Below are 532,553 nucleotides of genomic sequence, written 5' to 3' on the forward strand. Positions count from 1 at the left end.
CGTTTGTGAGGCATGCATCTCCCCTGGGAGAAGCCTGGGACGGCCGCACTCTGCTGCCACCAAGCCTGCCCCTCCCTTGGGGGCTCTCACCCTGAGCATCGGGGGCTCGGGCCAGAGTGGGCCTCGTTTGGCCTGAATGTCGGTTCCCTCCCTTTTACGGGGGCACGGCATGCAGCTCACGAGGGTGAGTGAGAAAGCCGTGTGTGAGAAGTGAGCACGGCTGCTGCCTGTGTAGACACCGGCGACAGGCACCTTCCAGCCTCCCCCCAGGCGTGGCCAAGGAGGGGGCATGGCAGGTGAGCGAAGGCTGAGGAGGGGCGCTCTACACCCCGGGCCCCCTCTCTGTAGGGTTGCATCTCTCCATGTCACGCTGGCTCCTGGGACCCAGCGCTCTCCTTCTGGGGCCTCCTCCCTTCATCCCAGCGGGGAGAACAGCAGCTCATTCCTGCCCTTCACCTGGGGCCTTTCGCTGGGCCCACCTCTTCACAAAACCCCTGTTATTAAACCCTCCTTGGACACCCTCATCTGAGTGACCTGTCCTTTTCCCTCCGGGACCCTGCCCGATGCTCCCTTCTCCCAGACACACCGGGACCCATACTGGATGTGATTAAATTGCACGATTTCTCGGCGTTAAGTGACATCTCTTTGGTTGACTGTGCCTTTGCCTGCCTGCTGCCGTGGCTGAGAATCCTTTCTTACATCTGCGCATTTCGTTGGCCCATTTCTTCCATTCCTGAGTCCTTGTGTCTTCATACTGATCTGTGGGTTCTCGCTACATATTCAGGAGATGAATCCTGAATCTCTTCTATGGGTGGCAAATATTTCCTCCCCGCTGGTGTCTGTCTTCATCTCTCTTTATGGTCCATCACCATGCTGAGGCTGATGGTTTTCGAAGGTAGATCTGTCAGACTTTTTCTTTAGGGCTTCTGGGAGGCTGATAAAAGTACACGATATTTGCCCTACTACTGGTGCAACTTTGACTTTGATGCTTAGTTTTTAGCCCATTTAGGAATTTTGCAAATGTGAGCCAGAGGTTTGCTTACTTTTATTTCCATTTTGTTTTGACACATGAATAGCCAGGTGTCACCTGTTCCCTATCGAAGGGAAAATCACATCCATCGTAAATCTCATTCCATACACGCAAGGGTCTGTTTCTGGACCCTTTGCTGTCCTGCTTGCCTCTCCCTTCCCCAGCATGTGACAGATACAACTTTTACGGCTCTGTGGAACCACTGTTACCGAGAAGGGCAAAATGCCTGTCAATGTTCCTTTATCTTGCTGCCAAAATTTTCTTAAGTTTTTTTCTCTTCTGAATTATGTGTATTATCAGCTTGTGAGGTTGGGAATCCTTGGGAGGCTTTAATTAAGATAGAACTGAATTACAGATTAATTTGAAGAAACTCAACATCTGGAGAGTAGTGCAGAGTGGTAGAACCCCTAGGACCAGGCAGCCTGGGCTCAAATCCCAGTTCTGTCACTCCCCAGCTGTGTTCCCTTGGATAAGTTGCTTGACTTCTCTGTGCCTCAGCTTCTTCTTGTGTAAAATGGGGTAATAATCACACCAATATTGCTGGAAGCATTAGTGTAAAAAATAAAAGAGTGAAGATATGTAAAGCACGTATGAAATCAGACATCATCTGTTTTAAGAAAAATCATTATTGAATTTATTACTAGGAAGGAAAAAGCTGCCAGTTAAGCTGTGATATGCCCTTAATTGTAAAGTATATGTCAGTTTCAGAGATGTTCAAATGTGGAGAATATACTTATTACAATCAGTACAGGAGAACATTGTCTTTACAATGTTACAATGTCTTCCCATCAAGGAGCCTGGTTCTTATCCTTAAATATTTACTGAGATTTTCATTTTCTATCCTTCAATAAAAAAAAATTTTTAAGTGCTTTTATTTTTTTTAATTTATTTTAAAATTAATTAATTAATTTTTTGGCTGCGTTGGGTCTTCGTTGCTGTGCGTGGGCTTTCTCTAGTTGCGTCAAGCCGGGGCTACTCTCTGTTGCGGTGAGCGGGCTTCTCCTTGTGGTGGCTTCCCTTGTTGCGGAGCACGGGCTCTAGGCGCGCAGGCTTCAGTAGTTGTGGCTCGCGGGCTCTAGAGCGCAGGCTCAATAGTTGTGGCGCACGGGCTTAGTTGCTCCACGGCACATAGGATCTTCCCGGACCAGGGCTCGAACTGGTGTCCCCTGCATTGGCAGGCGGATTCTTAAACACTGCACCACCAGCGAAGTCCCTCCTTCAGTAAAATTTTATAGTATTCTTCATATGAGTTCTTTAGGGTCTTCAATAATTTTTAGGAGGGTGAAGGGGTCCAGAAGCCCAAAAGTTTGAGAACCATGGCTCTGCATTAACAGAAAGGCAGGGAGACCTTAGGATCATCTTAACAGATGTGGACAGGGCAGCTAATTACAGTCAGCGTCTATTGCTGTTTGAAAAGAGAAACTTGCTCACCTAGGAAAGGGTATCTGACGACAATCGATGGCAGGCATCCTGCACTTGGGGAAACATGGAAAGTGCTCGCGGGAACAAGCTGACCTGTGCACCCTGGCACGCCAGGGTCTCCGCCGCCAGGGAGGCCTGGTGAGCCTGCATGACAGAAACGGAAATAAAAGACACAAATATTGAACCGCCAGAAGCTGAGCTGTGACTACTCACTGACACTGGAAAATTCCACTTGACAAATCCAAGTGAACCCAATGGAGATTTATTAGGACAATTACCAGTTCAGCAAGTCGGCCAGGTACAAAATAAACGCTTTTAAAAAATCAATGTTTTTGTACCCATTACCATAACCCAAGTAGAGATGTGATGAAAAACTGATTCAATTTGAGGAGAGGGACAAAGGGAGCGTAATTGAACATGTGTTACGTATTTATTTTGTAAAACTAAAGCAAACGTGGCATAATAAGCGTATAGAAGATCTGAGTGGAGAGCACGTGAATATCTGTGACACCACTCTCTTTATTTTTCTTATATTGGAAATATTTTAGAACACAGAGATGACAATGGATCCCATTCCTGACAACCACAAAATTACCCGGACTTCACCGTATGCTGACTTTTATCTTCCCAACCTTTCTTCTGTCCCCCGTCCTCCTCTTGCTTGGGTTAAGATTTTCGTTTTGTCAGAATACACCCTTGAGTAATTCTGTCAGAAAGGAGGGTGGTGGCCAAATGTATGAGTCCTTGCATGCTTGAATGTTTCAATTTTGCCCCGAAAGCAGAATGCTGGATTTGGAATGGTGGACTTAATAACATCTCTCAGAATTTTATTTATTTATTTTTAAAAAATTTTTATTTATTTATTTATTTATTTATTTATTTATTTTTATGGCTGTGTTGGGTCTTCGTTTCCGTGCGAGGGCTTTCTCCAGGTGCGGCGAGCGGGGACCACTCTTCATCGCGGTGCGCGGGCCCCTCACTGTCGCGGCCTCTCTTGTTGCGGAGCACAGGCTCCAGACGCGCAGGCTCAGCAGTTGTGGCTCACGGGCCCAGTTGCTCCGCGGCGTGTGGGATCTTCCCAGACGAGGGCTCGAACCCGTGTCCCCCGCATTGGCAGGCGGATTCTCAACCACTGTGCCACCGGGGAAGCCCCCATCTCTTAGAATTTTGGAGGAGAGATCTGGGTCCCCTGTCATTTTGTGTCGCTCTTAGGAAAACTGGCATTGCTCTAGCAAGCGCCTCCACAGGCAAGCTTTCTCTCCCTCTCTTGCTCTTTTTCTCAAGTTTGCTCTCAAGTGGACGTGTTCACTCTCTCTCGCTTTCTCTGCGAGCATCTTCACTCTGTTCCTGGGGCTCTTTCTGGCCGCCCCAGGTCTGCCGGCCTGTGTTCATTGGCTCCGAGTCTGAAGATGGATGTCTTTCCGTAGCTCTGGGTCATGTGGCTGTTTTCTTTCTTCTGTCCTTGCTGCTCCACTTTGGGATGTCCCTTAGCTGGCTGCGGGGCATCTGGAGCTGTCCCCCAAGTCCCCACTTTTCCCTCCTGTTTTCCATCCCTTTGCCCTTTAAGATGAATTCCTCCAGCGGTGCCTGGCCTGGTCTTCCAGCTCACCAACCTACTCCTCACATGTTTCCTTTCTGCTCTCAGCCCGTCTAGTCTAAATTTCCAAGATCTCTAATTAGTTCTTTTATATCAAAGCCCATTCTTGCTTCAGGACTACGATAACCCCTCTTATCTCTCTAAAGATAGTAATTGTACTTATTTTAAAATCTCTCTGCTTACTCAATCAATGCCGCTTCCCTGGGGGTTGGGGTTTCTGTTTCTGAGCTGAAGCCTCCGTGATGGGGTAGCTTTTCCTCACACGCTTGGTCTGCTGGGCAGTATGCCTATTTTTGCATTTGATCTGTCTGCCGCTGCTGTGTCTGTTTCTGAGCCTCTGACGGAAGATGGGGTGGTACGAGCATCCGGGCAAGGTGGGTGGGGAATTGCTCCCTTGGACTTGGGGGGGGGGGCCCTGTGTTTCATCAGGGACAGTAGTTCCCTGATCAATGTCCTGCAGTGGTGACCGCTCTCTGCTTTAATCTGGGGACTCAGCGGCTCTCTGCTGCTTACCACGTGTGGGAGGAGCGACTGGTCACGGGGCTGGTCCGTGGGCAGCAGCTCAAGGAAGCACGCTGACCATCCTCCCACCCCACCACACGCCTTGTCTCCGTGGCTCTGAATCTGGGACTCAAGCCTCTCTAGCCGTCCTCTCAGAGCACCTGTTGGGAATGTGGTTTCCTCTAATTTTGTCTCTTTGCATCTTTCTGTGATTCCTACAGAATCCTGATCCCCTGAAAAGACTCCAGTTTTTAAAACGCCAATTCTGTTATGAATTTTTTTCTTTTAAAAACACCCTTCTGACACTTGGTAGGATTTGGGGGGTGGGGAGTATGCATCGCCTCCCATTTGACTGAAGCCTCGGAATGTTATTCAACACACCTGAAGAGCGTGTTTTGCCCTGGATACCCCATGGCCCCCCTCCAGGGCGGGTGAGGCATCAGCAGATCCTGGGTACCAAGTACCGGCGGGTGAGGCATCAGCAGATCCTGGGTACCAAGTACCGGCGGGTGAGGCATCAGCAGATCCTGGGTACCAAGTACCGGCCCCCAAGATGCAGCACCATCCCTGCGTTTTGGATGATGGAGACTAAAGTCTGGGTCTGCTTGACGTTGTGAGACCACACGACAGAAAATAATCCAACTGCTGAAACCACAAAAGTTATTGGTAACTTCCAGGGCCTTCCTCTGAGCTGGGGGTGATGACCTCTACATCCCCAAGGAGACACCAGCTTACGTGGCGCTCCCCTTTGTCCCTCAAAGTGCTGTCCTGAAGCTTCTGTTTGCTCAAACGTAAGAAAGGCGGCTGATGTTTTGGTTTTAAAGGACACCCCTCTGGGCTGAGACGGTGTCGGTGGCAACAGAGGATCTCAGCCGGGGGGCGGTAACATCTACCAGACTAGCCAAGGAGATGCCACACGATGGGTTCCTCGACAGGCCCCTGGAATGTACCTGGGACCCTCAGCAGCGACCACACAGTGACCTCCGTGCTCCCACCGTGCAGGGGACTGTCAAATGCAGACCTGTTGTCCAGGGCTGGTAACGCCCAGCCCAGCCCCAGCCCTACTGAGACCTCTTGTCACTCCAGATACTGACCAAGCATCCCCCGGAAAGATGTCCCCGTCCGCACCTGCACCGGCTCACGCCACCTCCTCACCTACGTGTAGCGTCTTCTCTGTCCCGACGTTTAATTCGCCTCGTCCCCCGCCCGCTGTTGGGCAAGTCTCTGCATAACTTGATCAGTGGAGAGACAATTGGATCAGGGTGTGCAGACCGCTGCCCCCCTCTTATCTCGTGAATGTCAGAGGCCCCCCGGGCACCGGGACCTGCTCCTTCCAAAGTCTCATCTTTGAAAGGCAGATGGCGAGCCTCAGGCTTTATTGAATTTGCGTTTATGTATGTGATGCATTTGACTGTAGCCGGAGGGCGGCTGCCCGGCCCAATAGCGAATTTGGCCCGTCAACAAGGTTAAAACCTACTTACCTGTAAGAAACTATTTGTTCCAGGGAGGGGGTATTGCCTTTGGTGGTTGGCTACCGGCCAGTGGCTGACAGTCTTCCTTGAGGAGAGCCTTTTGGACCTCGGGAGTGACTTCCATGAGGAAGCCCAGCTGCCTTTAGCCCCACCGTTCCAGTTCTGGGGGCTGATCCTAAGGAATCACAAGCACGAGAGCCCGAGGATGGATGTGCGTGATCGTCGATTGCACCGCTGCCACTACCGGTTTAAATGAAAAAGCAAACAGCCCACGTATTTACCAGCAGGGAGTGGGTTCAGTAAGTTAGCACATAGTCACACAAGGGAATATTGAGAAAGGAGAGAGGCTGCGTGCCCAGCACCCTCGGGAACGGACGCTCCTGCTCTGTGCAGTCTGTGCCCCAAGCGGGTGGAAGCTCCACTGAGCCTGGCCGGCGCCGCCCTGCAGCATCTCTCAGATCTGACCTCCAGATCTGCCCTGCCCCAAGGTGGGCGGGGCCCTCTGACCTTCGGGCCGGAGTCACCTTTACTTGGCTGTGGCTTAAGGAGGGGCGGCAAGTCAGAGGGTCCTGGACCGGGTGGCACCAGCTGACCCACGGTCCTGGGCGGCAGCTGGCAGGGACCGTGGGTGTCACGGGGGGTATAGCAGCCCCGAGCTTCAGGACCACGGGACGGTGTGGTCCTTGACCTCTGAACGGGGTGTAGGGGGGCTGGTCATCCGAGGAGCGGCGTGGCCAGGCAGCTGAGTTGACCACTGCCTGCTGGGTCCCTTGTCAAGGCCATCGTGCGGGCGGGCAGGGCCTGCGTGGAGCTGCCCGGAGGATCAGGAAGGCCCGCCCTCTCCTCCAGCCTCCGTGAACGCCTCCAGCCCGACCGCCACTGCCTGTGGCCTTGCCTGTATCTGCGTGTCTCTAGTCTGGGGTCCTCACCTGTGACGTGGTGGCGCTCAGGGCTCTGAATGCTCGAGAACGCCCCGCACATGCAGCCTCACATCAGAGCCGGGCGGGGGCTGGGCTCAAGCACGGGGCATCTCGAAGCATCAGGGCCCAGACCCCAGCAGCGTGACGGCTGTCACCTACCTGGACTGGCCAACTCTGGGCCAACAGCAGGTGGACTGACTTCCGGGTGACGCGGTGGCTGTCCTCCGAGGTGACTGGGCTTGTGGACGTGAACTAGAGGTGGGCACAGGCCTACGGAGGCGAGAGGGGCAGCCTCGTGAGGAGGCCAGAAGCAGCAGTCCCCCCGCCAAGGTCACAGCCAAGTGTCAGCACCGGTCCCTGGGCGCTCACCCCGCTGGGCACTGTTCCCATTCTACAGATGAGGAAAGTGAGGTTCAGGGCACACAGCTCCATCCGGACCACACAGCAGTCAAGCTCGGGGCTCAGGCCCCTCTGGGGTGGGGAGTGGTCTGGGTGCCGCCTGAGGACCGGCCACCTTTCTCGCAGTGGCCCCTTCGGAAAAGCTAAAGACACAAAAATTGGGCACCCGCACCTGCCCCCAGGGTCCCCACACTCAGGAAAGAGGGCTGTGTCCTCACCCTTCTGGAGGATGCAGAGAGCGGAACCTGAGGATGTGCTCCTGGTAAGATTCCTCAGGGCCCTGAGGCCTCACCCCAGGTGTGCGTTGTCACCTCCAGACACACTGGTTAGGGGTGTGTGTGTGTGTGTGTGTGAATGTATGAGTGGCTGGGGTGCAAGCCTTGGATCCGAGGATGGGCAGACTGAGGCCCCAGGAGGAGTCAGGAGACCTCACTGCTCTGGCCCAGGGAGCTCGGGGGCCAGTGGGGGGGCTCTGGCCCAGCAGCCAGGGAGGGAGTGGGCGGAGGGAGGAGCTGAGATGGCCCGGGGCGTTCTGGGCTCCTGCATGCCCCCAGCCCTCAGGCTGTGGCCACCCCACTTGGTGCCCCTGGCCCTGGGCATCTCAAGTCTCGGATGTGCCGTCCTAATCTCAGGGCCATCAGCTTTAATGGGCAGACACGGGAGAACATACCGGGGCGGCGGAGGGATTGGCGGGGAGGGCGTGCTTCTTATACCTTCACATCACAACCAACCATGCTCAGGACAAGGGACGGAGACGTGCCCCCCGGGCATGGGGGTGGGGGGGTCTCCGTCTCCGGCAGCCCCCAGCAGCCCTTCTCAGCCCGGCTTTTGCCCGGCTGTCAGCTAGATTGCTGGATTTTTTTGGGGGGTGGGCACTGCCTGCAGCCACCCTGGGGTCACTGGGGAGCAGCCCGGCCTGGCCTGTCTGGGTCAGGTCCCCAACTGGCTTCAGTCTGGTTGTTGTGGAGCCAGCCGGAGCGGCCTCGCGTGGCAGAGGCGATGGGGGATTACAGCGTGAAGGATGACAGTGTCAGAGAGATGCGGGAAAGCGAAGGGCTTATTAAAACGCTGAAATTGGTTCCAAGTGAGGTCAGCCGTCGAAGCGCCTTGGAGGAGAGGCAGGCGCTGAGCAGTGAACAATGTTTATTTCCTGGCAGGGTGGCAGCGACGCCCCGGGTGCCACTCCCCCCACCCCCGCTTGTGGAGGGCACAATGCGCCCAAACACCAGAGCAGAGCCGGGCGGGGGGTTGGAAGCAGGGGGACAGCACGCCCACCCCCGCCCTGAGAGCACCTGGGGTGGGCAGGTGTCTCACTGACGTGGGCTGGGGCAGGACCGCTGAGTACTGTGTCCTTATTCCAGGTCGGACTGCCTGTTTTTTAAAATCCATTAATTCAAGGAACGGCACATTGTGGCAGAGGCCACCTGATTGGACAAGCTCCCTCCCACCCCCGGCTGAGCCCAGAGCCTCCACGGTTTTTCTCCCTGCTTGAATTTCTCCTCCGAGCCTCCCTTCCTTCTGACTCCAGTGGAACTTCCCTGACCTTGGCTGTCTCCGGGTACAGCCCCGCTGGCTAAGAGTGCACTTTGGGGTCCTTGATCTGGGTGCCAGGCCGGCCCTGTCCCCGACGGCACAATGCTTTCCCTCTCTGAAACTTCATCTCGTGTCTGAGGACAGTCACAGACCGGGCACCCAAGGCCGGTGGGGCTGAAATGAAACAAGTAGGTGAAGGAATGGCCGTGGACACGATTTCTATCTCCTGTTAATTACTAGCACTTGGTAATTTTCATTTCTGAAGTCAGCTGAATCTGTTTTGTCAAAAGCAGGAGGAAGGCCCGCGTTCCAGCCCAGTTCTGAGCTGGAGAAAGAGAATGTCTTTTGAATCCTGTTAAAAATAAACATGTGTTCATAGCGCGCTGCTAAGAGCCACGCAGACCTTTTCTCCTCGGCTCTCGGAGCAACTGTTGATCTCACCTGCATCCAGAGAGGAATGGGGCCCGAGGTCCCCCCTGGGGCTGCTGACTCCAATCCTGGGCCCTTGTTCCCAGGCCTCACACCTCTCAATCCCCAGCTCCCTGGGGTTGAAGGGAAGCGGAGGGATAAACTACTGGTGTCGTCCAGCTCCTCCGTCTCCAGATGGGCTGGGGATCTGGTGGGAAAATGCTTCTGTGCGGAGGCCCAGCCGGGACTCAGCAGGGGTGGAGCGGGGTTCAGACCCAGAGCTCCGACCCTTTGGTGGTGCAGGATGAGTCCTTGGGGTCCCACTGCCCCGGGAGAGAGCCGGTGCTCGTCTGTCTGTCTTCTAGCCGGAGCCGCGTGGATGACCAGGAGGCTCACCCAGAGCCAGGCCTGCCGTGGAGCCCCGTCACCCTAGCTTTGCACCTGCTGGCTTTGTTCCCGTGCCCGCCGGGAACACGGTGCCCGCCCGAGCCGCCTGTCTCACCCCCTCCCCGTGGCTGCTCCCTGATCTTGGCGGGGGGTGGTGAAGGTCCAGAGTATCATGTGATCTCAAATGCTACACTCCTGCTTAGGCACCACAGATGAGGAAGTTTGGGCAACATTTTAAAGAATGAGGCGGTGCCCTGGGGGGCGAGGCCTTCAGAGCCTGGTCTGGGGTCTCCCCTGGCCCGTGCCCGCCTGTCTTCTGTGCAAGGCAGCATTACCTAAAGGCCTCTGGGATTGATCCTGTAGCCTGACACCCCTGGTGCCCCCCCCCCCCAGCCATGGGAACACCGTCCTGCCAGGCTCTACCTGAGTCCCTGCCCGGGCTCCAGGAAGCGCACCTGCCACCCCAGGCCGAGGGACATCCCTGGGCTCTGTGTTGTCACTTGTGCCGAGGGTCTGCAGCTTCCGCAGCCCCAGAGGGCCTGCTCTGGTGGCCCATTATCCTTCCACATCTTTCCCCAGGCCCAGGACGGGGGCGTGTGGTGGCATCCTGCACTCATTCGTGTATTCATTCGCTCGTTGGCTGATTCACTCACTCAGCCCTTTATTTTGCTCCAGCTCTGTGCTGCCCTGGGGAACAGGCCCCAGCGGTGGGTGGGCAGGCAGTCCCTGCCCCATGGAGAACAGCTATTGTGGTGTCAGCTCCATGAGTGACGTGCCCTGTAACACCTCCACCCTGTGTGCAGTCAAGGGGGGTCTCCCGCAGCCTTCTGCAGCATCTTTCCTTCTTCGGCCCTGTTTGCAGGGCAGCCCGGCCTCTGGGCAGCAGAGACAAGCACCCACCAGGACCAGGGGAGGGGAACCGGCTCCAGATTTCATACTCGTGCAGAGACACAGTCATTCCTTCCTAAGGAACAGAGTTCAGAGCAAAAACAGAGCCTGCTGCTGCAAGCTCTGGGCCAGCCTTTGTCACTATTTGAGGATTTGTGGGTATTTGAAGACGATATTGTGGATCCTGAGGATATTGGTGAAGTTCTTGGTTTCTCCAGAGAGAAGAGGAATTGGAGGAGGAAGAAAGAAGGGAGTCAGATTCCTGGAAGGAGGAAGCCAAGTTCAGAGCAGAAGGCAATCAGGGACAACTTCCTGGAGGTGGCAGCACAAGTCAAGTCCACTCTGCACAGAGAAGGACAGGAGCGAGCTGGGATGCAGAGAGGCTGACACATGAGGCTTGCGGAGCTGCGAGTCCCAAAGGGCCTGTGCCAAGGCTCTGTGTTGTGTGCGGGAGAAACCATGCAATTGGCTGGCTGCCCCGGGAGGGTTCAAATTCAGTTGGGGTCCACTCCAGGCTAAAGGACATTGTGGGTTTTGGAGCTTTGGAGACAGGGAAGCAGGCCTGTCACTCACACCCCTTTCTGCAAAGTTTGTTTCCCCCAAGAATTGTGCCCTGCCATCTACCCCTCGGCGAGGCATCGATCAAGAAGTCTGCTCCCCAGCAATGTACCCTGCTGTCTGGGGCCCCCAGAAATCCACCTGCAGACTGCCCCCACCCCCAGCAGTACACCCACTCCTTCTGGAGCAGCTGTGGCACCAGCTGGAGCAAGCCTGTGGGGAAATCGAGAGAAGACGAAAGTGGGAACAGCAGGCCATGGAGAGCGTGTTTAAACACAGGGACTATTTGGGGATCGTCTTTTATTTTTAGTTTGAAATCGGTCCACCCTCCAGTATTATATTATAGAAGCAGCTCCCTGGGCCTGCAGCAGTGAGGTCTCATGACTCGCTGGTCACCTTGGAAATAACCCCTCGGAGCCTCAGTCTGCCCGTCCACGGGCGGAGCAGCATGGGCCCAATCCATCAGCTCTGCGGGGACAGGCCCAGGCAGCCAGCCAGCCTGGTGGTCAGCGCAGTGCCTGGCTGGAGGACGCCTGCAGGGACGAGCCCTTTCCGGACACCTCTCAGAGACTATTCAAGGGGCATGAAACCAGCCTGTCTGCTTCAATTCCCACTGATGATGTCCATGTGTCATTAGTGCCAATTAGGAGAAGCGAGGGCAGCAAAGCGTTTGGCCTGGGGCCCGGCCCGGTGGGAGGGTCACTGGGACAATTGAATTCCCCACCAGACAAATGTGATTACCGGCGGAGCCCGGGCCCACCCCCTGCGGGGCCGAGACATAAATGGCCAGGTGGGGCGGCCAAGCTCACCCAGCCATGCGGGTCCCCAGCCCCAGTGTGCGCGAGGCGGCCTCCATGTACGGCACAGCGGTGGCCGTCTTCCTGGTCATCCTGGTGGCCGCCCTGCAGGGCTCGGCTCCCCCCGAGAGCCCCTTCCCCTACCGCATCCCCCTGGACCCTGAGGGGATCCTGGAGCTGTCGTGGAACGTCAGCTACGTGCAGGAGACTGTCCACTTCCAGCTCCTGGTGCGGGAGCTCAAGGCCGGCGTCCTGTTCGGCATGTCGGACCGTGGCGAGTTGGAGAACGCCGACCTGGTCGTGCTCTGGACCGACGGGGACAGTGCCTACTTTGGGGTGAGTCTTCCCTCCGCAGTGCTCCTGAACTTGCCTTTTCCTCTACACTCACCGTGCTTAACCTGGCAAAGGAAGTCTCCCTCCTGCCTCTCTGGTCACGTTTACTCTGAGCACCCCTTGTGTCCCAAGCTTGGGCATCTCGGGGCTGCTGATGTGAGGACAAAATGGGAAACAGATGACTTCCATGGTCCTTGACTGCACACCCCAAATGACAGAGCTCAGCGTGCCCAAGGAGCACAGCCGCACACAAAGGACACACTCGCCACATAAACACACGCCCTCCACTGCCCCCGCCCTCGGGAGGGCGGCCCCCACGTACCCACCCGCACAAAGAGCGCCCAGAGGTCACATGCGGCCAAGCACGGTGGCTGGCCTGCCCGCCCAGTGCCACGGGCGCGGTGCTTGCACACGTGGGTGACCTGAGCGGGTGCAGGCTCCCCGGCCCCCAACCCAGGCGTGCAACGAACCGCCCGTGGAGCTAAGCCGGGACGCTGAGGGCGTGCGCTTCACTCCACGCCTCAAATTCACCCCCATTCTTGCCAGCAAGGGCGAAGGAGGGGGGGAGGTTTCCCTTCAAAGGAGAGAGGTTTTGGGGGCCCTCGACAAGCTGAAGGGAGGCCCTCTGGGTTGGGGGAGCCTAGCCGTCTCGCCCGGAGCCACCACCCTACATTCTTCCAGCCTGACCTCTCTGGGGACCAAACCCAACTCTCTCATGGAAACAGACGCAGGAGGGTTAAAATAGTTTTTAAGTCAGGAGGCACTTTATCTGTGAGCAGAGTGGCTCTTGCTTCAGTTAAGTGTGGGAATCCAGCAGGAGCACCGAGCCAGGGTCAGGATAGGCCCCCGGGCCTCGCTTTCCTCATCTGCAGAGTGGGTACGATAACCCCTCTCCACCTTCTTGGGATGTGTAAGTTCACACGAGCTGGTCTTTCTGGAACCCGGTGGTGCTCTGTCCAACCCCTGCCACAACTCTGCAGGCAGGAAGGAGCTCTGCCCACTTCCCAGGGGAGGGTGGGTGAGCCCGACCGCCAGCCGGACGGGGCGGGGCCGCCTGGGCCCCGGGCTGTCCCACCTCTCCTACACCAGGATGCTCAGTGGCTACGGGTCACGGCCAAGAAAGACCTGGGCAGCGCGGTTCTGAGCCGGTCCCAGAGGAGCCGCCACGCCCGGGAGCAGCTTACCCGGCTGCCAAGAGAGCTGGGGTGACTTGGTCCTCCAGCACAGGCAGGATTAATTTGCACAACAAATTCCTATGCAAACAAATGTCAGACTTGTTTTTCCTCCTTTAGCAATATGTTCAACAATTACATTCTAGATTTCCAGCCGAGGGATCACAAGCTGACTTTCTGCTTCCGTTTACAATGAGTCCTTCTGCAGATCGGCAGTGGGCCCCAGCACGAGCTTCACTGTGGTGTTTTTCTCTAGGGAAAATTTGGCAAAATCTTTTGCAGGTTTCTTTTTTGCTCAAGGAAATGAGGAAAACATGCTTTAGCCCTGAATGCAGGGTTTAAGAAAACCCTAAGGCCAAGGACTGGTGGTCCCGTGTTGTTCCTGAACTGGAATAGCGGCCTGCCTGTCGGGGGCAGGGTTTCCCTCACAGCCTCCTTGCCGGGTGGACGTCTTTCCGTGCCCTGGCCTGGAGCCCGGGGTGGCCGAGCCTTAGAGCCGGGTCCCAGGGAAACAGATTGGGGGAGAGGAGGGCAGGGTCTGGCCAGAACCACCACCCTCGGACATCCTGGGGAAATGCAGTGGGTCCGTTTCCTCCTGGGCCTCGGTTTACCCTCTCCGGGCAAGGCTAAGGCTAGGGCGAGGTGGGCAAGACGCTGGGGGTGCAGCGTTTCAGGCGGGCTCACTCTCAGGGGTGTGCAAGTGCGGGGTGGGCCCCCCAAACCCTCTCCGAGGCTCCGTGTGCTGTTAGGGTCCCTCCCTCCACAGACCAAAGGCGATTCTTCGTCTAAGGCTCCACATTCCCAATCATGGCACCTTCTTCGTGATACAGGTTCCTGGGTCCCACCCAGAGGTCTGGGAACCTGCACGGCTAACCAGCCCCAGTGAGTCCTGGCTGGCGTTTGAGGCCGTGTGTCAAGGGCACAGAGGAAGAGAGTGGGGTTGGAGGTCAACTCCACTGTCTCAGGCAGACACCGAGTGTGGGTGTGACGCCCACCCGGGGCAGAACCCCAGGAGCCCCAGGGCGAGGTGTGCCTGAACTCTGGCCCCACGGCTCGGCCCCTTTTGCTCTTGCCTCCGTAGGACGCCTGGAGTGACCAGAAGGGGCAGATCCACCTGGATGCCCAGCAGGATTACCAGCTGCTGCGGGCACAGAGGACCCGGGAAGGCCTATCCCTGCTGTTCAAGAGGCCCTTTGGCACCTGTGACCCCAAGGATTACCTCATCGAGGTGGGTGGCAGCCCGCTTGCCCAGTAGACCGTGGGCTGCGTGGAGCCCTCTCGCATCCCAGGGCAGTATCCCCGGGCCAGCCATGCACAGAGAGCGTGGATTCCAGAGGCGGCTGGGTGGGGACAAGGCAGGTCGGGAGAAACCAGCTCTGCCATCGGCGTCTGATCCGGCGAATAAGCAGCTCTTGGTTGACACATAGCTGACATGTTTCTAGATGTTGGTCTCGCCCCGAAGCTTTCAGACAGGGACCTGAGTGATCTCACGCCTGACTAGCTCTCTCCTCCTGGTCCAGCATCTTCAGTAGAATTCTGGAAAGAGCCCAGGAGACTTGGTTTCCCAGACTGGCTCTGTGGCCAATGGGCTGTGAGGCTCAGGGCGGGTCCCCATCCCCTCTGGGCCTCAGTTTACCTGTCTGTAAAAGGAGAAAAGGGAATTAGATGATCTGTAAGGCTCGACCTGCTCTGTCTAGGAATTCATAGCCGCAACAGATCTAAAAATCCTTAGGCTTCTCACGTTGCTCCAAGACCCTTAGGGAAAAACAAACCAGTTATCTCCTGAAGACAAACTCCTTTCCACTTGCCAATGCACCTTGACACCCAAAGTCTGTGTTATCTTTACGGCGTGTCAGTGACATGGGCTGGCCCAGTGCTACACGAGGAAACTGAGGCCAGACAGGGGAGGACTTGCCCAGGGACACACGGCACAGAGGGGACAGAGCTGGAGCCAGAAGAAGTGTCCTTCCAGAAGGAGGTCTGAGTCCTCCCCCTCCTGGCTCACCTTCCCCATGGACAAGGGCAAGGGCAGGCAGAGGACCCTCTCCCAGAACTTTGCACGGCGTCTGGTGCCAACGTGTGCTCAGCTCAGAGCCTCCAGCCTGGGTGTGGGGAAGCCTTCTGCCTGGACCTCTGAGACACCTGTGCAGAGAACAGCCCTGTCCCCAGTGACCCTGGGGGTGGTGGAGGGAACACACGTCCCAGGTGAGCCAGCCGGCCTGGGTCACAGCGACCCAGCAATGGTTAGTTGAACGGATGCTAAGCAAATGTAGATAGAAAGCATTTAGGAAGACAACACGTATTAATGGCTGGTGCAAACCGTGGGCTCTGGGGGTGGTCGGCCTTGGATTTAATCCCAGCCAGGTCCACGCAGAGCCTCAAAGCTCCCCTCCTTCAGAGAGGTGAGAACCGGGCATGTCACCGGCCAGGCAAGGGTGGGTAGGGACCTGGCGTCTCCCCGGTTACCAGGAGCCCAGCTCTGGGGGTGTGAGTGGGCGAGCGCGGGGCCCTGTCTCGCCTGCAGGACGGCACCGTCCACTTGGTGTACGGGATCCTGGAGGAGCCGTTCCAGTCACTGGAGGCCATCAACGTCTCCAGCCTGCAGACGGGGCTGCAGAGGGTGCAGCTGCTGAAGCCCAACATCTCCATCCCGGCCCTGCCCTCGGACATGCGCACCATGGAGATCCGCGCCCCAGACGTCCTGGTCCCCGGCCAGGAAACCACGTACTGGTGCTACATCACTGAGCTCCCGGACGGCTTCTCTCGGCACCACATCGTCATGGTACGTGGGCCCAGTCCTCGTCCCAGCTCTGCCTCCCCCCTGGGGCCTCAGAGGTGTCCGGCCCTGGGGAGCTGTCCACGGTCCTGCTTGGACCAGTGACCTCTGTGGCATGGACCCCAGGCAGGGTCTGAACTTTCTGCAGCCACAAGTGTGCTCTGACCCCCCCGTCACCCTGCTCACTCCCCACCCTCCCAGGGCTGCTGCTGCACCCCAGTTTCCCAGCCTGGATCAAAGGCAACTGATGTCTTGATTTTTGCATCTTCTCCTGGGACTGGAACGGCTGTCTAGCTATTTATCTGTCCGTCAGGACACCGTCCTCCTTCATGAAATAACAACTCAACTCAGAGCTCAATTGCTCTAAACACCTTCCTGGAGATATAACAGTAACGACAGTAGCTGTTGAATGTCCCCTCTTTGCCTGGCCCTAGGGAAAGGGGAGGTGGTTTACCCCCTCCATCACCACAGTACTACACACATAGTGCTAGATATTATCACTCTTATTTCCATTCGCGGACGTACAGCCCAGAGAGGTGGTGTGAGTTCCCAAAGTCACACAGCAGGAAGTGGTGGGCCTGACTCACGGCTGCACCTGCCCCCCAGGCTCAGCCTTGCCTTGGGCAGTCTCCGTGTGTCTGTGCAGCCACTGCCACGTTCACACGAGGACTGCTGCCTTCCTGTCCGCCAACCCCCTCATCGGGAAATGACTTGCCTGGGTCCCCTTCCCTTTGCTCCTGAGCTTACCGTGAGCTTCTGGCAGATTCTGCCTGGTTCCGGGGTGGTGGCTCCACCCCCAAAACCCTGAGTCCCAGAAGCACCCCTGGAAATCACCTGGCTCAACCCTCCCATTTTACAGAGGGGCAAGCAGAGGCCCACGGAAGGGAGCTGCTGGGTCAGAGCCCCACCAGTGGGGGTGAGCAGGTGGGTGGGCGGGGTCTGCTGCCCCAGGCTCAGGGGGTGCTCCACTCCCACAGTACGAGCCCATCGTCACCGAGGGCAACGAGGCCCTGGTGCACCACATGGAGGTCTTCCAGTGCGCAGCCGAGTTCGAGAGCTTCCCCCACTTCAGCGGGCCCTGCGACTCCAAGATGAAGCCGGAGCGGCTCAACTACTGTCGCCACGTGCTGGCTGCCTGGGCCCTGGGCGCCAAGGTGCGTGCCCTTCCCAGCATCTCCCCAGGGGGCCCCCACTTATGCATGAGAGCCTCCAAGAAGGAGGGAGCCTGTGAGGCCCCCAGGGCAACCCAGGCCCCGAATAACCCCGTCTCCCCACCACCTGTACATTGTTGGAGTCCCATGGCTCTTTTGAGCCACGAACGCCTTCTCCAGCCTCCGTTACTTTCCTGTAAAAATGCAAGAGCCCCATGACCTAACATTCCTCGTGGACATTGCTCTCATTTCCCCGATCAAGTTCCGCTGGACTTGGAGGGGTCTGTGCACAGTGTGGTCCCGGGGCTGGCCTCCCTGGGCTGCGTCCAGGGTCTTCCAGCAGCTTCCTCCACCAGCTCAGAGGAGGGGCTTGGGCGGTGGGCTCGCCTGGGGGCATGAGCTCTCCCCGCTCCGTGACCCCGAGTCTAATAGGAACGTTGCATGGGCTGGTAATGACCTGCCCGTCAGGGGGAGAGTCCTAATCCGGCTGCCCCACCAACACCCCTCTCTGCAGCTCAGGCCCCGGCACATGGGTGGGTATGCCCTGACCGCCCCAGGACCCCTCTCTTGACACCCCAGTCTGTCTGCCCGGCATGACCCCACCCTCCCTGCTCCCTGCAGGCCTTTTACTACCCAGAGGAAGCCGGCCTTGCTTTCGGGGGCCCTGGGTCCTCCAGATTTCTCCGCCTGGAAGTTCACTACCACAACCCGCTGATGATAAAAGGTAGGGAGCTCCGAGGTGTGCTTCCAGCCTTACCGTCCTCCCCTCGGGAACACTGGGCACGGCCATACCCAGTTAGGAAGATAGCCGGGCTGGCGGGGCTTAGCACCGCATCCGTCTCCCCCCAGGTCTAGCCTCCTTGTCACGTGGCCCGCCGCGGCCTGCGTCCCTCTTGTGTCTCTTGTTCACTGCCCGTCTCCCGGGCCTGCAGGGGGCTCCCCAGGCAGAGTCTCATCGGCTGGCTCATCCGCACAGTGGGGGCCCAGCACCTTCACCCCTCCCGCTTCATAAGCACCAGCTGCCATCAACACGACGCTGTCCCAGGTACCACCTGGGAAAGGCAGGTAGAGGTTTCTTGTGTGCCTATTTTGCAGAAGAGCAAATTAAGGCCAGTGGTAAAGGGATGCCTCCAGGGCCATGAAGCGAGTAGGAATTTAGAGCCAGGAGGTCTGGTCTGACCCGTCTCCGTGGCCTCGGTGGTGCAGCCGTGCTATGGCCGAGCCCACACTTGAACCTGGCAAGCTTGGTCTGATTCTGAAGCTGTAAGGAATCATTTAGATGTCGGGTCCATCTGAGTAAACACAGCTCACCCCTCCTCCCACACCCTTTCCTCATTGGCACCCGGCAGAGCAGAGGGCTAGCATCAGGGTGTGCCAACCAACGGGGTCACAGACAATGGAGGGAGGTCACAGGCTGGAGTGGTCCCATGTGCCGTCTCCCCTGAAAATCTAACTTCTGTGAGGCTGCTCAGACCAGGAGATGCCCCCCCATCCCTGACCTCCCCTCCACAAAAGGGTGACTCTCCAGCACCCATGAGAGGTGGCTCTGCCGTCCGCAGAGCAGGCTGGGCCAGGACAGGGCACCTGGCAGGATGGCAGGATGCAGGCCACTCCAGAGCCAACATGATCCCTGCCTAGAACCCAGCCTCCAATGGTTTGACCATTGGGAGGCACGGCCCCAGGACTCTCCTCAGGGCACGGGGAGTGCCTGGCTCACTGGGGGGCGTTTCTGGCTATGAACTTCCCTCCTGCTTCTCAAAACCTGTCACAACAGAGCAAATGCATGCCTGGAGTGTGAATGCGTCAATGGGATTTTATTTTCATGTGTTCTGTGTCAGGGTGGCAAACAGGTTCTGCTCACCGGGCTCCCCTGACTGACCCTCAGCTGCAGCTCCAGCTCCCTGCTGGAAAGGCAGCTGAAGGCCGTGCTGGGATTGATTAGCGATGTCTGCCCTGGGCGCTGGAGGGATGGCTCTTGTTTGTTTCCTGCTGTTGAATTTATACTAGGTAAACAGAAATCCACAAGACCCCCTTGTGTGAGATGCAGGATCATGTCTCATTCCCCAATTTACCACACCAGACCTTAGGTCCAGAAAGGTGCAAAGGCTTTTTAGGAGGGAGACACAAGCGAAGTGCAAGAAAGTATGAAAGGAAGAGCCCACACAGCCTGGGCGGCATCATGGCGGCTTGTGACCTGGGCCTCGGAGGACCAGGAGCATTTTCACAGGGGAAGCTGACAGGTGCTTCATTCCAGATGGAGGGATAGACTGTGCTGTTCACAGACATGGAGGTGGGAAAGGGAGACAGGCGGTCCAGCCTGGCTGCAATGTAGGGGATGGGAAAGCGAGGTGGGGGCAGGGACTGCTGGATCATGCTGTGCCTGAAGGTGGAGCAACCAGGGTCAGTCTTTAGGATGATGATGCCAGTTGATACTGTATCAGAAACTGAAAACATTTTCCTCTCTCTGTTTCACCAGTATCTTCTGCCATATACTGCCACATAGCCCTCTTCCTCTCACTCACTCTCTGTTTTTTTAAATGACATTTTTCATTTGTGTCAGTGAGGGGCAGAAATAGTCTGAGAGATTAGACATCAGCTCCAGGCCAGGTCCCAGCCTGTGTCTCCCTAGCTGCGTGACCCTGGGTGGGTGACCCCTACCCCTGTCCGTGCTTCCTGACCTCCCTCAGCTGTCCTGAGGCTGGGAAAGCTCATGCATGTAACGCTCCCAACTGGATGTGGGCACCGGGGTGTGCTCAACCAATAGCTGCCAGCGACTTCTTCCTGGCTACATAACTAATACTTTCTGCCACCACTGGAATTATCTACAGCGCACACAGAGAGGAGCATAAGTCAGCTTGGGCCTTTAGCATGATACGGGATTTATTGCTCATTTAAAACCTGAAAGCAAATGGATTTTTGAAAACTCCTTAAGCATCAGGGAAGTCTGTCTCTTCCAGATTATCTGCTTGTATTTATGGATCTTTTGCCAAATATAAGGATGCTCCTGTCACTTTGCAAATCTGGAGATGGGTCTCTTTTCTATAAATATCAAAATTCAACAATTATTTCACTATTTAATCCCCATCTGAATTTTAACCAATTGCATCTCCCTTTTTATTATTATCCTCTGATGTAATCAGCCCAGAGATACAGAGGCTGAGCTTGGACATTGCCGGAGGAGAACAGGGCAGGGAGGGAGGGAGGCAGAGGCAAGACGGTGTGTTCTCAGCTCCACCTCAGAGCAGCTGAGCAGGGAGACAGCCCTGCCCCCAGAGGTGCCCTGGGCTGGGGTCCCAGCTTGGCCACTTCCCAGCCCTGCGATCTTGAGCAGGGTCTTCAGCTCAGGCTCTGAGCCGCAGTTTCCCCGTTTGTAATTGCGAGAGGATGATTCTTCAGTTACACGGGCTCCCCCGCCCAGCTCCCAGCACTCCTGCCCATTCCGAGGGGGTGGGCCATGTCCAGCCCCTACTCCTCCCCCATGGGACCAGCCCCGAAATGCTCAGGGCCTCGCTGACCGATTCCGGGCAAGGAAGGGGATACTCGAGACCTGTGGGTGCCGGCATCCCCAGACCTCCGTCCGTCAGCTTCGTATGACCACTGGGAGGCTGCCCAGGGAGACTTGTACTCTACAATTTGTCGACTACAAGAAGACCTGGCAGGTGTGGCTGGAACATGATGGGCAGAGCACCAAATTCTTCTTTGGAAGAGGTCCTTGACTTCAAGCCCAGAGAGGGACAGCAACTTGCCTGAGAACACACAGCACACTGTTGAGCAGATGGGACCCAGGACGATGTGTGAGCCGGGGGACTACACCCTTAGTGCTGACCCCACTCCAGGGGTCCACGCTCCTGCTCAGGTTTCTCCTAAGATGTCCTCCCAGCATACGCAGCCCCTGGGTCAACCCTGCAGGACAGGAATCAAAGGAGGAAGGAGGGAGAGAGGCCACAAGAAGGATGTGCCTTAAACGCTTCTTGCTGACTTCACCACGCAGACTCACGCTTACCTGCCCAACGGGGCCGAGGCTCCTCTGTGAGAGCGGCCATGCCCTGCTCTCTGCCCAAACCTCACCGACAGGTCGTCCTGCTGGCCAGTTCCAGCTCAGAGCCCTTTGAACCAGCAGGAAGAACATCAAAGCACTTCCCAAGCCCTCTGAGGTGTTGGCGAGCTTCCTAAACCCACTGCAGGCATCTCACCCGACCCGGTTCAACAGCACGGCGTTCGGTTTCCTTTTGTTGCCTTAATCAAGTCTTTCCAAAGCATTCACCTCGTTTTCACAGAAACAATGGCTCTTTGGCTCTTGCTTTGCACGTGGGAATTGCACGGGTGAATTGGTCCTTGTGGTAACCATGGCGTCCGCCTGGGGTAAACAGGTGTGGGAACAAAGGCAGGTGGGAGCAGGTGTGGGTGACTGGCGCCTCCTGGTTGAGGGTGGCTAGGGGTGGTCCGTGTGCCAGGCGGGGGTCGGGGCGAGGGGCTCCGCTCACCTCCGTCCCTCCTCCTCCCAGGCCGGCGCGACTCCTCGGGCATCCGCCTGTACTACACGGCCACGCTGCGGCGCTTCGATGCGGGCATCATGGAGCTGGGCCTGGTGTACACGCCTGTGATGGCCATCCCCCCGCGGGAGACGGCCTTCGTCCTCACCGGCTACTGCACGGACAAGTGCACCCAGATGGTGAGTGGGCCGGACATGGGGCTGGGCCTGGCACCGCCCTGCTTCCCCTGCTGAGGCCCCGAGGGTGGGGGCCGAGGTCGGTGGCTTGTGGCTGTGCTCTCCCCACCCTGCAGCTCCACCAGCCCCCTGCCCCTCACCTCCTCTGGATGCCAAGGAGTCTTCCCACCGGCCGGCAGGCGTCTGCACCTCCCTCTCCAGTAATAACTGGCTCCCATTTAGTCCACACCTGAGCCAGTGTTCAAAATACGTGCTCATCCTATGAATGAGATAGACACGCATTCACCATGAGAAATGCAGGCAGTGCAGCTAACACCACTTGGTCCCAGCAACCTCTCCTCCTCCCCGAGATAGCCAGTTGCTGGATCTCTTGTGCCCCTCCGGACTTCTTCCCTACCTGTTTCTACAAGCCCTTACATGCGGCGTGTTTAAAAACAAACTGAATAGTGAACGTTTGTCCGTGACTTGCCCTTTAACCGACGCACAGCACGGATTCAGTGGGGACTTCACTGGCGCTGGACCAGGTGAGGCCAGCGAAGTGCCTGGGGCGCGGCACACAAGGGAACGCTGGTCCCCAGGGCCACCGTGCGAGGGCATGTGTGGCACAGGTAACGCTTAGACTCGGGAGCAGACGGGGGGACCGAGCTTCGGGAGGAGCGGAAGTGAGTCCCCCAGTTCTGGGCCCTCGGTTCTCCCCGGCCTCCCCCAGCCCCGGCCTGTGCTGAACTGTCCCCTTGTCACCAGTATCCAGGCTGCTGTCAACTTTCCACTGACAGGAAGAAGCCCGCAGGGAAATTCTGTGCCCACGGGAAATGTGTATCAGGTGTATTCTAGAGGTGGAATTGCCACGCACAGGGATGTGAGCTTTAATTTGAATAAATCTGCCAAAACGCCCCCCAGAAAGCCCATTCTGGGGCTTCTTCCCCCGACAGTACCAGAGGGTGCCTGGTGCCCCAGACTTACTGACCCACCATATTATCAATGCTTAAAATATTTTCTCAATCACTTGGGAGAAAAACATCACTGTTGTTCAATTGGAATTTCCCCATTTGTGGAAGTTGAGGATGTTTGCACCTGTTTCTTGGCCATTTGCCCTTCCTTTCTGCGAATATCTGTTCATAACGTTATCCAGAGTTTCTAGTGGGTTGTCTGTCTTACTATTGGTAGAAACCAGTAGTAAAAGAAACCAAAAGTTCTTTTCATATGGTGGGTGTTATGGCATGGTCTGTTGGGAATGCTGCAAACACTCTCTCCCATGTGGTACCTTTGCTTCTCACGATGACCTGCAAGGTGAGTATTAGCGTCCCCACTTCACAGATGAGGAGACTGAGGCTTGCCGGGGCCACAGTGCCTCCAGTTGCAAAGTGAGGAGTCAAACATGGGTCTCTCTGACTTCACACAGCAGCCTGCTTTGTGATGCGGTTTATATGCGGATTTGTCTTCCCAGTGAGTTGATTCCCTGGGATTTGTTCTTCCCGGGAGCTCCCTGAGCCTCCAAGTCTTAGGCAAGCAAAGTGCCCTCGAGCTGAAGGGACAGAGCTGTCAGACTGCACTGGCCTCATCTGCATCCACGGTGGGTCAGCTCTTATCTGAGACCAGGGGTGATAAATCATAACCACACCAGCATCTGACACTTTCCCGTGTCCCCAGAACGTGGTGACACCTTGCCGTGTGAAAGTCTCTGTGGCCTGAGCCTGGAGCTGGGGCTGCAGACTCACCGGCAAAGAGGGGCCCCAGGCCCAGTGACTGACCTTTGCCAGGGGTACACGGGTCACATTGACCCGCTGACCTTGAGAATGCCTCTCACCAGCCTGGGAACGCAGACCTGCCTTCTCTCACCAGAGTCTCTAAATACTTTCCAGCACAAAATAAAAATAACTCAGTTTTCTTGTTCCCCTTTAAATGGTACATTCTTCGTGAAAATCGCATTTCTGTGGACTCTCGTGGAAGGGCCTCCGGCAGAGTGAGGGTCTCATCTCCGTTAGCAGACCTCCGAGGGGCGTAATTTCTGCAGTCAGAAGTCTGGCTTGGTCTAGGTATCCTCACTGACGACAAGCCAAGAAGAAGTACAGTTTTTTGGACCATAGGCCCCAGGACAGCAATCCCCCTGCACCTGTCACACACCCACGACTCTGGGCCAGTGGTCAGCCTCTGGGGACCAGACAGGAGAAACCCAGGCCCCCATTGGTCAGCAGGGGCTCCCAGGCCTGGCCCCAGTTGTCACAAATGTGGCCACAAGGTTTCCCAGTCCTCAAATCATTGTGAGGGGGCCAGAAGGTATCCATAATGACGAGGGCAGGGGACGGTAGCTGGAGGAGAACAAGATAGAAGCACAAATGTGAAATCGGGTGACCTGCAGAAGTGCAGCAGCCTGGGGTCACTCAGTGACGGGGCGAGGGCACCAGGACCTCCCTGAGCAGCCGATGGGGTGGACGAACACGGCGGTGTGTGGTCAGGGAGATGACCGCGTCGAGGAGAAAAAGCTTGACGTGTGTAATCCGTTTTCGGAAACGTTCTGTCTAAATCAAGTGAACGTTAACGCAGGGGAAACATCTGGAAAATTGCCGTCTGCCCTGGTGGTGATGTGAGGGCTGGCCTGTTTCCTCCGTGCTGCCTGCCTGCAGCTTCAGTGGTCAGCACCACGGCTGTAGTACCAGGTGATGGTGAGAGCACGGAACAGCTGCCTGGCCGCCATGCGGATGAAGGGAGGTCACGCCGAGGGCAGCTGGGGACCTGCCAGTGCTGGAGGCCGGCAGAGGCTGGGCACGACGGCCCGGCACTGCTGTCCCACGTCGTCCGCCAGACGTGAGGACCCTCGAGTCTGTGGAATAAAGGCAGAATGAACCGACCAGCCTTCGGGGGCTCAGGAGAGGACCCAAAGGGAAGCCGTCGGCAGCCGGACGAGCCTCACGCTTCTCTCCAGTTGCAGCGCGTGGGCTTAGTTGCTCCGTGGCATGTGGGATCTTAGTCCCCCAACCAGAGATCAAACCTGCGTCCCCTGCCTTGGAAGGCGGATTCTGAACGACTGGACCAGCAGGGACGTCCCTCTACTGAGTTTTCTGATGGGAGGTTTCACCGATCCGGGAGAAGGAAGGGCCTGGGTGATGCAAACGGTCCAGGGAAGTAAACTCACATGGCCGTTCCGTGGCCCTGGGGGTGCGGACAACCACGTGGCCAGGCCCTGACCCACCCCCCCCCCATCCCCGCAGGCTCTGCCTCCTTCCGGAATCCACATCTTCGCCTCTCAACTCCACACGCACCTGACGGGCAGGAAGGTGGTCACGGTGCTGGCCCGGGACGGCCGCGAGAAGGAGGTTGTGAACAGGGACGACCACTACAGCCCTCACTTCCAGGTAGGGACCGCCACCCCGCACCCCTTCCCCGCCCCGCCCTGCCCTGCTGGCCCGCGCAGGGCATGGCTGTGGGCTGTCCGACCCTCTCTCTCCCGACGGCCATAGAAACGCCCCCATTCCGGGGCTCCCTCTCCTGGGCCAGGCCCAGATACCCGAGGAGCGCACACAGAGCCAGCCGGTTCCTCTTGCGGATTTCATCTGGGGGGGGACTCTGGTGGGGGATTCTGGCGTGTGGCCGACTGCGGGATCTGGGGGACCCTGGCAGCTTGATGGTAACATCCATCTTAGATGACCACCTTCTTGTCCTAATCTGTTCCTGGCCAGAGGCCAAACTTAGCCAGTCCTGGCTTCCCACAGAGGGGTCGGGGGGGCTGTGTCTGCAGTACTCTGAAGTCTCCCCCTCCCCCCTGCTCTGCCCCTCCCCCCTCTCTGCCCCTCCCCTCCCCCCCACTCTGCCCACCCCAGGAGATCCGCATGTTGAAGAAGGTCGTGTCCGTCCACCCGGTGAGTGCCCGGTTAGGGACGGGGGGCCAGGAAGCAATGGGGGAGGGCAGAGGCCGTGGAAGGCCTTCCGGAGCCAGGTCCATGCAGGGCAGGGGCTGGGGCTGCCCCACCGTGAGACTCGCCGGGACCGCACGGAGGGGCCGCAGAGGGGCCGGGACCAGACAGCACTTGGGGTGACAGGCGTCCTCCCGCCTGATCAGCTGACCGCAGACCCGAGAGCTTTAGGGAGAGATGAGGGCATGGGGGTCACTGTGGGTCCATCCAGCCCCAGGCAACCACCGGCCGGCTCTGGCCCATGTAGGAAGGGGCCACAGAGGCCGACGAGTAATCACCCCCTGGGGACACTCAGAGAGTGACCCTCATGTGTGGGGACCCAGGGCCCACTGCCGGGTTGCTCAGTAGTGGATTGACTACCGCGGTCAGGCGCCAGGTGGGACGGGCCCAGTGCACCTGGTACCCGACGCGGGCAGGTGCTGATGGGCGTCTGTCGGCTTGGTTCTCCAGGGAGACGTGCTCATTACTTCCTGCACATACAACACAGGAGACAGAAAGCTGGCCACCGTGGTAAGTCACCTGACTTCTTGCCACCTGCTGCAGAGCATGTGGACAAGCCTTATCTCCTCTAGACCAGAGGCTGCCCCTCCCTCATTCATTCAATCAACCAGTGGCTCTCAGGGTGTGGTCCCCGGACCAGCAACGTCAGCATCCCCTGGGACCTTGATGGTAAACTCATCGGTTCCTCCCCAGACCTGTCGAGCTGGAGCCGGAATTTGGGTGGTGACACCGGGCGACCTGTGGTTTAACAAGCTCTCTGGGTTATTTTGATGGCTGCCCTAGGTAGAGCGCCACGGCAATAAATATCAACACTAGAGCTGGTGCTGGGGAGTGGCCACAGGCGTGAGGTTGCTCCCTGCCCACAAGGAGACAGGCCTGCCACACCTGCCACCAGCGACAAGCAGAGTTGGGATAAAACTAAAGACGCGCTGGAGGTGTTGGGAGCAGGGCCAAGAGAGGCGATTGTCAGACAGAGACCAAGGAGGGGGAGAGGCGGGGAGGGCCAGGCAGAGGGGAGGCGGGCAGGCAGGCAGAGGACAAAGGTCATTCTCCCACCTTTGGTAACAAACCTGCAGCTGCTTTTCTAACAAACTGTTAATCAGCAAAAATAAAGGGGCTACAGGAACATTCATTGTTATGCTGTCCCCTTTTGGGCTTCATGCTAAGACAATCCTGTGTAAGTGTACAGTTGACTCTGTTCCGGAGGGCTGGGACGCGGGTTCAGGGCAGCCCAGGAGGAGGATCTGTCCAGGGGGCGACTGTCCTCAAGGCTAGGTGTGCGGGCAGCGCCAACAGATAGGTGGTCACGTGACGAATCGAACAGCTGGGGCACCTCTGAGAACAAAGGGCGACCCTGTTAACAACTATGCCGGGTCAACAGGCACAGACCAAGACCGCCCGAGCGCGCTGACCACTTGCTGACGGCGTCTCTGACTGTCTCGTTAGTCAGCGTAGGTCCCAGGAATCGTCCCGGGAATCACGAGGTTCCCAGCGGACCAGACCTGGGGTTGCATCCCAGCCTGCGCTGCCCCCTCCCCTACCCAGGAGCTCTGGTCTGCACCCGGCACTGCTCTGTCTTTTCATTCAGCTGACGTTTATTGAACGTCTACTCTCTGTCCCATTTCATTTCCTTTAAAACAGCTTTATTGAGCTATAATTCACATACTGTATAATTCACCCACTTCAAGTGTGCAATTCAATGACATTTAGAATATTCGCTACGTGCAACCGTCACCGCAGTCAATTTTAGAACATTTCCTGCCCCCAAAAGAAACCCCAAATCCTTCAGCCCCATCCCCTCAGCCCCAAGCAATACCGATCTACTTTCTGTCTCTATGGATTTACCAATTCTGGACTTTCAGATCAACGGAATGATATAATCTGTGCCCTTTTGTGATGGGCTTTTTTCACTCAGCATCATGTTTTCAAGGTTCATCCAAGCTGTAGTGTGAATCGGTGCCTCATTCCTCTTTCTGGCTGAATAAGACTCCATAGTGTGGATGGACCACAGTTGTTTGCCATTCACGCGTGGATGGACACCGGGGTGTTTCCACCTCTTATTTAGGGTTCACACCAGTCTCCAAGGTAGGAATCCTTGTCTCTGTTTTCATGGGTGAGAAACTGAGGCTGAGAGAGGGAAGACACTTGCTGAAAGTCACACACCACACCTGACAACTAGGGCTGAACAGGCATTTAGCCCCGGGCTGTGTGCCTGCAAATTTCCTGCCACGTGACCCCTCCCTCCGTCTGGATTTAAGGTGACAACTGCTCTGGGTCTATGGTCACAAACTTGGTGGGGTGGGGGGGCAGGAGAGCTTTGCAGGCACGCAGCCCTGCCCTAAACCCCAGCACCTTCTTTATGAGACTGCAAGGGGGGGCTCAGTACATAACAACAGCCGCTAACGTGGAGCGCCTCCTCCTAACCCTAACCCTTCTCCACGCGGAGGACTTGCTATAATGACTCAGCCTGTCTGTGCGTAGGAACGCTTGAAGCTTGGCCAGGACCCTCTGAGGCAGCTGTCCCAGGAAACAGTGAGATGGAACAGCTGGGGGCACCCAGCTGGCAGGGAGCAGGGCTGGTCCAGGCGCCAACCCTGCACGTGCTGCCTCTCGGTAGGGAGCAGTTTATGAGATGAACAACGCCCCAGGCAGGCCCGCAGCATCTCCTACTCTGTGGGCGAGGCCACTGGGGCTGAGGGTGGGAGATGATGTCAGGCACCTGCCTGGCATCCAGCCAGTGAACAGTGAAGGGGAGCCCCCCAGGCCAAGCCCTGCTCCGTGCTGCTTCTGCGAGGGCCATGCTCCCTGCCCCACCCGACCTCATCCAGGAGAAATGGTGTCACGTCCAGGGATGTTCTGGCCACGTGAGCGCTCCTGACAGCTTCAGGCCACCGCCCCACACCCTCCTCGGGGAGGTGGCCACGTCACCAGGCGGGATGACAGCGGAGGGCAGCAGGGCCTTCCCACACTCTGACAGCCTGAAATGTGATTTCCATCCCAGGGTGGAGACAAAGGGAGGGCTTCCTGAGCAGAGCCCACAGAGGGTCGGGACTCTCTCTTTTGATGTCTTAGACCATCAGTAGGAGGTACAGGAATCTGTGGAATTCCAGGAGGGAGGTTATCTCCGTGATCTGAGGCCAGGACAGGACGGGTGACGAAAGCTCTGGTTGCCGGGGGCCTTGGGAAATGGGGGGTCAGAACCAGGGAACAATACAGGTGAAAACCCTCCCCAGAGGTGCCACTCAGGAGCCGGGCAGCTGCTCCTGGGGAATTTCCTTTTTAAACAGTCATCCTTGAGCAGAGCTGCCCGGGCTCCTTATCCACTGCCTGGCGTGAGCCCTCAGCTGGGTTTTTTACAGCACTTTTGTTCTGCCATAAAGAAGCGGATGCCTTTCTCCCCTCAAACTTTCCCACCAGCCAGATAAAACCCCCCAGGCCCACTCCATTGTTCACAAAGAGCTGGGAACCTGGGCAAGGCAAAGGTGGGCCGGGGCCATGCACCCAAACCTGCCCCTGCCCTGCTGGGGTCTGAGCCGCTGCAAGCGGACCTCTGCTCCCTCCAGCCTGGCCCCTCTGCTGCCAGGTTCCTCCTCTTCCTGGGTCTGGGCTCCATGTTCAGCGGCTCTGAGAGCAGGGACCTGGCCAGGGGCTTAAAGCTGGTGGCACTCTGCTCCCTCCCAGGATGACAAAGCCACAGGTTTCCCTGGGTGGCTTGTGACAGCCTCTAGTCACCGGCTCCTCTTCTGGAGCCCCTGCTCCTCCCAGAGCTGAGTTCTGGAAATGACGGGTGGCCATGCGGGGTCTGCTGTGAGGGGAGGCCTCCCCTGCTGTCCCCAGTCCCCAGGCTCACACCGCAGACTGAGGGGACAGCTCCCCGGCCAAGGTCAGGAGCCTGCGTCCACTCAGGCCTTGCCCTTTACCCTCCCTGGGACTCAGTTTCTGCATCCATAAAATGGGTACACTAATACCCCTCTCTGCTGCCTCCATTGTAGTTTGATTCCTAACAACACTGACCACCACCCGAGACGAACGTACTGGCTGACTTGTTTGCTGTTGGTCTCTCCTGCAAAGGCTGGGAATTCCAAGAGGGCAGGGACTTTGCTCACTCAGAACACGATCTGGTACCGCATGATGAGGGAACGAATGAACGCATGAATGCAGTGAATATACGCGATGTTGAGCGGCAGCATCCAGGAGTAAAGCACCAGTGCTGACGGGCCATCTTCTCTGTCCCGCAGGGGGGCTTTGGGATCCTGGAGGAGATGTGCGTCAACTATGTGCACTATTACCCCCTGACGCAGCTGGAGCTCTGCAAGAGTGCCGTGGACCCTGGCTTCCTGCAGAAGTATTTCCACCTTGTGAACAGGTGATGGCTCCAGGGGAGCATGTCTGCTGTGCCTTCCATCCCTGGGCATGGCAGGGGAACCCCAAGCCAGAACCCCCCAGGCCCTGTTAGGCAGCTGGGCGAAAGTGAGGAATCCGGGAGCAGGGGGAGCACAAATGTGGCAACCATGTCTCCATTCCCCCTTGAGGTGTCTGTGGCAGGCGTCACTAATCGATCCCCACACTTGTTTCCTATTGAGTCTGGACTTGGCCTGAGAAGCCCCCTCCACCCAGCCCTGGAGCAGCCATTCCCAACTGATCCAAGCTGGCAGAAGAGATGAACCTATTAGCCATCGCCAGCAGGGAGTCAGGGCCAAGGCAGTATGTTAGGAGGCTGGTGGCCTGAGGGCTACTCTGGGGACCCCACCCATCTACAGGGAGGCGTCACTTGCCCTGCTGGGCTCCCCTCCCCTCTGCCATACCCCACTCTGGGCTGTTTCTTCCCCCCACAAGGTTCAACAGCGAGGAAGTCTGCACCTGCCCTCAAGCCTCTGTCCCTGAGCAGTTTGCCTCTGTGCCCTGGAACTCCTTCAACCGCCAAGTGCTCAAGGCTCTGTACAGCTTTGCCCCCATCTCCATGCACTGCAACAAGTCCTCGGCTGTCCGCTTCCAGGTATGCCTGCCGTGTGTGTGTGTGTGTGTGTGTGTGTGTGTGTGTGTGTGTGTGTGTGCGCGCGCGCGCACGCGCGCTAGGGGCACGCCAGCCGCCACCCTTGGAAACGCCGTCGCCCCTTCCCAACCCCCAGCAGCAAGTTCTGCGGCTGCCCACCCCTTTGTGCCCCAGGCCCCTCAGAGGACCCCGGCCTGGGTGACAGGGCTCCACCCCAAGGAGCTGGCAAGACGCACTCACACAAAACAGTTGAGTAATCTGGTGGTGACAGACGGGCCCAGACAGACAGCTGACGGTCTGCAGAGGGAGAAACTGACAGCCACCCCAGAAGGGCGCTACCCACTCTCTGATGCCGTCACATCACGGGACTAATCTTGGTGGTATGAGCAGGCCGCCAGCAAACTCCCCCAGAGCCTAAAAATAAAGTGCTTAGGGAGGGGCAGGTGAGAAACCAAACAGTCTGAAACCGCAGGCTGGTTTCTCTCCTTATCTGAGACCCACTGGGATTCAAAGGCATCACATTTATTCCCCGGGCCAGCCGCCTGTCTGAGGCCAGGGCTGGTGCTAAGTTAGGCGTGGAAGGCTCTGCAGCCTGCAGATCTGGAAGGCAGGTTTTCTGGAGGCATTTGGGAGCTGGATTAATTGCTAAATCAAACATTCCCAGCACCAAGGGCGGGGCTCACAATGGCGCGTCAGAGAGTCGTTCGGGGCAGACGTCTGATGCGGTTAAAATGTGCCCTTTGATGCAGCCTTGTCATGGCGGGGGGCGGGGGGGGGGGATCGCTAAAAAATCAGCCTGTGCCCAGGGCTTCTGATTGCTTCTCTGAATGAAGTGAGGGGCGGCCAAGGAGGCAGATGGGGGACTAGGATGACTTCCAGGTGAGGACCCGCAAGTAGCAACGGGGGGTTGGTTTGGGACAAGGTGAGTTTAAGGGCAAGAGATCATTGGGAAAAGTGCCTGGGGAGGTGGCCTCCGCTTCACCCCTCCAGCCTCAGTTTACCTCCTGGTCCCTTTCTTGCAGGGTGAGTGGAATCTGCAGCCCCTTCCCGAGATCATCTCCAAGCTGGAAGAGCCCACCCGTCACTGCCCAGCCAGCCAGGGTCAGAGCCCCGCCGGCCCCACCATGGTCAGCATCGGCGGGGGCAAAGGTTGAGCGGGTGTGGTCTCCTCGCTCCCCCCTCCACGCCGTCCCCGTGGGCTCACGCCAGCCCTGCGCACCCCCCCTACTCTACGAAGACCCCCATGGAGCAGCTCTGTGTGCCCAGGATGAGGGCCTGGACCAAGCCACTGCTTGAGACTAGGGTCCATTCCAGCATTCTCCCCCGGGGGAGCCCCTGCATGGCTGAGAGGGTCCCGTGACAGCTCCCTGTTGACCCACCGAGGACTGCGTGGACCGAGACCCTTGCGCACCCTTTTGACGCAGCGTAAGGATAACCTCCCTCGGAGGTCTGGAGTCCAGTGCCCCGAAAGCCCTGCCATCTCGCTGGGAGGGGTCAGCCTCCTGGGACACGAGCCACGCCTGGCCGCATCACCCGAGCTGGCCCCGCATCCCCAGCCCCGGCTGATGGCCATCTGTGTGGGCACGTGGCGGGTGAGAGTGCTGCTTCAACGTGTCCCTGCAGACTGGCTCACGTGTCGCAGTGGGCGTCTTCCCGGCCGACAGAGGCAGGACAAGCCATTTAGCTAGTCAGAGACTTGCCTGGGGAAAGTGTTCCACTGCAGGGTAAAGAGATATTTTCCCCCACCTAGAGGGAAACCCTAACAGCAACGCTCACCACCACCAAAAGATGCGACAGCAAAGATCCAGGCGAGGAGCTGGGCGCCGGCCCCTTGGGAAACGGAACTACTAGCCCGGGTCGCTTCTCTCTGCGGTGGGACAGGTGGGATGGAGCAAGCGGGCCCTGGAATCAGACCTGTGTTAGAAGTCCAGCCCCACCTCCCTGACCCTCGGTCTCCTCATCTGTAAGACGGGGCCAGTGCCGTGCGGGTTACTGAGACAATAAAACTCACGCGCAGGGCGGCACCCAGCGACGGCTAATACAGGGTGGTGCTGCCTGGCCAGGCACCCTGTCCCGGGCGGAGCAGGACATGCCTCGCGCCTCCTGGGTCAGTCTTCACGTTCCTCCCTCTTAGCTGCCTCTGTTGAAGGCCAAGTTCAGCTCTTGGGTGGTTTCTGCCAGGAGTGACAGATTCAACTCTGTCCAGCCAGTTCAGCAAAACGCTGTACAGCCTCTAGGGGAGAGAGAGGGTGATGGATGGGCCTCCGAGTCCCCCCCCCCCTCAGCCCCGCCTTACACCCCAACAGCCGTCCGCTAAGCGCTGCCTCTCCTCCTGCCAGCCACTTCATTAAAGACGGGACGAACGGGCCCAGGCACCCTGCACTGCATCATATAAATCATGGCTTCCTGAGCCATAAGTCACAGGTCGTGATGGCTGTGAAACGCCAGGCCTGACAGAGGCTGCAGGGCGGCCAGCCCTCTGTCATCTTTAGAGCCCCAGACGACAGCGGGGAGAGAGGCCCCTCCCCTCAGGGCACAGCCCTTGGGAGGGCAGCTGGAGCTCGCCCAGCCTCTGGCCCTGGTCTTCTGGCCCAAAAAGACCCCTTCCCTCTGATCATGCCCACCTGCCAGCCCAGACAGGGGTCCCAGTCAGCCCAGAGCTGTGGGAGAGGGTTCGAGGTTGACCCCCGGGCCTCACACCCACCGAGCCCCTCCTGGCCGCCATTGCTCTGTTCCCCAAACACACGGGACGCACTTGGGGCACCCCAGGCTCACCAAGGAGGGAGCTGAGGTTCACAGAGGAGAAGCCCCTCCTCACCCGGGGCCCCTGGAGGATTAGTGGAGATCAGGAATCACACCCAGTTCCAGAACCTTCCGCCACCCACCCTGACACCCTCTCCCCTTCACTCACTGTCGCTCTCAGGCTGCTCACTCTTTTCCTCGTGGGCAGCCTGCGGTTCTCCCCTTATCCCGCCCAGATTATCGCACCCATGTCACTGATAAGAGTACGTACCCTGGTTCTGTGCTAACCCTCCCACGAACCCACGACGGACTGTTTCTGCTCCCACGGACAGATGGGGAAACTCCGAGATCTAAAGCTAGGTTCTGAGGTCACCCAGAGAGAGCACAGGGCCAGCAAGTGACCCCGGGCCCGTGTGACTGCAAAGCCTGGGCTCGCAACCTCCATTTCCTTGCTTAGGACCCAGGCACTGTCCCTGGGCCTCGTGGGGACTAAGCAAGGACAGCTGGGGGAAATGTTTACTACCTGAAAATAGCCGGTCAGCGCGAGGCACTACCTTGGCCAGGTCCCTCTGGGCGCTGCCCAGGATCGCCCATCTTCTGAAGGACTGGGGCAGTGGAAGGAGGGCGGTGAGGGTCCAGCAGCCTGGGTTCCCATTCCTCCCTCTGCTGTGTGGCCCTGGCCAATTTACTTTCCTTCTCTGGGCCTCCATCTTCCCGTCTGCCCATGGAGAAGGTTCCCCAGCCTCCTGGGGGCAAGAGCTGCTCGGTTGACATGCCCAGAGTCCCAGGCTGAGGTGTGCCCATGCATGCTCAGTGTTGAGAGGGCCTGGGGATGGGTGGTGGGGGCCGTTCCCAGGCTGCAGGCTCCAACGGGAGCAGGTGTGCCTGCCTGAGCCGGTCCCAGGATGCTCGTCCGGTGGCCATTAGGCTCATGTGGCTGTTTAAGCTTAATTTTAAATGAATTAAAATGATATAAGATAAAACATTTGGGTTCTCAGTCACACCGGCCACATTTCAAACACTCAATAGCCACGTGTGGCCATGGCTACTGTATGCGCAGCCCAGGTATAGAGCATTTCCATCAACGTGGAAAGTTCCACTGGGCTGCGCTGCACCACGGCCGGGTCCCAGACAGCACCAGCTTAGCTGAGCTGCCTGGGGTGGGAGCCACGTGCATCCTCACATCCCAGCCTCCCTCTTGACGGGCCCAGTGGCCCGGCTCTGGACAGAGCAGCTGGACCACCGCAGGGGTGCAGGAATTGTCCACGGAGGCGTTTTGGGCAGGACCAGTCTCCCAGGCTAAGGATGGTCCCTCCTGCTTCGGAAGGTCCAGCCCCTTAGCCCCAGTGCAAAGCATCAGCAGCTTCCTCCATTATGACCACTGACAGGCCTCCAAAAGCCCAGTGGGGACAGGCTCAGGACGGAGATGCTTCGATTCCCCCAACCGTCAAAGGCTCTCTCAGTCCCCGGCCCCCGGCCACCCATCCTGTGGTGCAGATGGAGAAACAGAGCCCAGGGGCTGCTGGGGGCTCCTACTGTTCTCTGCTCCATTGCAGCGAAAAACAAAGCTTCTCATTATTGCAAAGAACCCCCGTTTCGTCCCCGTCTGACCCTTCCAAAATGCCCTGAAAACCACGCAGGGTCTCCCGGGGACACGCACGGCTCTATTTTCTCCCGTCTGTCTAGCCCCCCCCACCCTCACCCACCCTCAAGCATGCACTCCACATTTCCCTGCATTTTCAACAGGTTCTTGGATGGAAGGCAGCCCACTGTGTCCCATGAATCCCCGGCCAGAAACTTCTGTGTTTGTGGCAGATTCCTAATAAGGACTTGGGGAACCTTCAGCGGAAGATTCTAGACTAGATCCCAGGAAGCCCTCCCCCTGTGCTGACATCACGGCCCAGGAGGCCTTTGCCTCTGTGTGGGGACCCTCGCCCTCTGTCCCCTCCCCGGTCAGAAACCAAAGCTTTGCCCTGGGCTTGCATCCTGTCCCTTCCTCCTCTGGAGGTGAGAGGAGGGGGAGAGGGAGGGCAGGAGGGGGGAGGCGAGAGGAGACAGTTATTTAGGGCCCACGGAGGCAGTTGCTAGGAGATGCCTGGAGAGCTCACGGGGGACGGGAGGAGCGGCCCAGGCGGAGCCCCGTGTGGGCAGCCAAGGGGAAGTCACCCCCAGGCCCGGCCTGGCCCATGGACCCCTAGGTCCAGCGTTTCGGGGGTTAGCGTGTTTGCAGCGGTGGCCTCGGGCGATGAGCCTTTAAACTGGGGAGACTGAAGAATAAAGCTGAGAGGGAACGAAGGCAGAACCAGAACCGGCTCATGCGGGGGGTGACCTGAGGCCTTCCAGCACTGCCACGGGCCCCTGAGCCCCTGGAGTGGCTGTCAGGTGAGGAACATCGGCAGGCCGCCTGAAAGGCCGCCTGGCACCCCTGGCGACTGCACCCAGCCCCGTGGCCATGCTCGGCGAGGCCCCTCCCGGCCACAGCGTCCACGCCTCTCCAAGGCCCACTGGCTGCCCCATTGTCTCCCGCTCGTGTAGTGGGGCAAGGACCTTGGGAGGAGTGAGGGTCTTGCCAGGGTCCCAGGGATTCCGCCTGGTGGACCCTCTTCAAGCTCACTCTGCGTGACCCTGAGCCAGATGGCTCAGTGCCTTCCTCTCCAGCAGTGACCTGGGCAGGTCGTTCTGGCCGCCCAAGGGAAGTGCTTTGTCCCACGGGGTGGGGATGAGCTGGGCGCTTGGTCCATCCAGGCCAGATGGTGCTTCTGTCGGGCAGGGAGGGTCCCCGGCAGGCAGAAGCTCCACTAGCGTGTCCTCAAGTGGCGGCAGAGCGAGGGAGCCCAGGGGCTGTGCCCCCACTGCCCCCTTGCAGGTGGGGTGGCTGAAGCCCAGATGGGTGAACACTCCCCAGGCCACGTGGCAGGCCAGGCTCACCCCAGGACCTCAGCACGTGACGGGCTTGTCGTCCACAATCACTCAAATCTATCCCCAGCTCCTCTCCTTTGCCGAATGCTTTTGTTGCCCCTCTTACCAGCTATTCTGGAGGGAGGTGGGCCCCATGCCAGCTCCGTGTATATGAGGTGCCTGGGAATCGAGCGGGCTGCGAGTTGCCTGGGGATTCCACTGCCAGGGCCCTTGGTCCTCACTGAGGAGAGGGGCAACTCGTTCCCGCCAGCCACACAGAGACCAGAGGTGGGGTGCCAGCGGCTCTGATGCAAATGCCCTTGCTGGGTGCAGGGGTCTGGGCCCCCTGTGGTCCCTAACCACCTGCCAGGCTGACAGACAGGAGCTAGTGAGAGAGTCGGGGCCTTCACAGTCCTGGGCCCCTGCAGGAGGCTCAGAGCTCCCGGGACGGCTGGAGCCGCACGCAGGTTGAGTCTGAGGGCACGGGGACTGGGGGCGGGGGCACCCTTCTCCTGTGTCTTGATATGCAGCCAAGCTCAGTACTCAGAGCCACAGTGAGGACCACAGTGCTCGTTCTGTCCAGAAAAGCCTCCAAAATAGATGCAACAGGGTGTGTCCGGAATGGGATTAGGAAGGACGGGCTGAGGTCACTGGCTCGGAGGGGAGGGTGGTGTGTTCTAGCCCTAAGCGACCAGGCAGCCTGCTGAGGGCCAGGCCGTGGCCTAGACCTTCCCGAGCTGCGGGATCAAGCAGGTGAGCTGGGGGACGGCCCATGACAGCCTCTCTCATGTCGGTGACCCAGTGCCCTTTCCAGAGGGCCCAGAGCTATTTCTCCACAGCAGAGGAACAAACACAAACAGGGAGGGTGAGAGTGAACGTTTGTGTTTCTGGGTTCAGCCCCTGAGGAAGGAGTCGGGCTGGAACCTGGGCCTGACCTCCCTCGTCCCAAGCCTCCCCCCAGGGACGGCTGTGGAATGAACACGTGCACACGCCCCGTCCAGAGGTTCATGGCCAAACCACAGGGCCCGGGGAAGCAGCCCAGGCCATCTGGGAAGCCAGCTAGCCTCCTCTCCTCCGCTGGCCCTACGGGGTCCACTCGGGGTTCCCCAGGCCCGTCTGTGAGCGGGGGGTGGGGGGGTGCTGCAGGCGTTCCTTTGCCAGAGGCTTGGGAAAGACAGAGGTCCCCACCCCCCAGCTTGCGGTCTGGCGAGGGGGCCAAATGATCTCTACAAAGGTCATCCGAAACCCAAACGTCTTCCCATGGCCTTGACTTTATTAGCCTGACCTGTTCCGGCCCCGTCCGCAGTGGGGCTGTGTGGTGTGTGCGCCTCTGAGAGCAGCCTGGGCCCTGCAGGGACTGCCTGCTCCTCAGTCACCGCGTGGCTTCCTGCCTGTGTCGGCGGCAGCCTTGTCCTCCGTGTCCCCTGAGCGTCTGCCACCCCTGCTCCCCACGGGGCCGGGCTCGCCGGGGCACAGCCACGTGGTGCAGCTTTGTGGGAGCTGCCTGGGTCCTGGGCTGGCCCCCATCCCGGCAGGGAGGCAGGGCTCCTCCTGATGCACGGAGGACAGTTCTGGAAGCCCCACGAAGGGAGCGGGGGACTCACCCCCTTTCAAGGGCCTGTGCGAGGCCCATCCCCAGGGGGCCGGAAGAGTGGGAGACCAGGACCAGAGCTCAGTCCTAATCAAAGAGTAAGGACAGAGGCCACCCAGGCAGGAGGATTCTGCCAGGTTCTCACCCAGAAGCATGCCTTCCTCTCCAGACCTAGAGAGCGAGGGGCTCTCGGGGAAACCAAGGCAGGAGAGGGAGCTTCTGCACAGGTGAGGGAGGGCGCTGATCTGATATCCTCCCACCCCTGCTTCTGGCACTGATTTCAGGGCTGGAAACTCTCAGGAGGTTTTCCCGTGTGAAGAACTGAGAGGTCAAGGCAGGAAGAGCTTGCTTTCTGGATCCACCCCCCAACCCTTCCTGCGATCTGGGAAACAGACCATTCTGCTAACCTTGACCTCAGGGACCGTGCCAGTCTGGCACGCGTGCTCTCTGCCTTCCCTACTGCGCCTGAGGCAGACAGTACTAATCAATCCCCACACTGTCCCCAGTTCCAGACACACCTTACAACTCTCCAAGGCTGCTCTGGGCGGCCTGCCAGTCAGGGATGGGAACCCAGGGTAAAGCTCTCTGCCTCCCTGCTTTGACACGGGCCTTATCGAGTGTTGCCTAAGCGCCTTCTCAGAAGCTCTCAAGGGCTACAGGCATGGTCCCTGAGCCTAAGGGGTTATGGGTGGCTTTTTTAGGGTGTGGGTGGACTCGAGACCACCCTTTGGTCAGTGACCACAGAAGGGGCCTTCTGGGTCCTCTTTCCACCCTCTCAGTTTGCATCTGTTTGGGGGGGATGGTTCGGAGGCCTCGACTGAGGGCAGGGGGAGCCCAAATTCTGGCCAGGGCCAGCGTCCTGGGGCCCAGGGTGGTAGGGGCCCCTGGGAGTGGACGGTGTGGGACGGGACGGCAGGTCGCTGGCCTCCGGATCGGCTGAGGCCCTGCGCCGGCCCCTCAGTAGATCCCCTTCATCCTCTTGTTGTCGGGATCGAAGGGAGACTTGAGGTAAGCCTGGGCTGGGTAGGTCACCCCCATCCTCTCCAGGGCGTACTCTCCACTCTTCACGAAGTCCAGCGAGACCTACTAGCAGAAGAGGAGGGGCCTTGGTCACTGGTTACCCAGTGGGTTCCGGGGTCACGCTACCTGCCTCTTGGGATGGGGCCAGCCGTCTCGGCCTCACGCCCCTCCTGCGGGCAAACACATCGCTGTGCGGAGGGTCTTCCCTGAGCCGAGGAGCTGCCCTGAGCAGGTAGATTCCGGGTCCCTGTGCCCCCGAGTTGGACTTGAGCACCTGGGGTCCAGCAGAGCCGAGGTCTGGCAGTCAGTGAGATTTCTCCCACAGGGTAGCACCCCTCCACCCTGGAACTGCAGGTCCCTGGGAACCGGAGCACGGCCTGGACACGCAGGGCAGTGGCGGGCAGAGGCGGAGTGGGCTGGCCCAGCGCGGGACCCTGTTCTCCTGGTGCAGAGAATACACCCAGGGCCGGGCCTCACGGAGGGGTTCTGCTCGGGTTGTTAAATGACCTCTCTCGGCAGCTCAGGGTTGGATGGAAAAAATACCCCAAACAGACGAGCCTTTTTACGTGGCTGCAGTGTTGGAACGAAGCGGCTTCTAGACCAGGCTTCTGAGCCGTGGTGGGCACTGGCCGGGCTCAAAGCTCCACGCTGCCCCCACTGGGCCCAGAGGCAGGTGGCAGAGACCCCTGGTGCCTTCAGACGTCTGAAGGACTGGCTTGCCCAGAGCTAGGGCGTAGTCCTTACTAATAAACCCCCCGGAGGCCACCAATTCTGCCCCCACATCCAGAGCCTTTCCTTTCAAGGGCAGTTTTCCTATTTTACGAAGGAGTCTTGGTTATCCCGCTGCTGTGCTGGTAAATGTTTAACAACCAGCTCTCAAGGGAGGGGAAGGGGTTGGGGGGTGGGGGAGGCCTGATTGTGGCATTTGCCCATTTCCATGGTATAAACACACTGGACATCCCTGATGGCGGGGTTGGGAAGAGGTGGACACAGTCGGCTCTTACAAGCCAGCCTGAGCCGGCCCTGGCCCTGCACTGGTCAAACCCGGGTACCCTGGGCCACCTGTCTGGGTAGTGTATAAGTGTTCCTTCCTCGGTCACATTAATTAGAAACCCAACCTGACCAAACAGAAGAAGCAAGAATTATTGTTCTTTGAAAGAAGAGGTGACTAGGCCTGCACCCACCCCTACCCTTGCATGGGGCAAATAGACACAGAGCTTCAGCTGGGACCCAGGGCTCCATAGCTGGGGTGTCAGAGAGTCCTTTGTCACCGCAAATCGTCATCACCAGCCCTGGCAACCCCTTCCTCACAACTGTGCTTATTAAGGCTCCACTCAGAGCAGAGATCTATAGACAGCCCTGTGAGGCAGGTGGGAATAATCCGTCCCCATTTTACAGATGAGGAAACCGAGGCTCAGAGGGACGCCCTTGTCCAAGGTCGCCAGGCCAGTGCAGGGCAGAGCGCCAAAGCTACTGAGACCGAGCCTGTGTCCTGAGCCTCCCAGCCCACTGCGGATGCAGCCTTCTCAGACAGCGCCGCAGCCTGGCCCCTTCCCCCTTGGGTCTGCCATCAGGCTTGGCCCGCCCCTGCACCTCTGCCAGGGCTGGTCTGACTCACTCCTCCTGCCCCCTCCATGCTGCTGCTTCCAAGTGCCTCCCCCAGCCTGGAGCCTCAGTGGGGGGAGGTGGGGGGCTGCAGCCCAGAGACTGTCGGGGCAGGGGAGGCCGCAAGGCCCAGCTGGCTGGGCATCCCTGCCCCCACGTCAGAGCCTCTTGGGGCCTCTTTCTCCACCGTCAGGGGGCCGGCGCACGACTCCAGGGAAGCAAGCAGGTGAAGCCATAAAGGTGCCACGGATGCCAATGAGCTCCCCCCACCACTCGCGTCACACCACCCAGCCAGCCCGGCATGAGCTTCACACCCCTCCCAGCGCTCAGACCCCTGGAGGCCCTCTAAGGGCGCTCGCTCTGCCCTCACTCCCCTGCCAGTATGGACGGCGGCATCCGTGCTCGGTGGGGGATTATTTGGGTTTACAAATGATTGTGTGGGCAAAATGTTTAGATTTTCTCCACCCAGAACAAGCTGCCCCTTCTGTCTCATTGCCAAGTTTCCCAAATGTGCCTGCGCGCGTGTGTCTGTGTGCACGTGTGCCAGTACGTGTGCGCACATGCGGGTATACGCGTGTGTACGCGGATGTGTGCACACAACCGTTTGCACGCACACGGGGTCTCCAGCTCCAGGGAGCAGAGGGGGTTAGCCCTGCCCAGAGCCTCTTCCTGACCAGGAGAAGCTTGGCGCTTCCAAAATCAGATTCTTTCGGAGAGAAAATATGGAAAGAGCTCCGACTCTGCCCAGGGACACAGCCCCATCAGTCAGTCACCTCACTGTGCTCTGGTCCCCGCACGTCCAGCACACTCGGGGTGGGGGGCAGGGGTGCTGGTGCGGAGCCTGAGAGGACCCGGGGCTCCCGGTGGCAGTGCTGGGGAGTGGGACTCACCGGCCCGCCGCTGGGGTCCCGGATGTAGCCGTAGGCCAGGGTCTTGTCGATGGTGAACCCAAAGTCGGCCCTCCGGACGTGGCCCACCACCTGGCCGTTTCTCCAGATGGCCTCCAGGCCGAACATGGGCACTTTCCTGGAAGAAGCAATAGACGGCTGGGACCCCAGAGCCCCCGGAGGGGAAACTCCTGCGCTTTGCCTGGTCGAGGAGAGAGGGGCCGCGCCCACCAGACCACGGGCTCCACGCCGCAGGGCTGGTCTGCTGTGAGCCCCCGTGCCCAGCGCCTGGCCCCCGGGGATGCCACAGCACAGGCTCCGAGCAAATAAGTGAATGAACAGAAAACACCAGAACCAGGATCTGACTTTCGTGTCTCTAGGGACAGGCCCCACAGATTTGGAAGAGGCCCATCTTGAGATTTCTTTTCCATTTGACTTCTGATCAGTTTAAAACCGTCATACGACTTATTTCACTCGGACGGGTCTCCTTTTTCTACAGTGTGCTGCATCAATTATTAAAAGTGCTTTTTTGTATCACACATAAGGTACAATGCTCACTGTAAACGTTTTGAAAATTCAAAATAGAAAAGAAAGAGAAGATTAAACTACAGTCACAGAAACGCCAGCACCGGATCGTCTGGTGCAGATCTTGGCAGACGTGCCCCTCCTGTGCACGCGCCCGCGAGGACTGTGTGGGGCCCCGGGGAGGCAGCGAGCGCCGTGTGGCCCCGTGGGTCCCCGGGGCGGGTGCTGAGGGCCATGCCCGGCGGCGAGAGGGGCACAGCTGGGCCTGGTTACGGTAACTGGAACTGGGTGAACCCTACACTGAGGAAAAGAGCCTGGACAGGGTCCAGGGTGCCGTCCAGTTCAGAGACCAGGAGGAAAAGGTCTGCACGCCACGGGTCCAGCGGGTGAGGGTGGGACGGAAGGAGGCCTTTGTAAGCACGTGCTTGTCTCCTTTGGTCTCACCCAGTCCTACTGGGGCGCCACGTCCATGGCCTCAGAGAGGCCACCTGCCTCGCCCAGGGCCCCAGAGCAAAAGCCGCGGGAGTTCTCCGTGACTCCCCAGCCGGCGCCCGGGCCGGGTCTCTCCTCAGGCCTGGGACCAGCCAGGCCACGGCGCTGGATTCTGCCGCCCGGCAGGGAACCCCCGAGTGGGGCGAGCCGGGCCGTGGCCGGTGCTGTCTGAAGTTGCGGGCGCTTCCTGGAGGGCCAGGCGGCAGAAGGCCTCGGAGGACCCCTGCTCTGTCTGCACCCCAAACCAGAGCTGAGCTGCTCCCTGGGAGATGGACAAGGAATCAGGCGGAGAGGCGGCCTGATGGGAACCCAGGGAGAAGCCGTAGGACGATAACAACCCCAGCTCCGCTCTCTCTCCGCCCCCTTCCCCTGGGCACTCTCAACACCTGCTTTGAAGGTTCCAAATCTGGGAGAAGTGGCACCCTTGACGGCTGGCTGTCAGCTCCAAATCAACGAAGCCCAGAGACGCCCGCCGCCCTGGAGACGGTTGCTACTCAGACTCCGTGTCACACCATCTATGTCTTCCAGTGCCAGAACCCGGGACCCAGGGACAATGTGGGCTCAGCTCCGAGCACGTAAGGGCGACACGCTCAAGAGCCGCCCCGGGGGAGGTGGGGGAGAAGGGATCAGGCCCCTCCACAGGGCTCTCCTTCCACCTCTGCCACGTGCCCGGGCGAGAGCCACTCTGTCCCTTGGCCCCCATGGTCTCCATCTGTAAGTGGGGCTGGTGGCCCCAGCCTGGCCCTTCCCTCCACGGTCCCCCCTCCCGGGCTGTGGGGAGGCTCTAATGAGGACACAGTGGGACGTGGCAGCACGGTGACGGGCAGCCAGCTCGAGGCCCTCGGTCTGGAGCCTCCCACAGAGCTGGCTTGGGTTGGCAAGGCCTTTCACTCTTAAAATCTGTGTTTGAGGGAATTCCCTGGTGGTCCAGTGGTAAGGACTCTGCGTGTTCACTGCTGAGAGCGTGGGTTCAATCCCTGGTTGGGGAACTAAGGCACTGCCAGCCGCATGGCGTGGCCAAAATAAAATAAAATCTGCGTCTGATGAGCGCTGCCCTCTTTACTCCCTGCTGACCAGCACCGGTCCTGGGCCTGGTTTGCACCCTGCCCGGCCCTGGCGGGATCTGAGTTTGCAGCGTTGGCTTCGGAGTCAGGCCTGGCATGGACCCAGCCTCCTCACCTGTAACGGGGCTGCGGTGGGAGTTCTGGGAGAGGGTGCCTGGCCCGTGGGGAGCGTCCCACCAGGCGGCTCGGGAGGAGGAACCCAGAAGCCTGCTTGTCTGCGGCAGTCACTTCCGGCAGCCCTGGCCCCAAGGGTACTCACTCGTCCACGGTGAAGCCCACCAGGCGCCGGCAGAGGCCCTTGGGCTGCTGCTTCTCCAGGGCCTCGCGCCCCAGGAAGGGGATGGCGGACTTGAGCTTGCAGGTGAAGGCCAAACCCGCCTCCAGGGGGCTGTCGTCAGGCCGCAGGTCGGCGTGCCAGTGCCGGTAGCCTGGGTAGGGAGACGACGGGGTCAGCGCCAGCAGAGGCAGACACACGCCCTTCGCAAGATGCACGTGGGCGCCTGCCCCAGCCTGCATGCCCACCCTAGAAACTCCGTGACCTGGGCTTCCTGGGGCGGAGGGCATCCTCGATCGTAGGAGGTCCCCTGGACGAGCCCCCCTCAGCACTGCAGCACCTGTGCCGTCAGGCTGGGGGCCCTGGGGAGGGGGCTGTGAAGGGGCAGCACTGAGGGCCCCTTCCCGCTCCGATGTTCTCCAGCTCTCTCCGGGAAACTTGGCGCTACATCCAAATCCAGGTCCGGCCCCCGCCCGCCCTTACCTGGGAGAGCACCCTTCCCCCCAAGAGTGCTGGTGTCAGAGATGCCAGCACCGTCCCCGGGCCTGCATGGAGGACCCGGCTTGTGGGGGGTTTGGGGAGACGGCAGAGGTTGGGGGAAGGGGGAGCATAGTGGAGCTGGAAGGAGCACGGGGCCAGAGGTGGGGGTAACAGCCTCTCTGCCTCCAGTGAACGTGGCTCAGGCAGCCCACCGTGGTGTCCAGACCCTGCACACACCTTTCTCGATGCTCAGGGAGTCGATGGCCCGGTACCCGGCATTGACGAGGCCGTGCTTGGCCCCTGCTGCCATCACAGCCTGGTACACGGGCAGGCAGGACGGCCTCGGGATGTGCAGCTCCCAGCCCAGCTCCCCAACGAAGGACAGCCTCATGGCCCGGACCTGGGGGACAAGTCACAGCTCAGACGTGGGCCGGGGTCAGACGACTGAGGTCAAGGTCCAGCCACCACTTACTGGGGGACACTTCCTACCGTCACCATTACTAGCCGGCCCTGGGCCCAGGCCACTGGCCTCTGGCCCCAAGAAATGGGGTGTCCTGAGGAGAGTCCTCAGGAGCACTCTGGAAATCTTTTTTTTTTTTAATAAGTTTATTGATTGATTGATTGATTTTTGGCTGCGTTGGGTCTTCGTTACTGCGCACGGGCTTACTCTTGTTGTGGCGAGTGGAGGCTACTCTTCATTGCGTTGCGTGGGCTTCTCATTGCGGGGGCTTCTCTTGTTGCGGAGCACGGGCTCTAGGCGCACGGGCTCAGTAGTTGTGGCTCGCGGGCTCTAGAGCACAGGCTCAGTAGCTGAGGCGCATGGGCTTAGTTGCTCTGTGGCATGTGGGATCTTCCCACACCAGGGCTCGAACCCATGTCCCCTGCATTGACAGGCAGATTCTTAACCACTGCGCCACCAGGGAAGTCCCTGGAAATCTTTAAAAGGAAGGGGTGTCGTCGTTGGGGGTGGGAGAAAGTGGACATGTGGTTCCCAGGCCACAGCTCTTCTCCTAAGTGACTGTAGGAGTGCCCTTGGGCCTCTGTAACCAATGACTACAAACCTGGGGGCTTAAAACCACAGAAGTGTGCTCTCTCCCAGTTCTGGAGGCCCGAAGTCCAAAAGCAAGGTGTGGGCAGGGCCACGCTCCCTCTGGAGGCCCCAGGGGAGGGTCCCTCCTGCCTCTTCCGGCTCCTGGAGGCCCCAGGCGCTCCTGGCTGTGTCGTCCCGACCTCTGGCTCAGTCTCCTCTGTGTCTGTGTCTCCTCGTCTCCATCAGGACACTTGCCGTTGGGATGAGCCCCACCCTAAGCCAGGATGGTCTCATCCTGAGATCCTTTGCCTTAATCACAACTGCAGAGACCCTACTTCCAAGGTCCCACTCCCAGGTCCGGGGTGGGGACATGGACGTCTCTTTTGGGGGCCACCATTCAATCACTGCAGTGACTTGGGCAAGCCTCTTGGCCTCCCTTTGTCCTCGATTTCCTTGTCTGTAAGTGGAGTCAGGGGCCTGGCTTTGTCTGTCTTAGGAAGCTCTGGTGTGGGTACATGAAGAAGAATGGTGAGTCAGCCGTACGGCTCGTGAGTTGGCGGTGGACGCACTTGGCGGGAGGCGTCGAGAGGGGAACAGCCGGGCGTCGGGCGAGTATTCTGATCGCCCTCTGGTCTGGTGGGCCTCAGTCAAGTGCTGGGATCTGAAGACAGACACAGGCTCTGCCCCCCAGGCCTCGAGTCTTAGAAGGACTTAGCCAGAAGCCCAAGACAGCTTTTCGGCTACCAGGCCCTGGGTGGGCACATGCCGGGGAGGAAGGACCCTGATGGGAGGGACGGACCAGGCTGGAATCTTGAGCAGAGTTTGCTATCTCGGATGGGCCTGCCAGGCAAGTGGAAGCTGGAGCAGATTTGGGAGGGCGGGAACAGGAGAGAAAGGCCGGCTGGTGGGGCTGGAAGGGCCTTGTCATCCGGCTGCGGACATTTGACCGTGAAAGTCGAGGGTTGTGTCCCACAGGCCAGGAAAGGGACCATGGGCCCCCAAACCCCACGGACGTGACAGTGCTGTTTATGGAGTGTCCACGGGCAAAGCTCTTCATGTACGTTGCTTCATCAGACGCTTCTCACCCCACGCGGTGATGGGGATCGCTGTAAAAGATGTCCAGGGGATGATGCAGAAACAGGGGTTTCCTGCCTGGCCCGAGCACACACAGCGCTGACATGGGGACAGCTGGTCTCTGGGCACTTGTGTCCCTCACCACTGTGTACCGGGCCAGCAGCCACATGGAGGCCACAACCAGGATGGGGGGGATGCCTGGCCAGGTAGCCTGACTTTTCCTGCACAGCTGGTTTGGTGGCACGTCACTTACACACCCAGCACCTGGCGGTGGCTTCCGGCCTTCGGGCAAATCCTTGAACCCTCAGCGTCCCCATGTGCAAGGCCCAAGCATGGGACTGTCCAGCTCACAAAAGGGCCAGGGAGGGTGCAGCAAGTCACAGAGCTCACGGAGACGGAGGACCTGATCCCATTACTGCTCTGAGCCCAAAGGGCTGCCCAGTGCAGCTCCTGCCAGGATAATATCTGAGCAGAAGGAGAGCGGGGGCCACTCTGCCGACCACGGAACCAGCGCCTTATAAATCTGACACTTCAATCACACTGCCGCCGAGGGGCTGGATTCAGGAAGCTTTTGAAACAGCACAAATTTGCTCTGAGTTGCCATTTGCCCGGGGCCTCTCAAAAAACTCAGAATTGACACAGAAAATGTACTGTTGACATTTCCCTGCTCCCCTGCCTTGTCAACGGGCTTCTAATTTTAGACAGCCCACGGAGGAGCTCAGGGCTCAAAGCCAATCTCATTTTGAACAGGAAAAAATCATTTTTAAAGCTCACCCATTCACGGCCCCAGGATCGCCGGTCTTATCAGACATACAGCCCCCCAGTTAAGTCAGGCTCTTGAATGAATTCACGGGTGGGATGGAGCTACCCCCAGCCCCCTCCCCAGCTCCCAGGAGCCCGGCGAGGCCAGGAGGCTGGCTGGTCTCCATCATACCCCAGCACGCAGACGGGCTGAATTAATACTTCCTGAGTGAAGGGGGAAAACAGGTGCAGATGGACAGACCTCTGCTTTCTGGCAAAGTGAGGGGAAGGGTTTGGGGATTCCTAGGTGACTTTCTAAGTTGCCAGCATCATTGGTTCTTGAGACATCTCGTGTTTTTTTCTCCACTGAAACAAGTGGAGTTGGGGGAGGTCTCATTTCTTCTGAGACAGGACATGTACGGAAGGGAAAGGCTGAAAATGAGGACATCTGGAACATGGGCTCAGGGTCAGCCAGACCCACAGGCTGGCCTCTCCCAGCCTCAGTGTCCCCATCTGATAAATGGGGTGAGCATCAAGTTCATGGGAAGCTGGTGCCTGGCTGACTGTTGATCTGACAGTCAACGTGGGCTTGGATGGACTTTAGAAAGCAAGCCCCAAGCTGAGGCAAACTCCCCTTCAAAACAACCCCACACTGCTCTGGGAACCATGGGCAGTGGATGGGGCCACAGAATTGTGGAAGGTCATCAGGAAGGGCCTTAAACCAGGTTTTTGTTTAAACCCTTTTCAGACCCCAACGACTCCCCCGATACTGTTAGAACCAACAAACCAAGTCAGCAAGGTTGCAGGATATAAAATCAACATGCAGAACCGGCTGCATTTCTATACCCTAACAATGGGCAATCTGAGCAAGGAATTAGAAAAATATGTTTACAATCACATCAAAAAAACTAAAATCCCCAGGAAGAAACCTAACCACGGTGGTGAAAGACTTACACACTGAGAACTATAAAATACTGCCTAAAGAAAGTTCTTTCATTACACAAATAAGTGGAAAGACATCTCGTGTCCTCAAGATATCAATGCTACCCAAACGATCTACAGATTCAATACAATCTCTATCAAAATCCCAGTGGCATTTTTTTGCAGAAATAGAAAAATTCACCCTAACAGTCATATGGGTGACCTCGAATAGTCAAACAATCTTGGAAAAGAACAAGGCTGAAGGACTCACTTCCTGGTTTCAAAAGTTATTACAAAGCTACCACATCAAAACAGCGTGGTACGGCATAGATCAGACAAACAAATCAACGGAATAGAAAAGAGAGCCCAGAAATAAACCCTCATGTAAATGCCCAGTGACCTTCAACAAGGGATCCAAGACTGTTCCGTGGGGAAAGGACAGTCTCTTCAACAAATAGTGATGGAAAAACTGAACCTTATCTTACACCATATATAAACAATAACTCAAACTGGATTAAAGATCTAAATGTGAGACCTCAGACTGTAAAACCCCTAGAAGAAAACATAGAGGAAAACTTTGTGACACTGGACTTGGCAGTGATTTCTCGAATATGACACCAAAAGCACAGGCAACAAAAAGCAAAAATAATTAAGTGGGACTCCAGCAAATGTAAAAATTTCTGTGCATCAAAGGACACAACCAACAGTGAGAAGGCAACCTACAGAATGGGAGAAAACATTTACAAATCATGTATCCGATAAAGGGTTAATATCCAGACTATATAAAGAACTCCTACAACTCAACAAAAACAAAACAACCTGATTAAGAAATGCATTAAGAACTTGAATAGACATTTCACCAAAGATGATATACAAATGGCCAACAAGCATATGAAAAGATGGGCAATATCACTAAACATTAGAGAAATGAAAACCACAATGAAATATGATCTCAAACCCATTAGCATGGCTCCTACTTAAAAGAAAACACAGAAAATAATCAGTGTTGGCGAGAATGTGAAGGAATTGGAACACTTGGGCACAGTTGGGGGGAATGTAAAATGGTGAAACTGTTAGGAAAAACAGTATGGTGATTCCTCAAAAAATTAAAAATAGAACTACCATATGTCCAGCCATCCCACTTCTGGGTACATATGCAAAAGAACTGAAGGGTAGAGAAGGAGCTGGTCTGGTCATGTGCGTCCCGGGCCACAAGCATCCTGTTATCGGCAGACAAACTTAGCTCTGGAAATAAACGCTGGAACAGGACCTTGTGTAAGGCCCTGCTGGGAGCAATGCCCTTTTCTGCTTGGCCCAGCTGGGGTGACCACCCAGGAATCAACAGGGCTTGGCCAGTGCCCATCTTTGCAGTGGCCAGTGTGCTTCTGGCCGGCTGGCCCACAGAGGAAGAAATTGCTTCTAAAGCCAGCAAGAGCCACCTGCCAGCTGGGCCCCCTGGGAGGCTCAGACTCCTGGGCTGTGGAACGGAGACCCTAGAGGACCCCTGAGTGAGAAGAGACCCTGCTGGGGTGGGGAGGCAGACCCGCCAAGCCCCAAACACCTGGGTGAACGTCATTACTTCTATGCAGTGCTTCTCCATTCCAAATTGGCTCAAGGACCCTCTCCTTTTGGAAGGTTCTGGGTTTCAGACCCCTCCACCAGGACATGTGGGGCCCTGTAGAAAGTTCTGCGGGGTGCTACGGGTCCCCAAGGGTGAGAGGATTCTCCCCTCTGCCCATCGCCTGTTTCATTCAGGCCACTAGGGTGGCAACTGAGATGGTCAGCAGGGCGTGGTGTGGGAGAGTTTTCCCATCCTGAGGCCGAGAAGTGTCCCCATCAGCCTGGGCTGCGGCAGGCTTAAGGCTTATCTGCCCCGTAAGGACAAGGTTGGAATCCGGAACACGAGTCACGAGGTACCTCTGAGCCCGAACCCGGGGCTCTGCACTCAGTGCGTGGTCAGTAATGTCTGTGGTCCCACACGGGGTCACCTGCCCCAAACACAGATGGCAAGCCCAGCAAGATGAAGCTTCTAGCTACCCATTCCACGAACACCTGAGCTCACACATCCCGTGGGGCCCTGGCACGGCCCCAGGCTCTGGACCCTCCATAGTGCTCAGGATGCTGCCTGGTCCTCCCGGCACTCACACCTGACGCAGGGCAGGTGAGGGCCAGCCACCCACCAGAGTGGGCACCACAGTGGCTGAGAGCGTGGGCTTGGGTGCCACATACCTACTAGGTTTAAATATGAGTCACAAATGCTGCATCCCTGGCGACTGACATCCCTCTGAGTCTGCTTCTGCAAATCCTGGCTGATAATAGAGCCCGTAGGGCCCATGGGAGCAGTCAACAAAACTGTCACTATTGGGGCTTCCCTGGTGGCGCAGTGGTTGAGAGTCTGCCTGCCAATGCAGGGGACACGGGTTCGAGCCCTGGTCTGGGAGGATCCCACATGCCACAGAGCGGCTGGGCCCGTGAGCCACAACTACTGAGCCTGCGCATCTGGAGCCTGTGCTCCGCAACGGGAGAGGCCGCGACAGTGAGAGGCCCACGCACCGCGATGAAGAGTGGCCCCCACTCGCCGCAACTAGAGAAAGCCCTCGCACAGAAACGAAGACCCAACACAGCCAAAAATAAATAAATAAATAATTTTTTAAAAAAAATCAGTTGACTTCTTAAAAAACAAAAAACAAAAAACTGTCACTATAGAGCCCCAGGCAGGAGGCTGGCTACTCGGAGAGATGGGTGCCGCTGGCATGCCCATTTTACAGATAAGGAAACTGGGGCTCAGGGAGGTCAAGCCACTTGCCCAAGGCCCAGTGATGTCCTAGAAAATGTTCAACAATCAACTCTTGCGGGGCAGGGGGTTGTTCTGTAGCATTTACCACTTTCTGTGGTATAGATACTCCTACTACAGCTGATTTCAAGCTACCAATGGTTTAACCACCCCTTGCTAATTTTCCTACAGATTTAACCCTCAGCTCTCACGAGCTGGTATGAGCACTTCCCAAGACGCTTGGAGGGCTCACAGCTAGTAAGTCAGAGCAAGGAGTCAACACCATGAGATCCTCCCTCCCTGCCCTAGACTGAATCACTGGAATATTTCTGGGGGGAGGGAATATGTTCAGGTTTCAGTAAAATGGATTTGGGGGCTTGGTTCCACGTTTGGTGCATCAGTGAACTTCCTGCCAACTCTCCGTGGGGAGGACTGAAATCAGGGTAGTGCTAGGTGCCCACCCCAGCTTGGATCAAAGGTCACATGAGTGCCCCAGGCAGGAGAGCCCATGTCACTCCTGTGGGATGTTTGGCCACGGGCAACATCAGAACAAGCCTGGAGTAGCCCCTCTGGGCAGACACCGCAGGAAGGCTTGAGCAGATGTGCCCACAGACACGGGCCCAAGCGCTCTCAAATCACATTAGCTCGTGGTGATTTTACCTGTTTCTGGGGAGTTTGGGTGTGTACCAGCACCCCCGACTCACCAGGCACATCGTCCAAACTCAGTCACCCCTTAAGTAAGTGAGGATCTCGGGGGCTCCCGAGGCAGGGTATCGGCAGGGATCAGAGTATGTGCAGCCCCTGCAGGGGCCTGGAGCCCTGAATCCACAGGAGAGGGAAGAAGCCAGTTGGCAGTAGGTTTAAAGGATCTTCATTTTTCAAATCCTCTGGACATCCCAAGACACCCTTGATTCCAAAAACATCCTGCCGTGGGGGTGTGCAATCTCTCCTAGGAGTCTGGTCCAGAGGGCTAGTTTACGGTGGTGCTGCTAGTTCTGGTGAAGGTGGTCTGGTGACGGTGGAGGTGAAGGTAGTGGTGGTAGTAAAGATGGTGGTGATGGTGGTGGTTGGTGAGGATGATGTTCGTGGTAGCAAGGTTGATGGCAGTGATGGTGGCGGTGATGGTGGTGGTGATGGCGATGGTGGTGGTGGTGATGGTGGTGGTGACGGTGGTGATGGCGATGGTGGTGGTGGTGATGGTGGTGGTGGTGATGGCGATGGTGGTGGTGGTGATGGTGGTGGTGGTGATGGTGATAATGGTGGTGGTGATGGTGGTGGTGGTGATGGTGGTGGCGATGGTGGTGGTGGTGACGGTGATGGGGGGGATGGTGATTGGAAACCAATTTTCAAAGATTCAGAATAAATAAAAGGTGTGATGCTCAAACCACACTTCACAAACTTGGCCGTCTCAGAGGATCAAAAAAAGAGCTGCAGAGTCCAAGCAGGTGGTAAACACTACGGACCACCCCCAGAAAGACCCCATCTGCACCTACAGACAACGGCAGGGGCTGCACGATCAGAACATCCTTACAGAGAAAGGACGGGGTTCTGCCCTGGAGGAGCTTCTAGAATCTCTGAAGCACACTCCCGGGAGCCCCTCTAAGCCACCCAACCTCATTCCAGCCACACCTTGTCCTTACACTTTCATGGCAAGAAGCTGTCACTGCCCCCCCACGGGACACCCCTGAATAGTGGCCTCGGCCACCATGTCTCTCAGCTACACACCACCCCCGGCTCTCTAGGACAGAGGTGAATTTGCACAAGTTGTGCAAAGCGACTTTTTAGGCGACGGCTAAAACCCAGTTGGCAAACACAGGCCCCGTGAAGGTATGGGCATCCCGCCTCTGTCTGTACAACGCGTGGGGGTGGGAGAGTGTTCCATCCCAGACTAATTGAATCTGAACGGTGCCACAGCAAGGACACACACAGTCAGGGAAAGAAATTCAATTTCCTTTTGACCTGCAATTAATTTTCAGAAAAAAGTCGCTTTATCACCTTGCCTAAAGATGAGCTTCTAGCCCAGCACCTGCTGCTTTCCAGAAGGGGCCCCCGTCCTTGGCTGAGTCAGGGAGACACCGCGTCTCCCCTGGGAAGCAGGCCAGGAGCAGGCTTTCACTGGGAACCTCGCTGGCCTTGAGGACATCCGGTCAGCTGGCTGCCAAGGGGACAACTCCCGCCCCCTGTTCTTCCTCTAGGAATGCAAGGATCTTGCAAGCCTGGGGCTGGTCCAGGCATCGCAGAATTACTGCAGAGCAACGGCCCTGCTCCGCTGAGGATACTGCTCGGCTGGTGGCACCGCTCCGCCACGGTCGCCCACCCACGCGTTTGCCGTGAGTGTGGGTCGCTGTGGGCAGCGGCGGGGTCCTGCTCACCCACCCTCGGGCAGGATCTGTGGTTCTGGGCTCTGACCTTCATCATTCCGCGTATCCCTCGTGACCCGGAGGCCTTGCCGATGACTCAGACACACATATCCCTCTCCTGCATCTGGTTGGCTGGCATCCAATTATCTCCCATAAAGGCTTGGCCCCGAGCTCCGGGCCCAGCATCGCAACGTTGATGGAACTGGTGTCAACACATGCTGACATTATTTAGGAGAATACGAAACTCCCCCTGGATCCGGAGAGCATGCAGGATATCTGGACAGACTTACAGGACGGCCCAGAAACGATTTTGGTCATTGTCTAAACTTTGTGCTACAGATGGGGAAACTGAGACCCAGAGAGGTGGTCCCACAGAGGCCGGGGCAGGACCAGAAGCCAGGCCTGCCGGCCCCCAGCTCTGCTGGGCGCTGAGGTGACGGTGCTTCCGGACCCCCGGATCCTGGGCTGACCCGGTTCCCACCTCCCCGCCTGCCTGTGAGGCCACCTCGGGTGGGGGCCAGGGCAGTGGCCAGCCCCAGCTCCCGTGGCCCAAGTCCTGCTGGCAGCTGACTTCCCCATCCCTCTCGCTGGCCAGTGGATGGGAAGGCCTTTGTGCCCCTGGCTTGGACCATCCGGGAACTTGTGGCTTGGGTCACTGCGAGGTCAGCAAAAACCGTTAACATTGACACAAAGGAGCCAGAGCCTAGCCCTTGGGGCCCTCGGGAGAAGGCGCGGTCGTCAAGGCAGGACTGGATTCCTCCTGCAAACGTCTTCCTGGGACCCTCTTCACTCCCATGTCAGCTGCTGAGCAGTGGCGGCTTTTCTCACCACCCAGGCCCTCGCTCCAACGCAGGTTGGGCTAGGGCTGCAGTGTCCTTCCCGTCCCCCAGCCTCGGCTAGGCTGTGGGCCTGCGGAGGGCCAGGCCCGTGTCTTCCATCCCAGAGCCCTGATCTGGCAGGCTCCTGGCCAACACGTCCAGAATGAATTCTAGGGAGCGTGTTGGGGAGCTCAGCATTGGGATAGAACCTTCCGTTTAGAAGGGATGCTAGAACTCAGCTGGGCATCCAAACTGGCCGAATATGAGCCCACGGGCCAAATCCCTCAGGTAGCGACCGGCCTTGGAAAGCTCTGTGCTTCTCCCCGACCCTGCCCCAAAGGCCTAGGAGACAGAAAATACCAAATGACTGCTGAACGGCCAGGAAGGCTGGGACCATGTCCCTGGCACGCCTCTGTCTCTGGGTTCTGGTTCTGAGGAACGTGTCATAGGTCAATAATCAGAGTCATAGAAGGCCCACCATCGAGGGAAGCCCATCACAGGGCTATTCCAAGGAGAAAAAACAGCCCAAGCAAACGTCCTGCTTACGGAGAGGGTGACACGACGTTCATAGTGGTTCTCAGACAGTATTTCAAGGAACAGGAAAACTCTCACAACAACTTAGTAAGAGAATAAAGCCGAATGTGCAAGCTATGTATATAGGATGATCTTGCTTCTGCTTTAAAATTTACAGGCAGAGATCAGGGAAAGAAGATGGAAGGAAATACACTGTCAACCTTGGCTTTCTCTCTGGTGGAATTAGAGGGGTTTTTGTTTGTTCTAATTTTACTAGTATTCCCTATTTATAGTGAAACAACCCATCAACCCTTCAGCCAGACTCTGTGGCAGGTGAGAAAGGGAAGTCTCAGAGAGGTCAAGGGTCACGCCCAAAGGGGTCATGTCAGTGGTGAGGTCTGCACACTGTGTACTGTGGTTGGAAACAGAGAAACGAGCAATAAGGTGCTTTTGACTAAACCAGTAAGCCAGTTCCAGAGGAGGCGGTGGAGAGAAGCAGCCTGTGTATGTCCTGCACCCCATGTCTCCCACCCCGTGGCCCCCGACCTGTGCCTGTTACCCCACGCAGGAGTTCATCCTGGAGTCTGGCCTCTGCTTCCACTGGCCAGAGCCCTGGCCCAGCCGGGCTCCTGGAGGCCAAGGTGCAGCCAGACGGCCGGGGGCCAGGCCTGGGGCGGCAGCCAGGGCCGGGAAGGGCCAGCCCCCATTGCAGCCCATTGTCCAAGACTAAGGCCCAGGTGCCTCGCTGGAGCGACCCTTGGCTGGCAGGGGAAGCGTTCGCACCTGGTCTTCTCCCGCACAAACCTCGGAGCCACACGCAGGCTGAGCCAACGCCAAGCTCCCAGCTCCCCCTCCCACTTCCCAAGTCAGAACCCCGCCCCAGACGGGGCTGGGCGCTGCACGGACCCCACGGGGACCGAGGGGGCCAGAGCTGCAGCCGGGACAGGCCAGATGCCACTGTGGCCTGGGGTGGAGCTGTGCCATTCTCTCAAAACGCACGCCCTCTCTGGTCCCGGCAGGCAGCTTTGTACCAAGCAGGCAGGAAGCAAGCTAGACAGAGACATCCCCAGTTTCCTGCCCCCCAGCACAGCCTCCAGAGAGGGAAGGCAGACCAGAGCTGGGCCAGCGCTCCTCGGCTCTGCAGAGCTGCTTTTATCTGGTTTCTCCTGGCAGCCTCCTTTCTGATGTCATTGCAACATTGTTTACTTGCTAACGGGACCCAGATTCCTCCGACCTCCAGTCCCTCTGCAGGCCAGGACCACGAACATCCCTTAGCACTTTCCCCCCAGAACCCCCCAGATGAACATGAAGGAAGTAGAAGAGGGGGAAGTGCCCCCGAATCCGGCTGTCTGTCCACCCACCCCCTCCTTAAGGCCACCTCCGTGTTACTGACACATATTCATGCGCTTTTTATGTTTCATTAGCTGGGGGGCCCTGGGCAGTCCATCCAATTTCTCTGAGCTCAATTCAGGGAAACATCCGTCCTGGGGGTAACATTTCCTACATCGGGAGCTGCCGTAGGACCTCGTTCAACGCACCTGGCTGTGACTGCACACCTGCCTACAGGGCAATCGCAGAGCGGCACCTCTCCCCTGCCCCACCCCCCTTCCCCTGTCATGGCAGTTCTGCCTCTGGGGACATGTGGTCACGTCTGGACACAGTTTTGGTTGTCACGTCTGGGGGTGCTCCTGGCGTCAAGTGGGTGAAGGCCAGGAACTCTGCTCCACACACTGCAATGTGCCCAGGATGCGCCCCCTGCCCCGCCAGAGTATCTGTTCCAAAATGTCATCGATCGTGCTGAGGCTGAGAAGCCCATGCTAGAACCTTCCACGCTGTCGTGAGTATTAAGTGGGACAGTACTCGTGAGTCACGTGCTTTGAATAGTGCCTGGTGCCTTGGGAGCCCTCGGCTGACAGCGGCCGAGGTTACTTTGACCGCCTGCTCCTTACCTTGCCCTCGGGAAGTCAGGGTGGAGATCATGATGTTCATTTTCCAGAAAGGACACCACGGCCCAGGAGTAGGGCCTGACCAGAGCTGGACCCGGGACCCCGGCCCCAGGGTCTCCGAGGACATTGAGTCCGCTGCAGCCCTGATACTGTCCACAGCGTCAGAAGCTTCCGGTCCTGGGACCCGACCTTCTGCAGCTGGGGGACGGGCAGGGGGTGCTCCCCGGGGCCTGGCGGTGCACGCCGAGAGCCCCTACCCTCTCCCGCAACGCGGCGGGCTGGGAAAGGGGGAACGCTCCAGAGGACCGGCCGCCTCCTCAGGACATGCAGACCTCTGGAGCAGCGTAATTGCTTGGCTGTCCCCAGCGCTGTCATCTCCAAGGAGACGCAGGAGATGCCCTGATCTGGGAGGGCGTGCCCTTGCCTCTGAGGAGGGGACACTGGGGGCGGCTTCACAGGTGGCAAGTCCTTGGCAGAAGCCTGGGACTGCGCCCCTCAGCATGCGCCAGACACTGGGTGGGGCACAGGTGATACCCGACTTTGACCCCCGTTCCTCGTCTGAGGCCCTAACAGCCTGTGGGCAGGACATGTGGTCCCCACTTCACAGTAGGGAACCAGGGTCCAGGGAGGTTCCACAGACGTGCCCAAGGGCACACGATCCCCAAGCCCCAGGTCTGTTCCCTTGCAGCTGCTGCCCCCTACGGCCCAGGGGACAGCGGCCAGGTGGTACCTACCAGGTGCCCGGCGGCTCTCACCAGCTTGTGAGTGAAGAGCGGGAAGGCCTCATTGCTCAGGTCCGCATCGAGCACGTCCTGGAGAATGGCCCGGCTGCGAGCGAGAACAAGGGCGGTCGGTCAGTCGGTCAACAAACACCTGCCCAGCCCTCCTGGGTGCGTGGCCCGGGCTGGAGAGCCTCTGGGGACACAGCAGTGAGCAGGACGAGGCCATGTCCTCACGGGGCAGACCGCCAACAAACATGCTATCAATAAAACACACCAAGAGGGAGACGCACCCAAAATCCAGTCAGATAAGAAAGGCACCTTCGGGCTTCCCTGGTGGCGCAGTGGTTGAGAATCTGCCTGCTAATGCAGGGGACACGGGTTCGAGCCCTGGTCTGGGAGGATCCCACATGCCGCGGAGCGGCTGGGCCCGTGAGCCACAGCTACTGAGGCTGCGCGTCTGGAGCCTGTGCTCCGCAACAAGAGAGGCCGCGACGGTGAGAGGCCCGCGCACCGCCATGAAGAGTGGCCCCCGCTCGCCGCAACTAGAGAGAGCCCTCGCACAGAAACGAAGACCCAACACAGCCAAAAAATAAATTAAAAAAAAAAAAAAAAAGAAAAGAAAAGCACCTTCATCAGGAACAGTGACAGGAACAGCCAAGCCTGGGGCAGAGACAGGACTCAGAGATGAGCGCTCACAAGCTCTCCTTTCTCAGATGGGGGAACCAAGGCCTGGGGCAGTTATCTAACCAGCTAACGCCCCTCATGCCACAGGCCCCCGAGGGCAGGGGCCGCCCTCCTCACCTCCCCTGCCCTGCCGGGCCCGGCAGTCTGGCTCTCATGCTGGATGGGTTACCTGAGACCTCTCGGTGTCCATGGAAACCTTCACTTCCTGGGCGCCGTGCCCCTTGCCTCCCTCCAGGACTTAGTTGACTCTTGCTTCCCGGCACGTTTCCACCGGGTGCCCCTGCCCCTGTTTAAACTTTGTTATCCTTCAGGTCTTGGTGCATCTGTCACCTCCTACAAGAACCCCTCCCTGATTCCCTGAGTCTGGGTCAGGTTCCTGCGCCCCCACCCCACACTGCCCCCGGTCTGAGCTCACAGCCCTGATACGTCTCCGGCCAGGGTGCCTCTCACACTGGTTGTATTGATACTTGCCCCCACTGAACGAGGAGCTCCGTGACAACAGGGCCCCTATGCCTGGCACATAGAGGGCAACCGGTAAATAGGACTGATTGAAAATGGGCTGGCTTTGCACTGCAGGGCCAGCTCCCCATTGGCAGGAGACAGCCCCACCATTTCTGCCTCGCAGGGGTCCCAGCCAGTGCCCAGAAACGCTTCTGACACTAATCCCCAGCCCCACGGTGCCGGAAGCTGCTCGCCCACGCCGGCCCGAGGTGCCCAGTGTGCTGCAGTGTGTCAAGATCCTTATGTAACACCCCGGCACCCACGTGGTGCCAGCCCCCGGAGAACCCACACCCAGTCCTTAAGAAGCCCGTCCTCTCTGCGGCCCTGGGCGGATGGGGCCAGGGCTGCTCCCTGGTCTTCCCAGCAGGGGAAGGAGGAAGGAGGCTGGAGCTGCCACCCGGGGCCAGCGTGACCTTAGCAGTGTCAGGGGTACCCCAGCTTGGGCACCAAGCTGGGCAGGCAGGTCTGCCAAGCACGGGCCGGGGTGCAGGAGGCTGTCCCTCTGCCAGGGGGCAGCAGGTGGCCCTGGAGGGCACTGGCTCCGGTCAGAGACCAGGTTCAGGTCCTGCTTCCTTCGCTCACTCCCACCCCAACCTCGCCTCGGTCCCCTCGTCCGCTCCATGAGGACAGCGATGCCACCTCACGGGGCCCTTGTTGGGGGGGGGGTGCATCCGCCAGAAAGCACAAGCCAAGCGCCGTGGCATAAACAACTACAGCGGCGATCACTGTACCCCGCCGTGTCTCCCCAGTCACGTGTGGCCTCTTGAGCTTAAGTTAATTAAGGTAAAAAATTCTGTCTCACTGCCACATTTCAAGGCCTCGATGGCCACATACAGCTTAGTGGCTCCTGTACTGGATCCACCAATTATGGAATGTTTCCAGAAAGTTCTATCGGTCAGCAGGTCATACAGCATCTCCCATGGCGCCACGCCGAATGCTTTCCACGTAACAACTCAGAAAGTTTAGCCCTTATCAGCGGTGCTGGTAACATTATTATTCATACAAGAAACTTTGGGTTATTTCTGAAAGAGCGAGGACAATTTGGAGGAGAAAGTTAAGAAGTTACCAGGAGGAGGAGAGCTTGTCTTCCTGCCCTGGCAGCCGTCACTTGCCACCCTCCTTGAGCAGCTTCTAATGAGGCTGGAAGAGGCTGGCCTGTCCCCCCGGGGCCACACCTTGATCTGTCTGTCTGGTACCCCCACCCTCCCCTGCCCACTCACCCCCACCACCAAACCAAAAATAGCCCACTCCCCGTTCAAGGTCGCAGTGGCAACGAGCTGAGGCTTCCGAGGATGGCCTTGAGCTCAGAAGGCCAGGACGCCCACCCCCATTCAGCCCAGAGGTGCGGAGGTCGGGCTCACCTGGGGAGAGGAACCCCACGCACTGGACCCATTGACCACCTGGGCACAGCTCATCACTCCCTGCTCAGAATCCCTGCTTCACCTGGCCCCTGAGGCTCCTCACACCTGCCGGCCTCCTACCCCCTGGCCCAGAATCGGAGACCCCGTTAAAGCCCTTCTTCTGCTCAGTTCCCTCTCCTGGAGGAGCAGCCTCTGCACCTGCAGGCTCTCACCTCCATTGCCCTCTGAGCACGTCTCCTATGGCCCTGGCCTCACTGCTTTGCCTCCTGCCACAGGGCCTTTGCACCTGCTGCCTCCTCTGCCTGAAACACTGTCCCTTCAGAGAGCTCCAAGCCTTGACCCCTCATTTCCCGCAGTGTCCCCTCCAAGGGCCCCCTGATAAACATTGGTTTTCATGAGAAGCCTGAAGTCCAACACTTGATGGTTAAGGTACACAACCAGCCGTGATTCAGAGAGCACGTACCATGTGTCTGCCGTGTGCCTCTGTGCGAGATGGTGCACACGCAGAGCCAGCTGCAACCCCGCCCAGGAGGGGAGGTTCGCCAGTCCAGGACCCAGCTGGGGTGCTGCAGGCTCGGTCAGCTCCAAAGAACCAGGGGAAATGGGCCCTGTGGCGGGGTCTGAGTGCACTGGCTGGGGATCCTGGCATGACCCTGGGCTGACAGGGATGTCCCATGGACACGGCCGTGCTTCGTCTAAGCGTCAGCTTTGGGATAACCTGGCTGGAGGTGCCCCGTCCTCTCTTCTTCACCAGTAAGAATAAAAATACTTCTAACCACCTCAAAGGCTATGATCAGGATTGGAGGGGATGTTGGCACATCCCAGGCACCTGATTGGTCGATGTTAACACGCTGTGCTTCCCCTCTTATCCCCATCCCCCAGTCCCCTCTCCGAAGCCCAGCCAGAGGGATCTTTCCAACGTGCACAGCTGCTCAGGTGCCCCTTTGCCTAAGACCGTCCTGTGGCTCCACGCACAAGCTAGAATCCGAGGGCTTTCCAGGAGCTGATTCCTCATGGGTGGGAACACAGCTCAGTAAACGCTCATAGAATGAATTAAGGAGTAAATGATCATCTGCAGACCTAGTCATTGGAGGTGTTTAGGGAGGAACAGGCGACCTCTTGGTGTAGAGCATTATTCTGAGCCCAGGTAGCACGTGGAACCCCAGTCTGGCCCTGCCCACTTAGAGATGGCGTACATGATTCTTAGTCCGTATCAGCTGTCCAGAGACACCCTCGCTGGCCCTTCCGTGACCACTGAATCCTCACATACTGATTCACAGTAAGGTTCAGTCTGAGTCTTTTATTAGGGGCTCTTCTGTATTCTAGTGCTTCGAAAAGCATCCTTCTCACGCGGCCTCTCTGAGGTCGCTGGCACGTTGAGCTTACTGACCACAGTGTCCCATTCTGAAGCAGTAAGTGGTTCTGCCCCGGGCCCCAGATAGAGGGACGAGGGCCCAGGTCCCAGGTGTACCCAGGTGCACCCAGGTGCGTGGCTCCCCGTCCTCTCCTCACCTGGCTGGGCCCTGGACGCTGACCAGGCCCAGGTCCCAGGTGTACCCAGGTGCACCCAGGTGCGTGGCTCCCCGTCCCCTCCTCACCTGGCTGGGCCCTGGACGCTGACCAGGCCCAGGCCCCAGGTGTACCCAGGTGCACCCAGGTGCGTGGCTCCCCGTCCCCTCCTCACCTGGCTGGGCCCTGGACGCTGACCAGGCCCAGGCCCCAGGTGCACCCAGGTGCACCCAGGTGCGTGGCTCCCCGTCCCCTCCTCACCTGGCTGGGCCCTGGACGCTGACCAGGCCCAGGTCCTCGGAGCTGTCGACGAGCTGGCACCGGAACTTCCCGTCCTGCAGCACCGTGGTGATGTGGGACCAGTTGTGCTGGGCCACAGCCCCGCCCACGGCCAGGTAGTAGCCGTCCCCTGGAGGAGGAGCACGGGACTCAGCGCAGGACTGCGGGACGGCGGAGACGGGGCAGAGGGGGCGGCCCGAGGCCTCCGTGGAGAAAACAAACGCTCTTTCCTTGAAAGTGAACGACCAAGGCCCAAGCGATGGGGACACTCCCGAGGGACCCTGGGTTCTCGTCACCCGCAGGACGAAATGTGGGGAGGAGCGGGCTGGGTGCGGGACCCCCTGAGGGCTGCACGTGCCAAGGGAGCATTTTCTGGGAGAGTCTGAGGCTTTCTCCCACTTCTCAAGGGGTCTGTGATCCAAGAAAGCGTAAGAGCTCCCAACGCCACCACGCCGTGGGGAGATTGTGCGCCCCACCTCAGCCACCAGCGCTGGGTGAGCTTGGACAAGTGTCTTTCCTTCTCTGAGCCTCAACGACCTCACCAGCTCCCGTTTCTCTTCATATTCCCATGCCCCCCCCCACCCACCCCCGGTCTCTAGGATCCCTGCCATGGCCATATGGGGGCTGGTGCTGAGCCGGGGCTTTACAGGCAATACACCGTTGATCCTTCCCAGGAGACTGACACTCGTCACCACCCTCGGGTTTCAGAAGAGGAGACTGAGGTTCAGAGCGGTCACACGGTGTGAGAAGATTGGCCTCTGTCCAGCTCTGAGTCCACGGCCTGTGGAGCATTCACTGGGCCACACTGCCACCCGGGTACTGCTGAGTGGAGGGGAGCCCACCTTGGCCCAGCGTCCTGGGAGAGCCACTGCCCCGGGGGGCTGTGACCTCAGACAGCTGTGTGGCCCTGGACCCCTCATGCAGCCTGCCTGAGCCTCCAAAATCTCATCTGCAATTTGGGGTGAATGCACCTCATCCGCAGGGACGCTGTGAGATTCAGCCACTGTGTGTGCCCTGGGCGGGCAGGCTCTCACTGACTACTCCCCCCGTGACCTGGTGGAGGTGGCAGGCCTGGAAGCGGCTTCGTTCCTCTCCATTTTCTATGCGCCTTTCTCCCCATCCGGTTCCCTCCCTTCCTTCCTTCCTTCCAGCAGGGCTCCCCCATCTCAGAGTGATGGTACCCAGTGAATCCCTGACTTCCAGCCTCAGTTTCTGCATCTGTACAATGGGAGTGAAGCCAGAACCCCCCCCCCCCCCCCCGCCTCACAAGGCTGCTGGGGGGATTGAAGGAGCTATGGCGGCACCAGGAGCCCAGCTTGGGGCTGAGGAACCAGGAACCGGGAAGGTTACTCGCTGGGACACTCACCTCCCTCCCCGGGGGTCCGGTCCCGCCCAAGGGCTGCTCCTCTCAGCTTTCAGCGCCATTCACTCTGGGCCCCGCCGGGGGCAGGCCTGGCACCAGCCCCCAGCCCACTCTGCGCAGAGTTGGCGTTCCCCGTGGGAGGGGGGCAGCAGCTCTCGGGGAGGCTCCGGAGTCTGGAGAATCCTGCCTAGACGCCCTTCCGCACACTGGCCCCCACTCCCCGAGGCTTCCACAGCAGTGGAACTGCATGTCATTGTGATCATAGGTGCGGCCACCCACTATAATTGAAAAAGAGACACGCCCCACTTTGCTTCTCCAGCATGGGAGCGTGAAGTTTGTAGCAGAGCCCGGACGGGGACAGGGGACGGGGCGGGGGGGGGGGGGGGGCTTGGGGTCTCTGCTCCCTCCCCAGAAGCACTCGCTGGCTGGGCTCTGATGGAAGGTCCTGGAGCTGGGACCGGCCAGGCCACCCCACCTGGAAGCTTGAAGCTGGGAACCCTTCGCCCCCTCCAAGGCGGGGTTCCGCCAGCAGCAGCCGGGGGAAGAGCAGAAGAGCCCCTGGCTTTGCCATCAGCCCCCCAAGTGGAGACCCCAGCCAGAGCCCCGGTCGTCCTCCCGCCCCGTCCAGGTGACCTCTGGAACATCCCTGACCTCGTCACCCCACGTTCTGTGTGCCCGTCTGCGCCCTCAGTCCTGCCTGTCTATCCAGACCCAACTCAAAGGCCAAACAAACGAGCTGACCCCCGAAAGGATCCCCTGCTACCTGGGCTGGGGGCTCCTGGGACGCTGGACTGAGAACACCTCTAAGGATAGATCTCCAGCAGCATCCTCTACCCCGGCGCCCGCAACACGCTCCGTGGCCCCCGCGTGGCCCCGCCCGTCTACAGCCATCCCGAGGCCCCTCCCAGGGGGACATGAGCGTTAACTGAAGCCACCTGGTTCCAGACAGACGGCAGCTGCTGGGCCTGGCCTCCTCTGGGCAGCTGTCTCTCATGAAAAACATCCCGAAGTGCCAGGTCCTGAGGCCAGCGGTCAGCCCAGGTCCAGGTCCAGCCCACAGGGCGGGCATGGCAGGGGGCCCGTCAGAGGGCAGGCTCCAGGGCTCTGGCTCGGGCCGGGAGCTGCGGACTTTATTTTGTACTTTTCAGTACTGTCCAAATGTTTCCTACAGGTATGTATTCCTTTTGTGAGATAAAATACTGTTCAAAATCACATTTAAGATGAACAGCTGCTTTATACACAGCCTTGATCACGTGTGAAACGCACATCCTCTTGTCTTAATGGTGGTCTGACCTAACAGGTATAAACACGCGTACTGAATGGACATACATGTTCATAGCAGGAAGAGTACCGCTTTTTTAAGGCTGAAAATACAAGGTCCGTGTGTCGGTTTTCTGTGCTTAGCGGTGAAGCCGGGACCTTTAGCGCGCTCCACAGACCACTGCGGCTTCTTTGTCATCCCTGGCAGGTCCAGAACCCACCAAGTGCAAACCTCCCCACCAGGCGGCCGTTTAACTCGAGGCAGACGCCCCCAGAGTCCAGGAGAAACATCTCTGGGGTCCATTAGCACCTCCCCTTCCCCTCCTCTCAGAGCCCGCTCTTCCCGCCCGGGCAGGCGAGCGCTCCTCCAGGGCCAGGAATCCACCAGAATCATCGGGAAGGGCGCAAGAAGCTGCCCCGTTGGGCCGTGGCGGCTCAGCTTACAGAGCCCTGGTGGCAACTCCCCCTTGTGATGGGGACTAGTTTCCGGGTGAGGAAAGAAGCTCAGGGAGGCGGCTCCCCAGCCCTCCTGGCACCTCCAGACTCTCGCTCAACTCCCTGCAGCAGCTCAGGGAGCTGGGCCATTTGTCTCCACTTCACAGATGGGGAAACTGAGGCTCAGAGAGGTGGGCCCCGAGCCAGGCGGTGGCAGAGCCAGGATTTCAGGGACCTGCACACTCACTGGGGTCCCTCTGTTCTGTCTCCCCAGCTAGACTCGCTGTCTAAGGGTGGCAGCTGTGGCTGGGCCAGGCCTCCCCTCTCCTGGGGGGTGAAGGCCAAACAAAGTTTCCAGCGGCCCTTGTCAAAATGCCCCTCTCCGCCCAGCTCCTCACAGGCAACTCACGCGTTCTTCCCTCCACGCCCTTCTAGCAGGTGGCTCCTATCCATCCTTCGAGGCTCAGGCCAGACGTCACCTCCCCCAGGAAACCTTGCTCATCCTGGCTCACCTGCTTCCCACGGCCTCCCATAATCCTCGCTCTTTCCCACCCCCTCACAATCCCACCCAGTGTTCTATCGGGCTTTTCCTGCACCTCCCTCTCCCAGTGCCCAGGCCGGACCTCGCCCCCCTCTCCCGTGACTGAGCCCCACGCAACTGAATGGCCAGCAGCACTGAGCCAGGCCCGGAGCTGGGGTCGCCAGGTTTCCTGAACGGGCTGACAGTGACCCTTCCCCCGACGGTACAGTGCAGCCGCACGGAGAGCAGCACAGTTGGATCCTTTCTCCCCTGCAAATCCAGTGTCCCAGAGGTGGCAAGGGGGCCCCTTCTTGGAGAAAGGGGATGCTTCCCACGCTCTGTGAAGCTTAGCCAGAGCTATTCTTCCCTGACAGAGACAGGCTGCAGCACTAGAGATTCGACGGCTCCCATGCGAACCAAGGGGTGGGTCGGGGAGTTGAAGTGATGGGGGCAGATCTGGCTCAGCACAGTCAGACCTGTGCAAACAAGGAATATGAGTGATGAGCTCCCCGTCACAAGAGGCATGCAAGCAGAAGCAGAGGGCCTGCAGAGGGCAGTGTGGGTGTCAGCTTGGGCACAGAGCTGGATATCTTCTAAGGACCTGCCCCAGTCTGAGACTGGGAGTTACATGGGAACCGAGAGAGCCAATTCAGCATAGATGCCGGTGTCAGAAAGGAGCTAACTTCTCCACGAGGGAGGCATGGCCTTATCCTCGGCTCACCCTGTTCCGGGCAGGTGAGCTGAGCACGCGCGCGCTGTGGCCACTCCGAAACCCCGCGGGACGGGCAGGTTCAAAGGCATGATCACTGAGCGCTGGAAGCCCAGCATCGCTGCCTGAACAAAGGCTGCGTTCAGCCTGAAGCGAGGCCTCTGATCTCCCAGGCCCTGACCGCGGCGGGCACACACGTGGTTCCAGAGCAGCCTCGGCCGCCCTTCCCAGTCCATCCTGCGTGGGCGGCCACCTCACCCAGCGGGGCTGCGTTCAGGGCACTGCTGGATCCTCGAGGCATCTCTTACCTTCAAAGGCAGGGGCCAGCGGGGAGGTCTGGGGGCTGGGAGCAAGGCGGCTGACGGTCAGGTCGCTCTCGGTGCCCCCGCGGTGGTTCAGCATGCAGGTGTACACCGTGGAGCCTGCGGAAAGGACGAAGACCCCGGAATGTGGGAGCCACTTAGCAGGGCGGCCCCTCAGCTCAGGGTAACCCTTGGCCGGACGCCCTAGGGGGGCAACCTTGAAAGGCCCCTCATCTCAGTGACGCCACCACGACTGAATGACCCAGAGAGGGATGGGCAGGTCACCCAGCCTTGCCATCCCCAGAGGAGGAAGGATCAGGAGGGAGGCTTCTTTCTTCTAGAAATGCCTCGAAGGTGACTCCTCCCAATCCATCCCTCCCACCCACCCCAGCCCCACGCTGGGACGTCTTTAAGGGCAGGATTTATATCTCATTCACTGGGTGCTCCGAGCACCATGCCTGGCACAGCAGAAGCTCCTTGAATGTCTGATGAATAAATGAATATGCGAAAGGAAGTTGATGGATGGATGGATGAGAGAATGCGGAGGTGGGGAGAGGGTGGGGGGAAAGGATGGAGGGAAGGAGGGGATGGGTGGGTGGGTGGAAGGGTGTTGGCGCGATGAATGGGATGAGGGGAGGGAATTAAGGGGAGGTGAGTAGCAGGTACATGTGAGGGGGTGGGCAGGTGGGTTGGCTGGATAAATGGTGTAATGGGTTGAACTGTGTCCCCCAGAATGGTATGTTGAAGTCCTAACCCTCAGTCCCTGTGAATGGACCTTATTTGGAAATAGGGTCTTTGCAGATGGGATCATGCTAGGATGATCAGAGGTCCTCAGAGTGGGCCCTAACCCAACATGACTGGTGTCCTTAAAAGAAGAAGAAAACGCAGGGAGAATGCCGTGTGACTCAGAGGCAGAGATTGGAGCAACGTGGTTGAAAGCCATGGATTGTTGGCCACGGCCAAAAGCCAGGAGGGGCAAGGAGGGATTCTACGTTCTTGGGATCACGGCCCTGATTTTGAACTTCCAGCCCCAGACGAGTAAGACAACACATTTAGGTTGTTTAAAGCCACTCAGTTTGTGGTACTTTGTTACAGCAGCTCTAGGGAACTAATACCGATGGGGCTGGGTGAGTTTGGGGTTGGGTGGATGGGTGGGCAAGATGGTAGAGGGATGCGTGATAAAAAAGGAGAGGAATATCCCAAATATTGCATGGGACATACTTACACTAAGAAATTATTCATTCTTTATTTAGAATTCAAATGTAACTGAACACCCTGTGTTTTTGTTTAATTCTAGAAACCCTATCTGGGGAGAGCATTCTTAGGGGGGAAGTGGACAGGTTCCCCAGCCCCAGGAGACTGTTCTGAGGACTTGCTGCCTGGAATCCTGTCTGGAAAAAAGTAAAAGCGGGGGCGGGGGTGGGGGTGGGGGGGAGGATGGAGGAGGAGACAGAGGGTAGAGGGAGGGAGGAAGCTGGAGGGGGCCTAGGGCCTGGGGCTCAGCGAGGAGGGCAGAGGGGTCTGGACGCGGGGACCCAGGGCCAGGCCCAGGGGCGGAGCCACGAGCCAGATGAGCCCAGAGAGGACAGGGTCAGCTGGCTGTCTCGTCTCAGTGCCCGGGGCTGCACTGAAGTGGGAAAGCGTGGCCCACCTGGGCTCCGTACCTGGGGGCCGGCTGACATCCGCCGAGAAGAGCCAGTCGGCAGCCTTCCTCGCGTCCAGGCCCACCAGGTAGAACTTCCCGAAGTAGGACATGTCAAACACAGCAGCGGCCCCTCTGCAGGCCAGACACTCCTTCTTGATCTGAAAAATTCCAGAGGTGGGGTGCTGTGTGGGCTCTGGGACCTGCCTCTTCCCCAGGACCCTGGGGCATTGGGCCTTTGGCTGCCCTCCTGCTCCGAGAGCCCCTCCTGCCTTCTTCCCCTCCAGCTAGGAACACATGGTGACCATCCTTTTCAAGCACAGGGGACACTCTCCAGGGTAGACCAGAAGCCATAAAACAAGACAATAAATTCAAACGGGTTAAAATCATACAAAACACGTTCTTTGACCACAGTGGAATCAAATTAGAAATCAGTAGCGGAAGAAAAATTGGGAAATTCACAAATAAGTGAAATTAGACAACGCAGTCCTAAATAACCAACGGATCAAAGAAAAAGGGAATTAGAAAACACTTGGAGATGAATGAACATGAAAACACAACATATGCAGACTGATGGTATGAAGCTAGTGCTGTGCTCACGGAAGTTTTACACCTGGAGATGCTCTCCAGTCAGTAACCTAACTCTCCACTTTGAGAAACTAGAAAAGGAGAGCAAATTAAACCCAAAGCAGGCAGAAGGCAAGGCAGGCAGAAGGAAAGAAATAATAAAGATTAGAAAGGAAATAAATGAAATCTTGAAAAATAGAGAAAATCAGCAAAATTGAAAATTGTTTCTTTGAAAAGATCAACAAAATTGGCAAATCACTAACTAGACTGACCAAGAAAAAACAGAGAAGACTCGAAGTACTGAAATCAGGACTGAAAGAGGGGTATCACTAACCAATTTATAGAAAAGGATTATAAGGAATACTATGAGCAGCTGTCCACCAACAAATTAGACGTGAAATGGAAATTCCTAGAAAGACACAAATTACTGAAACCGACAGAAGGGGAAATAGTCTGAATCGATCTATAATAAAAAAGAGACTTAATTAGTCATTTAAAACTCCCCACAGGACATATGGACACCAAGGGGGGAAAACTGCGGTGAGGTGGGGATGGTGGTGTGCTGAATTGGGCGATTGGGATTGACATGTATACACTGATGTGTATAAAATTGATGCCTAATAAGAACCTGCAGTATAAAAAAACAAACAAAACAACTAATACTAAACTTTCATTGGGTTATTTGTATGGAAATATGTTAATATAAATGTTTCAGACATTACATGAAATTTCTAAAAATCTTGTATTTGTATGGAAATATGTATGGAAATATGTTAATATAAATGTTTCAGACATTACATGAAATTTCTAAAAATCTTATATGTTCTGGTATAATGTTATAAGTAATAATCCTAGTTATTACTTTAAAATATATATCTCAGAAATAACTAATTTTCTTGTCAACTGCATTATTATGAACTTTCATCAAATCTTTAACCGTGGTCATTTTTAAGTCTTTTGTCATTTACAGACAGTTCTGGGTGTACTCTGATGATTTTGCAAATATGTTCCTATAAAAGGGTTTCATCTTCAAGAAATTCATGGGAAAGACTCTGACAAGTACAGGTTTCTGATAACTGACTGTACTGCTGAACTGAATGAATAAGCATTTTCAGAACTCTAATGAAAAACTGATGAACTCATAAAAGTGCTAACAAAAGATCAAGATGAAAAAAAAAATTAATTACATGGGACTGAGTGAACTGATGAGGATGAGTATAATTTTTGTGACTTTCTGTCTGAATTTAAAAAAAAAAAAAATCCCACAAGGACTCAGAGGCAAAGAATATACAAATCAAATTTCACTGCAAAGTAAAGGAGCTGTTACAGTGGAGGATTACTGGACTGAATGTCAATATTATGACATAGTATGAGTGTGTTTCATGTTTGGTAATTGCAATCATTGTTGCTTTTGTTGTGGTCATCCATGTAAGAAAAAACAAAAAAACAAAAAAACCAAAAACTCCCCACAAAGAAAAGCCCAGGTCCAGATGGCTTCACTAGTGTATTTTACCAAGCATTCAAAAAAGAATTAATACCAATTCTTCACAAACTCTTCCCATGAGGCCGGCATTACCCCTGATGCCAAAACCAAAGACCTCATAAGAAAACTACAGACCAATATCCTTCATTAATACAGATACAAAAACCTCAACAAAATACTAGCAAGCTAAATCCAACAACATATAAAAAGGATTACACACCACGATCAAGTGGGATTATCCCAGGAATGGGAGGCTGGTTTACCATCCCAAAATCAATTGATGTAATGTACCATATTAACGGGATAAAGAACAAAAACGAAATGATCATCTCAATAGATGCAGAAAGAGTATTTGACAAAATCCAACACTTGTTCATGATAAAAACTCCAAGTAAACTAGGACGAAAAGGGAAATTCCTCAACCTGATAAAGGGCATGAACAAAATCCCACAGCTGCCATACTTAACGGTGAGAGACTAAATGTCCCATGCTAAGATCAGCAACAAGATGGGGCTATCCACTCTGCTACTTCTACTCAACATTGTACTGGAGGTCCAGGCCAGAGCAATTAGGCAAGAAAAAATAAAAGGCATCCAGACTGGAAAAGGAGAAGTAAAATTATCTCTATTTGCAGATGACGTGATCTTACATACAGAAAATCCTAAGGAACCCACTGAAAAACTATTACAACTAATAAAATAGTTCAAGAAGGTTGCAGGATATAGGGTCAATATACAACAAACAAAAAATTTTTGTATTTCTATACACTAGCCATGAACAATCGATGAAATTAAGAAAATAATTCCATTTACATCATCAAAAAGAATTTTTAAATGCTTACACGTAAATTTAACAAAAGAAGCGCAAACTTGTACTCTAAAAACTAGAAAATACCTTTGAAAGAAATTAAAGACCTAAATAAATGGAAAGACCTCTCATGTTTACGAAATGAAGACTCACTATTGCTAAGATGACTGTACCCCCCAAATTCGATCTACCGATTAGACAGAGTCTACCGAAATCTCAGCTGGTTTCTTGGCGGAAGTTGACAAACTGATTCTAAAATTCATACAGAAATGCAAGGCACCCAGAATATTCAAAACAATCTTGAAAAAGAAGAACAAAGCTAGAGGATTCTCACTTCCTGATTTCGAAACTTACTACAAAGCTAATGTACTCAAGACAGCGTGGTATAGCATAAGGATAGAAATATAGATCAATGGAATAGAATTGAGAGTCCAGAAATAAACCCTGACGTTTATGGTCAGTTGATTTTTCACAAGGATGCCAAGGCAATTCTATGGGGAAAAGAATAATCTTCAACAAATGGTGCTGGAACACCTGAATAGACACCTGCAAAAGCACGAAGTTGGACCCCTTCCTCACGTCACACACAAAGCTTCATCAGAATGAACCACAGACCTAAGTACAAGACCTAAAACTATACCATTCTGAGAAGAAAACAGAAGAGTAACTCATTGTGACCTGGGTTAGGAAACGCCTTCTTAAATATGACACTAAAAACACAAGGGACAAAAGAAAAAATACATAAGCTGTACTTCATCAAAATTAAGAACTTTTGTGCTGCCAACGATATCATTTAAAAAGTGAAAAGACAACCCACAGAAGGGGAGAAAATGTTTACAAATCATAAATCTGATAAGGGACTTGTATCCAGAACGTACGGAGAATTCTTATAACTCAATAAAAAGACAAATAACTCATTTTTAAAATGAGCAAAATATCTGGATAGACATTTCTCCAAAGAAGATAAACAAATGGCTAAATAAGCACATGAAAAGATGTTCAGCGCCATTAGTCATTAGGGAAATGCAACTCAGATCTTTGAGATACCACTTCACACCCACCCGGATGGCTAGAGTCAAAAAGAGAACTACACGTGCTCACGAGGATGGAGAAATAAGAACCTCGTCCGCCGCGGGTGGAGGTGTGAAATGGTGCAGCCACTTTGGAAAAGCCTTTGCAGATCTTCAAAACATGAAACGTGGAGCTACCACATGGCCCAGCAATCCCACTCCTAGATATTTACCCTTGAGAAATGAAAACATCTGTCTAAAAACTTGCACACACATTTTCAGAGCAGCATTATTCATAATAGCCCAAAAGTCTAACAACGCAAATGTCCATCAACAGATGAATGGATAAATAAAAAGGAGTGTATGCACGTAATGGAATATTGTTCAGAATAAGAAGTAATGAAGTACTGACGACTTCCTAAAACATGGATGGTCCTCGAAAACATTATGCTAAGTGAAAGAAGCCAGTCACAAAAGACCACCATTGTACGAGTCCATTACGTGAAATGTCCAGATGAGGTAAAGCTACACAGACAGAAAGTAGATTAGTGGCTGCCGGAAGGCGGGGATGCGGTGAGAAAATGGGCCAATGGGTATAGGGTTTCCTTGGTGGGGAGATAAAAAGGTTCTAAAATTAGATTGCAGTGATGGTTGCAGAACCCTCTGAATATACTAAAAGCATTGTACACTTTAAGTGGTTGGGTGGTATGGTATGTGAATATATCTCAATAAAGCTGTTTTTTTTAAAACAAAAAAACCAAAAAAAAAAAAACAAGTCAACATCTCTCATTATTTCCCTCCATACAGTATGCAAACGCTTGGCTCCACTCTCAAGATTTTCTGCTATCCATCTGTTTTTTCTGCTTGGTCTTCCCTTGCAATGTCACTCCATCTTTGCCCTAGACCCCTCACCCCATCGCTGAGCAGATGGGCCAATCCCATTGCTCTTACTGGAAAAAGAAAAAAATTATAACAGTAAAGCTGCCACTTAGGGAGCATTTACGGTGTGTGAGGAGCCCACGCCATCTCCTCCCGCCCCGTGGTACAGACACCACCGCCCGGGAGCAACTATGATTAGCAGCCTCATAGCCAGGTGCCCTCTGAGGCCCAGGGGCAGTACGTGGTCCACTCAAGTTTACACAGGTGGAAATGATGAGCTATTCATCACCTGGGTCTGTCTCGTAGTGCCCCGACCCCGAGAAGCCACTGTGCGCATCTTTCCCCGCTCTGCGTTCAGTGATGCCGCGTGGGTGGGTGGGAGGGAGGGAGCCGATGGTGAGGGTATTTATACAGGGGGAACTGGCCAGCGCCGGGGATCAGGCGTCCCCCCGGGACAGCTGGTTGTTACACGGCACCCCATGGGGTCTGCGCAGCTCCTGAGCCCCAGAGGCTGCTCCTCTCCCCTCTCCAGACACCACTACTCTTTATGGAGCTCCCTTCACCCATCAGCCATGTGGTACCCTCGCTTACACTGCTGGGGCTGCAGATCAAACCCCGAAACAGCTTCCTGGGCTGACTCTCGTCTAGCCAGGCTGGGGAAGTTGCCAAGGCTGAGAACAAGTGCATGTTTCATGCTTTGGGACTGTCGAGGTGCCTTTGCGCGGGTGGGATGCAGCCACGAAGCCAAGTTGGCACCCCCTCCCAGCGCCCACATCCTCAAGGGCCTGAACATCCTGCAGGCCTTGGAAGCCGTGGTGCGGAGGTGCCAGACGGATCCCCGTTTGCTCCCCGGAGAGGCAGCCCCCAGGGACTCCTGGGCTTTCAGACGCACATGCCTCCCTTTCCATTTCAGAAGCCCCCTCCTCCAATGCCTTTACTAGAGCAAACTTTGGAGGAAAGCGTGCTTCCTTCCCTCGTGCTTCCTTCCCTTCAGGACCGGGTGCAGAACTGGTACACCATAAAAATGCGGGCCTGTTCAAAATGTATTAAGAGTTTCCAGGCAGCAACAGCAGAGCTTTGCTTCTAAGCAGGGGTCCTACGCCCAGGAAGCTTCCCAGGCCACCCATCCCTGGGGACCCCCAGGCTGAGGCCTTGGCCCACCCTCACACAGATACTGAAGGGACTTTGCTCCCTCCCCGGTCGGCCACGTGCATAGGGAGGGACACGTTCTCCTCGGTAACAAAACAGCTGGGCGGCTCAGAGGGGAAGCTGGCGTAGTCTTTTCTGCAGAAGCTGCCTGTGAGAACTTCCCTGTGTGATGCAGACTCAGAGGCACTCACCTCAACCCCAACAGAAATAGGGAGCCGGGCACGGGAGGAAGGGGCCAGGAGCTGCCAGGAGGCACCTGAGTGGCCTCACCTGCCCACTTCTGGAGCAAGAGGGGCGGCGAGCAGGCCCCAGACCACGGGCCCTCCCCCAGCTCGGGTCTCCTCTGCTCGTCCCCTGGGGGGCCCGTCTTGGACCTACTTGTGCTGCATCTGCTCTGCCCTGGACCCGGGAAGGAGGGGCTCGCCACCCACAAAGTCACACCCAGGCCTCGGAGCGGCTCCAAGAGGCTCAGAGGGGTGAAGCCCTGGCCCGAGGCCACACAGCCAGACCCAGGCCTGGCTCCAGCCCCACCCCTTGAGCAGGCCTCACCGCTGGCAAAGTCTTGGTACAGACGGAGGGAGGGGAAGGCAGAGGAGAACATCACCGATTCCTCCACGAAACTGAGGCAGCCGAAAACGGGGGTGGGGATAGCAGGGAGATGGCAGAGTGGGCCAGCCGCGGGGACGCCCGCCTTTCTGTCCCATCAGGGATGGGGCGTCCTACCACGTCGTGGTGGGGCGGGAAGTCGAAGGTGTACTCGTGGCCCAGCAGCCTGCCGTAGACGTAGTCCTCGTGTGCCCGCTGTCTGTAGGCCCCGTAGTAGTCGTAAGGGAGCACCTGGGGCAGAAGAGGGGTCGTCACCGGTCCCGCCCCCTCCTCCCCCCTCCACACACAGCGTGGCCCGGTGCCCGCGGCCTGGCCAGCCCTGAGCCGGGTCCTGCGGAAACAGAGGTCCACAGGACAGAGCTGGTCCTGCCCTCTCCGAGCCCCGCTCTCCAGGGGCAACGCGCTGTGGACGAGGCCGGGGTGGAGGCGGGGCTCAGGCATGCCCTCCACGTTGCACAGGTGACACCATAATCTCCACGGCGGTGGGGAGCGCTGGGGCCCCGGAGGGTGGAGAAGGAATGGGGTGTGCTCGGGTAGGGAGGGATGGCGAGAGAGGGTGCTGAACGGGAAACAGAGGCTGGTTGACCGGGACCTCAGGGGCCACGCCAGGGCTTCCGACTCAACACCAAGGCGCTGGGATAAGGCCCAGGGATCAGCTTGCGGAGGGAGAGGGAGGGGGAGTCGGGGGTGGGGTGGCTGCAGCGGGGGCTCCAGATGCTGTTGCCATGGTGATCCGGGACCAGGTCCTGCTCGGGGCCAAGCCCTGCGCAAAGGGCCTCGCGCTTCCGGGAAGGGAGATCCTCTCTACAGATGAGGAAACCGAGGTGCAGAGAGATTGAAACTTGCCTCAGGTCACAGGAGAGTCCTGACCGCCCGGCATGAGCCCAGGTGGTGGGCCCCACAGGCTGGCCCTTCAGCCTCCACTTGCCTTGGCTTCTCCTGCACTCGGTCAGCTGCTCTCAGAGAGGCCCAGAACCCAACACCCCACACCTGGTCTAGTTCCTGCTGATGGAGGCCCTCCTCCTTCTCCCCCTCCTCCTCCCCCACCCCTCCTAACTCTGCTGTCACTCCTGGAAAGGCGTGAACAACCCGCCAATTCTCGCCTACCAGCACGGCCAGCCCTGCCCAGTCTCTTGTCACTGGTGAGAGCCAAGTGTGAGATTCTGACTGAGTCAGGCCTCTTTGCTCCCCCAGACACACCCCCTACCCCATTCCACTCCAGCTCAACCTCTGGTGTCCAGGGAGGGGCCTTTACAGGCATCTCTGTAGGAAGTCATCTCCCTGGCCCGCCAGGTGGCTCCCTCTGGCCCCTGAGTCCCCTGCAGGAACATTCCAGCCCGCCGTAGCCTGGCCAGGGGTCAGGGATTTGGGGACGTCTCGTCACCCAGTGCCCTGGACTCCCAGGATGGCTCCCGCGTGGGGATTGCACAGCCTGCCCATCTCGGGACCAGGGGTATGTTCCCGATTCCTGCTCTGGTCTCATCGCCTTGCCCACGGATTCCGGGGGAGAGGGGCTTCCAGGGCAGACCAGGCTGGCTGCAGTGGGCTCTGCAGAGACCTGCTCAAGGAGGGGTCTACCTAGGCCCCTCCTCTCTGCTGACCCCAGAGAAGCAGAGGCAGAAGCCATCAGGAGCTCTGGCCTCCATCCACCTCACCTAACATGCCCTGGAACTTGCCTTGGGACATAGTTGCTATGGAGATGGGAGATGGGTCACACTGGAAGGGGACTGGTGAAACATAGCAACGGGAAAGGGGTTTTAATTTGTACAAATCTGGATCAAATACTATCCCCCCCGGTTGTATGAAAGCATCCCCTCAGCATCACATCACCTAACACACAGAATGCATAATTTTGTGCTAAATCCTCCCACTGACATTAACAGTTGCAGTTGCCAAAAATATATGAACAGAATTACGAGAAGATACTCTAATTCCTCCCGTAAACCTGGGGAGCCTTGGCCGCAGCCTCTTTTCTGTGGAACGCCAGCTCTCCTGGCCCCTGGCCCATTTGGGCCGTGGAAGGCCGGGCACCGTGGGCGGCGAGTGATCTCTGTGGGGACACCCCACGATCTCAGGCGGACCGGCCGGGGCTCAGCTTCTCCGAAGGCCAGGTGACTCACCCGCCCCACGGCACTAATGACAGGGAGACACACGGCCACCTCAGGTGGGGAGGACATGGGGGGGACAGTGGGCAGGGGTCGAGCGCAGGCCGGGCCGGGGACATGGCTGCTGGGTGCCGGCGGGCCTACTCACCGGAGCCGCGCCGTCGGGGCTGAACCATCCCGGCCGCTCCCAGCCGTGCCGCTCCTGGAACACACAGCCTCGTGCGAGGAGTTCCTGGTTGTGGAGGGAGAAGAGGCCCACTCAGGCCTGGCCGGACGCGCAGAGCAGGGCAGGGAGGGGAGAATCCACCACCCGGTACCGCAGGAGGCAGCGGGCAAAGAGATCCTGGCACTCGGAAGCAGGACCCAAGCCCAGGCTCTGACTCCAACTCTGCGGCCCTCCCAGCACCCACACTGCCCGCCCCAAGAATCCCCCGTCTGTAGAATTACCTTCTCTTATGGACCGAATTGCACCCCCAAATTCCTATGCTGAAGCCCTAACCCCCAGTGTGACTGTATTTGGAGATGGGGCCTGTGAGGAAGGAATTAGGGTGAAATGAGGTCCTAAGGGTGGGGCCTGAAGCCTTATTAGGTGAGGAGGAACCACCAGGGCTGTCCCTCTGCCAGGAGCAGACACAGTGGGAAGGCGGCCGTCCCGAAGCCAGGAGCGAAGAGGGCCCTCTCCAGGAACCGGTCAGCGGGCACCTTGATCCTGACCGCCCAGCCTCCAGAACTGTGAGAGATGAATTTGAGCCCCCCAGCCTGTGGTGTCTGTTATGGCAGCCTGAGCAGTCTGGGACACCCAGTGACCCAGCGATGCCACAGCTAAGTGTACACCCAGGAGAAATGACACCAGGGACGCAAACAAGCCTATGCACACATGCGTTCACAACCACCCAGAGGTGGGGACAGCCCAGATGCCCATCAACTGACGAATGGATGACCAGTGTGGTCCATCCATACGATGGGATGTTATTCAGCCTTAAAAAGGAAGAACATTCTGACACCTGTTACATCACAGATGAACCTCAGAAACAAGCTAAGGAAAAGAAGCCCAGGAACCAAGGGCCACATAGTGTACGACTCCATTTATGTGAAATGACCAGAACAGGCAAATCCACAGAGACAGAAGGCATAGATCAGTAGTTTTTCTAGGCTGGGGGAAGGGGGACATGGGGAGTTATTGCTTAATGGGTACGAGGTTTCCTCTTGCAGTGACAAAAACGTTCTGGAACTGGATAGTGGTGATGGTTGCACAGCTCCGTGAACGTACTTAATCCCCCTGAGTTGTATATTTTAGAATGGTTAAAATGGCAAGTTGTATGTTATGTGTACTTTACCACAATAAAAAATTATAGCAGACACAATAAAGTAATATGGTGGCAGATTTCTTTGAAAATAAATTTAGCCTGGGGGGAAGAAAAGAATCTCCGCTCTCAGCTTTGGAAGGGCCCTGTGCCTGGGGCCAACCCCGTCCAGCGCCCAGGAGGAGTGGGCTTCGGAAGCTGAGTCTGGCCAGGCATTGAAGTGCCAGGACCGATGGGCGCCAGAGGCCAAGACGGCCTGTGTCTCTCCCTCCCCGTGGGCCACCGACCTCGAGAGGGAGGGCACTCCAGGTCACATGCTAACTGGTGACCCCCGGATGCGTCCTCCCTGGACGTCCAAGGGGGTGGCAACCAAGGACACAAAACCCACTCCCCTCCAGTGAGCGTGGAGACACCTCCACCAGGGACGCATCACCCTTCCTGGGAGGGAAAGTGGAGAGCAGGCCTCCTCTATTTAACAAAACACACGTCAGCTGTCAACGGCTGGGAAGTGTCACCGGGAGGGTGCTGACGAGGGAGTGGAGGTGTGGGTGAATGCAGATTCCTCCCCGGGGGCAGGGCTGCTGCACCCGCCAAGCCCCCGCCGGGCAGAACTGTGCACACGTGAGCAACGTGTCTGAGCCCATCTTCCACCCGAGAGTCATCGAGACAGCCCTGCGCTCCTTGGGAGGCTGCTGAGCTGCGGGGACGGTGCGGGCCCGGGGACAGGCTGGGGGAAGCCGAGCCCACGTGGGGCCCAAGATTCCCAGCTGGCCCTCTAGGCCAGGCTGGAGGACAGGGCAGCCCGGGATCCAAGGATGTCTCTGTCCTGGGGAGGTGCCATGGACGCCAGCTCCCTCTGGGGTCCAGGCGCTGGAGTCCCAGATGAAGGAGTCTCCTCCTTCTGCTTAAATGCTACCTGCTCGCTGCGCCTGCCCACCTGCCTCCCGCCCCAACCGTCCAGTCAACAAACATTCCCTGAGCACCTACCCAGAGTCAGGCTCTGCACTCAGAGTGACTGGGGCCCAGCCCCCATTGCCAGGGTCCTCGTAGACAGGTAAGAGAAGCATGCAGCCCAAGATGGGGGCAAGGAAGGGGGGATGGAGATGGACTGGGGGTTGGGGGGCGGGTAATGGGAGCACAGGGAAGGCACCTGGGTTGTCAGGGGCCTGGGAGAGTGCCCAGGGGCAGGCCCCAGGAAAGGGCACCTGACGGTGGGTTTCATCATCATACAAGTAGAAGCTTGCCAGGGAGGAAAGACATCCCAAGCAGGCCCCACAAGCAGGAGCACGTCTTCTTAGCACGCCGCTGCCCGGCTCCGCCCTCCTGATGGGCGACTGCACACACCTGCCGGTGCACCTGGCCCTCACGACCCCCCACTGTGCTCCAAGCAGTGCCCGGGAGCGAAGGAGCCAACACCTGCCTTGCAGCTGGTGGTGGGGGGGGGTTGCATGCACTCTGTCACCCCACACCCAGGGCTCCCCGAGAGCGCCGGCAGCCGGCACAGAGCAGGCACCGCGGGGGGCGTGGCACCTCGTGCAGGGGGTCTGTCCTCATGTTGCGTCCAGCCAGGGGCTCGTCGTGGGGGAAGACGACCGAGTAATTCTTGGAGTAGGACTCGTGGCTGCGCTCTCGAATCCAGCGGCTGTGGTCCGTGAGCGAGTGATGGAAGCGCCTGTCGTGGATGGAGTGGCCCGTCACTGCCTTGGGGACCCTCGTCCCCTCCATGGGAGTCCTCCCTGTGGCTCAGGCATCAGGGGGGCTCCAGGCTCTCCGTTCTCCCACCGAGGGGCCTCGGGCAGCCCCCAAATCTTGGGGAGCTCAGCCTCCTCGCCTGCAACCCCCTACAGCTGTCGGGCGCAGGGAGTGGACACCGCAGGCTCAGGGCCTCAGGCTGGGGACGTGCTTGGGGGTGAGCCATCGCCCCCGACCTGGGCCCCGGGCTGAACAGGCCCCGATGATCTCGTGAAAGCTAACGTGAGGGATCTTCGGGGTTTAGGGTCAGCAGATGTGATGGAGCGCCCCTTTCTCCTCGGTGCCCCTCAGCGGAGGCAAGGGGTGAAGGTGACAGCCTCTCACGTCAGACCCCCAAGAGGCACAGAGGAGCGGAAGAAATCCCAGCTGTGTCTGGGGGCCCCGCTCCCAGGGATGGTGTCGTCATGATCCCTGCAGGTTTGTCCCCTGGCAGCTGGGGGGACACCAGGTGCAGCCCCTCCACCCCCTGGTGGTGTCCGACTCCGCCCGCGGGTCCCACGCGATTTCCTGCTGAGCTAAGAGGGCCCTCCCCCAGCCTTCGCGAAGGGAGAACAGCCAGGGCCACCCAACAGCCCTTCCGTCTGGTCCCCAGGCTGGGCACAGCTGCTGGGCTGCGTTACACGCTGCGCCCGGCAGCCCCTCCCGGGAACAGCCCACCTCTCAGGCGCCCAGCTCACTGTGGCCCCCGCCTGCCCACTCCTTCACTCCCCACCTGTTGGCATCTCACGTGTCCTCTGGGGCCCACCTCCCCCCGGCTGTGTCCCCATCAGTGCTGCTGCCCTCAGGGGCCTGGCCTGAGCCTCGTCAGGGCTGGTCAGCGTGGTGCTCTGATCTGGGCAGGGGCTGGTGCTGCAGATGTGGGAATTATCATGACAGGTATTATTCGTAGTGATTGCTGTCGTGTAAGGAGCGCTTTTCCAGGGCAGGCCCAGGGCTGAGGGCCACCTGCAAGAACCCCTCATGCAGTCCTCAGAGCGGCCTCAGGTGTGGGGCTCCTGGTTTGACTCATTCCACGCGACAGGAACCTGCTGCACCAAGCCAGGAGCTTCCAGAAAGAAGGGGGGCCGTGGAGCACCGCCAGGGGCCTGGGGAGGGGTCCCAGCGGCGGCACGTGGGGCTGCAGGAGCAGGCTGGCGAGGGGCCGAGCCGGGGCGGGAGGAGGCCAGGAGACTCGCCCACCTTGGCACCAGGAGCCCAGTGGCTCCTGGGCTGGGACGTGGTCACCCTCCCAGCCTCGCTGAGAGTGGGGCTCCTGGAGGGCTCTCAAGGGGGGGAGGTGGAGCCTCAGTTGTCCTCTCAGACCCCCTGGGTGGCAGGGACCAGGGAGGGGGATGGGCCTGAGGCAGGGCTGGGTGATCCCTGCACAGACACATCCCACCCCTCTAGACAGGCCCCCACCAGCCCCTCTGCTCGCTCCTGGGCACACCTGTGGGTGTCAGGGGCGGGGGCACTCAGCTCAGCCCAAGCACGACAGGGGTCAGCAGAGGAAAGACCACTCCCCGTGGCCCACAAGGACCCGGCTGCCGTTTTCCACCTGCACGCAAGCGGGCAGAGGGGCCTGCAGCCGGGGTCCGGCGTCCAGCCGCCCTCCTGACGTGACAAAGAGCGACTTCTCCTTCCCTGGTTGCCAGGACCCCAAGAGCTTTCTTTAAAAACAACGGCCCGTGCTCTGGGGCCCACCTATGCCAGGCCCTGCGGGAGGCGACGCATCCGTACCGTGAGCCTCAAATGCCCTCCACTGAGAGGGTGGGTCATTGTTCCCATTTCACAGATGGGGAAACCGAGGTCGGAGAGGAAGAAGAACCGGCTAATAGGTGGGGGGCCGGGACAGCTGAGAACCTGTTTGGGTGTCCAAAGGGGCTGCCACCGCCACCATCCATGAGGCAGCTGCTGTGGCCTGGAGGGCACCTGGTGCCAGGCCAGCCCCGGGAGCCTCACATGCAGGCCAGGGTCCAGACACGCCCTGGACCCGGCCCTGGGCCCTGACCGCCTCCTCAGGCACCTCCGTCCCCGAGCCCGTCCTCCACGTGTAAGACGAGGAGGTGACATGGGTCAGAGTTCTGCTCCAACCTTCTGAGTGTCTAAGCAGGGGGACAAGGCTGGCACTCCCTCGTCCGGGTTTTTTGGTGACTCCCTGACGCAGTGCCCTCATTTCCTGGCTCTGCCTCTCTCGTGGGGCCTGGGTCTCCATGCCCCGCTCAGGCCAGGGAAGCAGAACTTCCCATCAGTGCTGAGAGGCCCCGGGTGCCAGTGCCACAGCTGGTCCGGTGGTGGCAGCCATCCAGTATGTGAGTGGGGATGGGGGGGGACGGGTGCTGGGTGGACACGGACGCCCCACGTCAGTGACCGCTCAGGCCCGATGCCATGAGCCGGTCATCTCCTGGGTGCATTGCCTGGGCCAGAAAAGCGGGCGGCCCAGATCACAGCCCCGACCCCTACCCACTGGGCCCCAGCACTCAGGGGTTCCCTCCCTGGGCCCTCTGCCTTCCAACCTGTGATGCAAGGCCCCAGCCGGCCGGGACAGAGGCAGGAGCTCTGCCTTCCACCCACAAACCCGCCCACAAGACGCTCCCTCTAATGTCACAGCTTGTGAGAAGAGGCGGCTGAGGAGGGAGGCTCAGACCCATGCGAGGGGCCTCCACCAGCCCCAGGGGTGAGAGGCCACTCGGCGAGGCCGAGGATGCGCCCTGGTCCGTCCGATTCCAGTGCTGAGGCCTCACCCCCCGAGGGAAGCCTGACGGCAGACAGCCCTGCAGGGCTGGAGCTGGGTCCCTGCCCACTCTGGCTTGCACGCAGGGTGACTTCAGACAAGATGCCTCTTGTGACGGCGCCTCTGTTTTGCTGTTTGTAGCAGGAGGGGCTTGGACTGGCCCATCCCTGAGGCCCCGTGCAGCTTTATCATTTCTGGAACATTCCTCTCTTGGGAGAGCACGTGGGCACAGACCCAGACAGACTCCAAGGTGGTGCCAGAGCGGACCACGCTGTGCCAGGCGCCGTGGAGGGGGCGGCAGTGGGGGGGGGATCTCAGGGTATGTCTGTCTGTCTCTGTGGGGGCCAGACTTCCCCCCCAGTTGGACGCAAGGTCCCCAGCGGGCCAGGCAGGGACGAGGTGAGCAGAGGAGCTGGGGCGTGCTGAGCTGAGCCAGCACCACCTCCAGCCCTGCCACCTCCAGCCCTGCCGGGCAGCTGGGGTCTCCCCAGTCACAGCTGAGCGGGCCGAACACCCACAGAGGCCCCTCCAAGCCGCTGCCTCGACTGCCACCTGCAGGGCTCGGGCCGCGGAACTGCCACCTGGGGGCCAGACCCCAGCCCCACCAATTCCCACCCTCCAGACCCTGCCTGGGGGCACCCGCATCCCTGTCCCGACTCATAGAGGTCGGTGGGCAACCAGGACGCCTCCCAACTCTGATATCAGTGCCCCCTGGGCTCAGCTCAGCTTTGTTTAGTGTTTCCGTGTGCAGACCTGATGCCGAGCGTTTTACCTACACAAACGAGCTCACTGCTCCCAGCGACATTTACAGCATGTACATCACACCCCGGGTTCCAGAGAGGAAAGTGCTCGGCACAGGGTCTGACTGATTCCAGACACCCTGTGAGTGAAGGATGGATGCAGCTGACATCTCGCTCAGGGCTGCCTGTCTCCCAGATACGCACACGGCCTAATAATGACCACCAATTCAGCCCCATTTCCTGGGAAGCCTGTGCAGTCCCTCCTGCTCCCCGGGCCTCAGTCTCCCCATCTGCCAAGTGGGATGATGAGATCCCACTGCTGATCCCAGAGCTGTCAGGCGGGTCAGGCAGGACACTGGGACAAGAGGTCCTGGAAACTGTGGAGGGCCGTTGATCTGCCAAACCCAGGCACCCCGCAGCACCGCCCCCCACTGGCAGGCTTCTTCCCTTTCTTCCCTTACTGCCACCTCTTCCAAGAAGCCCTCTGGATTTCAGGGACGGCTCCTTTCTAAATAGCCCTGGATATTTACCCCACCCCACCCCATCCTAGGGCAGCCACCTCCTGCCCACGGGTCCCAGTGGGCACTTGCCTGATGTCGTAGCTGTGCATGTCCTTCTCCGGGCGCCCGTGGATGATCCAGTGGGCCAGCTCCTGCCCACAGCCACCTCCCAGCATCATTCCTGGCAGGAGCAGAGCCGCAGGTCTGCAATCCACCCCAGGGCCCTGCACCTCAGTTCCGTTCCCCTCCCACCTCTATGGGCAGCGTCAGCCCCTAAGCCCTGGATCTCACACCCGGGGTGCCACACACCTCCTAACGGGACCTCACCCCCTCCCGGCAGGCTTGTCCCATCTCCACCCCTGTCAGGGCTGCAGTGCTCCTAGGCCCAGCGCCCCACCCCAGGGGGGGCTCTGAGAACTGAAGGAGAGGCCCAGTTGGCTTTCTTCCCTCGCAGGGATGCCAGGGAGTCGGGACGCACTGCTGCCCACGCTTACCTGCACTGTTGAAGCCGCAGCCCAGGAAGAACCCACGGAGCTCGGGTGCCTCCCCCATCAGGGGCTTGTGGTCTGGTGTGAATGACTCTGAAAGGGAGGGGTAGGCCTGAAGCTCCCTCCCGGCCACATGCTCCTGGGTGGGGTCTCCCAAGAGGGGCAGTTATTGAGGTGGGGGTGTGTAGGGGCCTCCTTCATCCAGACCCTCCCTATCCTCAAGACCCAGCTCAACGCTGCTTCCTCCAGGAAGCCTCCCTGATTGCTCCTGCCACATTCCCCTGAGTTCCTCAGCATTTACGACCTGAACTGGGTTCTGCCTTGGGGGGGGGGGGTCCTGGTGTGTCTCGTGACTATCACCATTCTCCTGCTGGTGAGGGGCCGCTCCCTGAGCCCCCATCACTGCACGTGGCTCCTGGTCACTGTACCATCTTCCTGCTGTGTCACTGCAGGGCACTCTTGCCCACTGGACCACGAGTACCTTGAGGGCAGGGGCTGGGCTTTGCTCACTGTGTGCGGTGTCTCGAGGCCTAGCACAGGGCCCAGCAAACAGTAGGTGCTTGATAAATGTTCACCGAGTGAATGAAGGATCCTAAGTTCTTTGGGAGAGGAGACCAAGTCTCTCGCTTCTGTCTGCTGCCAGCGTGCCAAGGGCAGAGGCCAGGACTGGGGGGAGAGGGATCCTCGGGCATAATGATAAAGAGCTGGACTTGGCAGCCACAGTCCTGGGTTCAAACCCTGCTCTACCCCTTCCCAGCTGTGTGACCTTGGCTCAGAGGAGCCTTGATCTCCTCATCTGTAAAATCCGGGTCAGGGTATTTACTTCACAGGGCTGTGAGTTAGTCGGTCTGCAAATATTTGCAGCCCACCTGTCTGTGCCCAGAACTCGGCCATGGGAGGCGGCGCCGAACAAAACAAGCCCCACCCCTCGGGGAGCCGACGGGAGAGTGAGAGGGACAGAGAGCAAATGGGTAAATAAGGGAAAAAGAGAATGCCTGGGAAGAAAACACAGTGGGACACTGGGTCTGGAGTGACCGGAGGGCTGGCTGCTCCTAACCACCCGCCTGGCGCCATCATAACCCCGGGTCACAGAGGAGGCAGGGAACTGGGGCCGCCGGTCAGGACTGCCTGGCTCCCAGCCGGGCTCTCAGCCTCTGTGTGCACTGGTCACAAGCGCTGTCCTTCTCCGTGCTGGTGACCGGCGACCCCGGTCTCCGATCTTCAGCATCTGAGCTGAAGGAGGCCACCAGCCCTGGGGAGCCGGGGAGGCTTCCAAACAGCCACAGGGGAGGGTGGGAGAGGCAGGGCGGAGAGGAGGGCAGGGCCCACGGTGAGGCCTTGGAGGCCACGGCAACCCTGGTGAGCCTCGGGGGGAGGCGTCAGGAGGGGCGAGAGCCCCGTGAGGAAGCGTCAGGGGCTTCCCTGGGGCCTGTGTGGAGGTCGGGCTGCAAGGGGCAAGCCGGGGGCGGGGGGACCCGGGGCGCATGGGGCAGCTCCCGGGACAGCGATGGGGAGGCTGCAGTTACGTTCGGGGATAACCCGGTGAGCACTTCGGGAGTGCTGTAAATGTTTCCACAACGTTCTGAACAGCCTCACAGAAAGCCAGCAGGAGGGAAGTTTGGGGGTCAAGGTCGCCTGGATGTTTAACAAATGACTCGAGAGGATGCAGGATGCATGGAACAGGGGCCCCCACCTTGGCTCTGACCTCCCGACCTTGGAACGAGAGGTCTCCCCGCCCCCAGCTTCCCCGAAGTCAAGGGGGCCTGGGACTTCCCTGCTCTGCTCCGGAGGCCGGGGGCCGTTGACCGGCAGGTCCTCCCTGGTGAGGAGAAGTGCTGATGTCCCCACGGAGCCTCCCTCGCAGCCGGGAAACCAGACTCCACATGCATCTCCCCCCGTGTAGGGCTTCCTGGGGGCCATGACCCCCAGTCCAATTAAAGCGAGAATGCTCCCCGGGTTACTCGTGCCCCTGGGATTGCTTCGGGCCTGGGTTTCTCACTGCCAGCCCCACGCAGCCCCGGGAAGCTGCCGGGGCAGTGAGCCCTCGGCCCTCGCCCCGCACCCTGTGCCCCAAGACCCTGTGGTTGGCCGGGGGACCCCAGCTGCCTCTCCCCAGAAAGCTGTCCTCTCACCAAAGGCTCTTTCATGAGCTGAACAGATTAAAGCAGTCGGGGCTGGCGGCTGTGTAGACACCGTGTGCGCCAGAACCAAGAGGGCTGGACTCCCCAGCAGTCCGCAGGCTGGGCGTCGGGACCCCTCCCCTCCCATGGCCTGGCCTGCCCCTCACTCCCTGCTCGGCCTGTAGGAATGGCTTTGCCGGCTGGCCTGTGGCATCCTTTTGCTGGCCTGGGCCTTGCCCTGCAACCTAATGTGTGGCTTCCTCGCCTCACTCCGCCTGTCACCCATTTCACAGATGCGGACACCGAGGCTCAAGGAACTCAGAGCCTCAGACACAAAGTTTCCTCTTTGGGCAGCTGTATCTTTCGGAACTCTCTCCACCCCTAGGTAGGCACATCCTACCCGTTTCTTGCCTTTCTTGAGGATTAAAGCGACCCCATCCGTGCAGGGAGGCGGGGGGATGCCCATGGGATTCTGCTGGAACCAGCATGGGCTGGCGTGTCTCGCCCGCCCGGAACCCTGGCTCCGCAGCCCCCCACGGCACCCTCTGGGTGGCCCACCCTGCGCCCACCACCCCTGTACCTCCCGCCCTCAGCCCCGCAGCTGAAACGTCTGGGCCCCAGGGCCAGCTTGGGCCCCTCTACACCCAGAGGCCACCGTCTGCCAGGACCCCAGGCCAGCAGCCTCACCCCTGCACCCCAGTGCCGTCACACGGGAACGTACTGCCCCCCTGCCCCGAGCGCACCCCCCTTGGGTTCCCGCTTCGGGAGCTCCGCCCAGCCTCCCACACAGGCTCCCCCGCTGCGCTCCCCACGCGCCCGGGCACGAGGCAGGCGCTCAGCAGTCAGAAGGAGCTGAGCGGGCGCTGTGCGAGCTCCTTCACACAACGTCCCCGCTTACGTTGCCCCGGGCTTGAATCTTATTCTAGAACCTTCTCCATCTGCACACAGCCTTTGAGACACTCACTCAGCGTGCCTGGGCCTCCCCCACCCTGGGGTCCCTGAGCTCCCTGGGCAACCCCAGGACGGCCCTCTCTCAGGCTCCGTCATCGGGCGTTCACCTCTCCCTGCTGAGATGTGAGTGACCCGTGCTGGGACAAGTCACATCAGTTTGACGGTCCAAAGTCTAGCCTGGCCGGCAGGCCCTGAAAAATAAACTAGTGGCCTTGGCCAAACGCGTCAGTGCTGGGGGTCCGAGTCCGCCCCATCTGGTGCTCGATCCCCGTGGGCACCGGCCGGCCGGGCAGGGTCAGGGGCTGCACCATGCGTACCCAAGGGGGGCATCGGAAGCTGAGCCACTGTGTTCTCCCCCTTTCCCTCCAGCCTCCTGCAGCTCAGCTCTCCCAGGGGCCCGAGGGGAGGCACCGGGTTGGGCCTTTCCATGCTGTGTGGGCGTGCGGCCCCGCTGGCCTGGCTGCCGAGGGCAGAGGGCAAAAAGGGCAAACGGCATCAGGAAGGAGCTTGGCCCGCCTCTCCTTGCTCAGCCTCACCAGGCGCTGGGAGGTGGCTCATCCCATCTTACAGATGAAAACACCAAGTTCCAGGGGCAAGTCAAGCAGGGATTGAGCCCAGTGGGACCTCAGGAGGGACTCACGCGGGGGTGGGCGGGAGGAAGCCCGGCCGCGTGCCCGTGGGCGAACTTCTGCCCTCACCGAGCACATGTCTTTTGCCTGCAGAGGGGAGCAAACGCAGCGCCCGAGGCCCAGGACGGAGGGACGGCCGGCGCGGGCCGGCCTCGGGGGCAGCCCACTCACCTGGGCCGCAGACTGTGGACTTAATCCCCGTTTTCTCCAGCACGGGGACCCGGTTGACGGCGCCTTCAATGTGCTGGGCGAACACTTCCCAGTCCAGGTCGAAGAGGCCAAAGGCAAACTTGTCCGACACCTGGGGAGGTGGGCTGGTCCCCTCAGTGTGTCTCCCCTCCCCTAACCCCTCCCCGGGCCCGTCTGCTCCCCCTTCCCGCCCCGACCCAGGCCCACCTGCTCTGCCCTTGACTGTTGCCCTGGCCTCTGCCCGGTCGGCCAGCTTCCTGCCCTCCTTCACCCCATTCACCTACGTCAGATTGGCCCTACATGAGCGGACCCTGCCCACGTCTACCACCAACCCACAGCCATGCTGACTTTCCTTCGTTTCTTCGGGAAAAGCAAGCCTGGTCTGACCTCAGGGCCTTCACCTCCCCCTGGGGCAGCCCCTCCCCCGCCTTCTCTCTGCGGGGCTCTCTGCCCGATGCCAGCTCCTCAGGGAGCCCTGCCCGACCACAGACCGAAGGACATCCTTCCACGCCAGTCTCGCTAGGCTTGTCCTTAACCTGCTAACTTCACTCAGGGCACAGAACACCATCCCAAATTGCATTACTTCTTTGCTTATTTACAGTGTGTCTCCCCACCAGAATAGAAGCCTCTGGGGACAGGGACTCTTATCTTGGTCTCCTTCTTTCTCCCCAAAGTTAAACAGTATCTGGCTGAAAGGAGTCATGTTGTTGTTCAATTTGTAGACTAAATGCATGAGTATGGGAGCTGGGGTGGTCCGTACGTGCTCTAGGGGGCTGGGGGGGGCGCTGTGCTGAGGGGGCCACTGGCCCTGCATGAACCCCAGGAGCTGCCAGGAGAGCGGCCCAGGCCGGAGGGAGATACAGCTGCAACCACGGGGGGTGGGGGAGGGCATGGGATTGTTTGCTGATGGACAGAGGGCTTCAGTGCTTTCATAATCTTCTAAAGTCATTATTTCACACTTTGCAGCCTCTGACTACTGATGTTTTGAGGCAAGCCCTCCACCTGCCCCGAGTCTGGATCTGCCTGCGTGCCAGGTTCTTCGGGGGCTGGAAAAAATGGGTTTGACCTTGTGGGATGGGGGACCTGCCGCTTCTCAGGTACGCCCCCAGGGTCGGGGGCGCTCCGGGGGGACGGTCTCCGGAAGAAGCCTCCTCCACGCTGAGACGCAGCCCCAACCCCTCCCTCGAGCCCTGGCGTCTCACCTCCTCCCAGAAGGTGGGGTTGGTCTCATAGCCGCCCACGGACAAGGCGTCCCCTTGGAGGCGGAGGTAGATGGAGGCGTCGTGGTCGCGGACGTTGGGCATGTTCTGCAAGGTGGAGCACGGAGGCCTCGGGGTCAGGGTCACAGACCCAAGCTGGGCCCACGGTGCCACCTCCCCATCGTAGGACCCTGAGGACAGGGTGGACCTGGGGCCTCGGGTCACACAGTGGACAAACCACTCCATTGAAACTGCAGGGGACGGTGAAACTGCAGGGGACGGTGAAACTGCAGGGGGCGGTGGGCTGAGTGCGTATGTGTGCATGCACGCATGTGTATGAGTGTGCACGTGTGTGTCAGTGAGTGTGAGAGAGAGTAAGTGTGTGTACGTGAACAGGACGTTGGACTAGGCTCTCTTCAAAGCAATTGGACCCAGATCCCTTCCATCCCCGCCGCGTGCAGCCCAGGGCCTGGCCCTACCCTGCAGGGGCCCTGAGGTCTGTCTCTGGAGAAATGGGTCCCCAGGGGCTCCAGGCTCCGGGGAGGTGAGGAGTGGGCTGCCATCCCCCCTCGACAACAGATTGGAGAGTCTTCTGTGGAGACACTGAGTGGTCTGGGCAAGACTCCGGACGCTGACATGGAGGTCCCTCACCAAAGAGAAGGGCATTCGACAGAAAGACTGGATAAGGCCAAGGACATCTTCCAGATATTAGGCTAAAACAGATTAAGGCATGGAAATCAGGAAAGGGAAAAAAATAAGAAAATTAGAAAGTCAATCCTGAAGGTCTGATGTCCACCTTACAGGGGTTCCAGGAAGAGAAAACCGAGAAAACGGAGTAGAAGGAAAGTCAAAGCAAAAATCCAAGATGATTTCTCCAACTGAAAATCGTGACTCTCAGTATTGAAGGGCCCACAGGTGCCCACCAAGCCCTGTGACTGGACCAGGCCTGCACCAAGGCCACATCAGGATGGAACATCAGGTGAACAGGTGGGTCCTAAACAAAGAAACAGCATTCCTGGAGGCTGACGACCTGGAGCAAAGTCCTCAAAATTCTGAAAGACGATTTTAAATACAGAATTCTTGACCCAGTCAATTCATCAACCGACTGTAAGAAAGAATAAAGATTTTCTTCAGACATTCATGTACACAGAGACATTACTTTCCAGGTACCCTTCTCAGTAAGTGGTCAGAGACCATGCCATGGATCCAGAGAGCAGCAGATCCAAGCAGAAGATGGGTGAGGAGGGTCCCAGGGTAACAGCCAATCAGAGGCTGCTGGAGAAGATCAGAAGGCAGCGGGAGGAGTCCTTCAGGGGAGGGGAATGGGACTTACAGACTTTATGTGATTCCTCTGCCATGTATGAGTATGCAGAAAATAGTACTGATAGGTGTTTGACAGATCTGTTGAGATGTTTGGGGGGAAAATTGTGACAGTTATGAATATAAATGCAAATATCCTTGACAAAATACTAGGAAACTGAATCCAGCAACATAGAAAAAGGATTATATACCATGACCAAATGGGATTTATCCCGGGAATGCAAGGTTGGTTTAACATCCGAAAATCTGTGTAATATACCATTATCAGTAAAGGACAAAAACCACAAATTATTTCAATAGATGCAAAAGAAGCATTTGACAGATAAAACACTTTCATGATAAAAACACCCAGTGTCTAGGAATAGAAGGGAACTTCCTGATAAAGCGTATCTGAGAAACACCCACAGCAAATGCATACTTATTAGCAGTTTCTCCTCTAAGACCAGGCCAAGAGAAGGACGTCCACTGTCACCACTGCCATTCAACATTGTACAGGAGGTCCTGGCCGGGGCAGGAATCAGGCAAGAAAGAGTAATTAAAGGCATCCAGAGGGAAAAAAAGTGAAACTATCTCTATGTGCAGATGACATGATCTTACATATAGAAAATCCTAAGGAACACACTAAAAGCTATTATAACTTATAAAATAGTTCAACAAGGTTGCAGGATACAAGGTTGTATATTGATACAACAAACAGACAAAAACCACTGTATTTCTATATACCAGCAGTGAACAATCAAAAATGAAATTAGGAAAATAATTCCATTTATGATATCATCAAAAATAACAAAATGCTTACAAATAAATTTAACAAAAGAAGTGCGAAACTTGTACTCTAAAAACTAGAAAATGTCTTTGAAAGAAATTAAAGAAGATGTAAATAATGGAAAGACCTCTCAAGTTTACAAAATGAAGACTTACTATTGCTAAGATGACTGTACCCCCCAAACTGATCTACAGATTCAACACAGCTCCCACCAAAATCTCAGCTGGCTGCTTGGCAGAAGTTGACAAGCTGATCCTAAAATTCCTATGGAAGTGCAAGGGATCCAGAATATTCAAAGCAATCTTAAAAGAGAAGAACAAACACGGAGGACTTACACTTCTGATTTCAAAACTTACTACAAGGTTAATATAATCAAGACAGAGGGGTACAAACATAAGGATAGACATATATAGATCAACGGAGTAGAATTGAGAGTCCAGAAATAAACCCTCACACTTATGGTCAATTGATTTTCCACACGGATGCCAAGGCAATTCAATGCGGAAAAGGAAAATCTTCAGCAAATGGTGCCCGAACACCTGAATAGCCGCCTGCAAAAGCACAAAGGTGGACGCCTTCCTCACGCCACACACAAAATTTAATTCCAGATGTATTGTAGACCTAATTATAAGAGCTAAGACTATAAAATTCTTAGAAGAAAATATGGGAATGAATCTCTGTGGCCTAGGTTAGGAAATGCCTTCTTAAATATGATACCACAAGCACAAGGGACAAAAGAAAAAAATTACATAGGTTCTACTTCATCAAAATTAAGAACTTTTGTGCTGCCAACAATACCAAGAAGAGAGTGAAAAGACAGCCCACAGAATGGGAGAAAATATTTGCAAATCGTAAATCTGATGAGGGACTTGTATCCAGAATGTATGAACTCTTACAGTTCAATAGAACGACAATCCAATTAAAAATGAGCAAAGTATCTGAATAGAGGTTTCGCCAAAGAAGATATACATATGGCTAACAGGCACATGAAAAGACACTCAACATCATCAGTCATTAGGGAAATGCAACTCAAGCCACAAGATACCACTTCACACCCACTACGATGGCTAGAATCAAAAAGATAGACAATAACAAATATTGCTGAGAATGTGGAGAAGTCAGAACCTTCATACACCGTTGATGAGAATGTAAAACAGTGCAGCTTCCTTGGAAAACAGTGTGACAGTTCCTCAAAAAGTTAAACATAGAGTTACTCTATGACTCAGCAATTCCACTTCCACCCAAGAGAAAGGGAAACCTGTGTCCACACAAAAACTTGTACATGAATGTTCATAGCAGCATTATTCACAATAGCCAAAACGTGAAAACAACCCATCAACAGATGAACAGATAGATAAACTGTGGTTTACAAGAGTATATTATTCAGCCCTAAAAAGGGATGAAATTCTGCTACATGTACCACATGGACGAACCTTGACAAGGTCATGCCGAGCGAAAGAAGCCAGGCATAAAGGCCACAAATGGTATGATTCCATTTCATTCAAAGTCCAAAATAGGAAAATCCAGAGAGACAGAAATTAGATTAGTGACTATCTAAGTTGAGGGTGGGGTGGGAAATGGGGACTGATAATGTGTATGGGGTTTTAAGGACTAAGATAATGTTAGATAGATAGATAAATGACAGCTAGATGATAGATAGAGATAGATAGAGATAATAGATGATAGATGATGATAGATAGATAGATAGATAGATAGATAGGGATAAAGAATTAGTCACAGCTACATAGGAAACTGAACAACCAGAAAAAAACTATTAATAACTCCAGGAAACACGAAAAGTTGGACACTATTTGCTCAGGAGTTAACAATGTTCTCATTGTCATTATATTGCAAATACTGACTACTGATTTAACCAATAAATGAACGGATAAACAAATCCAAAGCATTTTAGAAAGTGAGCGGGAGTGGGAAGAGGCCCACCTCCACGGGGGTCCTCAGCACCGGGGGAACTGCTTCCTCTCAACCCTGCTCTCCGCTGCCCCTGCCCTGGAGATGGACACATCTGATGTGACCCCTCCACCCCACCTTCGAGGACACGCAGAGACCGAAAGGGATAACCTGGCAGATGCCCCTCCCTGCTCCTCCAGTCTCCTAGTCGCCCGGCTCCTCTGCAGAGCTGGACTAAGAATGTCTGCACTGATTGCCAGAAGGCACATGGGAAGTTCTCAGTAACCGAGCACTTCAGGAATAGTAATAGTGATATCATTACCACTGTTGTCACTACTACTCTAAAAACGAAACCAACAGAATGCCAGAGCTCCATAGAGCAGGACAGCGGGGACACCTGGTGGCCAGGGAAGCCCCTGGCTTTCGTCCAGCAGGATCAGTGTCCCCATCTCCCTGCCTTGCAAGGCCCCAGCTGCCTCAGAGTGGCCAGCAAAGGCTCAGCTCAGCCCCAAGGCATCCGCAGGGTACCCTCACTGCTTCCTCCCTCCGGAAGCCCAACTTACAGGTGTAATGCCAATTCCACTGGTGCCTCTGCCTCCTAATCTCAGCGCGTTCCTTCCATCTGCTTCTCCTGGCCCCACCCCCATCCAAATCCTGTCAGCTGCTTCCTCCAGGAAGCCCGCCCAATGGCTCCAGCCTTCCCTGCTCTCTTCCTCTGAAGCAGCAGGAGCTTGTTTTCTGACCCACCATGGCATCAGACCACGTGGGAGGTCAGGGCCAGAGGCCTGCTCTTCTCCCAGATTCAGGCTGCCCAGGTGTGGCCTCAGGAGGGGCTGGCCTCCCAGACTCCCCACATGGAGGGGAGCATGGGGAACTTGGCCCCCAGCCCCAAATCTCCTCGTTTCTCCTACAAAAGTCTCAGAGTTTCTGGGGCTGGTGGCCCTTTCCTGGAGCGCAGCCTGGGGTTCCCAGAACACACAGGTTGCTGGGTGGGGGCAGTGTTTGTGAGTAACATGAATAACCCCAGCTTGGCTCTGACCTTAATATTCAGGGTGCGGGTCCCTGGGCCCACTCTGCCCTGCTTCTCCCTGAAAGCTGCCTCAAAGCTAGGCACCATGTGCATCAGGGCATGGAGAGACTGAGGCCCCAGTCTTGGGCTCTGTGGATGCCCCGTGACCCTCCTCCTCCCTCTGTAGGACACAGCCCTGCTCTGCCCCCAGCCTGTCCCCAGCTTTAGCCCAGCCCCCGAGAGCCCACTGCGGCCTGAGGGCGACCCCTGGCGGCCACGGGGGATATTTCCCACAGAACCGGGGCCAGGGACTCTTCCCACCAACAGCTGCAGTGATTCCTCTTTCCCCAGAGCCCCACCCCGAGTGCACACAGCAGCCCTCGGGAGGAGCGCGCTGGATTGTATTAAACTCTTCCACGAACGGGGGAACCTTGTGTGTGTGTTGGGGGGGGGGTGGCAAGAGCGGTGGAGACCCCGGCCCCGCGCCAGCTCCCCCCACCCCTCCACCGCTGGGTCCACCCAGCGGCCAGCCTGGTGACCAGAGGGAAGCCAGCCTTGTCCAGGGAAGGGACGGGGCTCCCAGGACCCTCTTTGCTGGAGCCTGACCCTAAACAAGGTCAGTCTGCTCTCTCACACTCTCCCCACACCCACACCCTCAGGCCTGCTTCTCTGAACTGCCTGCAGTTCCCCGGCTGCCATGCTCTGGGTCCTCCCCTTCTCCCACTCGTTCTTTCTCTGCCACCCTTCAGATGCCTCAGAAGACCCTTCAGACATGGTCTCCGCCAGGGCACCTCCCTGGTCCATAGGCTGGAAGTCCCTGTAGCCCCTGTGCTTGCCCCCTGGGAGCCCCTGTCAGCCTGTTTTAAAATAAATAATATCTTGACTTGTGTGTACCCTTCCCCCAGCTCACCCGGGCAAGAACTAGGTTCTTACCTCTGTTATAGTACCGGTTTCTAGATGAGGGCTTGGAGCACAGAGCTCATCCAGCCAATGTTTGATGCAGAGAGGGGTGGGGAGGGAGGGTTAGATGGATTAATAAACGGGTGGATGATGGAGGAATGGGTGAAGGGAGAGATGAATGGGTAGAGGGGGTGATGGCTGGATGGATACATGAGAGAAAGGATGGACAGACGAATGGATGGATAAATAGATGAATCAATGGATGGGTGAAGGGCTATAGGGAGGGAGGGATCGAAGGAGGGATGAACGGATGGAGGGATGGCAAGAGGAACAGAGGGAAGGAAATGAGTGGAGGGATAATGGATGGAGGGAGGGAGGGAGAGAAGGCTGGAGGGAAAGAGGAGTGGTCAATGGCAAGGTGACAGGAAGCTACCAGCCACCAGCACAGGAGAGGGGAGATAGAAAGGGAGGAGAAGAGAGAGGGCAGGGGGCGCACAGCTCCCCTCCCCCCGCCCCGCCTCCTCTGGCAGAGGTGTCTCCAGGGCTCCCTGGGAGGTTCTGAGGGCCGGGGATCAATGTCCTCTGAGACTGGCACCCAGGGCACATTTGGGAGCATGCGAGCATTCACAGGTTCCCAGAAACACCTGGGGCACAGAACATGGCAAAAGCCAGACTGGCCGCACCACGCAGGACGGGCTTGGGCATCAATGAGAAGCCATGCTCCGAAGGCAAAGGGGGTCAGGACCCTAGGGTTATGCCTGTGCTACTTCATTTCATTCTCAGGCCACCCAAACCCTCCAGTCATGAGGAGTCCCATTTCACAGATGAGGCCAACTGACGCCCAGGGCGATGAAGGAACCTACAAGTGTTGGGCTTCACAGCCAGGTCCGTGCACCACCCACATGGTGCCCGGGGCCCTCTGCTCACCTGGATCCCTTCAATGCGCTCGGTGACGACGTAGGCATGGTGCATGGCCACCAGTGGGACCTTGACGCCAGCCATCCGGCCCACGGCGCCTGCCCACACTCCTGCAGGCAGAGCAGACAGCTCAGCTCTGCTGGCACCTGGTGGGGGCCAGCCAGCTGGGCGCCTCTGCAGGCCTGTCTGCCATGGCAGTGACTCCCCAGGTCACGCCTGGGCCCCCACCCCTAAGAAAGGCCAGGTTTAGGCAGCAGCCAGGGTGGCCACTTGGGAGCCCAGAAGAAACGTGTTCCCACCTGCACAATTGACCACGCAGGGCGTCTGGATGGAGCCGTGCTCTGTCTCCACAGCCTCGACCCGCCGCACCCCAAAATCATCCGTCCGCACACGGATGCCGGTCACCGGGCAGTTCTCGATGACCTGGGAGGGACAGGAGCTGCTTCCAAAGCCACGTGGGCGCTCTGAGCACTGACCACCTACCCTCTCACTACCGCCAGCCCAGACGGGACCCGGGACACCTGCTTCTACTCAGGCAGGCTTCATGTGACCCCACTGGGGAAATGGGGTGACCACAGGGTGGAAACTAACTCCACGTGTTCCTTGACTTGGAGAACTTGTCCCCCCAGACAGAGGCTTTCTTTGAAAAAAAAAAAAAAGAAAAGGAGGGCTCATTTGACTGACAGATGCTTGCGGTAAAAAGGTCACATACAGTGCACTTTGGCTCCATTTTGTTTACATATACATCTTCATAGAAAATTACTTGCAGTAAAACTACAATGTCAACACTGGTTACCTCTGGGTGATCCTCATTTCTTCTTTCTTGCTTATTTGTCTTTTCTAATCTTTCTTACAACTATGTGTGTATTTGAGACAAAAGAAGATAAAAATTACAAGAAGAGATTTGGGGCAGGTTCACTCTTCCAGCAGGGCCAGACCTCGGGGAAGGGAGGAGAGCTGACATGGGGGACAAACTTGAGGCCGGCCGGCCTCTGCAGGATCGGATTAGAGGCTCAGGTCCTATGTGGAGCAGAGAGAACGGCACATGTTCTCTTGCCTTCTGGTCTCGGGGTTCTTAGGCAGGAAGGGTGGGCTGGGAGCAGGGGACCCAGGGCCGGAAGGCCACTGTACCTGCGCTCCCCGGGCAGTGGCGGCCCTGGTGAGGGTGGTACAGGTGCCGGCGGGGTCCATGGTACCGTCATGTGGCACGTACAGGGTCCCGTAGAGGTCATCCACATTCATCAGCGGATACAGTGCCTTGGTCTCTGCCGGGCTCAGCACGTGGGACTCCACGCCATAGGCCTTGCCCAACTGGGGGACCCAGAGGAAAGTAACTGAGCCCTCGGGGAGCAGACCCCCTTGGCCACTCTCCTCCCTGTCTGGGTCTCCAAGGGTCAGTTCGGACCCCGTGTCCCCCAGGAACCCTAAGCCGGCCACCGTGCCCCAGCGGCCCCCGTCCCTCAGGCCAGCTCCGAGGAAGAGTAAGGAGCCCGGGTAGTGCTCGGAAGCAGGCTCTGGGGCCCTCCCGCCTCCCCCATCCAGCTCTAACATGAGCCATGTGACCTGGGGCAAGTTGCTAATGTCACCTGGGGGAATGGGGGTGATAATGGTTTATGGTTGACGCCTTTAAAGAGCTTAGACCAGTCCCTGGCACATAAGGATTTACTACATAACATAAATAAAAATAATCCCCATAGGTCTGATATTTTCAGCTTCAACCAGGTTTGATGGTCAGACCAGCTCGCCAGACGAGAGACCCCTGCGGTCCTCTGTCCCAGGCCCCGGACTGTGACAGACCACACCCCTGACGCATTTGATTGGCCCAAGGGCAGCCAATCAAATGCCCCCAGGCATCCATCCATCAGGACAGGCTCCGCCCACTAGAGATGAGCTGAGCCAATCAGGTTCTCTCTCTGAGCGGCGTGAATGAAAAGCGGCAGAGACCTCACTCAGAGCTTGAGCTGAAAGGTTGCCTGGGCACCTTTGGCGCCTCCATCCCAGCTGATGAGTGAGCAAGGCGGGGTGGGAAGAGGTGGGGGGAGTAGGCAGAATGAGGCCACCTCCTAACCCCAGAGACCCAGCCCGTTCTAATGAAGCCAGGTGCCGCTGCTTCCGCCTGGGCACCCAGAGGAACTCGGCATCCCTGTGACAATGTACCTCTGCTACCCACACAGCCCGCTCTGCTCGCTGGGCCCTGAGCCACTCTTCAGTTGGTGCTCAGTAAGGAATGAACTGCTGGAGGAGCCAGTCACAGCCACGCCCTGGAATTTGGGGTCCGGGCCTGGCTGCTCTGGGTGAGGAATCAACTCTCCACCCCAGTAGAGGGCCTTCCACAGCGGAAGGCTTTCGCTGCCGTCTCGCCCACAGTGGCGTTCCCTCAGCCCCGTCAGCGGTGCCGGGAGAAGGGTGGTCCTTCCTCCTGGGTAGTGCAGTTTCTCATCATTCATCCTGACTCCTGTGAGCACCGTGCATGCTGATAACTCCCGTTTATCGGGCCTCTCCTGCCTTGAGGCTCGGCAAACGGTGCTGCGCAACACGGTCCCATTTTAAAGGTGAGAATGCCGAGGCTCAGAGGCAACGCCGCTTGGCCCAGGTGGCCCGGCCAGCAAGGGCAGCACCAGGGCTTGAACCCAGATCTGTCGGGGCTCCTTCCCTGTGCTACGCTGCCCCACCCACCACCGGCAGGGGGTCACACACCAACACGAGCCACTCGCCGGGGCGGGAGTGCGCCCAGGACATGAGTCCCCGCCCCGGCAGGGGTGCACCCACCGACATGAGCCTCTTGTACTCATCCAGACGCTGCCGGTTGGACGCGATGAACAGGCCCCCGTTCTGGATCCAGCCCGTGTGCAGCCCCGTCTCCTCCCCCAGGTCGCGGCTCACCACGCGCCTCGTGTGGGCCAGAAGCTCCACCTCCACGTCGCTGGGCCGCAGCTGCCACAGCAGGCCTGGCGGGGGAGGGGCGGGGCGCCGTCAGCAGGCCCGGGCTCCTGAAGATCAGGCAGTGGGCGGGGAGCGTCTCCGCAGGCCATGGAGAGCCCCGAGAGGCAGATGAGCAGGAAGTGACGGGGTCAGAGGTGAGTTTCAGGACATCGCCCTTGGGCAGCTCAGAGCGTGACAATACCCAAGGCTCCCATTTATGGAGCACCTACTGTGTACTGAGCCTATCACTGGGTGACAGAGCAGTCCTGGGAGGCAGGCATGGCTATTTTATAGTGAAATTAAGGTGGCACCAAACGGTTCTGTGCCCAGGATCACAGGACGGGCGATGATGGGGCCGGGACCCCAACCCAGGACTGACTGAAGTCCACAGGCAGCCTCTTCACCAACAAAGCTGCTCCCTTCCGAGCAGAGTTTGGGGAGCGGGAGGCCAGGGGAGAGGTAGCAGTGGGGGAGAGGCTGTGTGGGCCCAGCCGAGACAGGACAGTGGGGAGGCAGGGGCAGTGGCGTGCGGGGCCGGCTGTGTCAGCTCTCGAGACACACGATGCCTGAACCTCTTCCCAGCTCCACGTCCAGCGACATCACGCTCACATTGGCCAAAGTGGGAGTGTTTTCCCCAACAGAACCTGGCTAACTTAACACAGGGTTAAGGCAGAAGGTTGGCTGCCCTGGGGACATGCACACAGTAGGTGCTTTTACTCTATGCCCACTGGTTAGTTGGCTGAGAATCATGGTGCCCGTGGAGGACACCGCTCTGCGTCACCCCTGATGGTCCCTTCCCCATCCATCCTCTACACCCCGTGGGCGGCCCTCATCCCGGATGGCTCCGTCCGGGGAAAGGGCTTCTGCTCTTTGAGTAGACAGCTGCCTGGGCTCCCAGCTCTGGTCTCGGCTCTGCCCTCCAGGATCCCACAGTCAGTGTCTGCTCCCTCCTCCCCTCCACAGCTCTCCAGAGACTCAGGGGGCACGCAGGGTCACCCTCAGAAGGACCCCGCATCTTTTCCCCGGGTCCTCCCCCTCCAGCTCAGCTGCCTCTAACAGGCCTCCGGGTGCCAACCCAGAGTTGGCCCCTGGCTGAGTCCAGTCCCTCCCGCACCCGCTTGCACCCAGGCCCCTACCCGCCGTGTGCCAGGTGGTCCCGGAGGTCAGCCGCTCCCGCTCCAGTAGCACTGCCCCGCTCATGCCCAGCTTGGCCAGGTGGTAGAGGGTCTGGCAGCCCAAGCTGCCCCCGCCGATGACCACCACGTTGGCCGTGCTGGGCAGGGGCCGGCTTGGGCCCTGGGCGCCTGCCCAGGGGTCCCGTGCCTCTTTCAGGGTCTGCTGGTAGGGCACACTCTTCTCAGGGGGGGGCCCGGCCCCGCTGGTCAGGAGTCGCAGCCCCAGGCCCTGGGCAGGGCTCCGGCGAGGACGGGTGGCGGCCACACGCAGGGCTTGGCTCAGCAAGGCCATGGGGACTCGGCTTGAGCACCGCAGGGCGCTGGGGAGAGAGTCGGGGCTGCCTGGGGCACAGAGGGCTCTGTGCAAGTGGGACCCAGGGCCCCCGCGCTGTCACCCTCCGGCCGTCCTCCTGCCACCCACCCACGTCACGTGTGCACCCATGCATTTGTCCACGTGTACTGAGGGCCTCGTACGCTTCAGGCTCTGGCTGGGCCCAGGGGAGACCACGGTGGGGGCAAAAGGGGGGCAGTTTGCGTGGTGGGGCAGGGCTGCAGGGCCACAGGGCGGGTGGTGGGGAGCCCTGGGGCAGGGACACCCAACCCTCCAGGCTGTACCCAACACGCCCTCCGGGGGAACTCCCGTCTCAACCCCAGACAGAAGTTATTTCTGCCACGTTGGCTCCACAGCCCTTTGGGACCCAAGGCAGATGGTGAGCAAGGCAGCGGGGTCCAGGCGCCCTGCTCCCTCGGGCCGTCTCGAATCCGGGTAGGGACTCGGAGGATGGGTAACCGGCCTCCCTCCTCCTCGGTGACCTCCCAGTAGCCTGCAGGGCTCACCTTGCATCCCTCCCCAGTCAGAAGAGCCCCATAATTATAAGAAGAAAACTGTGACGGGGACCCACCTTCTAAGGAGACAGGATGCAGAAGAGGTGTCTCCCTGGAGGGGAGGAACACAGAGAGGAAAGGACGCCTCAGAGAGGCTCCTGGGCCCACTTGTGGGATCAGCAGGAAAAGTAAGAGGGGTTTGGCTGTGGTCGAGGTACTGAGGTGGGTCCCGCACCTACGTTAATAGCCGTGATTGATATCAATTAGCCAGTTAATTAAGACCACTTCCATTTCCAAGCGTGTGCCACATGGCAAGCCGGGAACACGCGTTCTCTCTGCTCGGAAGTCAAGACGACAGTTGTCCCCATTTCACGGAGGGGGGGAGACAGAGGCCCAAGGAGGCCCGCCAAGGTGACCAAGGTCACAGGGCCGCCGTGTGGCCAAGCCTGCTGGCTGTCCCGCCCCCTCCCAAACTCCCAGTCCGCAGACATCTCGGGGCCTGGTCTGGGGTGGAGAGGCTGGGGGGGGCCCACCGCCACACCTTTTCCCGCCCTCACCGGTGAGCACTGCCCACCACACCCCCTCCGCTCCCCCGCAGGCACCCGGGCTCTCAGGTCGGTCAGGGCTGCCCCACCCTCACCACAGAGACCCCCCCCAGGGGGTAGGGGCAGAGGAGGGAGCAGGCAGGGGTGATTTGAGGGGCTTCGGGGTGGGGGGTTGGAGGCTGGGGCCGGGCACCCCAGTCCCTCCGTCAGCTCTGCCCCGCTTCAGGCACCCTGGGCACGGGGAGGTGCAGCCCGGCTTGTGTCTGCACTTACCTTTCGTCCTTGGATTTCCTTAACCTTCCAGGAGCCCCCAACAGTGAGGACCTACTGTTGGAAACTCAGCGTCACGTGGTTGCCCGGGGAGCCTTTCCAAGGCCGGGCATCTGCCCGCCCCCTGCCCCCCCCTCCCGGCCTCTGACCCAGACTCCTTCCCTCCCCCTGCGCCAACGCGGGGCTGCCACTTGCTGCTTCCCGACCCGTGGCCAGTCCCGTTCTCCCACCCAGGCTGGGGGTAGGGGGGGCACGGCCCCAGCAGGGGCAGCCCAGTGCCCTCCCGCCAGGGCAGCTGCTTCCACATTGATCTGCTCTTCTGCCCCCTCCAACTCTCTCCCACCCAAGTCCACAGCCTGGCCATTCATTGCCAGGGTTCGGGGTCAGACAGACCGGGTTGGCCTCGTGCTGTTAAGCGGGGCAGCCCAGAGAAGCCCTCCCTGCAGGCGGTAGGATGACGGGGGCGGGGGGGATGGAGGGAAGGTCCAGGCACAGGCTTCAGCAGGAGAAGGAGGGCTGGGAGGGTGCCCAGGCCCCCTGCCCTCCCACAGAGTGTCCCGTGGTCGTGCCCAGCCAGCTCTGGGCCTGTCCCCACCCCGCCGGCCCAGGGAAGGGCCTGGGCCCTGCCCTCCCGAGGGCTGTACCTCCGGCCGGCCACTGCCCCTTGGCCCCGAGTGGCCGGCCAGTGCCAGGCCCAATGGCTGCAGCAGTGCCGTCACCTCCTTCCTTCCCAGCAACAGCCAAGTAGGAACCCTGCCCCCGCTGCTGGCCCCGCCCCTGGAAGCGCCGCCAGCCCCCATCCCACCCCCACCCTTGGCTGGGGCAGGATGCACCGCCCACCGCCAGGCTTCTAGGAGGCGGGCCGGGCACAGCCAAGCGGGCAGTTCTGAGGGCAGCAGCGCCGGGGCAGGTGACCTCTCCTCCTCCTCCCTAAAACAGGGGTCACAGGGTTCTGCAGGTGAACCCGTGCACCCCTGCCTGCCTGTGCCTGCCATGCTCTCCGTGCCAGAAAGGAGCTTAGCACGGCCAGGTGGGCAGAAAGTGCTGGGTCAGCAGCAGCGTGGTGCCAGGGCTGGGGCTCCTTGGCGGGGTGATCCAGGGCCTTAGCACAGAGCTGCCTGTCTAGCCTCAGCTGCTCACCCCCAGGGAAGGGGCGCTCACTGCCCTCGGAGGCAGGTCAGGAACTCTGCGTTGCCCACACCACCAGCACTGGACAGCGCTCCTGACCTGTCTGCCCTCCAGAGCTCCCAGATCCCTCTGTCTCTGGGGGAGACCTCCGTGAGCCTCTGGCTTTTCCACTTCACAGCGACCAGCTTCCCAAGGCAGGGATGCCTGCCTCCATTTGACTGTTGGGGGCACCAGGGCCCAGAGAGGGGAGCCAGCTTGCCTCGGGTCACACAGCAAGCTAGTGGGGGAGCCAGACCAAGCCTGCAGTCAGACAGACGGGGTGGGGCCTCGAGCTAGGTCTAGGGCGTCTGGTTTGTGCTCAGGCAGAAGAAGATGCCCAGAGGAGACGTCCAGAGGAAATCTGGAACGAGTAAGTACGTCCACCTCTGAATGTGCAAAGAATCAGAATAGGTGCTGATATAAAATAGGACCTCTTCCTCCCACTGGGTCAAAGAAAGTATTTAAATTTCTGTCAGTGAACAAAATAGTAATGTCAGCTGCTAATACAGGGAGTGATATAGGCACGATACTGCTGTGATTAATACAGGCAAACAGATATGTGTGTTCTTATTCCTACTGAGCTGTCCAACTGTCTTGCTGCCAATTTGTCTGCCCTCTACATTTACTGAGCTCTCCAACTGTCTTGCTGCCAATTTGTCTGCCCTCTACATTTACTGAGCACCTACTGTATGCAAAGAACTGCAGGGAGACCCAGAGGCAACTATGACCCATTCCCTGCCCTTGAGGGCCTCAGGGTCCAGGAAGAAGATGGAGGCAGCGAGGGGCGAGGTGGCCACGAGGCTGGCTGTGTTGGGGGGTGGTCCTGAACAAGCTGTCCTTCTTTCCAGCAGAAACCCAGGAGGCCATCTCGGAGGAGGTGGCTGGGGCTCTGGCCTATGTGCTGTCGCCATTGTCAGTCCCCATCATGGGGACAGAGACTGTCACTCACCCCCCTTGGCCCCTCTGGAGGAAGGCTGGCTCCACCAGCACAAGGCTTCCCGGGGCAGTGCTGGGGTCCAGGGCAGGGAGGACAGTAGCCCGGTCACTCAGCAGATGGCAGGCTTGGCCTTGCAGCCTGAGGCAGGGCTGCCCTCCCTGGATGGGGTGAAGGACAGGTCAGAGAGGGCTAGGAAGGAGCATGACCGTGTCCTCCTCAGACCCGTAGACACGGGGTGCCCAGGCCAGGGACACAGTAGTCACTGCAGCCCCAGGACAGCAGCCGAGGCAGCTCAGACCTCTCTTTGCCCTCTGCTCAAAGACAAGCAGCTGTTGCAAAACTGTCCCAAGCAAGCGGGCAGCACTGTCCCCCTGGACTTTGGACGAGGGGTGGTGGCTGGAGGGCTGGGCTCGCCTGTGGGTCAGCGTTGTAGGATTTGTCATCGATTGGGTGCTGCTTGGGTCTCGAAGAGGGCCACAGATCAGGAGGTGGGCAGGCTCCAGCTAGGGACCCTGGGCCAGGGTCCTGCTGCCAGGCTGCCGTGCCATCTGGGCTGGTCTCCCCTCCACGAGCCTCTTTCCCCATCTGGGAAGCAGGGGCTGTAACCCCCGCACTGTCAGTTTCAGGGAATTTTTGTAAGTTTCTCTGCATGTTATGACCGGCCCTGAGACACCACCTTCTGGCCCAGGCTGGCCCTCCACACCCACCTGCTGGCCGGGCTCCCAGGGCAGAGGGAGGCGTCTGCAGGCCGCCCTCTGACTGGGCAGACGTCCAGGGTGGAGCAGGGGGCCTGGCCAGGGGAGGAGTTTCCTCCTCGGAGCTCTGCGTGTGGCCCTGCAGAGGAGGGACATTCAGTAACCAGCCAACAATACCTGGCCACATCTGACCCAGCCACACCTGGTACCGGCCCCATTTGCCCCTGAGCCTTGCCAGCAGGGCACACCTATGGGGGGGGAGGGGAGGGGCAGCAGTGTGCTGAGTGCTTCACGTGTGTCATCTCAAGGGAGGGAGGAACACTGCTGCCCATTGTAGAGATGAGAAAACCAAGACAGAACACAGCTAATGGGCACCAGACCCGGGCAATTCATGGACCAGGGAAGTTTCCAGAACAACTGTTGAGGGCTGCGTTTGCACTGCCAAGATTTTATTTTTCCAATAAGAACCTTAAAAAAAAAAAATGACATCAACTCCCTGCCCATGCCTTCATGAAGACAATGTTTTATTATCTGGGGGTAAGGGGTGGTCCTTCCAGAAAGGCAGGTGGGTGCCCCTCCCCCTAGACGCACACGCCGAGGGCAGGTGAGGACGGCTGGGGGCTGCAGCCACCTGGGCCCTACCTCCACACACACACAGTGGGCGCGGGCAGCTGCGTGCCAGGGCCTTGAGGCTCCCACTTCACTCCGTCATTTCTTTCCAACGTTATTTGTGATGGAAACAAACGCAGGGAGGGAACTGGTCACTCCGGCCGCTGGGCCCGTGTGGGCGGGGCCAGCACCAAGATCCAGAAAGCAGAGGAGAATGGGCCTTCCCCGGAAACATCGCCCCCTGGTGGCCACATGTGAGTATGACACCCCCGGGAACGCTGGACCCAGAGACTGGGGATGCAGCCCCCTGGATAGGGGCTGTCCCCAAAAGGGGACCTACAGACGGGCAGGGAGGTGGATCCCCACTGGGAGTGACAGCCTGGGCTCTGTCTGGCTGTCCCGCTGTCCTCCACAAGGAACACTCCCCTGGCAGGGAGCTTCCTTACTGAATACTGCCGGCCATCTCTGAGTGCTGTGTGAGTGTCCCCCTCTGCGGCTGGGATGTGTCCACTTCTCCCCATAATTGTGTGTTTTTATTTTATGTATCTTGAGGCTATGCTGTGAAGTGTATTAACCTCCAGGACTGTCATAGCTAATCGTTGTTAGTGAGCCTCCTTATCCAGTGGGGTGCCGCTAAACGTTTAACATTTGGCTCCCCGGGTGCGGAGCGCTGGCTGACGTCTGCCGTGTGCATGCCCCCACCAGGGCCGATTTCTTTCAACCTGCCGACGAGAAGGACGCCACCGAACAGAGACTTGGAAAGAGGCTACACCCTCAGCTCCCATGAGCTGGCACCAGCCGGTTCCAGTGCGCCCACATAGATTTTAGGTGCGTGTGTGGGTTTTCTTTTTCTAGGGAGAGTAAAAGAGCAAAACTAAATTGTTAAGGAAAATCAATTCATCAACTTGCGACTAAGGAACAGGAGTCCGAGTTAACCCACAAACCTTGTAAAACCTTCTCAGGAAAGCTCCCCACTGCCACCCCCCCCTAGAGCAGGGGGAACCAGCCGCCCTAAGACAGCCATCTGAGCCAGAGCTGTAATTTTAAAACCCTGTAATCGGTGCACATTTAATACATTTGTAATTTTCTACTTGGAAAAATTATTTTTTTTTAAACAAATGGAGGCCACACACTTTATGTCTGAATATTTTATTTAATTTTGGCTGTGCCGCACAGCATGAGGGATCTTAGTTCCCCAACCAGGGATCAAACTCGTGCCCCCTGCAGCGGAAGCGCAGAGTCCTAACCACTGGACCGCCAGGGAATTCCAAAATTACATTTTAAATAGATAACATGAAAATGCTTAACGGAGACATAAAACTTTTGTTCAAGGAATCAATGTTTTGTTCCAGCCTGAAAGGACTATGTGTGAAAAGAACACAGCCCTTTGCTTTTGTAATGCAAGCTATCAAGGTCACAAATTTTGGTTCAAGTTCAGCTTTAGTATTAGTCGACAAGTTTTGTTACGGAGTTTTGTTTTTTTGTTTTTGTTTTTTTTTGGCTGTGTTGGGTCTTCGTTGCTGCGCGCAGGCTTTCTCTAGTTGTGGCCAGCGGGGGCTACTCTTCGTTGCAGTGCGTGAGCTTCTCATTGCGGTGGCTTCTCTTGTTGCAGAACATGGGCTCTAGGCGCGCGGGCTTCAGTAGTTGTGGCATGTGGGCTTCAGTAGTTGTGGCTCAGATTAGACTCAGTCAGAGAAAGAGTAGCCCTTCCTGCACCCCAGGATCTTCAGGGCAGGGCAGTAGGCATTCCCAGACAACTCCCATAAGCACCGGAACTCAAGTAGTTTGCTCGTACTTCTCCCTCTGACAAGGCCATTTTCTCCTGCTCCTACTATAAGAAGGTAGTCTTAGGGTAGGGGTGACGGTGTCATCCTCGGGAATGCAAACACACTGTGTGTCCGCCAGCAGCACTGGCTTCTAGGCTCGCCTTGCAAATGTCTCCCAACAGCTTCTTCCTTGACCCACACCATGTCACGCCGTGGTGTCCAGTCTGAGCCCAGCTGCCCGATGGTCCCAAAGTTTGATTACAGGTCTAGAAGTTTCGTTTGATTGTCTAACTGGCTTGGTTATTTTTCATGGTTCCTTGGTCATCACACACATTTCCGATCCCTTTTAGACTGTTTTTAAGCATAATTATTTTGCAGTCTGCTTGTGGATCCGATTCAGTGGCCTGTGGTTTTTGCTACCCATTTCCTTGTGTGACCTATGCTTTTGGACAGTGAGTGTGTATTTCTTGGAACTTTCCCTCAGGGACTATTTGAGGCTGAAATTGAAAGCGAATTCTTCCAGAGATGATTGATTTGTATTTCCTTTTTTCGGGCACTCAGGAGCATCAACAACCTGTGATCCTACTTTACACTCTCAGCTCCTGGTTTTTCAGACCCGCAGGAAGTGCAAATTCAGGCAGCAACCTTCTTAGGTGCCAAATTAGAGTTACACATGGTATGTGTTTCCTAGGGCTGATGTAACAAAGTACCACAAACAACAGCGATTTATTCTCACAGTTCTGGAGGCCAGCAGTCCAAGATCAAGGTGTCAGCAGGGCTGGCTGCTTCTAAGGGCTCTAAAGGAGGACCTGCTTCCATTTCACAGCCTGTTCTCCCTGTGTGCACGTCTGTCTCTGTGTCCAAATTTCCCCTTTTTATAAGGATACCAGTCATATTGGATCAGGGCCCACCCTCATGATCTCATCTCAACATGACTACACCTGCAAAGACCCTATTTCCAAATCCAGTCACATTCACAGGTACTGGGACTTCATCATATCTTTTTGGGAGGGATACAGTTGGATCCATAACACGTCCTCAGGGAAGTTTTTGCTTTTCCCTCCACCCATTGTCAAGGTCCAAGAAAAAGAATTTTCTCTGCCGTCCCGTGATGGCTGTGGCGGCTGCAGAAGTGATGTGGTCCTTGTCATCTTGACATTTAGAGTGAGGTCCACTGGGGTCCCAGCTTTAAGAAAGAGCTCACCTATTAGATTTGGTACTTTGGTGGGGGGCGGCTGGGCTTTGTCCCCTCTCCTCCACACCCAGCCGGGCTCCACGAACTGGTACTCAAGCTCACTAGGTTGGGCAAATGCCCATAAGGAGGGAGCCAGCTGACCTCTCTGGACTCCTGCCTACACTCACCTGTTGGCTTCTGAGTGTTTCTTCTTCGTTACCAGCTCACTGATGAAATCAGAAACATTTTCCCACCGCGTTTGTTGTGCTTACCGGGGAGACTGGTCAGAGTATCCAACGTACCGTTGTAGGCCGAATAATGGCCCCCCAGAGAGGTCCACATCCTAATGTCCGGCACCTGTGACCACGTTACCTCTCATGGCAAAAGAGACTTTGCAGATGTAATGACAGTGAAGGACCTTGAGATGGATTATGTGGGTGGGACCCATCTGATCACGTGTCCTTAGAAGTGGAGAACCTTTCCCAGCTGTGGTCAGAGGGAGACAGAGAGACGTGACCACAGAAGGGTCGGATATACAACCCTGCTGGCTTTGAAGATGGAAGAAGGGGTTATGGCCCAGGGAATGCAGACGGCTTCTAGAAGCCGGAAAGGCCAGGGACAGATTCTCCCCTAAAGCCTCCAGAAAGGAACACCCCCGTGCAGCACCTTGATTTCAGCCCAGGGGGACCTGTGTGGGGCTTCTATAACCCACAGAACCGTAAGACAACAGCGTGTGCTGGTAATTTGTCATGGCAGCAGCAGAAAACCAATACCCCTACACACCGCCGGAAACAGACACCAAGCCTCTTCTTTTCAGGCAGTATCCATCACCTCTACCATGAGCCATGATGAAATTGGACTATTTTCTCTTCCCTACCCTTCCTCTCTCATCTCCATCCAACTTTAGTTCATTATCTTTTCTTTCTTAGTGTTTATCTTTATGCTGTTAAGTATACTTACACCTCTATTAGTTTCCAGGTTTCAAGACCAGGTCTTGACTTCTACCTGGAAAAGATGAGAAAACCAGTGCACCTATGCTGCCGCTCACCTCCTGTCTTTTTCTCTTCCCGGCGCTTTCCTGAAATCGTTTTGAGATTCGTTCTCTCTTGGGACAGGGTTTAGAATCGTTATACTAGGTTCTGAAACCAAATCTTCACCTTGTCTGAGATGTGCTCCTGCAGATAGCGGTTCAACATCCCCCCGATCCTGTGGCGCAGCTCTCCCACTCCTCCGGCTCCAGGGTGGCCCCCCGTCATTTCTGTAAGCAGCGCTCCCACGCAGAACAATCCCTGAGATGCTGAGGGTTGGAAGTGGCCTACTTGCTGCCTTACGTTTAGACTTTGTGAGCACGAAGCCTTGGGCACACTGACGGGCTGAGGTCTAGGGCAAGCCCAAGCTGTTCTCCCGGTTAAGGCACTTGATCTTTTGCTTGCTGCCCAGTGGATTTTATTTTCTCTTTGAAGCCCAGGGTTAACCATTCTGTGTTAATTCATTCTTTTATTTCTGGAAAGTTTAAAAAAAAAACACATTGAAGTATTTGTCCTGGTCCGTGATCTTGTTTGTTTGGATCCACGTGAGTTAGAGTTCCCTGGCCTGCGAGGACCTGTGGCTGAGGCCACGCGTGTGAGGATCCCAGGTCCCAACCCCAGGTGGCCCGAGAGCCTGGAAGCCGCCCTGGCGTTGGCTCCCAGCAGCCGCTCTGCTCCAGGGCTCTCCTCTCTGGGATGCGCCCCTTCTCTCAGGCTCAGCCCTGCATTCTGTGTCTTCTAGGGTGTTCCTGTCAGTAGTGGTGGAGTGGCGGGTAGAGGGGTCCACGTCCCCTCCGGAAACGGGTTGTTTCCTTCTTTCACCCAGGGAGTTTCTCAAACTCTGGACACAAGAGGCCTCCACGGTGGCCCTGCCCAAGGGGAGTCTGCGGTTGTCAGAATCAAGGGGCAGGACACTCAGTGCCCCCAAGAGCCCGCAGGCAGCCAGCCTCAGTGACCGGGAGCGCACGGCTCCCATCTGCTTCCCAGCGTCGGGGGTAACCTCGGGCAGGCAGGCCTGTCCCTGCTGGGCCTCCACCCCATCCACACGCAGGCCCGGGGCTTCCCACCCTTTTCCCATCTGGACCCCGCAGCGGGTGCTGCTGGTGCCCTCCCCAAGGGCCCCCAGCCCCCATGTTCACCCGCAGCTGCCCCTCAGACCGCCACGGCTCTCTGCTCCCCGGCCTGGAGCTTTCTCCAGGGCCGTCCAAGCTCAGGGCAGCTGAGTGCCGGCCCAGAGGCTGATCAGTGAGGGTCTGGGCCTTTCCATCCCCTACGTGTGGACACGAGAACTCAGAACTAGAGGCTGGTTCTCAGGGAGGCGGTGTGGGAACACCTGGCCTCTCGGGGGACTCAGGCCTGAGGGATTCTCAGAGAGGGGGCGGTCCCCCATCTGGTTCTCGGGGCACCAGCTTAAGCCAGGCCCTGAGGCTCTGGGTCCTGGAGACCAGGGCTGCGGGCAACCTCTAACACTCTCCAGCTGTGTCACCTCAAACATCTGCAGTCGCCTCCTCGGTCTGTAACAAAAACTGACATCTGCTGAGCACCAGGTGTGCGCCAGGCTCCGAGTCTCACTTGACCCTCACCCCGCCAAGGTGGGTCCTGTCGGGTCCCATCTCTGCAGTAACAAGACCCAGCGTTCTCCAGGCTGTGCACCCAGCCCAGGTCCCGCATCTGCAGCCCCCAGTGTGGCCAGGAGTGGCCACATGCCCAAGCCCTGTGTAAGGAGAGTAAGGGGAAGTGCTATGTCAGCTTCTGCATCTGCCCACAGCCTCGATGGCAGCAGCTCTAGCAGCCACCTTGGACCACGAGGTGACTATGAGGAGGGAAGTGCATGCTGAAGATGAGGGGAGTCTGGGGGGGGATGGGGGCCCCAAGCCACCCTGGGCCACCGCCTCTGCACTGCTTCCCCGTAAGGGAGAAATAAGTCTCGACCGTACTATTCTGATCTTCTCTACCACAGGCCACAGAGTCACCCTCTGGAGAGATTATTTTTATCTCCAACACGTATATATAAAGAAACATGCTCAGGAGGTGAAGGACATGCCCAAGTGGCAGGGCTGGGGTTTGAATCCCATCCAAACAGAAGACAGTGACACCCGCCTCTGAGAACTGCTGGAGGGGTCACAGGACGCTGCATAGGAAGCCCGTGACCTGGGCCAGCCTGGAGATGCCTGGTCGGTGGCCTGGCATCATTGTCGCTCCAGACCCCCAGCGCATGCCTGAGGCCGAGCCACTGCAAGGCCCATGTCTGACCCAGGCCACCGCCCCCTGGGCCGACAGTATCCGGACGGGGCAGACCCTTCTGGACACACAGGAATCCAGCCGGTCCCTCCTCCCCAGCATGAAAGGCCAGCCACTCCTGCAGAAAAGAACTCGGGTTTATTTGTGGTAGAAACCGTGGTCTGAAGAAAACCTATTGGCAAATGTACAGTTTGCGTTCTGTTTGGGGTCACTACCAGCTGCGGGACCCCCCAGATCCCTGACCCGCATGCGTCGGGCTCCTAAGTGTTCACAGCTAATCTCAGGCCCCAGGTCCGAAGCCCCGCCAGAGGGCGTCCCATCTCCTGCTGCAACCACCCGCATCCCAGCCTGTGCCCGGCCCTCCTCCCCTCCTGCTTCCTGCAGTGCAAAAACTAACCCAACCAAGACAAGCTTCCTAACACACAAAAACAAAGCAGAACAGTCACAAGAACCAGGGTTCTAAATTAGGTTTTCTCAGTGTCCTCCGTTATCACGACGCCTTGTTTCATGATGACCTCAAATATACATTATTTTCTTGCTATTATAAAATATCTTCCTTATTATCCACAGATATATAATAGGAGTTTTGGAGGAAATAACTACCAACTTTTTTTTCCCTTAAAAAGCAAACAAGCCAAACCAAAACCAAAACGAAACAAAACAAAACCCTAACAACATCAAAAACAGAAACCAAAACTTTTCTGACAACCGTAAACACGAACGGGGCTGGCGGGCTGGTTTTCTCCCCTCCCATCTCGGGCTCACAGCTGGGCCGGCTGCGCCGAGGTCACGTGCAAAGTGCTGGGTGCACCCTGACCAGGATTTGGGTCTGCTCTCTCCGTGGAAAATTCTTCCTTCCCCCGCTTTGCCCACCACCCCCAAATACAATCCTGTGACCCTCATTTCCCAAGCCTTTGCTGGCTGCCTTGTCTCTCCTGCCTGCACACGCCCTCGCAGACCCCTCCCCATCTCCTCCCCACGCCAGAATGCTGCTGTGTTGAGCTGAGCCTGGAGATCACGAGGCTGACCTCAGAGGAACCCCAGGGTGCAGCGTGGCCACCAGCGCCCACCCCGGCAGGGGCCAGCCTTGGCAATGCCCGACCTTGTGCAGCTGACCGAAGGGAAAGGGGGACCCACGAGGCCCAGGCTGCACCTGTAGCTTTGGCACGGAACTCGGAGGGGACAGCGTCGCTGGGTCTCATGCGACATCCGGGCAGAGAGAGGAGGGTCCGGCCAAGCCAGCCAGCGGTCAAGGGCCAGGAGGAGTGAGGAGGGCGAGTTCGGGGGCGGAGCTACCCCAAGAGCACTTATTTCGGGCTGGCCGCAGGCCCTGTTTCATGGGCTGCAAGAGCCCTTGGAAGGAAGACTTGCCAAGGGCTAGAACCGACATCTGTGCAAAGGCTGGGAAGACCCTCAGGGACCCCCTGGCGGGACACGGGACACCCAGAGGGCCCGCCTGCTTGGGAGCGGTGGCGGGGGGCCTCCTTCTGGAGAAGAGTGTGAGCAGCAGGGACCAAGCAAGCGGAAAACCGCGTTTGCTTCCCGCCCATGTCAGGGCTGACAAACGATGCATCCACCTGGCAGCAGGACAGGACAGACACACACCAAGGACTCAGGGCAAAGGACAGTACCACTGACTGGGGAGCAGGGGCGGCAGCTTCAAGGTTCCCAAGGCTCCCTCCCGAGAGAGCGGCCACCCTGGGGTCTCTGCACACCCCTGGCGCAGAGGGACAGGAGGGGGCCGAGGGGCCGCACGGGCCCTGGCGATGCTCTCTCCCTCTGTCCCCAAGCACAGCAGCCTGGCTCTGGTCCCTTCCGCCTCCCCCTGGGAACAGCAGGACGCAGCAGGGCTGAGGGTCCAGAGGCTGAGCAGGAGGGACCAAGGGGAAGGTCCCCAGCCCTCCCTGGGACAGCATATGCCATTCAAACCTAAGCTCCTGAAGGCCATCTCGACAGGACAAGGGCGAGGTGAGCTCTGGCCTCAGCTGTCACCCAGAGCCTGGCTCGGGACGCCACAGGCGCTCCCTCTCCTCAGCACTCTGGTGGTGGCAGCCAAGCAGGGCTGGCCCAGATTTCCTGTATGTACAAGTGGCGTACCCAGGACAGGCCACCAAGGGCAGGCTGACGGTGGGACGGATCACATGTAGGATTCTGAAAACCCTCCCCATCCCCATGGGCTGTTGAAGACTGGAAGGTTGGCGGGCATTTCCCCTCTGAGTCTCAGAGCTGGAGACAGACTTCAGCACTGGAGCGACTCTTCCAAGAAAATCCGCGAGTCCTGTCCGCATTCTCGCTGTCACTGGATGCCCTCTTCTTCTACGTACGTTGAAGGAAACCAGCCAATCTGAGAAAGATGGCAGACTCACGTTAAGTGTGTGTGAAGGGTGAGGGCAAGTGGAGGTTCGTGGAGGTGGGCGATTCTTTAAAAGGCTGGCGTTCTAAGGCAGGCCCACCTCCGAGAGAGGCCCTGGAGAAGAGGCAGAGAGCCTAGTGGAGCCGAGGCCCAGGAGTAGGGGTGACCCTGAAATGCACCGGCCCAGAGCAGTTCAAGACGACCTGCCCACCAGCTAACTGCCAGCCAGAAAAAAATTAAATCCTCTCTGGAGGAAAATAACATCATCCAGAGCCTCTGTGGTGTTTTATACGCAAGCTCAGCATTTAATCAGGAACAAGTGACAGAAAACGAAGAGAAAATGCAGACAGCAGAAACCAGTCTACAGGTCATCCAGATATTGGGGTCATCCATCAGGAAACGTAAGTAACTCTAACCTGTCTGTTTCAGAAAACTGATGAAAAAGCAGAAAATTTTCCCAGAGAACTGAAATCAGAAATCAAATAGAAATCCTAGAACTGAAAAATATAATGACTGAAGTTAAGAGCAGATTAGACAAAGCAGAAAAGAAGACTAATAAACTGGAAGATAAGTCAATAAAGAGTAATGAGATGGAAAACCAGAGAAAATGGATGAAACACACATAAAACGGTAAAAATAGTATGTGGGCCATGGTGAACAAGATCTACCATCCATGTGAACAGATCCCCAGGAGAAAAGAGAGAAAATGGAGCAGATACACTATCTGAAGAAATTTCCAAAACTGATGTAGGACATCAAACCACACATTCAAAAAAATCTCTGCAAATCTCAAACAGAATGAATACAGAGAAAACCATACATAGGCACAGTATAGTAAAACTGATGAAAAACAAAGACTTTTTTCACATGGAGCCCAGTGGGGAGTAGTGCAGACACTTCCTCCAAAGGAATCACCCACCATAAGAATGCTGATGGACTTTTCTACAGAAATGATGGAAGCCTGGTGACAATAGAATGACATCCTCGAAGTGCTGAAATAAAAGATCTGCCAGCCTAGAATTCTAAACCCAGTAAAAAATACCCTTCAAAAATGAACTCAATAAAATGGCTCATAAAAAGGAAGCAGGTCTCATTGGAGAGATGACTGATTGCTGGGGGAGAATGACCAAGCAGAGAAGAGAAAGCTTTTCCTTACAGTAGAATGCCCACTAATAAGTGTATAAAAAAAGATAGAAAATCACTATTCTCCACCATGATAGAAATAACTGAATAGGCAAAATTCATCAATGAATGATAAAACTAGTAGGTGAAAGTTTGATGAGGAACAGCCTGTTTATCTGATTTCAAAGTATTACCGTGCACATTACTTATTAACTACAGTAAATTCAGAGTGGAGAAACTTGGCAGACACCACCTTAACCAAGTGATCAAAGTTAATGTCACAGTAATGGGGCAAACTGACATCATAAACTTCTTGAAAGGACTCTACAGCACTGAAAAAGAGAAAACATCCCCATTGTGGTGTTCCCACCAAAAAATACAACCTCAGTCTAATCATGAAGAAATACCAAAGAAACCTAAATTGAGGGATAGTCTACAAAAATAACTGGCCCATACTCTCCACATTGTCAAAGTCATGTAAGACAGAGAAAAGCTGAAGAACTGTCCCAGATTAAAGAGAGTTGAGGGTCATGGCAAGTAAATGCAATTCATGATCTAGGACCAGGGGAAAATAACTAGAGAAAACACTATTGGGACAGTTGTGAAATCTGAATATGGACTGGGGAGTAGATAATTGTATCAAAGGGAGATGTCCTCGATCTTAAGAAACACACACTACAGTTCTTTAAGGGTAAAGCGCTATGATTTCTGCAATTGATTTCCAAATGGTTTAGAGAAAAATAAATGTACACACACCCACACTTACACAGAGAGAGAGAGAGAGAGAGAGAGAGAGAATGCAAATGAGAAACCAAATGAACAAACCATTCTCAATTGGTAAATTTGGGCATATGGGAGTTTTTGTAGGACTGCAACTTTTCTTTAAATTTGAAATTATATCAAAATAAATTACAAACATTTTATAATGAAAACATTTAAAAAAGAAAGTGAAAGAAAGATGTGTTCAGATCCAACAAAAACTAAGAATCTGTAAGTAGCAGACTTGCACTAAAAATCATACTAAGAGGGAACTTCAAGCACCAGGAATGTGGTTTTGATTGTATGTATAACAATGCAGGAAGAAATGAGGAACCCTGGGAAAGGTAAAGAGGTAAATCTATGGGCTTCCCTGGTGGCGCAGTGGTTGAGAATCTGCCTGCCAACGCAGGGGACACAGGTTCGAGCCCTGGTCTGGGAAGATCCCACATGCCGCGGAGCAACTAGGCCCGTGTGCCACAATTGCTGAGCCTGTGCGTCTGAAGCCTGTGCTCCGCAACAAGAGAGGCCGCGACAGTGAGAGGCCCGCGCACCGCGATGAAGAGTGGCCCCCACTTGCCGCAACTAGAGAAAGCCCTAGCACAGAAACGAAGACCCGACAGAGCCATAAATAAATAAATAAATAAAATTTAAAAAAAAAAATCTAAATGAAAATTAACTGCTTAAAACAAAAATAATGTCTTATGGGGTTAAAAAATGTCAAATTAAGAAACATGACAACACTTGCCCAAAAGTTGGAAGGAAAATGAATATAGTCAAAGGGCGTCAGGTCCTTGCATTGTCTGGTAGGTAGTGAAAGTACTAATTTAAGGTGGTCTGTCAGAAATCAAAGTGCACATTGAACCTCTAAGGTAACCACTTAAGTAACAGGAAAAGAATGTGTAACTAACAAACTAAGCAAGGCGGGTGAGAAGTGGAATAGAAAAATTGATTAATCCAAAAGTCGGAAAGAAAGGACAACAAAGAAGGAATAGATGTGAAAAATAGAAAATAAACAGATGATGCATTTAAACCTAAATATCTCAGTAATTACATTAAATGTAAATGGACTACCTATACTAATCAAAAGGTCAAGACTGTCAGATCAGACTGGCTTGTAAAAGTCCATTTATAATAAGATTTTATCATCTAACTGTCTTAAATATAAGAATACAGCAAAGCTGAAAGTAATACAAGAAAGAAGAAAGTATGCCACGCAAAACCCTAATCCCCTCAAAAAGCTGGTGTCTCTGAAACAGCAGGTAAAGCAGACTTCGCAGCAAGAAGAACTGCGACATTTCATAATAGTGTTAAAGTATCAATAACAGGAATATCTAGCAACACTCTAAACCAGTGGTTCTAAAACTGAACTCTGCATCGAAATCACCTGGGAAACTGGCTGACTTCATGACTGGGGTGAGGGCCCAGCTCCAGGTGCCTCTTGGCACTTTTGAGAGCTAGCAGTCCCAGCCCTCTAGGTTGACTGCCTAGGACTCAGTGGCCTCACACTTCTGAAGGGCTGTCAGATGGGAAAAGGATCAGACCCAAGGGCCTCCAAGGTGGAGGCAGACCAGTTCCTTCCACCTGGCAATGGAATGGTAAGTGATGGGAGCCAAGTCTGTGGGCAGCTGCAGCCCCTGCAAAAACTGGACGTTTCCTAATCGGTGCCTTGTGGAGCCCAGGCACCCTGCCGGGTGACTGCCAATGGAACTGGTCAAAGCCAGGGAGTCCAGACAGGGTACCAGGATAAGGAGCCGTGGGGTTTCAGAATCGCAGGCTGGCTGGGGACACTGTGTGTCCCTTCCCATCTCACCAAGGTGTAAATGGGGTCTTATGGAATGGCAGCAGCCCAGTGAAGACATCCGGCCCTACTCTCAGTCCTGCAGCCTCCCGGCCTGCAAAGAGGGTTGCACACGTGCAAGGGACTTAAAGACTGCACCCAACATCTGTCCCCTGCCGTTTCCACAACAGACTGTAGAATAGGACCAAGCACAGATACAGGGTCAGACAGGCTGGGGTCCAGATTTGAGCCAGGAAGTCGCTTCCTCACTGTGACCCTGGCTCACGGAGCCTGGGGACACCCAACCTCCTGGGTGCAGTCAGAGGGCACAGAGTCGGGGCAAGGTGGTGCTGCGGTGGCAGCCTGCCAGAGCCCCACCTTCCCGAGCACCGCAGGGAGGGGGAGACCCCGTGGGGCCCAGGAGCCGGGGCCGGTCCCACTCACCCGGCCGTTGGTCTCGCCCTTCCACCAGCCCTGGTCCCCACCGATGCGGCTGTAGATCTTCACCACGTCGCCTTCTCGCAGCGAGAGCTCCCGCAGGTCCCGGGCAGCGAAGTTGTACCTGGCCACGGCCGTGCCGATGACGCGGGGCGTGAACACTGCTGGGGGGAGACGGGCGGCGTCACACAGCTGCCGGGCGGGGCGGCCAGGGCTGAGGGTCCTTCGGGCCGAGCTGGGTCTCTCCCTCGGGGCCCAGCCCTGTGCCCACAGAGGAGCCCATCGAGCGGAAAGGCTCTGGCGGGACAGACCAGGCTCCGATCCCAGGGCCCCTCGCTCCTCTGTGGGCGCCCCAACCTGGGGGCACGTGGCCCATCCGAGCTCCACCGTGATGAAGTCACAGCTTCACCGCCCCACTGGGGGCCGTCACGGGCGGCGAGCGTGCTCGTGGGGATACGAGCAGATGTCGGCGCTCTGTCACAGCTCCCTCGGGGCCTCCCCTCGTGTGCCCAGGGCCTAGGCATCATCACATGGCCAGTGGACAGCTGAGTGACCGCTGCCCAGCTCCCAGCCTTCACTCTGGCAAAGTGCCTGGAATTGGACCCCAGGGCACTGGTGCCCGACTTCCCTCGTGTCCCCAACTTCAGAGCCCACACCAAACTGGAAAGCCAGTTGGACCAGCTTGGCCCGGGACCCAGGAGTCCTGATGGACAGATGACAATGGCCCGTGATGGGAGGGGCAACACATGCAGCTGCTGGGGAGGGCTCTGACTCTGGCAGTAGAGGGCCGTGCGGTCAAGGCCAGTCGAGACCTGTCCCCCTGCACCCCAAGCCCCACAAGTCCTCCTTGCTGTCGCCGAGTGGGGCCCGCCCCGGGGCTGCTCCCACCTTCACCCCAAGGAGGTCGCCCGGCTGTTTGCTGCTGCCAGACGCAAAGCTCCCGGGGAGCAACGGGGGACAGTGGCTGATGAGCTGGAGAGGGGTCATGGGGGTGAGCATGGCAGGGGTGAGGGCAGCGCCAGGCCGGACCGTGTCTGCAGGAGCTGCAGCAGGCACCACCCCCCCGTCCCCCAGCCCCCCGCCGCTCCCCTCCGCACACCCCCGCCCCGCCCCGCCCCGCCCAGGCTGCGGGCAGCTGCGGACACTTTCAGGCCGGGGCCGTGGCCCGCCAGGCAGCTGGCGGCAGGCCGGGCCCCCCACGCCCCGAGCAGCAGCGGTACCTGACCAGAAGGGCGCGGAGGAGCCCTGAGGACTGAGAAAAGAAAAGCTGTAGGAAGCGCAGGAAGCTGCAAAGAGGCGAGAGAGACTGTGAAAGGGGGGCCGGGGAGCATCCACACGCTGTCACAGGCGCGGTCACAGGCGGCGGGGATGGCGGCCCAGGCCCCGCCCAGGGCACCAGGAGGGCAGCGGGACGGCGCGGGCCTCGGGACCCACCCAGGCACGGGTGCAGCTGCCCTCGCTCCACCTCCTGCACCTGTTTCCTGGGCCACCTCCTCCCAGTGGGCGGGCTCGCGCGAGGATACAGGAAACTATTCGCGCAGAGCCCAGCCCCTCGCCCGGCACACAGTAGGTGCTCACTAAAGGCCCGTCGTTCCTCTCCTGGCCTGCTCTGCCCAGGTGGGACCCGAGGTCCTGCAGGCCCCTGCAGCTGGAGGAAGTGGGGTGGCTCCGAGACAGAGCGCTGGGCCGGATGCCAAACACTCTGGGCCCACCCTGCCCCTCCCCCCAGCTGGCCCCCATCTGCGCTATGGAGTCCCATCTGCAAACAGAGGTACTGGCTCTGGCTCCCTCGCAGCTGGGGTCCCTGGGCGGGGGGGGCGGGGGGGGGTGCTGGGGCACAGGGACGTATCTGAGGACAGAAGGGACCTGCCCCGTTCCCTCCCCACTCTGACCTCCAGGCAGAGGTACCAAAACTCGGAGCAGCAATTCAGAGCTGGCACTCCCCACCTGTCACATGGGGCCGCCCTGGCACCCTGGCTCAGGAGGGTGCTGGTGAAGGGCTTGGGGGCCTGGGCCACTGCTCCCCGGGGTGGGAATAGGGAAGGGGCTCCTGGCCGAGGTCAGTGCAGCCCACCGGAAGCCTTCCGCGCACGGGCGTTACCTGGGGACCGGCTGGAGGCCCTAGAGGCCACGCGTTCCCGTGACTTGTAGGGGTACTTGAGCGTGGTGTCCAGCTGCTTGAAGCTCTCCTTGAGCGAGTGGCACTGGTAGTACTCTACCAACTCCTGCAAGACGCACACACTCACTGCTACCTCCGCCTCCAGGCAGTCTTCCCAGGCACCCTGCCCTCCCTCTCCCATCTCCCCAGGTTCTCACAGGGGACTCATCTCCTTGACCCCCGAAAACTACCCCTCCTCCTCGCTGCCCCTCCTAGCACCCAAACTGGGGGCAGGGTGGCCAGTATCACAAACTTTTGATCCTGCAATTTCTCTCCCAAAAGTTTCTAAGGGAAGAGTCAGGGAAGAAGGCCGGGATTGATGGACACAAGTGCTCCCTGAAACACTCTTCGTAATGGAGAAAAACTCGAAACGCCCACACGTCCAACACCAGGGAAGTGCCTCGAGAAATCCCAGCATGTCCACGTGACCGAATGCCACGCGGCTACAGTGGGGCAGGTGGTCCCCCCTGGTAAGCATTCACTGTGTTGAGAGGTAAACTAAGAGTTGGGTCCAGTGTGGCCAGGGGCTTTGTTTGAAAAAGGAACCTATAAACCACACCTAGGCTCTACTGAGAGGCGGTGGGGACTCACCCTGAGACAAGAACATCAGGTTTGGGGGCAGACTGTGGATACTCTGCTTTACTGGGTGTGTTTCTGCGGCCGCATGGGCAGTCTAAGAGCTCAAATGCTCCAGTTAGATGTTCTCCATGCACGGAACACGTGTAATTTAGCAAAGAAACACCAGGTCCAACTTTAAAATCATTTTAAGAAGGACTATGCCTTTTGTGGTTTTCTGGCTGGGCTGGGACAGCTGGGGGTGGGGGCGTTGGAAGCGAATGGGCTGCGTGATGCTGGTGGCCTTACTGTCCACCACGGGGTTTGGGGGACAGAAGTCCTGACTCGGGGGGCTGCGACGAGGCCCTACCTGTCCCAAGGTGCCCTACAATCCAGTTTCCCTGGATCTTTCCCACACTGGGAAGACTCTCCTCCCCGGGGAGAGGGGGACCCGTGCTGGGCTCTCCCCCTCTGCAAGCCCGGCCTGCAGGAGTGGGTGCAGCGGGCCGCTCCTCCTCGGTGTGGCTGCGGTGGGAGACCTGGGCCCTCCTCCTCCCACCCTCGGGGATGGGCCGGCGGGAGCTGCGGGATCACATACCAAGAGGCTTTCAAATTTCTTGGCTTCTGTGATGTGCACCCAGCTGTCCTTCTCCACCACCTTAATGTGCTTCACCTCGTCATTGAATCTGGGCAAAGCACACGGGAGCGCCGGTCACTACGCAAGCCACGCGGCCCCTGGCCCCCCAGGGGTCCAGGCTTATTGTATGTTTGCTGAGCAAAGACCCTGGCCCTCGGCCCGCACCTCCTGCTCCTATGGCTGCAACCTCTCCCCCCGCCCCAGCCGGGGCCTGTCTCCTACTGCTTGTCCATCCATCCATCAGGCCACCCGTCTGAAGCCCCGGGTCAGCCAAGGCCTCAGGCCCCGAAGCTCCTCTCCACTCCTCCAACCGGTGCCACTGTGATGTCCTGTCCCGGATTCCGCTTGTTCTCTGCACTGGGGACGTCCCCCTCCCCATTTCCCCATCACCTGGTGAGGGCTTCACAGCGTGGTTTGTAAGGCAGAGGTCTGACCTTGGCCTGTGAGGCCCGGAGGGAGCAGGCCTCACCCCAGCTGTGACACCATCTCCTACGACTCTCCTCCTCTGCACCCTCACCCCAGCTGGCCGGAGGAGCTCTTCCCCAGACACGCCAAGCACAAGCCTGCCATGCCCTGGCACTGGCTGTCCCCTCGGCCCAGAATGCTCCCCCTCCCGCCACCCTCACGACCCTGCCTTGTGTCCCAGGTCTCAGTTCAAATGTGGCCTCATTGGAGAGCGCGTACCCCTTGCCTCCGAATCACAAAGCCACACAAAGACGTCACAAGTAAAGAAAACGACACGCCGATATCCCCTATGACGACAGAGGCACAAATCCTCAACATGCGCTCTCCACGTGCACATCTATACACACCAACACATCAAAAGGACTTTACACCACGGTCAGATGGGACATGCCAGGAATGCAAGGTTGGTTTAACATCCTGAAACCAGTTAATGGAATAAACAGTTGTTAAATAAGCAAACGCCCAGCTGGCCAGCCTCCTCTCCCGTGGGGCCTTGGAGACACCCACCACTCTGTTTCTCCTGGATTCAGAGTGAGCTTAGCGTGCTCAGCCCCACCCCAGCTCCTTGGACGAGACCTGTCTGAGCCCCACTCCAGAATCCTGCAGGCCAGGCACCCAGAAGGTGTTCCATGAAGTCCCATCAGGCGAGAGACGCCTCTGCCACTTCACTGCTTGGTGCTGCCCCAGTCTCTGCCACAGACCTGCCAGCACGCCTCACGCGCCACTGATCTCCCAGGGCCCTACCGAGACTCTCACCGCGGGAGGCCCCATCTGCACTGGGTCACACACCTTACGATGCTCCCACCACCCACGGCAGGTACCGCTGATCTCTGCTTGAGAGCAAGTCCTGTGTACCAGGTGACCCAGGTTGTGTCCAGTTGACATTCACTAGACATCTGCCACTTTCAAGGCTGCAGGTGTTCTTTGGTTTTTGTATTTTAGAAAAGCCAGCGCATTTGTTTCAGGCCCAAACATTAGTGGGGCCTCTTGGAAAGCCCGTGGGGACCGTGGCAGTTTGTCCACCTAGGTGGGGGTCTCGTCCTCAGTTCTGGCTCCTCCTAGTTGCCCAGATCCTGACCCCTCCACCACTTCCACCCCAGGGGTCCTGCAACAGCCATTCTGTACAGTGGGACCCTGCCCTGGATGACCAGGAGATGACCAACTGCAGGCCTCCCAGTAATGGAAGAGGGGGATGGGGGTACGTTCACGCACGTGCACACGTGCAGGCATGCTGGCCGGCGGCACGTGCTCAGGCCAGGACCGGCACCCTGCTGCTGGGGCGCTCATGCCCTCGGCCCCCACTGGGCACAGATGCAGAGGAAGCTGATGCAGGGGGCGGGAGAACGAAAGCGGAGATGGAAAGATGGGAGTGGGCTGTGTGCTCAGGACCTGGGTGCGGCCCCACTGAGCCCGGCTCCCGTCTGCCCCTAACGGCCAGAGGCGCTCCTGCATCCTACCAAGAGGGCCTCTCTGCTCCCTCGCATTGGCTTCTGTGACTCGATACCAGAAGCACCCAAGCGGTGACTCTGTGGCCGTCCGGTGGCCCGGTCACTGGGCCTGCCCCCCCCCCCCCCCCAGCAGACCCGAGGGGGCCTTCCCTGGACACAGGCCACCCTGCTTGGGGCTCTTGACCCCATCAAGGTCACGGCAAACCAGAACTCTCTATTCACCGGCCTGAGACTCCTGTCCAGTGTGTGTCCTATGCCGATGGTGACCAACGACCAATCAGATTCTGTCTCTTGAGGAGGAGACAGAAGACCCACAAGGGGGCAGAGTCTGAGAAGGAGGACCCCAGCCCGAAGGCCACGGGCTGAAGCCCTGAGTCGGCAGCAGCGTGACTGCCCGTGTTCTCCAAGGCCACCTGTGGGGCCGCTGGAAGCCCCTGACCTCTCACCATAGGCCTGTCCCCGTCCCTGAGCTCCTCTGGTCCCCACCACCTGAAAAACGCCAGACCAAGCCCACGGGGCGGCTTCGGGCAGGGCTGACGGCAGGCCGGGATCACTCACGATTGTCCCGGGCCAGGTGCACTGTGCAGACCCGCTGACGCCCTTTCATCTCAAAAGTGCCCTGGCGTGGGCAACGCATCCCAAGGCCACACCCAACAAGCCCAGAATCCGGAGGGGATGTGGGCTCCTTGGTTCAGAACGGCATGGGGGGAGGGGTCTCTCTGAGCCCCAGCCTCCACGTACTTGATGCTTATGGCAAAGCGCTCGGCCTCGGCCGGCCGCTCCCTGATTAGGTAGGTCCCGCTGGCGTGGGATTTGAGCAGGTTGTCGGTCTGCTGCCTTTCCATGTTGCCGGCAAACCTGGAGCAGAGGGGGAAACGGGGGGCTGTTCAGTGACACGGCTCTAATCTGCTGAAGAGCCTATTGGGACGCGAGGCCACGCCCCCAGGAGGAGGGCCGAGCGGTGGGCGGGGTCTGGAGGAGACGCCCGGGGCGGGGCATCCGCGTGCCGGCTCACAGCCCGCACAGGGAAGGTGGCTGGGGGAGAGATAAGGACCCCAAACAGGCCCCAGACAGTCCACCGCGGCCTCCACCCTCCAGACCTTGGGCCTGCAAGAGGCGTTCAGGGTAACAGACATTAGATCAAATTTCCTTTCCAAGTTGTCACTGTTTAACAAGCAGTAATAAACACAAACTGCTCATGTGGGGTTTTGTTTTGTGTCCTAACGTATTGGAGACCATCAGCATCTCCCTGGGTGGGTTTCTGACACACTGACAGAAAGCTTTTCTCGCCAGCTCTATGGAAATGAAGCCCACCCCGACCCCCAGCCTCAAGAACAAAGCCTGACCCCATTTGCACCTCCCTGTTGGGCTGAATTGGGACTTCTGTAAACAGATTCGTTAGAAAATTAAACTTCTGTGCGTTACTCCATCAAGTGAAAATCACAGCTTAAGTCCCCCACCCTCCACATTAGACCCAAATGCAGGGTGAACAGCATACTGGAACAGACCCAGGGGTCTCAGAGACCCGGATGGGGCGGTGCCGGGGAGGCCAGGGACACCGAGGGTGCAGGCACATCACACCACTGGGCACAGGGGTCCCGGGGTGGCTTCAGGGATCAACCCCAAACCGAAAACCACAAGGGCAGACTCTCCCGGGGTCGAGCGGCCCACTGCTCTGGGGCTGCCACAGGGCGAGCTTCTGCAGGGCCATGGTCGCCGAGGGCAGTCATTCTTCCAGGCAGCCGGTGAGCCAGCCAGCAGAGTGATAAAAGCTGGACCCGAGGCCGACCTGCATCTGAGACTCATACCTACCACGTCACCTCCACGTTTTATTCATCAAACAGCTCCACTGCTCTCATCAAGCCCGTATGAGCAAATACAATTGTAATTTTGGCCTTAAATATACCTCCTTTTATATACTGATATTTTAGACAAGGCTCAAGTAAGATCACATTTTAAAAAGGGCTTCGTTCTCCCAAATGTTAGAACCTGATGATCTGTTTACAGACGGGGAAACAGCGGCCTCGGGGTAGAGAAGACTCCCCCGGGCTCCCAGCGATTCAGAGCTGAGGAGGGGAGAAGGGGGCCGCGTGCAGCCGGGCTCAGCCGCCCTGGAGACACGAGAGGCAGCCTGGGGCCCCCGCCGATCCACTCACCAGGGGTATGCGGTGTAGTCCATATCCCGGGACGGTGGCCGGCTGACGGGCGGCTGGCAGGAGAGAACATTCGGGTTGGTGTGTCCCCAGGGACTGTCCACAGAGCGGGGCCCAGCGACGTCCTATCATCAATGACCCCGGGGGCCCAGCACTGGCTACCAGGACGTCTGTGGACTTAGACCCAGAGCCACTGGCCTGGGAGGTCCCTGAGGGGAGCAGCCAGGACTCACCATCTCTGAGTAGATGCTCAGTGGGTTTGATCGAATGAATGATTGACTGATTGACCGAATGAATGAATAGATAGCATCCAACTAACAGTGCAGAGTAAGGAGGAAGAGAGCAACCTGAAGGCGGCTGCAACTTCTCAGCAGTGGACAGGAGCACACCCTATACCTCGCGCGCTCTGCAGCGGACGGGCCGCAGCCCCAGGGACAGGCATTGGGCCGGCAGCAGTGCGGTCTGCAGGTGGAGAGCCGCGTCCGCAGCAAACCTTGCGGCTCTCCAGACCCCACGCTGTGCCCTCGCTGGCCTGGCCTCCCCACACTGGGCCCCACAGGCTGGGTAGAGCCTCCCAGACTACCTGCCCCCTCCCCACCCCATTCACCATGCAGATGGGGAAACTGAGGGCCAGGGCTGGGAAGGGACCCCCCACCCCCGCCCACCCCACAGGCCACCACCCAGTGAGTTAGTGACATTTTCTTCCTCTGTTGTCTGGTCCCTTTGACCTGCCAGCAAAGCCTGTCCCAAAATGCTTTCTCCTTCAACTGGGCAATGGCCTGCACAGAAGCAGCAGCCTGGGCAGTGGGGCCAGAGGCCAGGCAGGGCCCGGTAGGTGGACCAGGGCTCCCAGGGGGTCGGGCACCTGCCTCCTGCTCCTTCGGGAGAAGTTTCACTCTCTCACTTTTAGCTTTTTCTGGCGGGGGGCGGGGTGTGGGTGATGCAAGTGATGGCTGACAGCTCGATGCCTTTTGTAACAAGAGCAGAATTTGCTCCACAGTACTCAGATAAAAGAAATGCCGTATTGCCTCTTCTGTAAATATCATAACATCTAGCTCTGAGTCCTTATGTTCGAGGGAGAAGACTTAAAAATTCCCTCCAGTGTGCAGAAAGGCAGCTGGTCTTTGGTCCATTACACCTGCTGCAGAGATGCCCATTTTAGTGTTTTTTAAACAGCCAAGTCCTCCCAAGAGGAGGGATCCCCTGCCCCTTGGCCCTCCATCCCAGCTCCGGGGCCAGCTCGCAACGGCCTGAACTAGTCCAGGGCGCCCGGAGTGAGGAGACAGCTCTCAGCACCCACGGCACCCTGGCCACCATGTTCCAGAAGCTTCCATGGGAAGTACTCACCCTTCCATCCACTGGACAGGGCTTCACAGACGAGCTAGGGAAGTAACCTGACTTCCTGGTTTGCACCAACCGACCCTGGGAGAGGACAGATGGTCAGGGCCGGCGGGGCCTGGCCTGGCCAGCGGTGGGGGGAGGGGGGATTGCAGTGCGCACTCAGCTCGTCCTGAGGAGGACGAGGGAGTCCCTGAGAAGCCCATCACAGCATCACCTTCCCGCTGTAACCTCAGCTGACCTCATCACCGTTTGGGGCAGGAAGGTGAGGGGCGCCCCCACTTCACAGATGAGGATACTGAGGCCCAGAGAAGTTACACGGCTTGCTCGGCGCTGGGACTAGAGCCCCCTCTCCTGGCCGCTGTTTCCTCTTATCCACACCGGCCCTTCCCAAACCGTGAGGGGCGTGCGGACCTGGGGGTCTTGATAAAACACAGCACAGCATGGGAGGGCCTGGGGGCGACTGTTCACTCTCTCCGTTTCCCTCTGCCTGGAAGACCCTCCCGAGGTCTTCCCGGCAGCTCCTCCTCAGCCCCCACTTTCACATCAGCAAAGTGTCTCTGCAAGGCCACCCAAGCCTGATGGCCCTGGTGACAGCCAGGGAGGGGAACTGGGTGGCCGGGGTCAGCGCAGGGCAGACTCTGTACCGCAGACACCTTCTCAGCTCCTGAATCTCCAGTTACATGAGGCCGAGTCGAGTGCGATAAGTTCATAAGTACGTACGTACTGACAAGGACCGCCACACAACGACGACGACGGCAGTAACAGGACTTGGACGCTGACGAACACACGCACTAGCATCAGCTCTAAGCAGGTCGCCCTGGTCACCCAGCCTGGGCAAGTGCCCCGGTATCCTGTGGTGCCATGTGGACCCCGTGGGCTGGGGGGCTTGGGAGATCTCATAGCAGCACCGACGGCTCCCCTTTCTCAGGCCTCATCACCAGAACAGCAGGTTTCGTGGCTCAGAACCGTAAACCATCACATGGACCTGTGTCCGTGTCTGGGCCTCCTGGGGCAGGGCGGCGGGCGGGTCCCGGTCATGCTGTCCCCCCCAGTGCTGAGCAAGGTGGTGCTGGCCTGGACCGGGGCAGGTGGGGAGCAGGGTGGGCGCGGCACGGCCTGGGCGGCGCCTGGGGGACGTGCGTGTGCAGGACGCAACCCAGGCAGGAGGCAGACAGGGAAAGGGCTTGGACGCCAGGAGGAGGACCTCTTCCGTGAGGGGATGCGGCACTCCCTACCACCTCAAGGCAAACACCCCAAGACCCAGGCCCCGCTAACAGCCCGCTTCTCTCCACCCCGATGGTCTCGCACCCCAATACCCACCCCTGCCTGGAAATGCAGGACTCTCTGCTTCTACCCTGGGGAGTGGGGAGGGGGTAGCCGGGGGCCGAGACCCTCCCAGGTCCAGGACCCACCTCCCACCACTGAGCCTCAGGGTCGCCTCTCAGTAGCTCAATCACATCGCCCGTCTGGAAGGTCAGCACCGGCTTCCCGGGGGAAGCAGGGTTGCCATGGTAATGCTGCACGGCCACCATCTTGGGACCTGCGAAGGACAGGGCAGGAGAGGGCGTGGCTCGGTGGCTTCGTCCTGGTGGCAGCCCACCCCCAAGTTGACCTTGACCTCCCCGGCCTTCTCAGACCTCTCAGGGCTCTTGGAAGTGGGCCATGGGCCTGTATCGCCCCTCCCTAAATTCTTCCCGGAAGGCTCCCACATCCTGTTGTTAAATATCGTAAGTAAACTCTTTATGAGATTGACAGATTCAGGGTGTCACTGCAGTAATAGCAACTTATTCTTGAAGAGCACTTCGTGTGCTGTCATCCAAACACCTTTCGAACCTGTGACTGAGAGTCAGCGGCATGGAGCAGGAGACGGGGTCTCCATCCTGTTAGAGGCGGGGGCCGGGTCAGCGACCTGCCAAGGCCACACGGCTACGCCGGGGCAGCCCTGGGCTGACGGGGGGGCCCGCCTGAGCCCCCCCGAAACTTGCAGGCCCCTCCTAGACCGTGCCCTGCTCTGACCGGCCCAGCCCTGCATGGGCCGCGTCTGCCAGGCCTGGTTCCTGCAGCTGGTGCCCCAGAGGCAGCAGCATGGTTTTGTTTTCATGATTAGGTTGGACTCTGTCCCCAGCTCGGGCTGCCTCATACCTGTTGCTTTCAGTTCTCCTGCTACCCAACGCAGAGCAAGGGGGACATGGGGGGACGGAGAAAATGGTAAAGTGACAGCAGCAGTGTCCCAAAGTCTGCTCTGCTCGGGGTCTCCGGGCTGCAGCTCAGGGCTTCTACCGGGCTGAAGGGACCCTGGCTCTCTGCAGGCTGGGCCCTGTCCCCATGCCTGGCGCTGCGACATCCAAAACTAAGGAAGCTCCCAGGGGAAGTGGCCGTGGAGGTGGGAGGGAGATGGGGCCGGAGGGCAGCACACACCCTGGGAGCCTGGAGCCGAGAACACTAGGCAAAGGCGGCAGTCACCGCGGCCAGGCCCAGGCTCGGCTCTGACCGCTGACAAGGACGATAACCAGAGAAGACCCAAGTCCCACAGACTCACCTGGCCCCGCTCCAGAGGTGTCCTGTGAGAGCAAGGACAGAGGATAGTGAGGAGGGAAGGCTGCCCAAGCATCCCACACCCCCTGCCCCCCACACCCAGAGAGAAGGGTCTAGGCAGGAAGCGGGGAGGAGGCCAGGGACACGTCCTGAATGCCCACAGACGTTTGTGATGGTGACAACCTATTTCCCTGTGTGACACGATTCTTACTTACACCCTCCACCTTTGTACCCCTCCGCAGCCCTGGGACATCTGTTCTCTTCCCCTCCCATCCCTTAGCATTAACTCCCACCTCCTCCAGGAAGCCTGCCCTGACCACCCCAGCCCAGGGCTTCCCTGCTCAAAGCTTGGGGTTTGTCGTCTCTGTCTGGGACGTGTCCTGCTGCATATACTAAATGTTCTGTCTTCCCTCCTCTCTGAGGGCATCTCTGTAGCCCACGCAGGGCCCAGTAAGAGCCCGTTACGTGCTGGTTAATTTGACTGGACCCCACGGCTGGGGAGAGACACGACGTCCACACCCCATAAGTGAATTCAGTGACTCCGTCCCCAAGTCAGCTAAAGAGAGGGTTCTACGTCCATCAGGATGGGTGGCAGGTGGGCAGACGCCTGTCACAGAGCTGGGCACCCACAGCCGCCAGCAAGCCACTGGGCAGGTGGAACGGGTGGGCAGCCGGGCAGGGGGACAGCTATCAGGGCCCAGGAGGCCATGCACAGGGACCCATTTCTACTGACGGCCACAAAGGAAAACAAAGGCCCCTCGTGACCAACAGGGGCTCTGCAAGCCGGCCTGGCCCCAGAGGCGTGAGGGCTGGAACGGTTGGGTCTTTCTGGCTCCAGGCACAGGGCGGCGTAGGGTGCAGGGCAGTGGGAAGGGAATGGTTTGGCGGACTCACCAGGTCCGCAGGAGAACCTGAAAAGGAAGCACATCGGGGTCAGAGCCGCTGGGCATGCCTGAGTGTGTGAGCGAGGTGAGCTTCAAGGCCCTTCCTTTCAGACATGGATTATAGACACGCGTGCTTGGTGACCGCAAAAATCTCTCAATTACTTCTGATGGCAACTTCTGAGCTCTGGTTTTAGGGGGCCCATGGGAGAGCACACACTGGGTATCAGACCCAATGGCAAACAGGTTTTCCTGCATGAGCCGACTCTGCTCCAACGGCAGCAACTGCCTGATCACTGGGCGGAACCTGGGCTCAAAGGGAAGATTTCCACAATTGATTAGTGATGCCTGCCGTGGGCAAGTAACAGAGGACGTGGTAGGCGTGCTACTCTATTTGTCAGCACCTCGGACATGGGGCACCTCAGCTCATCAGATGGAAGGCAAACATTCTAAAGATTCTTTCCGCCTGCCCTGGGGTGACCCAAGGGGAGGACACAGCTCCAGGCCGGGCCCCAGCCATCTGACAAGCTGAGCTGCCACTCCACCACCAGACAGAACAAGCACCACAAGGGCTAACGTGTGGCTGATGTGACTTCAACACCATCTAACACGCACAGTCGCAACCTGCTTTGGGCAGACATAGGATCCGACAGACCCTGCAGAACAGAGGTTACAGGCGTCAGGCATCGGGCACGTGCCCTTGGGGGAACCACACGCTCCTTAAAATAAAACCAGGTGCCCACCACGGGCTCTTAGTGACACGGGGAGGATGCTGATGACTTCAGCTTTCGAAAGATATGCAATTGCCTAACTGGTAAAGCCTCAACTATACATATCATGAAAAACACAGAAACCTAAAAAGAGGTGGGGGACGGGGGGCAGGGGCATTGCAAAAAAGGGAGAAGGCAGGTGATGGCTAACGGCAGTTGTTTTTGCCTGGTGTGACCGTGATTGCTTTCATCTCCCTTACTTTTCGCTATATCTTCTATGGGAAATGGGTATTTAATAATCAAAGGGAAAAGGAAACAGAAAGATTATTTAAAAATAAGAAAACTTGACAGGAAATAAGCCAGAATATCACCTTTGGTTATTTCTTAATACGTTCATAAGTGATAATTGTTTTCTTCTTTATTTCATTTCTCCTCTTTTTTTTCCTCTAAGTTTTTGATAAAGAAGTATGTTACTTTTAAGATCAGGAAGAAAATGTCAAAAGAAATGAACTGTCCGGTCGCTTGACGTAAAGGACACATGGCCACAAGAGGGCGGTAGCCATGGGCAAAGCTGAAAAGCCGTGTTGGGGCCAGTGGAGGCCGGCAGCTTCCCCTAGCCCGGAGGAGACTGGCAGGGTTGCTGGACTTCCGCCGGGCCGGAGTGGGCTGCATCGGGCGGGGCTTGGTGGGGACGAGGGGGTCTGGGCTGACCTGTCGGACCCTCCTCCCAGATCAGGGTACTGGGCCAGCAGTCACAGTAAATGAGTAATTAACAAACTCTCCTACTCCGGGCGGTGGTGTCTCGGGTCATAAGCAGGCCCGGCATGTTTCCCTGTCTACCTGGAGCGTGGTTACCCCCCCTCTGGGCACAGCTCCCCTGAGTGTGGATGTCAGCATAACAGCCCCATTTCACGGGGACGTGGGAGCATCTGGGCCCCCTGAAGCCGGGCGAGCAGTGTGGTGCTGGGCGGGTGCCCCGTGCCCGGATCCAGTGCTCAGCCAGCCCCTGACCGTGGCGGCTTTGAAACCTTTCAGAACCATCTCAGGCTTTCTGGCTGCCCGTCCAGCTGCTCTAGGCTGGGCCCTCCCCCAACTGATCCCCCAAACCAAGTCGACTGACAGGAGCCTCAGGCTTTCCCCATCTGAGGCGAAGAGAAGCACAGTAGGTGCCGTGCACGCATGTGAACCATCTACAGACAGGGCTGTGGCTAAAGAGGGCCGGGCCTCTCCGGGGCGGGGGAACCCAGGGGCGAGGTGCCTCTCTGTGATCGGAAACCTCCACGCAACTGCCGGGAATGTTCTGTGCCCTCTGCGGGGTGGAGATTCTAGAGGCTGCTTACAGCTGCAATGCGGCAGGGGGTGGCCAAGAGGCCGAGAAACGCCAGCCGGTAGGCAGTTAGGAGGAGGGCTTTGCCATGGAATCCCCGCTCCCGCTCCCGCTCCGGCTGGGCCTTTTGACACAGTGTGACCCGGGGCCGGCGTCCTCCCCTCTCTGAGCCTCAGTTTCCTCATCTGGTCCCTGCCCCATGCGGTCACCATGGCAGGAAAGGAGAATGTGGGAACACCGCCAGAGCCGGCAGCCCCCAGGGCTCGTGCCCCACGGGCAGGGCGGGATGGGTACTCACTGATCTTGCAGGGAGGGGTCACCTCCAGGCACTCCTTGTGCGCCCCGACGCCACACTTGGTGCACAGGTAACCTTGGTAGAACGTGCCTCTGCGCCAGCGTGGGAGGGGGAAGGGGCAGGAGGTGAGGTGGACCACCAGACCCACCTTGACTTCTGCCCCGCCCCGAGCACCACCCCTCAAAGCCCTGGGACCCAGGACCCCCGCCCTGATGCGTAGCCTGGTGCTGGCCCTCCCCTTGGACGGTCCTCGGCCTGGCTCTGCCATCCCCACAGGGGGCCCTGGGCACCCACGGGGAGAGTCACCTCCCCTCCCAGCTAGATCCCAAACGTCCGAGGGCCGGCTGCCTCCCACACGATGGGATGTCTCCCCGGGTCCCTGGGGCCCAGCACAGCGCTGGCCTAGGGGTGCTCGGCGGCGATGGGGGCACAGGAGAGAGGCAGCAGCAGGCCCCCTCGGGGGCCGGGACAGGGCCCTCACCTGAGGAACATCCTACAGGCTTTGCAGTTGGTGGTCTTATCAAACGTGTACATCTGGAAGCTGTGGTGGTTGGCGTTGGCTTTGTCTGGCTTGATGTTTGACCTGAAGGGAGGGAAAGCGGGCTGCGAGGGAAAGCAGGCTCCAGGTTCCCTGAGCCCCCCCGAAACGGGGGCCGCCAAACCAGCCGGCCTCCGGAACGCGGCCGGGAGTCAGGAAGCCAGGACTCAGAGCCAGGATCTGCCCCGACACCCGGACAGACCCGAGGGGCCCTGACACCCCGGGGAGGATGAAGGGTCCGAGTGGGAGCTTTCGAGAACCTTCTGGGGTGATGGTTAAAGGCTGTATCCGGACAGGGCTTGGGTGTGGGCCGGTGCAACCGTTTGTCGTGACTCAGCAAACCGCACCCAGGATGTCACTGTGTGCGAGCCTGAGATATAAAAATCTAAACAAATCGTGACTTCATGATGGGCACCCTCACTTGCACTGATGTCTGCAATTCACTACAACACGTCCACTAGCAGACGGCACCAGGGCTGGGGGGACGGCACGTGACAGAGAATAGCACAAGACGTGAACGGAGGAGGCCGGGCATTTACCATGACGTTCTTTCAACTTGGATTAATACTTGAAAATTTTCATGAGAATGGTGGGGAGAAAATTACAACCCCTAGAAAACCTTGGGGCCCACCGCCCGGCCGCCATCTATTCTGTTGTGTCCCACGCGGGACCCCGTTGGATCCTCCCAATAAACCCAGAACCTGGGCCCTCCTTTCATGTGCATCTCACCAGGAGGAAGAGGCCAGGGAGGTGAGTGCACCTGCCCGGAGGCACCCAGGACCCTGCCACCCTGGCCTGAAGGTCTGATGTGGCCAGGGACCCCCGTGATCACCTTTCTCTGTTGGGCTAATTGGGGCTCCTCCTAGATTTCATGGAAAAACAGCTCGGGGGCTTTTCCCCAAAGGTGACAATCCACCGGCCTGTAAGGGCCCAGGGATCTGGGTCACCATGAGTCCATCTGGCACCATGGCCATTCCTGGCCACTCGCTGCCCTGCTGGTCAGGTGTGGGAGGCTCGGCCCCAGGGGGAGGGCCCTCTGGCCACTGTAGATTAAAGAGCAAGGCTGCCACCCGGGGGGAGGGGGCTGGCATCCCGGGGGGGCGGGGTTCCCCGGGCAAAATCCACGTGCCACGTGGCATCCCACCCCCACGCCGCTGCCATGGCAGACTCACATGGCCATCTCAAACTGTTCCATCCACTTCCTCTTCATGTCTTCCGTCTTGCAGAAAAACTGGAAGCCCTGCTTGCCTTGAAGGTGAATTAGATAGAAGCCGTAGGACCACTGTGGGAGGAGACGGGGGACATGCTTGCAACGGGCATGGCTAGGTGCACACAGGTACACGGGCACATGTACACACACACTCGTGCCTGGGCCTGTACGTGCACACATGTGTGTATGTGTATGCAGCCTCTAACGAGACGTCCTGGGACCCATCTCCGACCCCCTCCAAGGTGCACCCTCAACTGAGGTCTCTGCTGGTTTAGCCCAGGCCACCTCTAATGACCCGTGTTGAGGCGCTCACCTGGGGCCCCTCCAGGACGCCAGCCCACCCACTTTCACTTCCTAAATGTGTTGCCAAAAAAGCTCACTGGTCTGAATTAGAACAACAGAAAAAAAACAAAAAAGGCAGAGGAGGCCACGGGCCTGGGGAGCTGCAGCAAAGCCAGCCCAGCCTTCCCACCCCTCAGCCACCACCAGGCCTGGCCATCGCTCGGGGCTTCTAAAGGGGCCCGGGAAGAAGAGTCCGGGAAGTCTGAGCCCATCTGTGTTAGGAAAGATGGAGGGAAAAAGGAAAAGAGGGAAGGAGGGAGGGAAAGAAGAAAGAGAGGACAAAGGGCGGCAGAGAGAGAACAGGCAAAACCCCAGTGGCTCTGAAACCACCCAGGTCCTTAACCTCCAGGGATTGGGAGTGGGTGGGGCAGGCGGGAGCGGGGGGTTTCACTTGACACCCTTTGCAGCCGGCAAATCTGTTATCACAAATACATGTCTCCTCCTAATCCAGACACTGAGGGGAGGAAGGAGGAGAACGCCAGGAACCCAGCCCGGCTCAGGCCCACCCGGGTCCCCAGACCCCACTCCCAGCTCAGGGAGGAAGTGCCGGCATCGGGCCCGGAGGTGAGGAAGGCGGTGAGCACGTGAGCGTCAGGGGCTTACCATTTTCCCGTGAGACTAGGAAGCGCGAGGAGAGGAAAGGAAAAGGGGAGACGAGATCATCAAGAGGCCTGGCCCAGCCCCGCGGTGGGTGCCGCAACCCAGGACACTGCCCACTGCCACGTGCCCCAGGGTGGGACCACCATGGCAAGGGCCTTCCTCCCAGAGGGGCAGGTGCCGGGGCGGAACTTGGGGGGCTTCGTCTTCAGCCCTGAGCCTGGGAGGTGGCCTCAGGTCACTGCCTCTGGGACCCCAGTGGCCTGTTTTGGACATCAGGGCTAGGTAGGTCACCCCCAATAGCTCTTCCAGGTGGTAGGTACCTGCATGCTACCTGTAAGCTCGGGAGTCCAGGCTCTTTTAGCACTTTGGTTCCTGGCACCCACACCCAGCCCAGGGCTGCACGCGATAGGTACTCAAGCACTGGGTGCAGAAGCAGGACTGAACCAGAGAGCATGGCAGCCCCAACGCAGCATCCATTGCACCACCCGCAGCATCCACGGCCCCACCCCCAGCAGCCATGGCCCCTCCCTTACCAGTCATGGCCCCACCCACCGCAGCCATGCCCCCATCCCCAGCAGTGATAGCCCCACCCCAGCAGCCATGGCCCCACCCCCAGCAGCCATGGCCCCTCCCTCACCAGTCATGGCCCCACCCCAGCAGCCATGGCCCCTCCCACACCAGCCATGGCCCCACCCCCAGCAGCCATGGCCCCTCCCTCACCAGCCATGGTCCCACCCCCAGCAGCCATGGCCCCTCCCTCACCAGCCACAGCCCCACCCCCAGCAGCCATGGCCCCTCCCTCACCAGTCATGGCCCTAACCCCAGCAGCCATGGCCCCACCCCTAGCAGTCATGGCCCCTCCCTCACCAGCCATGGCCCCACCCCCAGCAGCCATGGCCCCACCCCTAGCAGTCATGGCCCCTCCCTCACCAGCCATGGCCCCACCCCCAGCAGCCATGGCCCCACCCCTAGCAGTCATGGCCCCTCCCTCACCAGCCATGGCCCCACCCCCAGCAGCCACAGCCCACTGGCTGGACATCAGAGTCCCACAGGCCACAGCAAGGCCCACCCAGTGCCCTCCTCCAAAGCGGGAGGGCTGGGGAGGGGCAGGAGGGTCCGCTTGCTGCAGGGGGCCACATGGGCCAGGCGGCCAAGGTCTAAGGCTGGGCTCTCACCAGCGGCCTCGGGCCGGGCCCCTCTGCTCAGTGTCCTCACTGGGGAGCTGCGATCCGGATTGTGCCCCCCCGACCCCCGCCACACCCCAGGAAAGACTCAGACAAAAGGCCAGGGGGGTGCCGGGCCCAGCACAGAGCGGGTGGAGGCCCGCCCACCTGACCACGCTTTCTCTGGCCACCCCACAACTCCTCCCTCAGCGGGGGTCAGTGCCTGCCCCGCACCGGGCGGCCCAGCCTTAGACGCCCCTCTGTCACCACGAGGAAGCCGGGGGCTCACCTTCTTGACATCCTTGTTGTTCATGGGGTCGTCGGTCATCTTGTGGAAAAGCAGCTCGATGATCTCCTTCAGCTCGTAGCTGTAGCCCCTCCTCTTGCAGACAATGACCACCTTGTCAAACAGGAACAGGTACCTGGCCCGACAGCGCGGCCAGGGACCCGTCAGCACGGCCAGCGCACTGGGGTCCGAGGCCGCGGGACAGTTGCGGGGCGCCTGGGTGGGCAGTGCGAGGGCTGCTCCCTCCCCGAGCCTGAGCCCTTCCCCCTGCCTGGCCCACCCGGCTAACTCTGATCCCTCGGCCCGGTCTTGGCTCCTCCACGCCCCTGGCCCTGCCGGCCTTCCTCACAGCACTGGCCTCTGCCAGTCACTGCCCATTTACACGTCCATCCTCCACTGGATTGGGAGCCGCGTGGGGGCAGGGCTCATGTCTTCTGTGACCCCGGCCACGGCCCCAGGCCTTGGACGCAGCAGGTGTGCGTGGAGGACTGAACAAGCTGGGGCCGTGCCAGCTCCCCGGGAGCTTTCGCGTCGCCCGCCCACACCCCTGCTCAGTCCTTTGGCAAACAGCTCACACGGCCGCTCCCAGGAGCCCAGGCGCTCGCAGGCCGGGCCTCTGGCTGTCCCCCAGCCCGGCCGGTCCAGTGCCGGCCACAGGCAGGGCAGCCCCACGGGCGCGGCAGCCACCGGCCGTCGCTCTCACCAGGAAGGAAGGAAGCAATTAAAACAGAGCAACCCAAAGCCAAGTCCACATGAGAAGCTGTTTCCAGACCTGCTGGGGAGCGGGGTGCCCTGGAGCGGCGTGTCTGACTCGGGGGTGCCACCCAGCCCGGCGCCCACTCCGCTCACCTGTCTTGCTTGGTGTGGTTGACTATGGACCGGACCTTCAGTTCCCCGTCGATCTTTGGTCTCCCAAATTCCTCCAGTTTCACTTGCTGGGAAAGAAAGGGCAAGGCCGTTAGCCCCGGTGCCAGAGCAAGTTCCCTACGTGGAGAGAAACGCAGGTGGGCACGCGCCCGGGGCGGCCGTTTTCCACAGAAACCGAAGGCGGGAGCGATGTGAGACGAGCCCCCCGGTTCCCGGCTGGTGCTGAGGACAGAAGCGGGGAGCAGAGCACAGGGAGGAACTGGGCCTGCAGGCTCCGCGCCCCACAGACCCGGCCCCGCTGAGGACTCCCTCCAGCTCTGCGGCAACAAAGGGCGATTGATGGTGCGGGTCAGTTAACAGGCCACTGTTGTATGGAGCCAGAGCGGGAACCTGGTGGGAAACGCCAGACGCCAGACCCCGAGAAACCAAATTAAAAAGAGAACAAACAGCGCTTATCAGATAGAGGGCGGGCAGGGCGCGGGGGTCCTGCCGGTGGTTCATCTACCACAGGAAGAGCCTTCGAGTTGAACCCCCTCTCTGGTTTGCAAGGATTTCATTTTCGTTTTCTGCCTGGTTTGCATCTCTGCTCTGCTCTGATTCAGAGAGAAGTCTCTGGGCACGTTCCCTGTGCGGTCTACGCGGACAAAACAGGAAGGAGAGGATGCCGCAAAACATTATCAGGCCAGCCCGCCTGGCGCTACGACGGGGGCTCTCAGCATCTTCTTTCAAAGAGTTTTCTGCATTTCCCAGGAGCTGCCAGAGCAAAACGAAGAGCGTAGCGTGGGGGTCACCCAGGGCGGTACCAGCACCCTGCTTAGGGACTCAGGGCCTCTGTGTCTCATCTCCAAAGTGCGGGAAGAAAGGCACCAGCTCTAGCTGCTGGGATGGGGTCCGGAGAAAACCACATGGCTGGGCAGAGCAGGGTGCCTGGCCTACAGGAACGTTCCACAGCTGCTCACCTGCTGTTAACTTTTGTCATTTGATGAGCAAGAATTACTCGTATGTAAAAACTTAAAAAAACAAAGTCTTCGTGTCACAAAATTAGTGCCCATCCATCCATCATATAGCATGTAGAAAACGTCCAACACTCAACGAGGGAAAAACCAACAGCCCCAGGCCCCACCAGGCACTAACACCACCGCTAACAGCCTGGGGCACAGCCATCCTTAACCTCCTCTGCCCTCTGAAAGGAAAGAAAAATGGGGTCGGGTCATAATGCTGTTCGGCGACTTCTTTCTTCTTTGCTAGATGACCCATCACGATTGTTTTCACGCCACGTGCCTGTACCACAGTCCTTTTTGGGCTCTTCTGACCCTGGTCGGGGAGGGCCAGACAAATGGGCACCAGGTGTCAGCCTGGGCATCTGGGGCTTCCTTTGCAAAAGCTTCTGCGCTGATTTGCTTTTGACAGACACTCACCCGGACTCTAAAAGTTCAGACACCAGAGAGTGAAAATGCATGTAAACCAGTGGTTCTCAGCCAGGGGTGATTCTGTACCCAGGGGACATCTCGTGATGTCGGGAGTTGTATTTGGTGGCCATGACTTGGGCCCCTGAAGGGTGCGGGTGCTACCAGCACCTAGTGGACAGAGTCCAGGGGTGCAGCTCAACATCCCACAATGCACAGGACAGGCCCCACAACAGAGAATGGTCCAGCCCCAAATGTCAACAGTGCCGAGGCGGAGAAACCCTGTTTACACATTCAGCAGATCAGCGGAGAGGCTGGTACCGGTTGGCACAGGCGGGGAAGTGCCTGCTTCCTGGGATGGCCCATCTCCTCGCCCCGCAGGACACAGTGGATCACCCAACGTCCCGAGGCTGAGCCTCTAATGGACCAGGATAAGGTGCCATGAGGTGTCAGCCCTGCCTGCTAGAGGTCAAGGGGGAGGGGAGAGCTCAAGGGCAACTCCTGGGCAGGGTGACCAAACCCTCTCTATTGTCCCTCACGGGGACAGGAGATGTGGGTGAGCCAGGGGTCCCACAGCGTAAGGAACCTCACGCTCCCCCGGGCACCGCACTCTCCTCTCGGACCCAAGAGAGTCCGGGTCCAGGCCAGGGAGGGAGGGCAGAGCAGTCAATACCGTTCCTCTCCTCGGGCCCTCAGCCAGTGGCCACCTTTGTGCACAGGGCACCTGGGCTGGTCCAGGCGCACAGCCTGGCAGTGCAAGGTCAGCCGCAGCTCCAGAAGCCACTCCACCCTCTCGGCGGAGAGCCCTCAGCACGGCTGCACGTGCCTCCACGACCCGGACGGACGGAGCGTGTGGTCACCCTTCCGCTTATTCAACGCTGAGATTGTGAAAGTCATTTCTTAAAACATGTCTATATAGTCATGATTATCTTCACTCTTTGGGGAGTCAACACACTTACCAAGTTTTCTATAGAACTCTGAAATTCGCTGATTTTCTTCAGGGTCTCTTTGTCCCGTTTAACTTCGTTTATGTACATTGCCAGGTCCTGGGACACAACAGAGGCGGGGAGCGGGTTAGCAGGCCCACGCTGGGCAGGGTGTGAGGGGGCTCAGCCACGAACCCCATGGCACCGTCCAAGGGCTGGGCATCCCCGAAGCACCGTCCACCGTCCCCAGAGGTGGCTGGCCCTCGAAATGACTGCAGGGGTGAGAACCGTCACCCCACTTGACAAATGAGGCAGAAAAGCTGCACCCCATTGGTGGGCCAGGAAATCCCTCCTCCGAGGACAGCTTCTTTCTACCCCGTCACTCGACCATCTTCTAGGTCAGAGTAGAAGGAAAACAACCAGGTCGACCTGGACCAGCCACTTCTTGGCCCTACAGTAGAGCCTCGGCGAAACAAGGGCAACCCACCGCGCAGCCCGGCTACCCACATGCTGCAGTCTCCTGCTGGCCACCAGGGGGCACTGCCCGCCGCGATCCACAGGGCCCAGCGGTGGAGCCCCTGAGCCAGGCGGTGGGTAGGGGGTGAGAGCCGGTTCCAGCCTCCCCTCCAGTGCCTCGTGCCCGTCCACACAGGGAGCCCACTGGCCAGGCAGAATCTGAGACCCCGAGGCAGGAACATTACAAGCTGGGCCTGGTGAGCCGGCCAACCACCGGGGCCTCCGTGGCACAGGCCACAGAGTTCGCACAGGACTTGGAGTAAGGCTCTCCAGGAGGACAGGCTGCTCAGAGAAGCTCCAGAAACAGACGGCCGAGCAGTGGGGGGACAGAAGCCAGAGAGGGGGCGATCCCCCTGGGAACGTCACTTCGCAAAGATGGAGGCTGCACAGGACGTTGCCGGGTGACAAGGACAGGTTCAGCCCGAGCCAACACACAGGTGGGAAAGGACAGAGCACCTTCAGGGGCCTGAGAGTGGCCAAGCTTGCCTGGAAGGTGGGGCATTAGGGGTAAACACAGCTGCAAAGCCAGCGCAGCTTTGGAGGCCTGCGTGCCAGGGTGAGGGTCTGGGCCTGACTCAGCAGGCAGTGAGGAGCTACAGAGGGGTTCTGAGAGGGGGAGGGACGTGAGCTGGGCTCTCCTTCTGGGGGCTGAGCTGCAAAGTGGGCTTCCATGGACAGAGGGAGGAGGGGAGAGGCGCTGTGCCCGGGTGGAGTGGGCATTTCAGAAGCAGATGCCACACACTGGGCAGCAGGCAGGGTAGGGCCAGATGGCCCAGAACCGAGTCCGGTGCCTGGATTCCGGCGACAGTCTGGCAGACGGTCAGGCAAGCAGGAGGAAGGGAGGCCCGGGGCGGGGGGGGGGGGGGGTCACTGTGGGCCAGGGGAGGCTAGAGAAGAGAATCCTTAGGGAAGCTCCTCCACCCGCCCCCTCTGCCCCTGGTGGGTCCCATCCACCGCCCTGCCCCTGCTCCGCCTCTTGCCGTCCCAGGAAGATCTATATCTCCGATTACCGAGGTAAGGTTGTTAGCGAGCCCAGGTCCAGTCAAAGAGGGTGGGCACGGTCCGTGAAGCCCCAGGCTGGCCCGGCCTCTCCCCTGCCTCGGTTTACCCACCTGCATGGCCTCCAGCGCTTCTTTGAGCTGCTGCCTCTCGGGCCGGTCGGTGGAATGGCTCAGAAGTTCCTGGAAGGGTGGTGAGGAGTGGGTGACCACTCAGGGGTCCCAGCCTGGGCCCGCTCCCCACCAGGCCCCGGGTGTGCAGACAGAGCCGGGCCCTCGGGACAAAGCCCCCCCCCCCCCCCCCCGCCCCAGGCTCTGGTCCAGCCGCCCAACTCCGGCAGACAGACAGCGAGCCCTCCCCCAGGGGACACACGGCTTCGAGTCGAGGTGTCTCCAACTCTTGTGGATAATGGGGGGGACATTAAGACAGCACAAAGCCAGGGGCCGAGCTAACAGGTGACCTGCTGATTCACTAAAGAGCCTTGCCTGGCACCTCACAGAAACCACTGTCTCCCGCGCAGGTCGGTCTGTCTGTCCCGAAGGATTTCCTGTTTCCGTGGCTACCAGGAAGCTCAGGGACTGGGTTAAGAGATCAGCCCCAGGAGCTCTGATTTCTGGCCTGAGGATGCTTTTCTGTCTCTCTGTTTTTCTTTTCTCTTACTGATTTAAATAACAATTTTCCTTGTATACGAACTGACAAACATGCATAATACATACAAATACTGCGTAGCTCCTGATACTATTTTTGCAGTTTTTAGGTGCTAAGCACGGGCTGCTTTACTCTGTGTGCTTGCTCATCTGTCACCCTGGCCTGTCTGTGGGCTCCACGCTACGCCCCGGGGGCTGCCGGGCCCTGACCCACTCCAGCCAGTCTCACCTTGAGGAGCAGGTGGTATTTGAGCACCCTCTGCATGGGGACCACCAGCAGGTCCTGCAGCTTAAACTTCCCGTCTTGGACCTTCAGGGTGCATTCCTGGGCGTCGGGGGAGGAGCAGGCGGATTTAGAGCATCCTTGCCCGGGGACACCGGACCCCAACACTCCCATCCCCCAGCCTGGGGACGGGGGCAGACCCGAGCCCTGAACTGGGGCCCAGGTGTCTGGTCTTCCTCTGGTCCGGCTCCCAGAGACCCGCCCCAAACCAGGCGTGTGCGGAGGGGTGGCCTTCACAGCAGGCGGGCAGGGGGCCTGCTGCCTCTCATAGCCTCAGGGGTCTGCAGTGGCCACATGGGGGGGATTCTGAGTGACCCCTGGCCTGGGGTCTACCAGAGACACTGGGGGAGGCCAGCTCACACTAAGCGGGGGACCGCCCCCAGGAACCAGGGGCTCCCCACTGGTTGCCTGGACACATGAGGGCATCGGGCCTCTCCGAGGGGCGAGTCACCCCCAGCACGGCCAGAGCAAAGGGACGTGGCACCAGGGTTCACCCTGGGAACCGTCTGACCGGCCAGATACAACGTGGGAAGCCCAGCCTCCGGGGGGACGACACGGCAGGGGTGGGAGGCTCCCAGCAAACGTCCGTCACCTGGGGCCCCCGTGGGGTCCCGATAGGCCAGGGTCAGGGGTCAGTCACAGCCCCCCACTCAGCCGGATCTGGTCCTGGGGTCCTGCCACAGCTGCACCCAGGCTGGGCCCTGGCCTGGGCTGGTGACCTCCCCCTGCCCACTCTCAACCCCAACAAAATGCAAAGGAAAAAAAATCATCTACAAAAAACGTCCCGTCACTGCCCCGTCCCCAGCTTCCCATGAAACGGGCAGGAGGCCGCGGAGCTGGAAGTTCGGAAACGGCAAGGGATGGGCCAGGCCGGGAAGCCCCAAGTACCTCGACTTTCTGTCTGAAGTCCTCCCTGCTGGCGAGGAGCTGGTTCAGCGTGTTCTGGGCATGCTCCATGCGGCTGCAGTACTCCCCGTAGATCAGGAGCCTGGACGGTGGGCGCACACGCACACACACACACACACGCACGCACACACACACACACGCACACACACACGCGCATGGTGTGAGCCCGTGCCGCCTTCACGTAGGCTGTAAGCGCAGCAAACGGCTCTCTCCCCGTGACAGCTTCTCACGTGTTAGCACATTTAACGGTTTTGTTCTTTCCATGAGGCTGCCAACCCTTCCCTGCCCTGCCCAGGAGGAGGGCTGCCAACCGTGGGGAGGCAGGGGCACCCTGCCTTCCCCGAACCCAAGGAGGCCCTCTTCTGTGGTTCTGTTTCAGGTCAGGACCGGGTTTCAGGGTGCCGCCCTCAGCCCCCCATCCCGCCCCTGGAAAGGGCCAAAGCCAGACAGAAGCCCCCGCCTCCCCAGGTGGCTCATGTTCCAGCCCGCAGGCAGTGGGCACCAAGGCCCGGCCCGGCTCTGTGCTTGCCCTGGGGGGCCGGCCCCTGAGCTGACATTTCGAGGTGCGGGGACCCCGTGGGGTCAGCCCTTGTTGCTTCCACATGGCCCCGACGGTCTGTGCCTGGGTTCCAGCCACTGGCCTCTCAGGGCAGGGTGACGTCAGCCCCCATCACCTGGGAGACGGGGGGCTGGGAGGAGCCGCGGATCCAGGGAAGATGCGGGCTGGGGAGGGGGGAGCAGGAGCTCTCTCTAATCCAGCCCTGCCTTCCCGGCTTCCAGCCTCCCCGGCGCCCACTGCCTGCCTGCCATCCTGGTTCTCTCCTAACACCCTCTGCTTTGCTCCCCACCACGATCCCCCAGGGCCGACAGACCAGAGCCCCCGGCACCAGGGGCCCGGCGCTCTCAGGGCCTTGGGTTACTAGCCTGAAACTTCATCTTTCAAAATCTTGTCACCCGACTACCGAGTAGGCCCCTGGAGGACCAGGCAGGTGACGTCGTTGGCTGTAATAAGGATGACTGCAAAGGTCACCACCTCTGGGAGCTACCAGGGCCAGGAGCTTCACGCACAGCGTCACGACCCTTTAACCCACTTACAGAGGTGGGGGTGATGAGCCCCACTCTCCAGCGGGGAAACTGAGGCCTCAGTGAACTTGCTAAGAGTCACCAGCTAATAAAGGGCGCCACCAGGAGGCCGGGCCCCGTGCATGATGTTCCAGGGACGCCCTGCCAGACGCAGGTTATGCTGTGTGTCAGCAAACGTCTGGAGGCCTCTCCCGGCCCAGCTCTGGGAAGCACGGGTGAGGATGACCTCAGGCCCATTTCTCTGTCCTCCGCGGACGCTGCTTCACCCTGGGGTACCTGGCGAGGCGCTGGGGGTAGGCAGTCAGGCCTGTTGCTGGCTTCACTTTGGAGGAGATGACACTGCATCCCGCTGGGTCTGTGGGACACCCCAGGCTCTCCCTGCACGGCCTGCGGGACCCGCGGTGACCACACCTGGGCCGGGCATCCAGCACCCCGGCTCTGCCACCTGAGCCCCTGGGCAGGTCTCCCCTCCCTGGGGCCTTGGGGGTTTGGGATAGATGGCCGGGTCCTGAGTCCCAAGCCTCGGCAAGCACCTGGCCGCACCTGGCAGAGTGTGACACACTGACCAGGAGCCACTTTGCATGAGAACCTGAGCCCTGGTTTCCACTTCAAAGAATCTGCTATTAAATTCAGGATTTTCATATAAAAGTTGATCAAGGGGCTTCCCTGGTGGCGCAGTGGTTAAGAATCCGCCTGCCAATGCAGGGGACACGGGTTCAAGCCCTGGTCCGGGAAGATCCCACGTGCCGCGGAGCAACTAAGCCCGTGCGCCACAACTACTGAGGCTGCGCTCTAGAGCCCACGAGCCACAACTACTGAGCCCGCGCGCCTAGAGCCCGTGCTCCGCAACAAGAGAAGCCACCGCTCATCACAAATAGAGAAATCCCGCGCACAGCAACAAAGACCCAACGCAGCCAAAAAGAAAGAGAGGGAGGGAGGGAGGGAGGGAGGGAGGGAGGAAGGAAGGAAGGAAGGAAGGAAGGAAGGAAGGAAGGAAGGAAGAGAAAGAAAGCCAGTTTCATGTACCAAAGTTAAAAAAAAAAAACAGAAACTTGGAAGTAAGGCAACGCACGCACGGAGGACTTGATGGTTCAAGGTCCCACTGGAGCGCCTGGGAACACCAGCCACCCGAGGCCCCGGGGAAGGTGGTCTCTCCGACCCGGCCTGATGCACGCTTGCGTGACACTGTTCTGTACACGTGATTTCCATCACGCTGCAGAAGCAACCCAAAGGTTCCAGCGCTCTTGCCACGGAGGAAATCGACCGGTTCGCGTGTAACGTGGCCACCTCATTCCTAACTTCTGTCCCCGCTGACCCTGCGTGCCAGTGTCCCGGGCTGTCAGCTGAGCGAGCTTCGTCATGCTTCTGCTCTTCCACGAGGTGGCAGATGCTGGCCGCCAGCTCAGGGGTATCTTATTTAACTGCTTGAACTTTCAACTCCGACCCCATAAAGGGAGCCTGAATGGCTCTCACAGAAATACATCTGACGCCTTACTTCCTCACTGCGTCACTTCTGTCTCAGCCCACACAGCCGGGGACAGGACGGAGCGCATCCCAGGACACAGGTGATACGCCCAGGTGTTCACCCGGGACACGGGAACAAGCTGAGACCACGCGTGGCCAAAGCCCCACCCCTCTCCCATCCTGAGCTGCCCCATCTGGGAAAGGAGGTCTGGACAGGGCGGGAGGTAAAGGGCTCTCCAGCTGATGATCCCAGGGCAGCCCTCCCGACAGGGCAGGCACGCGAACCCCTGTGGGGGCTCTAGGGGGTACGAGAGGGTCGTCTCTGTGCAGGACCACCTGACCTCGGGCTTTGAGATGAAAGGCCCCCAGAGACCCTGGTTCCCGTGAATGGAAATCACAGCCAGAGGGCAGCGCCGTCCACCTAACCTAAGAGCAAGGAGAAGCTGCAGAGCGCCGAAGCCCTCACCTGCCCAGAGCCTCTCTCTCCACACTCACGGAAATCCCACGGGGTCCAGGGGCAGGGAACCTGCCTTTCTGAACAACGTTCCTCCTAACAGCACTTGTGCAAAGCCCCACAGACAGTCCCTCCTAAGAGCTGGTCCTCCCGGCTTACCACCGGGCCACCAGCTCCCAGGCCCCATCCAGCCCGAACCACGGACCCACAAGAAGTCAGGCTCCAGGCCCACCTTGGTCAGCCCCAGGGATAAATACAAACAGTGTGACTTCAATGCAAACCTTGCCCGAGAGCCAGCTCCCTCTGTGTGGGAGACGTCTCCTTTAAGCCCACATGGCAAGGTCAACAGGAGCATCTGCCTTGTCTGAGGCTCGAGGCTGCATTAATGGGAGAATAAGCTCCAAAAAGAGGGAGGTGATTGTCCTCTGCCATTCCACACTGCTCATACCACACCTGGATGCTACCCCAACCTTCATCAGTGAGGAGTTGCCGGCATCTTGCCCCTTGAATTCCTCAATGGCTTCTCCTGCCCTCATTAAAAAAATTATGAATCCCTATCTTGGCCCACCAGATCCTGCAGAGCCCTGTAACTGCTCCTTGGAGAGCCTCCCCTTCGCCCCCTCGCTCCCACTCCTCCGGCCTCTGGCAGTTCCCCAAATGGTCAGAGCTCCTGGCTGACCCTCAGCTTCTACAGTCAGAGCTCCTGGCTGTCCCACATGGCTTCAGGGATGATCCCCTCTCCCCCAGGTCCTCAGGGGGCCCCAGCCTGTGCTACAAGTCCCTCCCCCACATCCCCCTCCCCTTCCCTGTGCTCTCAGGCACCATCACAGCCCACGACAAGTCTCTCGTCTGTGGACTCATTTCCCAGGGAGAGCCGAGCCTGCTTCGCTCACCACGATGTCCTTGGCCCAGAGCTCTGGAGCCGCACACAGCAGGCACCCCATAAATGCTTGCAGAATCGGTAAGCCAGCGAACACCAGGGCCTTGGGGGCTGACTCAGAAATAAGAAGGGACGTGCCAGAAAAGGCGGACGCTGGGAGGGGCAGTGATTTGGCAAATGAGGTCTGATGAAATGCAGCCAGCCCCTCCCCCAAAGGGACCCCAAGAAAAGTGCCTGGACCCCCGATGCCTCGCTGGGCGGGTGACCATCTGCAGAGCTCTCGGTGCCAGGATGCATTCTGCTCATTGCAATTCTCCGAGGCGGAAACGTCCATCATTCCCAGAGGAAAGGAGGCCTGGGGGCGGGTCAGCCTGAGGTTGTGTGTAGAGGATGGTGCGAGGTCTTGTTCACAGGCAAACTGGACCATGGGGACAGGCCAGGCAGCAGAGCCCTTGCGCCAGGGACGGGGAGGGTCCCAGGAGAGGGCAGGTCATCCATCTGTACCTCGGCCACGCGGCCTTGAGCTGGGTTACTGGGCCTCAGTGCCCGTCCGACCCCCAGCCAAGGTGCAGCACTAACGAGGTGCTGAGAAGTGTCCGCTGTGCCCGTCACCTGGGTGAGGGTCAGGTCTGACCGTCAGCTCAAGTCCACCAGCGGGGCGCCATGGGCTCACCTAGCACGGTGGCTTGCAGCCAGGTGAGAGGAAAACCTTGTTGGGGGCAGAGGGCAGGTTAGGGAGCCGGCCTGACCCCCAGACCTGATCCCCATCCACTTGCCCGGGCCGGCCAGCATGCCCACACCTGCTGGTGCCTGAAGAAACCTTGTCTGCTCTCCTCTGGCTGCGTCTGCCACCCGTACATGGGCACTGCCTGCTCTCTCATGGCTCCCGGGAGCCCCCTGACTCATGGCCCCTCAGAAAGCAGGCTTGAGGATCCTTGCCCGTGCAGGAGGCCACAGCTCCTTGCCTGGAGCTACAGGGCACCTGGGGGAGGCACGTTCAGGTGATCCTAGGTGAAGGCGCCTGGGAATACAGCTGCCTGTGCAGAGAGGGTTGTGAGCGGAGCTGAGAGTTACCTGATGGGCGATGCAGGGGACCCTCCTGCAGATGAGGGTGACACGGACCCAGGGTCCCCACCGGCCTGTGCCTTCTACAGCTCCCAGGACCCCTCATCAGACCCCAGGAATCGGTTTTTTTTCCTTTTTTTTTTTTTTTGGCTGCGTTGCGTCTTCATTGCTGCGCGCGGGCTTTCTGTAGTTGCAGCGAGCGGGGGCTATTCTTTGTTGCGGTGCGCAGGCTTCTCACTGCAGTGGCTTCTCTTGCTGCGGAGCATGGGCTCTAGGCACGCAGGCTTCAGTAGTTGTGGCACGTGGGCTCAGTAGTTGTGGCTCATGGGCTCCAGAGCGCAGGCTCAGTAGTTGTGGCGCATGGGCTTAGCTGCTCCGCGGCATGTGGGATCTAGTTCCCAGACCAGGGCTTGAACCCGTGTCCCCTGCACTGGCAGGCGGATTCTTAACCACTGCGCCACCAGGGAAGCCCCAGGAATCGGTATTTTTAACAAGTTCCCAGGCGGCTTCGACAAGCAGCCAGGCAGAGGCACCACGAAGACAGAACCTTCGGGCTCCTTCTCCAAAGATTCTATGAGGGACAGAAAGCCAGGCACCGTCTCCTGATGCATCTCTTGAGATTTCAATGGCTAAAACGCACCATCTCCCGGGACCCTGCAACGCTGGCATCCTGTGAGCCCTTCACGTCATCTGGCTTCGTCCTTGTCAGTATCCCGTCTTGAAGCGCCAGCTGCCAAGGCGCGAGGGAGAGAAGCAGGGGCCCGAGCTCTCCGCTGGGACAGCAGAGCCATCCTGACAGCTGCCCCCTCACACCTAGTTGGAAGCTTCCAGAATCCCAATCCCCTCTGCCAGCCTCCAGCAGGACATTCTAGAGAACAGAAGGCTGCCTCCGTACCCCCTCCATCAACTGGGGTGACAAACAGAGGCGCTTAAAGCAAACAATCAAATAGATTCACAGGGACCACGTAATAGCAGTATACTTTTTTTAAAAAAAACGTCCCTGCGTTGATTCCTAATGAGCTGTCACTCTCTCCCATTGACAGTCTTGATTCTGGACCAGGGACCCCACTAACGGGCATGATTATCACAGGTGACTTTCCGGCGGGGTGGAGGCCGGCGCCCTCTCTGCGTCTAGACTCAGCCTAACCACCTGGGAGGGGCCTGGAGGAGACGGGCCGCCTCGGATTCTGACGAGAGCATCTGTACCCCCTCGGGCTCCATGGACACTTGCCCCGAAGCTGCGGACACTCGCACAGGACCAGGGCACCACTGGAAGATCCAGGGCTCTGCGCTTCTCGGTCCCGGAACCACGTCTCCCCACGTTCAGGGCTGAAGCCAGTTTATGCCACAATGGCCACGCATCCGTGTCCAGGGCTGCTGTCCGCACCCCCGCCCGGCTGCCCAGGTCCGGCCCCTCCACCTGCACAGTCACCGCAGGCTTCGCTGGGTGTGGACCAGCGTGTCGGCAGCGCAGGCCTGGCCTCTGCTCACCCTCAGGGCACCAAGTGGCACAGACGCCATCGTGGCCCCTGACCGACAGATAAAGAAGTCGGGGTGTGGTGTCGTGTAGAAGCAGTGGCATGGCCACAGCCCTGGGGACCCGGAGCCTGGGCTCTCAGCCATGGCTCCCTGCAGCCCCTGAAGCCCCTCACTCAGGCTGGCACAGGCGGGGGTGGGTGCAGTTGTTGCAGTAGCAGGTGCCACAGGTCACCCCCCCACCCCCGGCACAGAACTCAGGGGCAGACTCTCCCGGTGCCCGATCCCCCTGGGGTCTGCAGCACGGCAGGGGCATCGTGATGGCACGAGTGTCCTTCAGCCACCAAGACCCCCAAGAATAGAGGCAGAGGGGGCGGCTGGAGCCCCCGAGAGGCCCCTCCCATCCAGGCTGTGATGGCAGGGAGGGCAGGCGGTTTTCTCAGTTTACAAGTGAGGACAGGGTGAGTGTGGGAGCACCGACCCCTGCCTCGGGCACCACGCAGCGGTAACCTGGGTGAACTCGCCCACCAGCCCTGCCCCGTCCCCACGATGGAACCGGAGAGGCGCCCGGACGCCCCAGAGGCCCCAGCCACTCACCTTTCCTTGAAGTCCAGGAAGACCTTGGCCAGCGTGCTGCCCCCCGCCATCATGGACACGTCGATGGCCCTCAGGAAGCTGTGATGCACCTTGATTAGGTCCTGGGACAAAAAGCAACCACGCGTGAGGAGGCGCAGCAGGCTGGGGGGCACGCGGGCTCTGCGATCACGCTCTTTCCGGGCTGCCGTTTCGACGGGAGGACGTCCCCGTGAGCGGCCGGGCGCTGGGTGCACCTCCTCGCGTACACACCGGGTACCGTTCACCAGAAGGTGCTACAGCCGTCCACAGTCTGCAGCAGCCTGTCCAGACACACGGCGCCCGACCCCAGCCAGCATCCTCGGGACCCGCCCGCTGTGTGACGGGGCTCAGGGGCTCAGGGGCCCCGAGGGGTGAAGTCTCTCCACTGTGGAAGGGGGGCCTTGGCCCTGGGGAAGTGTGTCCACACTTCAGAGCAGAGGGGCAGCTAGCAGGCAGCACCATCCCCCATCCAGGTTCCCAGTCCTTCCATGGCCACGTGTGCCACGGCTCACGGCAGGATGAACTCTGGGTCGGGGGGGCGCAGGGCACGCGAAGCTCCGGGGTCTGCGTCAGCCTCACCCAGGAGGTGACCAGCGCCCACCCCTCAAGCCGCTGGCATCCCGAGGAAGAGCAGGGCCAGCGCTCCCCGACGAGCCCACCCACACGCAGCTTCCGGCCCCGGCTCTGCTGACCACATCAAGGTGAGCCTCCCCACGGGGGGTGGCCCTCCGGCGTCCGTGTTCAGACACTGCAGAGCAGTGAGGGGGCTCTGTCTGCTCAGAGATGGGGAGGGGACACGCTTCCCTCCACTGATGACAAAACCTAATGCTTCCTCCAGGGCGTGTGCATACCCGCCAGCACAGTATTGGGCAGGGAAGCTCCCAGAAACTGTGTCCTCTGTCTCCTAAAACCAAAGTCCCCGAGAAAAGGGGAGCTGCTCACCGCCCTCCATCTGTCAGCCACGAAAGCACCCTTCAGCCAGGATCAACCATGCAAGCCCTGGGGACAGTCAAGCGGGAGCCCGCCTGACGTCCAAGCAGGTTAGGACCTCCAGCCCGCACACGGTGAGCCAGGGGTGGGACCCTTACCTCCAGGTTGATGAAGATGGCCGCCATGTCCGCCGGGCTCAGCACCAGCCTCAGAGGGTTCATGTAGTTCTGGAAGAGAGAAGCCCATCACTGCCATCACCGCCTGAAGGATGCCAGTCACCTTCGAGGCCACAGTCACCGGTCGGAGGGACTCTAACGGCCTCAGAGACAACAGGCGACTGCAGGCAGCACCCCCGTTCTGCCACCAAGGGTCCTGCGGGGCGGCCGCTCAGCCCAGCACACGTGGGTGGTCCACGCTTACTGGAGAAGGGGAGACCTGCGCGGGAAGTGTGGGACCAGGTGGGGGTCAGGCCTAAGGTCCAGCGCGAGCACCCGCCCCGCCCGGTGGGCAAAGCTCCCCAGAGGGCCCCTTGCATGTGGCGCTGGACTTCCACCCGAAGGCCAGCCAGGGTGGGCTCTGCTTTTTGAGATATTTGAGAAAGTGGGGTCCTCCCGGGAGGTGAGAGACATCGCCCAAGGGGGCGCCTGAGGACCGAGGAAGTGCCGTGATTCCCACCCGACACCACTTCCTGAGCCTACACCCATGAGTGCGCCCCCAAATCTGTCATCAAGAGGCCCACTCCAGCCCCGCAAGTGCCACAGTGGCAGGGGTGCTTCTGCCCCTGGCCTCCTGGAGGCCCCTGCAGGGGAAGACCAGCCACCCTCCCCTCTCCCTGCCCCTTCTCCCACAGGGTCCTGGTCCCCTGGCCCTCTCCTTGGCCGCTGTGTGGAGCAGGAGAGACCTGTCCAAACGAACAAACACTAGTGGCTGCTGGATGCACCCAAGCACTTCTCCCTGTGCCGTGCCAGCACCGGCCACTGTGTGACTCGGTTTCCTCACCTGCCACGGGGATGGCGACACGGTTAGGAGACGATTACAAACACGATCATCCCCAAGAGCACTCAGCACATGCACACCCCGGCTGGGCACGGCCCCAGCTCAACCCCCGCCGTGCACTGCGCCCGTAGACGGGCAGCACCCGCCCTCAAAGCCCACATCCCGGGGGTGGAGACGGGCCACAGCGGCCCGCCGGTTTTCTGCAACGCAACTCGGGCTACGTGAAGCCTGCAGGGCCCTAGAAGGAGCTGACCCAGGAGCTGGGACTCAAAGGAGTGGAACTGCTGGGGGTGGGGTGGGCAGCTGGGACCGTGTGTCTGCAGAAAAGCTGGTGGTCGGGGGCGGGGGGGAGGAGCTGAAGGGCGGACACACAAGGGTTGAGTGGGGCGGGAGGAGGGGAAAGGTCAGAAGCCTGGGCCAGACCTGGGGCCAAGGGGCATCTCACGACTCCTGGCTGGAGGCTCCACAGTGCCCTAAACGGTGGGGACCTACTTGGGCAACCCCATTATGGCTACACTTGGCCCTACTCTGCAATGAAAGACTAGCCAGGAAGGGTCTATCTCAAAAACCGTGTTGGTTCTTTCAGGCCAGCGCACACTGGCAGTGGGCAGTGAGGATGCCCAAGTGACAGGGAAATGGCACTGCGCCAGTGCCCACAGGAGGCCAGGGCGGATGGCAGGAGAAGGCCCATCCGTGGTTCTCCGGGAGCTGGGCAGGCCGGCAGGGAGACAGCAGTGACCAGCCATTCAGGGGAGCACACGGTCCGCCACAGGAGCTCCAAAGACTCACGTCACTGGGCCCAGCTGCGTCCCACGTGCAGGATGCCCACGGTGGGTGGTACTGCGGTTGTTGCAGCTTACGGAGGGGCAGGCTGAGTGCAGGCAGCACCCCAGGGGGGAGGTGTACATCAAGAGCTCACTCGGCGCCTGGCCTGGGTGGGAGCGTATACAGAAGGCGTCTAGCTCTGGGTGAGGATGCAAACATAGAGAGCCTAGCTCAGCGCATTCAGGAGCAGAAGCCGTAACGATGCCCCGTTTAGGCTGGAAGGAGCCTCCGAAACAAGCTCAGGGACAGTCCAGGGTCCGAGCTGAGGCCAAAGGGTGGGAGGTGGGACCAGGGCCAAGGGTGGCGGCTGACGAGGAAACTGGCCTGAGTGGAGCCCACAGCCTGTGTGGGGGCAGAGGGCAGAGGGCAGAGGAAAGGTGAGGGCGACCTCCTTTTTGGTGGAGGGTGCAAAACCGAGAGGGCCCCTGAGCCCCGCCTCCATCACCGCTGCCCTGAGTCCCTGCCCGGTGACAGCGTCTCCCAGGAGGCAGGGGTCCTGGGTGGCCCCGGCGGCCACGCCCACCTTCTCGATGTCCTCCAGGGTCCGGTAGTACTTGGCTTCCGTCTCCTGGATCTCCAGCAGGCAGCAGTTTCTCTTGTCGTCCTCCGTCATGCCCATTTTCTAGAGGGGACACAGGAGGTCAGCCAGGACCCCGCCATGCCCTCCACCTGCCGCCCACCCGGGCTCGGCCGTGGGGTCACTGAGCGTGAAGCGGGCTGCATGGGAGACAAAAGGCCCTTCTCCTCCTTTCTGCAGACGGGGAGGCTGAGGCAGAGGGGAGGGGACGTGGTGTGACCCTGAGAACTGACGACAGCACAGAGATGGGACAGAGGCTTCTGAATCTTTCTCCTCCAGACTGAGCACCCCCTCCAGCATATACAGCAGGCGTCACATGCTTAAAGCGCCGACTGTGTGCACAGGGAGAGGGTCTGACCAGCTCCCTGAGGACCCGTGTCCACCAAGTGATCCACCCTCCCAGCTTCAGCCTGCTACTGCCTCAGAGAAAGAAGCCAATTCCCCACAGGGCTGGACTTTCCAAATGTCCACTGCCTCTGACCAGGTTCTGAGCTAACAGCCCGTCGGCAGGGGTCACTGAGGACACGCCTCTGAGGCAGGGCCTGCCCCACCTCTGGGGTGGGACTGACCAAGAGACTGTGGCCACAGGGGCCGGAGAAGAGGCAGCAGGTGGGCTGACTGTCGGAGGTTCTGTGGATGGTCCAGACACTCTCCTTAAGTCCTTTCAGGCTGACTGAGCAAGCAAGGCTCCGGGGAAACAGTGCTGGGACGTGGGGCGTGCCATCTGGACTCATACCTGCCCTCCTCCTCCTCCAAGAAATGCCCCAGGGCCCCGCGTGGGTTTGCCGGGGCCACAGTTCTCCAAAGTAACCTGCCAGGCGGGCACATCACCCAGGCCCCCCAGGTCCCTTCCCAAAGCCCGAAGCCCCGCTCAGCCTGGGAATTCAGTGTTGAGGGTCCACAATTCCCCTAAAACTGTGTGTAAGAATGTGGTGCCCAACAGCGTCTCCCTGGGGACAGGGTCCCGAGTTCCTCCCGGAAGGCAGAGGAAGACGGTGCTGGCAGAACTGACCCCGGGCTTCCCCTCCACCTGCCACTTACCTGCATGTATCTAATCTGAAAGCATGGAGAAATAAATGGGGCAAAGAACCAGTTAGCAATGCTTATGCTTATTCAAGCCGAGCTTGGAGAAGTCAGGGAGCTCACCCACATTAGCCAACAGCCCCAGAGATCACATCACACCCTCCGCCCGCCCGCATGGCAGCCTGGCTGGGCCGGGGGTGGGGGAACAGCACCAGGACCGAGCACATGGCAGCTTCCCCACGGCCGGGCTCTGAGAGTGGCACCTGCCATCTCCTGGCCGTATCTTCCTTTAGAAACATCACTATTCCCAATACTTTCCACTTAGACCGTTCAGATAGCTCCAGACATGACAGGGGAGGAAATAAAACCAGCTGTTTTATCTCAGAGGACCTGGCGGGTGGCAGGAGGCCCGCCCTGCCTGGATGGACAGGACAGCTCGTGAGCCCAGCGCCGAGACTTGGGACACTAAGCATCGCTGGGCAGGTGGGACGCTGGTTTGTCCCCAGGACACAGGGGGGCATCTCCCCCAGCCCCGCAGGTCCTGCGAACGCCCCGGGTCCTGTCATGTGCCTTCAGCACCAGGGACAGCAGCGGCCTCTGGGGAGCGCCCACTCGAGGGCTTCTGCAAGCCAGGTGCAGACGGGGTCTCGTGGGACCTCGTACAGCCAGGGGGCAGGGGGTCCCCCCAGACAACCACACAGGCCACTACACCCACATGCCCTCTCCTGACCCAAGGACACCCAGCTTCCAAAGGGCTTGGGGAGTCAGGCGGCGCCCATCTCACTCAGCTTGCTGGCAATGCGGGAGGCCAGCCAGCCGCTCAGGCGGGCTCTAGGGTGGCTAAGGAGAGCCCTCCGGCCCCCTGAGCCCACTTCCCTGGAAGGTTCAGGAGCAGAGCTGCCTACCGTAAGGCTGCCCGGGGCGGGGGCAGACCTGGGCTCACAGACCCACAGCTGACTCTCCAGAGTGAGATTCCTGGTAACTGTGGGGACCGAAACCCACCTTCAGACCCTTGAGGGGCAAAATGAGAAACCCGTTCTTAGAAGCAGCATCTGGGGCTGTGAGCCGACTGCCGGCATCTCGGCATGTCTCCCGGCAGAGAGCGGGAAGGGCCCCTTTGAGAGGCCTCGTGGGGAGCTGTGTCCTACCCTTTTGTTTCTCCACCACCAGCTGGTGGCTCCCACGCTGAGGGAAAAGGCTGAAACCTGCTTTCAGAGAAATTGCCCCCATTTCTTTGGTGAAGGCAAATGGCATCAAAAGCCTCCATAGTTGGCAACTGGCATTGCGACCGCCCCCAGGAGTCTGGGGGTGCGAAAGGGCTGTGGTCCACGCCACCAGGTCCCCGTCTCCTGTCCTGGCCTGGCAGGAACCCTCCCTCCCCCGTACAGCAGCTGCGGGCAGCACGCGGAGCTGCAGCAAACGAACATCGGAGACGTGATTAGCCGACGCCCGTCAGAAATAAACATCCTCGCGCAGGAAAGACGCACGGCTGGCTAAGGGCAGAGGGATGCAGGCTGCCTGAGACCAGCACCGAGTCACTATCTAAGGCTCCCTGGGCAGGAAGGACTCGGGGTCCTGCACGCCCTCCGGAGGAGAATTCCAGAGCAACACGTCCGGGGAGGTGGGGTGGCAGTGGTGTCACATCCCGGTCTCCCTAGGACATTTCATAGGAAAGAAGGGACCTGGCCGACTGGCGCAGGGGATGAACCCCGTGGGGGCCGGGAAGGACCCGGTGCGGCTGCCCCTCGGTGCCTCAGGCGGTGGGGTCTGCGCAGAGGCTTTAAAGGTGGGGCGGGGCGGGACAGCGGGGGCGGGGCGGGGCAGCGGGGGCTCACCATGGGCTGCTGCACCTCCACCTTGATGATGTCCTCATAAATGTCATCCCCTTCATCCTCGCACGGGACGCAGTCGTAGATGTCCTCCCCCACGTCATGCTCGCTGCACAGGAGGGAAGCGGGGGAGAGGGGTGGGGGGCTGAAGCCACGTCCACGAGGGGGCCCCCCGGAGGGCAGAGGCAGTTGGGGCCACCGCGAGGCCCTCCCTCTCGGCCTCAGTGTCCTGGTCCAAGGACAGGGCGCCTGCTTCCCGTGGTTTCTGGTAGTTTAACCCAGGCAGCCTGGGAGTGCCTTGCGCTCTGCCTGCCGCCCTTCTGGAAGGTTCCACCATGACAGAGCCCACCTACCCCAGGCCTTTAGTAAAAGCAGGGACACACGCTGGGGCCCGGGGGCGAGATGCTGCCTTCACGGGAATCTTTGCAGAGCTGATGGACAGGCATGGCCAGTTCTAGGGACCAAATGCCCTCTCCCCGGGCCCATGCCTGGGACCTGGAGCCCCAAGCGCTCTCGCCTCAGCCCAAGGTCTCCCCAGTCCCAGCAGTCGAAGTGTGAAGGTCAAAGTGCAGAGCTCACAGGCACGGGGACATTTCCCCACCAGTCAGCAAGGAAGCAGAGCAGAGAGGAACCAGGAGTGTGCGATGCGCCTTCCCAAAGGACCAGGGAAGTTACCGCTTAACTTACGATTCAATAAACCTTTGTTTCAGCTCATGATCTTGCCAACAAGTGATCCCCTCTGATCTGCAAGACTCCAGTCAAGGGACACCTCCTCCAAGAGGCCTTCTGGGATCCCCCGCCCAGTCTGCCATCCAGGACTCTCCATCTGGAGCTCTTGTACCAAGGGCATCCCTCTCACTGCACCTCCAATTATTTTATAAGTGCCTGTGGATAAGCCTGTCTCTTCCCCAGACGAAACCCAACTTCTTACTCCCTTCTGATCCCCACTCCTGATACAAAGTAGGTGCTCAGCAGATATTTCACCGAATGAGCCAACAGCAAGTGAGCCAACCCGACTTGCCCATCAGTTCCCACAGGCCCCCGGCCCCCAGGGGTCACTCTGGCCTGGGGATCAGGGACAGGAGCCACCCTGGGCCCAGGGCAGCCAGCTCTTCAGCCTGCCGTGGGGTCCGTCCTCGGGGCAGGCTGTTCTCAGAGGCCAGCTCTCCCGGGAGGCCCACGCCAGCCCCGAGTGCCTCTCTGTGTGAGGACACATCTCCTAGCCTGGCTCAAAGGAGGCCTGGCAAAGTTCTCTTCTGAAAGGCGTCAGCATGAGGTGGACCACTTCCCCTTCCCATCGCACAGAGTCCGGGAGCGGGGAGGGGAGGGAGGCGAGAGCAGAAACGATACCCAGCGGCTCTTACGAGTGGGTTTCTGGCCCCGTCCCAAACCTAGCTTCTGAATATTAGCTGTCATTCTAGAGGCTGGGGCGGGGGAGACAGATCGCCACAAACCTACTGGAGAGAATGTGTCGTATTTCAAGGAAGGTCGTGGCAGCCAGTCTCCCCAGAGCCCTGGACACCTCCCCCGTGGGGCCGAGCTGCAATGGGACAGTGGGTAGATGCATCAGACTTCCCTCTGTGGGGGGCATTCCAGGGACGGGGTGAACCAGTGTCCACCTTGATGAGACCCCCGCAGGTAGCTGATGAGCAAGGGCGGGAGAGGAAGCTGCTTTGGGGGTATGTCACTTGCTGTTTCACCACCACTCCAGGTGTGAGGAAGCAAAAGTTGGCCTGAGGACAAAGCCAGATCACACGGGGCTAGGCCAGCTAACGGACCCCCGTAACTGTGACAGGAACAGTCACCCACCCACCGACGAGGGATGGCAACGCACGTGCGGGCACTCGAAAAACACATATGCTTTTCAACTTCACACACCCGTGGAGATGGAGAGCACTGAGGCCCTTTCACAGATTAGAAAACCACACACTGAGGCTCCACAGCGGCTACCGGGAGCTGTGGGGTGATCTCGGCCCCAGCCCGTCCTTCCTCCCCTCTCCCGCCCGCCCGCCCTCCACTGCGAGACGAGTGTCTGGACGTCGGCAGTGCCGAGAACTGGGGCGCAAATCAGCACCCAGATGGTGACAGGGCTCCCAGCTCCCGTCAGAACCAATGAGAAGGCGGAGAGGGGGTTCTGTCCCCCAAGGTGGGCCTTGGGAACGGTCACTCGTGTTGACACAAATCACCCCCGCCTCTCCAGAGGAGAGGAAACAGTTCCCGCAGCCCTGCCCACCAGATTACTGGGGGTCCAGGCAAGTACCTGCAGGGGTTCCTTCCGAAGGATGCCAGACGCCCTGGATTTTTGTCATGCAGCCAAGCGAGGCTGGTGACAAAGGCACTGTCGAGAATTCTGACAGCGTGGAACAGAGGGGAGACAGGGAGGCCCCCGGGCTGCTCAGTGAGACACCTCGAAGGCAGATCAGCCCGCTCATACCGTCTGAAGACAGTCATCGGCTTTGCTCTGATGAGCCAGTGGAAGGAAGTGGGGTGGATAGGGGGACCTTGACAGTTAAATATTCTACGAGCCGATGAAATGAATAAAGTAACTGAACGTCAGCCTGGAAAGGGTCCTCGAGGCCCTCAGGTGCAGGGACAGCGATCTGCCAGCCCAGGAGCCCCCTTTCTCATCCCACATTAGGGGGAACATCCTAACTGACCCCAGGACTCTATCCCATCCAGCTCAGAATCGTTTTCAGCAAAGACCCGCATGCAGCCCCCACCATCAGTCAACCGGAATCAGGGCTCGAGATGCAACTGAGCCCATAGCTCTCTGTCGTGCGGATGCGGAAGCCGGGGTGCACGGGCGGGGAACTGGCCACATGGTCTTTCGGAAGCCGCGTTCCTGCTCTGCTATCTCCTGGTAGGTGGACCGGTCGTAACGCTTTCATTGGCCGAGGACCAGATGGCGTGGGCACTGAGGGCTCTTCAGAGAAATAGAACCAGCGATCTGTCGATCTTAGGGTGATGCAGGCACCCGCCCCATTAGGACCCCAAGCAAGAGCTGCGCTTGACGGAGAGGACAGTGAAGCCTGGAGAGGTCAGAAGCTTCCCAGACAGGAGTGACTTGAAAGACGCTTGGACACCAGTGTGGACTGTGGGGTGCTATGGAAGGTGCCGAGGGGCAGAGTCCCTTCTCTGCCACCCTCTTCCCTGGCACCATCCGCATATCTAGGCATGCAGCGATGTCTACATGCACCTACTGTGTCTACAGAGCACCTACTGCGTTTCGAGCATGGGGCGGAATACCTTAACATAGGCTTCTCATTTGGGGGATAGGATTTATGTAGATCAAGATGTACCCTTAGCTCTACCATTTTGACAAGGGGATGCCCCTGATCGACCCCTTCCCCTCCCCTAGTAACCCGCCTCTTACTGTTCTTCACCAGAGATTCCCTTCGTCTGTTCTAGAACGTCGCATCAACTGCATCGTCTGTTACGTTCACGTCTGTGTCTGGCTTCCTCTCCTCAACATCATGTCCCTGAGATCCAGGCTGTTGCCTCCATCAGCAATTCATTCCTTTTTATTGCTGAGTCCTAATCCCACAATTTGACATCCATTCTCCTTTTGATGAACATTTGGGTTGCTTCCAAGTTCTGGTTATTGTAAATAAAAGCTGCTATGAGCATTTGCCGTTTTTTGTTTTGTGGACATGTGCTCTCATTTCCTTTGGAAATGAAATTCCATGAGGAGTGGAAGTGTTGGATCAAAGGGGAGGTGTGTGTGTTTATCTTCATCAATAACTGCCAAGCATTGTTCCAAAGTGGCTGCAGCGTTCACTCCACCACCAGCAGTGTACACGAGTTACAGTTGTTGCGGTTCTCTCCAGCTCTGGCGGGTTCCAGCCTTTTTAACTTTAGCCATTAGAGCAGGTATGTAGTGAGAGAGAATTGCGGTTTTATTTTGCATTCCTGCAAAGATTAATGATGTTTACATTTTTTCTGTGTACTCATGGACATTTGTGTATCTTCCTATGAGAAAGGCTTGCTCAAGACTTTTGTCCATTTCTAAAAATTGGTTGCCTTATTCTTGTTGAATTCTAGGAGTTCCTTATATACGATGGATACAAGTCCTTTGTCAGGTATGTTTTCTGAACTTTTTTTCCCAGTCTCTGGTGTGGCTACTCGTTTTCTTAATGGTGTCTTTTGATAAACGTTCATTTTTCATTTTAATGAAGCTTAATTTATTGACTTTTTCTTCTGTGGTGTCCTGACTCTATCCTGTGTTGCACCTACAAAATCTTTGTGCCTTGTGTAAGAAATCTCTGCTTCCTTCCAGGTTGCAAAGGACTTTCTCCTGTATCTTCTTCTAAGACCTATATGGTTTCAGTGTTTATGTTTAGGTCTCTGATCCACCTCAGATGGATTTTTGTGTATGGTGTGAGGTAAGGATCGAAGTTCATTTACTCATCCTCACATGGATATCCAGGTGTTTCAGAACAATTTGTTGAAAACCTTCTTTTCGCCATTGGATTGCTTGGATCTCTTTGACAAAAACCAATTGACTATATATGTGTGGGTCTGTTCTAGAATGCTCTACTCTAGCCCATCAATACATTGAGCTATCTTTATGCCAATACCACTCTGTCTCGATTAATTTAGTTTTATAGAAAGTCTTGAAATCAGGCAGTGTAAATCCTCTAGCTTTGTTCTTTTATAGGACTGTTTAGACTATCCTAAAGCCCTTTGTATTTCCATATCAACTTTACCATCACCTTGTCGATTTAAAAAATATGTCTGTTGGAATTATAATAGGAACTGTAGTGAATCTACAGTTTAATCTGGGGGAAAATCGACATCTTAACAATATCATCTTCCAATCCACGAACATAGTATACACTTTCATTTATTTAGGTCTTTAATTTCTCTCAGCAACACTTTGTAGTTTTATCACAGAGCTTTTAGAATTTAGGAAGCTTGGGACTACTGTTTCTTTCAATTTTTTTTTTTTTTTCTGCCTTATTCTCTCTTTCTTCTCCTTCTGGGATTCCAATTATACCTGTTAGACCACTTGATATTGTCCCACATGTCTGAGGCTCTGTTCATATTTTTCAATCTCCTTTTCTCTCTGTAATTAAGAGTGTATAACTTCCATCAAACTATTGAATATTTTCAAGTTCAATGACTCTTTCCTCTGCCACCTGCAGTCTTCTATTAAACTGATCCAGTGACTGTTCATTTGTTTTCATGCTTTTTGGTTCTAAAATTTCAATTTGGCCCTTTTTTATAGTTTCTATTTCTCTACTGAGGCTCCTCATCTGTTCATTGATTTGGTGCATATTTTCCTCGAAGCCCCGACCATATTTATAAAAGCTGCTAATTGTGACTTCTAAGTCATCTCAAGGTTGGTTCCCCTCGACACTTTTTTTCTTGAGTATGATTCACTTGTTCCTGTTTCTTTGTAAATTTGATGATTTTTTTCATTGGACCCTGGACGTTATGAGTGATTCATTACAGAGATTCGGATCCTACTATTTCTTCTGAAGACTAATACTTGTTCTGACAGTTAACTCGGTTGGTTGTACTTAAACTTCAAACTCTATCTTCCCTGCAGTGGGCAGCAGCTGAAATGGCTGCTAAATCCAGTTTCCAGCTGCGACATTTTTTGCTGGAAACCTTAGGGTCTCTCCTGTGTGTGTGGGGTTTAACGGTCAACCCAGGATTTAGGTGGATTCTATGAGCAGATTTGAGCCTGTGGGTCCCTCCCTTCCAGCATTCCCTGCCTAACTTTCTGGCTGTTCTACCACCCCCAATTTCTTTCCTCTGGCACCTAAAGCCAGTGGATTGGGGATGCCCTCATACAAAAGTCTATAAGCGCTCGAACCCATCCACAGTGAGCAGCTCTTGAAGAAACAGTGGGTTCCTCCGGCTAACAGTAAGATGATACAGTCCCTCTCCCCTTCCCCCCGTACTCACAGAAGGAACAGGACCACAAGACTGAGACACTGGGAATACACCCCTGGTGGTTCCCCCAACAAATGTCCACCACCATGATCTCAGCTGCTCTTCTTTCTCAGAATCAATAAAGACAAGGAACAGTCATTCATGCAGGATCAATTTTCACCACATTCATCTCTTCTAATTGACACAGGGCACTGAGGTTAAAAATAGGCAGCCAGAAACACCAGAGAGAGAGAGCTGTGCTCTGGCATCTGAACTTGGGACAGAAAAATCTCAAAAATGCAGACCCAATCACTTCTCTCCATTCTGCAAAATGTCTGTTATCCAGAGCCTGTTGAAAACTTGTGGGGGAGGGAGGGATAAATTGGGAGTTTGGGATTAACAGATACACACTACTATATATAAAATAGATAACCAACTAGCACCTACTGTATGGCACAGGGAACTATACTCAATATTGTAATAACCTATAAAGGAAAAGAATCTGAAAAATAGATATAGATGTATGTATAACTGAATCACTCTGCTATACACCTGAAACTAACACAATGTTGTCAATCAACTATACTTCAATTAAAAAAAAAAAAAACAAACTTGAGTAGTGAATGGTCAGCTTCCTGCCTGTAATGTCCTAACTTTACCGCTGTCTACAGGGCCTCGTTATAGAACCATGAGGGCACTCATAATCCTACTCTCTACATTTACAATACTTTTTAATTGTGAAAATACTCCCCAACTATTATTTAATTCAGGTCAATGAACACTAAGATATAGAGGTTCATGTATATTACACAAAATTATAAAACAGTAGCATTAAAATTTCAGCTTGTGCATGTTCCACATTATGGGAGAAGGGGAAATAAAAGAAAAAGCAAAGAAGTGGGTTTTTTAAAAAAATGAAAACAAAGTCATAAAAGTAAAGTTAAACATATTTGTTCAGCTCAGCAATTAAGATGAAAAGACTGTCAGATTTGATTGGTCTAATCGATACTTATCCTAAGACCAATTCTGTGCCGGTAGGTAACTTGTGGAATCTGGGGGGACACAGAGATGACAGAGGCACCAACGGACTCTGTCCAGGTGGGGAGACAGACAGGGCAGCAGTTATGGCTGAGATGCAGACCCTTCTAAACTGGAGGAGTGTCATTTGTGTGGGGTGACAAGCTCTGGTTCCCAGTAGCTCCGTCCCTTCGGCGAACATCGCATGGAAATTCCACTGAGTTACCCAAACTCTTAGCTAAGGCATCGCCTCCAAGTGTGAGTCTCCTGAACAGGGCAGGGGATAGATTACAGGTCTTAGGCATCTGCTAAAGCAGATGAGTTAATGCTGTGACCAGCTGTGCCCAGTGCATCTGACGGCCGTGGTCTGACGGCCGTGGCTGTTGGATGGAGGAAAAGGAAATGACAGGTGTGGGCTCAGGAGTGGGGGTGGGGTGCGAAGTGAGGTCCCCCCAGTGTCTGAAGTGTCCTGGAGTGCAGGGCGGTGACCTGGAGGTGGATCCAATGGTGTAAGGATCCTGGTCTGTTTCCTCCCTGCAACACGAGCTCAATGACCACCCAGCTCTGCCCTGGCCCTCAGAACCGGAGCCAGCCCCCAGCAGCCCCGGCACACCATCCCACGGCGGAGAGGCAAGGAGTCTGTACCCCCATCTGGGCCTGGTGCACTCACCCCAATCCCCAGCCCAACCTCCCACAGTCCTTGAAAAGGACCCCAAGGCCCTGAAAAAACCCGAAAGAGCCTCTGAGTCACCCCAGCGGGAGTCCCTCATGGCAGGTCGTCTCAGATACACCCTGGTTCTTTTCCCATCATCACTCGGACCAACAGAGCCGTGTCTTGGGGTTTCAAGTTATCAGAGGCTGGGTTTCATGGAGAAACTGCATGTCCCCGCCGTGCTGGAGCCATCTGTGCACGTAACCGTGCTCGGTCAATGCTGGACCGCAGGGCTGGTGGGTCCCCTTCTCCTTCAGCTCAGGCCGGGGGCTCTCGTGGTGGGAACTTGACTCTCCCGAAAGTGACCCCCGTGGGGGGAAGCAGTCAGGCGAGTCCGAGACGGATTCTCAGCCCTGCCAGCGTCTGGCTCTGCAACTCTGGGCAGGAGAACCTAAGCCTCAGTTTCCCCATCTGCAAACTGAGAATAAGGCCAACCCCCCAGTAGGGTCGTTGGAAGGACCAGCCTCAATGGAGATGACCAGCAGAGGCCCAGCATACAGTAGGTGCTCAATAAGTGACCGTGGCCCATCACTCCATGGGTGAGAGGGGAGGGTCAATGACACGATACTTAGCTCAGGGGTCCATGCTCGATAAACAGACACCGGCAGCATTAAATACCTCGGATGTTCTGAAACGCATCAGACTAGACAGTTGGGAGCCGGGTGTCGGCACTGATTTGTCCTTGGTAGGTTTCAGAGATTGCCCTTCTCTGTCCAGTTGTCCAGGAGAGAGCGGAGGACGATGTGAGCGGGGGAGTCCGGGGCCACGGTGGGGACGTGGATGCCCGCTCACGGATGAGCCTCCCAGCCAAGCCCACGCCACCACGAGACCGCGGCTCTCCCTTCAGCTGGATGCCACGTGGGTGCCACGGCCTCCCCAGCCCCAAGCCCACGTTCCGGGACAGCGACCTCCCTGCCGGCCTCCTCTCCCCTCACCCTTTCACTCCCGCTGCTTTCTGGCAGCAGCTGCGCTGACAGATGCTAAATCCCGGAAATTATCCTGATCCTCACAATGGCCTGAGATCCTCCAGGAGGGCCGAGCGCGGCCTGCTGCCCTCCGGAGACGGCAGAGAGCTCCCCTCCCGCCGAGACCCCACGGCCCGCCCCTCGCCCCAGAAGCCTCGCCTGCCTGTCCCAATTTTGGTACAGAAAGTCAGCTGCTCAGAAGAGCCCCCCGCCGCCTATGGAAAATCAGAGAAAAGCCAACAAACTCTCCACTTTCTGCCTCTGGCGAGCCTGTATGTTTATGATGGACATAAAATACCGCTACTGACAGATGCGATATGCATTCTGGCCTCAGGCTGTCTGATGCTGGGAAGCAGGATCCCAAATCACCGTTAAACTGTTACTAGGAAACCAAACCTGACATCTCCCCACCTCCGTCCACACCAGGCAGTGGGGGCGGCAGGGCGAGGGGGCTTCAGAGGGCCCGAAGAAGCCAGCTGTCGGCTGGACGGGCTGCACGTGGGGACAGACAGACAGACAGACAGACAGATAAGGCGCTGCTAACACTAGGGAGGTCGGCCTCACATGCCCTCAGCGGACCCTCCCCCCCAACAGTCGAGGGAGGGGCTGCTCTCCCTACAGATGGGGAAAGCAGGGCCCAGAGAGGGCAAGATGGTCCCCCAAGGTTGTAAAGCCATTTAGGGGCACACCTGGACAAAGACGTGGCTACCAGATTCCCAGAGGGGGCCCGGCTCGCCCGGCAGTGTGCTTCCTGCCATAACTCACTCTTCTCCAGGGACTCTTTCTAAGCAGTAGAAGACTCTTCCCAACAGCCAGACTCGGCCACAAGGATGAGGCCCAGGGGACTGTCCTAGCCAAGCAGCAGCTGGCTCGGGGTTTCAATCCCTCCTTTGTCATGTAAAGTGTGCTGTGTGACCGCAAGCAAATCACTTACCCACGCTGACCTTAAATTTCCCCAACTACAAAATGGGGGCAGGGCCACCACCTTGCAGGGTCCAGAAGGCTGAGGTAACAGGGCAAAACTCAGACACCGGGCCTGGCACTCAGGGGGACCCACTGAACGGTACCTGGAGCCGTGCTTGGATCCTTAATATAAGAATAGCAGATGTCCAGGGCCTTGCCATGGTGCGCAGGGCCCAGCTCAAGTTACCTGCCTTTTCTGTGCTCTGTTCCCTTCAGGTCATCCCTTCAGGATGACCCTCGTGGGGAGCTTTCCTCTGGGGCGTGGGGGACAAAGGCAGGAAGACAATGACAGCACAGTGACAAAGATAATCCTGGTGGACTTTTTAATCTTCTGCGGAAGGGGCACCTCATTCAGCTTCTTGGAGGAGGTGACCTCTGGGCTGGGTTATGTAAGAGGAATAAGGGTTTGGCAACCAATACAGCAGATACTACGTACATGACAGGGTTTTTTTATAGTTAAATCCAACGTGTTATGCTTATTCATTTTTTAAAGGAATATTTCTTAAGTGCCACTGTGTGTCAAATCTGTGTTGAACACATGGGAAATAATGTAAGGCGGGCCTAGTCTTTTTCCTCATGGGGTCCTGGAAGTTAGTATCAGGAGAGTGATTTGGAGAGGCCTTTATTAGACAGACTTTTGGCCACAGCCCAGCTGGTCCCTGCTTTCTTCTTGAAAACAGTAAAATGAATGAGTACATCCTTCCACACTGGCCTCCCCACCCTACAGAGGCTGTGTTAAATCAACACAGAATCGCTGTGACAGCCTTGTCCTGAAAGGACCCGGGGTTAACTAGGTATTAAAAATAAAAATTCATGTTAAGTCTGTGTCGTATCTGCTGGCCTGCATAATTTAAATATTTAGCCAGGGCAGAGTGGCAACGGGGCATCTGCTCTGCATTCATTCATAAGGGCCCCTGTGCTCTCTCTAGCACAGAGAATGAACAAGCTTCTTTCCTGAAGTGCTGCAGGTCAGGGTTTCAAGGTCAATGAGGCTCTGGGCCCCCATAGTAGCCAGGACCTTGCAAAACTGCACAGGCCCAGGTACCAAGGGGCCGAGATGTCCCTGGAGGGCAGGGCAGGGAACCTCAGGGCCGCAGGGCGCAGAGCCCGTGGCTGTCATTTGCACCGGCTGCCTCTGTAACCAGAAGAGGGAGGAGTTACGAGCCTGTTTACCGCTCAGGGTGAGGAAGGGCTACCCTCTGGCAGACAGACAGTCCTGCAGCCAGCTCTGGGAGGGCGGGGGAGAATCGGGCACCTTGCCTAGGCCACAGGGGCAAGACAGCCACTGGGCTGCACACACACGGTGACTTTGGGGCCGGCACGGCCAGCCCTCAGGTCCTGAGTAACAGACACAGCTGAGACCCAGACTCTCCCAGGACCCCAGCCCAAAATAAAGGCAGTGGCCGGCCTGGTAGGGGCGGGGGCAGGTTTCCTAAGTCACACTTTGGCAAATCCTATGCACCTTCCATCCCCTTCCAGCAACACCTCCCCCAGGAAGCCCTCCAGGTGTCCTGGCCTGTCGAGGTCTGATCCCAGTGGACACTGCCTGGATAGCTCCTGTGGGGCTTAGAAGAGCTGTAAGAATGAGAACTGCAGGGCCCAGGTCACCGCAGGGCCCTACCAGACAGCCCTGGGGCGGAGACGGCGGTCAGGCAGGTGGCCTTCTGAGTCAGACCTGCTTCAAATCCCCTCTGCCCCTCAGCCACAGGGCTCAGTGTGGGGACAGACCCCCGTGTGCTCTGTGGACGCTGGATTCATTCCCTGCATCCGGCCGGTCCCAAAGCCGGGCCGGGCCTCCCAGACTTCACGTGTGGATGGAGAGCCCCTCGACAGGGAGGCACCCAGCTGGTGCTCGCTAAGTGCACACTGTACAAATGGAGGCCTGAACGGCCAGAGGGGAGGCAGCTGGGCCGGCAGACTGGGTGGCCCTGCCCAGCAAGGACCATGGGAGGGCCGAGGCCTGCCTGTGCCTGGCTGTCACCACCTCAGCAGCCAGGAGCCAGGGCGCCCCGTCCGGGGAAGGAAGCAGGCTGCAGAGCAGGGCGGAGACCTCCGCAGCGTCCAGGGCCCAGGGGACCCCGCCCGTCCCTGTCCAGCCAGGCCCTCCACCAGCTGGAGGAGGGCGGCCACCGACACCGCCGCTTTGGGGGGCTTTACAGTCAACCCCCGTTGGGCCATGGTGGGGTCTGTGCTCTGCACGAAGCGGGGTTTGTGGTTTATTTTTAATGGGGCTGGTTCTGTGTCGTCTGCTTTCAAACTTGTCCCCTTGGAGAAGCAATCCCTTGGGAGAAACATGAGACGCCCCCAAACCCAGCGACCCATCCAGGCCTCGCACTTGGGCGTCCCCCACGTGTGCAGGTCTCCTGCTCGACACTTAACTCTCACGCAAGGCGGCGTGAACGTAAGGGAACTTTCTTTGCGGCTGGGAGCGGCGGGTGGGCAAGGTCACCAGCTGGGGTGGGCACAGGCTCTCCCTCGTCGGGCAGAGCGACAGTTGCTCGCCCCTGCAGTAGGGGGCCGGCAGGAGGGTCGTGGCCTCTGCCCTCCCAGCAAGCAGCCCCCCCGACCTGTGCACTCCCACCTCACTCCCCAGGGACCAGGAAGACCAGCGCCAAGAAGACGCCCAAAGCCCCTTGAAAGCGGCTTCGACTCGGGGAAACTCCTACATTTTATGCATCTTAAAAAATTACCCCAACGATGCGAACACGACACCGTTAAAGCTGCGAAGTCATCTTATGATGTAATGAAGCACGCAGCTGTACATTTACAGATGAATTATACTCCCTGCCGTGTCACGATCACATTCCTTTAAGCCTGAAAATCACTTCAATTCCGAGGAAAGCGAAACCGGTGTCAAGGAGCAGCCTGCTGGATCGCGAAACCGTGGCTCCTTCAAGCTCGAAGCGCTCCACGTGGCATCTGGGCTGGTGCTTTCACTCCGGAGACGGGGGCAGTGAGCCCCGAGGAGGATCGAATGGGCCCAGAGAAAGACAGAACGCCACCACGAGAGCCACATGCGGCCGAGACGGACGCGCCCCTGCTGTTCCTCGGCCCGCGTGATGCTCCCTTTCCAGCCAGCAAGGATAACTTTGAGGCACCCCCTCCACGCCGGGCGCCCCCCAGCGCTGAAGCACAGCCAGCTGGGGGGGTCTCTGCAGGCCTTCTGATGCAGGCCGTGCCTTCCTTGGTATGAGGAGGGTGGTCCTCCCAGCGCGTCCCAGGGTGCTTCGATAATTCTGATTTCTTGCCAACACCTTGCGGTGTCTCAAACCTGCCGCGCCTCTGCGGGGGCAGGCCTTGGCAAGGCTGCTCCTTCCACTGGGATGCCAGCCCTGCCCTTCAGCCGCTTCCCACTTGGGCTCCAGGAATCAGGGGTCACCTCTTCTGAGAAGCCTTCCCTGATTTCTGAGCTGGCATTCACCCAGCCCCACTCTGGACTCCCGGGGTGAACTGTCTCACGAGCGTCATTTTTCTGTGTGCAGATCTGACTCCCAGCCCTGCGTGGGGGGCTCCCCCAGTGCAGATGCCTAAACCCTGGCCCACCCAGGAGTCGGGCAGGTATGAGAAAGTAGGGGGGCAGCTCCAGGTTCCCGGGAGCATCTGGCAGGAAGCAGGGGTTAGCGGGAGGGACGAGCCTTTAGGCAAATGCAAGGTACTAATCGTCAGGGCAGTTTAAAAACAGGCCTCTCATTTGGGGCTCAGTTTGCTTGATGAAGCCTTTCTTAAGTGGCACTATTTTGTGTTAATTTTTTCAACCAGCTGCTCTATTATCTGATTATACATTATTCAAGGATCTCAAAAGTGAGCGTAGAGTGCTAGAGAACATAATCTTCGTTCAGCATCATCCATTCAAACGCAGGGGGCTCTGCGCTGGCCCCCGGAATGCTGTTCTGGATCCGAGACCCGGGCTGCCCACATGGGGGCCACTAAGCCACATGTGGCTGCAAGCTCACAAACGTGGCCGGTGGACTGACCCGACTCACATTCTGCAAGAGACTGTCAGCTACTTCATTAACGATCTGTTATGTTAATGATTACGTGTTGAACTAGATGATACACTGGGTTCAGTAAAAATACATTCTTAAAATTCATTTCACCTGTTTCTTTTTTCTCTTTCTGGTGCAGCTACTAGAAAATTAACGATCGCACAGGCGGCTCATGTTTGATTTCTCCTGGACCGCGCTGCCATGGCCATTTGGAAACCGGAGACAAAGGCCACATCCTTGGTAGCGGGAGGATGGGAACCACCTCCCCTGCCTGGGCGCTCAGGGTGTGCCCGCTGGGCGCTGTGCTACCACAGTGTAGCTGAGGACCGACACCGCGTGTTACACACAGGGGAGCCGGGGCGCAGAGACTGGGTAACCCGCCAAAGCCCACGTGGTAGGACACGCCAGAGCCGAGGCTCCGGGTCTGCCCAGAGACGCCCTTGGCTGCTTTGGGAACAAGGCAGAGGCTCCTGCACAGCCCGGTCAGTGCTCCTGCTTTAGGCGGGTGGAAGGGGGCTCTCAGTGTAGAGCAGCATCTCGTGGGCTGAGGCTGCAGGGCCCTCCATGACCCGCCGGGGTGACACTGGGGGGCTGTGAAGACACGCCCGGTAGGAACGGCGCCTCTAGCGAGGATCCTGAGAGGGGCCCACGCGGGAGAGCCGCGTCTCTCCTCCAGCGACGCCCACGCTCACCCCTCGCACCCCAGCACGCTCCCCACTCCCCACGCCCGCTGCCCCGACCACGCTTTAAATTTCCAGAAAGTGCACGGGAACCAGCTGGCAGCTGAACAAACACGTGACTGATGGGCTGACTGAACAGAGGCGTTCTTGGGGCCATGCACCGCTGGCGGTCCCCCACTGGTGCCCAGACCCCCCACCACGCTCGCCTTTCCCCAAACAGCTGCGGAGCGTCCGAGGTCTAGGAGACCAGGAGGGGCCCCTTAGAAACACGAGGTGATCATCCTTTCTGACACCTGGCCAGAGCCCAAAGGAAAGAATTAGCCAGTTCTGCTGGAAACGTCACTCTCTGGCTCCCTGGCGCTGCCTGGCATCAGATGCAGGCCAGTGCCCCGTTCCCTGCCCCGGGGAGGCCAGGGAAGAAATGACATTTCTGTTTGTGTCTTGTAAATTGCCATAATGGATAAATATGAATCCCAAGTCCACAGAGACAGGATGCTAGGAAATCTTGATTTTCAGTAAAAGGAGAAGGGGGGAAAAAAAGCATGAAAAATTTATTAACCTGGAGCCTCTGGGACCAAACCGCAACTTCAAGACTCAAATTCGTTCCCCTCCCCTATTAATGCATGATTTACGTTTGCAGTAACTGCAGTCATAAGGAACTCATTGGATTGAGGAAGCTCACGCTTAATGTCATGGAATAATATTATTGAACTGTGTGCAAAGCCACACATCCCCCAGACTGGCTTCTCCATGCGAGAGGAATTCCATCCTGTGAGAGGTCAGACACATGCAGAATAGACCGAGGAAGGGGAAAATGGGCGCCCGGGGTCGCTGGCCAACTCACCGCCCAGGAATCCTCCAAACTGAACGTGAAAGAGCCATTGGGACAGGCTAAGCAGGGGGCCTGGCTGGTACAGAGGAAGCTGCACAAGGGCGGCGTGGGCCCCATCATCCTGGAACCCTCAGCCTCTGCTGACCCCTCATGCATGTCTCGGGAGGGCAGAGACCCCCAGCCTCAGCTTGGGGGTGACTCGGGAGAAATGGCAGATCAGGGCCCGACACTCAGCACCGGGCAAGGGGCACCCCGGACCCTGGGGGCGGGGGGCACTGACTTTGCATGGTGGGGAGGTGAGGGCACAGGCTCGGGGTAAAAGGGCAGCTCTGCCGCCCCCTCGCTGAGTGACAGGGGCCAATAGCTTCCCTCCCGAGGCCTCAGTTTCCTTATCTGTAAAGCGGGGGCCCCCCTAGAACACACCTCACAAGGAGACCGTGGGGTGGAGTGGGGGATAGAAGGAGGTGAAGTTCCAGCAGTGCACCCCTACCACCCCCAACATTATCGCTTGGGATGCGCTGTTAGGCCGCGGGCACGGGGTGCCAGCTGCTGGGGGCTGGCGGGGGGGGGCGGTGGGTGACATGAAGATGCAGGGACTGACCTCAGGAACCTTCCGGTCTATCACAGTGCACCCCACAAACACCCCAAAGGCCAGACAGGGGTGTGGGTGCTCTGTGATGCGTGGGGTGTGAGTGGGGATGCTGGCTGGGCGGGCGGATGGACGGAGGGTGGTGAGAGGCTTCCCAAAGCGGGGGGCACTTAGGCCCGGACTCGGCAGACAGGGAGAGGCTCTCCAAGGCGGAAAATGCCGGGAAGGGCGGGCGGGAAGCAGTTCCAGCGCGGAGCTCAGCCAGCCAGGGGGCTGCAGACGGGTGGGGACCCCTGGGGGCCTCCCTCCGGCTGTGCCTCTCTGAGCCTCGGTTTCCTCACCCCTTACGGGGGGTGGGGGAAGGTGGGCAGCCCCTCATTCAGCCCCGCACCTCGGGAGGCCCCGTGGGGTGGAGTGCACCTTTCTCGAAATTTTCCAAGTCCTCCTCTGATTCCTGGGACCGGGCAGTAGCATCCAGATAGGGAGCCCCAGGCCCTGGTTGTGACTCGTGTGGACCCTGGGCCCCACTTGCCCCCTCAGGGTGCTCTCCACCCTCGGACCCACATGGGGTCGACCAGGTGTCCCGGGGATCGCCACCATTCACACTGGGGTCAGCCCAGTTTCCGGAAGATGGGCTGGTGGCAGCTATGCCCACTGGCCAGTGAGTGTTTCACTCACAGATCACATAATGTTGGGCCGCCAGCTTGCTGCCCACATGCTGATTTTTCAATGACTCAAATTATTTAAATGGATAGAGATCCTACAGAGAATATTTGCCCAGGCCCCATACCCTAGAGGCAGCCTGGATGGGGGCGTGGAACAAGCTGGGGGCTTTGACACAGCAAGTGCACAGCAAATCCGGGCTCTTACTCTGATTATGATTCTTATTTTCAGTCTGTGCTGTAAGATGAAGGAGAGAGAGGCCACGAGTCTTCCCAGAAGGAACAGCCGTTTATCCGGGAACAAAGACAGGAAAGAGGCCCCCAGGGGCAGGAATCCGGGGAAGAATATCGTTCACCTGGCCTGAGGGCAGTGGGCCGGCCACGTCAGGAGCCATGTGGGACCACCCCACGGCCTGGGCAGGCCCGTCACCTCCCGGGCCTCGGTCCCCCTCCTGCAGGATGGGGCGGCCCTGCCAGCTCCACCCCGCTGCCCCTTCTCCGAGCAGCGGGCCACATGACCCCACCCCCGGCCACAGCTGACCGCGCAGAACGCAACCATCTCTTCTGGAAGAGCCGCCGCCCAGGGCTTCCTGCCAGCCCCCGGGGGGCTCCAGAACCATAAGGTGAAACGGCCGGGGAGGGGCAGCTGGACCCAGGCTGCATGAGATGGTGCAAGAACTCCTCGGAGAGAGGAAGCGGGGGGACCCGGGGCAGGCAAAGACGGGGCCTTGGGAGAAGGGGAGACGCCCCAGTGGCTTCAGGTGGCCTGGCCTCGGCCCAGCCCCAGCCCGCGTCAGGCCACGAGACAACCCGGAATCACCAACTGCCTTTGCCTGTAACCTGTGCTCCAGGGGCCCCAGCTTCCGGAAATGCCAGCTCTCTCCCATCCCCAGCACAGCCTCCAAGGGCCGAGCTAGGACACCTCCCCAGCCCCACTGCAGCTTCGATAGAGAAGCCCGGCAAAAACCAGCCCTCCTGACGCCCGAGCCTGGGGAGGAGGGCCACAGCCACGTCAACAGCAGGCACGCTGGGAGCCTCCTGGAATGCGGGGTGGAGAACCGCGCATCCTTCCAGCAGGGGAGCCACACCACCACCACCCCCGTGGGGACGGCCCGGGCAGACGGCCGAGACCAGCGCCCGTCGAGGGGCCCGTGTGAAGCCCCGCTCCCCCCGCCTCCTCCTGCCTGGCTCCTTACTCTGCAAGTTCCTCCAGGCTGCGGTAGACGTCGTCGTCATTCTCCGCGGTCTCCTCCGAGGGGAAGGGCCTGTGGGAGAGGAGACATCAGGGGAGTGAGCAGGTCTCGGTGGCACCGCCGCCCTGGCCGGGCCCCCAGCCTGGGTGGGGTCCGCCACGGGCCCCCCTGGAGCGAGCGCAGGAGCAGGCGGGCTTCTGTCTGCTCCCTCGTGGAAGGAAACGGGGTGCACATTACGTGGCTGTGTGATGCAGGACCACCCAGATGGAGGTGCCTAGAGTGAGGACCCCACGGCCAGCTCGGCCCCGGACACCGGAAGTCGGTCCCTCTGGCCAGGCCCCGGCAACCCTGCTGGCAAACGAGGGAACTGGGTCAGGGACAGCAGGAAGCTTCCGTCCGTGCGACTATCCTGCTTCCACATGCCAGGGGGACCCCAGACACGGGGGTGTGGGCTCCCCTGGGCATCCTCGGCGGGGAGCACGGGAACCTGTCTTTAGGAGACAGAGAGGGTGGGCCATGAGCCCCAAACTTAGCTGGACTTGAGACCCTTATTTTCCATGAAAATCTCCCAGTTCCGTACTGGGGGGATGCCCAGGATCCCCGCAAACCCTGTCACCCCGAAGACACGTCTGGGAGGAGTAAGAGAAGGGCCCAGGTGTCAGAAAGCTTCCCGGCTGGTGTGAGGAGGGCGGCACGGCAGGGTCGTCTCCTGCAGACAGGCGTCTACCTGGGCAGCTCAGAATCCGTGGGAGGGGAACTCACGGGGAGGAAAGGGGGGCTCCCTGGGAACGCGGGGTCTCGGGCCGCACCTGTCACTACTGCAAATTGAATCTGGGCCTGACTCCTGGGAAAAGGGGCGGAGCCAGCCCACGCTGCCCAGGTGCCGGGGGCCGGCCAGTACAGGTGAGGAGCGTTAGGGCATGAGATGCCAGTGACACAGAGCCCTGGGCGCAGCCAGGCTCACGGGAAGGAATGCAGGCGCGGCACCAGCCCCAGCACCGCCTGCACGTGGCACGCGCTCACGGGGAGGGCGGGTGAGCCCGCCGGCTCTGTCACCCCCCAACTGGGATCTCATCTGGAGACTGATATGAGATCCCAGTTCACAAACTGGAGGAAAGGGGCAGGTCTGCAAACGAACAGCGCATTCTGGGTAAAGAAACGATTGGGGTGGAAATGGGAAGGGCACACTGTCGGTACCATACCCACACCTGGCCCCCCCCATGCCCACCGCCAGCACAGGGAGCCCATGCAGCAGCCCTTCAAGGAAATGGGCTTCCGACACACTCTCCGGGCTCCCCGGGGTCCCCTGCACACCCGCGTGCGAGCGCCCACTCCTGCCTCTCCCGCAGGGACCTGCAGACGAGGTGCATGGCCCCGACTACGTTGAACCAGCCCACGCCAGGGCACAGAGGCCAGCCTCCAGGAGGACGGGGCCAGAGCGGGGTGAATGCTGCCAGGAGGAGGGGGCTGCCAGCTCGTTCAAAAGCAATGGGCCCAAATTAACCACCTTCATGGAGACGAAAACGCCCCTTTGGTTGAAACGACCATCTCCCCATCTCCCAGGGCACGTGTTCTGGTAGGAAGTCTGTTACTAACGATCTCACGGGAGATCCGGCTGGCGGCCTCCTTGCTGGGGGTCAGGCTGACGTGCTCAGCAGGGCAGTCCAGTGGGGATGGACACCTGGACCCTGCAGCTTCCACTACCAAGGCTCGGGGCCTGTGCTCCGTCGGGTGGGGGCCTGGGGAGCCCACTGAGCCAGCAGCTGGAGGCTTGGGTCCTGCCCAGCTCTGTCACAGAGTTGCATGGCCCTGGGTCTGAGGTCCCAAGGCAGACCCACCAGACCAGGGGTCCCCATCACCTGCGGCGGCTTCATGGCAGTAGCTCGTGGCATGGCCCAGCGTGACCTCTCTGTGGTGAGCTCCCCCTCCTCCCTGTGGCTCTCCCCCCGCTTCCTCCCATCACCATGACAACGGCAACCCCCACTGGGCATCATGTGGCAAGAAGGAAGGAGGACAGATGTGTGTCTTCAGGTCACAGGGAAAGCTGCAGGCCATCAGGACGCCCTGGCCCTCAGCAGACGAGGGACCCTCACTGACCCAGCCATGCTTCCAGCCAGGAAATCACTCCCACGATACAGGAGAACTGGAAGCTGACCCAGATCCCATGTGGTTGACGGGGTGCTGAAACCGAGCTCTGGTTTCTTATAAGTCAGCGAACGTCAGTCACCCCGACTGCCGAAGGTTCTGGCCCCCACCCTACTGATCACAGGAAATCTCAGGCCAGGCTGAGATGTGACTGCAGGACCCAGAAGTGGAGTGTTCCCCCAAAACCACTCCCTGACCAGCTTTCCACCAGCTTGACCACTCTCTCAGCCTGGGTCCACTTCTGCCTAGCACGGTGCCTGACACTAGAGAGGCATGGATGGATGGATGGATGGATGGATGGATGGATGGATGGACAGACTGACGGATGGATAGACAGATGGGTGGGTGGGTGGATGGATGGAAGGATGGATGATGGATGAATGGTTGGATGGATGGACGGATGGATGGATGGACAGATGTGTGGGTGGGTGGATGGATGGAAGGATGGATGATGGATGAATGGTTGCACAGATGGATGGATGGGTGGGTGGATGGATGAACAGACGGACAGACGGATGGATGGATGGATGGATGGGTGGGTGGGAGAACAGGTGGGTGGGAGAACAGGTGGGTGGGAGAGGGATGGGATTTGTGGGTTGGTGGACAGATGAATGAGTGGGTGGGGTCATGGGGGTGGAAGGATGGATGGGTGGCCAGGAGGACAGGTGGGGGGGGGGTGGATTCGTTGGGGACTGGATGGGTGGACAGATAAATGGATGTCAGATATTCTCAAGCTGTCCCTTCCCCCCCAAAACAACAAGTGGCAGCCCCAAATTAGATACAAGGAAGCATTTTCAAGAAGCGCTTATGAAAATCCATGCAGAGGTACCCAAGTCAGCCCTGAGTTGTGACTTTACAACACTGACCCTGACTTAACCCCGAGGAGACACATTTGCACAGAGGGCGTCTCTGGGGCCACATTCCAGCTATAACTTCAAGCCCGAGAGGGGCTGGAGCAGGTGTGACTCTGGGGCCACTTGCAACAAGGCCTGGCTCCACCCTTCTGTCTCAGGCACCGGCTGATCATCCAGACCCCGCTGTGCAGCATCTACCACCCCCGCCATTAATTTCCCCCTCCCCGGCTAGACCAGACATCCAGACGTTCATGGTGGAGTTCATTTGTTCTTGAAGAGGAGGGGATGAGAATCAAGTACGGCAGAGAGGCACAGAAATGACCGAGGGCCAGACACCAGAGTGCGGTCATCCGGGTCCTCAGGGCGGGGGGGCCAGGGGTCAGGGCGGGGCTGGGTTCCTCTTACCCCATCAGACCCTTCCTGAGGACGCATTTCCTTGTGCTTCGCTTCTGGGAAGCCAAGTTTCCCACTCGTACCACTGAGGGAATTAAGGGGATGCCCAAGCCGGAAGCAGAAAAGTTGCCACGTGCCAAGAAATCCCCAACAGAGCCCATGCGTCAGGCTGTGTCAAATCCACCCCAGCACCCCATCCTCCCGGGGGGGGGGAGGGGGGGCGGGGCAGGGATGAGAGGCTCAAAAGCCACTGCTTCAAGGTCCCACCAAATTACGCCTCCCACCCCGAGGTCAATGTTAGCATCCGGCTGCTTGGCTGGCATGGCCCTGTGTGGGCAGGACAATGACAGCCCCAGTGCCAGAGACTGGGGGGGTCCCCCGCTAGAGGAAGAAGGCCCCAAAACACGGCACCCTAAGGGAGTGGCTGAGCCCAAACCCCCAAACAAAGAGCAGAGGGGGGCACAATTCTTACTCCAAACCACACCTTCCTCTCCTTCCCCCATCCATTGGGTAGTTCCTGGACACCTGCTCTGAGCTGGGCTTGGGGGCTGCCATTGTCACTGCTTCAGGGAGAAGGCGCAACATGAACGCAGCTCTGGGATCAATAAATCAGGCTCTGGTCCTTGTCCACGGGACTTCTTTGAGAATCTGCTGTAAAACCATGGCCTCTGAAAAGTGCCCGCGTGCGTAGCTGTGTGTACGGCTGCGTGGGGACAGGACACGTGGTCGGGAAGGGGGCAGACCCGATGCTCCAGGGTCACGGCATGAAGGTGGTGAACACAGGTACATGCCAGCTGGGACCCAGGAGCAGTCGGATGGGGACACTGGAAGACCCTGCACGGCGGGCAGCAGGTCCGATTTATAGGACAACAACCCAGGAGCCAACGAGAGGACCCCTTGGGAGGAGGTGCCAGGTCTCCGGGTTCTGGGGGGAGGGGGGGAACTCGTCCAGCTTCACCTCTTCCCATGCTGTGCTGAGGGACTTGGGGCCTGGACACAGGGTTCCAGGGCAGTGCAACCCACTTGTCGGCACAGATTTACTCTTTTTCCAGACAGCAGCTGATGACTCCCCCAGCCTGATTTTCATGCACTTCAAACCCAGCTCCAGTGCAGCACTCAGTGTGCTGACCCCTCCTGCTATCTGGCAGCGGCCTCCCCTGCGTTATCCAATCCAACCCAGGGCTCCACCAGGCAGGGCTATGTGGTGGCTCCTGGGCCTGCTTCCCTGGGGGTCCCTCCACCCCAGACCAGGGAGCCCCTGGCACACAGCAGGTGCACATCTCATGACGGTGCTGTCTGCAGACGGCCCGCCAGGACAGAGAACGTCGCTTCCCAGAGCCATCGCTCTACACCCTGGCAAGAAGCCAAAACAGACCCCACTGCCACTGTCACCTTCATTTTCGGGGAGATCTTGTGGGGGGAACTAAGAGCCAGGCCTCAGCAGGTAATAGATCTGGGTTCAAATCCTGGCTCTGCTGTGGATTCGCTGTGTGACCCTGAGCAGGAAACTCTCCTTCTCTGCACCTCAGTTTCCCCAACTGTAGAATGGGGGCAGTAGTCATTGTTAAGATTAAATGAGATAACACACGTAAGCCTCTCAGCCCAGGTCCTTGCTCCCAGCAAGTGTCCCGCATATGACAGCCTGAGTCACCTTCCCTCCCCTTCTCGGGGGCTCATCCCAGGAGTCCACTTCCAAGTCCAGGGCCTCAGACTCAGGCAGTCCCCACTGTCCCCACGGCCTCCTGAGCAGCAGCCCCAGTGGGCCCACCCCGGGTTTCCACGACAACTAGGAAATGCCCCTCACCTGGGGGCCTCCAGCCCTGCCCCAGGCCCATGCGGTCAGCACCACCATGGGGTCCTCCAGCCCACCCTGCTGAGCTCTTTCTCCCCGGGGGTCTGGAAGAAGAACGGCATCCAAACAAACACTCATATTCAAGAGGTAAGAAAGCTTTGGGTCCGACCACCTAGCGCCACTCAGAGAATCTAGGACACAGGGTTTATTTTTCCACACTTCAGATGAAAGCGACCCGGGCCCGAGACGACTCTTCACTTCTCCATCCTTCACTTGGCGTGTGCAGGGAGGAAAGTGGAAATTCAACTCACAGAAAAGCGCTCCCTGCAGAGTGACCTCCAAGGTCTGTGTTCACCAGCAGCATCATGGGAGCAGCCCCATCGGCAGATGCCCCTGGTCCTCCTTGGCCAACCCGGGGCGTCCGAGAGCAGGGGCAGGGCCTTGGGTTCCCACCCTGGAGGGCGAGACCAGCTCACGGCCCCCAGAGAGCAGACTCGGCCTCAGAGGCCCGGGGGTTCCCGGCTCCTGGCACCTGTCCTGCAGGGGTGACCACCGCCCAGCTTGCCCCAGACGAGGGAGTTACCAAGGATGCGGGAATTCCAGGGCTAAAACTGGGACAAGCCGGCGACCCCAGTCGGGCGTGTGGCAGACAATGGTGCCTCATTTACGGTGCTGGCACTACCTGGGAGCCCTCAGAGGTCACTCCCACGGTCGGGCAGGACAGTTTCCGAAAACGGCCTGAGAATTAGGGGCAGTGGGCCTGCGGAAGGCCTGGCACGGGGCCCGGCCCCGGGACACCATCGGGTTCAGCCTCACCTCACCAGGTGTGATGGGGGCCCAGGGAGGTGCTAGGTGAGCAGGAAGAGGGCAGGGTGGGCGGGAGGGACCGGGAATACCCGGGCCACAGGGCACTGGGCCCCACCCCGCGTCGTACCAGTTTGCCAGGGAAATGGCAGCCAGGCAGACTTCAAAGGCACATCAAACCGCAGCCTGAAGGCCCCAGCAGGCCCATTTAATTATTCAAAGAGTCACCTGGGTGCCGCCTGCTAATTGGCAGGGAGACCTTGAAGCACCGGATTTTGCTTATTAAAAACGGCTCTCCGGCTAAACAGGCCGACCGTCCAAACAAGCAAGGGATCATGTCCCTCTCCCCAGCCCACCACACTCCCATGCAGACGGGCCACCGTATCAGGGGCTGCGACGGGCCGGGCCCTTCCACCCACTCCCACCACGAGGGCCACACAGGGCTAAAGAGCATGGGGACGGCCACAAAGGCATAGACAACAGGAGGAGGAAAGGGAAACCGGGAGGGCTTCCCATAGGAGGTGCCGGGGAGCTGACTTGGAGAGCAAGGTCTAATCTGAGTTCAGAGTTCCAGCCCTGTGTCAGACAGACGGGGGGCTGGAATCGGCCACACAGCTTCCTGGCCCCTGAGCTGGCCGAGGGACCTGAGTTAACTCACCTGTAAAATGGGGATAAACCACCTGCTTCACACACAGGCCGTGTGTGAATCTTCATGACGTGCGGTGTGGCTGTGCCCTCCCACAGGGCCTGGCCCGTAAGGAGGTGAGGTGATGGTCAAGATTTAGGGGCTGGAGGAGGCGGCCCAGGCAGAGGTGATCACACCCTGCGCGCTCGGGGGGGTGTGCGGTCTCAGACAGGTTGGGGCAGAGCAGGAGTAGGCTGAAGGGCCAGGTGGGGCAGGAGTCCGACGGGGACCAGGGCGGAGGGAGGGAGTGATGGATGGGCCGGCCCAGGTGCCACCACCAGGACCTTAAGCCCAAGTCAGCAAAGAGGTAGGAGGTCTCGAGGTCCCCCTGTGACGTCTGCAAAGGCAGGTCCAGCAGAAGTGCAGGCGGGGGAAGAGGTGCGGCCGGCTCCAGGCGACTGGGGGAGACCCAAGTGAACCCCCAGATGCCAGCCAGGCTGTTTCAACCCTTGCTTCCAGAACCCTAGTGAGGCAGAGGGGGACACTGACCTTGGGTCAGGAAAGAATGGTTTGTTTCCCGCCATCCCATTGTCTGAGGGAGGGAGGGGCCCGGAGCTGCTGCTGAGACAGAGGAACGCGGTTTCTCGGCAGCTGCGAAGCTCAACAGAGTTTTGACTTTCCGGCCCGCTTCTCGGAACGGCAGCAGTTTGGAGCGGAAAGGCCAGCGGATTAGCGGGGCCATCTCCCCCTCCAAGCGGGGCCCAGTACCCTGCAGCCACTCGGCTGTTTTCCTTTCATGCCACCTTGACCTCTTCCCAGGGGACACCTGCCCGGCCTAGGCAGGAAATCCCGGCGGCCTGCCAGGACCCCGCCCGGATGGAACGCTCTAGAAATGCCCATCGGGGAACGAGAGGTATCACAGAGAGGCCACACAGCCAGCATGGGGGCTTCCCAGAGCCACAGCCCGCACAGCCCACCCCCCAATAGCCTCTCTTCCCAGCCCAAGGCCCAAGGCCTCTTGCAGCTCCGTTTTCACCAGCAGACTCTCTGCACAAAAAGTTTCCGCACTGGTCACTCATGGGCCAGAGTCCCTTGGCGGGGGGAACCGCGCCCAAGTGCAGTTGTGCTGGGCAGGGAGAGGCGGCCGGGGCCCCAGGGGACCGGGGCAGGCTCGGCTCCAAGGAGGAAGCAGGCCAGGCAGGCGGGTGGCTCTGCCCAAGACTCCAGAGCCCATCGGCTGCGGGGCAGGGATGGGGCCCCCCACCAGGGCAGCTCTGAGCATGCATGGAAAACCACACCCCAGAACACCCGGGCGGCTACTGGAAACGCTCTTCCCTTTTCTCCTTCTCCACATCCAAAGCTGTCTGCTCCCTGAAATGCCCCTTCTGGCCCTGTGAGGCCTGTAACAGCAGAGCAGGGCCCCAGCTGCCCCCTGACCCTCCCCCTACCCCCCCGGTCACGGCCCGGCCACACTGGACATGGTGACAGTGGCCCATCTGGGTCACGTCCGGGCACACCAGTGAAAGTCAGAAACAGAAGAACCGGTAGTTGGCTGTGCCAGGTGGGTGTCCAATCCACACTGCTGGCTCTGGACAGTAAACCCACCGTGACGTGTCAGAAAAGCAGATCTTCCGGGCTTCCCTGGTGGCGCAGTGGTTGAGAATCTGCCTGCCAATGCAGGAGACACGGGTTCGAGCCCTGGTCCGGGAAGATCCCACATGCCGCGGAGCAACTAAGCCCGTGTGCCACAACTACTGAGCCTGCGCTCTAGAGCCCTCGAGCCACGACTACTGAGCCCACGTGCCACGACTACTGAGCCCACGTGCCACAACTACTGAAGCCTGCGCGCCTAGAGCCCGTGCTCTGCAACAAGAGAAGCCACCGCAATGAGAAACCTGCACACCGCAACGAAGAGTAGCCCCCGCTCGCCACAACTAGAGGAAGCCCACGTGCAGCAACAAAGACCCAACGCAGACAAAAGTAAATAAATAAATAAATAAATTTTTTTAAAAGCAGATCTTCCTCGTAAACACATGGAAGCTAGGAGACTAGCTGGGGACCCTCCTCAGGGATCTGGGGGGACCCGGAGGGGGGTTCTGAGAGACCACCAAGCCGCTGTGTGACCTCAGGCAAGACCCCTCCCCTCTCTGAGCCACGTTCTCCCACCTCCGAGAACAGATGGTGGCTGGGGGGCTGGGGTGTCAGAGCTGGAGGCACTCCTCTCCCCTCCCCCCACTGCCTGCCAGTCTTCTGGGAAGTGAAGGGTCAGCCCCTGGCCCTTCCACCAAGTCCTAAGAAGGCCTGTGTAGGCCCACAGGGAGGGTCCCTCCCCTTGGTGGGTCCGCCAGGACAGAGAGGGCAAACCTGGGCCTGCCTGCAATCACCCCCTACCTTCCCATCCCCTCTGGCCGGGGCAGACATCACTAGTTGATCTCGGTGTTCTCTGCGGCAGAGCTGGGCTGCATGATGCTCCAGGTGGAAGACTGGTCTGTGGACTCCGGTTAGAGAAGCAGGTCCTCTTCCTGGGGGAGTTCTGGCCGGCCCTCCACCTACTGCCCAGAGGAGGGCACTGCCCCAGGGCAATCGGGCCAAGGCACCACCGCCGGGCTGAGGGTCTGGGGTGGAGGTAGGGGCACACACACCCTGCTGAAAGGACACACTTGAAACCCAAGCCCTCCCCCCAGTTCACACACGAGGGGTCCAGGGAAGGCCTCTGGATGGGGGTGTCCTCAGGTTTCCCCGTCAGTCAGGACAGCCCCCTGCAAGATGGGGGTTACCGTCTCGTCACAAATGACACCAAGGCTCAGAGAGGTGGAGAAAGTTGCCCGAAGAGACCAGCCAGGAAGTGACAGAGCCGGGCTTGGAGCCAGGACTATCCCCAAGACGGGTCACAGCAGGGAAGAAGCCCAGGCGGGAGCAAGCCTGCGTTCCTCACCCCTGCCCAGGCGTCAGGCAGCATCTGGGCTGCAGCTCTTGGTCATCCCGAGGGGCTGACCTGCCAAGCGGGTGGGTGGGGTGTCACTCCCTGTACCGCCAGCACCTCCTGTGGCCTATCGGGCCCTCGCTCCCCTCCCCCCATGACCCCTCCCCCAAGCCACCCTCTCTCCGGCCTGGACACCCACGGCAGCCCCTCACTGGTCCTGGCCTCCACCCTGGAGCCCCTGTGGTCCACATGGGGCCAGCAGTTTCTAGACAAAAATCTCAGAGGTCACTGCCTGCTGAAACCCCCCCAGGGCTTCCCCTCAGAGAGACCAGAGACCCCCCACCCTGCCCACCCCTCCCAACACGACCTTCCTCCCACCCCTGCCCCTCTCCATCCCACAGGGACACCAAGCACATCCCCTCCCCGCCCCCCCCAGAGCCTCTGCCTGGGCCTCCGATGCCCAGACCTGTCCACACTGGCTCTGCTCACTCCTCGGGGGTCGGCCAGATCGAGGCCACCTCCTCGGAGGGGGCCTCCGTCCCTCCCTCTGCCGCCCCAGCCTCAGACTCATCCCCGTGGAGCAGGTGCACACGACTGGTGACGGTGCAGGACAAGCTGCGTGCCAGTGTTTGGGCACCAGGCTGCTCTGGGCTCACGTGAGGACAAGGACAGGACTGCTGCCCCCCACTGTGTCTCGGGGGTCCGGCTTGGCTACTGCAGAGCAGAGAACTGGACTGCAGCCCCTCTGGATGGCGCCAGCCCTGGGTCTGGAGGCGGCCCTGGGCAGGGAGGGCTGGGCTCGGGCCAGCTGTCCAGCCTGCAATGCTCACCTTGGAGTCTGTAGGGCCGAGGGCCCAGCCAAGCCTCAGGGCCGGGCTCCAGGCCTCGGCTTTAATCAGAACCACTGGTGCCTCACTGCTGCCCTCCTGGGAGGGGCCGGAGCCGGACGCCCATCCCATCCAAACCCCGCTCCCGGACAGCCAGTCGGATTCCCAAGCTGGAGAGACGTGCAGGGCCCGTGGGTGCTCAATGGCAGGGCACCCAGCCTCCTGCAGCCACCCAGCCCACCAGGGGCGGGGCCGGGACCGCGCCTCGGCTGTTGAGCAGCCCCGCATCGCATCGCGTGGTGGAGGGCCGGACCCTCCAGTGCCGAGCAGGGTAGAGGCCTGCCTTAGTCTCCCTACCAGTGACCCCAAAGGGAAAAGGGAGGCTCAGCTGCCCCCAGGGTCAGCCGGTGGGACCCGAGGCTGGTTTCCCAGCCCCCAGAGGCCAGCTCCGCCAGGACCTGAGGCTGGAAGGGCCCGGAGATGCCCCGGGCAGCGGATCTGTGCCTGGGTCAGTGCTGGGCCCATGCCCCAGGACCCCTGACCCCCAGATGACTTCCATGGGAGGATGGGAGGATAAGGTCCCAGTTCCACCCCAACCGGCTGGGCAACCCTGAGCCAGAGGTGCCCTCTCGGAGCCTCAGCCTCCCCTGCAAAATGGGGTTGAATCCTGATTCCCGGGGTCCAGGTGCGCGTTCAGTGAGCTGACCCGTGGGGAGGGCTCCACCCCATGTGTGTTGCTGCTGCTATGATGGGGGGAACGGGAAACGGGGGACAGGAGGAGGGGCAGCTCCGGAAAGGCCAACGTGCCTCACAGGACAGAACTGCACACCACGACCTGACGGATCACGTGACGGCCGTGAAAACAGCAATCCCGGGAGTCAGCTTACACCTGGTGACTGTATTAAAGGTCCGAAACAACGGGGACTAAACAAAACTACGCATGAAATATAATAAGACTAATTTTACAAGAGCAAGGAGGTGGAAGACCCGAAGTTAAGGATGGTGGTTACTTCCTGCTGGGGCCGTCGGGGCCAGGACCCGGGAGAACAGCGGGCGGTCATACGTTTCCTCCTGCCCTGTGAGCTAGAAGGGCAGCTCTAGCTGAATGTTGAACGTTGGGCTCGTGAAACTTAAAAATAATTAAAAACTAAATAAATGAATCCATAAAAATAAAAGAAGGAAAACTGATGACCAACAGGGAATAAGCAGGGAACGTTAAGGGAAGCCAGACAGACGGTCAATTCCAGGAGTCCTTTCTCTCCTGTCAGAATATCGCCACAAGTTGCCTAAAACTGAGGCGTATGGTGGTGGGGACCGGCGGCTGGGACCCCGTACCCGAGCGTGAAGCCGGAGGTGAGGGAGACACGGCGGGCGGCGGGCAGGCTCAGGTCGCACGGGCTCACTCACCGAGGGCTGGACGGTGCAGGGGCCCCTCCGAGGCAGCCCGGCGGGGCCGTATCTGAGTTCACTCCACCAGTCCCTAAATGCCTGGCCTCAGTCTCCTCATCTCTAGAATGGGACACAACCGTCCCTCCGTGCAGGGATGGGCGGCATCACGCAGCGGGGCAGGTTGAATTCCGGTCGCTGGACATCCTGGCTTCACCGACGGGGGCAGAGGCTGTAGGAGCCACCGGGTGACTTGCTGGGTCTCCTTCCCCTGCCGCGGTGGCCACTCTGTTCCAGCAGGAGGCCGTCTGTCAGCCTGGCTCTGGGGGCAAGTGGCGTGGAGGGGAACACGGCCGACACACGCGTGTCGCTGCAGCAAGTCAGCGAGACTCGGGGCTGTTTGCTGGCACTGAGGAGCCTGGCCCATCCTGACCACGGCAGCAGCCGGCACAGAGGAGGGACGCGACAGAGGAGACCCACAGTGAGAAGGACGACCCAAGTGACGTCGGGGGGACTGTCCCTTTATTACCAAAGCCCCTCTCCCTACAGTGAGATGAGCGGGACTCGGGCTTACCCGAGCGCTGCCTTCACACTGTGTAACTGGATGTACCCAAAGCACCAGACCGCCTTTTGCAGATGATGGTGCACCTCAAGGTGGCATGTCTGATTCACTGGCTCGGCCGGCCTCCTGCCACGGCGGAGGCTTGGGCCAGTCCCTCCCCACTGGCCACGGCCGGGAGCAGAGCTCAGGGCTGCACAGAGAGCACCGCTGACCTGGCCCCAGAGCTGGGCTTGGCGAGCGGGGGGCTGGCTGCTAGCAGGGCCACATCCCCCCATACGGCCGGCCACACCGCGATGTCACATTCTGTTCCAGAGCATTTTTAATGACCTCACATCCCTTCTGCCTATGGATAAATCCCACTGCAAAACAGGACAAGATTTCCTTCTCCGTCTCTGAAAACGAGCCGATAATGTTACACAGCTGCCCGATAAATGTTTAATGGTGGTATTTGCTGAGAAGGCAGCCTTTGATTGTTTTGCCTGTTACAGAGTGAAGCAGTCTCCGCTCCCTAGAGGGAAGGACAGGCCTGGGGAGGGGGGCGGAGCTGGGGCTCCAGTGCCCGAGGACATTCTTACAGCCCTCAACACTGAATGTCGTTGGGGACAGGGCACCTGCCAGTGAGGACACCACTGTCCTTGGAGGCCCACCTCCCATCCCTGGTAACTGGAGGGGGTCTCTGAACCCCAAACCTCCCTGCCGGCCGCCGGCCTCCTCCTTGGCATCCAGGTCTCGGGCTGGCAAGGGCTGTGCGAGGACCGGGTCAGGGCTCATGGGGCTCTTGCTCAGCTTTCAGGAGTTGCAGATTTGCGCCCCCATGCACCGGGGATGCCAGAGGCTGAGGGACCCCCGCCTGGGCCCCGTCCCAGAGCTCGCTGCCCAGCAAAACCCACATCCCCGGGCTTGAAACAATAGAACTTCATTCTCTTGGTGCTGGAGGCCAAAAATCCTGAAATCAAGGGGCAGGCAGGGCCACACGAGGCTCTGTGGGGGGAGCCCTCCGGCCCCTCCCAGCTCCCGGGGGCCCCAGACGGTCCTGGGCTTCGCAGCGTCACTCCAGTCTCTGCCTCCGTCTCCACGTCCCTCCTCTGTCCCTGGGTCCCTGCTCCGTGTGCCTCTTATAAGGACACCTGCCTTTGGATTTAAGGCCCACGGGGTAGTCAGGATGATCTCATCTCAAGATCTCTAATTTAATTACATCTGCAAAGACTTTTCCCCAAAGCTCACATTCACAGGTTCTGCGGCGTATCTTCCTGGGGCCACCACTCAGCCCACGACACCTGCCCTCCTGCGGGCTCACCGGGGGCCCCGTGGGAAGCCAGAGCTGGGAGGCAGTGTCCTCAGGCCTCGCTTTGAGAACTGTGCTCGGGCCACTCCTTCACCCTGGCCCTCGCCCCGGGCTCTGACCATCAACCAAGTGAGCCTCCTTTTCAGAGACCAGGAAACAGGCTCAGGGCTAAGAAACCTGCTAAAAATCACACCGGCAGCCCAGACCCGGGTCTCTCAGGCCCTTAACCCCGTGCCTGTCGTCTGGGGTCACGCTCCGGCTTCTCCTCGCACCCTGCCCTGCACACGGCTGCAGTGCCTTTGCCTGCCTGTGACCGGGGTCCAGTGTCCATCTCCCCACCTGACAGTGACCGGTCCCCCATGTGTCCCAGCACCTGTCCAGGGCTGCCGGCATCCCCAAGCACTGACAGAATGAATGAATGAATGAATGGGCAAAGGAATGAATGAATGAGCAGACGACTCCCTGGGCCCTGTCACCACCTGCTCGGGAAGCTCTCTGGGCCTCAGTTTCCCCGTGTGTAAAAGTCGGGGATGAAGGGCCAGGCGTGGGAGCCGAGGAATCGGAATCGGGAAATGCACACTCGACCTGCCCCAAGCCTCCCAGCCTCCCAGACAGGTGCGGGCAGATCCCCCCACGCAGACAGGCTCCTCCCCCTCCTCCCGTCCCTCAGCACTGGACCTACTACGTGCCAGGCACTGTGCTGAGACCGTCACGGCCATCTCGTGAAGCCTCACAACAACCCAGGGAGGGGGCTACCGCTCTGACCCCACTTGACCCAGGAGGCCATGGAGGCTGGGGGCGTGCAGAAACTGACCCAGCACCCCAGCACCGCCCCTAGTCGGCTGGGTCACTTCCTCACCCGCCCTCCACTGCAGCGCACTGTCGAGGGCCTGCTCTGTGCTGGGGATCACTGCCAGGCCACCGAAGCTGTGACCTTGACCACCTCAGAGCACCACGTGGAGACCAACCAACTGACGTCTACGTGAACGGGGACAGACGGAGGAGGAGTGGCAGGACGGGGTGTGGACGGAGAAGCGGAAGGACAGATGGGTGCGTGGATGAGGGCACAGGTGACGGGCAACTGGAAGAATGGACGGACAGACAGACGGGTGGATGTGTAAGTGGATTGATGATGGGTGGAAGGAAGGACGGACGGACGGACAGACAGATGGTGGGTTGGATGGACAGGAGGACAGGCGCCCAGGTGGGCGGGTGAATGGGAGGGAGCGAGTGAGGGTGGGGGAGGGGAGGGAACAATAATAAAAATCCATTAGCTCAGCCAGATGCACATTTGCTGTGGGCAAACTGACAGCACAGGCACGTCTAGCTGACAACGATTATAACGATCTGGGAGTCGGGCAGAGAGAGACATTCAGCTGCACTGCGTCTTTCTAAAGACCCCCGCCCGCCGCGGAAGCTGCAGCTGGCCGCTCACGCCCCTCCTGCCGGGCTGCATCCCGCTTCTCCTGACCGCCTCCAGCACGGATTAGCTCCCCGCTGCCCCGTGGGAAACGGCCGGTTAATATATTTTTGAACAAACGTGTCCCTTTCCAGCTCTCGTGCCCACGGTGGTAGCGGCAGAGAGAAGCAGACACAGCGCTCCTTCCAAATTCTGCGCAGGGGTGAGTGGCGGGTGCAAGGAAGCGGCCCTCCCGGTGTCTGCGGTGGCGATGGACTCGGGAAGAGTCAACCGGCCACCGTTTGCCACCGTTTGTCAAGCTCGCGGCCCCCCTCCTCCACGCCGTCCTCCCGACAGCCCCATTCACAGATGGGGCCCAGGCTCAGCTGCCGGTGGCAAGCACTCGGGTGTCCAGGGAAGGACGCTGCAGGCCCTGGATGGTGGGGAAGGTTCAAAGGCTCCGCGGTGCCGCCTCCCGGGAGCTCCGGCCCCGTAGCCAGTGTGGACAGGACACGGCCTTGGTGTCGCCAAGGCCAGCGTTTGGTTCTCCCCGCTGCCCCAGGGCTGTCCCCTCCTCCCCGAGAGTGGGTCACTGTCACCAAGTGGGGAGAGAGGGTTCTCGGCAGGAGGTTTAATTCAATAGTAGATTCCTTCCCGGGAGGGGCCCTGCATGGAAGCAGGTGTCACTCTGTTAGGAGAATGCAAAAGGAATCCACACGCTGCGACCACTCTGTCCGCCAGGCGGGGGCCCCGCCCTGGCCTCAGCTGGCCCCTCCTTATTCTGAGGTGGGTTCTGTGTGATGACACCTGCGAGGCCAGAGTCGGGGGACAGGCCAGGCGGAGCCCCATCCGCACCTGCTCCCTCGAGCGAGGGCCTGGCCCACACAACATGCACCCCTTTGAGGCATGAAGCACTCCACCCCCACCCAGTGACGGCCGGTCACCAGCCTCAGCTGCTACATCACACCAGCTCCGGGGTCCTTGAAACTAAGGAAACCAAACTGACCAGGCCTGACTGCCCCCCCTCCCCTGCCCGCACGCCCTCCTCCAACACCTCCCAGACAGGAGCTCCCTCCCCGCCAGCCTTGCCTCTGCCATGAGGCGCACCCTCCCCTTCTAGAACCTTCTACGGAGCCCCAGGCAGGATCAGGAACACTGCAGGCGCCGCTGCCCCAGCTGGTGGGATCCCTCCATTCAGGTGTGAAATGCTTGGGAGCAAGACAGGGGTGATGGTGGCACAACACTGAGAATGTGTGAGCTGCCACTGAACCGTACACTTCAAAGGGATGAAGCTGATGTGAAGTTTAGTGCAACTCAATAAAAAGCCAGAGAGCACAAGACAGGGTGGTGGGGCTGGGCTAGGAGCAGGGAATCAAAGATGGAGGCTGGTCCCTGCACCCAGGAGCACTCAGCCCAGTGAGGACCCAGAGCCGAGCCCACCACCCGGACCCAGCACGGCCTGTGTGCAGACGTCCACGCGCCGGGGGCGCCACGACGGCCCCCCACCCGCTCCTAAGGCCCCTGTCCCACGCCATCTGCATTCACTCCCACCGCTGCTGTCACAAAGCACCACAAACAGTGGCCCCAGGCAACACGGGTTTACTATCTTGCAGTTCTGGAAGGTTAGAAGTCTGCAACGGGTCTCATGGACTCAAATCAAGGTGTCAGCAAGGCTGGCTCCTTCCGGAGGCTCCGGGGGAGGATCCGCTCCTCCTCCAGCTTCTGAGACGACTCGCGTTCCCTGGCTCGTGGTCACGTCACTCCAACCTCCTCTGTGTCATCACATCTCCTTCCTCTGACTCTGATCCTCCTGCCGCCCTCTTACAATTACAGGTGTAAGTGCATCTATGAAAACGTAACCTGCAGAGAACCGTTTCCCTGCCACACAGGGTCCAGGAGTTAGAAGGTGGATGTATCTTTTGGGGGGCCACCTGTCAGTCAGCCCACCACCCAGCCAGCAGCCCGTGGGCGTTCACAGAGTGTCAGGGGCTGCACTAAATCACGCTGCACAGTGTACGGGCTCACGGCAACCTTGAGTGGCAGGGGGAGCTTTCCCAGTCTACAGAAGAAAAGACAGAGGGTCCAAGAGCTTCCCTGCCTAAGGTCACTCAACAAGCAGATGGCCGACAGATGAGACCTCCGTGGGTGGGGGGCGCCTTGGCTTCACCTTTCAGTTTCAGCCGCAGAGAGGGTCTCACCGTCTCCTCCTTCCCAGCCATTCCCAGCCGTGATGATCCCTCAGTCTGGAGGGCCGGCTCCGGCTGCGACAAGGACCCACATCCCCACACGCTGAGCTGGGTGGCTCCTCAGGGATCACCCCAACCGCATACGCACATCACTCCTGATCCCCCAGCCAGCACCAGGGTGCAGCTCTCAGATTAAATCTCCTATTCATCAGCCTCTGAGAAGCATGATTGGGGCTTTTGTGGAAAATCAGCTCATTATGCACAGCGCAAGCATTGTGAGAAGGATCATTTTTCTAAAGGAGCATGTTGGGCTCCTATCCCGCCATGAAAGAAATGAGGAAGAGATTCTTCAGGGCTGTGGGCTTGGTCTGTGGGTTTTCAAAACAGAAGAGGGTTTGGCTAAAGGAATACCTTCTGCTAATTAACAACACTATGACATGCTCATAAGGGAAGAGAGCACAGCTAGCGCTTTGCGTTAGTGCCGGTGGCTCCCAGAATGGTAAACTGCCCGCGAAAACTCAGCCTGTACGGTGCAGGAGGAGAGATTATTCAAACGCGTCCTGCTACAGGGGCGGTCGGGGCCGCCTCCCGGGCTCAGGGTGGGTGAGCCGTGTGAAGTGATGGAGGTCCTGTCCCCAGGGGGCTGCGGAGGGAAAGGACCCTGGGAAAGTTCTGGATTGGGGCTCAGACAAGGAGGGAGAAACACAGGGTGAGGATGGGGCACAGGGGAAACCGAGCGATAAGGGCGAGGAGGAGATGCAGGTGAGCCGGGCAGCTCTTCCTGCAAAGGTGCTGCTCCTATCGGGAGGCCCTGCCCCTTCCTTTTGTCTGCAAACACCTCCCCCATCCCCTTCATCTCCCCCTCCCCCGTGTGCAGTAAAGGGTTAACTCAGCAGACCTGGGCTGCCCACACCCTGCACATTCAAGAAAGATCAGGCCCTGGCCCGGCTCCCGGCAGGGACCTCTGTGCCCTTGGGATGTCCTGCTGATAAGAGCATCTTTGTCCACCTGGGGGGCCCTGGGCCCAGCCACAGAGTCTGGGAAATGATGGGGTTTATGGGGGGCCTAGGGGCCCACGGTACCAGCTCGATCTCTGCAAGGGCTGGAGGCCAAGGTCACCCACGTGGGCAGTCAGCCATGTCTACATGACCCACCCCAAACGAGAACCTGGGCGCCAAAGCTCAGGGGGACTTCCCTGGCTGGCAACCCTCACCCACGACATCACACATCGTTCTGGGAGAATGAAGCACTCCCATTCCACGCAACTCCTCGGAGAGAGGAGACCTGGAAGACTCGTGCATCACCTCTCCTGGACGCCAATCTATGTGCCTTTTCCATTTGCTAATTTGCATCTGGCTCCTTTTGCTGTAATAAACCGGAATCTTGAGTATAGCGGCTTTGCTGAGTTCTCTGAGTCCCAGCGAATCGTCAGACCCGAGGGTGGTCTTGGGGGCCCCCAACACACCCTGTTACGTCACTGCAACAAACTATAATACGTATTGAGCCCTTCTGTGGGCCAACACTGACCTCGGGATTTACGTGCCTCACCTGAATGAACCCTGACGAGCCCAAGGGTGAATCCCCATCCACCAACTCACAGAGGAGCTTCGCACACAAGGCACACAGCCAACAGGATGCAGGGTTTACAGCCGGGTCTCGCCAACTCCGCAGCCCAGATCGCCACCCTCTCTGCTCACCATCACCCTAGGGGCGGCCACCTTCAGGGCTGGGGTCTTCATTCCCCATCCAGGGGGCCACTGTGCCCACACACTGCCCGGGCGGCTCCCAGAATAGGGAGGGGAGAGGGTGGGTTTCCAAGCTCACCTGCCAGCCTCGGAGGGCACCACAGGAGCAGCCTGAGAGGCACCTGGGTCGTGGGGCGGGGGCCCCTAGGACCATGGGGGCGGAGAGGTCAGGGGAGACGGGAGATGGGGGCGAGAAGGCCAGGAGGGAGGGCACCACCCCGTCCCCCAGGGGCCTCCACACTGATCAGAGGTCACACGCCCGCTCTCAGGCCCCTCACCACCTTCTAAGCCAACAGCAGACCCCCTGGCTGGCTGTCAACCCTCAGGGAAACCGAGGCTCTAGGAGCCCGTGGACAGGGCAGTCATAGCCTCGGTCACGGGCCTCGGGCCCGGCAGGGCATGGCGTGGGGAGCCTGGCATGGGGCTCCGGCCACCGCAGGACCGCGTCCAAGCACAGCCAGCTGGCTCATCCGCCCCAGGAGCACCGCTGGGCTCTCTGACAGCAGGCCCCTGTTTGGGAGGATGTTTAATGGATTGAGAGAAAAGCTCACGTTCTCACGTTACGTGACAAAGCAGATAAAATGCCTAACTTCTGTGGCAGGACTTCATTCCTGCCTACGTGTACCTGTAGACACGCACACAGGTGGAGAATGTGCTGGAACGGGTGAGAGGCAACCCAGAACACCGCCTGTCGTCCCACGCTAGCGAGGGAAAAAAACAGACGACCGCTTCTGGGAAAAACACAAAAAAATCCACGTACTGTCTTTGTATCCAGAAACAACTCGCTTGTCTCAATTAAACATTTTTAACCTGTCCCTATTACAGACAAAAGCTACACTGAAAACCAGCCCATGCAACTGGGGGCCTCACAGCTGAAGCAATGTCCTAGAACATAGGCTGGGTGGTGGGTACAGGGGTTTCGTCTTAATGTTATTCCTTATACCCTAAATGTGTTATAAATATTCTCGAATGTGTGTTTAATAGCAGCTTAAAAACATTTTTAAACAACCTATCCTTTAGCTGACATTAAAAAAAAATCCTCAATTCAATGAAATTTCTGAGTCCTTGGAGAACCCAACAGAAAAAGAGGTTCTGGGTGGGTTCCCTAATATTTGTGTCTGTTCCGGTGACCCTCTGGACCTGGGCAAACAGCCCCACCAAGGGTCCCACTGCAGTAGGCACCCTGGTCCTGGGACCCCCAGCCCACGCATGTGCAGCGCCCCCCTCCACGACAACACCAGGGTGAAGCCCCTCCGTAGTACCACCACCCTCACAAAGTCGCCTGCACCCAGACAGGTGCGACCCCATCCACTCCACCCTCAGGAGGAGCTATTTCTGCCCTCCCAAGCTTCTCATCCCCACCCTGCTAGCCCACAATCCCCAGGGACATCGAGGAAGGCAGGCCCTGTGCTTGTCCCCACCGGATATGGAACCTGGTCTCCCTGACCCCCATGCATGGGTCAGAATCCACAATGACCAGTCCTCACCTGGGGCTGCCCTCCCCGTCCCCCTCCCCCGTGGCCGGCATGCCTCCATCCCCCCATCTCCCCTGACCCCTCCGCCCTCACAATTCCAGGGCCCCTCGCCCCACGACGTCCACGTATCAGGGACGAGAGATCAGACCGCGGGGGCCATGGGATTCTCTGCAATCCAAGCAGAATTAAAGCTGAGAGTGGAGAGATTCCTGCCAGGAGGCCTGCAGCCCCAAGCAGGCAGGTCCCCGGGTTCGGCCCCATCACAGCAAACAAACACTGCTACTTCATGTGAGGCAAAACCCACTTCTGATGTGTGGAGAGTGCATTTAGGTAGGCAATGATCTGTGAAAGGATTAATTTGTTGATCTTATTACCTAAATCGAGAGAGATTTTGCAGCCATCAGTAACATGCTGCAAGATTTCCCCGGTGTGAGCTGAAGCCTCTCCCCTCCTCCCCGCCCCTTCCAGCCGCTGCCAACAGGCAACCCGACAACACGCTGATAATTCATGAGAAAGACACAGGGCAGAGGGTGTCTGCTCAAAACTCCAGTATCTGTGACAGGGCACGCGGGTGGCGGATGAAGATGAAAGGGCAGGCACTCAGCAGTGCGCGCTCCGCGAAGCTCACCTGATCCCTTTGTTCTGAGCCAAGTTGTGCAGGGAGAGTCTCGACACGGCCGAGATGACCTGGGGGGAGACGAAAAGATGTTTCTGTGATTTCACCAGAAAGCCGAAAGTCATCATAAAACTGTAATGAAGTGTTTTGTAGGTGTCGAGAACAGTTCACTGAGCCCGTTTCATCTTGGTAAAAAATAACAAAAAAACACAGCGTAAGTTTTTTTAGGCAAGACACCTATTTTGTATTTGTCGTGCAAAACACGTCATTTTGGTGCACTAATATTTGCTGAGGGCTACTGCACGCCCGGCGCGGTGCCCTGGAGAGGAGCAGGGCTGGGCTCACAGCTCCCCCTCTGCCGACTCCTGGGGCTCCGACATCAACCACTCCCTGAGTCTCGTTCTCTCCCAGGAGAGGGTCTCCCTCATCGGGGCCACCAGGAGTCTGCTCAGACATCATGCCTACAAAGTGCTCACCCCAGGCTCCTGTTCTGGAAGTTACCATGTGATTAATAACAACTCCTGTTCCCAGTAGGTGCTGATCCATTTCAGAGATGGGGAAACAGTGGCCCAGAGAGGTCAAGAGACTTCCCCAAGGTAACACAGCAGCCCGGGGCACAGCGTAGACGCAAACATCCCAGCATAATGCTCCCTTCCCTTCCAGCCCCTTCTCTCTCCATATGACCATTTAAACAGATGCCCGACTCCCTGGGGGGGGGTCAGGGTGTAGAGGGAAAACGAAGAAGCCCAGGTTCAGATTTCATGAGGGGATCCCAGCAGGCTCTCCCCAGACCGACAAGACTTGTCAAACTCAAATTCCTGACGTGCTCGGCGAGGAGCAGTGGCTACTCCTTCCATCTGCCGTCCCTGCCCCAACCCGGTCCTGCCCTGTGTCCAGCCCCCTCCAGATACACAGGACCCACCCAGCTCCCAGCCTGAGAGGCCTCAACGCGGCCACTCCACAGATCTCCAAAATGACCAGCGGCAAGCAGGGATGAGTGTCCACAGATGGCCACGGGGCAATGGAGGCCAGGAGAGGGCGGGACTGACCCCGAACACACAGCATAACGCACTCGAGAATGACTCACGACTCACACAAGCTGCTCGCGATTCCCGGCAGGACTGACGGGGCACCTGCCGTGCCAGACACCGAGCACTGAGGAGGCAGGGGCAAGCCTCGACTCTGAGAGCCAGCGGTGTGTGCACGGGTGTGGGTGTGTGGGGGGGGGTGTGTGGGTGCGCGTCTGAGGACGGGGAACACGAACATGGCCCGTGATGACCACTTGCTAAAGTCACAGACACCCTCTGCTGAGCACCGGCTGTCTCAGAAACTGAGTCTGATGGGCCTTTCATGGGCATCATACCAGCGAATCCTCACAACCCTACGAGGCCAGGCCTGCCGCGCACACTTGGGAGACGGGAAAACTGAGGCTAGGTCACCTTCCCGAAGTCCCCCATCCGGGACACATGCCTCAGACTTCCTTGTGGGCAGCTCTCCTTCTAGCAGCAATTTTTCTAAAAAAAAGAGGGGGAGAGAACCCCAAACCATACAGAAGGGCCCTTTCTCAGCTGGCGAGACGGCAGATTCGGCCAACAAGCTGAGTGCTGTGCGCTGTCTTCCGGTAGGGGTTCTATTTCAGGGGCCGGGACGCACGGAAGTTATGAATGCAAAGAATGACAGGGTTCTTCTGTGTTTTCTCAGACAAGACTCAATGGGCTTATTGTGCAGCTGGCCCAGCCAGGGCTCCCACACTTGTGTGCTCCAAGAGGCCTGTCACAAATAATGAGCAACTTGGCTTCTGCTGTTATTCTTGGCTTTTAAGGGCTCTAAATATTTAGGAAGAACAAAAATTAAAGCAATATTGCTTGACGTCCTTATAGTTACTAGATAGAATGCTGGAAGTGTTAGGACCGAAGGGCTTAGCAACTAGAGGGCACACATACCACCCCTCTCCTACGCCTACGGTGGCAGACATTGCTAATCAACTGCCGCACTCCTCCGCATGGAGCCAGACGCAGGCTTAGAGTCCTTCCTGCGGAGTCCACACAAGGCACCAGCAGCCGGTCAGCACCGGCACAGGAGACGAAACCTGTCTGCCAACCCGCAGTCAGGGCCGAGGCCGAGTCTCGTACAGGTGGAGCCCAGGACAGGGAGGAGCTGCCACAGGTGAGTGAGCTGAGGCCAGGAGACCGGTCCCTGTGTCCACAGTCCCAGCGGACAGAATGGCTTCTCCTGCTGCTATGACCACAGCGAAGCTCAGCCCTGAGCTCTCAGCCGCTCTGCTCCAGGCTGGAACCTGTCACTAGCAGTTTGTAAAGGGCTCCGCTCTGGATCTATATCACCAGACAGGAGCAGCTCCTTAAACGGGGTTAACAGGGTTAACTGTCCCAGCTCTGCCGGAGGTGCCCTGCCCCTCGCTCCGCGTGGGCTGCGCATTTCCTGGCTGGTGTCTGTGCAAGAAGGGAAATCTCAGGTCTCACCAGGGGGAACCTCACTCCAGTGACCAGAGGCCCAGGGCAGGGGCTGCTGGGAACAGACGTGGGACCCCTCAGAGCCGCGGGGTCAGATGAGGGGCACTGGCCCCGCGTGAAAGGTTAGGGAGCAGAATCCTCTCCGCGCGGGGGGCGTGAAGCACCTCAGTGGCTTCCCGAGGCGCCTTTGGCCGGCGCCTGCCCCGCTCCCGGGATGGAGGAGCTGGGCTACCCCCGAGGCATCCCTCTCCCGTGATGATCGAAAACCTCCTGGCCCACAGTCCCTGCCAACTCCTCTGAAAACGTGAATGTCAAAGGATGACATTTCCCCAACTTTTATCTCCATTTCTCGTCCGCATCCCTGATAATGAATGAAAAGACACAGCACCTGCTCCTCCTCCTCCCTCCCCCTTCTCCTTCCCTCCACATACAAGCGGCTCAGACCTTTGGGCTCAGCGATCCACCAACTGTTCCCGCCTGGGCCCACGGAGCCTCAGCTCCAGGCAAACAAAGAAACGTGTGTGCAGGGGCCGGGCAGGGGGTTGACAGGAGAAGGGTGTGCGCCCACGGGGACCAGTCCTGCTGGGAGGAGAAACGTGCACGGCCAACTCCCCAAAGCCACGGCTGTCTGTGCTGTTCACTTGCATCTACCTCGACTGTGACCTTTAAGTTTCAGCTCGTTTAAGACTCGGTGAAGGAACAAGAATGGGTGTGACAGCCCAGAGGCTGGGAGGCCGGGGTTCGGGGTCTGGACCCTGGATGGCAGTCTTGGCCCCGTCCCCACCAGGCGTGGCCTGCTCTGACCCTGCAGCTCTCCACCCGGCCTCCATCCGGGCGGACAGATTCCCAGACACCGGTGGCCAATCAGCTTCCACACGTGCAAGGGAGGAGCTTTAGAATGCAGACCCCCAGGCCCAGCCCAAAGGCTCGGACAGAGGTGACAGCTCCTCCTCAGAAGGTGGCCCAAGCAGAGCATGTGCAGGGTTCAGTGGAGGGCCACTGGAGCGGGTCCGGGCTGCAGCCAGATGGTCTGCTGGGGAGGAAGAGCCCAGACAGTCCTGGGTTCAAATTCGGCCCCCCTGCCTCAGTTTGCCTGTCTGTGAAATGGGGGAGAAAAGCGTGTCTCTCATGTGACTCTGCTGGACTCGGTGGAACGTGTGTCAGGCGGCTGGCCTGCAGCAGGTGCTCACAAACGGCTCACAGAAGGGGGTTTTGCACAACCAGGGGAGCAAGGAGATCCACGCGGTGATTAAGGGTTGCCTCACCCACCCCCCATTCGGATGAAAACAAAGGAAGAGGGCGAAGTTCCTGGCTTCAGGCTCGAGCCTTTGTTATGACTTAAAAAGAGGAGTTCAGGATGAGGGCTGAAGAGGCAGACAGAGACCAGAGGCCGAGGGAGAGATGGAGACATGAAGAGACAGAGAGAGAGGGGATCTCGGACTTCAAAACGCAGCATCATTCAGGGGTCCCCAGGGGGAGACAGGGAGGACATCCCGAGGCCTCCGGGCAGCTCTGGACCCGTTACCCCTTTGCTGAAGCCTCTGCTGAAACCTGCACGGGGAAGCAGCCGGACAGCGGCCTCGAGGGCCTGGTCCCGAGTGGGCGGAGACAGCTCTGGGCTGCTGGGCTTGCCAACCCTCCTCTGCTCGAGTGGTCCCTGGGCTGCAGGAGGCCCAGCCACAATCAGTCAGCCTCCTGCCCAGCAAGGGCTGTAACTCAGGTGAGGGCTCACCTTCTACTGCTCCGGGGCAGAGTTTGCAAACTGCAGGTGTTGACCCACTGGTGAGGCGTAAACTTGGACGGGTCCTAACGGCATTTTTTCAGTGAAGTTGGATAGGATGGGACGGAAAAGGATGGGACGGGACGGGACGGGACGGGACGGGACGGGACGGGAAGGGATGGGATGGGATGGGGTGGGAAGGGATGGATGGGATGGGATGGGATGGGATAATATATGATGGTAAGGGGTGGGGGGGATGGCATGGGATAGGACAGGACAGACAATACCAGAAAAGAGAAGTAAATTAAGTATTATCTCATGAAACTTTTGTTTCAGTCTAGAGGACATGAATGATTTTAGCTTACCTGACTTAGTCACTCATCAAATGTTTAATGTGCCCTGCTAAGTGCAGGCACCATGCCTCGTGGTCGGGACGTAATAGAGGGTGGATCAGATTCAGGGGCACTTTGCTCCCCAACAGGCGCCATCTCAGAGCTCCAAGAGCCCCAGGAGGCTCCCTCCCATGAGATAGGCTGGACTGAAATTGTGGCCCCATTTTACAGACAGGAATTCAAGGCCCAGTGACCCACGGACTCACTCAAGCTTACACAGTCAGCGGCGACTCCGAGAGGAGAACCTTCTGTTATTCACCCCATTGTACCTTCGGTGGGATGGAGGAGGGGTCCGTGACATGTCTCTCAGCCTCCACGCTTTCCCCTTTCCCTACAGGGCGAGCAGAGGCCGTGGTTCCAGGGGCTCCATGCAGACAGCTTCAGGCATCCCGGACAATTGACACCTTTCATGTCCCATGGTCAGCTTTTCCAAGCTCTTCTGGGGCTGGCATCACATCTGACCTTCAAAACCAGGCTCTGAGCTGCCTCTTCACATTTCACAGGTGAGAAACACTGCAGCTCACCGAGTTTATATGATGGCCTAAATCACAGGGTGACTTTAAGAATGCTCAAAGAATATCTGGGGATTTGGGTGGGTGGGTGGATGAGCAGACAGGTAGATGGGTGGGTGAATGGTGGAGGGATGGATGATCCATTGATTGGATAGATGGACAGACAGACAGGTGGGTAGGTGGATGGTGAATGGTTGAATGCACGGACGGATCGACAGATGGGTAGATGGGTGGATGGGTGGATGGACAGATGGACAGACAGACAGGTGGGTAGGTGGATGGTGAATGGTTGAACGCACGGACGGATCGCCAGATGGGTGGATGGGTGGATGGACAGATGGACAGACAGACAGGTGGGTAGGTGGATGGTGAATGGTTGAATGCACGGACGGATCGACAGATGGGTGGATGGATGGATGGACAGATGGACAGACAGACAGGTGGGTAGGTGGATGGTGAATGGTTGAACGCACGGACGGATCGACAGATGGGTGGATGGGTGGATGGACAGATGGACAGACAGACAGGTGGGTAGGTGGATGGTGAATGGTTGGATGGATGGACGGATTGACAGATGGGTGGATGGATGGATGGGTAGATGGACAGATGGACAGACAGCAAAGGTTCCAATGAGAACCTGCCTCCCAATCCCCACTTCTTAATTATGAGAACATGAGCTCCCATTTATTGAGCCCTTACTAAGTGTCATGCACTAGGATTAGCATGACACAAACATGGTTTCTATATGTATTATTCTCTCCCCCAACTCTCCACTTACTACTAGATGCAGACGTTGGGGACTAGAGAGAATGAGAACCCTGCCCCAGGTCACCCAGCAATAAGTGGCTGACTTAGGAACTGGACCCAGTCTGTGTCAGCCAATCCCGCGCTCCCATCAGCTGCACCATACTCCACACGGGAGCCCGCAGTGGGCAAGAAACCCCGAACTCCTCTTCCAGGCCCAACCAGACGCCATCTTCCAGCCTCGCCTGCAGTTACTGGGAACAGACATCAAGCAGGCTGCTTTGCAGACCTAGCTCACGAAACCTCCCTGCTCCTGGGGTGACCTTGAAAGCCCCACTTAAAGGTGGCAAAGCCGCCATCAGCCTGGATCCCAGAAGGTCTGCGTGGACAGAGGCCACACACGCACGCGCACACACGCTCTGCCCACCGGGAAACTCTCTGAACGGTGCCGCCACCTCCTGTGTAAGCCAGCCCAGCCCAGGTCTATCCGTCACGGCAGATCTGTTGTCATCCCACAAGACGTCACTGCCCTGCAACTCAAAATGTGAACCTAAGAATGGGCAGAAACGATCCAGAGCAAGAACAGAGATGGCTACAAGTCGGCCTTTAAAAGGGCCCGGCTGCCCAGCCGCTGGTCAGCTGACAAGTGGGCGGATCCGTGGGCCCCGCTTGGTCAGGAGGGCTTCCTGCCCCAGCTCCCCGCGGTCATTAGGAATCATTAAGCAGGAACTGCACAGACCAGGAAGACTTTCTTATCAGCCAGGACCACTCATCTGCAAACACACCAGCAGCTCCCAGGAGCCAAACGGGCCAGATGATCAAGCTCATTTAAATACGTTGCGCCGAAACTCACCTATCGGTGGGGAAATCTACAGCTAACTCGGCTGCGTATTTAGAAGCAAATCATTATAAATTGCTTTCTCCAGCTCAGCCTGCGTTGCCCTTCCTTTTTTCTCTTTCTGCATCAAGAGCAAGGTCAGAAACACTTGTGCTGTTGCCTTCGGAATGACAAGCAGCCGGCAAGGAGTGATTCATTACGAACCACGGGCAACCACAGCTCCGTGTTCAAGCTCTGCCACCAGAAGGCCGGGAAACAAAAGCAAGCGGGGAACACGGTCACCTCTTAGCCACTGCCTTCTGCACAGCAGTGCCACGGTACCTAACAGATGGGGTTTTCCTTCAAGGGAGCCAAAAGGATGCGGGGAGATGGGAGGGAGCCAGACCCCATGGCCCAAGACAGCGAAACAGCAGAATGAAAAAAAAAATGCCACTCAGGGAGCCAAGAGACCTGCAGCAACCTGGGAGGGGAGTGCTCGGAGGGAGGGTCTGGGAGCCTTTAGAGGGTCGGAGCTTGAAAGTGATTTAGGAGGAAAGAAAAAGTTAGGCTAAGAAAGAAAAGACTGCGATAGCTCAGAATTGGCCCACTGCTCTTCCTGCCCTTGAACTGAGTCTTCAGTGAGATGTGAAACAATTCCCCAAATCTAGCTGCGCTTCCTCGCTCGGTGGGTCCAGATCAAGACCCTCAAACGCAGGGAGAAGAGACCACCCCGAGCCTCAGGGACCAGCAGCCCAAATCTTCACACCTCGGACTCTGAAGCTGCTGACGTCTGTGACCCAGACAGATGGATGAATGGATGGATGCCAACACAGAGGGATCCCTGAGCCCCGGGCCCTCTCGGACCTGTGACGGTGGCCTCACACCGCTCTGCCCGCAGTACACCTCCAGGGGAGCCAGCGCCTGGCATGCCCTCAGCTCCCTCTGTGCATGGACGCTCCTCCGTCTCCATGGCCACCCACCACGGGGTCTGCCCTGCTCTTCTCTACAAGTTGAGAAAACTGAAGCCCAGAGAGGTAGGGTGACAGGACCAAGGTCTCACCGCTGGAGGCGGGGACTGCACTAGAGCCCGGCTCCTAAAACACACAGGAGGCCCCACAAAAGCAAGGACGCTGAGCATCTGTCCCAGCCACCTCCCCCGGGCCAGGAGACAGCCCCGGCCCCCACCTTACCCTAGGTGGGTGGTCAAGGAGGACAGGCTGGACCCTGGCCCTGCTCTCTGCTCGGCCCTTTCTCTGAGCGTCCGCCCCACCCCTCGGGCCTCAATTTCCTACTGGGAATGAAAGGCTGTGACCTAGTCTGGCGTTCCCCTGGCTCTGATCACGTTTGAGAGTCCCGGGCCACGGCACATAGGACAGACCCAAAGGGCCTGGTGAGGCCCCTGGTGAGGGGACCAAGCAGAAGCCCCCAGGGATGTCACAGCTGTAAACGGCCCAGGGCCAGGAGCCTGGAGAAGAGGACGGCACGTGGCCCGGGGCCTCTGAGACCAGCTGACCGCTACACTGAGCCCAAGAGGGGAGATGGGAAGGCGGCAGGAGCCACCCCCGTTCCTCCCCATGTTCCCTGCCACCAGCATCCCTGCCTTCTCTGTGTCTCCGAGGCTACGCTTGGCGGGGGGGTTGAGATTTAATATCCCCTCCGTCCTGACACCCTCCGGAGAGCTGGAAGAGGAGGGCTGAGCGGCAGCCCCCGTCCCCCGGCACCATCCCCTCCCCACTGCAACCAGCTAAGGTGGCCAGCTGCCCCGGCCAGTGTGTAAGGGTGACGGCCCAGCCCCCATACCTCCAGAGGAGAAGGAAGCCCAGGACCCGGCCGGAGCAGGAAAGGCCGGGGGCAGCACTCCATAACCCTGGGAACCAGGAAAGAAGAGGCTGGAAGGGAAGGTGGATCCAGGTGTCCTCATGGAACACAGTGAGGGGTCAGGTGTGAATGGAACATCCAGAGCCACCCGGCCGTGAGGCTCAGGGGCGCCTGCAACAGACAGTGTCCATCCAAGAGTCCCTGAGCACCGGCTGTCTATGGTCCCTGATCCGTAACATCGGGGCAAACGCTCCATGATCACAGGACTGGGAGAGGACCAGGGGAGAATCTGAACTGGAGCTGTTCCCAACTAGGAGGGTTTGCAGGAATCGGTCAGGGAAACGTAAAATCCTTAGTGGAAAGAGCTTAGCGACCATCTGGTCCAAATTCTTCAATCTGCAGATGGGAAACCTAAAACCCAGCTAGGGAGATGTAAGTGATTTGCAAAGGCCACCCAGTAACTTCCAGGCAGACCCAGCCGGGAAGGCAGGGATGCCATTTGGAGCTCCAGGTCCCCGCTCTGACTGTCTTCATTGACAACCTCAGCTAACGTGCATCCAGGCCTCCCCCTGGCCAAGTCTTTACCAGGCTTACTTCTGTTTATTCCCCCAAACGCCCCCTCCACCAGGAGACACTCCTGCCAATCTTCCCATTTCACGGAGAAGCAACTGAGGCTCGGTGATTCACAGCTGACAAGTGGTGAGCAGAGGTGGACCCAGGTCATCCATCTAGCTGCGGGGCCCCAGATCTTCACCCCGGCCCTGCCCCAGCAAGGCTGGCTCATCCACCGCATCTGAGGCCAACAGACAGCAGGGCAGGATCATAAACCCCAGAAGAGCAGGGTTGCTAAGTGAGGCCCTGAGGCCAGGAAGCCCGTCCACCATAACCGTGGCTTTGGGAGCCTGTGGGGTGAGTCGCCCCAGGCCACCACTCACCGTCTGTGAATGCAGCTCACCATCCCCCTCGACACTCCCTCCCACCTCCCTGTTAGCACAGCTGCTGATGGAGATGCCACGGCAGCAGGAGGGGAGCACACGGGCCGGGCCTCCCCTCCCCCGTCTGGCAGGTAAGAGGTGGGACCAAGGTGTGTCAAAACGTAGGCGGCATCTCAAACCCAGCTGCAGACAGGCAGAGACACAGCTCCCCGCTGATCCGAGGCGAGGCCACGAGCCGAGACTCAGGTCTGCGTCCCAGCGTCACGAGTCACTGCCCCGAAGGTACAAGCATCCCAAGGGCAGCCCAGGGCTGGGATGCCCACACGCTTTACAGAACAGCACTTGGCAGGGTGGAAGGAGCCCCCATCCCAGGAGGAGGCCTTGCCCTCCCGAGAGGCCCCCGCTACACTTTTCCCTTCCCTCTTCCTAGTGGCGGAGACGGTGAACCAAGGGGCCAGACAGCAGGCGTCTACACAGCCGGCTCCCTGAGCAGGTCCCCGGGGCCCACCCCAGACACACGTGCCTCTGCTGTTGCATCGACTCCTGCCTCGGCACGTATGGTTTGGCTCCAGCACAATCCCGTGGGGTCAGGACCATCTTCCCCAATTTCCAGATGAGGGGACTGCGGCCTCACTTGCCAGGGACCCAACTGTACGAGGCGGCTCCAGGCTGTCTGACCCCAAGCCCTTCCTAAGAGGCTCTTCTGCATTTTCAAACCCTCCTCAGACTTTACACAGCTGCTGAGAAACAGGGAGTGCATTCTGGTTTTCTCCATCCCGTCCTAGAACTGCACTGGGGGACACTGGGTACTGAGGTGGTAGCGGTCTTCCAGCACACAGTTCCGAGGGATGCCAAGCCACAGCCCCTGGAGGCTGGGGATCCCCACCCCCTGGGCAACCTGGCAACGCTGCTGAGTCTCGGCCCGTGAGCAGCGCTCAGAGCGTCACACCCACCGGGGGCCTCCTTGAAGAAGCCTACACCCAAGTGAGCCTGAGCCCTGACCATGAACCTGAGCTCTGACCATGAACCTGAGCCCTGACCATGAACCTGAGCCCTGACCATGAACCTGAACTCTGACCATGAACCTGAGCTCTGACCCCCAGCCTGGCACTGGGCTGCAGAGTTACCCCACTGCCTCACTGAATCCTCAACCATGCGAGGAGGTGATACCGTGCCCCTTGTCAGATAACGAAACTGAGGGTCAGAGTGGTCACCTACACACAGTAGTAGAGACGGCTAAGAACGTGGATGGTCTGATTCGCACCTCAGCCTCCGGTCTGAGCCTCACCCAGGAATCCCCCCTCCACCCCACCCCCACCCCAGCATTTCTGGCTCATTGGCTCCCTGGGCCTTCCCCATCCGTCAAACTCCCAGCTTGCTAATGGGGGCGAGGTGACAGCAGCCATTACCTGGCGAGGGCCGATGAGTTTCAGAGCTGCTTTACTGCCCTCCCTGATGAATGGCCATTTTAATGGGAAGGGGAACAGAAGTTGTATCTTTTACACCACGGCAATAATTTTTCAATATACACACTCATCTCTGAAGTGATGACTTAGTAACTGAGTTATTAATTGCAAACACAACCCCAGTGCACAGAGCAGCATGCATCTCTCCTCTGCTGGATCAGCCCTCGCCCGCTCCTTGCTCCTGACGCCAGCGCCTGGAGAGCCTTTGAAGCTCTGGCTACCCTGCAGCCCTGCAGTGTTTTCTCTACTTTCTCCCTGGGCTTTCTGATGGCAAAGGAGGGTGTGGCTCTGCCCCTCACAGGTCCGGGGAGCAGCTCTCTGACCTGTGTTCCCAGTGCCAGGCGGAGCTCAGCTTGTGCTGTGTTCACACGCTCCCGGCTCTGCTGACATCCCGCAGGAGAGGGATCAGGGATGTCAGGGACGACCATCAGCACCACAGCAGCCACGGAGCTGCGTGAGGACGGCCTCGAGCAGCTACACAAATTACAAGACAAACTGCAAACCCAAGCGCGTTCATGGTTGGTTGGGTGTTTCTGGAAATATCTGACAGCACCGAGCATTAAGAAAGGTTGTTCTGGGACTTCCCTGGTGGTACAGTGGTTAAGAATCCGCCTGCCAATGCAGGGGACCCAGGTTAGAGCCCTGATCCGGGAAGATCCCATATGCCGCAGAGCATCTAAGCCCGTGCGTCACAACTACTGAGCCCGCCCGCCACAACTACTGAAGCCCGCACTCCTAGAGCCCATTCTCCGCAACAAGAGAAGCTGCCGCAACGAGAAGCCCGCGCACCGCAACGAAGAGAAGCCCCCGCTCACCGCAACTAGAGAAAGCCTGTGCACAGCAACAAAGACCCAACGTAGCCAAAAATAAATTAATTCATTTAAAAAAGAAAAAAAGAAAGGTTGCTCTGAGTCTGACAGACAAGGGTCCCCATCCACCCCCAACCGAGGAGGCAATGTTGAGTGCAGCTGAGTCCCAGTCTCCTTGCCCGAGAAACGGGGGCTATACACACCCTGGTGGTTGAGGAGGTCCACCCACTCTGTGGGTTCACTGTCACAGTCACAATCATCATTTCTGCCCTTCCTGGGGGAGCAGCCCCCCACTTCCACCACCTCCAAGTCTTCTGTGGTTGTCTGTCACTGGACACTGGTTAGCGTTTGCTGTGGACTGAATGTCTGTGTCCCCCCCAAATTCTTGCATTGAAGCCCTAACCCCCGATGAAATTGTCTTCGGAGGCAATTAGGTCATGAGGGTGGAGCCTCATGAAGGGGATTGGTGCCCTGAGAAGAAGACACTGGAGAATGCTCTCTGTTTCTCTCCAACACATGAGGACACAGCGAGAACGTGACCGTCTGCCAACCAGGAAGGGAGCCCCTACCAGAACCCGACCGTTTGTGGGCCTGATCTCAGACTTCCAGCTTCCAGAGATGTGAGAAATAAATGTGTGTTGTTTCAGCCACTCAGTCGATGGCATTTTTGTCATAGCATCGCTGACAGGACAGCCTTGAAGAGGTAATTCTGCAGACTCTGCCCACCGCCAGTCGTGGTACAATTCCCGGGAAGCCACACCTGGGAGCTGGGGGAAGACCCCCCAAGCGGCAGCCACAACACACTGCCCTCAGCAGGAGTCCCCATCCCTGCCAGGGATGGCGGGGAGGTTCCAAATGGGTCAGCAGAGCCTCAGACAGGGGTGGGGAGAAGCTGAGGGCAGCAGCTGACCACAGGGTACGGAGCGCCTGCCTACCTTGTTCACGCATCCTGGGAATTCCACCTTTGACTCCCTGCACGAGGGAGCAAGGGTGGGGGACCCTGCCCAAGCTCTCCCCACTGCCTTGGCCAGGCACCTGCCCGCCCCCATCTCAGGGGCCTGTGGCACAGCCTTCCACAGGGGACAGAGTGCCAGGCTTGGTGTCGCTAAACCCGGCTTTATATCCAGCTGCAGACTGTCCCTGCCATCTCGGCCATGCCCTGAGGTCTCGGGGTCCCAGGCCCTCATCTATAACGTGGGGATGAAAACGAGGCTGGGGGTTGTCCCCTCCTCACCTACGTGTTCAACAGGGTTCAGCAAGCAGCAGGACATGCCAAGCACCGTGCCGGGGACGAGAGGCCACAAGTGACTTCTGGAGCTCACAGGACCCAGTGCGTGCTCAGTGTTACGAGGACAGGAGCGCTAGCAGGGGACCTAACCAAATGGTGTGGGGGGGGGGGGCATCAGGGAAGGCCTCCTGGATGAGGTGCCTGCCACTCAACCTCAGACCTGAGGGATGAACTGGACTCGCTGGGGGACCCACTGGCATGTGTCATAGTGCTGGCACATGTACAGCAGGCTCGCCATAAATGAGGGCACCCTGTCCACAGGACGGCCTCAGGAAGTGGCCTCGCCTGGCACCTGACACTGCAGAGGGCGGCCGGCTCACACGGACCACGAAGAACCTCTCTCCTTTCCGAAGCAGTATCAGCCCAAGAATCCCTGCTGCCCGGCAACTGCAAGCCCCATTTGTGCAAAGGAAACCCTGGGCAGGAAAAAAGTCTAAAGTGATTTTTCCTCCCCTGCACGTTGTGATGAAGGAAACAGATGGATAACAGCCACAGACAAAGCTCCGGATCGCTCCCCGAAAAGCAGTTTCATCGCGATCCCTGCTTAATCCTGGCCCATCAGGGGCCTTCCCGCACCAGCCACTTGATGGATTTTCTTCCTCCTTGAGGGTAGGCTTCAAAGATGCATTTTTCCCAGAATAGATTCTCCGTGACCACAAGGGAGAGGCCGGCCCGAAGTGGAGGAGAAAGAGCCGCTGCCTGGGGAGGGTAGCAGAGGAAGGACCCACCCACGCCCCGCTGCCGGGGCTCGGCTTCCCCAGCTGGCCCGCAGGAACACTCTCCCACGCTCCATCCCTGGGTCCCCGCCCCCTGCCCCTCTCTGTCCCTTCCCTCCTGAGTCGCAGGGAGGGACGTCCCCAAGGCTGCGCGAGGCTTCATGCCGCACTCACCACTCCTCAAGCAGGTGGACCCTGCTTCGTTACTCCCCCAGTGATTCAGAGAGGGTCCTGGTAAATGACAGTGACGCTCTGCAAGAAGTCCAGATGGGGGCTGGCGACATGGCCCCGAGGGCAACACAGCAAGAAGTGGGGGCGGGGGGCGATGGCAGAGCCAGCTGGTGACCTGCTGGGGCAGCTCAGGCACGTGAAGATTAACAGGAACATATCGAAACAACCCGCTGTGCTGACCCCACACGGTCCCCACCACGGCAGGCGGGTGCCAGGGAGGCAGGCCTGGGTGCCGTGAGAGCAGCCCCCAGGGAGGTGGGCTGCCACCAGGGGTAGTGAGCATGCCGTCACGAGAGGCATACAAGAAGCTGGTGCTGGCATTGCACAGGCGATCAGACCAGAAGACTTCCCAGATCCGGGGCCACTCTGGAGGTCAAGGGCACCGCAAAACCCTCACCTGAGGCCCGCGGCCGACTGACGACTTTGCTTACATGGATTCCAGCGGCTCTCATGGCCGAGGAGCGGGCACTCGAAATGAACGGTGAGCCGTCAGGACACCAGCACCAAAAGAGAATAAAACCAGCACACGGGCACGCACACACTTGACAGGCCACCGGGGTGAGGCCCCAGAGGCACACGGCGAGCAAAAGCATCGATTATGTGCCAGCTCCTCGTGCCGTGACTTAACGCTCCACCGCGCCTGAGCTGCCCCCTCGGCCGGGAGCGCCCTCACCTGCCTCCTGCCCGACCTTAGCCTCCTCCAAAGTGCCCTCAAAGGTCACTCATCCAAGGAGTACTTCCTTCTGTTCCTGGGCCCTCACTGGAGTCAGGCGACTGCCCTCGCTGGGTCCCGCCATACTCTGCGGACCGATTAGGTCCCGCCATACTCTGCGGACCGACTAGGTCCCGCCATACTCTGCGGACCAATTAGGTCCCGCCATACTCTGCGGACCGATTAGGGCAGTCACTCCCACCCCACGGGGTGTGGTGGGAACTCCCCAGGCGCCCAGTACATGCTGGTTCCGTCCTGTCTCTCAATCCTGGTTACCTGGTGGCTTTACCGTGTGAAAATTCATCGAGCTGTCCGCTTACGACAGACACTTTTTCTGTATGTGCAGGATACTTTGAGAAGTTATGTTTAGGAAAAAAAAAAAACCCTCTAGCTTTAAATCTAGAGATTGCAAAGACATTTAATCAGCTTCATTCATTCAAAAACACACAGCTCAAGGCTTTCTGATGAGACTGACACTTGGTGAGAACATGGAATCTAGAGGAAGGAAACGGCCAGAGATGGGCAGGGGTCGCCCAGGGACACCTCGGCCCTGGCCTCAGATCCACACACACCCCCAACCCCAACCCAGCCAGAAGGAGCACGAAGGAGGCCACACAGGAGGGGCTCGGGGCTGTCCCCAGCTCGTCCTCGTCCCTGTAAATGCAGAGACTCCACTCCTTCCAGAAGGGCCCCGTCCACGCTGCGTCCACTGGCTCTGCCTGTGACACCCACGCAGACAGGCCGGGTGGGGATGACTCCGGCGCCCGCAGAAGCCTCTCTCCAGAGGCTGGGAAGGCACAACCATATTCATAAACGCCTGTGAATCTTTTCCGAAGCAGTGGCATCCTGTGCTCCAGAACATCCTGCGATCCTTCCGAACCCCCGAGCGCACGGGCCGCGGGGGACGCGTGAGGCCCAGCGGCCACCTGCTCGGCCCACGGCCGGCTGCCCTGGAGACCCCCACCTCCCGCCCTGGCTTCTCCTGCGATTTCAAGGTCTGTGTGTTCAGAGGTCCCTGTCACATCGATGGCAGCCACGGCCCAGTGATGTGGCTTTCTCAGGGCTCTTTAATGCCGAAACAAGACTGGATCTGAGGACACCAACTCGCCTGCAGCAGAGCGGTGGCCCACGTTCCTGCAAAAGCCCACTGTGCGCTCACGAGGGCCTCACGCGGTCACGCAGCACGAGGGCGGACAATCCCCTTCACAATGTTCACCAGCCCGCGCGTCCTACGGGGGCCGGAGAGACGTGACCCCCGGGGGCAGCCCTCCTCCCGAGGCGTAGCCCCAAGGTGACGGGTGACATCCCTGTGGCCCACACACCCCGTCCCTCCAGAGCCATCCCACAGCTCTGAGATGAAGGGCCTTCAGTGGCCCGTCACCCCGGGATGCCCAGGACCCCTGAGGTGGAAGCACGCCCATGCTCCGCACTGCCCCCGGGCGGGTCCCCAAGCGCCCCCCACTTCTCTCCGGGCCAGAGGGAGCCATGGTTCCTTGTCCAGCTCCCACCGTGGGCGCCCGTCCATGACAACCCAGCTCAGGTGTTCGAAGCTCAGACCGCAGCTCTCGCTTTTCTGGGGACCCACCTCTGAGAAGACTGTGCTGGACAACAGGACAGAACCTCGGTTACAAATCTCAGATGAGCTCGCACAGAGGCTGGTCCACCAGCGGTGGGCGGGGAGGCCCAGCGCGGCCCAGAGCAGGGCGAGCTGCCCGGGGAGGCCTTAGGAAGCAGCGAAGGCCTCAGGGAGGGCGGGATGGGGGCATACCCAGCCCCCACCACAAAGAGCCGGCACAGGAAGACCCCAGTCATTTCGCGCCAAACCCAGGGGGGCTGCCTTATGTGTGCCGTCCTGGCCGGTTCTCACGGACCCCATCGCGCCTCTGTTCACCTTCTGGGTCTGCCGGCCCCGCTGGGAGCGTGGAGCCTCCCCGTCCCAGGGACCCTTCAGGGACCTCACAGTGGGGCGGGGGGCAGCCTCTGGGCACAGCCAACTACAGTCCCAGGCAGGACCCTCCACAGTCCAGGCTGAGAGCCGGCAAGACTGTCCCCAGGCCGCCGGCTCAACTTTCACATGGAGAACCATTCTGTTCTCCATCACCCTGACCACCTGCGCTCCCGGCCTGGATGTGCAGCCGTCACTGGGCACCTCCCCCGGACGTGCCCAGGCTCCTCACCCCCAGGTCCCCACCGCGAGCTCCCCACACACTTCAGCCCACAGACCAGGCCACGACACAGCCCACCGGGTGAGCCTGGCAGGAGCCGGGCAGGAGGAGTCAATTGGAGGCCTCCACTAAGATCCACATAATCGCCCCCCCCATCGAGGGAAGGAAGGAGGGCACAGGCGCTGCATGCAGGCCCAGGCAGAGGGTCGGGCCAGCAGCGGGGCCCGAGTCACAGATTGGAACCAGCACCCGCTCTGCACGAGGCATGGTGCCCACCCCACACCGGCCCAGGCCCGGGCACCCAGTGGGCCTCTAGACGAGTGCTGTGTACACCAGGAGCCCTCGGCGTTGCTAATGACGGGAATACAACACCTGCCTGGCACGAGGCTCATCTCCACGTCAGACCTCGCGCAGGATCCCCTACAATTAATTACCAGCCCTTCAGAAACCATCACAATGCCTGCAGCAGCCAGGCTGGAAGCTCACCGCATGGGCACGGCCACAAGGACCCCTCACCACCAGCCTGAGTCCAGAGGGCAAGAGGCCCCAACGGGAAGGGCACCCTGTCCTACAGCTCCTTCCTGAGCAACCAGCCCAGGAGTCTCTGATGCGAGGAATCCACTGGGCACAGCTCCCTAGGGCACTGCCCCCCCAGGGCTCTGGCCCACGAGGGCTCTGCCCCCCCAAGGGCACTGCCCCCTAAAACACTGCCCCCTAAGGGCACAACCCCCTAGGACACCGCCCCCCCAGGACACTGCTCCCCAAGGACACTGCCCACATAGGGCACCGCCCCCTCTAGGACACTGCCCCCTAGGACACTGCCCCCCAAGGGCGAGGGGAGAGTCTCCCCAAGGCCTCAGGGTGGGGGGGGCCTGGCGCAAGGTCTAATCTTGTGGCCCCAAAGGCAGGTGGAGCAATTCACAGGTCCTCCCACTCCAGAAGCCGTCTGCACCCGGGTGGGCACCTGAGCTCAGGTAGAGGCACCTCCGGAGGCCCCTGCCTCACTCTCTTGACATTCCTTCCAGTCAAAGGGTCCCAGGCCCTAGCACCTCACATGGGATGGGAGCCTGATGCTGCTCGATGGGCCTCAGGACCCGTGAGGGGCACCCCAAATGGGAACCGATCCTCCCATCAGCCTTCAGGGTCCACCTCCATGTATTTTTGTCCAGGAGCCGTCACCAGGGGCCGCCCGCCCCGTGGCCCTTGGGGTGGCATCACCTCCCTCAGCATCACGGGGTGAGGACGACATTGCCAGGGGCTCATTCTGCACGGAGTCCCTGGGGCCTGGAGTCAAGGGGTGGGGTTGCAGCGGGTCTGGGGGCCCCGGGCAGGGCTGAGGAACCCGCGTGGTGCAGGCACCCAGCAAACTCCAGGAAGCACACACCTAAAGCATCAGCCTGGTACCCAGCAGGCACTCAAGAAATGCTTTCCCACAAAGGAAAACTGCAGCCAGCCTGTCTGGGCTCTGCCACCCCGGCCGTGACTCGGGCAGCTGCTCACCTCTCCCTGCCTCAGTCTCCCCGTCTATTAAAAGAAAGCTCACGGGCATAAATAATTAGTGCCCGTCTCACTGGGTCACCATGGAAACTAAACATGCACGCTGGGCACACAGAGGGCCCTCTGCCTGCACAAGGAGGTGTCTGCCATCGTCAGCAGGGCACTGTCGTGAATTTCTCATCACCCCACGTGCAGCTAGAGGCCCTTATGAATGATGGAGGGAGAACCCTGACCAAAGGAAGCACTTCTCAGAACCCACGTGTGCTCAGGCGTAGCCCCAAGGGCCACTGGGCTCCCGCCGCCCGCACACTGCGGCATTTGGCCCCCATCACCCACCTGCCTGCGGGCCTCCACACACCCTCGAGGACTCGCTGACCCTCGGAGCCACCCACCTCCTCAGCAGGCATGGCGATGACCTCCTGAGACAGACAGCAAACTGAGCCAGAGAACGGCCGGGCCACAGCCCCCGGGTGCCGTGTAGAAAGGCCAAGCGGGCCTGGGACTCTGGCCTGCAGAGGCCTCGCCTGTGATCTGCACCCTGGTCTCCCACTGCCCCGTGCAGAGGGATCCCCTTCCCAAGGCAGGCCCTCGGACCCTGGGAGGCACGGAGTCCCCCAGGCCGACACCTGCACCAGGTCAGCTGGACATACAGGGGAGCAGGCCTTGTGCTCTGTGTCCTAACAGGCCGCGAACCGTCTGCAGAGGCCCCGGGGTGACTGCAGTCGCACATCGGCACCCTCTCAACCACAGCCAGCGGCCGGGCCACCGCCCATCTCTGGCCGAGATCCGCACGGGGCTGCCCCGTGTCCCAGCACATCTTGGCCAAAAGCAGGAATCTGGGGACAGCACAGGACAGGGCACCCTGCTCACGGCCCAGCCTCCCGAGGAGAGGGCGGTGGTAACCTCACGTAGCGTGGCGGGGCCAGGTTCAGAGAGGCTCAGTCACCTGCCTGCGGTGGCCCAGCTAGAAAGCTGCGTGTCCAGGCCTCACACGCAGCTCAGGCCTGACCAGACAAGGAGCAGCCCCAGACTTAAGGCACCGCGAGCATCCTCTCTTCCCTCTGGGTTGGGGTCTGTGAGGCCCAGGTGTCCGGTGTGTGCAAATCCCTTCCCCTCCGGGAGACAAGGAGAGAAGGCAGGATGCGCAAGCGAGCGGAGCCCACCCCTCTCCTGGGGCACGCAGGCGCCGTACTCACCCCTCGAGAGGCTAAGTCCCCATGGCAGGACACGTCTCTACGACCTGGCAGCTCCACCAACAGGGGGTCAGGCTTTCAGCTACCCAAAGAGACATGAATTCAGCAAGCGCAAAAGCCTGCTTTCATGCAAACACCCCCGGAAACCTCCCAGGACGACTCGCCACTTGGGCAGGGGACAAAGTCGGGGTGTGGACAAGTTTTCCAAAATGCAGGGAGAGGCTGAGGGGCTGACGCTGCCCTGCAGGCACCTTCTCGGTCTGTCCCCGCCCGGAGGGTAGGACTTTCTTTCCAGGTCACACAGAGGGTCGCTCTCGGCGGGACTGAGGAGCCAGAGGCTGGTCTTTCTCCCCTGCGGCGGGGGGGTGGGGGGTGGGAGGGGGGGGAGCTTCCTGTCGGAGGGTGTTAATCCCAGGGTGGGTCCCTGGGCTCAGGTCCACTCGGAGGAGGGGCCAGCAGGCAGCCGCCTGGCATGACCGGGGACAGCAGGGCCTGTCACAAGCCACGCCCTCTTCTGGGGTGGGGGCCAGGCTGGGCAGGGGGGCCATCTGCTGGGCCCATTCAGGGGGAAGTGACCGCTTCACGCCGATCAGAGCCCTCAGGGATTCCCTGCAGAAACTAACCGCCTGGAAGCATAAATAACGCTGCCCAGGGATGGGGTGGGGCGGGGCCGCTGAATGGGGAACAAAGCAGGCCTCAGCTGCTCTGAGCCCACCCACCACTCCCAGGGAGGGCGTGCAGGGAAGAAGCCCGGCTTTCAGAGGTGTGGACAGCTGGGCCCAGGGAACACTCTGGGTCCTGTGAACCCACCTCTCTAAAATCATCGATCACCAGCCAGCAGCCCCCCCCGCCCCAGTGGACCCCCCCACCAGCCCCCAAACACACACACAGGACCCACACCCATCCCAGGAGGTGCCAGGAGAGTCCGCTCTCCTATCTGACCATCACCCTCCCTGACGCCAGCGCCCACGGACGGCAGCAGGGGGCCATGGGACGCGGGGGACTAGCCACAGCCACGGGAGACCAACGGCGCTCATCACAGCCACCCACGGTGCACCCATAAGCCCCAGGGGAGGTGGGGCGAGCCTGCCACCCCACTGACGGGTGAGGGATGGAGGCCCGGAGGGGAGGCAACTACCCGAGGCCACGCTGGCGACAAAGCATCCCAGCCACCTGGGGACCCCCAGCTCCCCGCCCAGGATGGCCCTGGACGCAGGTGGAAGGGAAAGCCAGGGTGCTGGATCAGCCTCCTGCCACCTGCCCCCAAGGGAAAAGAAAGAGAGAAACCCTTGGAAGCAGAACAATGAACAACGCCCTGGAGAGAAAGCAGCTGCTTTCAGAGGGCGGGCTGAAGGGGGCACCCACCCACCCCGCCACGCCTGGTCGGATGGGGAAGGTGCTGGGAGTTCACGCCCGCGGGGAGCGAGGTCAGACCTGGGCTCAGGTCCCGGCTGTGCCACTACAGGCTGCTCCCCCCTCTGCGCATCAGGGTCCCATCCAGGATGGGGTGAACCCGTCGGGGGTCCCCGGGGAGACACCTCGACGTCTGATGGGGCTCCCCGTGCCCACCCCCCCCCAGGGGATGTCTGGGCCCCCTGGCCTGCCTTCTGCAAGCAACTTGCTAGGTCAGCTTAGCCCCCAACCTCTTCTTAGCAACTTTCCTCCTCCGCAGCTGCGATCCCCACCCGCACAGGCTGTGTCCGACGTTGAACCCGGCCTCTTTCCCCTTCTGCAACAGCTCCGACCACAAGCTGCTTTTACCACCATAACTACCGCCCAGGTCTGGTTTGCTTCACCAGGAAGCGGTGAAGGCTGCACGACAAGGTGACTGTACTTAATGCCACAGAACTTACACTTCGAAGCTGTTGGGAGGTAAACTTTGTGTGTCTTCTACCACAATTAAAGAAAAAGCCGCTGTGAGTACAGACGACCACACCGTCAGCACATCGGCTCTGGAACAAGGTCGCGGACGCGCCCTCCCGCTTCCTCGCAGGCCGGCCGGGCCCCCACGACAGTCTGGGTCACCCCGAGCACCTTCTACACAAACCACTGCATCCGTCCTCCGGCCTCGCTGCGCCCAGGCGACACGGACGTCCTCCAGAGTGTCAAAGCAAAACAATCCGGGATGTTCCCCCAATTAGTATCATAAGCCTCGGCTAACTGATTTGTTCCAGAGTCTGTCATCCCATCAGCCGGCTTCAATATACTTAACATCTAATTTCCAGATCCAGAGAGGCTGCCATTAGCGAGAGTAATTGTAAGCACACACAATTTCATTTTCCCCCTCTCTGCAGAAGCAAAAGTGACACTTCTGCCAACTGAAGGACGGGGCCCTGGCGAGATGGCCAGTCATTCAGGAAGACGACACATCATGACCATTCAAATGAAGTGCCCATCAAGTACGTCCCTGCCGGGCACCACGCAGGGGTCAGGTCTGAGAGCCCCTGGAGTGCGGGTTTTGGGGATGCAGGGACTTGACCTCCAGAAACCTCACCTCTGACCTTCTCCACGGTGAGCTGGGGGAGGCCTGAGATAGGACGAAGGGAGAGAAGGGACTTGGATTCTGAGTTGGAAGGGGTCTCAGCCATCGACCTCTGTTCTGCCCTTGACTTGGGAAGTCGAGGCCCAGGGAGGCCAGGCCTTGCCCAAGGTCATACCCAAGGTCATAAAACCATGGACTAGAGGCCAGAAACGCGGGGACAAATGCAGTGTGACCCTGGACAAGTCGCTCCTGTCTCTTGGCCTGGGCTCCTCGTCCAGGAAATTAGGATAATCACGGCCCCCACCCTAGCACGAGTGCTGAGGACCAAAGGGGCTCCGGGATGTGACACCTAGAAGAGCCCCTGAGGCCTTAAAGCACAGCTCTCTGTTCACAAGGCATTACATTTAGAAACATGTATTTTCTGGTTTCTTCCCTGTCCCCCAGTTCAACCGAATCAGGCTTTCCAAACGTGATGGTGCTTTACGAACGCTTCGAATGTTAACACTGATACAAGACGGGGGACCCCACAGCCTCCGCCGAGGAGGACTCGGGCTGGATTATTAGTGTTTTCGATGAATAATACATGACCCGGAGGGGCCACTCCTGGGATGACCCCACGATTTATTATCTCTGCAGTGGGAGGAGCTGCAGACTCAGCAGGGGACCAGCAAAGGCTAATTAACAGCATCCGGGCGCACATGGGTGTGGAGACAGGGAGGCCCAGAGCCCTGCACACGGGCTGAGGTTTTAGGGGGTGAAACCAGGGTGTGAGCCAAAGACAGGGCCTGGCGGACGGTTCCTCCCATGGAGTCGAGCAGCTCTGGCCTTGAACCCAGCCCTGCATGACCACACGGGGCAGTCTGTGCCTCGGTCTCCCTGTCTGATGGCGTCCACCTCACAACGGCCGATGGGACTCAAGGAGTAATATTTGCAATGAGCCCAGCAATGTAAACGCACTGTGGTTCCCGGCTCCTGATCAGATTTCTCCCCCGCAAGAAAAGCCGAGGAAAAAACCCCAAGAGAGGGAGGAAACGGGAGCTTAGCTGTCCCCACCTGTGGCAAAGACTCCTAGCCACCCCGCCCCCAGATCCCTCTCCCTCTTCGGTGGGAGATGAGTTCCAGATGAACACAGGGCTGCCGGGCTACAGACCCCACTTCCCATCCACCCTTGCAGCCAGACGTGACCTTGTAACCGTGTTCTAAACATCAGGTAAGAAAGAAAAAGCTGTGAGGAAGACACCCCGCTCTTAAAAGAAAAGTGCTGCCTCCCCCTTTTTCTTCCCTGATGCATGGAATAGAGCGTGGGTGTGATGGCAGAAGCCAAGCAGCCATCCTGCACCACGAGGAGGCCACATGCTAGGGATGGAGATGGCAGAGCGAGGGATGTTGGGAGCCTGAGCCGCGGGGACTGTGGCGCTGCCTAGACTTCTGCCCTAGAGAGAGAAAGCCTCTGGCTTCTTCAGCTGCTTTTACAAGGTCTCCTGTTTCAGCAGCCGCACCCATCTCACCACCGGCCAACAAGGACCGGCCATCTTTTAGAATTGATGTACAAAAACATTCAGACCTCCTAATATCCATTTGGGCATTTTCCAGTCTGAAAAAAAAGTGAAAAAGAAACGAGCCTTGTCTCGCCAAGGCTCTTGCGGGTGAGAACCAGAATCGTGCCCAAGGTGGTGGCACCAAATAAGGGCTCACAGGGAACAGAGGAATCTCGGCGACCCACAGGCAGGAGTGGCCTGGGTGCAGGGACACTGTCAGGACCACCCTGGGCGACCCTGTCTCCAGACTCAGCTTCTCCAAGCAGTGGCCCCTCTCCTCCCTCACGCCAGCTCTCGGCCGCACTCACCCACTCTCTCCTGCCCTCTCCTCCTGACCACCTTCCCTGCCCACCAACAGTCCAGCAGAACCACCAGCCAGCCTCCCTGCTCCCGGAATCGGGCTCCAGCCAGCACCCCTGACCAGCTCTGGATCCAACTGCCCAGGAGGGGGGTCAGCCAGGCCTTGCTCGCTGTGCTGAGCCAGGACGCAGGACATGGGACACAGCACACGGGGCAAGAACACAGGACGTGGGACACAGGGCAAGGACTCAGGGCACAGGAGAGAGGGGACAGGGCACGGAACAAGGACACAGGACATAGGGCATAAGACACAGAGCAAAAAACACGGGGGACAGGGCCCAGGTCAGAGGACAGGAACACAAGGTAAAGACACAGGGCACAAGTCACAGGGCAAGGACTCAGGACACAGGGCACAGACCACTGGGCCCTGGCCAGCCTGAGGCATGGGACGTCCTAAGTCGAGTGCCCGCCCCCAGCCCAGGCAGCTACGGCCGCGCCAGGGGCGAGGCTAAGTGGGCAAGAGCGGAGAATAGAACATCCAACCCCAGGCCCAAGCCCACCCCCAGCAGCAGTCGCGCTGGGACAGGAAGCCACGCCTGCCCCCATGAGCCTCAGTTTCCCCTCCACAAATGGAGGGCGCGCCCTAGGATTCCTAATGGCCTCTTCCGTGCTGGCACTGCCGATTCTCAACAGAGAAAGGAGGGAAAGCAGAGTTCTGGAGACCGCCCCTTCAGCCCCCTGCACACCAGGTTGCAGGGCCGAGGCTGGTCCGGGTGTTGGACCAGAGGCAGGACCCTGGCAGGACCAGAGGCAATTCTTCCAAGGGGACACCTGAGCCCGCCAGCCGCCCTCCTGGGGTCTGGAGCGAGACTCGCCCAACCCACTCCCCCAGGCTTCCCCAGTGGTCAGTGTGCCCATGGTCTCAGTCTAGGGGGCCCAGGGGGCCAAAGAAGACAGCTTGTCCTCCCACCAGCAGAGAACATTCCGGGCGTGGGGCTGATACCTCACACAAGGACCAGCCCTCTCGGGGACAAGGAGACAAAGCAGAAGCAAAAGAAAGAGGCAGGAAGAGGCGGGCGAGACAGCCCTACCCCTCACCCTGTGCCCCGACACGTGCCTCCCACTCCCCAGCTTCAGTGTCCTCACCCACAGAGGGGTGGCAGCGGGGTAACGAGGGGAGACCCAGCACGAGGCAGAGCGTGGGGGCAAGGGTGGTGGTGTGCAGGATGGAGAGAGGATGGAGGGAGGGAGGGGAGGATGGGACGGGGTGGAGGGGAGGAAGGGAGGGATGCATGGATGGGGTCCAGGGGAGGGATGCGGGCACGGGATGGAGGGGAAGGATGGAGAGTAGGGATGGAGGGGAGGGAGGGAGGGAGGGGAGGAGGGGAGGGATGCAGGGATGGGGTCCAGGGAAGGGATGCAGGGACGGGGTGGAGGGGAAGGATGGAGAGTAGGGATGGAGGGGAGGGAGGGAGGGGAGGAGGGGAGGGATGCAGGGATGGGGTCCAGGGGAGGGATGCAGGGACAGGGTGGAGGGGAAGGATGGAGAGTAGGGATGGAGGGGAGGGAGGAAGAGAGGAAGGGAGGGATGCAGGGATGGGGTCCAGGGGAGGGACGCAGGGACAGGGTCCAGGGGAGGGATGCAGGGACGGGGTGGAGGGGAAGGATGGAGAGTAGGGATGGAGGGGAGGGAGGGAGGGGAGGAAGGGAGGGATGCAGGAATGGGGTCCAGGGGAGGGATGCAGGGGCGGGGTGGAGGGGAAGGATGGAGGGGAGGGAGGGGGGGAGGGGGGAGGGGAGGAAGGGAGGGATGCAGGAATGGGGTCCGGGGGAGGGATGCAGGGACGGGGTCCAGGGGAGGGACGCAGGAACGGGGTGGAGGGGAAGGATGGAGAGTAGGGATGGAGGGGAGAGAGGAAGAGAGGAAGGGAGGGATGCAGGGATGGGGTCCAGGGGAGGGACGCAGGGACGGGGTCCAGGGGAGGGATGCAGGGACGGGGTGGAGGGGAAGGATGGAGAGTAGGGATGGAGGGGAGGGAGGGAGGGGAGGAAGGGAGGGATGCAGGAACGGGGTCCAGGGGAGGGATGCAGGGACGGGGTGGAGGGGAAGGATGGAGAGTAGGGATGGAGGGGAGGGAGGGAGGGAGGGGAGAAGGGGAGGGATGCAGGGATGGGGTCCAGGGGAGGGATGCAGGGACGGGGTCCAGGGGAGGGACGCAGGGACGGGGTCCAGGGGAGGGATGCAGGGACGGGGTGGAGGGGAAGGATGGAGAGTAGGGAGGGAGGGGTGGGAGGGAGGGAAATTGTAAGACCGTGTGTGAGGGTCCCCTAGGGGCCCCTCGGGTAGCCACGGGGAGAGGCCGACTCCCAGGGTGAGCGTGTGGGGCTGTGCAGATGGGATTCAAGGCCATCCTGGCTCACGCGGAGGCGAGCGGTTTGTGAGCTGGGGAGCGTCGTCTGAGCACAAACAGGCCTCTGTTTATTTTGGAAACGTGGGCCGGAGGCTGAGGGGGCAGGGAAAGTGGACACCCTGTAGAGAAGGCTCAGACCACAGTCTATCAACACACACTCATGCTGAGACAGAATTAAGTCACCTACCCAAGGTCGCTTGGCGAGTCCGCCCTGGGGTCCCCAAAAGCCAGCCTGCGAGGATTCCCGATGATTCCAGCTGCCTGAGGTGGGGTCTGGCCAAAGGGCAGCCAGGCGATCGTCCTGAGTGGACATCGTCCGGGGTTGAGGCCTGAATCAGACATCAGCACAGATGGAGCTGCAAGGGAGACAGGCAGGGCACCCAGGGCTCCCCCCTCCGGAGTCCACAGCGGGGGGTAGTGTGGGAGGGCCACGGGCCTGGCCACAGGAGGAGGAGGAGGAGGAGGGCCAGCCCTTCCCACTTACTCCAGGCAGATTCTTAATCCCAGGCCCTCGGAAGCCCCTGAGAATCTAAGGAAGGCCGTGAGCCTCTCCCAGAACACAGTGGTGTACCAAGGGGGACCTTGGACCCTGGCACCTTGACCCCGGTGTCCAGGGCAAGAAACAGTCAGTGCCCCGGGGCCCCAGAGGAGAAATGGCACCTGCCGCCCACCTGGGCCTGCAGTGACACTCCCGGCAGTTAGCACAGCCCCACGCTCTCGGCTTCCGCACCGGCCCCCAAGGCCAAGGACAGAAGACACGGTGGTCAGGGCAGAAAGCAATGCCATCAGTCTTAAAGCAGTCGGACGGGGTGGGCAGGAAGTAGGGGGCCAGCGAACAAAGGGCAGGTGGCCAGTGTTCTGGAGACGTCGAGAGAGAAGAGGGAAACACAGAGTGTGAAGATTACAAGGGCGACCGTGGATGAAGGGAAAATACTAGCATAATGATCTGGGGAAGGGAGGCTATTCAGTGACTCATCACGGAGAACCTCCACCTGCATAATAAACTGTCCTGTTAAAAAAAAAAAAAATCAGGGTAAGGGAGGAAGGCAGAGGCTGATCTTCTATAGCAAGGAATACAGAGACGTTTAAAGCCAATAAATCGGGCTTCCCTGGTGGCACAGTGGTTGAGAGTCTGCCTGCCAGTGCAGGGGACACGGGTTCGAGCCCTGGTCCGGGAAGATCCCACATGCCGCGGAGCAACTAGGCCCGTGAGCCACAGTTGCTGAGCCTGTGCATCTGGAGCCTGTGCTCCGCAACAAGAGAGGCCGCGATAGTGAGAGGCCCGCGCACCGCGATGAAGAGTGGCCCCCGCTTGCCGCAACTAGAGAAAGCCCTCGCACAGAAACGAAGACCCAACACAGCCATAAATAAATAAATAAATAAAGCCAATAAATCAAGAGCTAGGGCTATGAGTGTATCACGCAGCGCCGCAAAGGTGACCAAAGGAGAGTTAAAGACACAGTTTTAAAAAGTGCGGCCCTGGGAGGGGGCTGGGTGGAAGGGGAGGGGGCAGGAGCTGCCGCTTTCCATTCCAAGCCCGTCGGCCTAGCTTGATTGCTTTTTTGCCGTGTGCATATATAATTACTCCGACAGAAATAAATAAGAATTAAAATGATCAACCGCATCAATGGATAAACAAAATGTGGCACATCCCACGGAACGTTATTCAGCCGTTAAAAAGAACGAAGCTCTGACGCAAGACGGATAAACCTCCAAAGCATCACGCTCGGCCAAAGAAGCCAGACACAGAAGGCCACCTATCACATGATCCCATTTATACGAAATGTCCAGAGTGTAGGTAAATCCACGGAGGCAGAAAGTAGATCAGTGGTTGCCTGGGGCCAGGACCAGGGGATGGGGAGTGACAGTTCACGGGCACAGGGTTTCTTTTTAGGGTGATGAAAACATTCTGGAATTAGACAGTGGTGGGGGCTGCACAGCTCTGTGAATATATGCACTAAAAATCACTGAACCGTACACGTTAAAAGGGCGAACTCCGTGCTATGTGAATTATATCTCAATAAAGCTGTTATTTTTTTAAGTGAGAACGTTGGCTTCTACATGTTGGCAAAAAAGGCGCCTTGAAAAGGCCAGAGATGTCGTCTGTGTTCATGCCTCCTTCCTCAGAAGCTGCACTAAAGTCTTTATAAAACTCAGAGAGATCCCCAGTGTGGAAATGAGATCATGGTCACCACTGTGTCAGTTACAGCTACGCACACCTCCCTCACTGCTCACAGCCGTGTGAGTTTCCGTTGGCTGCCCGTAGGGTAGCTCTCAGAGGCTGGTTGCTAATTTAATCGTCTTTGCACACCACTGTGTTCGTGTAAACGACACTTAATTTCCACTTAACACTTTAATTCCATTTTGGTTTTATTCCAAAACTTTCTATAAGCCGTTTCTTCCTTCCAGATTTGTATTTGAGAGGTCTGGCAGCGCACAGAGGTCACGCCATAGATCTGGTTTTGAAAAGAAAGGCAAAGAAATTCAGCACAGAGCCACTCAGGGTCTGACCTCAAAGTGTGGGCGTCGCTGAAAACCAGCCTTTGAAGAAGGCTCTCGAAGGAGGTGTCCTGGCGAGGGACAGGGCACCGGTGCGGGGGCAGCCCGCGATCACCCACACAACCACCAAGCCCGAGGTGGGGTGTTCCCAGGCGGTGCAGGAAGCTTGAAGACAACGGGATGAGTCTAAAGAAATACATTTCATGAATTGTGAACAGAAAAGTACAATTTTATAGGAACGTTATTTTTATCACGTGTTTTCTAAAACGTAAGTAAATTAAGAAATTAAATATTTAAGTAAACGTTTGACTGTTTCATCTGTCTCTGAATGCTTATAAAACCATGGTGACCAAGAGATGTAAAATCCTCTCACTGGGAAAAAGGCGGGAGCAGCTTGCATTTGGGGTTTCTTCCTCTCGGGGCATATTCTGCGCCCCACATCACAAGGAGCGCCCAGGGTACCCTCTGCCACACACAGCTTTGTTCTTCTGGGCCGACCTCTCCATAGAACTGAATACCAAATGCTTTTTCTAGATGCTCAAAGAGCTTGAAAAGGCAGACAATATAATCTCGAATCCTCCCTTTCAAAACCTCAACCCATCTGATACACCAATAAAAGCAACTACGGATGCCTCATTATCTTAAGTTCCTGTCCTCCGGGGTCCCATGAAATCCAAACCAGGAAGTACCTCGAGTTGCTCTCAACTATCAGCCGCGTGGAACTGGATTAGCGCCCACCCTGAGGGCAGCAGATGCCCTTGCAGGAACCAGACCTTGAAATGCACCGGGGCACAGGGCACCGACCCATCCCAGCCTCTCGCGGCCACAGAACACGCGCTCACGGTGGGGTTGGGCCAGGAACCCACTCGCTCAGGGTTCTAACTCCCAGGAGAGGTCTGTCGTCTCTCCTGCCCATCACCATACACCCCCTCGAGTTCCGACGGTGGCTGTGGCATCCACGTGCACAGACTGTGTGCCAGGCACCAGTTCCAATCAGCTCCATCCCTGCCTTGCTCACCCAGCTCTCACGGTGCCCCATGGAGGGCACAGTCGTCCCGCCGCTGGTGAGGACATTAGGGCGGTTCCCTCACCTGCTTCCGGGCTCGCAGCTGTAATTCAAGGCCAGGTAGGCCCAGGCTCCTCCCCCCATGCCAGGCCCTGCCTCCCGAGGGGCCATCAGTTGCCACGTCTGCAGCCAGGACCCTTCTGGGGAGAGGGTCCTTCTCCCACACGTGTGTCCCTTACTGTCCCTGGGTCTCAGGGCCACGGATTTCGTCCAAGCCACCGAGTCAGCCCTTTGGAAGGCCCCGTGAAGCCCACCTCCCCGAGAAGCCCCCCCAAGCACTGAGGGGTGAAAAGAGGCCCTCTGTGAGCCTCAGGGTGTTAAAAATCTATACATTAAAGAACCTAAAAACACTGCGCTAAAAATAAATGACATTTCCACCTGCGGAAATGAAGGCGCTCTTGGCCAGCATCCAGGGCCGACCTGCCAGCGCCCCTGTGCTGAACGGTCAGGCGAGGGGGCTGGACACAGCACGTGCTCACGAAATGGGAGAACGAGGGGGAGGGGGGAGGACAGCACAGACCGGAAGCTTCTCCTGGCAGGGGGGCCAAGTGCACGGTCACCCAAGCCCCCAAGCTCTCAGTTCATGCTCCGCACAACATCAATGGCTGCTCTGGGGGGTGGGGAGCAGTCTCTCGAGGACCAGGCCCCCGTGTCTGTCCCCCTCCGCCCGGGTACGGCCACCTGGGCCTGCCCACCTGCCATTGCGCTTCCCGCCAGCCCAGGCATCGGTCCAGCCCCTGGCTCTCCCTCAAACAGACCACGTTCTTATTACTCCCAAGGGTGGAATAGGTACGTGAAAATGCTGGTGCGACCACGGCTGGGGGCTGCGAGGTGCCCCCCCAAGACCAAGACACTGACCCCACGGCCCAGGGCTCTGCACACAAATCCAAACCTCCCCAAATCACCGATGATCTCGTGTCAAAGAATCCCGGGACAGCTCAAAGGTCAAACCGCCGACCTCAAATCCACCAGTGCCTGGGAGCTGGGGGCAGTGGGTCCCTCCAGAGCCCAGGCCTGAAGTCCCCCAGCCTTCTCTCCTGACATGTGGAGCCCCAGCTCTCCCACGGCACACCTGGAACCCGCCCGGGTCACAGTGGCTGGGACACATCAAGGACCACCCCCTCATGCCTTCACCGCAGACAGACACAGGCGACCTGCAGCAGCGAGGGCCCCGGGCCTGCCCATGGGATCAAGTGAGCCCAAGTCCACCCTCCCCCAACAAGGCTGGCTGGTCAGCATCCAAGAGGAGGGCGGGGCTTGGCTCTTGGGCATCCATACCGTCACCCACACCTCCTTCAACCAAGGCACAAAATGTGCTTCCGAGGACACTGGGGAGAGAGGACACCTGCCCAGGACCCACGCCCAGCTGGGACACGGAGCCATGGCACTGCACCTACATCCTCATTCAATTACAAGAGAGCAAACCTCACAAGCCCTCCGATCATTAGGGCCGGTGAACCCAGCCAACGGGCTTCCAAACCCAGGGAGCATCATTCCTTCCCCGGGGCAGCTGAAGACCTACTGTGTGAGGCTAGTTACCCATCCCCAATCACTGCTCTGAATTCAGGCTGATTTTGGCCGTTCACTTGTCCCCCGTACAAAGGACTGAAGGAGCTCCCAGCCTCGCCCATCTGACCTTGGTGACCAGGAGGCAGAGTGGGGAGAGAAGGCTCTTTAATCCAACTGGTCCAGCAAAGCCAAGAGACTAACTAGGTCACCAGCTGACTGACTCCAAGCTCGGCAAGTTGCAGACCCCCTCAGAGCAGATTTACGGGACAGGAGAAAGCCTTGCCGGAATCAAAACTGATTTATGGACTCTGGAGGGAGACGCTGACACTTCCTAGATGGCGCCGCCTTCCTCGTAAATCAATTCCTGTTCTCTGCTGGCTCGGGGCCGCGCCAGCCTTTGTAAATAAATGCCAAGCCTAATGAGTTTCCAAACAACCAGGCTGAAAGTAACAAAGAGAATGACAGTGGCAGGGCAGTCCCCAGCTCACTTCGGAGGATGATCGCAGATGCACAAACGGTGCAGGAGGGAGGCGGCAGGATGCATCCCTCCCACCACCACCCTCCCCCCTTGGCTGCCCACCCCGGAGAGCAGAGGAGGGCAGAGGCCAAAGACAGAGAGGGCAGAGGTTGAGCACACTGACCCTCCTGGTCCTGCCGGCACCATCATCCTTACGGTCACTCAGGGCAAGAGCCCCAGGGCTGAGGAGGTGGGCGGGGAGGATGGGGAGTCCGGCCAGACAGAGTGAAAAGGCAAAGGAAAAAAGCCACCCTGAAACGGGAGGTGCAGCCCCTTGGCTCGCCCCACCCTCATCTCCAGCTCCCCGGGCTAAGCTGGTGGGCACCGCATCCTCGCCCGAGAGGCTCTGTCGGGACGCCCTGACTCCCACGCCTCTGAGACCCGCCCCCTCCGACGCCCCTAGCAGACGAGGACCTGCAGGGTCCACCCCGGCCAGTCCCGTCCCTCCCGGCACACTGTTGCTCTGTGGCCACGGCAGCCCTGCATCTCCTACTCAGAGCTCCCCGAGGGCAGGACACACCCCCTGTGAACCCAAACTGAGACCCGAGGAGGGGAAACGGTGGAGGCTCTTCCCTGTCCCCTCCCCTCCTTGTCCCGGGTCCTGCGGCCGCCGGGAGGCGGGGAGCTGTACGGATCCACCTGGAAGACCGGGGGCAGAGGGTGAGGGTAGCGCTGCGGGTTCCGCTCTCAGAGAACACGGATGACCCCTGGAGGGAATGGCGCCCCCCAGAGTTGTGTGACAAGGAGCCCCGAGGGCAGGAAAGGTGCCAGGAGGGCCCCGGGTGGAACCCGGGGCGTGGGAAAGCCCTGCTCCCCGGGCAGTGGGGACATGCCCCCACCACCCCCTCAGAAGGAATCGGACCAAGAATGCGCGTCTTTCTCGTTTCACATCAGCCTCCGGAAGCACAGAACCCAACTGTGGACAATTAGGGTCCCCAAGAGGGCCTTCAGGGACTGTGCTACCTGTTCCTGTGTGATCTTCACTGTCCCTCCCTGTTTATCATGGTCCTGGTCACGGTTTCTTCATTTTATAATTTATGTATTTCTTGACAGCCGCCCGACCCCCGTGTGTAGTGAAGGAGGCTAATTAGTGAATTACTGGGTCCCACTTTCTTCCAGAAGCCATGTCTGACCTGGTACGTGGGCATCATTTACTTGGTATCACAAAGAAGCATTTGCTGGCGCTTCCCCAAAGCCAGAAGCCGGGCCGGATGGAAGAAGGGATTGCTGGCCCCTGCCCCCCAGAGACGGGCAATCATCACCTCCCCAGAGCGAAAGCCAGCCCCCCGACTCTGTCCCCCACAGAGAACCGTGACAGAAACGGCAAATACCTTGAGGTCGTGAAAGCTGGGCACCTAGACCAAAGCCTCCGTGGAAAAGTCTGGAACCTTTGAACCTAATGGCCCAGGAAGACTCGGGGATGGGGCGGCAGCTTCAAGTCGATTCTGAAGCCCTGAAGGGGACCAACCGGAGAGGCCTTTTCTGTTCTGGGTCTCCGGGGCAGACACATCTACAGACCGCGTGGCAGGAGCACACCCCTTGCCCAGGTGGGTTTTGCGGCCCCTGCAGCTCTGAGAACTCCGTGCGGGGGCCCAGTCACCAGTAACGTGATGGAGGCAAGAGCATCTCGGTCCAGCAGAGCCGGCCACGGAACTCGGCTCCTAGGAACCCAAGACAAACCTGCACACCTTCCAGTAGGGACAGGGGCTCACAAAGAATAAAGGAAAACCACGTGATCTTTAAGTTACAAAACTACAATGCATGGCCCAAACCCAGGCCCCTAGAGCAACCCGTGATGAACCACGAGTCTGCCCAGCCCCATCCTTGCAGAGAAAGCACGCTAAGAAAAACGGTTATGGAATCATTCCAACAAACCCTCTCCCAGTGGACACGGTCTGGACACTTGGACGCTGGGCTGAGCTTTCTCGTCTCCTTTGCCTTCCCCAGGACGGGGCGGACATGTGCCACCTCTTCAAAGTCCCTGGCCTGAAAGTCACTCCTGGGGTCCCCCAGGGGGGTCAAAACCCACTTCCTCCACTGTTGAGCTGCACAATCATATACAACCCAGCAACTTCTGTGAGCCTCGGTTTCCTCGCCTGCAAAATGGGCCAGGGCAGACCAACTGCCGTAGCCAACAAGACTTCGGTGCCCAGGCACAGTCCAGTTTACTTCTCACCCTTGACATGGTCGAGGGTGGCAGAGCCACCCAGCTCACATTCCGCTGGCCAGTCCACGGCCACGCATATCTGCAAAAAGTCTAGATCAGCTGCTCGCTGTGGGTTCCTCGCTAACACAGGAAGTGCTCAGAACAGTGCTTGGCACAAATCGGCACTCACCAAACGGTAGCAAGGGATGGTGGGAGGATGTCCGCATACACAGCCAGTGGCCGGGCTGTCTCCTCCGTCCCTGCCAATGTCTGGCCAGAGCTGTGCAAACCAGACGCCCGGACTGGGCCAAGAGGAAGAGAAAGCCTTGTAGAAGAGGAAGGACACAGGTACACGGGGCCAGAGGAGACACCCAGACCCGACCCTCCTCTCCTCAACTCTGAAACCTCACCTGAAGACTGTATTTCTGTTTATTAATGTGTCCCCTTAAATCCCCAAACGTGCATTAACTTCAAATTCTTTGTGCATGCCAACAGGGATGAGCTTACAGACTCGCTCTCCTAAACTCAGCTGCAGGACAGCTGGTGGCCTCCCATCCTCCATCCTGCCCTTCAGCCTCACCAGGTGCACTACCTCTTTATCAGGGCCGGCCCAATACCAAAGACCACATTTCCAAGGCCTCCCTGTAACTGTATGAGGCCACGTGACTACAATCTGGCCAGTAACGAGGAACCAGAACGGTGAGTGGAGCTTCCGCAGAGTCTGCTTAAATGAGTCTGCTTCCCTTTCACCATCCTCCCTACTGCCTAGAAGAGAGAAGTAATGGCTAGAGCTCTTGAAGCCATTTTGGACCAGGACCTTGCGACTGGAAGCCAGTGATGAGGGGACAGAAAGAAAGATGGGAGGTGCCTGGGTCCCTGATGATTCCGTGGCGGCGTCACACCTGCCCTGCATTGCCTACTTCCAAATTTCCTTTACGAGAGAGTAAACGCTTGTTGAGTTTAAGCCACTATTGTGTTGGGTTTTTTGCTATAAGCAGCCAAGTCTATTCTAACCGGTGCGGGCTCGGGTCTTCCACGTGAAGACACAGCACTCGAGGAACACCGTGCTGGGAGCTCCCTAATGTACCCAGAACTGACCCCACTTTACAGATGAAGGACCAGTGAGTCTCTTTCCCAAAGTTGCAAGAAAATGGGGGAAGGAAGTGGAGCCCAGAGCTGTCTGACAGGAGCATCCGTGAGTGCTTGGGGAAGAGGACTCGGAGAAGTCTAACAACTGCCTGTAAAGGGCACGGCCATCCTGAGGCAGCCGGGTGTTTATTTCCACGTGGGACAGAGCCAGAATCGAAGCTGCACCTGGGAGGTCATGGTCTCCTGGCTGTCAAAATCCCTGGCAAGCTAAACAGGCCGTGGAGTGTCGGGCTGGGCATGGCCACGTCTCAGGAGCACAGGTCTGATCTCCACTATCTCGACATTTAATGAACGGAATATATGCACGCATTCACAGTGTACCTGGAACTGTGTTTTTAAATAAAGGAAAACAAAACAAAAAGAGCATCCCTCACTCCAGGGCAGGTCCCAGGGCAGCGCCATCCCGCACAACTTCCCGCGGGGACAGAAATGCTCCATGTCCCCAGACACACGTGGCCACTGAGTACTTGAAATGTGCCTGGTGCAACTGAGGAACTAAATGTAGTTACCCGTTAACAGCTCTATTCAAGTATGATCCACATACAATAAACTGCATATATTTAAAGTGTGTAACCCGATCGGTTTTGACTTTTGTATGTACCCAGGAAACACAGCCATCACCCCACGTGTCCCCTCCTGCCCTCCTCGGTGACCCCACCCCACTGTACGGACAGTGTCGCTCCTGAGGGTCCCTAGCCCCAGCCCAGGGCCAGCAGGCACTTAGCTGACTCTTCGCCCCCGGCCAGCCTCCTGGTAGAGATAAAGACCTGCAGCCCAAGTCTCACGTCTGGGTTGCCCAGGGCGTGATTCTCAGGCCCGACCTGTGGCATCACCTGGGCACTGGTGAGACGTTCAGAACCCCGGGCCGCCATCCAGACCTGCTGCATCACAGTACCCTGCAAGCGGGACTCAGGCCTCTGCATGTGTAAACACATTCCCTCTGCTTTAACGCTCTAATGCCAGCTGAAGCTTGAGAGCCGTGGTTTGCATCACTGCCCAGAGGAAATGCATTCAGGCGGCTCCAGACAAGTTTGCAGGGGCTTATTTTCTCCCAGAAGACACTGTAACTGATAGATCTTCACAGTAAAGCCGGGTGACAGAGTACACACCTGTGGGAAAAACTGTGTACACTGGAGGGTGTGCGGTCCCCCCCGTGACCTTCTGTCCCCGTGCCATCAGGAGAAATATAAATATTTGGTCTCTGCTCCCGGTTCCTGACACAGAGCTTCTAAGACCCTTGGGATTTCCGGGGTCATAGGAGGCGTCTTTTATTCTAATGAGGTGACTCTGGGTGGGCTCGTGGGTAGTTCAGGATGGGGGCTGGTCACCAGAAAGACCAAGCCAGGATTAGAAACTTGGAACTTTCAGCCTCGTATCCCATCCTCCAGGCAAGGGAGAGGGGCTGGAGACTGAGTTAATACTCCATCATGCCAGCGTAATGAAGCCTCCATAAAAGTCCCTAAACTGTGGGGTTCGGGGGGCTTCCGGGTTGGTGAGAACATAGAGGTGCTGGGAGGGAGATGTTCCCGGGGAGGGCGTGGAAGCCTCGCCCCCTCCCCCACTCCTGGCCCTATTTACCTCTTCATCTGACTGTCCCTGACCTGCACCCTTTACAACAAACGGGTAATAGGAGGCAAAGTGCTTTCCTGAGTTCTGCGGGCTGTTCTGGCAAATTACTGAACCCGAGGAGGGGTTGGTGGGAAGCCCCAATTTATAGCCGGTCGGTCAGAAGCACAGGTGACAAGCTGGCCCTGTGACGGGCGTGGGGCTGAGCCCTCCACCTGTCAGGTCTGTGTTAACTAGGTTAACTGCAGGGTCAGAATGGCTTGGTGGGGAAAACCCATCCGCTTGCTATCACAAGTGTTCTGAGAATTAGGTAGAAGCAAGGGTTTTCTTTTAGTCCCTAATTCACACCTTTCTGCTGAGCAATACATACACCTGTGGGAACAGCTGTGCACACTGGAGGGCACGCTGTCCCCTCCCGGTGACATTCTGTCCCCATCACACTTTTCTATGGAAAAGTATCTCCTCAAAGTGCTGGCACATTCGTGATGTACTTTGGCCCCAAGACAAAACCCCAAGAGGAGACAGGTGCCCCGGGCCGCCCAGCTGGGTTGGGTCAATGTTCTGGATCCGTGCAGAGAGCCGTGTCCGCCCGGAAGGGCTGCTCGGAGAGCCCCCACTGAGACCTGCAGAGTCACTGACTGCTGCAGGGACACGGCCCAGGCAGGGGTCCTCTGAGAACACAGGCTCTGGCCACTCCGCTCCTCGGATGCTGGGCACCCTGACCAGGTCCTGCCCCTGCGAAGCCGCTTCACGATCTCCAGCAAACGGAGAGCACGATCCAGGCCATTCTGGGGGGTCCTGGATGCTCCCGAGTGGGGTGTCCACACAGCGCTCAACACGGCACTAAGGGCTCCGGCTGGCCGGTCCCCAGAGTCTGACTCCAGGGCAAGAAGCAGAAGTCAATGAAAGGGTTTGCTTGCGCTTCCTGCTTCCAGAGAGAGCACAGGAGCCGCCCCCGGGGCCCAGCCCCACCTCCCTCAGCGAACACATCACCACCGGGAAAACTGTTCTGCCTGCAGCTCTCAGAACCCGTGGGTCTGTTCGATGAGCCCAGGGGACGAACGGTAAAAACCGGCTGTACTCCAGAAAGACGCAGGCCCCCAGACCGAGGTCCGCGTGTATGTGGGGAAGAAAGAAAGGATGCCTGCGGCCATCTCCAGAAACTCCTGCCAGGCGGGGCTGAATCATTCGTTCAGTCTGCAAACGTTTATGGGGCCGGAACTGTGTGCCAGGCCCTGCTCTGGTTTCTGAGATCCGGAGGTGAACAAGACAGACAGACGCCTGTTCTCATGGGACCAGCCTTCTCTAGGGCGAGTGACAGGAGCGTATTAATGAGATGCTTATCAGCAAGCTGGAGGACACAGGGCAGGGGACGGGTGGGGCGGGGGGGGGGGGGGGGGGGGGGAAGGGAGTGGTCAGAGCTGCCAGAGGACCTGACGGCCGTGAGGGAGGGGCCAGGCAGCCCTCAGGGGAAGGTGGTCCAGGCTGGCCAATCCTAGGGCTGGCTGTTCCCCTGAGGGAGCGCGGGACCCAACGGAGGGTTTGAGCAGAGGAAGTGCACAAGCAGGCCTGCATCTGGAAGGTTACTTTGGCTGCTGTGTCGGGAACAGCCTGCGGGGGGCGGGCGCGGGAGCAGGGGCTACAGCAGAGAGAGCAGACAGGAAAAATAATCCCGCGACTCAGCTGCCAGCAGGGGAAGCGGCACGCAGAGGTCGATTCTAGGGAATTCAGGGTTCCTTGCTTCAGCCGATGGACCTCTGGGGCTGGATGCTCTATGTGGGGGGCTGTACCCCCCTACCCACCAGACGCCAGTAGCATTCCCCTGTCCCCTAGCTGTGACCATCAAAAACACCTCGAGGGGCTTCCCTGGTGGCCCAGTGGTTAAGAATCCGCCTGCCAATGCAGGGGACACGGGTTCGAGCCCTGGTCCGGGAAGATCCCACATGCCGCGGAGCCACTAAGCCCATGCGCCACAACTACTGAGCCTGCGCTCTAGAGCCCGGGAGCCACAACTACTGAGCCCGTGTGCCACAACTACTGAGCCCGCGTGCCACAACTACTGAAGCCTGTGCACCTAGAGTCTGTGCTCCAAAACAAGAGAAGCCACGGCAATGAGAAGCCCGTGCACCACAACGAAGAGTAGCCCCCGCTCACTGCAACTAGAAGCCCACGCGCAGCAATGAAGACCCAACGCAGCCATAAATAAATAAATAGATAAATAAATTCATTAAAAAAAAAAAACCGTCTCGAGATATCACCACGTGCTTCCTGGGGGCAGAATGGCCCCGCTGAGAGCTGCTGGGACAGATCAAGGGGGCGATGATGGATGTGGGGCGTGAGAGGGAGAGCAAGGAACAGCAGAGAGCTCTGGTCTGGACAACCCCCAGCTCCAGGTGGAGTCAGGACAGTGTGGCCTCCGGCTCCTTAGCTGGTCCAAGGACCCCCAGCAGCCCTCCACCTCCCTGCCTGCTCGCTGGCTGCAAACAAGGATGCAGAGAACCCAATGGCTAGTAAGGAAGCTAATGAGCGCCTTCCTCCCCTCCCCCACCCAGAAACATCTCCCCCCTCCAGGAGCCCCCACCCCTGCAACCCTCTGGTATCCCTCCTGTCCCCAAACCCTCCAGTGGGGCCAGAGCAGAGGAGCTGGACGACACCCGACCACAAGGAGATGCTCAGATTCTGGACCTGGGACGTGGAGACCATGTCAGGGAGCCATGGGGAGGCCAGCTGGACAGTCACAGAGATGCAGCAGCAGACTGCCCTTAGGGGATGGCCGTGGAGAGATTATGGGGGAGCAGGAGGTGGGCCCCCCACAGAGAAGAGCATGCAGCGACGCCAGCAGGTTTCCCCAGTCAGTCCCAGGGGAGAACGTGGGCCCCCCCCCCTTGGGAAAGCCCTGCCCCACGGGAAGTTTCTGTCCAGGGCCCCATAACACCATAAACATCCCGGTTCCAGTGGCAGGGATGTCAGCCCTGTTATAGGTCAACATTAATCCTGAAACACAAACACCACCCAACCAAACATGACAACTCAGCCTAAATACCTCAGGCCCTAAACCCCGGGAGGTGCCCTGGGCTGTCCCATCAAGTCAGAAAGTCAGTGGCCCCAGTAAGTTAGACCCAGGATCACCAGGTAACCTGGCAATTCCGCTCCTAGGCGTGTACCCAAAGCACCGAAGCAGGTGGTCAAACAAACACCTGTACACGAGTGTTCACACAGCTGTTCATGGTAACCAACAAGCCTGTAGCCATCAACAGATGTACATGCAGATCCCACAATGCGATATTCCTCAGCCATAAAAAGGATAAAGTCCTGACACGTACAATGTGGATGAACCTTGGAAACGTCATGCTGAGTGAAAGAAGCCAGACATAGAAACGACATGTAGTAGAAGTCCACTTACATGAAAGGCCCGGAAGAAGCAAACCCACAGAGCCCAAAAGCAGACTGGTGGCTGCCAGGGGCTGGGGGAGGGAGGAGTGGGGAGTGGCTGCTGACAGGTGCGGGGTTTCCTTCCAGGGTGATGGAATGTTCTGGAACTAGACAGTGGTGGTGACTGCTCTGCACTATGAATTTATTTAATGCAGCAGAGTTGCACACTTTCAAGTTGTTAAAATGGTAAATTTTATGCTATGTGTGTTCGGTCTCCTTCCCTTCCTGGCGCACACGTGCTGACAAGGGCCCCCGGATCTAGTCCTCACGGGCCCTGGTGACATCAGGAGATCCTCCCCAGGTGGACACAGGGGGCCCCCCGCCGCCCGGCCGCCGCACCCTGTCCCCGCACTTCCTTCCCTGCAGACACACCCCCAGGAACCAGGAGCAGAGCTGTCACAACAAGGAAGGTTCTTTGGAACAAAATGCCAGATGAGGGGCCCTGGTTGTTCTGTGAAGCACCCCAAGAACACGAGCCTTCAGTGGGTCCCTTGTCTCCGGGGAAGAGCCCAGTGGAAGCCCTGAGGGTGCAGAACTCACGAGCACAACATGGCACACAAAACACATGCACATAGACACACACCACACAGGCACATGTACACACATACCACACATATGCACCCATACACACATCACACAGGCACATGTACACACATACCACATATATGCACCCATACACACATCACACAGGCACATGTACACACATACCACACATATGCACCCATACACACATCACACAGGCACATGAACACACCACACACACACACGCACATGTACACACATACCACACATATGCACCCATACACACATCACACAGGCACATGTACACACCACACACACACGCACACGTACACACATACCACACATATGCACCCATACACACACCACACAGGCACATGTACACACACCACACACATCACACACATACACACACCACACACACACACACGTGGACACACACGCACATGTACACACATCACACACACACACTCACAACACACGCACAAGTGCACCCACATCTTCCCTTCCCAGGACCTGCGAGGAAACGGGCACAGGCCACGGCCACAGGCAGCGGGAGGAGGAAGGAGGGTCTTTTCCCAGACGCGGCTGCGCCGCTCCTTGCAGGAGGCTTGGTCTCGCGCAGATAAGGCGGAATAAAGGAGCAGGATGAATGGATGAACTGCGCTGAAGGCTAACTGACAGTGATTCACGGGGGAAGGTTCCCTCCTCGGGATAAAGCCCTCCTTGCAGAGAGGGAAGGGGGTGGGCGCAGACAAAGGCCGTGCAAACCCAGACACGCGGGCACATTCGCCCGCTACCCCAGAGCTGGCATCTGGGCCCGAAGGGGTCGTTCTGGGAGTCCATGTGACTTTCAGTGGGGAGTCTGGTGCTCGAAGAACACGGGTGGGTGAGTGGGAGTCTCAGCGGCCATGAAGAGGGCGAAAGGGGGTGGGGAGGGAGAGCAGGGGACGGGGAGAAGCACCTCCGTGGATTCCAGCACCAGAGAAGAAGGAAAGCCAGCCCAGTCTGCCCGACAGACAGCGGAAGCGCCATCTCTCCACTCCCGCGGGGTTTCCTGGACTGGCCGCAGCTTTGTCTGTCCTGGGCCTCCCTCCTTGCCTACTGCGAGAAGTCTCTGTCCATCAAAGCCAAGCAGGCTCCGGACCATCCCTCCCCACCCAGGGGCCAGTGACGGGCCGGCCCGAGAGCTCATTCAATTATCCGGACTCTGCACCTCTCTTCCCCCGGGGCCGCAGCGCTGTCCTCCCCTGTGCGGGGCCCAAGTTCTCTCTCCGTTCCTGATCAGAACCCATCCTCAGGAGAGGACCTGCAAACTCCTCGGCACTGAGAAGTGAGAGATAAAGCCTACCGGGTTACCTATATCAATAGGAGCTTAAGTCAAAGGAATGATTCTCTAATGGTGGAACGTCAAGTTGAATATTCTTTATGACTTATCAGAGATCTGGGAACCTACCACAAAAGCAGCAGAAAACTCATATTTTTGCTAGAAGGGTTTTTTTATGTTCACAAAAGATAGAGCTGTCATTTTCAGTGAGTTGCAAAGACATAATCCCCAAAGTGCCATTAGCGACTCAAAAACAAAATACTGGTCCCACTGAAAAGGTAAACACCGCACAGAGGGGCCGCTATTCCAATCAAGTCAACTCAGACCTGACGGGGACTGGCCCCATGGGGTTTCACTTGCTCGCTAAGTCCCCCCAGAGGCAGGTGTCACCCTCCCTTTTATGGGTGAGGAAACCGAAGCTGGGGGGACAATCTGCCAGGTGAGCATCCTTAAAGGGCTGAGTTGGTCTGTCTCCCCGCCCCCCAGATCAGAGCCCAAAAGACCCCAGAGAGAGAGCCCTGGAGACAGGAAAGGCTGGGTGGACCCGGTCTCAGTCCATCCAGGCTATAACCGAATGCCACAGACAGGGTGGCTTGAACCCCAAACGTCTATTTCTCACAGTTCTGGAGGCTGGAAGTCCAAGATCAAGGTGCCGGCAGATTCGGTGTCTGGTGAGGACCCGCCTCCTGGTTCACAGGCCATCTCGTCTCGCTGTACCCTCACATGGCAGAAGGTACAAGAGAGCTCCCTGGGGCCTCTCTGATAAGGGCACGAATCCCATTCATAAGGCTCCACTCTCATGACCCCATCACCCCCAAAGGTCCCACCTCCTAACACCGTCACACTGGGGATTAGGTTTCAACATATGAATTTGGAGGGGGTGGGTAGACACAAACCTTCAGGCTACAGCAGCCCCACACCCTGCTTGCAGAGACTGGGACCATGAAGGAGAGAATTTACCCAACACTGTGGAAAACGCTGGGTCCCGCCCACCCTGCAGCCCTCACCCAGCTGAGACCCCCATCCAGACCCACCACCCGCCACTCCCAAACGCCCCTGAGACTCTCCTTTTCCCCCCCCGACCTCCTCCAAAGGGCATCAGCGATTTCTCATTTCCCCGTATCACCAACCCCATTTTCCAAAGTGACTGAGATTCTAACACCATTAAACATGAGTTCATTTGCTTTTCCTAATGATATGCCCACAGTGGTAGGACACCTCTCCTTTTCCAGTTGAAAGACATCTTGCGGTGATTTCTCCAGTTACATTAACAGGGAAACCATTAGAAACGCTGAAGAGGAATGGATGCTTCCAGCACTGCTAGAAGCTAGTTTTCAACAACGAGGATCAAGGTCTTAGCCGTGGCAGAAAGACAAACAGGGCAGAAAGCCTGCCGATGTGAAGGGTCTTCTTTCTGAGTTGTCCAGTGCTTCTGTCACTCTAACCCACGCCCAGCGCTTACCCCCCGTTACCACACCACTAGAAACATCTAGGAATCCAGGCCAGAGACGAGAGCCCCCGGGGGTGGGATTTCTGAGCCCTCACTGGTGCCAGGACAACGCTGGCACTTCACGCTCCCTCCTCCCAGCTCCACGGGGCTGATGTAAAGTGATGTCATTTTGCTTCCCATTTTTTTTATATAATTTTTTTAAATTAATTAATTAATTAATTTTTGGGGGGGGCTGTGTCGGGTCTTCGTCTCTGCACGAGGGCTTTCTCCAGTTGCGGCGAGCGGGGGCCACTCCTCGCCGCGGTGCGCGGGCCTCTCACTATCGCGGCCTCTCTTGCCGCGGAGCACAGGCTCCAGACGCGCAGGCTCAGCGGCTGTGGCTCACGGGCCCAGCTGCTCCGCGGCATGTGGGATCCTCCCAGACCAGGGCTCGAACCCGTGTCCCCTGCGTTGGCAGGCAGACTCTCAACCACTGCGCCACCAGGGAGGCCCCTGCTTCCCATTTTGTAGATGAGGCCAGCGAGGCTGTGCGGATGACCAAGGTCACACATCTAATGAACACAGAGGCAGAGCTGAAACCGGGCGGGCCTGACTCCCTTCCCCGCCTTCTCAGCCCCGGGGACCCACAGCCCCTGAAAGACCACCACGGTCCTTTCCCAGCACCCCCACCACCTTGTATGCCCACCTCTCCTCTCGTCCAGGCCTGGCTCGGCCCTCGGGGTTTACCGCTTGACTCTCCGCACTTCCTTTGGGGCCCCCTTGCTGCCGTGTCTCTGCATTTCTGACACACACCCCGCTACCCACTGAAGGGTAAAACTACCACCACATGCTGCTCCAGAACCTTCTATGCGTGGGGCACCATCCCTCCCAGGTGCCCACAGCCCACCTAGGGAGCAGGTACAAACGGGAAACAGAGGCAACATCCCAGGTCTCGCCACCAGAGAGGGCCCAGCTGGGCTCTGAAATCAGGCTCGAAGGCTCCAGGCCTCCGCGCTCTTTGCCCGGCCGCGGAGCTGCGTCCTGAGACCCGCCCTGAAGCCGCGCAGCCCCAGTTGAGGGGTTCCTGGAACCCAGGTGCCCAGCCTCCCAGCCCAGGGCCTCGTGGACCCCAGTGGCCGGGACAGCTGGCCGATCTCCCTGCCATTCTAATCCACGGGTCACAGGCTGCCTGCTCAGCCAGCGAAGGCGCCAGGGCAACAGAATTTTCTTGATCGTTCCTCTCATCTTGGGAGGGAGAAAGGGCACTGGGCCATTTTTGCCACCCGCTAAAATATTTCAGTATCAAAAAGGAACGCAAGCCGGAAACGACCCAGAAGCCGGAGCCAGATGGATGTGGTCTGTTTCAGGGAAGCAAAACAAAGAGCATGCCCTCGGCATCCCTGGGCCGAGAGGTGGAAGGCCCGGCCCGTCCTGCCCTGCCCTGCCATCCTTCAGCAGAGCCCAGAGTCAGCTTCTGCTGGCCCCAGACGCCGGGGCAGCTTTCTGTGTGCTCAACCCTGCCCGGCCTGGGTGCTGCCATCTCTGTGCCAGGTGCTATGGGGAGGCCAAGGAGGCCCGGGTGTGGACCCGCCACAGGCCGGACCCTACCACCTGCCAGGAGCCAGGGCTCCCGGCTGGGAAAGCGGCAGCTCGAACAGGTAAAGGGATCTGCTATAGACGTTGAGCTGAGAGCCTCATCCTGGTCAGCCCCTAGAGGCCATGCCCGGCCCTCCCATCACCCGGGACCTGGGCTCCAGCGGCCAGGAGAGAGAGCCTGGGCTCTCCTCAGACCCACAGAGGGCCTCCGTGTCCCCACTGGCACAACAAGGGCTCTGGCTGGAAGACTGCCAAGGCCAGCCATTCTAGGATCTGTGCTGGAGCAACCCAGGGCGGCTTCACAGAGGAAGAGGTGCCGGACCGTCCCGGAACCATGTCACTGGGTGAAAGAGGAGAGTCCGGGTGGTTGGGCAGAGAGGTGCGCAGTGGCCCCTCTGCCTGCCCACTCGCATGGGCATGGGGGCCCACAGCCCCGTGGAGACCAGGCTGACACTGGCGGGGAGCCATTCCTCCCCAGACACTCGCCCGCCATCATCCCGACACAGGGGAGCCTTGGGTTGGCCCGGGACGGGGGTGCTGCCTGTCCCCCTCCCAGCCCCCCCTGCTCTCCCCACAGCAAACGGACACCCTCCAGTCACCACGGCTGCCTGCTGATGACCCGCTGTGTCCTCCACGGTGAAAGGCACCCAACTGGGGTCCTGGAAGGTCACAGTCCCGGGGTGAAGGTCACGGCCCCAGAGCTCTCCAAGTACCCTGAACACACCCAGACTGAACGTCCCAACTCGTAACTCCCCACCCGCACCCTTCCTGGCCATTGCGCCCTCCGCGTGGGGCGCGGCGATCGGGGTGGATCAGGGGTAACGCATAATTAGTCTCTAATTAAAAATGGGAAAACTGGGCTTCCCTCGTGGCGCAGTGGTTGAGAATCTGCCTGCCGATGCAGGGGACACGGGTTCGAGCCCTGGTCTGGGAAGATCCCACATGCCGCGGAGCAACTAGGCCCGTGAGCCACAACTACTGAGCCTGCGCGTCTGGAGCCTGTGCCCCGCAACGAGAGAGGCCGCGATGGTGAGAGGCCCGCGCACCGCGATGAGGAGTGGCCCCCGCTTGCCGCAACTAGAGAAAGCCCTCGCACAGAAACGAAGACCCAACACAGCCAAAAATAAATAAATAAATAAAAATTTTTTTTAAAAAAGGGAAAACTAATGACTTGTCATTGGTTTCATATGTGTACACTTTGAAAACTCAAAATCCTAAGAGGAAACATGGGGACACTCAAAGGGTCCCTTGGAGGACCCAAGCTGGGGATGCAGACCTGGGGTTCTCCCGAAGACCTCAGCCCTCGGCCTCCAGGCTCAGGCATGGGGGAGATCCGTCCCCGCCTCGCCAGCTGGAGAGCGGGGACAGTGGGAGCTGGCCACTCACCACCCTGACCCCTGCACCTGGCCAGTGGGCACGCCACAGTGTTTGCTGAATGAATGAAAGACCACTGAACGTCCGGAAGGAAAGCTGTGTCTCGCTCTAAGGAATCCGGACCCCAAGTCTTGAGCCCAAATACACCAGGACCCACTTCCCTGACCCCAGTCTCTGCAGCCCCACAGACCGACCCCGGGCTGCAGCCGGGGACCCTCCTCTCAGCCCATCCCTTCCTGCCCCGTGACACTGACCTGTTCCTCCCGGTCTAAAAGCTGTTCACTTTAAGAGCTTCAACAGAGTGAAGTCATTTCGGCCACACCAAATTTATTTATCATATTTTTTTTTATTTTTATTTTTTAATTATTTTTTTAAAGTAAATCTGTAGTTACTATTGTGGAAGGATGATTGTTGACGTTTAAGATTTTGGCCTAAACTCCGTTTAATGATTTTGTTTTCCGCAGCACACAATGCTGAATAAAACTCCAACTAGTTATTTATATTTCAGATGTGTGCTAGTTATTTGTCTTTGATATGCGGGATTTTTTCAAATTAAAAAGTAGAATTCCCTGGCGATCCAGCGGTTAGGACTCGGCCGGCGCTTTCACTGCTGTGGCCCCGGGTTCAATCCCTGGTCGAGGAACTAAGATCCCACAGGCCGCGCGGCACAGCCAAAAAAAAAAAAAAAAAAAGTAGAATTCAGAATTTAAAAAATAAAATAAAAAATAAATAGAAGGGACCCAAGAACACTCACCTGGCCTGCGCCCACCTGCAGCGAAGAGGTTCGAGCGGGTTCGGGACGTCCGCAGAGAATGGGACCACACACCGGCCGAAGCCAGGGGCCATAACGGAGGTGTCACCGGGGCCGAGGTCACAACCGCCTCATTCCCGGGGTGGGGGGCCTCATGACGGCCACCGTGGTGACACGGCTGCACCGAGCCTGGTACCGCCACAGCCCAGGCCAAGGGCCTGGTCTTCCCAGGACGGCTAGGAATGGTCCAGTCCTCCCTGGACCAGGGTGCCGGGGACTCGCCGCAGCTGCCCCCGTTAGGCTCTCTCGTCTGCAGTCGGCCCAGCGTCAGCCCGTGTTCACGTTCTCCATGAACGTCACGCCCGACCCTCCTTGTTGTCGCTGACCCCTAGCCCTCCTTGAAGAAGCATTTTCACTTTCAGACACCCAGCGACCCCTGCTGCATCCGCGAGGAGCCCCCCAGCATCCCCGGAGGCCGCCCTGGGGACCGGCTCTTGACTTCAAAGCTGCCTCCCCACGTTCCCACCCGGCTCCCCGGCCCACGAGGAAGCCCGGGGCCTGAGCGAGTACGAGAAATCAACCGCTGATTAATACAAATCTCCGCGGAGCCCAGCTGCCCAGACGTTCACTCTTCATGGAAATTAAGCCACGAGGACCGGACGTGAGGGTTGTTCTAATGACGTTTGCAGGTAGCAGTTAGCCTGGGCGCGTCCCAGCACTGGCAGGTTTAGTGGGACAGGTAATGGCCTGCAGGTGTGCTGACTGATACCCGCAACACAGGACGGAACCATCGAGAGCTGCCGAGGGGCCCGGGCGCTGTCCGGTTTCAGTTTGCTTTGCAGGCCCTGGAGGCTTCTCTCTACCCCGTTCCTGGGAGGCGGTGGGACAGCCCCAGCCTGCCCTACCCGGCTAAGCTGGGGGGAAAAGAACATCCACCCTTGGCTCTGTCACAGCTCTGACCCCAGAAGTGTCTACCTGCCTGGGTTTCCCACCCAGGGAAGGGGCCTGATACTCAGTGATGGGGAAGCAGACGTGCCTAGTGACCTGGTGGCCTGGTAGGGAGAGCACTGGGGTGGGGAGCTTTGGAAGGTGGGGTTCCGGGAACAGGGGAGAGCTGGGCTGGACTGGGCAGACCCTGGGCATTCTGTGAACATTTCACCAACTGCCCATCAGCAAGTGGCGTCTGGCTACCCCTCCCACAGAGGCCCTGTCCTAAAAGCTGAACATCTGTCCTCCCTCAAATATATGGTCAAATGAAAAGGGAAAAAACAAGCCAAAAATATGATTAAAAGATGAGCAAAGACTTGAATGAACATTTCTCCAGAGGAGATACACAGATGGCCAATAAGCACATGAAAGGATGGCCGACATCACTAATCACTAGGGAATGCAAATCAAAACCACAATGAGAGACCACATCACACCCATTAGGGTGGCTATTATCAAACACACACACACACACACACACACAGAAGATAACAAGTGTTGGTGAGAAGGTGGAGAAATTGGAACCTTGTGCACTGTCGGTGGGATGTAAAATAGTGCAGAAGCCGTGGAAACCATTATGCTGGTGCCTCAAAAAATGTAACACAAAACTACCATATGATCTGGTAATTCCACTTCTGGGTATACAATCAAATGAAATGAAAGCAGGAACTCAAAAAGATATTTGCACACCTGTGCTCATAGCAGCTTGACTGACAATAGCCCCCAGCCTCACCTAACCCACAGAGCTCATTTGTAAACAAACCCCACATTCTACAAGGCCTGCCCGAGAGCCTGCATCCATACGTGTGAGACTGGAAACCAATCTTCTGCCACGCTTCCCCTCAAGAGCGAGAGCCACCAGGCTGGGGGTGGGGCATCTCCTCTTTGGACCGAGCATGGGCTTCACGCCATAGTGAAGGTGCTCAGCCTTCTGGGGCCCAGAGCCTAGGAAGGTGAGAGGGCTGCAGGTTTAGGAATTCAAGAATAAAAGTGAACAAAGCTTTGCACACACATGGGCACAGCAGCAGTACTCACAACAGCCAAGAGGTAGCAACTGCCCAAATGCCCGGCAATGGGTGATGGATCAACAAGATATGGTCCAGCCATACAATGGAATATTATCCAGCCTTAAAAAGGAAGGGAATTCTGACACATGCTACAGCGTCAATGAACTTGAACACATTATGCTGAGTGAAAGAAGCCAGAACAGAAACTAAAGCCCACATCCCGTATGATTGTGTTTATGTGAAATGTCCAGAATAGGGAGATCTGTAGAGATAGAATAGAGATTAGTGGTTGCCAGGGGCTGGGGGATGGGAGAGGAGGAACTGGGGTTTCCTTTGGAAGTTTAATCAAAAAGTTCCAGAACAAGACAGTGGTGACGGCTACACGGCACTGTAAGTTTATGGAATGCCACTGAAATGTGTACTTTAAAATGGTTAAAAAGGTAAATTTTACATTAGGTCCATTTTATCCCAATAATTTTTTTTAAAGAACGACGGTCAAAAAGGACAATGCAGGATGAATACTCCAGGCCTCCAGCCCAAACTCCCTAACCCGCATGACAGGCGGGCAGGGCAGGGCATCTGCGTGCTGAACCAGCACCCTTGCTGCTGAGGACCTGGGGTAAATGGGCAAAGGTCTGAACCACAGCGGGGTCTCTCCCCCAACAAGGTCACAGCCACACACCTTGTGATTCAGAGGCACTGCCCATAAACCCCAAAGGCCTGACAGGCCACAGGACCCCACCTGCCACGTGCCATTTGAAGAAGCAGAATTCCTTGGGAAAGGCCTTCCAGGATGCCAAGAAAGAACACTTTGTTACAATTATTTACACTTTGATTTTTTTTCTTCTTTCCTTCTTGGTCTCATTCAGCTTTTTTGCTGCAAACATCAAGTTGTCAGGCTTCAATAGAAACAATGTCTTGGGGCACCAGGGAGAAACAATTAGCCAATTAAAATTTAATTAACTGTGGACACAGACCAAAAAAGAAAAAAAATAGCCTGCACGAGTGACGCCAGGACTAGCTGAGAAAATTCGAGCTCCCAGCCCCCTTGGGTGGGGCCCTCAGGGTACAAGTCACGGATGAGAGTGATAACCACGAGGTGTGCGGCTTACGCGACACCCACAGGGACCAGAAAGGCCCCCCAACGACCACCGCCAAGAGGTCAGCCAGCCAGTACAACCCTCTGTTCACAGATGCGGAAACTGAGGCCAGAGAGGAGCACAGGGGCCTGCCCACGTGCCAGGAGGCGCAGCGGCCGAAGCAGGGCTTGGACGCGACGCTCCTAACCCCACACCCCGACGTCTCCATTGCACGTGTCTGCCGCCACCATAGGCACCCGAGTTCCCTCTCCCCAGGAATGATCCTAAGTGAGAAAGGAGTCGATGGGTAGGAATCGCCCACCAAGGATCACGGAGCCACCTCCTTGGCCATCAGCTCCTCCCTGAACCCCTTCCAGTGGTAGAGGGGCCAAAACAAAGGCCCAGAGGCTCCTGGGCCTCACACACAAGACCTGCCCATCTCCCACAGGGCGGTGGGCCCAGACCCCTCACAGCTCATCAGACCTGCAGGGACTCAACCACCAAAACAGAAACTTCTGGGGCTCCCCTGGTGGCGCAGTGGTTAAGAATCCCCCTGCCGATGCAGGGGACACGGGTCCGAGCCCTGGTCCAGGAAGATCCCACATGCCACGGAGCAACCAAGCCCGTGCGTCCCAACTACTGAGCCTGCACTCTAGAGCCCGTGAGCCACAACTACTGAAGCCCACACGCCACCACTACTGAAGCCTGCATGCCACAACTACTGAGCCTGTGCTCTAGAGCCCGTGAGCCACAACTACTGAGTCCGCGTGCCACAACTACTGAAGCCCGCGTGCCTAGAGCCCGTGCTCCGCAACAAGAGAAGCCACTGCAATGAGAAGCCCGTGCACAGCAACGAAGACCCAACGCAGCCAAAAATAAATAAATAAACTAAATAAATTGATAAAACAAAAAACGAGACTTCCCCAACCCTTGTCCACTACGCGGGCGATGACGGCCAGTGGCTGCCGCCCGGAAACGGAAGCAGAGAGAAAACCACTCCCAGCACCAGTGAGAAAACGTGGGGTCAGCATCTGAACGGCTTATTTGACTCTGTGTGTGCCTGCACGTGTGTGTACACGTGTGTGCCCGGTGGTGAGTTCCTCTGAAAGCAGACGGGCTGAAAACATCCTGAAATGACAACCCGCAGTTAAAAGGAGGAAATGTTTCCAAGCAGAAGCTTGGGAAGCCTCAGCCAAAAGGCCTGCAGGCGGCTCTGCGGGGCCTGGAGGCTGCGCCCGCTCCCCGGCAGCCGCATTTTAACATTTTAATCAGTAATTAGCGCCGAGCGGATGCTGAGGAGGCCACCTGGATCGCGTCCGGATGGCATCGGGGCGGGGGCACTGATGAACTCGCTGCAGCCTGGGCATCAGCAGCAGACAGGCCTCGGTGAGCGCAGAGCAGCCGCGCTCAGCAAACGCATGAACTAACGTCAGGGAAATGAGCGAGCACGGGGAGGCCCGGGCGAGGGGATCGGGCTGTCGGATGGGTGCCCCAAGGCTGCGTGCTCCTTCCCTGAGCAGAGCCCGGGAGCTGCCTGCATTCATCGAGGAGGAATTGACATCTCGATCCCGAACGCAGGGCAGTGGGACGAGGGTGGCGGGTGAGGCTGGCACTCCAGGCAGCGGGATGGGCTGTCGGCCACCCCCCTGCCCCGCTGCCAAGGCCACCGCCACCGGCTCCGCGCGGGCTGGTACAACGAGGGCACCACCCCCGGGACTCACGCACGCAGACACGCAGCCGCACCGTCTCAAATCTCCCTCCAGCAGCTGAGACGGGGCCCATCTGCAGACCCATTTTACAGATGGGAAAACTACAGCCCCCGGGGATGAGGCGACCTGTGGGTCAAGCCCACTCCCCAGCGTCACACTCTGTCCCAAGCTCCCAAAGGCGCCTCAGTGGGTCCACTTTTACCTGGCTTCCAGAAGCATCAGCACTCTCAAGAAGTCCGGAAGGCAGTGGGGGGGTGGGGGGGATGGTGAGTGTTTGCCAGAGGGGCCGGGGCAAGAGAAGGGGTCATGGCAATAGCGGGACAGATGGGACGTCTGGCAAAGCAAACTGGTTTCCTCCCATGTGCCAAATCCAGTAGACTGTCGTGGTACTGGCGTGCGTGCAGAGGGGCTCGGTGGGAAGGTGCTGGGATCGATAAGTGATGCCTGCCCAGGGCTCTGCAGGGGGTGGCAGCATGTGCCAGGCGCTGCCATGCCAGGGGGACGGAGGAGGGGAAGGACAGGCTGATGATAAAAGAGGGTCCCAGGCAGAGAGGAAGAGTGGGACAGAGGGCAAGGAGGGAGGGCACCTCTACCGCAGAGACAACCGCTGAGGGGCCCTGGGGCTGGGGCAGCAGATCCAGGCTCTGGACGCAGCCAGAGCAGGTGGCAGCTGACCCGCGGACAGTCGGAGGGACCTGGGATGCTGGCGGACAGGGCCCGCTTCCCACATCCAGGACAGCTGTGACCAGCCGGGCCCTCGGGCAGCCTGTGAGGCCCCAGCCCTAGCCCCGCCCCCACCCCCCACCTCCTAGAGCCCTGATCCCAGGGAGGTGGGTTTCCTCGGCTGTTACGGACCCCTCGTTTCAAACTATGCTTTTAACCTCTTCAGAACACTTCCTATAAGCAAGATGTCAGGCAAAATACGGAAGAGAAAACAGATAAAAGTGGACTCACTCCGATTCAGCAGGGCCCTGCCTTCCGCCTCCTCCTGGCCTCCAGAGAAGACCCAGATGGTTTAAAATCCACTGCAGGAGGGAATGCACCGCCTTGTGCCCTTTAAGAGGCTGATTGATGGTCAGCCCTCCCCTCCTGAGTCAGGCCTCCTGTGGCCTCTCCCCAGACAGCCCTGCCAGCCTCCACGCTGCCTCCCGGCCCCCATATCGCCCTCCTGGCCTCCACACTTGGCCCAGACTAGCTTCCCAACCCCCTGCAGATGGCAGAATTCCACAGAGCTGACCACTCCTTGCCCCTGCAAACAGCTGCCTCGCTTGGCAGAAGGAAGGGGCACGGCAGAAGGCAGAACTCGGCCTCTGCCGTCCGCAGGACCCGAATCGATGCCCCAGTTCCACCACCGCCCTGGGACACAAGTGAGACGCATCCTCTCTCTGGGCCTCGGTTTCCTTCCTCACTTCCTGAGGCCCCTGAAGACGGCAGGAGCTCGGGGATGCAAAGATCCGGGCACACAGCGCACGGGGCTCTGCAGGAGGCGGGAAGCACAGGAGGGGTGCGGGCGGGAGGGCTCCCGGCAGGGCCGGCACTTGGGGGAACCACTGCGCGCCCCGCCTCGTGCACTGACTTAAGGAGAGGCCTGTCGTCCGCCCCCGGCTGTGCTGAGGGCCAGGTTTAACCGCTCCGGAAGTTTCTGAGCCCAGCAAAATGTTTTCATGGATAATAAATAGGAGAATTCAACCCGTTTACTAGAGGGTGTGCTCTGCTCTGTAACTCAAATGAGAGAAACAGCCTCACAGACCTTCCTCCCGGGTTGTTAATTCCACTCAAAACAGGGGCTAAAGTGAGCCGAGCTGACCAGGTAGGGCTGCAGGTCCAGGGCGGCCCAGGCTGGGGACACGCAGGGAATCGGGCCCCCGACGTGGGCGATGGGGCCCCACCCGGGGAAAGATCCTGGAGGGGCCCCCCGCGCCCGCCTGGGCCTCCTGACCCACCGAGGGCACCAGGGCCTTCTGCGAGATGCCTCACCCTCACCCTGTCGCCACCAACAGCTTCCCGGCTCCTCCAGTAAGATCCACAGACTCACGCAAAGACAGACTGGTGCACCGCCCCCATCCCAGGTTGGATTCTAGGCACCGGAAGAGAGCATGAACGTCCCTACAGCCAGGCAGCCCGAGGTCCGGTCAGGGCACTGTGACCCGCAGCCCTGGTAAGGAAGGAAACTGCTTAGACGGTGGATAGCACTGGGCCCGGGGGGCATCCCTGCCATTTTAAATAGCGCGATTTGAGCCAAGGCCCCAGGGAGGTGAGGGAGGTGGCCCTGTGGTGTGGTGAGAGCCTTACAGGCCGAGGGGCAGCCTGCGGGAAAGCCCACGATGAGAATGAGAGAGTGAGTGAGCTGGCAGGAAGCCGGGAGCGGGTTCCAGGAAGGACGGCCCAGGACCACCCTGAGCCAGAGGCCGGCCATGGCCTCCTGCAGGCTGGGGTCCACCCCCCGGGCTCCCGCTCCCTCCTCCCTCCCTGCCTGATGCCCACCCAGAGGACAGACTCGCCTCCTACAAAGCTTTCTCAGTTCCACCCCTGGCTTCACGGTGCAAGTAAACACGCCCAGTAGGCGGCTGGTCCACGAAGGATCATAATGAAGATGATGATGAAAACTCCGTCTGTTCCCTGACAAACGGGTCCCAGCCCCCGGGTCCCAGCCCACACAAAGAGCTGTCCGTAACACAGCGGCCAAGGGGCTCCGATCAACGGGGGAGAGCTGGTGCGACCCTTCGCATCTTCCAGACGAGGAAATTAAGTTCCGGGAAAGTCGCCAGCCCGGGGTAACTGCCTGGACCGACCCCAGCAGCAATGCCAGGCAGGACCAGACGTGTTGGCAAAGCCACCACTTCACCGCCCGACGTAGGAGGCTCACGACGAGGAGATGAAGCTGTGCTTCCATGGTGATTTTTATCCATAATCTCTGGGACCAAGACACCAGAGGAAAGCCACAGAAACCCTGCAGCCTCACAGGATCCTCCGTCCAAAACTGCCAACCAGACTCCATGCTAAGGCATCCCGGGAACACCCAGCCCATCCCGGCCACCCACTCGGCCTTCCCACGCTCCTTCCCTTCCTGGGCCCCGTGCATCTGACGGACGCCCAGAACAGGACTCAGGGAACACGAGAAAGATTCACACGCCATCAGGGAGGGAGCAGGGCCTCGGTCTCAGCAGCAAGCCCCACCGGCTCACGCTCTCCACACCAGCCCGCTTGGCCTTTAGCTCCCATCTCAGGCCCTTCCTTCCCTGACGGCACTGGTTTGAGCAGAAACCTAATACCTTCAATGCAACCATTCGGGAAAATACCAGGGACAGGGGCCAAAAAAAAAAAAAAAAAAAAAAAGACTTCCAGAACCAACTTTCTGGATCCCTCAGCTCCTGCTGGAGCTTGCTGGATGGGTGAGCAAGAAGAGGGACAGATTACTAGTAAAAGTGATAAGACCTGTATGTCTGCTTCCTGGCTGAGGCCGCATAACACTACCGCGCCCTGGGCCGTCATGTCCTCGTTCTATCCCTGCAGAAACGAAAGCTCAGAGAGTCCAAGTACACGCAGAGTCCGATCCACACTGGGTCTAACCGACAGGAAGCCCCTCTCCCCGCCGCCCACGGCGCCCCCATCGCCGTGCTCTGGATGGATGAGAGAAGGCTGGCTGCACCCGGGGTCCCGCAGCCCTCGAGTGTCTCCGGGGCTCCACCTGCCTGCCGCGGGCCGGGAAGCAGAGGAAGCCCAGCCAGCATGAGCTGCCCCTCCCAGCGCTCCTCCCACGGTCAGGAAACACTTTCTGGAATTTCATGCACCCCAAAACATCAGCTCCTGTCCACACCCGCCCCGAAGGGAAAAGGGGGAAGCCCAGGGGCCAGGGGGCGGGTGGAGGGCCCTGCTGGTTCTGGAAACAGGAAGAATGCCGGCGAATCAGCCCAACTCCACGCGGTGGTTTCCTGGGGAGAGGGGTGATCACTCCCCTACGACGGGGGGCTTTTGCTGCAGCCGAGCTCACACTGCACACGACCCGCTCCGCACCCACACGGCAGAGGAAGGGCTCCGGGGTCACGGCCACACGGAGGGCCAGCACGGCCAGCTCCAGGGGCAGAGTTCAGAGCCTTCACTTTCCCACCCCTTTTTTCCACTGTGAACTGCACAACGGCTAATCTGGGTGACCCTCGGAAGGCAAAGGTCATGCAAGTCTCTCCATTTGATCTCTGCCATAGTAAGTGTTTAATAAATTCTCGGTAAATTGAACGCTTAACGGGCAGATGAGTGGAAGGACCAAGGAATGAATGCCTTTTCGCTTCCCAAGGAATGACTCCAATTTGAGAGACTTGGGAAGCTGAGAGGTAGCTGTTTAGAAGAAGAACACCACCACCCAGAACCCAGACAGGACCTGAATGCTATAAGCCTCCTTCAATAGTAGCAAAGAAAAAAAAAAAAACCTGGAAATTTCTAAACCAGCCTAAGACCAACTAGCCAGCTATCCCGTAAAGATCCTTTCTGCTCCTGAATCCTATGTAAGTGGAGGACGCCCAGGCAAAAAGTGCGAAAGACACCTTGCCCCTCAAATCCCTGCCCCCCCCACCCCCATGAGAGACCACAGCCGCCCCCAAGCCCTTTCCCAACCATCCAAGAATCGGCCTCAGTGTCACTCTCAACACGGGCTCCAGGCAGTTCCGGTCGGCAGAGACTGGAATCGCCCCTAGGGACCGATCCTGCCGCCCGCGCTGGGCCAGCGGTGGCCGTCAGGGCAGAGCAGAACAAGCATCCCATCTTCGTGGTCTGACATCACTGAGCACCGCCAGGCACATCTGGACTAGCCTGGGCGTCCCCACTGGATGGGGCTCCTGGAGGGCAAGAGGCGAGTCTGGGCCGTGGGAACCTTGGTGAGTGTGCCCAGAGCCAAGTCTCCCATGATGACGGCCTTCCCAAGCCCATCCCAGGAAGTCACACCTGAGTGAGGAGCCCGACCTCCCCAGACCTGCTCCCTGTCCCGCAGTCTGGAGCCCCAGCTCTGCCTGCCCGTCCACAGCTGCCCTGGGGCAGGGACAGTCCCAAAACGGGACCAGGGCAGGCAGCAGTGCAGCGGGCAGGAGCCGGGGTCTTGCTTACGTGTGTGCTTTCCAGGGGATCCTGTCCCCAGACATCGGAGGGACGAGCCGAGCAAAGCAGGCTCTGGTCAGTGGCTCCCGCGTGGGGAGAAGCTCCTCTCGGCGCCCCAGCCCCTGCTGGCCTCAAACTCAGCTCGGGGTGCTGACCACGGGTTTACCGCGCTCAGAAAACTAGGCAGGGAAGTGGGAGAGCAGCACAGGGAGGACGGCGGGAGGGCCAGGCTGGGATCCGAAGTCTGCACGAATACAACGGTGGAGAAAAACTAAGAGAGGGGAGGCTGCCACCAACCTGTGCTGGTCTAGCTTCATTTCCACCAAACCTGGGGGTGGGGAGGGACCAGGAGCAGTGGCACCGCCGTTTAATGAGCACCTACTATGGGCCGGGCACCATGCAGAGGGCTCCCCGGCCCACGTGGTCCTCGGCAAACCGAGGTAGGTCAGAGTCACTGTGTCACCTGCCAAAGTCATCGGCCAGTAAGTGGACCCAGATTTTGAACCAGGTCTGTCGGACTCAACGTGAAGACCGGGAGCAGAGCCAGGGCAGCCCTGCCCTTGCCAGAGCCTCGGGGTCTCCCTGCAGGACGTGAGGCTGAGCCCAGGCCCCTCGGCTCCTCCGTTCCACTCCCGGCCCCCACACCGTGACCCAGTCCAGATCCACTGCCCACTCCCGGCGTGCCCTGAGCGGCCCCTCTGCAGGCAGCTGGCACGCCCCCCCAGGGTCAAACCACCCCACTGCAACCGCTGACGACTACGAGGGGCGCCCCCTTTCAAAGTGTTCGGCCATGGTTGGCAGGTCATGTGACGAGAGTTGAATCCAAATTTGTGTACGTCTTACATCACTGCACTCGGCTCAAGCAAAGTAATGAGGACCTACTACAGGCTGGGCACTGTGTGTGTCACAGCTGGCCAAGAAATGGGTTTGGCCAGGGTTTATCCTGTCTTTTTCTCTATGCAATTATTTTAAATACCAGTTGTGTGTATGAGTGTTTGTGCGTGTGTGCGGGTCTGTGTGTTTGTGTGTGTTCCGAAGGCCGGTCCCCAAAGTCCACAGCCACTGGCTCCTCCCCTGCCCAGGGCACTGCTGGTCACAAGGAGAAATAAGAACAGGAGAGGGGTTCTAATCCATTTAAAAGCAAGACTGTGAAAACTGAGGAGCCCGCTTGTGGGAAAGGACACCAGCACAGCTCCATGCAGGCTCCCAAGGCTCCTGCCCCAGCAGACACGCCCCGAGGCAGAGGGGAAGAAGGCGGCCTCAGAGTCCTGGGCAAGTGCCCTACAGCCAGAGGGACTTGGGCGAGTCATTTAAGAGGGGAAGAGAAGCCTCTAAGAGCTGGGTGCGGACACAAAGAGACAGGCTCTTGAACAGGTCCCCGAATCTCGTTTCTAGAGAATTTCAGAACTGAAGAAGAGGACCGTCAGGCCCAGGTGGCTTATGGGAAAGTCCTAGTTATTGATGCTAATTTGACACTTTACAGCACTTCAAATAAGGGCTCCTCTTGGAACTGACTTCTCAGCATTTGCAAGTGCAAATACAAAACTCCCCTTGCGTTTCATAAATCATGTATTCACAGAACTCTTCCGCAAACACCAGGTCCCTTATGATAATGGTCCTCAGATAAAGCAGGCAATAAATATCCTCTGATATTTCCCATCAGCAGGTGGAAATGGCCCCGGGTAGTCCTGTGCCGGCAGCAGAGGGAAGGGCCTCTAAGAGCACGCAGGAACTCAGGAACAGCTGGGCCACAGGGCGGCAAAGAGCCAGGCCTGATTCAAGCCCTCGGTCCCCGATCCATCAACAAGGTATCACGTCCTGACCCCATCTTTTAAAAGGAGGGACCTTGGAACTGTTGGCTTCCAGGTGGAACGTGACACCCTGCTTTGACACTCTGAACGCAGGCTCACCAGGAAGCCACAACGAGCCACACCCTCACCTGGCCTTTGCACCTGCCCGGCCTCAGGTTCCCCTCACCTGTGCCAGCAGGACTCCCAGACAGCTGCCAGGGACACTTTCTGAGAACACGGGGAGACTTCCCGGGTTATCTGCCACGGACCTAGGGGATCACCTCCAGGGACCAGGAAGTTCAGATAATCACCGCCCCCTTGCCCGACACCTGCTCAGAGCCAGACGGCCCTGCTTGTTTCAGTATAATCTTGACGGCTCCCTTCTCGGAGCACCAGGGTAAAAGTGGTACCTGCATCACCTCAGCCGACCCACAGAGCTGGTGCCCTTTCTCCCACAAAGAATGGGAGACTCGGGGCAGGAAGTAAATGCTTAGGGTCGCTCAGCTAGAAAGGCAGGGCCAGGGCTGCATCCCCAGTACCGGCCTCGTCCAGGCCCGGCTTTCCCCCCATCCTCCTGGATCCAGGATGCCTGACTTCACCCTGAACAGCCTGAGAGGCGGGAGGGGCCGTCACGCTTCCCCAGCCCCCGATGCGCCCCCTCCTGTTTGTAACACAGCCAGGCCCGCACCTGCCCACCGGGCTCTGCGCGGAGGGGCCGGGCCCATCCCGGAAAGAGGCCACTCACCTTCCCAAAGTCTCGGACATCGAAGAGGTCGAAGGGGTCAAACAGCTCGCTGTTCCTGAGCCCAAATTTGTCGTGGCAGACTTTAAGGAAGGTGCGGATGTTCTTCAAACACAGGAACTAGAAGAGAGAAGGGAAAATTACTCAACCTGCACGGTCTGTACGGCAGTAATGCTAACAGCTGCAAACTCTGCTTCCGTGCGCCGACCTGGACCAGCACTTCCCTGCTCGGAGGAGACACCACGGCCATCCCACTGGCCCTGGCCACTCCTGGCCATTTGCCCCGTGCTCCTGCCCAGGGATCCACACGTTTCAACTCCGACAATCACGGCTGGAACAAAATATGCTGGTTTTCAGTCGGCAGGCACAGAGCGGGCGCACACACAAGTGCACACTGCCTTCCCCACACAGACACAGCCCCCCGTTACTTTACACATGACAAAGCCCTACAGCAGCCATGGGGACCCCTGGAGCAGCACATGCCAGACACAGCAGGGGGCCACTGGGAGCACAAAGGCCAGCATCTAAGTCCCAGATCAGCCTCCACAGTACCTCCTCCACCCAGTATCTGAGCTCCCAGCTTGCAGTGGGCTTGGCAACACAATCGGAGGCATGGGGTGAGGGGGCAAACAGGGTCGCCGGCTTCAGTCCCCGTGGAGAAAGCTGGTAAAGACTTGGGGGCAGCAGGCAAGGTGGCCTGGAGCGCAGACCTTGGAGTCACAGGGCCCCGGGTTCGAATCCTGTCCAATGACTCTAGCGGGACCAGGGGAGAGTGGCTTCGGCTCCTGAGGCCTGGTTCCCTAACAGGACGTGCCTGGCTGGGTTAACTATCCACCCTGACGGCACAGGCTGGGCATTAGGTAGGTGGGAGCCATCCGCCCACCCGGTCCGGTTCGGCGTGGGCGTCCATGAGGTGAGGACCATGGTGCACACAGCTGAACGCTAACCCAGGGTTCAGACCAGTTGTCCCCATGGTAACCACTCACTAAGGGCCCAACAGCTCAACTTCAAGAGACCTGCAGACAGCCTGGGCTCCTACCGGAAATTTAGACGGACAGACAGATCTAGATGAAGGACAGGTCAGAATCAGAAGCTACGCAGGCCCAGCGTAAACCAAGATGCGCTGAGAACGCCCACGGGGCACACGGCGCCCCAGCAGAGACGCGAATCTCCCCACCCAGCCGCACCCAGCGGGCATCACCCCCGGCTGGGAAGCACCCCCCTCATCGGGCCACTCCTCCCTCCTGGCTGGGGCTGGTCACTGGTCAGAGACGACCCCAGCTTACGTGCTTGTAGTGTATTAACTATTCTCTATCTGCGTGTGTGGGTATCTGGGTGTGTGGATCTCTGTGTTTATCTCTGTGTATCAGGATGTATCTGTGTATCTCTGTGTGTTTATCTGTGTATATGTGTGTTTGTGTGGTTCAGTGTGTATCTGTGTATCTGTGTGTATATCTCTGTGTTTGTGTGTATCAGTGTGTATCTGTGTTTGTATCTCTGTGTGTTTATCTGTATCAGGATGTATCTGTGTGTTTATCTGTATATATCTGTGTGTTTGTATCAGGATGTATCTGTGTGTGTATCTCTGTTTATCTGTGTATATCTGTGTGTTTGTGTGGTTCAGCGTGTATGTGTGTGTTTATCTGTGCGTATCAGGATGTATCTGTGTTTGTATCTCTGTGTTTATCTGTGTGTATCTGTGTGTGTGTATCTGTATTTGTATCTCTGTGTGTTTATCTGTGTGTATCAGGATGTATCTGTGTTTGTATCTCTGTGTGTTTGTCTGTATATATCTGTGTGTTTGTGCGGTCCGGCGTGTATCTGTGTGTGTATCTCTGTGTGTTTATCTGTATATATCTGTGTGTTTGTGTGTATCCAGATGTATCTGTGTTTGTATCTCTGTGTATTTATCTGTGTGTGTGTGTCTATCTGTGTATCTCTGTGTGTTTATCTGTGTATATCTCTGTGTTTGTGTGGTTCAGTGTGTATGTGTGTGTTTATCAGTGCGTATCAGGATGTATCTGTGTTTGTATCTCTGTGTATTTATCTGTGTGTGTGTGTCTATCTGTGTATCTCTGTGTGTTTATCTGTGTATATCTGTGTGTTTGTGTGGTTCAGCGTGTATGTGTGTTTGTGCGTATCAGGATGTATCTGTTTGTATCTCTGTGTGTATCTCTGTGTGTGTATCTCTGTGTGTATCAGTGTGTATCTGTCTATCTGTGTATGTCTGTGTGTGTAGCTTTTCTGAACACCTGAGACTGAACTGCAGACGTGACCCCCTTCCCCCAAACATCTGAGCACGGATTTCCTGAGAACAAGAACACCCCCTCCACAATCGCAGCACCAATGTCAAAATCAGGCAATTAACGTAGGTCCCACACCTTACCTCATCTAGAGACAGGACTCACATTTCTTCAATAGATAAAGATAAAGGACAATCAAAACGTCCTGATAGAAAAAAAAAAAAAATTCTGGCCCAGCATCCAATCTCGGCCCACACACGATTTTAGTCATCACGTCCCTTTTGTCTCCATGAACCTAGAAGAGCATTCTCCAACAGAACTTTCTGGAAGGATGGAAATGTCCCGTGTGTGCCATCCAGTAGGGCAGCACCAGGCACACGTGCCCGCTGAGCGCTTGAGATGTGGCCAGTCCGACTGAACAACTGCACTTTTTTTTTTTTAATAAATTTATTTATTTATTTTTGGCTGCGTTGGGTCTTTGTTGCAGCACGCGGGCTTTCTCTCGTTGCAGCAAGCGGGGGCTACTCTTCGTTGCGGCGTGCGGGCTTCTCACTGCGGTGGCTTCTCTTGTTGTGGAGCACGGGCTCTAGGCGCGCGGGCTTCAGTAGTTGTGGCTCGCGGGCTCTCGAGCGCAGGCTCAGTAGTTGTGGCGCACGGGCTTAGGTGCTCCGCAGCATGTGGGATCTTCCCAGACCAGGGCTCAAACCTGTGTCCCCTGCACTGGCAGGCGGATTCTTAACCATTGCGCCACCAGGGAAGCCCAACAACTGCACTTTTAATGTACCTTTATTCTAATGAATTTAAATTTAATAGCAAAACCGGCTACAGCTACTGGTTTAAACATGTGGACCTAAAACACTCCAGTCTTTGTCTTCCTTGACCTGACATTTTTGAAGAACACAAACACAAAAAAGACAAATACTGTAGGATTTCACTGACATGCGGGACCTAGGATAAGTAAATCCACAGAGACAGAAAGAGGGCGGAGGCTGGGGAGTTGGTGTTTAATGGGGACAGAGTTTCAGTTTGGGAAGAAGAACAAGTTCTGCCTGTTACACAGCATTGTCAATGTAAATGCCACTGAAGCGTACAGCTAAAAAGGTAAATTTTTTTGTTTGTTTGTTATTGGTGTTAACCTGTTTTATTGTGAAGCATAACACACACAATGAATCCCCAGAAGAAAAAGGTAGATTTTTGTTTTTGGCTGCACCCCGCCCCGCAGCATGCGGGATCTTAATTCCCTGACCAGGGATCGAACCCGCGCCCCCTGCATTGGAAGCGCGGCACCTTAACCACTGGACCGCCAGGGAAGTCCCAATGGTAAATTTTATGTCTTGTATATTTCACCACCATAAAAAATTTTAATTCACAAAACAGACCCACAGGGAGGAAGCCACGTGACGACGGAGGTGGAGACTGAGGTGATGCACCCAGGAGCCAAGGAAGCCACCAGGAACTGGGAGAGGGCCTGGGACAGATTTTTCCACCAAGACCCCAAGAGACAGCCCACCCTGCGGTCACCTGGATCTCAGATGCCCAGAACCGCGACTTCAGCTGTTTCAACCCCCCCGACACACCCCCCACCCGGAGGAGGGGCCTGAACCAGAGCCGCCCCGGCCCCCTCAACCCTGCAGCTCCAGACCCTCCTCCTCCCGCCCGCCCTGCAGGCCCTGCTGCGGCGTCCAGCCCGGCTCCAGCCTTTTCTGCACCACTCGCCTCTGATTTCCACTAAGCCTCTATTTTAATTCCTCCTCAGCCTCCCATTTTTAGAGTTAATTACACAGCTCCTAACCATAATCACAGCCGGCAAGGCCAGGCTTCCTTTGGGGGCTCAGGAGGGGGCAGGCGACCCGTGGGCACAGTGTCTGCCCGGCCTGGTCCCACCCCCACTGTGGCCACTCGGGCCCCTCACCTTCCAGAACCGCTCCCCGTGATGCTCTGGGCCCACCCCATGTTGGCGGCGGACAACAGCCGCACAGACAGACTCGGACCGCAGGGAAAGAAAGGAGCACGGCAGGGCTGGGAGAAGGCACCCGGGCCGGCAGCGGTTCACGGGTGCCTGTGCACCTGGCACTGAGCTGCAGCCTCTGCCCTCCCTCCAGGAATTCACCCCATTTCACAGGTAAGGTAACTGACGCCCAGGCAGTGGAGAACTTTGGCTCCGGATTAGAAGGTGGCCAAGCCAAGATCTGAACCCACGTGTTCTTCCAGAGTGCTGAAGGCCCTCTGAGAGGATGGGGCCTACCTCCAGGATGCGCTGAGTCCTGGGTCCCCCTTGTCCGGTGTGCTTACCAACAACATCCCTTTCACTCCCATAAGTGGCCCCGTTTGAATAAGTGATACGGTCACCGTCTCCCTCATTGTACAATTAGGGAAACTGAGGCCCAGAGACTCACCTTCCTCCAGTCCCCTCCTCCCCCACCACCCCTGGGCCCGGGAGGGTGCGTGGCCGGAGCCTGGCCAAGCAGAGCCTCATGGCCCCTCACTCCCAGCAGAATCAGCTTCTGACTCTGGGACGGAGACTCCTGAGGGGTGAGGGTGAGGGGACCAGGGCTGAAGCGGCTGCAGGCACGTCTCAGTCACAGGCTGGGTGACAGTGGGCGGGGGCAGCAGCCAGTGTGAAGCCAGAAGCTGCCCATCCTTGTCCTGTGGCCAGAGAAGGCCTGACGGCCAGCCGTGTCCCTGTGGCTTCAGGGGCAAGTGGCATTCTTCTGTCTCCTCGGCCCGCGGGGCCCTCTATGAAGGGCGGCCACAATAAGGGTCTGTCCCGGGAAAACTGGCCCCTTGACAAGCAGCCCAGACCGGAGGCAGCGCCGTTGTATTGGTTGAGGGCATCCCGTGGGGCGTGGGCTCCCCCAGCCCCAGACACGGGGCTGGGGGGGTCCCAAGCAATCCCTCATTGAGGCCTGGCCACTGCGCCGAGAGGCGGGACCGCCTATGTCCTCTAGTCCCAAGCCCTTTTCAGCCTCCTCAGACCTGGTCAGGCTGAAATCAGATCAGCGTGAGGACGCAGGCTCCACGGGCGGCCGGCCACCTCCCCAGGCACAGCCGGACAGGACAGCCCAGGCCCGCTGCTCGCTGTCACCTGTCACTTAGCTGTCCCCAGGCCCCAGCGCAGGGATCCTGGTCGTGATAGGCAGAGCAGGGTCCTGAGAGCCAGGGGCCGTGTCTGAGCCTCGTGGCCCCCGTGCACCCTCGGGGGGCGGGGGCAGGGGGGGACTTCCTGGCCAGGCTCAAGCAGCTCCACTATGGCCTCCTAGTGGTCAACCCACTGATCACGGAGACACCGCCAGGGACAGCCCCACCCCGTGGAGGAGACACAGAGGCCCTGCCCCACTGGGCGGGCAGCCTTCAGGCCACCAGGGCCCCTCCTGTTACCCCCCCAGGCTTGCTGTCCCCCAGGCAGTACTGGGACGGGGCCCCCGGAGCTCACATCCACTGCTCACGCGCCTCAGCACTGAGAGGCTGGTGCAAAAGGGGGAGCTGAGGCGCAGGGTGCTGAAGCCACTTGCGTGAGGTCACCTGGCAGCAGGGAGCCCGGGATTTGTGGTTTGAATGCAGGTGGCCGGGGAACCGCCCACAGGGCGAGGGAGGGAGGTAACCACGGCTGCTTTTGGTCCTGCTCCAGTGACAAACCTATTACCGCCTGCGACGGCCCCCTGAGCTGTGCACCCCATTCCACAGATGGACAAAGTGAGGCTCAGGGCAGCTAGACCAAGGGTGGGTCCAAGTTCCTGCCAGAAACAGTGCAGCTGGGATGATGACCACAGGCCCCTGCCTGGAGGGGGGAGGGGAAGCCGTGTGGAAGCCCAGGATAAGGGAAAGGGGCGGGGTCTGTGTGTTCAAGGCCTGGCTGGCTGCCCTGCCCCTTGGAGCCCCCAGGGAGCTGTGCTGGGCCATGAGGGAGGCGCCCGGCCCCCGGGTGCTGGGCTCTGTGGGATGTGACTCACCCCTCTGTGCAGACCTGGCTCCTGGTTCCAACCCCCCTCCCCCACCGTGTGCGCTTGGCAAGTCTCACTGCTACAGTGAGGGGCTAGACTAGGGTCCGGGGATCCCAGGCATCTCACACTGGCTCATAAGAATCTCCAAAGCTCCCATGTAGCAAGGGTTTCCATGGCACCAGGCTCTGGGCTAAGGGATGGGCTGCTCACAGCATCCCACAGTCATTACAGCGATTCCTAATTCACCGACGAAGAGACTGAGGTCCCAAGAGGTTACCTAGCCTGCCCAAGGTCACTAGCAAGGACGTGACAGAGCTGGGAACAGATCTGGGTCCGTTTAACCTCCAAGGCCAGACTCTTGATAGTTTATAGGTTTCTGAGCAGGGAGTCAATAAGATATTTTTAAAAAAGAAAATAATACTTGCAGAAAATTAAGTCTGGTCGGGGTGATGGGGAGACACTGAAGGTAGGAGCCCAGCCTTTGGGCTCGACAGGCAGGCTCCACACACAGAAATCGCGGCTCACGAATTGGCCAGTGGGTGGGGGAATTTGGAAGGACTGCTGCACAGGAACCGACCAGCATGCCCCACTTCACTGTTTACTGAGACCTTCTGCTTTTAGGTCTGCATTCGATCCATCCCTACGATGGACTTTTATTTTGAACCCTAGTTTGCAGGTGTGGAAACCGAGGTTCAGAGATTTGGCAAGGAGGGGTGACCTCTCGCCTCTTACAGGGCTTGTCCCAGGGGAAGAAGTCCCTTTGGCTGCCCCCAGGCTAAGTCAGGAGGCCAGCAGCCTTCAGCTCCCAGAAGTGATTGGGGCCCACATCCCTGCCAACATTCCTCCCCCCCGCCCCAGCCTCCGCACATGGTCCCCGACACGCAAAGCTCCTCTGGGCACTCTGGCTGGCATCCCCGGCCCACCCACTCCACCACACAGTCCCACCACCCCCGGGGTCTCCAGGGCAGGGCAGGATGGCACAGACGTACATTCCAGCCCACACCCTAGCCTGGCCGCTGGGCTGTGCCTGCTCCAACTCAACGGCCCCGTCTTCTCCCGCCTCAGTTTTCCCATCTGTAAAATGGGGAAGTCTTGCCCACTGACTCCTACAATGCTGGGCCCCTCACTCAAGAAAACTGCTTTAGGAAGGGAAAGTTGACACTGGGACCACCTGCCTCAGGAGGTCCCAAAGTCCCTGTGCCCAGAGCTTCCCTGGGCCACCATGCCCTGCAAGGGGGGAGGTGGGGTCTGGCCCCGACGGCCCCTCCAGGGTCCTGTGATCTGCACTCCCTCCTGGACATAGTCAGCCGGAACTGAGGAGTGGCCACACCCCAGACGGAGCTGGCCCTTCGTCCACACCTCTGCCGGCCTCTAATCTTACCAGCCTAACTCCTCCAAGCGGATGCTCAGGGACCAGGGGAGGAACCAAGGCCTCCAGGACAGGACGTGTCTGAGGCTCTCTGCTCACGGCCACAGCAGCGGGACAACAGCGCGTTGAAGAGCATCCTCCCAGCACCCCCCAGCCGTAAGACAGACCCCTGGACCCCCGGAGAGGGACCCGGGCATGCCAGCCACCCAGGTATCTCGAGAACAGGAGCTTTGTTTTTAAAACCCCTGCCTCTTTCTGCAAGGCGGGGGTCTCCACATCTGAAGTTCACGCTCTACAACACAGGCTCCAAAAAGTGCCCCTGGGCAGCACTGAGTTTCTTGAAATATTTCAACAAGCGGCACTAAACCTGCACTTCACGATGACAAGTCGCTTTGCTGCAGCTGGAGCGATGCTAGCCCGGGGCCAAGCTGCTGAGCCTGTCGACCTGTCGATCAGACGCTCTGACGGGCAGCTGACGACGAGGTCTTTGATCCATAAAAAATGGGAAAAGGAATTAATTTCTTGTTTTATTTATGCCACGCTCATTCCAAAAAACATCTTAAATGACTTCGTTACTATTTAAGAGAGGCAGCTTACTGGAATGGATCTTTGAAATTTGGGGCCCTTGGGGTAAATAAACAGGGGGCCTGGAGGTGACAAGCTGGCCAGATATTCCATGGGGGGCAAGAGCCAAGACCCTCTTCTCCCCCTGGGTCCCAAATACCCTGGGCAATGACCCACAGCCAGGGTTCAATGTCTAGTGAATGAATGAATGAATGAATGAATGAACAGATGACCGTCTACAGAGCATTAACTGACATCTCTGAAATGGCCCAGCTTTCCCCCCAAGCAGCAGGGATTCCAAGATGGCTTTACAGGCATCTGGGGCCCCTGGACAGCTGCAGCTGCGTGGCGGGAACCCTCCCTTCCAGAAGCATCTCTTCCAAAAATAAAGGGGCAGGTGGAATTTGGGGTTGGCCATGACCACTCACTCCAGCACCCATCAGTACCATCCTCGGGCCTCCGTGCACCAGCCAGGTAGGGTCCATCAATTGTTAAGCCCAATGACACCTCCGGCAGGGAGGGATCACTTATCACCCATCTTACAGAGAAGGAACCAGGCTCGGGAGGTCGGGATCTGGGACTGGAATCAGTCCTTCCAAGTCCACAGCCCCCACTTCCCACGCCGTCGGGGGCCGAGCCACCATGACCGCCCCCAGCACTGAATGCGGGGGCTCCCAGGGGGAGAGGCCGGTGCACCTACAGCTCACCCGCGGCTCTAGGCAGGGAACGCGCAGGCCCAGCCGGGCATTTACTGGGGAGCGTCGGGGACCCGATTATGTCTGGACAATTTAACAGGAGCACTTCCTCCACTCAGGCCGTTTCCTCAGCTGCACACGCACCAGGAGACGGGGGCTCACGTGGGCGCCAGCAGGCTGACGGATGAACCCCAGCGGCCTCTGTGCAGGGCCCACTGCAGGGAGCGGAGGGGGTTTTCTTTGTGCACCGAGGCCCTCCAGGGGCTGGCCTCGCCCCACATCGCGGGCAGACCACCTGCGATGGCGGCATCAGGCCCACCACTATGCCCGCCCCTCGCCGTCGCGTCGAGTGGCTTACCCCACAGCCGCTAGGTTTTTGTCCAGAAAGGACCGAGTCACCCGTCTGGCTTGAAGTCTAACGCTCACTGGTGCTGAAACATCATCGGGTGGAATTCCACTTTCTCCAGTAACAGATCATCAGCTGCCGGGCCTGCGCTGGGTGCACCACGGAGCTCTTTACGTCCACGGTCTGCGCGTTCCTCTCCCCGACTCACGAGCTATCACATGTGCCCGTTTCATGGCTTGGGGTCCGCCCAGTTCAACCCGCAGCGAGGGGAGGGCCAGCTCTGACCCATGTGGTCTGGTCCAGCCTGGGCCACGAAGCAAGCCACCTCCCACGAGGGACCTGCCCACAAAGCCATGGGCGGGGGAAGCCCCTCTGGGAACGACATCGGAGGAGGCCAGGGCCAACCCGCTGGGGTGACAACAGCTGCACTGATCTCCGTGAGCTGGTGCCTCTCTGCCTGATCCCAGCTCTCCTGGGAGGAAGGGGCTCCCCAGTGATGCTGGCGCCTCCCCTTCCCCGGGACATTACCCTCCCGCCATGACCACCAAAATGTGATTCAAAACGCACTCTGGGGACTTCCCTGGTGGCGCAGTGGTTAAGAATCTGCCTGCCAATGCAGGGGACAAGGGTTCGAGCCCTGGTCCGGGAAGATCCCACATGCCGCGGAGCAACTAAGCCCGTGCACCACAACTACTGAGCCTGTGTGCCACAACTACTGAAGCCCGTGCGCCTAGAGCCTGTGCTCTGCAACAAGAGAAGCCACCGCAATGAGAAGCCCACGCACCGCAACAAAGAGTAGCCCCGGCTCGCAGCAACTGGAGAAAGCCCGCATGCAGCAATGAGGACCCAACACAGTCAAAAATAAATAAATAAATAAAATTTAAAAAAAAAAAAAAAAAAAACGCACTCTGCCTCCTAGGTGCTGCAAGAGGGGGTGCCTCTAAGGCAGACCCCAAGTCCGGCCCCAGAAAGCTTCCTGACCCCTGAGCCCGGACCATTCTCCCACAAGAACGCCCTGACCCATTTCCAGTGCCCTCTGGCCACTTCCGGAAGCACTGGGCGTGGGCCTTGGCCTCCCACCCGGCCACTCCCTTCCCCCTTTGGCCCACGAGAAAGCAGATGTTGCACACACAACGCTGACACCTGGTACCTCTGGGGCTCCCGGCCCTGCTGTGCTCAGCCAGCTCGCTCCCTCCACACAGCCTTCCACCTTCACAGCTGTGTGGGGTCACCTGCTTGCCACGCTCCGGAGGGACCTTCCCAGTGAAATAAATGGGGAGGGGGCTCAGCTGAGCCACGGGAAGCGGGTTCTGAAAGGTTAGGAGGTCAAGCTCCAGCAGGAGGGAGACCCACTGGCAGTCAGGCTGTACCAAACTGGTGACAGATGTAAAGCCATCACTCCCCACCCTGATCTTGGAGCACTTCCTCATCAACACTTGAGGGGAAACTCACCAGGAAAACCCATCCTGGAAAAACACTAGGTTGGAAGTCTGAGCAGAACAGGAGGGGCGGGGGTAGCTGGGGAGCTCATCCTCAACTCTGTCCGTAGTCAGCGGACACTTAATAGGCGCCTACTGTGCGCCAGGCCCTGCCGCGAGCCCCAGGGTCAGGGAACAGAGACAAGAGTGCAGCAAGAACTCCTCTGAGCCCTCGGCTGCCCAAGGAAAGAATAATCTGTGATCTCCTCCCGATACCTGGATGGAAACTGTTCCCAGCAGTCCTCAAAAGATCCGCTGCTCCGGCTAATGGCCCGTGTGAGCCGGGGAGGATAAAAAGTAGCCCGCCTTATCAAGACTTCAAGGTCAGGGTCAAAGCAAAGGTTTTCTACAAAGCCGGCAGGAAATTGCTTTTCTAGCGTTTCTCCGTGCGACCATCTTCGCTTGAGCCAGAGGGTTCAATCCCGCTCTCCTGATGCTCCAGTCCTCCAGGCGGGCATGGCTAGGAGAGATTAGCTTGGCCGCTGCCTGGCACAGTGCCCCGTACCACCACCCCAGCCCCCAACGCCACCCCTCCCTCCTGCGGCCCCGAGCCCGGCCGTTAACGCTGGCCCACGAGCCCTGTGAAATCGCCCCTTGTCTCTGCCACTTCAGTGTCTCCATCTCTACTTCCCGCCTGAAAGTGGCCTCAAGGTCAACATCAGAGCATCCTTCTCCACACGCCTCCAAGCTCCTCTTCCCCAATCCGACTCCAGAGGCAGGTCAGCTCTGCGGACGTTAACGTGATGGTCCAAGCACAGACGCTACCCCCCTTTTTACAGATAAGCAGGCTGAGGCTTGAGAAAGCTGTTTGCCAAGTGTAGTGGCTTGAAAGGTAGTCCCCAGAAAAAACGTCCATGCCCTGGAAAAAGGGTCTTCACAGATGTCATTAAGGATCTTGAGACCATCCTGAATCAGGGTGGGCCCTATGTCCAATGACGAGTGTCCTTATAAGAGACAGACAGAGGAGAGACGCAGGGAGGAGAGGAGAGGCCAGGTGAGGCCAGAGCAGGGACAGGAGTGAGGCGGCCACAGCCAGGGACGCCTGGACCACCAGGAGCTGAGGGAGGTGGGAAGGACCCTCCCGCAGAGCCTCCCGGGGTGGGGGGGGGGGGAGGGTGTGGGGTGTGTAGTGGGGGGAGCACGGCCCTGCAACACCTTGATTTCAGACATCTGGCCTCCAGAGCCGGGAGAGAAGGAATCTCTGCTGATGCCAGCACCCAGTCTGTGACGCCACAGCAGCCTGAGGCACCAGCTGGTGGGAGGCGCCTTTCAGGCCTGAACTGCCTGCTGCCTGGCCTCAACACAACGGACGATGCCATACCCGCAGGCCCTCAGCAAAGGTTTGTGGGATGGATGGATGGATGGATGGATGAGTGAAGAGGGTTTTGATGAAAAACAGAAGCAAAAATCCTGGTTTCTTCCACCTGTTGTCCCAGCTCGCGACCGTTCCTGCTCCTTACGGGTTCCCCGACGGCCCCGCCTGGCTGGGAGTCCCTGGACCCTGGGGCCCTCAGTAAATGTGGTTTGGAGCCCCCAGGGCCAACCCAGGGCTCTTTGGGGGTCAAGGGCCCCAGAGAGACTCCCAGCCAGATGGGGAAGTCAGAAGTGGCTGTGCTGGGCCCCAGACCCACCTCCTTGCTGCTTCTCTGAATATCATGGGGCTTAGCTCCAGCTTCCGACGCCCTAAATCGGGGCGCGGCGGCGGGGGGGGGGGGGCCCTTGGCAGGTCCAGCCAGCTTTCAGGCAGAGATCTAGATTCAAATCCTGAACCCTCCCACTGCCACACCCTCCCTGGGAACTCCGCCCCGCCATGACCCCAGCTCTAGGCTCACCACACGCCTCAGGCCCCCACCCTTGCCTCCAAGTCTCTTTGGGAAGGTGCCCAGCTCGGGCACCCCAAAATGGAGCACCCCAAAACAGGCCTGTGGTTCTCTAGCCCCAGTGGGGAACCCTGCTCAGTGAAAGCCACCCGCCTGCTCAAGCAGCGGCCGGAGGGAGAACCAGCAGGCAGTGGAGACCCCCTCGCACGCCGCACTTCCAACCCGACGGGCAAGTGGCCTCCACGTGTGCGAAACCAACACATTTCGTGCGGCGTTTTTAAGGTCCCGTCACCACGAACACAGGGACATACATCCTTCTCCAAAGTGCCACAAACGCCGCAGAAACTGTCACTCAAGGCAGCACGCCGGGCGCTCAGGGGCCTCGCGCCTGGGTCAGCTCACATCACTGGGAGAAGAGCGGATAAAACGTCATGTTTGGTTATCACCCCGACGGCTCCCGGCGGCTCTGAGAAGCGGCGTGACAGACATACACCGCAGCCAACGTCCCTCTGTCCGGGGGCCACCTGTTGAGGGCCTGTCGTCCCCACCCGCGTGGCGAGGCCGCTGAATCAGCTCTGTCACCCTGTGGGGATGGGGGTGGCGGGGTTACTGCAGAGCCGGCCGGCCCGCCGGGGAGCAGTGTCCACATGATGCCCTTCTGCTGCCTCGCTCTCCGCAGACACCGCAGGGAGCTTCAAGAAGCATCTCTCCTGAGATGTTGGAAAGGACCCCAAATGCCCAGGGCAGGGGCGGCCATAGGAGGCGCTCAGTAAAACCTGAGCCAGTACACATGTGCCTCCTGGGAAGGCTTCGGTGGAGATGGGGACCGTTCCCCATCCAGGAATGGAAGGCGCCTGCAGGGCAGCTGGGGGCTTCCTGGGCCCCCCAGGCTCATCTCCTCCCACACCAGCCTTGGGGGGCGCACAGCCCTGTGCAAACGGGGCAAGGGTGCAGGCGTGCAGGAGCTTATGTGTGAGGGGCTGCCAGTGGGCGTGCGTGTGCGTGCGTGTGACGGTGTGTATGTCCGTGTTGTAATTAACGAGGCCAAGCATGAAAACGTCTTCAGGCGGACGTGCACTTGAGAGAAATGGTTTTCGAAGTCCAGGCAGGGGGACTTTTAATGGGACTTTATTTTCATTGCGCTACGGTCTGTGAGCCATAAACGTGAGTTTTTAGCTAGATGGGGAAAGGAGGCACTTCCCCACCCCTGCTGCCCCAGCAGAAACCCACACGATGAGAAGCGGATGCTCGGCCAGGCCCGAGTGCAGAGGCCAGGCCGCCTCCCAGCCTCCGTCTGCAGGGAAGAGGTGGCCTCCACGGTCCCCGGGGAGCGAGACCGAGGCCCTGCCTCTCCCAGTACCTGTCCCAGGGGTCTCCCACCTGTCGAGAGCCCCCACACGACGCTTTATTCAGTGCAATATTCACTACTCATGCCCCAACAAGGCACGCATCATAGGCGACCCAGGTCCTAGAGGCCCCACAGGGGGCCTCGCCCTCCACGAAGAAGCCCCGAGGTGAGGGGACAGCTCCCGATGCCACCGCCAGGCGCCTCCCCTTCTCCCCACTCTCCGGGCCTCCCCATACAAGGGACGCCCTTGAAACAGTAAATCTCAGGCTTGGCTTCCGAAGTCTCTTCTCCCTCACGTGGGGAAGAAACTGTCGTTCCCAAGTCAACCCAACTGCTGCCAACCATGGGACTGGCGGGGCAGCCCTGGCCTCCGGCGGCAAGAGCGGCCTCTGCTCTCCATCTGGCTACAGGGCACCACGGAACTCTCCGGAATCAGGGCCTCGTCTCAGTCACTACTGTCAGCCCGGGTGGGCAGAGGGACAAGGGAGATACATCAACGGCGGGCACGCAGCTCGCCGGGTGACCCAGGATAGGACTGCCCGTCTCAGAACCTCGGTCTCCCCAGTTCAGTGAACCTGAATGTAGTCCTGGAGCCCCGAGGAGGCAGACCTCCTCACAGGGTCACGGGGGAGAGTGGGGAGGGAGGGGGTCCCAAAGCACCAGCACTGGCTTGAACGAGGTACCACCTGACACCCGTTAGGGTGGCAACTATCAACAAAACAGAAAATAACGTGTCGGCGAGGATGTGGACCAATGGGAACCTTGTGCACTGCTGGCAGGAAAGTAAAACGGTGCAGCCACAGTGGAAAACAGTACAGCAGTTCCTCAAAACATTACAAATAAAATGATCCTATGGGGCTTCCCTGGTGGCGCAGTGGTTAAGAATCCGCCTGCCAATGCGGGAGACACAGGTTCAAGCCCTGGTCCGGGAAGATCCCACATGCCGCAGAGCAACTAAGTCCGTGTGCCACAACTACTGAGCCTGCACTCTAGAGCCCGCGAGCCACAACTACTGAGCCCGCGAGCCACAACTGCTGAAGCCCGCGCGCCTAGAGCCCGTGCTCCGCAACAAGAGAAACCACCGCAGTGAGAAGCCCGTGCACTGCAACAAAGAGTAGCCCCCGCTCGCCGCAACTAGAGAAAGCCAGTGCGCAGCAACGAAGACCCAACGCAGCCAAAAATAAATAAATAAATAAATTTATTAAAAAAAAAAAAAAATGATCCTATGATCCAGGGATTCTACTTCTGGGTATACACCCAAAAGCGTTGAAAGCAGGGTCTCAAAGAGATACTTGTACACCCGTGTTCACAGCAGCGTTATTCACAGCAGCCAAAAATCACGGAAGCCACCCATCCATCAACAGACAAATGGATAAACAACACGTGGTCTATCCATACAACGGAATATTATTCAGCCTGAAAAAGGAAGCAACTCCTGACACACGTTACAGGATGAACCTGGAGGACATTACGCTCCGTGAAATAAGCCAGACACCAAAAGACAAATACTGTATGATTCCATTTATATGGGGTCCCTAGAGTAGCCCAAATCATACAGACAGAAGGTGGCGTGGTGGCTGCCCGGGGTGGGGGAGGGGAACAGGAAGTTGTTTAATAGGTAGAGTTTCAGTTTTACAAGGTGAAGAGAGCTGCAGGGTGGACGGTGTTGATGGCGGCACGACAGTGTGAATGTCCTTACAAATGGCTAAGATGGTAAACTTAGATGGTTACGTGTATTTTACCACAATTTAAAAAAAAAAAAAACTCGTTTGAAAACTTCAAAAACTGTATGGTTTTCAAGGTCCCCCCAGCATGAGACCCCCACTGAGGACCATGTGATGCCTCGTGGGCCTCCCCTGCGGTCCACCCGCCCCCCGCCCCCAGCACCATGCCCTCCACCCAAAGCCTCTGGCCTCGTGGGAGGGTCTGTGGCTTTCCCAGGAGGAGAAGCAAATACAGCATGGGTGATGGACACAGGGGGTCTGGGGGCCTCAAAGCATCGGCGACACAGCCCCTGCGGGGAGCCGGAGTCCAGGGAACTTTGCCTTTCTAAGGTGTTTCTTTTTATTTTTCCCACGAGTAGGCATTACTTTCAAGACTCCTTAAAGAGATTCCTCCACTTTGGATGGGGCCTGGGAGGAGTGGTTCCCACGAACGGACTAAAAACACAGCCCGGCAGCCAGCACAGCAAGCTTCCGAGGACGTCACCTTCTGACAGTCAGAAAATGTGAAGATCAACTCAGACGCTGCACTTTCTGGAAATTCCAGCTGCACCAGCGCCAGGCCCTGAGCGCAGGGGGGACACGGGGCGTGGGGGCGGGGGGCCTCCATTGTTTGCCAGGCGAGCAGCTGGGCTCTCTCCCCTGAACTGTGGGTCAGGAATGTTCGCAGCTGCAGACTCCCCCCAACCCCCCCCAACCGGGAGGGAGCCAAGCCGGGGAGGGAGGCTGCCCGGGCCTGAGGACAGAGCCCGTCCAGGGAGGACTGGGAGGTCTGTGCACAGAGAAGCTGAGCCAGCACTCAGCCGGGCCCCACCTGCCCAGGATGCACGGCTCACCTGCCCACAGGTGCCCAGGGCCTGGAGTCGGCCGGGGCTCAAGCCGCAGCCCGTCCCTCTGGCCCTTTACTTTCCCGAAGGCCTTGCCGCTTCCACTGCTCCCGGGCTGGACTTGCCGCTTCCACTGCTCCCGGGCTGGAATAACCCTTCCCACTTGGCCAGGTGGAGAAACTGAGGCCCAGACTGGCACTGAGGGGACTCCCCCCTCACCAGCTGCCAACAGGTCCTGTGCAATTTTTTTTTTTTTTTGGCTGCATTGGGTCTTCGTCGCTGCGTGCAGACTTTCTCCAGTTGCCGCGAGCGGGGGCTACTCTTTGTTGCGGTGCGCGGGCTGCTCATTGCGGTGGCTTCTCTTGTTGCGGAGCACGGGCTCTAGGCACGCGGGCTTCAGTAGTTGTGGCACATGGGCTCAGTAGTTGTGGCTCGCGGGCTTAGTTGCTCCGCGTCATGTGGGATCTTCCCAGACCAGGGCTCGAACCCGTGTCCCCTGCACTGGCAGGCGGATTCTTAACCACTCCGCCACCAGGGAAGTCCCACCTCCTGTGCAATTTTAACAGAGAAGGAAACATGCCTGGGGGCACCACTCCATGCTGGGCGGTGGGACTGAAATAAAGCGAAAACCTACAGGATCTCCCGCCTTAAAGCCTAAAGCACCACTGACCACTTAGGATCTTTTTCTGTCCAGCTCCTTGACTTTGCATTTTTTTTTCCTTCTTTGGATTTTTTTTATCGAAATATACAATATTATACTAGTTTCAAGTGTACAACATAGTGATTCAATATGTTTATAGATTATCCTCTTTTTTTTTTTTCTGGCCGCCCCGCACAGCTTGTGGGATCCTGGCCCCCCGACCAGGGATCAGACCCGTGCCCCCTGCAGTGGAAGTACGGAGCCCTAACCACCGGACCTCCAGGGAAGTCCCTATCCTCCATTTAAAGTTATTATATAATATTGCCTGCGTTTTTTTTTTTTAACAAAATTGACTGCTGGGAATAACTGGCAATTCTGAGTCCTGGCATTTCCTCACTCACAGCATAAGCGTCCGGCTCACAGCACTCGGGGTCTGGAATCTCCCCCTGGCCTGGCCGCTCTTCCACATCCCATGCCCTCCCACCCCCTCCCGCGGGGCATTCCGGTTGTTTCCACAGTTTCACTATTATATTTGCAGGACAGTGAGAGGCTCTGTTCCTCAGAAGCAGTTCTCTCTTGGGACCAAAGGCTCCACCTCCACTAGAGGTGTGTCATGGCGGGACCACCAATAGAGGACGGTCACAACCCACGGCCTTCGATCCAGACGGGCTCCACCAAGTGTAAATGGCGGAGCCGAGGAGGACCTCAGACAGCTCCAGGCAACCGTCACCCACTTCCATCCATCCATCCATCCATCCGTCCATCCATCATTCAAACGCCACCTTTGTGCAGGCACAGGGGCCCCAAGCAAGGAAGTGAATGCCTTTGCCCACCCACCACAGAAGAGACCCTTAGTTAAACATTAAACCGAGGCTCTCAGGCCAGGTCAGCAAGGTACCCGACCACCTGCTGGCCCACCCCCACCCAGCCACCAACCCCGGTGTTATTTTCGGGAGGAGGGGGCGGGGGCAACGGAGGGAAGTGAGAAGGCAGCAGAGCAGCTCAAGGGGTTGAGAAATGAGTGCAGGCCGACCAGCTGTGACCACAGGGGCCCCGCCTGCCCACGCTCTCCCACGTCCACCTCCTCGACCTCCTGCCTACCATCTCCACCTGGCCAAAATGTACCTACTCCCAACACCTGCCAGCCCCTCCCCTCCTGGGGGCACCACACCTCCATGTGTACGTCTCCTATAGCCCCAACCACACTCCATCCCCTAGCCCAGCCATTCAGCAAGGCCTGAACCCCATACCCCCTCCCCACCAGGAGCCCAGGGCCTGAACCCCATACCCCCTCCCCACCAGGAGCCCAGGGCCTGAACCCAAATCCCCTCCCCACCAGGAGCCCAGGGCCTGAACCCAAATCCCCTCCCCACCAGGAGCCCAGGGTCTGAACCCCGTACCCCCTCCCCACCAGGAGCCCAAGTACCCAGCCAACATCTGGACAGAAGAAAGAGGAAGCAGGGTGGGTGCAGCGGGTCAATTGTGCTCCCTCCCCCCAAAAAACCAAAGAGATGTCCATGTCCTTGCCCCCAGAACTTTAGAATGTGACCTTATTTGGTACAAGGTAAAGGTCTCAAGATGAAATCATCCTGGATTAGGATGGGCCCCACGTCCAATGAGCAGTGTCTTTTTAAGAGACAGGAGAAGAGAGACACACAGAGGAGAGGCCACGTGAAGCCGAAGGCAGAGACAAGCCAGGGACCACTGGGGTCACCAAAAGCCGGGAGAGGCAAGAGAGACCCTCCCCTGGAGCCTCCGGAAGGAGCACGGCCCTGCCCACACCTCGATTTCCAACCTCTGCCCTCCAGAACTGGGAGAGCATATATTCTGTGGTGTAAGCCCCCCAGTCTGTGGCGCTGTGTTAGGGCCACCCCAGGACAGGAACGCACAGGGCGCGCTGGGGAGCCCGGCGCCCACCTCTAGGCCCTCACTTGGAGGCCCCTCCTTTGCCCTGGTCCTGCCACGGGGCTGGTGATCTTTGCTCCACTGTCACTGGGAAGAATCGGATGGTTAAACCTGGTTGGGCGCCCTGCGCTCCTGAGGCCTGCCATCCAGCGCTCTGTGACACCACCCACTCCGGGACCACACTGCCTGCGTCGCGGTGCACGGGGGTCAGGGCCGCCCTCCCAGGCCAGAGCAGAGCTGATCTGTGAGGACTGCCGTCATCTCACAGTTTAAATTGGAAATCACGAGACTGAAGACTTACTTCCCTGCCGCCCCCCGGCGAGTCCTCCATCACTGGACAAAGGCCGAGGCGGCCGGGGGGCCGCCTACCCTGAGGGTCGCCCTGAGTGCTGGCTGAAGGGACCTGCCACCAGAGAATCGCTGCACGAGGCTTCGCCCAGCCTGCCCTCCCCAAACAGCTCAGCCAGCTACTCCTTCAGCCAGGACACCGAGCACCCGCCTGCCAGAGGGCGGCGGGAGCTAAGGGCGTCGTGCCTCCTCTTCACCAGGAGGCTGCTGACGCCGATGGCACAGAAAAGGGAGGCGCCCGAAACGAGGGCGAGGCTGCTTCCTCTCTCCAGACAGTTTACGCGGGACGTTCCGCCAGCCCAGGCCTGTGAAGCTTCCACAACACTCTCTGTTCAGCAAAGGGGCGTCAGGCTCAGAGAAAAGAGGCCCCTGATCCTGGGAGAAGGGGTCCCAGATCCACGGAGAAGGGGTCCCAGACTCAGAGAAAAGAGGCCCCAGACCCTGGGAGAAGGGGTCCCAGATCCACGGAGAAGGGGTCCCAGACTCAGAGAAAAGAGGCCCCAGACCCTGGGAGAAGGGGCCTCAGATCAAGGGAGAAGGGGTCCCATACTCAGAGAAAAGAGGCCCCAGACCCTGGGAGAAGGGGCCTCAGATCAAGGGAGAAGGGGTCCCAGACTCAGCGAAAAGAGGCCCTAGACTCAGAGAAAAGAGGCCCCAGACCCTGGGAGAAGGGGTCCCAGATCCTGGGAGAAGGGATCCCAGACTCACAGAAAAGAGGCCCCAGACCCTGGGAGAAGGGGTCCCAGATCCTGGGAGAAGGGATCCCAGACTAGAGAAAAGAGGCCCCAGACCCTGGGAGAAGGGGTCCCAGATCCTGGGAGAAGGGGTCCCAGACTCAGAGAAAAGAGGCCCCAGACCCTGGGAGAAGGGGTCCCAGATCCCGGGAGAAGGGATCCCAGACTAGAGAAAAGAGGCCCCAGACCCTGGGAGAAGGGGGCCCCAGATCCACGGAGAAGGGGTCCTAGACTCAGAGAAGACAGTCCCCAAATCCTGGGAGAAGGGGTCCCAGGCTCAGAGAAAAGAGGCCCCAGACCCTGGGAGAAGAGGTCCCAGATCCAAGGAGATCGGAGGGTAGCGACAACTCCCTTAGAAAGACAGGCCCTTCACGTGCCCCCACTGTGCCAGGCCAGGGAATGAAAGCCCCCCAGGGCCGGCATCAGCAGGCTAGGAGCGGAGCCAGGCACGTGGAACAGGGGAAGTGGTCTGAGGGGGCTGCTTCGGCTGGCCTTGGAGGAACCCGAGGCGGGGGAAGCACACACGGAGGAGGGGGCTGTCACACGGCTGGGTACCCCAGGGCAGGCTCCAATGGTGACGGCATTCCCTTGCACCAGGGAAGGCAGATCAGCAGACTGTGTCGCCCTCCATCCCCCATGCGGACATCACTAATCCATCTGCACCCCCCCAGCAGCCACGCCTAAGTGCCCCTCCCCATCCTTCTCAGCACAGGCAGGCTGGGCCCGGGACTGAGTGTGGCACCCACTAGTGAGGCTGAGGGTCAGCCTGTGACCACGGAGCCAAGGGCAGCTTAGGGAAAATGCGGTCCTTTCACGGGGAGTCTGGCTCTCCATCACATGGCTCGGCATCCAGAGGTGGTCCAGGCTCCTCTGATGAGAACCAAGGTTGGGAAGCGCTAGTTCCCTGAAGCTGCAGACCCCACAAAAGGTCTGGAATCCCCTGTCTGCTCCAGCCAAGGCTCAGGAGACCTGGAATCAGGGGCACCAAGGGGGTGTGTGCCAGGCCCCTTCCCCGAGCCCCACACTCAGGCTGGCGCAGCAAGGCTCCTTTTACTGCTCAAGGGTCTGCAACAGCTACCCACCCCCCTTCCTGACCCGGAACCGGGGCTGCCTGGGAGAAAACCAGCCGGGAGGGCATGGTGAGGCCCGGCTGGCTGACCTCTGGTCCCCACGGGACGCACAGCTGCGGTCGGTTTTGTCTCCCATGGCCAATCCCCCACACCGGCCAGCTCAGAGGACCGCTCGGCCAGCAGTACCTCGCTCTTTAAGAAACAAGGACAAATCACACCCAAGCAGCTTGGGGACGGGCCACTGAGAGCCATGCAGAATCAGCACGCCACGAATCAATGGGTGTGAAGGAGCGTGGAAGGGCAGCCGCGGACCCCCAGAAGTCGCCCATCACCCTGCACCTACCCCTAGGCCTGGAGTGGGGAAGGGCATCAGAGGACCCCCACCTCGACTCCTTGTGCAGAGCCCCAGCATCGTACCCCATCTCCTGACAGCTCGGTCCTGGGACACCCCCTCCTGATAGCCCTCAGTCACCATCGCCCCCACGCGGGGGTCCTCATGGAAGCCAAAGTTTGCGCAAAGACGCAGCAAAACGAGCCGGTCCAGGGCTGGAGGGTGGCGGGAGCAGATCACAGGGGAGGCCGCCAACCCCAGCTCTACCTACCCAGCCCCCCCCCCCCAACCGGGTGTGCTTCCCCCCTCCTCGGGCTAAGTCTCCTCCGCAGGGAGGTCACGTGGCCCGGTGGCGCCCACCCAGCCCCGCCTCCTGAGCACAGCCTGGGAGACCACGCCCACCCGCAAGGCTCCGCCCACGCGAGCCGCGAACACCCCCGGCATCTCAGTGACTTTATCCACGAGGAGGAAACTGGGAACACCATTCGGGGTGAGCTCTGCTGCCTTGATTAATTCCTTGACCGGTTTCTAGAGATCGTTGTTTGATTTGGAGTTTTTGTTTCAACTTCCAGTTTTCTTTCGCTAAAGGTATCTTCCCTGCTTCCCCGTGACCCTGGAAGCTGGACTCTAGCGTCAGGTTTTCCCTGCACTTCCGGCACCTTCCTGTCATCCTGAGGTCCCTTCCATCAGCTCTTATTCCTCCAGATCTCAGTTTCACCCGCTTTAGTCAATAATGAGTGTTAACGTGTGCAGCTTTAATGACGGTCACTTTTATTGTGGGGACTGATCACTCCCACCCATAAGAATCCCATGAATTATTTAAAGGTGAGACTACCCACTTCTTGGAGCAATGACCCTTCGAGGGATTCGAGGGCGACGGGAACACGGCAGGGCCGGGGTGTACCCAGCGGGCTGGCACCCTCCCAAAGCGCACGCAGACCACCCCCCCCCCCCCGCACAAACCCCAGGGGGACACGGGCGAGCGGGGGTCCCTTCTCTCCAGACAAGCACCGTCAGGTCCCAGCACCCAGAGGCTCGATGAAAAGAGCATTTCTTTGCTGAGTATTAACCAACGATCCATCAATCAGAGACCCGACCCCACAGAAGAATCAGCAGCTCGGGCTCACCGGCACGGCCAGGACGACCCAGGAGGTGACCCCGGCTGAAGCCCAGGACCAGTGTGCGGGGAGGGTCGGGGCGCCTGGGTGGGCCAGGACAGCACACCCCCCGCCTTGTGAGGACAGGCTTTTCAAGGGAGGGGCCTTGTCTCAGACATGGCCTCAGAGACACACCCCCGACTCAAGGATACCAGCTGGACGGAGCCTTTGCTCAGGGAGCTCTCAGAGTGGCCGTCCCCGTGGCAGGGGTAAACAGGACAGGCTTTCTAAAAAGGAAGGTGGTGAGCATCCAATCATGGGGGGCCTGGTGTCACCGCTGGAACTTCCATACACCAGGCAGCCCTGAAACACCGGGGTGTACAAATGCCACGTCTAGTCACGTGGAAGGCACGGTCAGATGGAAGCCCGGCAGATTTCACGTCTCACTGGGAACACACTGCCCAGGAAACTCCAACACACCCTGATTGTAAGGCTCCCAGACCACGCTGACGTCAGAAAAGTGAGAACATGAGAAAATCCCCATCTTGGAGCGAGTGAAAGAAGGTGGGTGGAAAGATATTTGGGGCAGGTGTGGAAATGGGAAAAGCAGATTCGCCCAGCCCAGCCCAGTTCCATGACTAAAACGGGGTGCGCACAGTTGAATACAAGGAGAGTTCCTCTGGGTGTGAGCAGACCAGTCAGCCTGAAATACACATGCGTATGAATATACCTGGCACCGCCCACTCCGGGCCTGCAGAGGGGGAGAAGCGTGCTTCTGGGGGTGCCCCAGGATGCTCCAGGGTCCCTACCCACGAGGTCATCCCCAGGGCCCTGGATAAACCTGCATCTGTCCAGACGTTACACAACCTGGTGACCCTAAGAAACAGAGGAGGGGTGCCCAGGAGAGGACCTCCTCCTCGATCTCTGATTCCCGTGTAGTCAGACAGAGGCTCCCCATCCTCTGACACCCCTGGGCTCCCTCCTGGGTCGGCCCCCACCCAAGCTCGGGCCTTAAGGATGAGACCCCAGACAGCTGGCTCATGTGCGGCAAACGCCCCCCGATAAAAAGTCAACGAGGCTGTCACGTTACCCTCCACAGAACCCACTGTGCGGTCGTTTCCTGATTAAAGCTTTACCGCATCAATGGCAATAAAGCAGTCCTAAAGAAATCCATCTGAGGCAATGCCCTTTTTAAGAAAAACCACTCTTTCCACGGGCAAAAACCACTTGAAAATAACACACAACTATTGCGGGTTTTGAGGCAGTTTCGCTGGGTCTCTGCAAAAGCCATCACGTCACCTGGAGATGAACCGTGTGCTGGGGACCCTGCCTGTCCCCAGAGAGCTGGGATCCTGCACGCCGGCCCCACGCGTCTGGGTGAGAACGTCAACACCTGTTTGTAACCGTCTGCGTAAACTGTGTGCTTCGGAAGGCAAAGCTGGTAGCATGGTGAGAATGGAGTTACAAGGAAGGAGGGGTCTGGAATGACGTCCTGCGCTAACCAAAGGTGTTTCTCCCCGTGGGCTGGCTCTGCAGGAGGATGCAGGGTTTGGTACACGGAGGCCAGACCAGCAGGACGATCCCCCCACCCCAAGTCCAGCCTGGACACTGATGTGGTCAGTCGCACAGACACCGGAAAGGAAGCAGGAAGCTCAAAGCCAAACAGAGAGCGCAACGGGGGTGGGGCTGAAACATCCCCCAACTCCGGTCAGGGCAGATCCTGGACCGACCGCTGGGAGAGCCCGGCCTTCCCTGGGCCCTCGGCCAAAGCCGACCCCGAGCCCCGAGGGCCGAATCCGGACAGGCCCCACCACCTACCCACCAGCCCAAGCCCCACATCAGGGCACCCTCTTCATCATCCCACGTCCAATGGATGGCCAGCCCTGCCCACCCTCCTCCCGGGCCCTGAAGCCCTTGTTTCCCTCCCTCCCCCCACACTGCATCCCCCCCCAGTGCAGGCCCGGTCAGTTTTCCTGCGGGGGTGACCACATCCGCCTCCTCTCCAGCCTCCCAGACTTTAGGCCTGCCCTCCGATCCACTCCCAGCACTGCAGCCACAGCAGAACTTTCTGGAGCCAAATCCAGGCACATCGTGTTCTCTCCAACCCCTTCCGGGATTCCTTGGCACCTAGGATGAAGCCACCCACACACCAACCACACCCTGCCTCCTGCAAGGCAGTGGCTCGAAGTCCCTGTCACTTCTCCTAGAGATGACCACTGCTCCCACGGTCCCTCCCTGCCCCGGCTCTCCCCACAGACTTTGGACTCCTCAACGGAGGCACAGAATCTCACCCACCTTTCCCTCACCCTGAGGGCCAATCGCTCACAGGCTCAAAAAATGTTCCCTAAGAGCCAGAAGGCCCAGATGACCTGTGCCAGTTGCAGGAAGAGCTGGTGAAATCCAGGCGGTCTCCCTGGAGGAGGTGAGAGGTCTAGCAGACCTTAAAGGAAGAGGGAGCTCCAACAGGTGGTCGGGAAGGAAGACTCTCGAGAAAAGAGGCAGCCGCCCCCACACAAGAATCCAACTACAAGTGACGTGACCACCATTCGACTGACGGGCACAGAAAGGCCCGGGGCCAGGTGTCCTCCACCAAGAGCCCACCTGTGCCCCGGCACAGTCCCGTCACACCACGCAGTGACTCAGATAGAAACCAGTGCCTGCCGGGTCCCAAAAGTGCACTTCACAGAGATGGCAGTTTCCAAAGTGGACGAGGGGAACCGGTTCACGATCCAGTGCCCACTGGGAGCCACAGCCACACAGCAGCCCATTTTATAGACAAGCCAAGTGAGACTGGGTGCGGGGAGGGTGATGAAGAAACTCATCCAGGGCACACACGGCCACGTCAGCGGTGGGGCAGGTCTGAGCTCCGGCCCCGCCGGGCTGCTGACCACGACAGGGCGCCCACCCTTCTTCCCCTGAAGGAGGGAACACGGCCAGGACGGCCTGGGTTTAAAAGCCCACAGGCGGGCTGCAGACACAGGGCAGCCTCTCCCTGAGTCCTGGCCGCCGCCAAGCCCGCACATCAGCGGGAAGCCCGGCACCTCCCAGTCTTCAAGGCCCACCGCCAGCCCATGGCCCGGCCGCGACCAAGGATGTTCCTGCTGTCCTCAGGGACCCGAGGGGGCCGGGTACAAAGGCTCCAGCCCCCCCTCGCCCCGTCACCGTGGCCTCGGGTGCCAGATGTGCCTGCACGCGGGCGGGTCTGCCCGGCGAGTCCCTGCTCCTGCAGTAAATTACTTCCCAGGCGCTCTGGTGCGAATCCACAGCTCTGCTCGGCCTGCGCCTGGCTGGCTAACAGATGTTCCATTTAAGCCGCTAAATTACCACAAATACACCCAAAGAGATGACACGCCAATTTCTCCCAAGGTTTATTTGCATGAGGAGGGAGTGGTGTGTGAAAATTCTATCTTCCCTTTCATTTTGAGGAAAAAAAAAAAAAATTTATTACACACATGAGTTAAGAAAAGAGAGGGGGTGCCAGCACATGAATTACCGCGGGGAGTGTTCAGACGGATATAAATCCCACATGCCAGGAGCCCGCTGGCGCCCTGCGGGAGAGGATGCGGAGGCCACGGGAGCGCGGAGGCCACGGGAGCGCGGAGGCCACGGGAATGCTGTCTCCATCTCCTACAGGTAAAGGCAGACAAGGCCCTGCTTTCTGAGCCTCGGTTTCCAACGCTGTCAAATGGGTGACAGTGACTCCCACTCCACGGGGCTGCCCTCTGCCTCCAGTTTTGTGACTAATTATGACCATCTCGGCATCGCCAGGTGGCCCTGGGAGCAGCCCAGAGTAGGCACAGCAAGACAGGTGAGTCCATCGTGCCCAAGGAATATCAGAGGGGGCTGAGCACTCCCGCGCGAGACACTGTCCCAGCCGGGTCCACCGCCACCAAGAGGCAGCCCAGGTGCTGGCCCGCTCCTCCCCAAGTCACCAGATGGCAACGCGGGAGAAAGGCTGAGGGCCAGAGCCGCTCCACGGGGCAGGGTGAGACATGTCCATGACACTCTGGCCTCCTGCCCGGGCTGACCATTTCCCACCACCAGCAGGAGGCCCAGACCGGAGGGAGGGGGCAGGATGGGGGCCCCAGAGCTGGTCCAGGGTGTGGCCAAGCCACAGCCACAGGTCTCCAGCATCAACAGAACCCACTGTTCAGCGGCCACCTGCACCACCTGTTTCCGGCCCCATGGCCGGGAGGCGGCCAGGGCTCCCCCCAAGCAGCTAGGGTGGACAGAGCTCTGTGGGCCAAACCCCAGAGCCCTCAGCCACTTCAAGGAGAGTGGATTCGGGCCCCAAAACTACCCAGAGGAGGTGGATGGCATCACCCAGACGTATCAGGGATGCAGACAGGCGGAGAGAGGGCACAGCGCCGACGGCAGACCAAGCCTGGCCTCCCGACTACAAGATCGGCTCGAATTTGTTCACACCCGCACCTGGTCCCAGACATGATCCCTCATGCTCCCGGGACGCACAGCTGTACAGCCCACCGCAGAGATAAGCCAGACGGTAAACACATACACACACGAGGGCCGCGGAGGTGAGGTTTACAGCCTGGATTTACTGACTCGGTCATTCACTCCAGACAAGGCACGTGTCCTCCACGGTCCACCCCTCAGCTGCGGCCACGGGAACAACCAGGAAGCGCACCGCCCCCATGTGACCCTTCAACGGGTCGTCCCCAAGTGCTCCAGCCTCCGTGCCGTGCTGGGGGCGGCGGGCGGGTACGCTCCAGGAACCTTGCGTCATCAGCCAAATCAGGGAAACCGAGATGCTCCCAGACGCCACAGCAAACCCACGTCGCTCCAGGAAGCAGACGCTGCATCCACATGCTGGTTCCTGGAGATGGTCGCAGCTCCCGGGACGCCCCTCCTTAAGAAGTGTCGGAAGAGGGAGCTTGTCAACCAGAACACAGAGACTCACGCAGCCAGGGGCTCGGTGGCTCCCGCCGAGAGGATTCCACACGCACAGATCCTGCGCTTCCCCTCCAGACGCCCAGAGGCGGGCGGCCCTTCAGGGACCTCAGACGCCCCAGAGCCCTCCTCCCTTCCACCTTGGAGGCACCTGGGGCAGAAATGATGGCCCCATTTTACAGATGAGCCAACTGAGACCCAGGCACAAAGCAAGCGGCCCGAGATCTCCCGTGCTCCCTGGGCCCATCTTCCCTCATCACCTCCAGGAAGGCACGTGGAAGGCACGTGGGTCACAGGAGGTTAGGACAAGTCCCTTCTGCATACGGAGCTACAGAGGCCACCACCTGTCGGGTGGCAGGCCCTGCCTGGTCTGGAGCTAGCAGGCCCCGGGCATCATCTCCTTTCAGCCTCACAACCCATCTGTGGAGGAGGAAGCGGTGTCACCCCAAGAAACTCGGAGACAGCAAGAAACTTGCCAAAGTCATACATCAGGTAATAACGGCCCTCAGGTGCCTGCGAACACCTGGCTCCCTCCCACGCCCCCGGCTGGGGACTGTCACCCGAGCATCCCTGCCTACGACCCAACTCTCCAGGTGAACCAGCCCCCGAGGCCATCAGCAGCGGGCAGCAGTGCAGAAAATCCCCCAGTTCCATTTTACAGAGAGGAGAGGGACCCAGAGGAGCTGACTGGGCCCAGCCCACCAGAGCAGGAAGATGTGCCCAAAGAAACACAGTCCAACCATCAGTTAAGGGCCCCAGGCGTCCCATCAAGAGCGGGCCCCTCATCCCCTGGGACCCCAGGGACGGTCCCAGCCCATGGCTGGTGAGACTCACCCATCCCATCAGCACCCACGTCAGCGTGCCCCCTGCAGAGCAAGGCCGACGCAGGACGTCCCCAGTCACTGGGGTGAGCGTCAAGTTCCCACCTGGCTTCTGCAGAGAAACGGCAGCCAGGCCGAGAGGACAGGCAATCCAGGAGGAAAATGAGAAAGCAGGAAACGGGCTCAGAGCCAGTGGCTGACCCAGGCCTGGCCTGGCCTGAGATTGGTAAGCCAGGAACGGAGGCTGGGAAGTTGTCGACCTGTTCTAGAACATGGCTCCCCTCCCCAGCCCAATCTGGCTGACTCCTACTCCTTGTTCAAGGCTCAGCTAAAAGCTTACTTCCTGCAGAAAAGTTCCCTGACTCCGCCTAGCCTGGGGAGCGCCCCACACCACCATAGCGCTGGCTCTCCAGCCCACTCGACGTGGAGCCCCGAGCAGTGATGGAGCCCCACGCTTTCCCCACGCCTCCTCCTCCAAAGCCTGTTAGGTCATTCATAACTGTTATCAGAAACCAGCCCTTCGAAGTGGTTAAGAATCCGCCTGCCAACGCAGGGGACACGGGTTCGAGCCCTGGTCCGGGAAGATCCCACATGCCACGGAGCAGCTAAGCCCGTGCGCCACAACTACTGAGCCTGCGCTCTAGAGCCCGCGAGCCACGACTACTGAGCCGACGTGCCACAACTACTGAAGCCCGCGCGCCTAGAGCCCATGCTCCGCAACAAGAGAAGCCACCGCGACGAGAAGCCCGCGCACTGCAAGGAAGAGTAGCCCCTGCTCGCCGCAACTAGAGAAAGCCTGCGCGCTGCAATGGAGACCCAACGCAGCCAAAAATAAATAAACACATAAATTTATAAAAAAAAAAAAAGAAAAGAAACCGGCCCTTGCTACTGCCCATACACACAGGGGGCCCGGTCCATCTCCAGGCCCTCTGCCAACAGCGACTCAGATGAAAGCTCCCTGGGCCGTTTCCTAGAGCCGAGAGAGGAAAGGTCTCATGTCGTATCTCCCACCCAGGATGAAGAGCCACTTTCCTCTAGCAGCTGCAGGCACCCCGCCGACGTCCCCCAGGGCTCGCCACTCCGCGGCCTGCCCCAGCACTGCCCTCTGTGCCCGAGGCTGCTGCCCGGCCCGGGACCCAGGAGCGGTGACAGAAAGCCCGGGTTCCCCTCCCTCGGGCCGTGCCCCTCGAGGACCGTCTCACCCCGAGGGCTCAGCGCCCACGGCAGGAAGCTGCTGGAGGAGGAGGGCCTCGGCCTCCATCTCCCCCCCCCTCCCTGGCCTCACTGGCTCACCTCCCGTCTTGGGGTCCGCTCCCCGGGGCCCAGCCTGAGACCCTTACACTGGGGGGTGGCAGGGGAGGGGGGCCGGACGTCGGGCAGAGCCTGCCACTCACACGAGCTTGTTCAACTTTCAGAACCGTGTGGCGAGGCCCCTTACCGTCAGCATCAGCACCTCCGGTTTACAGAGGAAGGAAAGTAAGTTTACCCAGCATCGCACAACAGATCAATGACAGACACCCAAGTCCAGGCTCTCACTTCCCTATCCTGCCTGGAGTGGCCAGAGAAGACCACGTGGGCCTGACTCACCTGCCGGGCGCTGCGGGCCAGCACTTCTAAGAGCCCGTGAAAGTGTCTTAGGTCGAAGACAATATTTAAATACTTAAGACACTTAAATACACTATTCGTATATTTGCCTTTACACCAATGCAGTCATCAAATGTGACTTGACGTTCCTTACGGAGGGAGCACACAGGGGCAGGTGTCCGGGCCACTGCGGCCCCGGCCACACAGCTGCTCGAATTCCTCATGCAATTCTCCCAGCCCCACGAGGGCGGTGCTACTTTTTTATTCCGGTAAAGTACACATAACGTAGGGAATTCCCTGGCGGTCCAGTGGTTAGGACTCAGTGCTTTCACCGCCATGGCCCGGGTTCAGTCCCTGGTCGGGGAACTAAAAATCCCATAAGCCGCGCGGTGCGGACCGAAAAAAAAAAAGTACACGCAACATGAAATTTAGCACATTCCCCATGTTGTGCAACCACCTCCACTATCTAGTTCCAGAACTTTCCATCACCCCAAACAGACCCCGCACCCGTTAGCAGTTGCTCCCCCCTTTTCCCCCCAACCCCCCGACAGCCACCGACCTGCTTTCTGCCTCTGTGGATTTGCCTATCCTGGTCATTTCATATAAATGGGATCGCATAACACTTGTCCCTTTGGGTCTGGCTTCTTTCACTCAGCGTAACGTTTTCGAGGTTCATCCATGTTGCAGGATGTCAGTGCTGCGTTCCTTTTTATGGCTGATAATATCCCATTGTCTGGATAGACCACATGTTGTTTACCCATCACCCGCTGAGGAAGATACTATTTTTATCCCAGTCCTACAGAGGAGGAAACTGAGGCTCCGTGAAGGTCAAGCTCAAGGGCCCACAGTGGTCAGTGGCAAAGCCAGGGCTCCAGCCCTTGGCCCTAACCACACAGACTGTGCCCGGACATCACAAGAGATGGGGGCGTCTGGTCCCTCTAAGCTAGGAACCCAGAGGCCCAGAGGGGAGGGAGAATGCGGCAGGTCGGAGGAGGCCGAGGGAAGCCAGGGAACCCGCCCTTCCATCTCCAGGCCCGGGTCACACCCCGCTGCCTTGCCTCCCGCCTGCTTCCTTTGAGCCCTGGGGTGAAAAACACCAAAACCGCTTCAGGCGGAGAGAGACCTCTGGCATCCAGATGGGTGCTGTGTGAGTAACCCGTCGTGTGTAGATGAAAACAGCTCAGATCTGAAAGGTACCTTGTCTCTCACCAAAATGAGTACTGGATGTTTCTCTCTCCTGTCCTGGCAGCCAGATAAGCTGGGCGAGGTGGGGAGGAAAACACAGATGCCCAGTCTCTGGGGTGGAGGGTAGATTAAGGATGGGAGGAGCTTAAGGGCAAGGGAGGGAGGGTCTCAGGATGTGACTGTCATAAGCGTAAGGGACCAGAACCTTCCACCACCCCAGGGGTACCTGGAGAGAGGGCGTGAACAGACTAAACCTCTCCAGCTGCCCTGTGCGCCAGGGACTGGGACCCAGACATCCCTCATGCAGCTGAATGGTGGGACAGTCCATGCTGCACCCACGACCACTGTCCCAGGGGGCACCTCCCCATTCCTGGAGGGACACGGAGGCCAGGTGCGGAGCCCCGCCTCCCCTACCAGGCCAAACCTGGCAGAAACACTTCCGCCAACCAGAGCCAACCCCGAGGGGAGGAAAGCAAAACATCGGCCTTGGACTCTGGCGTCAGGAAGGCCGGGGCAAGCCCGGCGCAAGCCCAGGCCCAGCCTCTCGCAGCTGCGTGGCCCCGGCAGGTGGCTTAGCGACTCTGGGCCTCAGCCGCCAACAGGGCCGCGCTGGCCCCTCACCGCGGGGCTGGGGTCGTCCACACGCTCAGCACGGTGCCTGCACCCCCCTCCCCTGATGGCATCCTACATTTGTGAGACAAATACGACCATCAGGCGAATGTGGATGAAAGCTGGAAACGTGTGGACGGTACATTTAGGAGAGAGGCCGGGCAGAGGCAGGGCTGGGGTGGGGGGGTGAGGCACGTGGAGGAGAGAAGCATCCGGAACCCGAAGCCACCCACCTGCCAGGTGACTCCGGTCCTGGCGACGGCCCCCAGCACCCCACCCTGCCGCCCTCCACATCCCGGGAGACACCCCTCCTGCCGCAGCCGTGAAGCCCCCAGCAGAGCGGAGGAACTTGGCAGGCGGCAGTGGGGCAGCACCTCAGAAAGTCCCCTGGCAGCACAAGACAGACAAGTGCCCCCCACTCCGCACAGACGACAACCGGGCCTCCGGGGGGGGCCTCGGGGGGACTTGGGAGTGGGCCCCATCCCTGGAAAGGCCCGGAGGCTACCGAGCCCACAGAGGGATGGGAGGCCAGGCGGCCGGCAGCCGTGCCCCCTGCCTGCCTGGACCAGCTCTCACCGGACACCATGTGCGCACGCCGCCTTTGAAACCAAAAGCACAAAACAAAACAAACCAACAGGAGCATTTATGGCCTGAAGTTTAAGTTGGCTCAGGGGGATGAGGAGTAGGTGTGTTAAAAATAAGTGTTTTAATCCTTATATAAACTCTGCAGAGACGATAAACAATCCCCACAAAACAGAAATGTCGTGCGCTTCTGGCAACACTTAAGCTTCCAAAGGCAGCGAGCCTCGCTTGGGGGCCACCCCCGTTACCCCATCCTGGCCGGCAGGCACCCATGGCACGGCCCTGCCCCCCTCTGCAGCCGTACGCTATTATTCCTGTTTACCATTTGGCTCCAGAAACCAAAACAGTCACAGCATCCACAGGGTGCTGACCGGAGTGCCCCCGGAAAGCGTGGAGCTTCAGAGGACCAAGAACGCGGCCCGAGCAGAGCGTCAGGGGGCCCCTCCTGGCCGAGCTTGCTTCCCCGGCTGAGCGGGGCAAGGGGTTCACCCCACACACGCGCGGTGCCGGCTCCTGATCCGGCCTTGAAGCAGGTCTGCGGGGCCTGCCACATCTGCGCCCCTGCCCTGACCTCTCTCCCGGGTCAAGCTCCGGGGCAGGTGCTAGGGGAGGGGCATCTACAGGGAGAAGCAGAGCCCCAGGCTTCAAAGGGCCCGGCCGCCCAGGGTGAGGGTGTGGAGGGGCAGGCAACAACCACTGAGCACGTATCACCTCCAGGTGCTGGGCTGAGAGCTTTGGGTCCCCTCTGTCCGCTCTGTCTTCAGCCAACCCCCAGGAGGTGGCTGTCAGAAACCCCCTTTCACAGCAGAGGAAACAGGGGCCGGGGCACGGGTGGGGCACAGCACACGGCCGAGAAGTGGCGACCAGGATTTGAACCCAGGTCCGAGAGGGTACAGCGCTGCACCTGTCTCCATCCCAGGGAAGAGTCGGCGGCCGCCCCACTGCCCAGCAGCACACGAGGCCGGGCGCAAGGTGGGAAATGGGTCCGGGGCGGTGCTGCCCCCAGACAGCTCGGCCAGAATGAGCGGCCCAGGATCCCCGGGTGGGTGGAGGAGCGGACGCCACGCAGCCATCGGGAACTGGACGGAGGACGTGGACGGGGCGGGAGGAGACAAGGATGCCACGCTCTGCGGCCGGGACTTGAAGCGGGAGCCACAGCTGCTCATAACCGGACGGCGTGGAGCTGGCCTGGCCCCGTGACACACAAGGAACCCCCAGAGACTGTGGCCCCGGGCACACAAGGAACCCCCAGAGACCGTGGCCCCGGGCACACAAGGAACCCCCAGAGACCGTGGCCCCGGGCACACAAGGAACCCCCAGAGACCGTGGCCCCGGGCACACAAGGAACCCCCAGAGACCGTGGCCTCAGGCAACCGCCCCGCACTGGGGGGCTGAACTCCACTTACAGGCCACGTGCCCCGTGCCGGCTCAGAGCTGAGACAGCACCCGAGGGGAGCGGGTGCAGGAAGCAGGATGCAGAGGGGCCCCTCCGGCACCTCCTCGGGGAGCCTGCCTGGGCTTCCTGAGCCCAGCCGCCAGCCTTCCGCCCGCTGTCTTTCTCTCCATCTTAATTCTTCACGAATCCCTCATTCTGTCTCCCCTCCAGAAGATCAGACACAGGTCAGGGGTCTCTGCCTCTTCTGCCCAAGGCCCGTAGGCAGATGGGACTCTTGAGTAAATGATGGAGTGACCCTCCCGCAGCCGCCTGGGAGCAGGTGAGGGGAGGGCCGAGCCGGCCAGCCCGGCCATGTCTGGACTCGGGCACTGCGTGAACCCCAGCCTCCTCACTCACGGAGGACCCCGTGCCAAGGCTGTTTTGCTGGCGAAGGGAGGAGCGAAGTGAAGGGCACTCCGGGCTCCAAGAGACCTGGGCGGCTTGACGAGAGGCCTCGGCCCCCACGCAGCTGTGCGCCCCCAGGCCAGCCTGTCACCTCTCCATTGACAGGGGGCACGGCCGCCCAACCCAGTGCCTCACAGGGTCTCCCGAGGCCCAGCGGAGGCGCCCTGGCTGGGCTGCCAGGGAACAAAGTTTCTCAGGACAGGGCATGGCCAGGCAGCAGCGATCTGCCTGGGGGGCAGAGTGGGAACCCCCCCACCCCAGCTTCTGCTCCCACAGAGCCCCATCCCTGCAGCAACCACCCATCTCCAACCTTTAGTTACCTAAAGGCGTCCAGTTTTCACCACCAGCTCAAGTGCCACCTCTTCCACGAAGCCCTCCGAGGTCTCTCTGCCCCCAGGGATCCAAACATCCGCACCTGCTGAGAACCAGCACAGCCCCGAAGACGGGACAGCAAGTCCTGCCCCATCCAGCCCAGGAGCTCCTCGGAAGGAAGCGGCAGAGAGCGTGTGAGACCCCTTCCGGCAGGAGTCCCCGGTCACCCTCAGAGGAAGGGGCAGGGCTGCGGCCCACCAACCCTGGGCCCTCCACTCCTGGGCCAAGGATCCTCCATCCTTCCCCTCCCCCCTCCCCCTACCTGGGGCCGAGTGGGAGGGGCTTAGGGGCTAGGGAAGGAGGGAGAGGCAAGCCCCGGGCCCTGGCATCCCACCGTCTCTACCACCGCAAGGCTCTGCAGCAGCTGGGCCGCCAGAGGCAAGGTGAGGCCAGGTGGACGGGGGAAGGCAGCTGGCCCAAGAGGCAGGCGGCGAGCCGGGGCCAGGGTCCAGCCAGCAGGAGCAAGCCGGCCAGCCGGGCGTGGGGTGGAGGCGCAGTGTTCTGAGACTTAGCGGGCCTGGTGGGAGGCCCACGCAGGTGGCCACCGTCACCCCCTTTCCAGGCAGGGAGAGCGAGGCTCAGCCAGGCCAGCGACACGTCAGCACCAGGATTCTCACGGCAGCCGAGTGGCCGAGTGCGGCCCCCTCCACTGCCATTTCAGGCAGCTCATCGGGCTGAGAGCACAGCCTCAGCTACACGTGCTGCGGGGACGAGAGGAGGTCATCCCCACGGGGCTCAGCACGTTTTCTGGCACCAGGGAAGCGGTGAGGAAGCTTTGTTCCTTGGATCACTTCCTGTCTGAGGAGCCCATGCCAAGGGCTCTGGATACAAACGGAGACATGATTGCCAAGCGCGATGGGAACAGGGAGGGGGGAGCCCCGGGGACCAGGACACCTTCGCAGGCCCCGGGAAGGGCTCTGAGCAGACAAGCGGCAGCGAGCCGGCCCCACTGTCTGGTTTTACCCAGCCTACGGGCTAAGAAAGGTGTTTACGCTTCTAAAGGGCTGGGGAGAAAAAGAACAGTACTTCGTGACATGCGGAAAGTATATGCAATTCACATGTCATCCTCCACGAATACGTGTTGGTGCACAGCCCCTCGCGCGTTCACAGATCATCAGCGCTGCCTCGGCACGATGAGGGCCGAGGTGAGTACCCGCGACAGGACCGCCTGGCCCACGGGGCCCGAAATATTCACTGCCCGGCCCTCGACAGAACACATCTGCCCACCCCTGCTCTGGGAGGGGGCGGTAGCTGCCGGCCGGGCGCCAGGGGAGAAGCAGTCGGATTCAAGGGGCAGTCGGGCGGGAGGTCCACCTGGCGGGGTCTCAGCGGTAGGGCTGCAGAGCGTCTTCCCAGCAGCACTGCCCGGCCCCGGGAAGATGCAGCCACGGACGTGGCCTGGACACGGGGACGGGAGGCAGGGGCCGGAGGGCACCACCCTGCCAGGGAGGCGACATCCTCGGTCACGTGGACCTCATGGCAGCAACGGGCTGAGATGAGGCACCAGGGTGGGGTCACCTTGTGCCTACTCACCCTTGTCAGGCCCTGGGCCCGGGCGCAGCGGGGCCCCCATTCCCTGCACGGAGACGCCCCATTTCCAGGGCCCAGACCACAGACAGATGGGGATCGCCCCTCACGACGGACTCCCAACCCAACACAGCCTTCTTCGCCGTTTCTCCCCGGCAGCCCACGCCAAAGCCAGGCTTCTGTCATCAGCACACGTGGCACAAACCAACCACGTTCCACCAACGCCAGCTTGCGCCCACCCATGACCTGCGCAGGTGATGCCCGACGGCCTTCCCTGCCAACTCCAGACCCAAGCCTCGGACCCTGCCCCACACAGCCCTGCAAGTGACCCTCCAGTCAGCAGGTCAGCGCTAGAGACGAGACCCCTGGTCCACGGCCTCTGCTCTCCCCTCCCCCATCCCCACTCCCTGCTGCACAAACTGGGTGCCACAAACCCTGCCGCCCGGAAATGCTAATATTCGGGAGACCAGCGTCTCTCAACCTTCTTGTCAATATCACCCCCCCCAAGGAGCCTTTCCAGGCATTGTCCTAATCGCCCTCCCCGCGTGAAATTTTAATACCACAGGTGTACTGTGTATCTGTACTGTACTGTTCTCTCTGGGTACATCTGTGCTTGATGCGTAAAAAGAACATGATTTCTTCGCCCCCACAGATCTGATTTCCACCCCCTTGGGCATGGATTACATAAAACGTATTGTTAGAATTAACGTTACACAGTTCTTTTCACTGTTTTTAATATGACCGCCAGGAATTTTAAGAGACAGATGCAGCTCACACATTTTCTCCTTGACAGCATTGATACAGACAGAAGTACAAATGTGAACACGTGCAGCACACGGACGGGGACGGGGACACACACACACACACACACACACACACACACGCCTGTGTTAACTCAGAGGTGCACATGGCAGGTCTCAGCGCTGAGACACCCCAGCACAGGTGCGCCTGCAGCCAGATCCTGGTTTCTACATATGCCTCTGCACTGCGGACCCAGAGCTCCTTCCATAAACAGCTGATTCTGGAGCTGGACAAAATAAAATATAAGATGAGCTCAGATATCTTGTGCCAGGAAGGAGACAGAGCTCACAAAATGACGGGAACGTGTCAAAAAAGACACACGGAAGCAGCTTGAAGCAGTTGCCATTGGTCAAACCTGAGACCATCTGAGCGTCAAAATAAAGAGTGACATAACGGATGAGAATCCGTGGAACAGAATAGGAAACCACAATCCACAGTGGTAGACAGAGAGAGGAAGGAAAGGAAAAGAGGAAGAGAAGAGAGAGGGAGGGAGGGAGGGAGGACTGATCCTGTCACTGTCTCAAAGCCCCTTCTCAAGAATATTCGTGACCTACAAGGGGGATCGGAGGACCTTCGCGGCAGAGCCGTCCGGCGAACAGCGCCAGCGTCAAGTGATTAAAGCCAACACCCCCAGCAAGGGGACACTTGGAAACCACGTGCCACCTGCTAGACAGGATGCCAGGAGAAGGCAACAGTGTGGTCACTCCACCGGCTCCAGGTGCAAAGCCTGAATCCAATGCAAGAAAACGGCAGATGAACCCAAAGGGAGGGACATTCTGCAACAAAAGGGGCCTGTCACCTTCAAAAGCATCCAGGTCGGGAAAATCAAGGTGAGGCAGAGGGGCCGTCCCAGCCCCCAGGTGGACCATTTGTTGAAATGGGCATTTGTGGAGACAGGCGTTGAAACTCGAGTGGATTCCAAGGCGGCACCATCCCCGCTGTTTTCCGGGTTCAGGTGGCTGTTCTGTGGCTGCAGAGGGGACCTTCTTCTATAGGAAACACGTGAGGGTGCAGGACACCAACGTACTCTCGAATGTCAAGGTATGTTCAAAACTTAAAACGAAACCTGGGGTTTCCCTGGTGGCGCAGTGGTTAAGAATCCGCCTGCCAGTGCAGGGGACACGGGTTCGAGCCCTGGTCCGGAAAGATCCCACATGCCGCGGAGCAACTAAACCCGTGCGCCACAACAACTGAGCCTGCGCTCTAGAGCCCGTGAGCCACAACTACTGAGCCCGTGTGCCACAACTACTGAGCCCGCATGCCACAACTACTGAAGCCTGTGTGCCTGGAGCCTGTGCTCCGCAACAAGAGAAGCCACCGCAATGAGCAGCCCTCGGCAACTAGAGAAAGCCCGCGCACAGCCACGGAAGACTCAAAGCAGCCAATAAATAAATAAATAAATAAAATCTAAAAAAAAACCCAAAAACAAAAAAAACGAAAGCTGACTTGAAAAGAAAAGGCGTCCTAGTTTCCGCTGGAATCGGCCTCCGTCTCCCTGCTCCCCGGCAGCCCAGGTGTCACACCCCTTGGCCTCGGGAACCGCGTCCCCCTGCCTGCACTTGGGAGCTCTCAGGACACTTAAAGGCCACTTCCTCATCCACAGGCACCTCAACAACCTGCTGTGTGTCCTGCTCACCTGAAAGCATCTCGGAGCAGGGACCGGGTCCCTGCCTGGCAGCGCAGGGGCTCGGCAATTATTCCTCGAAGGAAGGACCGGAGTGACACAGCAGCAAAGGGGGGCCCGGCTCGGCAGGACCCAGAGACCCCTTGGGAGGGCTCACACCAGTCCGGAGGGGGAGGGATTCACTGTCCTGGGTTCAGGGCAGTGAGCAGCGAGTGTGGCTCCGAGGGATGCTTGTTTACTAAAGCAAAGTGTGGAAAACGCAGGGTTAGAGGTACACACCCGGTACATGGGGTGGAGGGGGGCCCAAGGGCCAGGCTCGCAACGCTTCAGGATGGGAGAAGAGTGAAACCAGAGGAGGCTTCCTAGAGGAGGCAGCCACTAGACTAGCTCCTACAGGAAGAACCAGGACAAAAGGAGGGGTAGTCTTCCAGCATGGGCCCGGCACACGATGGACCCTGATGGAAAAGGCTTAGGGGAGGGGGGGCGCAAGCTGGAACGTTGGCACAAGGCAGGGACGGGAAGGACTTGAAGCTGGAGGTGTGGGCATGGGGGAGCCCTCTCTGCCGTGTCCCTGCTTCCCAGCCTTGTTCTACGGGGAGGAGGCCTGCCGGGGTGGGGGGCAAGAGGCTGGGCGGGTGGTGCCCTAAAGATTCAGACTGCAGACCAAACGCAAGGGCCGTCTGCTGGCATCAGCAACCTCAGGACCTCATAACTGAAGCTGTTCCAGACACACGCGGTCTCTCATTAGCATCAGCAGATTTGGCCATACCTAATTCTTTAATTAAACCCAACGTGGCTGCCAGGCACTTTGGATAAAAAAAATAAAGCACACCCGACCAGATCCAGAAGGGCAGGACAAGGGGCAACTTGGATCTGCCTGTGAACTCTTCCTAGTACCTGGCTCTATACACAGCAAATGCTCAATAAGTGCACACGGCTATTATGCGCCTTTAGGGCCAATAACCCAGCTGAGATCCACGCAAACGGGAGGGGCACTCGAAGCGCGATACTTGGAAAACAGGAGGTCACCTGTCACAGGAGAAGCCAGAGCGGCATTCTGGAACGAGGGGACGTCAGGCAGGCCTCTGAGCTGGACGGGTCCACGTACGGGCACACGTACGGGCACACAGTGACAGCAGGAAGATGGAAGGGCCCTGCCCACTTGCCAGCAAAGTATCCAGATCCCGCAGGAAACAGGCACGCACTCCCCACCCCATCCAGCCCACGGAAACAGACACACGCCGTGAACAACCTGAGAAGCGGGCCAGGAGCACCCATCAGAAAATCAGCAAGACAGCAGAGGGAAGGCTTCTGAAAGCAGAATTTGTTCGAACAGTCCCGGAAGGGAGACCTAAGTCCAGGTTTTAGTTTTACCACTTACTACCTGTGTGATGTGGGGTAAGTCACTTGACCTCTCTGAGCTGTAGCTGTCTCATGCATGAAACAGGGGTGGCATGTGCCTCCCAGGATCATGACTAGCTCAGGGCAGGGTGGGTAAGAAAGGGCGGCTGTGATTTTTCTTGTGATGCCACCACCATGGGCCAAGAGGACCACGGTGTCTTCCCTCCTCCATTGGAGGCAAGTTCCCCAGACAGCAAAGAACAGCCGCACAAACAGACCACCACGTTCCCCTCCCAAACCCTGCACAGCCGTACATGTTCAAGAGAATTGTTTCTTTAATCGTGAATACACAGATGGGCCCATCCGCCTAACCCAGCCATCCCTGTGCCAGCAAGAGACATACAAGGATGGGTGTGACCAGCCCCACCCTCCGTGAGAGGACAGGCAGGGGAGACCAGCCCTCAGCCACAAGGGGCCACACCTGCCCAGATAAGATCTCTAAGGTTCATTCAGCGCGGCACTAAGGATGTTCTCTGCCCTTTCCTCATCAAATCCTCACAACCTGGCTACCGGGCAGCCACTAGTACTGTCCTCATTACATAGATTGGGAAACTGAGGCCCCCAAAGCGGTCACTACAGGGAGGTGACAGTGCCAGGTTTCAGTAAGAGCATATGGCCATGAAGACACAGACACTCGCCCATCAGGGTCTCCCTACCGCCCAGCCCCGCTTGACACCCCTTCACCCGGGCTGGAGCAGGGGGGGCTCAAGGAGACTGTGCCCTGTCAGCGTTGCTGGCCCAAGGATGGCTCCAGGGACCCCAGGAAGTCTCTGCGCTTCCAGCGCAGGGGCTGAGCCAGGCCACCTACCACAGCCAGGGCGCCCTCTCCCCCATCCTGGCCAAACACAGCTGGGAGGGGCAGCTCCAGGACCCAGCCAACCCCCCCAGCCACCCCCGGCCGTGCCCTGGGCCCCAGCCTCTCTGCCAGTCAGCCAGGAGCCAGCAGCCAGCAGCCAGCAAGCCTGGGCAGCCCCTGCAGTTCACAGCCAAAGGCAGACACTCGCGCTCAAGGCCTAGCTCTGCCCTCAGCAGCTCCTCCACCCTCAGTTCCCCCAGCTGTAAAATGGGGTAAGTACGTCCCAGCCCCCAGGGGGGTGAGGGCAGAGGAGAGGACTGGATCTGAGGGCACCCTGCAGCCAGGACACCCGGCCCCAGGACCTTGGGCTGCTTAGCACTGAGAGGGCCCAGGACGGCTCTGGCTTCAGAGGAGCCTGGGGACCAGACGGCAGGCCAGGGCTCCCTCCCTGGGCCGTCCGCCTCCGTGGAGTGGGAGGGTGGCCCCCTGCCCCCGTCTCCTCAAGACTCTTCTTGGTCAGCGGCCACCCCCATCCTCCCTGAAGGGGGGGGATGCCCCCATCTCCTTGGAAATGCAGTCACAGCCAAAGGGCAGAGGCCACGCAGTCCAGCCTGGAAAAGCAGTGACTCACTCCATCCCCCCTCCCCCCAGCCCAATTCGGCTGTCACACTGGCCTGTGAAGGCCAGAGGGTCACAGAAGAAGGGGCTGTGGGGTGAGCAGGAAGGTTGCTCCTGGGCAGTGCTGGCCAGACCTGGGGTGGCCCCTGGCCCCGCTGGGCACCCAGGGCCCCTTCAAAGGTGCTGGGGTGGGGGTCGCAGAACCCGGGGGGCAGGACAGCAGCCTCTACTCTGCTTAAGTCTCAGCCAAGTTCCCTCTAAGGGGCCAAGAAAGGCAGCGCCTGCCAGCCAAGCGGACATTTTCCTGCCCGCCCGGCAGCCACATGCGCCTCGGCCGCGACAAAGGCCACACTTGAAGGTACAGGGGAAGCATGAGGGGCTCCTGTTCCCACCAAGTCGCGCGACCCTGGGGGCCTGGCGCTGCTTGCCCCCCCCAAAGGGTTCCGGAGGAGGCTGAGGCCGGCGAGGGGGCGGTGCCCCCAGCCCCGCCGCTCCCTTGCCGACCAGGGCTCCCGGCTCCCCGCCCCGCCGGGCCCCTCCCGCCGCGCCCCGAGCCCCTGTCTTCCAGGGCGTCCAGCCACCAGGCGCGAAGCCAGGGACACTACGCCTGACGAGGCCACCGGCGCGTTGGGATCCTGGGGTCGGCGGCGGGGCGGGGGGGGGGGGAGGGGCACTCGCTGCGTCCCGGGGCCCAGGCCCGGGAGAGGGGGCGGCAGTGGTGAGCGCCCCGCCGGGGTTCGAGTTCCCCTCACCCCGGGAGGCGCAGGCCCAGCAGCGGGTGCTCCCAGGCAGTGCCCGGAGGCGGCGGAGGCGCACCCCAGGCTTGGGGGACTTTGCCAACTTCGTGCCTCCCGGGGTCGCCCCTCGGAGGAGCCGGTTCCGAGGCCCGGGGCGCGCCGCCTCTCCGCTCACCCTCCCGCCGCCTGCCGACGTCCCCGAGTCCGCCGCTCCGACCGGGGTCCCGGGACCGCGGACCAGGGCCCCTCCCGGCGCGCCCGGACCCTCACCTGGGACATCTGCGGCCGGAAGTTGACGTCCTTGAGGTCGATGGAGCCGGGGGAGAGGTTGTGCAGCAGCTGGCACAGGAGGACGCCGTCGCGCAGCGCCTGGGCCAGGTCGAAGACCACGGCCGAGGGCCACACGACCCGGTGGTTGGGCGGCAGGACCTTGCAGTCGATGAGCCAGCGGCCGCATTGCCGCCACTGCTCCATGGCGCCCGCGGCGCCCACCCGCCCGCCGCTCGCTGGGCCGGCTGGCTCAGGGCAGCGCTCCGGCCGAAGTGCAGCGGCCGCGGGGCATCCCGCCCGCCCGCGCGGGGCTCGGCGGCCGGGGCGGGGCTTCGCGCGGGCGGCCCCGGGTCTCCGCTGCGCCGCCGCGCGTCCCCTCCTCTTCCTCCTCCGGCTCCTAGCGGGCCGCAGCTCCCGCCCACGTGCGGTCGTGGGGCAGCCGCCGGGCCGCGCGCCGGACCCCCGCTTCACACACACAAGTTCCCCCGGGCCCCGGGCCGGGCTCCGCGCAGCCCGCCGCCGCAGCGCCCCGCGATCCGCCCCGCCGGGCGCCGCATTCTGCGCTCGGGGCGCCCCGCGGCCGCCGAAGCTTCTGCCCCGCCCGAGACAAAGGCCCGGCGGGTCGCCTGCTCCGCGCGTCCGGGGCCTGGGCCGCCCTCGCCGCCGCCGCCGCCGCTTTGTTCGCCCCGCCTTCGCGCTCAGCGCTCCACGCCCGGGGCTCCCACTCCGCGGCTCCGCCGCTCCAGGGCGCGGGGGGCGCGGGGGCGCGGCCACTGGCGGGGTGGGGGCGGGGCCGGCGCGCTCGCCTGGCACCTCCCCCGCCCGCTCCCCCCACTTCCTGCCCGGCTGCCGCTCACGAAAGTTGCGGAGGGCGGGGGTTGCGGCGCGGCCGGAGCCCGGGGTCCGCCGACTTCAGCGAGGGGCACCAAGATTTTGAGGAAGCTCTGCGCCCGGGGCGCGCGACCTCGCCTGTGGAGTGATGGCCGGTCGTTGTCTCTGCGTCTCTCCTGCGTTTCAGGAGGAGCTCAGGAGGTGGCCCCTGTCGCGCTGGGGGCCTCTGCACGGTCCCTCGGGAAGGACAGACCCTGGAGGGGGCACCGACTGCGCGCAGTCGTCCCGCGCCCTCTCGGTCCCCCAAGCGGCCCCCACGGGAGAACTCGAGGCGGGAGGCACACGGGCCGGGGACTCGCCCAGATCCCCTTCCTATCCTGTGCGCTGGCTAGGGACCCGCAGGAAGCCCCCCGACCTCGCACAAAGGCCGGGATTCGCCTGTTTTGAAACCCAGAGGCCTGCCACTCGCAGCTGCCCAGAGGGCAAATCCTGGCGTCCGAGATGGAAGATGTGACATAAGTAAGTGGGAGAGAGGGAAAGAGATGCGGCCAGACCCGGCCCTGGGTAGCGGCCCGCCTCCATGCTGGCTGCGGGGTTCACTGACCGTGCCTTGAACTCCTTCCTCGGCCACGCCCTCTGGGAGGGGGTGGGCAGTGTTCTCTGGCCTCCTGTGACAGTGGGAGGGCTTCTAGAACATAAAGAGCCCATCCGGCAACGAAATGATGTGGGTCCTGGCTCAGCTGTTGGGAGCCCTGGGCTCTCAGCCGGGTGACCCTGGGCAAGTCTGATCCCCCTCTGAGACTGGCTCAGTCATGGGGTGAGCCTGGGGGTGACCCGTCTCCGAGCATCCCCACACACTTGGGTTGAATCCTGGGGCAGCACCCGGCAGCCGCCCCTATGGCCCAGTTCCCCTCTTCCTTTGGCATTCTTGGGGCAGGAGCCAGAGCAGGGTGACACCCCACCTCATTGCGAGCCCAGTGAGGGTTCCCTGAGCCCTCTGTTCTGGGCAGTGGCCTCTGCAGAGAGTCAGGCTGGCCCCTTCCCAAACTGAGGAGGAAGCATGGGGACCCAGGCCCGGTTCTGGCCCATGGAGAGGAGTGGAGGAGGGGCCGGGCTCCCTAGGGCACACCCCAGACCCTGGCAGGAGTAAAATCGGGCCAAGTGACTGGTGAGCTCCAAATTCCTGTCCAGGCATCCTTCCTCCGAGGAAATGGGTGCGGCACCTTCATGAACACGGGCAGGAAGGAGCCTGCCTCAGACGGGTGAGATCGAGCCTGCCTTGCCCGAGGCAAAAGGAGATGACCCCGCGGCAGCAGGCGGCTTCTCCTAGCATCACCCCGAGAAATCACAAAGTGGGGGACAGAGCCTGACTCCCGGCGCCTCCAGCCGCCCCCGCCCCCGCCCCCGGAGCCTGCACAGGCACCTTCCCCTGGCAGGACCCCCCCTCCCTCTCTGTAGCATGGGGAGCGCCCCGTCCCGTCAGAATCGCTGGTGAGGACTGAACAGAAGTAATTATCCAGGAGCTTTGCACAGTGCTTGGGGCAGAATGGGGCCCCCTATTCGTATCCTCACTGTTCTTGGCCTTCTTGCCTGGACAGGGAACCAACCTAGAGGATGAGCCCGGGCTGGGATGCAGGCCGCCACCCTCCAGCCGTCAGCACTGATGTTCGTCTGCTGCCCCCTGGTGGGCGCGGAGGGCACTGTCGCCACCTGGCTGCCCCTTGGCGGGACGCTCGCTGCCCAGCGGCAGGAGGATCAGGTTTGGCCTGGAGAATAGCCAAGTCAGGAGACGCAGGCCTCACTGCTGTGTGTTAGCCAATCACAACACCTTCCTGATCCCCAGTGTCCTACTGGGGACACTGACCCACCTGTGTACCTCACAGGGTTTGGGGGAGGCTCCGCTGGGTGGCTGGGTGTGAGTGAATGAATGACTGCATGAATGGAACCTGACAGGAACTCTCCTCCAAACACTGGGCGTGGGTGTCATGAGCAGGTGTGGACTGTATCAACTCAGAGTACATGTCAGGAAGAGGGGACGCCACTGCAGAACATCCTACCACCGGCCACGTCTTCTCAGACTCAGAGCTGTTTGCCGGGACCGCCCGTGGCACACCTCCAGGGGGCGCAATTCCCATCACATTCTAGAGAGATGGCACCCTGGAGAGGAGCCCACAGGCTACAAGTGAACGGTACCCTCTTGGGTTTGCCTCTCAGCTTGGCCCACCTTTAGCACCATGAGTGATGGCAGTTTTCCTTAGTGAGAAAGGCCCACACGAAGCACCGGGACAGTCCACAGGAGAGGCGGGAAGCTGGGCGTCCCAGTTCAGTGGCATAGATGAAACCCATGGGGCAGGAAGTCACATACCCCGAAGTAAGGGAGGAGGGTCACAGGCCCCCACTTACTGGGCCCCTCAGCCTCCCCCTGCGCCACCCTCGCCCCCCTTCAGTCTGTCCTCGGCAGCCAGCAAGGACCCAGTGAAACCTTGGTGAGGCCCTGCCAGTCTCCTGCCCGGACGGGGGGGCCCTTCGTGGCTTCCCCCTCACCAGAGATAAAACCAAATCTCATCGCTTGCGGGTCCCATGTGGCGCATCCCCTCCCCGGATGACCTCATTCCCACAGCTCTCCAGCCACGCCCAGCGATGCCCCCACCTCAGGGCCTTTGCACCTGCCACCCCTCTGCCTGGGATTCTTGCCCAGATGGCCACATGGCTCACACCCTCACTTCCTCTGCTGACCCTCTCCCGCTCTGAGACTCATTCTTCTCTGCAGTTTCCGCCACGGTGTCTGTTGCTCCGTCTCATCCCTCTAGAGTGTCATCTCTGTGGCAGCGGGGGCCGTCTCTGTCCTGTCCCCAGTTCACTCCCAGCACTGCAAACTGGGCTCAGCCCCTGGTAGGTAGTCGAAAAAGAGTTGTTAAATGAAACACCAAATAAGGACCTCCCTGGCAGTCCAGTGGTTAGGACTCCGAGCTCTCACTGTGGGGGGCACGGGTTCAGTCCCTGGTCCAGGAACGAAGATCCCGCGAGCCGCGTGGCGCGGCCAAAAGAAAAAAAACTGAAATGCCAAATAAATAAACCAACAGGTCAGCAAAGCACTGCAGCTACGACTTTAAAATCCAGTATCTTCTTTCGCTGAAGTCACAGAAACGGGTAAAACTGATACAAAGGTTTAAAAAATAGGCTATGTAATCTGTTGATACGTAGCATATCTCACCATTGTTATGTGAATCTATAACATTACACCCTGTGAGATTTGCACTGACTTAGCATATTATTCTAACTATTCATGACTGTAATAGCCACTCCCGTTTCTTGAGTGCTGCGTGGCTGGCCTGAGGGCTTCGTATGTGTCACGTGGCCTCCGTTAAGCCTCACGGTGAGAGTAATAGTCATTGTCTTGGGTGGTTAAACACAGAAACCGAGCACGCTGGGAGCTGCCCAGCATCACTGAGCAAGGTGCAGAGGAGCCGGGTCCAAACGCCGGGCCTCCCCGGCAGCTGCTCATGCACCCAAATCTCGCTGTTGCAAAGGGTTTCCATGCCTGGAACCAAAAGCTGTCAGTCGACACGCTGGTTTGGGGGGACAAGAGACCAAGGAGACGGGAAAATGCTGTGCTGTCTAAAACACGGAGATCCTGACTCAGCACGTAGATCCTGAATGCAACAGCCTTAAAAGGCCAGCACGTGCACGCCCACTGCAGAAATGGGTGCAAAAGCACAGTCAGGAGCGGCAGAGCTGGCCGGGAAGGGGCTGCTGGGGACACAGCCTGCGTCTGAGCTGAAGGGGGACAGGGAGTGGAAGTGCTGCCACCGGCCTTGAGCTCCTGGAAGCCCGGTGGCTGCAGGGGCCGGGCGGGCCCCAAAGGAGCCGCCCCACTTCTGCCTCGCAGGGGATGACCGTCCAGCTCCAGGCCATGCGCGTTGTTATTCTGTTGTTAGGGGACGGGTCACGGAGCTTGAGGACCAGCCCGAGGTTAGGCGTTGGGCAGAGGCAGGGTTGGAGCCCTGGTCTGAATCCTAAGTCTGTCTCCTGCGATGCCTCCCGCTGGGGACTTTGCTTCTGCTTCTGGCTGATGGTACAATGGTTCCAGGGCAGCAGCACGTGGGGGCGGGAGGCGGGGGGCGGGGGTGGGGGGGAATCTGAGTCCACAGCTGCCCCACAAGGCCTCCTGGGCTCCCGCAGGGTCCCCTCATCAGTAGGAGTCCTCGTTGCTGGGGCAACACTGGGAATTTGCTCTGAACGAGAACACATGTGCTTCTTCATGTGTCGGGCGTGGTGCAGGCCACAGTGGACGGGCCGGAGAGCTTTCTCTGCCCATCCAAACACCCCAGGCCGTTCCTTTCCACACAGGCCTCCTCTGACAACCAGGGGGTTCCTCAGCCCAGGTTTCCCCCAGAATGCCAAGGGCTGCTGCAAGGTCCCAGTGCTTCTTAACAACAGGGCCCTTACTCCATAGCCAGGGTCTCAGGGATGCACTGGGATCTTCTCCTGCAAAGGCCCTCCCCAGAAGCTGCAGTCCACCCATCCCTCCCACATCTCTCTATCCATCCCTCCTTTATCCTTCCACCCACCCCTCCATCCCTCCACCCGTCCAACCCACCCATCCCTCCTACATCCTCCACCCAGAACGCATTTACTAAGCACTGGCCTTGTTCTTGGGGCAGGGGAAGTGAAAGTTTTGCCTCTTCCCAACATGACCGGGTGAAGGAATTATTCTCATGTCCAAACCACACGAACACACACATTTTGCAAATTCCATTTGTAGCTACATCATGCAAATTCAGCTGTCACAATTTCCTGGGAAACCATAGGTGTAGAAAAAGACCATCTGGCCCGCTGTGGAGTCAGATTACACCCCACTGAATTGCTGGGCGTGGGCTTTTTACGTTTTGTTTGAAAAGGCAAAATACAGACTTTTCACTGCTTGTGCTTCGACTTTCAAAATTAAGTCAAATGCCGTGGTCCATGGATTGTACCCCTGACTGTGACCTCTGACATCTCACCTCCAGTGGGGCTTGTGGCGGCACTTCCTACCCTTTGTTCCGAGCAGCTTCCTCGGAGCCCTGTTCGGGGGGCTTGGGTCTCTTCGAGAGGCGCCTGTGAGGTCGGGGTGCAGGGTTACTTAAGGCTCTAAGGAGGGGGGAGGGTCTCCAGGACTTGATTCATTTGTAGGCGTGAGGCTGAGAAGCCGGTATTTGGGGCAGATCCCAGATTTCTGCAGTGATTTCCCATCACTGTGACCCCAGCAGGCCACCTCAGTGAAGGACAGAGTGGGGAGTCCAGTCTGGCCGAGGGAAGCCCCAAGCCCCATGCGGCTGGTTGTGTGTTACGGGACCCGAGGGGTGGCCCGGGTGCCGCTGCCATTGAACGTGGTCCTGGGCCGGCTCAGCCTTGACACTGGCTGCCAGGAGATCAGACTGTCATTGAAAGGAGGAAGCACACCGTGGTATTCAGAACACAGAGGCGGGGAGAGCCCTGGTCAGGGCAGGTCTGCCCCTGCCCTTCCTGGTGTTCAATACTGCCCTTGACCTGGGCAGGAGGGTGCCCTCCCGGGGCAACAGTCAAGGGAGTGCCTGCTAGACCCTGCTTCTGCACCCCAGCACGAGTGCTCTGAATCCTAGAGTGTGCCCATCACCCCAAAAAGACACCCCATGCGCCATAGCTGCCATTCCAACGCCCTGCCCATGCCAGACCTAGCAACCGCTAATCTACTTTCAGTTTCCATGGCTTTGCCTGTTCTGGACATTTCATATCAATGGAATCATGTAATGCACGGCCTTCTTTCGCTCAGCATAATGCCAAGGTTCACTCGTGTCTATCAATAAGTACTATGTTCCTTTTTATGGCTGAATGATAGCTCCTTGTAGGTGGAATCCATTTTAATGATTCATTTTACTTTAATCCACTATATCTGAAATATTATCATTTCAACATGTAACCAACCTGAAAACTTATTAATGATACATTTTGCAGTTTACTTTTCATGCTAAAGTCTTCAAAATCCAGTGTGTATTTTACACCCCCAGCACATTTCAGCAGGCACACTAAATTGTCATCAGAAATGTTTGATCTGTATTTAAAGTTAAGAAAACGTATCGTTGACAAAACTACATTCGTGTACCCAAGTTGTTTCAAGTATACTTGAAAGTTTGCCGAAAACTGAACTGAGTATCCAATTTTAAGTTAATTAAAATTAAATGCAATTAAAAATTCGGCTCCTCTGTCAGGCGAACCGCATTCAAGACTTCAGAAGCCACACGTGGCTTGTGGCTGCAATCACACTGGGCAGCGTGGGGTCTGTCTGAAGCCTGGCCCTGCTCCCCCAGGTGTGACATTGCAGAAGGCACATGTCTTCTGTCTTCTCGCCTGTGAACGCATGAGACCTGCCTCCCCACGGCGGGGGTTCCCTGGGATTGTGGATGTAAAGGATTTAGCACCGGGGCTGGCATTCACTGCATCAGTGAAAGCAAAGACGTAACGATGGAGTTTCTTCTCCTCCAGCACGTCAGGCTCAGGCAAGTTTTGCCTGTTCCAGGAAACTGGTAACAAAAGCAGATTCCTCCAGCGTGTACGCTGGGAGCTGAGGAGGGCAGCTGTGTATCACACTTCCCCAAGGCTTGGAGGTGCCTTTCTAGTCTCTCTCCCCCGCCTGACCCCTGCAGACCCCCCACCCCTTGCAGGCGCGACCCTTCTAACCCACAAAGCTGATCATGCTCTCTCCTGCTCAACGCTCACCCACTGTCCACACAAAAACTCAAACACCCGTGTACACAGCAACATGTTCACGACAGCCGACGGTGGACACAGCCCATGTCCATCCACGGGCGATGGAGAAACCAAATGTGGTCCATCCCTAAAATGGAACGTTATTCAGCCATAAAAAGGAATGAGAGTCTCACACCTGCTACAGCATGGATGAACTCCTTTCTAAAACCTTACGCTGAGTGAAGAAGGCCAGACACCGAGGGTTATAAGTTATATGACTCCACTGATATGAAATGTCCAGAATCAGTAAATGTGTAGCAAGAGAAAGCAGAATAGCAGCTACTAGGGGCTGGGGGAGGGGATGGGGCATTACCGTCTAATGGGAAGAGTTTCACTTTGGGAAGATGAAAAAGTTCTGGAGGTGGATGGTGGTGATGGTTGCACTACAATGTGAACGTACTTAATGCCCCTGAACTGTACACTTAAAAATGGTTTAAATGATCAATTCCATGTTATGTATATTTTGCCACACATACACAAAAAGGAGTGAAGTACTGGAATGCGCTGCTACGTGGACGAAGCTAGAAAACGTTACACTAAGTGAAAGAAGACAGACATAAAAGCCATATATTATGTGATCCATTTGTATGAAATGTCCAGAATAGGCAAATCTAGAGGCTGAAAGTAGATTCGTGGTTGTCTAGGGCCGGGGGGACGTGGGCAAATGGGGTGTGACTGCTGATGGAGACAGGGTTTCTTTTTTATTTTTATTTTTATTTTTTGGGGCCGTGCCACGCAGCATGTGGGATCTTAGTTCCCCAACAGGGATCGAACCCACGCTCTCTGCGTTGAAAGCGCAGACTCTTAACCACTGGACCGCCAGAGAAGCCCCGGACAGGGTCTCCTTAGATGAAAATGTTTTCAAACTGACTCTGGTAATGGTTGCACAACTGTGAATATACTAAAAGCCATTAAATTGTGTGCTTTAAATGGGTGGATCTTACACAATTATATTTCAATAAAGCTGTTTTATTAAAAAACAAACCAAAAAAGCCCTTGTCTCCCACAGCCCTCTGAGCACAGGTTCCTAGGCACGATTTTGGAGTCCTCTGCTCCCCATTACAGTCCCCTCAGTCTAACCCGTGCCACTTCCTAACCCCCACCCCTTACCCCATCTTCATCCTTCATGTACCTGCAATTCTGAACTGCCTGCTCCTCAACTAGAGCTGGCTCCAGCCGTGGGCTCACAGGAGCCTGGTCCCCTCGGAAAATGTGTGTGTTTCCTAAAACCCATCTCAGCCATCTCTTCCTTCGGGGACCGTCTCCTGCCTTCTCAGTGTCCCTCAGTGTTTTGCTTGGAGACATCTGCTGGGAGTGAGATGGACGGTGGCCTCCCCTGGACCCAGCCTGTGGTCTCACCTCCCTGTGTCCTGCCTGCATCCAACACAGTGCCTGGCATGAATTCATTCCTTCATCCACCCATCCATTCATCCACCCATTCATCCACCCATCCATCCATCCATCCATCCATCCATCCATCCATCCATCCATTCATCCACACATCCATCCCATTCATCCACCCATCCACCTATCCACCCATTCATCCACCCATCCATCCATCCACCAATCCATCCACCCATCCATCCACCTATCCATCCATCCATCCATCCATCCATCCATCCATCCATCCATCCATCCACCAATCCACCAATCCATCCACCCACCCATCCACCCATCCACCCATCCATCTACCCATCCAACCATTCATCCCCCATCCACTCACCCAACTACCCACCCCCCCATCCAACCAGAAAACACTTCTGAGTACCCACCCTGCACAAAGCTTGCCCCTTGGCGGGGAAATGAAGCTCTCCCAGGATTATCACAGTCAAGACGGAGGTCTCAGGTGGGGGCTACAGAGGCGGCACCAAGGCCTCCCGCCTCCCAGGGATGTCCCAGGGGTCCCAGAGATCAACGTGTTGTTTTTCTGAGCAGAGCTCAGTCCCCCCGCTGACATAGTGAGCCCCCATCCACCCCCAACACACACTCCCACGCTTCATCCTGATGTAATGTGGTGATGCCGCTACCCCAGTAGAGGTCCCTGTGACTGAGTCATCCTGCAGGTCCCCCAGGTGGGCTCAGCACTTGGGGGACCTGCAGGATCAAGAGGGGCTTCACTACGAGGGCCTTTGCAGGTTTCTTGGCTCCACCTAGTGGGAGAAGATTATGGCCCAACCCTGCAGCCAGGAGGCCAGGCTCAGCAGGAGGCGCCCCTCGCAGACCCCCACCCTGGGCACACGGCAGAGCTGGGGTGGGAGAGGGCCATAGGGGGACCTCCTAAGACTTGAAGCCCCCAGGGAGAACCCCGAGATCTCACATTTCTAGCCTTTCTCATGTGCTTGAGCTGACCCTAGGAGGGTTTGGGACTCCCCCAGAGAGAAAGGCCACGAGTGAGGCCTCCCGAGTTCCCCGCAGCCACTCTGTGCCCTTTGGCAAGCGATATATGTGTCTGAGACTCAGTCTCCTCATCTGTGAAGTGGGTACGACGGTGAACCCAGGGCAGAGGCTGCGCTGCGTGAGTCAATGAGATCGATGCACACACGGCGCTCAGGACAGGCCTGACCCTCCACCGGCTCACGGTCAAAGGCAGTCCCAGCTCGTGTGTTTTCCCAGCCCGTAGCTTCATGCCTCACTTGCTTTGACTCAGGAAGTCAGGGCTTCCCTCCAGTGACGGGCCTCCACTTCCCTGAATTGTCCCGATGCCCAGAACGCAGCCCACCTGGGGATCCCAGTGCCTCTGCCACACGGGGCGGGGGGCGCTACGGGGTGCCCTCCCCACCCGCCCACCAGGTACCAGCCCCTGCAGGTCACAGGCCATTTCTACCACCTGGACCTTGGCTCAGAGCGTGGCCCAGCTGGCCTCGTCCTCCCAGGCCCCGCTGTCCCCGATGTTGCCCTGCTCACACCCTCAGCCACTGCCGCCTGAACAAGGGTCTGTCCCTGGGTACCGGCACGTCCACCGGGACAGAGCGCTGCCATCTCACACTTTAACTTGAGCCTCACCAGGCGCCTGGTTATGGTATTCTGGTCACCCACCTTCTCTCCTGCCTTTGGCCCTAGGTCTCCTCTCCACCATCCCTCCAGGGTCCAGATGCAGGTCAAAGTTCTCAAGGTCCACCCTGCCTCGGCAGCCTGTGACATCATGAACCCCGCTCACCTCGGCTTCCAGGGGCCACACCTTGATTTTCTTTGCAGTTGCCAGCGTGACAGGTCTTTGCCAATAGATGCCAGCACCAGCCATGCCCGGCCTGGCTGCGCTCCGCTCCTCCTGCTGCCCTGGCCAGAGAGGGGCAGGAAGGACCCCCAAGCCGGGGTCCAGGAATAGCCCGATGACTTCCTAGCCACCCCACCTGCCTTTCCTTCCAGGCAGAACAGACCCTGCTGTTTCCCTGAAGCCCAGATCCTTCCTGCTCCCCGACCCCCACTCCCAACCCTGGGTGTGTGGAGGGGTCCCAGGAAGCAGAGCCGAGCAGCTATACGGACTGACTGGCCTTGGCCAGCTAGCAGCAAGAACCCCACTGCCAATGGAAAGCGACGAGTACGGAGAGTGCCTGGTACGGGGCAGTGATTGTTAGAACTTTCCTCAGTGGTGAACTGGGGCGGGATGCCTACACGACCGAAGGTACTGGAGTGCAGTATCTCAGACGTGTGAATGGTGAGGGGAGAGTAATTAGTGGAACCACGGAAGCATCGGCTGTCACAGGCAGCTGTGAATGCATCGGAGGAAGTCAGCAAACGGCTGAGTGATTAATCACCCACTTGAGGCAAAGCGTGTAAGCTGGAGCAGCACATAAAAGGACACGGTATAAGGGGACGTCATCCCCTGGAGCTGCAAGGCAGGAAAAGCGGTGAAGCTCCCGGGAAAGCTCCAGCCAGCAAGTCTCCTGGGTCAAGATCAGGGCCCTGACTGAGAAGCAGTAGGGCCACGAGATGGAGGGATGGGGACACCTAAGTCAACTCACTGGGAACTCGTCCACCCATGCTCCCTCTGGAACCTCTGGGCCAGCAGAAGTGGCCGTTCCCCCCTTAAAGGCTAGCCGTCGCCCAGCCTGAAAACCACCCGGGAGCCCTCTGCCTTCTGAGATATCACACCTCTGCTTCTGGCCGACGGCATCCTTGGCTATCAGTCTGCATCTGGGACTAAAATGGAGGAATCTTAGCTTTTCATTCTCTTTTCTGATGAGCCATTTAGAAAGTATCCCACACCACAGCCATTCACTTCTCTTTTGGGCACCATTCCATGGTCCTCCAGAGCCTTCCCCTGGGCCTGTCACTTCAGGGTGCCACAGGAAACGGTTTACTCAGCCGTGTGGCCCCTTTTGTCCCATCTCCTAAGAAAGCTGTATTTTCACCGCTTTTAGCCACAGCCTGGCCAAATAACCAATCCTAGATTCCCTCCATCTTCCCTGCACCCGTTTCCGTGTTAGGGTTACGTAGTGGGTTGAATGGTGGGCCCCAGAAAGGGCTGTCACATCGAACCCCTGAAATCTGTGAATCGTGACCTTATTTGGAAAACGGATTTTTGCAGCTGTAATTAGCTATCTTGAGATGAGATCATCCCGGATTAGCTAAATCCAATGACAAGTGTCCTTATTAGAGGCACCCAGCGGAGAGACACAGGAAGAAGTGGAGATGCCAGGCAGAGGCGGGGGGACGCAGTGACAAGCCACGCAAGCCATCATGCCGGCGGCCACCAGAAGCCCTCAGAGAGGCCTGGGACGCACTCTCTCCCCAGAGCTTCTAGACCAAAGGGGCCTGCCGACAACCTGATTTCCTACTGGCCAGGCATGGAAAATCCTGAGACTCAAACACATAATCAGGCCATTCATTGAAAGACATCAAATACATTCAAATTCATGATGTCATATTGATAATACTTTTTTAAATCCCTGACTTTAAAAAAATCCTTTCGGTGAGACTTCCCTGGTGGCGCAGTGGTTAAGAATCTGCCTGCCAATGCAGGGGACACGGGTTCGAGCCCTGGTCCAGGAAGATCCCACATGCCGCGGAGCAACTAAGCCCGTGTGCCACAACTACTGAGCCTGTGCTCTAGGGCCCGTGCGCCACAATTACTGAGGCCCGAGCGCCTAGAGTCCGTGTTCTGCAACAAGAGAAGCCACCGCATTGAGAAGCCCACGCACCGCAATGCAGACCCAACGCAGCCAAAAATAAAAATTGAAACTGAAAGAAAAAAAAATGATTAAAAAAATAAGCAACCCCATACCTACCAGCTGTTACCCTCCATTCTCTCCCAATCCCTACCCCAGCCGTAGGCAACCACTAATCTACTTTCTGTCTCTACGGGTTTCCCTGTCCTGGACATTTTATATCAGTGGAATCATACAATGGTCTTTGATAACTGGCTCCTTTCACCTGCATAACGTTTGCAAGATTCATCCATATTGAAACATGTATCAGTACTTCATTTTCTTTTAAATTACTGAATAGTCTTCCACTGCATAGATCTACAGTGATTCTCAAGCAGTTGCTACTGGCTTGGCTGGATGGTTAAGGGCTTGGAAAGAAAAGGATTGGGAGCTGGATGACAAGGAGCCCTGGGGAAGAGGCATCGGATGGACTTCTTAGAAAGGACACAGACTGTGACAATATCTGTATCCCAGGTGGATAGATGTCTCCAAGGCCCATCCAATGCAGAGGAGACTCAGTATCAGCTGGACACAAGGACCATTCTGTGGAGGTCTTCAGCCTCTTCATCGAGCCGGTGCATTGCTTATTCGATGGGCCCGTGTGCAAAGTGATCTTGGAGGGAGGGATGGAGGCTCCACGTGGATGACAACGTAAGCGCCACCACCGAAGCCGCCCTGCGCACCACCACTGCAAGCCAACGCTGAGCCCCCAGTATGGCATCATGACCCGGGGATCCAGCCAGCCAAGTGGTGGCACATTTATTACATGGACTCATCCATCATGGAGGGGACAGAGATGCAGTCTTGCTGGAATAGACACGGATTCTGGACTTGCTTTTCCTGCCAGCACCCCCATCCACGGACTTAGGGAGGGACCCGCTGACCATCACACTATTCCCACAGCAGTATTCTGAGCAGGGACCTCGTTGCTGAGAAAAAGGGAAACAATAGGCTCTTGCTCATGGAAGCCACTGGCTTTATATACGCCCATCACCCAGAGTGCCCACCTAACAGAGAGCAGAGTGGCCTCCTGAGGACATGGGTGAAGCACCCATTGGGAACTTCACCGTGAATGTTTGAAGGCCTGGTTTACAGAGTTACAGAGTCAAGCGTATGCTTTGAACCAGAGAAAAATATACCGTGCTGTCTTCCCCAAAGCCAGACCACAGGCGTCCGGGAACCAAAGTGTGGAGGTGGGAGAGGCCCTCCAATGATGCCTCACGTCAGTTTTAATTCTGCCGCACGTCTTTGAGCTTCTGATGGCTTGGAAGGCTTGGTTCTAGAGAGAGGAATGGGCTCAACAGGGAGCACATCAATGGCTTCTTTGATTTGGAAGATGAGACTGCCACTTGGAAATCAGGGGCTCCTGATACCACTGAATCAAAACACTGAGAAGTGGGTTACCTTACCAACTGGGGTGATGGAGAACGTGAGTTGTTGCTTCACGTTGAGGTTGAGGGCAGGAAGAACTATGTTTAGAACCCAGGGGATTCTCCCTGGTACATTCTAGTATTTCTACCACCAAGAGCAAAGTTCATGGAAAGCTGCAGCCACCAAAGACGGATGGATGGATAGACAGACAGACAGATAGATGGATGGATGGTTAGATAGATAGATGGATGGATGCATGGATAGATGGATTGGATGGATGGATGGATAGATAGATAGATAGATAGATAGATAGATAGATAGATAGATAGATAGATAGATAGATAGATAGATAGATATAGATAGATAGATAGATAGATAGATATAGATAGATAGATAGATAGATAGATAGATAGATAGATAGATATAGATAGATAGGTGGTTAGATGGATGGATGGATAGATGGATAGGATAGATAGATAGATATATGGTTAGATAGATAGATAGATAGGATAATTGAGGGTTTGTGCCCTTCGGGAATGAAAGTATAAGTCACCCCACTAGCTAAAGAAACCTCGACCAGCTGAGATCTTGCTGAGGGCAAAGGAAACCCCATCTGACTGTTACAGAAACAAGGACGGTAACACCTCCCCATATTTCCCCCTGTCTGTTAAGTACGTATGTATTTGTATCTAGCTCTTCTTTTATTTCCTCACTTCCCTTACGACTTTCAGTACAGTTTTGTTGGAAGTTAACTTTGCAATTTAGTTTCAGGTAAAAGAATATTCAGACAGAAGGAGACTGAATAGGAAAAGTAATTAACCTAACCCAGAAAAGGAGCCCTCGACTGGTGGGACTTTGTACTTCCTCTATTTGGGGAGAAGGTGAGACTGTCTCACTCTTTCTTTTTCTTATGTTTTTAATTGAAGTAGAGTTGATTTACAATGTTTCAGGTGCACAGCAATGTGATTCAGTTATGTATATATACGTGTGTTTATATATATATATATGTATGTATGTATATATTCTTTTCCATATTCTCTTCCATTATAGATACAAGATATTGAATATAGTTCCCTGTGCTACACAGTAGGTCCTTGTTGTTTATCAATATTATATATAGTAGTGTGTATCTGTTAATCCCAAACTCCTAATTTATCCCTCCCCACCCTTTTCCCTTTGGTAACCATAAGTTAGTTTTCTATTTCTGCGAGCCTATTTCTGTTTTGTAAATAAGTTAATTTGCATTACTTTTTAGATTCCACACATAAGCGATATCATATGATTTTGTCTTTTTCTGTCTGGCTTACTTCACTTAATACGATAATTTCTAGGTCCATCCATGTTGCTGCAAATGGCATTATTTCATTCTTTTTTATGGCTGAGTAATATTCCATTGTGTGTGTGTGTGTGTGTGTGTGTGTATATATATATATACACATATATACACACCACATCTTCTTTCCATTCCTCTGTCAATGGTGAGACTGTTCCACTCCTGTATGAAAGACAGTTGCATCTTATTAGGCAGAAATGGAGAGCTGGGTTTTTGTTTGTTTGCTTTGCTTTTGTTATATGAAAACTCAAGTGTGTGTAGAAATGTACGGATGGAGGCTGAATAAACAGATGCCAGGGAGGACAGCTTTCCCTGCCGCCCGTAAACCTTTTACATGAACCGTAGAGCTAAACGTCCTTTACCCTCTGCTTTGTGATGCGGGGACCAGTGGGCTCCGTCAGGCGAGGGTGCTGGCGGTGGACCGAAAGCTGGAGGAGAAAGAAGGAAACCGCTCCTTCCTCTCGGCTTCCCGCCAGCCTCCCATCAGCTTGCAGCTCCCCCAGCAACAATTCTTCACGTTTTTCCTGAAGTGGCAGCTGAATCCAGTCTGCAGTTTCTCCAGTGAGCACAAAATCCACTTCGTCACGTTGCTGCCACTCAGGGGCAGCAGCTGCCAGCACCCCATCCTCGGGGTCTGGGTCCCAGTATTCTTGCTGCAGAGACACCAGCTCCAGCCGCCAGCACCCCCTCCTCAAAAGTCTGAGTTTCTAAATGTTCACAATTCCACCCTCTTCTCTTTGGTCCTTTTGCTTCCTGCGGTTACCACCTTTGAGATACTTTAGAGGCCTTTATTTTAACCTGAAAGTTACCTAGTTAACAGCTTTGTACCTAATGAACAATCCCTTCTGTTAATCTCTCTCTGGTCAAATCGTTGGTGTGATTTCTGTCTTCCAGCTGGACCCTGACTAAGTCCCTCATCAACTATACATATTCCCAATTTCTTCTCACCTCTGTGACTTTCCTTTTCACTCATTTTAAAACTAAGCGTTTACATTTTAATTTAGGACAGTTTTAGATTTACCGAAAAATTGCAAAGACAATACTGAGAGTTTCCATATACCCGACAAACACACCATACATGTGTTATATTTTCTTGTATATGCATTTAAGACAATAAACTTCCCTCCAGGCATGAATTTAACTGCATCTCACAAGTTTTGATATATTGTATTTTTATCATCATTCAATTAAAATAGTTTAAAATTTGTACTGTGAATTTCTCTTTGACTCATGAGAAATTTAGAAATTTTTTTTTTTTTTTGGTATCCCTGGGTGGGCTCGAGAATATATTTTAAAGTAATCAAATATAGGGGTTTTCTTCTAGTATCTTTTTATTGTTGTTTTATAGACTATGTTTCCTGTGACCCTTTTCGCGTAGGATTTAAGTGCTTTGAAATGTGTCGAAACTGACTCATGGACTGGCATGTGGTCAATGTTTGGAGATGTTCTGTGTCCTTGTAAAGAATGTGCATTCTACAGTGGTGGGTTCAGTGTTCTTGAATGTCCCTTAAGTCGACTTTCTTAATTAGCGTTAGGGGAAACCGTAAAAATGAAAGTTCAGTAAGGAAAGGGACAGATACCAAACGGGAGTATTATTGCAAAAGGATTTGGAGGTGGGTGCGGAAGGAAACAGACCTAATTTTCATGGCAGAATGGGGACCTGGCCCGGCTGGGTGACATGGGTTAGTGGGGCACCTGGTTTTGAGAGAGTACGTACGCCCGGGACAACATGAAATTATTAAAAACAACGCTATCGATTATTAGGGGTAAGAATGCTAATAGCAGTAGCGACAGCAGTGGCAGAAGTGGCAACCGCAGACGCAAACAGCAACACAAAGCTACGACCTACACCATGCTACGACCCATAGTAACGGTCACACGTCTCCCGCAGCTGCCCCACCCCCAGCGGGAGGCCCCGCCCCCGGCCCCGCCCCGCGGGGCCATCGATGGCTCCGGCTCGTGGCGCCCGCCTGCCGGCCTCGGCGCTCGGCTCGGCATGCCTGCGGCGCTGCCATAGCGACGCGGACCCGCAGCCAACTGGCGCCGCCCCGCCCGAGGCGCCCGGCCCCGCGAGCCGCGAGCCGCGAGCCGCCGAGGCCCCACGGCGCGGGCGGCCGGGGCGGCGGCGGCGGCGGCGGCGGCGGCGGCGGCGACGACGACGACGACGACGACGACGACGGGGTGGGGGGGGGGCGCGGGTCAGGTGACGGGGGCGGGCGGTTGGGGGACGCTGGGCGCGGGCCAGGGGGGACCCGGGATGCCGGGGAGGCAATGGGGACGCGCCCTGGGGGCGTCGTGGGTGCGGGGCGGGCCGGGCCGGGTGTTGGGGGCTCAGCGGCAGCCGACAGTGAGGACTGGGCAGGGCGATGGGGGCGCGGGCCACACAGAAGGAAAAGTGAACTTGCATGGCTGGGAAAGCATGGGCAGGGGCGGCGTGGGGCGGGGGTGTTGTGGATGCTCCCGTTTGGTTTTCACCTGACATCATTTTTCTTTCTGGTCCAGGGGCCTGCCTCCCTGATGCTTGGAGCAGAAAGAAGGCGCTGGTGGCTGGGTGAGTACCAGCGTCCCCCGCATGGGCAGGTCACTTCTGTGCCCCGTCAAGTTCTTAGGACTTATTTCGCAGATCTAGACGCTAACGCTCCAACAAGTGGCTTCCCCAGGATCGTCCCCTTAGTTAATAAAAGAACTAGGATGAGGCACAGGCCTACCTCTTAAACCCAGGCTCACTGCGTCACCGGAGAGCAACTGAAATACTGCAGTGTGTCGGTCGGTAACTTGGTTTAACGCTCTGATCCCAAGAGTTGAGGATTCTGTGCCGTAAAACCTGCCATTTCTGCTGGGGCCCTTTTCTCCCCAGCACCTGACAGCATGTTCATTTCTTTGTAGCATCACCTTGGAGAGGAGCTGAAGACTAGCCAGATAAAAAGCACCGGGCAAATGCTGGTTCCAAATCCCTGGCAGGGATCAGAACGCCTCTGCTGTGCTGAAAGCCGAGCCAAGCACAGATCAGGAGCGGGCCAGTTATAGGAGCTGCTGTCAGTTTCTGTCTAGTTGTACAATGTCCTTTCATTCGGGACGCCAGATAATGCCGTTTCAAATTTAGTGGTCCAAGTCGTGGTGTCAGAATCGCTGTAGACACAAGTGCCCCCTGAGGTGGGCGCCTCGTCCCTGTCAACTGCACACCTAATGCAGTGCACACAACCGTCACCAGGAAACGCTGCGGCCAGGGCACTGCTGACCTGCTTGCTGACTCACGTGTGGTTCTTAAGTGTCTTTTCAGAATGCTCGGAGGCTCCTCTCAAGTTTCCTTGCAAAGAACCCTCACAAGGGTGCTGCCTGCTGCAAATGGCCTGAATTTCTCTTTTGTACCAGTAGGTTAAAGAAGGAATCCTCAAAACCCAGCAGCTGAAAAACTGGTTCATTAGTGCATTTAGCGCAAAGCACGGGCTCAGAGGCCTCCTGCGCAGGAGCCCAGGAGGGGCGAGGTTCCGGCCAGTGATGAGCGGCCGCGTCCCGCTGGCAGAGAAAGCCCTGTCCGAAGGCTACGCCCGGCTCCGGTACCGGGACGCCTCCCTGCTCATCTGGCAACAGCAGCAGCAGAAGTTGGCATCTGTGCCGCCCGGGACGTACCTGAGCAGGAGTCGAAGCATGTGGTACACACAGTATGGAAACGAGGCCATCCTCGTCCGGGACAGAAACAAGCTGGACGTCTCCCGGGACACGGGGCAATCCAAGTTTTGCTCCGTTATGTAATTCTGGTGTGAAAACCTGAGCCCAGGCACCCAGCCGCCTTGCTAATCCCTAGTCCCTACTGGGAGATCCTGAGCAGTGAACGTGAAGGTTGAGCTGTGGTAGAAGAACCCCAAAATCCCAGAGCTGGCGCCCCGGCCCATTCGCAGTCGGGCTGATGGGTGGACTTGGCTCCTGGACTCCATTGTGATCTTGCAGGCGCTGTAGGCACAGGCCAGGTCCGGGGCCCGGCTAGATGCTGTTTAGGTTATGCTTCTGAATAAGTCAAGCGAGAGGGACACCCCGGTTACAGACCACCTCTTCACATTCTTACAGCTGTCTTTGGGATTCCCTTCTGCCTGGTGAAGAATGGGTCAGATCTAGAAAAAGGTGAAGGAATCGGCATCGTGTCGGGTCGCAGATCCATGTGCTGGACCAAGATGTGCAGGACCAAGATGGATTCACCCTCAATGGTCATCGGCAGCAGCATTTCAGCAGGGACTTTGTGGCACTTGAGTTTTGAGTCTAGTAACCAAAATGATCACTGCGTGTGATGCACTGTGATGGCTCCTACACTACCTTCCTGATGCTGGAGGCTTGTGGGGCAAAGGCATCCCCAAAACATTAAGGAAACCCCCAAATTATTACGTTACACAAAAGTTGCTAACAGTGATTTCAAATTTAATCACAGGGCTGAAATAGGCAGGTTCTCAGCCGACAGTGGTTCAGCCTCGGCCCACCTGTGTGGGCAGCTTTATGAGTCACTTTTAAAGGATTTGCTGTCTGCTGTAATTAAGGTCTGTGTGGCGAGGCAAACGTGGAAGTGGCTTTTCTCGAAGACACTTTTGTCAAAGCTAAGTTTTCTTTTCGAAATATATCTCCTTTAGGAGCCGCCTTCCTTCCTCACTCCTTATTTTGATCTGTTTGCTCCTAATATCCTAACTTGGCTTTCAGGTTTTTTTTTTTTTTTTTTACAACAGTAGCATCTAACGATTGCTAAAAACCCCAGCGCAGAAACGCACGAAGCGCCCTCCCCAGAGGCAGTGTCCGTCAGCAGCTCGGCGCGTGCGTGTGCCGAGGTTCCAGAGGCGTCCCACGCCACGCAGCATCTGGTTCTGCGACTTTTTGCTCAGCTGTACAGATGGGGCGATTACATCACGCTTCCAACGGCCAGCCGGCAGCGCGCCCGTGAGCCCACAGGTGGGCAGAGACCTTCCCGCTGTCCATGCGCACGGCACGTCCTGGGCTTCCCTCTGCATGGCTCCTCATGCAGGCGTGCAAGCTGGTTAGCAGACAGCATCCAGAAGGGAACTGCTGGGTCAGACTGCTTTCCCCCAGTGTCACGCGTCCAGCCAGAGGCTTGGTCCTTGCGCAGGGAGCCTCGGCTTGCTTACTGCCTCAGGTGGGGAGGCTGGAAGGCAGATTTCCTTAAGCGCCTCCCGGAGGTGAAGAGGGAAGCCTGTCTCGTCGACACAGTCAGGAAGGACTCTGCAGTAAAGGCTCGCCCGTCCAGGCGCCCTGACACTGGAATTCCTCAGTAGACAGGCCTCGTCAGCATCTCTGCGCTCCTTCGACTTCGGTTCAGTTTGGGAAGAAGGCAAACGTCTGCCTTTGCTGGAACGCCTCTGCTGCACGCTCACCGCCCCTCAGACTAACCTAGAAACGGGCCGTGGTTGGCGCAGCCGCAAGCACAGAGGCGGCGGCCGGGAAAGCAAGCACGGGCCACGGCCGCCGTCTGCATGGGTCGGGTGACCGACGTGCCCTGGGCCGCTCGCACACAGCTGGCACTAAGCTGCTTAGCGAGCGGGGAGGCCACGTCTGCCCTGGGGACGCCTGGGCGGCTGGCCTTCCCGGCTGGGGCTGGGGATGCCACGGTGGACATGCCCAGTCTCCGTCCTCGGGGAGCTCAGTCTGGGTGACGGGAGGGCAAGGGAATACAGGGGAGGGGGGCCTCGGGCCTGGACTTGGGCAGAGCCTTCTCCCGGGACGTCACCGCAAGGCTTGGCTCCAACAGCTGTGACTGTTTTGAAAACGGCGTCAGAACTTGGCACTTGTCTCGATACCTCCTTCATTCCTCGCTGCCGCCTCCACTGTGTGCCGGGTGCCGGGCCGCGTGGACGAAACCTCAGCGCGTACACAGGCTTGACGTGGTTTCCTGGAAACGTCCGTTGTTGGGCCAGCTGGACGAGCGTTTGATGCCTCTGGTCCCGGGAAGCACCTCAGTGCAGACTGAAGGCACAGCGGGGACAGAGGATGGATGACTGGGTGGGCGGACACCGAGGCGACCGAACCTGTGGGTCAGCGAGGGGGGCGGCCCATCCACAGAGCCGCTGACCTGAAAAGGTGACAAAGACGCTCCCTAAATCCCGGGGCCTCCCCACCCAGGCTTTGGACCAGAGCCACTGAGCTCTTTAAGACCGTCTTGGATGCTTCGGGTATTCCTGCCAGGAGCTACAGGATGTCAAAACGAGGGGCTCCCCCCTCGTCACACGCCAGCAAGGGGAGAGCTGGGAGCCCAGAAAGCACAGGAAGAGGCACCTCTTTTTTTTTTTTTTTTTTTCTTTTATTATGAAAACAAAACAAATGCCCCAGGAGAAGGGTCCATGATTACCAGAAACATCAAAGAGTACTTTCTACCATTTTTATTCTGTTGTGTTGAGGCCAGCATTGCAATAAACAAGCTAAAACTACTTACATTGGACTCATTTTCAGTAACTGACATTTACAGGAATATACTAGAAACGGCACTAAAAAGTTTAAGAAAAGTTACGGTAAACTTGCATGCACATCATACAGAAAAGTAACATTTTAAATATAAAAAAGAAAAACCTCCTGGAAGTGTTATGCCAGTATTAGGGAACAGTGCTACACCAGGTGTAACAAATCCTTTATCGTGGGCGGCGTTCCCCACCCCCCAAACTGTAAAAGATGTGAATGTTGCAAAAGAACAAAAACCAAAAAACAAACAGAAAAGAAAAACGTATCTTAACAGTTTGTAAGCAAGATGAGTGAGCAAGGGTCTCTGGAATTCAGTTAACAGCCCAAGCCGCCCCCTCGGCCCCCAGGGATCACGAGGACTGTTTCAAAGCCATTTCCGTGCCCTGCGTGAGGCCAACCCACTGAACACAGGCCCTGAGCCTTGACAGGCTGCCCTCCGGTTCTCGGCACTGGAACTCCGCTTGCCCAAAGCAGAGAAATGGAAATGGCGAACCCCCACAGGCTGACCTCGGGGGGGTGGAGGAGGTCCCCCCAAAACTCTGAAATCAGTTTTGAAGTCTGGACAGAAAGCCTTAAAAAACCAATGAACTACAACCGCTCAGCACGGACTAAGCCCTCCGGCGGCGTCAAAGCCAGCAGATCTTTCAGAGGAAAGGAGCACAGGTGGCTGAGACGCCGCATCTCTCCCAACACAGAACCAGCAGGTAAGGAAACGCCTCCGCTGCGCTCAGCTCTAGGGCCCGATGTCCCCCGCTGAGTGGCTGGCACAGGTGACCCTCCCCGCTCGCGGCTGGAGGGGCGCCCCACGGGAGCCCCCAGCACCTCCAGGCCCCCCCCCCCCCGCCTGGGGTCTGTTTGTTACTCAGATGCGTGCCTGCTGCATACTGCCCATGAGATCCTGCTTCAGGACCTTCCATCGTGTCGTATTTCCTTAAAGTCATAGGCTATTTACTCCATTAAAGATCTGCTTAGAAAACACCTTTGAAAAACAGGGCAGCTTTAAAAAACGGCAAGTCTAAAATCCATTTATATTTTTATTACAAACAAAACTTAATGAAAAAAGTTGAACAGACTGGCTCAAAACTCACCCAAAGGTCAGGATCACCAGCAGTCAGAAAAATGGTAATCCACCATCCATCGGCCTCATCAGAGTTCTACACCCATCAGAGGTATCCTCCAACCCGTTAAGTGTTGGTGGAATCCAAGTCGACTTTAGGATTTTTAGAAACCACCGCCTGTTAGGATACCAACAACTAGTTCGCCAATCCATCCAGAAGTGCTGGCAGAAAAGAACTCGCCACCAGACAAGAGGCCAGGCCACCTGCGGCTCCACCCCCAGCACCCCCCTCAGTAAAGTCTCCACGGGGAGAGACCGCTGCGGTCACTTCTGTGCTAACTGGAAAATGCGTGAGCAGGGAGCCCCGTGCCGCCACTGCTGGCGGCTGGAAGACCGCGTGGGGCAGCGGGGGCCGCACCCCTCTCCTGGAGGTGGGGGGGTCAGGGGTGCCCCATCCGGGGGCCCTTGCATTCCTGGCCAAAGCCACAATGGTCAGAGCGTAGGCAGGCAGTGTGGATGGGGCGTCCCTGCACTCAAAGGCCGTACGGCGGCCTCTGGAGAAAACAAAACCAAAACATAGCCTTCTGTTAAACTCTGTATATTATTATTATTATTTTTTACAATAGAAAGTTAAAAATCAAGACTTAGATTTACTATACATTTTTCTTCTCTCAGATTACAAAGTTTATATTATATAACTGGGGTTCCCTAAATTGAAGTCTTTTAAAACAGTCCTAAGAGAGACCAGAAGTGAATACAAAAGAACTAAACAAACGAAATAAAAAATCAGAATATGCTGCAGCTGGAAGTCGTCTACACCTGTTAAGTCTCCAAATTTCATACACACACGAAAAAGAACAAGAAGAAAAACCCCAGCAGCCCCGAGACGAGAGCAAGCGCACAGACGTGATTGAGCACCGGCACGGCGACAGCAGGCTGTAGCACCTGGAGGTGAGAGGCCCGCCGGCCAGCAGGGTCTGGGGCTCCCCTTCAAACCATTTAAAAGGCCTGCGTCTCTGCCACTTTTTTTTTTTAAATGTGTTTCTTTTGCAGTTTTGTTTTTCTTTCCTTTTTTTTTTTTTTTTTTTTTAAAAAAAAAAAAATGACCAATGATCTTAATAAATAAAGTATTCATATATACATGAAACTGGGACAATGGTTCCGGAGTGCGTGGCAGCGGCTGGGCTGGGGACACACGTGGGGGCTGGCCTTTTGTAGAAAACTGCTGAACCTTACAAAAAAGTCTCCTTCTGTATTTTTTTTTTTTTTTTTTTTTAATCTTTTCTTCTTTTTTTTTTTTTTTTCTTTTTTTCTTTTAAGTTGAGGTAAAAGTTTTCAGTGTTTGGGAACCCGCGCGTTGTACACGCAGCCACTGTGTTCCCTCCCGGGAGCTCCCGACGTCACAGAGATCAGAAAAACTCGGCTCCCTTCCACGCCCACCCTCGCCGGTCCCCCACCCGCGGGAGCTCTGGCTGCAGTGACGATGACCCCTACCCGCTTGGGCCCAGCCCTGGCCCTCACGGCAGGGGCAGGCACGGCTGTCCTCAGCCCCTGCAGAAAGAGGTGACCCCTCGGACGTGAGGGTCAGAGCCCAGGCCCCCAAAGACAAAGACAAACGCCTGTTCGCAAAGCTAACAGCTTTCACATATGGTACCATTTCCGAGACATCTCCTTTGGAGAAATTCTCGCTGGAGCTACAGACCAGGTCGGGCGTAAGAAAAGGGATTTTGCAAGAACCTTCGGATCACACCTTACGTGTTTTTCTACGGTCATCAGGTTAGCGTTTGAAGTTGTCTTCTCCAAGGGACTGAGTTCAGTTACGAAGGAAAGGCGTTATGCAGATTCACAGCTTCTCACAAAGTCTAATGGACACACACGGAAAGACCTTTGACCTATTCAAGCCAAAACTGGAAGATACCATAACACTGAATTAAGAAGAGAACCTGCACACCATGGAAGGAAAATCGTATATTAACCATAGAAGGGAACACTGCAGAGTTTCGGCGTGGGCGACGTCCGCTGGTTCTGTTCCGCCCGCGAGAGCCCAGAGTTCATTCCGAGTCGCTGCTGTCGGAGCTGGACCCGCTGGAGCTGCTGCTGCCGGACTCGGAGGAGCTGCTGCTGCTGAGCCGGGAGGGCCCTCCCGAGGGCGCCGAGCCTGACTTCTCTGGGGGAGACGCGCGGGTGAGGGGCGCGCCCCGCACGCGCCGGCCGCCGCCGCCCCTCCCTCCTCGTGAGCCCGACCCCGTCACATGCCCCGACCCACCCGGATGCCAGCCCGGTCACGTGATAAACGTTAAGCGATTCTGTTGAAATGCAGCAATGCGTTAAAGGAGGTTGTGATGGTGTAAGAAGCGTGCCTGGTGCTCGTACCCGGTTCCCGGCACAGAGCTCCTCAATCCCCTGCAGTCTCCCAAGTGGCAAGAATGCAAGAACGTCTTTTACTGCTAAGGAGCCCCTTTAGCTCACACCTGAGTTTACGGGGCGGGGCCCTCCCCCCTCCCCCCTCCCCCCTCCCCCCCCCCACGGCCACAGCCCAGGGCTGCTCACCAGGAAGACCTTGTGACCGGGGGCAGGGACTTTCAGCTCCCCCCCGCCCCCATGGCCAAGGAGGGGCGGGGACTGGAGCCTGTGCTCCAGAGAGAACCCCCGGGTCAGGGGGCCTCCAGCTGCTGGGAGGGTGGTGGCTGGAGAGGCCTGGAGGTCCACGCCCCGCACCCTGCCCTGTGCCGCTCGCCCAACCTGGCTGTCCCTGAGTTGTGTCCTTTGTAACAAACCACAAGGGGTTTCACTCATAATTCCTGAGTTCTGTGAGCCGTTCTAGCCAATTTTCAAACCTGAGGAGGGGGTTGTGGGAATCCCCGATTTACAGCCCGTCAGTCAAAGGCACAGGAGGCTTGGGACGTGCACCTGGCATCTTAGGGGGTGCTGAGCCCTTAACCGAGCAGGCAGCGTCAGAAGGAACTCAACTGCTGGACACCCTGCTCGTGCGGGAGCTGGAGAACTGGTGTGCGAAAAACTCGCACGTTTGGTGTCGGAAGTGTGAGCAGAAACAGCTCAGAGGTCAACAAATCTAAATACACTTAGAGGCTGGGAAACAGTGAAGGCAATCTACTACGAGAAACTGATGGGACGTGTGGGGACGTGGCCGGCCATACGAAGAATCCACAGTCACACGCGCCGAGCGTTAACGGTGCCCTCCCCAGGGCTAACGCAAGGGGGCCCCCTCAGCCATCAGCGGGAGTGGGCAGGGCTCCGAGCCCCAGCTTGGCACTGGGCAAGCGGGGCCGGGCAAGGCTGCGGCACCTGGCTGCTGCATGACCAAGACTGGACCTGGAATCTGACCGCCACCTGGGCCCCACTGTCCCTGGGGCCAGGAAAAAGGTATTTGCCTTTTCTTACAGGCCCCGGGGGAAAGGAAGCAAGGAATCAGATCACCTGCTCACCTAAAATAAGACCCCGAGTCCACAGAGCACAGGGCCTGGGGGCTGGAAGTCAGACCCTCCCTCCACCCGTGATACTGGTTAACTTGCTGGGAACTAGTGTTCCTGTCTGAGGGCAGCCAGATAGCCCACTGCTGGGGGCCAGGACCCACTGAAGCTGCAGGGTAGGGCCCCAGTCCCTCCCAAGTCATGGGGTCCAGCCCCGCAAGCCCACAAGCTGGGCCCTTCCAAAGAGCCGCCTCCCAGGGGCTCTGCCCCGTGGCGCTTCCACACGCGCCTGTCATCTGCTCAGCCTGCCTGCGGGGCCGGGCTCTGGTCCCAGTCTGCAGATAAGGAAATCAGGGTTTCGGGGGGTCAGCAGCCTCCCCGAGGGAAACACAGCTCGTTACGAGGTGGAGCCACAGGCGCAAGCCCAGGTCAGCTGCCCACTCCCCCCCACCGCCCTCTCCCCCCGACAGAGCAGCCCGAGGGCCACGGGTACCTCTCTTGGCGGGCTTCTTGCTGTTGCTCAGCTGCCCGCTGACGTCCTGCAGCCGCCTCTCGAGCTCCTTCTTCTTTTCCTGAGCCAGCTCCTCCTTCGACTTGGCCGCCTGCTTCTTCCCGCTCGTGGCTGTGGAAGAGCACGGGAGCTGAGGCCACAGGCGGGGGAGGGCGGGCGGCCCCGGGGCGGCCCACACGCACGGGGGCCCCGCCGCACGCGAAGCTCTGCGACTGTCACAAGACCCGAGGTGGGACAGACCACCCCCACTGCAGACAGCTGCACGGACGGCGGCACCCCCGGGTGAAGGGCAGAGCTGCGGCTTGAGGCCCCGACCCCCCAGCTCGTGGTTCCCCTTCGCCCCGGCCGAGGCTCTCCCTCGGCCTCCGTGAGGCCCGGACTCCGCCCCGCAGCCCAGTCCGCCACCTGGCGCGCCTGCGCCAGCCCCTCCGAGTCCACAGGCGACTTACCGAGGGTCAAAGGTGCCGTGGCTGCGGGGGGTCACGCCACGCTCCATCCAGGAGAAGGCAGCTTCCCCCTCAGAGCGAGTGAGGACCAAGCAGCCCGAGGGGGCCACCCACAGCATCACGTGCACCCTGGGTGTTGCTCCTCAGGGCCGGGCGGCTGCCCTGTTCTCCTGCCACCGTGGGGCCGCCTGGGGCCTCCTGCCCTTCCTCTCGCTCCCCGGGACCCACCGACCCAGGCAGCGACTCGTTCCCGTGCAGTGAAGTCATCGACTCCCAGGGTGAGCCTGAGCCAGCGCAATCGTCCGTCCTGGGAGGCCTCTGGACCTCCACCCCAGGCAAAGGGAACTGGTCTGCCCAGGCAGGGAACCATCGACAGGTCGCCTGCAGCCCAGGCCCCAAACGGAGGGAGCCTCAAGAAGGCTTGTGGTGAGGGCCTTGGCCAGCATTGGAACGAAGGGGGCTGGGGACCGACCCAGGGGTCCTGCCTGCCTGCTGTGGGGAAGGATGAGGCACACAAGTGCTGCCCACCTGCCCGGGAGCAGGGGAAGAAGGGCTCTGGCTGGGCTGGGGCCGCAGCCGGTCTCAGCTAAGCCCCCGCCCCAAGCTGAGCAGACAGAAGCTGTGTCCTTGCACCCTCAGGGCACAAGGCAGAAGAGGGGCGAGGAGCCTGGCAGCGTGCGACCCACTCTCACTCCCACGCCCGGGGCTGCCTGCCTGTCTGCTCCGGGACTGAAGGGGTGACGGGAGGGGGCGGCAGCAACGCACCCCGTCCCGACGACTTACAGAATGGCTTCCTTTGCTTTTTCTGTAAACAAGACTTGACGTATCTCTCCAGTTCCCGCAAAGTGGTGGGTTTTAGAGTCTCAAAGTCAATCTCTATCTCGTCGGGGTTGGAGTCCCTGAGCGAGGGCTCCCGCGACTGGATGATGTGCACTACCCGGCCCAGCTTCTCCCCCGGGAGCCGGTTGATGTCCAGGCTGAGCTGGCGCTTCTCATCGTAGCTCATGGGCAGCCCCTCTTCCTCCTCTTCCGAGTCATAGGAGGCCGACGCCTGCTTGCCGCCCTTCTTCGGCTGTCTGAGGCAGAAGGCAAGGAGCATCATGGCACGGAGCCCCCCGTCCCCATCCCTGGAGCCCCCTACCCCGCCCAGCCCCTGCCCCACGACCCCGAGTCCCCCCCCGGCCCCCCAGACCCTGACCTCTTGCCCCCCGGCCCTCTTCCTCTGCAGGACCAGGCTGTCTTACCAAGGAGCAGCCCGAGGTGGTACCCCAGACAGGGAAGCCGGGCTACTGCCTGGAGACGCACATGCATCTCCAGGGACGCGGAAGACCCTGCTCCAGAGGTCAGAGCAGAGGCTGCTGCCGGCCTAGGGAGGCCTTGGCCAGGAAACAAGCATGGTGGGCAGCTCCCCTCAATGCCCCACAGGCGTCTGGAGCACGACAGGTCAAACTCGTCTCCGTATTCAAATAACCCAGAAGAAGGCAGGAAGGGGGACAGAGGAATAAACAGCAGGGACAGACAGAAAGTAATGGAACGGTAGGTGGAAATCACACTGTACCCGCTACTACATTAAATGTAAATGGCCTAAACACACCAACTGAAAGAAAGGGGTGGTCAGACTGGGTGAGAACCAAGACCCAATTTATATGCTCTCTAATCTACACAACCCCCCCCCCCGCCCTTTAAATATGACGACAGAGGTAGGTTAAAAGTAAAAGGATGGGGGGACAATATTCCGCGTAAATACCAATCAAAAGAAAACCGCTGGGCTTCCCTGGTGGCGCAGTGGTTGAGAATCCATCCGCCTGCCAACGCGGGGGACACGGGTTCGGGCCCTGGTCCGGGAAGATCCCACACGCCGCGGAGCGACTGGGCCCGCGAGCCACAACCGCTGAGCCTGCGCGTCTGGAGCCTGTGCTCCGCGGCAAGAGAGGCCGCGACGGTGAGGGGCCCGCGCACCGCGACGAAGGGTGGCCCCGCTCGCCGCAACTGGAGAAAGCCCTCGCACAGAAACGAAGACCCGACACGGCCAAAAATAAATTAATTAATCAATTTAAAAAAACACTGGGAGAAAAAAAAAAAAACAAAAACAAAACCGCAATGGCTGTAACAATTTCAGACAAAGTAGACTTCAGGAAAAGGAATGCTACCAGGAAAAAGACGGACACCGTATAACGATAAAAGAGTCAACTGACCACCACAGTCCTACACGTGTGTGCATCTAAAACCAAGCTTCAAAACATTTACACAAAAGCTGATGGAACTGAAGGGACATAGGAACATCTGCAACTTTACTTGCAAAATTCGACGACTCTCTCTTGGTAATTAATAGAACAAATCAGCAGAACAGAGATGATCCCAACACCACCATCAACCAAATTAACTTATTAGTTGACATGTTTTTGCCTGTTTGGGATTTAAAGTTTTTTTTTTTTTAAATATACACGTATCCGTTCTTTTTCAAATTCTTTTTCTATTTAGGTTATTACAGAACATTGAGCACAGTTCCCCGTGCTCTACTGGAGGTCCCCGTTGGTTATCTGTTTTAAATATAGCAGTGTGTTCGTGTCAACCCCAAACTCCCTCCCCCCCCCACCCCCACCCCCACCCCCACCCCTGTCCCCCTTGGTAACCATAACTTTGTTCTCTAAGTCTGTGAGTCTGTTTCTGTTTTGTAAATAAGTTCATCTGTGTCTTTTTCTTTTTTAGATTTTTTTTTTTTTTTTATCTTCTAACTGACGTTTATACAACACTCCACCCAACAGCAGGAGGATACACGTTCTTTTCAAGCATACGTGGCACATTCACCGAGACAGACCAGACCGTATTCTGGGCCATAAAATCTTAACAAGTTTTAAAATGTTGAAAACGTAACAACGTTATGTTCTCTGACCCTAGAAATCAATAACTGAAAAATATCTGGAAAAATCTCCAAGTATCTGTAAACCAAACAACAGACTTCTAAATAATCCATGGCCAAAAAGGAAGCCTGAAGGGAATTAAAAAATATTCTGAACTTAAATGAAATCACAATATATCAAATTTGTGGGGAACATTCGAAGGGACTGAATTCATGGTTAACAACCTTCCAACAGTGAAACTCCAGGCCCAGATGGTTTCACTGGTGAATTCTATCACACATTTAAGAATTAACATACCAAGGCTATAAATCTACCCCAGGAAACAGAAGACAAGGGAACACTTCCCAACTCATTTGAAGGCCAGCATTGTACAGACACCAAAACCAGAGACAGAGACAGAACAGGGAACCTGATTTCTGCCTCCCCCTGCAAAAGGGAGGGAGGGAGGAGAAAACCCCTGACCATTCTCACTGCCCCTCTCGATGGTGCCACTGGCCGCCCAGCTACCAAAGCCCAAGTCCCCAGCTCTGCATGCCCCTCCTCCTACTTCCAGGGACCAAGGCCTGCCCACTCTGCCTCACAAACAGTTCTCAAAGCGACACACCTCCACCCCCATGGCCACACCGGCCTCTCCTGCCTGCGTGACCACAGCAACTCCAGAGGGCATCCTTCCTCCCATTCTTGCCTCTCACTAATCCATCCTCCACACTGGCCAGGATCTGACCACTTTCACTGGAGAATAAACTGCAAACACCTCAACCGAGCCGGCCAGCTTCGGCAGCCTAAACCCTCCCCTCTTGCCAACCTGGCCTCTCTTCTTCAGCAGTGCCCACCTTGTCCTCATTCCCATGAGGAACACGTTCCACTGGCCTCTACAGCTTTGCGCCCGCTGTTCCTGATTCCTGGAACCCCATCCGGACCCTCTGTGCAGCTGTCGCCCCCTCCTCCAGGACGCCCTCCTTCCGCCCCGCCGGGAGAGGCGCCCGGCCCGGCGTGCCTTCCCACCACCCTCACCTCCCCACGTCGTCCCTGCTCGTCTGCGGCAGGCGTTCCTCGGGGCAGCACGTGGCCAGGGCGGGGACTGAGTGAAGGCCGTGGGGACCAGGGAGCTCTGCGCCAAGGCGCACCTCCGCCCCCAACCCTCCGCCGACTAGGCCAGCCGGGGATGGGGTGCCAAGGGCCCAAGACACGGCGCCAAGACCCCACCCCACCCCGCCCCCCCCCCCCACCCCCCGCCAAAGCAAACTCCCGGGCCCAGACCAGGAAAATGTCCCTGAAGCCTCTAGATGCTGAGGTCTCCAATGCCTGTGGCTGAGGCGGGCCCCCCGGGGAGCTGAGCGCCGCCCTCTGGAGCCCATACCTTCTGGGCAGAGGTCTCGTTTGGTCCTCACAGTCTTCCCACGAGGTGGGCAAGACGAGAGCCAGCAACCCCCCACCCCATCTCCCCGTAACAGCCCAGGGTCCAGGTCACCGGGACAGAGCCCCGCATCCAGCATCCTCCCGCCACGTGGGTGTCCGGGACGCAGGGCGCCGGAGCCCACCTGCCAGCCACAGTCGTGCTGTTGGCCTTCTTGGCGGGCGCCTTCTTCTGCTGGGCCTGCTTGGCGGGCGGGGCCGCCCTGGCCTTCTTCTCGTCCTCGGACTTGGCCTTGTGCCTCTCCTTGTCCTTGTCCTTCTTCTTCTTCTCCTTCTTCTCCTTCTTCCTCTTTGGCTTGTTCACTGGGGCCTGAGACAGGGCGGCCAGCTGCTCGTGCACAGCCTTCAGCTGGAAGAGACAGGCAGCTGAGCGGGGCTCCCCGGGGCTGGCCCAAGGGGGCCGCGGGCGGGGCGGGGGGCTGGGGTGCCCAGGAGCTGCTGCCACCGTGCGGGGAGGGGAGCCGGGGAGCCACACACGTCCGTCCCGGAGGGCGGCAGAGCCCGTCTGGCCCTCCCCACCCCTGCGACGGCGGGCGAGCCGCTGGGCCTCCGTCTCCCCACCCCAAGTGCAGGGCAGGTGGCACCCGAAGGGCTCGATAAATGGTGCCTCCCGGTTTTCTTGCTAGTTTCTGTTTTCCCGATGAGGGAGGCTCTCTAGGGAGAGGTTTAAACGCCTGCGCAGAGGAGACTTTCCACTCGTGGGCAGCTGCTGGGGTGTTACCCGGCGGTTCTGCAGGGTCAAAACGGTCCAGTGCCGGCAGGGGACACTCATCTAGTCCAGCAAGTGGCTGCCAGGGTGCTACGTGCTCTACACGCTTCTCACCTCAGCAGCCCCCCAAGGGGAGTCTCGCGCCGAACGGGCGAGGAAACGGTGCCCCCAGCCTCTAGCAGGTGGACGGGCCAGGACGGCACCAGGCTCGCACACGCCAGCCACGTCGCGTGGCGTGGGAGGGACCCCGGCCCGACAGCTACACCTCAGGGCCATGCTCCCTGCACCGTCATCCCTGACAAGGCTCAGCTCAGACGCCCAGCCCCACTGGGGTGCCGGCAGGGTCACTGTTACTCCAGTGTCTCCTCCCTGCTGGAAGCCCCCACCCCCGCCCCCGCCCCCCCCAGGAATCCAGCACCTCTTGGTCCCATTTCGCATGTGAGGAGCGCGAAGGGGTGGGGAGGGCCGAGTCACAGGCGGTCAGAGGCCGAGGCAGGACAAGCTCGCTCTGGCAGAGCCGCGGAGCCCGCGCCCGCCCCCAACCAGACAGGCTCGTGGAGCCCCAGGGCTGCGGCTTCTGCAGGAGCCTCCCAGACCCTGCTGGAGCGGAAGGAGGCTCCAGGGCTCCAGGGACGTCCCGACCCAGTCGGGCTCACAGGGCCCCGCGCCTGCAGGCACTGCCAAGGGGGCCCTCGGCGCCGACACCTTCGCTGGGTGCCCTGCCAGCGACACCGCTGCGGAGGACGACTGTGGCTTGGGGTGGGGGTGGGGGGTGACCAGGGCAAACGTCGGGTCAAGGCCTGGCCGGGACTGGGCCCTGGTCCCGCCCCAGCCCCGTCTGAGCCCCCGCGGTCCCCGGCCCGGCCGCGGCCGCTCACCTGCTCCTGCAGCTCCGCCAGCCGCGTGGCCCGTTCCTCCTCCGAGTCCGAGCTGCCTGAGTCCGAGGAGCTCTCCTCGCTGCTGCGGCTGCTCTCCATGCCCTTGCTGACCACAGGGGCCGCGGGCACGGGCAGCGTGGGCGCCTCCACCGGCTCGTCCGGCATCTTGGCAAACCGCATCTCAAACACGTCCTGCGGGACAGCAGGGGCCGCCTGGGTCCTGGACGCCGTGGGCAGCCCCCGGGGAGTCGGGGAGACTGGACCCAGCCGGCCCAGGGCGCTGGGCCGCCCCCACTCCGCCCACCCCGGCCTGCTCTCTGCCCCTCCCTCCGCCCCTCCCTCCCTCCCCAGGCACTGAGCGCGGGTTCAGGGCCAGAGGGCGCAGTCAACGGCCACAGACACAGCCTTTCAGGAGCTGGCACACAAGCTCCTTTATGAGACACCCCACCTCCTGTCGACGGCTGGCAAGTCTTTTCAGCATCCAGGTCCAAGGCTGCCGCCTACTGACAGGCAGCGAGAGGGCCTTCCTTTGAGCTCTGACCCTTTTCTGGGGCTCCCCAGCCACTGGATCTGGGAGCCGGTTTCCGCTTTCCCATTTCTTTCCCCTGTGATGTTACTGTAGTATCACACCTCGTTCTGAGTTGGGTCCAAAAGTTGGCTCAAAAGGCAAAAGTCTTGTCCTATCCAAACTGCCAGCTCCCACACAGCCTTGGGAGCACGCTCAACAAAGGTCCCCTCCCGCCAGGTGGCCCAGGTTCATTTCAGACAGGATGAGCGGCCACGAAGGGAGACTTCTCTGCTAGCTCAGACACCTGAAGCCACATACACCTGGTTTACACGCAAAAGATGCAGCCCCACCGACCAGGCGTCCGGCTCCCGTAAGAGCCTACTCTGGGTCCTGGTCCCCCAGAATCTCCTCCTGGGGTAAAGACATCTCAGAGGTACGCTGCTACGCAAGGCCACGACCTGGCCTGCTCTGGGCAAACGGCCCCCCCCCCCCCCCCCCCCCCCCCCGGCGGGGGCGGGGGCGGGGTCTACATCAGGCTGCTGCAGCGTCAGGCTCTAACCCCACCCAGCTTGACTTGACACAATCAAGAGCCAATTACTGAACAGTCATCGGTAATTAAGATTCCCAACCTCTGTGGCCACACTGCGGAGACCACCTTTCGCCGGAACAGAATCAGAGCCACTGCCCTCGGCCCGTCTGCTGCCAGCGCCGCCTGGCTTCCTAGTGGAGCTACTCGCAAGGTTTAAGAGCATCAACAGAGCGACGACAGCGCGCGGCTGCGCAAAGCCTCTCGGCTTCGTGGTCTTGGTATGAAACCGTGGGTCCTGGTGGCTTCCTCTGGGTGTACTGGGACCCCGGGGACCGCTCTACCACATTCCCCAGTGGGAGCCAGTGCACAGAGCGGGCAGCCCGCAGCAGCCAGGGCCCACAGGCAGGAGGAAGGTAAGGAAGATGGGCAGGACCCAGAGGCCTGGAAGGAGGCTCCCCCTGCGGCCCCGTCCGGGGCCTGGGCGATCAAGGACGCTCCCGAGTTACCGTACCGGGTTTTCAAAAGGGTTCTGAGCAAGGGACTGGGAACGTCTTACAGGGCGACATTCTGGGTCCTGTATTTACAAAAGCAACAGGCTGCGTGATGGCAAAGAGAAGTTAAGAACAGACTCGGTGTACCGGCCCGTACAGAAACCCGCGGCAGCCCCCAGGCTCTGACAGATAATCACGCACAGGGGTGCGCGCACACTAGCGCACGCTCGCATGCACGCGGCCTGTATGTGAGATCCGTGTGCACGTACGCAAAGTCCCACCACTGAAGGCCAGACTGCGCTTCCCTGCAGGCCCCACGTTTCTCCCACATGCCGTCTGCCTTGTGGTCGGGAAAGCAACAGGCTGCACAAACAGCCGTCTCCCGCTACGACACCCACGGGCCTCACCGGCAGGCTCCGGACAAAGGGCCCCCGGCACACGGTAAAGTGCAGGGGAGCAGCCGTCTGCCTTCTCTCCGTCTCCGCCCTGGCTAGAACACCTGCTGGCCCCCACCTGCTTGCCGCTGCCCACCTGAGCCTGCAGCTCCCAGGAGGCAGACACTGGCCTCTTGGCCACCACGTCCCTAGGGAGCAGGCTCGGGGCCTGGCCGCCACTCGGCCGCCACTCAGGAGAAACGTGCCCGTGGATGGGGTCCCCAGACACCCCATCCCTCAGCCCCGCACCTCCCCTGGGAGACGTGCCCTCCCAGACACCCACGTCTTTCCCGGGTGCCTGCCCTGAGCCCGCTGATTCCACCTGTGCCCCGGTGGCCCCTCCCCACACAGAGCACCTGGGGTTACCTGCAGCTTCCTGGCCATGGCCACCACCTCGTGGTCTGGGGGGTTGTACTTGTAACAGTTGGAGAACATCAACCGGATGTCGGCTGCAAAGCCCTGTGCGTCTGGGTACTCACGGCTGTCCATCTTCTTCTGTAACACACAAGCCACGGGGCGTGAGGGCACCGCTGTGCCTCGGGACCCTCCGCGTGTCCACCGCCAGCCCGAGACCTCGTCTGGGAGCCCAGGGAGAAGGTGGAAGGGTGGCCCCGAGGGCTTGGAGGGGAGGGTCCAGGACCCCACAGAGAGGCTGACACTCAGGGAGAAAGAAAAAGGTGCTCCCAAAAGTGCCAGCTCCCGCAACCAAAGTTCCCAGCTCTACGTTTTGGCTAACTTTTCACACGCCGATATCCCTGTTGTCAGGAGCTCCGGTGGGGAGCAAGCAACTTCTGGCGAAAAGTCGCTCTCTACCAGTTTAGGGGGCTACTCAGTTCTCAGAATGAGACATTTAATTTTCTCCCCTGAGAATCCAGGTGCTGTTAGCTAGCCTGCTTCACAGAGCACCAGGTGGTCCCACTGCCCCGCCGGGAGCACAGGATGACTGGCTCTGCCGGTGGGGACAGAAGTGCAGCCAGCCAGGGACCACGGTGTGGCAGCTAAGATCGGGGCAGACGGGGCAACGGCTCTCGAGGGAGAGAGCTCCCCATGCCTGGATGGGTTCACATAGATAAGAGCTCATCAGTCAGGGACCTCGTGTCGGGGGTATGAGGTGCCCGCTCATCCTGGGGGCCATGCTCTGCTGCAGCAGGACATTGTGGGCCGGAGCCTAACCACCTACCTCGCCGGCACCTAGACTAACAAAGTCCTGGCCTCGATGGAGGGGTTGGTGGTGGTCAGACTCCGGGACCTGCAGCCTCTATAGCCTAGGACACACCGTCCTCCTCTGCCCCCCGCTGGAGAGCTTCCAACAGCACTGGGGCTGCCTGGCTCCAGCCCTCTGCACAGCCTCCGCAGTATGGGGTAGCTCAGCCAGGAAGGAGAAACGGGCACCCGAGACCCTCTCAACTTCTGCAAGATTCTCAGACTCCAGCCCTAATTTGACAGCCGGCCACTTTCCTGGTGCATCTGGGAGCCCAAGTACCACTGCCCCACTGTCAAAACCTGCTTGGAAAGAGCCAGCCTGAGCCAGGAGCTAATCCAGAAAGATGTAACCAAACCATTAGCTGGAAACATCTCTGGAAAGGGTGGCAACCACACCAGAGGTTAGGCCTTCTCTCCACCCGCCTCTGCTTTGCTTGGATTTTTGATCCTCTGCTCGTATCTTACTCATACAAATTAAAAGAAAAAAATCAGTCAAAGAAAAATAGCTGACGCTCCTGGGCTCCCAGTAGGGGCAGGGCCACTGCAGCACTGAGCGTGTCCAAGAAAGCCGGAGCCCCGCCCTCGCAGTTAGGAGGAGGATCAGAGAAGGTGAGGAAGCTGCTCGGTCACCCAGCCCAGCCAGGCCCACCTGACGCAGCCAGTTCCCCGGGAACCACTGCCCTAGATGGCCAGGTCTGTCCTGTCCCTTGGCGGGGAGGAAGACCTCCATTACGGAGAGTCTGCCCCAGACAGGTACACGAGGTAGTGTCCAGGTACATGAGGCAGAATGACAGCCCAGCGGCTCAGGGCCCAGACCCCATCGGTGCAAAGAAACCACCTGCCCCTTTTGTGGGGTTACCTTTCCAGGTAACGGTCCAACGGCCAGGGACGTTCCTCAGACCGTCAGAGACCGATCCAGACCGAGGAAGGGCAGCTGTGCTGGGGCCCAAGCCCGACGGGGGCTCAGGAACCCCTCCTGCACGCACTCAGGGAAGACCCCAGGTCTCCTGCCCTCGAGGCTGCCGCTGCCAGCCGGGGAATTTTTTCCATCTCTGCCTGGCCCAGACCTGCTCTTCTCTGCTTGTACACAACTGACCTGACCCGGAGGAAAACCCACAAAAGCCAAGGGGGAAGCCCCCAGTGCAGGAAGACCCTGCTGCGGGAATCGGGAGGCCAGGGCTCCTGGTCTCAGCTCCATCACCTCCCCCTCCAGCGCCCACTTCTGTCCAGGGAGGGGCTGGGCCACGGGAAGGGGCCTCCTTGCCTAACGTTACAAAGACCTACAAACACGCCGGGATGAAAATGAACGAGATGACGAAACCGGCTCAAGAGAAATAGATGACGAGGAAGATGTCGGTTCAGTGAGCGTAGGGCAGAGCACACCTTCCTCCCTGACCCTGCCAGACCCATGCCAGGGCCCCGGGCCAGCCCTGAGGCCCCGCTTGCTGCTGGAGGGCAGGCCAAGGGAGCCGGGCAATGCCCCGAGCCTGCTGAGTTGCCCCCGGGCCGGCACAAGACATCAGCACCACTACAGCCCCGCAGGACGTCAGGCCGCCCTGCAGATGCCAGGGGCCGCCCAGACAGGGGAAGAGGGCCCGGCTGGCTCACCACCCACGAACCTTGACGGTGCTCAGGTCCATCGGGTGCTTGATGATGTCGTGGTAGTCGTGCAGCTCCAGGGCCTCGGCGTCCACCGGCTTGTAGAAGGGCCAGGCGTAGGCTGCGTGCTTCTTGGACAGCATCTCCTTGAGGATGCTGTCGCAGTGCCGCAGGTGCTCCGAGAGCCGGCCCTTCTTGCCCGCGTGCTGGGGCACCTCGCCGTCCTCCAGGTCCTTCTTGGGCGGCTTGATGGGGCGGCCCCCGCTCTCCCGCCGTGCCACCACCTTGGCCTGCTTGGGGTCCGACAGCGGTGGGGGCGACTCGCTGCGGCTGGCGGTGATGGCGGACGTCGTGGGCGTGGTAGTGTCTGCTTTCCGCTTCACGCCCTTCTTCTGCGACAGCAAAACAACAGTGAGCCCCGGGATCCGGGATCAGAACCGCTGCGGTGGCGCCCCTGGAGCGCGGACCAGCTGCCAGGCACCGAGCGAAGCAAAAGACATGCATGGCCGCGGCCATCCTCCCGGGGCCCCGCACCACACAGGACGCCGAGGCTCAGAGGGGCCACGTTGCCGGCCCGAGGTCACACAGCTGGCGGTGGTGAGGCTGGACTAAGAACCTACCCCCGGGCCGTCCCTGAGCCCCGCCCAAGCCCCCAGGCCCTGCGCGGTCACGGTGGGCGCTCACTGCTCACCACCTCCAGCGAGTGAGATGCAGCACGCAGCCCGCCCGCGCCCGGGGGTTGGGCGGCGGCTCAGGGACTCGCACAACGGAGGTGGCACCGTGACTGGGACCATCACCAAGTGGGGCTGGGGCTTGGGGACAGCAGGGACGAGAGGACCCCCGCTGGTCAAAGGCCAGAGGGGCGTCCCAGACGCGGGCCTCAAAGCTGGCGCTCCCAGGACAGTGGCAGCCACGGGACGAGGGGGTCGGGAGGAGCATGCGGGGGGGTGGGGGGGCGGGGGCAGCGGCCCAGCCGGGAAACACAAGCAGCAGCACGAGGTTTGGGACCAAGGACTCCGGGCGGTAAGTGCCTGGGCAGGGATGGACTTGACCCTGAGGGCAGCAGACGTCACAGAGCTACTTCCCGCCGGGGGAGGAAACACTGAAATGACCAACGAGCACTTGGTGGGCGTGTCCAGTGCGTGAGAGCGTGTCTCGTGCCTGGGTGGCCAGGGTCGCTGTGACCCTGAGGCCAGCCCAGGGGGCTCCCCTCCCCTCAGCTCGGGCGGGCGGAGCAGCCCCTGGGAGCCACGTGCACCCGGGCCGCCGGCCTCACGGGGGTCTGCTGTCTGAGCGCCACCAAAGTCGCCGCCCCAGCCAAGCCGCTGCCCCCAGGCTGGCGGGCACGAGCCACCCACCCACACACACTTCACGGGCGCCCACGGAGGCCAAGCACGTGCCACGGGGCCCGGGGGCTCATTGGGCCGTGGCAGACGGGACATGCTCCAAGACAGCCGGGCGCTGAGTGAGGCGGCCGGGCCAGGCGCCGCCCGAGTACAGGCAGTGAAGGCCACGGGGGAGAGGAAAGCGACGGAGATGGCATTTTACCTTGGGGGAGCCATTTAACCCCTCTGAGCGCCTGCTTCCTCATCTGTAAGATGGGGGAAATACTGCCTGCCCCAGAGGGTCGCTCGCTGTGAGGGTCAAATCGGAGAAGACGATACACATCAGTGGCCGGCACGGGGGCCTGCTCAGAGCAGGGACTCAGCCGTCCTCGCTGGCCCCGGATCTCACGGGGAGCACCCGCTCCGAGCCCAGGCCCGGCCGAGGAAAGCCCCCAGGGAGCCGGGGGAGGGACGTGCGCTCACACTCAGGGGGGGGGGGGGGGGGGGGCGCGAGGAGCAGGTGGAGGCCGCCACCGCCCTCCCCACGCCAAGGCAATCCGAGCGCAAGCGCGGGCGGGGAGGGCCGGGGCCCCCCTCCTTCCTGCACCCCCCACCTCGGCCCACGCACTGCAAAGGCCGGCGAAGCTGGGGTTCAAGCGCAGCCGCCCTCACCAGCTGTGTGACCTGCCGCTCCGAGCCTCGGGCTCCTTGTCCGTGTCAGGAACCGCGGCCCACCTCACGGGCGTGGCGGGGGAGGGGACCCGTCCAAAGTCACATACGCCCAACGCCCGACGAGCGGTCGGTGCCAGGGGAAAGCGGCGGAGCGCCCTCCTGCCCGCCCCACACCTGCCTGCGTCCAGGACGCCCCCGGGGGAAGCTCACCTTGACAACGGGCGGCGTGGGAGGGACCACGGGGATGATGGGCGTCGCGGGAGGGGGCGGGGCGGCAGCCGGGGGGACAGGGGCCGACGTGACGTTTGCAGTGATGGTTGGCACAGGGGTGGCAGCGATGACGGGCGTCTGGGAGACCGTGGGGGGGACGCTCTGGAAGGGGGTTGCCGGGGAGACAGAGGACACGGCCGCCACTTGCTGCGTACCTTGAGGACAAAGGAAAGGAGGCTGAACTGACCCGGCTCTACCAGCGATGCTTCTGGACGCTGCCGGGACCATCCCCTCCAGCCAGAGCCCGCCGGGTGCCAGCAGAGCCCCTCCTGCCGAGACCCTGGCCCTCATCATGGCTGCCTCCGTGGTCTGAATGAGTGAGCCAGGACAAGGTGCACAGCCCGGTAGGAAGAGCCAGGGGGTTGACTCGGGTTCCACAGGCAACCAGCCTCAGCCCCGTCTGTAAGTGTGGAACACCCTGGCCTCTCTGGAGGGCTGGGTCGCCCAGAAGCTCACCGTCGGGATCCACCTCTGTTCCAGGTTCCCGGACCAGGTGAGGTCACCCACCCCCGGGCTCCCCGTGCTGACCCTGACCCCCACCGCTCCCTGACAGGTCACAGAGAACACAAAGCACGCTGAAGAGGCAGATTCCTCGGAGGGGACAAAGGGACAGTGTGGCTTCCAGAAGCGGTGTCCTCAGAGCTGGGGGGTGGCGGGGTGGGAGAGGGGCAGCGCGGGGACACAGCAGGAGCATGACCCCTGCCCGGACCAAGGCTCCAAGGCAGGCGGCAGCAAGGTCACCAGGCCTGCAGGCCGCACACACAGCAGAGGCCCGGCTCCCGGAGCTCTGATCATCACTGACCCAACTTGCAGATGGGAAAACTGAGCCCAGAGGGACCCTCAGAAGATACGCTGTCATCGGCACCCTGTCCGCCTGCCAGAGGTGGAGAGAAGGACTGCACGATCCACCCCTTTACCTGCACTCTGGGTTCCCGAAGCTGGTTTCCGGCCTTTGCCCTTTGGAGCAGGGGGTAATAACTCAACTTCCTCCTGGGGCATCTGGGCCACTTTCTGGAGAAAAATTTTCTCTAAGGCTTGGGCCATGAGCACTATGTCATCTGTGGGCTGAAGACACAGGAGAAGCAAGGTTACCCGCTAGAAAGGAGCCGTGTGTCTGCAGCAGACAAACACATGGTGGTTGCTCAAGAAAAAACATTTATTTAGAAAGCTGTGAAGGGATGTGGCGGGGCAGGAGGGAGGCAAAAAGAATATATTTTAACGTGGAAACTCTTGGAAGAATTCAAAACACACAAAGGATAAAAACCACCCTTTATCCCAGCACACGAAGGAAAAAAGGTCCAAGCGTGTGGACGTTTTAAAGCGTTTGGTATACATCGACGCCCTCTGAAAAGGCTGTTCTAATGTTCCCTCCTTCGAGCAGGAGACGGGGCGGTGGAGGGGGGGGAGGGCGGTCCACACACAAGGCGACCGCTCAAACGCGTGGCCTGTGGGACCCGCACAAGGGGATCGCGGCCAGACAAGGGCTGAGCGCGAGGCTGGGACGCACCCTGGGCCTGTCTGAGAGCTGCTGCAAAGCGCCCAGCCCGGCGGGCACGGGCCAACCCCAGGCTGGCCCTCCACCCCAGGCCTCCCCGGGCCGGGGGCAGCTCACAGGGGCGTGTAGGGCCCACGCCACACCGTCTTCTTACCTTGTTATAAATATAACAATTTGTAAACATGGTGTTGAAGTCCTGCATACATTCACTCGCGCTCCAATAATAATTATTCTCCAGTCTCTTCTTAATAGTCCCCATATCCATGGGGTTTTTTATTATCTTATGATAATCCTAAGAAAGAGATTTTCAGCAGTGTTACTGTTGGATTCAAATTCATGACGACTTTCGCGATTCCCAAGCACAGAGATCGTGCAGGAGACAGTCTTCTCAGGGAGCTGGGTACTGGGGCTGGACCCAAGTTTCTGTTCACCTGAAGGCAGGTGGGTGTGAGGTCTGGGGCGAGCGCTCGGCCAGCACAATCCCTGCCAAGCCTCTGGCCTGAGCAGGGTTCTGTGTGGGCGCACAGACCCGCAGGGCTGGGGCAGAGCCCAGAGCTGTTCTAGGCTCCGGAGGTGGGGCTGAGCCCCCTCCCCAGATTCCAAACTTCACCTGGGGGCCCGCAGTGCCCGGGGGCCAAGCTGGCCCAGGACCCAGGCCGCCAAGTGCTAGCCCAGGGCTTCCCCTCGCAGGACTCAGGGGCTCTCTATTCGGGTCCAAAAGAGAAAGCCGTCGGATGGTCAGGTCGGCACCGGGCATGCAGCTGGGGCGCTATCCCTGGGAAAGTGGGCCGCACCCCTCTCGAGCACAGGGTTTCAGGTGTGGACGCGTCATTCCGCAGGACAGTGCCGGGCACAGGGTGAAGACACAGGTGAGCCTCTAGCCCCATCGCCGGCTCCCCCTCCATCCACCCACGGGCCACGGGTTCTCCCCGCTTCCTGCACCCGGGCGGCCGCCCTCCATTCCCCCACTCGCCTAAGTACCCCCTCTGCTCCTCGGTCATCGTGGGTCCTGAGCTGTGCCTGGCTTATCAGGACCAGCCGCCTCCAGGCACCATCTCTGCCAAGGCCAGGGGGGCCGTCCTCCCAGGAGTCGGGGCCGCGGAGGGGCAGGGGCGGCGGGTAGGGGGCCACTCACGGGCAGGTTCAGCTTGATGGCGTCCACGGGCTGGTAGAAGGGCCAAGCGAACTGGTGTTTCCAGAGCGTCTTCACCACCACGTTCTGCATGTACTGCAGCTGGTTGGTCTTGCGGCCGGGCTTGGCGGGGTTGGAGACCTCCGGCGGGGGCGGGTTCACGGGGCCCGGGACCGCCGGGATCCCCGCGGGGGTGACCGTCGTCGTGGTGGACATCCTCCGGCTGCTCGCTCACTGGCCGTCACGGCAGCAGCAGCTCGGCGAGGCCCTGGCTTCCGCTGTGCTCCCCGCCGAGGTGCGACATCCCATGTCTGGGCCCAGTCAGGCAGCACCTGCGGGGGAGGAGGGACGGCAGGGAATGGCCGGTCACCCCAGGCCCCGCGGCCTCGCCCGGGTCCCCGAGCACAGCCGTGTGGTCATGTGAGGCCACGTCGGTGCACTCCCCCCGGTCAGGCCAACCCTCACCTGTCAGAGAACCGCTCTCCCACTGCTGCCCTCAGGCTGGGGCAGGGAGAGACACAGGTGACGGGACAGAATGCCAGCAGGTGCCACCTGGGCAGGCGGGGAGGCGGCCGTCCAGGTGGGGGCCACTGTTGGCTCGCTGCCCCCCAGCCGCCTGCCTGCGGGGGACTGACTCTACACTGTTCTTGACCGTGGCAACTTTTTAAGGAATGATCCGCACGTAGAGAGCTACGACGTGGACCCAATGGCCGAGCCGGGCCGGCAGAACGTGCGTGGAACCACGCGTGGCACACAGGGCCAGGGCCCTTTGAGTGAGGCCACCGATGGAGGTTCTAATGTAACCATGAGAACGGGCTCTGGTTTGTGATGGTGGCTGGGCTGTGACACGGCCGGCCCTCGGCCAATCGGGGGGTGGGGTGGGGTGGGGTGGGGGGTGGGAGAAGGCGATGGGAGCCTGCAGCCTCAGCGAGTGAGGGGCTGCAGGACCACACCCCGACTCTCGGAATGTTCTCTGAGTGTGGAGCTGGGAAGGAAGCAGCCGCCGCTGCCCCACATGTGTCACCAGGAGACCGACTATACCAAGGAAAATGTTGTGCAGTAAAGGGTGAACGGGCCGCCCCCAGTATCAAAACCCCACCACGTCTTGGGAGGAAGTCGGTGGCCCCAATGTCACTTGAGGACGCAGAACGCGCTGGGGGCTGCATACGAAATCTGGACCCGGGCGGCATCTGTGCACGCTGCTACCCCGTAGGTGTTTATGTGCACCTGTCACGGATTGAGCCGGGTTAGGCTGGGTGGCAGGGCCTGCCTGGGGGCCAGCCTTCGGGGAGGACAGAGCAGTGCGTGTCGGCCGCTGGAAGCATGCCCTCTACGACTTGCAAAAGCAGATTGTCAAAACTTGGGAGAGTTTTCGAGCTGGCTGACAGCTGTCCTGCCGGCAGCCTGCTCTGCCACGTGGGCATGTTTACACCACGGTCATCAGCGCGAAGTACAGACCAGGGCCCCCCCGTGTCGGCTTGTTAAATAAACCCCAGCCAGTGCCTCCTCAGCGCCCCCCAACCAAGAGGGAAGAGGACTCAAAACAGACGTCGGGCATATCTCGCCCACCGAGCAAACCTGCCCCGCTCGCCCGCCCTGCCTTGGAGGAATGCTCTGGAACACCCCTAGGGGCCCCACCTGCCCGCCATCCTGGGGGCCTGCAGCTCCTCTCCTCCACGCTCTCCCCAGGCGAGCGGGCGCCTCTCACGCACCCCCATCTCGCCAACCCGGGGCAGCGCCCTGGCCCCCCAGGGCAGCTCCGTAGGGAGGGCGGCCGTGCCTGCCGGGCTGGTGGCACTGAGGCTGCAACGCACCACCAGACGGAAAGGCGCCTAAGTTCTCACCCTTGACACCTCGCTGCCCCACCCCCAGCAGGTCTGACCCCGTCTGGCCCAGCAGCGCCGCCTCCTGCTGGGGACTCTGCGAACCTCCCACTGGCCTGCCCGCCCCTCGATGGCGTGCCCTACACGGGGCTCCTGTCCAAACCAGCACTCCTGTCCCGCTCTGGCCAGTGACTCGTCTCCCTGTCCTGGCTGCTGTGGCTACGCAGGCCCGCACCCTCCTTCTCCTCCTCTGGCTCCTCTGCCCCAACGCCACCACCTGCCAGGGCCTCCCGGACCCTCCCGGACCCTGGGCAGCTCAGGGGTGCAGAGCAGATGCCGGGGCCAGGCTCCTGTTCGCAATCCCAGCTCTGCCCTTTGCCAGCCATGGGATCTGGTCCCCCTGTGTCCCCACAGGGTTCTGTGAGACTAAAGGGGTCCAACACAGAGCACTCAGGTCAGTGCTGCACGCATACCAATCGCCGCACGGTCCTGCCGTGACGGCTGCGGCGGCTCCCTACGTGGGGGGACCCGGGATCCGTGAGGGAAGGATGCACCCTGTTCCTGCCAGCCCCCCACCCTGGGCCTAGATGCCGGCCCGGTGCACTGCGGGCCGCCAGATATGGGGCAGGTGGGCAGGTGCCCAGTACCCGGCGCCGCTGCTGCACGGTCCAGGGAGCAGGGAACGGGCGGGACACAGCACACCGGCCTCCTCCGAGCACAGGGACAGACGGACACAGCTCTCTGCAGGGACGTGCTGGGGCTGCCATCAGGACCCTCGGCCTGGCCTCTGCCCTGCCTCCCTCTTCTGACCGATGACCAACTACCCCACACCCGCGGCTGAGCAGGAAGCCGGCCCCCGCAGCAAACACCGGACACATCCCCATCGTGGGGTGAGCGCCCAGGGGCTGCGAGGCAGAGCCGGGGGCTCCCAGACTACGTGGCTAAGCTCTGAGCCCAGGGCCCGGCCCGGCACACGCTCACCGAATGCCAGCGTTAACCCCAGGCCACAGGGAGTCCTGAGGTGTGGAAACACTTGGGACCCCAGCAGGGTCTGTGAGGTCTAGAGGGGACACATGCACAAGGTGCTGGATGCCCCACGGCCTGGGGGACGGCACGTGGCAATGGGACCTCCCCCTCTCTGCAAACAACGATGTTGCCCCCAGCACCTCCACTGGAACGAGGCGGGGAGGCCCCCCATGCACTCAGAACCCTGCAGGAACGTGCGGATGACCGCGGGGGTCGTGGTGTCCCCCGTCAGGTGGTGCCACATAGCACCCCCCACGGTGGAGGCAGGCGCCTGGCTTGTCCTCTGTCCCCAGCAGCCTGGGCACCAGCTCGACAGGGAGGAAGGAAGGGCAGCTAGAGCGTAAGAGGTTGGGGGGGCACCCCCCTCCCCAAGCCCCTTCCATCCCAGGAGCCAGGACCCACCTCCTGGGAAGGGCTGCGTGGCTGGGGAGGAGACTGGCAAGGGACAGCCGGGGCGCTTGGGCATGACCCTCTCCGGTGGGACATACAATCGCACAGGTCGCCCCGCGCTGTCCCCTCTCGGGTGGCAGGTGGAGTGAAGCGGCCACGCAGCTCCCTGCTGGGGCACAGCCTTCACTCCCTCACACGGAGCCCAGACCTCAGGGCCGGCATGTCTGGGGCCAGCGGAGCCGCAGTGAGAGCCTGGCCTTGCCTCTCCCGCAATCCCACAGACCCGGCAGCGACCCCGAGGAAACCAGACCCCGGCCGAGCATGGACGGGAATGCAGAAGGCCACACGCCGCCTCGCGACGTTCCTACGAGGGGCAGGAAGATGACGGAGGTCCCCAGCACTCAGGACCTCACACCCACAGCATACGGTCCCCAAGGCTGCTTTCTCCCTTTCTGTTTGCGTTTCTGAACCGGTGGATTTTTTTTTTCTTTTTAAGAACGTGTTATTACTTTTGTAAAAAGAAAAAAGTGTAAAGGGATTTCTCTTTTGGAAAAATGCACAAACGTGGCCAAGCATCTCAGAGCTCGTTTCCCTTCCTCTGGGGTCTGGGGACACGGCCCCGGAGTCTGGGGACCGGCCAGGCAGCCCCGTGTGCTCCGTCCAGGGGAAATCCGGGGGCCGCAATGACCCCGAAGTCTTGGCTCGCCCTCGGCAGGGGCACCAGTGGGAGGCGCGGTCGGCCACCCCCGCGTCGCCCGGAAGGCCAAGAAATCCCCCCAGCGCCCACCTGTCGGGGCAGCAGAGGGACGAGGATGGATGCCAAGGGTGCCGCCCATGCTCCCCGCCGCCAGCAGCTGTGCTGTCCGTCAGCCTCCCGGTCTGGGCGGGGGTCAGCGCCACATTCTGAGACCGGAAGGCACAGGCTGCTTCCAGAGAGAAGCTGGAACTTAAACAGTCTACCAGCTGACCCTCTCACAGGGCTCAGCCCCGAACCGACATCAGTAACGGACAAGAGGTGCGGAGGGACGTGGGGTTCGAAACGACAGGAGGGGAGACCGCGGGGGAGTCCCCCACTACCCGCGCCCGGGGTCCCCCGGCCGCACAGGAACAGACTCTCACCGTGCTTCTTGGAGAAGCACCAAGAAGTACACTGGGGGGTCGGCCACGGCCAAGAGCCCTTCAAACCTCTGCTGAGGGTGAGACGCCATGCGATCCTCTGAGGTCAATGACCAGGCCCGTCGCACAGATGACAAAGCTGGGGCTCCTCCACCCCGGGGCTGTTTCCTGAGCCCACCCACATGGAGACTTGGGGACATAAGCCCAGGACCCCGCGCCTCCCCGACCTGGCTCCTGGCATACGCGGGTGACACGGGGTGAGAGGAGGAGCCGGGCAGCTAAGGAACCAGATGGCCCCACTGCAACCGACGACAAGGCCACCCGGCGAGCCCTGGGGGCAGGCACAGGCCAGCAGTGCCCCTCCAAGTCCCTGGTCTGATCCTAACTCCCGGCCAGAGATGCAAGGAGGGCCCCAGACACGAGGACCACGCAGAAGGGGAGCGGGGAGTGCCCACTTGGGTCTGCCACACCGGGGTTCAAATCCCAGCTCCCCTCCTGGCTGAGCCCCAGCAGCATGGCCATCAGCTGTCTAGTGCCCCCAACGCAGCCCCAGGGATGGAGGCATGGCTCCCCACCTACGAGGACGTGGGAGGCCAGGGACGTCACTGACAGTGGTTAGAGAGCTGGGTGACACTGGCCCCTCGGGTGGAAAAAAGAAGGTGCCCGTGGTTCCCAAGTCACGTGGGGAGGGGCCACAGCAAAGGGACAGGGACAGAGCCCGAGGGTCCCTGGATACACACCTCTGCGTGCCATGAAGACACAATGAGGTCACACTTGGGATGGACCCAGCCTATGGAATGGGATGGACCCGTTTAAAACACAAATGCAGCTTCCCACTTCTCCCAGCCGCCACGTCCCAGCGGACCAGGAGCAGGCCGTCACTCTCCTCCCGACTCCACGTGGTCCTGGAAGGGAACCACAGGCCACCCAGCTGAGCCGCCCTGGCCGGAGCCGGGGAGCCGGGCAGGAGACGACAGAGGTGCAGACAGAGGCGGCCTGTCCTACGGAGCACGAGGAAGTGCCCTGCTCCTCCCCACGGCTCCTCCCAGGCCTGTCCCCTCCCGGCGGGCACTGGCCCCTCGGATGGTCTCCTCGGCCCAGCAGGCCTCGGCTCCATGTGCGAAGACAGGCCGTGCCAGGCCCCACCCAGGACAGAGGCCTGGTCACCCTGCCCACCAGGCCTCACCAGCTGGGGACCCAAAGTTGCCATGGGGGCCTCCAGACCTCCTCCTCGAGGGAATCCCAGTGGGATGCCCACAAGCCCCCAAATCGAGAGAAACAAGGCAAATTCAGAGCGGGGGGTGGGTACCAGAAGGGTCCGGCCCGTTCCCATGTTCCAAGCCATTGAGGCTGGGCGGGGAGGGGCCACAGAAGGAGCAGACAGAAGGTCCGGCTGGGACCCCACCCCGGGTTCCCCAGTCAGCCCATGGCACCCAGAGCTCACGGGTGGCACACCAGCTCAGGCTCTCTCTCACCACACTGTCGAGTTGCCCCCTGGGGGCGGAGGCAAAGCCCCCACAGACGCCCACCCTCCTGGGACAGCCCGTGAGCCCCGGGGACACCTGACGTCCCCTCACTCCAGCACTCGGACATGAGCAGGCATCACCCGCCGGGAACAGGGGTAGCAAACACCGCCACCCGGCCTCATGGGACAGGCCAGAGCCTGACAGCTGCTCTCCCCAAGCCAGGCATGTCCTGAGTGAACCTTTTGGGTCTCAGAACCCAGCGAGTGCACCATTCCGTGGGGCGGGGGTCTCCCAGAGACACCCCCAGCCCCCTGGGTCTGAGATAACATACCAAATCAGACACGACACTCTGCAGGGAAACATACCAACGTTCAGTCTAAGAGTAAAAAAGGACCACAGACAGCCTTGTATCAGCTGTCAAGGGTCAGCTCTCGTCGCAAAAGAATCAGGAGAAAAGCTCACTCCCCAGAGTAGTGTTCTGCGGTCACAGCTGGAACGGAGGAAGGCGGCCCATCACGGGGGTCGGATTCTCCGCCCAGCCCGGGACCCCTCCTGGCCCCCACGTGGCCCGGAGGGAGGACGGCCAGGGCGAGCGAGGTGGTGGCGCCCGACCCCAGCGCCTGTGCCCTGGGCCAGTTTATGAGAAACACCTGCCAGGCGGTGAGGCCTGAGGCATTTACTTCAACACTGTCTCCTTGACCATCTTTGGGATCCAACGTCAACGCTTTGGGGGTGACGGTGGTGCTGTGGCTTTTTATAACTCTTAAAAAGCCCTTGTCTTTTAGACGTGGGTACCAAACGCCTTACGAAGGAAATGCGCCTGGAGCTTCCTTCGTGATAACGGGGAGGTGGGAAGGGGGTTGAAATGAGCAGGGGTCTGGCGGAGACAGGACAGAGCACGAGTGCTCATGGCAGAAGCTGAGCACCCTGGGGGCCTCTACTGTCTCTCGACTGGCCACACTGGAAAGCCCCTACCCCACCACAAGGAAGAGGGTGACCCCCCCTTTGTCTGGGTGCTCAGGACCCTGCGCTGCCCACCACCACAGCAACAGCGAGATTTGGGGGACATGACCCTGCTCCCCGTGCCCCCCTCGCCTGGCAGGGAAAAGGACTACAGGTGGGGGGATGGGGGGGATGGACTACAGGTGGGGGGATGGGGGGGATGGACTACAGGTGGGGGGATGGGGGGGATGGACTACAGGTGGGGGGATGGGGGGGGATGGACTACAGGTGGGGGGATGGGGGGATGGACTACAGGTGGGGGGGTGGGGGGGGATGGACTACAGGTGGGGGGATGGACTCAGGCAGGATAACCCGGGACCGGGTGGGGCAGCGCAGGTGACAGAGCCCAGCGCCCTAAACCCAGACGTATAAAACCCGCAAGCTACCAAGTCTCCCCTTCACCACCCACCAGCCCCCAGCGGCACGGGGGTGTCTCATCTCCTGGGGACAAAGACGTGCAGCCCGACCTCACCGGCGTCACAGCCCACCGGGCCCGCTCCACACCGGCCGGGCTGGAAACCAGCCTTCTAGGAGGTGGGGTTCGGAAAGGAGCCTTGAGGATCCGCTGGCCCGGCTGGCGGTGTGCACCGCGCGGGGACACCCGGGCCGAGGGCAGGGACGGGGCCCCACTCCTCAGAGGGGAAACCGAGGCTCGGAGAATCCCCCCCCCCCACCCCCACCTCCGGGGGCTGCCCGACGGGGCGGGAGGCGGCACCACAAACAGGGCGAAGGTCAGAGTGAAGACGACCTTCCCTCGAAGCGAGAGGATCTGAAACCGCCCAGAGAGGAAATGCTCAGACAAACCACAAAAGCCCTTGAACAGCAAGAGAAAACCCAGAGATGGGGGTTCTGGCGGGATCCTGAAGAAGCGTCCAGAAAGCCAAACGGCCGGCCAGCGGCAGGCGGGGGACACTGGCCGGTCACCCCACCCTCCAGAGTCACACACGCGCCACTCCGTGAGGGACTGAGCTGGACACACCTGGCTGCAGACTGGGGGAGGGGGACCCGAGTGTCCCCGGCTCTGGGGCAGGCGGACCCGGAGCTCAAGGCCATCTCCCCGCCCCTGGATTCATCCTCTGGGACCCACCTCATTCCTCCCTGCGGAACTGGAATCCGAAATAAAATGCAGAGAACCGGCCCCTGTAGGCTCGCTCAGCCCAGAGGGACACATCAGAAGAGCCTGGACACCAAGGCTATTCGGGGTCCTGGACAAACAAGGAGAGAGTGGGGACCTCTGTCCAGGTGCCACTGTGGGAAACACCCTGAAAACGCAGCAGCAGCAGCTCCGGCCCTCCCGCCACAGACAGGACCACAGCAGGCAGAGGAGGGCACTCTAGGGGCAGCCTGGACCCCGACGGGTGTCGGGGGGATGCTGGAAGGAGGGTGCCGGACAGAAGGGCAGAAAGAGCCTCACTCACCAGCATCAGGGGAAGGACCTCCAGCCACGGGGGCGGGGAAGAGGCCGGGGGTCAGAGGGGGAGGCAGGCGGAGGGGGCCCTCAGGAGGCTCCTAGGTCGGAGGGCGTTGGGCCTGAAGGGGGAAGTCCTGAGCCACGTTCAGGAAGGAGGGGGGCTTGTGGGGGGTGCTGACATTCAGAGGTAGGAAAAAAGCCGGGGAGTGACTCCTCCATCCTGGGGGGGGGGGGGGGCGGGAGAAGGGCAGGGCCTGCGCTCCCTCCGCCTTCCCTCTTGCCCTGCTCAGACCCACCGGCCCTGCCGGCAACGAGAACGGCCTTCCTGAGTCGGGTGACTCAGGGGTCAGGTGAGGCAGGTACCCCTGGGGGGCCCCACGCTACACGGCCCCGACTCCCTGGGCCCCATCCTGGTGTCAGTGGGGGTCACGTGGGCTCCACTTTCCAGGTGGGGGGGCGGAGGCTCAGAGGTCAACGGGCACGAGGCCATCCAGTCAGAAGCAGAGCCAGGCTGTGAGCAAGGCCGTCCACACAACCCCAAAGACTCCTCCACCTGACCTCCCTGGTGGCATGGTGGTTAAGAATCCGCCTGCCAACGCAGAGGACACGGGTTCGAGCCCTGATCCGGGAAGATCCCACATGCCGTGGAGCAACTAAGCCCGTGCGCCACACCTACTGAGTCTGTGCTCTAGAGCCCGCGTGCCACAACTACTGAGCCCGCGTGCCACAACTACGGAGCCCGCGTGCCAGAACTACTGAGCCTGCGCTCTAGAGCCCATGAGCCACAACTACTGAAGCCCGTGTGCCTAGAGCCCGTGCTCCGCAACAAGAGAAGCCACCGCGATGAGCAGCCCGTGCGCAGCAACGAAGACCCAACGCAGCCAAAAATAAATAAATAAAACAAATAAATTTATTAAAAAAAGAGACTCCCTCGCCGCCTCCCAGAGCTCCTGCGACAATCCCGCAGAGACAGCGGGCGGCGAGCTGCAGGAAGGGGCCAGGGCGCCGCCCCAGCTCCTCTGCCTCCGGGCAGCCGGGCCTCAGGAAACAGGATCCGTGCAGGCAGGGTCGGCTTCAGTGACAGACGGAGCCAACTGCCTCCTCCCGTGGGGCCCCAGGGGACGTTAGGTGGGCGAGCGGGGGCCCTCCGCACACTGGGCCCTGCTGGCCACCACCTCCCGCCCACCCCCCGCCCGGGCAGGGAGCAGTGCCACCACGGCTGCCCCCGAAGGGGCTCTGCCTGGAGCGCCTTGGCCCCGACCAGGGCCCCAAGCCCACCGCTGGTCTGGATCACTCCTGCTCCCCACCGGCAAGGGACCCCATCAGTCCCACGGAACGTCTGCAGCACCCCGAGGTCTAAGGGGTGTCCTAAGGCACCCGGCCTGGCCCACTGAGGGGCCAGCAGCCATGGTCCCCTTCCTGACGCCACCGTGTCCTCTCGGCTCTGCACCCCCGGCACCCAAGCACCTAAGGCTCCTTCTCAATCCAGTTTTCCCTGACGCCCCACGTGTCTCCCCAGCCCGCCAGCCCCCTCGGGGAAGCCAGCCTCTGAAGGTTTCCTTTCTGGCCAGAACGTCGGCCTCACCGTGGACCCGAGATACCGGCTCTGGTGGGCGTCGCCAGCCCTGCTGACTGGGGCTCGCTGCTCACGGCGGGGGTCAGGCCAGCCACCCCCCCTCACCTCTGTGAGGCTCTGTCCCCTCCCACCTTTCAACCAACCTACCCAAAAGAAAAACCTACTGAAAAAAACCACAAGACCTGCTGTACCAGCGGCGTGTGATGTGTGTGTGTGGGGGGCAGGGGGCATGTAAAGCTCCATGGGGCTTCTGGGAGGGGGGTGAGGGACCCACCACTCGAAGGGGAACGTCCTCAGGGGACACAGTGAGTGAGGACAGCATGGCCGGCGCCACACTTTGTCTTGGAGAGGGAAAGGGGGGACCATCCTCTCTGGGTCAGTCGGTCCCACAAAGGATGCTAGGGGTCAGGCGGTCACGTGCACTTACGGGGCGACCCGGCCCTGCGAGCACCAAGGCTCGGCGTGCTGTCATCACCCACGGGGGGTGTTCTGTGCCCGTCCCAACAGAACACCCCCCATTCAACGCCCGACGCCTGTGCATTAGCAAGCCCGAAAACCCCGAGCCAGGCATTGTATCCCAGACCAGGCCGAGGAAATGGCTGTCCCCCCCCAGCTCCCTCTCAAGCTGAGACCCCAGGGAGAAGCCCTCGGAAGGAAGCTCTGACCCCATCACCCCGCCTAACAAATGGGACATGAGGCCAAATGGGAGAGGGCCTGGGAGGCCACGGAGCCCAGAGGCACAGCGGCAGGCGAGCAGGCTGGGAGCCCCCGACCACTGCCGGGTCCTGATGTCGAGGGGCAGCCAGCCCTCCCCACCCCTCACCCTAGCTGCCCCTCGGGGTCAGCGGCAGGAGGGGTAGCCCGCCGGCGCCAGCCCAGAGCGGGGCCGAGGACGGGGTGGTCCAGCCTCGGTAAACCAGGGTCCGAGTTCGGCTCTCACCTCCCCCACCCTGCCCAACACAAACACATTCCCCGGGTGCCCGCGCCTTTCCAGGACAGCCGGTGCTCCCACAGGAGGGCTGTCCGGAGCCTGGAAGCCCTGGAGAGGGACCGGCACGCATTCCGAGCACAGGGAGGCGGCCCTGCCCCAGCAACTAGCACCAGGCTTAGCTCAGGCTCCCAAGGGCCGGGCACCCTGGCCCGCTGTCGCTGGGACGTTTCCCACAGCCCACGGGCTCGCGTGCCTACCGAGTGCATCCTGCTGCCTCTCCCAGCCTGCGAGGCGTGGGTGGGGGGGTCTGTCATCCCAGGGGACAGTCACACGGTCACTGGTGTCTCCCCACCCCAGACCTACAATGGCCCGGCCAGGACAGCCTGGTGGCAGCTAAGACAACAGAGCACAGGGTGGGTGTGTGCCTTATCTGGGGTGCACAGCCAGCAGGGCCCCAGCTCTTAACAAGCAGCCTCCAGCACCGGGCTGGCACCACCACGGCTCTGCCCGACGGCGCAAGCGGGCTTGGAGCTGGGCAGCGCCCCGTTCCTGCCTTTCCTTTTCCTTTGCACCCGAGTTTCATCCCTGAGACACCGTCAGGCCAGGCTGCCCCCAAGCTCTTCCTCCTCCTGATAATGCGTCACGAGGGTCCAGCCACACGACACGCATTCGGCCTCACAGGAGGCGAGGACATTCCTGCCCCCACGTACCAGGGACCTCGACGGGGACCCTGGAGCCCCAGCTCCTCACGACGGTTTGGCACCTGTGACGCAGGTACCCCCAGCCCTCCCGATCACACTCCTGAACATCGCTGTGGAAATGCTGCCCCATGGGTCACCAAGCCCAGCTTCCAGCACTGGCAGAAAAACCCCACTGGGGCACCTGAAGCCCCCCCCCGCACCCCAAGTGGCAGTTCCCAAGCAGCGGCGAAAGGACTCTCCCAGGCACCTCGTTACCTTCTGGTGAACTCTCCCAGTACTGCAGCAATGAGGGAGGGGCGCTTCCCCCCAAATGCACCTGCCGGCTCTAGCTCGAGGTTATAAAGGCCCTAAAAAGGAGTTAGGTTGAGAACTGATTCTCCTGTGGGATAGTTAAAACCTGGCGAAAAAAATAAACACTCACCCACAGCACCGACACAGCAGAGCCTCCGGCCTCTGGACAGACACCCCCACACAGGTAACCGTCATCTCCGCTCCAGATCCAGAAAGTGACGCTTTGCCTTTAAGAGGCCCGTGCTTCTCTGAGGCAGGACCACAGGCACCCGGAGCAGGGGTGCAGGTGCCAAAGGGATTCACAATGTGCGGGGCGGGGGCGGGGGCGGGGTGGGCTGGCTGAGGAGGTGCAACAAGCCACTCACCACCTGGGCACCTACCAGCACCCCCGAACCAAGCACACCGGGCTGCTGCGCGCTGCTCTGACACCTGCTGAAACCGGGGGGCAGAGCCTCGGGTGGGACGGAGGGTGGGCTCCCAAGCAGGGGCTCCCCTGACAAGTTCCCAGCAGGCAGGTATACAGCAAGCAGAATGCTGCTTTCTGCCACAATTCACTAAAGTCTCCTTCGGAAGCAAGGAATGCTGACTAGATACTGACCTGCTAATGCAGGGTCTGTGGGCCCTGCCTGGGGGTTCCGTCGCTTTACAGCTAGACCATCACGTGGGGAGACGGGAAAGGCGGACCAGGCTACTCACCCACCCACACGACCGCCCCGAAAATCCAGCGACCTGCGGAGAGGCTTGAAGCAAGCGGCCAGGTGCAGCCGCTCGCTGGGGGGCGGTGGGCCCCCCACTCCCGACCCGGCCCAGCTCCCCTGGACCCACTGGATGAGAGCCGCTCTCCCGAGGAGAACAGGGCCCACCAGCGGCGGACGGAGAGCCAGGCACACGCTGGAGCCGGCCCGCGGAGGTGGCCTGCTGGTCCCGAACCAACCACTGCACTCGGGGCCGCGGCCAGCACTCCCCAGGGAAAGCTCTGCCGCCGAGAACCAGGAAATGGCCGTGCACCTCGCCGCTTGCCCGGCGCAGGGCTCGGGCAGCTGGCAACTCGCCAGCCTGGAGGAAGAGGGCGCAGGAGGAGCCGCCGGCTGCGGCCGGCGGTAGGCGGTTCGCTTTTTACTCCGCCACCACCCCCCACTTTCACTTTCTGCCCGTGACCGCTCTGCTGGGCCAGGCAGGCAGGAGCAGAATATTTACAAATCCTCTCCCTTTATTCAGAGCTCACTTCCCAAGCACTCGCGGGCTGTGGTGGAGAGAAAGCAATTACTCCACTTTCTAAAAACAAAACAAAAATTGACCTGGTGCTGCCCGTCCCTCCTCCCCGGACGTCCCCGTGGCAAGGCTGGGACTGGATCGAAGCTTCTGAGAAGCTGCTTGGGGCGGGATTCCAGAGTCCTGGGGCCCCCGAGGTTACCAGAAAGGTCAAAGCGAAATGGCCCACACCGCCCGCCCCAGATGCCGTGTGCCCTATCTCTCCCGATCTGTAACCACCAGCACACATCAAGGCCTCAAGACAGAAAAGGGCAAACACAGAGCTTTATTTGCAAATGAGAGGCCGCACTCAGGGCTGCCAGAGGACGGAGGGAGGGAGGGAGGGAGGCGGGGAGGGAGGGAGGGAGGGAGGGAAGGAGGTCCCTAACTCCTGAGTACTCAGCCTTGCACGGGTTCAGGCCTTTTCTTGATACCCTTGAAAGCCAACTACTCCCCCAGGAGACATGCCGCCCAGGCAACTTTGCGTAGATTTCAGGATCTCCCCAGGGCCACTCCATGGACCCAGGAAAAGAATCCCCATTTTAAAGAAAGAGTCAGGAAGAAAGCCTACAAAAGCAGGATCAAAGAAGAAAAACAAACAAACAAAAACTTTCTTCTTCGTCACTTGGGGCGGGGGAGCACGAGGAGGAGGGGCCAGAGCGACTCCTTCATTTGCTTGCCTTCCGCCCTCCAGCCAGTTTGCCCACTGATACCCAATACCACCTCCCCCTTAACTCTGCAGCCACAACCCAGGGAACACACGGGGGCAGCCCCAGTTATGCACTTCTGGGTAGAAAGCTTTCAGCCAAAATGAAGGATCGCAGGATGATCAGGGTCTGGGCCCAATGGCGGGAACCCTCAGGATGGACCACGGGACCGCCCCACGTGGGTCTCCAGGCGGACCGGTTCCGTGCCCCCACTTTCATCTTTCCAAAACTGCCCCCTAGCCCCGAGGAAAGGAGGCGGCCCAAGACCTCCACCCCGGCCTGCCCCCGGATGAGCAAGCGGTGGAGCAAGAGGACCCCTCGAGCCCCAGCTTTATTCACGGGGAGCCCACGAGGGCCGGGGGGCCGTGTGAGGTTTGGGGTGAGCATTTCTCCCCGACGGGCTTGTGCCGTGCTGTCAGGCCGCGGCCCACCCTGAGTGGGAAGGAGGGCACGCACCCCCGCTCCTCCAGCAACTCGACCTCGCCCGGATTAAGCGCTTTTCGGGCTGATTTCAAAACGGGAACTGGGTCTCCTCTTGGCCGGGCTGCAACGACCCAGCAACTCCAAAGGGCTCAAAGTCAGCTCGGGCCCCTAACTCTGGAGAAAGCGGCCTCCACGCCACGCCGCCCGCTCCCGGGCCCGGCCTCGCCCCCCGCCCCGGCCGCGGCGACGGCCCCCGCGCGAGCCCCGCGGCCAGGAGCCAGGGCGGGCGGGACGGGCGCGGGGAAAGGGGCGCGGGGAAAGTGGCGCGGGGAAAGTGGCGCCGAAGCGCACCTTTCCCTCCACGTCCGCCCCGATCCCCCCCCTTCGAAAGATGGCGGGCGGAGGAAAGGGGGAAAAAAATCCTTTCCGTGAGGGAGGGCGCGCGGGAGGTCGCTGGCGCGGGGCGCGCGGGCCGTGCCAACTCCGGGCTGCGCGCCCCGGCCGCGGCGACGCCCCCGAGGCCGGGACGCGGGCGGCCAGGAGGGCGCGGGCGGAGGGGAGGGGGCCCGCACCACCGCCGCCGCCGTCGCGACCCCGGGCCGCCGCCGCGCTTTGTTGCATCGTGGCCGCGCACAAAGGCGGAGACGGCGACGGCGGCCCGGGCGCCCGGCTCCCCGGACGCGCCGGCGGCCTGCGCGGGGCGTACGGGGCCGCGCTCCCCGCCCCGCCCGGTCCGCCGCCACCCGCGCCGCCCGCCGCCCCGCGCGCGCAAGGAAGCAAGAGAAAGGCGTACTTGGCCTCGGCGGCTCCGGCGGCCGTCCCCTCCCGGCCCGCGCGGCCGGCTCCTCTTTGGCTCGCCGGCCCCGGCAGCATAATAGACGCGCCGGAGCCGAGCAGGGCTCATGCGCTGCGCCGCGGCGCCTGGCGGGAGTCGTAGTCCGCGGCCGGGCCCGCGCTGGGGCCGCCCAGGGGAGGCCGTGGCGCGCGGACTACATGTCCCGGCCCCGCCGGCGCCGCGGCCCGCCCCGCCCCGCGCGCCCCCGCCCGCCGCCCGCCGCCCGCCGCCCGCCCCGCCCAGCCGACCCGGCCGCGAGCGGGCCCGGGCCGGGGGGCGCGCGGGGGCGGGGCGCGGCGCCGGCGGCGACTCGGGGACCCGGCGCGGCCCTCCAGCGCGCCCTCCCGCGCAAGGGACGTGCGCCTCTGGGCGTATTTCCTGGTGCTCGGGGAGGCGCGCAAAACGCGGGAGAGCGGCCAGTGCTCGCCCGCCGCTGCCGCCCGCACCGGAGGACCCCGGAGTCCGGGGGGCCGCCCTCGAACCTCGGGCGCGCACGGTCTGGGCGGCGCGTACCTGCCGGACGCCCATGTTTGTAAACAAACCGCGTGCCTAATTAGCCTGGCGGGGGCGCGCGCAGGAGGGCCGGGGCGGGGCGTCGGCGCGCGCGCAGGGGCGGCCCCGCCCGGGGAGGAGTCTCGCTCGGTCGCGCCCCTATCTACCTACCTCCCCCAACCCCCAACCTCCCGTTCCCACATCAGGCCAGGGCCTGGGCGCCCGAGTTCGCTGTCGTGGGAGAGGGCGCCAAGTCCCAGGAGCTGGCAAGGAGCAGGGGATGTTCCCGGCTCTCCCCGGAGACCTGGCCCCCCAGCCTCTTTTCCCATCTGCCCAGTGAGGGGCAGGAATGAGATCAAAGGTCCCTAGCCTGAGGTTCCAGCAGTGGGCCACAAAGGTAAAAACTGGGGACTCTGGCCCTTTTTCTGTATTTTTGAAAGGTTCAGCTCGTGGACGGGTTTCAGATCTTATTTTCAGTGGCAGTTCCTCCTGTATACACATTAAGTTTTTATCCAGCTGTAACTTAAGGTGGACGCACGTTGTGTATATTAAACCCCCATAAAAAGTCAAAAACAAAACAAGTTTTCCTTGGTACCCACTGAACCTGCCAACTACAAGGTCGAGTTTCCTCGTGTGGGCTGAACCCCTCCCAAGCCCCTGGGGTCACTGGGTTTATTTTAGGTTGAGCAAGAGCGCTACTACCGCAAACGCACACGTCTTTATAACATTAAAGTGAATGACGATTCGGCTGAGCCCATGCAGCCCTACACCCACCCAGGACAGGCCTTCTGTGCCCGGCTTACAGGTGAGGCAACTCTGGGAGGTGAAGTGGCCCTGGGTCACAGAGAGCTGAGATGCCAAAGCCTGGGGTCCTGGGAAACACAGCTTGTAGGAGAGGCCAAAACCTTCCCCCACCCTCCCCACTGTCCATTTCCTGGGAGCTCAGGACTTCCTACACCACCGGATGCCGGACTCTGGCTGGGGAAGACCTTTGCCTTTTTAGTTTACAAAGTGGAAGAAAGTCGAAAGAGGGAAGCGTGGACGGTGAGGACCTGCAGGTTGACTCCTTTGGAACCATCATCCTGATTGCGTCCCTCCCGAAGCCCGAGTTTGGTACTCCAGTGTACAGACTTCTGTTTTAGTCACCTCCAAGGCTACATCCCCTTCCTTCCACCTGGGTCTCATTCTCTTGAACATTCTGGGGTCTCTGGCCATCAGCATGGTCCACCTCACTGCTAGAAACGATCCCACCTCTCTCCTCATGAGGCCAAAACAGAGAGCCTCTCCACCTGGTCTTACATTGCAGGGCTTGGATGGAGCGCACGCAGAGGCCACCCCAACCAGCCAGGCTGGCAAGGCTGCCAACCGAATGCCCAGGACCCTGATGAGCCTCCTCTGCCCTGCCACTGACCTGAGGAGTCCCTCCCAGGAGTAGAGCAGGACCCTGGGCCACCCTGGGAGCCTGGCTCTGATGGAAGGACCTAGGTCCCTGCCTCTCCCGTCCCCGTGCCCACCGGTCCTGCTTGCCCACTCACCCATAGCCCAGGGAGCTCGGTGGAGGGATCTTCCCTGAGGCTGGAGAAATCTCTGGAGGCAGAATCTGTAGGAGAAATGTGACCGATACTCACATTTGAGCATCTCAGCCCCTGAGCTAACTACCCCTCAAGCCTAGTGCAGGAGCCCCTCCCTGGGGCTTCTCGGGAAGCCCCAGGCTTCCCCAGGCTGCCTTGGGAAGGGATTTGGGTGGCCCTGACTGTCCCCACCACCACCAGCCACCGTCGTCTCCCTTCCCAGGCTCTTGTAGCTTCAACGCCAGAGGTTGGGCCTCCGTGGACTGCTGTATGCCTGGGGTACAGACACTTAATCTCCCCAACCGGGGTTTCCTCATCTGTCAAAGGAGGATTAAAAATAGGACGTCATCCTGCAGCTGTGGGAGGGGAAAGACGGTGCAGGCTGGGCCTCTGGCCCCTCTTGGTCATGGCTCACCTCTCTGCCTTGGTCTCTTATTACTGGGCTGTTTATTGGCTGTCTCCACCCTCCAGCGTGGCAGCTCCCTGAGAGCAGGGCTCTAGACCCCCAGGGCCTACAATAGGTCTGGCACGTCGTGGGTGCCCAATAAATATTTGCTGAGTGAATAAATTTTCTCTTCCACACATCTGTCCCACTCTCCAGCCACCATCTGCAAAACTCAGTGTAGCCAGACCCCTAACAGCTAAGGCAGCTGCCCCGATCTCCCCCACTGGAGCCCTGCAGACCTTAAAAGCCATGGCCTGAAAGCTTGCAGTTGGCCTTAAACCCTTGCTCAGGCCAGCCCAGGGCCTGGGCCTCGGCTCCCTCCTCCCTCATGCAGTCTTCACCCACGACGCCCCCGGAGGCACAGAGCAGTTATGTTATTGCTTTATAGTTAATACATGAGTCTCTTAAAAGTTTAGTTCTCGGGCTTCCCTGGTGGCACAGTAGTTAGGAGTCCACCTGCCAATGCAGGGGACACAGGTTCGAGCCCTGGTCCAGGAAGATCCCACGTGCCGCGGAGCAGCTAAGCCCGTGCGCCACAACTACTGAGCCAGCGCTCCAGAGCCCACGCGCCACAACTACTGAAGCCCGCGTGCCACAACTACTGAGTCCACGAGCCACAACTACTGAACCCCGCACGCCTAGAGCCCGTGCTCCGCAACAAGAGAAGCCACTGCAATGAGAAGCCCGCGCACTGCAACAAAGAGTAGCCCCCACTCACCACAACTAGAGAAAGCCCGCGTAGCAACGAAGACCCAACACAGCCAAAAATAATAAATAAATAAAATAATTAAAAAAAAAAAAGTTTAGTGCACATGAATCCTTCCCCCAGAGGCTGATCAACCCTCACAACAGCTAAAAAGGAATTTCTGTCTCCACCAAGCAAAGGCTGCACTATGGCTGATGGGGAGCAAAGGTTGCTACTTATATCAGTACAATCATGTATTGACCATTTACTGTGAGCCAGGCACTGTGTCAAGAATTTTATATACATAATTTCCCTGAATCACCAATTTTGTGAAGCAGGAATAATTCTGCCCACTTTTTATAGATGAGAATGGAGGCGCTGTGAGGTTAAATTACTAGCCTGAGCTGTGGTTTGAACCTAGGGGGGTGGGGTTCACATTTCACCTGCAAAATACATTCCAGGAGCCTGCGTTGTGGTGGGAGAGATGAGGTGAGTGTTTGAGGCCACAAACACCCAAGTACATTAGTTGGTTCTCTTATAGGGAGCCCCTGGGATGGGATGGAACTTGGAGTGAGCCATCTCACTTCCCTGTTTTTCCTGCTCCCAATGTGGGAGATCATTATTACAAAAGTAATAATAAAGTCCTTAAAAACACAGTGTGGAAATGTCTTGGACATGACTTGGGGCTCGGGTGAACAGAGAGAGAGTGGGCTATGCTGCAGCTGCAGAAATGTGGCTGCAGAAAGACGGTCAGCAGGAGGCAGGGCGAGAAGACAGGTGGTGGCCCCCGGGGCCTCAGTCTACCCGTCTGTGAAATAGGATAGTAAACACCTGCCTCATAGGATTGTTGTGAGGGTAAATGCGGTAGACATTTTCATTCATAAGACGGCACGTGTATTTGTTCGTTCACTCCAAAGGTGCTGATGGAGGGAATGGTGCCCCACGCTCCCGCTTCCCAGCTCTGCAGGTACAAGAGGGAGCAAGACAAGGTGCCAGCTGCCGCAGAGCTGACATGCTCCCGGGGATGCACAGACTATCAGAAATAAGTAAAATATGCAGTGTGCCTGACTGTGCTCAGTGCTATGGAGAAAAATCAAGCCAGGAAGGGAGCTGGGGAGCTGGGCTAGTTGGCTCATGGCAGCTAAATATGGGAACTAGGATTGTGGGTGATTTTAGTTTATTTTTCTTCTTGATCATTGTTTTCCCATGGCAAACAGATTGCTATGTAATGAAAAATGAGTTTTGTTTGAAGAGGCGATCATTGTGATACGATGGAGAGAGGGTTGGTGTCACAAGTGCATCAGTCCCTGGGTCTCCTGGAATTCTCGCTCAAAGTTTAGGTGCCCCTGGCATCCCTGTGGCTCTGATGGCTTAAAAGATGATGTAACCAGCCCTCTTGGCTTTGCACCCACAGGAAAGCTTTCTGCATTGATGTCCTGCGACACCATGGCCCTGTCTGTGTCCCCTCCCTATGTCCCCTGCCTCTGAGAAGGAACCCCAAGGCTAAGAAATAAGTGTGTTTAAAATGATTGAAGGCGTAAAATAATTTTTAAAAAAAGACTACCAAAAAATCTGGAAGTTTGGGGAAAAAAAGTCCTAGAACTGCTAGAAATCAAAAATATAGGCTGCACGGAAATTTGAAACTCAGAGGAAGGGTAAATAGCAGCTTAGACAAAATTGAAGGAAGAATTAGTTCCCTGAAAGGTAGATCTGAGGAAACCAACCAGAATAAAGCTCAGAGAAACAGAGACAGAAAATATTGTAAAAATTGGAAAATTCAGTTAAGAAAGAGGGAAGAAGTGCTATGCCATCCTTCCAATAGGAACTGCAGACAAAGAGAATTAAGAAAAGGGAGTGAAGAAATATTTGAACAGATAAGAGGTGAAACTTTAACAGAATAGATGGAAGAAATGAATCCTTGGATTCGGGAAGCACAGGTCACAAGTAGGATGAACACGAGTGACTCCACACTTGAATGTATCATCGAGAAACTGAAAAAGCATCAAAGAGAAAGAGATCTGAAAAGCAATTGGCTGAGGTGAAGTCAGCAAAAATGGCAGAGCAGAGAGCTCCAAGGGCCCAGGACTCCATAGAAACAGCACATAAACTGGCAAAACCCATCAGAACTAACTTTATTTGAACTCTGGAAACTAATTGGGAAGACAACCAAGAAAAGGTTGGCTTCATCTCAGTAATTGAAGAAATCTCTTTTGACTCCCTAGCTGACCACCAAGCTAATCAAACACACTGCAGTGGCCACACAATAGAGAATCCTTGCTTTACAATAGTGGTTCTGAAAAGTCACCAAACAAACGGCAGCAACCATGTACAGAGGCAGCATCAACAAACCTCTGGAGGAAATCTGATTTCCAGAATTGCCACATTATAATATTAAAAGTGTCCAGTTTTCAAGAAAAGTGGACATGCAGAAAAACAGGGACGTATGGCCCACACACAGGAAAAGAAATTGAATAGAATCAATTATACATCAATAAAAAAGAAAGAAAGAAAGTGAATAGAAGCTGCCCCTAAATAAGCCCAAACATTGACTTACTAGACAAAGACTCTATATCAAAGCAGTTAACATTCTCAAGAGCTAGAGTGAACCATGTACGGGAACTAAAGGAACCATGAACACAATATCTCACCAAGTAGAGGATAGCAATAAAGAGAGAGAAATTATAAAAAGGAGCCAAAAAGAAATTCTGGAGTTGAAACGAGCAATAACTGAAATTTTAAAATTCACTAGAGGGGTTCCATAGCACATTTGAGCAAGCAGGAGAAGCAATCAGAGATAAGTCAATTGAGATTATCCAAACTGAGGAACAGAAAGAAAAAAGAATGAGGAGAAATGTACAGAGCCTAAGAGACCTGTGGAATGCTATCAAGCATACTAATATATGTGCAATGGAAGTCACAAAAGAAGAAGGGAGAGAGGATGGTGAAGAAAGAATATTTTAAAAAATAATGGGCCAAAATGGCCCAAATTTGATGAAAGACATGTGTCTGCATATCTTAGAAGCTCACAAAGTTGATCCAAGGTGTGATAAACTCAGAGTTCTCCACATTATAATCGAAATTTCAAAAGACAAAGAAAAAATCCTGAAAGCAGAAAGAGAGAAGTGACTCACTGTGTACAAGGGGTTTTCCCAATAAGATTAACAGCTTATTTGTCATCAGAAACTCTGGAGGCCAGAAAGTGGCAGGATGACGTATTCAAAGTGCTAAAAGAAAAAAATTCCTGTCAACTGAGAATCATATAACTGGCAAAGTTATCTTTCAGAAAAGAAGGAGAAAGGGAATTCCCTCGCGATCCAGTGGTTAGGACTCTGTGCTTTCACTGCTAAGGGTGTGGGTTCAATCCCTGGTTGAGGAACTAAGATCCTGCAAGCCACGTGCTTTGCCCAAAAGCAAAAAACAAAAAACAACAAAAAAAGGAGAAATAAAGTATTCCCAGACAAACAAAAACTGAGAGAGTGTGTTGCTAGTAGACCTGCCCTTTAAGAAATGCTAAGTCGAGTCCTTCAGGCTGAGATGGATGGACATTAGACAGTAACTCGAATGCACGTGAAGAAATAAACAACAATAAAGGTAACTACATAGATAAATATAAAAGTCAGAATTAATGTATTTTGGTTATCAACACCTCTTTTTCCTCCATCTGATCTAAAAGGCAACTGTATAAGACAATAATTATAAACCTATGACAGTGGACACACAACGTATAAAGGTGTAATTTGTAACAGTAAACAACATGAGGGAGGGATGGCCCAATATAGGAGCAAAGTTTTTGTATACTATTGAAACTAATCTGAAGTAGTTTATTATAAATTAAGATGGTAATTGTACCCTCCAGAGCAACCAATTAGAAAATAACTAAAAATATATATCATAAAAAAGAGAAGAAAATGGTACAGTAGCAAATATCTATCTAACACTAAAGAAGACAGTAGTGGAAGTACTGGAGCACAGGAAAAGTGTAACATATAGAAAATAAATTGCAAAATGACAGGAGTAAGTGTTTCTGTATAAGTAATTACATTAAATGTAAGTGGATTAAGTTATCCAATTAAAAGGCAGTGATTGACAGAATGGATAAAAGAAAAAAAAAGTAATCCAACTATATGCTGTCTACAAGAGACTCACTTGAGAACCAAAGAAACAAGTAAGTTGAAAGTAAAAGAATAAAAACAGATATTTAATTTAAACAGTAAGCAAAAGAGAGCTGGAGTGTCTATTCTGATATCAGACAATGTAGACTTTAAGACAAAAATTGTTACAAGAAACAAAGAAACACATGAACTAATAATAAGGGCGGCTCATTGCATCAAGAACATATAATAATAAACATGTATGCACATAATAACAGAGCCCCAAAACATATGAAGCAAAACCTAACAGAATTGAAGGGAGAAATAACAGTTCAACAATAATAATTGGCGACTCCAACACTTCACTTGCAAAATGGATGTAACAATTAGACAGATGATCAGCAAGGCAGTAGATGACTTGAAAAACAATATAAACCAACTAGACCTAACAGACATCTATAGATCACTGTACCCAACAACAGCAGAATACATAGTCTTCTCAAGTGCACATGGAATATTCTCCAGGGTAGACAATATGTTAGGCCACAAAACAAGTCTTGGTAACTTTTAAAAGATTAAAATCAGACAAAGTATCTCCTCTGACCACAGTGGAATGAAGCGAGAAATCAATAAAAGAAAGAAAATTTGAAAATTCACAGATATGTGGAAATTGGAGAACATAATCTTAAACAGCCAATGGGTCAAAGGAGAAATCACAGGGAAATTAGAAAATACCAAACAAATGAAAAAAAAACATCCAAACATACCAAATCTTACCCATAAAGGACCACAGCAAAAGCAGTAATCAGAGGGAATTCCCTGGTGGTCCAGTGATTAGGACTGAGCGCTTCCACCACAGGGGGCATGGGTTTGATCCCTGGTTGGGGAACTAAGATCCCATAAGCCACGGCACAGCCAAAAAAAAAAAGTTGAAAAGCAACTAATGTAATACACTATATTAAAAGAAAGAAGGGAAAAAACCACACACGATCGTGTTATGGGCTGAATTGTCTGCCCCCAAAATTTATATATTGAAGTCATAATCCCCAGTACCTCAGAATGTGACTGTATTTGAAGATAGGGTCTTTAAAGAGGTAATTAAGTTAAAATGAGGTCATTAGGGTATGCCCTAATCCAATATGACAGATGTCATTATAAGAATAAATAATGTGGACACTAACAAGTATAGAAAAAATAATCTTTTCAACAAATAGTGCTGGGATAACTAGATATCCATATACAAAAGAATAAAATTGCACCCCTACCTCACACCATATACAAAAATTAACTCAAAATGGATCAAAGACCTAAAGGTAAGAGCTAAAACTATAAAACCCGGGACTTCCCTGGTGGCACAGTATTTAAGACTCTGTGCTCCAAAGGCAGGGGGCCCGGGTTTGATCCCTGGTCAGGGTACTAGATCCCACATGCGTGCTGCAACTAAGAGTTCACATGCCACAACTAAGGAGCCCGCCTACCGCAACTAAGGAGCCCACCTGCCACAACAAAGGAGCCCACATGCTGCAACTAAGGAACCCACTTGCCACAACTAAGACCCAGTGCAACCAAATAAATAAATAAATAAATAATAAAACTATAAAAACCTTAGGAGAAAATACAGGGTCCTGGTCAGGGAACTAAGATACCTCATGCTGTGTGGTGTGGCCAAAAAATTTTTTAATAAAAGGAAAATAACCAGTGTTGGCAAGGAGGTGGAAAAATTGGAACCCTCATACATTGCTACCGGGAATGGAAAATGGAGCAGACCCTTCAGAAAGCAGTTTGGTAGTTTCTGAAGAAGTTAAACATAGCATTACCATATGACCTAGCAATTCTACTCCTAGATATGTACCCCAAAGAACTGAAAACAGATGTTCAAAAAAATTGTACACAAATGTTTACAGGAGTACTATTCATAATAATCCCAAAGAGAAAACAAACCAAATGTCCATCACCTGATGAATGATAAGTGAAACATGGTATGTCCACACAATGGAAAATTATTTAGCCATGAAAAGGTATGAAGCACTGATACGTGCTACAACATGGATAAACTTTGAAGCTATTGTCCTAAGTGAAAGAGGCCAGAAACAAAACATCACATATTGTATGATTTCATTTACATGAAATATCCATAATAGGTGAATCCATAGAGACAGAAAGCAGATTAGTGGTTGTTGTGGGCTGCTGGGTGGGGGTAATGGGGAGTGACTGATTGATGGGTGAGGGGATTTTTGGGGTGATGAACACATGCTGGAATTAAGTAGTGGTGCTGGTTGCACAACATTGTGAATATACTAGAAGTCATTCACTTTAAAGTGGTTAAAATGGTGAATTTTACCTCAATAATAAGAATACTTAAAAGCTACTGGCTGACCCTCATTTTCAAAATTTATTTATTTATTTATGGGCTGCGTCGGGTCTCAGTTGCGGCAGGTGGGATCTTCGTTGTGACGTGCGGGCTTCTCTCTAGTGTGGCGCGCTGGCTCCAGAGCTCACGGGCTCAGTAGTTGCAGTGCATGGGCTCTCTACTTGTGGCTTCTGGGCTCTAGAGTGGGCGGGCTTAGTTGCCCCGCAGCACGTGGGAATCTTAGTTCCCCAACCAGGGATTGAACCTGCATCCCCTGCATTGGAAGGCGGATTCTTAACCACCAGACCGCCAGTGAAGTCCCTTTTTTTTTTTTTTTTTTTTTTGCTGACCCTCATTTTGATGGCTGGTTGACAGGGAGAATGCAGAAAGGGAAGGGGATGGCTCCACCCTTGGGAAATGCCTCTGGTCTGGAGCATGGCTCTTCAGAAGCCATGGGGTCCTGGGTAGGTTGGTTTTGGTGAGGAGGAGAAGGCATGGGGCTGGAGGGCAGTTAAATAAGAGAGAAAACAACCAGCAGAAAGGAACGTGTCACCTACAAAGGAGCGGCAATAGGACAGAGCAGGACTCCCAGCGGCGGTGATGGAAACGCTGGGTAACGGCGGCGTACGGAGAGAGCACAGCTGTCAGCCCCAGTTCTCTGTCGCTTATGGACTAGGGCAAAGGAAAGGCTTGTGCAGATTAACGTTAGAGCCCTCGGCACAAAGAGACCTCGACCTCGCTCAGAAGACCGCTGAAATTTACACTCCAGTGAGAGGACATTGCACCCAGAAGGACCGAGGGCTGCTACAAGGGATGGTGAGCCAGGAAGTCGACAACATGTGGGTAACTGCTGCTGAGCGTGGACTGACTGTAGGGCGGATGGCGGGGTGACCTCAAGTGCCCATTTTCTCCCTTCCTGGGGCCACACGTTGCCCTTGCTCTGCCATCTGTAGGGTCCCCCATCCCGCCAGCCCTGGCCATTCCCCCCCGGACTCTGTTTCCACGGGAGAGAAAGAAAGCCCAGTTCTGTTGAAGGTGTGCTGCTTTGGGCTTCTCTCTCCGGAAGCTCATGTTAACCCAACTCATCTAACGAGACAGATTTGGGGGCGGCGGGGGAATGAGAGCAGAGCATTCTGAGTTCTCTCCACACTCGGGAGGATGACGGAGAGCCACTTTCGTCTCCAAGGAAGTAGGTCTTTAAAATGCCGAGGGTAACTGCTAAAATAATAGCAATAGGATGCGTAGCTCCCAAGCCATCACAGGACACAAGAAAATAAGTGATCCTCCATAGCTTGCACGCGCATCGCCGGCACTGCCTGGGCAGGAGGTCACGGGGGCTCGGAGCAGCGCTCCCTGGACATCCGCTGTTGAGAGGCAGCACGTGCGACCCTGGAGGGCACCCAGAGTTTGGGCGTCTCTCAGATCTGGGTTGAATCCTAACGGCCCCCTCTCCTGTGACCTGCAGCAGCTAAACCCCTCTGAGTCTTGGTTTCCTCACATGGGAAGCAGGGATGAAAAGAGAACCAACATCATAGGGGTTCTGGGGGACAAATAATAAGAGGGGCTTGTGTGTGGAGGTGGAGTGGCCCCGGCCACGGCCCTGAGAGGCGAGCTTAGGACTGAGCAGCGGGCGTCAGGCCTGGCAGCTGAGACCTGGGAGGTGGCGGGCGAAGGGCAGACCCGTGGGACACCCCTGTCCCCCAAACGCCCCAATAGAAACTGGCATCACCCTTGACTCCCACCACCCTGCCCACATCCAGTCGGCCACCAAGTCGTGTGGATTCTACCTCCTAACTACCACTCCAGGATGTCTGGTCCCTCTTTTCCTGTACAACTGCAGCAGCCTCTGGCTTCCACAGAACAGCTGGAGGAACACCTCATTGCTGCTGCCAGCTCGTCAGAGCTGTGCCATGTCCCCAGCCCAGCCTGCAGGTCCCATGCGCTCCAGCCCACCACGTCCTGGGCACACTGGCCACCTCCCAGACCCTTGGGCTCGCCAAGCTCCTTCCTGCCACAGGGCCTTTGCATAAGCTGTTCACTCTGCTTATAACACTCCTCCTGTCCCCTGCCTCGCTGTCCCTGGCTCCTACCGCTGACCTTCAGGCTCTCAGGAGCCCCGTCCTCAGGAAGCCTGCCTGCCCTGCCTCACGCTTTGTAGCTCACATGCACGGCTGCACCCACCCATCACAGGACTCGCCCCCACTGAGGGGCACAACCCTTGGGCCGTGTGTTGCTTCCAAGGGCCGTGGTGCTGAGGCTGTTTCCGTCCACCTGCACCTCCACGGTGCTTAGCACAGGCGAGCTCTCAGCCCTCGGGGGTGAGTGCCGGGCAGGGCTTGGTGCATGACCCTTGCCGGACAGCAAGGGGAGACACCAGGAGCAAATGAAGTCACCGAGGCAGCCCTCGGTGTGTGGCTGCTTTAATTGTAAAAGCTGCTCATTTGCGAAATAAGACTTTTATCTTATTTATTTATTTAGTCTTAGATGTGGCACACGGGCTCCTTAGTTGCGGCATGCAAACTCTTAGTTGCGGCGTGCATGTGGGATCTAGTTCCCTGATCAGGGATCGAACCTGGGCCCCCTGCATTAGGATTGTGGAGTCTTATCCACTGCGCCACCAGGGAAGTGCCAGAGAGACTTTTAAAGCTCTTCAAATCGATGCTGTTTCTTTTCTTTTCTTTTTTAAAATTTATTTTATTGAAGTATAGTTGATGTAGAAGGTCGTGTTAATTTCTGCTGTACAGCAAAGTGATTCAGTTTTACGTATATACATTCTTTTTATATTCTTTTCCATTATGGTTTATCACAGGATATAGAATATAGTTCTCTGTGCTATACAGTAGGATCTTGTTTATCTATTCTATTGAATATATATAATAGTTTGCATCTGCTAATCCAAACTCCCAGTCCGTCCCTTCCCACCCCCCGGCCCTTTGTCAACCACGAGTCTGTTCTCTAGGTCTGTGAGTCTCTGTTTTGTAAACAAGTTCATTTGGGTCGTAGGTTAGATTCTAGATGTAAGTGATATCATATAGTATTTGTCTTTCCCTTTCTGACTTACTTCACTTAGTATGGTAATCTCTGGGTCCATCCATGTTGCTGCAAATGGCATTACTTCATTCTTTTTTATGGCTGAGTAATATTCCATTTTATACATGTACCACATCTTTTTTTTTTTTTGCTGCGCCACGCAGCTTGTGGGATCTCAGTTCCCCAACCAGGGATTGAACCAGGGCCACGGCAGTGAAAGTCTGGAATCCTAACCACGAGGCCACCAGAGGACCCCCTACTACATCTTCTTTATCCATTCACCTGTTGATGGACACTTAGGTTGTTTCCATGTCTTGGCTATTGTGAATAATGCTGCTGTGAACATAGGGGTGCGTGCATCCTTTCGAATTATAGTTGCTTGTGCCTTTTCTTAAGTAGGAAAATGAATTGCTATTCAAGTCCGTCTATGCTCTCCCCTCCTCCCCCCCAACATGTCTCTGCATTTGGGGGGGATGGGCGGAGTGATGTCCAGTGGGACCTTCTCTAAGTAGGGGGAAGAGCTATCTTCCTAAAAACCTTGAGACAGAGTAGAAAGTAAGTGTGGGGGGCAGAAGGTGAAGGGGGGGCCCTCACACCTGCCTCTCCTTCCCGGGGGCCTCCGTGCCTCCGCCTGGGTGCTCCCTCTGAACCACATTCCACGCAGGACCAGACCGCCCCACCAAAACGACAGCACTTCCCTGCTCCAGCCCAGCACCGACCCTGGAACCTCCATGCCTGCACCTGCACTGGGTGCTGCTACTGACCCACCTCACAGAAGAGAAACCGAGGCTAAGGGGACGTATGCATCAGTAGGTGTCAGTAGGTATCAGAGCCGGGATCGGCCAACACCCAAAAGGGCTCACCCACTGGGCTCCCCTGCATGTACTGTGCCCATATTGGCAAAGTTCTGCACACAACACCAGGAGGTCCACAGAGGCCAAGGGGGTGCGGGGACCCTGGGTCAATAAGCGGGTCATAGAGCGGAGCAGGGAGCGAGGGCGGTGCACAGTCGGGGTAACCCCTAGAGCTTGGCAGAGCTGGGACAACACCGCAGAGGGAGCTGCAGCCCTGCCGGTCTTCCCAGCGCCTGAGGCCATCCAGGGCAGCAATGCCACCAGGAGCAGAGTAAGAGCCGGAGAAGGATGGACGCCTGCCACTAGTTTACAGTGCCTCTGCGCTGCAGTGAGCCCAGGCGCCTACACACCCACAAGCCTGTGACCCCTGCCTGGCCCCTCCAGTCTCTTTAAAAATAAGCTTTTAATTTTGGAATGGTTTTAGATTTACAGAAAAGTTGCAAATGGCACAGAGAGTCCCGTAGACCTTTCTTGCAGTTTCCCCATCCTTCCCACCTTACATAGCACAGAACATCCGACACAACTAAGAAGCCGCCTTTGGCGCAGACTGCATCTGGGGTTTGCCAGTGTGTCCATTAGCCTCGTCCTCTGTTCAGAATCCCCAGATGCCGCTTGGACCCCAGCTGTCAGCCTCCTCCCCCCTGTGACAGTTTCCCAGATTCTTCTTGTTTGGAGAAGCACTGGTGAGGTGTTTCGTAGAATGTCCCCCAACCTCGGGTTGTCTGAGGTTTTCTCATGATGAGTGTGGGATTATGGGTTCTGGAAAGAGACCGCAGACGTGGAGAGCCCGTCTCATCCCATCCCATCCTGTTGGGGTCCATGCTGTGCATCGCTGCCTGAGGCCATGTCTTTTGAAGTGAGTCACAAGCACTTTCCACCCCAACTGGGCAGAGGGCTAAGCGCCCCCTCCTGGAGGGGGCAGTTACTACATGTACGATTTGGGCTGCTTTGTCTCTCCTCCTCCCCCATTTTAAAAAAATTTACTTATTTATTTATTTATTTTTGGCTGCATTGGGTCTTCGTTGCTGCGCACAGGCTTTCTCTAGTTGCAGCAAGCGGGGGGCTACTCTTCATTGTGGTGCACGGGCTTCTCATTGCGGTGGCTTCTCTTGTTGTGGAGCACGGGCTCTAGGCACACAGACTTCAGTAGTTGTGGCAGGCGGGCTCAGTAGTTGTGGCACGCGGGCTCTAGAGCGCAGGCTCAATAGTTGTGGTGCACGGGCTAAGTTGCTCTGCAGCATGTGGGAATCTTCCCGGACCGGGGCTCGAACCTGTGTCCCCTGTGTTGGCAGTCGGATTCTTAACCACTGCGCCACCAGGGAAGTCCCTCTCCTCCCCCATTTATTCAGTCATTTCCTTTTATCAGTGTGGACTCACGTACATCTATTTTATACTTTGGGTCATAATCCAGTGCTATGTCATTTATTTACTTATTTGCTCAAGTCACTCCAGCTCTGGCCTGCGGCATCTCCTTCGGGTCCCCCCTCCCCACCATGTCCCTGTGACACACCGCCATCCTTTTGTTTTCCAAGCAACTTCCAAACCTTCTGGCACCACAAGGTGCTCCAGGCTTGTATCAAAAGCTGTCACAGGGCTTCCCTGGTGGTGCAGTGGTTGGGAGTCCGCCTGCCAATGCAGGGGACACGGGTTCGAGCCCTGGTCTGGGAGGATCCCACATGCTGCGGAGCGGCTGGGCCCGTGGGCCACAGTTGCTGAGCCTGCGCGTCTGGAGCCTGTGCTCCGTAGCAGGAGGGGTCGCGATGGTGGGAGGCCCGCGCACCGCGATGAGGAGTGGCCCCCGCTTGCCGCAGCTGGAGAAAGCCCTCACACAGAAACGAAGACCCAATACAGCCATAAATAAATAAATAAAATTTAAAAAAAAAAGGCACCACTCCCCAAGATTGGATTGGGTACCTATATTATTTAAAAAAAAAAAAAAAAAAGCTGTCACACCCACTCTCCGGCTGATTGACTAGATCTTCGGTAAGTTTATTAAGCACCTGCTGTCTACTGCTGCTGTAATGGCACCGGGAATAAAGTTGGGGTTCCTAAAGTGTCCTTCCATCCTTATGATCAGCAAAGAGCAGCTTGTGAAGCCGCTGCTTCATCTCCAGGGTTGCACCCAGCTCGGGGAGCTCTGGAGAGCGTGATGAATGTAGCAATAACTATGTACTTAGGAGCACGTTGAGGTCGAGGCAGGAGGAAGTCATGGGAAAGTTTGGAGCCCCTCAAGTAGATGGAGACTGTAAATCTCTGACTCTTTGGAGCCAGCCACCATCTCCCTCCTCTTGGCAACCACGTGGCACATGACAGTGTACACAGCACCTTTCCAGAACCCTCTCTCGTTCTGCGGGTGGCTCCTTGGACACGGAGGTGGAGGGAACCTGAACACAGGTCTGTCTGAATGGCCTGGGCACAGGATGGCAAAGCTGGCAGGTATCACCATGGCAACCAGCCCCCCATCCCTGGCAGCCCTCAGCTGAGGGCACTCTGGTCTCCCACACCTGAGTGGGGAGCAGGGGCTGGTTAGCTGAGCCACATGCAGGGCAGGCGCTATCTCAGGCGCTATTGTGTTATGACCATAGCTGATGCTGTGATGTTTCACCTGCCCTGTGTACTGGCCTCCTGATGGCCTTTCCTGTATTCTGTTCACCCATCCATCCAACATTGATTGACTACAACATGCAGGCGTTGGGACGTTGGTATGTCCTAAGCCTATTTCTACATTTATCTTTCTAAAGCAGCCTCAAGGTATATTATTTCCTAGTTCAAGATGAACCAGCAGCATTTCTGGAGGGCTGCTTGTTGGTATTTATCAAATTTAAATGGTTTCTGCTTCTGGGAAGATGGAATGCCATGGTGGTGTGTTCCTTGGGTTTTCCTTTTGCTTCTTGAATTATAGTTGAAAAGCCAGCAACCTGGAAATGAACAATGGTCACAGACACAAAAGCCCAACAAAAGCCTGCTCTACTGAGACAAAGGACCACAAAAGAAGCAGCCTAGCACGACAGAAAACTTTTAGATATTAACAACTCTTCTGTAGCCCAACAACACAGAAAGCACTGTGGCACCACCCCACCCAGGCCAGCAAAAGCCGAGTGGGGAGATGACTTCTACCCTCTCCAGGCTGTACTGACCCTCCCCACCACCACCCCCTACACTGCTGGGGCAGGGTCAGAGGACAATTAGGAAGCTAGGAGTTTCATCCCTGCTGGGTGGAAACACCCCCCCCCCAACTGCCACAGTGTCCCTGGAGGCCACATTGGGGGCAGTAATGAGGTATTCCTACCCCTTCCAGCTGGGAAGGTATCAGTGGAGGCCCACAGGAGAGCTGGAAGCCCTCCCCTCACATGACTTTCCCATGACTTCCTCCTGCCTCGACCTCATCGTGCTCCTAATTACATAGTTATTGCTACATTCATCACGCTCTCCAGAGCTCCCCGAGCTGGGTGCAACCCTGGAGATGAAGCAGCGGCTTCACGAGCTGCTCTTTGCTGAACAGAAGGATGGAAGGACACTTTAGGAACCCCAACTTTATTCCCGGTGCCATTACAGCAGCAGTAGACAGCAGGTGCTTAATAAACTTACCGAAGATTTAGTCAATCAGCTGGAGAGTGGGTGTGACAGCTTTTGACACAAGCCTGGAGCACCTTGTAGTGCCAGAAGGTTTGGTAGTTGCTTGGAAAACAAAAGGATGGCGGTGTGTCACAGGGACATGGTGGGGAGGGGGAACCTGAAGGAGATGCCAACATTGAAATGACACAGATCTTAGAATTATTTGAAAAATATTTTAAATCAGCTAACATAAAAAGGCTTTACTGAGCAATTGTGAACACACCCAAAATGAGCAACAACAACAAAAAAGTCTCAGTAAAGAGAATATACAAAGAAGAACCAAATGGGAATTTCAGAATTGAAAAATAGAATAACTGAAATTTAAAAACTCAATTGATGGGCTCAACATCAGAATGGAGAGGAAGACAGAACAATAGAAATTATCCATTCTGAACAACAGAGAGGAAAAAAAAAAAAGACAGAGCCTCAGGGACCCGTGAGATTCTAACAAAAGATCTAACATTCATGACACTGGCGTCTTGGGGGGAAAGTAGAGAGAGGGCAGAGCTAAAAAAGCACCCAGAGGAAAAAGAATGGCTGATAACTGCCCAAATCTGGAAAAAGACACAAGCCTACCTAGAGATTCAAGAAGCTGAGTAAACCACAAATAGATTAAACTTAAGGAAATCCACACCAAGACATATCACAGTCAAACTACCAAATATTAAAGACAAAGAAAAAAATCTTAAGAGCAGCAGGAAAGAGACAACGCTCATTAAAAAATATCGAAAGGAAATTGAATGACAGCAGATTTCTCATTCGAAAGTATGGAGGTCAGAAGGGAGTGGAACAACATTTTTAAAGTGAAAGAAAAGAACTGTCAATCCAGCGAAAAAGATCTTTCAAGAAGGATAGACATCTCATATGAACGATAACTAAAAGAATTTATGGCCAGCAGATGTGCTTTAAGAGAAGTTCTCAGGTAGGAGGGAAATGAAGCAAGAAGGAAATTTGGAATGTCAAAAATGAAAAGAGAGCAACGGGAATTGTAAATATCTCGGAAAATAGACTATTTTTCTTCTTTTTAGTTTTTAGAAATAGATACGATGGTTGAAGGAAAAAGCATCACATTGTCTAGTGGGATTTTTCAAGTATTCAGATCTAATACATATGACAACTGCAACACAATGGCAAGCGGGTAGAGGGATCAACATGCTGGTGAGGTTTCCACTTTCTACTTGAAATGCCTACCATTCTACTTGAAATGGTAAAGTAGGAATATGATGTAGACTGTGACATAAACTTAGAAACATACTTATTTTAGCCCCTAGAGAATCCTCTAAAAACTATACACACAAAACATACAGGCAGAAAATCCAGTTGATAATTTAAAACGGAACACGAAGAAGTATTCAAATAATTTTTTAAAAAGCATGGAAAGAGAAAACAGAGGAAGAAAAAAAAGAAGACAAATAGAAAATAAATAATGAAATGGTAGCCAAACCCAAACATATCAATAATTACATTAAATGTAAATGGTTTTTCTACAGTCAGCAAGAATATATTGTACACTCAAAAATCTGTTAGGAGGGTAGATATCATGTTAAGTGGTCTTTACACAATGAAATAAAAAAATAAATAAATGGCCTAAACACACCAAAAAAAGAAAAAAAAAAAGATAAATTGTCAAAATGGATTAAAATCCATGACCCAACCATAGGCTGTCTATGAGAGACTTACTTCAAATATGATATAGGTGGGTTAAGAATCAAAGGATAGAAAAGTATATACTAGGCAAACACTAATCAAGGAGGCTGGAGCAGCTAAATTAATACCAGACAAAGTAGACTTCAGAGCAATGAAAATGACTAAGGATGAAGAGGAACTTTACATAATGATTTAAGTGCCAATTCACAAAGAAGACATAACAAGCCTAAAGGTCTATACACCTAACAACAAAGCTTTAAAGTGTTTGTTGCAAAAAAATAATAAAACTGAAAGGAAAAATGGACAAAACTATGATTATAGTTGTAGACATCAACATTCCTCTCTCAGTATTTGATAGAAAAAATTGACAAGAAATAAAGGAAATAAAAAACTGAAAAATACCTCAAATTGACCTGACCCAATTGGCATTTATGGAACATTTCACTCAACAACAGTTGAATGCACATTTTTCTAAAGTGTCTTTTGAACATTTTCAATATATATTATAACCTGGGTCATTAAACAAAACCCTGAAACAGTTTTAAAACTTGAAATTATACAAAGTATGTTCTCTGGCTATAGCCAAATTAAATTAAAAATATCTAACTCACACATATAAGAAAATCCCCAAATAGGAAATTAAACAACACACTTCTAAATAACCTATGAGTCAAAGAGGAAGTCTCAAGGGAATTCAGAATATAGTTTAGATGTAATGAAGATGAAAATATATCAAAATTTGTGGAATGCAGCTAAAGCATAGCTTGGTGGCAGGAACTTTAGAGCATTAAGTGCTTATATTAAAACAGAAGAATGGTCTCAGATAAATAATATAAGCTCCCTCCTTAAACTAGAAAAGGAAAAGTAAGATAAAGCCAAAGTAAGCAGAAGAAAGGAAATAACAAAAACAAGAGCAGAAATCAATAAGATTGAAAACAAAAGCAATAGAGAAAATCAATGAAGCTAAGAGCTGGCTCTTTGAAAAGTCCAATAAAATTAGTAAAACTATAGCTAGACTGACAAAAAAGAGAGAAAACACAATTTAACAATCTCAGGAATTAAAGAGAAGATATCATTACAGACACCTCCCCACACACATTACGGGGATGATAAAAGAATACCACGAACAACACTATGCACATAAAGTCATCAACTTCAACGAAATGAATGAATTCCTTGAAAAGCACAATCTTACCCAAACTCACCCAAGAAGAAATAGATAACATGAACAGTCTCATATCTATTAAATAAATAGAATTTTCAGTTTAAAATTTTATGAAAAAGAAAATAATCTAGGCCCGGAAAGTTTCACTAGAAATTCCACTCAAATTTAAAGAAGAAGTAACACCAATTCTACATAATCTCTCCCAGAAAATAGAAGAGGAGGAAAGTCTAGCCCCTATTATGAGGTCAGCATTAATCTGATACAAAACCTGACAAAGACAATTCAAGAAAAGAAAACTACAGACATATATCCCTCATGAACATATGTGCAAAATCCCTAATATAATATTAGCAAGTCACCTCCAGAAATAAATAAAAAGAATAACACTTCATTACCAAGTGAGGCTTATCCTAGGAATGCAAGGCTGGTTTAACATTTGAAAGTCAATGAATGTAATCCAGCGTGTTAACAGACTAAAGAAGAAAAATCACATGATCATACCAATTGATGCAGAAAACGCTTTTGACACAAATTCAGTATCAATCCATGACAAAACCCTTGAAAACTAGGAATAGAAAGAAATTTTCTTAACCTTAAGGGCATCTACAAAAACCTACAGTCAATTTCATACTGAATGGTCAGAGACTGGATGCTTTCCACTAAGATGAGGAATAAGGCAAGGTAGTCCACTCTCAGTTTCCAGCCCTGAGAAGTTTCCTGCAATAAGGCAAAAAAAAGGGGGGGGGCATCTTTTCAAAGAACAAACTCTTGATTTCATTGATTTTCTTTATTTTTTTTTCTATTTTCTATTTTATTTATCTCTGTTCTCTTTATTATTTTCTTTCTTCTGCTAGCTTTGGGTTTAGTTTGTTCTTCTTTTTCTAGTTCCTTAAGGTGTAAAGTTAGATTGTTGATTTGAAGTCTTTCTTTTTTTAAATGTGAGTCTTTATGGTGATAAATTTTTTTCTTAGTGCTGCATTCACTGCATCCATTAAGTCTGGCATGCTGTGTTTTTGTTTCCATTTGTCTCAAGATATATTCCAACTTCCCTTGTGATTTCTCCTTTGATCCATTTGTTGTTAAATAGAGTGTTATTTAAAGTCCACACGCTTAAAAATCTTCCTTCCTTCTGCTATTGATTTTTAGTTTCATTCCATTGTGTTGGGGAAAGACACTGCATATTTCAATCTTTATAATCTTTTAAAGCTTGTTTTGTAGCCTTACATATGATCTATCTTGGAGAATATTCCATAAGCACTTGAGAAAATGTGTATTCTGCAGTTGTTGAGTGGACTGTTCTGTATATGTCTGTTAGGTTCAATTAGTTTATAGTTTGCTTTATATATTTTAGACCACTGATGTTTGGTGCACATATGTTTATAATTGCTACATCTTCTTGGTGAATCAACTCTTCTATCAGTGTGTAATGTCATTCTTTGTCTCTTTTAATAGTTTTTAAAAGGTTTTAAAGTCTATTTTGTCTGATACTAGTGTAGCCACCCTTGCTCTCTTTTGGTTGCTATTTACATGGATTATCTTTTGCCATCCTTTCACCTTTTTTTTTTTTTTTTTGGCCATGCCACAGGCATGAGGGATCTTAGTTCCCCAACCAGGGATTGAACCCGGGCCCCCTGCAATGGAAGCACAGAGTCCTAACAACTGGACCACCAGGGAATTCCCCATCCTTTCACTTTCAACCTATTTGTGTACTTAGGTCTAAAGTAAATTTCCTTGCTTGATTTTTGGCAAAAGTCCAGAGACATTTCAATAGGGAAAGGATAGTCTTTTCAACAAATGGTGTTGGAAGAATTGTACATTTATTGCATTAAAATATACCTATACCTCACACCTAATACAAAATTTAACTCAATCTGGATCATAGATCTACATGTAAAATGTAAAATTATAACTCTTTTAGAAGAAAGACCATGGACTAGGCAGAGTTGTTAGATACGACATTACAAAAACAATTCATAAAAGAAAAAAATTGGCAAATTGAACTTCATCAAAATTTTTTAAAAAACCCTGTATTTTGTGAAAGACACTGCTAAGAGAATGACGATAAGTACAGACTGGGAGAAAATGTTTGTTAATTACATATCCTGCAAAGGAATGTATCTATAATATAGAAATAACTCTCATTACTCAAAAATAAGAAAACAAACAACCCAAATTTAAAAATTAGCAAAATAGGGAATTCCTCAGCAGTCCAGTGGTTAGGACTCTGTGCTTCCCCTGCAGGGGGCACAGGTTCGATCCCTGTTTGGGGAACTAAGATCCCGCAAGCCCATGGTGTGGCCAATAAAAATTTTTAAAAATTTTTAATTAGCAAAATATTTAAACGGAATAATTTAAATACTTCACCAAAGAAGATATGGAGGTGAAAAATAAGCACAACAATAGCCAAAAGATAGAAACAAACCAACTGTCCGTCAATAGATGAATGGATTAAAAAATGTGGTATAGACATATGAAGGAATTTATTCATCCATAAAAAGGAATGAAGTACTGACACATGTTACTATGGATGAACCTTGTAGACATTATGCTAATAATCCAGACTCAAAAGGAAAAAGAATTCGTGATTCCACTGGTATGAAGTACATAAAATGGGCAAATTCAGAGAGACAGAAAGTAGAATAGAGATTCTCAGGGGCTGGGTTGGGGGAGGTGGGAATAGGATGTTTATGTTTAATGGGTACAGAGTGTATGTTTAGGATGTTTAGGATGATGAGAAAGTTCTGGAAATGGATAGTGGTGATAGTTGCAACAATGTGCTGAAGGTACTTAATGCCACTGAACTATACAGTTGACCCTTGAACAACATGGGTTTGAACCGTGTGGCTCCACTTATATGTGGATTTTTTTCAACAGTAAATACTGCTGGATCCACAGTCAGCTGAATCCACAGATGCAGAACTACAGATACAAAGGAACTGTGTATACGGAGGAACCATGTACAAGGAGGGCTGATTAAAAGTTCCAGGTGGATTTTCAGCTACGTGGATGGTTGGCACCCCTAACCCCCGAGTTGTTCAAGGGTCAACTGTATACTTAAAAATGGTTAAAATGGTAAATTTTATGTTCTGTGTATTTTACCGCAATAAAAAACTGTTGGCAAAAAGCCCGTAGTGAGAATTCACTACACATCTATTAGAATGGGGGAAAACCTGATCATACCAAGTTCTGGTGAGGCCGTTGAACAACGAGAGCTCTTACACACTGCTGGTGGGAATGCAAAATGGTCCAGTTACTCTGGAAAACAGCTTTGCCGTTTCTTAAAAGTTAAACACATACTTCCCCAAAAGATCCAGCAATCCCACTCCTGTGTATTGACTCAAGAGAAATGAAAATTTGTGTTCACGCCAAAACCTCTGCATGGTGCTTCCCTGGTGGCCCAGGGGTTAAGAATCTGCCTGCCAATGCAGGGGACACGGGTTTGAGCCCTGGTCTGGGAAGATCCCACATGCCGCAGAGCAACTAAGCCCGTGCGCCACAACTACTGAGCCTGCGCTCTAGAGCCTGCGAGTCACAACTACTGAGCCTGCATGCCACAACTATTGAAGCCCACGTGCCTAGAGCCTATGCTCCGCAACAAGAGAAGCCACCGCAATGAGAAGCCCGCGCACTGCAATGAAGAGTAGCCCCCACTCGCCGCAACTAGAGAAAGCTGTGCACAGCAGCAAAGAACCAAAGCAGCCAAAAATAAATAAATAAAACAAAAAACAAAAAACCTCTGCATGAATGCTTATAGCAGCTCTATTCATGATCACCCCAAACTGGAAACAACCCAATTGTCCTTCAGTGAGTAAATGGTTAAACAAACAGCAGTCCATCCATGCAATGGAATATTACTCAGCAATGAAAAAGAACAGACTTGATACAGCAACAGCATGCATGACTCTCAGAGGCAGTATGCTGAGTGAAAGAAGCCAGTCTCAAAGGTTACCTACCGTCTAATTCCGTTTGTACGTCATTCTGGAAAAGACAAGACTGTAGGATGTAGGACACATCTGTGATGGCCAGGGGTTAGGGATGGGGGGGATTTGACTGCAAAGGGCAGCAGGAGGAATTTGAGGGTTTGGTATTCAACAGTCCTGATTATGGTGGTGGTGGCACAAACGTACATACGTGTAAAACTCATAGAACTGGAGAGCACCCGTTCCATTTCAATTTTATAATATATCAATTTAAAAAGAAGTAAAAGACTTGTAAACAACTGGACCTTCTGAGTGCTCACTGGGTTCTAGACCCTGCACCGCATTCCACGTTATTACATAAGAATGTTTCACACACCCCACCGGTTGGGCTCACCATCCCCATTTTACAGATGAGGAAACTGAGGTGTAGGGAGGGGCCTGGGTGTGTCTGACTGCAGAACTCATGCTGGTAGCGACTACGCAGTTGAGAGCCTTGTAAAAGTCAAGTCCGTGTTCAGGCTGTGAGGGCAGCAGGCCTGCTTCACGGAGCCTTCGGGGAGACTGAGAAGATGCCCATGGCTTCCTCGGGGATAAACCTGTACTCTGGCACTGGACAGACCACCCAGTGGGAGGGGGACAGAGGCCGAGAGCCAAAGCGGATCACCCGGGCCGGCTGGCTGGGCGAGCACTGCAGGATGGCTGGAGCTGTCTGGACACCGTGCCAGGCAGGCCGAGGCAGCTGGTCACACCACGGCCGCTTCGAAGCTCCCGTCGGCCAGCACAGGCCCTGCCAAAGGAGCAGCCCTGGGCCAGGACACTCCCCACCCCCGAGAGCATAGCTGAAGAGGGGGTACTGGCCAAAAGTGGCCTCCCCCAGGCTTGCCATTGGGAACGGGATCAGGAGAGACTGAGGCCCTTAGAAGGACAAGCTGAGGCTGAATGGGGTCGGGGTTGGGGGAGAGGGCCGCGGGGGGGGGGGGGGCGTGGGGCAGCGTCAGAGGGAGCAGAGGCTGGGAAAGCAGGGGGGACGGCAGGCCTGACCGAGGTCTAAGCCACAGGGAGAGATGGCGGGGGTGGACTCGCCCGAGGGACGGGTACGTCGGGGCTGGCCCCAGAACAGTGTTCCTCCGAGCGTGGCCAGGATGCTGCAGGGGGCCAGCTGGAGCTGCAGTCACCTGGGCTCCCGCCAGGCCCACGGGGGGCCCCAGGTCTGAGAGGCTCTACGCCCCGTGAGGCACCCAGAAGCCAGGGTCCCCTGCAGCCTCACCACCTGCGGCAGGCAGCTCTCAGAGGGGCTTCCCCTGCTGCCCTTGCACCCACCAGAGGTAGCCTGGGGCACTGGGGGCGCTCTGCACTCAGGGCCCCGAGCGCCGCAGACAGCAACCCTAGCCCCTCTGAAACTGAAACCCAGCCACGTTGGTCTCCTTGCCTCGGACTCACTGCAGGCTGCACCATCCAGGCCCAGGCCCACCTCCTTCTCCCAGCATTTCCTAACGAGGGTCGGGCTTCCTGCGCAGCTGAGAGCTGGGCCGAACGCCTCGGGCTCACGATGGCTTTGCTCTGGCAGCAGCCCTGCAAGGCAAGTCCGCCCTCACATCACCCGCATTTTCAGGGGAGGAAGCAGAACCCATGGAATGAGTGTCCAGGCCACTCTGGGTGCCCCAGCCAGTCTCTGGGTGCCACGGTCTGAGCCCAGAGCCCTGCTCTCAACCCCGTTCCTACTGCTGCCCCAGGAGGGTTGGTTTCTTCCATCCTTGTGTCTTCTGGACCCTCTGCAAGCTTGGGGCAATCCCCGGGTGTGGGGAGCTGCAGGCTCACCTCCCTGCTAGGCCCCATCCTCGAGCTGAGCTTTTCCCGTCCCACTGTCTACATCCTGAAGCCCCGCTCTCCGCAGCTTGCTGGCTGGGCCCTGCCTGCTGCTCCAGCCTCACGCCTTCGCTCCTCCACGCCGCTGGCCTTTGTTTATGTGGCCCGTTCTCCCCTCCCCGACCGCCCTGCATCCTGATTGTGGGCCAGCCCCTGCGCTTCGGGTGCCTCTGGTCAAACACCATCTGGGAAGGCCTCCTTGACTTTCCACCAACCCGCTAGAAGCCTATTCTAGAACCTGGCACCACGTTCTGGGACCACTGACTTGTGGGTCTGGCTCCCTTTAGACAGAGAGCTCCCCCGGGCAGGGGCCCTGCGGGGCCAGCTTCACATCCCTGGCCCCCGGCAGCATGGGGTATGTGGGCCCATCCCGGGGGTGCTGGTGGGTGAGAGGGGGCCGGGGAATGGGCTGGATGGAGGGAGAAATGTTTGTAATGGCCTACTTAAATCGTATGTCATTCTCCTATTGTGGAAATGAAGGAAACAGGAGACCCATTATTACTCCCTTTAATCACAAAGAACATCCGATTGGAAGAATCTCTGGGGGGTGTAAAAGGAAAACTGAAGGGTGCCCCCTCCCATCCTTCCTAGTCCCCTCCCCCGGGCACCTGTGACAGGGATGAATCCTCCAGAGACTGTGCCCGCAGATTCTCACTTTCTCCCTACACACAGCTTTGTTTTACAACAATTGTATTGTCCTGTGCACATTCTCTTTCTCCATGTGCCATGGCGGCCGTCCCTCCACTCACGATGCCCCCAGCTACCTCATTCTCCTGGAGGCTGCAGAACGTTCCAGTATCCAATGTACCATGACGGATTCACCTCTTCCCCTAGGGATGGACATTTACGTTGTCTCCGATTATTTCATCCTTATAAATAATGTTGCTGTGGGACTTCCCTGGTGGTCCAGCGGTTAGGACTCCGTGCTTGCACTGCCGGGGCCCGGGTTTGCTCCCTGGTCGGGGAACTAAGATCCCGCAGGCCTTGTGGCGTGCCCCCCCCAAAAAAAAAAAAAATTGTTGCCGTGAACTTCCTTGGGCAGCCTGCAGCCTTCGGCAGCTGTTTCCGATTCCCCGAAGGGAAACGCCGCAGGGTCTGTGTGTTCTAAAGGGCACTGAGGTCCATCTTTCATTGGGGTTTTAGGGACTACTGTCTCTATTATTTAAATGGCATTCCTACCGTTGTGGCCCCTCCTCTTTGGTCCCCCGACAGCTTTAACATGAATTCATGTCTGGGATTAGAACTAGCCAGGACTTCCACGCCCCACTTCCTCTGCCCCAGACTGCGCCAGTCGGCCCCAATTTCGAGTTTGCTCCAACTTCCCAAAGCGGGCCCACAGTGGGGAACGCCTGTCCCATTTGCCGGGAGCTGGGAGCTGGAAGCTCTGGCAACGGGTGTGGGTGGAGTGGGGTGGCCCTCCCTGCCGCCAGTTCCATCCCCCAAGGTCAGGCTCACACAGGAAGACAGCTGCGAGGAAGCCCTGGCTGCTGGCCAGCCTTGGAGAAGCCTTGCCCACGGTGCCTGCAAATGCGAGGCCCTTAGCTGTTGGCAGGGGGATTTAAAGGCCCCGAGGATGGAGGCAAGTGGGGACGCAGATGGAGGGGGCACCGAGGCTCCTCGGGGGAGCCAGGGCTGGAGGGAGCGTGCCGGCAGCTGCAGCCAGAGCGCCTGGGCACAGACTTCGGCCCCTGGCGTTTCCCCTGTGTCAGCTTTTCTATTTTAGGCTGGTTGCTCCTCGTCAGGGAATTCTCAGCGAGCCGTGGGAAACCCAGAAAGGCGGGCGCTGGGTCTGCGCGGCTCCCGCGCGCCCTTCCGCGGCCCTGGGGTGCCCTCCAGCACCCGGGCGAGGGGCGCACCCGGGTTGGCATGCTCGCTCGCCTACACGAAGGTCACCCTTTCCCTGGGTTACGTGTCCCGTCGAGAATGTTCCCAACTTGCGACCCAGTCGGGCTCCTGGATCTTATCCCACAGCAACAATTCGCAGACGTGAAACCCTGGCAACGGCCCAAGCGTGCAGCGCGGGGCTCACCGCGGCCGTGGGAAGGGGATGGAGAGCGCTGCGCGGGGCGACGTGGGAAAAGGCCGCGACAGGCGCTGAGCAGGAAGGGTGACCGCGGGGTGGCTGTGATTACAGTTACGTGGAAACCGTATCTGCGCATGGAAGACGGCGGGCGGCTGGTGGCACGCGCGGGAGACTCAAGGCCGAGGGCGGGGTCAAGCCCCAGCTCTGCCGTTCGCTCTGGCCTTGGGACCCTCTGCGCCTCCACTTTCCTTATCTGTGAACCTCAGAATAGCTCACCGCCACGTTTGGGGTTTAAGGAGACCGTGTTTATAATCCTCCCTCAGGCCAGGAGGACTCAGAAAGGCACACATTAGGGGCTCAGGAAGGGCAGCTGCAGTGGGTATTATAACAGGGACAAATGGAAATAGTTTGACAGGACCGGGAAACACCTGTGGGAGACCAGCAGCCAGATTCACATCCCTTAAAAAGGGCCCCATAAGCCGCTGCTGCACAATCCACACCGGCTCCCCCTACCCCTACCGCCCCCCACCCCCCAACCCGGAAAAAAACTCTAAAGCCTTTGAAAAAGATCCCCTGGCTTTTGGGGCCTCTGATTTCCATCTTGCCTGTCACAGGAGCTGTTTCTTTTCTCGCTGCTGGGACCCTCTCTAAGCAGGGGGAGTTCACCCGGGCCGAGGCGGGGAGGGGCACTTGCAGGCCCTTTGCAGACCGGAACAGGCGGGGCCTGGCTTTGGAAGTGGGAGCCGCGTTCCGCGGATTCCTGCCGGGCGCTCCGCCCAGCCTGGCTCCGGGCTAGACCGGTGCCTGCAGCACCCAGCTCCACCTGGAGAGGGCCCATCCGGAGGCACCCAGGCCTGGAGCCAGGCGGAGGCTCGCGGCAGAGGGGTTTCGTGGTGGGGACTTTCCAACAAGTGAGGGTAGGTTTAAATCCAACTGGAAGTGAAATCGAACATTCCAGGATCCATTCATCTGGAGGGTCTATCCCCTACTGTGTCCCCTCCTAGCAGGCATCTCAGCCCAGAAGGGCCACCCCTGCTCCTATGAGCCCACAGGAGTGATGGAAGTGGAGGTGGCTTCAGGTGACTGTCCCCGCTTCCCTGAGACGGAGGGGCTGCCGGGGATGAGAGCTTTCAGTTCTGAAACAGGACAGTGCCAGGCAAACTGGATGGTCAGTCTCCCTGGGGAGAGCAACCTACAGGGCTGACCTCAGGGAGGGTGGCACCAGGAGGGGAGGCCATGCAGGGGTGCTTCCTAGCCAGTGGGAGGGGGAAGGGAGACAAGGAAGGATACGTGGGGCTGGGGGCCACACTGGGCAAAGGCCATGGAAGGAGGGAAGCTGACATCAGGAGAAATCTTGTCAATGTCAAAAGCTGGTATTCTTGCTGTCTAATCTGCTCTTTCTGTACCCAGGAAAGTGAGGCCAGGGGAGGAAGAAAAGGAGGGTGGCAGTTAGGACTAGAAGTGGCTTTTGGGGCACCAGGGTTGAGAGCTGAGGGCCGCTGGGCCCCAGGGGTCGAGGGGCAACTGCCTGTCCTGATGGACTGCAGGGAGGTGTGGGGAAAGGGAGAGCAGAGATCAGGGAGGGAAAAGGGGGACAGAGTCTCCCAAACCAGCTGCCCTGGCGTAGTTACCAGGGGAAAAGGAGTTTTAACACAAAACCCCACTGACCTTGGCTGGCAGGAGCCTTGGGGTCTCCGGGCAGCGTCAGCAGCTCCCTGAAATGTGGCCCAGCAGAGGTGGCCCGTCCAGTCAGGAAATCTGGTGAGCAGTGCCTGGAGGCCCTGGGTCCTGGGCGTCTTCCATGACCCTCCCTCGTCAACTGCCATGGAATCCAAAGCTCTGGGCCTGGCCATTAAAGGGCCAGTGTTGCCCACCCAGCGTCCTGCCCGCTGTGGGGAGCGTCACAGCCTTCCTGCCACGTCTGCTGCATCATCTGTTGCTCTGTCACCTCCCGGCAAGCCCTGATCGAGTTCTGTCCCTGATGAAGTATTTATCACTAGGTGACAAAATATGGTTTTTCAAAAGCTTCAAGTCCTATAAGACGGTGATGTTCTCCATTTCAGCTCTGCCACTTCCACAGACCCTTGCTGACTGCTCCCGTTGACACAGGTTGCTCCTTTGCTGTTCATACCTCCGTCCATCCACCCACCCACCATCCACCATGCAGGCATCTATCCATCCGTCCATGTATCCATCCACCCACCATCCATCCATCCACCCGTCCATCCGATAAGCACCACTGAGTGTGTATCGTGTAGTCTGGTGGTTGCAAATGCAGCCTCTGCCTTGCCAGCCCTGAATTCCATGGTTGTGGCTACTGCCTATGGGTCCTTGGGAAGCTTCTCAACCTCTCTTATTCTCAACCTCAGTTTCCTCATTGTGAAAAGGAAAAAAGGCACTTACTTCACAGGCTTGCTGTGCAGGTGCAGGTGCAGGCAGGTAACACATGTAACAAACTTACTAAAGAATAAAGCACGCAGGTGCTACTCCTCTCATCCTGGGCCACCTGCCCAGAGTGCTGTGATGAGGACCCCGATGCAGCTCAGCCAGGAGACACTGAACAAGGAATTACGATGAAAGAAGAGTGTTTCTGCTGGGGAGGAGGTGGGAGCCGTGAAAATGTAGCCAGGAAGACTCACCAGGTTTGGGGCTCAGGGGAGGAAGCCCAAGTAGATGGACGTTGGCTGTCGGTGGGAAGGGTGCCCTGAGGAGCAGGAGAGCCTGGTGGAGGGAACTGGGTGAGTCGGGAGAGTGCCCAGACATGATCGGGTTGTCTGGTTGATGGGACAACCTGGAGATATGTTGTATTTATAAAAATCGTTCACGGAAACAGGTTCATTTGCCAATTAGCTCCCACTGGCCAAAGCACAGTTATAAATGTTCTAAAAAAACAAATCTCCAAAATGTTTTCTCCTTCTCTAGTTTTTATTCTCCCTTCCATTTCCACTTGTGATTTTTCTGAGCCTGACCGCATTTGGGGAGGGTTATAAAAGGATTTAAAACTTAAGACAATAAACAAATCACCTGCTTTTGTTAAATTGCTTTACTTGCTATGTTATTTGGTTTCAGGATTTTAGCTATGACCACAAAAACACTCAACAGATTTAGAAGATTTTCTCATTTTAACTGGAAGGCTCTATCTCCTGGGGGTGGGGTGGGGGAGGAAGGCAAGACCAATTTACCTGGGAGCCTGGTTTGAGTTGAGTTCCAGGGTCAGGAAGTACTTCCGATTTGGGGCTGGGATCCGGGGTGCACAGTTTGGGGGTGGCACTAGGCTACAGGGGGAGGCCAGTCTGGTAAACCCCGCCAGCAGAGACTGGGTTTGGACCCGAGGGCAATGGGAAGCCGGCTCTGAGTTGTAAACTGGGGAGTGACAGATTAGACCTGGGGTTTTATAAGTTCTTCTGACAGTGCTTTGGAGAGGTTTGGAAGAGGGGAAGAGGATGGCTATAAGAGCTGTCTGAGAGGTGAGGGAGGGGTCTACATAATGGGCTCTGTTTCTGGCCCAGGCAGCCAGGTGGATGCAGATGCCCTTCTTCATCCGGAACTGATTTTGTTACCTTTGGTAGTCAAGGCCTTATGCTCCAGGGCACCTGGCCCAAGATGACTAGGGCTCCAGGGCACAGAGATCCACATCCGGCCAGGCGGGGCCAGACTGGGCCTTTGCTTCCCCCGCATCCTTCTTGGGAGGGGCACTCCAGCCGGCATGTCGATAGTGGCTCCTGTATCTATGACAACCACACAACTCATTTTCCCTGGGCATTTCCATTTAAAATGCTCTGTCCTTTTGTTTGCACGGGTTCCTGTGTCATATCTGGTGTTCCCATTTTTAGCTGGGAAATAAGAGACTGCATGTTTTTCTACCCACGGGCCTGAATGGGGCTGCGGAGAACATCCACGACTCTAAGACCTGTGTGGGTAGCAGAAGTACGGCAGTGGGGTGAGAATGCTCAGGCTTTGGGGCCAGAACGCCGGCTCCGGGTTCTCCTTGTGCCCCTGAGCCCTCCTCTCCGGGCCTCCCCTTCCCCGCTTGTAACTGGGGGTGATAATACCTGTCTGGGCCATCACCCTGCAGACAGCAGAGCAGCCCGCACGCAGTGACTGTTCGCATCTCCGCGCTGGGGGCTCAGGAGGGAGCAGGTGCGCCCCGCGGGCTCTCTGCACGGAGGGATCGGGAAGACCCGGATAACCCGGCCGCCGGCCTTGCGGGAGAGCTGGTGGGCGCAGTGCGGGGGACGCAGCTCCCAGAGCCCGGCTTCTGAACCTTCTGGAGCTCAGGTTCTTCGCTTCAAACTTGGAAGGTAAGGGCCCCTGTACGGGGGTGTCCCGAGATTGATGGAGACTCCACGCAGAGACACCGCCGGGGCCGGTCGGACGCTCTGGACGCGGTAGCCGCCGCTCCCCAGCGGGCGTGAGGACGGACGGACGCGACAGCACAGGTGCCCCAGCCCAGGAGAAACGTTAGGGCCCCGACTCCGCCCCGCGAATCTCGGGGGCGGGGTGCTCTCTCCTCCCTGGGCGCTGCTGCAGGGCGAGCTCAGAATGTGAACAATCGAGGGGCACATGAGCATTTCCTGTAGGTATCTTCTTCCTAATTCAGTTTTCAGAAAGTGCAGGAGAAGGGCCGGAACCGGCCACCTTTTGGGTTAACGCCTGTAAGCAGGAGGCACGGGCAGCACACTGTCCCTTTAAGGCGTTGAGCCAGGCCGAGGCCTTCTGCTCCTCTCCGCTCCCCGTAGCTGCCCTCCGAGAGGCCGGCTTTGTGCGTTTGCCCCGCCCCGGCAGCCCCCGCCCCGCGCGCACGCGCACGCGCACTGTTGCTCCCCGCACCGCCTAGTTGAGCTCGGCCCGGCTCCCGCCCAGGCGGCTACCGACGCGAAGCCTTGAGCGCCCGCCCCCGTCCCCCAGCCGCCCGGCAGGTAAGTGGGGACCGCCCGGCGGGTAGGCACGCCCCGGGGGCGCGGGACCGGGGCCGACGCTGGCGCCCCCCGCGCCGCCCGCCGCCGCACGTGTTCCGGTGGGCCCGGCCCGGCGCCGGTTCAGCCCCGCCGGGCCTCCCGGCGCAGAAGCCCCGCGCCCGCCGCCTCGCCTCCGGGCGCCCGCTCTGCGCCCCTCCTCCCCGCCAACCGCCCGGGCCCCGGCGGCCCCCTCCCCTGACCCGAACCCGCCCCAAACGGACCCGCACAGACCGCCGAGCCCCGGGGACCCCCGGCTTCTCCCACTCCCAGCGGTCAGGTGACAAGCCCCCGGCCCCGGGACTGCGATTTTCTCCTGCAGCCGGCGTGCGTCCCCCCTTTGCCTCCAGAGAAAGACCCCTGAGCCATTGAGACATCCAGTGCCTGGATGTGGCGCGCTGTCTGCTCTTCTGTGCTGCAGAGGCGCTCTCACCCTAACCTGCTGCTCACCCCCAGCCGGGGGCAGCCAGGCCCCATCTCCCCCCGCGCGAGCCCGGGGCCCCAGGGGTGCGGGGCTGCCGGCATGAAGGGAGAGACCACCACGCTCTTGCTGTGGAGTCTCAGACCCCTTCCAGTCCGGCCTGCGAGAGCCATTTTGGGGGATGTGGAAGATGCTGCCTGGTAGCCCTCTCACCCCGTTTCTACCCGCCCAGGTCCGCTGTCGACACTGCCTCTGAGGTTGGCTCGGCCCCGTAGGAGGCGGAGAGGTAAGCCAGAACCCCCGCGTGTCTGAGAACCCAGGTGGGGTGCGGAGAGCCGGGTTCCCTCGTTCTCAGTGGGCCTCGTTACCGCCCGTCTTCCCACATCCAGGGGCCCAGTCTCTGGGGTGGAGTCTAGTAGTTTGCATTTTACCAGCAGTCCGCGAGAGCACTCCGAAGAAGTTCGGACGCTCAGCCTTGGGTGGTGTGGCTCCCCTAGGTGCCAAGAGGGAGCAGGTAGCAAGCGATCTGGAGGCCGGCTCCAAACCTTGCGCCGAGAAGTTGTTATTTCTAAAAGTTTGCTGCATTTTTGTGTTGATGTTTTGTGCGTTAATGTTTTGCTGGCCGAAGTGTTGGGCAGGGGTTGAGCTGGGAGGGGTTGGGCACCGTTTCTGTAAGACCACCTATCGTATGTATCCCCTGCTCCTCACCTGAGGGCAGCAAGTTTGCGGGAGTAACACCACACCTCCTGGTGGGTCTTGATTTTTACTCTAGAAGGAGCTGCTCAGGCCTCTGGGCTGCCCTTTCCACCCCAGATGGAGCCTCTTGAGTTCCCACCGGTGTGTAGGTTGGACGGGCCCCGGGCTTCCCTCCTCTCAGCCCTAGTTGTGGTCTGCCTTTCTCAGATGCTAGGTTCTGTGAAACAGACCATCCAGCTCTCGTCCTTGGCTCCTTTCCCCCCACTTGTCCAGCCCACCCAGGGGAAGGCAGCACTTGGGTTAATTGGCACGGCCTGCTTGCGCTAAAGATAATCACCAGGTAGGCAACGTTTCCTGAGCACCAGCTTTGTGCTAGCACTTTGCCCCCCGGCAGCTTTATTGACCTGCCCCTCCCCTCCCCCACCCTACTGCTTGGGCTTTGCGTGCTGCCGGATCCATTCCTGGGCCGGGATCCTTGCTGCAGGTAACCAGCTGTGGCCTCACGGGTGCTCTGCGCAGCTGTGTTGCATTGTGATTTTGCTCCCCTCCTCTTGGATGGAGACTTCGGGATGTGCTCTTTTTGATGGCTTCCGTTCCGCCTTGGTGTGACAAGGAGCTTGTGCAAGCTTCCAGTTTTAAGCTCCGAGCTGGAATTTACAAGGTGTGGACGCACTGGATTAACGGTGGTGCCAGCTTCCGGGAGTTGGCTGGCCAGTGATGCTTGAAGGATGTCTTGGTGGCTCTCTTCTGGAAAGGCGCCTTCCCTTGTTTCAGGGTCACCTGGTGTGCTTCTGTGCCACGTGTCCAAGTCGCGGAGTCTATTCCTGTGATAGAGGAAACCAGTTTCTTACCATGCAGCATTTGAGGGGTTCCCGTTTTCATGCCGAAACCTAATTGAGCTGCAGTCTCTTTCCCTCCTCTGCAGTGAGTTTGCTTGCAGAGTGTCCTTGCGTACTTCAGGTTGCTTCTAGGAAGGCTAGCGCTGGCGACTCCAGCAGGCAGGGCTGGCTCCAGTCTGTGCTTTCCGGCTGTGTCTTGTCGTTGCTTCACCAGGGATGGAGAGCCTCTCGGCTGTTAGCGTTTTGGAAGCAGCCTTGTGTCTGCAGCCTACACGTGGTGACCTTGGAGCCCCGGAAGGTGTGGACCACTGGGGCCTGTTCTTGTGTTTTCAAACGTGGTTGGTAGCACTTTTTTTTAAAAAAATTAATTAATTAATTAATTTATTTTTGGCTGTGTTGGGTCTTTGTTGCTACGCATAGGCTTTCTCTAGTTGTGGCGAGTGGGGGCTACTCTTCGTTGCAGTGCGCGGGTTTCTCAATGTCGTGGCTTCTCTTGTTGCGGAGCACAGACTCTAAGCGTGCAGGCTTCAGTAGCTGTGGCATGTGGGCTCAGTAGTTGTGGCTCGCGGGCTCTAGAGCTCAGGCTCAGTAGTTGTGGAGCACGAGCTTAGTTGCTCCGCGGCATGTGGGATCTTCCCGGACCAGGACCAGGGCTCGAACCTGTGTCCCCCGCATTGGCAGGCGGATTCTTAACCACTGCGCCACCAGGGAAGCCCTGGTAGCACTTTTGCATCACTTGGGATGCATTTAAGGATTTGGATGAGTTCCCAAACTTCTACACCCTGTAGCTCAGTCTCCTGTAATTTGGCGTGTTTGTTTCCTGACAAGAAGTCTTTGGTTGATTTGTTTTTGTTTTTTTTAAATGCATCAAGGGCTCTTTGAAGAGAATTAGTTTTGTCTGCCTGGGCTGTGCTGCATTTCAGATGTGCGGGTGACAAAATAGGAAGCAGCCCTGAAGGTGGGTCTTGGATCTGATGACAGAAGGGACGAGAGCAGCACAGAACCTGCAAAGGACTAGCGAGGAGTTACGTGCAAAGGACTAGCGAGGAGTTATGTGCAAAGGACTAGCGAGGAGTTACGTGCAAAGGACTAACGAGGAGTTACCTGCAGAGGACTAGCGAGGAGTGACGTGCAAAGGACTAGCGAGGAGTTACGTGCAGAGGACGCTTAGTTTGGAACGGCACCTGCTACAGGGCTCAGTGAGGTGGTCAGATTTTTTAAATTCTTTTTCCTAGAAATTAAATTTTTTTTTTTTAAATTTTTATTTATTTATTTATTTATTTATGGCTGTGTTGGGTCTTTGTTTCTGTGCGAGGGCTTTCTCTAGTTGTGGCAAGCGGGGACCACTCTTCATCGCGGTGCACGGGCCTCTCACTATCGCGGCCTCTCTTGTTGCGGAGCACAGGCTCCAGACGCACAGGCTCAGTAGTTGTGGCTCACAGGCCCAGCTGCTCTGCGGCATGTGGGATCTTCCCAGACCAGGGCTCGACCCCGTGTCCCCTGCATTGGCAGGCAGATTCTCAACCACTGCGCCACCAGGGAAGCCCGAAATTAATTTTTGAAGTGTGTCTTGTCTGTTGTCCTCGGCCCCCCACTGTAGGTTTGGATTAGCAGGCAGCCCTTGCCACTGTGCGTCCTCCAGTCGGAGCTGTGAACTCTCCACCCGCGTCGCCCTGCCTGGTGGGCTGCAGAGCCATGGCAACCGAGGAGAAGAAGCCCGAGGCCGAGGCCGCCCGAGCACAGCCCACCCCATCGTCATCAGCCACGCAGAGCAAGGTGCGTCCCTGAGGGCTCCTGGGGAACCACCAGGGCACGAAGGCTGGGAGACCCTCGGAAATATTTCAAGCCCGGAACTCTGTTCCCCTCCCCGCCCCCCCCACTTAAATATTGCCAGTTTTTACTCCAAACCACATTCCCAACCAGTGCTGATAGTGGGCCGTGTCGGGGATTCCCAACCTGTCACCTGGGGAAGGGGCTTCACCAGCAGTACACATCCTTGGTCTTGATCGTAAGAGTCTGTGTGGGACCCTGGAAACGCCTCTTGTTCAGCACCTCGCCCCTGGCCGCACAGTTCCCTGCAGAGGGCGGTGTGCAAACCCGTCCTGTAGACCGCAGGCGGCAGGCGGGCCCCTCACCAAGGGCGCAGGCCTTCAGGTGTGCGTCGGGGAGCCTGACCTCGGGAGGGTGGGCTGCCGAAGCAGGGCTGGGGCTGCCGGGGCTTCCAGCTGCACCGGCAGGGGACTGCCTGGAGGGCAGCCTGGGTGACGGGGGCTTCAGGAGAGGCAGGGCTTGTGAGGGGACACGCGGAGCCCGGGTTTAGGCGGGTGCACCCCGCTGGACGAGAGCTCTGGGAAGCGCCGTCACAGGGTAGGTGTGAGCGTGAAATTCGGCCTGGGCGCCAGCTCAGTGGGTTTGGACAGTGGTGGTTACTTTTCGCTGACTAGTACTCTCTCTTTAACAGCCCACACCTGTTAAACCAAACTACGCTCTGAAGTTCACCCTGGCCGGCCACACGAAAGCTGTGTCCTCCGTGAAGTTCAGCCCGAACGGGGAGTGGCTGGCGAGTTCGTGTAGGTGCCCCTGGGGCCTCCCTGCGTGTCCCCTCGATGTGCCCATGCCGGCTGTGACTCTGAAGGGACGGGCCCGGGCCAGGGGGGCGGCCTGGGGGTGGGTGCCGAGGACCGCGGCTCCCTGGGGGAGGCCTGTGCTGTGGGCAGCCCAGATTTTGGCCCCTGGGTGACTGGAGAGCTCGGTTGCTTTTCATTCCTTTCTTTCAGCTGCAGATAAACTCATTAAGATTTGGGGAGCATACGATGGGAAATTTGAGAAAACCATCTCCGGTCACAAGCTGGTAGGTCTCAACCCTGGGCCGAAGTTGCTGCTGGACGTGGGTTGGGGCCCATCTCCCGGGCGTGTCAGGTTAAGATTGACCCTCCCTGCCCCCAGTTTTTGGGGTGGTTACTTGCCTCTTGGTTTTTTAAAAAATTAATTAATTAATTAATTTTTGGCTGCATTGGGTTTTCACTGCTGTGTGCGGGCTTTCTCTAGTTGCGGCGAGCGGGGGCTACTCTTCGTTGCGGTGCGCGGGCTTATTGCAGTGGCTTCTCTTGTTGCGGAGCAGGGGCTCTAGGCGTGCGTGCTTCAGTAGTTGTGGCACACGGGCTCAGTAGTTGTGGCTCATGGGCTCAGCTGCTCCACGGCACGTGGGATCTTCCCGGACCAGGGCTCGAACCCGTGTCCCCTGCATTGGCACGCGGATTCTCAACCACTGCACCATCAGGGAGGTCCGCCTCTTGTTTTTCAAGCAAATAGTTTTGACTTCCCCAGATGAGTTTCTGCCCAACTGTGAGGCCTGGCAGAGCCACGGAGAACAGGCTTCGGGGCCCGGCCTGCGGGTTCAGTCCGTATGGTCAGCACGAATAGAGGGAGTGACTTGCTTAGTTATGTTCAGTTGGACGTTGAGGATTTGACTTTTGCTGGCTAATCCCATTTTGCCGAGATAGTGACTGTGTGTTTCCTCCCCCAGGGAATATCTGATGTGGCCTGGTCCTCAGATTCTAACCTCCTTGTTTCTGCCTCAGATGACAAAACCCTGAAGATATGGGACGTGAGCTCGGTAAGCCGCACGGGCCCCCCCTTGGGAAGCGTGTGCGTTTGGGGAAGGGGCTTGGGGTGGGACTGCATTTGGGGAGCAGCTGTGCTTGTCGTCAGAGGGGCTTTACAGCTGTGGCGGGTCAGGTGCTGGTGGGTTTGGCCGATATTTGAAGAAATAACCACTGGGAATGACTTAGTCTCACAATACTTCCTCTCAGGGAAAGTGTCTGAAAACCCTGAAGGGACACAGCAATTACGTCTTTTGCTGTAACTTCAACCCCCAGTCCAACCTCATCGTCTCGGGCTCTGTGAGTTTGGGGCCTCCCCAGGGGCGGGGGTGAGCGGGGGGCTGTCCTGGGCTGCTCTGGGGGCTCGGGGGCCAGGGAGTCTGTCCCCTCCGTCCCCCTGGCGAACCACTGCCACCTGCCCCTCTGTCTCCAGTTTGACGAAAGCGTGAGGATATGGGACGTGAAGACGGGGAAGTGCCTCAAGACCTTGCCCGCGCACTCGGACCCCGTCTCAGCCGTGAGTGCCCCCCCGCCCAGCCAGTGGGCGGCACTCGCCCGACAGCAGGGCCGCGAGCGGAGACTGGGCTCCGGGTCCCGTGCCCGTGGGAGGCGGGGCGGGGAGGCGTCCCGCACGGAGGCTTACGGAACAGGCGGGAGCGCGGGGGCAGCGCGGGTGTTGCGTGGAGCCACCTTTGGGTGGGCGGGTGGGCGGAGGGCCCCGGGGTCCGGCGGCCCAGCCGTGGGTGAGGCGGTAGGAAGGTGGGGCCCCGCGCGCGGGCCGAGGCTGCCACCAGTGTACAGGATGAACAGGCAGGGGTTAAACTACACGCGTGTCATAAACGGCTCCATTTACAAACGGCCAAAGTATTTCTTTGTCAGCAAAGAGCCCAAAGTGGTTTCTTAGCCAAGTTTGCATTTTGAAAAGTGGAAGGGATCACATACAAACAGCTTGTTCGCTGTTACCGAGCAGATGGTCCTCAGGTTCTAGAATTGTGGAGGTGAGTGACTTCAGCCTTGGAAGGCCTTTGTCCAGCGGAGGCCGCGGGCAGAGCCCTGACCCCTTGTGGGACGTGTACCGTGTGCGGGTCAAAGCGCCTGGCGCAGTGCTGGCCCTGGGTCACGGCCGGTGCCTGCGGCTGCGGGGCAGGCACCCCTGCGGTCTGGGCTCTGGGCCCTCCTGAGCCTGTGCCGTCGCTCCTCTGTCCTCCGCGCTGGGGGCCCGGTCTGAGCCAGGCTGGCTTCCAGACAGGCCGCAAATGGGCACATGTGAAGTAACCAGGAAACAGTCGGAGTGAGGGCCATGAGTTGAAAGTGTTCTGTCTGTGTTGCAGTGGTCAGGGGTGGGGCTCTGATCGCAGACGATGGTAGGATTTTTAAAGTCTTTGCTTCTTACAAAAGTAACGTGTGCTTATTTTTAAAAAGGCAAAAGGCAACGTAGTGCGTAGCAAATCAGAGTCTCCTGAGCTCCCATCCTCAGAGGCAACTGCGCGCAGCTGGCAGCTACCGTCTGGGTGTTTTGGGTTTTTAAGTACGTGTTTTCCAGCCCACCCCCTCTTGTTGGATGGCAGTGGTGCTACAGGACAGCGGCGTCCCGCTCCAGCTCGCCCACCGCGGAAAGGTCTCGGGCACCTTCCGGCTCTGTGCCTGCAGGTGGTCGACACTCTCTGTCGTCCCCCCATGGATGCTGGCTTGTGACGTGCACTTTATGGAGAGAAGGGCAGGGCACGTCTGTTGAACAGCCTTGCACGCTTGTGCCACAGCGTCTGCGGGCAGGTGTTGGGGGAGCTCCGGGTCTGCGAGCGGTCAGCCTTCGCGAGGCCAGTCCTGGATCAGAGCCCTCGGGGTGCGTGGGCTTCCTGCGGTCTTCTGCCCCCTTGAGTCCAGCTGCTGTCCCCCTGCCTCCCTGGACTCCCCCGTGTCAGTGCTTTCCTGAAGCCCCTGCTGTCCCCTTCATCCATCCCGCCCCCTCTCTGCAGCCGCTGGCCTGTGCGTTTGCCTCACTTGCCCACTCTCTCCCTCCTCAGTGCGTCTGCAGGTGTCACCTCCAGAGAGCTCAGAGCGGCTGTCCGTCTGAGTCGAGACTTGGCGTCCCCACTGGGGTCTGTCTCGCCCCCCCATTCCTTCTGGGTAGCGCTGACTTTCTGGCCGTCTTGCCCCTCACACCCGCGCGCTGGTCTGCCAGCGTGTGCCGGCGGTGCTGTCCGGACGTGGCTGGAACAGAGCGAAGCGCGGCCCTGGTGGGGCAGGCTTTGGGGCCCCGTGTCAGCTCGTCATCACCCAGTGAAGGGGCTTCGATCAGATCATAGTTTGCAGGTTCAGAGGGATGAGTGTGATGAGATCCGCTGCTGTGAGTTTTAGAGAACACGGCTTTGGGAGGCTGACGAGCACGTAGCTCAGGTTGAGCGGGGGGGGGTGGCTCCGTCAGCACCGCCGGGGGAGCAGGACGAGGACAGGGACAGCGGCTCTTCCCGGGCCACGCCACCCACGCGGCGGCCGCCAGCCACACGCGGTAGCACCGCAGGCTGAGACATGCAGGAGGGGGCAACACGTAGGCTTCCAGCTTCTGAAGATTCAGTGCGACGGAAACAAAAAGTGTCTCGTTTATAACTTTTAGCGTTGGTTACGTGTTGAAATAGTATTTCAGGTATATTGGGTTAAGTAAAAACCTGTCAGGTTTGTTTCACCTGTTACTTCCCTGCCGCAGTGGCTAAGAAGTTTAAATGGCACACGTGGCTCCATCACGGGCCCCTCGACAGTCTGGACAGTGGTTCTCCAAGCGTGGTCCCCGGACCAGCCTCTGCTGGGAGTGTGCAAGACGTGCAGATTCTCGGGGCCCAGCGCTGGGCTTTGACAAGCCCTCCAGGTGCTTCTGATGCACGTGGGTTTGTCCCCTGGGGATGCTGCTGGCATCTCGTGAGTCAAGGGCGGGGAGCTGCTACACGGGACAGCCCTTAGCAGAGGAGCGTGTGAACCGTGTGTCAGTGGTGTGAGGACCAGACGCTGGTCTGAACCGTGGCGGCAGGCGGGCGGCCCCAGCCCCGTCCCCGAGAGGTTGACCCGGGCGCGACCCCCCCCATGGGACAGGCATCACACAACATTAGCAGGAAAGAGGGCGTTCCAGCGGGGGTGTGTGTTGTAAAAAGGCTTTTCCTGCCCAGGACTCAAATGAAAACGATGGGAATTTATGATGAACTCTCACTTCTGATGTCGCGATTCCTTCCGTGTACGCTGAGATTCAGTTGGACAAAAGAAAGAGGACAAACCCAAAGGCAGACCACTTATGAGGAAGGGACTGGTCAGGTTGCCATTTCTTTATCAGAAGGTGTATCTCGCCTGTCTCTGTAGTGGGCAGAGTTAGGCATTCAGATAAAATAACTGGTGTGGAAATATCGCAGGTCGGCTTCTGGGCCCGGCACCTGATCTGGACATCGCACCTCTTCCCAGGCACAGAGTTTGGAGCAGCCTGGATCTCGTTCCTGCCCCGTCTGCAAAGCTCGAGTGTCCCAGGGGTTGGTGTCCGGGCCCTCGGAGCAGTAACGTGGCCGTCTTCTGATTCTGGGGTGCTCAGCAGGCAGGGTTACGTGGGCGGGAAAGCTCCGGAGTTTCTGAATAAGTGGGCGTCCTTCTCCTGACTTTTCTGCCTTGTTCGATGGAAGTCGGGGAAGCCCCGGTCCTGCTGCCCCCACGGCCGTGCGGGTCCACAGACACGCTCTGGGCAGCGGGGCCTCTCCACGGAGCCAGCGGGTCTGGGTTGGTCGAGTTTGTTACTCTTCAGTGGTGCGTCTTGTAGTAAGTGATTTAAATACTCAAGACCTGTTTCAGGGTTGGTTTTCTTTTTATGGTTCAGTCTTCCGTCGTGAAATAAACTGACGGTTGCTTGAGACATCAGGTAAAAATGACCGTTTTATCCACGTTGCTTGTGGTCTACGTTAGAATCCTTGGGAAATCAGAATTTAAAGCTCGCTCAGAATGCAGCAGGGTATGTGTCCCTTTGTCGGGGGTCGGTGAACAGAAGGCCGTCCAGGTGAGGCGCAGTCTGTGTTGATGCTCTGAAAGTAAGTTTCTTTTCCCCCCTCCCGCTCCTTCATCCTCAGGTTCATTTTAATCGTGATGGATCCTTGATAGTTTCAAGTAGCTACGATGGTCTCTGGTAAGTGAAAGAGCTTTACTTCGTTGAGTCAGCAAGCGTTTAACGGCCTCCCCTTGCACCGTTGTGCCTCTGGGCGTCCGGCGGAATCCTCTGCCTCGAAGGGCTTGGGCAGGCGGGGTGGCGGTGAGCGTGGCCGGGAGAGTGGGCTCCTGTCATCAGGAGGCCCCAGCCAGAGACGTGGGGAGGCGCTGCTGTCCTGGACGTGGCTCCCCGTGGACCCTGAAGGGTGCGCGTCCCAAGCTCATGGCGCTGGTGGGGAGGTGGAAGAAAGGTGTGCTGACGTGAACATCCGAGAGAGTCCCGTCGGGGCCGTCAGGGTCCTGAGCAGGTGGATGCAAACAGGTCCCATCATGGAGGGTGAGGAGGAAGGGCGGTGGGGGCACCGTCTCCTGCAGAACATCCGGTCTAAGCGGATCACGCTCCTGGCCTTGGCGCTGATAGTGTAAGTGCCTTCTGGATTCTTTAAGACACACGAGGGAAGATGCGGACATAAACGTTTTAAATTTAACTCGGCACATGTGGGTATAAAGCATTAGGAGGTATCTGGGCTTGGAGGGTTGCGCGTCACATCTCACCTGGTTACCGGGGAGGGGAACCTGGGGAGGGGACGGGGCGGCAGCAGCCACCGGTCGGACCGATGGCCCGAGAAGGACTTCCCAGCTACGCGGGAGAAAGACAGTGTGGCTAGAAATTTGTTTACATTTAGCGAAAATAAAACAGAGAAACTCGAGTAACATAAGTGATACGTGTAAAAATACCATGGAAGAAACGGAGCTCAGGGTACTTACTGGGTGCTACCGTGGCGGGGCTGGCTGAACACCCTCAAGAAAGGCTGTCAGGTTTGGGTTGAAAGCCCTTCTGACTCTTGTTGTTTTCAAGAAACACACCTAAGACAAAGTGATGAGTCAAGGCTCGGAAAAGAAGGATGGGCAAGTGGGGTCAGGCAGATGTGAAGCAGAGACAGAGTATCAGCCCGGGAGACGGTGACGGAAATGAACCAGGTAGAGCTGACGGGAAGGCTGAGAAAGCTCAGGCACCAGGCCCCACGGCAGCCCAAAGCTGCCTTGGAGAAACTAGAAATACAGGGAGCTGAAATGTTTGTGAGTGAGTTCAACATGCTGCTTTGACTCTGACAGCAGGGGTCTTGGGACTTAGCAGGCTGAACGATGCCACAGGCTGTGTATTTGCTACCTGTGAGGAGTAAAGCGTGTCCTGTAAACAGAAATGCTAGTTTTCTTAAGCGTGTGGCACATTCTCAGAATTGCTTGTGGACTGCCTCTAAAAGCTTTCTAAAGAAATTAGGGGGAAAAAAAAGCATGCCAAAAAAAGTAAGAGGAGAGGAAAGTTGTAAAGTTAAAAGGTGGAGAAAGGGGAAAATGACAGGAAAATTTAAATAAGCTGTATTCTTAATAAGGCCAATAAAGTGGTTAGCCTTTATAAGCCTAAGTAAGGAAAAAGAGCAAAACAGTGCAAGACAGAGTTAGAGAGGGGATGGGGATTCCCTGGCGGTCCAGTGGGTAGGACTCTGCGCTTCCACTGCCGTGGCCCGGGTTCAATCCCTGGTTGGGAAGCTGATATCCAAGGCGCGAGGCGTGGCCAAAAAATAAAAAATATAAAGGGGGTGGAAAAGAGCCGTTTCGGGGGATGAGGGACGAGCAGGAGCATGCCTGGCCCACCTCCGAGCAGGATGTTGAGACGGCGATTAATTCATCTTCCTAAATTGAGGAAAGGGGGTCACCACGGCAGAGACTGGAAAAAGTGATTAAAGGTCTGAAAACTGTATGGGCCCTATGATTTCACACTGGAATTGAGTTAAATAACAGAAACTTCTAAGGCTGTTGGAACTGGACCACAGGACAAGATGGGGAGCCCCCTGGTTCATTTCTGGGTCCAGCATGACCTACCTCCCCTAGCTTGATTGCTAGTCCAAAAAAGAAAACCACGGAGGACACTTCACTAGTGAATCTTGAGGTCACAATCCCCAGGAAAATGTTACAGACTGAGTCCACAGTGTGTGGAAAAATAGTATGTCGTGACCAAGTGGGTTTTTGAGTCATGAGACGATTGTAGTAATGTACCAACCAATAGGAAACTGATAATCTAATAATTATACCAAGAAATTGGAGGCAAAGAGCCATATAATTTCTTACCGGTATAAGTCAGGTAGGCACCTGATAAAATCCAGCAGCCATTCCTAATAAAAACTCTAGCAAAATAGGCCAATATCACAGACTGTTTAACAGAAACTTAATAATCACGTTTATAGTAAGTGGTAACGTGCTAAATCCATTTCTACTGAAATCGGGCAAAAGTCATGCCCATCTCCTTCAGCATTTGGTGCTATTTGGAATTTCTAGCTAACGTGATAAGAAGATAAAGTAATTGTGTCAAAACTGGATGGAGACTTATCTCTTTGTAGGTGGTACATTTGTATGTTTTTTAAAACTTAAAAATCACGTATTTGTACTTTACAAATAGGGACTCATTTAAGCCTCGTAACCGTCCTGTGACTCGGGTACTGGATGGTGGCCATCCCCGATCCTCGGTTGGGAAGCTGAGGCAGGGATAAGCCCCTGCCCGCCATCCCCCGGCTGGTCAGCGACAGAGCCAGGGTCCGGAGCACACCTCGGGCTCTGGAACCCAGGTTCTGAGCCACCAAGCCTGCTAGTTACAAAACACGGACAAGCATTTGGTGAGGTCACTGTCTGCAAATTGACAGTTTTTCGCTACCCTGGGAGCTGCCAGTTAGTGGATGAGAACAAGTTCCCCCGTAAGAGTCACAAAAGCATTGGGGCACTTAGGATGTGATTAACAAGAGAGCAGGGCCTGTATGCAGGAAATGGTAAAATGTAACCAGAGGGACGCAAAGCAAAGAGGAGGGGACGGGGGACCAGGCACACCCTCATCCTGGCGGTGGGGAACGCCAGTCTCCTGGGCTGATACGCTGTAAGCGGTTCGATTTAGAACCCCTCCAACTAGATAAAATGAATTTAAAATTCTTAGAGAAGCGTAAACTGAGTTCTTTGCCAGTAGAATTAAGAAAACGAACAGTGAGGTGGGGAGTTCTGTTTCTGGGTGTTAAAACCCGAGACACCGTTATTGCGGCCCCCAGGGCGGGATTGGCTCTGAAGGGCTGCAGGTGGGACAGAGTGAACGCTTGGGCGATAACCCTTGCATTCCCATTACCTGTGAAACCCGCGTGCCCTCGACCCAGCGCCCGCCCCTATCGCTGGGCATCTGTGCTCCGGAAGCGTCCGCACGAGTACACCGCCATGGTTCCCAAAACAGGGTGTTGTGTTGGCAGAAATCACAGAGACACTGAGATTGCAGTGACGGGATACCTGGCATGTCCCGTTGGGGACAAGCGGCTCTTTGAGTGGGTTCGCTTGCTCCTGAACTAGAGGACGTCCAGAAAAGTGCCTACGATATCCTGTTTTTATAAAAAACACTCTGCCCCAGGGACCGTGTGCTTGGTGTGTTTTCGCGTGGAGAGCCTTGCAGGGACACAGGTCGGGCTGTTGGCCTCGCGGCCGTGGGTGTGCGGAGAGGGCCAGTTTCCCTCCTTGGCTGTCCCACCTGTCGCGCTGAGCACGCTGCTTGTGGTGGAGGCAGCAAGAGCGCACGTGTGCAGTCTGCACGTTCCGCACCCATTGTGGTCCCTAGGACTCAAGGGAGTGGTTATGAACGATGACTGGAAAAACGAGATAGGACTGGCTGTGGATTGGTCCTGAAACGTCTGCACTGAGAGCCGTGGAATGTAGGAAGCCGCTTGTAGTCACCTGCTGTGCTCGTTGCTTTGCAGTCGGATCTGGGACACCGCCTCGGGCCAGTGCCTGAAGACACTGATCGGTGAGTACTGCCGGCTCTTGCTTGCAGGGGGGCCGTGTCCCAAGGGACAGTCTGCTGGGTTGGCCGTGGCAGCGTCTCCCACGCTTCCTACCCTCCGTCTGTGGTTCTCTGGAGCCTCCCTTTCTCCCTGCCGGACCTGCTTCCTCTGGGAGGGCTCCTCCTCTCCTGACCGGCTCCGTCTCCCATCCGCTCCTTCCTGATTGGCTCTGCCTTCTGGCCCTGCGTGGCGCTGCCCGGCGGTGTCCTCTGAAGGACCCGCGAGACCCTCGGACTCTGCCCGCGCTCAGCAGACCCTTGTCTTCCTCCCCGGCCTTGGGGACCCTCCGCTTGGGTCATTCCTTGAGCAGATGGGGTCGAGCCCCTGCCCTCAGTGAGCCCTGTCTGCTGGGGGTGCAGAGGCGGGCGGGGAGGATGCGGGCAAGGGGCCCCGAGGTCTCTGCACGTGGGGCTGGGCTGTGCCTTGGGGAGGAGGGGAGGGCGGCACGGAGTGGAAGGACAGCATGGTCCGGGCGACAGCTGGTGCTGCCGGGCGTGGGGGGTGTGTGGCCAGAGGGTGGCCTCGGGCCTGGGAAGGCGACGGGGAGGGATGGAGCCCCGGAGGGGTCGGGTCACTGACTCTGCGGGAAGGTCTTTGCAGTGTCGCAAAGACCTGTTGAGCAGGCAGGGCCGCCAGGGCGGGGCGCCTACCTGAGCCTCCTGCCCCCGGCTGTCCTGGGAACACGCGTGGCTGTGAGAGTGCGCTGGGACCAGCGTGACAGGATACCGCGGGCTGCGCGGCTTCAGTAGCAGAGAGCCGTCCCCACTCCCTGGAGGCCGGACGTCCAAGGTCAGGGCTGGGCCGGGCCGGCTTCTCCCGAGGCCGCTCCTTGGCCTTCTCAGCGTGTGCTCGCGTGGTCGTCCGCTGCGTGGGCTCCTGCTGTCCCCACCTCCTGCTCTGACAGGGACGCCCCCCCGCCTCCCGCCTTATTTTAACTTAACCCGCCTCCAGGGCGCTGTCTCCGAGGTGCGGGCTAGGGCTTCAGCAGGAGAACTGGGGAGGGACACAGTGGCCTCTGTGGTTTCCTTGCTCTGCGAGAGGGGCCACCCTTCTGACGCGCGTCCTTCCCCCGACCGCGGCATCACCCCGTGTCTGTCGCGCTGTCTCCCCCCCCCCGAGGCCTGGGCGGCCACCTCCGCCCGGCGGGAAGTGTCCTCGTGCCCAGACGGCCGAGCGCGGGCAGTCCCTGCAGCCGCCCCGCCGCTGGGCGGGAAGCCGAGGCCAGAGAGGTTGACAGCCAGCAGCAGCGAGCGGTCTGGGGCCGGGACGGGAGGGGTGGTGGGGAGCGGAGTCCCGTTCCGCTTCTAACCTCGGGTCTGGGGCGTTAGAACCTCGGGCCATTGGCGGGCCAGCCCCGCGGTGCTTCGCCGTTGGAGCCCGGTTAGACCTCTGGGCACTGCCTCCCGTCGTCCGAGCTGGGGGGGCGGCCTTACGTGTGGCCCGGTGGCCGGCTGGCCCTCGCCTGCTTCTCGTGGGCATTCTCAGTGTCTGGGACCAGTCGGAGGGAGCAGAGGCCCCCGGTGCGCGGGCGGCAGGCCTGGGCCTCCCGAGGTGGTGATGCGCGTGCCGCTCCCCGCCTGGTGCTCGGGGCGCGTGGCCACGCCGGCCCCCACCAGGGCGCGCGCTCCCGTGCCAGCGGCTGAGGGGGTGCCGGGGCCTCTGGCCCGCCTTCCCAGGGCCACCCGGGGCGTGCGCTCTGACCCCAAGTGTCGGGAGCAAGGGTGCGCTGTGACGTCGCCAGGGTGGTGCTTTCCAGGGAGAAATGACACGCCTTCCACTATAACTACGCAACCGGAGCGCCCACCCGAGCCACTGCGTTCTCGGGGGGATAGTTTCTTGGTTTAGCTGGGTGTTTGCAAACTCCCTCCTGTGAGGAAGGCGATCCCGAGGCCGACTGGCTGCAGGGCCTTCGCTCCTGAAGTCCTCGTGTCACGGGGTCACTGGGAGAACTGGCTCTCACGCTGGCACGAGCAGTGGGTGAGGGAGGTGGCCGGCCCTGGGGGACGCCCGCGAGGGGCGGTGTCGGCGCAGGTGGCGGTGGCCTCTCTGGGTGGCGGTGAGGGAGCCCCCCTTCCCGGCAGAGCCAGTGCCCCGCTGGCAGCTGTCTCTGTGCTCCGTGCAGACGATGACAACCCTCCCGTGTCGTTTGTGAAGTTTTCTCCGAACGGCAAGTACATCCTGGCCGCGACCTTGGACAAGTGAGTGCTTCCATCCCCGCGTGGTGTGCGGCCAGGCCCGCCGCCCCCCAGGGCCGGACTCCCAGCGTGAAAGGGCTCTGGACGTGGGTGCCACGCTGGGAGGGCCCGTCTGTGCGGGGGCTGGATCTCAGGTTGTTGGCTCCGTGGTCACTGTGGCCCGTCCTGTCTGGGGCGGTGGCAGGCACGGCGGCCTCGAGGTGCTCCCTGTTCTGCCTTGGCACGCTGCTTCTCCCCCGACAAGCTTCCGGGCAGATGTCACCGGCCATCGGCCGCCCTCCTGGGAGGTGGCTGGCGCTCGGCCTCCTGTGCACCGTGGGCTGCCCTCAGGTGGGCTTGCAGGGTCGGCCCGCACGGGAGGAGGAAGGACTGCCCTGGACGGGGCTTCTCCTGTCCCTTTCTGGCAGCAGCGAGGACCCCTTACTGGCTTAGGGACACTGAGTAGCTTCCTTTAGAAAAGTGTCCTTGACCCACAAATGCCTGGACGTCCCACACTCTGCTCGGATGTCCTCACGGTCCCTGGACGCCGTGCGGGGCACCTGCACCCGGAGGGGGTGGGGCGGCCGCGGGGGAGCGCACTGACCCGCCCCCTCTGCCTTGCAGCACGCTGAAGCTCTGGGACTACAGCAAAGGCAAGGTGAGCGGCGGGTGTGGGCTCGCGGAGGGGTCGTGCGGGGTCCTGGGCTGTGGCCAGAGGGGCCCAGAGAGCAACTCTGTCGCGTTGGTTTGGTGCACGTTGCCTGACGACTCGGGTTAAAGCTTGCCTGGGCGGGTTGTGCGGTGGGGGTCACGGTGCTCTTCAGAGCCGTCCAGTCGGCTGTAAGGTGCCTGGACGGGGGCATCACCTGGGATGCAGGGCGGTCGTGACTGAGCAGACGTCCCCTGGCCGTTTCAGTGCCTGAAGACGTACACGGGCCACAAGAATGAGAAGTACTGCATATTTGCTAATTTCTCCGTCACTGGAGGGAAGGTAAGTCGTCTCCCAGCTCAGGAGCTGCTCCCGGCCCCTTCTTGAGACGGGCCTTGTACTCTCAGCCACAAAACAAATAGGAATTTCCTGTTTTTTAACCAAAATGAAGTCACGCCACACAAAGTGCTGGTGACTCTCAGTTGTTTGGGGATGTCCTGTCCCGCCTGCTTGGGGCCCCCAGGCTCCGTTGTCACGCTGAGGCCTCCTGGGAGTCGGTCCCCGGTGGGTTCTGGTTCCTTGCGGGCGGCCCTCGCCCAACCCTCAGGCTCAGACTAAGGAGCTGATGGTGACCAGCAGCTGAGCCGCGACTGACGGCAAACGTCAAACATGGCGATGGAGTTGAGAAAACAGCTTCTGTCCCAGAGCGCCTCGAGGCGCGTGGCGGGCCGTGCATCAGCCTCTGGACGGGAGGAGGGCAGGGGCTCAGGGCCCACATGGGGGCGGGTGTGCCGTGGGGTGCAGGGTACTGTCCGTCCACATGTGCGCCCTGACCCCGCTTTCTCCCCCCTCGTCTGCGACCAGTGGATTGTGTCGGGCTCGGAGGACAACCTGGTCTACATCTGGAACCTGCAGACCAAGGAGATTGTACAGAAGCTTCAGGGCCACACAGGTGAGCTCGGCGTCTGTGCCGCTGCCCTCCTGCGCCTGGTGCCCCGGGAAACCTGACTCAGCGCGTGTGGGCACCTTGGGCCGCCTGCTCCGCCGCCTCTCCTCGCCCGCGGGTGACTGGGGGACGCTGCCCGTTGTGGGGCTGCTTTCGGGGGGGTGGTCTGGTCCTGGCTCTCGCAGGCTGAGGCCACATCCCGAGGCCACAGCCTTTAACCTCTTCTTCCTGTCGGCTGGGCTGCCCGGCCCCAAAGTCCACGCGGGCGCTGTGGCCTGTCCCGCGTGGAGGTGGTGCAGGGAGCGGGGACGCCCGCCGTCCACTCCGGCTGCTCTGGCTCCTCTCCGGGGCTCTGCCCTCCAGGCCGCTGCTCTTCCCCCGTGCTCAGCGGAGAGTGGTGTTGAGCCCTTTGAGAATCAGATCAGAGTGACGCCCTCTTCCGTAAGAAGGCAGCTCCGCCCGGGAGCAGGGCCTTACCCTGGAGGCCGGCACCGGCCTTCGGCCTCCATCGTCGGCCTGTTGCTTCTGTTTCTCTGCTGTGCGGGCAGGACGCTCAGAGGCTCATTTGAAGCCACTCAGGCCAGAGGGAAAATTCTGGGGTTCATTTTATTTAAAAGCTACAAACGCATTAACCGGACCGACCCCAAGTGGCAGCTCGCGGCATCTGCCGTCCCCGCCCCGGTGGACTCGCAGAGTTGGCCCCTCGGGGCGCCCTGGGGCCCAGCGCTGGTGCAGGGGGGCAGCCCCGGGCTCTGGTCCAGGTGCAGAGGGCGCAGTGCTGACGCCGTGAGACCCACAGCGGCCCCCCAGCTGTGCCCCCGGCCCATGCGGCGCCCCAGCCTCCGGGCTGGGTTCTGGGCTGGGTGCCCCTGCTGTCTTCCGCTCGGGCCCTGGGCTCTGTGTGCTGAGTGCACCGCGGGCGGGGCCCTGTGGGGAGGGGCCAGGTCCCAGGAAGGCACTGTTGTCGGCTGTCCGTTTCCAGATGTCGTCATCTCGACGGCCTGTCACCCGACCGAGAACATCATCGCTTCGGCCGCCCTGGAGAACGACAAGACCATCAAGCTCTGGAAGAGTGACTGCTAGGCCCGCCGTGCGGAGGGAGTGTCGGGAAGCCCACCCGGACTGGCGAGAGCGCGGCTCTCGGAGGGGCTCCCGTGGGCCAGGCCCGGGGACCAGAGGGGCCTGGGCCTGAGCCGCCTCTGAAGACGACTTGGCTGGGGCGTGTCTCCCACTGGAGGGTTCTAGAAGTTGCTGGTGAAGTTTCTCGCCAATTCCTCTCTCACCGTTGGGGAAGAGTTCCTAGTTTGTATTGTGTTCAAAGAGAGTCAACAGAAATTTTTAATTTTTTATTACAAAAAGGTGAAGTTCAATTTACCACGAGTTGTGTGTTTTTCCAGTAACTGTTCTGTACCGTTTATGCGATTTTATTACCCAGTGCCAGCGCTGTGACCCGTCGCTGCCTCGGCTTCTGGCCGCCAGCCTGGCCCGCCCGAACTCGGGGGTTGCCCCTGTCCGTGCTCATCAGATGCTCTGGCGACACCGTCCTGCCTGTAGCAGTGGCCACGTGTCCTGAGTCTTTCTGGGAAGCGCAGAGCGGTGTGCACTGATGTCCGGGTAAAAGCCTTCTGTGTTTTGGGGTCGTTGCCCCGTGCTGTTGGCGTGGCGACCACACTCAGGGCTTCCGTTTGTCCCACGGGTGGTCACACGACAGGCAGCGCCTTGGGCTGTAATGAAGGTAGGGTCGTGTGCGCGTGCGGCAGCCGAGTTCTCACGCAAAGCTTTCCTCCGTGTGGCTCTTCTAGGAAGAGTCTCACAGTTGGCAGGAGGTTGAAAGGATTTTTCTCACGAGACAGGTCCCCCGAGTGATGTGCCCACTCTTTCCTCGTCCACGCGGGGTCCGGGGCCGCAGAGGGCGAGTCAGCCGTCCCCGCAGGCTAATGGCGTGTAGATGTGGGGCCGCGGGAAGGAGGTGGGGGCCCTAGTTGGGATGGCGCCGGCGAGCCCGTGATGTCGTCCTATGGACCGTGGCGGACGCTGGCGAGGGCGGGGGTGTGGGCGCCCGGGTCTGGGGCGCACAGGCTGGTGCCCGCCCCCGCCGCCAACCGCGGGACCCACGGGCTTGGGAGCCGGCCCCTCGCAGGGAGCTGGGTGTCATCCGCCCTCCTCGCCCACCCAGCGGCTCTGCTCGCTGGGTCAGGGGCCTCTTCCTGCCGGCGGGAGTGGGGTGTGGGGCGCACCGGACTGCAGGGCAGTGTTGTCGCGGAGCCGCTGCCGTCCACGGGGACCCCTCCCTGCAGCCAGGCCACCCTGGGGTTCCGATCCCGCCTGCGGCCCCGAGACCTTTGCGGGGGAGGCGCGTCCCCTGCCTGGTGCTGGGCGGCGGGGCCAGTCCTTGGGCTCCGGGGGTCCCTGCGGATGGGGGAGCGGTAGCCCACCCCCCAGCGGCCGCTGTGGCCCAGAGAGGACAGTCGCACCGGCATCTGGAAACGAGCCTCCCGCCGTTCCCCCCACCCCGACGTGGGAAGAAGCCGTGCGGACGCTGGCTGTCGTAGGAGCGAGTTGCTCCGGTGAAAGGACCCCCGTGTCTGCAGCGTCCGCACGGGGGACGCTGAGGCCCCGCGTCGGTGGCAGAGGCCTGGCCTCGGGATTTCGGAGACCTTGAGGTTCTTTGGGTTTTGTTGGTTCCGGTGTCGGACTCGCCCCGGGGGGAGGGGCATGCGTGTAGAGTTCCGTGTTCTTGAATATAGTTTATTTTTTCTACATTTGAATTCTCTGTTGTAGATTTATGTAAAAATACATTCTCTTTTTGAAAATAAAGAATTTCCTGTCTTGTAACTGTGTCCCCGCGAGAACTGTTTACCTTTCTTTCCGTGTAGCGGCTTCCGGAGTGGGAGGCGGGCCCCGAGGCGGTGCTTCTTGCTGCGCAGGCTCTGCAGTGCCACGTGCGCTAGCGGAAGGTTCTTGGTCTTTAAAAAATGCTATTTTCTTACTATGACGATTATATATTTGTGCTAATTATCAACAGTAGGGAAAAAAAAAAAAAAGGCAACGATAATAAATCACCCAGATGCCTCTTACCACTAACATTTTGGGGAATATCTTCTATTAAAAACAAAAACTTTATTGTAGAACATTTCAAACGTATGTAAAAGTGGAGAAAATCCCTGTATTCTATCATCCAATTTCAAAAACTTTTAACGTCTTGTTTCAGGCATCCCTCCCTGGTTATTTTAGTATAAATCCCAAATGTTTTATAACTTAAGCAGTGAATTCATGGTATCTCTAAAAGATAATTCTCCAAAAGCATTACCCCAGTACCGTTTTCACACCTAAAATATGAATTCTTCAATCAAATATCTAGTGTCCGGGTTTCCCTAGTCGTCTTAATATCGTAAAGTGTATGTGCCTACGTATGTACACACAGGTACATATACACATACGTACGTATACACCCGCGCACACGTACACAAGCTTGGTGTGAACCGGGCCCCAGCAAAGCCCCCGCCTGTGTTTCCTTCTTGAACCTCCAGGTTCCCCCGTTTCTCCCTCGGCATCTCTGTGGAGACTGGGTCACTTGTCCCCTAGGTGTCCAGGTCCGGGTTTGCTGCCTGCACCTCCAAGGGGCTGCCGACCACCTTCCCGTCTCCCCGTTTCCTGAGAGCCAGAGTGGACCGACCACCACCCCTCTCTGTTTAAATCGTTGGTCAGGTTGCTTCTATTTAATTTGACCATCATTTTAACTGGGTCCTTAAATGAGCCCTGCATTTAAAACTCACAGCAGTTTGTGCTCTGGACATAAAGGGGGAACCTGGTTCAGGGCATCTTTGGCCTCGCCTTCCCTGACCACTCCCACCTTCTCTGCTCACCCCACAGAGGTCGTCTGCTTTGGATTTGTCCGCTAAGGCTCTGGAATGGTCCAGGATGTGAGCTCCTGGGGCTGGGGTCCTCTCCTGCCTGGATCAGTGTCCCACGGAGGATGGCTGCTCAATTACTATTTGTCCCCCGAACGTCTGTGATGCTGAAGAGACGCACATGGAAACTTTGAAGCCACCAAGGCCTCAGACCTCAGCCACCTGCGGGACCTGGTCTGACCACCAGGTCACCTGCCTAACCTCCCCCGCTCCTGCTCCCACGCTGAGACACACTGACAGGAAGTGGAAGCCACCTGGGTGTCCTGATGTCCGCTCCCCGGCCCTGCCCCCGACCCTGTGGCTGGGGATGAGGAGGTGAAGGCACACCTGCCCCAGGTGCAATTATGCCAATACAAGAAAGCTGTGATCCACTTTTTATTATGAAAAATGCCAAGCATCTCATTAAAGACCTAAATGTAAGGCCAGACACTATAAAACTCTCAGAGGAAGACAACAGGCAGAACACTCCATGACATAAATCACAGCAAGATGCTTTTTGACCCACTTCCTAGAGAAATGGAAATAAAAACAAAAATAAACAAATGGGACCTAATGAAACTTAAAAGCTTTTGCACAGCAAAGGAAACCATAAACAAGATGAAAAGAAACCCTCAGAATGGGAGAAAACATTTGCAAACGAAGCAACTGACAAAGGATTAATCTCCAAAATATACAAGCAGCTCATGCAGCTCAATATCAAAAAAACAAAGAACCCAATCCAAAAATGGGCAGAAGACCTAAACAGACATTTCTCCAAAGAAGATATACAGATTGCCAACAAACACATGAAAGGATGCTCAACATCACTAATCATTAGAGAAATGCAAATCAAAACTACAATGAGGTATCACCTCACACCGGTCAGAATGGCCATCATCAAAAAATCTACAAACAGTAAATGCTGGAGAAGGTGTGGGGAAAAGGGAACCCTCTTGCATTGTTGGTGGGAATGTAAATTGATACAGCCACTATGGAGAACAGTATGGACGTTCCTTAAAAAACTAAAAACAGTATAGAGGTTCCTTAAAAAAAAAACACACACACACAAAAACTAAAAATAGAACTACCCTACCACCCAGCAATCCCACTACTGGGCACATACCCTGAGAAAACCATAATTCAAAAAGGGTCATGTACCACAGTGTTCATTGCAGCTCTATTTACAATAGCCAGGACATGGAAGGAACCTAAGTGTCCATCGACAGATGAGTGGATAAAGAAGATGTGGCACATATATACAATGGAGTATTACTCAGCTATAAAAAGAAATGAAATTGAGTTATTTGTAGTGAGGTGGATGGACCTAGAGTCTGTCCTACAGAGTGAAGTAAGTCAGAAAGAGAAAAACAAATAACATATGCTAACACATATATATTGAATTAAAAAAAAAAAAAGGTTCTGAAGAACCTAGGGACAGGACAGGGATAAAGACGCAGACGTAGAGAATGGACTTGAGGACACGGGGAGGGGGAAGGGTCAGCTGGGACGAAGTGAGCGAGTGGCATGGACATATATACACTACCACATGTAAAATAGCTAGCTAGTGGGAAGCAGCCGCATAGCACAGGGAGATCAGCTCGGTGCTTTGTGACCACCTAGAGGGGTGGGATAGGGAGGGTGGGAGGGAGACGCAAGAGGGAGGTGATATGGGGATATATGTATATGTATAGCTGATTCACTTTGTTATACAGCAGAAACTAACACACCAGTGTAAAGCAATTCTACTCCAATAAAGATGTTAAAAAAAAAAAAGCCAAGCATCTCAAAGAGCCTTGAAAGTAGAGTCGCATGGGTGTTTGTCCACGCGGCACACACATGTATCACACAGCCGTCTATCACAGCCGCCTGTGTCGCACCCCCGCCTATGACCCGCGCGAGTCACGCCCACGTGTCAGTGTGGACACGTGCAGCACACATTGTGTAGCGATGCACCCCCGTGCACCACACGCCCTCGTGTCCGCACAACGAAAAACAGTGGTTAGATGCCACGAAGTAAGTGGCAATGCCTTAACCGTATGCGTGTTGTTAGGCCCGAGGGCCTCTTCCATCCTTGTCAAGGGGAGTGCTAACCTTCTCTCCTTTCATACAACACGCCTCAGCTTTCGCGCGCTCGCTATTTAAAGGCCCCGGCACGCGGCTCCTTTCGCTTACGGCGACTTCGGGTTCACGCTTCAGACACGTTGTTGAAAGCGGTCGCATCCAACGGGGAGCGCGACTAAGTCCTTTCTAAGTCGCTATATTATTTTAGCGCGATGAAAAAACTTCTTTCTCGTGTTCTAATATATTCATAAAACCAGCCAATCATAGGCTGAGAGGAATACCCGGAAGTCCGAGCGTCCCTCAGGAAAACAGATTCCCCCGGAAACAAAACAGGGTTGGTGCGCACTTCCTACAGCGACACGCCTCGCGGAAATGGCTCGGAACTTTCTGCGGAAATGGAAGTGGTTGGTAGCGAATCAGAGGACGAGGAAGGAAGAGCCGCTCCACGGACATCCGGACGCGGCCCTGCGCTTGGAACTGTGGGTGCGGCGGGAGCCGGGGCGCGGTCTGCGCATGCTCCCAGCCTACGCCGCTCGTCTTCCGCGCATGCTCATAGCCCGCTCCGCGCCCTATTTGAGCCGCCGGTTTGAACCCCGGGGCGGGACGGAGTCTGCGCGGAGCCGGCTTCTGCTCTTACTGTCCGTCCTTTCCCTAGAGTTTTAAGATTTAAATCCGATGCTTCGGGTGTTGGCCGTCCCCGCAGTGTAGACGGTGGGGCCATGCGGCCCCGGCCCAAGGCGGTGACGCGGCGCCTCCCCACGGCTGCGGGCGCGTGGTTCCCCGGCCGGACGCGCGTGTGCGCTGGGCTGCTTGTGGCCGGGGGCGACCCTCCGATGAACCGCGCGGGCTGAGAAAGGCGTGTGTGCGTGTGCATGTGTGCATAAGCATATGTGCATATGTGTGCAGACACGCCCGCGTGTCCACAGTGTCCGTGCACGCCCAGGCGTCCACGAGCGCGCCCGTCTACACCGTGTATGCGCGCACAGACAGCACAGAAGGGCAGTGGACAGAAGGGGTGGCCCGTGGGTCCAGCCAAGGGACGCTGAGCCGGCTGGGGTGGACACGGCCTGCAGGAGGCTAGCAGTGTCCCCCATCCAGTTCTCCTTTGAGAAGTTTCTGATCAGCCAGTTAGTTACAGGTGGAGAGCTGAGCAAGTGCGCACGGGAGAGCTCTGCCCAGTTTGCAGAGCATCGTGGGAGAGAAGAGCCGAGGGCGTGACCAAGGGACAGGCAGGCAGCCACCGGGGACTGCTGGGAGTGGGTGTGCGTGTGCTCTGGGCAAGGCCCTGTCCTGCCCTGTGGCGGCGCTCCCGGGTGCAGCGCGGGGCCTGGGTGTCACCCTGGAGCCGGTCAGTACAGTGGGCAGCTGCAAGGGGCATCGGTCCTGTCTCAGTCACAGCTCTGTCCAGCTGCCCACACCGTCCCAGCGGCCGGGCTTCCTTAGTCCCAGACCTGCGGGGCTGTAACTCTTCACTAAGGACAAGACGCTGCAGGCCGTGCTCAGCACGCACTATGTGCCAAGAACCCAGTGGCCCTGCGCTAACGTCGTCCCGTTTCACGCCCCTCCCCCACGAGGTTGGTGCCATGAGCACCCACACTTGATAGCTGAGGACACAAGCCAGAGTGGTTGGGTGACGTGGACATCACACCTCCAGTGGGGCAGCAGAGGGGTTAGAGCCGGGCTGCGGGGTGAGGATCGGGGAGTCTGCTTGTGCCAAACTGTCCTGCTCCACGGCCGGGACTTCTGCGCACAGCACCTCTGCCTTGGGCCTCCTGGGACCCTCTGGTCTGGGCACATGGGAGGGTCCATCCAAAGTGGCCCGGGGCCCCAGGCTGTCACCTCCTGCCCATCGACAGTCCACATGGGGCCTTGCCCTTCCCTTGAGTCTGCAGGCTCCTGGTCCCCATTGGCTTGGAACAAAGGGGCAGCTGGCTCCTCAGGAACCCCAGACCAGGCCTCTCAAGCTTTAGGCTGACTCCAAACCACCTGGTGTTAAAATGTAGATTCCTGGGCAGAGTCTGAACCTGGGGTGGGGGTGGGGGGGGGTCTAGGGGCAGGCCTGGGAATCTGCATTCACGAAGCCTTTTGGGCCCCCCCCCCTCCCGCCCCCCTCTTGACGGCCTGTCTTTGCTCTGGGTGGAGAGTGGGTGACTCCACTCCTTCCAGGCGACTTCAAGATGATGACACAGACTGGGGAAGAATTTGCAGAATAAGGTGGAGGCTGCCTGTGAGGGAAGGTGGCCAGAGGGTCTTCGCAGTGTTGAGAGGACCAGCCGGGAAGGACCCGGGAGGAGCAGCTCCCTCCCGGGACTGGTGCAGACGTGGGTTCCTGGGCTGCATTTACTGAGGCTGCTTTTCCGGGCGCCTGCTGGTGCCTCCAGGACTCCCGATCATCATCGGACCCGAGTTCACCGGGAACGGAACTCACTAGACCATCCCCAGGGGTTGTTCCTAAAGGCCCCCACGTGGGATCAGGGGCTACACCCAGAAAAGTCCCAGAAGTAAAAGAAGGTGAGATCACCCAGCTGACCTGCCTGTTTTGCAGAAGCTGAGGGAGAGGAGGGGCTTGCTGAGCGCACCCCCGCCCGTTGTTTCCTGGGTGATTGGGGGGAGGACCCAGACCCAGATGGTCGAAGTATGGGGTCCCCTCCAGCCCTGGCGAAGCCCCAGGCCCGTGTGAGCCTTTTCCCTGCAAGTGTCCTGGTGGAGATGCTAGATTAAATACCGACGCCTGGTTAGATTGGAATCTCAGGTGAACAGTGAGCACTAAAAGTGTAAGTATGCCTCAAATATTTTATGGGGCGTGCTTATACTGAAATGTATTCATTGTTTCTCTGAAATTGTCCTGGATTTTCATTTGCTAAATTTGGCAACCCCAGGAACAGGGGAGGGGGCGCTCTTGTCATCTGCCTGGGAAGCAGCCCCTCCCAAAGTGTGCTCCAGGGACCACTATGCAAAAAAGGGAAGGTGCCCTATGGAAAAAAGAGAAGGAGCTTGTTTGGGGAATTCTGTGTTGAACCAAGTTGCGGAGTCCTTCTCCACCCCCCCCTTTAAAAAGAATTTATTTATTTATTTATTTTTGGCTTTGTTGGGTCTTCGTTGCTGTGCGCGGGCTTTCTCTAGTTGCAGCGAGCGGGGGCTGCTCTTCGTTGTAGTGCAGGGGCTTCTCATTGCGGTGGCTTCTCTTGTTGCGGAGCATGGGCTCTAGGCGCACAGGCTTCAGTAGTTGTGGCACGCGGGCTCAGTAGTTGCGGCTCATGGGCTCAGTAGTTGTGGCTCACGGGCTCAGTAGTTGTGGCTCATGGGCTCTAGAGCACAGGCTCAGTAGTTGTGGCGCACGGGCTTAGTTGCTCCGCAGCATGTGGGATCTTCCTGGACCAGGGCTCGGACCAGGGCTCTAACCCGAGTCTCCTGCATTGGCAGGCGGATTCCCAACCACTGCGCCACCAGGGAAGCCTCCCCCACCCCCTTTTTAAAGGAAAGCCTGCCGGGGGGCCATGGAGCTTGTGAAAATGAGGGCTGGAGGTGGGGGGGGGTGGTCATTTAGTCATCCATCTTGGCTCATGGGCTGGTGGCATGCAGGTCTGTGCAGGAGGGAGAAGAGAGGGCCCAGGGGAGGGAAGAAAGCAGAGGAGTAGGGGGAGGAGGAAGGCCAAAGACAGAGGGAAGGAGGCTGAAGGGCCTCAGTGGTTCTTGGGTCCATCCAGACCAGCCAGGGTCCATGCCAGGGCACCCCCTGGTGGCGGCCACAGGATTTGCCAGCACAGAGCTTGGATGGTTGGCTCTGCAAATCCAGCCCCATTCCAGTCCCTCAGTCCACTTCTAGCCCTGGGGAAGCACTCCACAGTGGGCACTGAGTCGACGACTTCAGGCAGTGATCCGGGTTATTCAGAGCCAAATAATCCTGCTTCTGCTCTGATTATAATACTCTTATTTCCAGGTACAGGTGACTTTGGAGAGCTTGAGTTTTCCAGCTCTCTGGTGAAGTCTGCACCTGATCTGGAGAAATGTCAGGGTCAGGAGTCAGGCAGCTGGAGGAAGTCTGAGGCCAGTTTGGATGCCCAAATGTGGCCAGTTCCCTTTCCCAGAAACCCATCTGTGGGCCGGCCCAGCTCTGCCGGCTTTCACAGCTCGGGCTTCTTGGCACCTGCAGGGAAGGGCAGAGCCATAGATGGAAACGCTCTTCCCACCCCCAGCACCATCCTGTAGAACTAGGGATTTGGTGGGACGAGAGCTAGCTCTTGATTCAGGGATTTGTCTTGACACATCTTACTGCCCGCATCTGTGGGCTGCGTGGGGTGAGGGTGGGCGGCTATGGGGGAGCCTGGCCCCTGCCCCGCTCACCTCCAGCTCACAGACCTCTGCCTGCTGACCAGGCGGCCTCCAAGCCCTTTCCAGCTTCCTGGGAGGTCCTCGGCTGGGCGGGGGAGAGCAGTGACATTCCCAGGAATGGCGACAGGCCCTGAGGACGCGTTGCCTTTTGGAACGGGAGACCTTGGTGACCCAGGAACCTTCTGGGGCCGTCACGAGCCTTTCGGAGTGACTGCTGGGGCTCAGAGCATCAGCTTCAAGGCCATTGCTAGCGGCCACCACCTAGACTTGGGGCCTTTGGTATCGGGGACGCGCCAGCCTGGGGATGCCCCTGTCCACTGGCTCCTGTCTTGCTGGCCTTGGAATGGCCGGTGGGTTGCCCCCTGGGTGGTGGGTTTCTGCCCCTTGCCTGTTCTTTGCTCTCTGTAGGAAGGGACACCCCAAGGCTGGGCATCCACCCCAGGAGGTCCCTCCTGTGGGAGCAGCGCTGGGTGGGTGGGGAGCGCGGGCTTTCTCCTCCACCAGGGGGCGGGGTTGCACCTCTCAGGGTCTATGCCGCCGTGATGGAGCTGGAGTACCAGGCCCTGGGGGAAGGGCCTACATCTCACCTTCTCTAAACCTCAGCTCAGCCCCTGGAGCAGCGCCTACTTCCTTGTTCAGAGTCTGGCTCTCTGTGGCCCTGGGCAGGTCACCTCACAGCCGAGCCTCAGTTTCCTCCCCTACGGGACTGGAGCTCAGGGCCTGGCTCACAGGGAGGGTTCAGTAGAGGGTGGCTGTTACTGTCCCATTTTCCAGGTAGAGAAACTGAGGCCCAGGGCGTTTCCAGGATGCCTGGTACCCCCAGGTACGGCAGGCAGCGGGGTCTGGAGCCCAGGCTCTTGGGCCCCCAGAGGCACCGGGAGGTACCGGGAGGTGCTGCAGGCTGGTGGCCGTGTGGGGAGACGTCAGATTTGTGCGGTTCCTGACATGCGCCCGACACACAAAATCTCTATCCATGTGTAGCCTGGACACTTTTCCTGGAGTTAATTCTTTCAAAAGTCCATTTTTTCCTCATTATACACGGTACACCTACTCATTGCACGTGCATTTAAAACCGCACAGGAGCAAAATCACCCTACGTCTTACCAACCAACCATTTCGATCGGCACACTTTTTGCATTTTTACTGGTTTCCTGTTTCCTATAAATTACTGTGTTGTAAAATAGGTTTGCAATGACTTGAGGGGTACCCTAGGCAGGACCAGCAGTAATCTTTTTTTTTTTTTTTTTTTGCCAATTTCAAAGCCTCACAAGTTTTCCCGGCGGTAGAGGACTCATCTAGAGGTCTGCTGTGCAGAGGAGGGAGGGAAGGTGCAGATAAGGGGACTAACTTTCCAGATTTTTCTCTGTGTGTTAATGGGCCCAGATGGTTTAAGACAGGGTATTCTTTGCAGCGCTGAGACCCTGCCCCTCTCGTCCTAGTGTTTCTGAGGATGAGGTGTATTGCTGTGCCACAGTACAAAGTTAGTGCTGTTTCTTTCTGTCCCCAAGAGCTGTTACGAAATTGATGCTGTGTCTTGCAGTTGATGGCGGGAGGGAGAAAATGTGATCTTTGAAACCTGCTTTTTCCCTCTGCAGTGTCTGGAGGCTCCGGGCAGGCAGGGTGGCGATGTCCCCCAACCGTCCCTCCGAGGGATGCCCCAAGGTCGCTCGGCCAAGTCCACAGGGAGGGTGATGACGGTCCAGGGGGTGAGGCCTCTCCTCGGGGGCTGCTCTTAATAAAGTGACCGCTGACCCCCGGACGTGTGGAAGGAGGCGGGGACTGAGCGTTCCCAAGGCTGGCCTTCGGCCGGAGGCCTTTCTTGCGTGACCGGCCGGCCTCCCGGGCGCTCCGGTTCTGCCCTGGCCCCCAGGGCCCCGATGAACAGGAAGCTCCTCGGGGACCAAGCACGGGGACTGCCCTTCCTCCAGGATATACATGTCCCAGGACCAGCTCCCTGCAAGCGTCCTGAGGCCCCGAGGGAGGGAGCCTCAGGCCTGGGGGGCCAGGCAGGACCCAGACACAGGTCACCCGCCCTCCAGGAGCTGGCTCACAGGTGCTCCAGAACTTTCTCAGGCTGCCCCGCTGCCCGGCTCCACTTACAGGCCCCAGAGGCAGCCTGGCAGAGGGTCCTGGTTTGTTTCTCTTCTCATTCGGTCATGTGTGGGACAGAAGAGGGGACTGTGTCCACGTGCCAAGAGTCCTGCCTCTCGCTGGGAAGACAGGGAAGACGTGGTGGGGGCAGTAAATGGCGTTTGTGTGTCTCGTGTCCTCTGCCTCCGTGTGCCGTCCTCCTGGGCCTGGGCCTGGGCCCGGGCCCTCGGGTTTCAGGAAGCGGAGACAAACGTTTAAACGAGCCATTGCCGGAACAACTTGGCCGACGAGAGGCTGTGCGGGCACACGTCCTGCACCTCGTCTGGGCCCGGCTGCGCCGGGTGCTCTGTCTCGGTTTCCTCACTGGTCCATGCATAGCTCTGCTGCCCCCACCCCACGGGTGAGATGCCCACTCCGGGCCCCGCAGCCGGGAGCAGTGGCGCTGGCAGCCATCCCACTGCGGCCCCTGGCTGGGCATCTGGGCTCTTCCCAAAAGGCTGCAGGGATGTAGCCCCTGGGGCCTGGGTTCTGGTCCCTCCGGTTGGAATCTGGAAAAACTCTTGCTGGAGGGAGAAGCAAGCGCTCCCAGCACGTTAAAAGGACCCAGATAGCCTGGTGTGGATAATCAGCAGTGATTCTCATCGCCCTGCCCCCCAGCAGGCCCCGTTCTGCCCCCTGGACAGCGTGTTGGGGTCACGGAGCCCCGGAGGCCTGGGACGGAGCACAGCCCGCTTAGTTCTTGGCCCTGGTGGGTCAAGTTTGGCAGGGGTGCTGGAGGACTCAAAATGATGAAACATTTACACGCCCTTCGCTTGGGGCACCAAAAGTCACCCTTAAGAGTGAGACTGGAAAGAGTTTTGCTTAAAAAAGGCTGCCAGACAGAGCACGGCTGACCCAGGAGGAAGTGGCGGGCGCCGGCTCCCTGCCCCTCTCCCCCTCAGGCCGATCAAAGCCGCCCCACCCTCTGAGCGCAGGCTGCGACCAGGTGCTGCGCGGAGGACTTCCAGCCCTGGGACCCGGGCGTTGCTTTCTCCAGGTGACAGAGGAGAAAGCTGCGGTTCAGAGAGGACCCCCAGCCAGAAGAGAACAGAGAGGGGTGTGAAGGCAGCTTCGGGTAACTGCAAAGCCCGGGCCAGCCGCTGCTCTCTACCAGGGGACGGAGACTTCTGCCAAGAGCCAAGCCCCCAGCCCCACTCGGGGGTCTGATCCCACCCCCTGGCCAAATACTGTGGGATGTCTGCCTCGAGTTCTCCCCCAGGGCCGGTGTGCACAGCGCCTAAAGGCTCCGAGGAGTCCTGTGGGAAAGAATTCTGCTCCCCGTTGCCCGCCCAGCACTTCCCAAAGCCCCGTCCCCACGGAGCAGCGCCAATAGCACCCCGTCCCCCGTCGTCGTCGTGGATCCAGGGCTCCACAGACGCGCACTGGGAAGAGTACTGCCCTGTAGGGAAGGAGGAGGAGGAAGGCTGTGAGCTCCGGGAAGCGTGGGGGTGGATGGTCTCTCCTGCCTGCGTGGTCCTTCCCCGGGCGGGGCGGGGGCAGGCCGGTGAGGATGGGACCACCCAACCGGTCGCCCCTGGAACGCCCGACGCCCCTCTGTAGGAGCCTCAGGGCCCTGGGGCGAGACCTTCCCCTCTCTGCACCCCTCTTCTCAACGGCGAATGGAGATGGAAACGGTGCCCACCTTTCAGGCGAGACACAGGGGAAGACCTCGCCCAGCAGTGGTTGTAGACGCTCTTCATTCAGGGGACCAGGGCTTGTGGAAGATCAGCCCCGGCAAGAAGACATCCCCCAGAGGCACACGACCCTACCTTCTTGGAGCTTCAGGCCTGGCGGGGAGCCGGCAGTGAACAAATGACTCCTGGATTCGGTTCGTGAGGGTTCCAGGGGCTGAGGGAACTAGTCTGGGGGGTGGGCAGGGAAGGACAAGACCTGGATTTGGGTTTGCCCAGGAAAGAAGGAGAGGGCTTTGGGGTGAAGACACCGCCAGTGAAAAGGCCCTGGGGCAGGAAGGAGCAGCGCCCTCCAGGACCGAAAGGAAGGAGAGACGCACAGGAACGCCCGCGGAGGAGTCTGGGAGGCCGCAGAGGCAACAGGGGGAGGGGCCAGGCAACAGGATCGGATTCCCCAGGGCAAAAGCGGGCAGCACGGAGGAGGTGGCCCAGTGAGTCACTGCGGTCGTCCGGTGGGACGTGGGGCTGGTCTGCCCTGGGAGCGGTGGGCTCTGCCTCAATGCTCCTCCCAGCGTCGGACAGCCCCTGCCCTGCCCTGCCCTCCATCTTGCCCAGGGCCCCAGGGTGCTGCACTCAGGGAGGCTGGCGGGGGCTCTGCCCATGTGTCCCCTCGGGGAGATGGTCAGCCCAGGGCCCTCTCCCAGCAGCCTGCCCCTCCCGGCCAACCCCACTGGCCCCAGATGCAGGACATGCTGCTCTGGAGAGGGCTGAGAAGCGTACGTCGGAAATTTTGGGATGCGGTTCTGGATACGCACTCTGGATGGCGGGGGCCCAGGCCTGGACCATCACCGTGCCGGGCTTGGAGGGGGTGCCCTGGGGGTGACTGAGCATAAGGCATCTCCCCGGGGCTGCCCTGGGTCAGGGAGGCGGGGAGTCACTGCTGCAGCCTCTGCCCTACTTCCGGCGCCTCCCTGTACCGGGATGGTGGTGGCGACAGCAGTGTCCACGCCCGGGGCCGGCTCCGTGCCAGCCTGGGCCTCCCCAGAACCACGAGGTAGGGCGTGGTCTCCCATTTACGGATGAAGGAAGCAAGCACAGGATGGGATCACGGCAGAGTGGGGGTGGGTGTCATCTTTTGGGTCACGTGCCCTAACCTGGACTTTCTGTGGACAGCGAGGGCTCAGCCCCAGAGGCAGGCGTGACTGAGAAGGTCCCACGGAGGGCGGGGCCGGAGGGGCTGAGGTCGGGGGGGGGGGAGGCCTGGACGCTGCTGGCCCGGCCCAGCTCACTGAAGCATCCTGCCCTGACCTGATGACCCTGCTGTTGCCCCGGCAGCCTCTGCTATTTCTGGCCCCTCTGAGCCTTGGCCCGATCACGTCCCCAGCTCCCTGCAGGCTCCACGCTCGGCCCGCTGCCCACAGAGGGGACAAGAGCCACATTGGCCCCCTGGGCTCGCTGCAAAGGCAGGGAGGTGGTTATTGTGTACCCCCGACTAACCGGGCCAGATGTCGGGGTGTGGCCAGAGCCTAAAGTAAAGGCAGGAAGGCCCGGTTCTGCTCCCTGGGAGCAGGGTCTTCGGCTCGGACTCCGGGGCCCCACCCACCGGGCTGCATCCCCGCCGTGTCCTCGGTGGGGTGGGGAGGGGCAAATGAAGCTGTCTGCCTGAGGCTCCTGCAGCTGTAACAAAGCACCACAGACTGGGGCGAGGAAAACCACAGAAACACATGCTCTCCCAGTGCTGGAGGCCTGAAGTCTGCAATCCAGGTGTGGCAGGGCCGCACTCCCTCCAGAGGCTCCAGGGGAGGGTCCTTCCTGCGTCTTCCAGCTGCTGGGGGCCCAGGCGTCCTTGGCTCACATTCACGGGTTCCAGGGGACATATGTCTGTGGGGCCGGCATTCACCCAACTATACTCTCCAAGCCTCAGTCTCCACGTCTGGAAATGGGCCCGTCGTGAAGACCAGATGGGACTGAGCAGAGCTAGCTGCTGCTGTTTCTGTGCCCAGCCTGGACCTCCCCCTTCACCCGCAGAGGGCTCAGTCCCCTCCAGTGAAGCAGCCCCTCCTCGGGGATCAGGACCTGGGCTTTGGCCCTGCTCTGTCACCAGGCCCTTCGAGACCTAGGGGAAGTTGCCCCTGCATCTTTGAAATGGGAAGATTCCTGCTGGGGGTAGGAGGATGGAGTCAGAGGCCTTTTAGGCTCTGAGAGAAGCCTCTTCCCACTCCATAAAAATACTGCTGTGTTCATGACTCCAGGGGCTCAAAGCCCCCCCAGAACCCGGGTTCATTTCGTGCTACCCGTTCGGCCCAGAATGAAACATGGAGGCTGGCGAAGCTGTGTAGGTAGCTGGGAGGCAGAACGGTGCACTGGCCCTAGCTGAGGCGGGGTTTCCACCTTCAGGCCTGAGGGCAGGAAAGGAGGGCTGGGGCCAGGCTGCGGCTCTGCCCAGGGCCCCTCGGCCCTGAAGGTGTGGCCGTGGGCCTTTTCCTCACCAAACAGGCTGGCAGCTGCCCCAGCCCGCAGCCCCCTTGGCCAGCAGTGAGCCCCGCGGTACTGCCCCAGGCCCCCCACAGCCCTGGCTCACGGGCCGGCTGGCTGGCTAGCTAGCTGACGTGCCGGGTCCACTCATCCCTTCCTGCCCGATTCTCTTGTTTATTTAGCCTGGAGTAACCCCTGCGTTGCCTCTGCTCAGCTGGGAGCCAACAGCCTCCACACTTGGCCCGTGACCTTGGGATTCTGGGCCCAGGGCTCCTCTTCCCTTCCGGGCCGGTGTCCAGGGTGGGCCTGGGGGACCGGAACACGCGGCCCTGTGCTGACCACATCAGGCAGCAAAGTGTGGACTGAGCGTGGCCGGGGCCTCCTCCCCCGCGTCTCCTCCTCTGGAAAAGGGGGTGGCCCCGCCTGCCGCCAGGGGCCCCGAAGGGTGCACGGTAGGTGTGACCCTGAGTGTGGCAGGCATTTCTGTGGGAGTGAGGGCACATCTCGGGGCTCGGGGACATGAGCCAGCCCTCAGCTGGGGGCTCTCGGGAAGGTCTCACAGAAGGAGAGGTGAGTGGACGTCTGGCTCTGGTGGGCGTCACCTTCCAGAAGGAGGAGACTGATCAAAACACAGGGAAAATGAGGAAGGTGCACAGGACAGGAGGTGGACGGGGCTGAATTCGGCTGGGAGGTCAGGGAAGGCTTCTCCCGACCCAGCTTCCATGGGAAGGCGAGGACGGATCTAGCTACATGGTGATCTGGAGAAAGGGAATCCTGGGCTGGCACGTGCAAAGGCCCTGAGGGGGATGAGCTTGGTGGATGAAAACAGATGAGGCTGCAGGGGTGGCGCTCCGGAGGGCCTCAGGGCCTCCTTTGCTGCCGTCTTTGGGCTCAGCCCCCTCTGCTCCTGACCCCAAGCTCTGAACGTCCTGGCCCCCACATTGGGCTCCTGACGTCCGCCGTGTGGCCCTGAATCCATCAACCCCTGGGCGCTCATCATTCCTTACACCTCACCGCACGTCCCCCGGCTCAGCTTCAACGTCTAAGGGTGAAGCTTAGACCCACCCACGCGCCTGCCTTCCCTGCTGCCACACCGCCACCCTCCCCTGGGCTCTGCCCTGGTCACTCCTGTGGCATCCCCTCTTTGATTGCCGCCCCCGTCATGCCGCCTCCCTCCCAGGCCGTCCTTCTGCCGCCGCGGCTGCCGTCACACCCAGAGCCCCGTCCCCACGCCCCCTTTGTTGTCACCCCATGCCTCCGCTCCCCTTACCCAGAGGCCCCTTAAGAGGCGTGTTCCTCTTGCAGCCCCGCCTCCTTTTGCCCAGGAAAGCCTCCCCCCCGCCCCCCCCCCAAGCGTGGCTCCCCCTCCTCCAAGGGTCACCTGTGCAGAACCCCATCCTCTCCAACTGGAGCGTCTTTACCCTTCCTTCTTCCACGTGGCTGCGGAGCCCTCCCTGCCGGGACCTGCGGGCTGCCCGCGTGCTTGGCCTCAGGGGCTGGTGGGTCCCCGTCGCCCCCCTCGGCTGTCTGCACTCCTTGGAGGCGTCGTCCAGGCCACGGCTTCTAGTCCTTTGCATGGGCCGACGACCCCACACCCCTCTCCCTTCAGCTCCTGCACCGGGGTGTCCGCGACACGTCCAACCAGGAGTCCTGGCCACCCCGTTGCCTGCCGCCCCCAGACCAGTTCCCCGCACCGTCCTGTCTCGGACGGCGGCCCCTCGTTCACTGACGGGAGAAAACGGAGGAGGGAGAAAGCTGGTCTCCACGCTGGCTCTGGACTGAGCAAGTGAAGGGCAGGCCCCCGGCAGGCAGGGGGACTTGGCTTTGACCTCAGAAGCACCTGTCCACCGAGGTGTCTCTCCAGGACGCACGCTGCCCTGGGGTCACGGGAGTCTCACGACCGGCCCGGGCGGCGTTGGGGGGCCGGTGGGGATGCCGCTGGAGGGGTGGGGCTCCAGCAGGGTCCCCCCTGCCTTTCCAGCTGCAATGTGGGAACAGCGGACAGACCGGCCGCCTGCCCACCAGGTCCGGCTCACGTGCCGGGGGTGATGCGTGAGATTCCAGTGCCAGGTCCTGAAGGCGGACTTTCAGTTCCCGCGCTGAGAAGGCGCTCGGTCACCTGGTGGTTTCAAAGGCCACTGCTGCTGACGTGGCCACAGCTCCCTCCAATTTCACCCCCAGAGACCCTGGGGTGGGGGGAGGCAGGTGTCACCCCCTTCCCAGGTGAGCTCCGAGGCCCTGTGACCTGCTGAAGATCACGCGGTCGGTTCCAGGCCAGGTGCCTTTCTGTGGCCCGTTTCTGGAAAAGAGGGAAGTTTCAGCATTTAGTTGTGGAAAAAAACCCTCAAATATTTAGTATACAAAAAATGGAACAGAAAGAATAGGAAAGTGAAAAAGAGAGAATCAGTTCTACCACCCAGAGACCACAGCATTTTGGTGTAGGTCTTTGTGCCTTTCGTGTGTGTGTGTGTGTGTGTGTGTGTGCGTGAAAATTGCCCTGTTTCCTTCCAGGACAATAAACGGGGAAACTGAGTACCTTTTCCCTCCATCTCATTAATTTTAGGTATTAACAGAACGATCATTGCCAATTCGTGAGGGGTAAAGAGATGTCTTCTTTCTTTTAACTTTGAATTTTGTGGCGTGAAACACTTTGAAGTGCTTGTTGACTATAAGTGAATTGGTGTTCCTGTCCTTTGCCCGTTTTTTACCTGATGGGATAACCATCTTCGCTACGTGCTTGTAGGACCCTTTTCTATACTAATAATAGAAAATCTTTTCCAGCCGTATATGCAGCAAGTACTTCTCCAAGTTTGTCTTTTTTGTCCTTTGGCTCTGTCTGTAATTTGTCTTTGGAGTTTGAACATTAACGCTTTTCTGGATCCGTTCAAGTTGCTCTTTCCTTGACGGTGGTCACGCTGGTGTGCGTTGGGTGGGGGGGCCTTGGGGAGAGGGCAGCCCCTGGCCAGGCGCCGTCACTGTGAGGCTACGGTGGGTGGGGAGGACTGTTCTCTGAGACTGGAGCCCGCGCTACTGGGGGCTTTCTGCCGGGGCGGGGTGGGGACGTGCCCGTGCCATCGAACTGTTCTTGGAAACGCATTTCGTGGTGGGACAGTTTGGGGTCATCCCTTTTGGCTCCTGTCAACCTAAACAGGACATTCTGTGCAGTAACAGAGATTATGCTTTGTTTGTTTGTTGGAAAATCAAAGATATGTGAACGGGTGTGGGTGTCCGTGCAAGCGTGTGTAGGGAAGTGCAGCAAGACTTACCCAATTAGCAGTTAAAAAAACGCCATTTGACCATCCTTAAAAATCCACTTCCTTTTCAGTGCAGAGTGCCGAGGGGGCTGGGCCCCTCCCTGAGCCCTCAGCCCTCCCACCATGGGAGAGCCCTGCCGGTGGGGGGCAGGGGGAGGGTGGAAGGCAGCAAGCAAAGGGAGGGTTGGCCGAGGGCAGCACATGGGTGTCCGAGGCACCCAGGCTTCCCCTCAGCATCCAGCGGCTCCCCCAGTGTGGGCGAAGACAGGAGTCCTTGAGCCGCGTCCAGCACATTCTGTCATGTCAGGTAGAGGTCGCGTTTGCTCCGGACAAAGGCTGCTTGGCCGACAGGCTTCCCAGCACCATGCCCTGGTTGGGGACCACTGCCTGTGTCTCTCTTCAGACCCACTTTACAGACGGGGAAGCTGAGGCCTGGTGATGGGGTCAAGATGCCCAAAGTCACAGAGCCGGTGGGAGCCTTGGTAGGCCTGGATTCCCGCCGCCCTGCCCCACACCCCGCCAGGGCTGTCTCTGCCTCATCACTTGACTGTGTTGGAAACAGACACCCTCTTGCCACTCAGGTGTGGTCAGGCTCACAGCTCCAGGTTTTGCCCCCATGAGATGGGGAAGACGCCTCCAGCCTAGGGTCGTGATGGCAAGGGTCCCATCAGACGGTGAGAATACAGTCGCTGGCAGACAGTTGGTGCCCAGTCAATGCTGGTGATGACAGAAGAGAAAAGTGTAGAATTGGTTTCACGTTGTGATTGTTTTTACATGAATGATTCCCATGAGGCTCCCGGCCTGGGGAGGAAGGGATGATTTCACGCTCTCATGGTGGGCCTGTTGGGGCAAGTACCCTGCCTCCCAAATAAACCTTCAGCCAACCGAGAAGTGGTCAGATGGCCAACCTCCCAAGGATGCCCTAGAGTGGGCCCACCTCACACGTCCCTGTAACCTCCCTGGGTGATGAGACTGGGGTCCTGGCACCAGGTCCCTGGACTCCTGGGGACGAGGGGCCTCGGAATAGAGCACTGGCCCTGGGGTCCTGAGGCCTGTTTTCCAGTCCTGGCTGTCCTTCTCCAGCTCAGCCTCGGTGTTCTCCTCTGTAAGATGGGTCTGCGTCCCTTGCCATCAGTGAGAAGCAGGCAGAGTCCGTTTCTGTGTCAGCCCCACGGGCATCCTACAACGCAGAGCACCTCGACACTTCCCTGCACTTTTCACCTGCCACTGCCTGGTTCTCTCAGGCCCTGGGAAAGAGGCCAGCTGATGCGCCAGGAACCGTCGCAGAGTGTCTGGGCCAGAGTCTCTGGACCCCTGAACCCAGGAGGTGTGCCCTCTGGATTGACGGCTGGCCTGTCTCGGATGGGCGCGGGCTGGTTCTAATACCTGAGCGCCTGCCTCATTTCCACCAGCCCAGCCAGCAGACGGGCAGCTCCGGGCCAGCCCAGAGGCTTTCCGTCGGGAGGTGCTGGGCGGAGGCCACGGGAAGCCCAGTGCTGGGGCTCTGGTCCCCCTCACCGGCACACAAAGCCACACTTGTCCAGAGCCCAGGCCCTGTCTGCACTGGCCAAGGGGCCACACGGGGACCACTCAGCATGGAGGCCCTGGAGCCTCTGGAGGGGTTAGACCCAGCCAGGTGGGCAGTGAGAGGGTGGCATGTGAGGCAGTGATGCCCCCGGGCCCAGCATTCTCAGACAGGAAAGAGGTCACCCCAAAGTCCTACAGGGGGTCGGGCAGAGCTGGCCCTGGAGCCAGGAGTCCTGGCCCCCAGCTGGTGCTGGATGCCGAGCCAGGAGGAAGTTAGAAGGGCCCAGAGCCCAGGGCCCCCCAAACACACCTCAGGCTGGGCAGGGGCGGGCAGACAGAACCCCACCCGTCTCCAAAGCTTGAAGGCGCACAGAGTGTTTGATTTTCTCCCCATTCCTCCCCGCTCAGAGTCCAATTAATCAATAGAAGAATTCTCTGGTGTCTACCTCTGCGAGCCCCACAGGCTGCTGCAAGACTGATTAACACAGACATCAATTTCTCGGGCTGCACGCCTCCGAAAACACGGCACTTTTTCAGACTGAATTGCTACTGTGCGCCCGGTGTAAATAAAGGAGAGGAGGTAACGCAGAAGATTTGTTACTGTGCACGGGCTGCTGTTCTCTCTTCACCAGCGCTATTGGCGGGAGGGGGGTGGCAGGGAGAAGGAGGAGAGAGAGAGAGAGAGAGAGAGAGAGAGAGAGAGAGGGAGAGAGAGAGGGGAGCTCAGGGGAGGGGAAAACCCAGGAGGTGCGATGGGGTCGAGGGATCGGGGAGGCAAGTGTCATTGGTTGGTTTCTGGTGGTCTGTGGAGGGGTGGCAGCGGAGGGGGGCACTGCTGGCCTTGCAGCGGCAGCCCGTGGTGTGGCCTGGACCCTGGCACTTGGGTCCTCGCTCCCTCCTTCCTTCCTGCATCCCTGCAGATCCGGCCTTCAGAACAGGCTCAGGCTGGGTCCCAGGGGGTGCGGGACCCAAAGGCCTTGCCAGGCTTGGCCTGACCATCAGAGGCCAGCAGGGTGAGAGCCCGAAGCAGGGAGACTGGAAACCAGGGACCAGGCATAGGGACACTGGCCCTGCGGACAGTGGGGTTGAAGGCCCAGAGCCCAGGAAGCTGCTTCACGCAGTCACCCCTTTGCTGTGACCAGGACCTGTTTGGTGCCCTCCCAGCCGTCTCCCACACGCCGGTCCTCTCCCTCGGCCTGGTCCTCAGCCGGCACCAACTCAGCTCCCAGGGTGCCTCCAACCTCTGCGCTCCTTGTCTCTGCAGCGGAGGCACCACGGGACCCAGAATGCAAGTTGCAAACGTGGTAACGTGATTTTAAATTTTAAATTTCCAGCAGCTGCATGAAAAAAAATAAACTGGTGAAATTAGCTTCAATAATGTTTTGTGTAACATAACGTACCCCACAGACGATCATGTCAACACGTAATGACTAGGAAACAGCGATCGGTGCATCTGCTGTTTGGGCTGAGTCTCTGCAGGCAGGACCGTGTTTCACATCGCAGCATCTTTCTTCGGGCCGGCCTGTTGCAGGTGCTCAGTGGCCAGCGTGGCCAGTGGGCCGTGGTGGACGGTGCGGCTCTGGACCACAGTGGCCTTGGCCTTCCAAGTGTGGGTGCCCCGTTTAGTCCTGGCGACCACAAGTCAGGGAGCTACTGGGTCCTCCCTTCACAGATGAGGGGCCGGCCCAGTGCCCAGCATGGGGTGGAGGGGGTTGAGGGGGGGTGGCGACTCCGTTGTTGAGGGCAGGAAGGAGGGTTGTGCAGAGGGAACCCAAGTTCAAGGGCCAGAATTCCAGCTTCGGTCAGCTCCAGGTAGGCCTCCTGCACCCTGACCGTGGGGGCTCTGGGGCCTTTGAGGGACCGAGAGCAGGGCCAGCGTCCGGGTGTTGGGGATTACTATTATCTTCGTTGTTATTGTTATTATTATTCCCGTTGGAATCCAGCTCGAATCCCTGACATGCCTCCCCCCGACCAGTGCCCTCAAGTAGAGCTCAAGCCCCTCCCCTTCGCCCTCCAGACCCCGAAAGCTGGCACGCCCTCCGTCTCACTCCTGTTCCTTCCCCCTTCACAAGGCCGACTTCAGCTGTGCCCTCAGGACCTGGCTTCCTAACAATGTGGTGACGTCTCTGAGGGCTTGCCAGGCTCTGGGCGCTGGAGGAGCCCCGGGAGTTTGAGGTCTGGGGTCCTGCCTTGCTCCTGGAGGCCCTTTTCTGCTGACAGAGAGGGGCCCCCCGCCCCCCCCCCCCGCCCCGGCTTCCCCCAGGCCCTGCCTCCTTGGCCCCGCGTGTTGGGAGCTGCGGGGCCCTGGGCCCAGCGGGAATCCACGAAGCTGGGAATCTCGAGTCAAAAAGTGTGAGAGGCAGTGTGTGTGTGGGGGCTTGCCACTGGGGGCTCCACGCCCTCCCCGCCCTCACCCTCTCACTCACCAGATGTTTCCTGAGCACTGACCTGTGTCCGGGGGACACACGTGTCGGCCGTGCCCGAGGTGGCTGTCGGGACAGACGAGAGAGCACGTGGTGACGGGACTGAGGGACGGCTGAGCTCGCACAAGTTCCGGTCTGTGGAGCATCCCCGCAGGCTTCCAGGAGGAGGCAGCTCCTGAAGCTTGCGTGTGAGTTACGTGGGGGAGGGAACCGGGCCAGGGTGAGGGGCAAGGACTCTGGAGCTGCAGGCGGGGGCTGGAGGCTGTGGGGCCGGGTACCCGCGGGTGGCGTGGCCTGGTCCAGGTGGGCCGAGGAAGCAGGAGGAGGGGGAGTTGGAGGGAGGCCCAGAGGCAGACGGATGGCCCATGATGGGCAAGGTCAAGAATGAGGCTAGTGCTTCTTCGACCCCTTGCAGTGCCCTTCATCATTTGCTGTGTGTGGCATTGCCCCAGAAGCTTCCGCGGAAGCAGGCCAGCGGCGCCAGTGCACCCCAGCCATCTCCCCGGTGGCTGTGTTCCCTCCTCCCGCGTCACCTTGAAGCCCCCCTACCTCCCCACTCTGCTCTTAATTGAGGAGAAGGGCCAGGGACCAAGAGGATTCGAGCCCTTGGCTACCGCACTTGAGGGCCCAAGGCGGCTTCTGCTGTCCTGTTTTCCATTACAGTCTGAAGTCCACTCGTTCTCCAGGGTCCCCGGCGGGTGGAGGGCCCAGAACCAGGGGTAATGCACCTTTTCTCTCAGCAGGGGGGCTTCTGGGGCCTTCCTGGAATCAGGGGGGCCGTGGCCCAAGAACCTGAGGGTTCCCGTTACCTCCCCTCGGCCCCGAGGAGCTGCCCGGGCAGAAGTCTCTCTCTCGACTTTAACTTAACGTACAAGGACCACGCGCACAGCGGTAAAGGCTGCGTGCACGGGGAAGGAAGGCTCCCAGGGCCGCCGTCAGGCTCAGACACTCCGGCTGTTCCTTTCCGAGCTCAGTGGGCCTCCACCTGCTCCACCTGCCTGCACCCATTTTCAGGACTTTCTGGGTCCTGGAGGCCTGAGCAGCACCTGTAAGTCCCTAACGTCCCACGGTGAGAACAATGCAAGATGCCCCAGTGTGTACCTGCCCCCAGCCCCCCAAGAGCCCCCAGTTCTAAGCCTGCCTCCCTGATGCCCTCTGACACTGGTTACCCCTGGGGAATGGAAATTGGATGGGGTGAAACGTTTATTTATTACCGTAGTGATGGATTTTTGTCCAGTGAGCTGTATTACTGTTTTTATTTAAAAACTATTGAAAAAAATTGAGGTTTAGCTCGTATACAGTCAAGGGCACAACTGGTAAGTCTCCAGCTCTCTGAGATTTTTACATATTTTTCCTGTACAATTTTTGAAAGGCAACAAAACGTAGATTTTATTTATTTATTTATTTTTGGCTGCGTTGGGTCTTCGTTGCTGCGCACGGGCTTTCTCTAGTTGTGGCGAGCGGGGGCTACCCTTCGTTGCTGTGCACGGGCTTCTCATTGCGGTGGCTTCTCTTGTCGCAGAGCGTGGGCTCTAGGCGCACGGGCTTCCATAGTTGTGGCTCGAGGGCTTCAGTAGTTATGGCTCCCGGGCTCTAGAGCGCAGGCTCAGTAGTTGTGGCGCACGGGCTTAGTTGCTCCGCGGCATGTGGGATCTTCCTGGATCAGGGCTCGAACCTGCATCCCCTGCATTGGCAGGCGGATTCTTAACCACTGCGCCACCAGGGAAGTCCGAAACGTAGATTTTAGAAGAGCCTCTCTGAATCATCTCTGCTGTGCCGAGTAGGAAGGAGAAAACGCCCCCGACTGGCCTCCCTTTGCTGAGAACTTGACTCCCCCACCCCTCCAAGCTGTCCTCACCAGGAGTGAGTGTCTGGGGTAAACAGGTGCAGAAACAGGCTCAGAGAAGGCGGGAGTCACGGGTGGGAGGAGACCAGACTCAGGCTCTGGACTCTCAATCCAGTGCTCTCCGTGCAGCCACACCCTGGGTCTCGGGTCCCTTCCCCAGGAGGCGCCCCAGGGACCGAGGCCATCAGCCCCGTTGCACAGAGTACGCAGAGGACTGTCAGCCAGCACACAGGCGCGCACACGTTCATTCTTTCATTCAGTCATTCAGCAAACACCCGGAACCTGCAATGGTGCCAGGCACTGTGCCACCTCCTTTAGACGCAGTGGCTCTTTAATACCCAGCGATGTGGGGATTATTGTCCCCATGTTGTAAGAAGAGGAAACCAAAACTCAGAGAGGGTAAGAGACTTTCTCAAGGTCACACAGCCCGAGAGTGATGGGGAGGGGAACTGAGCTCGGGCAGGTCTCCTCCCCAAACCCCCAAATCCATTGCCTTAAACTTCCACCCTCTCCGTGGCTTGGCCCCAACCAGCAAGACTTCTGCCACTCCCTCAGTGCCACTGGGGGGTCTCCGGGGTGGGGACAGTCCCTCTGTAGGAGAAGGAGCTGCTGGCAGGGCCGGCAGGGTCTCGCTGTGAGGTGGGCTGTGGAGAGGACAGGCAGAGGGGCTCCGGGCTGCTGCGTCTCTGCTGTTGGGTCACATCTGTGCTCAGAGGTCTGGCTTACCCCAAACCTCTGCTCCACGGAGGGGAAGCAGGCCCAGAGAGGGGGCGCACACTGCCCCAAGTCACACAGCAGCTAAGCTGAGCCTGGCCTGGCGCCCAGTAATCATGGCCTGGTAATCACAAGGGTGTGTGGCGGGCGAGGGCCACCACTGCTCGTGAACTTCGAGTGGCATCAGGCGATTGAGTCATGCCCACTGCGGGCTCGGCGCGTGGGTGGGCAGGCAGGCGAGCGGCAGACGGGCAGCAAGCGGGCGGGCGGCGGGCACTTGACTGAAGTGTGGCTAATTTGGTACAAGAACACGGATGCCACTTGCAATTTCTGCATCTTGGAGAAACAAGGAACATTATGAGGACTGTTCCAGGCGCAGCAAGAAGGGGGGCCCTAAGGGGCTGCTGTGCACGAGGTCTATAGAGTGTGTGGGGTGGGCAAAGGCACCCAGGCCCCTTCAGCCACTTCCCCTACCAGGGCGCTGGGGTGCGCACCTGCAGCCGGTGGGAAAGGCAAACTTGGCTCCAGCGTGCTGACAGGTCGGGGTGAAGGCAGAGGCCCGGGACTCTGTCAGCCTATGGCCACCCTGGGCTCACTTTGCACCCTGAGGCAGGTCCCCATGTGCTTGCTCTCTCTGTGTCTCTGAGTTTCCCTCTCTTCCCTTTGAGACAGGCTGGGACCTGGGACACTTTGTTGCAGTGTTTGCACCTGGATAAAGGGCTCCTGGAGCAGCAAAATACAAAGAAACTATAAGGGACTGAAAATAACTGCGTGCATGCACAGTTGGGGCAAATTATGGACAACAAGATACAAAGAGACCAAAAAGCCCAACTGCCACTTCTGAAGAGCCGGGAGCAAAAGCAGGGTCCTGCGCATGCCCCCTGCCCACACCACCACCAAGTGGGTGGGCAAGCCTCCTAAGCCACCCCTCCGGCCCGACCCCTGGACACACCCCTACCCTCACCCATATAAGGAACCAGAGGCCCCCCACCACCGCCAGCTCAGCGAGTAAGGGAACCTGTTACTTGTAAGGGAACCTGTTACTTGTTCGTGCTCCCCGTGGCTGCAGCAGGGGCCCCAATAAAGTCTTGCCTGAATTTCTTGTCTGGCCTCTGATCAGTTTCTATTGATTAAGGAGGCCAAGAACCCTGGTTGGTAACACCTCCCTTGCATGGGGAGCAACGGGAGGGTCCTGGAGGTGAGCGTGGTGTGAGACACTCCGCAGGGACACCACGGAACAGCCTGGCCTGGGAGGGGCTCGGCTGGTGGGACAGAGCCAGCCCCCAGGTTGGGTGTCTGTGTCTGTGCCTATGCCTGGGTCCCAGCTGGCTGCAGGGTGAAGCGGCCAGTTCAAGACTTGGCACTTCTCCTTAAGAACATCCATGCCCTTGATTCCAAAATACAAACACCCACCTAGGTTCTAGACTGGAAGGAAAGAAATATGGAGCCAGTGGGCAAGGTACGTCTGAGCTATCCTGGGGAGCTAGATGGTCTCAGGAGATTTCCACGAACGAAACAGTCAAGACCTGCAGCTTCTGCTCTGACACAGGCCCCTGCTGCCCAGGTGGCCATAAAGAATATGCAAAAAGAATAATAATTCTCCCTACTTTGAAAGGAATATTGCAAACTCGGGAGATAATGTTTAGGGACTGCTAGCCTACCGTCCCTGGTGTATACTGAGGGCTTCTTGACTGCTAGCATCATATTTGTTTGGGCTGGTGGATAAGGAGCCACAGAGGTGAGAAGTCCCTCATCCTGGAGCATGAGTTAAGTGGCTCTTGGGTACCAACTGCTGCCAGAGCATCAGAAAGGCTGAGGCCCTGATGCTACACCAGGTGGGATGCCTGAGACGGGCTGAGCTGGAACAGGGTAACCGAGAAGGCCTGATGAATCCTCACTCATTTTCTCTCCTTTGAACAGCACTTTTGGGATTGGCCCAGGGCAATGTGGAGTCTTAGCCAGGATACTGGATGTGGAGTTCCAGAGTCCCAGACGGTAATCCTCTGCTTAGGTGTTACCCAACCCCTGATGATCCCATTCACCCAGGGCCACACAGCTAGTCTAGGGGAGTGGTTACGGGCAAGGGAAGTGACCAAATATTTTGGATTGAATGAAAATTAAAACACAGCAGATCAACTTTGTGTGATGCAGCTAAAACAATGTTTACAGGAAAAGTTATAGCTTACATTTATTTAAGGAAAATTTAAATATTTATTTAGAAAATTTATTTACTTAGAAAATTTTCTTAAAGGAACACTTAGAGTTAAATGCTTATATTAAAAAAGAAAATAAGTGATCTAAGCTTCCACCTTAAGAAACTAGAAAAAGAGGCAAATTCAGAGCAAACAGAAGGAAGGAAACAGTAATCAATGAGACAGAAAACAGAAAGGCAACAGGAAGAAATATTGAATAAAACCAAAGTTGCCTCTACAAAAAGATTATACATAATTGACAAATCTCTAGTTAGATGGACCAAGAAAAAAGATAGAAGGCACAAATTACCAATACCAAGAATGGAAAAGGGGACATCACTACAGATCCTATAGATATTAAAAGGATAATGAAGAATATTACAAGCAATTTTATGCCCATAGAGTCTACAACTTAGATGAAGTAGACAAATTCCTTGAAAGACATAAGCTATCAAAGCTCACACAAGAAAAAACAGGCTCATATATGTGTTAAAGTCCCATTAATACTGAAGAGTTTGATGTTAAAAACCTTCCAACAGGGACTTCCCTGGTGGTCCAGAAGGTAAGACTCCATGTTCCCAGTGCAGGGGGCCTGGGTTTGATCCCTGGTTGGGGAACTAGATCCCGCCTGCATGCTGCAACTAAGACTCCACATGCTGCAACTAAGAAGCCTGCATGCCACAACGAATAACCTGCATGCTGAAGATCCCGCATGCCAACAGCTAAGACCCGGCACAGCCAAAATAAATAAATAAATAAATATTAAAAGCAAAACAAAACAAACCTTCCAACAACAACGACAAACTCCAGACCTAGAAGAGTTTTCTGGCAAATTCTACCAAACACTTAAAAAAGAAATAATACCAATCATACACAATCTCTTCCAGAAAATAGAAAAGGAGGGAACAACTACCGACTCTTTTTATGAAGTCAGCATTACCCTGATACCAAAACCTGACAAAGACATTACAAGAAAGCTATAGACCAATAGCCTTCATGAAATTGGACATAAAAATTCTTAATAAAATATTATCAAATCAAATCCAGCAATATCCCAAAAGGATAATCCATCAAGACCAATGGGATTCATCCTAGGAATGCAAGTCTGGTTCAACATTCAAAAATTAATCAATATAATTCACCATATCAACAGATTAAAGAAGAAAAACCATATTTCAACAGATGTAAAAAGAAACATTGATAAGCTCAACATCTACTCATGAAAAAAAACTTTCAGCAAATCAGAAAGAGAAGGGAACTTCTTCAATCTCACAAAAGGTGTCTACAAAAACCCTATACCTAACATCATAATTAATGGTGAAACACTGAATGGTTTCCCTCTAAGATCAGGACCAAAGCGAGGGTATGCAGTGTCATTACTCCTATTCAGTACTGTACTGGAATAAGTATTGCCAGTAGAATAAGGCAAGGAAAAAAATATATACACAGATTGGAAAGGAAGATATAAAACTTCTCCTGTTTGCATTCAACATGACCGGAGGTTCCCTATTTAGGAAGGTGGGGGTTTTTGTTTTTTTATTTAAAAAAAAATTTTTTTTAATATATATTTTTAAAATTTATTTTATTTATTTATTTTTGGCTATGTTGGGTCTTTGCTGCTGCACGCAGGCTTTCTCTAGTTGTGGCAAGGGGGCGGCTGCTCTTTGTTGCGGTGTGCGGGCTTCTCATTGTGGTGGCTCCTCTTGTTGCGGAGCACGGGCTCTAGGTGTGCGGGCTTCAGTAGTTGTGGCTCACGGGCTCAGTAGTTGTGGCTTGCAGGCTCAGCAGTTGTGGCTCGTGGGCTCTAGAGCACAGGTTCCGTAGTTGTGGCGCACGGGCTTAGTTGCTCCGCGGCATGTGGGATCTGCCCGGACCAGGGCTCAAACCCGTGTCCCCTGCATTGGCAGGCGGATTCTTAACCACTGTGCCACCAGGGAAGCCCTGGTTTTTTTTAGCTGACTAAATTCATGTAATGGTCATAGGACCACTCAGTTTTTCTATTTCTATTATTTTCTATTTCTTCTTGAGTTTTTTTGTTTTGATGAATTATTTTATTAATTAATTTTAAGAAATTTGCTCATTTCATCTAACTTCATGTATTTTTCAAATGTATAGGTATCTTGTTCATTTTAAATAGATGTTAGACATCTGTTTATGTCTTTGTAGAACCTAAGCATCGTTATCTTAGAGTCTTTGTCAGACTGCTATACAAACTTAATTTCTTCTTTCTCGCATTTCCTCCTGTGTTTTTCAAACATTAGTTTGGAGGCTCATTTTGAGTTGGAGGACTTGGGGTTTTGCTTTCACACTCTCTTCCTCCCTGACCAGCCCTGATCAGCTTTGTGTTTGTCTACCAGCCCCTCGACCCTAGTCCAGAACCAGGTCTTGAGGTGATGTTTATGGAGGGTTGTGACACAGGGGTCAAGCAGATCCAGTCCTGGAGGCAGAAGGCAGCTTGGCTGGGCTTCTCCCCTTGAGCTCTGGCATCAGCTTCCCTCTGCCTCCCCCACTCCCATCTCCACGGCATGCAGCCCCTCTAAAGGACAACCTTGTGTGGGAGCTGCCCTGCTCTGTTCTTGTCTCCTTCTACCGACCTGTGTTGGGCCCCACCTGGACCGAGGTACCTGCTCCCCGCAGGGACTGCCAAGAGTCCGGACGCCCCACCCTGACTTTGTGTCCCTCATTTCTGGAGAGGTTACTGCGTTTTTAGCCCACCGTGTGTGTTGGGTCACCTCCTTCGCGTGGCTTTTATCACTGGAGCAGTAGGATGGGAGAAGTGTGCACCCATGAGCTATTTTGGTGCCCCCTTTGTTTTGCAGTGCGATTTGCTCCCTTTGTCCGTCTTGGCTTCTCCAAACCAGAGTAGACAGGGTGGTCTGGCCTTGGAAACCAAAGCCTTTTAGAATGTTTCCTGAGAAACAGAGCCACTTTCCCCTGTGGTGAATCTGCCCCCCACGACCCTGAGATGCAGACATGGCCGTGGGTTTTGAAGTCACGTTTTTCTTCCCTCTACATGTGTCTCTACCTTTACGAATTTCGGCGTGGGTGGTATGTCGAGACGGTGATAAGATCAGTGGCCTTCTTTCAGTTGCCCTCAGACTTAGGGCCTCCTGGTCAGTCTCCCTGACCGCAGTTTAAATATCACTCCTGAGAGAAGACCCCCCCCCAAGCCAGGTTTCCCCCTTCAAGCTCCCCCCTGCACCCCATCTTTGCCTTGGTGGCATTTGGTGGCCTTGCAGGGCAATGGCCATCGTCCGGAAGGCTGGCCCTTGGTGCCAGACCTGCTGGAGAGACCAATCCACCTCCATCAAATGGGGTTCTGGGTGTTTTGAGCCCAGACTCCCCCGGCCTGCTCACCATTGTCTGGTTCTGCCTCTGTCGGTGGGTAATGCCTGGAATAAGACTGAGTTGGTTCCCTTTTATCCACCGCTGGGCATCTGGCCGCACAAGTCTCGTTCTCTGAGGACCGCTTGCGGGCGCTCCCTGCTTCTCCAAACGGAAGGCGAGGCATCTCCAACTCGGAGTGTGCATGCCCCGGAGGTCCCTTTCAGGGGTCCAGGGTGACTTCCTGTTTGAAGATCTGCTAAGTTTATGGAATTTGAGAAACGCTCTGTTAATAAAGGCAGAAGTAACCTTTGACCCCCCTCCCCCCTTACATCCTGTAACAGGAAGCGAGCGATTCTGCCCCACCTACCAGAGGGGCAAGAAAACATCCCTGGGAGGAAGGCCGTTGCCTTTTCACCCCATCCTCTATCTGGAAAGTTCTGTGCCCTCTTCCCTCGGGGGATGAGTAAGACAGCTGTGTGAGGCCTCAGGATTTTTAAAATAAGGTCCAGAGCACTGCAGAGACAGGAGGCCGGGGGTCCCCCTCTCTCGGGGGTGCCCATTAGGAGATGGGGAAGCTAGTGGAACGGCAGGGGGCGCCCAGGGATACCTGTCTGGAAGGAAACCCAATTCTCTACCAGGGCGAGGTGGGGGAGAGGCCATCAATTTGAGAGTTTTATTTACCTTGAACTACTCAGGCAAGCAGACACATTATTTAGGGACTAGAATAAAAAGCCATTCACTTTACTTCAATTGACCGTTTAGTTCAATTTGTGTGTTACTGCAGGTAATCACTCCAGTAATGACGTGCCATAATCCCCACTGATTGGGAGCTGGCCCCGGCTCTGTATTAATACCGTGCCGCGCCTATACTAATTACCCATGTGTTACCATGGTTATTTGCATGGACGCCATGTTAACGACACCTTGGAAACATAAAGCAATAGCGGATTTTGAATTAAATCTTTGTGTTCTCTTAGAGCTAAAAGTGCATTTCGCATCAAATAATCGTGAATAAAATGAGATCATCTTGGCGGAGTTGCCAGGAAGCTGATTAACTGAACGCAGAAATGTGACTTTACCCTGCTCAAGAATTAGCGCCTCCCAAACGTTGTTGGGTTGCCAGGCGACCCCGCAAGATGACATCACTCACACAACCCTGCTGCCCTCGATGGCATCTCTCCATGTTTATAGCGCCTCCATGGAGAGGGTGCACATCATAGAAACGACATTATTTTTCTCTCAGATGATGGGTATGAATGGTGGGCAGGATTCCGAGGGCCGTGCTAAAAGAGAATTTGGGAACACCCGTGTGACTCTGTCTCGGGGCGAAAGATGCTTTATTTCCAGCAGGTTACAATAATGGGTCCAAATGAAAAGGTGTGTGTCACTGTACATGTCTGAGAGCTGGGTCAGCGGTGGGTCCATCTTCTGCCTGTGAACAGGCAACGACACGTGTGTACAGGTGTCGTGGAGGCAAAGAAGTGGCGGGGCCCCCGAGCTGGGGAGTGCGCCCCACCCCTGGCCCTGTTGGCCCCGGTTCCCTGCTCTAGCCTAGAACCAACACCAGGAGGGAATAACCAGAGCGGGGACACGGCTGCCTTGTGTGGTGCTGAGCACCCCGTCATGGGGGGCATCCAAGGGGAAGCTGGACATTGAGAGCAGAGCGGAAAAGGAGAGGTGGGAGGTCGAAGGGCATGTGGCTGGCCCGGCTGACCCCGGCAGTCTCCCCCAGTTGTCACGCGCTCTGGCTCTGCGGCCGTGTCTCGGTGCTCACTCCCAGCCGGGCTGGACACACGGTCGAGGCCTCTGGGAGCTCGAGGTCTGGTGGGGGCAGAGGTGAGCGGCCCCAGTGAGGAGTGAGCCTGAACTGCCCCCTCCCAGAGGAGGGGGACGGGCGTCCTGGAGGGGCTTTAGAAGGTCAAGGCCGGAGCGCAGGCCTCCTGGGGAAGGATGGGGGCTGGACTTCACCTGAGGGCACTGGGGAGCCATGGGGGCCTCAGCAGAGGGAGGCACACAGCTCAGGGGGAACGGTTGGGTGAGTCTAGGCACCAGAACGCACCTAGTCTCAGGTCTGGGGCAGGACAGGTCCAAAGCCACCCTCACTCTTGCCTGGTCATCAGCTTCCCTGCACGTGGGCTCGGTCCTAGCAACCTGCGCCCGAGCTCACTCCCCTCCCCGCATCTCTTTCCAAACTCCTCCTCCTCACTTCCGGCTTCAATCAACGAGCCTGTCATCAGAAAGGCTCTCATTCTCAGCCTTCCGGTCCGAAGCGTTGGCCCCACCTGTGCTTCTCCTCCCTCCGGGCAGGGCCTTCTCCGTCTCCTGTGCTGGTCCTTCTGGCTCTTTCCCCCTTGGGAGCACCGGGCTCGGCCCCATCTATGCCCCTCCCCCAGGACCTCTCCCAGCCCTTTAAATGCCATCCATGTGGGCATGGCTCCTGGGCGCCCGTCCACCCTGAGATCCAGAATTGTGTTCATCCAGCCACCCACTCAACGCCTCAACGTGTCAACCTCTTACAACCTTTTTTTTTTTCTTTTTAAAAATTAAAAAAAAATTTTTAAATGTTTTGGCTGTGCCACACAGCATGTGGGATTCTAGTTCCCCAACCAAGGATCGAACCCATGCTCCCTGCATTTGAAGCGTGGAGTCCTAACCACTGGACCACCAGGGAAGTCCCGTACCTCTTACAACCTTGATTGTGAGATTACCTAGCAGCTCATAATTGGCGTGTCCAAACCAGAAACCCGCTCTTCCCCGTGTCCGCCCGCCCCTTAAGTGACGGCATCATTGTGCATCAGGCCCCGCTGGCCCCGCCGCACCCTGGTGGACACGCTGAGACACTGTCCTCTGCGCACCCTCTGCCCAGCCATGCCCCTCCATCCCACCCCGGGGCCTTTGCACCTGCTGTTCCCCACGGGAGCCGCTCCCTCCCTCCCTCAGCTCAAGGGGCCCGCCCCTCCCTGCCGTTCTCAGTCCCTGCCCCGGCTTGTTTGCTGTGTGACATCCAGCACACTCACCAGAAACCATATTCTTTATTTACTTAGGAGACATCCATCTCCCTCCTTAGGGTGGAAATTCTGCCCTGCTCACGTCAAAATAGGAGCTGGTATGGTGGTGGCAGATGAGATACCCAGGATGGCCCAGAACATGTTGCTTTCTAGGGCTTGAATCCCTCAGCGCCCGGAACAAAGTGCAGACAGCCATCTGGGATCGAACAGTGGCTCACTTCTTCCTTTACTGAGTCAAGACCCTCAAACAAACAAAACAAACACCCAACTTCCCCCCGCTGTCACCACGAGTTCATAAAACAAAGGACATCTAAACCCCCAGAGAGTGAAAGTCACATGAGGTCAGAATAGAGGACGGCCCGTCACACATCCTGTTCTTGTTGGTCACTGATGGTAAAAGACGTTGGCACCACCAGAGCCCGGTCCGGGGACCCGGGCTTGCGAGGCTCTGGATCTAACTCAGCCTCCCAGAGGTCCTGGGAGTTGGGGTGACACCTGGGGCCCCGGGCTGGCTGCTGCGGTGGTGGTCCTGATGCTGAGTGAGCCCACGGTCCTCGAGATGCTGCACCGCTCTGCACACGGTCCCAAGGCCTTCGGCAGCTAGAATGGGCATCCCTCGTGGATCTGGAAACTAAGCCCTGACACTGTCCCCTGTCTCATCACCATGTTGCCCATGAGCACATTGAGATTGACATTCATGGGCCTGAAATGCTTTCCAGGGGTGAAAGCAAACCCAGAAATGCTGACTCTCCACTTTCTTTGTCCTATTTATATGCAGCTTGAAACACTCTTGGCCAACTCTCTCCTAAAAACCTGTGTGGCTAATTATTTAACAAGGAAAAACTTGGCACGCGTGGGCTTATAAGCAGGGCCAAGATCCCCGGAACGCTAACTGTGAGTAGGATGTTCCTACTGGATGTTCCTCGGGCCTGGGCCTCTGACACACAGAGCAGGGCCACCTGCATGGGGGCCCCACCCGCCGGGACCTCCCGGGTCTCTCCTCACTGCGTCTCAGGCAAGCTGTCCTGCTCACGGGCGATGTCCGTCCCTCCCCGGGCTCTGGCCCCTTGTCCTTCCTGCCACAAGCCAACCCAACCACGTGGACAAACGGAGGCCTCCCTAGCTGGGAGCTGCCTGGGTGGGGCCGGGCAAGGTCTTTGGGTCCATGGCAACCACAGAAGCCTCGGAGGCAGAGTAGGAGTTGAGACTGGCTTGGTGGACAAGAATTCTTGGAAGTTTTGGAGCAGAGGTGCGGGTGAGCACTGTTCTGCTTCAGGAAGAGAACCAGGGTGGGTTTGTGCTGGGCGGGCCGGGGGCCAGGGCCCGTGGATGGCTGGAGGAGGGTGGGGTGAGGGGTGAGGCCCCAGCTACGTCATTAATGATCGTGGCTCCTTGCCATGGGGCATTTCTCCAACCAGGCTCTGTACCCACTGCTTTACCGGCCTCGCCTCACAGAAAACATACCTTGGGGCACAGGCACCCATTTTACAGATGAGGAAACTGAGGCTCAGAGAGGGGGCGCCACTCAGGAGCTGGCCATTAGCAGAATCTGGGCTCCAGGGTCTAACTCAGGAGGGGGACCAGAGAATGGCCCCTGAGAGAGGATGCCAGAGGTGACCATGGAGGTGCCTGAAGGGGACGGGGGCATTCTCAGAGGGGTGCAGGTGACCCGGGCTGGGACGTGGTCGCTATTCATAGTGCCCTGGATTGGGAAGAAGGCTCTGAAAACAGGAGAAGAAGAAACACTCCCCATTCCTCCCTGCTTCCCTCCAGCACGGGGGGCTCACTCCTTCCTCTCCTCCGAGAGGTTCAGCCCCATCCCAGCCTCCTGCCTTCACTGGCTTAACACCCAGAGACCACAACGTCACTGCCAGTGTGCACGGCTGCAGCGTCCCCCAGCTCCCCCTGCCCTCTGGGTCCTGAGACGGCCCAGATTGACCAGGTGAGGGTATGTCCCCTGGCAAAGGGGTGACTTGACTCTGTTAGCTGCTGCGGGCACCCGGCGGAAATTGTCAAAGGTGGGTCGTTCTGGACCAAACGTGCAGCCCACATACAGTGGACGCTGCCAAAACCCTGCGATCATCTACTGAACGGAGGCAGGGGTGTCCAAGACCCACTTTATAAATTGCATCTGCCCTCTGTGTGGGGGACGATTAGCGACCCTACAGGGCTCTGAACCTGCACGCATGGGGCTGGGGAAGCTGATGCCCTTGCAGCCCGGCCTTGGACTTGCCCTCTGGGACGGCTGCCAGCTGTGTTTGCAGTGAGGCTTTCTGTCCTCTGATGCTTGTTGACACCTGCCGCATGCCAGGTATCCCGGGGCTGGCACAATGTGGCGTCAAGAGCCCGTTTCAAACTTCGCCTCTTGCAGGCTGCGGGCTCTTCCCAAGTAATTTCACCTATTGGAGTCTCGTTTCGCTAATCTCTAAGTGGGGAGGCCATCTGACTCAAGGCTCTTGAAGGTTACGGGGGAGATGTAGGCAGAGCAGCTGGCTTGGCCAGGCTGTGGGAGCCCTCAGCGAGTGACCGCTCACTTCCCTCCCCTCCCCCACCCTTGCCTTCCCTTCCCCCTTGGGCCCCAGGGAACACGTGGGTGCCTGGTCTCCAGCTCCACTGTCGGGTACGGCCTCACTGTGACCCCAAAGTTATCTAGTAGGTCGGCATTTTTGAGTACCTACTGCATGCAGTTTTCCAGGAGAAAGAAAGAATACAAAGGTGAGGTTCCAGGGACACGCCATCTCGGGGGAGGGGGTCGAACCACCCAAGCTTTCTTATAGAAGTGAGAGCACATGCCGTGTGGGTGAGGGTCCCCAAAGGGATACAGAGGGATGTGGAATGTGAGTACTGGTAGACCAGGAAGGTTCCCTGGAGGTGGCAGGGTGCCAATTTAACCCTTCATGCCTCAGTACTCCCATCAGGAAAATGGGACTAGAGTTCCATGCCTTTCTAAAAAGGACTAGGAAATAATAGAAATTATTATTCTATTATTCCACTCTAGGCACAGTGGTTAAGAATCCGCCTGCCAATGCAGGGGACACGGGTTCGAGCCCTGGTCCAGGAAGATCCCACATGCCGCGGAGCAACTAAGCCCGCGCGCCACAGCGACTGAGCCTGCGCTCTAGAGCCCGTGAGCCACAACTACCGAGCCCGTGTGACACAACTACTGAAGCCCACGTGCCTAGAGCCTGTGCTCTGAAACAAGAGACGCCACCGCAATGAGAAGCCCGCGCACCGCAACGAAGAGTAGCCCCTGCTCGCCGCAACTAGAGAAAAGCCCGCGCGCAGCAACAAAGACCCAACGCAGCCAAAAATAAATAAATAAATAAAATAAATAAATAAATAAATATATTAAAAAAACAGAACCCAAAACAAACAAGGCAGTGGAAGGTGGGAGGTGTTTACCCTCACAGTCAGTGTGATGATTAAGGGCATGGATTCTGGAACTCATTATCCGGGTTTGCATCCTGGACCCCTGGCTTGGGAACTCTGTGACCTTGGGAAAGTCACTTTATCTCTCTGTGCCTCTGTGTTCTGGTCTGAGAAATGGGGCTGATGATAGCTCCTGCCTCCCGGGGCCTCTGTGAGGGTTAGAGTGTCACAGACGTATGGTCCTTAGGGAGTCCAGGCCCCCAAAGAGGACCCGGGCCTGTCGGCCATCATCACTGGGTGTTCTGTTTTCTCTCTCTCTGCTCTCAGAGCGGGACTGACTGTCCCCAAGGAAGCCGCTTGGGTGTATTCCCGCTCAGAGAGTGGGGGTCGACCTGGAGTGACAAGGAGGTAGTGAGCCATCAGGACGGTGGCCCTTCTGAGCTATGCTTGGAGCAGGTGAAGCTGAGGGCTCCCGCCTTCCCGAATCCCAGGAGAGGCCGAGGAGGAGCAAGTACAGAACTAAGAGGCAACAGGAGGGGCCAAGGCCAAGGTTCCCAGTACATTTCCTGCAGGTAGCTGGCCTGGTCCATCAGCCCTGGACTTGGGTGGGAAGGGGAGCCCTGGCCAGAGGATTCAATCTGGGAGACCCCCAGCCCAGGGAAGCCACAGTCCTGGGTCTGGTTGGGGGGCGTTGGATCTAAAACCCCTCCCCCATCTCTCCCACTCCTCCCCCGACCTGAGTCCAGGGCCTCACTTCCCAGCTCTGACCATGATGCCGTTGGCATCTCTGGATGCTCTGGGAAGCAGTGTGAAGGTGCAGGAGGGTCCCCCCACCCCAGCCCAGCCAGAGAGAGTGGTGGGCAGGCCCACTTGCTGTGGGCCCTCTCCTGGCCCTACGTCCATTGGCTCCCAGCAGGCCCTGCCCTGTTCAGGGCTGGGCTGGGAATCCCCCCTGGGCCACACCAGGGTCAGCCTGGGGTCGCTGTGCTATGTGTGCGCTTGCAAGGGGGTGGGCGCCTGGGGCGCCTTTCGTGAGCCGAAGGAGGGCCGGGAGCGTCCCCAGCTGGGGCCCTGCCCTTGACTTTGGTGCTTGGAGTCTATGTAGGCCTGGAGGTGGGTGCAGACAGACCAGGGCAGGGGGGCTCTGCTGGGTTAGGTGGCCCCCTGCCTGGGGGAGCTGTCCGCCCAGAGGGGCCGGCATGGTTCAGAGCGGGGAGTTGAGGGAGCGGGGCCTGGCGCTGAGCCCGATCTCCTGGGAAAGAGCTCACAGACACACCCCCGGCCCAGGCAGAGGGTCTACACCCCGGCGGTGTGCGCTCCTTTTGCTGCATGATCTTGGGGTGGGGGGGCGGGCGTCACTTCAGCCTCCTCCTCTGAAAACGGGGTGAATGGCAGCCCGGGGTCACGGGGTGCTCTGGGGGCACTGAGGACACACAGTAGGTGCTTCAGTGAAGCCGTCGGTTCTTACTGGGGGAGCCAGGGGGTGCCGAGCTATTCGAGACGGGGAAACCGGGGCCGGGGCGTGGGTGTTGGCGTGGGCACCTTGGCCCAGGCTGGATGGAGCGTCCCTTTGTCCTGGCGGTGAGGACAAACCCCTGAGGGCTCCTCCCCACCCCCATGACAGGCGTTCACGGCCTTCCTCCCCACCCTGCCCTCCGCTGAGGGCCCGCAGCTCCTCCCCACAGGTAGGACCCAAGGTCCCTGGCGGTGGGGATCTTTGTCTCTTCGGGGGTCCCCGGGCCCCACCATGACGGCACCAGCGTGGCCGGATGGCCTGAGGGCGGCCTGCAGTCGGCGTGGACAGATGGACAGAGGGCGGCCGCACAGAGCCCACCCCCTCTCTCCCCGCTCCAAGCCACAGCCGTTCCCTAACTCCTGATTTTTCATTAAAACAGCAATGGGCTCCGAGCCTCCAAGGTCACGGGGCTGCCAGGGGAGCTGAATGCGGGCCATTACGCTGGCCGCTAACGTCCCTGCGGCCACGGCGGGCGCGATCAAGCACCAGGGACACTCCAATTTCCGCCTGTCCCGCAGTGATCGTATCAGGGCCTGAGTGATCTCCTCGCTGGAGGGCGGCGGAGAGGCACCCAGTGGCCGTCCAGCCCCACCGTCCCTCCCTCGGGAACAAAGGGATGCACGGCTGGCCGGAGGGGCTGAGGAACGGCTGCAGGGGCCTCTCCCCGTGTCCCTCCCTCACCTGAGTCGAGTTTGCGCTCAGTTCATCAGCTGCCGGGAAACATCATTCATTCCATCCTCTTCCAGTTGGAGGGGCTGGGTGAGGGCGGGCACAGCCCCTGTGTGCCGCCCCTGCGTGCCACTCACACGAGGAGGTGGTGGAGGTGGGCGGGGTGCAGAGGGGGAAGCAGCCCGCCCTCAGGCACCCTCAGGACCCCAGGTCCCATTTGTAGAAGGCCTGAGACTCGAGGTGGCCTCGTAGCAACCCTGACTTGCCAAGTGCAGGGGCGTGCGGGGGCGGGGGTCCGATGGCCCCGGGTGAGTACCAGCCGGAGACTCGGGGTCCCCGAGCCTCACCACACCCCAGGGATTCTCCTGATTGCCCAGATGTCAGCACACAGTGGCCCCCGGGCTGTGTTCCGGAGCTGGTGGCCGTGAAGCCTGTTCTGGGCTGAGAAGCAACTTTTTAGAACTTGGTTAAGGAAAAACTAGAAACAGCCGAATGTCCTTCGTCTGGGGAACAGATCACCTGAGGCCATGCCTGCGCGGAGCGCTACCGAGCAGGAAAGAGGCTGCAGCGCCAGGGCGAGCCTCGGGTCCGCGGCGTGGCTCCAGAGGCCACGTGCTTTCCGGTTCCACCCACATGGCCACGCGACAGGCGCAGAAAGCAGTCGACCGCTGCCAGCAGCTGGAGTGGGGGTGGGCTGACAGCAAAGGGGCACAGGGGAGTTGGCGGGTGATGGCACGAGCTAGATCTCGATGCTTATGTGACCGCACGCGTCTGTCAGGACTCTCAGAAGTGTGCACGAAGAAAGGTGAGTTTTACTGTATGTGAATTATACCCGAACAAAACAATGAGAAGGATTCTTCCCCCTTGTACCAGACGCAGTCAGCGCCTGGGATGGGTCCAGGCCGCCGCACTGCTCAGAAACCAGTGACAACCCGAAAAGGGCCTGTGCCATCGTCCTTTGGTCCCTTTGCCCCTTTCTGGGCCTGGAGCCGCGCTGCTCCTTGTGAGGCTGGGGAGGGCTTCTGGGGCAAGGGCGGCCTGGCTGCCATGGGGGGCAGGAACGGGGCCTCAGGCCCCACCCTCCCCCCACCTCCTGGTCCTCCCTGGCCTGGGAGAGAGGTGCCCCCTGCGAGACAGAAGGCAGGGCTCTTCTGGGGACGTGCAAAAACAGGCAAACAAAGGAACCTGCCGAAGATGCAGGTGCGGGGGAGGGGTGGAGGACAGAGCGGGGATCTCAGGCCACCCAGCTCCTGGGCTTTCTTTCCAGTCAGATGGCTGGGAAGATACCAGGCTAATGAAGCATCAGGAGCCCTCTTGGGGAGGGGGGCTCCCATTTGCCCCTCCATAACGATAACTGAGATTATAGACGCTCCCGGGAGGGGTCGATCCCTTATTTCCCCCAAAGGAAGGCCGGCCCTCTCCCTGCCTCGGCCTCCCCCAGAGCCCCGGGCGGGTGGGCCGCGGCCCCTCCATCTCTCCTCCTCGCCCTGACAGCCCCCTGTGGGAATTCTGTGCTGGAGGAAATAGTTCCTGGGAGTGGGGCTCCCTCCCTCCCTCCCTGGAGTCACGAACCTTCACCGGGGCCCAGATAACACACAGCTACTTACATGGGGGTCCTGTGTCTTCAATATTGTATTATGCCATCGGCCAGGTTAGCCTGGCCACCTGTAAGTGAGTTACTTCCCCCCTAAAGGGGATGGGGAGCCCCCACTAGCCTCTCTTGAGGAAAGGGAGACTCTCACTTCCTCATGGCTCATTTCGTGGCAACACACATTTGATGAGCACCCACTGTGTGCTGGCTCCGTGCGGAGGGGGGCCCAGGCCGGGGAGCGGTGAGGTGCACACACAGACACTCTCACGCTGTCAGGGCAACATGAGGCCGAAGGAGGTAGCCTCTTTCCCGTGTCTGTGTGCTTGGGTCTGGGTGTGGCTGGGATGCTCCCATTTCACAGATGAGAAAACTGAGGCCTGGAGAGTGCAGGGAATTCACCCAGGCTGGGACCGGACGCAGTCTGTGCTGCTCAGGTTCTCCATCCGCCCCCTGCCCAGGCCACTTCCCAGACCAGGTGTGTCAGCATCCCGGGCCAGGCCCTGGGGACCAGTGTGTTGTGATGTTCCCAGGAGGTTTGGTGGGCAGCCTGGACACTGGGTTGACCTGTTCTCCCTCGTCAGACCCGTCCCTTTACTGTTTGATATAAAAATCATAGGAGATATAACTCATCTCACACATAATTTAAAAAAAAATCAATATAATGTCCCGACTGTGACATAAAGGAGGAATAGCAGGGAAATCATTGATAATAAGATAATCTGTGTTCCAGTATGTAGACGCCCAGCCCATCTCCTGTAGGAGCTGCAGGAAGTCCCCACACCAGCCACAGCTGAGGATGCAGTAGACACAGGTGAGGTGTGTGGGCCTCCAGCACCTGCAGGTGTGTCTGTCTGTGACGTGATTTTCCCAGATGGTAAAGTTCCAAACAGAACAAGGCACGTGGCCTTCAACTTACAGGTGGACACTTTCCTGAAAAATTCGGCAATTGCTAAATACACACAAAGGAGGCTCAGGGCTCCCTTTGTATGCTTCTAGCTCAGGTCATGTAACTGAATGTCTGGTGAGACCTTTAGAAGTTGTGTGTAGTTACCTAAGGGGAAAAGGTGTGTGTGCGGGGGATACACTAGGAGTTTGGGATTAACATATACACACTACTATATATAAAATTGATAATCAACAAGGACGAACTGTATAGCACAGGGAACTCTACTCAATATTCTGTAATAACCTATACGGGAAAAGAATCTGAAAAAGAATGGGTATATGTATACGTATAACTGAATCACTTTGCTCTACACCTAAAACTAACACAACATTGTAAGTCAACTATACTCCAATATAAAATAAAAATTAAATTAAAAAGAAAGAAAGAAAAAAGAATTTGTGTGTGACTCGGAACAGTGTGGTCAGCGGAGCTGGTCTGTGCGATGGTGGGCCCTTGTTTACTGAATGGCAAGGGTGCCTCTCCCTCGCCATGGTCTTTGAGACACCCCCAAAACAGCCTTTCCTGAATTTCCAAAATGCCCCTTGGAGGTGGAGCCACTTAGCTTTTAACCATCACGATGGACCCCTGTGACAATAAATGCTCTGGAGACTGAACAGAGGACGTCTTCACTTGCTGGGGGGGCTTGGCGGGTCAACAGAATGACCAGCAGAGTATCCACAGGTCCAGAGAGCAGGCACCAGCATGGTAGATCACAGAGAGGCCAGGGCTGGGACCAGGGTAAGGAGAGCAAGGCGCTCATCCCAGGCTCTAGGACGCTCCGTCATCGAGAGAAATACTGTTTTAATGCAATACTCTTAAAAATCAAAATTAACGCAAAAAGGCCACAGTGAATCAAATACCCAGTTCTTAAATACAGAGGGTCAGTGTCACTGCCTTCTCCTGTCACCTCCGGCTCCGATGTGGCCGGGCAGGCTGCTGTTGGGGGCGCTTAGCTCTGAAGGGATCGCCCCTGGGCAGGGGGTTCGTGTGCTTGGTGCGGGCCCACTGAGCCCTGCCGCGGGTGCTCGAGCCTTCCAGATCCTTCACGGTCATGCTGCCAGGGGCCGGTCAAGGCCAGGGGCCTCGCTTTGTCTGACAGACCCAGGACCCAGCGGCCTTGGCTGGGAGGAGGGAGTCTGGTTGGGTTTCCTGGTTGATGGAAGGTGCGGGGTTTCGGCCCTCGAGGGCGTCCGCGTGCGCAGTGACTCCACGCATAAGGCAGCACGTCTCTGATGCTGTTACTGAGCCGGCTGCGCGGGGCTGGGTGGTGCAGGCCCTTTTTGGGGGGCTTTGCAGCCTCCTGGCCCCTCAGGAGGGCACCGAGGAGGGAGGCCGACTTGCTGGGTGGGGCGCCCCGCGGAGCGTAGGTGTCAGGTGTGCTTGGCCAGCTGGCCACACCCAGGCCAGTGAAATCCAGGTCTGGCCGGGGGGGGGGGTGGGGTATGAATGTTTTTAAACCTCCCCAGGGGGCTTCCCTGGTGGTCCAGTTGGCTAAGGCTCCTCGCTCCCAACGTAAGGGGGCCCGGGTTCGATCCCTGGTCAGGGAACTAGATCCCTCATGCCGCAACTAAAGATCCCGCACACCACAATGAAGATCCCACATGCAGCCACGAAGATCCTGCGTGCCACAACTAAGACCCGACATAGCCAAATAAATAAATAAATAAATAAATAAATAAATATTTTTAAAAAATAAAAAAAAATAAGATGTTCCCAGGACTGAAAGCCAGTCAGGACCTTGCCTGGCCCGTGGACCTTCTGAGTCTGCGGTAACACATTGTTTCAGTGTGGGCGTGATCACCGCTCTCCGTCCTCTTCCCCGGAGAGCATGAACAGTGTGGTAAGCAGAGCGGCTTGTTATATTTTACATCTATTCCTTTCAAAAAACCAGACAGAGAAAGACAAATACCATATGATATCGCTTATATGTGGAATCTAAAAAAATGGTACAAATGAACTTATTTACAAAACAGAAACAGACTCACGGACTTAGAAAACAAATTTGTAGTTACCAAAGGGGAAAGGGAGGAGGGGAGGGATAAATCAGGAGTTTGGGATAAACATATATACACTACTATACATAAAATAGATAAACAACAAGGACCTACCGTATAACACAGAGAACTATACTCAGTATCTTGTAGTAACCTATAAGGGAAAAGAATTTGAAAAAGAACATGTGCGTGTGTATGTGTAACTGAATCACTTTGCTATACACCTGAAACTAACGCAACATTGTAAACCAACTATACTTCGATATAAAAAAAAGTAAAAAAAGAACAGAACCTCCAACCCCAAATGCCTTCACTACCTGTGCTATCCTCTGTTGGAAAGTTGTCATTCAAGATTAGCAGGATTATGCCCATTTCACACACCGGGCGGGCATTAATGTTCTTGGAGTCTTCACCTGTGCCGGAACTTCCCAGGTGTGTGTGTTTTCAGTGTCCAAACCTGGAAGCCAAGGGGCAGAGGAGCAAAGCCCCGGGCCCGGGCCTCTTGACGGGAAGGGTGAGTCACAGCCGGAGACTGGGTCCCCTCCCCCACCCCGCCCTGGCTGGGACCCCCTCTGTTCTTCAGGGTGAGACCTTTCCGTGCCCTTTCGACGTCACCGAGAGCCCAAGAGGACAGCTTCTCGCCGCGACGCCTGCTTAATCTGTCTGGCTGGACTCGCCGCCCGGTCCTCACCACGGTTATTGCATTTCGTGCCGAGTGGCTTGGGTTTACTGGGTTATTGGCTCATTTTTCATTTTGCATCTGTAGTAACACCAGACTTGGAAATGAAAAGCAGTGCAGCACCTAAGCCTGACGACGGAGGACTGAGCCTGGACGCCTGGAAATCTGGAAAGGGCTTTTCATGGGCAGAGGCGCAGGGGAGGGAGGGCAGCTTCCGACTAGGCTGACCTGGGGTCCAGCCCAGCGTGGCCTCGTGGCCGGGGCGACGTGGCCGCGGCCGTGGCTTTCCCGGCTGCAAAGTGGGAGGGTAAGACCCACCTTGAGAGTTTTACGGCGCATAGTAGGTATTCAATAAGTGCAGTTACGATGACTGCGGTAAGATGTTATAACGTTATAAGTCATAAAATAATGGAACTGTTTTATTTGGGGGCTCTCTTAGAAAACATAAATACGAGAATGAACCATGACACAGCTGACCTGAGAATAGCTTCCTCTGCGATATTCAATTATCCTTCCCTCGCTCCCTCTCTCTCCTCCTGCAATTGGATTATTTCAGTGCCCTCACAATGCACTTGTGCCAACACGTCGGAGGAGTTAACTGCAGCTCTTCTCCTTGGTGGTGAGGGTGGTCTCAAGACCTCCTAAAAAATCCTTTCATTCTTGAGAGTCACAGGCAGGCAGAGTGATGGAAAAAGAGTGCTAGTCTGTGGATGTGCCATTCTGTCCATTTTATAGACAAGAAGGATTAAATTACGAGGCCAAGGTCACCATTCAGCAGCCGGGCTGGGATTCAGACTCAGGTGTCTGATCACAGAGTGTTTTCCGTTTCGGTATCCAGTCCTCATTCAACAAATATTTACCTCCCTCGGGGCTCAGTGCCTGGGAGATGCAGCGGGGAAGCTGTCAGGCCCCACAGAGGCTGAGGCAGGAAATAAACACAGATCAAATCACAGAACGGGATGACTGAAAAGCTGCTGAGGGCTTTGCGGACGGGCCTCAAGGGGGCGCCTCAGTGGCCGGGGGTGGGGGGGCTTCTGCCGGTGGGTGGTCTCAAGGAGGTGACCTAGAGATGGGATGGAGTCTGCAGGCTCTGGACAGAGGGGGCAGCGAAGGGCAGGGGGCTGGTGATGGCAAGCAGAGTCCTGCTTCTGTAGGTCTCACCGCAGGCCTGTGAAGTGGATTTTGCCCTGTGCTTGAGCTGCCCACGGGACTGGGTGCAGGGCCAGACAGCGTGTGGCTCCCGGGACGGGCCATCCAGCCCCGTCCTTCCGTGGCCAGGCCCCAGGGTCTTGGGCATCCGGATCTGATAAAACCCACTCCTTGGAGAAAGAGGCAACCCCACCTCAAGAAAAGCCAGGTGCTCTGCAAATTACTCTCCTTCTATCCGTGTGGGGTTATTATGAGCAGGAAGGGATCGTGGGCTTTTTTCCGTAACACCTGCCTGCGTTTCAAGGGGTCACTAACCCGTTAGGGCATTTATGAATTTGAAGATTTGCAGATTCCTTGGCAGGTATGTTTCTCGCCAGTCAAGCGGCACTATAAATACTGGGCGGCTCCCAGCCTGGTCTGGGCAGACCTGGGTACCCGTGGCAGCATGGCCTCCCTGAGCCCTGGGGTCCCACCAGGCAGTGCTGTTGGGCTCGCTGAGCCTCGCCCGGCTGAATGCCCCCCGTGATCCTTGGGCACCTGAGTTGCACGTGACGGTGTTGCGCCACCCTCTGAGCATGGGTGCTTCCACGTGGCAGAGGCACGCGGCCTCTCTTCATCCTTTCCCCTGGTGGCCAAGAGCCCAGGGGGCTGTCCAGGGAGTGGGGCCCAGTGGGGAAAGCCCAGGACACACCATCGTGGCAGCCACAGGTGGCTGGCGCTTCTTCCACGGCCGCTGGGCCAGGCAGCCTTCTCTCCGGTCAGGGAGACTCACACCGTGGGCCTGGCGGGCACAGCACAGAGAGCCACAGCCCCGGGCTCCCTCTCCCCGGCCCCGGGGTGGAATTAGGATGGGAAGTCTGGGAGGAATCCAGAGCAGCCAGGAGAGGGAGCCTGGCTGGGGTGGTGGAGCAGAACACCCCCAAAGTCGGGGGCAGGTGGGGCTCTGCCTTGACCCCTGTGGGTTTCCCACTGTGCAGGTCCCTGTGGCTCCCAGGGCAGGCGCTCCCCAGCAGGTGCAGCCAGTATGCCCGAGAGCTCGTCCTTCTCTCTTCCTAACGCACCCCCCATAAATGACCCTGCGTTTAGCATAGCCCTTCCAGCAGCCCCGGGACGCGGGCCTCTCCACCGCACCTCGTGGGGCAGCCGACCTGCGCCTGCCCCCCTGCCTGCCGTGTCTGGCCTCCGCTGGGCGCCGCCGCTGGCCGGGCTCCAAGCTCCCAGGGCTGGACAGGGCCGGGTGGGGTGGGGGTGGGGGGACCCAGCAGCTCACTCTTCACAGGCTGAAGGGTGCCAGGAGGCCCTGTGTCTGGGGTCTGGCCCCAGCGAGCGTCCCATGTGTCATGTTTGTCAATATAAATTTAAGAAACTTTTTTTTTTATCGAGGTGAAATTCACATACCATAAAATTAACCATTTCCAAGGGGACAATCCAGTGACATTTAGCCCATTCACACTGCAACCACCGCCTCTGTATCTAGTTCCAAAACATTGTCATCACCCCAAAAGGAATCCCCTCCCCCTCCCCCAGCCCTTGGCAACCACCAATCTGCTTTCAGTCTCTGAGCATTTACTTATGCTGACACTTCATATAAAAGGAATTGCACCATATGTGACCTTTCATGTCTGCCTTCTTTCACTTAGGGTGATGTTGTCGAGGTTGATCCATGTTGTTTTCCTGAATTTCCTTCTTTTTGATAATGTGTCTGAAGCACCAGCTTCTGGCCGTCATTCCGCATACTTTATTTTCTTTTATCTTCACACTGACCCTAAGAGGTAGGTGCCATGTGATTCCCATTTGAAAGACAAGGAAACTGAGGCTCCCGGAGGTCAGGTGACACGCTGCCCAGTGGTGCAGCCGGGACTTTGGGCTCTCCTGTCCCTTGGACCCAGCCTCTGAATCCTGCACATCCCTGGGGCCCCAGTCCCACCTCCGCCTCTTCCCAGAAGCCTTCGGAAAGGCTGCCTGGGTGCAGAGCCCGGTTACAGTTTAATCTGCCGAGGGCCAGTTCTCCTTGCAGTCAGTGAACTTGTGTCCTTGGCCTTTGTGGGCCCCCCTGGACCATGCACACAGTAGGTGCTTTATACATTACCAGGTAGTGATTCTTAGCGGGCTCCCCAGGTTTGGGCTGATCCTGGGACGTGGCCGTGGCCTGGATAGACTTCAATTCCTCAGTAGTCACCGAGGGGTCCTGACGCCTGCTGGGGTGTCCCTTCTGTGAACTGTGGGCCAGCCGGTTTCTCAAACCTCTTTTTGACTTAAAGAAAACCACGTGTTTGGAAAATAGGATGCCGCCAGGAGAGCCCAAATCTCTTACCTCTCTTCTAGAAAAATAGATCATTATTTTCCTTCCCTTTTCTTTCCACCCATAGCGGAGCAGATGTTAACTTTCCAATAAACGGGGCAAAAAATAGATGAGAGACATTTAGCAAACTATCGCTGTGCAGGCCAGAGTTATCACTCTGATTTCAACTGGGACTATAAAATTTTATGAGCTATTAAATTGTCCTAAAGCTCCTTTAACACACAAACTCGAGTGTCTGAGATTACCCATTAAGAAAAAGTGGGTTACATCGGGAGAACTTTTACTACTAACACTCAATTGTGTTCAATCAATAAAACTTTTAACTAGCCACGTTGCTTTGGGCAGATTACACGGGTCCTGGTGGGGACGGGCCAGCCAGTGGTCCTGGACACGTCCATGAGCATGGCCTTGGCTGGACAGCAGGGTTCTTAGCCAGGGCCTGTCACCTCTGAGCCTTCCTGAAGGTTCTGCTTCCTGCCTGGGCTTCTGTGATCGCAAGGTGGATCGAGCTGGGAGGTGGGGCTCGGAGGCCAGCATGTCACGGGGGTGCCCACCGAGAGCTCGGCAGGGAGCCCAGCAGCCAGGGTGGGTGGGAGGCTGTGCCTCTGGGCGTCTCACCTGGGAGAACTGGGGGCCCCTCGGGAGTGGAGCTGCCTCCTCTGGGGTCGACCCCCCCAGCCAGAGGACTGTGGGAAAGGAGCCACCGCTACTCAGATGGGGCTCCTGAACCCCGGCAGGACCCTAACCTCAAAAGGGGGGATGGAGGCTCAGGGAGGCACTGGTCACCGTCGGTCTATCTGACCTTCAGTCCTCCCGCAGGGCCGTTCGCCTGTGTCTGGTCTGCGGCCCGCGGGTCTGAGCAGCCCTGGGCTGGGCTGGTCAGAGGGGGTCTGAGGCCCGAGGGGCTGCCCGGCTGGACACAGAGGGAGGTGGGCAGGGTGAAGCTCGGGCAGAGGAGGATGGATGCTGAAGGGAGTAAACCCGAGGCTCTGGGCTGTGGTTCTGGCTGTGACCCTTCACCCCCTTGTTCTTCCCACCTGTAGAATGGGGTGAGGTCACCTGCTTCACGGTGGGTCCAGCGGACGAGATGGCCTCATACCTACTGTACTTTAAAGTGCTCAGTACATGGTGGCTTGACCGGAAAAGAAATTAGATTCTGCAGAAAAAAGGGAAAGATCTGGTGAGTGACAGTGGAAAGAACTGGGTTGCTTGGCCTCCTGCCCGGGGAGCAGGGGCAGGGGCTGGTCGATGCGTGACAGGGATGGTGAGGCCAGGGTGCGTGGCCTTCGGGAGTCCTGGCGAGCTGGGGCGGGGGCGGTGCGTCCCGTGGCCGGAGGGCGTGTGTTGGGGCAGGTCTAAGACCCATCCTGCTGCCGGTGGCATCTGCTCCCCCAGGCCCGTGTGATGGGAGGGTGGTGGGTGGGGAGTGGGGGCAGAGGAGGGTGCGGCCAGGCCCCATGGCCTTGTCGGCCAGGCGTCGGCTTGGGTCTTCCCTGCTTCCTGGGGGCAAAGGGGGACACCTCGGGACGGTCCTGGGATGAGAACGGTCAGCCCTGAGCCACTGCGGCACCCGAGGCCTCGTTCCCGCCCCACACATCCCGTCCACAGACCCCGGGGTCTGGGGGCCCAGGGACACCCGCCTTTCCTCCCTGCTCGGCAACCATTGTCCCCAAACCCCAGGCGCTCAGGGCCACCGGGAGGCCTGCCTGGCGGCCATCTGCAGGGCCGACCCTGGAATCCTAACCCGTTGCAACAGTCCAGTTGGGCAATTCCCGCGGGGGCGAGCTCTGCCCGGAGCTTTTGTTTCCCATCCAGCATCTGGATCAGTGCAGACGCGTCGCCCTATCGCTGTTTATGCGGCCGCCTCTAATCTCCCCTGGATGCCTCTGGAGCCCGCGTCTGTCTCCGGCGGGGTTCCCCGCGATGCTCTGGCCCCGGGTCAGGGAGCCGCTCCTCCCAGGCCTGTAGCCCAGCCACCGCGGTGCCTCCCAGCTGGGAGAGGGCCTGGGTCGCAGACTTCCCGGGGTGGCCCAGGCAGATGGGGCTGCGTCAGTTTGGGTTTTAGGGGGTGTCCCGGGGGTGGGGTCAGCGTGCAGACCTGGGCAGGAAGGCAGGGTGCTCTGCCAGGCGCCAATTAGCCTGGAATTCAGAGGCCTGTGGCCTCCCCGCCTGCCTGGTGATAGGGCCTCAGATCCACTACCCACCACACCCCTTCTGTGGGACCCCTGTCTGACTCTTGAAGTCCTACGACCCAGGGATGCTTCCGGGGGTCAGAGGGCTCTCAGCCTCCCACTCTCAGCTGGGTTGGGAAAGAGAGGGGGTCTGGACTGCAGGCCGGACCCCTGGGATCCTGACCTAACCCCGCCACCGACTTGAGAAGGAGGCGGTCAAGCCACTGTCCCACCGTCGGCCTTGAGAAGGGAGGGGAGCAGGGGAGCACCCCCCCCCCCGGTGAAATCCCAGGTCTTTCTTGGATCTAAAACTCCAGGCCTTTGGCTAAAGTTTGGACTTCTAGGAGCTCCAGGTAAATAGTGATGTGTTTCCAGGACAAATTCACCCAGCAGCCCACTTTTCAGCTCTTTCCACTCTAGTATGAATCAGCTTTCCAGACCAGCTTGGATGCAGAGCTGGGAGGGACCGGCACCGGGCAGGGGCCGCTGTGATGAGGGGAGTGGGGTAGATTGGGAGGTGCCTCCTGGTGAAATTGGACATCCTGAGGGTCCCTGGGAAGAAGGCCCAGGAGGAGGAGGAGGTGTGAACCTCGATTTGGGGAGCTGAGTTGGGAAAGAAAGGCCGGCACTTGGAGCGGAAGCCCGTGAATGATGAGACCTTTCATTCTGGGGAAATGGGGAGCCAAGGGGGGTTGTTTAGGGAGGGAGTGGTGGGCTAGCGCTCACATTTCAGGAAGCTGATGCTGGCAGGAAGCGTGGGATGGCTGCAGGTAGGAGAGGAGGAGGCGGGGCCCTGAGCTCTTCAGCGTCCACTGAACCCGCTGAGAAATGCCCAGCAGTGAGAGCGAGGGTAGGGGACCTGGACTCTCGCTGCCCTTTAGCCGAGGTGGCTGTTTGACTGGGTGGCTTTGCCACATAGAGCCACCCCAAAACCCTCTGTGTTCTCTTGGGGGCGGAGAAGACATCTGGCTGCGCCAGGGCTTCTGGGAGCTGCTCTGGGAACACCAGCTCTGTGAGATGTTCATGGGGTCCCTGGGGAAAGGGCTCCGGGGTAAGGAGGTCTCAGGAGCCCAGGTTCAGGTCAACCCCGCCTTGACTCAGCATCTCCTATAGGGCCCACAACCCCGGTGCTGGGCAGGCCTGTTTCCTCAAATGGGCACGACCCTGGGACCCCACATGGCAGGGCCTGCCAGGCGCCCCTGGGCAACGCTGATGATGCCCTTCTTGGACTCCTGGGGATGGAGGGGGTGGGCACACTGGGCGTCAGCAGGAAGGGAAGGCCTGGACCTGCTGGGGTGGTGGGCGCTCATGTCCCTCCCACGGCGGGAGGGGACCCCAGAAAGAGAACTAGGGCTCACCGAGGCTACTGGGGGTGCCGGGAACCCTGTACGCACTTACTTCTGCTCATTCTCCCAGCGCCCCTGGCAGGGCAGGGCAGCGAGCACTCCCATCTTACAGAGTGCGACACTGAGGCTGGGAGAGGCGTGCGTGGTCCCTTGCCCAAGGCATCCGTCAGTCTCCTGACCCTCCCCCCTGCCCCAACTCCTTCTCCAGACAGACAGCCTCCCCCTCAAAGTGTTGCCTGGTGTCTGGGGCGGGGAGGAAGGATAGGAACCAGATTTCCGCCCGTCCCTGCGCCCCCCCCCCCACCCCACTTCCCACCGGGAACTGTCATCTCTTCTTGGGCCTCCGTGGCCTGGGTGCTGCTCCCCAATCTCTGGGGTGCCACTGGGTCCCCAGAGTGCCATCCTGTGCCCCTCTCTCCTCCCCCTCCATGCTCAGCTCCCCGTTTCCCTCTCTTCCGTCAGCAGCCCCCCAGGGTCTTTTATTACAGGAGTTTCCTTAGGAGTCCATGCGCCCCGCAGCGTTAGTTTAAGTAGGCCCCGGCTGGAGGCCGCCACGTGTCCACCACAGCAAGCTCTCTGTGCCTGGCGGGGCAAGGGCTTCGCTGGGGATTTCAAGGGGTGCAGGATTGGGAGTCCTGTGCTCTGGGTGCCAGTCCTACGGGGCCCCTCAGGGCTCTGCCGACCTGTCTGAGCCTGGGGCATCCTTTCCCTGCCCTCCAGAGGGAGGTGAGGACACTGGGGGCAGGAGAAGGGTCTCCAGGTCCAGTGTGATTCCGGGGGCGCAGCCACCCAGAGGGAGCCTTCTGAGGCAGCAGTGGGGTTCCACCGTCATCCGAGCCCAGCGCAGAGCCTGGGGCTCCCTCCCCGTTGGCAGAGTGACTGACCGCGCTGGGGTGTCCCTGCTGCTGAGACGTCCCCTGCCCTGGACCCCAAGGAGGAGGACCGTGCGCCCTCCCCCCTGCACCCCCCTCTACACCATTCCCCTGTACCCTCCCCCCTTCACCCTCCCCCCCGCCCCCTCTCACCCCTGCACACGTCCCCTGCACACGGGCAGGGTGGGGAGGCTTTGCCCTTCCTCCCAGCCACCACCTCTGTGGGTGCCCCTCTCCCACCCCAGGACGGGATGGACGTTGCACGCTCCCAAGAGCACCCACTTTCTTTCCAGCCTCACACCCCTGCCACCCCACTCTCTCCCTGCCTCTCGGAGCGTGGGGGCCCCTGGTCCCACCTTCCTCCCTTCCCAGGCTGGAGGGTGAGAGACCAGCCGTGACCCAGCCATTCAGTCCTTGGGAACAGGAGCAGACCCTGGGCTCAGGGGCCCCATCCCTCTGTCCATCTACTGACTGTGTGGCTTGGACGTGTTAGGCGCCGAGCTCCCGGGTTATGGGGACGAGAGGCAGTGCATGCCGGCCCTGTGCAGGGGCAGCCCCCTGCCCAGCGTCTGTGGCCTTCAGGGCAGCGACAGTTCGAGCTGTGTGGACTCTGCCGGGAGACCCAGCCTGGCCCCCGGGGGAGCGCACAGCCTGGGAGCAAGGCCGCGGCCCAGGGATTGGTCCCCGTGAGGCTGTCTTGGCAGCGCGGCCCTGTCACCGCTCCCACCCTGTGCTTCACCCCTTCCCTCTCTGGCTGGGACAATACTTTGTGCCTTTGTCACTTTCCTGACGTGGGGGAGGGCACGCCAGGCGTTAGCAGACCTCTCGGGGCCGGGACCAACGCTGGACCTACAGGAGGGCGTTCTGAACGTGTGGCCCGAGGGGCGCTGAGGACTGGGGGCAGCTCGGGGCGTGTTACCCGCCCCCCCCTCCCCCCCATGCCCTTTGCTGCCTTAGCTTTCCTGGGCGGGGCGGCTGGAACAGAAACCGCCGTGTCTCCCTCTCTCCTGGGCACTTTAGAAAGTGGCTTCGTTTGGCCTGTGGTTTCTGAGTGGTTTGGCTCACAGGTACCCGGAGGCTCAGGCTGCCAGGGAGTCCCCCACCAGCAGAGGGGTGGACGGGCTGGCAGCGCTGGCATTGGCTGGCGGCCGCCGCCCCTCGCGCCCCTGCGGCCCCTCCCGGCCGCCCATTTCCCAAATGGGCCTCCTGGCCGGGCTGCGTCCTGCTGCAGCCAGGCTGCGCGATGCTCCTTGTCTTCCCGGGGCCACCCCATGGGTTCGGGTAGGAATGCAGGATTCTGGCTGCTCCTGGCAGCGCCGCTGAGATCGGAGAGGCAGCCAGTGATGAGCCCTGAGCCTCGGGAGGTGCTCGAAACCCTCGGAGAGGGGCAGGCGGTGGGGGGACCCCCTCCCTGGGTGCCGGTCGGGCCTGGGGCCACCAGCCTCTCAGGCAGGGAGGGGCGTAGCCGTGGGGGCCAGGCAAACAGGACATCCTGACCTTAGAGGGGCATTTCCTCCGTGGGTTTCAGTTTTCTCCTGCCTCACAGGGTTTGTTCATTCACTAAACAGGCATTAATCGAGCACCTACTGTGTGCGGGTGCTCTTCTAGCTGGTTCTCCCGGCCTGTGCCCCCAGCCCCGTCCTCAGGCCTCACGCGTTAACTGCCCCAGAAGCCTTCGCTCTCCTCCCCGAGGCCCCGCCACGGTCCCAAGGCCACTGTGTGTCTCTCCCGCAGTGCAGTGCGGCGCCTCCCGATGGCCCAGGCCCTGGTTTGTGCCTGTCCCAGGGCTACCCGGCCTGGCTGGTGTGTTGACCCTCCGGGGCCCAGCCCTGAGCGGGCCGACTGCCAGGTCTCGAGGCTCCTGAGTGATGGGAAGGGAGGGTGGGTTCCGTGGTGGGGTGGGGGGAGGTGATTCCTCCCCAGGGTGAGGCTGAGGGCCCCAAGGCAGTCAGAGAACGGGGTCCCACCTGGCTGCGTTCCTCCCGCCCACGGTGCAGAGGTGGGACTGGGGGTGGGGGGGACGTGTTTCTCTGCTGAAGGCACCTTACCCCCAGCACGGGCTCTCATCCAATCTGCACAACAGTCCTGGGAGGGAGGTGGTGTTCTGCCCATTTTACTGATGAGGAAACTGAGCCCCAGGTCGACAGAGCAGGGAGTGGCTGAGCTGGACTAGATCCTGGTCTTTGCCAGGAAGGTCAGGCTTTGGTGCCTGAGGCTGCACCTCCCCCAGCACCTGGCGGGGCCCCATGGGAGCTCCTATACCCTCAGCACCATCATTACTGCGTAAAACCCTCCTGGATGAGCCGAGAGACCAGCGCGTGAGCGGGTCCAGGCCCCAGAGCGTGCTTCCCGCCAGGCTCGCCTCTCACCCACGTCTCACTTTCAGATGCCAGGTCTCCCTTAATTAACTCCCTGGGGAGTGGGGCTCCCTGCTTCCTTCCAAGGGTGGCGCTAACCTGGGTCTCCTCCAGCTGGGTTCCTAGGGAAGGGGTGGGGCGAGCCGGGGAGCTGCTGTGTACCGCAGGCGAGCCACACGCACAGACACGGGGACACACCCATGGGCACGAAAACACCCACGGGCGTCTGTGTTCACTCCCAGAGGTGTGTATCGACACGCACCCTCCCAGCTACGCATACATGCGGCCCCCCTATCTGCACACGCAGGCCGTGGCCAGGAGCACAGGCACACACGGTGACCCGTCACCACACAGGCGCTCCCGGGGCGGGCGGTGGGCCGCCCGGATGCCCTCCTCCCGCCCACGCTCCCCAACCCCCAGCAGCTGGCCCTTCTTTTGCAATTCTTGCATTTATTTCACAGTCCTTTATATCGGCAGAGGCTTTCAAAACACTCTAGGCTTGTTTACTGAGCTGTGCAGGAACACTTTGTCCCCTTTCCAACTCAGCCTTCCAGAAAGATCGGGGAACGTGCCTGTCTCTGGCGGGGCCAGCTGTGTGCTCTGCCAGGAGCGGCCCCCCTCTTCTTAAAGGGCCAGCTCGTCTCCCCCTCCGGGTGGGATCCTGTGCGCTTGGACCTGGGCCCGCTGACAGCCCCTCGCCCCCCAGGGGCTGCTGGCCCCCGACACTGGGTCCCTGGTGAAACGGAGCATTGAAACGTTGAGACTGGGAGCCAGCACAGGGGCGACTTGAAGGCTCCCCACACCCCGCCGACTTCGCAGACCATTGATCGTACTGCTGACGGAACAGGCCCCAATCTTATGATTACCTTGTAACTGAGATTTGGGAGGGACCCCTGCCTGGGTACCCCGACTCAGCTGCTCCCTGAAATAGGGTTGGAGTAATAGGGACAGAGAGACTTTCTTTCCTGGTCCCCTCTGGAGGCCGATGTCCGCTGCCTCCTCCAGTGACTGTCAGCCCCCACTGGCAGGGGCCAGGCACCCGCACTGTCCCCAGGACCCACCCTACAGACAGCTGCAGAGGAGGTGCTGGAACCCAAGGGGGCAGCTGCTTAAACCTGGGTGCTGGGAGTCCTGGTTTGAAAGAAAAACAGAGCTGCCCTGTGGAGGGTGGGCAGGCCCCCTGGGGACAAGTTCTCCATTGCCCCTCCTCCCCCACTTGGCTGTTGGTAATTTAGAGACTGACCTTTGTCTTGGTTCTTTCACATGGCCTCTCCCTGGAGACCCATCCCCTGCCCACTGCCCCCTCCAGCCCCTCCAGGTTCTAGCCTTGACAATGACCACCCTTTTACACCCAGCAGCCCAGACCCGCTTCCCCAGCACCCACGGCCTCCCGGGCTCGTGCACGGCCCATTTGGACATCAGCCTTGCTGGTGGACACGGCTCCGTGCAGCTTGAAACAAATGAAGTTTGAGTCCATCTCACTCCTCTAAGGTCTGAGGAGCTTCGCCAGGGACACACACATATCAAGGAAGACAGACGGCAGAGGGGAAAGCAAAGCCAACCCTGGAGGGCAGGGTAGGGTGGGGAAGCAAGCAGAGTGACCGTGTGGTTGGCCCTGAATGCAATGCTGAGCTTCCTGGCAGCCAGGGCAAAAAGGGAGCTATGACGGAAGAGACGGTGTTTGTGATCAAGAGAGAAGTCTTTTATGACATTGTTTATTGAAGGGTCCTTCCGTCCAGGCCTGGCCTGGCAGGTGCTCTGGGGAAGATGCAGCCCACTATTCCTTCCGAGGCTCTTGCCAAAAGCAGCTGTGAGAGGTGCCTGCCGAGGGTTCAATTTGAGTATTTGCATTTCAGCAAGGGAGGAGCCTGGCAGCCCAGCCTCAGCCCATGGGGTGAGAGCAGTGGTGGAGCTCCAGGCTGAGTGAGGGTTGGGAGGGGACACCTTTGAGGCAGAGGTTCTTGGGGGCCCTGAATCTGCAGAGCCTGGATGTGCCGAGGCCCTGCACGGGGGTGAGGGGCCCTGGACAGGCAGAAGGGCACAGCGGTCATGTAGTTCTGGCCCACCTGGGGGCTATTGCAGGGACCGCTGGACCACCTACAAGATGTTAGTTCTCCGTGGCCACAGGCAGGCCGGCTTCTGGCCCCAACCTGGAGGCTGGTTCACTGTGAGGCCTCAGACAACTCCTGCCCCTTCTGGGCCCCTGGGTCCCTCAGCCCAGGTCCACTCTAAATCATGCCCGGTGAAACGGCACTGCCTGCCCAGATGGCCTCCCTCCACCCCTCACTCACCACTTCCTCCTTTCCGTGGGCCTCACGCCCCACGCAGGTGGGAGGGGACGAGGTTCTTCCAGGGTTGCTTATGCGAGGGGGGACCAGCCCCGGTGCGGCGTGTCCTTGCCTCCTTAGCCCACACTGTGACGCTAGGGACGCAAGTCCCCGACACTGGTCAGGGCCTCCTCCCCCTGGGCCTTCACTCCCCACCCAGGCTCGAGGGTCCTACGCGCTCCACTTGCCTGCCTGCATCCTCACCGTGCTTTCCTCTTGTCTCTCGAGCCCATTTTCTCTGTAAAAATTGCCCTGTGGCTTCACATTTGGAAAGGAGACAGCCGCGGCGTGTGCCGGGCCGGTGTGGGATGGTCCCCAGACACTCCCACCCCCTCCCTTTCGCCGAAGGTCTGGGAGAGGCTCTGGGCTGGGCGGAGCCCCTAGTTCCCCAGCTGTAGCTGGGCCTGATCCGTGGGCACCGAAGACCCTGGGACAGAGGCAAAGGGTCTGCTCTGTTCTCTCACTGATGGGCCCCGCTGTCCAGGTGCCGCGCCCCCCGGAGTTCCTGGTGTGCCTCCGGCCCGTCCGGGGAGCAGGGGGCTGCCCTGCCCAGCTCCAGGGGCCCTGATCAGTGTCGGTACTTGAGGGCAGGACATCTGTGCAAGGAGCTGAGGAAACAAAAGCTTCCTGTGTCTGTGGGGAGCTGCCACCTGAACCCTCCGGCTGCTCGTCGGGGCTGGCGTGGGCAGGGGGTGTGGGACCAGCGTAGCATCAACACAGGGGAGCCCCGGGGCCTCGAGTCAGACAGGCCTTGCCCAGCGGCATCCAGGGTGGCGGCAGTCACTTAGAGGAGGGAGCGAGTGAAGGCACCAGCAGCGCCCTTGTTGGCGAGCTAGAGGACACGGAAAAGCACAGCTGACCCCGGAGGGCAAGCCCCCATCCTCCTACCCGGGTGCCCGTGTTTGGGGCTCCAGGGCCGGCCTGGGAGGAGCAGAGGTGCTGCAACAGGCCTTCGTGGCCAGAGGCAGGCCCTGAGCGGGCAGTGCTGTGCCCCGTCCAGGCTGCCACACTCGGGGCTCCCTCCCGGTGCCGCGCGGCGTCCCCTCTCCCAGCCAGGTGCCGCGGGCCTCTCGCCCCTGAGCCGGCTGGGCGCTGTTCCCGGACATGTTTCCAGGGCGGGGCGCCAGCAGGGATGCCCAGCTTCGGACCAGGCAAATGGATTCCTTTGGGGCCTGAAGAAAAATGGAAAAGCAGAGCCCTTCCTGACCCTTCGCCACCCCACAGGCTTCTCAAGGAGGGGTCAGTCTCTGCACCAGGGGACCCCGTCCAGAGCAGGGGCCGCCCCTGGTTATGGGGGAGGGACTCTGTCCCCTCTGGCCCGGAGACCCCGGTGACCCCAAAAATAAGCATCAAGGAGGAAGGATCCTCTGAAGCACTGACCCCTAGGCCTCCTCGTCTCTGCCTGGAAGGATGCGTCAGCTCCTAGCGGTCACTCGTCTCTGGCTGTCCCTTCCTGTCCTTCCCACTCTGCAGCCGGAGGGACCTTTCTAGAATGCAGATCTGACTGTGTCCCTCAGGGCCTCCACGTCTTCCCCTCGCCCTCTGGAGGATGTGCAGGGGCCCCGGGGCCCCGGGGCCCCCACCTGGGCTGCCTTCCCCTCCCCCTCCCCCCAGGCCTGCCGCCCACACCTCCGCACTCGGCGTAACCCCCGTCGGCAGCCTCCCCGCCTTTCTCTGCCCAGCGCACTGTGTGTTCTCCTTCTCCTCCACGTCCGGCTCAGCTGTCACCTCCCCGGAGCTCCTGTCCCCGACAGAGGCCCTGCCCCCGTGCCCGCAGCCACTTCTCACCCTGGAGGGCGCCCGGGCCACGCTTTCACCCTCCTCTCCCCTTTTACTCCACTTGCTGTGGCTCCCGGAGCCCAGGGTGTCCGGGTGCCGGGCCGGCCATCCTTCTCCACACAGGCTTCCCCACTGCAGCCTCGTCCCTGCAGAGGGCAGAGGCAGCAGTCAGGGGGCGTCAGGCCGGAGGTCCCGGGGGACTTTGGGTTCACCGCGGCCTGGAGAACCCCTGCGGCGTGGACACGTCCGCCTGCCTGTACCTCTTCAGGCAAGGCCATCCTGCGCCACGCCCAGACCTGCCCCAGGCCAGGCGCCCGGCTCACCGGGACTGGCGAAGCCCCTTCCACTTTCCACCTGAGCATGTTCTGGTTTCTGCTCGTCATGGAACAGGGAGGGCCCCCCACTCGCCGGGAGGGCTGCGAGCTTCGGGGCCCCGCTTCGGTTTGAATCCCACCTTCCCACTGTGCACGGTGGGACCTGGTACAGGCACCTCCCCCCTCTGAACCTCAGTTTTCCTCTCTGCAGCGTGGGGGCAGTCACTGCGGGAGGGGTGCCACCCCACGGGGTTTGTGCAGGTTGGGCTGGGGCTCACCGCAGGCTCCCAGGCTGCTCGTGGCTTTGATGGACCTTTGCTGCAGGCGGACCAGGGGGGACAGCCACAGTCACGGTCACAGCCCCTCGCTTGCTCATGTGCTGTTGTGGACCTTTCTGTGCTGGTGTGCTTTTGAAGTCTATGTGGGGCTAAACACAGGGTATTTGTGGGTGAGCCGGTTGCCCCTCCAGCTGGGGGTGCACTTCTCCTGGGTGGGCAGAGGCTGGGAGTGGGGGGCCTTGGGAGCTCCCCAAGTCGTGGGTGAGCCGACCCAACCAGCCAGGCTCGAGGGAGCAGCTGAGCTTAATTAGACCACAGCCGGTGAGGAACTCCAGTCAAGGATCAAGGGAAAACTTCATTCTTAATGAGGCCGACAGCGTGGGTTTGATTTCCCTGCCCCATTCAGTTCAGACACGGTTAATTAGGCACCTACTGTGTGCCAGGCTTGAACGGGCTCTGCATTGCCGAAGCGCACGGTTCCATAGGGGCGGCCCCAAGACGGGGGCCCAGGAGGCCAGCGAGTGCAGCAGGAAGGGAAAAGGGACTCTGCGGGGAAGCCACAACCTCCGCCCGGGGACCAAGGTCAGCATCAACAGTGCCAGAGTCCTGGTGACAGCCCGCGCCCCTGATAGGACGGGGTGAGAAGGGCGCCTCACCTCTGGGGTCTTCCTCCCAATCCCGACCCCCACCCCAGTCTAACCATGAGAATCTCATCAGACAAAACCCAACTAAGGGACATTCTACAAAAACCTGACAGGCCCTCCTCAAAACTGCTAAATTCACCAAAAACAAGGAAAGTCTGAGAAGCTGTCCCAGCCCAGAGGAGCCCAAGGGGATGTGATGACTGAGTGCCATGTGGGGTCCTGGGACAGAGAAGGACATTCGGGGGAAAACTAAGGAAATCTGAATAAAGAGTGTACTTCAGTTATTAATATTGGTTGATTACTTGTAGCCAACGCCCCACACCGATGTAAGATGGTAATAATTAGGAAAACGGGGTGGGGGGGAGATGGGAACTCTGTACAACTGTCTCCATTTTGCCGCAAATCTTAAACTGTTCTAAAAAAAATAAAGTTTGCTAACAAAAAGGAGGATCCAGAGCCAGGAACACAGAGTTGGGGGGCGAGATACTGCAGCCCCATCACAAAACAGCTCGAGGCCCCGAGAGATTCTGCGGTGAAGGCCCAGTTTCACTTCGCCTGACCATGAGTCCCACCTGCATTTGCCTGTGGAACGCCTTCCGCTTGAGGAACCTCCACCAACGCTCTGACAGCCCGGTTCTCTGAGCCGAGTTCCCTGAGGAGCCCTGGACAGGGCACTGGAGTATCGTGATAGCGGGCCCCCTCCCCAGTCCCAGCCCTTCCAGGTGGGCAAAGGATGAGTGGCCACCGCAGGGGTCAACCCTGCCCTGCCACACCCTCTCTTCTGTACTCCTGGGCTCAACAGGGGAGGGCGGGGTCTGGAGGAGCGGATTGGACTTGAATTGGGATCTCAGGGGAGACCTTGGCAAGTGCCTGGCTCACTGTTTAGCATTTTACCTGCATTCACACATTGAATTCTCATGCCCTAGCCAGGCCAGTGTGACTGTCCCCACCTTACGGGTATGCAAATGCGCGGCAGTGGTGGCAGGGCTGGGAGTCCCAGCCAGGTCTCTCCAACTCAAAGCCCAGGCTCTTACCCAGCTCTCCACGCCTCTCTTGGCACGGACGGATGGCTGCAGAAACAGCATCTTTCCAGGTGCAGTTGAAAAACCCGGTGGCCACATGCCCGTGTGTCAGCTGGGTCTTCTCCAAAGCCTGGGGCTGGTGGAGCAGTGACACTGTGTAATTCACACACCATGACCTGCTCAAACTTATTTATTTATGTTTTTACAGTCAGCATGTATTTCTTTTATCATCAGAAAAAGTAGTTCCACTGGTGGAAGGATGCTTGAGTCAGCCCAGGGTAGTGGGGAGGGAGAGAGCCCGCTTTCCATCCCCTCCCTGCAAGAGGGCTTCAGAAGTCCGCCCCCTGGAATTTCTGTTCTTTGCAGGAAGCTTGAAGCCCAACAAGAGCATCTTTGTCCCTCCAGGCTGGCCGCCTGAGCAGGCTCTCTGGGGCACGGGGCAGGAGGGGGTGTGATTCCCACACACCCATCCAAGAGGGATGAAGAGGGATAAAGCAACCTTGCCTGAAGGAGTCAGCTCCCCTCCATCTGCACGCTGCCCTTAACTGTCCTGAGTGCTTTCAAATTTCATGTCTCCAGGCCATTTGATGCCCCAGTGGCCCATGGAGGTCAGCATTAGTGACCCGCCCTGCCTTAGGGGCCGAGGAAGCCAGGACAAGGCAAGAGAGCACCCAGGCTGGGGGGGGGGGGTGGGGGGCGGGGCGGGAAGCCTGGGTTCTAATCTCCGTCCTGCCGTAAACTTGCTGGGTGATGCCTGGGTTCTAATCTCCGTCCCGCCGTAAACTTGCTGGGTGATGCTGCGTGAGAATATTCAATGTTGAAGGGAACTTAGCAGTGGACTTAGCAGTGAGTGACCTAGTTATCAGCTGCCAGGGACCAGGCAGGACGCCAGGGCCCATGTCAGGTGGCTCAACAGACAGAGTTTAGTATGGGGAACTAGTCCCAAAGGTTCAGGAAGGGGAGAACCCAGACAGGAGGGTGGGGCAACTCAGAGATTAGCACCCATAGGGACTGAGGGTGTTCCTGGGGTCCCCTATGACCCCCCTGTGGAAGAAGGGGCCGCCTGGCAGGAGCTGAACCACAGAAGTGGGTGTTGTGATGCACGCCCAAATCCCCACGTCAGACCGAGGTACCCGTTCTCCAAGCTGCTGGCCATGTTGCCTGCTGATGTTTTGCAGCTAAGTGCTTCTCCAGAATTGCCTCGCCCAAAGGGGGCTGCTTCACCCAAGTTTAAGTCTGCATCCGAGCCTGGTGGGCATGGGAGCTCAAAGTCCCAGCCCCTTGCCTTGACTGGGGGGAACTCTAAAGGGCTATCCCAGCTCCGGAGGTTCCCATGAGGTCAACTGAGGCCTTTGTTGCAGCCTTCCCTCTGCCCAGTCCCATATCCCTCACTCTCTCACAGGTTCTCTCCCCAGGAAGCCACCTGCCTGCAAATTTCCACCTTGGAGTCAGTTTCCTGGAGAAACTGACTGAAGGCTATTGGTACAGGGAGTGGCACTAGGGAGAAAATTTTAAAATGGGATTTTTGGAGCTGGGCAGTGGGTGATGGGTGACGTAGGGACAGACCCTGGCATGTGATAGTGGTGCGACCGTTAAAACTTCATCCAGTGGGGAACTGGGTTGGGACACTGCACTGGTGGGTGGAATATCTCAAGTGTTTGAGATCTGGGGGAGAAGTAGTAATTATAAGGACTATGGAATTGGGTGGTATTACTGGCTGTTGTCAGTGGATGGGAGAAACACTGTGAGAGCCTGAGGGTGATTATTCATCAATTTAAGATTAAGTGTGGGGTGATGTCAGCAAAAGTTGTGGAGTAAGGAACTCTAAATTCTGCCCCTCTATAAAACAATTAAAAAATGGGCAAAAGCTATTAGCATCTACTGCACCCACCCCCCCCCCACCCCCCCCCCCACCCGAACTCTGGAAATTAACCAAAGGCTTGCAGTAACCCAGGGAAAATTTACTTAAGAGAAATGGCTGATTCTCAGTAAGATCAGTTAATTCAATAGTCCCCCTCTCCCTGCTCTTTAGCTCAGCAGTAGCTGTGAAAATATCAGCCCACGTTCCCAATACTGGTAAATGCAGAACAGACCTCATTCACAAAGAATCATGATTAAATATTTGTTCTGATTTGCCTTGTGTTTTCTGGAAGACCAGCTCAAAGGTTTGTTTGTATTTCACCTCACTCAGAATTGGCCTAGAGCTCAAGATGTGTACAGGGGCATTTGTTGAAAACATTAACTGACTGCTGCTGGAGGTGATAGATAACAGTTGGGGGAAACAATAGACTAATCACAAAGTTTGGGAGGAAAGGCTGGGAATGAGATGTCAGGGCTTTGGAAAGCTTGGACATATTCCTAGGAGTCTAAAGGGCTAAGTGCATATCCTCCGAAAAGACTCAGAGGGTCCTCGGCTCTCACCTCCTGCTGACACTGCCTATGCAGAGGCAGGAAGTGAAGGCTAAGGCAGAGTTAGAAACTGCCTAGCTTGGCGTTGAAGGCTTGGGTCCAAACACACACAGAGCCCCTTGGCAAAGACTGGAGGATTTTTCTGTTGTTCCAGGCCTTTAAGGAAATCTCTGTCCAATCAGTACCTGACCATAAGCTAACAAAACAGAGATTTTAGGATCCACACATGACAAATAATACAGACTTTACAGAATTAGTTCAGAAAAGTTACTTTAAAAAATCCCAACAACTACAATAAGTAACAGCAACAACAAATCTTGGGAAGGGGAGAGAATCTGGTTTCCAGAGTTGCCACATTATAATATTCAAAATGTCCAGTTTTCAACAAAAAATTACAAGGCATGCAAAGAAACAAGAGAGTACGGCTCATACACAGGAAAAAAAGGAAATCAGTATAATCTGTCGCTGAGGAAGTCCAGACATTGGACTTTTTAGACAAAGACTCTATATGGGCAACTTAAATATGTTTGATGAGGTAAAGGAAACTGCGTCTAAAGAACTAAAGGACAACGTCTCATCAAACTGAGAGTATCAATAAAGAGATAGAAAATACAACAAAGAAACAAACAGAAAATTTGGAATTGAAAAGCACAATAACTGAAATGAAAAAAATCACTAGAGTAGATTTGAGGAAGCAGAAAGAATCAGCACACTTGAAGATAGGTCAACTGAGATTTTCCAGTCTGAGAAATAGAAAGAAAAAGGAATGAAGACAAATGAACAGAACCTCAGATACCTGTGGGACACTAGCAAGCATACCAAAACATGCATAATGGGAGTTCCAGAAGGAGAGAAGAGAAAGAAAGAGGAAAGCGTCCTAAATTTGATAAGAAAAATTATGTTTTTCACATCCAAGAAGCTCAAAGAACTCAGAGTTTAATACCCAGATACATCATATTCCAACTGTCAAGAGCTAAAGACAAAGCAAGAATCTTGAAAGCAGCAAGAGAGAAGTGACACATCATGTACAAGCAATCCTCAATAAGATTAACAGATGATGTATTTTTAGTTTGTAACTCCTTTTTAAAATATCTGACTTAAAAGATAACTGCATGAAGTAATAATTATAAATCTAGGCTGATGGGCACACAATGTATAAAGATGTAGTTTGGATGACAATAATAGCATAAAGGTAGGGGATGGAGTTAAGAAGAGCAAAGTTTTTGTATACTATGGAAAATAAACTGTTATTCATCTGAACTAGCTTGTTATAAATTAAGATGTTAATTGTAATCCCTAGGGCAATGACAGGAAAATAACCCAAAAAATATAGTAAAAGAAATTACAGTGGAATTAAAATAGTACACGAGAAAATATCTATTTAACACAAAAGTAGGCAGGGATGGAGGAACTGAGGAACAGAAAAGAGGTTTAGAAAACAAATCACAAAATGACAGAAGTAATTTCTTTCTTATAAGTAATTATGTTAAATGTAAATAGATTTAAACTCTTCAATTAAAAGGCAGAGATTAGCAAGCCAGATAAAATAACATGATCCAATGATGTGCTATCTATGACAGACTCACTTTAGAACCAGACACGAATAGGTTGAAAGCCAAAAGGATGGAGAAATATATCCCGTGCAAACTGTATTCAGAAGAGAGCTGGAGTGGCTACACTAGTATCAGACAAAATAGACATTAGTGCAAACACTGCTTTTAGAGACAAAAAAGGAGATAAAATGGTAAAAGGGTCAATCCATGAAGAAGATTTGACAATTGTGGATATATATGCACCTGACAGCAGAGCCCCAAATACATGAAGCAAAAAAAAAAAAAGACAGAATTGAGAGAAGTAGAGAATTCAACTATAATAGTTGGAAACATCAGTACTCCACTTCAATAATGGATCTAACAATTAGAAAATCAGCAAGGAAATTAAAACCTCAACAAAACTATCTACCAAGGGAGCTTAACAGATACCTATAGAACACTCCATCCAAAAACAGCAAAATATACATTCTTCTCAAGTGTACATGGAACATTCTCCAGGACAGACCATATATTATGGTATAAATAAGTCTCAGTACATTAAAAGATTGAAATCCTACAAAATATGTGCTCTGACTACAATGGAATGAAATTAGAAATTAACACCAGAAGGAAATTTGGAAAGTCAAATATGGGGGCATTAAACAACACATTCTTAAATAACCAATGGAATCAAAGAAGAACAAGGAAATTAGAAAATGCTTTGAAGAGAATGAAAACAAAAACACAACAAAGCAAAACAATAAGAGATATACTTAAAGCAGTGCTCAGAGGGAAATCTACAGCTGTAAATGTCTACCTTAAACAGGATCTCAAATCAATAACCTCACCTTCCACCTGAAGAAACTAGAAAAAGGAGAACGAACTTTACCACAAAGGTCTGGCAGTGGACGGTCCTGGTCGTGATTGCATCACATATTGTACCCCAGCAGCCGCTGGACTGGTAGAGGGATGGAGCAGCCCTACGAAGGCACAGCTGACTCTGGCTTGGAGATGTGACCTGTGAAGATGAGGTGCATCTTCTAGGATGTATGATGCTGTGCCCTCAGTGGGCAGAGTCCTGGGTCTGGGAGCAAGGATTTCAGTAGGAGAGGTCCCGCACACCATAACTCCCAGTGACCTACTTGGGAAATTTGTATTCTCCATCCCCACAATCCCAGGCTCTGTGGTCCACAAGTGCTACCTCCCAGAAGGGAACACTTCCACCAGGTGACACCATAAGAATCTCATTAAACACGAGCTCATGCCTGCCACCCTGTCACTTCAGGCTCCTTTTTGCTAAGAGACCATCCTGGCAGGGGTAATTGACCTGGAGCATCAAGAAGCAATGGGGCTGCTTTTATACTCTAGGGCAGGAACAATACCTTTAGCACTGGGTGCTCCACTGGAGGCATCTCTTGCATTCCTCTGCCTAATTCTGAGAGTAAATAGATAAACCTGCAGCCACAGCCTGAGGAAGCATAGCAACCAGGGCCTCAGGACACTTGGGGATGTTCTGAGGGGCTGGACCAGCAGAGGAGCTAGCCTGGGGTATAAGAATCTAGAGTATGAAGAGGTCAGCCTCACCATCCAGCCTTGAGACCAGACTTAAGGACAGGGGCCTAGAGGAAAAAAAATTATAGACTATATTCTTTTAAAAGGAAGCATTCTGTTCATCGAAAGATACAATCGGGAGATGAAAAGGCAAGCCCAAAGGCTGGAGAGTGTGTTTGCCATATACTCATCCAACAGAAGACCCACATCCAGGACCCAGAAAGAACTCCTACAAATCAGTAAGAAAAAGACAATCAGTAGAAAAATGGGCAGAATTCTTAAACAGGCCCTGTTGAAAATAGGATTTCCAAGCAGCCACCAGGCACATGAAAATTTCCCCAAGCTCATGATTCATGCGGGAAATGCACATAAAATTCAGGCACCACTACACACCTATCAGAATGGCTAAAACTCAAGACACTGACAATAGCTCTTGCTGGCGAGGTTGTGGTGGGTGTGTGGAGTGGTTCAACCACCTTGGAAAACCAGTCGGTATCATCCACAAAGCTGGGTACACCTGTAGCCTAGACCCCAGCAATTCCCCCGCTGAGTGTGTGAACTGGCCAGAAGAGATATACAAGAGGAGTCTGTTTGTTCTGTTTGAACAAGAAGCTAGCAACTGCCCGAACGTCCACTGTTGGTAGCATGGATAAACTAAACACGTGGGTCCACGCCACACATACAGCCCTGACGGTAACAACCACACACTACAAGCCACAACGTGGGTGCCTCTCGGACGGTGTGCTGAGCCCAAGGACGCAGAAGGGAAAGACCACCATTCTGTCTGATTCCCCTTATGTGGATTTCAAACAAGCAAACCTAACCTGTGCCTTTGGAAGTCAGGACCGTGGTTACCGGGCGTGGGGGCCTTGGGGGCTGGTGGTCCCGCGTTGATCTGCTTTGTGAGGACCCACGGAGGTGTGCACTTTGGGGGTGCACTGCCCTGTGCGGTAAGGGTGGTCAGGGTTATCCGCTCAGGGATCCGCACGCTTGTGCGCTCGGCCACCCAGCTCTCTCCGGCCCCTGGACTGCCTGCCGGTCTGTAATCAGCCCAGGCGGTCCTGGACCTGGCCGGTCTGGCTGGGCCTAGTGCGTGCTTTCTGGCTTCTGGTCGGGGTTCCCTGGCCTCAGAGTCTCGTGATGAACGACCCTGGTGGTCACAGCTCCTCACCCCCTGTTCTGGGTAAGAACATCTTTCCTGCTGTAATGGGCTGAACTTTGTCTCCCTAATTCCATGTGCTGAAGCCCCCTGAGCAACGCCCTATGTGACTGTATTGGAGATACGGCCTTTAGGGAGGTAATTAAAGTAGATGAGTTTGTAAGGGCGAGGCCCTGATCTGTGGAACTAGTGTCCCTAAAAGAAGAGGAAGAGACACCCAAGCTCTCTCTCTGTCCCACAGACAAGAGGCCATGTGAGGAAGCGGACAGAAGGCAGCCACCTGCGAGCCAACAAGAGTGCCCTCCCCAGAACACAGCCCCAAGGGACCACACCTTGCTCCTGGAGCTCTAGCCTCCCAAACTGAGAAAATATATTTCTGTTGTTTAAGCCACCCCGTCCGCGGTAGTTTGTTATGGCTGCCCGAGCAGACTAAGACACCACCACCCAGGGGTTTCCCTGCCTGGGAGGGCTGGTGGACACCCTCTGCTCCCACATTGGCGTGGTGTACAAGACTGGCCTCTGAGACCAAAGGTGCTGGATCTGAAGCTCAGCCCCTCCACTTGCTGGCCTCGCTATTCAGTCTCCTGGAGCCTCAGTCTTCCCTGCTGCCAAACGGCTCAACAGCACCCCAGCCCCCCCGGTGCCTTCTGGGGAGCGCCGAATGCATGGGAAACACTCAGTAAGGGCAGCAGGCCATCTGCATCCTGTGGACGCAGCAGTCCAAGCCCTCCGGAGAGGCCCGGAGGAGGGGCAGGCATTGCTCTGGAGATCATCCCTCATCACAAGGTCTAAGCTGCGATCAACTTCTGCACCGAATGGGGGGGAAGGCGGTCATGAAATTTGTCCATTTTGGGGGAGAGAGCAAAAACTGTCCCGAGGAGAGCTACCAAGGAGCAGGGCAGACCTTCCTGTCTCTCCATGTTTCTGAAAGAGGGCGTTTACGGCATTGTTGCTTTTTAACTAGGGTGGGCAATTAAAGCGCGATGAAGACTCCATCTCCCTGGGGCAAGAGCGGGGCTCTCCCTGGCAGGACCCCGGGCTCCCAGCTGGCAGGCGCCATCTGCACCCCTTCCTGATCTGGAGTCCTGCCTGCCCCCGGGACTCCCGTGGGCCCCCCTCACTGGCATCCAGCCACCAGGGCTTCCCACCTCTCCTGCTTGCAGACCCTCGGCTGGTCCTCACCCCAGAGGGCCTGTGCCCCCATCCTTGCCTCCTGACCCTGGGCCCACGAAAGCTCAGCGTGCGTCTCTTCCCTGCAGGTTGCTGGGTAGGTTCTGGATTTTTAGGTTTAATAACCACAAATCTGGGCTTGGTGGAGATGCTGCAAACATCCTGTTCTGGATGTTTTCTGCCTCTGTATTTGAAGCCCAGACCGTGATCGGTTACCGCCTTGGTATCTTCCAACAGCAAATAAATTGATTAGAATCGCACCTCTCGGGGAGGTTGACAGAGATTATATTTGTGCACTGGGTGGAAGAGATTTCTCAAAATTTAATTATAACTTAAGTGTAAAATATGCCTCTTCTGCGGAGTTTCTTGTCTCGCGCATAATTGCTTCCCTGCTCTCTCCCAGTCGCCCCTTACGACGCCTCTGTGTGCTGTAAGCGATTAATTTATAGGATGGTAATAGGCTAAAACAGTATTTAAAGTCTTTTGCCCAATGTAGCTTTTAAGGAGGGCTTGAGATAATAATTATTTAAAGACCCATTTTTATCACTTTGGAGTCATTACCGCATTGCTCCTCCCCCGGCTCTGGCAGCCTCGCTCTTCCCACCCGCTGGACCCGTTTGTCCCTTAGCAGGTGCTCTGGGCTCCTGGAGACGGCCCTCATTTCGCAGCGGTGACGGTAGATAACGCATGGGTCCCGGTCGGGAATGGGGCGCCCTCGGAAGATGGAAGCCCAGCTCTCCTGGCTCCTCATTAGCTAAGTTGGGGCAGAATTTATCGGCCACTCGGGGAAGCAAGGACTCTGCGGCCCAGTTGCAGGAGAAGATGCTTTGCTGCCCGCCCTAAGCCTGGGGGAGGGACGGTGCATTAGTCAGAAGGCGGAGGGCTGGGCTTGGAGGTGAGTCCGCTGCTGCGGAGGTTACTCTATTTTTATGGCTCAGCCACGGAGGGAAGAGAAACGTCACCGTTGTCTCAGGAAATCCACGCACGGTTGCAAAACACCGTTCCACTGCAGGTGGGCTGGCACCTGCCTCCAGGCCTCTTTCTTCCCTGGGGTACGATTCTGAAGCACAGAGATAGCTCAAGGAAGGGGCTTGGAAACCAGGACGAAGGGGCAGGGGTAGAGGAGGGTGGCTCTGACGGAGGGGGTGTTGCGGGGACGTTGCCAGCACGAAGGGGAGCTGCTTTATCCAGCGAACACCTGCACTGCATCCTAGGTAAGCCCCTTAGATGTCCAGGCCCCCAGCCCAGGGCCGTCTCTGGGTGCCTGGCGAGGGGCACGTGGGCAGCCTCCCAGGGCAGGACCTGGGCTTTGGGATCAGATGGAGCTGGGGCTGGATTCCAGCTTTGCCTCTCCCCGGGGTGACATTGGGGGATCTCAGGAGACCCCTGGGCGCTGTACCTGGGTGGTGTATAAGCAGGGCTCTACCCACTGCCAGGGAAGCCTGGAGGGCATTTGGGTGGGCTGCAGGGTGCACTGCCCCTGACACCACCCCATGCCGCTGAGGAGGGACCCATGGGCTCCGCCAGGCTCTCAAAGGCACCCCCTGCATCAAAGAAACGAGGGCCCCCCTAGTGCAGAGGGCTGGGTCGGGGTGGAGTAGGAGCCCGCAGCCCCCAGGGGAGGTCAGACGAGGGGCCTTGCCCCCTGGAGGGGTCCCTGGACGTGTGCGCTTCGCCGGATGCACCGCTACCTCTACGGAGCATAAAGGCTCTTGCCTGCTTTGTACTTCTTCAGGGTCGTAGTTTTCATGCCTTTGAAGTCATTATAAAATGCCTGGATTTGTCGTGTTTAGTGTTCTGGCCCTTGTTTGACATTCCTGGTGCCATGTCTCGGTGAATCCTTCAAAGAGTCAACGAACAGTTAAGGGAAGGAATGAATGAGTCCTGGCACCATGTCGTTTGCAAGAAATTGTCCTTTGGAGACAACCGGAAATCTGAGTTCTTGCCTTTTCTGGAATCTGAAGCAGTGGGTGCTGGAGGGGAAGAGAGGGACCCTGCCCCCTTGCACCCCCTACACCCCCATCAGGAAGCCAGCCGGAGGGGAGAGTGGGCTCATGGGAGGGGGTGGGACAGCGCTTTTTCCTGTAGGTGAGAAAATTCCACGGGCACCTGTCACGGGACTCTGTCCTGCTCCTGCCCTGCCCTGGCAGGACAGTGTGGTCTACCCAGAGAGCACCAGAGGGGGAGCAAGTGACTCTGGGAAAGTCCCTTCCCTGGGCCTCAGTTTCCCCATCTGTACAGGGGGTGGATGAGATCGTCTCTAACTGTCTCTAAATTGTCAGATTGCCCTCCAACGCTGACATTCTAGGAGCCTATGACTGGTCACATAGTATGTGCTCAAAAACGCTGTGGTCATTCATTCATTCAACAAACCTGTGTGTGTGCGCGGAAGCCAGGCTTGGAGTGAGTCTCTGCAGGTGACTTGGAGTGAGACCCAGGCTTCTGCGGCTGCCCCATCAGTGGGCACACGGCAGGGCTGTGGTGGGTAGGAGCCCAGAGCAGGGTCTCAACCGACCCTGGGTATTCGGAAGAAATGGGGGTGGGGGAGAAGGGGCTCTGGGTGGGCAGGGGAAGGGGCTGGGGTCGGGGAGAGCTCAGCAGGAGGCAGGCTCATCGGGCAGGGCCCTGGGGGTGGGGCTGGAGTGGGGAGGTGGGTGAATGGGGGGCACAGAGAAAAAGCAGGCCCATGGCGTGGCCTTTTAAGATCTATGCTCCCTGGGTGAATGAGGGTCCACTCAGCCCCTGGTGTCAGCTCCTTGTGGAGCACAGAGCGTGGAAGTGTTTCCGCCCCAGGGCCGTCCACCCTCACCCACCTCTCCTCACTTCCTCACTTCCCCTCTTCCCCGCTGTCCCTGTGGTGATTTCTGCAGGCCAGGCCTGGTGAGGGGGCCGGTCCACAAACAGCGGTGGGCCGCATCCATGGGTCTTCTGCAAAGAGCCTCATAAAAGGGGCCCAGACTGGAAATCAATTCTTTCAAGCTGAAATCAATAACAATAACTAATATTAATACTGATTATCCCTCCTTTATTGCACATTGCAGTTAGGTTGGGGATGAATTGTGTTAGGGACCGGCAGAGGCGGCTCTGCGGTGCGCAGGGGGCAGGGTGTCCTGGGGAGCCTGCGGCAGCCTCTTGCAGAGCCCGGGGTGGGCGGGGTACGGGGGCCCTGTGCCTGGGACACCTCCAGCTCCTGCCTCTTCGGTTGAACTTGTCCCAGACCTGGTTTCCCCATCACGGTCCTCACGTGGCTGGACTCATCAGGTGCACAGATCTGGAGAGGGCAGCCTGCGACCTCAGCGACCCTGGACCGGGGCAGGGGTGCTGGGGAGAGGAGCGGTTGGGGCATTTCTGTAGGGCGGGGGGGAGGAGGGCTCCTAGTGTTGGGTTCCGCCTGCCTGTGGGGTGAAGGGCAGGCCCCTGCCCTGGGGGAGCCCCGAGTCTGGAGGGGAGAAGGGGGGACAGCATCGCACAGGGAACGGCCAGCGAGGCTCCTGGCAGCGCCCGGAACCTGGCGGCGCTGGCTCGGGCTGGCTTTTCATGGGGTTCTCTCTGGGGGTCAGCCCAGGGCTTTGGCCAGAGTCTACAGAGTGGGAGCCCACAGTCAGGGAGGGGGTGCCTTCCTGGAAGGGGGTCAGACGTGGCAGTTGGGGCAGTGAATCCTCCCTCCCCTCCGAGAGGAACAATCACTAACTCCCGTGTTCCAGGTGTATAACTGGGGGTCAGGAGGGGCCCCCCAAGTGTTCACTTTCATGGGGGCAAAGCAGGATCCAGGCCCAGGGACTCCGCCTGCCAAGCCCCCTCCCCACCCCCTATGCCCCAGCAGGGACGAGGCGTGTGCTGAAAGCAGGGTAGCAGGTGGATGAGTGTGACACTCACACCTTTAGAGATACAACGCATCCAGGAAAGTGGGCTAAGGGGAGGACTCTGAAGGTTGTGTGTATATGCACGTACGTGTGTGTGCGCCAGTGTTTTGAGGACACAACTGGAAATTATTTATTTTGCACTGTTAAGTGGCTGGGTGTATACACAATTAGATATTTTCTGTGTATTCACTGGGAATCTTCTGCAAAAAAATACATACTGAAACACAGAACTTAATTATGGAAATCAAAGGAAAAGGTCAGGAATACTGTAGAGGGAAGAGGAAAGAGAAGAGCGTCTCAGGAACCAGAGAGAGGGCCATTGGTCACATGATGTGAGCCTGAGCTTCCTGGCAGCCACAGCAAGGAAAGAAAGAAGATGGGCTTGCCCTTCTGGCCAATAGGAGGAAGCGTTCGCCTGGAGGACTAGTTTTCCTGGGGCTAGGGTCCAGCACTGATTTATCAAATGTTTCCTTATGAAAGAGGAAGAGGGTGGTCCATGCCTTCAAAAGGCTTTTTCTCTAAGGTCCCTCAACAGAGGCCGAGGGATTTCCATGAGGCATGGAGTCAGCTGAACAGACACCTTGACTTTCTGGATCTGGAATCCCACGTGGACTTGGACAGAGAGGCCCCTGGGACAGGACCCGCTAACTTGCTCACTAGCTCGGTGACCACGCTCATTGGGTGCCGGGGTAACAATTGTCAGGTGAAGGAATGGGTGTTCCCTTAGTCCCGCAGAAGGAGGTGGGATCTGGGGGGTAAGGGGCTGAGGGTGAGCCAATAGCTGGGTCTCCAGGCAGGCCTGTAGCTGGCTGGGCTGGGTTTCTGTTGGTCTGTGACCCTGGGAGACGGGGCCAGCCCTGGAGGTGGGGGTGGGCTCTTTCCTGCAGCTGGCTCTGTTCCCCAAACTCCTGGGCCTGGTCCCCACCCCGTCCCCAGCTTCTCCTGGCCGTCCTCCACTGCCCCCATTGCCCCACTGCCTCTCAGCCGGCCAGCCTGCTGGGGCCATGTTTACCCACTGTCCATCACCTTGACGTGGGCAAACAGGACAGGCAGGAGGGACAGGAGATAAAGTAGTGCCTCTGGACCAAAGGTGATGGTGCTCACCTCACTCAGCCTGTGAGTTTATTTACTGTCCCCGAACTTTCACCTGACCTCCCCACAGGACACAGAGGCCGAACCATGGGGCGCTCCAGAAGGCCCCGATCTTGGCTCCGGGAATCCTGTGGGCTCAACTGGGCAGCTGGAGGGTTACACAGTGAAAACTATAAAAGTGAAGATGGTACCCAGACTTCGTCGATTTGCCCGCTCACTGTGTGCGTGCCTTCCCTCACCTGGGTCTCACAGCAAACTAGGATTGCTGTCGTCTCCAATTTACAGATGAAAAAACTGAGGCTCAGAGAGGCTAAGCCACCCATCCTGGGGCGCCCTCTTAGTCAGGATTGGGGTTTTAAATCACGTTGTTCTGATTCTGTGGGGGGGGCACTGTGCTATCTCTGGGTCTAGAAGGAGTCAAGGGCCACAGCTGGCAGTGCCCTGGCCGGCAGGGGTGAGGTGAGGGGAGAGCCCTGGGCCAGACCCACACCCGGCAGGTGCAGGTGAGCAGGCAGGGCTCATCCACGCCCTCGGCAAAGCACCCACTGTGTGCTGGCCTGTCAAGGGCTCAGACGCAGAGTGGAAAGAGAAGCCCTGCCCTGTGGACCTCCTTCAAGTATGGGAAGTAAACCTCGGAGACAGAAGGAGCTGAGACACCACTCGCTGGTGGCTTGCTCTGGGCTCTGGGACCTGCCCTTGGTCTGGTTTCTTCCCTGCACTTCACGTACATTCTGCTTAATCCCACTATCGTGGTCCCCACCCACGAGGCAGAAAGTGTGCTGGGCGTGGGGCTCCACTTTGGGGTACCACCTCCCGACCCCTCTTCCTTCCAGGGTTGCAGCAGGGAGGGGGTGGACTCCGGAAACGGGTTTCAGACCCTTCCCTGAGCATCAGCTTCCAGGAGACCGACACCTGGAAGAAGATTCCGGAAGGCTGACAGGGCCAGGAGGGAGGGTCTACCCGGTGCTGTCCCTGATTGCCTGGAGGATAAGGAAACCCCAAACTGCCTTCTGTGCTGCAGAGGATTTGGGACCGACTTCATCACCAGCTCTGCGTGAAACCCTCCTATCCCGGGAGCAAGGATGGAGCTCGGCCCTGGACCCCACTCCAGCTCCTCGTCACACCCCCGCCGTAAAGGGGCCGCCATCAGTGGACTAAGAGGCTCTCACGTGGCCCTGCCCAGGCTGACTCAGCCCACTCCTGAAACACCTCTGCAGCTGACCCAGCTGGAAGACCTCTCCTGAATCGCTTCTCCCCAGCTAAATTTGGTCCTGGTTTAGGCACTGCCTCCTCCAGGCAGTCTTCCCTGATTTCCCAGGTCATTTAGATGTCTTTTCTGCATATGCCAGCAACATCTGGATTGTCTACTCTTCTGCTACCCCCCAACACACACATATTTTTCATCTTCCCCATTGTGGTCCCCTGGGTGCTCAAGGCTTCCTGCAGGAGGTTGGGGGTTAACCTGGGAGAATCCTGTTGGAATCAGGGTGGGGTCTGCGCCTGAGCTGCCCCCTCCCGGACCACGAGCGCTTGGTGTCTTCCACTCTGCGGGCATCCTCTGGTCTGGTTGACGCTGTAGGTGCTCAGTATAGCTTGATGAGCTGATGTCAAGATTCCTGTGTGAAATGCACCCGCCCCCAGCAGCCCAGTGGATCACGGCTCTGAACTTAAGGGCCAGAGTCTACACCTCTGCACCCACGCTTCCCTCAGCTGCTGGCGACCTATTTCTGGGGACTTTTAGAAGTGCAGGGCCGGGCGACATGGGGGGTTTTGGAGACAGGGAGATGGTTGTCACTCCAGAAATGACTCCGAGGGCCGTGGACCAGGCCGGAGCCGGGAGAGGGAGCAAAGGGCTTATCGTCACCCTTTGCACACTTGGCCCCCCAGAGCAGTGCACCAAAGGGGCCAACAATGGGAACGGCTTTTGGGGGCGTTTTCTTTCCAGGGCTCCCTTGGCCAAGCCTGGTGGGAAGTGTTGGGGAGGGAGAGAGAAGGGAGCCTGGGTCTGGGCTGAGTCCTGGGCTGAGGTTCACTGTCAGTCATTTTGAGTGCCTTCCATTGATCACCAGTGGAGTTTTCCATGAGCAAAGGGACTGAACTTTCTATCTAATTAAGGCTCTCTAGAGAATCTGGTCAGCCTGGCTGGCCTCAGGAATGTTCTCTGAGTTTCCATATGGGTCTGTGATTGCATTTGTCACCCCGTGCCCTCTCCCTGCATTTGCGATGGAAAGAGGGAGGGTTTCCACGTTGGCTGAGGGCCCGCCTCAGCAGGAGGCAGAGCCGGCTGTACCAGGTCTCCCGTGACCTCCTTGGACACAGCCGGGGAGAAGGCGGCCTCCTCTGTTGCTGCCCGACTCTGAGCTCAGGGGCCTTCGTATAGCCGAGCTTGTGTGTCTGGAGATTCAGGAAGTGTGTCTACAAGTTCAGAGCGTATTGAGCGGCCGGTGGTCAGAGCAAATCCAGCTCTGGCACCCACTGGCTGTGCCACTTGGCAAGGCCACATGCCCAGTCGGGCCTTAGTCTCCTAATCTCTAGAATGGGGATGGTCACCTTTCCTAGCAGGGCCATCCCACAGTAGCAGGGCTAACCCAGGAGCCGAGGGGAGCGAGAGCCTGCTGACACAGCGCCTGGCCCGCGTGGGTCCACCGTGAATGGCGGCTGGGGGCTGTCCCATGTCCCTGACTGACGTTCTGCACTCCTTTGGCTGCAGGCGAGCCCTGCGGGACGTGCTGGGGACTTAAGGTCCCACGAATGAGCTTCAAGCAGGATGTTGGTGGGTAGGTGCCCCCCCTGGAAGGGGACAATTCTGGGGTGTGCTCCATAGCCTTGTAGAGGCTCCCAGGGGACTGAGCCCCCGTTGCCTGCAGCAGAAACCCATTTGAGAAAGCAGCTTTCTTGTTTTCCCATCTTTCCCAGTTTCTCCTCCCCGCTTCCTGCTGTGCTTCCAGGAATCTCTGCCTGAACCTACATCCTTGTCGCCAGTCTGCTTTAAGCGGGGACCTGGCTAAGAAAGAGGGTTGCTAGTTTATCACCCTGACCTGCAGGAGAGTGGAGGAGACCAGCTCCGTCAGTGTGATGCCGGTGGGAGCAGGGAGAGTGGTGGGCTTCCTGGCGGGGGGGCACCCTTTGAGCAGAATCTAGAAACAACTGAGATGGGAGAAGTGGGAACAGAGCTCTGTGGTCCTGAGGTCCCTCCATCACACTCCCCAACCCCCAGTGGCCCCTGACCCCCAGCCCCTGGACTGCCAAGCCAAGACCCTCGTGGCCAGAGGGGACGTGGTGGCCTGGCCAACACTCGATGGGTTCCAGCTCGGCTCCTCTGAACCTTCTTATTTGTGCAAAGTTAATGTCGTGTCATTAGCGGTTGGAAAGCTCGCGGGGTGTTAAACATTAAGTGGCGTGTGTGCTGGGAAACGTGGTCTCTTGTACCCGGGCTGATGGTCAAGGCCATGGCCCTTGGCCTTGGCTTTAGAGTTGTCTGACAGACAGGCTTTCCAAGTGACCATTGTCGAAAGAGGCTAACCCAGGAGTCCTATCTCCCAGGGTCTTGATGGGCCCAGAAATGGGCTGGTTCCTCCAAGAAACTCCCAAATGCCCCGGTGGGCTGGGAGCCTCTGGGGAGGGGAGCTGCTTGGGCGGGGTTGGGCCGGGGCTGGGATGGCGAGGGGGCATCTTTCCCAGGGCCTAGGAGAGCAGTCCCCAAGGCAGGTGCCAGGTGCCACGCGAGGGTCCACAGAGGGGTGGGGAGGCAGCCCCCAGGCCCTGGAAGGACAAGCAGCCTGAAGACTCCGGTGGGTGGATCACAGAAGGGGGCTCTGTCCACTCCTCCCTCCTCCCCCCACCACCTCCATCCCTCCCTCCCTCCCTCCCTCCCTTCCCTCCTTTCTTCCACAAACTCTTCTCAGAAACATCAGCGCTTGCATCATCTCTGTGCCCGGTGCAGCCTGAACAGAACCAGGTCTCTGCCCATCCAGGGAGCCCCAGTCTTGTTGGGGGGCAGACAAAGCAGGCTGTTTGTACGTGGCGTGCTAAGTGCTTGGATGGGAACACACAGGAGGCCATGCCTTTGAGCTGTGCCTTGACCACAGGTAGGATCTGGGTATTCAGACAAAATGGAGGGTGTTACCTCTAGAACATGCACAAGTCAGGGGGAAGGAAGCACCAGGGTGGGCTGGGAGGGGGCTCAGCAAGGAGCCCCTGGTGAGCTGGTACAGGGGCAGTGCGCTGCACAACATCGGCACACAGGCCTGTGGGTTGAGCTCCATCCTCAGGGAATGCCTGCACCCCTGATGGGCTTTATAAACATCTGTTTCTGTGTCTGCCTCAGGGGCAGGCACCAGGTCAGTGTATCTGTACCCTCTGGGACGAGTGGACAGTAAGACAAGTGGTGAAGCTGAGTGGATTCCGAATAAGCAAATGGATGGATGGATGGATGGTTGAATGAGTGGGCAGTAGGATGAATGGATGGGTGGGTGGATGGGTGAATTGGTGGGTGGTGGATGGGTGGAAGGGCGGATGGACAGGTGAATAGATGAATGAATGGATGGATAGATGGGTGTGTGGGTAGTAGGGTGGGTGGCTGGCTTCATGGATTGATGGGTGTGTAGGTAGTAGGGTGGGTGGATGGATCCTTTTTGTCCACCATTTCAGTTCAAATCAGAAATTGCGGACTTTCACGGGGAGCCCTAAAAACCCACCTACTGAGCCACCTCTGCTGGCCTGGTCTGTTAACAAACTCCCTCTCGCCTTAAACAAAGCTCCGCAGGGGCTGAGTCTCCAGCAACCGTTGAGGTGATGTTTGCCAGACCCGGGGTCTTCCTCACTGTGGGAGGACGAGCCCTCTCCTCGGGTGTATTCTTGAGGTGAGGTGAGGAGGGGGTGGGAATTCTCTTTCCTGAGTCGGGTAACGAAGGGAGAACTCGACCCGCACCTCCACCCCCATCCCTCCGGCCCGCAGTCTGACCTGAAGCTCGGAGAAGGGGTTGTAATCCCTCAGGCTTCAGAGCCTGGAGGCTGAGGGCTTCCCTGGGGGGTACTTGCCTGTTAGTAATTAGAGAAGCATCCATGCTCTTGTCAGTGGAACCTTCTGGAACGTCAGAAGAGGGGCCGCCTTCAGGAAGTGGAGAACCCAGCGCTGGGCGCTCAGGGGGAGGAGGACCCGCAGGTGTAGGATCCAGCCTGGGGCTGTGCTTCTAGGCCCGGCAGGGGCGGCCGGGGGCCTCTTTCCAGAAGAAGACCCCCTGCCCCGGGGGGACATCAGTCCTTCTACCTGGGCTGGCCGTCTTTCAGGCTTCTCCCGTCCTGCTCTCTCACACGTGTCAGGGCCAAGGTCAAATGCAGGCTCGGCTTGGCATCACCAGGTGAGGCCTGGGGTCACTGAGAGGACAGCAGAGTACATGGGAAGAGGAAGCTTTGGATCCTGTTGGAAGAACGGGATTGTCTGTTCTTTAGCTGGGCCCCCAGCTGTCCCGTTATGTGGCACAGAGGTGACCATGGCCTGAAACGGGTGCAGTCTTTGAAGTCGGTGGGGAGCAGCGAGGGGAGCAAAGGCTTGGGCATCAGATCCGGGTCATGACCATGAGCTGGTCTGGGGGCCCCAGCTTCCCCACCTGTCTGGTGGAGGAAACCCCTACCTCCCAGGACGGGGGTCAGGGTGGAGAGCGCAGGGCCTGACGCGGAACCGATCCCAGTGCAGGAGCTGCTGTCATCAGCACTTCACCAGGACTGCTAGCCCAGGGCCAAGATCAGCCAGCTTGCTGTGACCCTGGCTACTAGCTCGCCATGCGTATCTGAGCCGTGGGATTGATTCTCTCGTAGACGATGTCGGGACTGGGAGGGCCGAGGATGACGGTGCATGTGGGGTACACGTGAAATGAGAGGGGCCAGAGATATGGCCTCTTAGGACTGTTAATAAACATACGGAAACACTGTCTTCAAAGCCCACGTTGTGGGACTTCCCTGGTGGCGCAGTGATTGGGAATCTGCCTGCCGATGCAGGGGACACAGTTTCGAGCCCTGGTCCGGGAAGATCCCACATGCCGCGGAGCAACTAAGCCCGTGAGCCACAACTACTGAGCATGAGAGCCACAACTACTGAAGCCCGTGAGCCTAGAGCCCATGCTCCGCAACAGGAGAAGCCACCGCAATGAGAAGCCTGCTCGCCGCAACTAGAGAAGGCCCGCGCACAGCAACGAAGACCGAACGCAGCCAAAAATAAATAAAATAAATATATTTATTTTAAAAAGAAAGAAAAAAGCTCATGTTGCTTCTTGCAAAGTTTAAACATCACAGGTTTCAATTCCGTGCCGCTGTTGGTCAGCTCCAGCTTTCCTGGGGTTGCTTGTTATAAGTTAACGGTAGCAGTGCCCCCCAAGAAATCTCAGGGCGTCTTGGCTGTGGGGCCCAACCATGGGAGTGGAAAGAGGCCAGGGGATTCAGTGGGCCTCACCGGGTGGCGCTGGGACTCTAAGGCAGGTGGCCCCGCTGCTGTCAGAAAGCTCAGGTCAGTAGCACACCTGGGCATGGGCGGCCCCCTCACGGGCCCCTCAGGCCTGGGGTGTCTCCGCAGCTGTCCACTGCAGCGTTGAGGTCTCAGTGACCCCAAGCGACAAGTGGGCCCAGCAGCTCAGCCTTGGCCTGAGGGCTCCACAGGTGACACGGGTAAATCAGCACGGTTTGTGCTGGTCTGGGACCTGGAGGGGCGGGCAGAGGAGAGAGCCGGTGAGACCCCTCCCCTCTGAACGGAACACGTGGCCTGGTAGCTCAGTTCCAAGACAGATTTACAATTCAATTGTGAAATGGGAGAAAATTAGGCATCCCCCTTTGGGCATCTCAATTTTCTTTTTTAAAGATTCTGTTCCTCTTAGTAAATTTATTTACTTCTAGATTAACTTTTATGTTGTGTTGACAGACGGGGGCGGGGCGGGGGGCAGGGTGGGGGGAGGTCTGCGAAGTGTTTTCCTTCTGGGCTCTGGGAGAAGCTCCAGCAAGGACCCAGTGAGCACAGGAGCCGTGCTGGCTCATGGTGGGGCCTGTGGAGCCCAGGGGTGAAGAAGTGGTTCTGGTTGACCCCCAGCTTCACCATTGACTAGCTGTGTGGCCCTCGGGGGGTTCTCAACATCTCTGAGCCTGTCTCCCTCCAGTTGAAGTGGGAATCCATAATGCAGGTTGCCAGGCCGGGGAAGGAGAGGTGCCAGGACAGACCGAGACCAGGGTTCAAGGCCGTGTGCATGCACATGCATGCAAGCACGTGTGTTCCTGTGTCCCGGTGTGCACGTGGGTACACGTGCGTGTGCGTGTGTAGGGGGATCTGGGACACACGGGTGGGGAGCGTGGAAGTGTATCCAGGAAGGGAAGGAAGTACATAGAGAGTCATCCGTGCTGTAGGGGAGACAGGAGACAAGCAAGGGGACAAACAGGGACGGGCTAGAGGGCCCGGGTTGGGGACGGAGAGGCCTGGCGGCTGAGTCACAAGCAAGCTTGGCCATGTTGGGGGAGGAGGGGGCAGAGGAACTGCAAAGGCTCCGTGCTTTTGAGGGAAAAGGATGCCGCGTGACCAGAGCAGAGGAGAGGGATGGGAGACGCAGCCAGGGGCAGGCAGAGCCCAGTGTGCTGGGCCCCCCAGATGAGCTCCGGAAGGCTTTCTGGAGGAGGAGGGTGCTTTGGATGGTTCTGGATGGGTCAGCAGATTATCTCCACGCACATCACTGGCCGCACCAGATACCACTGGAGAAGGAGGAGGGTGGATGGCCGAGGAAGCCCCTCTGTCCGGGACCACACTCCGGGGCAGGAGGAGATGGAACAGCCATCTGCCCCACGTCCCCAGCCCCTTGGATCTGCCTCACCTGCTCCTACTTCCAGGCCTCCGGCTGGCTTTGGGCTCCAGGGCAACGCTGCCCTTGCCCGGGGAGGCGGGGGAGGGTGTCCCAATTTCCTTCTAACACATTTCCCTCCAGACGGATATTCCATAAGCCCCATCCCACCTCCGTGGGTTCAGGGTGCCTGGTGACATGCTTTCCACTGGGTTTGGTTTGGGTCCAGTGGAAGGGGAGATGGCGGGCGTGGGGGGCAGGTGAAGACCCCTTGGCATCGGTTCCCCGCCTCGGGCTGCAGGCACCCAGGACGTCTCGGCTTTGGTGTGGTCCAGCCTTGTCCCGGGGCAGGAGCATCCTGGCCCTGACTCAATGAGAGTCAGCACAGCCTGGGTGGTGGTGCCTGCGGGGCCCGAAAGCCTCAGTGCCCGCGGCTGCAGACAGGTCGGCACGGTGTCCAGACGCCGGGCATCTCTGCCAGGGCTCGTCGGCGCCCTGCTCTCCTGGGGGTCTGGAGCGAGTCCCGCCCTGACGCTGGCTTGCATTTCATTCACTCATTTGCTGCCACAGCTCCCTGCCCCCGTTCACCGGCTCATTCCCTCTCTTTGGGCCACACAGCGCTGGACTCAGACCCCCGCTCACTGGGGGTTGCGGGGGGCAGCTGACATCTCATGAGCCCAGCCCCAGGCCTGGCATGGAGAGACACTGCTGGCCCTTAGGACAGAGTTCAAACTCCTTGCCTAAGACACTCCTTGACCACTTTATGCTCTGGCCACGCTGGCTGCCATCGTCTCTTAGACGGGACCCACTCTTTCTGCCTGTGCCCAGTATTCCCCCCTCCTTGTCCTCCTCCCCATCTGGACAGGTCCTCCCTTCTTTGCGGTCTCAGCTCGGAAGGGACTTCTTCCAGGCAGCCCTCCCTGATTTCCCTAGTCTGGATTGGGCCTCTAAACAAATACACTCTGAGCTTGGTCTGGCCAAGACCCTGCCACACAGAATTGAGCCACCTGTTGAGGACCAGAGGACCAGAGTCCCTGGGGCCAGGAACCATCACGCTCCCTGAGGCCCCACGGAGCCCAGCGAGCCCTGTGTCAAATGCTCAAGGAATAAATGCAGGAATGAGGGAACTGGGAGGGCTGAACAGTGTCCACGGGGCTTCCTTTCGGATGCTGCTGACCTGCCCTGGCTGGAGGGGATGCCCCGAGTGCCTGTGGGGCCCGTGAGCTGGGGAGGGAGAGGGGCTACTTGGAGCGGCCCTGGTGCCCTGGGAAGAGACCCACGAAGGAGGCTGGGGTGCTCACGCCCTACCAAGGGGAGCTGAGGGGCCTCCCGCCTGCCTCCAGGGGCCCCGGTTCTCACTGCAGGCTGGCACAAGGTCGGCGGATGGCACTGGTGCCGTCATGAGGGTCAGGCCATCTGCACCCCGCTGGTGTCCAAACGGGCACTTCTGGGACAGAGAAGGGGGTTCCCCAAGACCAGGCAGCCTTCAACCGTCCTCAGCAGAGACCCCCTGACATGTGCCCCAGGCGGGGCTGTCAGTTTGGCCCACGAGGCTGGGTCTAGCTCTGGACTGGAGTCTAGAAACCCAGGTGCTAGCCCCAGCATGCCCCGGCCCATGGTGTGGCCTTGGGTAAGTCCCCTCTCTGGCCTCGGCCTCCCCAAGTGTGAAGGGCCCCCAAGCCTCTCTCTACTTCCTTAATGGAAGGTTGTCCCAAGTGGAACCACGAATCCAGGCTCAGGACCCAGGCAGACCTGGGTTCAAATCCTGCCTCGGCTGCATATCGCTGTGTGACCCTGGGTGGGTGGCTGAGCCTCTCTGAGCCTCTGTTTGCTCTGTGCCTGAGGTGAGGGTTGTTGAGGGGCAGGGATGATTGGTGCGAGGGCCTGAGCCATGCGGCTTCCAGCCCTGCAGGCCTTTCGTGCCCGCACCCCAAGACCCCTCGATGGGGCGAGAGGGACCCCTGAAGTGGAGTAGCAGGAGGACTGGCTTCTCTCTGCAGAGCCCACAGGTTGGAGAGGCTGCACAGCCCCGTGCAGCCAGCTCCAGCCTCTCCCGGTGCAAGCTCGCTCGTCTTGAAAATAAGACAAACCCACGCAGGGTGAGATCAGGGGCGGAAACGTGGCAGATGCGTGGCCGAGGGGTGTCCTGGGCTACCTTGGAGGGGGCACAGTGTTTACATGTCCAGGAGCCTGCTGTGGAGGGCTCCAGGGCTGCAGAGGTGTAACTGGCCCCAGGCCCCTGGCCCGTGACTGTCCCCAAGCCTCCTCACTGGATCTGCACAGTGACCCCCATTTTATAGAGGGGTCTTCTGATGTGGAAACAGGGCAACTGAGAACCCCCCACAGGCTCAGCATCTGCTTTCAAGGAGCTCCCCGTCTGGCAGAGGGAAAAAGGCAAGCCCATGAGGCCATGACCTCCCCACCCCTTGCTGGAGGGGAACCCAGCCTCAGAGGTGTAGCCCCACCTCCAGCTCAGGGGGCGGGGTATGGGCAGGCAGTGCCTTTGGTAACCTCAGTCTCCCACTCTGTGGAATGGGGACAGGGTAAAGTGCCCTCCCTCTCCCCCCACCTCAGTTATTGTGAACCGTCAGTGAGGCCTGCAGCAGGGCTGGCCGCTCCAGAACTGTCTCCAAACCCTTTCAATGTCTGAAGAGAAAGCTCGCCCAGCATAAAACCACATAGACACAGTGTGAGTATTTCCCCTTCCCTACCCACCCCAAGGGCAAGGGGCCCCCCTCGATCTCTCAGTGGGTCCTAGCTTCCACGGTCACATGCAGGCTCCCAACCCCACTGCGGGGGACTCTGTGCACCCCGCGGTCACAGCCAGGACCCATGGGGGCGGTGCCAGAGGCAGATGTGAAGCAGCATCGGAAGCCTTTCCTTTCTGAAGAGCCATCCCCATATGGACCAGCTGTGAGAGGTAGTGAGCACCCTGCCAGTAGCGGTAACTAAGCAGAAATTAGATGGCCCTCTCTCACAGGGGTCATGCCAGATTCAAGGAGGCCACAAAATGATCTGGGAACCCACAGCCTCGGCGTCGAGCTCTCTCACCCCATGGAAGGTGGGCAGGCCCACTGTGGACATCCAGCCGCCTCCCTGCCTTCGTCCACTCTAGGGAAACCTGACCCTTCGGTTGCTTGAAAGACGAGAGGAACTTGGGTTTGATGTTTTGAAGAAGTGGCTTTTTATCAGAAAGCCCTCTGGGAGTCTGGGCCGCAACCAGTGAAATTATATCTGTTGTTTCAAGGAGGGGAGAAAACTTGGGCTGATGGTTATTGAGATTTATGGCTTCCCCTGAGCCTAATTGCCTCGGAATCTTTTTAACAGTTGCGCTAAGTGGTGCTGAGACGGACAACAAAGCCGAGGCGGCAGCTCACTCTCCCTCCCCCTCCCTGCCTCTCTCTCAACCTCCCATCCCTCCTCCCTCCCTCCTTCCCTCTTTGCTCTCCCTCCTCCCTGCCCTCTCTTTCCCTCTCCCTCTCTCCTTCTCTCTCCCCCTGGATGCACCCCCAGGCAGGTGGTCAGGGCCTCAGAGCTCATCTCAGGGAGAGAGGAGGTGTGAGAAGCCGTGGGAGCTCAGGCCTCTGAATGGGGTTTGCTCCTATTGCTGTTGGCCAGGGGCCCCAGAGGGGACGGGGTCGCCGGGGAGGTGGCTATCCTGGCAGACAGCCGGGTGGCCCGCGGTGTCTGAGCTCCTCTGAGCCTCCCAGGCTGGGCGATGGCGCGCGTGCTGAAGATCTGGAGGTGGGAGTGGGACCTCGGAGCACGGCTCGGGTCAAATGAGGAATGGCTGCCTCAGCGGGAGTGAGGACCCTGTCTCCGGAGGTGTGCACGGGAAGCTGCCTCCAGAGCCCCTGACTCGGGGCCGGGCCCCCTCCTCCCGCGAGGCTGCCTCGCCCCTGCCTTCCTCCCTGTTCATCCGGCAGGCAGGTTGAAGGGTCAGCACCGCTCTTTCCATGGCTGCCTCCCAGGCCGTCTTCCCCGGCCCCCAGCTGGGCTGGGGCGCAGCTGGTCTAGAGCATTTAGGTGACGGGACGCCCATGACTGAGGTTGCTGGGCAGCTCCCAGGCGTGGTGAGGCACCCTCCTCCCCGAGGCTGGACCACGACTCCAGAGGTGAGGGTGGGCAGGGCTGGGGGGCCACACAGACCCCTGGACGGTAGAGCTGCCATCGTGCCGGGTCCGGCTGGGCTGCCTGTGCATCGAGGGCACTCCTGCCGGGAGGGTGCAGTCTCAGGATCTCTGCACAAGGGGCTGGGGTGGGGGGAACCTCAGAGGGCATCAGACCCCCTTCCCAGCCCCTACAGGCACGTAGAAGAGCCGGCCAAGTCCTTCTGGGTGGGGTGGGGTGGGGTCTGCTCCTGGGCAAATCCGCAGAGCCCCCGTGTCTGGAACACAGTGTGGGCGCTGCACAGCTGGCCTCTCTGTTCCTCCCGATGCCCAGGGATGCGGGTGGGGCCTGGACAGGGCGTCCAGTTCCTCACGCCCTCCAGTGGGATTAGGGCCCCTCCCGGACCTCCCTGGAGGCGGAGGAACTTCCCTGCCTGCTGTGGCTGGACTGGGCATGGGCCTGGCTCGGGCTAATGGTGTGGGTGGAGGTGAGCAGGGCACCTTCTACATGCTTGGCTTGCCTGCTCTCTTGTGCGCTGGGGATCTGCCACACCAGGAGCATGGCCCCGGGGCCACTGGTTCAGGGAACACAGCCTGCAGCCTGAGGGGCCAACCCAGCCAAGCCGGCCCAGCCCACCAGAGCCACCCCGACCCACAGAGCCACAGGCAAGGAAACCACTTTTGGTTGTGGTAACCGAATTCTGAGCAGTTTGTTACGCAGCAAGAGCTGACTCATACATGCAGGTACTATTATAATCTTCCAATGCCAGCAATGAGGAAGCTGAGGCTCAGAGAGGTTGGGTCACTTGCCCGAGGCTGCCCAGCTTGAGGAGGCAGATGGAGAGTCAAGCCCAACCACAGCAGGAAGTGCTCTGCCTTTTAGGCCTGGTGGGCAGCACTGGGCAAGCGAGGGACTTGGCAGCTCTCAGGGTGCTGGGCTCAGGCCCTGGGTCTGGGGGGATACCTGGGCTGGGGGCCTGTAGCCATCTTTCCTATTCTGTCTCTGGACCTGCAGGTTTTGTGGCCAGGCACCAAGACCCAGCACATTTATCTGCCAGGCAACTTTCAGATGGACCCTAGTGCCTCAGCCCTGGCCAGTACTGCCCCCTCTATCCTGCAACACTGTAGTGGCCTCCAGCTGGTACCTCAGCCACTTCCAGCCTCCACCCAGCAGCTGGAGGGATGAGCCTCAATCATCAATCTGACCCTACTACCCTCTGTGGCTCCCCAGTACCCCAAGGATCGAGCCCCGGCTCCTTATCACGTTATTTCAGGCTGCAAGGCCCTGGTGACCTGCCATGTGCACACCAGACTTAACACACACACCACACTCCACACACATTCACAATATCCTTACACACTCACCAATCCACTCATCCACATGCTCTCACCCTCACTCGCCCACACTCAGATCCACACACATTCCCACACAGCCATATTCACACTCACACACACCCCATCACTAGTCCCAGCACCCAGCCTCGCTCCATCCTCCTGGCCTCTGTGCCTGCTCTTCCTCTGCCAGGAACGCCCCTCCCTGGCCCCCCTCACCAGCTTGGCTACATGACCTCCTCCAGGAAGCCTTCCCTCCCTGCGCCCGGCCAGCCCCAGGGGCTCTCTGTATCCCGGCACATGTCACATGCATTTCTGTCACTGGTGACAGGTCCCATGCTTGGCACACAGCAGGCGCTCACTCAACGTTTACTGGGTCACTGTTTACTGTAGGGGGTTGCTGGGAGGGTGGCCGGGGCCCTCTCAGCCCCAGGAATGAGGTGTGGTCTTTCCAGGGGGACCTCCCTAGGCCCGGCCTCCCCGGGAACCTCTGGGCTCCCCGGCCCAAGGAGTCAGCTGTGGCCAGGCCCCGGGGGCTGTGACCACGTGGGGTCTGACCTCAGGGTCTCTGGTCCCCATCAGCCCCCGTGTGTCCCCCCACCGCTATGCACCCACCTCCTCCTCCCGAGGAACAGAGGTGATCTAGAAGGTCCCTTCCCCCAAGATCCAGAACCAGGCGAGCAGATGGAGCCAGGAGACCCCGACCACGCTGCCCTGTGGCCAGTTATTAACCGAATAACCTGACGGTCAGCTTGGCCACCGGGAGCCTTGGTCTCCGTGATGGGGGGACGGCAGCACTTCCCGTGGAGGCCGCAGGAACACGAGATGCTCTCCTCGAAGTGTTACCTGTCCCAGGGGTAGTTACATCGTCCGTGCAGGGATCTGACCCCTCCTCCCCAGGGAGGTTGTCCAGGCCTGGTCCCCCCAGCACTGAGCAGCTCCCAGGAGCCCCACAGACCCCCACGCCCCCGGCCCTCCTCCACCCCCCGATGGAGGTGGTGATTCATCCGTACTCCCCTGCCTCCCCCTGCAGCAAGGTGCTGTGGCCCCGGCGTGGGTGAGGCTGGCAGACAGAGAGCGCCATCTTCAGGGAGAGGGCGCAGAGGAGGGGCAAGGAGAGCCTGAGGGATGGGCAGGCTGAGTTTCCTCAAAGCCTGAGTCACCAGTCTCGGAATCCTGGCCTGACCTTGGATTCTGGTGTCAAGGCTCCGTGTTTGGGGCCCTCACCGTCCCAGCTAGAGAATGTGCGGGGACCCCGGGAGCCGTCTCTGAGAGGATGCCGGCTGGCCGGAGTGGGCCGCAGAGTAACTCTGGACAGGACGGCAGCCAAGCCAGGTGCAGGGCAGCCAAGCCCCCTGGGGACTCAGGGATGTCACGTGTTGTGTGGGTCCTGCGAATCCAAGCCTTCCCCAAGCGCTGAGCACGACTTTGTCTCCCTGACCTGGAGTCCATGGTAAAAGCGAGCAGGACCCTGTGGGGCTCCTGGGCACAAAAGCCTTTCTGAGTCCCCCATTTCTTGTTTGTGGGGAATGGACTGCGGCCTCCATGACCTTCCCTGAGTTCCAAAGGGCAGATTCAAACAGTTGCTAATCAGGGAAGGGAGGGGATGCAGAGACAAGGGAGGAGACCACCTGGGGCCAGATCAAAGGCGTGCAGGCCCTGCGCACACCCTGATCCTTATTAGCAACTCTGCCCTTGAACCACTGCTGTAAAACTCCTCACAAATCCTTCCGGGTTGGGACTCACAGTTTTTCAGGGCATGAGCCCGCTGTGTCCCCCTTTGCCTGACAAAGCAATTAAGCTATTCTCTTCTACTTCACCCCAAACTCTGTCTCCAAGATTGGATTCGGCACCGGAGCACAGAGGCCGAGTTTTCGGCATCAGTGGTAGGGGGTGGGAGACGAGACCTTACACTGAACGTGTAACTACCTGTTCCGAGACACGGGGGCCTCACTCTGAGCAATGGTCCCAAGGAAGGCAAGGCTCCCGGGGTGAGAGAGGGTGTCAGGGCGGGGCTGCAGGGCCGGGGACGGGGCGGGGCGGGGCTGCATCCTCAAGATGCAGAGTGCCCCCAGCACACTGTATGGGCTGGGCGTTACTGCACCCCCTCCCAGGTGTTTACTGGGCCCCTGCTCCGTGCCCAGCCCTGCGCTGCGTGCAGGGGCGATGGGTGAACAGGCGGTGAGAGGGGCCGGCCCAGTGACAGGGCCAGCTTTGCCTTCTAGAAGGCACAGCTCTGATGTCGTCCAGGAGAACGGATTGCAGGAGAGGACCCAGGCGTCCTTGTGCACGGCGTCACAGGATGGGCGAGCTACGCCTGCCCGCAGGTGGCGGGTCTCACCTGGGAGCTAGTGACAACAGCAGGACACAAACTAATAGATGAGCCCGTCATCACAAGTTCAAACAGGCGAGAGAGATCCGAGGCATTAGGAGTCAGGACGGTGGTTCCTTCGGGGGCCCGGGGCCTGGGGGTGGTGAGTGGGAGGGTGCTGGGGGCTTGGGGCCATTTCCCGGCGGTGCAGTTCTGGTCCCTCCTGAGTTGGTGGTTACGCAGAGTGGCACTCTGTGATGAGTCATTACCATATGTGCACTTTCTGTAAATTTGTTGCACTTTTTGGTTCCTGGCCCCGCAGCACCACTTGTGGGACTTAGTTCCCGGACCAGGGATTGAACCTAAGGCCACCGGCATTGAAAGTGCCCTAACCACTGGACCGCCAGGGAGTTCCCAAGTTTGGTACACACTTTGATTAAAAACATCAAGCAGTTACATTTTAAAAGGAGAATGATGTCCCCAGGGGAGCCCCTAGTTACCCCAAGGCCCAGGACCCCTCCAGGGTTTTGGAAGGCTGAGATTTCCCTGTCAGTCATGGAGCCACTGGCCTGTCACCCTGAAGACTTGGGTCAGGTCTCACCAGGCTGGTTGAGGCCTCCACCGTCTCCAGGCTGGGTCCAGAAGCCTCTGGGTGGGCTCAGGTGAAGGGGAGATGGGGGCTTGAAGGAGATGATGTCCTCTGTGGGAGCGGCCAGCCAGGGGAAGGGGTTCCGATACGGCAGTTGGCATCTCGTGAGGGTCGCTGCTCAGCCTTCCCCCTGGACCCCTCCAGCACTGGTGCCAGGCAGCTGCAGGAGGAAAGAACATTCTAAGGCTATTTGTGTCCTAGTTACCATGGCAAACATTGGGAAACAGAGCAAAATCCAACCAAACGGTCCTGGTGCTGGACACGAAAGCACACCTTTCAGGTGAGGTTAGGTGTCTGCACCCGCGTGTGAGCGTGGGTACATGTGTGTGCACGTGTGGGCACGTGTGTGCATCCGTGCACAGTTTACACAATGCACACAATTGGCTCTAAGGAAATAGCTTCTTTAGAAAGAGGATGCGTTTTTGAATTTCAATCGGCTGTCTCCACAATGTCCGTTTAATTAGTGTGTTTTGAAGAGGAAATGAAGGAAAATTATAATTCATCCGAGAAAATGGTCGTACGTGCTCAGCTCTCCTCGTGTGTTCCGGAGCAGCCGCTCCAGGTCCACAGAGCCCGAGCCCAGAGCGGCCCAGGCCAGTGGAGGGAGGGAAAAGCCCACATGGCCGGCGGGGGGGGGTGGCGCTGAGAGCGGGCCAGGCAGAGCGCTGGTCATGGGCACATGCAAGGGGGAGCAGGCTGAATATCCCTCCCCGTGTGGACTTCGCCATCCAGGAGCTACGGGCGTGGAGACCTGCGTTTAAATGCTGACTTTGCCAGAACTCACCCAGCCTGGGCTTCCCTACTTGTGAAATTTGTAAAAACATGATGACTGTGTATCAAATAAAATGATGACCGAAAAAGGGCTTTATAAAGTGTCCGATCCTAGAGGAACACGGCCACGATACTTCTTGAAGGATCCCGGGGCAGCTGTCTGTCCCACCTGAGGGCCGAGTCCTGGTCGAGCATCTCTCCAAGCGTGAACATCCTTCCAGCGGCCCGGGGTCAGAGGCACAGGGGACGCGGCCTGGCACTCGGCCGACGCTCCGAGCACCTCTGGATTGCTCAAGGCTGCGGCGCGCAAAGGCCTCCCTGCCCCGCCAAGGCCCCTGCTCCCCACAAGGGCCCACGCCCTGAGGCGGAGCCGCCCCTAGCCAGTGAGGGAGGCCTGGGGCTCCCGCCCAGGCCTGCAGCGTGCCTCCCCTCCACCCACCAGCCTCCTGAGTCTCCCCACTGGCCGGCGCCCCTCCTGCAGGGGTTCCCCACAGCCGTGGCTGGGGCCTGGGCTGGGACGGCGGAGTCCTGGGTCCCCCCTCCCACCCGCCTGCCAGCCCCCTCTGTTCCTCAGGCGCCAGTGTGCCACAGGTCTGCGGGACTTAGCGGGCGAGGCTGGGGGGAAAGGTATGGGGGCCCCATTTCCAGGAAAGCAGGGCACCTTTCACAGGAGGGTACCTGGCAGCCCGCATTTCCGGGATCCACAAGGAGCCCCCTCCGCCTTCCTGAATGCCCGGCAGCCAGGCGAGGGCCAGGCCCCATCCTCGGGTTTAACAGAACCGGTGCTACCCCATCGAGAGGTGAGGCAGGCGGAGGTGCTGCCCTGCGTTGACCCCACCGGTAACGACCGGCTGCCTTTAATCCCCACGTGTGACTCCAAAGCCCCTTCCCTGCTCTGAAGGGGGCAGCAGCGGAGCCGGGGCCCCGGGGCGCGGGAGACCCCCAGCCACTCTCCCCGCTGTGGGCTCCCTCTGCCTGCGCCCTCGGCCCACCAGGCTCGGGCAGCGTGACGTGGTGGCCGGCGTGCCCACGCACCCTGTCCTGCCCGGTCCCAGCCTCCGCTGCCCGCTCTGCGCGCTGTGGGCCACAGGGCTGCGCAGCTGTATCCCGGCCGCCGGCCTCCCCGCTCCCCTTGTTGGCACCTGGAGGCGCCAGCTCTCCGCCTGCTGTGAGAATAGCGTTGCTGGGACCGTCTTGGTACCAGCTGCTTCCTTCCCCTCCTGATCACATTATTTTCCTCTCCCTGACACGTTCTCTTACGCGCCAGGAGCTGGCGGGACGCCTCCTGGGAGAAGCTGGCAGGCGCCCAAGCTGCCGAGCTGCGGCCTCTTGCCATGGATGAGCCCATCCTGGGAGCGAGGGCTGCCACCGGCGTGTGCAGCGTGCGTGCCCGGCACTTTAAATGCTCGTGACCTCACCGAGGCAAGGACCAGCATCCCCATTTCAAAGACACAGAAACTGAGGCTGAGAGTTTCAACAACCACGTGGAGGTGGTAGGACGGAGTCGAATCTGACCCAAGCTGGTCTGACTGGAGGCCAGTGTTCCATACCAGGACCCCTTCTGCACATACGGTGTCCTCGTGTCCCCCCCGCTTGTCCACTCCATTTCCCTTGTCTGTCCGCACCTCCCCATTCCCACCTGCTGCACTGTCCCCCAGGAAGTGCAGTGGCCACGCCAGCCCGTGCCTCCCCCAGGCCCGCCTCACAGACTCCTTCACGGGGTCCACAGGCCCTTGTGGAGCAGAGCTCTCCGGCTGGGCCACCTGGGGTACTTGCCAGCTCCAGGGTGGTCCTCAAGGGCAGGGACCTGACCCCCTGGTGCTTGTGTGCTACCCAGAGGCAGGCCACGTCTGGAAGGCCATCTCTCCCCCTCCAATGCCTTTGCCTCCACAGGCCTCAGCCGGAGCTAGAAGGACAGGCGGACGGATGGACAGATGGAGAGGTGGCTGGCAGATGTGCCGTAGGACGTATCACAGAAGCCTTGGACAGCACTAAGAACGTATGCAAGGCAGCGTCCGAGGGAGGGAGAGACCTGCGTCCCATGCCCGGGCTGCATATCAGCAGGATAGAGGGCTGCTCTGTGATAGAATTTCATCTCTGGGAAGGACGTAGCAAACCCAGGCGCCTAGTTGCCAGGCCCTTATCCTGTACCCGTGGCAGACGTGACTAATCGAGCAGGGCTCCTTCTCCCACTGAGCCTGGCTCCCAGCCATCCCTGTGCAGCCAAGATCAGCTGATTGCAGTTGGCACAGGAGACCGGCCTGGCCATCCCAGCTGTAAGTTATTATTAAAACAGTGACTGAAGCCCAAATCTGCCAGCATCCCAGCCTGTGGGTACCAACAGAGCACCTGGAGGAGAGCAGCTCAGACCCGTTCTCTGCTGGCCCTTCCCCACCACCTGGCCGGCATCACTCACAGGGCACTCGGAGCCAGCTGGCCCCAAGGAGCTCTGTGCTCCGCCCCAAAGGCTCCAGGCGCTGAGTGGAGGCCCAGCCCTACCCAGTGACTGCTCTCCGGGCACTAGGCAGAGGTGATCAGACCCCTGGGCCTCAGCGGTCCCAGGTTCCAGGGACCCATGTCCAGTGGTTTGTTGCCAGTGGGTCTTGGTTGGGGATGGGTTGGAAGGCTGCATTTTTCACCAGCAGGTGCAGGGCTCTGGGACCCCACCCCATCAAAGCACAGCCTGGACAGTCCCTTCCCTTTGGCTGGCTGGGCGCTCCTCCCCCCATGGGGCAGCTCTTCCCTAAGAGAGGTGCAGCCTGCCCTCGGGCCTCCAGACACCTGCAGCCTGGGGTCGGGCACCCCTACCCTAACAGTCACAGCTGTAGGGTCCTGCCCTCCTGCACTTCTCAAGGGGTGTCCCCTGGGGAGGGCATCTCACACTTCTCTCCCTCTGCTGCGGTTCAGCGGGGCCTGGCCAGTCCTCGTCAGGCCCTCCCTCCCGCTGCCATGCCCAGCTCCCGGCCTGCTTGACCAGGCTGCAGCCCCCCTTGGTCTGGGTGGTCTCCCTGAGCCCTCACTCATCGGGTCTCGGCAGCTCTACTTGGGCCCCGGCATCCGTCACCCGTTCCCAAACGGCTCTGCCAGAGAAGGGCTCAGACTCCCTGTGAACCCAGGTTCAGGGATCCCTCTGTGTGCTCGCGGAGTTTGAGCGAATGGCTCTAAGCCTCCCACTTGGGTCTGAATCCCGGCTCTGTCCCTTGGAGCTGTGTGACTTTGGAAGTTACTCAGCCTCTCTGGGCCTCATTTTCTTTCCCTGTGAAATGCGGTTATGCACCTGCCCCCGGGGCGTGGGGAGAATCACAGGGGAAGAACAGAAAACAGGCCGTTTATGGGGATCCTTTGCCCTGTGACGTGGGCACAGCGCTCTCTGAGGAGCAAGGGTGTGAGATGTAAGGAGACAGCGTGTGCAGTGCTTGTCCCCGCGCCTGGCACAGGGGAGCTGCTATTAAGGGTGGTACCGTCGCCCCGGCAGACGGCCCCCGCCGTCCACGACGGGAGGACAGCGGCCAGCGGGCTGCGGGGCCAGGACACACGCCAACGACGTCCGCACAGACAGACGCCTTCTGTGCTTGGAGCCGTCGCCCCGCCACCTCCCAGGTTGGGCCCACCCGCCAGCCGCTGCGGCTGCCCGCACGCCGGGCTCCCGGCCATACACAGCCCGTGCTTCCCCCATGAAAGTCAACAGACCCATTTTAGCAAATGTGGAAGCCACAGAAAAACAGAAAGGCGTAAACAAACTCCCCAGAGGCCCCTCCCCACCCCGGCCTCCAGTGGTCGGCTACCTTCTGGATTATTCCTGCCTGGGTCTCTTCCACTCACATCATAATAAGAGCCCCGAGCCTCTCCTTTGCACCGGGTGCTATGTCCAGGGCCTCTGCGCTCATCACACCTACAGCCCAGGTCCCCTCATGATGCTCAGTTCTCAGATGGGGAAACTGAGGCGTCAGGAGGCACAACGGCCCTGAGGGTGCCTGCTGGGCCGAGGCCCCCAGCCAGGCTCCTGGCCACCATGGGACTGAACGACGGGTGTATACAAAGAGGAGAGTGAGGGAAACGTCCAGATCTTCCCAGAGGTTTGCGGTGCTGGTGGCAAAAGACCCTGTCGGGCATGGCAGGCTGGAACATCTCAGGGTCGGGTGGCACGGTGACACCGTGGTCCTTTCTGGAGGCGGCGGGGCATCTCCTGGGCCCGGGAGGCTACAGCTGGCGCTCTCGCCACCGACCTCCCCGCCGGAGGCCAGGCGGGCCTGGCTGCTGGGGGACCCTGCCTGTCCCCCGGATTTCTTCTTTCCGACACAGTGGCTGCATCCAGCCAGGGCAGAGGCAGCGGCAGTGCCTTGGCTCCGAGGAGCTCCCACATCGATTGCCCCCCGGGGCGGCAGCTCACAGCACACTCACCGTCCTCGCCCGCTCGCCCCGCCGCCACCTTGCCCGCCTGCCCTCTCCCCTGGGCCTGCCTTCCAGCTCCATTAGCTGGTCCGCAGACGGACGGGGCTGTCTTCCAGGTGAACATTCCTTAGAAAAATGACTTCATTATCACCTTCAGCAGCTTGGAGCTGGGGGAGGGCTGTGTGTGGCCGAGCGGGGGCGGGCGGTGTGGACATTGATGGTGTCACTCCTGCAGCAGCTGGGCCCTGGGTGGCGGGAAGGCCTGGAGCCCACGCACACGGGGACCCCCCACCGGGGTAGGCCTGACGGAGACAGATCTGTGGGCCCAGGGGCTGGAGGCAAATATTACATTATGATAACAAATCACTCCGCTGATTGGAACTTAATTATGTTGCTTTTATCTTGGTGACAGTCATGCACCTGGGCTCGAGGCGGGCCTGGGGGGGGGGGGCGTGCCCAGCCCCCGGGATTAATGTAGCCAAGCCCTCCCCCCACCCCAGAGGAAGCCACAGCTCTCCCCTCCCCCTCTGCCAGGCAGGCCAGACAAAGGGGGTTTCTCGTGCCTGAGAATCAGAGTCACCAGGGTCTTGGCGTGGGGTGGGGGTGGGGGGGCAAGGCGGGTCAGGGTGGTCAGGGGTCTGCCCGGTCTTGCCCAGGCAAATCCAGGAGGGCAAACTGGCCTCAGCCAGGCTCTGGGGCAGAGAGGCCATGCCAGGGCCTGACCCCCGAAGTGGGCAACTGAATTGCCGTATCTCGGCCGCCACTGACCACAGCCTGGCCCTGGGATGCAGGGTGTCATATTCCAGGAGCCAGAGGGCGCCGGTCTTCGGGCAGGGAGGGGCGCTCAGGTGGCTTCTCCGCACCCCGGAATGCGGCGGCACCGGACAGCGAGGTGAGCCGGCTCTGGAGGGCGGGCAGCTGGGCCTCCCGTGAGCAGCCGACATGGGACAAGTTCTGTTCAGAGAGCAAAATCCTACCATTAATCACCTTTTTGAGGGCAGACATATCCCGTGGATTTTTCTGGAATGGCTTTGATTTGAGACATTTTGTCCCAGGAACTAACACGATCCCGGTATTCCGGAGTTTCTGCTGAAGCCCTGGGGCTACTTTTCCTAGCCCAGGGCGAATTCAGATCCTGGGATGTGAGTGTTGACCACAAGGGCCTCGCCTGGGTCCCTGGTGAATGGCCTTCCTGGGTCTTGGGCTCCTCATCTGGAGTGTGGGGTGAGGCCCGGGCGCCCCGGGGCTGGGATGAGCCCCATGGAGCTCTCACCCTGACTGGCTGACAGTCCTCCAGCGGACCCTTCCACGGTCCATTGACTGGCCCCGGGGTACAAACGTGGAAATGGGGGCACAGAGATGTGACATCACGAGGCCACGCAGCTGCTAAGCGGCAGAGGCAGGATTCGAGTCAGGGAGTCGGGCTCCGACGTCTGCTCTAGAGGGCAGCTCTCCTGTCCAGGCAGATGCTGTTAATACTGTTACCATATATACGACGATGGCTCATTCAACAGACAATAAGTATTCTCTACACTTGGCAAGACACGGGGCAAATTGAAGGGGGTATTTGGGTTGGAGAAGGCCCAGGTTCCCACGCCAGTCCCTAATGGTTGCAGCATGACTCAGACCCCGGGGGCTCTCCTGACCCTCTCTGGGCCCTTCGGGGTGGGGCTGCTCTGGGAGCTCCTTTGCCCTCATTATGTAAGCTGGGGCTTGGGGGACCAGCACCACCCGGAGAGGCAGGCTGTCTAGGGTCCTGGGCTGGAGGCCCGAGGGGCTGTCCTGGCACCGTCTCTCCCAGCTCCGAGCCGTGGGTCTGGGTTGGACCCCCTCCTTCACCTTCGCCCAAAGGCTGCTGAGCGAGCTGCACAAGTTTGCCTCCTGATGGAAGTGCCAGGGGTGATCCCGGCAGAATGAACGCCGTTTCACTGACTGGCTGATGGCCGCTGAGTCATCGCACGGGCAGGAGCCGGGCACGTCTTGTCACTGCTTTGGGGACAGGGAAGGGGCGGGGCGGGCCTCTGTCTTCTGCGCAGTTCCCGGTAGGGGCTGGGCACTGCTGGGCGGCGGGGAGGGGAGGGAGGGGGTGGACGTGACTGCGCTAATGTGGTTGTGCACGCCGGACTCGTGGGAGTCTGTGGGTGCATCCTGTGGGTGTGAGCATGCTGGGCCGCGTACACGGGCCTGTGGGTGCATGTGGGCCTGTGTCCCCCGACCGAGCCTGGGGTACCCAGGAGCCTGTACTAACTGCCTTTTCAGCCAGTATCTGCGGGTGCTGTCCACACGGGTGCTTGAGGGAGTTTGAGGCGCAACTCTGAGCTGGACAGGGGACCCCAGACCTGCCTGTCACTCACCACCAGCCATGTCCGCGCCTCAGTCCTCTCGTCTGAAGACGGTGACGATGGCAGAGCTGATGTGACACACTTGCCGTGAGGATTAATGGCGATGCCATTAGGAAGCCACGGCCAGTGTGGGCCACCTCCTTCCCTCCTCTGTGACGCTGGGCTCCAGGCAGAGCGGGCCCAGGGCCAAGGGCAGAACGCTCACACTTTGGATGAGGGCTTTACTGCATGCCCCCCACCCCTGGCAGCCCTTCCCTGCAGAACCCAGGACGGGCCCGTTGGGGTCTGGGGGCCCCCAGAGGTTGGAGGAGGTCTGGGGCGTCCTTTCCCTGCTCAGCCTGAGCTCTTGGATATGCAGCTCTGTCCCGTGAGTGAAATCACCCACATCCTCAAACTTGAATGTGAGGAGAGATGGGGGGGCAAAGGTGAGCGAGGGCTGGGTCCAGCTGCCCAAGCCTGAGGCCAGCAGACTGGGCCTGGGCCTTCCTGCTGAGGCCCCTGAGAAGTCCAGCCTTGGCCCCCCTGTGCCCTCCTGGACCACCCCACCCCGGCCTGCATTCCAGCATCTGCACCTGTCACCACCTGGACGCCTGTCTCCCTCTTTCCCACTTAATGTAGGTGTCGTCCGTGCTGTTGCCTGGGGTCCCCAGTGCACCGCTCTGGGCCCAGCCACTGCAGGCTGAGGGAGTGAGGGGATGAGTGAGTGGACAAGCGTGTCTGAGATCTGGGCTTGTTTCTCCCCGTGTCCTCTCCTGAGCCAGATCCCCATCTTCATCAGGCCGCAGCCCCCATCCCAGGCGTCACCATCGACCCCCAGGCTCCTCTGGGAAGCCCACCCACACTGCCCCACTGGCCCTGCTGGCCCCTGTCTGCCGGGGCTCCTGGGGCTGGTCCAGGTTGTCTCCAGGCTCTAGACCATCATCTGACCCCCATTCTGTCACATCTCAACAAGAGAGTCTTGTCCCTTTAGGGAGGGCAGGGCTCCTTGTCACCTCTGTCACGCGTCCACTCTCACTCAAGAGGGGCGTGCTGTGAGCCAGGCCTGGGGAGGTCACACAGCCAGACCAGGGAGGTGACCGGTGGCCGTAGGACTCCCAGGTCTGATCTCATCCATAGCTGTGGTCCCTGCTCTGTGCCGGGCCCCGGGTGCCCGCAGCACTTAGTAGGTGCTGGGTTGCTGGTGGCTTGTGTGTGCGTGGACGTGTACTTTTCCTTACGTCTGAACTGAAGTCGAGCCCGTTAGTTCATATTGGGGTGAGAATTTTGTGATAACATTGAGATTCTTCCAGCATTTGTCCACAACCAGGTGGGAAGAGATCATTACGAATATGTGTGTCAGGGTCCATACAGGAGACCCGGGTGGGAGGCGGAGCAGGGACCGCTTGGGGAGGGGGTGATACTCGGGCTAAGTCTGGAAGGATGGTGGGGAGACCCAGAGCAAGGGGCATTCCCAGTGGAGGGGGCGCGGTGGGCAAAGGCAGGGACGGGGGGCCCTGCAGGCGTGGTGAGGGGTGGGGCCAGGTCTCGGGGGCCTCCCATGCCATGGGAAGGAGCAGAGGCCACCAGACTCCAGATCTGGCACCGCCGCTGGCCGCTAGTGGGAGGAGCCCGGCCTCAGCCCCGCATCAGGGGCTGCTTCCGTCAGATCTGCTGGCTCAGGTGGCACCCTCGCCCCCCCTGGCCTTCTCCCAGTCCAAAGGGGAAACGGATGTGTTTGTTCACACACACACGGAAACTCGGGTGCCACGAACCACCTTCATGCCCAAATCCCCGTTTCTGGGGAGAAACATACAAATGACAGTAAGTGTCGGGAGATAAGGAATGTCCATTTCCGCCAGCTGAGCAGTCTGCACTCCAGACCATCTTGGAGGAGGGGCCGCCGACTTGCCAGCAGGTCTCGGTTGGGCCTTTCCTTGGCTGGCGTGTGGCGATTCGGGGCAGCCTGGAACCGCCCGCGGTTGCCACTCAATGCGGGATGACTGAGGCCGTCTTGGGCGTGGGGTCTGGTGAGTCACCCCGATTTCCACGTCAGCTTTGCTCCATGCAGCGAGTCCACTGGGGCTAGCGGAAGAGACGGGCTGCGCCCCTTCCCACGGACCCTCTGTCCTGGAAAGCCGGTGGGAGAGTCGAGCTCACGCAGGCAGTGACACTACCTGTGGCCCAGGTGGACGCTGCCCCCACCTGGGGTCTCACCTCCTGGCTGGAGTTACATGTGTCCCATCCCCGACCCCCCACCCCCAGACCAGGGAGGCCGGGGCAGGAGGGCTGCGGTTTGCTTCCCTGCACACCCTCTGGCTGCCTCTTCCTTCCAGGCCCGGGTAAGTCACAGGAGAAATGAAATCATTCCAGACGGGAAGGGCAGCCTAGGGCGGTCTCTCCTCCCCACCTCCCCACCCCCCGACGGTAAACTCGTTGTCTCATCACCTTTGTCTCCCCAGCCCTGGGAAGATGGGACTACAGTGAAAACGAGCTGAGCGAACAAGAGACGCCTGACAAACACGCCCAGTCTCCCAGAGGCGGTGAGGCTTCCGAAAGACGTTTATTCGATCTGTCCTGTTCCTGACGAGCTCGGGGCAACCTCTGGAACCCTAGCCCTGGCTGGAAGTGGAGCTTCCGGATGATCCTCTGGGGATAGCTTTCACAGACACCTGATCCCTGAGGACCTGACCCTGCAAGATGGAGACCTGCTCCATCCCTCACTCAGTGACCATCACCGGGAAGGGGACGGACGTGTCCACGCCCTGAGCCTCTGTGTACCCAAGTCAGCGGTTTAAGCTGCAGGTGTGAATCTTCAAATGAATCTTGCACAGAAGCTCAATTTATAGAACAAAGACAGTGGCCGCCCTGCTGGCCCCAGTGGGGATGTGGGGACTCGCCCGGTGGCCAGCCTCAACTGTCCCCGGGACCTCTCCTTGGAACCCCAGGCCTCGTGGACCAGGCGGGTTGGACCTGGGCGTGAGAGACAAAGTGGCCGTGGGTCCCGAGCCTGCTGTGTGCCCGGTCGGGTGCTGGCATGATGTTCCCACTCACTGTCTGAACTGACCCACCTTAGAGGTGATCCTTTCCAGGAAAGGCATCCCTGATGTAAGGGTGAGTGTCAGCTGGGAGGGAAGTGGGCTGGGGAAGCACCTCCCGCCTAGGCCCTCACGATGAGGAGGAATAAAAGACCAGCTTGACCTGGGGATCAGACACCGGACAAACCCCTCTCTCCTGGGACTGCCAGCGGGGACCCCGCCTGGCGCCCTTTCCAATATGGTGCCCGGAACACCCTCCTACTGGGTCTGTGTTCTACATGCTGCCTCTTCCAGACACGATCAAAGCGCAGGTCCCACCCCCTCTCCCCAATTTAGGGCACAGGCCACCTCGCGGGTCTTTGTGATAATGGCAGAAATTCAGCTGGTTACCAGTGTGATCCCAGAGGTTCTGGGGTCACAGACAACAACAACGAACAAAAACCCCTGTTTGTTCTCCCAGGAAGGAGCTGGAGTCTTGACAACAGTGCCTAAGCCCTGCCCCCGCCAGCTGAGACCCCCTCCCACCCCGCCGCTTCCCTTGCTTCTGGAGGCCAGTCTCTGAAGGCCATGGGAAGAGGGTGCCGGCCACCACTCAGGTCTGCAGAGCTGCTTCTGTCCCAGCCAGCCTGGGTGGGAGCCTCGCGTTATCCATCAGCGTCCTCTGGAGAGACAGAACCGGGAGGGTGTGTATAGATAGAGAGAAACATTTATTATAAGGAATTGGTTCCTGCAGTGATGGCAAGTCCAGATCGGCAGTGTGGGCTGGCAGGGGGAGAGCCAACGGTGCAGACCGTCTGAAGGCAGTCACTGGAGAATCCACTCTTATTCAGGGAAGGCCTGTCTTTTTGTTCTAGGCAGGCCTTCAACTGATTAGATGAGGCCCACCCACGTTGCGGGAGGGCAATCGGCTTTGCTAAGTGCAAGAATTCAGATGTTAACCTCATCCAGAAATGCCTTCACAGAAACAGCCAGAATAATGTTTGACCAAATTTCTGGAACCCCCATGGCCCAGGCAAGCGGACACAGAAAATTGGCCATCACATTCATCTTAATGCATCTGCCTGCGTTTCTCTCTTCAGTGAAACAAAACCCTCTCCCTTTCTGCACCCCTTCTCCCCAGTGCTGACCCCCCAACATGCACCAAATGTGCCCCTGCCTGCCCCGTACAACCACACATACGACTCTCTGATGAGGAACCTTTGGGGGGCTCCACCCACCCTGCTTTTGTGGACACCTGGTGGGTCCCTGGCCCCGGCGCCTGTGAGGAGATGAACTCATGGCACAGACCAGCAGGGAACGTGTAGATGGAAATCCCAGCCCCTCGCAAGGTACCCGCTGGGAACCAGCCTGCTGCCAGGCATGGGGAGGGGGCAGAGTCCTTCCAGAAAACAAGTGGAGCAGACACAGCCAGAGGTGCAAAGTGTTTTTACTGTTTTAGCCCACCTCACACCACGCCCACCCCCTGGCCTGGTCCTGGGTGTCCCCCGTGGTGTCATGTGCATCCCTGAGGGGCTCCCTGCCTGCACACCTGCCCCCACGTCTCCACCTGGCATCCAGAGCATTTTCCGGAAGTTCACACCAACGACCCTCCTCCTCTCCTCCAAAGCCTTCTGTGGCTCCCCAGTGTCCTGATCATGCCATGTGACTGGCTAGGCCCTGTGGGAGCCGGCCGTGCCCCTCCTGTACCTACCTCCATCTCTACCCCCTGGCTAGACATGCTCACGATGGGCTGTGTCCTCTCCAGCCCTTTGCACGTTCTGTGCCCTGTGCCTGGGACACCCTTCCCTGCTGGCCTGACCAACACCTCCTCTAAGAAGCCTGCCCTGGTTCCTCGGGCCGGTTAGGGTCCCTGCTCTGAACTCTTGCAGCCCTGAACGCAGCAGGTGTTACCCCACATCCCTCCTCCCAGAGTGTGAGGGTTTGAGGGCCAGGTCTGCACTGTGGACTGTTCATCCCAGGGGAGGCACGTCATAAATATGGGAGGAGTCACCGGCTGGGGCCCCGGCCTCTGCTTGGAGAAGCTCACATGGTGAGTCAGTGCAGGTTGGCACCGCGGCAGCAGATCTGTGGGCCCACGTGTGTGCCCCGGGCGGGAGGGCTGGGCACAGCTGGCTGACCGGGCCGAGTTATTGGCCGTGAATAGTGTGCTTCGGCCCTCTCCTCTGTCGAGCTGTGCCGCTCCCAGTGTGTGGCCTGGGAGACCCGGCATGTGGACACGACGTGCTCAAGACCCTCAGCCTCAGACCTGGAGACGGTGAGTCCCCAGCGCACCAAGAAGGGACAAGAAGACGTAATCGTGGGGCCCGCTTGCCTCCAGCCTCCGGGCTTTCTGACCCTGATACAGTGTTCCGGCCACGTTCACGGCCAGCAAAGCCACCCCGGGTTCTTTAACTGGATCAAGGCATCATTTTCCCAAACCCAAGAGCCGCGGACCCCGCCCTGCTGTGCAAACACCTTCTTAGGGCATTGGAACAGGAAGGGATCCCATGTCCTCTGCCAGGAGTGGCTGTCCCCACTTCTGGTGGCCTTGGCGTTCCTGGGCTCGCAGCCGCACCCCTCCAATCTCTGCCTCTGCCTCCCCATGCGAGCCTCTGTCTCCACACCGTGCCCTCCTCTTAAGGGCACCGTTCATCGTGGACGGGGGCCCACCCTGCTCCCGCATGCCCTCACTCTAATGACATCTGCAGTGACCCTATTTCACATCAGGCCTCATTCTGAGATCCTGGGGGTTAGGACTTCAACATAGCTTTTTGGGGGAGGGATAGAATTGAACCCATAACCGGTGATGTCAAGGATCAAAGCTATCACCCTGGGAAGAGGCCTCGCCCGTTCCTGGCTCTCAGTAGGTGCCCCCAGGGGGGATTGGAACGGAAGCTGTGGGGTTTGGCTTCTCAGCGGGGCCTGGCGGAGGGAGTGCCCACGGGCATCAAGGAAGCATCTGCTTCTGGGTGGCTCTGTCCCTTTCCCAGCACCAGGATGAAGGCCTGGGCCGCCTACATGGCCCACACTCTTGGGTCAGCTGCCCAGGGTCCCATCTCAGAGGCAGGGCCCACCCGTGGGTGGCTTCTTACTTTTCCCCTGTGGGCTCTTCAGGGCCCCCAGCAGGAGCTGGGAACCAGCTTCAGGAGCTGGAAAGTTCCAAAGCTCCATCTTTGCAAGACCCAGGATGATTTTCCTGCACCCCAGGTGCAGCTGGAGCCCGCCTCTCTGCCCCAGGTCTGCAGGACCCGAGCTGGAGCAGCCGGGTCTGGAGGGGGGCGGGGCGCTGGCAGACATCTGGGTGCGAGGCAGCTGTGGTGTCCGAGGGTGCAAAAGCCAGCACAGGAGGGGCAGGCCCGAGACAGATGCGGTGCGTCCCACTGGCCTCTCTTCTTCCCACCGAGCCACCCCGCTGAGCTCGGCTGCCCCCAGCCCCTGAGAACAAAGCCCCAGGCCCCCTTTTATCTTCTCTGCTCCGGGTCCTGGGGGAGGAACAAACAAAGGCCTGACGCAGCATCATTTTCCTCCCCTTCACCCTCTGGCCCACCCTTTTCTTCCCTTTATAATGTATTTTAATAGGGTCAGACCAAGATGGATGGCCCCGAGCCCTGGGAGTGGGGGCCTGCCTACCCGCCAGCCCTGTGGCCCTGGCACTCCTGCCCGGAGCCAGGACTGGGCACCAAGAGGAGGTGTCACACTTGAGGGCTGAAGGCAGGGCGTCCATCCCCGCCCTGGAGCCCCTCTGCTCCTGGGGTCTCCTGGGGGACCCAGTCTGGCCTCTCAGGGGCTGGGCCCTCAGCCTCGCCCTAATCTGCTCCCTGCTCCCTCCTCGCCCAGCAGTCAGCCAAGCCATGTGTGGGCCCAGGGGATGCAGCCCTGTGTCCAGCCCTGGTGTGGGAGAGCAACTGGTCCGGCTGGAAGGACCCCCATCCGACACCCCCAAAGGAGCCTCTGTTCTTTCTGTCACCCGTTCGATGGCTTATTCACGCCGTGCTTTGTTCCTCCCTCCCTGCTTGTCCTCATTGGCCCACCTTCTCACTTCCTCTCTGTAAACCCCCTCACTCACAGTCACGTGTTCTCCAGCACGGCCTCTGACCTCTCCCACAGTCCTAGCAGGTGGGTGGCAGTGTCCCCACTTCACAGAGGAGGAGACTGGGCCTCTGGGCCTCTGGGCACAGTGGTCGGGGTTGAGTGGCAAAGTCAGGAGTAGCTTTGTCCTGGCGAGGGTCCTCCCTGACCCCTGACCTCATGGGGAGACCGAGGCCCAGGCTGAGCCTTAGAGCATCAGGGGAACGGAGCTTGGAACTGGGGGCTCAGGTCTCAGGCCAGCCCCCACTTCGCTCAGGTACAGAAAGTGCTTTTGGAAATCCAAAGCCACAGTTTCCCTCCCAGAGATTGATTCACAAATTGACCTTAAAATGTAAATGAAGGGATTGACGTTTCCAGTAGCGAGAGAATTGTTTGTCAGCTTCTTTGGCTGGTTTCTGCTTCCTGGGGGGGTGGGGGTAGCTCTATTCACAACAGCCAAGAGATGGAAACAGCCCACGTGTCCATCGGCTAACCACGTGTTCATCCCACGTGTGCATCTGTACAATGGAATATTACTCAGCCATAAAAAGGGAGTTCTGACACATGCTACAATGTGAATGAACTTCAGAAACCTTATGCTAAATGAAAGAGGCCAGATGCAAATGGTCACATGTTGTATGATCCTACTTATATGAAATGTCCAGAATAGGCAAATCCACAGAGACAGTAAATAAGTGGTTGCCAGGGGCTGGGGGGTTGGGCTGGGGGGTAATGGGAGTGACTGCTAGATGGTACAGTGTTTCTTTTTAGAGTGATGAAAATATTATGGAATTAGTGATGATGATTGTACAGTCCTGTGAAAATACTAAAAATCACTGAGTTGTACACTTTAAAAGGGTGACTTTTACGGTTTGTGAAATATATCTCAATTTTAAAAATACACACCACACACACACACACACACACAAAGCCATTCGGGGGAGCTCTGGTTGGCCAGGGGCAATGCCCTCCTCTCTGGCCAAACAAATAGCAGAGTGGGTCCTGTTTCTGGTGCTTCTGGAATCAGGGCACAGGTACAGCCCAGGCTCTGCTCAAGGAAGTGAGGCAGGTGTCAGGAGTGGGATGGGCTCTGTCCATGCTGACCTCGGAATCTCAGAAGTTCTGGGCTTCTTAGCCCAGCTCCTTCATTTTACACACGGGGAGACTGAGGCTCAGAGAGGGACTCCATGGGGAACTCTGAACTCCAAACCCTCAGACTTGAACTCTCTTCCCTAAGGTCTGCTCCAGCAGCCCCTGTGTTGCTAGGTGCTTCCAATGGGTTCACACGGAGACCCAGAATTCGGACTCCAACCCTTGATTTCAAACTGTTCTGTAGGTTTGCAGTGAAATACTGTGCTTGTATCTATTGCTGTATAAGAGATAATGCTACACGTAGCAGTTTAAAACAGTAATAACCATTTATGATCTCCCACAGTTTCTGTGCATCTGGAATTTGGGAGCAGCTTTGCTAGACTGGTCTGGCTTGGAGTCTCTCAAGAGGTTGCAGTCGAGACGTCAACTGGGCTGACATGACTTAACTGGGACTGAAAGGTCCACTTCCAAGGGGCTCGCACACATCACTGGCAAGTTGGTGCTGGCTGTTGGCAGGAGGCCTCGGTTCCTCCCAGATGGACCTCTCCACAGGGCTGCTCGAGCATCCTCAGGACAGGGTGGCCGGCTTCCCCCAGAGCCAGTGGTCTGAGAGAAGAACCAGGTGGAAGCCAAATGTCTTAGGACCTGGCCTCAGAAGCCACACACCATCATGTCCACAGTGTCCTACTGGTTACACAGGCCACCTCTATTCGTCGTGGGAGGGGACCACATGAGGGTGTGGACACCAGGAGGTGGGGTCATTAGGGCCGATTTGGAGGCTGCCTACCACGCATGAACTCATGAAGTTTACATTTAAAATCAAAATCTTTCTGGAGTTGGTGTGTGCAGCTTCTTCAACCCTTTGGTATGCTGTTTTTACTCCTTCCAGATAAATTGACGATAATTCACTGTGATTACTCCTGCTGCACTAAGCCTTGGGACCATCTCTCGGCTGAGGTAATATTTTTAAAGCTGCTTCTTTAAAAACGGTCTCTTTAGCAGGCAGGAAGGCTGGCAAACCTGAGCACTGATGGTGAAAACATCCCCACATGCATCCTGTCCTGTGCACAGCGGCCAATGCCGGACAGTGAAAACGAAAGCGGATTATGCCATTGAAGCTGGGTGTTGGAGGGAGGGCCAATGCCACGATAATAGAGAGGGTCCACAAATCCATGAGAAATGCTGGGAATTCCCTGGCGGTCCAGTGGTTAGGACTCTGCCCTTCCACTACGGGGGTCCCGGGTTCGACCCCTGGTCAGGGAACTAAGATCCCACAAGCTGCATGGTGTGGCCAAAAAATAAATAAATAAAATTAAAATGTATTAATTAATTAATTAATTAATTTTTGTCTGCATTGGATCTTTGTTGCTGTGCACGGGCTTTCTCTAGTTGCGGCGAGCGTGGGCTAATCTTCATCGCGGTGTGTGGGCTTCTCCTTGCGGTGGCTTCTCTTGTTGCGGAGCATGGGCTCTAGGTGTGCGGCCTTCAGTAGTTGTGGCACGCGGGCTCAGTAGTTGTGGCTCGCGGGCTCTAGAGTGCAGGCTCAGTAGTTGTGGCGCACGGACTTAGTTGCTCCGTGGCATGTGGGATCTTCCTGGGCCAGGGCTCAAACCTGCGTCCCCTGCATTGGCAGGCAGATTCTTAACCACTGTGCCACCAGGGAAGTCCCAAATTAAATTTTTTAAAAAAGAGAAATTCTGCCCCTGGGGCACCCTCTCTTACCTCCCTGTGGCTCTGTGTTCTCAGAGGCTGACCCTTATGGATGGAATCCAGAGCTTGCTGCCCTCCAGTTTCAGAGGCGGGGTAGCAAGTATGGTAAGGGTGTTGATTTCTCTCCGGGAGACCAGTGCCTGCCAGGTGCCCCCCACCCCAAGCCCTCTCTGCCTCCGGGTTCAGGTCACCACCCCCTCCCCCTTGTCCCTTCAAGCCTAGGGCGGTGACAGTCCTTGTTTCCAGCCCGGGTAGGGCCCTGCCTCTTGCAGTTTCCCACATCTTTGCAAATCCTCCCCTTCATAGGCACTCCTCAAATTACTTTGCTCCAGCGCACCAGTGAGGGGCCCCCCACTGATGTGCATCTGGAGAGGAAAATGGGCAAAGGACAGCTGACAAACTGCCTCCGCTCTTCTTGGAAATTCTGTCTCTAAGAGGGGAAGCAGAGTTCCTACCAGTACTGTGGACAATGAGAACGTGAGGCAGTGTTCACATACCCTGGTCATAAAGGAAATGTAAACTCAAACCCCAAGAGGACGCCAAAAAAAGTTGTCAAGAATTGAGTAAAAGTGGGTGCCGGTCCCTTCCTGGGATCACCAGGCTGTGTGGGCATGGCTGGACCAAGGGCCACGGCTGGGCCAAAGGCCATCTGGCAGCAGGTGCCACGCCTGGCAGTGAGCACTCCTCTGACTCCTTGCCCCATGGGCAGGGAGTCGGAAATAACCCGAGATGTACAGAGATGTACGGAGAAGGACATTCATCAGAGGTCCTTACTTCTAGGAAGAGTTGAGTAAATTAATCTAAATCTGTCTGCTGGACCCCAGTGTAACCATTATAAATGATAATTTGAGTATTTAATGAGACAGGAAAATGTGCATTATATAATTTGAATAGAAAAAAGAGGGCACAAAATGGTAAATATAGTATGCTCTCTAGGTTAAAAAAAATGTGTATATGTGTATATTCACAGAAAACAAGACTGGTGGAAAAAACCAAAGTATTACTAATGATTACTTCTTCATACTGGGATTATTGGTATTTTTATTTTGTCTGTTACCCTTTAGCTTTCTACATTCTCCAGACTTTCTCAAATGAATTACTTTTTTGTTTGTTTGTTTAAAAAGGAAACAACTTAAAAATTCACACCACAAAGGACCAGTACAGACAGAAGTCACATCTGGGGCAGACTGCATTATGTGACAACATCTCACACATATGCACATGTGCGCTGCACTCTACAGTTTCCAGATGTCTTTTCTCTGCATCATGGGCGGGGAAAGACCCCAGCAGAGGCTCCAGGGGCTGCGGTCACAGCCGGCTCTGGCCTGTCTCACTGTCGGTTATCTGTCCCCTCAGACTGGGTCGGAATGCCTTCCCCAGGCCTGACTCCTTCCAGATGCTCTTCTTGTAAACGCTGTCGCTCTGCAAGGCGACACCAAGATCTGGTCAAGGCAAGGAATTCACATCACAGGGTCCTGAGTCTTCCTGAGCTGAGCTGGCATCTGGCTGGGGAGCCGGTGGGAACACTGGCAGAGCTGCCAGTTCCCGGGAAATGTACACTCATTGCGCACCTAGAGCCATGGAAGAGGGAATTCCCTGGCAGTTCAGTGGTTAGGACCGCCCTTTCACTGCCGAGGGCGCAGGTTCAATCCCTGGTCAGAGAACTAGGATCCCGCAAGCTGCACAGTGTGGCCAAAACACACACACACACACACACACACACACAAAACAACAACAACAACAAAACGCAGGTCACCAAGAGCCGAATCAAGATGAAGGAACCAAGAGACGGACAGGCAACTGGATGGATGGAGCACCCTGAGGCTAGCTGGGGTCAGATAAAGCCCTGTGATTATGGTTGCCAGGGTTACAAAATGGAACGTAGAGGAAACAGGTTTTTAAGAGAAATCGTGGAGGAGATGAAGATCTATAGATGGATAGGGGAGTTCCCAGGAGGCTGATGAAGCTTGACCGTTACATCCCTCACCTGCAGGGCCTGCTTCTGAGGCCCTGGGTCTAATTTTGTACTTGCAATTTTGTCTTTGTTTTCTTCAAGAGGCCTGCAAGCTGTGCATGCTTCCCCCTCTGCAGAGTCTGGATCCACCTTGACACGGGTGTCTGTCTGAGCCCCTGCAGAGGATTCCTGGCTTAGAGAGGGCAGAGGCGGACCCCGGGCACCACCTCTCCAGCCCATGGCTCACCTCTCTCCCCCGCCCCCTCTCCCTGTAGCGGGACCCGGGCCGCCTGGTGCATTCTGTGGCCTCGCCGGCCCCTCTCCTTCAGCTGGAAACACGCTTCCTCTGAGACATGCTGCATCCCTTCCTTGGGAGCCTTCGCACAGGCCCCTGGCTGGATTACGCCCCCAGCCCTGGTGTCCCCCACCCTTGGCCATCATTCCCCCGCCCTTGCCTAATGCCCATCCTCTATCACTGTAATTACCAAACCAGAAACCCCGTTGATGGGGCCAGTCTCTGCCCTGGTCACTGTTGTGTCCCCAGCACTGGGCAGTGTGCCTACCACTCAGGAGATACTCAACAACTTCTTTCTAAATAGATACCAGAATCAAGGAATGAATGAAAGCAGACCTCCGCCAATCCATGTTGCCCTGCTAGGTGCCTGGTGTAGGTCTCTGGAGCCCGTGGGGGACCTGAGTGGGCAGCGTCCTTCCTGCTGGAGGAATTCTCATCCCGGTCCTCCAGGCCGTTCTTTGTCGAGTCTCGTGGCCCGAGCAGGGCTTGGGCTCTGCAGGAGGACCACATCTTTCTCAGATTGTCGCCCCCCCTTACAGAGGGGTCCTTGTCCTACTTGCCCAGCTGACCCCCGTCTCTGCCCATTGGGGGGCGTCCACCTAGGGCTCACTCAGAGGCTGCCAGCCACCCCAGGCTTGGCAGACGGGGGCGTCTGTGCCCCTTCCCACTGTCCTCCACCATCCCCAACACCTGGCCACTGAGATCACGTCCCCGCATCACAGCCAAGCCCCACAGCAGGTGGGCCTGCTGTATTCCATGGACTTGCCGTTGTCAGTAACACACTATTAAAAGTTGAAAATACATTTTCCTCCTGCCGATCTTTTTCCTTTTCATTTAGCAAACATTGATTTTTTCCCCCTCCTGCAGATGGAATAGAAATGAAATCACACACGTCTCTTTGGGGTGATTTAGTTGTCAGAGCCGGAGGCGGTGGGCAGGCATGGGCTCCTCTTGTCACCTCATCCACAGGTCACTTCGTGACCTTGGACAGTCATTTAGCCTTTCTTGTCCGCCAGTCCCTACCCCGCCCCCACCGGCTAGAAAAGGAGACGCCCAGCGTCCCTGGCCTGGAGAGTAGGAGGCTCTATTCAACAGCCAGAGGGGCCTCCTGGAGAGGTTCAGAGGAAACCTTCTGTAAAAAAGCCAAGTTCAAGGTTGTGTCAACACCAAACACCATGAAGTGGCAATTATCCAATTAACTTGATTAGTGTAGACAGAACCGCCAGTGTCTGCCCGGCATGCCCGCTTCCGCCCTATTCCTGAGCTTAGGCAGCTGCAGAAGAAGAGAGAGAATGTTGGAAACAAGAGACTGGGCCTCTCTGCGCCCTGATCTCCCTGACTCTAGTTTGGTGATGATAAAGCCCCCCCCACAGGGCTGTGGTGAGGACGTGTGGGCTAACCTCAGTGAGAGCTCTGGGAAGACTAGGGGAACCAGTGCTTAAAGGCAGCTCATGTGAGAGGGTGTGGTGGAGACCAACTTGCATCTTGGTGACCTGCCGTTTTTTTTCTTCCATGACTTTAGGTGCTTGAAAAGTGTACACTTCATGGGAACTTCTGTCTATCAGGGTCAGCATGGGCAAGGTGCTCTGTGCCTGGCTTTCTTCATCTGTTTCATAGGGATTCTAACGGCCTTAGCTTCAGAGAGGTGCAAGTACAGGTTGATGGTGATGATGGTATGATGATGGTAAAGAGGAAGATGATGGTGGTGATGGCGATGATGGTGGTGGTGGTGATGATGGTGATGATGATGGTGAGGGTGGTGATGGTGGTGATGGTGATGGTGATGATGATGGTGATGGTGATGGTGGTGGTGGTGATGGTGGTGGTGGTGGTGATGGTGCAGTAAAGAGGATGATGGTGGTGATGATGATGGTGATGATGATGGTGATGGTGATGGTGGTGATAATGATGGTGAGGGTGGTGATGGCGGTGATGGTGATGGTGCAGTAAAGAGGATGATGATGGTGATGATGGTGGTGATGATGGTGGTGATGATTATGGTGATGATGATGATGATGGTGATGATGATGGTGATGGTGATGATGATGGTGATGATGATGGTGATGATGATGGTGAGGGTGGTGATGGTGGTGACGGTGGTGATGGTGATGATGGTAAAAAAGATGACGATGGTGGCGGTCATGAGGATGGTGAAGATGATGCTGGTGGTGACAATTTTGCTGGGATGGAGATGATAAAACACCTTTCTCATGCACTGACTGTATAGTCCACCAAGGAAACATCCTTACCAGAGAGTCCTTACAAAAGTGATCCCTCCGCCACAGAGAGGTGGAGTCAAACCCTTTTCCCTTGAAGCTGGGCTGGCTCTATGGCTTGCTTAACCAATAGAACTCCATGGAAATAATGCCATGTGACTTCCAAGTCTAGGTCAGATGAAGTCTTGCAGCCTCCCTGACCCCCAGACCTCTTAGGACATTCTGGAAGCCCTCAGCTATGCGTAAGTCCAGCTACCCTGAGAACACCCTGCTGCAGAGGCCATGTGGAGGTGATCTGGGTGACAGTCCCAGCTGAGCCCAGCCTTCTAGTCACGCAGTGAGGAAACAAGACTTGAGAGTAAAGCCGTCCAGACCAGCCTGGCTGTCAGCTGAATAACACCAAGTGAACCCACCCAGTGCCACATGGAGCTGGAGGGTTGCCCAGTTGGACCCCAATGGGATTCCTGGCCCACACAATCTTGAGATATAATAAAAGAGATGCTGTGAGCTACTAAATTTGGGGGCAATGTGTAATGCAGCAATAGCCAACCGGAACTGGATGGCTCTGGTTCTCAGCCACTTCCTGGATGAACATGCACCTACAGGTGGCTCCTTGGTTTGGCGTCACATACCTGAGCCCCCTGCCTGGGCCTTGCCCTGCTATGGGGTCCACTTCAGACAAAGAGCAAGTCAACTTTGCTCCAACTTCTCAGCAAGGGGGAAGGCAGGTGTGTTTTGAAGCTGGTGTTTACAGAGCTGTAAAAAGTCACCGAAGGAAGGCCCTGTGTGCCTGGAAAGAGCCCAGCACAGTGTGAGCCAAGAGCTCCCTGGTGGGGCACCACCAGCGGCCACAAGCATGTTCGCTCAAGGGCAGGGCAGCCCTGGCGGACAAGATTGGCCGGAGGATGCCACCCAGGCAGCTCCCAGTGGTCCCCATGCTGACCATAGCCCGGCATTTTCTCCTGCCAGGCCCTGTGTCTGGGGGATTCACTGGCTGGTTGACTGAGGCTGTCCTGAGGGAAAGGGGAATAGAGAGGGAGGAGGGAGCAGGAGTCGGAGCTGCTGGCAGGTGGGCTGCCTCGGCTGCCTCCTGTCCCCAGGCTGGAGGGGAGGAGGTGCCAGTGCCCCTGTGCACTGACTCCGGTTAGTTGTCAACTTCTATCAGAAAGCTTGATGAAATTTTGATTGGGATTGTGTCAAATCATTGTAGGGAAATTGTCATCTTATCTAATATTCAGCCTTACAATCCATGAACATGGTACATTCTTCTATTTATTTAGATCTCTATTTCTTTTTCCCTCAGCACTATTTTGTGCTTTTCAATATAGAGATCTTGGACAAATGTTGTTAGATTTATTCTTAAGCACTTTATTTTTTGTGTGTTATTGTAAGTGGAATTTTTAAGACTTTATTTTCCAGTTGTTTGCTGCTAACATGTAAGAGTACAATAGATTTATTTATTTATTTATTTATTTATTTTTGGCTGTGTTGGGTCTTCGTTTCTGTGTGAGGGCTTTCTCTAGTTGCAGCAAGCGGGGGCCACTCTTCATCGCCGTGCGCGGGCCTCTCACTGTCGCGGCCTCTCTTGTTGCGGAGCACAGGCTCCAGACACGCAGGCTCAGCAATTGTGGCTCACGGGCCTAGTCGCTCCGCGGCATGTGGGATCTTCCCAGACCAGGGCTCGAACCCGTGTCCCCTGCATTGGCAGGCAGATTCTCAACCACTGCGCCACCAGGGAAGCCCCTGGATTTTTTATATTAACTTTGTACCCTATGACTTTGCTAAATTCCTTTATTGGTTCTCATGGTTGTTTTGCACATTCCTTGGAATTTTCTACATAAATAATCATATCATCCGCAAATAGAGACAGTTTTACTTCTTTTCTGATATTTGTGTCTTTTATTTCTTTTATCTTGGCTTATAGCAATGTCTAGGATGGCCAGTACAATGTTGAACAGGAGTAGCAAGAGAACATCTTTGTTCCCAGTGTCAGGGAAACACAGCAGTTTTTCACTGTTAAGAATGATGTTGACTATAAGCTGGTCTTTTGTAGATTCCTTGGATCAGTTTGAGGAAGTTTCCTACTATACCTAGTTTACTGAGAGTTTTTGTAATGAATGGGTAGTGAATTTTGTCAAATGCTTTTTCTGAATCTTTTGAGATAATCATATTTTCTTTTGAAATAATATGATTTTTCTCCTTTAGCCTGTTAATATGGTGAATCCTATTGTTTTTCAAATGTTAAACCAACATCGCATTTCTGAGATAAGTCTCAGGGATTGAAATATTATCTCAATTAGATATTGTCTTACAAGGTATTATCCCTTTTTTAATACTGTTGGATTGGATTTAATTTGTTAATATTTTGGTATTTTATTAAATCTTTGAAAAATATTTTTATTAAATATTTGATATAAGATTTGCTATATTATATCATTTGATATAATGATTGCTAGAATTCATCAGTGAAACCATCTGGGCCTAGAGTTTTGAGATTATTTCTCATAAATTAAATTTCTTTAATAGCTATAGGGTTGATCAGATTTTCTATTCTTTCTGTCAATTTTGGTAAGTTGTCTTTTCCAAGAAATATGTCCATTGCATCTACATTGTCATATTTTTTGGTATAAAATTGTATACAGAATTCTCTTATTATGTTATTAATGTTTATAGGATCTGTAGTGATAACTCCCTTTCCATTCTGATACTGGTGATTTTTGTGCTCTCTCTTTTTTCTTGATCATTCTAAGTAGAGGTTTGTCAATTTTGTTGATATTTTCAAAGACCCAGTTTTGGCTTTGTCAGTTTTCTCTGTGGTTTGTTTCTATTTCGTGAATTTCTGTTATTACCTTTATTATATCCTTCCTTCTACTTACTTTGGATTTAGTTTGCTCTTCTTTTTTTTTTTTAGATTATCCTAAGGTGAAAACTTAGGTCATTGGTCTTAGATCTTCTTTTCTGATATAATTATTTAAAGCTATAAGTTTCCCTCTAAGAACCTCTTTAGCTGCATCCCATAAATTTCGATATGTGGGGTCATTTTTAGATTGCAACTTTATTCCCAATATTTGGAGAGAACAGGCTGGATCCAGGAGTCACACCTATGATTCCATTTCTGGGCATGAGGACAGAAACTGGCCTCTGAAGCAGTGAATTCCTTGGCCTGCTGTGGAAAGGGCGGGGGATCACCTGGATTCTCACGAGGGCTCTATTCACCCCACCCAGCTCAGACCTCATCACCCGTCTCCTCTCTGAAGCCACGCTGCCAGGCTTCTGCCTGAGGCCATTTGTCCATCTTGCACTCCTCTTGTGTCATTGCTCCAGGCCGAGGTCAAACCGTCTTGTGCCAGCGTCCATTCATCTCTCTGGACCTCAGTTTCTTTATGCATAAAGGCAATGTCTTGGTCCTCATGGTTGCCATTATCCGTCTTTCTATGAACTTAGAAATCTGTCTTGCCTCCTCATCTAGGCTGTGGGTCATTGCCTGAAGCCTGATAATCGTGACAACAGCACAGCTTACCATGCTTCCATCTCCTCACTGCCACCCCGGCAGAGACTGTGCCCCATTTACAGATGGAAAGGAGGCTCAGACATGCTGGGGTCTTATCCAGGCTCCCAGTCACAGGGCTAATCTCTGGAGGAGCAGGAAATCCAACACAGGTGTCTCTGCTGCCCAGAGCTGCGACCTTCCCTGATGGGCTGGGTGTGCTCTTGGTGCGGAAGTGGTGCCGTGTCCTCTTGTTCCAGCTGGAAGTGCTGGCCAGGGGTGGGGCTGGACCCTCTGCTTCAGCAGGGCCACCTCTTCCTGAAAAGACCCTGGCAAAGACGGCAGGCCAGTCAGTTGTGGGGTGGGGGGGGGTTGCTCGGAAGTGTGGGTGCACTGCTTACGGGAAAAGAACCGGCTTCCTTCCTCAGCCATGAGCATAATTTGGGGAGTCTCTGGGAGTTTCCTTTTCTTTTTCCCACAGTCAAGTTTGATTTTATTTTCTTAAAGCAAATGTACTGAATGTTTGCTCTGTACGTGCACTATGCCACGCTCTTTGGCCCTGCAACCACCTTAAGGGGGTGGGGTTGGTGCTGGTTCCCATTTTACAGGTGAGGAAACTGAGGCTCAGAGAAGTGACTTGCCCAAGACACACAGCCAGACCCCAGGTCTGCCAGGCCCCACAGGACATGCCACAAGTCCTCCCATCCTGCCCTGGAGTGCCCCGGAGAATTCGGGTGACTGAGACCCAGAGGTCTCTCCTTGTGGGTTCCATGTGGGAGGGGTGAAGCCATCAGGGCCCTGCAGGGCATCACCCTGGGCCAGTCGAGGCCTGTGCAGCCTTGTTGGAGGTACCGACACAGACGCCTGCCCAGGACTCCTTGGCATCTCCAGACAGAGACCCTGGACCCCCCTGGGGGCAGTTACGGTGTTGTGGGCACCTTTCCTCATGCGACCCAGCAAACCCATTGTCCGTTAGAGGGTCCACTAGAATGAGACGCGAGGCTCAGTTAATTAGCACTCTTTGTAGGCGTCACTGGTCCAATCACAGCAGTGACACTTAGTAGGTATCGTGTACCTACTATGGGCCTGACCCACTGCAAGCTGCATCTCTAACACTTCCAAGGGCCTTCCTGGAAGGTCCTGGGGCCCTTGCTTTAGTCGGGGGGAAACAGGGGCAGGGCAGCCAAGGTGCTCGCTTGGGCTCCACGGACTCATGAGTTAGCAGAGCAGGGATCCAAACTCAGGCCGCTTGGAAGGTCCAGCTCTCTCTGCACCTCCACCCCATGGGCCCCCAACAATGGGGCAGAGGGCTGCCTAGCTCACACGAGAGCTGTCTGTCTGTCCAGTCTCCTTGGCCTGCGGATCCCGGTCAGAGAGGCCTGAAATCTGGCTTAGCTCTGAGCTTGACTGTAGAACGCAGCCGCATGGGAAGCAGCTCGGGGCTGGTGGTCTGACGGAGGGAGGAGAGGCAACAGTAATTCGTCTTCAGATGGCTGAAGGGGGCGATGGCAGGAGTGACAGGGCTGAGAAATCCTGTTAGTCCTTTGCTCAGTTCCGTCTGTCAAGTGGCGTCCAGACAAAGCCGCTCCCGGGGGCAGCGGGCATGATGAAGAGCTCAGGGCAGGCGGCAGGGACCTCGGAGAGGCGCTAATCCCTGCTGCTCGCTGGAGGGGGGAGCCGGAGGGAGGGCCAAGCCCCTCTCAGCTCCAGAGCTTGCTGGAAGCGCCTGAGGGTTGGAAGGTCTGGGAGCTGGCCTTGGGCGAGCCCCTCCCTTCTTCTGGGCCACAGAGTCCCATGTGTAAAATTGGGGGGAGGGAAAGAAGGCCTCCCGGGGATCAGAGTGGTCTGGGGGCTTCCCGAGTCCTGCCTGGCACAGCTTCTCTCGCTAGTCCTCTGGAAGGTGGTCAGGGTAGGGCGAGGCTGCAGGCTCTTCTTGGGGCCCAGGGCAGCGGGGGCCCCGCAGCTGAGCTGACCTGGGCTGAGCTGGGGGTGGGTTTGTGCAGGAGTGCCCCCAACCTCCTCCTCTGGCCAGGTCTGACCAGCTTTGCCCTCTCGGAACCAGGCTCCAGCTGCAGACCATCCTGGACCGCGTTCTGGGTGGTGCCCCAGGCCAGCCACGATATAAAGCAAGTCACAGCATCTCGAGCTGGTTCCCTCTGCAAAACGGAACCCATCATGGCGTTTGTCTCTGCGTACGAATGAAAGCATCAGGGCAAGCCCTCAATGAACGCAGCACCTAGCTTACTGTCACCTGAGGGTGGGTCCCCTGGGCTCGGACCCTCCCGGGGGTCCCACTCCCTCGTTTCCACAGCACTTTAGCTGGGTGATGGAGGCCCTTCCAAACCTGGGCCACTCCGACCTGCAGGGGCAGGGCCACTGCTCCCCACTGAGCATCCTGACCCCCACCCCTGCCCCCCCATAGTTGCCCTCACCCCACCCACCCGGCTGACCTCCCCAGCAGGATGCTTTGCCTTCTCATGTCCCCTGGCCAGACCCCGGCCCCATGTCCAGGCGCCTCAGAGCGCCACGCCCTGACACCTGGTCAGAGGGCCCCAGAGCCCCTTCTGGCTGTCTCTGATCCCTCATCTCCTTTTTCTCCTTGGCCTTATGTCCTGTCCCCTCTCTGGTCTGTGAGTGTCTGGTCCACCTCGGTGTGTGTCACACCACAGAGTCACCTGGAGATGGAGGGAGGGGGGCCTGGACCATGTGGTGTTCCCTTCCTCATCGCCCCCTCCCCTTTGACCCTCGACCTCTGACTCCCGGGAGGCACCGCAGAGGGACGGTGGCATTTGCAGGGTGCCAGGGTCCAGGGCACCGTCCTGCAGCTCAGAACGTCTTGGATGAAGCCAGCCATTCAGCTGTATTGGCAACAGACAGCCAGGAACAAAAGCCAAGTGGCTTCTGCGTCAGCCTTTAAAACCACTGAAATGATCTCACTTGTCATGCTGTGGTCCAAATATTTTGCCCACTTAGACAAAACCTTCTGTGCTTGTGAAATTAAGTGTATTATTAATCTCACCTGGCCCGGTGACAAGGTGGGCAGATCAGATAAATAGCCTCGTAGCTGAGCGAGCGAGTGAGCGCGTATCCTTATCGGTACAAAGTAGACGCGGGTGTTTCCGGCTCCACGCCGATGGAGGAGAGGCTGCCCGGAGATGGGGGTGGCAGGATGGTGGGGGCTGGGAGTTCCCCACAACGAGGAGGCTGGGGGGGCAGTCATGCATGGAGAGGAGACAAGACCACTGGCTTCCAGGGCCCATGAGGCTGTCACAGGGGTCCACAGGGAGGTGGGAGTGGGCTGGGTCTTTGAGCTGAGCCGGGGTTGGCTACAGCACCAAGAGTCAAGTTTCAGATGCATTCAGACAGGCTTTTGTTAACCCTATTTTCTTCCCCCGATTCTAAATGTGATAAAGGCTCATTACAGAGAAACGAAGAAAATTATAAAGGAGGGTGTGCAAAGCTCCTGGCTCCGTTGCTAGAACTCCCCACCAGTAACAAACGGGAGGAGGGGCTCCTTTCCTGAGTTTTGTGGATGCGTTTATAATTGGAATTTTTTTTCCCACTTGGCAGTATATTGTTTTTCGCACACGCATGTATTCTATTGGAGCTGATCCTTTATTACTGTTTTTTTTTTTTTTTTTTTTGGCTGAGCTGCGCGGCATGTGGGATCTTAGTTCCCCGATTGAACCCGCACCCCCTGCATTGGAAGCGCGGAGTCTTAACCACTGGACCGCCAGGGAAGTCCCTGATCCCTTATTATTGAACAGACAGACGATCGTCGGTGTCCGTCGAGGCTGCTTCTCACCTTCCCTGCCGGGCCTCATCTTCCTCACTGAATCTCCCACTGAGTGTCTGTTTCCTTAGGATGCAGAGCAGCCCCGGCTTAGATTCAGGCGTGGCTCTTGCTCTGCTCCCGGTGAGGCTGACCTGACGACCCGGTCATCCCCAGGACAGAGCTCTGGCATCACACACCAGTGGGGTGAGGGGCAGCGGGCTTATGTTGCAGAGGACGAAACTGAGGTTGGGGAGAGGACAGCCAGCAGACAGGCTGAACCGACCAGGGCACCTCCCTGAGTCTGAACCCTAGGAGGTGACACCGGTCAGGCTATCAGGGTGACAGTGTCCCGGTCAGCTAATGTTTCTCTGAACCTGGTGAGCCCAGAGGGCCAGCGGCTGGACTGCCGTGTGCCAGGAGTTCACGGGGCCAGCCTGGCCGGCCAGCTCCTCGGGACGGCCTGACGCAGGCGAGGGTGGTGCTGTGTGGGGACGGCAGCTTCCCCAGGTGCTCGGCCTCACTCTCCCTGCCCAGGGGTGACAGGCGTGCAGCTGGCAAGGCGAGAGCTCACCTCTGCTGGTGTCCCTGTGCCCTCCCAGCCAGCCCTGCTGGGAGTTCCCTTGGGCCTTCCCAAGCGTATGCCTCTTAAGACCTGAGACCCAGGGGCCAAAGCAGCAGAGCACTGCTCGAGGGGAGGAGCCCTTAACCAGCTCAGCTCCAAGGGCTCGAGCCACGGCCGTCTCCCCAGCCGTGGGCGCGGTGTGGGCAGACTCAGCTGAAAGGGGCCTGTCCCCACCGAGAGGCACGGTGCCCTGCAATATCAGGGACCCGCATCTAAATGCTAGGACGATCTGGAAATTTCTGGCCACGAGGCTTAAACCGGGTGATGCTGGGACCTGGCCTGGGTGAGCTCGACTGGACTCTGGGTGGAGTGCCTTGGGGGGTGATGGGTGTGAGATGCACCCTGACAGTGACCACGGAGGCTGGGCCCGGCCGGGCTTGATGACCCAGTCACCCAAGCGGTTTCCTCCCGGCTCGCTCAGGCCAGGCCCAGGAGGGGCTTCGTGACTTGATCTCATTCGGTCCGCCCTGGGCGCCACAGGATCAGCCCTGTCATCCCCCCCTTAGTGGGGCTTCCCTCCTGATTCGGGGGTTGGGCTGGCCCCTCAGGGCTGGGGGACTAGTGGGCAGGCTCCGGAGCCCCAGCTGGCCTCGACCAGGGTGTGGCCCCGCCCTGTCTCACCCCTGCCTCCCTCCCTGGGGCCTGGGAGGAAAGGGCCTTGCTGTTGTGCCCACTTGAAGCCACTGGATCCGGGCAGCTGTCCAGACCATGCATGGGACCCCTGACCGCCTGGTTTTCGCACCCTGTCCTGCGTCACCATCACCCCAGGGAAGGTGGGAGCCCTGATGCTCACATCCCGGGAGGAGATGAGGACAGAGTGACCAGAGAGGGGGCAAGGGGAGGGCAGCCCACTGCACACAGGGTCCGGGGCTCTAGGGTGAGGCCGGGAGGCCCCCCGGGTTGCCAAGACGAAGCAGAAACCCCTGTCCAGCGAACGTATTGGCGGAGGCGCCTGGCGGGTGCCCACACGTGGCCAGTACCGCCTGGAAGCAGGAGGCGGGGAACGTGGAAGGCAAGGGCCCAGGAGGAGCAGGCTTCCCCGGGGGGCGGGGGGGGGTGATGAAGGGCCGCGCCTGCGGCCGGGGAAATGCGCTCACCAGTGACGCTCCAGCCTGGGGCTCACCTTTCCTGCCCATCCATCCTGCCTGTGAGGGTGACGTCCCCCTTCCCAGGCCGGCTGCAGGCAGGTGGGTCTGGGCTCTCGTCCTGGGCAACCCTCTTTTCCAGGACAGCTCAGAAGCGGCTCCTCTCGGGAGCAGGGACCCTGGTTAGCGGGAGAAACAAAGGCCAATAGTCATCGTCGGCCTGGGGATGGGGCTCCCCCAAAGGGAGCTCTGGGGCCTGGGGGCCTGGGGGCCTGGGGGCGGGTGGGCGGGCGGGACCAGGTGGGGTGGGGCGTGGTGTGGGTAATGGTGGAGAGGGTTAAAAACCCCTCTGGAGATTTTTCAGCGCTGTCTTTGGGTTCTTCCCAAAGCAAACCCTCAAAGCCTTGCTCAGGGTACATGCCCGACCCAGGGGCCGGAGACTCATTGTACTGATGGGTAAACCGAGGCCCTGGGAGGGAAAGGTGGTTTTTCTAAGTGCAGAAGGACCGAGATGTAAACAGGGATCCTGAGAGCCCACCCCCAGGCTTGCAGAGGAGCCACTGCCGTGATGGTAGGAGCCTGGCCCCTGAAAACAGCACCCTCCGTCCTCCCCTCCCTCCCTCCGTGAATAGTTTGAGCTCCCACGATGATGTGCCGGGTAGGGAAACAGAGAGCCAGTGGTCCCATCCCCAGGTCCCCAGCCTCAGCGAGCTTGCAGGCCGGTGGGAATGTCAAGGAAACGGACCTCACGGAGGGACAGAGAGGGTGCGGGCTGTCGTGGGGCACAGAGAAGGCCCAGCCAGGCTCGGGGGTGTGTGTCGGGGGCGGTCGGCCGCCTGCCCACAGGGGCCGCTTTGGGGCTGGACCTTCCAGTGGAATGCAGAGTGGCCGGTGTGGACGATGGTCAGAGCTGCAGTTGGCCCGGGATGGGGGCGGCCTGTGGGCAGGCTGGGCGCTGGCAGGAGGAGATGACCCGGTGGAGGGCAGGGGGGAGGGGAGGGAGGGCGGGCCTGGCTGGTTTTCTTAGGAGCTTGGACTTTATCCCGAGGGGGATGGGGAGCAGGAAAGGGTTTCTAAGCTGGGAGTGACCTGATGGGGGGGGGGGATGGGGGCGGCGCCAGGGCTCTGCTCTACACTGGGTGGACGGAGGCTGAGGACGGGCCCATCAGGCAGGGGTCTCCGGCCAGCGAGGGTGGGGCCTGGGCCTTCTGGGGCCTCCTCTGCGGGGGTGGCACCTTCATCGGACCCCGAGCTGCAGCCTGGAGTCAGGCCAGGCCCTCCTGGGACGCTGCTGGCCGAGGGCTGCAGAACAGCGTGTGCCGGGCAGCCTTTGCCCCGCTGGCGGGCGGTCTGGGGGTGGCGGACCCGTGTTTTCAGGGAAGGTTTCTCTCCACGCAAGCCCAAGGAGCGCGGGGCAAACTCCTCCGCTACTTTCCCATTCCTCAACGCACGACTCCTCTTCACGGCTGCTATCAATATCCGCTCCCATCTCCCTATTGCCGCAGTGGCCGCATACACAATATTTAAACCACATTGGTGGATGACAGAGACGTACGGATATTTTTAATCCCAACAGGCTATTACGGTTCATATCATGTCTGCCAAATAAATATTATGAATCATTTCCCGTTATCTTTCTGGGGGCAAGTTGACTACATCAGTGAGATTGCACACAGCGGCTCTGCCCTGCATATTTATCCACCTCTTATGTACGTGTATGTGTACAGAGAGAGATTTATGTAGCAATTGTCGATAATAAATGCTCCCGGTAAAACACATTATCTTCTTGCGGTGTCTGGAGAGGGGCATGCCATCTTCAGAGCCAGGCCCAGGATGGGATCGGCACCCCAGGCTGGGACTCTTGGCCTGAGCCCTTCTCCTGAGCTCCTGGGATATGTCAACATTGATGCCCCTGTTGATATGTTCTCATTTCGTATAAAAAAGGCTCCACGATTAGCTGGCTATTTTCTTCCATTTTACAGAAGAAGAGACTGCGGTTCAGAGGGGGCCATGTGAGAACTGGTGGCTGAGCCGGGTGAGGCTTCCTTCTCCTGGTACCCACCCTAGCACCCAGTTTTCCACGTCGGCTGCCTGGCCCTTCTCTCTGGACTCGGGTCTTACCATCCACACACCAGTGAGAAGCAGGGAGGTGGGGCAGTTCACTGTGAAGGCAAGAGGCCGAGGTGGGTGGTTGCCCTAAGGGGGTCTGACCATCAACCTCTATTGTGAATCTGTTGACTTCGGTGCTGGAGCCGCTGCATGACCTGGAGCCAGTCACTGCTCCCCTCTGCCTCAGTATCACCATCTGTGAAATGGGGAAGCAGGAATCTGTCTGCAGGGCTGGGGTGGAGTTGGTGGAGAGGGTGCCTGGCAGTGTGTGGCAGACCTGGCACCAAGAGGTCCCAGGAAACTCCAGTGTCTTCCTCTGCTGGCTCGGAACCCTCTGGACCACCTGGCACACTCTAACCCCCGGAGCTGCCTTCCGCTCCTCCTTTCCCCCCTCCCCCGTCATCTGTGACTCCTTCCAAGTGGCCTTGGGGTTTGGAGGGAGCATCTTGCTGGAGGCCTCTGGAAGGATCCCACCAGCTCTTGCCTGGAGCTGCCCCGAAATCCCGGTCTTTCCCCACACAGCAGCCCCTCTCCCCTTAGGTCTGTCTCACATGAACTGGTTTGCCCAAACTGCCTTTCAGCCCCCAGAGGTTTGGAAAGAGGCTCCCACACGATGGAGGTAAGCTGCCTGCCTTCAGGGCATCTCATTGAAACAGAGCCTAACCTTTCTCTGGCCTGCTCTGGTCTGGGTGTATGGGGCCGGCTGTCCTTCAGGGCTGGCAGCTGCCTGTCGACGGGAGCAGACATTTCACAGAAGGCGTCCTCTCCTCCACTGCGTTTCCGCCCCCCCCCCTCCCCCGCCAATCCCTTCTCTTCTCCATACTAAGCAGGACAGACTAGAGGCTGAGGATGGACACGTAGCTTTCCCGCACTCCCCCACACGATGGAGAGACGGCAGGACTCAGGGCAGCTCCATCTGTCTCGCCATGTGAACTCAGGTGAGCCCTTGCCTCTCTGGGCTTCATCCCCACCTCCTAGCTTGAGTCATCTGTCACCAGGGACAGAGACTGTTGCCCCCAAAGGAGCCACAGAGACAGTGAGAAAGTGCCCTCCGGGCTGGGGGACTTTGGGACAGGCTGGAGTGCCTAAGCCCCTGCCCTGCCCGATGGGGGCCAAAGGCCCCAACCCCCTGCGAGATCCTGCTGGTTGCCAGCTTGGGATCACACGGACCCTCCCTTGGGTGAAGGAACCGGAAGCAGCCGAGGTGCCCCTTGGTGCCCCAGGAACTGCTGGGAGCCGTCCGCCCAGACTCCAGCCTTGGGGGCCCCAGCCTGGCAGACACCGGCCTTTAAAAATATTATTCACCAAGTGATTCCAGAGACCGTTTACAAGACTGAGCTGAGACAGGCGCATGGACTAAACCAAAGTACCTTAAAAAGCATCCTTTGGGAGGGGATAAAAAGCTCCAAACAAAAAACAAAACCCTCTCAGATCCCAGGTTGTAAATAGATGGATATTACTATAAAAATATTTTTGGCTGCAGGAGCACATGGCAGGAAGGCTGGGGGTGGTTTTTTCCATGGTTAGCTCGGACCTGGAGACTCCAAATGGGGCAGCCACTGTCCCGGGCGGTGTCCTGTGGGATCATTTGCACCAAGGTGCCCCAGCTCGAGGGGGGAGTGAGAAATAGAAATAACAAGCAGCACACACATTTTTCCATCAAGGAGCCTGGGTGTTTGCCCCCCTCCGCAGCCGGCTCCCCTCCCCATTCCGAGCCAGCCGACTCCTGGAACACCCCTGCCCCCTGCCACTCCCGAACCCCTGCAGATGGGAAGGGGAGGCTGAGAGCAGCTCGGCATCTGTAGGCGCTGAGGATGGATTGGAGCCAGGTCTGCGTGGCTCTGGACCCCAGGCTCCCTTCACTGTCCACGCGGTCTCCTGGAGCCCTGGGTGAGGTTGGGGCTTCGTGACACCTTCGTAGGTCTCTCTTAGGAACAGATGCCCCTCTTGCATCCTCGGCAATCTGGGTGCTTGTGCCTTGCCCGGCGTGAGGAACCCATATGGAAACTTGCCTGGGTGTGTCTCCCTGGCTCCAAGTGCCAACAGTTCCAAAGGGAGTCTCGAGTTTTCCAGGGCAAGGGGGAAGGGGCTGGGGGAGGGTGGATGTGTCTTATTTCCCCCCTGGGCCGGGGCTGCCAAAGGGCCTAGTTCACCGTCTTATAATAATAGCGATAACAGTAGTGGCACTAACTATCATGAAACTCTTCGGGCCCAGACTCTCCCTGCGTTACCTTGTTTAGTCATCTCCATGACTCAGCGGGAGGGGGTGGCCATGCCCACTTTACAGATAAGGAGACTGAGGCACAGGGAAGGGAGTGACCTGGCCAGGCCACACGGATGGTAAGAGGCAGAGCTGGGATCGGCCCTTGCCTGTTCATCTGGGACCACACCTCCACATGAGTACCCTGGGCACAGGGTCTGGCCCCTTGGTAAGGGCTCAAGAGATGTTTGTTGAATGAACGACTGATCCACAGCAGTGGAAGCACCCCCCACCCGTCCTCATCCAGCAGAGCATGGATGGGCTGTCCACACAGGATGTGACAGGAAGGCAGTGCTGCACCGTAGGTCACTGGGGGGGCCGGGGGGCCCGTGCAGGCTCACACCCTCAGTGGCCCAGAGGTTCCAAGGACAGGCCTTGGGTTCAAAGGCTGCCTTCGTCCTCACTGCAGTGTGACCTGTTCCGTCGTGTCACCTCTCCCGGCCTCGCTGTCCTCATCAGTTGGGTGGGCTAGCAGTGCCCCCTGCCCATGGGCTGTTGGAGCTTTCCTCCTCGTGCCCAGTGGGGCCCCCGAGTGGCGAGGGCATCTGGCCTCTTCTTCTCCGGCAGGAGTGGCGAGGTCTGACGCGGGTCAGGACAGGCCGGGAGGATGGGGTTCAGACGGGCCACTGACGCTGTACGTGGCTAGGGCCACGCCAGAGGTGACGGAGACAGGCCTGAGAACTGGGGCTGGCACACGGCACGCACCCCAGACGTGTCAGCACCCGTGTTTGCTCCTTCTCATCCTTTCCCTGGGTGCTTGCCCGCCCCCAGCCCTGGCAGGAGGAAATCAGTTGTAGAAGCGGGTGGCTGTGCTGGGGGAAGTGGGGAGTGCGTTTGTTGTGATGACAGTAGATGAGGACCACACTTACACAGGCTGATGCTGGAGGGAGGGGCAGATGGGTCGGCGGCCCAGGAGCCAGCAAAGACGGGGCTTTCTCCATGAGGGGATGGGGCACGGATCAAGCAGAGGCCGGGGGACAGGACAAGCCTGGGCCGTGGCCTGTGCTGGGGGAGGAAGGGCTCCTCAACCAGCACTTGTCCCACAGCGCCCCGCCTCAGGATGCTCCAAGTGACCCGAGGGCCTCCCTCCTGGAAGGGTGTCAATGGCCTTGGTGGGATCCAGCTCCTGGCTGTCCAGTGGGAGGTGGTCCTGTAGCTCCCCCATTCCACAGAGGGGAAACTAAAGCCCAGAAGGGTGGTGAGGCTGGCTTGAGGTCACACAGGTGACAGTGGTGCACCAGGCAGTAGGACCCCCTCTCTTGTGAAGGGCTGTGGTTGTCCCTGGGCAGCGGTGACGGCCATCCACAGTCATCACCTCCCTATCAGTGCCCCCTGGCCGGGGGGCCACCACGTGCAGCCTGTGTGACCTTGGTAAGCCCCTCTGCCTCCACCCCCCACCCCAACGAGCCTGGGTCACCATTGGGAATATGGGTCTAGCAGGGGGCTGTGAGGAGGGCGGCGCAGCGCCGGGCAGCCGGACACAGGGACGGCACGGCAGCGCCTGGCCTGCGCCTGCTCAGGAGGCTCGGCTCCGCGCAGGTAACTCATACCGAAGCCCCAACTCCAGCAGCCCGAGCGGTCGGGACAGGCGTCCTTCCTTTCGCTTTTAAACAAACAAGTCATGAATTTAAAAGCCAGGGCAGAGAACTGTCCAAGGCGTAAAAATAGCCACCGGCCACTAAATCAGCACCCAACTCTGGTCAGCTGGTCCCCAGCCTGGTGCCTTTAAAGAGGGCTCCCAGAAGCCAGGGCCACAGTGCAGCAGAAGCGGGAGCCCCTCCTTCCCGGTGGGCCAGCGGTCGGTCCGTGGGGGCGGGGCCGGGGTGCCCTTCGATCTCTGCGATTGCCCTGAGTGTGAAAGTCGGGGGCGGACTGGGGGCTCCAGAAAATAAAACACTCCCCAGATGACGGAGCCGAGCCTGTGCTCCCGCGTCGGGGCTCACGGCCACTCGGAGCCTCAGTTTCCCCACGTGCCGGCCAGGGTCGGCGCACAGCGCCGCCGGCCGCTTTGTGTGGCCGCCCAGACAATGGCCCGGCCGTGCCGGGCGCTCC

The 532,553-nt window shown here is 58.0% G+C and overlaps 6 protein-coding genes and 1 non-coding gene across 13 annotated transcripts; 3 read left to right on the top strand and 4 right to left on the bottom strand.

The window, feature by feature from the left end:
• Nucleotides 1–11,930: 11,930 nt before the first annotated feature.
• Nucleotides 11,931–32,071, top strand: DBH (dopamine beta-hydroxylase). The gene is made up of 12 exons (XM_068553087.1): nt 11,931–12,248; nt 14,499–14,645; nt 15,942–16,199; nt 17,171–17,347; nt 17,966–18,068; nt 21,850–22,016; nt 25,223–25,366; nt 25,832–25,870; nt 26,375–26,434; nt 30,163–30,290; nt 30,761–30,920; nt 31,940–32,071. Exons 1-12 carry the CDS (start codon nt 11,931–11,933, stop codon nt 32,069–32,071), a joined length of 1,833 nt encoding a protein of 610 aa, XP_068409188.1.
• A 5,739-nt stretch (nt 32,072–37,810) lies between these two features.
• On the bottom strand, nt 37,811–101,815 carry SARDH (sarcosine dehydrogenase). 2 transcript variants are annotated; one of them, XM_068552576.1, is made up of 23 exons: nt 101,708–101,736; nt 101,125–101,224; nt 100,967–101,001; nt 100,026–100,384; nt 98,737–98,915; nt 97,099–97,278; nt 96,267–96,390; nt 95,977–96,077; nt 89,150–89,254; nt 87,930–88,059; nt 84,065–84,151; nt 83,661–83,751; nt 79,399–79,540; nt 76,713–76,796; nt 74,577–74,690; nt 67,981–68,119; nt 66,323–66,436; nt 61,710–61,857; nt 57,406–57,499; nt 44,733–44,895; nt 44,001–44,169; nt 41,664–41,799; nt 37,811–39,231 (listed from the first exon to the last, which is right to left on the bottom strand). In XM_068552576.1, the coding sequence occupies exons 4-23, from the start codon at nt 100,354–100,356 to the stop codon at nt 39,106–39,108; spliced, it is 2,757 nt and encodes a 918-aa protein (XP_068408677.1). In that variant the 5' UTR covers nt 100,357–100,384; nt 100,967–101,001; nt 101,125–101,224; nt 101,708–101,736; the 3' UTR covers nt 37,811–39,105. The 2 variants fall into 2 exon arrangements, with proteins under 2 accessions (XP_068408677.1, XP_068408676.1); XM_068552575.1 differs by lacking the exon at nt 101,125–101,224 and having other exon boundaries at nt 101,708–101,815.
• Nucleotides 101,816–113,437: 11,622 nt separating this feature from the next.
• Nucleotides 113,438–296,621, bottom strand: VAV2 (vav guanine nucleotide exchange factor 2). Of its 4 annotated transcripts, none has more exons than XM_068553909.1 (28): nt 296,326–296,621; nt 254,177–254,293; nt 194,690–194,748; nt 173,664–173,732; nt 156,188–156,290; nt 153,276–153,374; nt 151,090–151,158; nt 149,984–150,084; nt 142,947–143,046; nt 142,005–142,100; nt 141,242–141,310; nt 139,647–139,733; nt 137,264–137,349; nt 136,418–136,550; nt 133,986–134,095; nt 132,757–132,858; nt 132,279–132,367; nt 129,957–129,973; nt 129,067–129,088; nt 127,940–128,067; nt 126,534–126,608; nt 125,190–125,242; nt 123,775–123,891; nt 121,082–121,169; nt 119,872–119,995; nt 118,991–119,056; nt 117,777–117,931; nt 113,438–113,665 (listed from the first exon to the last, which is right to left on the bottom strand). In XM_068553909.1, exons 1-28 carry the CDS (start codon nt 296,527–296,529, stop codon nt 113,618–113,620), a joined length of 2,586 nt encoding a protein of 861 aa, XP_068410010.1. In that variant the 5' UTR covers nt 296,530–296,621; the 3' UTR covers nt 113,438–113,617. The 4 variants fall into 4 exon arrangements, with proteins under 4 accessions (XP_068410010.1, XP_068410009.1, XP_068410012.1 ...); XM_068553908.1 differs by having other exon boundaries at nt 117,777–117,934; XM_068553911.1 differs by lacking the exon at nt 118,991–119,056.
• Nucleotides 296,622–313,891: 17,270 nt separating this feature from the next.
• BRD3OS (BRD3 opposite strand) lies at nt 313,892–318,195 on the top strand. The gene is made up of 3 exons (XM_068553743.1): nt 313,892–313,953; nt 314,275–314,323; nt 314,659–318,195. The coding sequence occupies exon 3, from the start codon at nt 315,271–315,273 to the stop codon at nt 315,523–315,525; it is 255 nt and encodes an 84-aa protein (XP_068409844.1). The 5' UTR covers nt 313,892–313,953; nt 314,275–314,323; nt 314,659–315,270; the 3' UTR covers nt 315,526–318,195.
• A 1,663-nt stretch (nt 318,196–319,858) lies between these two features.
• BRD3 (bromodomain containing 3) lies at nt 319,859–354,200 on the bottom strand. Of its 2 annotated transcripts, none has more exons than XM_068553742.1 (12): nt 354,094–354,200; nt 339,190–339,518; nt 338,209–338,346; nt 337,477–337,624; nt 336,500–336,714; nt 334,313–334,681; nt 331,857–331,985; nt 329,529–329,720; nt 328,067–328,290; nt 324,448–324,740; nt 323,201–323,329; nt 319,859–321,443 (listed from the first exon to the last, which is right to left on the bottom strand). In XM_068553742.1, exons 2-12 carry the CDS (start codon nt 339,400–339,402, stop codon nt 321,328–321,330), a joined length of 2,166 nt encoding a protein of 721 aa, XP_068409843.1. In that variant the 5' UTR covers nt 339,403–339,518; nt 354,094–354,200; the 3' UTR covers nt 319,859–321,327. The 2 variants fall into 2 exon arrangements, with proteins under 2 accessions (XP_068409843.1, XP_068409842.1); XM_068553741.1 differs by having other exon boundaries at nt 334,313–334,684.
• A 32,504-nt stretch (nt 354,201–386,704) lies between these two features.
• WDR5 (WD repeat domain 5) lies at nt 386,705–405,577 on the top strand. 2 transcript variants are annotated; one of them, XM_068552221.1, is made up of 16 exons: nt 386,705–386,808; nt 387,498–387,551; nt 388,169–388,301; nt 390,401–390,576; nt 391,262–391,370; nt 391,578–391,651; nt 392,327–392,416; nt 392,613–392,702; nt 392,836–392,919; nt 396,497–396,552; nt 400,355–400,401; nt 402,561–402,636; nt 403,237–403,270; nt 403,529–403,603; nt 404,126–404,213; nt 405,190–405,577. In XM_068552221.1, exons 4-16 carry the CDS (start codon nt 390,496–390,498, stop codon nt 405,288–405,290), a joined length of 1,005 nt encoding a protein of 334 aa, XP_068408322.1. In that variant the 5' UTR covers nt 386,705–386,808; nt 387,498–387,551; nt 388,169–388,301; nt 390,401–390,495; the 3' UTR covers nt 405,291–405,577. The 2 variants fall into 2 exon arrangements, with proteins under 2 accessions (XP_068408322.1, XP_068408321.1); XM_068552220.1 differs by lacking the exon at nt 388,169–388,301.
• Nucleotides 405,578–410,084: 4,507 nt separating this feature from the next.
• Nucleotides 410,085–410,210, bottom strand: LOC137771068 (U6atac minor spliceosomal RNA). Its single transcript, XR_011075287.1, has one exon. It is a non-coding gene; the product is annotated as a U6atac minor spliceosomal RNA (small nuclear RNA).
• Between the last annotated feature and the right edge of the window lie 122,343 nt (nt 410,211–532,553).

The sequence above is a fragment of the Eschrichtius robustus genome, chromosome 10 (genome assembly GCF_028021215.1).
Source record: "Eschrichtius robustus isolate mEscRob2 chromosome 10, mEscRob2.pri, whole genome shotgun sequence".
Classification (NCBI taxonomy): Eukaryota; Metazoa; Chordata; class Mammalia; order Artiodactyla; family Eschrichtiidae; genus Eschrichtius; species Eschrichtius robustus.

Excerpts from the sequence above, each read along its gene's own strand:
- SARDH (XM_068552575.1), bottom strand. The coding sequence starts at position 100,356 with ATGGCCTTGCTGAGCCAAGCCCTGCGTGTGGCCGCCACCCGTCCTCGC. Across the intron at positions 89,255-95,976 it reads AGCGCATTGAAGGGATCCAG|AACATGCCCAACGTCCGCGA; the intron begins GTGAGCAGAGGG and ends TCCACCTTGCAG. Across the intron at positions 41,800-44,000 it reads GTGGGCTTCACCGTGGACGA|GAAAGTGCCCATGTTCGGCC; the intron begins GTGAGTACCCTT and ends TGCTTCTTCCAG.
- BRD3 (XM_068553741.1), bottom strand. The coding sequence starts at position 339,402 with ATGTCCACCACGACGACGGTCACCCCCGCGGGGATCCCGGCGGTCCCG. Across the intron at positions 334,685-336,499 it reads CCACGCCGCCCGTTGTCAAG|AAGAAGGGCGTGAAGCGGAA; the intron begins GTGAGCTTCCCC and ends TTGCTGTCGCAG. Across the intron at positions 323,330-324,447 it reads AAAGCAAAGGAAGCCATTCT|CCACGAGCGGGAAGAAGCAG; the intron begins GTAAGTCGTCGG and ends GCTCTTCCACAG.
- VAV2 (XM_068553908.1), bottom strand. The coding sequence starts at position 296,529 with ATGGAGCAGTGGCGGCAATGCGGCCGCTGGCTCATCGACTGCAAGGTC. Across the intron at positions 143,047-149,983 it reads TTCCTGGACTTCAAGGAAAG|GCTCCTGATCTACGGGGAGT; the intron begins GTGAGTGGCTGG and ends CCCACCGTCCAG. Across the intron at positions 132,859-133,985 it reads GAACAGTTTGAGATGGCCAT|GTCAAACATCAAGCCAGACA; the intron begins GTGAGTCTGCCA and ends CCCTCCCTTCAG.
- DBH (XM_068553087.1), top strand. The coding sequence starts at position 11,931 with ATGCGGGTCCCCAGCCCCAGTGTGCGCGAGGCGGCCTCCATGTACGGC. Across the intron at positions 12,249-14,498 it reads GGGACAGTGCCTACTTTGGG|GACGCCTGGAGTGACCAGAA; the intron begins GTGAGTCTTCCC and ends TTGCCTCCGTAG. Across the intron at positions 26,435-30,162 it reads ACAGAAAGCTGGCCACCGTG|GGGGGCTTTGGGATCCTGGA; the intron begins GTAAGTCACCTG and ends TCTGTCCCGCAG.
- WDR5 (XM_068552221.1), top strand. The coding sequence starts at position 390,496 with ATGGCAACCGAGGAGAAGAAGCCCGAGGCCGAGGCCGCCCGAGCACAG. Across the intron at positions 392,920-396,496 it reads ACTCGGACCCCGTCTCAGCC|GTTCATTTTAATCGTGATGG; the intron begins GTGAGTGCCCCC and ends CTTCATCCTCAG. Across the intron at positions 403,271-403,528 it reads GGGACTACAGCAAAGGCAAG|TGCCTGAAGACGTACACGGG; the intron begins GTGAGCGGCGGG and ends TGGCCGTTTCAG.
- BRD3OS (XM_068553743.1), top strand. The coding sequence starts at position 315,271 with ATGAGCGGCCGCGTCCCGCTGGCAGAGAAAGCCCTGTCCGAAGGCTAC.